Genomic DNA, 530,502 nt, shown 5'->3' on the forward strand with positions numbered 1-530,502 from the left:
TTTCTGGCCTACTCCTCATAATCTGGAACATGGCTTTAACAGCCGTGCTGAGGTTTATTTGGGTTGGTGGGGATTCCTGCCTCTGTGTTTGTGTGTGTGTAAGTGGGAGTGGGAGGCTGGAATTCTCTACAGGCTTACAAGGTTTAGATACAGTCAAGAAGCATATTTTTACAGCATCGATTCTGGATATATATTTTTAAATACCTCATAATTATAGCAATAATGTTCCCCGCCCCACTTTCTTAAGCAGAAGGATTTTACCTTAAAGATGTCTATCTATAGCAATGTTAATGCAATTCTAACTTTTGCAGATGTTCATTTGCGCTGCGTTTTATTGTTTTAATCTGAATATGGTGATTCACCACTAGAAACTTTTAATGAAGAGAGGGAGTGAAACGGTTTTTAGCAGAGCCCCTTCTTTCTCTGCAGAAGGTCCCAAGTTAAATCTCTGGTTAAAGGACCAGGTTGTAAGTGATGTGAAATACCTCTGCCTAGGACCCTGGAGACCGTCTGCTGGTCAGACAGTATGGACCTTGATAGATTGGTTGAACTAAGTAGGATGTAGCATTGTGTGTTCATAGGAATACCAAACCCATCAACCTCTGTACTGTCTACTCTGGCAGCAACTCTCTAGTGTCTTTCGCAACACCTGCAAAGGAGATTCTTTAGCAGGAGATGCCTGGCAGGGACAGATCCTGTGACCTGTATGCAGTGGTGGGATTCAAATGATTTAACAACCGGTTCTGGTGGCGAAATTCAAATCATTTAACAACTGGTTGTTTACAAGCACCATTTTAACAACCGGTTCTGCCGAAGTGGTGCGAACTGGCTGAATCCCACCACTGCCTGTATGCAAAGGATCTGCTCAACCGCTAAGCTGGTGGCGTGGTCAGGGATGTACCTAAGGACATGCATCTGATAAAATAGGTCTGATGCATGGTCTGCATCCCAGAAGGGAGGGGGGGGGGTGCCTCCCGAAATGATTCATATCGGACAAATCCACTCACCACCGAATTATGCAATCAGCTTTGCAGACTGCTGGTATATGGATGGAGCTGGAAAGCTTTTTCCTCAGCAGGAAGCGGTTTTTCATGTCTCACATCTGTGGTAATTTGGTATGCAGGTGTTGACTGAAATGGCCTGTTTTATATTAAAAATGGTTCTGTTTCATTTCTCAAGTGTCGACTTTCAGACTACAAGGTGTTGAAACTCTGTTATGGAAATATCAGACGTTTGTTCATTATGCACCTCATTTCTGCCCAGCTCCCCCACCCTCCCCGTGGGACTCAAAGGAGCTTACAATATTGTCCTCTTCTCCATTTTATCCCCATGACACCACTGTGAGGCGGGTTAGGCCTCTGAGATCAGACAACTGAGCAAGCTCCCGTGGCAGCTTGGAGAGCCAGCCCTGGGTCTCCTAAATCCTAGTCCAGGGGTCTGCAACCTGTGGCTCTCCAGATGTTCATGGACTACAATTCCCATCAGCCCCTGCCAGCACGGCCAATTGACCATACTGGCAGGGGCTGATGGGAATTGTAGTCCATGAACATCTGGAGAGCCACAGGTTGCAGACTCCTGTCCTAGTCTGACACTCTAACCTGCACATTACACAGACTTCAGGTAAGCAGTAATGGATGGTGAGGCATGACCGTTTCTTTCTCTTTTTAACCAATTCTGCCCTAGTCACCGCCAACTGTTATGTACTCATTTATGCAAGAGAAATATTTGATTACATCAGCATTCACTATGAGAGTGATCAAAGCTCCCACAGCTTTTAAATTCAAATCTTAGCCTTTTTTTAAACCCTTGTGTGTCCATTTATCGGCAGATTGAGAATTCACTTCACATATTCAAGTGAAGTTGGCGATAGGCCACAAAAGTTGGCGATACAATAGTCTTGCAGGAGCCACAAGGCTCCTTTCTGTTGCAACAAAGCAGTATGGTTCCCTCTCTGGAATGGCCCTTACATGCAAAAAGTTTCAACCCCTGGCTTTTCTAACTGTAGAGATATAATAGGGTTTCCAACTTCAGGTTGGGAAATACATGGGGATTTTTGGGGGGAGCCTGGAGAGGGTGTGGCTTGGGGTGGGAAGGGACTTCAGCAGGATATGATGCCATGACATCCACCTTCCCAAGCCACCATTTTCTTTAGGTGAAGTAATCTCTGTCACTTGGAGATCAGTTTCAATAGCAGGAGATCTCCAGCCCCCACTTGACGGTCGGCAACCATAGAGATCAAGCAGAAAGGCTCAAATGGGAATCACCAGGAAGCAGTGTCAGGCTGAGAAGGTAATGCTGGACTAGACGGACTGATGGGCCAATTTAAGCTGACATGTTTCTGAACGCACAAGTTGGGCCCAGGGTTCTACCCTGTGAAACAGTCACAAGTGGGTTGAGGACTCCCCTTGATTTCTGCCCAGGCAATGCCTGATTCAGACTCTGACTGTGGAGAAAGGATTTCAGCTAAGGTCGTCAACCTTCAGGTGGTGTCTGGAAATCTCCTGGGATTAGAACTGATTTCACCTGGAGAAAATGGCTGCTTTGGTAGGTGGACGGTATGGCACTATATCCCATTGAAGACTCTTCTCCTCCAACCCGCCTTCCGCAAGCTCCAATCCCCCCCCCCAAATCTCCAAGTATTTCCCAACCCAGACCTGACATCCCCAGTCGCAGGTCTAGCAGGCATACCACCAGAGCCGTATGGAGGAGAAATGGGGCCTGGGACAAAACTTCCTCCAGGTGCCCCCTGTGGGTTGCGGAGCCCTGCCCCGCGAGTTACAGAGTCCTGCCCCCCATGTAGCTCTGGCGATGTCTAAATAGGCTAAAAAAGATGCTGGTGGGCAAGCAAATGAGCGGGGGTCGCCTCACCTTGTGTGGTTTCTGAGTTCCGCAGCTGGTGGCAGCAGCAGTGCAAGTGGAGGGGAGGAAACACACGCACTGACTCGCGGGTCATGTGGGGGTCCTATTTTGTGCCCCCCACTTGACCAGATGGTGTGCACCCAGGGACATTGGGTACCCCATGTCACCAGGCACATATGCCAATCAAAATGGAGCCCCGCCTTCAGCTGGCTGCAACTCCCACGTGTAAATGATGCACACACGTGCCAGCCAATCAGAACGCTCGATTGCCTCTTTGACTCGTGATGTGGAACCCCGCGCTATTTCCTGAATGGAAAATGAGTGGGGAACAAATGTCTCCGTTGTCAAAAGCCACGGAGGCTTTTCTACAAGGGGTCGCTGCGGGGTTGCACTCAGACAAGGTAAGTGGGGAGTGGCCCATGATTGCCACCATGAGGACTGAAGCATTTCTGTTCTCCTTCCAGGGTGTTGTAATGATTAAGAGTAATGGATTCTAATCTGAAGAATTGAGCCCCCCCCCTCCTCATGAATCCTGCTGGTGACCTTGGGCCAATCACAGTTTTCTCTGAACTCTCTCAGCCTCATCTACGTCACAAGGTATTTGTTGTGGGGAGATGAAGGGGAAAGGAATTTGTAAGCCACCTTGAGACTCTTTACAGGAGAGAAAGGTGGGATATAAATCCAAACTCTTCTTCTTCTTCTTCTTCTTCTTCTTCTTCTTCTTCTTCTTCTTCTTCTTCTTCTTCTTCTTCTTCTTCTTCTTCTTCTTCTTCTTCTTCTTCTTCTTCTTCTTCTTCTTCTTCTTCTTCTTCTTCTTCTTCTTCTTCTTCTTCTTCTTCTTCTTCTTCTTCTTCTCCCATTCTTCCAGAAATGGAGAAAAAGAATAAATGTTAATGCTCTCTGTGTCTGCCAGGTACTTGGCTGAGCAATTCTCCTATTTCTCAAAGCCTCTTTTGTTTTGCACTTAACATTTGCCCAAGACCCCTAATAGAGTTCACATTTCCTCATCCGCTTGCCAAGACATGAAGGTTGATGCAGTGCCGGTTCATGTAAATTATGCATTTGAGAGCTGAAGGCCCTCTGATGTTGATTTGTACATCTTCCTCTTTTTTTAATTTAAGCACCAGCACCCGTATTGCTGTCACAGGAAGCGATTCATCCCATCAAGGGCATCAGGGGTTTGATCTCTGTCATTTACCTCAGCTCTCCTGTCATTAAACGCTCGACTACTGACAAACGTTTGATGTATGGTCAGGTGGAAGACACAGCTTGGGGTAGTGGGTATTAATGATTCTAGTATGTAGGTCATTTCCTTGGGAAGAAAGACTGATTTTGGGAGGAAAAAAAGAGTGATAATACACTATATTTGATGTATAAAGACGATAAAGAGAGTTGTAAAAGAAGCAATCTGCATCTGTAAGAGATTAAACACCACAACGTAAAGTTCCCTATTGCTTGTAAATAAGGATTAGGGTACTTGCTCAAGTCCCTACTCTCAGGTTCATTACAGAGACAAGTGTGCTCCAAACAACATCCATCTATTAAAAAGGCGATGCAGGGATGCAAGCAACTGGTTTCAGAACAAGGGAACTCATGCAGTCCATACTTCTACAAATAACAAACAGAACTGAGCAACTTTATCCCATGTGACTAAACCAACACAAACAAAAATATCAGAGGGGAGAGGGGAGCAGACCATTCCATTGTAACATGGACAATAAATATGCCCCACTCGCTTTTCCTTTTTAAGACACCAGCTGGCTGGAATCTAGATTTCAAATGCCGGAAAATCTCGAGCAGTCGGTGGGTCCCCCCTGCTCCCTGCCCCAGTTCTGTTGGTCCCTAAACCCTCTCTCTTTAGAGTACTTGGGAGGGTCAGCATCCTTCCAGGCAGCTGGTGAAGTTGCAGGTGTCCGGAGGTAGGGCGGAAGGCAGCAGGATTATAGTCTTGAAGGGGCCCCTTGAAGACTGACAGCATTTATTTCAATCTGAGCATTTGTGAGTCAGAGCGCACTTCTTCAGATTTGTGGGGAGAAAATTATTTTTGGAATTCCAAAATGGAAAATTACAGAAAGGAGGGAGGAAGAGTTCAGGCTGAGAGTTGAGGTTGTGGGTAAAGGATTGTCTCACCGCACAGAACAGGGGCAGGAGTCATTTTTAGCACAGGTGCTGAAAGATTCAAACACTACCTGTGAAAATGCTGGCAAACAAAATGATTGACGTGGGGTGCGGGGGTGGGGAGAGATGTGGGTTGCCCCAGAGGCATTTCCAGCATCTCAGGGATTTGCCTTATGCAGATCTAGGAGGTGCTAACTTGCAGAAGACTCCCTTGACAATCGTAGCCTCAGCAGTGCCGGCGCCGCCAGTGCCTCAGTTTCTTTGCTGATGATCTGGCCCAGGGTGCTGAGCAAAATAAGTGTGCATCTGTTAGCATGCATGCTGGGAGTTGCCTGTATTTGGTACAGAGGCACACCCTGACGTCTCTTCTTATCATCCAGATAGGTATATTGGCGGTGTACCTCCATAGGGTGTATCCAACAGGTGAAAATAGGATAGCTAGATTCGAGCCTACTAGCACCTTGGAGACCAACAATTTTTTTGGAATATTACCTTTTGAAAGTCAACGCTCCCTTCATCAGATAACCTCTTCATCAGAGAGCACTGACTCTTAAAAGATTATACCCCAAAAAATCTTGCGGGTCTGTAAGGTGAAACTGGACTCGAATCTAGCTATTCTACTGCAGACCACTCTCAATTCTGGCTACCCTTTGAAACTATTCTCAAATGAAGATGGAGAAATTCTTCAAGAATGTCTTATAATTTTCGTTATAAGCATCACTGCCTGAGCACCTGTCCATCATTAATGATCTTGCAGCATCCTATTAATAATGATAATAAATGCCAAGATGTTTGTTGTTCTTTTGGTTTTAAAGATATGCTGGGGAAAAGAGGCTGGCAGACCACTTGTCTTAACCACAACATAACTGTTTAGTCTCAGTTTGCAAGCTGTAAAATGGGAACAATGTTGGTTTAAGGGCCAAACTACATGTTGTTAATATTAATGTGTTGGGTCCAAGGTCCCTGGTTCTCTGAGTCCAGCTTGTGACCCTACGCCACACAGAATCTGTAGGGAAAGGTGTTTTTCTTAAATCTACAGGGAGCCAGTTTGGCTCAGGATTGGAGGGGGGTGCTTCTTCTCCTGGGTTGTTATTCTGAGCCAAATCAGGTTCTTGTGGACTTTAATACATTCCTTCCCACATCCACTGTGTGAATGCAAGAAAGTGAACCCCTCAGGCCCATCTTGCACAAAGACAAAACAAAACCCCTCTCCGGATTGTCAGGACAAAAGCAGATGCTGTTACCAATCTGAGAACAGATTGAATTTATTGAGAAATAAGCAGACACAGGTCTTTTAAAACACACAACATGATTTCCTTTTATTTAATTGTTTACATTCCACAACTGACAGTTAACGTGTCATTTTTCATTAACAAATTGTTTCATTTATCAGACGAGATTGTAAATTGATGGAAATACAACATTTTCTGCCAATTGAAAAAAGAACAAAGAAGTGTAAGAGGTGGCTAATTTAGTTTTCTCTTGGACTGTTTCCAGGAACGTCCTGCAATACTCATTGTTCTTCACAATGGAATTTTACTCCCTCTTTTTAAAAAAATGCCTAGGAAAATCTTGAAAAATCCAGTGCCCTTCATAGTTCCAAAATTAGACAAGAACTTAACCCATTTTCCTTTCCATTCCCACACAGTTTTCAATTGTTTTACAAAGAGGCGCTGGCCATTGTAGGTATGGTAGGGATATAGTTGAGGGATGCTGGTACCCCGAAAAAAGGAGAACACCTTTGTCCCTGTTCTGGTTAGCTACCTTTGCTCACCTTTGTTAGAATCAGTTATGAGAAATGATATCTGTAAAAGGAACACCACATTTATCCACATCATATCCGAACAAGACTCAAAATATAAGAGTTTGTGTTAGATGTTTTAGCACCAAAAGCCACTTTGGCTGTTTGTACCTGGTGGCCCAAAAGCCAAAAACCATATGCTACATGCAACCCTAATTCATCTCTATCCACTGGACTAAAACAGGAAAATAGTTGCTCTGACGGCAATTTTAAATGGGTAATTGAAAGGTAAATAGCTGGAAATGATGAATTGAGTTCAAGTAATGGGGTTGGGTCCAGAAGTGTTCTTCCATTAGCGGAAGCTGTCTTTTCATTAGAAGCAGGTTCTCTCCATGGGTGGAAGGATCCAGCTCAATTACTTCGATCCTATGCAAGATGCCTTAAATCGTTCAGTTGACCAAAGATTTTAAAAGGCTGAGAAATGAAACATATTTTCTTGATATCTGATAGTTCAGAATTTAGTATTTCTAACCCAGCACATACATACACATACACACATACACACACAGCCTCTCAGCAAAGCATATAATGAATATACCTGAAAAAAGTTATTTATTGCAGATTTGCACAATTCATCAGCTCCCAAATCCTGTGCAGCTTCCCAGCTTCTTGGTTTGGCAGCCATCCTGGGCAGGAGGACATGAACCTTTTACAGGCCACCATCAACACCTGATCAATTATACTTGGCTTGGTGGGTTCCAAGATGTTTTGGTCTGCATTATTGGACCTCAGGTTGCAATCTCTAGCACAAATACCTAGAAATAAGCTCTACTTATCTGTAGAAATTTGTCTCAATGAAATGTCTGACTCAGTTCTCCATGTCACATTATCTGAAGTGTTTGGCTGCACGAAGAGCCTATCCAGATATTGTGGCTGACTTGTGGGAATTGCACAGTTGTTAGTGAGCCACCCAGGAGCAGGGTGCCGGAAAGTGAAAGAATCCCAGTATCCATGCTAATACAACACTAGTCATCTGTGACGCTGCCATGTTGTAAGAATGGTACCATTACCAGCAACTAGTATTCTTGATGCTACTGGAGCCATAAGCACTTGTTGGCCAGTATGCATGCCATCAAAGCACAGCTACCTTCCCACACAAGGATAAAGGCTACCAATCTTAAATTTCTTCTGTTTCCTCATTCCTTTTTTCAGCAGATGCTTCATGTTCTCCTGTGCAGCGTTCAAGCCCACATCAACAACGTCATCATTCCCCCTTCTGCGGCAAGGCTGACCCCCCTACCTCTCTTCCACTATGTGCAGATTGTACTGATGCCAGCCTCCAGGCGGCACCTGAAGATCCCCAAAATTACAGTTAATCTCCCGACTATAGAGATCCCCTAGAGCAGTGGTGGCGAACCTTTGGCACTCCAAAATATTATGGACTACAATTCCCATCAGCCCCTGCCAGCATGGCCAATTGACCATGCTGGAAGGGGCTGATGGGAATTGTAGTTCATAACATCTGGAGTGCCAAAGGTTCGCCACCACTGCCCTAGAGAAAATGCAGGCTTTGGAGGGTGGATTCGTTGTACCCCACTGAGCCCTGCCCTCCACAGGCTCCACCCCCAAATCTCCGGGAGTTTCCCACCTTGGATCTGGCAAGCCTCCCCTCCCCCCATCCCCTGCTGGTGGTCAAGGGAGGCCTGGCAACTCTAACAGATCAAGATATTTCTTGATAGGATACACACAGCGAAGTCATCTAACTTTTCTCCTTGACTTGCTAGCTTGATACAGACAGATTTCCCTCCCCACAAAGAATACTCATGTTGCAGCCTCTCACCTGCCACCTACAAAAGTACAGTCCTAGCAGATTTTCTCCTCCTCCTCTGTGTGGAATAGGCCAATGGTTCAAAGTTATCTAACCAACCCTTTGGAGCTACATAGTACTTTTCACTTTCAAACTGAAGTGAAATTTGAGTCTTCGTTGATCAGGATTCTGGAAGAATACTGAGAGGTACTGAACACCTGCAGCCCTCACTAGTCATAGGTGGAATATTTGTACTCAAGTATTCCTGATGGGTCAGCTCAACATGTGACTCAAGTTACTCTGCAAAACTTAACACCTGGTCTGTGTCTCTGGACTTTTCTAGAGATAGATGCCATGGCTTTCTTTTAGCTATTTACTAGTCTCTGTGTAGGAACTGTTGGCCTACTTCACGCAGATGAGGAGGGTAAACTGCTCCAGGACTGTCCTAATTCAGATTTAAAGAAAGGGTGCTGCAGCTTGAATACTCTTCAGTACTGAAAACCCTTGAGGTAAAAGTATATGCGCATATCAAGTTAGTGTGAAAAGTTAGATGCCTTCTCTCTCTGCCACCAATCTTTCTATAAAGATCGATAACGCAGAAAGAAGACATCTTGCCTTTCCCTCTGAAATGCTAGCTCGATACAGGCAGAAACTTTTTCCCCCACAAGGAAAAACAGTCATTTGAACATTCATGAGCAGCATGGAGTGATTCACCCCCCAGTTTTCCCATGCATATTCCTCCGGGCCATTGGTTTTCCTCCAAGAAGAATACGGGCACTGCCAAAAAATTGAATTCTGGGATTCTTCTCAGAAGTACTTGCATGTTTTGTATTTGGCTTGTTTGGAAAAAGAGTAGGGAATGTGGCCGTGGTGAGATTCAAATAATTTAACAACCGGTTCCAGTGGTGGGATTCAAATAATTTAACCACTGGTTTGTTTACAAGCACTATTTTAACAACCGGTTCTGCCGAAGTGGTGAGAACCTGCTGAATCTCACCACTGGAATGTGGGAGAGCTTGCCAGTAGCCTATAGTGACTTCCTAAACAGAGTTAAACATCCTTCTATTTCTGTTGAAGTCAGTAGGTACAGAGGGGTGTAACTCTAAGGATTGCATTACTAAAAAGGAGCCTCAAAGCAGCTTGTAGTTGCCTTCCCCTCCCCACAACAAGCACCTTGTGAGGCATGTGGGGCTGAGAGAGTTCTGAGAGAACTGTGACTAGCCCAAGGCCACCCAGCAGGCTTCACGGGGAAGAGTGGGGAAACAAACCCAGTTCACTAAGTTAGAGTTCTCTGTTCTTGTGGAGGAGTGGGGAATTAAACTTGGTTCTCCAGATGAGCTCCTGCTGCTATTAACCACTACTCCACACTCATAACCGCAGTGATACATGTATTGTGTATTGATGAAAAATACATTATGGGTCAGAATTCACACTTTTACTTCTAGCATGTACAGAAAGACCTCCAGAGTCTACCCAGTGAAAATGAAGTTTCATTTTTTTGCTCTGTCTTCTAGGCAATTTAACATATGGCCTGCCCAAACTTGTGGCTCACCAAGACAAATGCATTCTACCATCCTGTGAACTATTATGCACATGCCAACCTCTTTGTTCCTGTAGTCCAGAGCAGAAATTTTATCGCATCGGTTGGGCTACCATGTACAAAATAGTGGTTATGCTTATCTTAGTGGCTCACAGATTGGCATTCATGCTCAGTCAAGAAAACGACTGTATTTTTGTAAGTATGACATAAACACAGAACTGGATATCACTATGAACATCAGGCCCATAAATAATAGTTTTTGCTCTTCATTTTCAGATGCATTGGCAACCCTTGTGAATTTTTCTTTAGCATGTACATGGAATACTAAACTTTTTTGAAAATTAAAAAAAATGTCCTGTATCAATTACAGATTGGTAATTTATCAATTACTATGGTGTGGGCTTGGTACTCTACATCAGTTCTCACCATCTTGCTGCTCCCAATCCATGTTTAGATGCCTCTGACATATTATAACTAACTTTTGTGAGTCAAAATATTTCAGCACAGCCCCAATTAGGTGCACAGATTCTCAGCTGATGCTTAAAACTCCAGGTTCACACATGATGTTTAGACATCAAAGGCCTGGGAGGTATTGTTTGCTCTGCCAAGTTTGGAATACATTTCACAATATTTAACCGGTCTTAAAAATGTTTGCACCCCTTCTCAATCTGTTGGTTCAGGCACAAAAGGTATGATGGTTCATAATAGGAGCTCTCTAGTATTTAATGGTATTTATGTTTGTTGCAGTTAATAGCTATAAGGGGAAGATGGATTGGATCTAGCAATGCTTGAATGGAAACATGATTAGAAAGCACTGTTTCATTTGGGCAAGCCATCACGTGAGATGCGCTGCAGTTCCTGTTGCTTGATTTCCTGCTTTGTGTCTGCATTTTATTAATACTGTTTGGCAAGCAGAAGTGGCATGTGATTCAGATGGTGCGCACACTATTCCTAAAAATTTCCTTTGATATCATTTATGATAAAGCATCTTTGCACAAGGTATTGCATACACAGAGAAAATTGTAGGATACAATAGCCTTCAATTAGCACTAGTGGACTGCACAAGCAATTGATTCAGGTTTCGCTTGTGCAAACACATTAATACATGCAGAAATCTTCCACTGGATCTAAGAAGAAGAAGAGTTTGGATTTATATCCCCCCTTTCTCTCCTGTAGGAGACTTAAAGGGGTTTACAATCTCCTTTCCCTTCCCCCCTCACAACAAACACCCTGTGAGGTGGGTGGGGCTGAGAGAGCTCCGAAAAGCTGTGACTAGCCCAAGGTCACCCAGCTGGCGTGTGTGGGAGTGCACAGGCTAATCTGAATTCCCCAGATAAATTTCCAAAGCTCAGGCGGCAGAGTGGGGAATCAAACCCGGTTCCTCCAGATTAGAATGCAACTGCTCTTAATCACTACGTCACTGCTTCTCCATTAGCTACTATCACTTTAAGGAAGTAGAAACCTTGTTGAGCTATTCATTTCATTACAAATCCCATGACATTTTGTGTTTTGAATTCTGACATCAAGAAAATCAAATGCTGTGGGAAGACATTTCACAGCTCGTGTTCATAATATATTATGCAAATTGGGATGGTTAGATTAACAGCTGCATTTCACCTTTTGTCATAGCTGACAGCACGTCATAAACACTGGGACTTATTTTGAAAAGTTTAAGAGACAGCCAGTGGAACCCTTGGAGCAGAAAAACTGTTAACGGTCATACCTGGGGAAGACCCTTTTCCAAACAGCAGAAGCTCCCAAATCCGCATATTGCATCTTTGTGGAACGTTTTTGAGTTATGCTGTGAATGTGATTGATTTACGCTAGTCTCTCTGAACCTTGTATTAACTCTGCTTCGTCTGAAACATTTTGCAAGCACGATAACAATCCACACTCCATGGCTCTGGATTTCAGTGAACACAGCAGCTTCATATTGGTGGTGCATGGGGATAAAGACTGTGAGCACAATCTGGAAAATGGATAAACCTCATTACGCATAAGCTTGAGCATAAGATAAAGATCGGGTGGCAGAATGGGCTGCAGTTAGCAGTTGGAGAATCATATTTGGGAAAGCTCTTCTATGCTAAAACCTCCCTGCTTTAAGCCAGCAGTTCCTCAAGCAAAGACAGAACATATTTCTCCCTGCTATGCTAGTTTTTCACCTGCAGGGAGTTTTATTTCTGTAAAGGAACATTTATGTTTGAATCCACACCTTCCAGTTTACAGTTCATTTGATCATCTCAGAGTTGTCCTACCTTGTACCCATCTCATTCTTTGATATAAGTGAATCAGGTTGAAGCAGTGTCTAATTTAGGCCAAGTTATATGTGAAAGCGGTTTTCTTAGTCATAGGTGTCAAACTCGTGGCCCTCCAGATGTTATGGACTACAGTTCCCATCATCCCATTGTCCATAACATCTGGAGGGCCGTGAGTTTGACACCTGTGTCTCAGATGCTTTGGCACAAGGCTGCAGGTGGGGGAAAGTTGAATATCTGAATACTCATCAATGAAGACAAACTTCCTGCAAACAGAAAACGACCCTGCCAGGGAGAACGGTCCAATTTAACCATCTTCCCATGACGTTTTTTTTGTTTTAGAGATTTGTGAAACTGTCTCCCCACAGTGGTGTTCCTGCCTGATATCTTGCTTGACGGTCTTTAGGCACCAAGGGAAGACCTCTTTATTCAGCTGGGTTGGGGTTTTTTAAATTTCAATCAATGGTCTTCGAAGGATCAAACTCTGCTTAGGATGGCCCTAATGCTTACATTAGAACCAGCGAATCCAAATGCGATCCAGCCCAACCACCTCCTTGGTGAAGGATAGCTGTTCATTTTCTCTGCTTGAAGACTGTAAGTGAGCAAGAGCCAGTTCATTTAATGCTTTATTGACACATGAATGATGAAGATTCCTTCTACTGAGTCAGACCTTTGGTCTATTAAGGTAAATATTGTCAACTCTGAGTGGCAGCAGCTCTCCGAGGTCATAGGCAGAGAGTTTTCACATCACCTAAGCCTCTGTGCCCTGTTTGTTGGCTCTCCAGGTAGGATTGCCAACTCTGGGTCTCAAGATTTGGGGGCGATGGGAATTGTAGTCCATGAACATCTGGGCTATGCTGGCAGGGGTTAATGGGAATTGTAGTCCATGAACATCTGGAGAGCCACAGGTTGCAGACCCCTGACCCAACACCTAATTCTTTCCATTTGGGATTCTGGAGATTGAACCTGCCCCCTCTGCATGTCAAGGAGATGTTCTACCACAAAGCCTGCAGCCCTTGGACATAAGCACTGGCTCTAAATGGTTACTAACTGCTGGATCATGTCCTGTGACTCCAGGGAGGAGCAAAGGAGCAAACAAACTAGTTTAATCATAGGAGAGATGGTATTGTTGAAGGCTTTCACGGCTGGAATCACTAGTTTGTTGTGGGTTTTCTGGGTTGCATGGGCGTGTTCCAGTAGTATTTTCTCCTGACGTTTCACCTGTGCCTGTGGCTGGCATCTTCAGAGGATCTGGTAGCAGTAGAGCAAGTGGGGTATATATCCCTGTGAAATACTCAGGGTGGGAGAAAGAACCATTTGCAATTGTTAAAAGTGTTACAGGTGTACTTTGCAAGTGTGATTTGCATGTGTTAAGTGGAATCCCCCCATTTCAGTATTTGTATGTAACACTGAAGTTGCATAATCAGGGCATTTGCATAGCAGTTTTCCTGTGCATTTGAGTATCCATTTACAATCCAATCCAGTACTCATTTACAAAGAAGAAACTATGAAAATGAACAAAATTTGGCTACCAGTTCTTAAAAACACTAGAAATAAAGAGTATGGTTTATGATCACCACCCAGGCTCAGAATGCCTCTCTGCAAGAAGCAATAAAGATGCCAGCCACAGATGCAAGCGAAATGTCAGGAGAAAATAGTACTGGAACACGGCCATACAACTTGAAAAACCCACAACATCCATAAGAGAGACTGTTTCTTAGGCATCCTTGTAAGGTCATCGGCTGGGGAAATAGATGGTGGTTGAGCCCTCTTGGCTACCATACATCTTGGCCAAGGTCAAGACAGTAGAAGAAGGACAAACCACCACCAGCAGATGCTTGGGGCTGTGGCTAGGAACAGGAGAGTAAAACAAGTTGTTGGAAAGAACCACTTCATCTCTCCTCGCTTTCTCCCCAGTAAACTTTTATGACATTGACTTTATTAGGACACAGAGACCTTACAAGCCTTTCAGAGACAGGTTTTTGTTTTGTTTTTTTCCTTTGACAGCAATACATGCAAACAGGTTGCTTAAGACCAGTGACTTCTACAGGAAAAGGAACAACGACGGAGGCTCCAGCCCCCTTGGTCCTCCTCACACCATCTTATGAAGAAGGAGAGCCGGTGAGGCAATTTCAGGGGTTGTCTTGAAAAATTCCTTAGAAAAACGGATGCTGCGGCTTTGAATTCACTTTAATATTGAATCCCTCCCCACCCTCCAGTTCACAATTTAAGTTTGTACATTGTTTTGTTTTTTTACAGGCATCTGGATTGGAAAACAGTCACGCATGGGAAGTGCTGATATGAAAACGGAGCTCATGGAACAGAAGCTCTTATATTTATATAAACCATTTTTGAGAGGCAGAAAGAGAAAGGTGAAGATAAAAGAGTGGGGAAGATGGTGGGGAAGGAGGAAATGGGTGGGTCAGAGTTAGCTGGGAACGGATTCTGAATTTTAGGGTGACCCTGTCCAGGCATAACTTTGAGGTGCTTTGGTGCGTCAAATTGCTACAAGCCCCTCACCACTTCTGTTCTTACACCTGTTTGCATTATATAATGATGGGGAGCCACAAGATAAGTTTAGGTGCTGTACTCCACAAAAAGAAAAGGCAGGAACCCCTCTTCCCATTTTCTGCACGATGTGAGAACATCTCACCAGATATTGCTTGGCTGCATATGAGCATGCGATGGTTGGGTGGGTAGCCCCACACATCAGAATTCAGGACTGCAGGAGGCCCCAAGCATGAGACTCAGCTGTGACATCGGTGGAGGAGCTACAGGGAAAGGGGGGACAGACTGTGAAGAAAACTGCTGAAAGTTTTAGAACCACCTCAAAACCTCACAGGCCTGATCATGTGGCCAGAATGAAATGCAAGAACTTCCAAGCCAGGTCTGTTCCTTTGAACTGAACAACAACATGGCTCCATTTACTGCTGCTCTTCTTCCTCACACTCACCTACCCTACCCTTCTCTCATCCTTTACCTGGTCATCACTCTTAACCTTCATTGTACCATTTCCGTCAGCCCAAGTACACCAACTTTGCCACCCTGACAGGAGTTAGATCTTGAGCTCCATTACAGTCCAGACCAGGGGTAGGGAACCTGCGGCTCTCCAGATGTTCAGGAACTACAATTCCCATCAGCCCCTACCAGCATGGCCAATTGGCCTTGCTGACAGAGGCTGATGGGAATTGTAGTTCCTGAACAACTGGAGAGCCGCAGGTTCCCTACCCCTGGTCCAGACCAACTCCTGACAGTTTCTTCACTAAGGGTTTGACAACCCCTACACCAGTGAAGAGAGGCATTCAAACGGTCTTATGGCGATTTCTTCCATTCCACATTTGGCAGTTCGTTTCTTATTGCTGCTTCTCAGAGTAACTGGTCTTGTTTCAGGGGACTTAAATGACTGAGAGAACTGGGTTTATGGGCTGCATTCACAAGATGGAAATTTCCAGTTTGAATTCCATGCCACTGCAGAGACAGAGGCATGCACACTGACGTTAGAGTTTCCAGATGGGGGCTTTCTATGCACTCTCCTCTGTCAGTTGCCACTGCCACCCATTTTCACCTGCCATGCCAGCAAAGGGCTTTTTGAGGGCTTAAAATAGATCAGTAAGGCCCCTTCCGCACATGCAGGATAATGCACTTTCAATCCACTTTCACAGTTGTTTCCAAGTGGATTTTGCTCTTCCGCATAGTAAAATCCAGCTGCAATTGAAAATGCATTATTTGGCATGTACAGATGGGGCTTAAGTGTTACAGGGCTGAAATGGTTAGAGCAGTTACTGACTTTAAAAAAAAGTCCCCCAGTGGCACAGAGAGGGAAATGGTGACTATGAGAAGCAGATGCAAGGAAAATGAAGGAGAAAAGTGGTTTTTACATTTAACTTTTCTCTACCATAAGTAGTCTCAAAGTGGCTTATGATTGCCTTCCCTTCCCCGCATCCTACAACAGGCACCTTGTGGGGTAGATGAGGGTGAGAGACTTCTGAGAGAACTGTGACTAGCCCAAGGTCACCCAGTCGGCTTCATGTTTAAATCACGGGGCTGTGAGGAAGAGAAGCTATTTGCCTGCTTAATTTTTTGTTTTCCAACATGGTTGTACCTTGTATGAATTTATGGTATCGCTATTTTACAAGTCTGCAGAAGCAATGGTTGAGGGTGTTACCCTGGGACAGGATGGGTGAGTGGGAATCTGCTGCCTTTGTAGCGATGGTTGGATTTGATTTCTTCCATAAATCATTTACCAGACAACCAACATGAATCAATCAATCACATTTAGATGGTGGGTTTTCAACACCAGAGCCATGCCCTTTGAAATGGGCTTTCAGAAGTGGTGGCTTTGCTCAAAACTGTCACAAAGCATATTGCAAGCACTTTCCAAAGAATAAAATCATCATGCTTAGTCCAGAGATGCTGTTGTCTTCATTAAGGATGCTCACACTCGCTCACTCACAGACACAGGCATACAGTCACCTGCTCTAAAGTGCTACTCTATTGATCCAATGAATCCATTAAAAGTTAAGACAGTGGATCTTCTAAGAAATTCCTTCATTGGCTGTCAAGCAGGAACCATTTACATAATGGGAGCTTTTCATGGTGTGAGCACATTGCCTCATTCATAAGTGAGTCTCTCTGGGCAGTCCTGCTGAGCAGCCAGGAAACCTTTGGCAACCCACAATGTTGGCGGTCCAGAAAGTATAGTAAAATTATCCTAGCCATTTTGATGGGCTGTGGGCCTGGGTAGATGCCAAACCATGCTGACCCTTCACATTGGCCCTGAGCCAAGCAGTTTGTGTACAGACTGTGGTAAATGACCAGGGGTTCCTGTACTCACCAACAGTCTGCAATGACCACTCCAGATCAAAATGGATCCCAAATTTTAAATTACCTTGACAAGTAATTCAAGGCCACATCTAATTTTTGGCTTCAGATTTTGGGGGTGGGGGGTGGGAAAGGAGTGGCTGCTGTCAAATTCAAAATTAAACACCAGCAGCAATATAGAATTATATCACATCTAGCCTACTGACTTGGATTGGTTTCAAAATCATTCCTTTCTTAAGGGACCACTGGAAATTGAGGAATACTAGGGATGTCTCAGCACCCTCATAAAACTACAGTTCCCTGGATGTTTTGGGAGAAATTAGGACAGATAAAGTAGTGTGAAAATCTGTAGGGGAGACTCAGATTTAGTATGCAAATCTTCAAATGATTCTGTAGTGTTATTACAGGTATTATACCATGATTATGGTGAAATAGCTCATTTATTCTTCCAATCATCCTGGACTAGACAGGGTGGACCTTTGGATCAAGGCGAAATACTGTCCTATTAGATTCATTTTGAGAGAAAGAGAATCAAAAGTTCATGACAAAACAAATTTTCCAGCTTGCAACATTCTAGCAGGCCTTTGCCAGGCATGCTTACACTATTCTAGGTAATCACAAACCCATTTGCATTCTTCAGAAATCTACATATATACACTTATGCACACCTATATACATATAAACACACAGCTGCAAACTTGATTTGTCGTTGTGGCATCACAGTTGTAATACATACTCATCAGGCCTGTTCTTACCAGCTAGCAATGCTAAGTGTAGGTCTAGAGCAATACTTTTTAAGGGGGCAGCACCCACTTAGCTCCAGCTATTCTTGTGTGCTACCTTGACTTGTGTTTACAGCAGGTAAGGTGGGATAGAGATGTCTTAATTTCAATAAATTAACAAATCGGAGGAATTGAGCTTTCCCGCCAAATTTGCTTTCCCACTAACCCATCCTTGAGCTGTTCACAGGCTTCAGGACTGATGGAAGAACATGAGCTGTCAGGATGAAAAGAAAGGGGTCCTGGCTTCAGTGGGCCAAGAAAATTTGTATGGCATATCTATCTGGATAGCAGCAGGCCACTGGGATTGGAGAGCTAATATTTACTGAAAGAACAGTAACGAGAGGAGTCAGGAAGGAATGTCAGAGGTGCTGCCACCGGGGGCCAACAAGACAGGCATTGCTAGGGTTTGGGATAAGCAAGGAGCTAAAGGTTATAGAAAATCCAGCATCTCAAACAGGAAGTGTTTCAGTGTTGCCCCTTTAGCGCCCAAACGAATAAGACAAGCCCTGTCCGTTGTAACTCGCCACCACCTATCGGTTTTATGAACGTTAAATGCAATTAAATGAATGTTGGGTCATGTATATACCAGGTTCCCGCTCATAAATAATGTCTATCTCACTTACACACACACACGTATAAGATGAGTGTAATCCTTTAGCTTTACTTAGGCAAAACAGTATGTTGCTTTTACCTGATGGAACTCAAGAGTTTTTTTTTCCTGATCTGCAAAATGCCAAGCTCATTTCTAAAAACTTTCAGAAGGGCTGACTTTTATCGTATAACATGAGCTGCCAAATTAAACACTGTATAGCGGTATATACACATGTATTTCAGGTGCCACATTCAGACCTTATAATGATTGAGAGTAATTTAAGTCACTGCAGCAGAAGAAATCCTCAAAAGTCCCTGGGTTTTACTATTTCATATCAGAAGAGAGAGAAGAAAATTTGTGGATGATCAAATAGCAAATCTGCAAAGAAAGGCACTAAAGCACTGGAAATTGCTCTGTAAAAATAGTAATGGATCAAATTAGGTGTCTGAGAATCCTCTAACTTCCAAAGAGCTATAAAATAATTCAGCACATTCAAACTGAAGATGCTCTAAGGCTGTATGATGGTTCTCTATTTGAGGACTCCAACCTTTTCCCTTTACATTCTATTCCTATGAGCAGGGAGACTAATTACTATAAATGGGTCTATGGGTTGGGTTTAAAGTGGCATTTTGGGGAGAGAACAGATTCTGTGTTAAAAAGATGGTACAATTTCTTAATGGTCGCAGAGGTTTTCCCAATGACCACCTATCACTATGAGATGAATCCAGATAGTTCTCAAAAAGAGCCCACCAGAGCCTAAGCGGTGACATTTCCTAGTTAAAGAGAAGAGGACATAGAAAGCTGTGAGTTGGTTGGAGGGCCTTTTAACTTACTGGGAAAGTTCTCAGTGGGCTACTACCCTAATGTTCCCAGTATTGCCTCAGCAAATGTTAGGAGGTTAGGGGGAAGGATGGAGCTTGGGGAAGATAAAGTGTCACTTCTGAGTGACACTCTAGGTTGCCTCCCCTCAACCTTTTTGGTCTTTACCATAAAGATGGGAAGAAATTCCTAGAGTGTCACTAGGAGGAGGCCATTTTTCTTTCTCACAGACAAGAAATATGAGAAATTCCATACCATGGGTATATGAATGGGAGGCCTATGCTGTCCTGGAAGAAGGTGACAAATGCTCCCAGTTGTGCTGGTGGTGCTAGAAGGCCCATCCTGAAGTCACAGAGATGACGACCATGGATATAGGCTAAACTATTGTTGTTGTGGCATGGGTCCAAGTCATGTGTCCTTTGGAATGCTGTCACCATCACAGAAGGGACTTGACTCAGTTTCCTATAGGGCTGTTTTAATGTCATGAATTGGCCATTTATTTTTTCTCTCACCCTCGCTCTGAGCAGTGGCGGGAAATGTCAGCTGGGGACATCTGCAAATAACAAATAAGCACACCTGTGAGAAATTTTCTATCCTAGGCTAGTTTTCCATTTACAGGAAATTGCTAATGTGGGCGAATTCTGGAAAATGTAATTTGCTCATCTTTAGTCTGGTGTTCTACCACATTACCATCCTGGCACTCCACTTCCTCATTCTGTACAGACAAGGCGTTAGAATGGATTCGAGAACACGCACATCATACGTTCAGTGCTCCCCCGCCAATTTTCTTCATGACTGCTTCCACACAGAGATTTTCACTCTTTGCAGCCAGCTGGATGCCGACGCATTTGAACAGATCTTCTATACAAAATAGTGCTTGTTTGGAGCATGACTCATCGGATCCAGCATTTTATTCCTTTGAACCAGAGCTAAAACAAAACCAAAAAACCCTTTGTTCTAGCTCGGGGGGGAGGGGGGACCAGAAAGTGGCTCTGGGTGTAACATCTTTGGAGTGCTTTTTTTTCAGCCAACCTAGGAAGGGGATGGAGCTAAATGTTGCATCCCCACCTTTTATGCCTGTAACAGGGCTTTCCCCTCAGCTGAATCATGGGGTGATTTCTCATGCAACCTACTAAAATGATGTAATGGAGACATTGCTACCCACTATCTTCTCTTATCACAAATTCATCTGGTCTAATTGTTCGGAAAGATTTGAGTTGGCACAAATGGATTAAGTGACAATTTGGGGGAAGAGAGAAGATATTCAATTGCACGGTAGCATTACTTACTGTAAAAAAAAAAAAGGGGGGGGGACTCTAAGTGACAGAGGCAATTTTAGGTGACTCTCCTAAATCAAGATTTCAATGTGGAGGAATCAATGAGGAATTCTTCCACCTCCAGTCTGAGCTTCTGTAGTTCCATAAACTCTGTAGCCTCGATCTACTTGCATATTTAGATAAACGTGGAGGAAGCTGACATCAGGAAAAGGATTTGTTAGTTGGTTCAAAATACTTGAAGGGACGGGGAGGAGGAGTAGATCTGGCTTCTATACCACACGTCTTTGCTATAGAGTTGGAGGAAAGGAAGTTCTCTGGTGGCTGTTTTTCCAATTTAACATGAGGATTGTCAGAACGATGCATATATACCAGTATTTTCCCCTGTTCCTTAAAATCCACTTGTAAATGGAATACTCCGATGGTGCTTTCTGATGCCCATCATTTAGTAATTGCCCCAAGCATACCCAACCCACTGGCATTTCTGTCATTCTCTTAACCAAAGATGCTGTCCCACAAAAGAACTATTCAGCCACAAATTAACCCCCCCCACACACCACCTGACATACTGCTCATATTATGTATCTGATAGTTCAGAAAATTAGCTATCCAAGTAGATCTTTGGTATAAAAAATTAGAATAACCTGGAATAAAGGAGAAAGAGGGGCAACGGAGGGGAAAGAAAAAACCAAAAAGGGGGGGAGGGGAGAAAAAAGGCAGCATGAGAGAGAGAGAGAGAGAGAGAGAGAGAGAGAGAGAGAGAGAGAGAGAGAGAGAGAGAGTCACAACCACATCATACAAGCTTTGAAGTGATGACTAAGAAATGAATTTTCATTTTCTGCCTCCAATTTTGCTCTGAGTGTGTGGTTGGTTTTCTTCTGAACACAAGCAGATATCCAGTGTACCTAGGTACCTTATGATGGCAAAGTGTGAGAGACATCTTATTCTGGCATAAATAACAAAGAGGCACCTCTTAGTATCTTTCATTCGCTAGTTCATTCCAAACTCATCTCTCCTCAGCAAGGGCTTCCGCCATGTTGTCTTTGACTGACATAGTGGCAACAGCAGCAGAAGTTGTCAGAATTCCATCTGTGTAGAACAACTACCCCCAAAGGGCTTTCTCCCTCTTCATCCCCACTACCCAGAATGCCAGCCCGTGGGATTTCCTGTTGTTCTATGGAAGGTGGAAATACACTCAGCACCATCCAACCATTTCCAAACAGATGCCTCCCCTCGCTTGTACATCCACAGTCTTGATGCCTTAGTTTCTGGGTCTCAAACATAGAAAAGACAGTTTCGGTAGATGATCTGCAACAATTGGATTTGTTTTCTCATTTTTTAAAAACATTGGGGAATGGAGAGTTGTGCATATGGGCATCACAGCATTTTAGTGAGGCTTCCTCCTGCGTTTTGGCTAGAAGTTCAGCCTCCTCTTTAAGCCTGGATGTAAGGCAGCTGGAAGGCAAACAGAGCATCACCAGAGTATCCATGGAAGGGTCTTCATTTGTTCGGTCAGATTCTTGATTTTCTTGTCATTTAAAGTTTAGCGAGGAAAAGGAGGGGAAAAAAACTTCTCAAATGATCTATTTTGTTCCCTCTTCTGGACGGGGCAGAGAAAAAAATAACAGGCAAGTTTTCAAAACAAAAAAAAACAAGAACAGAGTGTGCAAGAAGAGGGAGTCTAAAGATGGCCTCGAGGAGATTGTGTTTAGGGAGGTAACTCAAAAGGTTTGATTTTTTTCCCCCTTGCTCATTGCTTGTATTTCCCCAATTTGTAACAGACAAGTTTTTTTAAGCTTCCTGTACAGACTCAGCATCACATACACCAAGACAGCCTTTCCCTCCCTAGCCCATCCCACCCAACTGGCAGTAGACAGATGCAACAATACGTTCACTTCACCTTTGAATCGAGATACTGAAGATTTTTTTAAAGAACTAGATGGAAGAGCGACGTTGCAGAAAAGCTATTCCCACCTTCAGGAGAATGAGCGGGAGCGACATGAAGTCTGAGGAGATACGGGCGCCATAGTGGACTCCACTCTGTCTTGGCACTGGCATCCATTTGAGATCTATATATAATATTTGTTTATGTATATATATATATTTATATATGTATATTTAGAGATTGGTTTGTATCTATTTTAGCACACTGTCCCATTCTCAGGTCTCGATTTGGGGCAGTTGGTCCTGGGGACAGGTTGGACGGAAGGGGCCAAGGTGCAGAAGAAGCCAGAGATCAGAGTGAGACCCAGGCCCCCCCATGCACAAAACATCGACCAGCCATAGCCATGGCTGATGTCATCAGGGAGTCCGTACAGGTATCGGGGGTATCGGGAGAGCTCGAAGTTGATTCCAGCCACACATGTGCACAGTGAAATGATGCAGAAGGTTCCTGGAAGAGAAGAAGAAGAAAGGGGAAGGGGGAAATATAGAAGCGTTAGAACCACAAGTGTCTTTGCTTTCCCACTGTATTAAAAGGAAGAGGTTGCAAATGCCTTAGCAGACCAGGTGCTTGGGAGCAGCAGCAGCTGAAGGCCATTGCTTTCACATCCTGTATGTGAGCTCCCAAAGGCATCTGGTGGGCCACTGCGAGTAGCAGAGAGCTGGACTAGATGGACTCTGGTCTGATCCAGCTGGCTCTTTCTTATGTTCTTAAGAGGTTGGGTAAAATAAACCAGAGTAGGTGAATGCCCCACAGTTTGGCTCATTATTGAGTCACCAACTAATTATCTATTTAAACATTTCCATGCTGCCTTCCCCCCAGATTAGGTGAATAAGATGGTGAGCAACTGTAAACATTAAAACATTATATGTTGAAATGCAAAGTGTAAAAACAATTTAAAACATCAGGTTGTTGTGGGTTTTCCAGGCTGTGTGGTCATGGTCTGGTAGATCTTGTTCCTAACATTGGCCTGCATCTGTGGCTGGCATCTTCAGGCATGTATCACAGAGAGAAGTCTGTTAAGGAACAAGATCTACCAGACCACGGCCACACTGCCTGGAAAACCCACAACAACCAGTTGGACCTGGCCATGAAAGGCTTTGACAATACAATTAAAAACATCAATTAAATAAAACACATACACAGTAAAAACATTGGCACAGGAAGGAGGGTCAAAGAGGAAACACCAAACAAAACAGAAATGTCTTCACCTGCTGGCAGACGACAATGCAGAGGTGGCGGTGGTGGCGGGAGCAGATGGATCTCCCTGGGAGGGAATGCCATAATTTTGGTGCCACGACCAATAATGGCTTGTGTTGGGTTGACACCCATCCAGTCTCAGGTGGAGAGGGCACCCAAAGAAGGGCCCATAAAAATCACTGCAGTGGTCATATAGGTTCATATAGGAGTTGGTGGTTCTCAAAGTGTGTTGGACACAAGCCGTAAAGGGTTTCATAGGTCAATACTCTCACCTTAAATGGGGCTCAGAAACTAATTAGGAGCTAGCGTTGGTGACCAAGACTGGAGTGATGTGTCCCCGACAACTCATTCCAGTCAGCACAGTGGCTACAGCATTCTTTACCAGCTGTATTTGAAGAGGGTTTTGAATGCTATTGCGAGCCCTTCCTCTGCCACAGTTGAAATAATCAGTCAGCTGGAATATCGCTGCGCAAACCCCATATAAATCAATGGGAAATGCAAGACAGCACTCTTTGCCAGGTTCCACTGATCAGTGATAGATGTGACATCCAGTTTTGCAATTTAATCAACACATAATGTCCCTAGAGAGCAGGCAAAGCCCATACCTGTCGCCTCTCTGACACTGCCACCACATACTGGTGTGGTGCCCCAAACACTTGGGAGGTGAATCAGTTCTGCCTCATATTTTGCCCATGTTTGATCCTGCAATGGGTGTTTGGCAAGGGAGAGGGCCTTTACCAGCTTCATCTGACCCTAAGCTGGGAAGGATGATAAGAAGCACAGATAAAGCAATGCTTTCCCAGCCTTCCTGAGCAATGCCTCTTCTTAGGCAGACCTTCCCAGGGGGTTTTATTTCTACATTTTTTAAAAAAATACTATCTCAGCAACTTAACTCTTAGTTGGCAGGGCCTGATCACATAAACCCCACTTAAAGCTGAACAATATAAAATGTCTCCTCCACTCTTCATGGTTACTGGGCTTATCTCCACAAAAACTATACTCCATGCATCCATACAAACTGCTCATGCTTGCCTGGGAGCACCAACTTTTCCTAAGCTTCCACCCCAAAGCAGCCATTTTCTCCAGGGGAGGGAACAAATCTCTGTCATCTGAAGATTTTGGACATCTCCATGCCCCACCTGGAGGTTGGCAACCTAAGCCCCAATTAATGACTGTGAAAGAAAGAGGAGTGTCTCCCAGCCTCTTACTGACCAACTGTTATTCCTCTGCATGTCAAAAATACGATTTTTTCAAACCAACTGTAATTTTCGTGACGATCCACTGTGGGCAATGAAATATTAGTCAACACAAATGTATGATTCATACTTCAGACTTCATTAGGAAAGGAGATGCGATGATCAGTAGTTTAAAGTTTTGGCTCAAGGCTCTAGAGGCTGCCGTTTAAATCTGTTGTAATGATCTGTGCACATTGGCTGAGCTAGGATAAGTTCGTCTGCCTGTGATCCAGTTTCGAGATGAGGAAAATATTCGCCCTTTTCCACTCCAAAGGCATTTCGGCCAGGATTCTTCTCATTGCAAATTTCCCTTTGGATTTCTCAGGTGGCAAATCAGGACAGCACAATTCTACCCTACTGGAATAAAGAGAAGTCTTGATCTATACCCACTGAGCTGAATGACTGCATGAAGCCTGGAAAGGTGGAACTCCTGAGCATGGGGAGAGAGGCCTAAGTGGGTTGGCTAGGCTAATACAAACATGGCCCGTTTAATTCTTTTTCAGTATCCTTGTGAGCTTTTTATTTTTGTCCATCATGGCTACTGCTGCTCCCACTTGGTTTCTGCTACATGGTTGTACGCCATTTCAATGACATTTATATGCAATCAATGTGAATACAGCAGCCAAAACTGCATAAAGTTTAATGGGAAACACACATTGTTCTGCCCCCCAAGTGAATCTGTTTTTGGTGCCCTGTACTTGGCTAGGGCAGAGTGTGGGAGTCACAAGCAAGGTTCAACAGTTCAACAATAAGTTTTAATACTGGAGAGAATCAAGACTCTAACTCCTCCCTTGGTTCTATCTAAATCAGACTACTTGCTTGTCTTGAGCAGCTTTGAAGCTGTAGACTGTGTCTTCTATTGGCTGCTTTCAAGAAAGTCCACTGTATGTTGCTTCCTTTCAGTTCTTTCAGTCTTTGGGGCTTTCCGCACTACAGAAGGGAGCTAAGGTTGACTCGGTTCCCTTCAGTGGGGGGCGATTCCAGGCTGTCCGCACAGCAACTTACTTGGCCCCCTGGAACCGAGCTAAGTGGGCGGGATCATCTTGGTGCCTGTTTCGCTCCTCAATCGTGATTGGAGCTTGTGTTACCATGGGAAACGGGAGCGTATTTTTTTTACAGTTTTTACAGTTTACAGTTTACAGTTACATGCCCACCACGACTCTCCCATTCTGCACATGCCACAAAAGTGGCTCCTGATTGGTTGAACGGATGAGTTGTCGTTTCGATGTGTCCGCACTTCGAAGCTTCGAAGCGGTATCGACCTTGTTCCAGCAGAAAGGTGCAGTTCATAACTGCGACAGGGATGTCGCAGTTCTGAGGGGGGAGGGAACTGAGACAAAACAATGTTGAGCTCAGTTGCAGTGCGGATACACTGAGGTGAACCTAGATAGAAACCAGTACAACTCTGTCAGTGCAGAAAGCCCCTTTGTCTAGTTCTAACTGCTGTTAAACCTAACTTGTGCTCTATGGACCACCATATACTAATATGTACATCACGAATATTCCAGTCTCCATCTGCCCTTAGCACCTCACTCTGACTGACTGGCTAGAACTAAAACAAGGGATTGCTGGGTAAAGAGGGAAACTGCCTATTGGGAAATGTCTTAAAGGAACAGGGGCTAACTAAAATACCCTCCCTTAGAAGACTTAACAATGAACTAAAACCATGCTAACTTGGGGGAAACTGAAGCTTAATGGTGAAATAACAAAAGCCTCTGTGGGGGCATGACACACATTGCTAGGAAACAGAAAGGGGTATGAAATTAACAGCTGTTCACCTGTGCCAGAACTGAAGTGGAAGCAGAGCTCTCAGATAAAAACATGGCTGCATTCCTTCTAAGGGCTCCTTGCAGTAATTCAACTGACCATGCCCCACGCATGCTCACTTACTTTCAGAGACTAAAGCCCTGGAGGATTTGTTGCTTTTAAAAACTTATATAAAATAAACAATATACAACATACTAAATGCAAAACAGAGAGGCTGGGGGAAAAATCAAACATAGAAATATATATCACATCAAATCATCATACTTTAGATTCCATTTTGTTAGAAATCATAAGCATCCTTCTTCCACATTAATTGTGTACAGTTTAGAATTTCCTCTCTAACATTGTCAGATCACTTTTTAATGGTTGCTGTCAACAAAAGTCTCTTGAGCTGCTCTTTCTCCTTCCCATATAGCCTTCTATGCAGTACTTTTCCCACAGTTTTGACAAGCCATATTTTGTACAACCAAACTTCAACCTGAGGTGCATTGTCTTCTTTCGCAATCGTCTCACTGCTGGAACTGCACACTGGAGTACAGGGAGCTGCCCTATACTGCTCAAAACAGTTGCTGTGTAACCCCACTGTCCATGTCTCCATGGCAACTTGATAGAAAAAGCAGTACTCTCTGGCCTCTTCCTCTGCTTAATAATCAGAATGCTGTAGTGTAGGCCATGCAATTCTTCAGCAGCTAACATGGCAGTTGTCAGGTGATGATGGAGCCAATAGGATTCCACCTGGCCTTACAAAACCTCAGACTTAGGGTGCCCTTATCAATCTGAGCCGCCTGTCACACAACTGATCTCAGACTGATCTCTGCTTGGCCGTAAATTTGCTTGGTTGCCCCTCCTCCTGCCTGTCTGCCTAATTTGTCTGCAGCTACCAGCTTTGATTTTAAAATAAATGTAGATCTGTCATGGCTTTCAGGGCATCTGAACTGCATAGGATAATATGGGAGAGGACTCTGCCTTCTCCCCACTCCTGTGCAGCGGAAGGGGTGATAGTAAAGTACTCTTGCACTATCTATCAATTACATATAAATCCTCCCAAGTGCTCAGGGCAGCAAACCGAGTTCTCTTTCCTCCCCATTATCCTCACAACAACGGATGAAGCAGGTTTATACTGAGGGTTTGACTGGCTGAAGGTCACTTAACAAACTTCTGGAATTTGAACCTGGGATTCCTCAGTTCTATGTCAACATCTTGATGATTACACTACTCCGTCAGAATCATGGAGTTCCACTGCAACCAGTTTATAGAATAGTGTTATAAGACAAGTATTGTAAGACAAGATAGATGTGCTGTGTGTAAAATCCAAAAAAGGGAGCCAGAAAACCAGACAGCTCATCACAGGAAATGGCGTGCTGCGGAATGTTTATATCAGTATGTGGCTGGGCATGTGGTTTCCAGTGACTGGAAAAATGCTTGGTGTTGCTAATGGAGTCGGATGTCCTCGCTTCATTGACACCAGCGACAAACCAGAAGCCAGGCCACCGAGCGCCAGCTCTTTACCACCTTGCATCTGAAGCAGTTGGCCAGAAGAGGGAGCCACAGGCACATCAAGCCAGATATCCACTGCTCCTGGGTACCGCCAGAGTAGCTGATGGGAGGGGGAGTGGCAGGCCTAGCCCCCCAGTGAATCAGCAAAGCACCAGATGACCTGGAGAACCACTGACATATCACTGTGACCGGTGCAACCAGCACAGTCTGCAATCAACCCCACTCCTTGGAAAGCACAGGGCCACAGGCCTGGCTATAGGAGATAAGAGCATCATTCAGAGAGCAGAAGGGGAATCAAAGGACTTGCCAACCCGGCCATGGATTATTAACAATAAAAATGTTTTGGAGAAGATTCCATTTCCCTTGCATATTACAGAAATGGCCTAATTTATATGCTTATCTGGCCCAAAGTACTTGTTCCCCTCACTGAGGGATCATGTGCCCAAGCCCCCTTCCGGTATGCTCACAATGTAGAATGTGAGGCAGACACTCCTTGCAAATGTCTGTTATTTGTAGAAATACACAGCTCCCGGTTAGGAAATACCTAGAGATTTGTGTGATGGAGCCAGAGGAAGGCAGAGGTTGGAAAGGGGAGGGGCTTCCATGGGGTATAATGTATCCCTTTTCTCCAGGTGAGCTGACCTCTGCCACCTGGAGATCAGTTGTAATAACAGAAGATCTCCAGTCACCACCTGGAAGTTGGCAATCCTATTCATGTATGTACATAGGACCATGGATCCAGGTATGTACACTGAACAGTAGCTTCAAACATCATGAGTGGAGGAGATGTCATGCATTTGTTCCTTCAGATGAGGAATAGGATCTTCATACAAAGAGAGCGTTGGACTAGGTCCTGGTTACTAGTCCAGTACATGGTTGCATCTGGTTCTGGTTCTTCCCAATCTCTTGCATGAGCTCACACTGCTTTGACAGCCATGGATATTGTTGCACTCAAAAGAATTCTGCACCAATAGGTGCAACTAATCCAGGGCTGGTTCTAGGTTTGGGTGGGTCCTGGGCAGAGGGTTCCCATAATCCCCCTCCCTTCCACCATCAGCCCCTCTGAGCTTGCCTTCATTCCCTTCCCCCTGGTTGTACACCCCTCAGTGGCCATTATGCTCTTCCCCTTCCTACTTGCAAACCCTCCCACCACTTATGCTCACAGATGTCTGACCACCTGCAGCTCTTTCCCCAGTAGTCATGGCAGGGTGTGCAGCTGGGGGCATCAATTGCAAGCAAAAGTGTGGGGGAGAGAGGTGACTTGACAGCAGTGGGCCATGCCAAGAACTCTCTGTCCTGGCAGCTGCCCCACTTCAGGGTATCTTGACGTCAGCACTGATCTGGCCAACTTGACCCCTCCAACACACACACACCCACACCCACACACCCACACACACACCCACACACACCCACCCACACACCCACACCCACACCCACCCACACCCACACCCACCCACCCACCCACACACACACACCAAGTAGGTGTGCTCAGAATCCTACTTGGCTCCATTCGATGGGACTTATTTTCAGGAAAATCTTCTTAGGACTGCACTAAACAGTTACGTGGAACAAATAACCTAAAATAGGGCCCTGGACCGAAAAATACAGCATCCTATTAGCATCTTCAATTATTTCGCAGCCTTATCAAATTAGGGCTGAACAAAACTCCACTCCTTCCCTGTTCCACAGTGACAAGCCCCACTGCCGGAGCAGTTCTGCAGCAAACCCCTTCTGTGCATGGATTAAACGCCTCAGCAGCACGAGGCTCTTGAGAGCACTTCATTGTTCAGTGCACACTTGCATAGAATATAAATTATTGTTTAATTACACACCCTGGCTTCATCACCGGCTAGCAGACGGGTGCGTGACAGATAAGGTTTAGTTTAAATCTGTGCCTGTTTATTTATCGAAATGCCTTGGAAAGAACAAACAATCCCATTGGCTAACTCAGAGCCTGTGCTATGTGGGATCATAAATCCTCTTGTATTGGACTGAAATGTTCTATTAAAATCTAAGAATCCCAACAGATGAGCGCCCAAGACTCCTTCGACGGGATGAACTGGGGCCAGTTCTACCATGACAGAGCAGCTGTGCCTTCTTCCTCAGTGAATCACGTATGCAGGGAAGGCTCCAGGTGAGCCAAGCTGCATGCAGGGACAGCTCTCTCAGGTCTATGTTTGCAGAACACTGAGCAAGAGCCATCACTGTGGTGAAAATGGCTGTTGCCCACCATCTTGATCCCTGGCCAGGACAGCCCAGGGACAGGAAGTGAAGCAGGGTCATCCCTGGTTAGTATTTGGAATGGGAGACCACCAAGGAAGTCCAGGGTTGCCCCACAGAGCCAGGCAAGGCAAACTACCCCTGGATTTGCCCTATGAATTCCATGGTCAAAGAAATCCATGCTTAACAGAGCAATATTAATTTATTTACCTCATACTACAATATTCATTTATGCCCCAAACGATTTTTGCCTTGAAAACACACCAGAGTCACCATAAGTCACCTGCAATTCAACAGCACTGTAGGGGCATGTGCAGGGACACACACACACACAAACACAACATCTTGACAGCTTGGTATGCACTAATTCAGGGTGGTATCTCTCGGGATGGTTCATGAAGCCAAATGCAATCAGTTACTTTGAAATGGTGACGTACAGATAAGCCATCTGATTTTGCTGCCTGCCACAGGCAGCCTTCTGAGGCAATGAACATGCAAAAGTTGCCTTTGTATGGGGACTTGTCAACATCTCAGGTCTTTCTAAGCCTTCCTGCCTGAGATCCTTTAAGGGGACTGAGCCCACTGAGATGTATTCCTTGGTAGGAATCATCTGGTGGTCTCAGAGGGTAGCCATGTTGGTCTGCAGTAGAACAGCTAGATTCAAGTCCAGTAAAACTTTAGAGACCAACATGTATTTCAGGGTATCAGCTTGTGAGAGTCAAAAGGAGCTTCTGGGTCACAGCTATTAAACAAAATTGGATATGAAGCTTCCTTATTGTCTACTCTGATTGGCAGAAAGTCTCCAGAGTTTTGTCAAAGAAAGGTCTGCGCTTTAGAAGTCAAGGTAACTGGGTTTTAAGTAGCCCACAGCCCTAGCGGAGGGAAGGGGAAAGGGAGGGAGGGGGTGGCATGCAAGGGAGGAGAGGGAAGGGGAGGGAAGGGGGCCGTTATCTGGACATGGCCCTCCCACCCTAGTGGAGGGAGGGGAGGGATGGGGTGACATGCAAGGGAGGGGAGGAAAGGGGAGGGAAGAGAATCCTGAGATTCTCTAACTAGAGATGCTAAGCATTGAAACTGGGACTTTTCTGCATATGTTGTATTACTGAGCCAGACCCTTGAAGGTGTACACTGTACACTGCTTCTTGATATTTTTCTAAACATATTAGTAATCAAGGAGTTGGAGTAGGAAATTAGATTGGTTCAAAGGCACTATTTCTGCTTAGTTTTAATACAGGAAAGAAAAAGGAAGAAGACTTGGTGGGGAAAGGTGGAGGAGGTATTTTGAATTCCCCCCTTTTCTAACAGCATAGTTCTTGATAAACTAGAACCACTCACAGCTTTCTACTCATCCTCTTGGGTTGCTTGTAGTATCTTGGGGAATATGACCTTGGGCCACTCACACAGCCTCATAGGGTTGTTGTGAGAATAAAATGGAGATGAAGAGAATGACATGCTGCTTTGGGTCCCTACTCACAGAATCATACAGTTGGAAGAAACCACAAGGGCCATCAAGTCCAACCTCCTGTCATGCCATGCACTCCTGACAGATGACCATCCAACCCATTTAAAAACCTCCAAATTCATTTGACCTATTGCCATCTTCCACCACTGGGTGGATACTTTTCTGTTGTGTTTGGCTTTCCCTTGGGAATCTCTCCTCCTGCCTACTATTTTAATTGTTATCTTTTCATTTTGTGTGTGGTTTAGCTCTTGTTCTAATGATGTGCGGGGCTTTTTTGGAAGGGGATTTAATGGGTTTAAAATATGATTTTATGATGTTTGTTTTCACTTGTTAGTCATTTGTCAGCCTTTGTGAGGGCAGAAAAGTGGGTAGAAAATTTGTTTTAAAAAGATATAAGTGAAGTTTTAAAAACAAGCACTAGAACGGTATTGATCTGTTGACCTGACAAACTAGCAAATGCAACAGTGAGAAGAAGCCAGAATCCAGGTCACGTGTGCCTGTGTGACAAAGAGTGGAAAAGAAAGTGGAAGAGAAGGAGGGTCTGAGTCTGTGCCTTATACTCGGCAAGTGCAAGAATCAAGTGAAAGAAAATGTTTGAGCCTTTCTCATGTGCTAATTTCTGGGCCATTGAATGCATGTGTGTGAGATCTTGATTCACCTTGTTGATAATTCTGTTCTGCTTGTTTTTGCTTTCTGATTGAATTGGGATTCCAGCTGAGCTACGGAAGGCCCCAGAATGTTGAAAATGGCATTGCTGAAAGGCTGGAAAACCAAAGGAATACACCTGAGACAAACAAGACATTTTCTTTAGCTCCACATTTTGACCCGCCCAGTTCTGCCCCATCAGCCTCCCTAGCTGCTGCTGCTGCTGCTGTTTCTTCTTCTTCTTCTGGTCCCCACTGGGAGAAAAGCGAGGTATATGCAGCCAGATAAAAAATGGCAAATGTTGGCTTTACTACATTTTCTGGATGCTGGTATAATGTTTGATAAGCCGTACCATTCCCTTGCATCTCCAAATACAGAGCCCACTGAGGTGTTACCATATTTCAGCCTTCCTTACCTTCCTCACGATTTAATTCAAACTGCCCTTCATTGTTAGAGGGAAGGACTGGGCTACATCTACAGCAATACAGGATCTTCAACACCCTTTGAATGTGACCTCTTGGCAACGCAGTCCCTTTATCTGTTCTCCGGCATGCATACAATAGACCTCATTCTAAACTAAAAACGAGATCAGCATCTGCAGATCCTGACTTTGGCTTTTTAGCTTTACAAGGAAATGTAGAGTTGCTGAAATTTGTCAGTTTGACAACCTTGGAGAACTTTGCTGCTTGCCTACTTCTGTTGGTGGAAGTAAGCAGTTTTAGGTGCTGTTATGGTTGCCAATTGACAGGTAGTGATTAGAAATCTGATTAGTTCAACTGATCTTTAAGCAATAGCTCAGTTCACCTGGAAAAAATGGCTGCTGTGGAAAGCAAACTGTATTGCATTATATTCCATCGAAGTCCTTCCCCTCCTCAAATCCCATCTTTATCAAGTCCCTCCCCCAAATCTACAGGTACTACTTCCCAACCTGCAGCTGACACCCTTCCTGATTTGCTGAACTCTTCCTCCACCCTTCCCCTTCTTTTATCTCTCAAGAGGTCTGAGGAACTTGAAAGCCTGCTCTTTCATTCCCTCCCCATAAATGATGGTCCAGGAAAATGCAGTCAAGAATTTAACCTCTTTAAAGTCTGGTTGAGAACTAGCTTGTAACTATATTTGTGTTTGGGTTCTAGGTTTGAAAAGCGTGAAGGTTCTTTATTAAATTTAAACAGATATATACAGCTGTGCCTTGACCCGGATGGCCTAAGCTGGCCAAATCTCATCAGATTTTGGAAGCTAAATAGGGTTGGATCTGGTTAGTAGTTGGATGGGAGACCACCAAGGAAGCCAGGGTTGCTACACACAGCTGGCAATGTTAAACCCCCTTGAAAACCCTACTGTAAGTTGGCTATGACTTGATTTTATTTATTTATTGTTTGGATTTGTAGACCGCCCCATCCTCGAAGGGCTCTGAAGATTGCACCTTCTACCACCATATAAAGTTCTTTTAGAGAACTGATTCATTCCAAGCTCATTCATATGGGGAAATTCACGTGCCATCTATATTATGATACTGAATTAAAATAACAGCAACAGCAATGATCACCTTATTATGCATACAGTAGTTTTCCCCATTGAAATACATGGCATCATTCTTATGACACCTCCTTGAGAATAAACACAATAGGCAAAAAGCCTTCCAGTCAATATGCACAGGATTGGGCTATGTGGTGACAACTGTGATAAAGAATGGACATCATTGCAAGACTGTGGCTTAATATGTCATTGATCATGCTATTTATGTATTTATTTGATTTTTTTACCCCACTCTTCCTGATCATAGTGGGCTTAGAGCAGCTTCCAACATATAATAAAATTAAAAAATTACAAAATTATAAATACAATAAATTATGAAATACCATAACATTCAAATTTTAAATCCTAAGGCAGTTAATCAACCAAGGGTGGAATAATTTCAAAACAGGTCCCCAGCCCCCTGAATAATATATGTTCCTGGTGACACTAACCAAAAAAAGGAGATCTGCGGAGGGGGGTGGGGGGAGAGGGGGAAGGGAGGTCAGTCATATGGACACAACCCTGTTGCTGTTCTCAACTATCACCCTGGTGAAACAGCCAGAGATGTAATGTGAACTGAACTGAAGATCTCGCTGCTTGAAGCATTAAGTCCTTATTCTATTGCCACTTCCATGAATCATTCAATCAGAGATGAATCTTTTCTGTATTTGCCACAAGGCTTCCTGGAGAACACCCTCCAAAACTAAACAGTCTATTCTGAAATTCAAATGCTCTGAATGGAGTTCTATTGTGGCACCTTCGAAGGTCACCAATGGTGGATGCTGAGCCTGATAAAGATTTCTCCGACTAACCCTCTCTAGCTCTAATAAACTTATTCTTGTATAGCAGCATTATCAAGGAGCAGAAATTTTTCTTGCTTTCCCTGACTTTGTTGGAAGGCCTCCTTTAGAGCTCCCACAAGAGCATTCTTTACTCATTTGGGCCTTCAATTGCCACATGCCAGCATGGGAGTTGTTTATCAGAATCACCTCCCAACAGAAAAGGAATGTTACGCGGGTCTCTCATCCTTAAGCCAACCACATTCAGCAGCAGCAGCAGCAAGCAACATAGAGCAGTATTGATTTTCCTCATTTCCCCAGAGAACTAAGTGAGGTACTTTGGATTGGACTCCCTCAAAGGGTAGATTCATGCAACTGACAGCTAGGCCAGGTTAGCTGGTTGGCTGAAAGCCTGTTTTAGCAGGCTTCACAATTATATAGCTGTCTGATTGCTATTAAGCTTGCCCAGGCCATTTTTCAGCCTGCACTGAAAGTGACTTCTTTCACTGCCCAGCGAAAAATCTATTTAGCCCGGCAAAAAATTCCCCCAGCTGATCACTGCTCCTTCCTTGTGGTCAGCACTGATTGTAACCAGGGATAAGTTTGGGTAATTATTACATTCTATTAAATTCAATTTGTATGCTACTCTTTCCTTCACAGGCTCGGAGCAGTTGCCACCATATCACAACACAAACACATAACTTTCTAAAACCACAAATTCCATTCAATTGTAATCTCTGATGGTGACTCAAATCAACTTAACAGTAACATTCAATATTTGCATAACCCCAACAATATGCCCAGAAGGAGGGGATGGAGAGAGCGGGGCCATATGAGAGGTTAACCGTAGTTGCCTCAGCTATAAGCCTTGCCTAAGCTCTTCTTATAGGCTCTGCAGAATTGCATCAAGTCCTTTCACTGGACAGAGTATGCCATCAGATCAAGGCCAGAGCTTAGAATGTCCTGGCCCTGGTCAAGGCCAGCTGGATATCTTTTAGGCTAGGGATCACCAGTAGATTGTTATTTGCTGACAGTAGCATCCTTTGGGGTACATATGGGGACAGGTGGTCCTGCAGATACAGTGGCCCCAGATCATATAGGGCTTTGAAGGTAATCACCAGAACCTTGAAGGTGATTCAGTACTCCAATGCAGCTGGTGGAGCGCAGGTTGAATGTGTGTCTGCTATGGGGTCCTGGTGAGGGCCACACTGCTGAATTTTTCACCAGTTGGAGTTTCTGGGCAGACCCAAGGGCAAGAGCAAGTTGAAGTAGTCCAGTCTAGAGGTGACCACCATTGCATGGGTCACTGTTGCTAGCTCAGTTGGGGACATGTAGGGAGCCAATAGTTTCACCTGACAAAGATGATAAAACACTGATGAGCGCAAGTAGGATTTGAGCCTCCAGTAATAGAGGCATCAAAGATCACGCCAACTCTCTTGATGACTGGTGGAGGAGTTAACTGCATGCTGACCAGAGTCAGCAATTACTAATATCCACCTGCTCTCCTTAATGCAGCCACAGGACCTTTATCTTAGATGGATTCAACTTCAACATTTTCTCCTGAAGAGTCTCAGTGAAAGTGCATTATAGCTCTGGAAGCAGTCATGGAAGAGGTTCAAATTGGGTATCGTCAAGAGGTCTTAGAGCAGGGTTCCCCAACATGACGCCTGTGGACACCATGGTGCCCACTAGCACCATTCCGGGGGGGGGGGGGTGCATTTTCAATACTTGCTCTGGGTGCCATTTTCTATAGATATGCCACTTCTCTTCCCTATAAGGAAAAGTAGGAGTCAAACAGTGTGACAATCCTGTATGCATAGAGTGAGAAAATTCAATGTAGGTTCATTGTATCTGGCTTTTCTGCATGCTCATGATATGCCCTCAATCCTCTCTAGTCTTTTGTCACTGTGGAAAATTTGCAGTGAATGAGGTTTGGGGGGAAAGGGCTAATAACCACAAAATCAGGATTAGCTGACTTCACCTGTGACTCAGGTGAAGTTCAAATAAGCTCTGGTCAGTAACGTGGTGGTTTCCTCCAGACTGTCAGATCTCTATAGAGGGTGAAGTTACATTTCTTCTACACACCTCCTGATTGTGTATTAGCCCGACTCTATGAGTAGGGTTGCCAACATCTCCTGGAGATTTGGAGGTGGAGCTTGCCATTTTCGCTAAGGGAACTAATTTCTGTAATCTGTAGGTTAGTTGTAATTCCAGAAGACCTCCAAATCCCACCTGGAGATTGGCAGCCATATCTATGGGTAGCCAATTTCTGCTTCTTTTGTGATGCACAAAGAAAGTTCGATAGAAGACATAAGAAAGGGAAAAATCATTCCTAATGGCAGATATTTCCCCCCTTCTGATATCTTCTACCTGATTCAAAACATCTTACCAACCTTGAGGTATTGGCTACCAAAGGATGTCAGTAAAATAATGTTTTTGGGGGAGTTATCCTACCATCTTTAATAGGACTGCTTTGGGTAAGCCAAGGCAATCAGCCTAAAACATGAAGGACACCTTCAGATGGAAAAATCTCTCCCATTTTAATACAGAACAACTGAGAATGGGGAAAACGTTCCAAGGAAAAATGCTTTTACCTCAAGGATATTCTTGAACACTGAGCCATTGACACTATAACTCTCCATGCACCTGGGTTGCGCAGGTATGAATTTCTAAATGGGCCCAAAGATGATGTTCCTCCATCATGGAAAAAAAATCAAGAACTTCTGAATGCTTAACTATGTGCAGGATTGCAGCTTACATCTTTTGGTTGTCATGCAGCATTTTAAAGGGTCCTTTTGGTTGAGTTCTCCATATAATGAGGTCTTGTTTCTCACTGCCATATGGAACATTCAAGGTACGTTAACTTAGAGGCCCAGATGATTCAGCACAAGGTAGTTATTCATGGCTTCCTCTGTACAGATGCTTCATTTGCCACGTAATTGCACGCGCCTTTATCGCAAGCATAGGGATACGCAAATTGTGCAATCTTTGCTTCCTTTGGGATGAATCTCTGTAAGGTACATTGCAGAGAAATGGCAAAGACTTATGGGCTCATTCACACATTATAGATTTTCTGCATGGCAGACATTCCCATGTAGAAACCACAGCAAAGGTGTATGTGAGATGTAAGGTAGGGCAATTCTTAATACCCAGTGTATGCAGGCCCCAATTGGATCAGGATCACCGTGTGTGGAAAGAAGCCTTCCCCCCCATGAATTGTTTTCCTAACCAAAGAACCCTGGGACATGACTGTTTGCCATGTTGGCAGTTTACATGTAGCTGTCAGTACATGTTAAGTTTCTCCAGTAGGGCAAACGGCAACTCCCCGAGGCTGTTTGAGTTCAGAAGAACAGTACCCTGTACCATGGCCTCCATCTGAATTGGGCTGTCATGCCCTTGGGAATGGAGTTCCCAGCCACAAGGACTTTAAAATGTGTACATTGGCACCCTTTCTGAGCAGTGCCCATGCTGATCTTGTACATGTTTGTTCAGACGTAAGTTCAAAGCCGTTCAATTCTGTAGTAAAAACCATAGAGTTTTGCCTGAATCCTAGAAAGTCACATCAACAACGTAACATCAGTTTTGGGTATTCTGTGTCATGCTGGTTTTCCGACACCCCCCCCCCCATCCCACAGTTCCCCAGCGCAAGTGGCAGTAGGCAAGAGGGAGGCCAAGAGGTTTTCTAGAGAAGAAGGGGACTTGGTCTGCCTACCATGCCCCTGATTCACTGAACAACAATCAGAGGGTAGTGACCAACCCATTGCACTTTCTTTTGGCAGAATGGAGACAAAAGTGGCTCCTCAACTTTGTCCTTTTAGGAGCTTGGTGGCAGAGCTAACAGTATAAAGCTAGAGGGCTTCAGTCTGAGCTCAGTTGAGACCAGGCTTGGATCTATCTGTATGCTGCAGACTTTGCTGCTCCCATCTCCATGTGAAGATTGGGCTGACCTCCATGTGCAGATTGTGGCCAGGGCAAACCTGGCTCGCTGGCCTTCAACTACAGAGTTTTTCATCTCCAGTGCTTGCTTTTTTTAAAAAACTGGGTTTAAAAACTGGACAGAGGTCGATTCCCCACAGTCAATTAATCGCGTGATACTCACGTGAAATAACCAGGTTTCAGGAAGAACTCCCCACTGCTTGAGTGAGGAACAGGGATTCATCCCGTTTCTGGCACTCGTTCTCCCCCTTTTCCCGGGTCCTGGCAGAACCTGCTTGCAAGTACAACTTTTCTCCTTAGCACGCTTTCGATCTAGTTTCGTGGGGAGGAATGGGAGTCCAATCCTTGTTTAAAATTCCTGCCATGGAGCATGATGCAAGTCTAGGAACCAATCAGCTCTCGGCGGGCGCTGAGCAATGTGCGTGCAGCCTCTTCTGGGTTTCGGTTAGCATAACAAAAAAACGCTTACATGATTAACCATTCACTCTTCCAAATGAACTAAAACCTGCTTAAACGCCTAAACATGGGGAAGTTGAAACCACGATTAAAAGGTGCAGTTTCTTTACAAACTTGGTTTGATCAACATAGAATTTCCCCATGGGGAATCGACCAAAAATGAAAATCTCTTAAGGCCTTTACACAAGTTGGTGATAAATACTGTTCTAGCCTTTAAAAACACTGCAGAAGAAAGCAGTTTTGGAACATCATGGATTGCTGGCATGCAGTATGAGAGATCCTGGATCCCACAAGGAAATCATATTGTGAAACCACCAGAAAAGGACATGTGAAATATGTCAGAACATTGACCAGTATCCTACCACACTGTTCAGAAGAACTTGAAGCCTTCACCCTGCCTGATTTAATTCAATAAATTAATAAAATAAAATATTTCTCCAACTTGGAGAAGCTGCTGTTTTCTCATTGGCTGTCACATTGGATGATACAAAGCTGGTCCTTGTGTTTCCTGCTTTTTTTCTTTTAAAAAAACTGAGTTTTTAATGGCCTCCAAACATGCAGAAATCAGTTTTCATTTCTTGACATGAGACTAAAGTGATGAGGAAACCCTTATGAAGGCTTCCACATTGGAATCAACTGACTGTTGTGGGTTTACTGGGCTGATAGTTTTTGCTATTTCATCTAGATCTTGTTTTGCAGCATGAAATAAAACATTTCCTCCAGAGTTCCACACTGTTCTAACCCACAATGTTTTATTTGCAGCCTCAAATTGATTCCAACGAATGTCCCTTTAAAACAATTTTTTGGTTGAAACGTTTTGAAATTGTCTTCAGTTGCCTATGCGAACACTTTAAGATGTTTCCCATGCCTCTGTGCCATCCCTGGACTTCCTCCTGGGCGTCATTTTCTGAAATCACTCTGTTCCTCATCTGTTTGTTTGCACCATTTCTGCTTTTTAAAAATTTTTTTGGGGGGGCTAATCTTCAAAACTTCAAGTAAACAAGATGCAGAGAATTTCAACATGAGGCCATGAAGCACTGATTCTACATCTAGCTAACCCCCCCCCCCCCCCCGAAAAAATCACACAATGGCAACCAGGAATCATTTTGAGAAGGTGAGTACATACATATGTCATGGTAAGGGGGTGTTTGAATATGTTTTAGAAGAGTTTTAGATGATTTGCCTGGAAATGGCCAATGGCTGGTATCTTTAGAGGAATGTCACAGTAAAATAAGTTTGTCTATGTGGCATAGCAGGAAGTGATTGTGGGTGGTGTGTATGCTATGTACAAATGCAAATACATCTCCCCCCCCCTCTCCCCCACAGCCCTTGGGATCTCTCATACTGCATGCCAGCAATCTGTAATATTCCAAAACTGTTTTCCCCTGCTGGCTTTTTAAAGGTTAGAATAGTATTGAGAACCATCATTTTTAAAGGCCTTGAGAGAGATTTTTGACCTTCACTCTCAGCTGCACAGCCTCAAAACCCCCCAACAGCCAATTAAACCCTTATTTGCTCAATTGTAGCCCACGCTGGGGTTCTGTTAGAATAACAAGGGAAAGACTAGATTTGAATCCATGAGCTTCTTAAAGACAAACATGATTTCCAGTAAATAATAAATCTTTCAAAAGGGTATGTTTAATTTGGTGAAGAGAAGGTTAAGAGGTAACATGATAGCCATGTTTAGATATTTGAAGGAATGTCATGTTGGTAAGGGAGCAAGCTTGTTTTCTGCTGCTCCAAAGACTAGGACCGGGAGTAATGGGTTCAAGGTGAAAGAAAAGAGATTCCACCTAAACATCAGGAAAAACTTCCTGACAGTAAGGACTGTTTGACAGTGGAATACACTACGTCAGAGAGTGGTGGAGTCTCCTTCTTTGGAGGTTTTTAAAGAGAAGCTGGATGGCCATCTGTCAGGAGTGCTTTGATTATGTGTTCCTGCACTGCAGGGGGTTGGGCTTGATGGCCCTTGGGGTCTCTTCCAACTCAATGATTCCATAAAAAGTCAAAACTCCCCTCATCAGATGGTGTCTCACATATGGAACTTTGACTCTCGAAAGCCTATACCTGGAAATAGTGGTGGAATTCAAATAATTTAACAACAGGTCCCAGTGGTGGGATTCAAATAATTTAACAACTGGTTGCATACAAGCACCATTTTAACAACCGGTTCTGCCAAAGTGGTGCGAACCTGCTGAATTGCACCACTGCAGTCTTCTTGGCCTTGAAGGTGCTCAGGGACTCAAACATTGCTTTTCTACTGCAGATCAATACAGCTACCCACCCTGAACCTGCCTATTTTTAATGACACCAGTTCTCTGTCCTAATCCAAGCGGTGGGCAGGTGCCACAAGGGACCAGACAGCAAAACTGTCACCCTGGAAAGGGGTAGGATATAAGGGGCAGAATGGACAGAGATGTGGACAAGCTTATAACTTGGCCCTGTTGACAGCACTGCATGGATTTGCTGAGCTTTCTATCATAACAAAAAGCATTTTCATCCCCCCCCTTATTTATTTTTGCCTGACACTGCAGCTTTAGCAGTGGGGATGAACCCCATCAGTTAATAACCCATTTTTATCCCTCTTGAGTCCCCATTAAGCGAGCTGTTGACAGGATTCTCCTTCACTACCACCAAACCTGTGTAAAAAACAAAGCTTGGAGAGCATCTCCCCCCCACCCTTTTGTTTTAGCATAGTCAGGAATGAGAAATCATTCTAGAGGATTATGTATTTATCCTCCTGAGTCCTGGAATGTCATGAAGCAGGTGTGAGGAGAATGTCAGATGTTGCGCTGTTGGGTTAGTTATTTCCTCTATAAGAAAAATCTCTATTTTATGAATTCCTCTCTCTTTTTTCATACCTCCCCTGAAGTCAATTTTTTTATATTTATTTCCTGCCCTTCTGCCATCACAGAACTCAAGACAGAGTTGCAGTATTTCCCAGAGATCTCCCATCCAGACCCTGGCCATACACTGGAACCTGCTATGTTTGCGAGGTGGCAGCATCATTAACTCAGAGACGATGCTCTGAGTAACAGAGCTTTTCATCATTCATATAAAATGTCAAACTCACAAAGAAGCAGCAACTACATGGAATGAACCGGAGTCTGCTATTCACTGCTGTGCCCTTCATGCACATAACTGTTTCACGTATTACCCAGGGCAAACCTGCCCTTGGTTCTAGTTCCGTGGTGGAGAACCTTTGGCACTCCAGATGTTATGGGCTACAATTCCCATCAGCCCCTGCCAGCATGGCCAATTGGCAGGGGTTGATGGGAACTGTAGTCCATAACATCTAGAGTGCCAAAGGTTCGCCACCACTGAGTTGATCAGATGAATAGCTTCAAGAGCATTCTCTGGTTCTTTACTGGCAGAACATGCACACAAAGAGCATTTCTCTCTTTGGCACTAATTAACCAGAGCCTCTTACTTATTTGTTTCAAATATTTATGTTACTAGGATATTTACATTACTATTAATAATAATGAAAAAAATGTAACTTTAAAAAACCCACAATAACCAGGCAACACAAGAGCCAGTAACAAAACCATTAAAAGTCTTCACAAGATCCATCATAAAAAATAAGAAGAAACAGAGAAGGAGGAGGAAGAAAACCCCAAATAATCAAAATCAGTGCAAAGCCTGGGGAAAGCCTGGCACAAAATGAATTGCTGTGGGGAGGACGTTCCTCAGTCAACGGGCCACAGCAGAAAAGATCCTGTCCTTCTCTCTGAAAAAAAGGGGGCACACAGAGTGAGAGATCGCAGTTGACCTCAGAAGATGGGCAAGCTCTCATGGGAGTAGGAGGTATTTTAAGTACCTTGATCATTCATTCATTTTCATTCATTCATTCATTCATTCATTCATTCATTCATTCATTCATTCATTAAAGCATGTATTAGCCCATCTTTCCTTTGGGTTCGAAGTGGCTCACAATAACTAATTAAAACATTTCCAACTAAAACCAAAGATAAAATAGCAAGTTCCAAATTCCTTCCTTCTTGTTAGCAGTTTCTTCTACACCTTTCCTAAAATAGTAGATTGTATTAAGGCAAAAAAGATTTACTCAAGTAGCCGATGTATAACAGATACAGCTCATTTCACACAGTGCAAATGATACCAGCTAGAAATGGTCTTATGTATTTATGTCCAAAAGGGATATAGGGTTGCCAACTCTAGGTTGGGGAGCTCCTAGATATTTTGGGGTAGAGCCTGGAGAGGGTAGGGTTTGGGGGGAGGAGGGATATGATCTCCACTCTCCAAAGCAGCCATTTTCTCTGTAGTCCAGGGAACAATTATAATTCTGACAGCTTTTCAGGCTTCACCTGGAGGTTGACAACTTTAACCTTGCAAGTTAAGGTCAGGGTCCAACAGGGCCCCCAAGTTCCAAATGATGACAGGCAGCCCAAATCTGGCAGAGATATGCCACGATTTATCCCACTCTGGAACTGGTACACCCCTTTCTGCCAGTGCAAGAGGCAAATGCCTGGAAGCTGGCTCCGTTGCTTAGGTCTGCAAAGCCTTCTGTTGACATGGCCGGGGCATTCCAGGGCTGGACCAGGCTGGGCTGGGGGGTGGGGGCTGACCTTAGTTGGCCTCCAGAGCCTGGTTAACCTTTGCACTGGTTGAGCCACTGGCGGAGATATGCCACGATTCTCGTGGTGTATCTCTATTTCCTGTTATTAGGAATTTTCACCCTTCTTTTTAAAAAAAACCTTTTAGGGCTCTCTGCACCATGGGAAAGCCATCTGGAGGGGGTGGGGCGGTGCTGGAGCAGCACTGTTTTCATTGGACACCAAGATATCTACAGACTGTACAGTATCCTGAGAACAAAGAATAAATGAATGTAACCACTGAGCAAATCACAAATGCTTCCTAATGAGACCACCTACAGATGTATTTACCTACTTGGGTGACTCTTCAGTTGTGCAGAAAAATATGGCTTATTTAAATTAAACGAAAATGAACAAAAAATCCGAAGGAGGTGGTGAGAAATGCCAGGATCTTGAGCGCTCAGAGATTCCTGGAAGGAGAAATGTTGAGGGTGAGATAGGCAGGTGAACATACAATTTTAATGGGGTTTAGTATTTTAATGTGAATAGAGCCTATATTATTTATGGTTGTTTGATCTGTTTAAACTGTGCTCTATCTGTTATTTTTGTTGTGCACTGCGCTGAGCCCTCCGGGGGTGGTATATAATAAATAATAATAATAATAATAATAATAATAATAATAATTATTATTATTATTATTATTATTATTATTATTATTATTATTATTATTATTATTATTATTTCAAAATACCCCCTTCACCCCTGTGCAAGAACATAGCTACTTAAAATGGCACCTGGGGTGAGCCTCATTCACTGTGTCCCCTCCAGCTGTACCCCAACTCATTCGGGACAGGGACGCAGTTGGGGAGATGGCTCTAAAATGCGCCCCCTGGAAGTGGTACCCAGGGCGCCAGCCCCCCATGCCCTCTAGCTACACCACTTCCCCCATGACCCTTTGTGACTACAATAGTATCCCAAAATAAGGAACGTTTCCCAGAAATGAGGAACAGATGACAGGCCTGCTTAGACTGGGGTGTGGGGAGGAAGGGTTAAAGAGGCATCACAGGTTATACTAACTAGGTTAAAATGTAGAGAGAAAACAGGTACTCTTGAAGATCACAAAGCTGCTCAACACAATTGTTCTACAGGCCCAATAAGTTTATCAGCCTCATAGGAGCTTCACATTCATGAGACGAGTTTGCAGACGAGGCTTGCTGTGCCACAGGTCTGAAGAAAAAAAGGAAATCTTGTGATAGCAAGCCAGACTCTTAACCAAGCTGGGATCCATGGAGACTGAAATATTCCTGATTGTTGGGATGAAGAATGGACGTTACGAGAGATTTGCTAACAAGTGCAGGCTTTACCAGGCAAGTGAGAACTGAGCTTATCCAACGTTGACATAGGAATGTGCCCCACTGGAAAGGGAATGAGGTCTAACTTGCTGATAGGAACCAGAACAAAATTTTCTCTTGGCTGCCATCAGTGTCACTAGAAAGAGAGCATGTAGTAGCTAAAGAATCAGCAACAGCCAAACACAATGGATTTCTGCCTCCCCAGATAAGGGTTTGGGACGGGATGCAAGAAAGATTATCCGAGCCAACGTCATAACTGGTTCAGTCATCACCTGCGACACTGTTGTATCGATATTATGAGAAGGAAGGAAACATCAGTGCCATGCCAGGACGAGACACAATTTGTAAAAGCAATTCTGCTGTTTAATGTTGAGTGAGGCCCTTGGAGACTGCCCAGTACCACAGCTTAAACTTTTCACGTAGATATGATGGTCAGTCTCTTTTTCACATTTCGCCAGACATTCACCGCAAGAAGTAAACCGAAGCTTGTTTCAGCTCTATCAGCGCATGTAAAGAGCCATCAAGTGACAGCCCACTTCTGGTGACCTCAGCAAGCGGCTTTCAAGGCATGTGAGAAGCCGAGGTGGTTTGCCATTGCCTTCCTTTGCATTGCCTTCCTTGGTGGTCTCCCTGCCAAGTGCTGACCCTGCTTACCTTCAAGATCTGAGCCCAGGCTAAGCCATGCTGCCTTCCCTGTTGTCCGGTCTGTATATTTTGCACTTATTTTAAAAGACGCAAGGGACATGATGGGTCCTAAAGAGGGATGCTGAGCAGAACTTCATGATGAATATGTTAGGCAGGTGAACATACCATTTTGTCCACTATCATTCATGTGCAAAGCCTTCGATTGCTTCATCTTAAAGCCATGTGACTTGAAAAGTGTGCTAAACAGCTGTATGGCTTCATGGTAACTGTTGTGATGGTAAAGTTTTATTTCCTTCAGCCCTGTGGCTAATTTTTTATCTGCACAGTCGGTATTTATAGGCTGATTAATTGTTTTATATATGGCTTTTATAAATTGCTTTAAATATGTGTGTATGCCACCCTGAATCTGACTTAGGTCAGGAAGGGCGGGATATAAATTTAATAAACAAACAAGCAGTAGTTGCAATTGATTTTACTCCCAGTTGATGGATGGTTAGGTCTGATAATTAACTGATTTCACGGTGTGCGTTTGTTTCTGTTTGTCTAAAACATGAAGCACTGAAGATTCAGACAGATCAGCAGCCGTTAACGTTGGTCAAACTGACACAGAAGAACCCTGAGACATTCGGTTTTTTTAAAAGTACTTTTGTGTGTGGTGGGTCTTGTTTGCCTTTAACTTAAAAAAACAACCCACTTGGTGTGGGTGCAAGGTAATGTGATAGTGGTGTTAATGAGTGTTGTGTGGGGTCATAGAACTTGACCTGGCAAACAGTCTTGAGCTGCTGGCAACACAAAAACTTTTGGCAGGCAAGCCCATGGCAAGATGGGGGGGGGGCAGTTTCTGAACTATGCCCTACCAGTCACCTCTGCTAGCGTTATAGACAGTTCAGACTAAGATGGATGCCAAATCTTAATTCTGGACTTTGATAACAAGAGCAGGGCTTCACCTGAACATGCTTTCCTGCTCCCAATCAATATGCATAGCAGCTAGCAAAGCTTCTCCTGCAGCTTCAACCGTTGCCATCTGGATAACAAAAGCCCATCCCTGGAAAAGACACATCTGTTCTCTAGCCACAAAGCATTTGCAAATTCTACTCAGCCTTAACACAACCAGCTTTCCTGAGTCCTTTCTTCCCTAGTTGATCTTATCGTGCCCTTCCTGTCCAACTACCAGAGGACCATCAGACCTTACTCTGAATTGGAATACCCTGAGTTGTAAATTAATCAACTGTACCTAAAATCTAATCAAAATCTGGACTATCCCCAGCTCTGAGCCATCATCCACTGTATTGTTCTCTTCTGAGAACAGGAACTCCTCTTTGTCTAGGAAGATTGCCTCTCTTAGCATTGCCAGAGGGTCACATTTTCCTATGTCTAGCCTGCCCAAACAAAAGCTTGCCCAGTGTTCTCTGAACTGCCTTTGGTTTCATAATACTGTGCCTGCCGCCGCCGCCTCTTTCTCTGCATCCAACGTGGGCATCAGATTTTGCCTCTCTGGATCTTCCTCTCTTCTGGATCAGGTAAATATCACCCTCCCCGCAATGACCTCTGCTATTCCAAACTTATCTTTAACCTCTATCTAAATCCTAGGCTTCTTGAAAATCTGTGTGTGTGTGTTTATTTTTTGCCAAAACTGCTTGTGTCCCTTTTATTATATTCTCATTCTTCAATAAAACTGTTAAAATTTCTCCAAAGTCTGGTTTCCTGCAGCTTTCTAAAGGGGGAACCCCCTGTTTAAATTGGTGGGAAAGATCTTGTAGCCCATCCTCTTCCATTGCAAGGTCTGTCCCTGCTAATTCCCCAACCCGAAACAGGACAGACCCCTCTAATGTGGGTGACAAAGCTGTCTTCTGAACAACATGCAAGCAGGGTGCAAGCTGAAATGGTGGATACTTGAGCATCCCTTGTTATAAATCTAAACCAATAACACAAAATGGTATGGGATGAGATGGAAGAGGACTGTATTTTATTTATTTATTCGATTTGTATCCCGCCCTACTCCAACAATGTTGGACTCAGGAGAGAAACAGTGGGAGTACAGTCAGTCATCCCTGGATACATCCACACTGCAGCTTTCAAACAATGCCACAGGCATTCCTTCTTCCCAGCAAACCCCAGAAATGGTAGTTTCTGTTAGGGCATTAGAGAGTTTTAACTGGGGCTCAGTCCAGCTGTTCCAACTGTTAATGAGTCAGGTCTGGGTCACACAGGAGCTGTGAGGAACGGACTTTTAAAGAGTTGCAAGGGCCTGATTCTATTTGGAATAATGCACATACAACTCCAGAATGGGAAAAATAATGCCCCTGAGGAGAATTTTCAACTGAGGAAAATGGGGAAACAGAAGTTCTACTCCATTTCAGCTGGAAATGTGTAGGTATACATATAAAGAAATACTTAATTAGCAGAGATACGGACATAGCATCCAGTAAAAAAAGAGAGCTAGGTAGTTTCCGCACAAACCAAATAAAACATTTTGAGGCAGGAAATAAATAATTTCCTCTGTGGACTTCTGCATGTTTTTTAGCCTAAAATGTTGTATTTCCTGCCTCAAAATGTTTATTTGTATGATGTTCCCAAGTAATCTTTTTCTGAAAATGGTTTTTGGGAAGCATTCCTTTTGTGGAACCATTTTCACTTGCTATGCAGATCTCTTTGAAACATTTTCCAAACTGCTCTGCAGAACCTGGGCTTCCTTGTCAGTGTCATTTTATGAGCTTATGCCAGCCATAATTCTGTATGTCCTTTTTTAAAAAAAATGGGGGAGGGGGGTTCATGTCTATGTAGCTATGTAGACACAACCCCTAGAGAATCACAGCACTAGGCTTTGAAGTTTAGTAGCATTGAACCTACAGATCTGTCAAAAAAATACACACGCACCCCAGAATGACCACAAAATGGTGGCCAGGAAGCATTTTCAAGGGAGTGAGTGTGAACAAACGGGATGTTTTAAAGAAACATTTTGTAAATGTTTGCAAAAAGTTTCAGGCGCTTGTGCAGAAAGGGACTCAGAGATACTTTTGGTTGCTTTATATAAAAATTTACTAACTAAAAAGACTAGGGTAACATAGAATAAAAGCAAATAAATGCTGTACTGCTCTGTTATATATTTACAGTACTAACTATACACTTAAGAGGATATCTTCATCTTGACTGCACATCCTCCTCTCTGTCCATGTGCTCTAGTCTATTCTGTTCTATTCTGCTGGAACGAAGAAAACAAATTAACCTAATAACTTCGGATGTACGTGCTCACTAATATGTAAGCACTGGCTATCTGACTGACCAACAGCTAATCAATAGTTCAACTCATTACAATAAACCTCAGCATCCTGTTTCCATACAAACAGATGTTAACTCTTTCATAACTGGTTGTGACAGACACATGCAAATACCAACAAAATGCTGGAGACTGAGCCAGGGATGTTCTGCATGCAAAGCAGATACTCTACCACTGAGTCGGGCCCCTTCCCCACATGAATGTATCCACAAATATAGTATTTACATGGCTATTAATGCCTACACTCAAACAAATTGTATGTAGCTTGAGGGCAGAGGTTGCTACCATGGTGTTGCATTCTCCCCATGGATGTAACTTTTAACCATTTTCAAACATCTGAAGATGGCTTAGAACAGGGGTCTGCAACCTGCGGCTCTCCAAATGTTCATGGACTACAATTCCCAACAGCCCCTGCCAGCATGGCCAATTGGCCAATTGGCCATGCTGGCATGGACTGATGGGATTTGTAGTCCATGAACATCTGGAGAGCCGAAGGTTGCAGACCCCTGGCTTAGAATATGGGGGCTAGTCCTCACTGCTGGGACGGAGTGAGGGGGGGGAAGCGCCCAGTGCACTGGTGCGTCCTCTGCCCCTGCCACACCCCATCTGTCCCCGCCCCGGAACGCCCACACTCCGCCCCTGGAATGCCCTCGCCAAGCCCCCTAAGGGGCGCGTGCCTGGTGCATCGCACTCCCCCGTCCCCTTGGAGCAACCCCTCTGCTGCTGCATCTGCTACCCAAGCTGCATTGGAGTTAAAGACAGTTGCATGGGAGCACCAATCCTACTCATTTCCATAGGTTTGCTAAGAAGATGCTGAGGGTTGTCAGTCTCCATGTGGGGCCTGGAGATCTCCTTCAATTACAATACATCTCCAGGCTACAGAGATCAGTTCTCCTGAGGGAATGGCTGCTTTGGGGGATGGATTCTATGTATCGCATCTCTGCTGAGCTCTGACCTTCTAGAGATTCCATCTCCAAACCTATCAAAATTTCCCAACCCATAGCTGGCAACCCTATCACTGGTGCATTGTGGGAGCCCGTGGTAAACACAGGATGCTTGAACTAAGAACAAAACAAAGAATGTACAGAATCAGTGGAAAAGGTCTGAGAGACTGGTCTAATCGTTGCCCAGTGCTGTAATATACATTATGGAGGAAAGTGAATTGGATTTAATTATTTTAATGCTCAATACAAGTACATGTTTGAGTAATGGTATATAATACATGTTTCTTCATTGTGGGATTTTAGATGGAAGCATATGAGATAATAGCTCACCAGTGACTCATCTTGACAAATCCTTGGTATAAACAGATGAAACACTTGATTCAAAGCCTTGTTATGTTCAGTAATAGAAGTTGGCAGGCAAATAAAAAGGAGAGAAATAAGAAAGTTTGGATTTATAACCCCCTCCCTTTCTCTCCTATAAGGAGACTCAAAGGGGCTTACAAGCTCCTTTCCCTTCCTCTTTCCACAACGGGCACCTTGTAAGATAGGTAGGGCTCAGAGAGTTCCAAAGAACTGTGACTAGCCCAAGGTCACCCAAAAGGAATGTGTAGAAGTGGGGAAACAAATCTGGTTTGCCAGATAAGCCTCCACCACTTGTGTGGAGGAGTGGGGAATCAAAAAGCCTCAACAGAGATATAAAATTGCATTTCATGAAAGTTGAAGTAGACTTTTCTACTTTACAGTCTTGAAAGGAGGGTTGCCAGCTGACCAGAAAAGAAGGGATCTGTTTACCTTTGGCCTTGAACAGAAGTTTTTGATTGATTGATTTAGCTACCTGTACCCTGCTTTTCTCCCCAATGGTACCCAAATTGGCTTAAAACAATGTTCTTTCCTCCTCACAACAACCCTGTCAGGTAGGTTAGGCTGAGCGAGTGTGACTAGCCCAAAGTCACCCAGCAGTCTTCCATGGCAGAGTAGATATCAAACCTGGTCTCCCAGATCCTCGTCTGGCTCCTTAACCACTGCACCATGCTGTCTCTTTTAGATGGGAGTGAAATTCTTCCTACTTCCTTGCGCTTTTGGACACAGGAAACAGGCTTCCCCTATTATTGATTATTATAGTTCCAGATTTGTTATATTTGTTTGGAAGTTCTTGTTTTACTATCTTAAATTGTCACTTTTGATGGTAACAGAGCATCATATTATGGGCAGACTAACAACTGGGTGGTGTTTCCACCAGATTTATGGAAGTTGCCCCCTAAGACACAAGTAGGGATCCCCTATTCCTAGATTAAAAGAGGTCCAGTCTCCCTCCTTTCCAGCAACAGACCAATCCCCCCCCCCCCCCCCCCCCACTGAAAGGGCTGTACCAGTTCAGAGCCTTCAGGAAATCCATTTTTATCCACTGTTGTGTGGTAAGAGGTCTATATCAGTTCAAAAACTTCATTTTATTGATAGATTGGTTGATGTATTCTGCTTTTCTCCCCATTACTCCACACAGTAATTAGGAGGTGAAGCTTTCCACAAAAAGGAGATTAACATGATTTTCTACTAATGTCTGTACTCCACACTGTTGTTAAAAGGACACCTATAGGCTGGTTGAAACACTGCCAACCTACTGACCTACCAGTGTTAAGCTTGGTCTACTAAGCTATGCATTATAATTTTGCAATTTGGTTTCCATATGTTGGTTCGGCCTAGTTTTCTCTGAAATGGCTTTAAAAGATTTATTTCTTCACCAAATCAGCTACCAAAGTCAGGTGCGCTTAAAAAAAATGTGCTTACTAGATCAAGGCACAGTGAGACCAAAACAATTTCTGGAGAGTAAAATAGCGTCCCAAAAACTGAGCAGGGTTTTTTTTTAAAAAATGTATGGGGCTATCAGGATAACGAATCTGAACACAGACAAGCAAGACTGAAGGAAAGAGGACATGGCCTAATTCTTCATTGTAATGGGATTTCCAGAATCCCATCAAGGGCAAGCTAGTGTAGTCAGCAGTCTGGCATGATATTAAGGAATGTATCAGCGGGTAAGGCTGGAATGTATCACAAATCTATAATGTATCATAAATCTATAAGCTCAACAAAATGGGTCATGTCAAAGAATAAGAATCTGACAACCAAGAACTAACAAAAGCACAGATGGAATCAGAGGTCTTTAAATGGGTCAGGATGAGGTACATCAGTGGCGTAGCGCCCAGGGGGCCAGGTAGGGTGTGACGCCCCAGGCACGTGCCTTGTACGGTGTGGCTGTGACATGATGGGGCATGGCAGGGCCATTCTGGGGATGCATGACGAACACATGCCCCGGGCACAGTTCCCCCTTGCTCCGCCTCTGAGGTACATTATGACAAGGGAGAATTGACCCCTTCATGGGACTAATGGACAATTGCCAGCCCAACAAGGGAGTCAGAACAAGCCTCTGTCAGTTCCATGCACTATTCAATCCACTACCAGGATCTTAAATAACTATAAAAACAATGGGTATCCATTTTGCTTACTGAAGAAAAAAACAGGGCATTAAGCTACCCTTCCATTGCAATTACACGATGCTTAATAAGCTTCTCATTTCCCACAGTCAACAAAATGGCTGTCTAGAGTTTCCATAGCGATGGAAGAAGCAACAGGGGTGAAGTGAAATACTGCTGCCAAATAACAGAGTTCATTCCACTGGAGAAAATGGAAGTTTGGGAGGGTGGACTGGACTCTATGACATTATACCCCACTGAAGTGTGACCCCTTTCCAAACCTTACTCTTCCCAGGCTCCATTCCAGAACTCCAGAAATGTCCTAACCTGAAGCTGACAATTCTAAATCCAGTACTCTTAGCAGTTAGGGTCCAACAATTACACTGTACTGGTTCTCTGTATATCATGTTCCACGTATGTGGCATACAAATATAGACTTTAATCATTTGGTCTATTACAAGGAAAGAAGGAACAAGTAAACTGAAAGATTAGGGTAGACATGTATGCCTTTAGGCCTCCGTTTACATTCAGGGTTATAGACATAGTAAAGGAAAGCAGATGATCCTTTCTGCCACTTGGGACCCAATTTGTCAGGTACTCTGGTTTGTTTCATCAAATAAAGGTGTTGGAACACAGAGTAAGTTTGAAATCATGTTGTTTCTGGTTCAAATAAGATATGCTGATTTCTCAGAGGGGCCATTAATCCACCCCCTCCAGTTGCCAATCTCCAGATTGTGGCTAGAGATCTTCCACTATTGCATCTGATCCCCCACGCAACACAGATAATGAAGAAAATGGCCACTTTGGAAAGTGGACTCTACCCCATTGAAGTCCTTCCCCTTTCCTAACACTGTCCAGCGGAGATTCCACCCCCAAAATCTCCAGATATTTCCCAATCCAGAATTGGCAAACCTACCCCCCAAAAATTATTAGACCAGTCTTTGAGCAATACATTTTAATGCTGAAGTGGCATAGCACCAACGGGATGGGGGAGCAATGCCCCGGGCGGGGGCGAGGCTGGTGTGGGGAGGGAGCATGGTGTTCCGGGGTGGGTGGGGGTGTGGCAGGGGTGCAGTGTGTGCAAAAGCACACATAGTGGGAATAGGTACAATTTGGTAGCGGACTGGAATAACCCTTCGTCTGCCAGGTGATGGGAATGCCCATTTAGACCCAATCAGCACAGGTTTAGTTGCTCTGTGGGAAAGCAGGCCTGACCTGTACTACAGCAAAATCACAACTAGGCAGTCTGGCAGAATCTCAGATTCTTGCTGGATGGGATAATATTGGGTTCTGGAAAGGTATCACAAGGGGACATGTAACATAACATATTTTCACCACGTGAGCAGTGTAGAACAGTCTACTTGCATTGCCCACTAATCACTAATCTGTGAATAGAAGATGAGTGCCCTTTCTGCCCACTATGAGTGTAGAGATCATGTTCCCCCCAACCTCAAATGAGACTATGAACATTAATTTTTAGGAGCATGTCATTTTAAAGTCGTATATAGTGTGTTGAATACAGCATTGCCACCTTGGTTTCCCCACCTTCTTCTGCCCACAGCTATGGCACAAAGAGGAGGAGAGCAGGTGGTCACTCAAGTGCAGGAGGAAGAGGAGGATGGAGAGCCAGAAGGTGACTTAAGTGTTGGTAAGTCTCAGCACAGCACTACAGAGCTCTGAATGGCATCAGTTAACAGATCTCTGAAAGGCTGAAATATGAAGCTGCCTTTCAAAGGAACTTCACTGCCTTTACTGAGAAGTCCTTCAGCATCCATGATAACTTTGCATGTTTCCAGCTACTCCCAACATCATCAAGCACATGAGAATTACACAGCATGAGATTCAGAGAAGGGTCAAGCCATCTCTTGCTTTGATGCCTGCCCAGAATTGCCCCACTGTAAAGGAGGCCCCCTCTGAGTTACACTGACATGAAATCTGAAGAAACTAAGGGATATATTGATGTGCTGTGTACACAGTGAGTGGAATAAGCTAGCCTGCAGACTGATTGTAATCTTGTGAACATTGAGCCCTCATTGTTACCTCCAAAGACTTCTTCCCCCCAGATCTTATGGAGGGAGAACAGGACATGGCCACAGCCAGGAAGATGAGCCTCAACCAGGTTAGACAGCTTATTTCCCCACACAATTTGCAGAGATTCTCAGCTATGTATGGGCAAGGACATTTTCTGGGCCACTAATGAACAGGCATGTGGTGTTGGGCCTTCTCATCTGTTCCTCCCCCACACCCACGTGTTCACCCACAAAATTCCTCAGAGCATGGTCTGTTTGTCCCTCCTAGATTTCTGAAAGAATGTGGTGTGTGTGTGTTTCTCTGAACCAGTGGTGGGATCCAAAAATTTTAGTAACAGGTTCCCATGGTGGTGGGATTCAAACTGTAGTGCCAATGGGGCTGGGCGGGGCACGATGGGGGCATGGCTGGGCATTCTAGGGGTGGGGCATTCCTCGGTTGGGCTGTGGCAAGGACGCAGCCACTGTGCTGGTCCTTGGGCGGGAAAAAAATGCACGCAGGCGCAGGCTGCCACGCGTGCCGGTGCACCTCCTGCTAGACTGCTTCAAGTTCTGCACACTACTGCTGAGAGGAGGGGCGTAACTAAGGCAAAAATCACGTGGCAAAACCACCAATTAGTAACCCCCTCTCGGCACACACAAATAATTAATAACCTACTCTCGGGAACCTGTGAGAACCTGCTGGATCCCACCTCTGCGCTGAACATTACCTTTTTGTTGCAATCTTTCAGGACCCTCAACTGGGTCACCTCATCAAGGCCACAGGAGGAGGGAGAACAGTTGGGGAGCTCCTATTCCAGCTCTGAACAGCCTCTGAGCACTCTCAGCTTTCAGAGGAAATCCCTCTAGCTCAACATGAACACAATCCACAAGCAGCATGTGTACCTGCTGGGAATATTGCTTTTCTAATGTCTAATCGCAATTTTTCTGTTTTACAGTTAAGAACCTTCACAGGCGCGTCAGATGGCTGGAGAGGCACCAAAGGGAGCAGAGGATACTCCAGGGAGCTCTGATTGCAATGGAGCAGAGGTTGTATGCCATGAAGCAGTGGATGGAAAGGATGGGAAATTTATAGCGTTTTGTTGTTTCAATAGTAGTTTGTAAATAGTTATTATAAGTATTTTCTCTGCTCTCTGTTAATAGTTGTAATGTTCTTTTATTTTGTAACTTTTCAGTTAAATTAGTTCACAGTTAAATTAGTTAACAGTGTAACACTATTTTTTTAAAATTCAAAGCATTGTGCCCTTTGGTTCCTGGGTCAACAATTTTAACCTGCACACCACAGCAAGGCAGAAACATCCACAAACACACCCATTATTTCAAACCATAAACAAACATTAGAGTAGTAAGTGGAAACAGCAACTTCAACATCTCAACAAAACAGCTTAAGGATGCTGTAAATAGTCTAATGGGTTTGGGTGGGGGAGTTGGATCCTGACTTCTCAAAGGTCCATTTGCTTCCTCTCTTTTCTGACTTGTTTCCCCCTGTCTGTAGTTGGGGCGAGGTTCACAGAGTGAGGTTTTCATTTTTCTCAGACAAGTTAACACCTTGTGGTTTCCTGGTTGCCATATCTGGGATGTTCCAAGGGACACTGGAGATGGAGGGTTCAAAAGGGGCATGGATAAGAGAGGACTGTGAAGGTAGAACATGTGTGGGGTGTTGTTGCCCTGTGGAATTGGGGAAATGTTCTGAGGCACATCTGGGCAAGGGGCTTCAGATAGGACATTGGCACGAAATGTCTGTTGTGGGGGCCCTGCCTGCGTCTTCTTTAGCTGGTGGGATTGGGGGGGGGCACGTAGTGAGGGAGATAGGAGGTTGGTTGTCCAGAAGACACCTTGAGTGAAAATAAGGCATCCTGAGGACATCTTGGGGAAAAAGCTGTGCGGAGCGCCTTCCTAAGACTTTTTTTTTTTTTTTGCATCCTCAGGATGTCTTATTCGGACTGTGCGGAATAGACCAGTGATACTCTAGTACACTGGCAGCCATATTTACAATCAAAGATCTTAACTATGTTACAACTTGCAGTCAAGAGATCAACAGAGCCGAAGAAAGTCAATTTTCATAGCTAAAAATATACAACGTAACATTGGTGATAATAGATGTATTGATCAATAATCCAAAAAGTTTCTGAAGCCCAAACACAGGTCATTGTGAGATCTTTACTGGGAAGTGGCAATAAACATGTACTTTAGCACCATGTATGATAGTTTTAGTGCACTGGCTTAAATCAAGGCATGGTTTGCCTTTGGATTACTGCAACTGTTCACCTCTCTCATTGTCCTCTCTGAAAGTATCTTTAAAACACAATTTAGCCTCATATGAATCTTTGGCATTCCCTTCACATAGTTGATCATTTTAGTATCCCAACTACCCCTCCAAAATACATTTCGTTTTATTTTTTAAAGTTCTATTTGATTCTGTACTGAGCTAAATATGACTTTATAGCTGTAAATTGAAGAGTTTTGTTGTAGTATAAAAGTAGTACAATGGATATTGTGAATACTTTACTGGGCACATTTTTTGACTCAACCAGTATTATGAAGTTACAGGCATTTAAAAATGTGACTGAAGACTCTCCCTCCCTTTCTCCCTGCCAGGGTAGGTGGACCACAACCAGATTATGGGGTCCCTTCCCCTCTCCCCCTTCCTCCCCCCCCCAGGTGGGTGGGTCATGACCAGATGATGATGCACCTTCCTCTCTCCCCCTCCTGCCCCTTTCCCCCAGGGTGGGTAGGTCATGACCAGATGACGAGGCACCTTCCTCTCTCCCCCTCCTGCCCCTTCCCCCCAGGGTGAGTGGGTCATGACCAGATGACAGGGCCCCTTCCCCTCTCCCTCTCCTGCCCCTTCCCTCCAGGGTGGGTGGCCCACCCCCAGATAGAATAGTCTGGACCACATTTCAAAAAGCACCATTCAATCATGTAAGACAATCACATCGTCTAGTTCAACTCATCATAAAAATAAAAACGATCTGCCTCTTTCTAACCAATGAGTAAAAAAGTGTTTTTTAAAAAATAATGTATAATAATAATAAACTGTGATCTTTATTAAAGTTTATTTTTTTTAAAAAAAACCTACAATCCTATGCTTTTATTGAGATACTGGAATATGTAATCAGTTAATTAAGCAGTTAAAGAGTGGGACAGTGAATCGATTAGAAGATGTTTATCTGTCTGACAGCTGTAGTTTAAAGCTAGGGTTGAATTATGGAGGTATGGTAATGTTGGCCTTGGTCTTATCAAACGTCACAGATCTGCTGATTAAAGACCACTATCCATTTTAGTTCATAAAATACCTCCGTCTCACATAAACTTTCTGTGGGAGTCATTTTTAAAAATTATTTTAGAAATGTATGTTCCACCTTTCCTTCCAAATAAGGTCCCCATGTTTATGTTACTACATCACAAAATGGCAACAAGTCAAAAGACAACAAAGGAAATGTAACTGCTGGAAATGTAAAGCAGTGGATGGCTTTTTGATCATATGTGCTGGTTATGTAGAAAAGTTAACAAATTCAGAAAGAACGATAAAAATCTTAAAAGTTAAATTTACTGTGGACGTTAAGACATCGCTGCTAAGCATAATACCAAAGAGACTCTCAAGAACCTTGAAAGAATTCTTTGGATACTTGACAACATGGCCATAGGGGTCTGCAACCTGCAGCTCTGCAGATGTTCATGTTGGAATAAGCGACTTCTGCATGCCTGGACACTGGGGGGTGCTGTATATCTCACTCTGTGATGTTGCCTCTCTTGTTTGCCCTCCTTGTCTGGGCCAGGAGACCGCCCACTAACTTCCTTTCTTCCCCATGCTAGCTTCACTTCTGCTCTAGCCTTTGACCCGAGCGCATGGTCAATGGCAGCCTGCTCAGTGGGGCCTTTGCCACTGCAGCATCCTCTCACATCCACACACGTGATGGCGCGTTAGTTGTGCCCACTTGTTGTAGGGAAAGTAATCTCTTTAGATAGGGTTCTTTCTATCTACCTTTTCTTGGAACAAAGTTGTGAACTGAAGATGCTTGAATAAATGTAAGTTTTACCTTTTACATTTATGTCTCTGGAGAACTTTCTATAAACTGCAGTCACACACACTACTGGGCATATCCATGACTCTAAACGAAATCTAACAGTTCATGGACTACAAATCCCATCAGCTCCTGCCAGCATGGCCAATCTGACAAAGGGAGCTTTAAGTCTCAAAAACTTATACACCAAAAATCTTGTTGGTTTCTAATGTGGTAATGAACTTGAATCTAGCTGTTCCATAGCAAACCAACATAGCAGCCCACTGAAACTATCTTCTATAATATTGTTTTTTGTAGCACCAGACTTCAAACAAGCTGCTGCTGATTTACCTTAATGAAATGGTAGAATTATATTAGATTGCCTGGTACTTTGAAACCAGCAGGACAAAAAGAAGACACAGAGAAAGAAAATGACATTCATTTACAAACTTCCCTCCCCCCCTTACCTCCCATGAGGAAGAGAAGTCCTGCCACATACTGCATAAGGCCTCGATCCCAGCAGCACCCCAGCACCCCAATAATCCATCCAAAGAGGATGATGGCTACAGCCATGCCCATGAAACCAGCTGTCATTCTGCGCAAGTCTGTAAAGAGAGAGAGAGACAGAAGAGGATGCATGTTCAGTGTCAGCGTATACATTCCCATTTGCATGGCATATCAGCAACCTGCAGCACGGAAAATTCGTGTATGTGATATTTCGCTATTCACACACTGATTTATGGCTATTGATTCTAAAGATTAAGAACTACACAATCTGACTAGGTGTTCTCTCAAGTTTCCAGTTACAAGGAGATCTTCATCAGAAGGGGAAAATTAAAAGGGCAGCTGTTTCTCAACAACAACAACAACAAAAAGGCCAATTTGATTGATTCTATAAATAGTAACTATTTTACTGAAGTTAAGCTCCATCTCCAAACTTTTTAACATGGCAACACGCCCTTCACAGTGCTGGGCAGGGAGCTGCAGACATGACCCAAAGTCCAAGACTAAGCATATTTTCTTCTTTATTTAGTAATATTGTGAATTTTAATCCATATGGATACTTCACTTGTTGGAAAGTAAGGTGGCATGGTATAGCCCAATTTCATCAGATCTTGTACGCTCAAAGCCTCATCCAAGGTGGGGGTGGGGGGCTGAATCTGACTTTCGGAGCTGTGTGCTGCCATGCCAGTGTATTTACCCTTCCCAGGGCACTTACCTCAGCGGATGGGGTGATCTTGCTGGCATGCAGCTGCCGCTCCCCAGCACTGAAACACCACGCTGAATGCCATGCCACTGTCCTGGGGCCTCTGCTGCCTCCACCAGCATAGTGGGAGCAGGCCGGGGTCATGGGCAGGGGAAGAGCTAACTTCAGTCGTCTCTCTCCCAGCCTTTGCTGGCATTTCACTGGTGCTACGCCAGTTTGGACTTAAGCCAGCCCTTTGCGGCTCTTGGAGGTTTCTTGGCTGTAAGGAGTCTTTTGTGCTTTTCAAGCCTCCCCATGCCACCAGGAAGCCTCTTTGGGAGTGACAGGGCAATGCCACATCGATGTCACAGCCTGCTGTCTCCAGTGTGGATGGGGTTGTAAGTAGGGTCTGTACTTGGATAGGGGACTGCCAAGGAAGACTCGGAAGAGGAAGGCAATGGCAAACCACCCTTGCCTTGAAAGCCTCCTCCTGGGTCTGCCATAAGTCAGTTGTGATTTGACAACAAATACGTATGTACCTCTTTTTTCAAAAAGGGAGAACAAAAGGAAAGAGGAACTTCTGAATGCCAAGAACAAAGGGTGCAGTGTGCCAGAAATTTGTTTAAAAAATAGTAGAAATATTAAAAAATACCAAAAATTGTATGCGTATAATTCAAAAACTTGTGAAATATAATGGAAAATATTATTATTATAATTTCAAAAGGACAAGATTGTACCATAATATGTCCACAAATTAAAAATGGCAATAAATAGGAACACTATCAAAAGGTTTTCAAGCTAAAAATAGAAAATAATTTCAATGCAGATATAAGTTTACAAACTGGAGAAGAACATGCAACAAGGGAATGGGCCGGCAAATTAAATCTAATAAAATCAGTCAGTCAATAAACAAAAGACAGGATGCCTGCTATGTTCCTGTTTCAATATATGAGTCTTCATCAGTCACGAACAACATTGCACTGGTTTATTTAGAAGCCAGAAAATCAAAACCAAATTCACAGTTTGTGTTGTGGTATAACTTCAAAAGACAAACATTATGGTTTCTACCCCAAAATCAATCTGTGTGAGTTTTGTAGATGCATGAATTAGAATGCAGCTGTGGAGACCTTCCTGCTACTCTACGCCTTTTTATCACTGTATGGCAGATTTTCACACCGTTTGCCTTTTGGGGTGCTCAGGACCGAATAGCCTTTCTGGTAGTGTGTAATGATGTCAGGCTTAAAAATGGCACTGGAGAACTGAGACAGGTTCAAATAAATTACAAGGAAAATTTATTGAACAAACGATGTTGGAATTATGAAGAAATCAGCAGATGGAAATCAGGCGGAAATAGGCTATGCATATTCTGAGATTTCTATCACATGCATGGGATTTTATCAAGTTTTCTAGGTTTCTTAGATGTCATATTTCATATGAAGGTGCAGTTTTATCTTGAGTTACTTTTAGTAACTGACTTATGGATTCAAAAAGACCCTGGGTTCTAATAGGCTGGTACCCTTTCTCTCACTGTTAGACATCCACTCTACAGAAATTTCCCTTGTGAGTAACTTAAGCAAATCATTAATACACCTGACAGGGAATCTACCGATGAGTAAAATGCCCTTTCTAACTGGCATAGGAATTCTTCTTCTATCTCTCAGAAGATATATTCCTCTCACACTTAATTTATGGTCACTGTGGAATGTCTCTCTCACTTTTCCACCTCTGCGTTGACCAATAAATAAACTTCCAGTTTGTCTGTCTGTGTATATCTGCTCGTGGCATGTGCTGACACACACCATATTTCAGATCAGAAACTCTTCTCTGACTGAAATCCTCTCAGGGTAGATTTTCACACCCAGCTAAGGGACTTGATTTTCACATGCAGGAATCCAGATTCAAAAGGTTTCCAATCTTTTCCCTCTCGGAAATATACCGTCTCCCTCTGTTAGTCAGTTGGTTGCTCCACCAATCAGAGCACAGCTTGGCTTATCCAATCAGAGTGCAGTTCAGTTCCTATGAGGATTTTCCCCTTGCACTCCATTGACTGCCCTTTGTTTTTGGCTGCCCTTCTAAACCTTATTAATCTGTGCAGTTCTGTCACAGCAGCATTTTAAATCCCATAATAAGATCAGTTGAAACCACTAAAACATTTGTAAAAACAGGAATTAAAACAAGGGACAGGGAGGAAAGATCATTAAGGGAACGACAAGTGAACCAAAAATTCTTTCCTGCTGGCAGATGAGCATGATACAAGAGGACAGATTAATAACCTGGGGGGAAGCAGTTCCACAATTTTTGGTGCCTCAAAATCGAGTCTCCTTTATCGCACACAATATTAGAAATAAACATGGTCTCAGCAAAGAGAAGGTCAGCCACTTTTGAGAGACAGAATGGCTGCACGCTTGCAAAAATCCAGTGGATAGCCGTCTCAGTCTATAATAAATCCCCGCCCTCCCAAATATCTTTTTAAAAAGCCAATCAAAATAACACAACATATTGCACAGGTTTTCAAATTCTCCAGAACTCTTCATCAAGCTGGATATTAGAAGCAGAAGAATGAAGGTAGAGAAAAAAACCTGCTTTTCCCACGGTCATGGGATTAAAGTCTGTTTGTTTGCAGCCTGTAGGATGACTGCAGGATACTTATTGGTCTTCTGTAACAGTAAACACAGGTATGGTTGATTGGAGCACTTGGCAAGTTGAGAATAAGAAGACTCAAAAATGAAACAATCCACTTGAGTAGGTAATAAAATGGGCAAACCACCTTTGCTTCTCACTTGTCTTGAAAACCCCTTGCTGGGTTTGCAATAAATTGGTTGTGACTTGATGGCACCTACATATTCACTAAGTCAAGAGTCAATAGAAGCTAAATTACCTCACAAGATTCCCCAGACTCTTTCAGTGTTTATCTTTTTGGGAGTCTACATTCTACATTCTACTTGGGGCAAGGTGCACTGCTGAGATCCTGTGTTCCCACTCCAATATTTTCAGTACTTAAAAACACCTTTTATGTTTTTTCTCTATCAGCATGTTGGTGCAGTTTCAGCTGAGACCATATACTGTGAGTCAAAATGGAGTAGGGGGCAGGGCAGCAGTATGGAGGTCAATGCAGAGGATCTGTATGACCTTCAACCCTATGCAGAAAGGGGTTTGAAGCTATTTACAATATGAAATCTGTATTATCAGGAAGACATTCATTTGGCTGCTGGAAACAGAAAAAATAGCTAGAGGCTAATGATTTGCTGGCATCTTTCAGGGAAAAAACCAGAGGAGGCAAACTGACCAATATCACCAACAAAGCCAAGTTCAGATGATAAACACTGCGACATGTTGGGGGCGGAGCAGGATTGCAGGTCCAGCCACCACATGTTCAGCCAGTGCTCTATGCAGAGCCCAAAAACGTACATGTAGCCAAACAAACTGACATCAGGATCAGAGTAATTAATAATAAACATGCATAATTTGGGTGTTTGTTAAACTTCAGGTCTGCTGATGTGATTCTGCTCCTCTCTGTCTTTAAATTCACTATACCCTGCTCTGCAACTGAAGAGGGCTTAGATTATACCCAGACAGAGGCATAGCACACAGGCAGCCTGAGGGGGCAGAGGGCAGAAGCCAGCACGATTTTACTGTTCAGACAACCCTGCCAGAAACCTTTGAAGAACAGTCATAAGAAGGATTGGGCAAAAAGAACCAGTGCCATCAATAATCACACACAAGAGTCATTGCATTTTAGGATGTAGCAGTGATGGTAACTACATTATTGGCACCCCCGGTGGTTTGTCCCAAATCAGTAGTGGGGCCAAATTACAGTGGCTTGCAGGGAAAGTATGACTGTGCACCAGGCAGGATAAGTTCTGTGGAAATGGAAACTGGGCAGAACATAGTCTTGGGGCTCTTGTCCTACACACCCCACAGAGGCATAGCAAGGGGGAAACGCGCCTGGTGCACTGGTGCATCCTCTGCCCCATCCCGCCCTGGAACGCCTCTGCCCTGGAATGCCCCACCACGCCCCAACAGGGGCGCGTGCCCGGTGCATCATGCCCCCTGGATCTATGCCTCTGCCAGAAGCCGCCATTTTTAAAGACTTCCCACAGATGTCTTTTTTGTGCTGTGAGGAATGGACCATAGATTTTACTGATTTTTTTTTAAAAAACTTCAAATAAACAAACCCATAATTTGAGAATGATTCTCATACCATGTTGTTTGTGTTTCCAAAAATAGCTCATTAATTTTAAAAAACCAGGAAAACTGAAGTTTGCTGAAATTGGCAGGAACAGCTGAGTTGATTCATGTAGTTTATTTACTGAAAAGATGCCCTGGCACAATGCACACAGAGGAAACGTCATAGGGCAAGTTCAGGAAATGGCCGGTGCAACAGAAAATTCAAGCGTCCAAAAATGGTAGGCGCCAGTGAAAATGAATGTGAGAGCCTTACTGGGCAGAAGAAATAATTCGCCTCCTGAGCTCTACACAGCAAAAAATCTCTTGAGGATGTTTTGGGGGGAAAGCTGTGCAGTGTTCCCCACAAAAACACTTATTTTCATATCTTGGAGACATTATGTTTGTATTGTGCAGAAAGGGCCATTGTTGTGACAGCTTCTTTTCTCCACTTCTCCACTTTGCCCCTTGAACAAGCTGCCCTCAGATATACAAAATCTATTACAGAGAGATACAAGCAACATTCAGATTGTCAGTCGTGTAAACTGATACCTTTCTATCCAAAGTTCCATGTTTGTAAAGAAGAAACCAAAACTTATAGTGCAATCCACAATGGGTGGGTGGGGGGTGCGGAAGGGCTGTGGAGCCAGAATGTCTCTGTTGCTGGCATCATGGTCAGTCCATGCAGTGTAGGTGGCACTTGTGTTGCCATGGGGGCAACTGACGCTAGTGGCATGAAGCCACACAGTTCTGTGTCACCTGGGTACCTCCACTCCTCCACTACAGGAGCCGACACCGAGGGGAGTGTTTTCAGAGGTGGAGCCAACTTTAGTCAGTTTCCTGAGGTCTTTTAGCCCAGGAACACTCCCTTTTTTATTATTATTATTATTTCGATTTGATAAACCGCCGAAGGGCTCAGGGCGTTGTACAACAAAACAAAGCAAAAAGCCAGGCATTGCCCATTGGATTACAATGGTGACTTTCCAGCCTTTGCTGAGTTCTTTGTTTTTCCCTTCTTTACCACACCTTTGGAGGCAGCACAGCTACACCTTCCCCAGTTGCCCTTGCCTGCATGGACTACCTATGTTCAATTTAAGGCCATCATCTATCTTCCTTCTACTGAGGATACAATTTACCAAGGGCAGTACTGTGAAAGAGGAATCATACACTAGACGTTTAAACATTTGTCTGATGCTATCTGCCAGGCATTTTCCCCATTACAACCTGCACAGAAATGGCAGTGCTAAGTCTATGCAGAGTGATTCTTCCAATTGGGAAATTATTATGTGCGCCGCAGCACATTGCTGAATCAGCATCCTACAGCTATTTAAGAAGAAGGAGGTCAGATAAAAGAAGCCTGCCTCTGCTAACATTGCCTTGGAGCTGGAAGAACTCCTGCGGGTGATCTAGCCCAACAAGTCTCAGTCCCCATACAGCTTGATCAGCGCTTCTCATTTTCAATTGAAGACAGCCATTTGGGGGGGCAACCAAAGCAAGGAAAACAGGGCACTGCCCCCAAAGGAATGCAGGTGTAGAGCAAGTCTGTGGAATAGTCCTGCCATTCACATGGCGGTTTTCGTATGAGAAGAGAAAGTGAATGGCTCTTTCAGTTCATCTTACTTTTGCACAGGGTATGTCAAACTCCCAAATTATGGACAACAAAAAGCAGTGACAGAGCCTATAATTTAGAAACACGTCACCTGTGGTCACTAGAGAAGCAAAATGGCTGCCTAGAGTTTCCATGGTAATAGAAACAGCAAAAGAGAAAAGCAAAAATGTAGACTCAAAGGAGGCCTGGAGAGAACAAGGAGGGGATGAGCCAAAGAGATGATATGAAGGCTTACACAGCTGTCCAACAGGGTGGAAACTACAAAGGCATACCCAGCAAATGTGGAAGGTTTAATAAAGGTAGCTGAAATGTCAGGTATGGATAAAGTGTAAGTGTTTAGGTGCAGTTTGAACCACACAAACTTCATTGTCCTTCAACAGACACACACAAAAAAAGCTTCTGCCCCAAGAAATTTGTGGAGAAAAGACACAGAAAGGCAAAAACATAGTACTGAGAAATGAACATGAGTACACAAGAACTCCATTACATGGCAATTATTTCTTTGTTTAACTTCTCCCCCAATGGTTAACAAAATGATATAACATCATTTTCAATCAGAATTCAGATCTGGCCATGGCATGGAAACTGTCTTGGTCATCTTGATAGATGATCTATACAAGTGGAACAACAGGATGAGTGCTGTGCTCTTGTTGGTCCTCTCCACAGACTGCTTGCCATTAAAGAAACATGGCCCACTTTAGTGCATTTTTGGAAAGGAGACATACATACATCCCTTACTTTCAGCGTGTTTGCACCTATCAATCGGACGCAATTGAAACAGTCAACCATGGGTTATACTATTGTCCTTTCTATAGGGAGGTTCAGTCTCTACACATACTTGTGATCATAAAATATTTTCCAGGCAGACCTGGTGACTTTTATGTTTTCCTCCTCCTTTCTGATTGTTCTAATAAAAGCACTTTTAATGCTTTCTTACAGCACGGAAAAACTGTCCACAGAGGGCAGGTCTACCCTATGTTTCTCAATGGTCTTCTGAATGACTAAGATTCTCGTATTTGTGTCTATGTAGCTATGGAGATAGCTCATTGATTTTTTTTTAAAAAAATAGGAAAACTGTATATTGGTAGAATTGGCAGTACAAGCTGAGTACAGCGAAGTACTTTTGGGGCTGAAAAGGGACCCAGAAAAGGGACCCTATCTGCACCTTCAGCAGATAGCAGCAGGGAGAATCCCTTCAGCTGCACACAAAATGTGTGGCACAAGCTGAGGGTGAAACTGACCAGAGAGCAAAATGATTAGACTGGGAAAAGCCTTTTCCCCTCTGATGCCTTTGCTGTCCGGAACACACACCAGAAGCTGCCTCTCTTTAAGACGTCCCCCAGACATCTTGTCTTGGGCGTGTGGAGTGAAAGGAAGCGGTCACCTCTTTTTAGGTCATCCCACAGACATTTTTTGTGCTGTGCAGCATGGACCTTTGTCCTATTGAAATCTGCCTGCTATGTGACTCTGAAATTTTATTATTGGTCCAAAAGAGCTTGCAATTAAAAAGCTGATGTGTTTGGGATATAGCCAATGAAGGGGGAAGGTGCAGAAGAAAATAAACAGGCAAATATTCAAAAGTGATGTTCTTGATGTGTCCTTCTTTTCCGGGTGTGTCCTCCCACCAGAATATTATGCTGGACCGACCTGAAAATAATCTTATGAAGCATTCAGAACAGTAATTTTGATGAATGGGCTGCAAAGGAAGAAGCTGAAGATGGAAATGTGACCTCTCCCTGTTATTACCAGGTTTGGCTCAAACCACCCGCAGACTTTAAGCATTTTCAATGTTATGTTTTCTCTTTTTGTGTGTGTGTGTGAAAGACTGTATTTTAATAAGGCAGATAGCCCACAGGAGGGGAAATGAGGGGGAAAAACATAGAAAGATATTTACAGCAGGAAGAAAGTGATCTTTTTTAAATGTTGAAGTTTACTCTTCTATTAACATTTAAATTGAAAGGCTTGGCTTCCAAGCTCCATGTGAGAAATCTGCATTTAAATCGATGCCATTGAAAAGTGAGAGGAAATGTATAGCAACATCCAAGCCATCTACATTTGCTTTGAAAAGGATGTGTCCTATAAATGATTGAAGTTTTTGTTCATAAAAGTGAGATGAAATGAGAAGTATATTAAAATTTTTGTGATCTCGCTGTGGTAATGAAGTAAATTTCTGTACTCATGTGAGTTGTGGAATATAACTATTCCTTATTGCGCCTCCATTCAGACCAACGACTGAAAGCAAGAATAAAGAACAGTTCAGAGGGTGGAGTTTTCCTCATAATCAGGTGCCAGTTAACTCTTTATTGTCAATTTTACTGCTAAAAACAGTGTAGAATAATGTTTAAGAAAGGGAGAGACAGAAGATCAATTCATTGCCAAGGTCTCAAGTGTTGATATTTGAAGATGAGATTATCCCGGGAATGCCCTTTAAGGAAGTAACACTGGGCGATTCCGCACACTAGTAAAATAGGTTTGACACAGTTCCCTGAGAAGGGTACTAACCTAGGTCGAAGCCATTGTTGTTCTCCACTGCAACCAGCTTGATCCCAGCTCGGAGGGCGGAATCATCCTGTGCCTCTTTGCCGCTCTGTTCCGATTGGCTACTGTTCTACGGCCATGTTCTGTCTATCCCCACACACGTTATAAAAAAAACTGCCACAGGAATGGAGGGACGAAGGTGGCGTTTTTTGATTGGCCAGCTGTACACATGCCCGAAACACTCAGCTGTGATTGGCTGAATGGGGGACTCCTGGCACCAGAGATTCCGCACTTTACTGGAATTGAGCTGAATTCGAGCGTGGTTCCCTGAAAAAGTAGTAGTTCCCAACTGGAGTCGGAAATTTGACTGTTACACGGGGCGAAGCTGGTACAAAACCATGTCGATCCCAGTGGTTGTGCGGAGCACTTAGGTCGAACGCAGCTCGAACTTAGGTCGATAACCCAAGTGTGGAATCGACCACTGTGTGTTAAACTATACTCTGTTCCAGATAAAGATGATAGTAGATTATATATTCCTCCGCCACAGAACAAGGCATGCTGGACTTTCTTTGCTGTAGAATGCTTGCTCTGGGTCCTAGTGCCAACCTAGCCCTTCTCCCCCATCTGTTGAAAGTTTAAAAACACAACAGTTTGGCATAAATACTCTTGTATCAAAGTACCATGTTCAGTAATAAACAAAATAATGGTTTTGACAAAGGCAGTGCATAAAAATGAATGATAATTCTCATATTTGTTCAGGATTATATTCTAATGCAGAAGCATACAATTTTCTGCACCTCAATTGACCAAACTATCTTTATCTGGAAAAGAGTATAAAACTGAATTTAAGAGTGCTGTCATACTCATGGCAATATTATACATCAAGAACATCAGCAAAGCACTTCTAGATCAGGTCAACAGTAGATCAGAATGGCTAACCAAGATATCCTGGAATGTACACACGCACCAGCAAAGGGGCCAATCTCTAATGCTGTACTGCCCCCTCCCTCAAGTAACTAACATTCAGAAGTACACGGCCTTTGAAAATGAACATTGTGTTTTAGCTAGGCCTTAGGGATGCCAGGTACCCCTAGCATCCGGTGGGGGTTTTAACTGGCGCAAAATTAGGCCTAGGTCTTGACACTATCAGGGTATTGATGTAACTTCTGGAAGTGACTTCATCACATTGGCAACAATACAGCATTTGGGTTAAAAAAAAGAACAGTTTTTACCATAGAGTTCTGCCCAAATAATAGAGCATCTCCCATGTGATGTGATGTTGTTGCTTCCGGAAGTAACATCAGTGCCTCAATGGCGTCAAGACCTAGGCCTCATGTTCCAATTGTTTCTTCACAATAACCCCCCCCCCCCCCACCTTGGCTACCCAAAACTGAGAGGTTGAAACACAAAGCTGTCTTTTGAGAATGAAGAAGCACTTGAGTTAACAGTATGTGTCTCCTAACGTTTGCCTGCTTCCGGTCTCAGGCAACTTTCTGCCTGGCTGTACACACGCCCCATCTGCCATTTCCTCACTAGCATGACAGGCTTCAATTGTTTACATTTTCTCCTATTCTATGGCAATGGCTGAGTGCCTCTCTATCCTCCTATTCCAGTGGTGGTGAACCTATGGCACTCCAGATGTTCATGGACTACAATTCCCATCAGCCCCTGCCATCATGGCCAATTGGCCATGCTGGCAGGGGATTATGGGAATTGTAGTCCATGAACATCTGGAGTGCCAAAGGTTCGCCACCACGGTATTCTATGGCAATGGGAGAGTGCGTGCTTCCCATGACACACCTGTATTTTCTCAGCACTCTGCCTTGGAATATCCTTAGACATTTTTCATTCTGAACAGTGAAACTGTCTCCTATGAAAACCATACAGGGTTAACAAAAGGCCACCTGTGTGTGGCATTTGTTCTAATTCCACCACACAATGGGATTCATCTGCGCTGGAAAATCCCCCCCGGGGACTCCACATATTAATAGTCATTTCCTTTCCCCTGGCCCTGCTGTCTGATTTTTCAGTGTAATTGTTATGAGGAAAAAAATGAAGGATACATACACTTTGTCACCAAGCACTGAATTACCCTCAACCCAGAGGGCTGTGGATGCCATTTCAGGAAATAGATCCAGGGGAATGGGATGCCCCAAGGGAGCTAGTAATGGACTCTGGTGTCTTCTACCTCTAGGTCAGGGATTAGAATGTAGGCCAGATTGAATGCTGAGAGCTGAGGGCAATGCATGCTCCACAAGCTTTACCTCTGGGATTACTGCAGAGCTCTTAATTTAAAGAGCCTAAACCAGATTTAGGCAGACTCTGAAGGGAGGTATTGCACAGAGAATAGAACGAGATGGTACAAGAGAGACAAAACAAATAAAATGGAGGACAGGAATGGAGGAGAGGAGAATGTGTGAGTTGCTTTGGGTTCCAACTGGAAAGAAACGTGGGGTGTAAATAGGATTGCTAGCCTCCAGATGAGGTCTGGCGATCTCATGGAGTTAGAGCTGATCTCTAAGCAATAGAGATAATAGAATAATAAAGTTGGAAGAGACCCAAAGGGCCATCAAGTCCAACCCGTTGCAATGCAGGAACACATGTTCAAAGCACTCCTGTCAGATGGCCATCCAGCCTCTCTTTAAAAATCACCAAAGGAGACTCTGCCAAACTCCGAGGTAGTGCATTCCATTGTCGATCAATTACCCTGGAGCAGTGATGCATTTAGAGTGGGGCAAGCCAGGGTGGAAGCCCTGGGCACTACTTGCCTTGGTGTCCAGGCTGCCCTTTTGTAAAGCAGAATACTGCTGCCACTCAGAGGGCTGTTCTACCCAAGGTAGACCTGGCCACTGCAGAGGCCAGGTCTGCCAGTTCTTCTCAATGGCTGGTAGAACAACCCTCCTGAGAACTGGCTTTGAAAAGGATGGGTAGCCTTGGCCTCCAAGGAGGCCAGATCTATCATTCTTAACAGTGAGTAGGCCAATTCTCCAGAGAGCTAGTCTGAAGTCAGGATTACCTATTTTTGTTAATGGCAAATAGACCAGCTCTCCAGAGAGCTGGTTAACCACAGTTGAAAGGGATAGGTAGACATGGCTGTTGGAGAGTTGGTCTTCCAAGATGGAGAAGATCTGTCGGAATGTGGGGGTAGCAATTTCAGTGCTAAGTGGGTGCCATTTACTGTAGATACACCCCCGCTCTAGAGAAAATGGCTGCTTTGGAGGGTGTACTCTATGGCATTATACTCTATTGAGGTCCCCAGGCTCCATCCCAGTATTTCCCAATCCAGAGCTGGCAACTCTGATTAACATTCTTTTGTCGTAGGCTTTGTTCCAGCATGTGTCACCTAGGCCACACACATACTTATAGACCCATTCACACTATTAGACAGAAACTCCACATCATGTACCACAGGCACATCAAAACAAGAATTGAAAAGCAAAGTTACTAACAGACTCTTGCTACTAGAACACGGCCATACAGCCCGGAAACCACCCAATAGCCCTGTGATTCCAGCCATGAAAGCCTTTGACAATATATCCAGGGGTGTCAAACTTGCAGCCCTCCAGATGTTCATGAACTACAGTTCCCATCAGTCCCTCCCAACATGAGCATTGGCTATACTGGCTATACTGGCAAGGGCTGATAAGAATTGTAGTTCATGAACATCTGGAAGGCCGCAAGTTTGACACCTGGAGTTTGACTCTTGAAAGCTTATGCTGGAATGAATGACTCCCGAAAGCTGGAATGAGTATTGCTAGTCTGTCAGGTGCCACACAAATCCTCTTTTACGAGTGAATGCAGCCAATCATTGGCAGCAACCTTTGCAGGAATATCAGACATGAGGCACTAAACTTGGATGTCATACGTATGCAAAGCAAACATCCCAAATGTTTTGATTGTTCAGGACCACCTGTCGGCTGTCACCAAGTTTTTGGATATGCACAACAGGAATGTAACCCAGTGGGAAGCACTTTGTAAAAGAACCACCCAGAATCCTCATCTATGAGAAACAGAGTGCTTTGGGTTTTTTTTAAGTAGCCACTCTACAGCCAGAGAGTGAAACGCATCCTGGTTTGTGTATGTTTCCAATGTAAAATGTCTCAATTTGTACACAGATAGACACTTCCAATCTGACCAAAGTAAACTGTTAGCATATACAATATTAGAGGATGTGCCAGAAAATGCAATGAGCTAATAACAGTATAAAGAGTTAGAGGCAATCAGATGCAGACACATCCATCACTTGGAAGGCACTGGGGATTTATGGGCTGAACACACTTGCTTAGAGCAACTTAATGTTTCAAAAAATTGCCACCTTGTAGCATGCGAAAAGTTTCTTCTCGTTACCCCGAGATGCCAATATTCCTGACTACTTGGGCACATATTCCCTGCTCTGGAAGCCCCACCACTAAACCCAAGACCATACTGGCTGCTGGAATGGCCAAGTTATAAGGACGCCACATGACATGGTGCTAGGGTTGCCAACTTCCAGGTAATGGCTGAAGATCTCCCGCTATTACAGCCCAAGGTCACCCCAGCAGACTTAATGTGTAGGAGTGAGGAAACAAATCTGGTTCACCAGATAAGACTCTGCCACTCATGTGGAGGAATGGGGAATCAAACCCAGTCCTCCAGATTAGAATCTACCTGCTCTTAACCGCTTCACCACGCTGGCTCTCAGGGTGCTGGTCCATGGTTCTTCCATTCTCTATATTATTCGTACAACTCATCTGTGAGGTAGGCTGAAATCACAATATTTTTCATGAATGTGTCCTTGGGGCCAATCAACAGATATGGTCTGGGTGTGTCCTTTGCTGGATTTCCAGCTGTGGCTCAGTGTAGTGTACCTGCTTGGCATGAAGAAAATCCCAGGTCCCATTAAAAGGGACCAGATAGTAGGGGATGTGAAAGGCCTCCATCTGAGATCCTGGACCGCTGCTGCCTGTCACCATAGAGAATATTGAACTTGATGGACCAATGGTCTTATTCAGCATATGGCAGCTTCCATATGGTCTTATTCAGCATATGACAGCTTATTCAGCACATGGCAGCTTCATGTGTGTTCGTGTGTGTACAGGGGTCCAGTTTGCATCAGTGCTACAGAACACAGGGAGAAGGTTGTAATTCTTTCCCATACACCATTTCCTGACCTGAAAAGGCACCAGCAAACTGGTTTTCCCCCACACACCTGGAAATCAAGTTTCAAGGAAGGAACTCCCAGACCACACCCACCAATTAGGTCTAAGGATATACCTGGGAAAGAGTATCATGTGTTTTTCCCCCTACATAAAGATCACCCAGTGACTTCACAGCAGAGGAGGGATTTGAACCTTGGCCAGCACTACACCACACCATTCCCATGCTGCTAACCTTTGCTTACCTGCTGCTGGAGAATTATTATCCCTTCTTCCTCCTCTTCATAGCTCTGTAGCAGAAACGCTCCCCAGCGCTACATCTGACTTGTCATTTTTTTTAGATCTTTAGTTCTTTCACCAGTGGTTTCTTAATTGCCCAAAGCCACAAAACTGAGTTGTTATGTTATGAACTCTGTGCACCAAGAACTGTAGCATCTGCCACCCTCTCTCCTTTCCCCTTAATGCGGGTGAACACCATTTCCCTGTATCCTGATTAAGATGGAAATTTACCAATTTGATCCCATTTTTCCTTTTTGCACCTCAGTTCCTCTTGCTGAAGTACCCGCTCATCTCCCTTTCTGCATGCATGAATGCTGGATTAGAGGTGGAAATGGCACTCATCTCCGCTATACGATCTTTCATTCCAGGCTGGCTTATTGCTATGCAAACAGCAGGCTTCTCTGAACGTATAGGTGTCAAGGAAAAAAAATGCACAGGGGGAAACAGGTGCCAGGGAAATGGATTTCCCTTTGCTCTCTACCACTCCCTATCTCCAACACCCAATCATTTCCCTGTTAATAAGCCCTCTGAGTTCCGTGAGGCACTAACCTTTTGCAATCAATGCCAATGCCGTTTTGATCGTTCCAAATATGGGGCTGCAGAAAATCAAAAGGAACATAAAACTGTAACTTGGTAAACACTACTAGGGTGACAGCGAAAGCAGTGACAAGAGAAAAGAATCAGGAAGGAGAGGCAACCATCTAAACCAACAGTCAGGGAGCGGGGGAATCCCAGCACGGATGTTGCAGACAGTGAAAATGAAAAGGATGTCTCCTCCTACACAGCCAGATGAACCTCAGCAAATGCCCTAGGCTGCCAACTAGTCTAGCCTGAGATGCCCTTCCCATGCGTCTGGTTGTATGGGGCTCGCAAATCTTTATGGGAAAAATAAGGAGGAACTGGTATCTGAAAGATTGTGACTTGAGAATGGGATTCCAAAGATTGCAGCATCTGTACCAAGGTTGGTGAAATAGATTGTCAAATTCGTCGAATGTCTTTGAGTTAGATATGGGTGGAAATTAGGATATTTTAATGCTCTGGCACCTTAAAGATGAACAACATTGTAGTTTCTGTGACTTCAAGTCCATTTTGTCAGATCCACATGATGGGTCCTTGCTATGGAAGAAGAAGAAGAAGAGGAAGAAGAAGAAGAAGAAGAGTTTAGATTTATATCCCCCCTTTCTCTCCTGCAGGAGACTCAAAGGGGCTTACAATCTCCTTGCCCTTCCCCCCTCACAACAAACACCCTGTGAGGTGGGTGGGGCTGAGAGAGCTCCGAGAAGCTGTGACTAGCCCAAGGTCACCCAGCTGGCGTGTGTGGGAGTGTACAGACTAATCTGAATTCCCCAGATAAGCCTCCACAGCTCAGGCGGCAGAGCTGGGAATCAAACCCGGTTCCTCCAGATTAGATACACGAGCTCTTAACCTCCTACGCCACTGCTGCTCCTGGAGACACAGACACAGACACAGACACAGACACAGACACACAGACACAGACACAGACACAGACACACACACACACACACACACACACACACACACACACAGATTCTGAAATTTCAAATCATTGTGCTGCTCCATGGCTCTTTGACGGCTCTTTCTCACTTTGTTTTTGGGGGAGGGGCTATGGTTCAGTGGTAGAGCATCTGTGTCACATGCAGAAAGTCCTGAGTTCAATCCCTGGCATTTCCAATTTAGAGTATCAGGTAGTTGGTGATGTGAAAGATCTACTCTGGAGACCTTGGAGAGTTGCTGCTAGTCGGAAAAGTGAGTCTGAAGGCCGCTTCCTGTGTGGATGGGTGTGTTTTTGACGTTGCATACATCTGCACACATAAATACATTCTACAATAAAAATTTTTTGCTACATTTGTTGGTACAAAAAATTGTGGCTGAAGTCCCACATGACTTCCTGTGCATGTTTGCTGCACCATTCTCCCCTTTTATGCACCATTCTTAACCTCCTACGCCACGTGTGTCAAAAATATTGCAAAAAATATTGCAAAAAATATTGCAAAAAATATTGCAAAAAATATTGCAGCAAGTTTTACTCCACTGTCCTCTCACTCATGATGCTCATGTCCAATTCATTACCCCATTGCTTAATAACAACCAAGGTCATTCGGCTCAGACATATGGAAGATTGTTACTTGAGAACAGGATTCCAAAGACTGCAGCATCTGTAGCAAGGTTTTGTACTATAGCTGGTAAAATTCGCCAAATGGCTTTGAGTTAGATATGTGGAAATTAGGATATTTTAATACCTTTAAATAAATTTAATAGATTATATAAATTTACTGTTAATTCAATTAAAATTGGATGGTGGGTGAGTTGCGATTTGTGAGGCCTGATTATGAAATTTGCTGTATCGCTGGTCTAAGACTGTAGATATAAATTGATTGATTGGGAACTGGAGGTGGCATGTACATAATACAGGCTGCTGTTACCTTCTGCTTTGGATTCACTTATTGAGCATCAAAATGGCAATGCCGTACCTATTACTGACAAGGGATAAAAGGACTGACAGATTCACATCTGCATGGCCAAGCATTCCCATTAGGAGGACACCTCTCCGAAACCTTACACTAAATGCCTTTATGTACAATTCTCCAAATCAGAGTTGCCAACTATGGTGTGAAAATGTATTGTCGAAGGCTTTCACGGCCGGACTCAACTGGTTCTGATGGGTTTTCCGGGCTGTGTGGCCGTGGTCTGGTGGATCTTGTTCCTAACGTTTCGCCTGCATCTGTGGCTGGCATCTTCAGAGGTGTATCACAGAGGGAAGTCTGGACACTGTGTGTTACAAACAGAGTATAACAGACTTCCCTCTGTGATACACCTCTGAAGATGCCAGCCAAATCTGAAACAATAAGATCCCTTCTGACAAACTCCCACCAGAAACTTCCGTGAAAAGTTCCTAGAGATTTAGGGGAGTGCTTGGAGAGGGTGAAGTTTGGAATGTTGAAGGAGTCTATACTTCAAAATTGCCACTTCGCCCAGGGAAGGAGAACTGGTATCTTGAGATCTCCAGCAGTATTCTCCAGGATCCATCTGGAGGGTGGCAACCCCAAACTGAGGCTAATTCTCAAGAAGTTAGGGAACAGGAAAGGGACTTTTTATCCCCAGGGTTTTTCCTAGCATTTCAAAAGCATTTATCTGAGACAAAATTCTTACTATGTAAGCACAGCATTTCCCTAGTACTACCTGCTGGCAATGCAACTTCAGGATCACAGGTAAGGCAGCTTTGAGGTCTTTGTGCTGTGATCTAGGGGTATACTACCTTTTAAAAAGTTCAGAACAGACATCCAAAGTAAACTAGAACCTGACAGCCAAGTATCCCACCGGTTATTTAAACCCAGTATCTGAATTCTAGCCTTCCTCATCTTTGTAGTTCTTGAAGGGCCTCTTTACATGTTCCACATTTTTCATGTTTGTTGAGCGATGACAAGGGGCTTTGAAGCCGAGATTCAATGGGATTTTTTTTGCCTCCCAGACTCCCATATGAGCCTTTTCTCCTTGCAAAGGGGTTCGCAGGCAGAATCAATGGCTGCCTTCCCCTCTGCACTTTTTCTCTCTCTCCCGTATAGAATCGTGTGAAGCAGCTACTGGCTCTACTTGCAAACTCATGTTGCTTACGTGGCTGGATGTAAGTTTTGCAACAAAGCTTACAAGGTGCTTTATGGAGGAGGAGGAGGAGGCAGTGCGGAGGGGGAGGCAGCTACCACTTCTGCCTGTGTACCCCGGTCATAAGGATGAAAGGGTATACGTGAATACCAGGGTTGCCAGCTCCAGGTTCGGGAATAACTGGAGATTTGGAGGTAGAGCCTGGGAGAGTGGGATTTAGGGAGGAAGGGGAGGTCAGTATGGTAACATAATGCCATGCAGTCCACTTTCCAAAGCAGCCCTTTTCCCCAGGAGAAGTGGAAAAAATACTGTAATTAGGAGCAGCAGTGGCGTAGGAGGTTAAGAGCTCGTGTATCTAATCTGGAGGAACCGGGTTTGATTCCCAGCTCTGCCGCCTGAGCTGTGGAGGCTTATCTGGGGAATTCAGATTAGTCTGTACACTCCCACACACGCCAGCTGGGTGACCTTGGGCTAGTCACAGCTTCTCGGAGCTCTCTCAGCCCCACCCACCTCACAGGGTGTTTGTTGTGAGGGGGGAAGGGCAAGGAGATTGTAAGCCCCTTTGAGTCTCCTGCAGGAGAGAAAGGGGGGATATAAATCCAAACTCTTCTTCCTCTCTTCTAATTAAATGAATGGATGCACAAAATCACAGGTTCGACCCCTGGCGTCACTTTTGAAAGGATCAAGTTGGAGGTGATGGGGAAGACCCATACCTGAGATCCCGGAGAGCTGCTGCCAGTCAGAATATATAATACTGACCTCAGCAGACCAGTTGTTTGACCCTGTGTAAGGCGGTGTCATGTGTTCAAGATCAGGTTGCCAGCTCCAGGTTTAGAAATAGCTGGAGATTTTGGGGGGTGGAGCCTAGGAAGGGTGGGATTTGAGGAGGGGAAAATAGGGTATAATGCCATGGAGTCCACCTTCCAAAGCAGCACATTTTCTCCAGGCAAACTGATCTCTGTCCCCGGAGATCAGTTATAATAGTGAGAAATCTCCAGTCACCACCTGGAGGTTGGCAATCCTAGTTCCACATCATTGCAAAACAAATCACCACGGCCACAAAGCACATAGGATCACCATACAACCAGAGGTGGGATCCAACCAGTTCTCACCACTTCTCTAGAAGTGGTTACTAATTTTTTCTGAGGGCCAAGAAGGGGTCCTCCTCCTCCTCCTCCTCCTCCTCCTCCTCCTCCTCTTCTTCTTCTTCTTCTTCTTCTTCTTCTTCTTCTTCTTCTTCTTAGCAGACCAGGTGCTCAGGAGCAGCAGCAGCAGAAGGCCATTGCTCTCACATCCTGCACGTGAGCTCCCAAAGGCACCTGGTGGGCCACTGCGAGTAGCAGAGTGCTGGACTAGATGGACTCTGGTCTGATCCAGCTGGCTTGTTCTTATGTTCTTAACATCAAAATGGTAGTGTGAATCAGCCATTTATTTAAATTGGTGAGCAAATCCTAACAACTCTTTGAGTAGTTCTCACCCAAACCAGGCCGAATGTTTTCATTACTCAGTAAACAATTTTGCAAATGTCTCCACTGGAGCAAATCTATCTTACAACTATGTTTTAGTTGTGTTTGCATCTCTCTGGCTTGTGCTGATGCGTTAAGACATTTGCTTCCTTCCCAAAGCAAAATGACGGGATCTAACTTGGCATGTTGTTTTAAAACTGATCTTGTAAGCCAAGCAAGGTGGCACTGAGCAGGTAGAGTCCCCATGTAGAATCTGGACCTCATTTCTTAGGACATGCCAGGCTGCCTCCCAGGCGTAGCTTTATAAGTGACAGAAAAATGATGAAACACAAAGATGCCTCCCATGTTACTTTTAAAAGACAAGGATACACTTTTTGGACACTGAACTCATGTCCTGAGATGCACTGGATGTAAAGCTGACAGGTTCGTATATATCTAGTGGCATAAATTCTCAGTTCTGCTTCCGGAAAGACTCAACCTGAAGTATGCACAGGGGACAACCCATTCTCCTTTCATCTGCTGGTATCTTTAAGCCCTGCTGTGATATACCTCCCCCCTCCCCCCCACAGGCCAGGTGAGGCAGGGCTAGGGGTTGGAACAGAACACACACCAGGCACACTTTCCACTCCCATCACCCCCACCTGAGGTCATAGCAACGACAGGGGGAGAGAGGATTAAAATTGAAATCTCATCCTGAGTTTCTTTGGCCCATTCTGCATGGGTTAAGGAACATGGGTGTAGGACACTATATAGCCCAGTTTTATTTTCCCCAACCCAGGTTTTTTGAAAATTGCTAAACAAGCGATCCTTTTGAAAAATCCCGGGTTGGATCCACTTCCAGCAAATGACCAGGCAGGAGGTGCTTTATTTCCCTCTCTTCCACCCTGTCCTCCATGGTCAGGGAGCATTGCCTGGCCACTGCAAGGAGGCCCCTTTTCTTTTTAAAAAATTTTGTGGCTTGCAGCTGCATAGCTACATAGGTGCAGCAGATCATATTGTGGGACATCAGTATGGCTGTGGGGTTCATTTCAACATGCCTGTGTTGTGTTGCAGGACAATAAAAAAAAGAGAAGTGTCTCTGTGCAAATATTCAACAGCAATTCAGATGGTTTCTGTGGCCTCCAATTGCTGCCTGCAGGTAAACGGGGAAACAGGAAAACACGTTCCTTTATAACAAAGGCAGCCCGTTGTACATTTGTTGGTCCTTCCTTCCTTCCTTCCTTCCTTCCTTCCTTCCTTCCTTCCTTCCTTCCTTCCTTCCTTCCTTCCTTCCTTCCTTCCTTCCTTCCTTCCTTCCTTCCTTCCTTCCTTCCTCCCTCCCTCCCTCCCCCCCCACCAATCACTTAGCTGGCCTGAAGATAGAGACTCTACAAAACTATCCCATTTAGCAGGGATTTTGATAAAGGATGAGACTTCTGTTTGATGGGATTTGGTAGGGAAGAGTTGTAAACAGGGTGTCAGGCTAGTGATGTTTTTAATTTTACAGTGTTCAAAATGTTTTGTGCATTGCTGATTTTAAGATACTTTAAGCAACCACAGACAGTGAGAAAAAACAGGATCTAAAATGTAAAAAAAGCAAAAAACCAACAGGGAGCCATTATGACCAGATAAAGGGTCCATCTAATCTACATTATTTTCCACAGTGTCCCCCAAGGGCTCCTGAAAGATCCACAAACAGGGCACAAAAGCTATGGCTTCCCGACAGTGAGCCCCTTTTAAAATATATGTTGCATTTAGCCATGATGGTTAATAGCCATTGTTGGGCCTGTCCTCCATGAATTTGTGCAGCTCAGCAATTGGTCAGCACTAGTGCCCTTGAAGTAGGTCCCCCAGTTTTACCTCATGCGATTAAATTTGAGAACTGGGGCTGCCAGCTCTGGGTTGGGAAATACCTGGAGCCTTTGGAGGTGGAGCCTGAGGAGGATAGAGTTTTGAGAGGGCAAAACTGATACCAACCCCATCCAAACAGATTGGCAGCCAGTCATGTCCTTTATGCTGTTATGGACTATGTAGACCAGGGGTCGGCAACCTTTACCACCCAAAGAGCCATTTGGACCTGTTTTCCACAGCCCCGAAGATCTACCAAGCTGGAGAGGTGGCTCCGCATGGAGCAGCCTCTGGTTCGGCCCCTCCACTCACCTCTCCTTCCAGCGCTGCTCTGGAGGGCCGGAAGGACACACCTACACTACCCTCTGACCTCCAGGCCATGTGGAGCCGCAGTATAAGGCTGAAAGAGTCACATGTGGCTCCAGAGCCACAGGTTGCAGATCCCTGCTGCAGACAAACTCCAAATAATAGATTTTTTGAGCGGGGTTAAAGCAGTGTTTTTATATTGCTAAATGACAGGGTTTTTTGACTGTCTTGTTTAAACAACTGCCTGCTGGGTGGAGCCTTGGGGAAAACAAGAGTGAGAGGGAAAGTTGAACCCCATTGGTCCGTGTGAGAATGTACACATGTGAAACACCAGCTGCGCTGTATTATACTGAGATGGTTGAAGTAACCTGATGAATAGCCACAAATGAGCTGACACAGAGACAAACAGTCTGCCCATAAATCATCTCCTTTTTGTGACTGGAGAACAGGATAGCAGCCCAACTGTGTGGGTGTTTGAGCATCCCTGGCGGCTACGAGGCAGCTCTGCAGGAGCTTTTAGCTCAGTGAGTGGGTTTCCGGGGCCCACCTGAAGGTTTAAGACAGGGCTTCCAGACAGTGGTGGGATCCAAAAATTTTAATAACAGGTTCCGATGGTGATGGGATTCAAACAGTGGGCCACACACACTACCAAGACACACGCATCTCCAGTCCCTACTGGGCAGGGAGGTTAGTCGTTTAGTAACCCCTTCTCAGCACCCAGATAAAATTAGTAGAGAAGTGGTGAGAACTGGTTGGATCCCACCTCTGCTTCCAGATCTCTGTCTTTGGCGGGAGACCACCTGCTGCCATTCGCTGGACTGGTTGGGGGAAATGGAGCAGTTTGGGTCACAGAAACACCATGATGTCACTTCCGGCTTGTACAAGAAGTGACAATGTGGCATTGGAGTGATACTGAAAATGTAAGGGCCCCCCTGTACAAGTTCTTGCTGACTGCTAGACTACTTCGCAGACTGCTGCCGAACTGACAATAGTCTGTATCTGCTGAGTCACGGTACTGCAAAGCTGCCATAAAGCAACTGCTGAAACTACAGCGAAGCACAGTACACATCATACAGGTGAGGGCATCAGGGAGCCCGGATTGGCTACTGTCTTCCATTGAGCATGCCATTGTGGAACATCTGGGGAGAAATAGCATCAGCCCTACTTGCTGTAGTTCCTAATTTATTGCATGGGGCAAAAGAGTTGTGTAAGGCTGGCGGTCCGACCCCACATGCACTGAGTACTCTGATGCATGTGGATGAGGATGAAGTAAAACTCTTACAGGCCTAGCTTGCAAAAGCACCCTACTGATGGAGGCCCATATGTCCCTTACAGTCTGCACGACAGGGATAAATCGGAGGATGTAAAATGAGCCAGGGCCCAGTTTAGTGACGGAAAGACGCAGAGTGTTAATTAAGGGACTTGTGATTTGCCAATGAAAGCACAGCAGGGCATCTCTGGGCCTGATCAAAGGCTCAACTTTCTGATGGGATCTTAAGTGCATGAGCCATGAAATTGCTTCTCAACAAAACAGAACTGCGCAAGGAGAGGGAGAGGGAAGCGTGTCTGGGAAGGGCCTCCTTGGAATACAACTGCAGCAGAGTAGAAGCCTCACAAAAATGCTGGAGCATGAGCACAGCTGAGATGGAAATCATCAACATCTCACCTCATGAATATGTAGCATCCTTACAACTGTCCTTGAGAATAACAGGAAAGAGGAAGGGACCAACTGTGCCGCCTTACGCAGAATTGCACCATTCTAAACTGACTGATCCCAACGCATTTGAAGAGTGAGATTCTCATTCAGAGGAGACCGAACAGACACTGCATGCAGAAATAAGACTTGGTTTTACTCGGCTGAGGAGCATGTTGCTGGATTATCAGTCTGGACCGCTTGTATTAGGCGGCCTTGAAATGTCCTGGTTTTTCTCAGAATCCTCTATGTGCTGCACTCCCTGAATTCAAAAAACTGGGTCGGTACGGTGGTCAAGATCGTCGATCGAATTATCGGTCGATCGATCGATCTATCCTATCTATCTATCTATCTATCTATCTATCTATCTATCTATCTATCTATCTATCTATCTATCTATCTATCTATCTATCTATCTATCTATCTATCTATCTATCTATCTATCTATCGTCTGTCTGTCTGTCTGTCTGTCTGTCTGTCTGTCTGTCTGTCTGTCTGTCTGTCTGTCTGTCTGTCATCTCCCCCTCCAGTTGTTTATTCTGACATCTGTCTCTCTAACTGGATGCAGCTGATCTGGCCATACCAGTTGACATAACAGTAATAGCACAGTTTACCAATTGTGAGCTCATAACCTGTATGGGAAATTTCAGCAGGTTCAAAATACAGCCTCCGGTTTGACACTGAGAATCGGCCACTGTGTTTGAGGGAGCTATCTTAAACAGATGCAAGTTCAATGGGGCTTACTCCAAGGAAAATGTTCTTGGATCACAACCTGTATTACTAGGATGTGCAAATATTTTCATTGGCTGATTCCATGTCTGTGGGTTCAGTTCAAGGTGTGGGTGCTAAACTTTAACGCCCATCACAGTCTGGGAACCTTTTATATGCCACCCAGAATCTGTTATGTCAAGATAACAGAAACTCTCTTTCAGATTCTACATGTATAATTACTATGGAGCTCATGACCATAGGATGTATCGATGGCCACTAGTGTAGATAGTTTTAAAAGGTGACTAGACACAGTTATGGAGGATAAGTGCTTCAATGACTTTTTAGTTTTGAAGGAAGGGCATTTCTCTGAATAAAAAATTGGAGAAACAGTTATGGGGGGAGGTTTTGGCTCCCATGAGTTGCATGTGCAGTTCTGGGGATCATCTGATAGACTACTGTAGGAAACATGATGGTAGGCTAGATGGTCTTATCCAATATGTCTCATTCTGTGCCACTGTACTCAGCAGACGTCAATGGCCTTAGAAGGATATAACTGTGCTTAGGATGGCACTGTTATATCCCTGTGTTCTGTTCTCTCTTTTAACCTAGTCATTGGCATAGATGTACATATGTATATCAGGAAGCAACCCCAGCAAGTGGTTTCAAGGCAAGTGAGAAGCAGAAGTGGTTTGGCATTGCCTTCCTCTTCAGAGCCTTCCTTGGTCTCCCATCCAAGGGCAAACCCTTTTTAGCTTCCAAGATCAGATTAGGCTATACCATGCCACTTTCCCTTCCACACGGATCTAGCTGCTTAATCCTTCCCCCATTCATCCCATCTATATCTCCTTTGCCCTCTTCGTCCTTGGCCTCCCTTGCTTCCTACCACATCAAAGAAAGTTCAAAGCTGCTTGCTTGCATTTATACCATTCTACATTTAATACATGGTCTAAATTCAGCTCCATCCCCCCCCCCCCATGTAATGGTCTTCTTCCAGTAGCTTAGCAACAATGTGTACCAAGCAAGTCAGATTCCATTTTTATTGACATCATCCATCCTGGAAGCTGGTGCGTGAAATAGAAAATAAACAAACACACAAGCATTTGAATTCCAAGCTCCATTTACAGAAAGCAGTGCACCAAATGAGGAAAAGGGGCCCCCAAAACTGTACAGAAATTGATATGGCTTTCAAGCATATCTAACGGCGTGCAGCACGTAAAGCCTTCGAGACTTTCAAAAGTCACAGTGCGAAACAAAACACGCAAATCTGGTTCAAGCCAGCTGCAGAATGGCATCGCATATTTGTTGCTTTGTATTAATGCAACTATTCCTTAAGAAAAAAATCTGCACAGAAATAGGGACTGGTCGAGTCAATGGAGAACAGCTTCCATTCTGGGCTTTGTGTAGCATGCAAGTCCCACCCACCCACCCCCACTTTCACAAACTAGGTTGCAAAGATGTTCACACATGTTTTTTTTTGGGGGGGGGAGTGGTGGAGGGTGTTCATTTACAATTCTATTAAAAGTGTATATCTAAAACCGCCAAGTGTTTGAAAAAGTGTACCAAATCCACCTGAGAGCCAAGATTTATATTGGTTTTGTGTGGGTAAAAGGAAAGGGAGTTGGGCCCATTTGTTCTGCCCTGCGTGCAGAGAGAAACATATGCAGGGGTCTGCATGCACATAACTGAAAATGCTGTGAATTTTGCAGTGAACATGTCCAACAGTTGAACTTACAATGATAGTGACACTAAGAGGTAGATGGGGTTAAGAGAGTCCTGAGAGAATTGTGACTGGCCCAAGGTCACCCAGCAGGCTTCGTGTGTAGGAGGGGTAAAACAAACCCAGTTCTCCAGATCAGAGTCGACCACTCTTAGCCAATGTACCATGCTGGCTCTCTCAAGAGGACTATGTGAGAATGTACATGTGAAAGAAACTGATTGCACTGCCCTCTCTGAAAAGAATACAACAAAGTAACCTGCTGAACAGCCCCAGAAAAGTCAATGGATGGATGAAAAATCCATCTAAGAACCGGCTCCTTGTTTGTGAGTGATGAACAATACGTGACATGTTTGAATATTCCCAACATGCATTTGCTTTTCCATGCGATTGGAACCTGTTTACATCTTCTTCTTTTCCTTATTGTACATATGATGCCTCATGCATATACATGTAGGGCTGCTTGCAAATGTTTGTCTGTATACAATGCCAATAACCTTTCCATTTGTAGAGTTGCAGGGATTTTGTGCAACTGTATGGAATTATATTTAGGAAGGTTCTGGCACGGTAGCTGCTTCTTTCCTGGTCTCATTCCTACTCCCACCAAACATTATTCGTCTTGTTTGAGATGCTTGATATTTCTTGGAAGACCCACAGGCAGGTTTTTTTTTAAACTCACAATCTGGCTCCACAAAAGAGCTACTTGATTCATAATTTGCCTCCCACTTTCTAATTCTGCTCTCCGTTTATACAATGGGGCGAGCTCTTAAACAAAGATCAGGCAGTTGCATCCATGCCGAGCTGCCAGATGAAAATTTCAAAAAATAAAAGCCGACTGCAGATGTTTCATCTCCAGTCGCACAGCTGCAGCGAAGTAAAAGGTATCGATTATGAGCTGTGATATCCTGCAAGAGGGGAAGGATGCAGGAAGAAGCCTGGGTATGGTTATCAAACTGGGAATGCAAAGATAACTTAATATGCCCGCTAGGTAAGAGAATTAATAAAATGTTGCTTTGTGTTCCTTTGGCCTAAAATTAGACTGTATCAGCTGTCTCTCACTTTTGTTTAATCATTTTGTTTGTTCTTCTCAGAGATGGTCAAAGTAAGTGTGGCTGTGGCTCAGTGGTAGAGCATCTGTTTTGCATGTAGAAGGTCCAAGGTTCAAGCCCTGGCATCTCCAGCTAAAGTAAGCACGTAGGAGGTGAAGTAAAAGACCTCAGCCTGAGATCTGGAACAGCTGCTGCAGATCAGAGGAAACAACACTGACCTTGCTAGACTGATAGTCTAAGTCAGTATGAGGCAACCTGTTCATTGCCCATTCTGCACAGCACAAATAAAATGTTTTCAGAAAGGAAGAAAACTGCTTTGAGGTGGGTTCGCACAGTTTTCCCCCAAAACGTTTTATTTGTGCACAAAACAGACTTTTCCGAAAATGTTACTAACAGTTTTTTCCCCTGAAGTCATTTTGAAAACATTTGCTGCTTGCTGTGCAGAGAGCATGAAACATTTTATTTTTCCCACCTAAATGTAAAGCTCTCACTTTTGGTTTCTCAATCTCAGCTGCTAGCACCCGCCATTTTCCGCCACTTCAGTTTGCTTCTCTGTGCCACCTGCCATGTTCTGATTTTTTCCCACAGACATTTCCTCTGCTGGCATCGTGACTGGGTGCCATTTCAGTGATTGAAGTACACATACGAACTCAGTTGTGCCTGGCGATTATGGCAACATGTCGTTTCCCTCTTTTGATTTTCAGCAAGGTATCTTTGAAGCTATGGAGCTTCGAAGACTCAATATGAGAATCGGCATGGATTCTCATATTGAGTCTTTGTAGCTTTGAAGATACCTCACCGAATATTTTTTTTAAGTGGAAAACAACATGTTGCTGTAATTGGCTGGCACAACTGAGTTTGTTCATGTACTTCAATCACTGATATGGTGCTCAGCCACGATCCCAGCAGAGGAAATGTCTGTGGAAAAGAATCAGAAAATGGCAGGCGGCACAAAGATTCAAACTGAAATGGCAGAAAATAGTGGACAAAAGAACAATTTCCCCCTAAAACACTTAATTTTTCCACACTACGTGGACAAAAAGAAGCTGAAACGGTTCTTTTAAAAATGTTTCCCAAACATTTTAAATAGTCTGTGTGGAAGGGGCCCATGTGTTCTACATTATAATTTTACTTGATTTAAATAAGGAGAACACACACATATATATTCTTCAGCTAATGTCTGCAGATCTTCAGCAATGTCTACCAGGATGTAGGTTTTTTTTAAAAAAATTAAGATGGGGGAGCAGTAAATACTGAAAGTGGACTCCAGAATAGAATCTGGTTTCATTCATAACTGCTTTAAAAAACCACCCCTGAGTTGTAAGAATAGCAGTGTGTAGGGTCAGCCAGATTTGTCTGTGGATTGCCATTCATAAAAAACAACTTTCTGGTTTTGCTTACATAGCACAACGGTTAATTTAGGCCCACCATTTCACTTTACCTTGAGGCTAAGTAGGCAATGGTACACTTTGCCTGAGGGCTCCACTATAAAATCCTCTTTCAGAAAAGCTCTGTCTACCACACAAGAAGGCTCTTAAGGCAAATGTAACCTAGGGCACATTATCAGTTTCGAGCCATGACATTTAAAATGCAACCAAAGTATCCTGTGACTGTACAGCAGCTCTTCAGAGCATTAACTTGGATGTGTCAAAAGACTTAAACCAAGTCTGGGGCTATTTCCTGAATTGCCTCAGGCAGCCTCCATGTGCATGCCTGTAGGGGACAGGCATCAGTCAGCAAGCAGCGTGTTATATTAATTAAGGCTGAAATAATAGATGTGATTTATTGATGACTTGAACACAGACTAGTGAATGGAGCACCACAGTGGGTGACTGGCATCCATTTTGTGACTCCAGCTGCCTCCATAGAAACTTTGCAATCTCCTCCAGTATCTATTTTCCGCCATCTCACTGTGGGCTGTACCACTGTGATATATAGAGTTGCCAACAGGCCTGGAGGAATAATGTCCTCTTGTCCCTTTAACAGAAGCTTACTAGGGCGTTATTTACCTGGTGATATTGCTTTTCCCATGCCATGAAAAGTTTTAATTGACCATTTTCATCTGTAGAGGGACAGGACATTTTTCCCCAGGGCTGTTGTGATTCAGAGATGTAATGTGCTTTGAAGCCCATCGAGGAGTTCCTGGGACCCTGACAGCCATTTTTTTTCCCACAGAAAAGAGCCATAAAATTCACAAAGAAGTGACAGTGCAGAGATGAATTTCTGCAGAGAGGTAATCATTTGCCTACCTCCCTAGGAGGGCAAGATGGATAGTCGTTGTGAAACATGATCTGGATAGTGAGATGTGTAGGATGTGAGTCCCAGAATAATTGGGTGATTAGGGTGCACCTTCCCACATGGGAGTAAACTCCCTGAATCTGTATTGGGAGAGGTTTTCTACCACCCAACACAGAAGGGATTTAAATGGTATAATCCAAATGCTGGAAGCTGGATTCCTTTGCAAGGAGCGGGCAGGGGTCTGGATGAGTATTTGCTTCACAGACATTCAGGTGGGGATATCAGAGGTAACTGTTCTGTAAATTGTCAAGTTTATTTGATTTATTTTTATTTATTTGTTGGATTTATATCCTACCCCATCCTTGAAGGGGATGTTCTGTTTTCTGTTCTTTTCATTATATCTATAACCAGTAGGTGAGATAGCTCTTTTCTCTGTGCTCTGAGCTTAATTCGTGGTCTTTTTCTGTTTAAGAAAGCAGATTGTAATTCACCTCCTCCTCACTTGACCATAAATCATTCACTCATACTCATAAGAGTGGGGTTGAAGTAATGAGGAAAGAGCAGCAGTGGCGTAGTGGCTAAGAGCAGTGGCTAAGAGCAGGCGCACTCTGATCTGGAGGAACCGGGTTTGATTCCCAGCTCTGCCGCCTGAGCTGTGGAGGCTTATCTGGGGAATTCAGATTAGCCTGTGCACTCCCACACACGCCAGCTGGGTGACCTTGGGCTAGTCACAGCTTCTCGGAGCTCTCCCAGCCCCACCCACCTCACAGGGTGTTTGTTGTGAGGGGGGAAGGGCAAGGAGATTGTAAGCCCCTTTGAGTCTCCTGCAGGAGAGAAAGGGGGGATATAAATCCAAACTCTTCTTCTTCTCTCTGTACTTGCTCAGAGGCAGCCTTTACTGGGGTTCTGCAAGTCACTGGTAGCATGGGAGTCAGGGTTCTTAGATCTAGCTTGGGAATTACCAGGAGAGTTTGGGGGTGGTACTTAAGGAGGGTGGGGTTTGGGGAGGGGAGGGGAGGGGAGGGACTTGGGTGGGGTATAATGCAGTGGTGGGATCCAAACTTTTTAACAACAGGTTCTGATGGTGGTGGGATTCAAATAATGACTGTTAAAAAGTATTTTAAAAAATTTAATATCACTTTTTTTTATTTCAAAGCTTCCAAAGCACTTCCAAAGCAACCATTTTCTCCAGGTGAATTGATCTCTGTCACCTGTACATCAGTTGTAATGGTGGGAGATCTCCAGTCACCACCTGGAGGTTGGCAACCTTAGTTCTTAAGTTTGGATGATGGCACAACAAAGAGGACCATGCTTTACATAATAATGATAAGATTTTTTTAAAAATCCAAAGATATGTCTTTTGCTAACTTCTTGCATGCCACCCCTCAAGAGCTGTAACTCTCTGTGTTGTGATTCTGTGTGCCTCTGTTTAGATATTGGTCTGTGTATCATATTTCCTGCTGGTCCGTGCATGCTTGGAAGTATAATCACAGAATACAGACTGGACAGTTTGCCTTTGGGCTTCAGAGCCTGCCTTTGCTAATAATTGTTCCTGATATTTCACCTGTCACACTGTGAGATTTTTTGAGGCAGGGGGCAGGGAACGAAATGGTTGGAGGTCTGAAAGTGAAGTTGGCACACTGTGTTCCCTGTTGACATGAGATTACATATGTCAGGACTCTGGAGGAAAAGACAACAATGAGAGAAGGGGAAGGAAAAAAGTGGCGAGCCTTAGACCTCTGAAGATGGATGAATCAGATGATTGGTAATCCAGAAAAATAGAGAGGCAGTGTTGGATAATGATGATTGAAGTATTAGAGCCAAGCTGTTATTACCAGCGAAAAATGACGATGTAGTTTAGCGATGATTCATGCTCCTTGAGATCAGGGAATAAGTTACCCCAAGACCTACGTGGATAAATTTCAGACTCACCTCCTTGGAATAAACTACAATGAAGACCTATTCAGAGAGATTTTTCATGCACACCTTCAATTTTATTGTGGGCCTTTGGCAGGGAATTTTGAGAATGGGTACCGGATGCCACAGGGCCAATCACAAAATTGCTGCCTTGGAGCTTGAGCTAAAGTGAAAAACGTTGGGAAATTGTCAAAGGTTTACACATCCAGAATCAGCTCTTGTGGGTTTTCCAGGTTGTGTGAGTGAGTTTTGGTGGTTTTAGCTCCCAACGTTTCACCCGTATCTGTGCAGTGGTGTAGCATCAATGGGAAGGAGGGGTGTGACACCTCGGGCAAAGCTGCGGTGGGAGCATGGCCGGGGTGTGGTGGGGGCATTCCGGAGGCAAACAGCGCCATGGCAAGGACACAGGGCATGCATGTGCCCCGGGCTCAATTTCCCCTTGCTCCTCCCCTGCATCTGTGGCTTGCATCTTTAGAGGCGTGTCACGGTAGGATGGGCTTTTCTCTGTGACATGCTTCTGAAGATGCCAGCCACAAAGGAGGGCAAAATGTTAGCAGAAAAAAACCACCAAGCCATGGCCACACAACCTGTAAAACCCACAACAGCCTTTTGGAAAATTCCACAAAACGTTGGAAAGTTCCAAGCTAAACATTCTTGCACAATGGAGGCAGCAGCTTCCAAATGAGGACATCCTGCAGAATTGAAGGGGCATCTTCTTGTGCTCTTTTAAAGCACGCAAGGCTCCAAGGAGTTGGAAGGACACTGGGATCTGCTCTATGCTTTAGAAAATAAAAAATTCTGTTTAGTTTCCGTTTGTGAAGAAAGGGGGCAGGAGCTACTCCCTTCTTGGCCACCGGGAGAGGTTTCCAAGCTCCCAAGAAAGTCTGTGTATATTGCCAACTTGGGGAAGTCCTCCTATGGATTAAAAACTGGTTGAGAAACAGGAAACAAAGAGTGGGTGTAAATGGGAAGTTCTCACAATGGAGAGATGTCGGGAGTGGTGTCCCCCAAGGATCCGTTTTGGGACCAGTGCTCTTTAACCTATTCATAAATGACCTGGAAGTAGGGGTGGGTAGCGTGGTGGCCAAGTTTGCAGATGATACCAAATTATGTAGGGTGGTGAGAACCACAAAGGATTGCGAAGAGCTCCAAGTGGACCTTGATGAATTAGGTGAGTGGGCTCAGAAATGGCAAATGCAGTTCAATGTAGCAAAATGTAAAGTGATGCACATAGGGGCAAAAAATCCAAACTTCACATACCTGCAGCTACAGGGGTCAGTGCTATTAAATTCTGAACCAGGAAAAGAGATTTAAGAAACGTCTTAGTTGATAGTTCCATGGGAATGTCAACTCAATGCATGGCAGCTGTGAAAAAGGCAAACTCTATGCTGGGGATCATTAGAAAAGGAATTGATAATAAAACTGCAAGGATTGTCTTGCCCTTATATAAAGCAGTGGTGCGACCTCACTTGGAGTACTGTGTCCAGTTCTGGTCGCCACATCTCAAAAAGGATATTGAGGAGATAGAAAAAGTGCAGAGAAGGGCAACAAGGATGATTGAGGGACTGGAGCACCTTCCCTATGAGGAGAGGCTGCAGCGTTTGGGACTCTTTAGTTTGGAGAGGAGGCGGCTGAGGGGGGATATGATTGAAGTCTACAAAATTATGCATGGGGTAGAAAATGTTGACAGTGAGAAATTTTTCTCTCTTTCTCACAATACTAGAACCAGGGGGCATTCATTGAAAATGCTGGGGGGAAGAATTAGGACTAATAAAAGGAAACACTTCTTCACGCAACGTGTGATTGGTGTTTGGAATATGCTGCCACAGGAGGTGGTGATGGCCACTAACCTGGATAGTTTTAAAAGGGGCTTGGACAGATTTATGGAGGAGAAGTCGATTTATGGCTACCAATCTTGATCCTCTTTGATCTGAGATTGCAAATGCCTTAACAGACCAGGTGATCGGGAGCAACAGCCGCAGAAGGCCATTGCGTTCACATCCTACATGTGAGCTCCCAAAGGCATCTGGTGGGCCACTGCGAGTAGCAGAGAGCTGGACTAGATGGACTTTGGTCTGATCCAGCTGGCTTGTTCTTATGTTCTTATGTTCTTAAGAAACCACTAGGAGAGGTCATCATGAGGTATGGGCTGTGATGTCACCTGTAGGCAGATGATACCCAGTTCTATCCTGTTGATTGTTTTATGGAGTTGGGAAACTGTTTCAAGAAAAGGGGCGTGCCACATATTAAATCAATTGATCAGTCACCTAATACCATATTGGGGCTCATGAAAGAAAAGATCTTCAAATACTTATGGCAGGGAGAATAAATCAGGAAGACCACTACTACTAACAGCAGCATCTTAGGTGCAAACTAGACATTCTGGCATCCTCAAGTCAGCCATGCTGGTGGTGCTAAGAGCACCTCAGTCTGCATTACTGCATATTTTTAAATCACTTTTAAATGGCAGCAGCGTCTCTGTGACAGACACAATGACACCCTCACTCAAGTTCATTCAAGCACTGCCTCAGAAGTTTGGCCCCTAGCTGTGTTTTTGTTTGCTCTTCCTGTTTTGGGTATATTTGTTGGGTGTGGCCATGAGGTATGAACATTTGAACAAAAGCCAAAGGACTGTGAGCCCTTGGATCTTAACTTGTTGCTTCTGCACAGCGGCCTTAGACAACTAGACCACTGGATTCCAGACCAGTTCCACAATACGATTTCTTTTGTTCTCTTTTTATTTATTTAGTACATTTAAGATGTTCATTTAACATGCTTATTTAGTACACTTAACCCCAGCTAGCCCCATCTCATCACATCTAGGAAACTGAACAAGGTCAACCCTGGTTAGTACTTGGATAGAAGACCACCAAGGAAATCTAGGGTTGCTAAGTAGAGGAAGGCAATGGCAGCACTACCTCTATTTGTCTTGTGGCTATGGGATTGTCATAGATCGGTAATACTTATATGGCATTTCTTTTATTGTACTTGATTGCATTTTTATTTGTTATAAGCTGCTTTATGTCTCAGTAGGGCAAAAGTGGCCAATAAATATACTGCTGCTGCTGCTGCTAACAATAACAATAACAACAACAGTAACAACAACAATAATAATAAACAAATAAATAAATAATAGCTAATGTCATGTCGATATGCTAACCCAGGGCTAACCCTACAGGATTCCCCGGCCCTGGTTGTCTTTCCATTCCATCTACCCTTAAAATCACCGAGCAGGGAATCCAGATGTACATGTTTTGCATTCTTTGAGTCATCAGTGAATTTCAAAGGGAGTTTTGTATCTACAACTGTTACTGAATTTCACTTACAGCCCAGGTTAATACTTGGATGGGAGCAGAGGTGTAGCAAGGGGGAAAAGCGGCCAGTGCACCAGTGCGTCCTCCACCTCCGACCCACCCTGGAACGCCCCCGCCCCGCCCCCTGGAACTTCCCTGCCACGCTCCCGGAACGCCCTCACCACACACCCCATGGGGTGTGCACCCAGTGCATTCCCCACCTTGGACCTACACCTCTGGATGGGAGACCACCTAGGCAGTCCAGGGTTGCTACACAGAGGCAGGCAATGGCAAGACCACCTCTGAACATCTCTTTCCTTGCAAAACCTATGGGGTTACCGTAAGACAGATGGTGGCACTTTCCAAGACCAAGGTGTACGAATCCTAATTTTGGGGGTGAACCTTGCTCAAAGAAAATAATCATACAGCCCCTCCCCCCCAAGTCTTTCCTGAATTTGTTCCTCCTGTTGGGGCAGGAGATATATGGAGAAAGGTAGAACAACTGTGCTGGAATAGCAGAAGAGGCTCTCTTATTTCTACCCATAATGCCCTTCTTTAATGTGCTGCTATTTTCAACCATTGTAAAATTGGGTAGCCAGAGTCATTAGATTTCCATCATCCTGTTTGGTCAGTGGAGAAGTATCAGAGCAGGAATCTCAGTGCTGTGCGTGCAAATGCAAGCTTCCTCTTTCACCATGTTAAATGCTCTCGTTCAGCAAATTTCATGCCCTCTTTTCACCAAACCATTTCAAGCAAATTATCTTTTCACTTCCTGCTAAACAGTATAATTTGCTTCCTGCGCTCGTGGCAGATGGCAGAAGGGTGAAAGCACAGCTCCTGAACAAGAGAGCATTCCGGCTCTCCACACAAGAGAAGCAAATGAAAGGAGGGAAATATACGTTCAAATGAGGCTCCTCTGTGGCAGATACAAATTACAGATAGTTTGGGGGTTTACAGAGCAGTATCTTCTGACTCTGATCTCAGCACACTTCTGGGCTTCAGTAAAGTGGGATGCAGTGCAGTTTCCTTACAAGCTAAGGAACGGGCTTGGCCACAGTTGCTCTGTGAATCACAGATGCTGCAGACTTCGCCACAACTGAGTTTAATAGACATACTATGATTGAAGGGATCAGTCACTTATAAGCCAATTGTCTAGTCGTTCAGTTCTGACCAATTAGTCCAAAATGCCTTCCAAACAGGTCTGCATTGGGTTTTTTGTAAAACTGTGCAGGCACAAAAACACTGCTGATTCGAACCATTAGCATTACATGGATGCCAAGGAACATAATAACACAGAAAAGCTCTGACAGATCAAACCAGTGGTCCATCTAGTCCAGAATCCTGTTTCACGCATTAGCTGTCTTGGATGTAGAGCTGCGAACCCCCAGATGATGCCAGGATATCTCCTAAGACAGGGGTCTGCAACCTGCGGCTCTCCAGATGTTCATGGACTACAATTCCCATCAGGAATTGTGGTCCATGAACATCTGGAGAGCCGCAGGTTGCAGACCCCTGTCCTAGGATAACATCTCCAGACTACAGATATCAGTTCTTCTGGAGAAAATGGAGGGTGGGTTTTATGGCATTGTATGCTGCTGAGGTCCCTCCCTCCCTCCTCCAACCCCACTATCTTCAGACTCCACCCCCAAATCTCCGGGAATTTTCCAACCCAGAGTTGGCAATCCTACCTGGAGGGCCAACAAACAGGGCACAGACAGAGGCTAAGGCCTTCCCTTTTAGCACCCTCATTACCTCCACTGGCAGTGACTTCCACAATATAGTTACTCACTACGTAAACGTTTCCTGTTTCCTTTTGTCTATCCCATACATATTAAAAGAAGAAGAAAAGAGTAAGGTTTTTATACCCACTTTTCTCTCTCTTAAGGAGTCTCAAACTCCTTCCCTTCCTGTCCCCACAAGAGACACCTTGTGAGGTAGTTGGGACTGAGAGAGTTGTAAGAGAGAGCTGTAACTAGCTCAATGTCACCCAGCAGGCTGGTATCCTGGATACTGCTAGTTTCAGTAAATCAGCGGCTAACATCCAAACACTTCCCCAATCAGTAAATGAGTATTTGACTGCAGATGTGCTGCAATGCCATGTGACGCCGCTCTATTGCTTTATCAGGTACTTTAGGACACCTGGAGCATGAAAAGTGCTCAACTGTATTCCCATCACAGCGCTGCCATCCTTCATTGCTCCAGTTAGCTCTAATGGCCTGGGTCATCTCTCTTGGATTCTGGGACAACCAATAAAGACTACCCCAGTGGCCTGCTGTAGGTTGGTCACAAGACTCTGGGGATCTGTTTAGAGCTGTGTACATAGTGTGCAGCGAAGATAAGATCAGTAAACTAAATCTTCAGTGCCTTGAAAGCAATCAGTGAGCTTGGCTCCAATATTAAATGCTAGAGACCTAGTTTTATCAAGCTGTAAAAAAAAAACATTGGCTGGGAGAATGAAATATGACTTTTTGTTGCCTTGTAGGGTTGCAGAGTACAAGAAAGTAGGTCCTGCCCAAAGTAGGGGCTATCTAAACCTGGAGATATTGCATAATGGCCCACGGTGGCAGCAAAAGAGTCATTCACACTAAGGTTATAAATTTAAGCTTCCTTGAAAAAGATAGAATGTGCTGCAATACTATTTTTATTGCTTTATTGGAGATGAGAATTACAGATCTCCAAAAGTGTCAAGTGGCCTCATGGTAGTTCATCTAAATACGGAAAACATACTCCTTGGGCATATGCAGCATTCTTTCTAGCCTGAATCCCTGTCGTGTATCCTGATTGTGCCGAAAGTCCCAAAGCTATATAAAAAAACATTATTAGTTAACTTCATCTGACTATTCAAGAGGTCTGAATGTCTTCTTATAATCCTCCTATGCAAGGGGCCCCCAGTTTTATCCGTGATAGAGTAACCAAAGAGTGACATGGGTAATACATGAAAGATCCATAAAGCATACATGGAAGATCCATAAAGCACATTTTAAGTACTATGTTTAAAATATTTTAATGGATTTATTACTAAGAAAGGCTATCACAATTTGCACACATTTACAGGGGTGAAATTAGATAATGTCTACAAATAGCAAAAAAACCATTCAAAAGCAATAGAATAAAAGCTTCATACCTTAAATGGTACTTGATATTAAAGCCCTTATTTTGCTCAAGCTACTTCAAAATAGCTGAATGTTTGGACTAATAAGGAAGTGATGGCTGAACTAGAACGTGTTCTCAAAACTGCAAAGAGCTTAGAGTAAAGCTCTCAGAGAAGACAGAAAAGTACAATCAGCAGTAGTTGAGAAAGATGGTCCCTTTCTTGGTAAGATAAAGCGTTAAAGGGCTATCAATCACAACAATAGTTCAAAAACAGGCTTTGAAGCCTGATTGAAATGAAGATAATTTTGAAACAAGCACCAAAGATATTGGGATGATTATGTGGACTAATGAAAGAAATAGGTTACTTCACAACAATGGAATGAACTGGCAGGGAAGAAGGGTGTTTCTGCACTTGTACAATTGGCATGCCATTTAAGCAAGGAAAACAAGGGAAGGGCTTGAGTCCTCAGCTGCAAAGGGATGGAGAAAGGAAGTCTCAAAGGCTGAGCCAGTACTGAAAAAGGTAGAGGCTTTCATCTGCAAAGCCAAATGGCCTTTGGTCAAGTTAGCTGATCACGTTTTCCAAAACTCAGCACCTAAAGACTTCATCACACCAATTCAGCTTGGTGACCTTTCCCATGTTTTTGTCAGCTTGGACCTGTGTAGCTGAAATGTTGAATCCAACAAAAATAGGGAAATTGCCAATAACGACGAAGGAGAGGAAAAGGATAATAAGGAGGAGAAAGAGGAAGAAAAGTTACCAGAATCTGAAGCTGGAACTAGTAACTCAGACCTCCTGGGTGAAAAGACTCAATCGTCTTCCAACCACCCAAAGCCATTAACTTCTCCTGGGATCTCCTTTGGCTACAGAGGGCACAATTTGAGTCCTTCTAGTGAGTCCAAGCAGGAGACCTTCCCCTTGAATCGCTGCACTTTTAACTGAGCCCTATTCATAAATTACAGTGAATGCATGTGCAATCTGTGTTTAGTTTACACTTGATTTCTCTTGTTACATACAACACTTGGAGAACACTACATTTACCCAGGTACTGGTCCCTGGTTTCAATTGCAAGGTGAAAGCATGTTGGCCCTTTCTTCCAAACAGATATGTTCAGGGATCAGGCTTAGGGGCCCCTCGAGTAAAGGTCATACTTGGATCTCTAAGTATTCTGTGGTCTTGTGAGTAGTGGTCTTCATTGGATCCACTCCTGCAGTTCCTAGGAGTTCTCTAAGGTCTTGCAGTACCTGATTCTGACCAGCGGCCTGCAAATCGCTCCCAGCTATTGAAGATCTGCAGCCAATCCTTACTCAGCATCCTGCCACCAGTTCCTCTGTTCCAGGTCAGGTCTTCCCAGATTTTGCGCAGCACCCTGCAGAGACTCAACCTGGCTAGAAGGGGCTGAACCGTGGACAACGAGCTATTCTGAAAGCAGCTGTGGAAGGGAGAGTGTCGAGAAAGGAAGCGAGTTGTTTAAGCATTCTGCAGGATTCAGCTTCTTACAACGGCAGGAAAATGCCAAATAAAACAAAACAGAGAAAGTGAGCCCAAAGCCATTTTGTTCAATAATGTGCCACGGCTTATTAGGAAGGGGTTACAAGCTGCTTTCTAGGGTGCTCGTTCTGGAAGAGATAAGCCGACTAGTGGGAAATCAATCACTATGAATTTTGATAGCGGTGCCTGCTGAAGTAATTACTTCAAACATCAATAATTCTGCTCACCTGCTAGAGGAATTTTCGGTCCTACTGAAGGTTAAATGAATGCCACAGGGCTCTTGTGTGCGAAAGGAAGCGTTTATTACATATGTATGCATGTATATAATTTTGCTGCCTTTTGTTTTCTCTTTTCCCCTTCTGCCTTTTAAACTTTTCTTCCTTAAAATGCTGATGGAATTCAACTGTCACAATGTCTTCTTCCCTTCCAGTGGCGTTCCTGCCTAGGGACAGGGGGTACCCTTTGTCCCCGGGCGCCCCCCATTTGGTCCACGTGAGGCATGGCATTACCATAATGGATTTAGTATGTGTGTTTAATTTTTAAAGAATTCTTTTCACGCTCCGGCCTGCAGGGGGCGCATTTTTAAGGCTAGCAGCACCAAAATTTCAGGAGTACCATCCAGAGACTGTCCTGGTAATTACCACCCCAAATTTGGTGATCATTTGGTTCAGGGGAAGCAAAGTTATAGACCCCCAAATGGAATGCCCCCCCATCCCCATTGTTTTCAATGGGAGCTAACCTGAGATAGAGGGCTACCCATTTTGAGGGACCATAGCTTTGGTCCCCCTGAATTATCCTCACCAAACTTGGGTGGCATCACTCAGAATCAGATTAACAGATGATACCTAGAAAAATTTGAGTGTCTACTAGCTTTAAAGATACACCCCTTCCAGGCACCCCAAGAAATTTGCCCAAGATTCTTTGTTTTGCAGTGAGCCTGCTCAGCTAGCAGCTGTGGGGAATTTCTGAAGTGTGTAGGCAGGCTGCACATTTTTGAAGATAGAGACACCAGACTTTCAGGGGTGGCTCCAGGGGAGGGCCTCACTGGTAATAGCATCCAGGTTTGGAGGCCTTTTGGTTCCTGGGGGTTCAGTTTTATGGGCCATTTAAAGGGTTATTTTGTTTCCCATCCTGCACATGAAAGCCTGTAGGCTGAGTTCTCTCAGAACTCTCTCAACTCCCCCCCCCCACTCCAGAAGCAGAAGCTCACCATGGCTTGGATGCTAATGCTCAAAGCTCTTGGAATACACCTTGAATGTCTAAGCCTCTATCTTCAAAAATGTGCAGCCTGCCTCAGAAATTCCTCATTAGCTTCAGTGGAGCAAAGTCACTTAGGAAACGAAGAATCTTGAGCTGAGAATTTCTTGAGGGTGCCTGGAAGGGGATAAGTAATTTTTTAAAAGCTAGTTTTACCAAAATTTCAGGATATCATCTTTTAACTATTCTTATGAGGCCACCCAAGTTTGGGCAAGTTATGTTCAGGGGGACCAAAGTTATGAATTCCTCAAACAGGTAACCCCCATCTCAGGTTGGCTCCCATTGAAAACAATAGGGATGGGGGGCATTCCATTTAGGCATCCATAGCACCTTGCTGGACCTGAACCAAACATCGCCAAACTAAGACATCATCAGGGGGCGGAATCTCTGGATGATGCCCTGAAATCATGGATGCTGCCTAACTTTAAAAATGCACTCCCTGCCAGGCCGAAAAAACACCAAAAATACCCCCCCAAAAAGTACAAAATACCTTGCATTCTCATTTGTTTCATATTTAGGCCGGGACACTTAATGAGGATAGTTGCATCCGAGATGTGCTTAAAATTTACTAGATTCAACCCGGGAATCTACTCTTTGTTTCATCTGGATCTCCAACCCTCAAAAGTGATGCTGTTTCAGGGTGGGGGAGAATCCACCCCCCAAACAGCATCTTTCCCGACCTATTTGAACCAGGGACCCCAGATTCTCCCTTTAAGGTGGATTTAAAGAAAGAATCTGAGCTCCCTAGTCTAAAAGCACCAGTGAAAGTGATGTTGTTTGGGAGGTGGATTCCACTGGGAGGTGTTTTGTGAGAGAGGATGCTGACATTTTGTTTTGGCTGTGTTTTGCTGGGGGTGATTGTGAGAGATTTACATGCTTAATACCCACTTGCACTGGTTTGGAGTTGGCTGCTCTGGCTAACAAACCTACCTCCTTAGGGTTGTTGTGATTAGGAAATTAGGAAAAGAGTTGGTGGGGAGAGAGCCATGTATGTTTTGATGGGAGTGGGAGGTGTTTTGTGAGCTGGTACAAAAAAATCATTGTTTGGTCTTAGTGGGGGATGGTGGCCACCCATACGCCGAGTGAAGTGGTGAGGCCGCCAAGCTCCGGGAGTTTTGTCCCCGGGCATGGCCTGCCTATAGAATTACCTTGTTCCCTTCCCTTTCTCAGACTGTCAGGTAGGCTTTGCACAGATTAGAGGGAAAGTCTCCACCAAAAAGGAGATTACCTTGCACACAGAATTATTTCGATTATTCTTCCTGTCAGACATGCCAAGTACCAAAGAACCCCCCAACAACCAGAACAGGACTCCTGGGGAGAGAGGAGGCCCTGTCAGAGAGATGGAGAAGGGGCCACCATAGGTTTTGCAAGGAAAGAGATGAAAGAAGTTGGGGACCAAGGGGCAGAACATTTCTCTCGACTCCAGCATCTTGTTGCTAATTCTTTTTCAAGCCTTGTTTTAAACTGGGAGTGGAAGAAAGAGCAGCACCTCTGCCAGGGATGGATCTGACCACCCAAAACTGGTCTCAGTGGATCCCCCCCCCAAAACAAATTAACCCCGACACAATAGCAAGCAGAACCTCCAAAGCCCATGAAAGGTAGACCACCCTTTCTCCGCCATGTCCATTATGTACAAACACAGCCTCAGGAGTGCCACAGAGGCAGCTGTGAATTTTAAGGACCATAATCCCATGAAACCCACTGAGAATGTGAGCACTTCCTCTGGTTATGAAAAACGCAGGATAAAATTATAACCCTGTTTTCCCTTAAAAGTCGTTTTTTTAAAAAAAAATTTCACGCAGTGCCTGCTCTGAATCCTGAATTTGTGTCCTTCCCTCCTTTTGCTTCGCTTCCCAGTCTCCTGGGCCATCCCCCTGCTGCCAGCTTCTAAGAGCCGCTCGGTTTTCCTGCAGCTCTTTCCTTCTTCATCCCCCATCATTCTTCTGATCTCCCACTGCTGCCTCCTCCTACTGCCAGACTGTTTACAGGCCTAGAAGCTTGGCTTTCACTGCTGGAGCAGCAATGTATTTATTACTGGATTATTATTATTATTGTGCTTCAGCTCTCCGCTACGGCAAATTCCACTCTGCTGAAGCCCCTGCCACCCCCTGCCATTAAGAAAACTTGAAATTCCAGCAGTCCTCGATCAAAAAAACCCCCTGATTGATATGTTTATTAGCTTGAGCCTAAACAAGACTGATGTAAGCTCAGTTAGCTTGCTAGATCTGACTGCAGAAAACAAAACTGAGATACTCTAGGGGGATGTTTACTTTCACTTCATCCCTCTCACCCCACCCCCATGTTTAGCTTTGGTGGTTTTCACATTGCGTGACTGGCTTCTCAGCAGCTTTCCCAGGGTTCTGTGGTAAAAGGAAAGGTGACGTTCACCTTCACTGCCTTTCTTTGGAATGTGCAATTGTAGCAGGATTGAGGACATGTCTGGGTCTGATTTATTTGTGCAGTCAACAGTTAAAGCTTCCAGGCCCACCTGATTTTCCACCCAGACTACCTTGTAGAACAGAAGTGGGCAAATTTATGGCAGTGGGACACTGTGTCTCAGCAAATGCCAAGAAATGTTGAGGGACTTAGGAATTTCCCCTGATCTCTACGGCAAAGACTGTAGAGCCATGGGAAATTCCTAGAGAATCATTACGAAGACCATTTTTTGGCCCTTTTTTCTCCCACTCCGCAATTTCTTGAGAGCAGAGGTTTATCTGTTGAGGGTAAGCAAATGGCAAGCCTACCAGGAGTGGTGTCTTCTAGCCCTGATGCTACTTTAAAAATTGCTGGGAGCACCATCCGACCACACTGCAGAAGTGGTTAGCAGGCAAACATCCCTGAAAAAGTGTCAATTACCTTGAAAGACAAATGCCACTGAGAAACGTAAAGAGCAACAAGAGTGAGAAGAAAACTTTGGATTTATATCCCACTATTCTCAACCACAATGAGAGGCTTACAAACTCCTTTTCCTTCCTCTCCCCACAACAAACACCTTGTGAGGTGGGTGGGGCTGAGAGAGTTCCGAGACAACTGTGGCTAGCCCAAGGTACCCCAGCAGGCTTCATGTGGAGAAACAAACCTGGCTCACCAGGATGGAGTCCACGACTCATGTGGAGGAGTGGGAAATCAAACCTGATTCTCCAGATTAGAGTCCACTGTTCTTAACCACTACACCATGCTGGTTCTCAGAGCATTGGCCACACCTTGGTCTCCATCTATTTTTGAACTTGGCTCTTCCTATTTCCTTTGCCTGCCCTGCAGAAAGAGCATGCATCTAACCTCAAGCCCTCAAAGCTGGGCAGAGTCTAAGGCCTCTTCCGCACGTGCAGAATACTGCATTTTCAATCCATTTTCACAATTGTTTGAAAATGGTTTTTGCTATTCCGTACAGTAAAATCCAGCTGCAAAGTGCATTGAAAGTGGATCGAAAGTGCCTTATTCTGCATGTGCGGAAGGGGCCTAAGAGGTGGACCTCAGGTCAAAATCTGTGCCCCATGGAATGAAGTTAAAAATAACCCGTGATGCCTAGGGGGCCTTCGGCAGACTAATGACTGTGGACTTCATGACAACTGTTAGTTTAGAAAACTCTTGCTCTTTATTTGGTAAGCCAGAACCCAGATCTACATCTTATCCTGATTTGCAAACATTTCCATTTATTTTCTTAACAAAAAGAATACCAAAAAAGAGGGAAGAGCACGAAAGAAAGAGGAAATGGAATTCAAAAAGGAGAGCAGGTGGGGGGACAAGTCCTGTGTTGCAGGTTGGTGCTGAAGGGATAACAAGACTGAACAAGGTCAACCAGAGCCCCCTCCCCCCTGTTTACAATTTGTCTTTCCATTTGAACCTATATAACGGATTATACCTCCTTTCCTACATATTGGCGATCATCCAGACAATCTTGTACACAAGTGGGCAGCCTGCATCCCACTACCTGTTAGGATTTCCTGTGCTGAGCAGATGGTTCATGCTGTGAGATCTGTTGTGGAGGAGGGAGGAAAGCAGGTACTTAAAATCTGTCTTCTCCTGTGTCCTGCATGTCTGGGCAGGCCAAGACAAGAGAGGCTGGATTTGCTCTGGGGAGAGGGCAGTGGTGGGATTCAAATAATTTAACAAGCGATTCTGGTGGTGGGATTCAAATAATTTAACAACTGGTTGTTTACAAGCACCATTTTAACAACCGGTTCTGTTGAAGTGGTGCGAACCTGCTGAATCCCACCACTGGGAGAGGGTAAGGGAAAACTCATAACTTGGACCCCCTAACTAGGCAGGAAAGGTGTTTCACCCCAAATGGAGAGAGTTTCTGAGCTTCAAGTCGCATATGAATGAAACTATCTGCTGAAATAGAGAGAGAGGGATTCTGGGACCTTCTTGCTTCTCCAACCTTCTTCCTGAAGTTTGTATTATTTTCTCACCTGTGCAAGGTTAAGTGTCAAATTCAGTATTGCTGGGATTTTTTTTCCTGTACTGGTTTTGGTGACAGGCTGATGACACTGAACAGTAAAGGCTATCAGTGCAATCCTAAACAGAGCAACACCTTTCTAAATACATTAGCTTCAGAAGGGCATAACTCTGCTCATGATGGTACTGAAAATTGTATAATTGGAGATGTAAAGCTAAACCCACATTAGGGATGGATGGGAGGCCCTTTGAACAAGTGATTGGATCTGGGGTCACTAAAAGCACTGCCCACCTCTACAGTCATTCACATGCAGTGCAGGAGTTCTGACGCCCCCCTCCCACCATCAAACCACACCCCTCTGCTGGATGTAGATGGACATGTTTTTGCCTGAACAATATGTCTTCCAGGATGGCAATCCACACGAAATCTTTCCATTTGCTGGCCTGAATGGACAATGCACACAATTTGCTTCGATGTACTGAAATTACACTGAACGTTCAATCGAATCTTACTGTTTGTTGAGCTATGCTAAGATTACACTGAATATTCACTCTTACCTTCCTGTTCAGCTGGCACAGGAAGTGCTTGAGATCTGAATCTCACACCTGGGGTAGTGTGCATTGCATTTTGAAATCTTGAAATGCTTGATCCTTCCTACCTCTGTTGGAAAGCACAGAGTGCATCTGATGATGACATTATCAGAGACTTAAATTTGGCCCATTATCTTAATTGTCCATTGATGGATGGTGGTTTCTGGCATACTGAGAGCGATGCCTGTTGGTTTTTTAATGGAGAAGCAAGAGCAGTTGGCTGACATAATACTATGTTCCTTTCCATATTACTGAACCTCCACTGACTTCAAGGCAGAATATTTCTCTCTATGGGAGACCATTTGGAATAATGCCTATTGGTAAATATGTACCTGTTAGACATGGGGCATGTTATATGAAAGCACAAAAAGTGCATATTATTCAATTAGAAGTTAGCTTTACTTAAAGAAGGATGAACCCAATTAAATGGGAGAGTTCTCCCAATGATTGAACCATTGCCTAACAGGGATTCCAGCCTCCAGGTGGGAACTGGAAACCCCTGGAATTACAGCTCATCTCCAGACTACAGAGATCAGTTCTCCTGGAGAAAATGAATGCTTTGGAGGATGGACTCCACAGAACTGTACTGCCCTGAGGTCTCTGTCTTCCCCAGGATCCATCTACAAATCTGCAGGAGTTTTCCAACCTGGATCTGGCAACTGTACCCCCCTCCCTATCCTCAGTCAGCAAGCAGACTATTGCCCTATTGCCCAAGTAGTTGTTTGACATCAGTTCATAAGATTATCTGGAAGCTTGCATCTAAATCTATATATCTGGCATCTAAATCTGGATAGGTAGGTAGGTAGGGAGAGAGGCAGAGAGAGAGAGAGAGAGAGAGAGCAGCTCTGTCCTGAACACATGTGGTCTGTTCCCTGACTTCACTGGGCTCCATCCCTTCACCTTTGTGTTCCTGGATGGGTGGGATCTGGGTTGAACACTTCTTGACTTAAGCCAATGTGAAGGTCAGACTGTTAACTGACATTTGAATAGGTGTATTGTTTGACTAGCATGGCCTCTTTTCCCCAGCCTCCACCTTACAGACTGAATCCCAGTGACTTCTAGATGCAGCTGTTTTGGGTGAGATATTAAGGTTGTTCAGAAAAGAGGCTTGAAACTGTGTACAGGTATAACACACAGCATTTGCTAAGCTCATACAGTTATAACATTTAGTGTCAATTCCTGGGTGCAAACGACCAAGCTGTTATTCCAGAGGTGAATCTTTGGCCCTTCTTCAACTGTAGGAATCTCACAGTATAAGTATTTCCTTCTGGAAATTCCAGATCTTTAGCTAGCTTTCTGCAGAATCTAGACTATGAGGCAGCACCCTCTACTGTCTCTAAAGTATTCCCTGAAATTAGTTCAGTTACTTCCCAAAGCCAGGCACTGAGACCTATAAAGTCTCCTGAGACTAGAACCTCCAATATGCCCTAGGGCAGGGGTGGGCAATTATTTTTTCCATGGGGCTGCATAAGAAACAGAAAATATTGTGGAGGGCCGGGCCAAAAGGCAGGGGGGGAGAGGCGCTTTTGAAAGCCCCGCAGAAGCCGGCAGCCAAGGCAACCGGCTTCTGTGGGGCTTTCAAAGACGCCTCGCTCCCCAGCACGGCAGAGGGCCAGTCAGGGTCATCTGGCGGGCCGGATGTGGCCCACGGGCCATATAATGCCCAGGTCTGCCCTAGGGGTTCAAACCCTTTTTCAAACTATTTACTGTTTTAGCCTGGTTATATTTAAAGCCGGGCTCTACGTTAGCTTCATTTCCTGACAGTGAAGATCCAAAATGACCAGCGCGGACAGTGCAGCAGATGTTTTCCGATCCTTCCCATCTGGCTCACTCAGCCTTCCATAGCTCTAAAGATCTTTGCTTAGTACTGAGACATGATGACAAAAAAAAAAGCCCAACCTTTCTTAACTCCATCTGAATTCCTGGCAATGTGTAAATAATAACCCGATGCACATGGCACTAAGTACAGAGCATAGCAGCTTCAGTGAGAGGCAAAAAAAATTGGCTTACTCTACCAAAGCCAAAGTTGATTTTCACCCTGAAATATCCCAGGAACAGAAATGTAGATGCTTGTTCACATTGTAACATTAATGTGCACATTTTGCTTCAGTCGACGTACTGTCTGTTAAATGAGCTATTTGTCTTAATGGTCTGCTTTCTTCTGGGAAGGAAAGTTAATTCTTAATGTGAAATTCTTCTTCCATTGACCTCTTTCCCCCTCTTAAATAGTTGGCACTTTGAAAGGTCATAGCGCAGTGGTAGGATGCTAGGGTGAAACCAGTGTAAGTCTGTGTTTCCCCCATTCACAGGGCTGATTAACTTCCCATTGCTCATCACATCTTATCCGTGGTCCTTTCTGCACAACACAAATAAAACATCTCGAGGACATTAAAAGAAGTGTTTTGGGGAGGAAGTCTGCACATCTTTCCTTCCCAAACGTCCTCAGGTTGTTTTATTTCAGCTCAAAACAGCATTTTTTGAAAACACTATACTAGCGATCTTTTCCCCAAAATTGACTTAAAGTCATTTCCTGCTTGCTGTGCGAAGCTCAGGAAATGACTTATTTCTCCCACCTAATCTGCAAGCCCTTAGTTTTGCTTTCTCCCGCAAGCCATTTCATGAGGCTTGGGTTGCCCGTGTAGCCCGCCATTTGCTGAAGTTGCCCTGGGATTTTCACTCTGCAGGCAATGCAGCTGGGCTTCTTTTCAGTAAATCGACTTAGCATTTCCTGCCAATTTCAGCAATGTGTAGTTTTCCAGTTTTTTAAAAAAATCTCGAGGAGGTGTCTTTGAAGCCACGAACACATGATATGAGAATCACAGCTGATTCTTATAGCGAATGTTCATGGCTTCAAAGACATCTCAATTTTTTTAAAAATGGAAAACCTATATATTACCAAATTTGGCAGGAAACGCTAAGTCAATTCATGTACTGAATTGACTGAAAAGAAGCCCAGCTGTGATGCCTGCAGAGCAGTTTCCAACAAATGAAACAATAATCAAAACAATAAAAACCTTTCTCCTGTATTGTATGGTATGTCTCACTTCTTTGAGTGATCTGGTGGCAATGCACCCTGCAGCTGTGTATGGCTTTATTTGTGGCAAGGGAGTAGAACTGATCAGTGGAAGACGCTGCCTTGCATTCCTCCCTCACTATGGCCCCTTCCACACATGCAGAATAATGCACTTTCAATCCACTTTCACAATTGTTTGCAAGTGGATTTTGCTGTTCCGTGTAGTAAAACCCAGCTGCAAAGTGCATTGAAAGTGGATTAGAAGTGCATTATTCTGCATGTGCGGAAAGGGCCATATATGTCCTGTTTTGCCATCTTTTCTTGAGTCCCAAGTCTAGTTTCTTGCAGAAGGTTTAGCCTAGCTTCATACTTTGAGGTAGATAAAATAGTCTATTCTGTTTCTGATGGTGCCCCATATATTACTTATATAATATCCCTGTATACATTGGATGTTAAGAAATTCTGCAGGAAATTTAATCCCAATAGTTAATGTGCAATTTATATAATCTTGTGGTCCCAGAAATATTAGCATTGCTTTCTGTTTTATTGGGCATTTATTGTTGTTTTATTTATCACTGCCCAGGGACTGGTTTTTGTTATATTGTAATGGTGGTTAGCCCATACAGTAAACTTTGACCTTACCAAAGTTGCTGTTACCATTCATAAAGAGATCTCAGCATTGTTGAAAAGTGTATTAATTACCCCACTGCATTAGTTCAAGAGAATAGTGAATCTAGAGGATTTTCTGCATGTGGAAGTCCTCACATAAATGACGAGAATTAAACACTTAAAATGACTTATGAACATCCCGTCAGCAGAATTAGTGAAGGCTGGTTTACATCTAGAGAAAGTTATTTATGGAAACAACAATATTTTCCTATAAAAGACTCTTCTGGATCCCTTTCTCTTCCTTCTCCCAGTAAATCTAACAGAAGACTCAGCAAGGTCGATGAAGAAAAGAGGAAGAGAAACTGTTTTGTTGACACTTTTCAAGAGACAGTGGCAAAATGGATGCGTGTGCCTGGGCAACCCAGAGTTTGTTTGTTTGTTTTCACCCAACTTTTGCTCACAAGATGAATTTGGCTACTGCTGTATTTTCTTGCTGCCTCAAGGGGGGGGGGCAGGCAGGGGGGGAGAGGAAGAAGGCAACTGATGCTCATCTAGTAGTCATGGCAACAGTTACCAGGACTGCTAGCAACCCCAAAGGAACACGAGTTCAACCAGGTCTCATCATTTTCCCTGTTACGAATGCTAGTCTCTCACATTTTCATAGTTTACCTCAGCCTAACCAAGAGGTTTACTCTGTGAGATAAATAAGGTATCTGGGTAATAGGGAAATGTTTTAGCTGTGATTTTCTTTCTTTATTCTCTTTATGGATATGTGCAATAAAGAGACGTCCTTTTTATAAATAAGCTTAATAACACGAGTGTTTTCCTCTGGCTTTTCTCCTGCCTAGGAGTTTCTTGATATTTAGTGCCTTTATTTTGAGTTTGTTGAAGAGAATGAAGGTGGGGAGAATCCCCTGGTTAGCAACCACACTTCAAACGAAGTAAAACCAAGTATGGATAAATGGGTGGCTGCAGGGAGTTGAGAAGAGGTGGGAAAGGAGATGAAGGAAGGAAGCTGGAAGGGGAAATACAGGTTGAGATGCTGTTAGGGTCACCAGGCTACAACCTAGAACCCCTTGAAGTATTTGAAGGATGGGGAAAGGTATGTCGGCATCACACCAGAATGTGATGTCACGTTGACTGGATCCTCAAAACATCTATGTTTAAACCATAGAAATTAGCAAATCCTGGAGCATCCCCCATGCAATGATATAACTTCCAGTTCTTGCCAGAAGTGATATCACACTGCTGGAAAACAACAGAGATTGCTGGGAAGTCTCTTGCCCCAGTGGGAGACCTGGCAAGCTTAGCATGCAGCAAAGACCCAGCCTGATGGCCAAACTCTGATAGTACCAAGAGGGGCGAAGCAACAGTGGAGCATATTAGATTTATATAAGAAAAAATTTATTGACAGCAGCACTCGTGGAATCTGCAATGCTTATGGAAATTGTACCAAATGTTAGAGCTTGGAATTCCTCAAACAACAAGGCGACTACTTAAGATACTGAGATCTTGCCGAGAGGGTCAGCTCAGCTGTAAATCTCTGACAATGAGAACAGTATCAGTGGTCTCCAATTCTGCTGAGCCTGAGGGCACTTTTGTAATTCTGTCAATATACGAAGTGAGCAATACCACAAAATGGCTACCTTGAGGGTCAATCATAAAATGGGTTGCTGGGGCCAGTTACAAAATGTTGAGATGTTGTAAGCCAAGCATCCTCCAGCAATGGGGGCTACTGTTTCCAAATGGGTACTTTTTGAAAACACAAAAGGGATGCTTCCTGGGTTCCTCTACTCCAGTGAGCTGGAAGAAAGCCAGAATCAGCTTTTTTCATTTGGGTAAGAAGTCCTTTGTAGAAGAAGCTTGCATAATGTGATATTATTTTGGTTTGTCTTAATGAAAGATATTACATGGCTTTTGCTTTTGGATTAATGCAAATTGTTGGTCAAGGTTTTTGTCCAGGATGTTTCCAGCAGTGAATATCCTGCTGGGTGTCTGAAAAAGACTAGTGAAGAAACCTTCTGCACTGTCAGTAAAAGTTGATAAAACTGGAAACAAGACTTTCAACTACATTTCTCCCAGTGGCGGGGCTACCAGGGAACGGGGGGTGCACCACGCACCGGGCGCACGGCTTTGGGTCATGTGGGGGACAGAAAATTCCCCCTCCCCCTCATCAGTCAGCTGCTCAGCTCACCCCCGCCCCCCCATGACGCCCCCCACACTTACTTTAACAAATGGAGGAGGCTAGGCAGGAGGCCTGCCTGTGTTCCCTTCTAGGCTGCAAACGGCCTGGTGGGAACTACATTTCCACGAGACCCTGGGAAATGTAGTTCCCACCAGGTTGTTTGCAGCCTGGAAGGGAAGAGGCAGGCTTCTTTTCCAGCCTGCTCGGTTTGCTAAAGTAAGTGTGTGGGGCATCATGGGGGGGGGGGGGCGGTGAGCTGAGCAGCCGACTGATGAGAGGTGATTTTGAAACCTGGGCTGTTTCAAGGGATGCAATAGAAGTCTTGATGAAGCTAGCACAATTTCCTGGGGGTGCACATACTAGAGTTACCAGGTCCCCCTTTGGCCACTGGTGGAGCTGGAGTTGTCAGATCCAGGTTGAGAAACTCCTGAAGATTTCAGGTTGGAGCCTGGGAAGGTCAGGGGCCTCTATGGGGTACAGTGCCACACAGTCCACCCTCCAAAGCATCTATTTTTTCCAGCACAGCTGATCTCTGTAGTCTAGGGATGAGCTATAATTCTAGCGGATCCTCAGGTCCCACCTGGAGGCTGGCATCTCTGGCATGTCCCTCTCTGATTGAGGCCCTACTCAAAAGCAATTGTTATATGTTCACAGGTGCATGAGCTTATAGAAAGCAGTGCTTTGGATTCACCCTGTATTGCCAGCTTTCTCACTTTCCACTGCAGCCCCCACCCTTATCATTCTTCTGGGTCTCCCCTCCCCCAGGAGCCGTATTTCATGGAAATCACTTAGATACAGTGGTCAGTTTGCTTTGTGATCTGGACATTTAATAACTAAGAAAAAATATCTGGAATTTTTTGTCCGGTAAATGCTCCTGTCTGAAAATGTTTGACAGCACATAGAAGGGACTGCATTTGACTGTCTGGCCTTTCCAGGGCTGTGAGGCCCCCTTGAGGAGAGCCCCTCTGACCTCACACTTTTACACCTTAGATTGGCACAGTTTCCTCTTTTCTTTCCTCACTCGGCTCAGGGAATGAAACTCAGGCTATTAATCAACATCAGCTCCCCCAAGGATCTCCTGTAGTAGAATGCCACTGATGATGAGCAGATGGGGATTTTGGCAAGATGAGGTCTAAAATGAAAATGAATGCAGGCAGAGAGTGCTAAGCGGGGTGCGGGTGGGGGAAGAGGAGGATGAGGATGAGCCGAAAATGTGAAGTTCTGAATGCGATGCAAGAGAAATAATCTGTTCTCTCCTTCAGCCCAGCTGGGAGATCAGCCTAAATTATCCAGGCAAATAATTGTAATAGCTCCATTTTCAGACATATATAAAAATATTGAGCTAAATGACACCCACGCACCTTACTCTGAGAGAGGAGGGGGTAGAGCTTTGGAACACTTAACTCCACTGGAGACCCAGTTCTCCTGAATGGAGCTGCTTCATCCGGACTTGCATTTGAACTAACAGCCAGTTCCTTTTTCAAGGGAACCCTGGGGTTTTTTGTAACAAGGTACAAGGGTCTAAACACAGTTCTCTTACGTTGATCTAATACTGGTGTAGGAAATAAATCCTTGTGTTCCGGTCCTGACTTGGGCCTTCCAGACACTTTGCATGTTCTCAGTGAAATGAGTGTGAAACAGAAGAAGGAACGCCAACGCTAACATTAATACGAAGCAGCTCATCCTAAAATATTTTCTTAATCAATGAAAATACAAACACTTAAATGGCAACCAATTAAAGAGGAGAACTGCCCTACTTGAATAACTTCCCAAAGCAGTATAAGAACATTCTCAGATAATGTACTGTCAAAGGCTTTCACGGCCAGATTATACTGGTTCTGGTGGGTTTTCCGGGCTGTGTGGCTGTGGTCTGGTGATCCACCAGACCACAGCCACACAACCTGGAAAACCCACCAGAACCATTCTCGGATAAGATGGTGTCTTGAGTCTTACCATGGTGGTCATTAGCATTGCCAACCTCCAGGTGGGGCCTGGAGATCTCCCAGTATTGAAACTGATCTGCAAACAACAGAGATCAGCACCCCTGGAGAAAATGGCTGCTAAGTTTGGAGAACTCATGCATTATATCCCACTGAAGTCCTCCCCTTCCCCAAATGCTGCCCTCCACAGGCTCTGCCCCCAAAAGTTCCAGGCATTTTCCAACCTGGAAACCCTAACTCCACCTCCTATAAATAGTATCTGGGCCTTGCTCACATTACACTTTAGTTTTTCATCCTCATCCAGCTCCAAGCTCTGGGTTAGCCTGTCTGCAGCTTCCCTACATTCTGCTGAAAAGGAGACAGAGCTGGGTTTCATCTGCATGTAGCTGACCTGACACCAAAGCCTCCAGAGAGCCTCTTCTAGAAGGTGAAATATCACCAGATGCACTTCACATAGCAGTAAATGAGCACCTGCTCAAGGATCATTAGTGACTACAGTGGGAAACACTTCACTGGTCCCCCATGTTTGCTCTTCAAATGACTGAAGATCCCCATTTGCTGAATATGCAGTCTTGAATGCCTGGTTTGTGTTGTTTTGCTTTGCTTTCTGCATTTCCTTCCCTCTGCCTCTCCCAAGAGACTCTGGCGAACAATTCTAAATCGGCTTCATAATCTTAAGGAGCAAAGTTTTCAAACATGAAAAAGCACAGAAACCTGAAGTTGCCTTTGTGGTAAACAGAAGTTTTCAACTTCAAGGAGTTGGCACAAATGGGAGGTATACAGCTATTGAGAGGGTTTTCATTAATTGTTGCTTAGGAATGCTTCTTATGGGAGCAACTTCCATATTTTAATGGGAAATGAGGCTCAAAATGAATGTTGAGGCATTACTCATATTTCCAGCAATTTTTCAACCTCTTTAGAAAGATATTCATTTGTTCATAAACACTGTTCTCACTTGCCCTAGCTTTTAATCGCCCTCACTTTCCCTCAATTAGGTTAGCACAGATATAACCTGAGGGTTTTTCAATGAGTATTTGGCCCCTCAAGCCTCAGTATTTGGCTGTGGTCACTTACAAATGTTCATCTGTTTAAAATGCAAAGAAGGTAAAATGGCAAATTAAGCTGATTGATGAGTATATGCAAGCTTTTGAACTATATAGAACTTGCAGTCAGGCGGAAGGAAGCAAACTCATCTCAGGCATCTGTTGAGCAGGCAACATCAGAAAGAAATGTGCAAATGTGCATTCCCCTTAGCGAGCTATCTTCTGAATCAGAAAAAAAAATACACCCTTGAGAATGGAAGAGTTGCAAAGTAGAGGGTGCATGCAATGTAACAGCCAATATTCTCTGGCAGGCAACTGGAGACTTTTGTGATGAGTTAGAAATCTGACATCTTGATTTTGATTGTGTTCAAAAAGAGAGATGATTTTCAATCAACAAGTGCCCGTTTGGAAAGTACTTAGATTTGGTTTTAAAAATAAGGCGAGGAAGATCAGAAATGTGGATATCCTGCAAGGGAAAGTGCAGGCTTGTCCCAACATCAATGTTTTATCATCAAGAAAACTGGAGTGGTGCTGTGAGGAATCCGTCAGGCCTAGTATCCCTGAATTGCTGCATTCTGTCATAATGCAGCTGGCCAGATACTCTCCCAAGCATCCCAAGCAGGGCATGGTAGAGATAGCTATCTTTTGTTGTTTATTTAGCACCAGCAGTGTAGTGTAGGAGAGCCAGCACGGTGCAGTTGTTAACAGCAGTGGACTCTAACCTGGAGAACCAGCTTTGTTTCCCCACTCCTAACTTCTTGTTAGAGCAGGAAGTCTGACATCCCTACATCTTTGTTTCTGAAGAGTTCTGTAGAAACTGAATGCTTTCCATACACCCAACCAATTAGTAAAAATTAACCCTCCATCCATGTAATATTGACATTAATGCCAGTGGGCATAACCGTATTTCTTGCTCTGTCTCTGAAGCATTTTGATCTGAGGTAAATGACAGTAAAGGCCTGGGGAAGGCCCTTACCAGAGACCGCATAGAAACACTGTAAGTCAGAGCAGATAGTACTTGGCTAGAGGAACTAATGTCTGTTTAGTATCAGGGATAGCTATTGCTATGATAAACAAATTACTAAATATAAGGGAATACCTCAGTAAAGGAGACTGTGAATGTGTCACAGTCATACACAGCCCTTGCATATAATTGAATTCAGTGCTTCTCTCAGGGAAAAAAGCCAGAAGAAAGGCACAAAAGCAGATTATAAACAATCATTCAGGAGCCAGGCCATATATTGTCAAATGTGATTATTAACAGAGGCCTTCAAACTGAAAACAAACCAAGAGATTCCTGAGAATGCTTCCTATATACTTGAAAGAAGCCTAGCCTAGTGAAACACCGAATCTGTGAGGTGCATATAAGCTTTGCTGGAAGATGAAGAGTTAATAGAACAGGCAGTTTAAACAAGGGAGACCATGGCACTGTTAAATAAAAACTTTTTTTAAAAAAAGCACCTCCAACCCAACAACTCTGGGGCAAAAGGTAATCAAGGCAAAGAGTAAACATGGATTTGAAATGCAAATTGCCCTGAGACTAATTAGATAGAAGGAATTTCTGAAGGGTTATTTTGGATGTGAAGAGAAAGAAACTGGGAGGGGGGTGTTCAAGGAGAAAATAGAAAACACAGAAGTCCAGTTCTTACGAGCAGTGTAGGCTAAGCAGAGTTTCTCAAAACTTTGGAACCTAGGGGGTTCCATCCTGCTTTCTGAAGACACCCCCTCCACTTTGGAACACATAGACACAAAACTCATGCCAACAATTCTGCTTGGTGGGTAAACATATTGAGGGCAGGTTGGCATTTGTCGATTGGGGGCAAATGATCATTGTATGTACACACACACACACCTTATACAGAATCAGACGATTGGTTTATCAAGATTAGTTTTTACTCAGTTTTACCAAAATGGCTCCCCAGGGGTCTCAGATCTATTAAAAACTATTTTAGCAGGAATCAAATATTATAACAGATTATCATCCGATTGAGCAGATTAGCTCCCTTTCACACACACCTCCATCTTCCCTCTCTGTACTTGGCAACATAGCTCTCTGGATTTCTGATAGCAATGGACTTGAAGGATAGGAATGAACAGTGCTTTCTGCCCCATGCTACAAGTTTATATGCAGACTCTCACTAAGAGAGACAGGATCCAAAACTACAGGTCTCTTCCAATCCAGATATTCCCAACCCTTCTCTGCAGGTATTTTATAAACCTCCAAAAGTCCCACCTCATCACTGAGAGCCTATGACAGAAAAATTACCATAGACTAAGATAACATGCAAAATGATGTACTGGAAAGGAGAAGGGAAAATATCTTGTAAGCAAAACTGGAGCATTTTCACAAGTATCCTTTAGTGTGAAGTACATTACTTGAGAACCATGTTAGTGCAGGCTCAAAAGTAGAAGAGAGCCATTTTTAATCAGATTTCTAGTCTAGCCACTGTAGGTTGTGTAACTGAACTTCAACTGCAGACACAGGAATTAGAAATGCAAACACTGACTTAAGTGTCACTTGTGGGAAATGGCCTCCGGGCTGCACTGTTATCACTATCGTCTGACTGCACACCAAGACCATTCAACACTGCCTGAAGACACTGGGGATAGAAGCTAATTTCTGTGCTCCAAAAATCACTGGAATGCCAATGGCAGTATTGAAGGAGCTGCTGAATGGCCTATGAAAAAGAATGGCTTGGATACCATACTGTTGTCAGCACTATTACAAACAGTGTGTGTTACTTAGTGGTGTAGCTACAGAAAATGAAGCCTGGGGCAAGAAATGATTTTGCCCCACCACCACCCCAGTCCCCCCTTCCCACAAGCATCCACAGAGGCAACAGTGATTCTGGAAGGGCAACAGAATGAGGGGAATGGAGATGAGGGTGAGGGAAGTAGCAGGGAGCCAATGGGCAGCTGGCTGACATGGACGTGGGATGCAGGGAGGGGAAAGCAATGGAAAGGAGGCAGGTGTGTGGTGCACATGCAAGATGTGTGGTGGCAGAAGAGGCTGGCAGCTGGCAAATGAGCGGGTGGCCAGTGGAGGAGCTGCTGCTTCCTCCTGCAGGAGAGGGCAGGGGGGAACGGCTCAGTGCTCTCCCTATATAACCTAGGCACATGGCACTCAGGTTGCAAGTTCCCTCCTGCCCCCCCCCCCATATATGCACCTGGTATTACTATCCCCATTTCTTTTGGTCTACCAATGTTTCTCTGCCACTGGTCAGAAGTCCTTTCTAGAAAGTTCCAGACCTCTCTAGCATTGTGCTTACAAAGTTGATCTCTTGCATATCTCCTGAGTATACACAGTCCACACATGCAAGAAGATTGCTTAGTAGGTTTCTCAGACCCCCAGCAGGGGCAGAGGATCCCCTGCGATGGGGCCTCTTGCCCCATGCCACTCAGCCAGCTCATGGAGGGGCTTGCCAGCATCAAACTGAGAACCAGGTCTCTGTTGCTAGCAGCCCATTGATGCCATCACATTGCAGGCACGTGTGTAGACACACTGGTATTTGGGCAAAACTCTATGCTGTGGTCAGATCACTTGGTTTGGAAGACTTGGGTGGATATTAATGCCCTCTCCCCATCTCCGAAAGGCACCTGGTGGGCCACTGCGAGTAGCAGAGAGCTGGACTAGATGGACTTTGGTCTGATCCAGCTGGCTTGTTCTTATGTTCTTATGTTCTTATGTTCTTATCTAGGCAACAAGCGTATTTATGCCCACCCACAGGGACTTATGGATCCAATTGGTTTCCCAAATGCCCTGCAGGATCCAAAGTCTACCAACAGTCCCCTTGATGCGCTGGTAGAGGACTGGAATATCCAGCTCTCTGAAGCTCTGCTGTGGCACCAGTCAGACTCCTTGGTACATGAGGAGCTTAGGCTGATGAAAAAAGAGCTGAAACAGCTAGAATAGGGTTGGCAGTGAAATCATGACTAAGCTACAAGAACCTCTTATAGGATGCTTATGAAAGCCTATGTGATGGCAGTAAAGGTGGCAAAGAAGAGATTCTTTGCATCCTCAGTTGTATCTACAAGCTCCTGCCCAGCACAATTATTTAATGTGATTTGATCCTTGATATCTTTGCCAACGGGATCTAAAATGAATGAAATGGCACTTGGCTGTGAGGCTTTTGTGAGCTTTTTTGTGTCACTCTGCAACAACCTCCCACTGAAGATTGAAACAGTAAGGGAACTGGAGGACCTTTGGCTGTCTTCTGGTCCTATACTGGACCATTTTGATTTGCTCTCTCCATCTGATGCAGACAAAGTGCTTGCAGCTGTAAGATATACCACTTGCTCTCTGGACTCATGTTCCTCATAACTGGAAGGGTGAAGGCCAGCCACACGGTGCTACAGGGCTCTCTGTTGGAAACTGTCAACTTCTCCCTATTGCAAAGAGTCTTCCCAGGAAGGTTAAAAAAAGCAGTGGTAACCTGTTCTTGAAGAAGCTATGGATCTAGCCAACTACTGCCCAAGTCTTGAACTCTTACTTCCTGAAGAGATAATGTACAATAGATAAAGGAACAATGGATCACATGAGGATCATATAAACTGAAGTAATGTAAAGACTTGTGAAATTTTATATTTCATATTTTTTCAATCAAATCTGGGCATGTAAGAGTGGTTAGCCAAATAATGTAACATTGTTTAGTAGGTCCAAATGAGAAGCTGAACAATGTAATATAGACAAGCTAATTATTGAAGCTATGTATTGCAACCTGCAAATCTGTTATTGTAGTTTGAAATAGTTCTTGTAAACTATGTAAATGTTCTTTTTTTAAATAAGTGAACTAATAAACTCATTTATTAAAAAAAGGCTTGAACTTATCATTTCAGGAAAAGGTAGTTGAGAAAACAGTTGCAGAACAGATGTAAGTATTTCTGGATGACACATCAGTTTTGGATCCCCTCCAGTTTGGCTTCTGTTCTGGCCATGGGTTGGAGACGGTGCTGGTCACCATTACAGACAAGCTCCAGATGAAGCTAGATGGAGATAGGTCAGTGCTGCTGGTGTTGTTAGAACTCATCGCAGCATTTGTCATGGTTGATTATGAACTTTTGGCCTGCTGCATCACTGATGCTGAGATTCAGGATACAGCCTCAAAATGAATGGCCTCATTTCTCCAGGACCAAGGACAGCAGTCCTTATTTCGCAGAGTGTGGGTGGCTTACTGTGTCATGTTAACTTGTTTTCCATGGTGAGCGTATTGTTATTCGAAATGAGAGAAGGCTGTGCATATTATGCCAACTTCACACTGGACATCAAGGCATTACCAAATGTAGAAAGCATGTAGTACTTTTCATGTGGTGGCCACAAATTAGCCAAGATCTTTTATACAGAAAGAAAGGATGTGACACCTGGCTTGACAGCAGTACATGTGAAAGGGATCTGGGAGCCTCAGTAGACCACAAACTAAACTGAATATGCATCAGCAGTGTGATGCGGCAGCCAAGAAAGCCAATGCAATTCTGGGCTGCATCAATAGGAGTATAGTGTCCAGATTGAGGGACGTAATAGTACCTCTCTATTCTGCATTGGTCAGACCTCTCCTGGAATACTGTATTCAGTTCTGGGAATGGCAATTCAAGAAGGATATTGACAAGCTGGAGCATGACCAAGGGAGTGCGACCAAAATGGTAAAAGGTCTGGAATCCATGCCCTATGAGAGACTTAGGGAGCTGGGTATGTTTAGTCTGGAGAAGAAAAGGTTAAGGGATGACATGATAGCCTTGTTTAAATATCTGAAGGGATGTCATGCTGAAGAGGGAGCAAGCTTGTTTTCTGCTGCTCCAGAGACAAGGACAAGGGTTAATGGATTCAAGGTACAGAAAAAGAGATTCCACCGTAACATTAGAAAGAACTCCCTAGCAGTAAGAGTGTTTGACAGTGGAAAACACTGCATCGGAGTATGGTGGAGACTCCTTTGGAGGTTTTTAAATAGAGTCTGGATTTTTTTATTGTGTCTTCCTGCATGGCAGGAGGTGGACTTGATGGTCCCTGTAGTCTCTTCTATGATTCTATACCCACAGGAATTTTGTCAGAAAAACAAACTGTTGATTTTGTCCAAAAAACAAACCTTCCCAAAGGAAAGAACCGTTGTTGCCTATTCCTTTACCTTCCAGACTCTGAGAAAAGGTTGGTCAGATGTTTGTACACCACAAGGTCAACATTCTTTGATTGCCATGAATTATTTTTTCAAAATTTATAGAAAGTGCTTCCATGACAGATATGTCAACTTACACAACCATTACTTGTCAGAAAAATATATTTTCCAGATGGGGTTGTCCAGATGTACTGATGTACAACAATGCACCCCAGTTCGCAGGAAGAGAGTTTGTGGAGTTTGTAGAAACATATCAGTCTGAACATGTCACAGCCAGTCTACACATTCCACAGTCAAACAGTGAAGCAGAGAGTGCTGTACAAACTGCAAAACAAATCTTAAAGCAAGAAGATCCATTCCTAGCATTGTCAGCCTATGTTGTTACTCCTATAACCACTACAGATCCAGTAACCATTAATAGTTCTTGTTGTTAACTTTAATAAAGACTTGTTAAAACTGTGATGGTTGTCCTGACATTCATCAAGACGCACAGTGCCAGTGACGTGATGATGGCACTTCTAGTGCACTCCTGCTAGACATTTTTAAATTTTATTTTTCTCCTACTGCTGCTCTGAGCTGGGATGGGAAACAAGAGGCAGCGAATCCCTTACCCCCAAGATAGATTGACATCCCTTGTGGCAGGGATGAGAACAGCCATCCTTTCCCTTTTCAACAAAAAGATGATACCAGATTTGTGAATTCATTTCCTGGACTGTCTTTGTTCTAAAAAGCTCTGCTTGGGTTCTAATGCCTTGAGGACAGAACTAGGAACCAAGACCCAAACAGAGCATTCTAGAACATTGACAGTCCAGGGAATGGCAGATGAATTCTCAAATCTGGTGTCATCTTCATCATGGAAAAGGGTATAGTATCCAGTGACACATTCTTTAAACCATCCTGAAATGTAAAGGGGTTGAATTTCCAAGATAATAATAAAAAAACCCTGCAGGGGTCAGACACTCCTACAGGTGGGAAGCAGTGGGAGTCAAAGCAAGTGCATCAGGCCTGACAGAAACATCACACTGGCTGCCCCAGGATTTTGCACTTGTGTGATCTCTCCTTTAAACTGGGCTGTTCCCTTTGCAGAGCAGCCGTGCACCACAAAAAGTACCAGCCCAGTGTAAAGGAGACATTGTTTTGAATAGGATGATGTTTTTGCCTCAGCTAGCCTCACACTTTAATCAGTCCTCAGCCTGACCTTTTGAGAAGAATGGAGACCTTGGAGCCACCAGGAAGCAGAACAAAGCTTGAGCCAAGAAAAGAACAGCGGGGGGAGGTGAAAGGCGAGATAAGGGAGGGCCAGGCAGTGAGGAAGGACAAAAACATCTGTTTCCTTCAGAGAGATCCAGCATCCTTCACTGTTACAAAGTTTCTCACATTAACATCCCTCTGTCAAGCTACTTCATTCTTTGGTACTAGAGACAGGGGAAACCGAGGGTGGGCATGGCCATTTTCGCTCTCTTCAACATGGCAGATTGGACAGAGAATGTAAAGAATATGTCTCATTTAGAAAGAGATGTCAGTGTTCAACATGCTTAACATGCATTATCTCATACTGCTGACATCAGCCCCCTGAAGACCTGTTTTTAAGTCTTATATACTAGGCAGAGGGCTGAAGTTAGGAAAGAGCAGCTTGTCTAAGCTCATCCTGTATTGTGTAGTGACTAGGAGTAGCAGACTCTAATCTGAAGTGCTGGGTTTGATTCCCCACTCCTCCACATGACTCATATTTGGTGAACTGGAGTCTGGACTCCTATCTGGTGGACTGGATTTGTTTTCCCGATGCTACATACGAAGCCTGCTGGCTGGTGACCTTGGGCGAATCACACTTCTTTCAGAACTCTCTCAGCCCCACCTACCTTACAAGTGTCTGTTGTGGGGAGAGGAAGGGAAGGAGTTTGTAATCCACTTTGAGATTTCTTACAGGAGAGAAAGCCAGGATATAATTCCAAACTTGCCTTCCTCCTCTACAAAAATTTACAACAGATTTTAAACAAGGACCTCGCAAATTGCAGCTTTTTCTTTTACACTATACCAACCCTAAACACACTGAAAATTAATCACAGCGCTATGTGGAGTTATAACCTTATCTTTCTCTGCCCTGATCAACCCCTTTCCCCTAAGACAACAAGCGAAGCCTATCTTGTCCTGGCTAGTAGCCCCATCCAAGACTTCAGGCAGTTGGCTGCGGTGTCATGGCCGTGCCACCCCACTGCTTCCAAAGGGGCTTTCTGATTGCATGGGGAGGCTTCACAAGCTGAAAACCTCCCAGCCACTGAGAAGCCCCCATTGGGTTTAACAGACTGAACACAACCTAAAAGGGGTTGCCTAAATCTGAATGTCCAGATGTTGACTTAATGCACCAAATGGTTGGGAGGGAGCTGGTGGCGGCAGCAGGGGCACTGGGATACCACAGCAGGTGCACACTGATGACATTGCCCTTCCACCAGGATAAGTGTCCCAGGGAGGGAAAATCCATCAGTGCGTTGCCCCCACAGGCAGATTCACCCTCCTCCCTTTGGATGGGGCGCTAAGTTATCAAATGAGTACTGTACTGGAGTATTACACGGCTCAGTTTCAGTGAAATTCACAGAAATGTCCATCATCCCTTTGAGAAATAAATAAAAGGAAGACACAGAATGATGAACCATTTAGCTTAATTAGAGATGAAGTTCGAGGGTTGCCTGGCAACTAGATGGGGCAGGGATAGGGAGGCAGAGATATCAGAGGCACCGGCGTTGCATGCAACATAACAACACTCTTTGGAAAAAGCAGAAGTGACATCATGTCAGTCTAGGAATGGCCAAAAACTATAGGATGTCGTGCCACATCTGGATCTTTCTCAAAAGTGATGCCACACATTATGCTGGACTCACCGCCATATATATATCCTACCCCCTTCCTCCACTGCCTTGGCCTTGGGAGACTTGTCTCCAAAAACAAAGTCTTTCATACCTTGTTTTCTCACATTCTCTGGGAAACTGGGAGAGGAAGTTCGGAGGAGACAAGAAGGAATAAATATGACTGTAAAAGCCAGGATCGCCAGAACTGGCTTTCTGAAGCCTGAGTCCTCGATGCCAATTCAATAAAGACTACTGATCCTGTTTCTAGAGTTTGCTTGTTGATTATTGGTCCAAGATCTGACAGGTACAGTGCCGCAGAAGCCAACCTACATTTTCTCCAGTGGAACTGATCTTGTAGTCTGGGGAAGAGCTGAAATTCCAGGGGATCCCCAAATCCCACCTGGAGGTCAGCATCCCTATCTGGGCCATATTATAAAATGGCCTGTCAGGTTTCTGGTACCTCCAGAAATTGCTGGTAGTTTTATTGACCATCAAATAACCAGAAGCCAGAGTTAAAAAATAGAATGTGACCTCTAAGCAGGTATGAATCACAACCCCCCTCCATTTTTTTTTACAAAAAGTAAGCCAAAGATGTTATTCTTACTTAACATTTGTATGCATCTGAAGGAGTCAGTGTGCGCACCTGTGCCTTTTCTTTTTTAAGTCACCGCACCGTCAGCCCTTATCAACCAGAGCCTTTTTAACATTCATCACTGTACTCAAACATACAGAGCTGCTTGAAATCTGGCAGTGGAGCACTTCACCTCAGTTCACCTTAACTATTAAACAGCTGCCGACTGTTCGGTAATAATTGGAGCCTTGCTGAATTTTGACCCAATCCTTCCAGGCCTTCCTTGGCAGGGTCATTATAGTCAACTACCAGGCATTCTTTCCAGTTTAGAAAGAATTTAGCCCAACTTCCTTTTAATACATTTCTCAGTGCCGTTGATGACAGAATTAAAGACATTACTGATGAATACACTTCTGCGTGAACCAAAAACAGATTTCTCTGTAGTGTCTCAGATAGCAAAGCAGATCCTAATAGAGTGATCCTAGCAGGGGCACCATTTAGGAAGAGTTCTAGGTATGGGCCAACCAACCACACGCTTCAAACCTCAGAAAGACAAGTATTTCTGGAGCTACGCTATTGGTTTAAATGATTCAGTGCAACAATGCAATAATAATACACACTGTTATTGTTGCAATGAGGTCATTTAAAAAGGATGCTCTTAAAATCTACTGTGTTTTAGCATTAGGCAGTAAACTGTTGTTAAGAACAACAAAACTACTTGAATGCCTTCTTTTGTTCTGCCCTTTTAACAGAGTCTAAATTAGATGAAATGAACCACGTGACATGATTTAGCACCCTCCCCCCATGCCATGAAAATCTTCAGCTGCCCATTCCCACATTTGAACCTCCATGAAACGGTGAATACCTCTTTCTCGGGCCTGTTGGTAACCTTACTTGTCATTAATACCCACCTGGTATGTCTCATTCAGAAAGAATGGGTGAAAAGGCACGAACGCTTGGATCAGTTCTTCTGTTTGATAGATACTGTATTGAAAAGTGCCAGCTAACAGACATTTCAAAATCCTATTCTCTCATTTCATAGAATCATCTATGCTTCCTGGTCCAAGACATGCCATTGATTGCAAATTAATCATCCTGCTTCTTGCAGTCCTCTGTTATTGACTTTACATTTCATTGTCTTGGGTGCTTGGAAGGGAAGGGAAGGAAATCCACAATCTGAAAGGGGCATTAAAGGAACCTAGAGTCCTGGAACCCTGAACTGGATGGCATAGACGGAGCTACCACAGGGCAGGGGTGGGGGTGGGATGGGACACATGCCCCGGAAGCAGGGGCATGGGGTGGAGAATTGCTCTCCCCCCTCAGGCCACCTCTGCAGCCCACAGCAGCCTCCACAACCTGTAGCAGCCCCCACGAACTGGAGCAGGCTGCTTTTTTAGCTTCAAAAAGGTAAGTGAGGAATGTTTTGAAGTGTTTTTGGAAGGAGGGGGTGTGGGGGGCGCTATTTTGCCCCAGGCACCATTTTTCCTTCCTACAGCACTGCTGGATGGCCCAGGCTAACCTAATCGTTTCAGAAGCTGGCCCTGATTAGTACTTGGATGGGAGACCACCAAGGAAGTCCATGGTTGCCACACAGGGGCAGACAGTGGCAAATTACCTCTGGTGCTTTCACTGAAAACCCTATGGTGTATGTATGTCTTTAACTCAGTGCATGTCTTTAACACTTTAAATCATCTGCAACTCAATGGCAGTTTACACCATTAGAAATCTGGTATGGGGAGGGGCAGTGGCTCAGCGGTAGACCACCTACTTGCCCTATCCAAGGTTCAATCCCTCATGACTCCAGTTAAAAGGCGATGTGTAAGACCTGAGACCTTAAGTAGGCAATCATGACCTTAATGGACCAATAGTCTGACTCCATAAAAGGCAGTTTCTTTTTTCCATGTTTTTTTTTCCACCCACTTTGCTTTGTAAATAAGTGTGTTATTCAGCTGTTAATGCGTTCTGCAAAAATTATTAGACCGTACTCCAAAACTGAGAAAACAAAGTACGTAAGTGATGAAGGGTCATTGGGCCTTCTTCATGCATTGTTATGGCATTGATTCATAGTTGGAATGTTCAAACACCTTCTCACTGACTTCAGAGCAGCCACAGTAGTATGGCAAATAGCATGCTGGACTTGGACCAGACCGACCTGGCTTAAAAATCCCAGTACACCCTTGCAACTCACTGAATGATCTTAAGACAATTACTGTCTCCCAGCCTAAACCAGGTCATAGGGTTGTTGTGAAAATAAAATGGGGGGTCAGACTGAGAATCAGGGAGGGAGGGTGAACTTAAAATGGAACTTTAATTTCTGCAGATTCTTCTGCCTCTCACAAAGGTGACGCGGATGGGTCACTTATCTATAAAAGTAGATATGCATTTTCCACAGGACTGGGTTTTTCCAGATCATTAGTTTGGACGCCAGTATTAATGTTCCCCATCTGACTTTGGCCATTGCGTATGGATATGGCCTTGACAGGGCTCCTTTTCCCCTCAATCGCATAACCATTTGCAGATGCTTTTGTGCCTGCATGAGTGCAAGTCTGCAATAACAACTCAGAAACCTTTACTTGGGACTGCAAAGTTTTGTTGCAAAAATTAAAAATTGCAAAAAAATGAAAAAATTTACTACATCCATCCTAGTAAGCTCTGTTTAGTATCATCCTCCTAGGATGCTCTTATCTTCTTGCACTTTGGATACTGGTCGACATAACCCAACATAATCACTGTCACTGTGGGAGGAAACTTGCCACTGCATGTTCAGGCTACCTGGCACAACCACCAACTTCCACTTTTGGACTCACAACGTATTATAGCATCGCAATTAATTTTTATTTAGAGAGTCATAACCTGCTTCTCTCCCCAACGGAGGCCTGAAGTTGCTTACAAAATGGTTCTTCCCTCCTTCCCTTTTATCCTCCCAATGAGAACTTTAGGAGGTAGGTTAGGCTGATAGAACATGCCCAAATCCAGGTAGCCTAGTGAGTTTCCAAGGAAGGCTGGAGATTCAAACACTGGTCTCTGAGGTCTAGGTTTGCCAGGCGCTTCCTGGTTAGCAAAAGGAGGATGGGGGTAGGTTTGCCAAATCAAGAGCCCTTTCCGCATGGACCAAAATCAACGCTGTCGGGCTGGTAAAACACCGTTTTGGCAGGGACCCTTCACACAGGTGCCACTGCCAAATCGCTGCAGCGGTGCTCTGTTTCCGCCAAAACTTGCTTGGGAAGCGAGGTTTTTCACAAATGCCGGCTTCCATTCAGTGCCACGTGAATGGCACCGGGTGGAAGCCGGCGTTTCTCCGCCGGCCCTCCCAAACACTGCTTATCTCCCGTCTCCTCCCGTCATGTCATGGAGGCCAGAAGACATGCCTCCTGGCCTCCGACTCCAGGATCGTCGCTCTGGCTGGGGGGGGGGGGCGTGTCCCCTGGCCTCCACAACGCAACAGAAGGAGATGGTAGGTAAGCAGCGTTTAGGAGCCACAGGAGGTGCGCCCAGTGGGACCGTCCATGCGAACGGTCCCACAGGGGTGCAGTGGCATAAACTAAGCTGCTGCACCCTCACAAGCTGGCTGTGTGGGAAGGGCCTAGGTTGAGAAACTCCTCAAGATTTGGGGATGGAAAACAAGGACCTCAGTGGGGTTCAATGTCATAGAGTTCTTCCTTCAAAGCCTTCATTTTCTGCAGGGAAACTGGTCTCTGTAGTCTGGACTGGAGGCTGCCATCCCTGGATCCAACTCTCCTACAGGTTTAGCATGCAATACCGACATAAAACTGGAGTAGGTGCATGGATGAAATCAGATTAGCTTTAAAGACTGTGATACCATTTGGAATTGATTACACCCCTTTGCAGAATTATATCTTTCCAAGCTCATTTACTTCTGTAGATGTGGAAGACAATAACTTTTTTTTAGAATTGCACTGTAGAAGTCCTCTATAAATTGAGGTACAAAGGTATCTTACATTTACCTTGATATTTTATCTGAAGTATCTCTTCTTTTTCTTTCAGTGCTTAGGAGGATTTTATACTTGGAATAGTCTAGCATTATCTGAGCATCATGCTCCCCCCTCTCAGAAAAAAAAATCATACAAAAAATTGTTCATAAGTGCCATTTCCCCCTTTTCAATGAAAGTACTTTCCATTCTTCAAGATGGAGCTGAAAGGAATTTTTCCCCTTTCAGAGAAATTGCATCTAGCAAATAAATTATTTTGCATGGCAAGGAATAATCACCAAACTACAACACGAAGCAATTTTCCATTCAACATACCTTATTTACTTGACAAGTTAAATGTTTCAGTGCAAGTTTTAGAAGTGCTTTTTATGAAAAGGCAGGAGTGAGGAATTTTCAAAAGGCTACACATTTTCTCCACAAGAGAGGTGACCTGGCTGCAGCATATAAAAGCCCAAATCAGAAGACTAAAGCTAAGCTGCTCTTTATTTGGTCAGTGACTGGATAGAAGATCTCCAGGGTGGAGTTCATTTCCATGAAGGAAGAACAGAGGGATATAAATAAATCAAATATCACATTGAATAAGTGTTGTTACACCTAAAATATTTTATGGGTACACCCTAACACATACACATGACAAGTACATGTTTGTAATTGTTTTGCAAGGGAGCTGGTGTTGATTCTGGCTCTGTGACATATGCACATAAGGAAGAAAACATAAAACACACATCTGGTCCTGGTGGGTTTTCCGGGCTGTGTGGCCGTGGTTTGGTGGATCTTGTCTTCCCTCTGTGATGCACCTCTGAAGATGCCAACCACAGATGCAGGCAAAACGTTAGGAACAAGATCCACCAAACCAGGGCCACACAGCCTGGAAAACCCACCAGAACCAGTTGAATCCGGCCATGAAAGCCTTTGACAATACATATAACATACAATCTCTGCTGTGTAATGCATGACTCAATCTGACACACTGCTCTTTGGCCTGTTTACACAGGTAAGTTCTGGTCCCACCTTGGAGACTTCCATGCAGAGCTAGTTCACATTGCACATGTTCAGGAAATGTGCATGCTCTGATGAAATCATCATGCCATTTCTGGTGCTGAGGGGAGCTATCCTCCACTTGGGGTTCTGAAATCTATCCGTTGGGGAAATCTCTTGATAGTAAGTTTCCACAGCAGGTTCCACTATTCCTAATCAAAACCGAGACACATTTCCCCTCCAGTATTAACCAGCTGGGGATATGCTGGGGTCTGATTACATGTGTACCTTGTAGTTAGGACATGCAGGGAAAGACTGGGGGATTCAGTTCCTGGGAGTAGGCCAAGTGGGATGGATCCTGTAATGCTACAAGCTAGTTCTGCATGGATCATCCTACTCAAACCCATCCTATAGTACAGAAACATAAACTCAGTGTAATCCTCCCCTCCCCTCCCCGCCCCCCGCCCCTCCTACAGCAGTGCAAAATATCCCCCCCAAATCCTGGTGTAGTGGGTAAGCGCAGGTGGAGTCTAATCTGGAGAACTGGGCATGATTCCCCACTCCTCCCTATGAGCATCAGACACTAATCTGGTGAACCAAGTCTGTTTTCCCCACTCCTCCACATGAAGCCTGCTGGGTGACCTTTGGCTAGTCATAGTTCCCTCAGAATTCTCTCAGACCTCACAAAGGGAAGGAAGGAATTTGGAAGCTGCTTTAAGACTCCTTACTCCTTCATGGAGAAATGGGGGTATAAATCCAAACTCTTCTTCTAATTCCTGGAGGAAAAGGAGGGCGCTGGTAGGATAATCACATTCCTTGGGCGGAAGTCCTTGCTCTGCTGAAACATTAGGATTGGAGTTGCCAACCTCCAAATGGGGCTTGGAGATCTCCTGGAATTACCAATGATCTCCAAACTACAGAATATGTATAAAATTGATGACTGAAGAGTAGCATTTTACCCTGCTGTGAGTCGGCGAGGTTCAAACAACTTTCAAGTGCAACCAGTGGTTGCTTTTTATGCAAAGGACACGGTAGGAGTTGGACCCAACAGATGAGCAAGACTAAGACAAATATCTTGTTGCTGATACTACTAGTCCCAGTTTGCCTTGGATCTTCCAGATAACTAAGACTGTCAGCTGCTTCCACAACAAAGCCAGAACTATGGACACAGAAACTTTTTAAGTCTTAAAATAATCAGTTGTCACCCCAGGGGACTGGATGTACGAAGTCATTAACCATGGTCCACAGCCTCTAAATGCTTCAAAGCAGCATAGAAAAATACAAGCATTGCACAGTTTTCTGCTTCACTCTGTGATTCAAGAGGTACCTGACATCTCTTTGCCTCCCGTGTTCTGTGCCTGACCTTATTTTGAACATGGAGGTGAAAGAAGCAAACATGGAATTTATCTCTTTGGAGAAAGAGTTACTGCCTGTTCCTCACTGTCAATTCAATCACTGGCAGCACAGGTACTGCTCCTGGGATATCCCCCAAGGGTGTTCATCTCATGGTGGCAAACAAGAAACACCACACTCAGCATTGCTGATATGTCCTGTTGCATAACGCACACTCATCCGCACAGAGGAAACTATAGTAAGAGGTGGGTCAAGGATTCAGAGGCTGTCTCCACGAACCTTTTGTTAGACATGACAAAGACATCCAAAGTTGCTTTGAAAGGTTGCTTCCTGAATAAACAATCATGTTTACATGAGCAGCATATCTCAAACTGTTTTGGCACACTAGTCTGTCATTTATTGCAGGTCACCAGGCACTTATTCTTGAACCTGCATTCCTCAGAAACGAGACAACAGCTCAAAAAACAAAAAAGTTTTTTTCTCTTGACTTCTGCTGTTGATTACGTGCAGGTTATGCTTTGCAGGTGGGGTTCAACCCCAGAAAACGTGGGTTGGAAGAATAGGTTCTAGATCCATGGTGGCGAACCTTTGGCACTCCAGATGTTATGGACTACAATTCCCATCAGCCCCTGCCAGCATGGCCAATTGACCATGCTGGCAGGGGCTGATGAGAATTGTAGTCCATAACATCTGGGGTGCCAAAGGTTCGCCACCACTGCTCTCGATCCTTTCCCAGAGTGGTGTAGTGGTTAAGAGCAGTGGACTCTAATCTGGGGAACCGGGTTGATTCCCCACTCCTCCACATGAGCGGCGGAGTCTTATCTGGTGAACCAGGTTTGTTTTCTCACCCCTATACATGAAGGCTGCTGGGTGACCTTGGGCTAGTCGCAGTTCTGTCACAATTCTTTCAGTTCCACCTACCTCACAAGGTTCCTGTTGGAGGGAGGAGAAGGGAAGGAGTTTGTAAGCTGCTTTGAGCCTCCTTACAGTTGAGAAAAGCACTGTATAAATCCAAACCCTTCTTCTTCTTACCTTTGGCACCTTTGGCAGCTGGCTGCAGAAAGAAACTATTGGGTTTTTGATCCAACCAGATGTTGCATATGGAAGTGGAGAAATTGATTTATTGAATGAAAAAAATCAGATGATCTACTGGCACCAAAAGCACCTCACTGCTCCCTGTAAATATCATGGATCTGCTATGTGAGGATTTGATAGGACGGCTGGACAAAGTTCCAGAACCTCTTACGATACCACCCCCTTTTTCCAAACATCTCTTTTGTTTTCCAGCCATTGCTATAGCTTTTCCTTTGATTCCTGTTTGCTACAAGCTCTGATCTATCTTGCCTTGTCTCTCACTCTATGCCCTATTGTTGGACCCCCAGAGGAACTGATTGGCAACCGTATGAAGCAGGATGATTAGATGAACGACTAGCCTGATCCAGCAGGCCTCTTCTTATGTCCACTTCAAATTAAGAGAGTCATTTCTTGGAATAATTAATGGTAAACAATATGCCTACCTCTGTCCCCTCCCCATATGAAAAGTATACTGATTTAATTTCATCTACTGAAATATTTGCCAGTCTTCAAGCTTCCCAAAACACAAGGGTGGCAACAGACTAAACCTAACTGCCAATGGAACTGGAGACACCCCCCTGTGAAAAATTACCAATAAAAGAAAACACTTCTGGCTTATGCCTCTATAAGCACCTCAGTGGAAGATGGTCTTGCTTTACCACCTTGCTGTAAAAAAAATGCCTTGCCCTCTGATCTTCGTATGCCAAGATGTTGTTAAAGGCACACAAACAGGCTAGAGTGGACTCCCTCCCAGTTGGCAACCCTGCAAGCTGACCTCTAAATACACAGAGTTATTCATAGGTTAATGAAAAGAGTGATTGCACCGAGCGGCAGAAGTCCCTTCCCAGTTAGAGGTGCATCTGGAGGCACTGAGGAGTAATTTAATAGATCATCAAAAGCCCGTGATTGAATTATCACATCCATCATCAATCTCTCCCTCTCTGTCTCTCTCTCTTCAGCCATTGTTTGTTTTATCGCAGATGAAGAAACAGTTATCAAAAGACCCTCCTTGAAACCACTAAAAAAAAGACTTTGACTTCAGAGAAACGGATGAGCCAAGATGTGGAAATTACAGCTGTGATTCATAGAAGAAGAAAACTATTTATTTCATTGGAGAGGCTTATTGATCAACCTTGGCACAAAGGGATGGCAGGAGAGGAGCAGGCACAAGGGTTAATTGCTCGTTTGATTTTTACTGGCATGTAAATGTTTTGCCTTTTTTTTTAAGATCCAGCAGGGCCTTTTGGAAAAGTTTCAAAGAGGTTTATATTTCCAGGCAAATCTACTTTCTGCTTCTTTTTTATTGTGCTGTTTGTACAACAAAATAACCCTCTTCTGTTTATTAGTGCACTTCTCTGACATTCTCCAGTGTAGCCTGATCTTGTCATGTCCTGAATACTGTGGGCGACCACAGATGTTAATGTGCTGATGGCCTCTGTGAGAACGGTGCTCAGCCCTTTGCTGAATGAGGCTCGCCCTTTTGTTTGTGACCTTGCTGCTGGTTGCTGTGGAGATGTCATGGAGGATCATGGCTGCGGGTAACCATGACTAAGACACGGCTGAAAGGTGTGCATGAGGGAAAAGATTACTTTTTTCATGTATATATGCAAATGACAATTTTTACAAAAAGACAAGGGGGGAATCTCCCATGCACCCCCTTCTTAAATTATAACAGTTCATCATCAGGAAGGATTCTCAGATGTTCTAGCCATCAAAAATCTTGTGAGGGAACTTTGGCTGTGATTCAGGCCTCATTTAAACCTTTGATTTTGATGAACTGCTGAAAATCAATACTGAACGCTTGATCTCCACACAAATAACCTGAGAGCCTGTGGGGGACAGTGGTTAAAGCGTCAGACTGTGAAGACCTGGATTCCAAATGTATCCCTCCTTGGGCGAGTCATTCTTGTTCTGCCTAACCTACCTTACAGAGTTTTGGTGGATAAAATGGACAACCCTGAATCTTGCTTTGAGCTCCTTTGAGAAAGGTTCTCCTTCCAATGTAAAAGACAGATAGCTGCAATGTTAAGATTTTACAAGTGCCTGCTTCATTCAGTCAAGCAAGAGTTAACTGTTGAAGTCGCATGACTAGAAACTCATGAGCTTCTGGAAAGATCTCTCTCCTTTTTTCTTCCAGAAAAAGAGGAGAAGAAGAAGAAGAAGAAGAGTTTGGATTTATATCCCCCCTTTCTCTCCGGTAAGGAGACTCAAAGGGGCTTACAATCTCCTTGCCCTTCCCCCCTCACAACAAACACCCTGTGAGGTGGGTGGGGCTGAGAGAGCTCCGAGAAGCTGTGACTAGCCCAAGGTCACCCAGCTGGCGTGTGTAGGAGTGCACAGGCTAATCTGAATTCCCCAGATAAGCCTCCACAGCTCAGGCGGCAGAGTGGGGAATCAAACCCGGTTCCTCCAGATCAGAGTGCACCTGCTCTTAGCCACTACGCCACTGCTGCTCACAGATACACAGGCATACACAGACTGCACGCTGACTGAGCACTTGCATAGATAGGGTTTGCTGTTCCTATATTTAGTGTAACATCATTTGTTATCTAGCAAAGTTCTACAAAACAAATCGCACACATCTCTGCCCTACTATTTACTCTGCGAATTCATTGCAATACAGCATGCAAGAACATATGAACCCTAGCCTCTTTTAATTATCTTATTTAACCTTGTCAGATGCAGTTCTGGAGACATTACCTCTCAAGCAATCCAGAGGACACCCATAGAAAGATTACAACATTCTCACAGTTTCATGACGATTCAAGCTTAGATAAACAGGGTTTTTGTGAGGAGGTAGTCATCCAAGAGACTGAAATTTTGAGTCAACCCACATTTTTAGCCTTCTGTGGTTGTCTCTGGCTCCAGTATGAAAACAGCAACCATCTCAAAAGTTCATACTAGGATGCTGAAGGCTAATGCTCAGATAGGTTTGGGTTTGGAAGTCAAAGTTGGAGAAATCGGAGAAAAGAGGTACAATATTAAGAATCACTCTCAGCAAGATCAGGAAAGGAAAAAAACAGGAAGCAGAATGAGAAGCAATGGATTAAATCATCAGTGCCAGATCTATGTGGTCCCATTCAAATTAGAAGACATTTGGTGGTGGAAAGTGCCATTAAGTTGCAGCTGACTTATGGGGACTTTGTAGGGTTTTCAAGGTAAGACATAAACAGAAGTGATTTGCTATTGCTGCCTCTGTGTTGTGATCCTTGACTGTCATGGTGGTCTCCCATCCAAACATTAACTAGGGCTAACCCTGTATTGTCGAAGGCTTTCACGGCCGGAATCACTTGGGTGCTGTGTGGTTTCCGGGCTGTATGGCCGTGTTCTAGCAGCATTCTCTCCTGACGTTTCGCCTGCATCTGTGGCTGGCATCTTCAGAGGATCATCTGAAGATGCCAGCCACAGATGCAGGCGAAACGTCAGGAGAGAATGCTGCTAGAACACGGCCATACAGCCCGGAAACCACACAGCACCCTAGGGCTAACCCTGTTTAGCTTCCAAGAGCCACCATAGTGTAGGGGTTAAGCAGGTGGACTCTAATCTGGAAGACCGGTTTTATTCCCCATGTGGAATAGAGTGGCAGACTCTAATTTGATGATCCAGATTTGTTTCCCCACTCCAACCCAAGAGCCCTACTGGTGACTTCAGGCTACTTGCAGTTCTCTCAGAACTCTCTCAGCCCCACCTACCTCACAAACTGCTTTGAGACTCTTTATGGTTGAGAAAAGCAGAGTATAAGTCCAAACTCTTCTTCTTCATCATCTGATGAGATTAGCATGGCCTGGGTTATCCAGACAAGGGCAGAAGATATCTAGGCAGTCCAAGCTGGCATTTTTGTGTTGGCTTCTGGAAACTGACCCATATGTTGGCAGGTTTCAAGCAGACAATAAGTGAATGGTGATTTTTAGTGGCAGATTTTGCCAAGAGAACTTCCTTTCTCTTTCCTTGCACTACATTTGTAGACAACAGCCAAATACACAAAGTGTAAAATGTGCTCCAGGGCTATTTTTTCCATGCACCAGTTGTTGCTTTTTTCTCGAAATGAAGATAGCATTTTTCTTGGCTAACCATGCTGAGGCATGTCTATCTGGCTGGTGGCTTTTTCTTTGCACAATAAGGTGCAGAGAATTTCTTCAAATTCTGAAACCTTTTTGACTACTACTTCAGCTGCATTCTAAATTCATCACTGGTGCACTAACATAGCACAAGAGTGGAAATACAGTAGTATATAACTCTGCTGAGGAAACCTAGCCATGCCTGCCTTATTCCTAGTTCCACCATTTCCTTTTCACTTCTCCTTTTTTCTTCTGCATCAATAAGTATTTCCCTCAATTGCCAGGTAGCAAGTTAAATAAAAGGCACATTTCATGCTTAAACGGGTGGCAGCGTCTTTATGTTCAGTTTCATTTTGTGAAGATGGAACAACAGAGATCACTTCTGCATGGGGGATTCCACCTGATTCCTCTCTTAATCATTCCTGGGAGCAGCAGAGACTCTGTCCTTCTGAAGCCCAACCTTTATACAGGCTTGGTGGCTTATGGCAATCCTGCAGGGTTTTCAAGGCAAGAGGTGAGATAGTTTGCCTGTGCATAGCCTGGGAGCAGCAGTGGCGTGGGAGGTTCAGGTGCATTCTGATCTGGAGGAAACGGTTTGGTTCCTCACTCTGCCACTGAGCTGTGGAGGCTTATCTGGGGAATTCAGATTAGCCTGTGCACTCCCACACATGCCAGCTGGGTGACCTTGGGCTAGTCACAGTTCTTCTGAGCTCTCTCAGTCTCACCTACTTCACAGGGTGTTTGTTGTGAGGGAAGAAGGGCAAGGAGATTGTCAGCCCCTTTGAGTCTCCTACAGGAGAAAAAGGGGGAATATAAATCCAAACTCCTCCTCCTCTTCCTCCTCCTTTGCATTTCGTTGACAGACCCCATCCGAATACTGACTGAGCTGACCCCGCTTAGTTTCCCAGGTCTGATAAGCTAGCCTGGGCATCCAAAACGGGGCTTACCGACTGTTAAATTGCTCCTTGTAGCTGCTTGACTGGAAATCTTAAGTGATAATGTTGATTTCCGTGCTATGGAACATGGCAGCTAATGATTTCTATTCAGCAGTGGTTAAAGCTATAGTTGCAGACAAGGTCAGATTTTTTTTTGCTCCATTGCCAATACTAGCATTATAAGAGCATAAATTTGAGCAAGGGGGATCAGATGTTTTTCACGGGTGTATTTGGAAGAGGTGAGTGATGCACGAGTCTGCTTGGATCGTACTAGAACCAAAACACAGCTCACAGCAGCAACAATTTAGCTCTCTGCAGAAAGAACTGAGCTTAGAAGGTTGAAAGCCCTAATTGTGAATTCCTCCTAAGATGTGGCTGCATATTAATGAGATAATTACTAACCAGTGTATTTGGGATGCATCTAATCACAACCCACCACACTGATTCAGTTTTCCCCTCCCACCCGCAACCTGGAATTCAAGACTTAAAGACCATTGGGGAACAACAGCCTTTATAAATTGAGCTGAATTAACACACTGAAAATGTTTTTTTAAAGGAGGGGTGGGGAACAATGATTTATTTTAATTTTATTTGGGGACCAGGTGTTAGTGACTCATATTGCTCTCTTTTATTGGCTCGGTTTCTCCGCCCTGAAGAGCAGCCTTGCGGAAAGGTAGAGGGGAAAGCATTTCTTGGAATAAAGAACTAAGTGGTTAAAAACATGCAATTGTTTAATTTTAAGCTATAGTGAAAGGTACAGGAATGTGGAGAGAGAAAGAGACGCAAACCATTTGTCAGTTGCAACCTCCAGTCTGAGAAGTGAAAGCCCCTTTTTCCTTGGGCTATATCCACACAAGGTTGGCTACTGCGCTATCTTCACCCCTGTGGTAATCATTCACCTCCTAGTCGGCTTGTCTAAACAGAAAAATCCATCTATGGTAATTTTTGAATGAGATATGCTACTCCATTTTACAGATGGGGGCATTGAGGCTGGAAAATTGTAGTTTTTTAGGATTAGGGATTTGCATCAGGATCACAGCATGTGGGAATAGGATTGCCAGACGGCCTGGAGAAAAAGGATTTGACCTTTAATAGAGGCATAATGCAATATTATTTATCACCATGCCAGGAAAAGTACCTAATCCTGCACATCATTTGTCCAGGCCAGTCAGAGAAGTTGGAGCACAAGTCTTTCTTCTCATGATGTATTCCTGACCTAAACCAATGCCATGGATCTTCTATGTGCCCTCTTGGGGGATTTATACATAGCCCATCAGCAAATAACAGATCCTCTGGATCATTTCAGGTTGAGAAAAATACCAGACAGGGGGAAACACAAGCCACTTCTACCCAACTATCACAGACCCATTCTGAGTCAGGCCTGTGTTCTCTGTGGGGGCTCCAGGTACATCCCTGTTTGAAATTCCTTGTAGTCATCACAAAGACTCTATAACACATGAACCAGACCAAAATCAGACAAGACGAAGCCAGTCAGAGATGAACATCTGAGGAAACCTCACAGTGCTTAAACCCAGGTGGGTCTGTCTGCTGTTGGTGTGGAGAAAATGAGGAGTGTTTGGAATGCTAACCAATAGTGAGGGTGTTTAAGGAATTTTTATTCATTTATTCAATTTATGTGTACCCTGTTTTCTCCCTGATGTGGACCCAAAGTGGCTTACAACATTCTCCTCTTCTGCATTTTATTTTCACAGGAACCTTATGAAGGTAAGTTAGGTTAACACCTGGGATGTATTCCAGCCAGTCAATTACTGTGTGTGTGTGTGTGTGTGTGTGTGTGTGTGTGTGTGTGTGTGTGTGTGTGTGTGTGTGTGTGTGTGTGTGTGTGTGTGTGTGTGTGTGTGTGTGGTGCATGTAGTTCCTTAAGGTACCTAATTGGTGTCAATTAACTGTCAGGATTTGGGGACCTGAAACAAGGCACACCTATAGTCTGCCTCAGAAAAAGATGTCAGTAGGGTTATATATTCCTCCATCACAGAACTCAACTTGCTGGACCTTCTTTGTTGTGAAATGTTCCGCCTGAGTCATAGAGCCTACCTAGCCCTGTTTCCACCATCCATCTGAAAGTTAAAAAGGCAAGTATTGGTGACAGTCATTCACTGAACTATAAATGCTCTTGTATCAAAGTACCATGTTCAGTAATGCACAGTATAATGGTTTTGACAAAGGCAGTGTGTAAAAATGAATGATAATGCTCATATTCATTCGGGACTAACATCATTTTCTGAAACAGAGTATAGACTGAAATAACTCTAGTTCGTAGATAACTCTACAAAATAGATTGTAAAGGGGTAGCCACGTTAGTTTAAGACAGAATAAAACAAATGTGGCACCTTAAAGGCTATTTTATTTCCATAGGAGCTTTCATGAGTCACAACTCACTGCTTCAGATATGTATGGAAATTCAACAAAGAATTCTTCATATGTGACACATCACTGGGGAGAGCGGGAATTAAGGCAGAGGGTTGACTTGAACTCCTGAGAAGAAGAACAGAAAGGGATGAGCCCTTGTGGCCCTTGCTTACATGCCCAGGGTGATGTTCGCCACTGTAGGATCAGGAAGAATTTTTCTTTCAGACCAAAAAGGTTTCCCGGAGGTCACTGGGGGAGGGGAGGAGGCAGCTATGAATTTCTTGCATTGTGCAATGGGTTGGACTAGATGACCTTTTGGGTACCCTCCCAGATCTATGTTTCAATTTTACTACACATTTATTTGCTCTCTCACTTTAAATGTATATAAACCATGCTCTGAACCCTCCAGGTGGGATGGGACATATTTAAATAAATAAAGTCCAGCTGAGGTTTCTTTCTGGAGCTTGGAAGCTAGCCCTGAGGAACAGATGAAAACTTCTTATAAATGCCCTTTAAAAGATACCCCAATGGATTTTTAAAATGAATGAGATTGCATCCTTCTGAAACTATAATTTTTAATAGAAAAGATAAACATCAAGAATGTCTCAGAAAACTGTAAAAAAAATCAAGACTGAGTCTGGAAACAGGGAGGGATGAGAAGAGAAGAAAAGAAGACTGGTGGATGTAATATTTGAGTCAGCTTGAAATCAGTAGTATTCCCCCTCGCCCCCCAAAAAGCCAGTAAGTGCCAAATTCCATTTCCTATTGCATTCTCTGCCCTCAATCCTCTTCCTTTGAGGGCTACAAGGGAGAGTTCAAATTAAAAATGATTAGACTTCCACTCGGCCCCCAGAGGGAAGAGAGTTTGGAGAATAAGGAGAGAAAATTATGATGCAGTCTTCTTTTTTAAAAAACCAAATGTGGAATAAACAGCGATAGGCTTGTTGGAAGGTAGGTGGAGTGTACGAAAACACCAAGGGGAGTGGGGTGGAGAAATAGCTCGAGGAAAGTAAGCTTTGCTGCTATTCTGTTTCTAACAAATAAATTGTATATCTCATGCCTGAAATATATACTGGAAAATGAAAGGGGGCGGGGAGGAGAGAAGAAGCACTGATTTCTATTCTCAAGTTATCCTCTCCTTCCATCTTTTGCTTCCCTCTGTCTCTCCTCCGGTTTCCATAGCAACAGCAGCTTGCAAGCAGCCTGCCTCTCTTTCTCCCCATTTCTCTCTCATTTTGGTTTGGAGAGGTGATTCAACCATTGGTCAAAGTGACCGCTGGAGTCTGGGGAGGGGCAGGTTGCAAGGAAAAAAAAGAACATTTCTTTCTCTTCCATTGTCCTCCCTTGTTTCACTACATATTGGGGGTGTACATCTGGGTGAGCAGTGCCCCTGACTCTGTATTTTCTCCTTGCGACTGGCAAGCATTTCCTCCATTGCCTTAGAGCATATCTGTAATGGCCATATTGTTGCCCCAAATCATGGTGCTTAAAAGCAGAACGGTAAGAAAAATGGCTAGAGAATTTTGCCTGCAAAGCCCAAGCATAGTGGGGGAGGGGTGAAACAGGTATACTTGTTGTGTGTCACTTGACAGTGTCCATCCACAAAAGTCTGTCACGTGCTCTCTAAGCCCATTAGAGACTATGTATGTTATTTCAGCAATAAAAACTGTTTTTTTTCCTGAACTTGTAAAATGGTATTATAGGATGGGATTATGTGTAATAAATAAACTATCACTTTTTTAATCATATCCTCCAAGGAAATGGGCTTGCCCCTTCTCCATTTATTCTCACTGAACCCTATGAAGTAGATTATGTATAGCAAGGGAATGGGAGGAGCAAATAAGTGATCCATAGTTACCCAGTTAGCTTTATGACGGAGGGCTTTTCCACATTTGGGGTGAGTGGTCTGTTTTTTGGGGGGGAACACATCTCCCTCAGTGGTTTTCTAGAAGCCAGTTTTGAGTCAGCGTTCTCCTAGTGCATCATGTTTCTGTTAGTTGTCATTGTCCTATCCACCTCCAGCTCAGTCTCCAAAGGTGGGACTGTCATAGTTGTTAAACCGCTTCCTCTCCCCACCTCAAATGGAGGATTTTTTAAAAAATGCCCCCAAAATAGTGATATCATTCTATAGTGTTGCAATGTTAATCTAAGCAGGTTCTCTGAATTCCCAGATTTCTTTATTATTATTATTATTATTATTATTATTATTATTATTATTATTATTATTATTATTATTATTATTATTATTATTATTATTATTAAAGTACGGTAGGTGTCTAGTTTTTCCCTTCATGAAGATATGCCTTTTTCCATATATTTTGTGGGGGAAGGTACGAGAGACTTACTTTAAAAAAATGAAATGGAAATTCAGAGAACCTGCTTAAACTACCATTTCAACACTATAGAGCTATAGCACTATTTCAGGGGTGCTTTTAAAAAAGTTGAGGGTTCTCTGATTCCATTGATAATGACACTGATGATGACAACACCCTCCCTTGAAAGTCCTCATTGTTTAACCTGTGAACAGAAGAAAATAATAAACCATCTCCACAATTGTAAAAATGCACAGGCAGGCAGACATGCAGAAGCAACCTGCCCAAAGTGATTCCAATTCTTGTGGATCAACTCCCCGCAAAATCAGGAGTTGTTCCAATGTGCAGAAAAGGACTGAGTGGGGATTTTAACCTGTGTCTTCCTAACTCCAGCCTCACACTAATATTTAGACCACAGTGCCTGTCAACATTGGTCTGTGTTACAAGTTTGCATTGAGCTTCAAGGAATGAAGCTTAGGTGCTTGTTTGTAGGTATAGCTTATTTAGAAAATGTATTTTAAAATTTATATGGTTACTCTCCAGAGACAAGCTTGCTCATCTGAACTTAAGATGTTTTTCTTGTGGGCTTCTTATAGGGTTGTGATCTTCATTTTGAGAAATTTCTAGAGATTTGGGGGCATTGCTTGGAAAGGATAGAAACTGGGGAGGGGATGGAGTTGGTGAGAATGTGATTCCACTGAGTCTGTCCTGTGAACATGCCATTTCTTCCCATTTGGTCTCTGTTGTCTGGAGATCAGTTGTAATTCCAGGAGAACCTCCAGACTCCACCTGGAAATTGATAACCCTACCCATATTAGGACTTTTTGGAAAACTGGGGGGTGGGAAAGGGAAATGGAGCATCTGTGGACTTTACACATTTTTGCTTCTAAAGTAAAAAGCTGAAATGATGCCTTGCTAGTCTCAATTCAAACTCATTTAAAACACGAAGTAGCAAGAAAAAAAGAGAGATAGGAATACAGCATCCCTTCTGGAATCTGTTGCCTGAAGCAGCTAGGTTCTTTTTCCATGTGGACCCTGATGAGTTCCTCTCAGAGTATGATTGCTCAATATTCTTCACTTTAAAGAATGTTCAGTTCTGCAAAAGATTGCTTTTCCAATTCTGAGCGCAGCAACTGAGAACATAAAGAGAGCCCTCCTGGATCAGAGCTGTGGGCCAACTATTCCAGCATCCTGATTCCCCACAGGAACAAACCAGTTGCTTTGGAGGGTCAGTAAATAAAGTACAAAGTCCAAGGCCTGCCCTGATGTTGCCTCTTTACTAGATTTACCTGTAGTAGTAGTGTTCAGGTTGCCAGCCTTCAACCTACTTCACAAGTTGTCTGTTTTGGGGAGAGGAAGTAATGGAATTTGTAAGCCATTTTGAAACTCCTTACAGTTAAGAAAAGCAAGGTATCAATCCAAACTCCTCTTCTTCTATTTCTGAACATGGAGTTGCAAACCTAAGAGTTGTTAATATGAGGGGTGCTATGTTTTCCCTTTGCTCGCAGCCTCTTAAGGGGCTGTAGTGTTCTGCCTGGTATCAGAGAGACACATGATCAATTATCAGCAGCTATAGTTCCAGTTGGATGACTTCCCATTTTTGTTTCTGAGTCCCAGCATGCCATGGGTGCAGCACTGGCAGCATAGTTTGCACCAGGGAACAAGCCAGGGTGTCAACATTTGTATGTCACATAAAAGACATATGTTTAAGAAACCAGCTCTAGACCAGGGGTAGGGAACCTGCGGCTCTCCAGATGTTCAGGAACTACAATTCCCATCAGCCTCTGTCAGCATGGCCAATTGGCCATGCTGGTGAAACTGATAAGAATATGAACCCTAATTTATCTAATTTCGGATCCTACTCTGACTCATTGTTTCAGGTCCTGGTTTGACATAGATTGCAAAGTGATCCACGCTAAACATGGTTAGTTGAATTATGACTACACTTACCATAGCTAGTTGAATTAAATCATGGTTTTTGCTTGGTACTTGGACCAACCTTACAAACAGTACTTGTGTGAGAATGCTGAAGATTCTGTAGTAGCCATTTCTAATCCTTTTACTAAAATACTGTTCCCAAGGGGGCTACACCACATCTGTGACCACCCATAGTCCTGCAACATGCAGTTGCCAGAACTGTGTGATATTTAATGACATTGTCATTTCCTATTGAGAGCCTGGGAGTTCTATATTTAAATCCTACTTTGCATAAAGAGATGCTTTGCCCTCATACGGTTTATTGTTGCCCTTTGTCTCTTCTCTCCTCTGGAGAGGATTCTCCCACTGGCAGTACCATCAGAGGATGTTAGTCCCAACGGAAGGTCAATAGGTTAATGGTTCACCTTTTGAAGCAATTCTGCAAGGATATACAGGTCAAAGCATTAGAGCAGAATGGGTTATGCAAGTAATTTCAAGCAAGAAAGGACGGCTTCAAAAGTAAAGTATCCTAGATTCTTCTTGGTTCCTGTTTATGGGCCAGCTGTGGAAGGTGGTGGGGAAAGGATACACATTTCTTATTCATAGTTCCCAGATGCCTGCTAATGGTGGGCAATCTCCCAGCAGTTCCTGTGTCTGCCCTCTTACACTCAGTTGTTCGGTGGGTGGAAGCAGGCCGGCCGAAAGGGGGGAGCGATTGCCACAATGACGTCCCTTCCAGCATGATTGCCAGCATTGTGTCAGGGGACTTCCCCCCTGCAAAAAACTGTATGACTTTCCCGCAAAAAAACTCTAGGGAAACTATAGAGTTGGGGGAGGGTGTGCTAGGGTGTCCCCCTGGTTCAATTCCAATGCTTCTGCTTCTATTATAAAAGGATGCTGATCGCCACCCCCTATACCTGCCTCCCAACATCTCGTACTGGATGCCAGGAGAGACCTGGCAACCCTATTCTTACTTCTATTGAATGAAATGGCTCCTTAGGATAGCACTTGAGTCATAGCAATCAGTTGGAACCTTGTGCATTACATATCATTAACCAGAACAGTCTTCTGGGTCCAGCCAGAATCCTGAGCACTTCTGATATAATATGATTCCTTCATATTTGGCCTGACCTTGGACAGTGGCAGAGAGAACCCTGGTGTGTCCCTAGAATAATGTGTAAAGCTAAACAAGTACTATCAATAGGGGGACCTTGTTGCATCCCATTACAGCTGGTATAAGTCTAGCATTAAATATACTAGGTTATGGCAGTAGTCCTAAGAACACTTTCCTGGGAGTGAGCTTGACTGAATAAAACTCATGTGTACAGCAATTTAGGATTGTGCCATATAGCACTGAAACTTCTGCAAAAAAATTCTGCTAGGGTGCAGAACATTCCTAGAGATTTGTGGGTAGGGCCTGGGGGGCAGGGTTTGGGGAGTGGCAGAACCTCAGCAGGTTATAATGCCATAGAGTCCATCCTCCAAATAAGTCATTTTCTTCAGGGGATCTAACCTCTGTCCATCTGGAAATCAGTTGTAATTCTGGGGCCTCTCCAGACCCCACCTGGGAGTTGGCAACCCTCGACTTAACACAGCTCTACTTATAATGGCTGTTAAAGTGATTAGTGTTATACTGATGCATATGTCAAGTAAGCAAGAATAGCATAAGCTGGGCAACGCCAATGTTGTAAAAGCAGCTGAAAATGTTGGATAAAAGTATTTATAACCACTATCCCATTTTCCCGTCCCTAAATGACTTAGAACTAATGAAATATACTCTATATCCGTGGTGGCGAACCTTTGGCCATGCTGGCAGGGGCTGATGGGAATTGTAGTCCATCACATCTGGAGTGCCAAAGGTTCACCACCACTGCTCTATATGATATTTAATTCGTTAAAATAATAGAGCACACAGAACAAGTTATACCAGGCCAGGCCAGCTACACCTTCATCTGAATACAAGAAGACTGTTCTCACCAGTTTCTGGAATGAATGGACAGATGCAACCATAGGAGCTTCCCTGAAGAATGAGTTCTAGAGGTACAGTGCTATTTCAAAGAAGACCCTGTAGCTGGCTATCACTTACAATTCTCAGCCAATGGCAACACACTTAATATTCCCCCCACCCCCAAAGATCTTAAATCAGGGAGAGAGAATGGATAAATAGGAAAAAAGTTTCCTTCAGATGCAACCGTGGTGATGCGAGTTGATTAGAATGAAGAACATTTGGGTCATTCTTTTGTGTTTTCGCTCTGATTTCCAAAGCAGAAAAACAAAAGTAGGTGATAGCAGCCCCAAAAAAAGAAAGCAGAGTATATAATTGCCTAATTTATAGGATTTTCTCCGCTGATTATAAGCACTTTTAAATTAAATAGACTTTGGTCGCATTGTAATGGGGAGGGGGAGGGGAATAAATGCTGGCTTCCCATTTGCTGAGCTAGAATAGTGCCTGCAGAGCCCTCTGCGAGGTTAGAGCTTGCGTGATTGATCTCTCATTAGTGACCCAGGGATAAATATATAGCTGGCCTGTGCAGGAACAGCTCCAGTGAAATCAACAGATTAATTTGTCCCCTGGACTCAGCTGTTGTAAGTCTAGGAGGCGGTGTTTGTGTGACAGGAAGGGCAAATATACATTTAATTTTTGATCTTGCCATTGCCACAGCTAGGTTAGCATTTGTATAGCGTTCAGGAACATTCATTCCGTCAGGCTTATCTTCTGTTGCTGCTTGAAGTGTTCCAGCAATTCCTGAGGGGAAATAAATATTCTCCTATAACAGCAACCTGATTACCTGTGAGAGTGTCTGTAGCTAGTCAATATATACCAGGAAATATTCAGCTGATAAGTAGGGAATGCCTAGAGCAAATGCTTGAACTACCTGTTATCTGTTGAAATGTCCCTGTTTGATGTGTTATCATGGCAGGATATAAAGGCAAATACATGGGAAAGAAGGCTGTTTCCCCCTCCTGGAGAAAGTAAAAAGAGAGTGTGTTACTGTAACCCCCATGCCCTGAATGGATTGGCCCAGAATGGGTTGACCCAGTAAAGGTGGGGCTGGACTCGGCTAGAGAGGCTGAAAAGAGCTCTTTGCAGAAGAACAAGGCTACCAGACTCGGACCTTGATTTCTATAAATATAACACCTTGTTAAGGTAATTACATGTGTTGGGAACTACTGGGAAGGTAGTTGTTGTTTTTGCTATGTTGTAAATGTTGGAGTTTATTGTTTCAGGGTTTTCTTTTGTGGTTGTAATGGGTGAGAGTTCTCCTGGGACCTTCATCATGTTGCAACCTGTTCATCAAGCCCTTGGAGTCTTCAGAGGCCAATAACTTGCAAAGATTTGGACTTGGCAATATCAGTAGACTGTAAATAGAAGGACTTGAAATGCAACCTGAACAGGACCTTGAATTGTAACGTTAAATGCGGATGTTTTAAAAGTGTTATTTGTAAAGAGAAGTAAACTCTTTTGTTTAAATTTGGCTCTTTGCAAACTCATTCCAAGTACTGCCCCACAGAACCCACAAGCTGAGGTTACATTACCATTCTGGCTCCCCTACTTCATAGCACATGTATCCTAGCTAAGTTTTGGAGGAGGAGGGAGGTGCTTTGGAAACAAACTAAGGCTAAAACACCTAGCTACCTATTTCCTTCTAGGTTCAATGCAAAGTGCTAGTTATTACCCATAAATGGACTAGGAATATGGGTTCTTGAAGAATCCCTCAGAGCTTGTGTAACCCCCATGCCCAGAATGGGTTGGCCAAGAATGGGTTGACCCAGAAAGGGGTGGAGACTCAGAGCAGCAAGAGGCTGCAGGAGAGAGCTCTTTGGAGAAGACAAGGCTACCAGACTCGGACCTTGGTTCTATAAGCCCTTAACACCTTGTTAAGGGTTTTTTTTTGTGGTTGTAATGGGTGAGAGTTCTCCTGGAAACCTTCATCATGTTGCATCCTGTTCATCAAGCCCTTGGAGTCTTCAGGAGCCAACCCACTTGCAAAGAAGAACTGGACTTGGCAGTATCAGTAGACTGTAACTAGAAGGACTTGAAATGCAACCTGAACAGGACCTTGAATTGTAATGTTAAATGTTGATGTTTAATGTTATTTGTAAAGAGAAGTAAACTGTTTTGTTTAAATTTGGTTCTTTGCAACTCCTTCCAAGTACTGCCCCACAGAACCCACAAGCTGAGGTTACACTTGGATTGCCTGACCCCCAGGTTGTGGCTGGAAACCTTGTGCTTTTGCATCTGATCTCCAGGAAATAGAGATCAGTTCACTTGAAGAAAATGGCTGCTTTGGTATCACACCCCACTGATGTCTCTCCACTCCCCAAACCCCGCCCACCTCAGGCTCCAACCCCCAAATTCCCAATCTGGAGCTGGCAACCCTATTTAGAAGTCAGCCATCAGGAAAGTTCTGCTGCTGAAGATTTCCTCTTTGTGCCCTCACCTTCACAGGAAAAAGGTTGAGTGGCAGATGCAGGGCCTTTTTGGTTGTGGCACTTTGCTATGGAATGCCTCCTGCCAGAATGGGTTGCCTAATGCCACATCTGTTATGTTATGTTCTAGGTGCAAGGCAAAAAAAAATCCATTCTCCCCTCCCCCATATTTTATTTGCTGCAGTGACTTGAAAACTTTACTACAAAGTTTGTTTTGCTCAGTTTTAATATTTGAAATAAATGGTTGGTGTTAATGTTGATTGTTAGATTTGTACTATGTTGCGCATTTATAGATAGCATTACAAGGAGTAGACTTTCCTTTTCTGAAATTCCCATTTTGAGATATAGCCATTGATTCCCCTTATTCTCTTTTTTCCTCTTTCAAAAGAGGAATTTCTCTTCGTAGTTTTGTTTTATACCTCTATACATTCTTTTGTAACTTTAGCCCTGACAATTTTTTTATTATGTCGCACATCATCAACTGGTAATCCAGGATGAGGACAGGAAGGTTTTGGAAGACACAGCACACCTGAGCATCTAGTCTAGAAGATGACATTCTGAAATTTTGCAGAACCTCTCTTTCTGTACCTCTTTTTGTTGAATTTAAGAAACAGAGTGTTGGATTTCAGGGAGAAATTGGGTAAAGGGGGGTTAAGAGTATTTCTCTTAATATTGCTGTTTATATTTGAGTATTGACATCTGCCTTGAAAGCAATATAAAATACAGGAACATAGGAAGATGCCTTATCCTGAGGTGGCATAGAGTTTCCAGGTTCAGTCCTGGGCATCTCCAGTTAAACAGAGCAGGTACTAGGTGATATAAAAGACCCAGAGCCGCGGCCAGTTATGCTGATCTTGATAAATCACTAGTCTGAATCAATATAAGCTATCTACATCTGTTCATTAGGGAATTCAGTGGGGCTTGTTGCAGAACTAAAATGTGAATAGCTTAGGATGCCAAGTCTTGGATTGGGAGTGTCTACCACCAAAAAGCATCAACAGAATGAGGATGTATGAGTGATAGTTTTTCAGGGTCTACTGGTAAAACCACAAACCCCTCCACAACATGTTTGAACACAGACTGTAAACCGGGGGGTGGGGGGTGGGGGGTGGGGAAGAGAACTAGTCTGCTGGTGATAGCTGTCGCCTTTTGAAATCTATTCAGCAATATATGCCCTGAATCTCTTCGTATGGTAACAAGAGAAGTAAAGGGTGCTCTTATCCAGTCAAAGAGAGGCAGTGGGCACTTTAAAATTAAATATTGGAGGGTAAGAGAGGATGTTTCATCACTAAGACAAGAAATGACCATATGCTGCAAAATGAAGAGCTGTCTTTAAATAGCAAAGCAATGGCTCCCTGCAGAGAACATAATACTACACTTTGCACCATGCTTGATCTTTCTGCCTCTGTGGATAGGGTCTCAGTAAAACTGTTAACAACTCCAGCAAAAAAATAAGAGAGAGAGAGAGAGAGAGAGAGTATTGCTTTAAGTGAATAGAACCAAACATTTCTACAGTAGAAGGACTGATAAATATCTTACATGTTTCCAGAGGTGACCAATAGGAATCAAGCAAATCTGCGAAACTCATGTACATGAGCACACAAATAATTCTCTTCCATGATATGGACTCATCTTATGTTCATGTCTACCTCAAAGGCCAGCAGTTCAGATAGCTCCAGATTTGAGATCTACCCTCTATAAAAGCTAGCGTGGTATAGTAGTTAAGAGTCGCAGATTCTAATCTGGAGGACTGTTTTTGATTCCCTACACAGAAAGCCCACTCAGTGACCTTGGACTAGTCAGTTCTGTCAGAACTCTCTTAACCCTATCTTCCTCACTAAGTACTTGTTGGGGGGGAGGGGCAGGGGAAAGCAGTTGTAAGCCATTTTGAAACCAAGTCATCATCTTCTTTCTACTCCAACAACAAGCTTTTAGCTCCCTTCAAAGAGAAGGAGATGCTTCTAGAGGCCACCTGATTTCTGGAGCATAGGCTTTTAGTCACAACTCCATCTTCTTAGCTACCTTGCAAAGCAGAACTTGGGCAGTCCACAGGTCTCTTTTGAATCTCGAAGGTCATAGCTGTGGTCCTTGATAAGGAATATGTGTACTGAAGTACTCTCTTAGGTACTGAATCCAATTTCCTGATTCCAGATGTATCTCATTTCTTGCCTAGTTCTTGCTTCCTAAACCCAGTCATTTACCCTTTATCCCATTGAAAATGTGGGCTGGCCTTAGTCAAACTAGCATGGACTACTTTGCATCTGTATCACATCTGTATCACTACACACATACACCTTCCTCCAAAGAATTCAGGGAGAAACATCTGGGGCTTTGGCATTCAATCAAATGCAGCATATGCAAGTCATATGCATAGCATGCCAATGTAAATCTGCCTATCCATCTCATCTGCTAAGCATTCCCTCGCTCCCTTCCCCTGAGATTAAGAAATACGGGAATGTCATTGAACTTCCCACCCCAATCTTGCAGAACTCTGCCGAGGCGCCTGGTTTTCTGTTAACGCCAGCTGTCTTTTTCAGCATCGCTCGCTTATCTGCATTTGTGACAAACGTGTCCATTTTGTCTTCACTGCCAGTTTGGCCGGCTATGGCTCAGCAGCGTTGCTATTATTGCCAGTCACAACAACAGCCAAAGAGCAAATGCTGAGCAAACTTTTCTGCAATGCCCACAATCGATTTGACAGCTACATGAGCAATCGGGATGTATGCTTGGTTGTATGAGAGCTCAGCTTTTGCCCAATTCTGTGCTCAATTACAAATGAGGCTGGCGACTGGAAAATTATGGGTACTCCATAATACCCTTCCTCCAATATATCCTGTCTACCGTTAAAATATATGTATTTCTCTCGAGTTTAAACTAGATTCTGAGCATGACTGAGTCTTTGCCTCTAACAGCAGCCCGGCACTAATCCACAAATCATGGCATGGTGTAGTGGTTAACAGTGGTGGACTCTAATCTGGAGAACTGGCCTTGTTTCCCAACTCCTCCACATGAAGCTTTCTGGGTGACCTTGGGCTAGACACAGTTCTCTGAGAACTCTCTCAGCTCCACCTACCTCACAAGGTGTCTGTTGCAGGGGGGAGCAATTGTAAGCCACTTTGAGATTCCTTTCAGTAGAGAAAAGCAGGATATAAAACCCAACACTTCTTTCCAGTTCTGCCTTCCCAAAATATATATTATACATAATTTAATATCACATTCTCACAGATAAAGAGCTGACATATTTAATTGTCTGGCTTTAGTGTTCTCTGAAGACAGAACGTATGGCTGAGACTGCACAGAACGCAGTTTTCTAAAGGGGGAATACTACATCTCTGCTAGAATCTCCCAAAGCAAGTCAAAGGAAGAATGTTTTTCATCTGTAGCATGAGTTCATATTTCATCACAAAACTGTTATCAAAACAGGAACTCTTTACCTGCTTTCCTAGCATGAACAGCAAGGCAAACTAGGATTTCCCAATTTCTTCTTTTTTTTAGTCAGAGAGATAATCAGGTGCCACTAAACCTGAGGAGACCAGCTTTACTTTATGATCCTTATTTCCAGGATTGCATGTCTTAAAAGTGCTCCGCACTAGAAATATTACATTTTTTTGGACCCAGGCAATCCAAGTTCCGCAGCAAGATAAAACAAGTCCTGTGACCATTATAAATTGTGGGAAATGAACACGTGCTTAATTTCACATTTTGCATAATTTAGTGTGTCGTTTTTACTATTATTCATGAATTATTTAAGTTGCTAGTCAGAGGGAGTGAAAAGAAGGCGTAGAGGACACAATCACTCTATCCCTGATCATGGGAAAGCTTATCCAGCAACAGCTCTGGCTATGGCTCAGTGGTAGAACATCTACTAGGCATGTAGAAGGCCCCAGGTTCAATTCCGGGCATCTCCAGTTAAAAGATCAGATAGGTGATTGTAAAACCTCAGACCCTAGAGAACAGCTGCCAGTCTGAGTAGGCATACTGCCCTTGATGGACCAATGGCCTGACTCAGTACAAGGCAGCTTCCTGTGTTCACACATTCACCTCTGGCTTCATTAACTGGGATTGCTCATACATCTCAGTCATAGGGATTAGCAACTTGTTTCTCTCTGTGATGCCCAGACAGCTGGATCTGACATTGAGAACCAGATCCCACACTTCCCTGCCAGTGTTCCCACAGAACTGCAGAATACACAGAGTCCGGCATTAACTCATTCATCCCCTACCGTTCCTTTTGGTAAAGAGGCAGTCAGTGAGTTGGAGCCAACCAGCTTTTGCACTGGTGAAAAAGGGAGGAGGGGGTCCCCTTTGACCACCAAAAAGGCTACGCTGGGGACTGTGGGAGTGCATGGGCAAAAGCAAGGTGAGATGGAGGCTGTAGTAATGAGAGGAAATAAATGGAGAGAAAAAGCTGGTTCAATCAACCGAGGGATTCCAGCCTCCAGGTGAGACCTGGGGATCCCCCAGAATTACAGCTCATCCCCAGACTACAGAGATCAGCTTCCCTGGAGAACATGGATGCCTTGGAGGGTGGACTCTGTTGCATCATGCCCCACTGTGGTCTCTGTCCTTCCCAGGCTCCATCCCTAAATCTCCAAATCTCCAAATCTGAATCTGGCAACCATACCCCCCCCCCATCCCCCACTGGTCACTAGGGGGGACCTGTCAACCCTAGTCCAACCTGTTAACTTGTGGGAGGCTGCCTGATGGATTTGAATACACACCTGTCACACTGAAGCACAACACTCCATGAATGGAACAACACAGCCACTTTCAGACCAAGGACCCTTCCGCACTTTCAACCCACTTTCACAATTGCTTGCGTGGGTTTTGCTATTCCACACAGCTGCAAAGTGGATTGAAAGTGCATTATTCTGCATGTGCGGAAGGGGTCTCAGACTATTAATCAGAAGTGGATAATATTTCCATTGCAGTTGGTATCGGTGCGTGAAATACAGCCAGGAGGCACGGCTGGGTATGAGATAGTGAAATGATGACATCATGTAATTTACAATGAAAACTGGTTCTCTGGGACTGCATACATTGATATGGGCACGCAGAGGAAGACTTGCAGGTGAATGAATCTGCCTTTGAGCGTCCATTATAAACAATTGTTTTAGAAGAGCATTAAAAGTAACTGTGTAGAGCGGGAGGTCTAAGAACCTCCTCAGTGCTCTGAGCAGCAATGTGTCAGCTAGATTTTCAGAAATGCCCAGCTCTCTGCAAAAAGAAAAAGAGTTTGGATTTATACCCCCCCCCCTCCTTTTTCTCCTGTAAGGAGACTCAAAGAGGCTTACAAACTCCTTTGCCTTCCTCTCACCACAACAGACACCTTGCGAAGTAGGTGGGACTGAAATAATTCTGAAGAACTGTGACTACCCATGATATTGCCCTTACCCTGACCAGAAGATCCACCAAAGTAACTCTTTAGTCACTATGATAAGCATAGGGGTATGTTTACCAGTAACCATATGACTGGTTCAAGGATTTTTGGGGTCCCTGGGCTGCACCGTTGCCTCCCACGTTGTGTGGAAGATGCTGCCATCCTTCCCATCCCCCCATTGCCACTCAGGTTCATACCACTCTTGTTAGGGATCACCCTGTGGCTTTCTGCAGTGCCACACCTCCCAACAGAGTGAACTGGAATGCAAAAATAGCCCTGGAAAGGGGCTCCACCCCTGACCCCACCCCCAATGGAGGGGAAGGGAAGGAGAACCCACCCTCTGTGCTTTATTCACCATGAATGTATGGAATGGAACAGTCTGCTCCTCCCTTAGTATATGTGTGCTTCAGTTTGGCCCCATTGGGTGGGGATCTTGGTTTCAGTTCCCAGTTCTTGTAAGTTAGCTAAAGCTGATGGTTGTAAGAGTTGACCCTCTGGCTAACAAAAAAGCTGTTGTTTGGGACCAGCTTGTCTCTGCTGAATGGACCTGAGCACCAGGGCCTGAGTGACTACTGTAGCTCAGGGACACGCTAGATAAGGGAGTGACACCACACCCTCAAATAGAGGGAGAGAGGGAAGGAGCAATTTCCTGGCAAGCCTGAGGTTGCCACTTCTTACATAAATGTAGGAAGGGCCTGGTTTTTGTGCCCCTCCACCTGTGGCACCCCAGAAGATTGCCTCGGTGTGCCCAATAGATGGGCCAGCCCAGATAATTACAGGTTTCCTTTCATTTCTTAGAAGTCTCACCTGGCAATGTGGCCACCCCTGCCCCCTCAGGAGACTAGTTATGGCCCAGCCTAAACTGACCATTGATTACATCCTGGGGATAGTGCTGCTACAGGAGGACACTGTGAATGGCCTTAATGTCTTCTCCTCTTTTCTCTTGTGGAGGTCTAAGAACGTGGCATTCCTTGCAGTTCTGTATGCCTGGGCCCACACACACACACCTCCCCTTCGTTCTCAGTGGCTACCTCCCACTGACCCCAAGAATAGCTTGCCAGAGTCTCTTGCTTTGTCTGGCTGCTGGCTGTAAACCAACTCGACTTCCATTTCCATGGCAACTGGTGCTTTGTCATCTTTTTCTCAAAGCTTCCTAATTAGACATCCTGCAATTTGTAGTTTTTGCTCTACAAAATATGAGGGGTGAAAAAAGACTAAAATTTCTTAAGGAGCCTAGTGAATCAGCAGTCTTTAAATAACATCTTCTTGCCCAAATAAGAGCACAAATCAGGACGACAAAGCATAATATATATGTGTGTGTGGGTATGTATCCATCTATCTCTAATGCATTTTGATATGGAGCTGGTCCTTTTCTTTCAACTTCAAAATAAAAAAAAAAGATTATCTCACCTGAGTAGAGATCAATATGGTTTCAGATTTTCATACTATTTCCCAGGGAGGTGATTTGGCTATTCGGTGGTCTTCAATGTTTACAGTAGTAGAATAAAACCCACCTCAAACTATTTATCTCACCCTGCCTCTGAAGAACTCAGGGATGGATATACAGTTCTCCACTCCTGTATTTCATCCCCACATTAACACTGACAGTTAGGTTTAGCTAAGAAGAAGAAGAAGAAGCGAAGATGAGTTTGGATTTATATCCCCTCTTTCTCTCCTGTAGGAGTCTCAAAGGGGCTTACAATCTCCTTGCCCTTCCCCCCTCACAACAAACACCCTGTGAGGTGGGGCTGAGAGAGCTCCGAAGAACTGTGACTAGCCCAAGGTCACCCAGCTGGCGTGTGTGGGAGTGCACAGGCTAATCTAAATTCCCCAGATAAGCCTCCACAGCTCAGGCAGCAGAGTGGGGAATCAAACCCGGTTCCTCCAGATTAGAATGCACCTGCTCATAACCACAAGCCCAATGTCACCCAGTAGGTTTCTTAAACATGTGGGAATCTCAGTTGTAATGTGATACTCTTAATCACTGTATAACATTAGCTCTCATTGTCTTAAAACAGTAAGTTTTGAGTCCAGTAGCACATTAAAGTCCAGGATAAGCTTTTGAGAATCAAAACTCAGTGAAGGAGCTACCACAGACCAACCTGGCTGTCCACCTGAATTGGTCCTAGAAGTTATTCTACAACATCCTTTTCAGAAATGGTAACACCTGATTAATATAAAGCTACAGACATAAGGAACCATGTCATATGAACATTGCCCACCACATGACTTGAACAAATGACCTGATTTCAGCTCTGGCCAACGGAGAGAATTGCATGGAGACTACCCATATCAGCCAAGCAAACGTCTTTATTCTAATGGGTTGATATAGATCAGGTGGTACTCCACAAGGCCTATATTATGACAGTGTTGGGCTCTGGGTAAAGGACAACCAAATGATTTTCTGTGATTACAGTTGCTGAAACAGAAGCAACTGGGAACATGGCCCATGATGGGGGAAAAAATCTTCCCCGTCCATGAGAAACAGATTCATTCATTGTGGTGGCAAATTTGTTAGAATTATGACGCCAAACAAGATAGCAATAAAACTTCCTTGCTCAAAGACTGCATGCCAGATGCGTAGCTACTGTGTATTTTATTTTATTTATTAAATTTATTGCCTGCTCCCCCCTAACTAGAGTTAAGCTCAGAGTGGCTTACAACATGTAAAATCAGACAAATAAGTATTAAAAACAGGTAACAACAGGCAAGAGTATCTGATGAGAGCATCCAGCTAGGCAGGGACAATGGCGGCCCAAGGTCACCAAATGAGCTTCCAGGATAGAATGGAGATTGGAAACTCAGTTTCCCAGATCCTAGAGCAGCACTCTAACCACTACACTAGGATGCTGGACAGGGGATGATCCCTCCCAGGGGTTGCCATCATTGCCTATATATGATATAAAAGAGGGACAGGTATTTGTGCTTTGCAGACAGTCCACTAACCTTTGAGAAGCAAAGTGGGTGGGCCATGTCCAGATGCTGGGCCCACTCCCCTTCCCTCCCCTCCCTTGAACGACACCCCTCACTCCCTCCCCTTCCCTTGCATGACACTCCTCACGCCTTCCCCTTTCCCTCCCTCTGCTAGGGTGGGTGGGCCATGTCCAGATGCCGGGCCCCCTCCCCTTCCCTCCCCTCCCTTGCATGACACCCCTCCCTCCCTCCCTCCCCTTCCCTTGCATGACACTCCTCACATCTCATAAGGAATACACAACCAAGTAAGCTATATCCCAAATCCAAGATTTTAGCTGCTGGATCTCACAGACTGCCTTTCTAGCACTAAGCATTCCAGCCTCCCAACTATATCTGTTTGAACTACAATGCAGCTTTCCTTCCCAACATTAACTGTGAAAATAATTCTTGGTTGGAAAGGAAATATACAATGGCAATTCATTTTATAATCCTTTCCTAGTGACATCATCATAATTTCCACGGCTATTAATTGTGTGTGTTCACAAAGGCTTAGGATTTCAAATGGAAAAAAGCAGGCAGTGACAAACATTGACTCTGTTTTTAATGGAAATTTCCCTTGGAGAAACAATGTGCGGTATGAAAATTGCTGAAAATGTAGTGCAGAATCTAATTAGCCATCGTTTTGTTATGAGACATTACAGGGTCATTAACTCCTTCAGTCCCCACAGCCTTCAGTCTGTAACCTTGTGCTTTGTTTCAAATAAAATCCCACACACCTGACCCAGAATTTAAATGAGATGATGACCAGACACCCCGAGACCCAGAAGAACAAAAGAACCATAACAGCTCGCAGAAGCAGACTTTTTATAGCTGTCTTTAGTACCTTCCCAAGGAACAAGTACCTTACCTGAAATTAACATCCCCTTTAGATCGAAAACACCGGCAATTAGTTTTTCCAGCTCAAATTGACTACAGCAACAATTGCTGCAATTAGAGTCGCTTAGACCTGAAAGTGTTGCATTGAGGAAAAGATTTCACCAGGTGGTGGGATGACACAGGAGATTCGATACCGGGTGAAATTTTCCTCTTGAGAGCCCGAGGCCTGGATCTGGCCACTGGTTTTACCAAATGCAGGACAGATGGTCTTAATAACAAATTACAGTCTCCCTCGAAAATGGAATTCATCTGAATCCACAGGCCAAAAGGTACTTTGTGCCACTGAGAGGTTTGTTTGTCCAGTGCATACTAAAGGTTCATGGGGATCCAACTGGTCTCACCAGCTTGATGAATTCAGCTGCCAGGAAGATCTGTTCCCTCAGACCCTGCATGTTCTCTTTTGCTGCTCCTTATATGCTGGAACCCCCTCTCTCTGATTAAAAGATCATAATCCTCTTCCGATGAGATCACATTCAACCCCACAATTAACTGTACAATCTCTTCCCCGTCCCGGCCTTCATCTTTCAAACTGTAGCTCAAAACACTCCTCTTCCACAAAGCTTTGGGCAGAAGACTTGCCACACAATCCAAAGGGGTGGGGGCTGAAAGGACTGTGGAGGCTCTCCTTGCGCTGGCATAATGGGCATTTATGATGGTACTGGGGCACCTATGCCAGGGGAGCAATGTGGAAGCACCATGTGGAGTGCTGGCACAGTCATTGAAGTGGGGTACCTCTGGGGCAGAGGCTTTCACCAGCACCAAAAGGTACATTCCGGGGGCGGGGCTGATGTTAGTTGGCTCCCTGAGCCCTTTCAGGCCAAGAATGTCTACTTTTTTAGGTGCAAAGTTATGCCAACAAAAAAGGCCTCCCATCAGTGCTGCCCCAACTCCTCAGCCATAGTCATCTCTGGATGCTAACCAAACATCTGGCCACTGGGGCAGCAACAGAGGTCAGCATCCCCCAGAGAAGTGGCCAATAGTGTCCCTCCTTCATAAACACCTTTCCAGACATATACATCTCCTGGCAGGTAGGGCATTCAGCCTAGGATGCTCGTCCCACAGCTACCAGACAAGCAGTCTTGGTAAGAACATAGGTCCACAAACTGGCTTTTTGCTCTGCCATCCCAGCACCGGCTGCAGCGCAGCAAACAACTTTAGAGGCTGCTTAGTTGTACCATTACTGTGCCATCCCCAGCCACAGCGCAGCTCCAGACACACCCACACCCACACACAGATTGCACTGCCCATTATCTATGTGAAATGAAGTCCAAGCATGTACAACTGCCTAATTTAGAATTTAATCTCCTTTCAGGTGGGGATAGTCATTTTTGCTTATGTTACTCTGTAAATCATCTTGTGCATTAATAGGAGGATAAATCTAGATCCAAAAATGGTCTTCCATTTATGAACAAATCTTCTGCTTATAGGATAGATTCTTTCCATGAGTTAAGGGGGAAAAACACCTTTCAATTCAGTATAATATCATCATGGCATCACTGTTGATGGTATTTTAAAATTTAAAATTGTGTTGGGTTTAATCTCATATAAAGGAAATAATATCTTACATTATTAAGCTGTTAAGAGGCTAAGTAAGTTGCTTTCTAGCAAAACAAAAAGAAAAAATATACTGCAATGATTGTTATTACCTCTATCAATGCACATATTGTCTTTATAGCCAACCTATTAATAATTGTCAAAAAAACCCAGTATATTGGTAAATATGTCTAATGCGTATTGATTCTCCATATGAATCTCTCTACTAGGCAATTTCTCCTTTGACCTCAACTGTTACCATTCATTACTCTTAACTTGACAGTAAAGAAGGCTATCCAATACAAGCATGAGAATCAATCTGATGTAATGACTGATTTGCTGGACTTAGCCTGTGAAGACCTGGATTCAGAGTGCTGTTCAAAGCTCAGTGGATGATCTGGGACCAGGTCTCCTCTACCTCAGCCTAACTTCTCTGGAAGGATGTTGTGAGGATTATCCACATAACTCACTGTGTCTTCCTTGGAAGGCATAATTTTGATACATAAAAATGGGATACAGGCCTTTGGTTGAGACAGTCATGAGTCTATTCCATCTTGCTGCACCCCCCTGACCTTTACCTTCACTTCCTTCCCCTACCAAACAGCAATTTGGTCTCTAATGGGACAGGGATGGATAACCTTTAGGTTGTGTTGGTTGGGCTCTATCGTGGATACCAGAATTGTCACCACTGGACAATTTATATTTGGATAATTTATATTCGTATTTTAACGTTTTAACTGTTTATTTATGTTATACAGTGAAATCGCAGGCAGATGAGCTGCGAGCAGAGGAAACCTCCATTGCAAACCTTTCGCAAATGGTGGATGGAGAATCACAAGCAGGAGAAAATGCAAGTGTGAGCTAGTGTGGAGAGGGAGAGGGGGGAAAGCCGCTTTATTTATTTTATTTATTTTTTGAGCTTATATACCGCCCCATCCCCAAAGGGCTCTGGGCGGTGCACAACATAAAAGGAGACAATATAAGCAGTTAAAACATTTAAAAGCAGCAAGCCATAAAAATATTTCTAATGATATAATAAATTACAGTAGGATAGATGGCGTTCAGCAATCTGCTATTATAATTCCATCCCCTCCCCTAAAGGGGGGAGAAACAGCATCCCATGTTCCGATCTAAAAATTCCCTCCCCCTTCCAAAAGGGAGGAGTGGCGAGTCTAGATGGCAGCTGACCCCGATATCAAGGCCGGGGAAAGGGGCACCATCAACGGCTGGTTCCTCCAAAGGCCCGGCGGAACAGCTCCGTCTTACAGGCCCTGCAGAACTCACCAAGGTCCCTCAGGGCCCGGACAGCTTTCCCTCGCAACAATTTTTTTTGTCTGTGCAGTGTGGACAAAAAAAAAGCCAAAATAGTTTTTAAACATCTACAAGATGTTTTATTTGTGCTGTGCAGAAAAAGCCAATTTTATGATGAATTGTTGTATTTAAATTATATACGTAAGCTGCCCTGAACTCGGCTTTGTCTGGGAAAGGGGTGGTGGCGGTAATATAATGAAAAATAAAAATAAACTGTGAGGATGTTGGCTCTAAGGACGGGCATTGTATACAAGGGCATTCTATAACTGCACACATTTTGTATGAGGAATTCAGTTTGACTTTCATGCCTCAGAATGACTTGTTAGAGGAGACAGAGAGTTTCTGTCCTTCCTTTCTCCATCTTGCCATGGCCAAAGATAATTAATGTCCAAGAATGTAATTACTACTAATCACCACATTTGGAGGTAGGGAGGAGTTCTCACCCGAATCCAGGGTGACTGATACTTTGGAGTGGTGACAATCAAGTGTGTGGTTTTCTGATTGTTCTGGTAATATGGTCCATTCTCAATAGTTTACAAGGACCTGATTTGCTGGATTTAATTTTTAACTTAAGAGACCCTGAGACATGGTGTTTTCTCCTCACTCCTCTACGTATGGCTTATTACTGGAAGAATCATTTGGGAAGATTAGATACCGTTCTGCACAAGCCCCTGAAAATATTTTGCAAATGTATGCACTCACACCCTCAAAAACACTTTCTGGCCACCATTTTGTGGTCATTACAATTTTTTAAAACTTCCTAGATTTGTAGCTATGAAGGTTCAAAGACTTGTGCTGTGATTCTCTAGGGGTCATGTCTACATAACTACATAGGCACCACCCCACCCCCACCACCCCAAAAAATTGAAAAACTTGATGAGGAGGCAGCAGGAGACAGTCAGCACAAGGTCAGAAAATGGCACTGATGAGGAAATCCAGGGACTGCAGAGAGGTGTGGGAAACAGCAAGTGAAAACATTTTCGAGACATTTTCACACAAAGAATTACTAGGGAACAGCATGCAAATAAACTGTTTCCAGGCTAGATATAAAACATTTTGGGTTAAAAACCATGCGGAACTCAATGGGGGAAATGTTTTATTTTCTGCCTGAAAGCATTTTATTTATGTTGTGTGGAAGGGGCCATTGTGAACTATGGTACCGTGGAAAGGAATGGATTCATTTGATGCCTATGACAGTATGGCTACTTTGCACCTCCTAAATGTAAGCAGTAACTAGTATCTCTATCATCTGGGACATTTCTTGGTGAATTCATGTCTGATTTGCTTTCCACTGTGTCTCAAATCACAGGTTTTTTTCCTTTGCTCTCAATGAAGTCCTGAAATCTTCATTACCCCCCTGAACTTATATTTTCATATCTTTTTTACTCTGTTCACTGCCTGTGCCTCAGCCATTTTCCTTCTTAAATATTCTTCATGTTGGCCATGTAATCCAAGCCAATCAAGAATCACACAAAATAATATCACTGAGACATGTAGCAAAAAGGTTTGGCTGTGTGACAATAACACTGAAGGCAAATGAAGCTATCAGGGTGCCCTCACTTTTATCTGGAAAGAAGATAGGAAATGTGGTGGTCTACTGCAGAGCCAACTGGACAGATGCTCCCTGATTCTCCATACTACACTGAGGTAGTCCCGTACTGTCTTTCTTTACCTTCTAGTGAAGCCAAGACAGATTCACTGCCCAACAGGAGACAACAGGACAGGGAGACAGAGAGTGACAATATGAGTGCCTCAGCAGTACGAGTGCCTCCCGGTCTCCCAGTCCTGATGAATACTTTTGCACCCCTTTGTATATCGCCTCCCACAAACTACTCTTGGGGCATCAACGTTTTGTTTTTTACCTCAGCATGACTGACAACTTGTCTTTAACTCTCCATAGCCCTGCTCTCTGTCCTGTTTTGTTCTTTTTGCCATGCTAAAAATATTATTTGATTGATACCTATGCCATTTTCAAACTGGTTTAGACATCATTCCTATTACAAGAGAATCCTGGGAGTTGTGGTTCTATGATAAGGGCTAGGAACTTCTGACAGACAATTCCCAACACTCACCAGTCTATAAATCTCAAGATTTTGAGAGGGAATCAAAGGTGGGATCCAACCAGTTCTCACCACTTCTCTAGAAGTGGTTACTAATTTTTTCTGAGTGCCGAGAAGGGGTTACTAAAGCAACCTCTCTGCCCGATAGGGACTAGAGGTTCGTGTGTGCGGTGGCGCCACTGTTTGAATCCCACCACCATTGGAACCTGTTATTAAATTTTTTGGATCCCACCACTGGAGGGAATCCATAGTATTTGATTTGATATGACATTGATATATTGATAATATTCTCAAAGAGAAGCCAACGACATTGTTCCAAATAGATATGTATTGCTTTGCACAAGATAAGTATCCAGTTCCTATTTCACCAGACAAGAACAGAAGAGGGTTGTGGTAGTTTTTTATTTTTGATGTTTTTGCTTATTCCCAGTATGACTGTGTACACAACTCTGTCTGCGCTAGGAATCATTCCAGCACAATTTTTAAGTCAGCCATGGCCATGCCTCTAGCTACTGCTGAAAAAAGCACCAGGTAGGAACCAAATAGCACCCCCTTTTTAAGAGTTTGGCCTCAATCTTCAGTTAATGCTTCCCCATTAATAGAACCAGCCCAAGGGCAGGGTGATGAGAAGGAGAGGGTATGAATATTTATGAAGCAAGTTTGGCAGAGCTATCCCCTGTTTAACCACCTTCATTATCTCCTTTCCCCATCCTCCTGATGAAGCAATTGTATTGGAAAGTAGGCATCTTGTTAGTGTCCTCAGCTGCCACTCACACACAATCAAGCTCACAAGCATAATTTAAGCACACATCCACAAATGGAAGCAGGAAGGAAAACACACACACACATGGTTTTCTTTTGAAAATGATTTGGCAAGGCAGCAAATGGAGAGAATTCGCAGCTCTGACCCTAATACAGGACATCTAAACTCCTTGGCAGTTTTGTACTCCACAACTTGTGGGCAAAAGTTTCTAGTTCGTCTGGTGGATCAATGTCATTAATATAAATATAAATGTGAACTTCAACAATTTTTGCGGTAGAGCCAGGTATCAGAGCTGGAGTTATAACCCCCCCATTTCTCTCCTGTAAGGAGACTCAAATGGGTTTGCAATCTCCTTTCCCTTCCCCCGCCCCAACAAACACCCTGTGAGGTAGGTGGGGCTGAGAGACTCACCCAAGGGAACCCAGCTGGCATGTGTCAGAGTGCTCAGGCTAATCTAGTTCCCCAGATAAGCCTCAAGTGGTACAGCAGGGAATCAAACCTGGTTCTCCAGATTAGAGTGCACCTGCTCTTAACCACTATGCTACTGCTGCTCCTGGTAAGGCACTGTTTTCATTGTCTTGATTTTTTGGGAAGTGTTGATACCGGTTTGTGATATTTTTCTGGGTATTTTTGGGGAGTCACAAAAGCTTGGGACCATTATTTTTTTACATTCTCCACCTCACTTTGCCCCATCCCACTGCAACAGGAACAGGGAAGGAAGGAGGGAGGGAAAAGAGGGAATCCGCCCTTGACTTGTCTCAGCATTGGCACTGCTGGAGACTCTCCCTGTCACCACCCTCTGTAGCAGAAGACCTCGCCCCTCAGCCAGAAAAGGGCAGGCCAGCAAGCAGACCCCTGGACTCCTGTGAGGCCTGGCTGTTGCACCTACCATTTCCTCCCCAGCCATGGGGGCTTTTATAAAATTAGCAATTGAACAGCATTACCTCGATATACGGCTGTAGCAATATGTGCACCAGGTTCTCTGAATTCCCAGCGTTCATTTTTTTTTAAAAGAAGAAGATAAATCTATAGCTCTTTCCATTTTGGAGATAAAAGAAAAAAGTTGGATCAAGGTGCTGTAGCAGCACCTTGAAGACCAACAAGATTTTCAGATTATAAATTTTTAACAATCAAAGCTCCCTTTTCTAGACACCTGCAAAGGTATGTCTCTCTGCAATGGAGGGAACTAAAGACTTACTTAAACTGCTCTTTCCTGGGCCAGCTGCCTCTGTTTCACTCCCCACTTGTGTTCCTCCCCAAACCCCTGAACACTCCTGAAGTTCTGGGTTACAAATTTTTTGATTAATTCCAGAATTTCAAAAGTGCTTGGCATTATTTCCCTGAGCCAACCCCAAACTGCTAATTTTGGGTACTGCGAATTTTGGGTACATCAGATCTATCTGAAAGCATACCCTGAATGGACTAGAATTGTGGCACATTTTCTGTCAAGCCCTATTGCCATCAGACCCAGTCAACCTGAACCTATGAAGTTACCTGATCCCTTGGGCCCCTTCCACACATCCAGAATAATGCACTTTCAGTCCACTTTCAATGCACTTTGCGGCTGGATTTTACTGTGCAGAATAGCAAAATCCACTTTCAAACAATTGTGACAGTGGATTGAAAGTGGATCATTCTGCATGTGTGGAAGGGGCCTTAGTCTGACTATTGGTCAATCCATTTTGGTATTTTCTATCAAGAGCTCTGTGTCTGAGGACATGCACAAATATAAGCATTTTCACTCCCATCAAATGCATGCACATTAATACTACATGAGAACTGAACATGCATCTCAGCAGATCCAGATCCTTGCTGCAACCATTATATATGTAATTCTGAACTCCCCCCCCCCAATCGTACAGATTAAAACATCCACCCAACCTAAAATGGTCAGAAGATCTTACAGTATAATCTTGTGTGGTCTCAGCAACCAACCTAGCATGCATAGAGCACAATGGGGAAGAGGAAACTATGGACTGCAAAAAGCCAAGAAAGGAAAATGGGGGTCACTGGGAAGACCAAGAAGAAAGTGGATGCTCAAGAGACAGGAAGGAAGAAGACCCAGAGGGGAAAGGTGAGACCAGCAAGAAGGAGGGGAGCCGGAGCAAATGGAGGAAAACAGGAACAAAGGAAGAACATAGGGTAAGGTACAAAAGGCAGATTTCCCCTTTCCCACAAGACCTCATGGTCCCTGGCTTTTATTAAGGTGGCCCTAGGCATGCCCTCACATCTCCAACTGTGCCCACCCCCACCGTAACATTGAAGAAGGCTTTCTTCACCCAAATGTCAAAATGATGGACGTATGGCTTATAAGACATGGTGCTTGGTGTGAAAGCACTAGGTAAGTGATGAATGGAAGGTATCATTTTTACTCTTCGGTGATTGTCAAAAGAAAGAGCTTTCGGTCCCACTGGGCATTCTTCCGCTGCTCTGCACTTCAGCCGTATCTGTGCCGAAACTGTGGTGGGAATTGGATGGTACTGCTGGCTCATTTATATTCATCTCCCCAGCAATTTCCATCTAGGAGTCACTGTTAGTGTTGCAGATGGGTTTTAAGAAGAATTGCTATAGGGAAGCAGCCCGATTTGCAATGGTTTAGCTGCACAGAGCGTCCAGCTAGAATTTGCACAGCTGGAGACGGTGATGGGGATCTGGTTCCCTTGTGCTCGTCTTCGTTTGCAACCACTTGGGTGATTAAATGCCACACTGAATTTTAAGAGAAAAATGCCAGAGCTGAATCTTGCTTCTTCGCCCAGCCCCGTTTAGCCAAATGTGGCCTTAATGTGGTGAGTCACCGCTGTCAGGGAAGAATGTTCTCTCAGTATATCAGAGGTTGGGGGGGGGGGGAGAGGAGACAATCTAGGAAGTCCATCGTTCAGCTCTTACTTCAAGCTGAGCTGCAAATTTTGTGTATAGTTTTTAGCAAGCCACAGTCAGCCTGACAAGACTAAATAGGGGGGTTAATAACATTAATAATCCTTACAGGACGGTTGTAAGGATTATTGAGGTAAGTATGAAAATTATATCATTTTTGATTGTAACATGAATTTGTTTGCTCCAGACTAAATGCATTTCATACGACGGGGGCATTGCAGGATTTTGCCAAAGCGGAAGTGGGCATGATTGGCACATTGCTCTTTAAAATTGGTACCCAGGTCTTTTACACAAAGTCATGTCCTCTTAAAGAGGACTTTGTGTAAAAGACCTGGGTACCAATTTTAAACAATTCTGTAACAGTCTCAGTCATAAAAATGTTACAATTGTGCTTTGTACTAAACAGTGATTATTGTACTATTTTTGACCACTGAGGAAGGCCAGTTGGCCAAAATGCATGTTTTTCAGGCTCAAAAAAATGCAGCTTAGGACCCTTCTGTGTACTGTAATTGTGATATTATGTGCATAAGGCTATTATAGGCCTTTAATAAATGTAAATGATTTTAATTTGTAATAAATACATGTGTGCTTCTGATACATAGCAGTTTTAAATTTAACGGCTCCTTTAGCCATTTCTTCTCCAGATTACAGTCCACCTGCTCTTCACCACACTGGCTCTCAGGATTAGGAAGAATTTAATCTTGTGGAGCTGCTGCATCATTCCTTCTCATTTGGGAAACCTTCCAATTCCAGTGATGGAATTCATCATCAGAGTAAAGTCGCTGTTTCAGCCAGCTGTTGTCATTTAATGCAAACCATAAGTTATCTCCTAATGTTTTCTTTGCCTTCTCTCAGTGCTACTTCTAGTCTCTGCCTTGTGCACACACAGAGCAGTTCAGCAGTGCAATTGGCTGCCCAGGGTGGTGGTGAGCTCCCCCCACCCACTGGCAGTCTTCAAGCAGCAGTAGGACAAACACTTGTCAGGGATGCTCTAGGATGATCCAGCATTGAACAGGGGGTTGATGGCATGTGTGGTTTCTTTCAATTCTATACTTCTACCTGTCATTTATTGGTGGTTTCATTGGAACCAGAACAAAGTCTGGTATGATGACGAAGAAGAAGAGGAGGAGGAGGAGGAAGAGTTTAGATTTATACCCACCTTTCTCTCCTGTAAGGAGAATCAAGGTGGTTTACAAATTCCTTTCCCTGCCTCTCCCCACAACAGACCCCTTGTGAGGTAGGTGGGGCTGAGAGAGTTCCAAAGAACTGTGACTAGCCCAAGGTCACCCAGCAGGAATGTAGTAGAAACACATCTGGTTCACCAGATAAGCATCTACCACTCAGGTGAATGAGGGGGAATCTCCAGATTAGAATCCACCTGCTCCTAAATACAGCACCATACTGGTGGTCCCACTAGCACATTCTAGATTATTCCCACAACAAGGCAAAATTGTGGGTGTCTGCAGTAGACCACAGTGGGGAAATTGCTTAATTTTGACCTTGTATTTTCCGTGGGAGTAGCAAGAAGCAAAAAGTTGTGCCACATGGGGACTGAAAATTACATAGCGACTTGAACTAACCAGCAAGTGATTTGTCTGCAAACTTCTAATCCTTAAATTCAGCAAGCAGGCATTGGGTTTCCGACAAGGGTTGTTAGAAAGCTATGAACTATTATTGTGTCATGATCTAATTACATCATTTCTTATTTTAAAAAAAATCATGACTCATGAAGTTGCATATAGGGGACATGTCCCTCTGGCGTGTGTTATAAGTCCATATTGGGCCCAGGAAATACTGCGTAAGTCTGCCTAGGTTGAATGAATCGTCGCCTTATCCCATTGAACACAAAGTTAGATATTTAAACAAAACTTTCAGTATGGGAAAACTTTCTGTAAACATAAGACCAATAGGGATGTTCCAAGGAAATTACAAAACCCCAAGGAAGCGACTGGAGAAAAATACAACACCAGAAACACTAAAAAAGCAAATTAGTAATCAGGCTGTAGTAACTGCGATGTCTGCATTAGGGAGGACTTGAAAGTGAAATTGACTGGAAAATGACTCTGGAAGTGACATGGTCTTTTCCCCCCTACCTTCCTGGGCTGAACCTGGAGACATACAAAGCAGTCAACTGCATAAACAGCCAAGAGTAAACTACAAGTAGATTGTTTAAAATATTCATTTACAAGCATCAGGGGCGTCCTTATTAGTAACAGTCATCTTGAAACCTTCTTGCACTATTTTAAGGATGATTTCCTTTCTGCCACCAATCTGGGAACACTGTGTTGTCAGGAAATATAAACGTCCGTGTCTCTCATGGAGGGATCCTTCCTGTCTGCATTCCTACATCCCCCAGCCTCTCCTTCAGATGAAATTGTCTGGACTCCTGCTCCTGCGGGCTCAGTAAGAGAAGCAGATCTCTCCCCCCTTATTCCTATTATCTCACAGGCACCACTTCCGATTGAGTTTTGAGAGTACTGGGGAATGTGGCCTGGTACTCCAGTACACGTTTTCTTCCACTTCTGCTTTTTGAAAGTGATGAAAAAGATGGTGATCTGTGGGTGCAGAGGGGGTGGGCTTAAAAGGACATCTGTGAGCCGTCATCAAGAAAACAATTGTCAAAAGCATTAATTCCACTGTTTCTTGGCCTTGTGACAGGATCAAGCACTTTCCAAAGAAACTCTGGAATGTGATAAAACACCAACGTATTGGGACATCTCATGGATCACATCTGGCATTAAACTGCTCTTTTGTCTCTATGATATTTTCTGGTTGATCTGTATTGTAACGTAGCAAAGCCTTTAGTGATGGGGGCCAGCTACAGTGGAGCTTCTGGCCTCAGGGCAGCAGAGACTGTGGATGCTTTTTGATGTGCTTGGCCCTGAGGAAGGGCCAGGGCCTAGACAGAGGAAGGGAAAATGTAGGAGTAGAAAAAGTTGGGTCAAGGGAAACTGAGGGTTCTGGGAGGTGGAGTGGTGCAAAGGGATGGAGGGAAAAGGGTAAAGAGAAGAGTACAAAAGATGAGGAAGAAGTGGGAGAATGGAAAAAGAGAAGAGCTTGCATGACCAAGTTCAAAAGGCTGAGAGTTGCCTGGCAACCTTGCAACCAGCACGAGGGTTGGGAACAGAGATGGGGGGCGGGGGTTGTGGTATCACTGACATCACTGATGCTGCTATGTCACTTCTGAGTGAAGCCCAGAAATAGAAAAGGGTAGGTCTAGGAGTCACCAGAAACTCTTTGGTCAAATGATAGAGTTGCTGACAATTCCCAAAACTATGACATGTCACTCCCAAGTTTTACCCACAAGGGGCATACTCAGAGGTGGGATCCAACCAGTTCTCACCACTTCTCTAGAAGTGGTTACTAATTTTTTCTGAGTGCCGAGAAGGGGTTACTAAAGCAACCTCCCTGCCCAATAGGGACTGGAGGTGCATATGTGCAGCTGTGCCACTGTTTGAATCCCACCACCATTGGAACCTGTTATTAAAATTTTTGGATCCCACCACTGTGCATTCTGATGTCTGTGACAAGGTTATAAAAAAAATTGTGTCCCCCTCCCCACTGCCACTTGGAACAGAAGTGGGCAATGGAGTTTGGCACTTGGAGCAAGCCCCACATATTCACTAGAAATGGTCATACATCTAGCATAGTATGATGTGGAACACACAAACATTTTTAACAGAAATGTATGTGGATCAGTGTTGTTATGCTCATGCCCAGAAATGTTCCCTTAGGTCACAACTACATATTCTGCATCAACCTCAGGTCTGCTAGTGGTTTTCCTATCCAGATCAGGACCAGAAAGAAGGGTGTCTAACTTCCTCTACTCACTGTTTCTCCTGACAATTATCCCACACTGAGTGCTTGGTCATTGTCCCCTTCAAATGTGGATCTTCTGAAACCTCAATTTTACATAGCAGCTGTTAGGGAGAAATTATGAGAGAAAACTGGCAAGCAGAGGAAGACCTGTGCCCTCTTCCTGTTTCAGATTTCTGTGAACTTTACTCTGTCCCAATTTTGCTAACAAGAAGCATTGAGTAGCAAGTGACAGAACCATTTATTTCTTTACTTCATTTATACCCCACCTTTCTGTCCAGTGGGGATCCAAAGTAGTTTGCATTGTTCTCCTCCCATCTCTGAAGCAGCTCAAACCAGGCTGAGAGGCAGCACGGTAGAGTTGTTAAACTGTTGATCTAAGGTTGGGAAAAGTCAGGTCCAAATCTCCACGTGGAGGCTCACTGGGTGTTCTTGTCTGAGTACCCCTCTCTCAGCCTAGCGTACTTACATGGAGTTGTTGCAATGCCAATGAGCACTACCCTGATTGGCTTTCAGTAAGAGTGGGTTAACAGTGTCCTATATAAATAAATAGAGCATGCAGTCCTACCCTTAAAGTGTGATATGATCAGTTGTCATTTTTGGCACAAAATGCTCTACAAAATTGTGGGTGTCGTGTTTCTAATAAAATGAATGTATTCACATATGACGCACGAAATACAAAAGACAGTTGCAAATGTGACCTGTTATGAAAGCAGCCAATGCCTGTCATAATGAGGCTCAGCTCTGGTGAATGAGACAGAAAGTTGAACTAGTGGGTGTTTATCCCCAGGCCCGATAGTTACTGCAGCTGTACAGAATAAGCCTTCTTGTGGCCATTTGGGCCTTGGGAGACGCCCAATATGGTCAATGATTGACCTTGCAAATTTTCTTCCCTTACACCATCGAAGCAATGAAGTAAGTGATTCACTACCTCACTTCTCTCATTGTTGGTGACACAGGCAAACAAGTAAAACAGGGGATCTATCAAACACTTGGTGAGTTGCCAGTGGGGTTGCCAGGTCGCCCTTGGACACTAGTGGTGGATGGGATAAGGTGGTCAGATCCAGGTTAAGAAACTCCTGGAGATATGGGGATGGAGCCTGGAGAAGACAGGGACCCAGTGGGCTACAATGCCACAGAGTCCACCCTCTTAAAGCATCAATTTTCTCCAGGGGAACTGATCTCTGCAGTCTGGAAATGAGCTGTAATTCCATGGGATTCCCTTGTCACACCTTGAGGCTGGCCTCCCTAGCTGCCTCACATTTTTGGTAGCATCTATTCTGCTTGGTTGTTGACAGGTTGTATGGGTATGCCTCGCCTCTAGGCTGTACTACTAGAAATTGCTGCAACACAAGGACACACCTGATGGGCAGGTTCCAGTCTGTACCTCATATCTGCTACTAGGCATGCACAATTTCTAGCACAATAAGAGAAGCTGACAGAAGAAATTCCATAAGTGGGGCCACGTTCATGGGGCAGGAGGACTCAATGAAACACTGAACGGTGCGGTGTGTGTGATCTTTTTGCATCAATTATGATTTGGAAATGTGATAAAATAATATACCCCAGGCTCTGGAACAATGGCAGAACTGTTTAAAGAATATAAGGAAAATGTATGTGGGAAATCTAGTAATGCCTCTTCTGAAATTTATTACAGATTTTCCATTTTATTCATTCATTTTAATGAATTTTATAATGACTTAGGTATGATTCTGTTTTATGCTTTTTAGGCCAATTGTCACTATTATTTGTTATTATTGGTCATTGACTGTAAATAAAGTACCATTATCTATCTATCAGACATGCATGATTTCCAGCCCATGAGAAGAGACTGGCAGAAGAAATTCTATAATTGGTGCCACGTTCACTAGGTGGGAGGACTCAGTGATACGCTGAACGCTGTGGTACGTGTGGTCTTTTTGCATCAGTTATTTCTTGGCCCACTCTGTCAAGCACAACTCCGCTCTAATAAAAGAGAGAAAATCCTGCTTACTACCAAAATTGTATTCATTCACAGAAAGTGAAAGTATGATTTCTTGCGTGTGTGATTATTACTGAAAACCCCAACAGGAGTCAAATTTCTTATCCTGTATAGAAAAGGCAGCTGGCAACCGTGTTCAGCAGGCTGTCTCAGGCTGTTGTTTAAAGCTTAATGCACTTGGGAATGTTCTTGTAAATTGCCACCTGAGGGTACCAACATGGCCCCATGATTGTCATAAGCAGCATATTGATTTTGGCATAAAATGGGCTAATTAACTACTCGTCTTCTGTAAATTCATCATCAGATCTATCCACAGGCTCAGTGCTTTTGAATGCTGAATATATATACACAAGCAAGTCTCCTTGTTCTATTGACTGAATCTTCTCTCAAAAACAAAGACAACGGCTACAGGATTATAGGCAGAAGGGAATGGACGGGGAACAGAAATATGGAAATGAAAAGACAGACGGTTCTAAGCACATCCCTCTACTTCATACAAGATGCAACGTTTCTGCGGAATCAGAGTTTAGCTTATTACGGTTTGCTTCCTGAGTACAAAGAGCTGTTCAAATGTTTGAGTCCCTGGCGGCATGTTTATGGCTGATAAGAATAACTGCATGCAGAGGATTTGGGTTTTCTCCTTTTTTTTTCTTTTTTCTATCGCATCAAGCAAGAGAGAATACTTTTGCCAAAAAGTCATAAAACACTCAAACAGGATTTGAACTCGCACCATCTAAAAACAGATGAAAGCAGATACTTGAGCCTTATGAGCCACCCAATCTGGCTAGGAGAGAATCTACTACTTGAAAGAATTAAGATTATGAACCGGTGTGACTCTCTTTGCCCTTCCCGATACTTCTAGAGATGTCAAAATATACCAAATGGCAGGCTTTGACTATTCTACAGTAATGATTGTGTTCTGATTGCTATTATTGTAATGCAGTTGCTTAGCGTGAAATGTTGATCAAGGGGCTATATTTGAAGAGAGTTTTAGAGCAAATGAACTGAATCACGGTAGCAAATAACTCAATCTACTTTGTTAGTGTTGGTATGGCTTAGCCTTGATGTCACCAGCTTTTGGAAAAATTTATTCTCACTCTAGCTCTCTAGGCTATAAAGTGCTAGCACCCTTTCCTTAAAATTATATTATATGAACACATGTTTTGTCTGACCAAGACTAGTCGAGGCTCAGATGTAATTTCACTATAAGATTACCAGCATGTTTATAACAAAAGATAATTTCTGAGTGTTTCTTGGTATATTTGTATTAATTCTCTTGTGCTATTTGCAGGTTCCTGCATTTCCCTGGGTCTCTCTCTCTCTTTCTCTCTCTTGCTCGCTCACTCGCCCTCATCCTGGTTTTCTAACAGTATAATCCTATGCGGCATTATTCTACTTTGCCCACTGATTTTAAAAGATCTAGACTGGAGTGACTGCATAAGATTACACTTCAAATCTATTTATTGTGGCCAACAATACGTGTAAGTTAAAAAGCCGACAAACATATTATAAACTAACCAGCAATACACCCTAAACCAACATGAAACTCCCCACAGAGATAGCCACAATTAATAAGTGTATCTCAGTACAAACATACCAGATTTTTAAAAGTCAAAAGGCCTCTCGGAAGGGCACAGTTTGTGACAGGTTCATTGAAATGATAAAAGGGAGGTGGCATGCGTACCTTTTTCCTGGAAGCCGTTTCATAGTTTAAGGGCCACCCCAGTGAAGGAACAAGTCCTCATGGAAGCTACTGATATTTGGTGGGTAATATTTGTCTACTGGATAGGTGTCAAACTCGTGGCCCTCCAGATGTTTTGCTGGCAGGGGATGATGGGAACTGTAGTCCATAACATCTGGAGGGCCTCGAGTTTGACACCTGTGGTCTACTGGGTAGACTTGTTTTCTGAGCTAACTGCAGTCCTAAGCAGATTGCCGTCTTCTACATCCTTCTGAGCAAATACTTGTCTACTGAACTAATAGTGCAATCCTAAGCAGAGTTATACCCTTCTAAACTCAATGATTTCAGTAGGCTTAGAAGGGTGTAGCTCTGCTTAGAATGGCACTCTAAGTTGTTAAATGGGAGTCTGGTTGACAGATCGCTTAATTTTTCTGCTCTTGATGAGTATGAAAAAGGGTGTATGAAATAGCTCCACTGGTAAACTTTGTGCTCAGAAAACTCTAACTGTAGGGTCAAAGCTATGATCTCTTGGTCACACATGTAGCCATCAAGTGATAAGCCCACAAGAACCATCCCTGAGTAGATCAGTTACACTCAAAGAGTCCAACAGCTCTGTTTTAGTCCACGATTACTGTAAATGTGAAGCGAAGCCAAGGTGTCTTTCAATGTCATGGGTGAATAATTCTTTCAACCTTTGTTCACATTTCCCCCTGAAAATGATGGAACTATGATAGGTGTTGCTCTTCAAGGTAGCTAATCACAATTTGCAACTGTTGATTGTGTACAATTTGTTTTTTAAAAAGCTTCTCACATTCTACTCATCCAGTTGTAAAACATTCTGAGAAAGCCACTGAGTCTGTTGGGGTAACCCAATGGATTTATTCCCCCACTCCACACCAGACTGAGCAAAACCATTGGCCTTTCAATAAAACATAAACATGCATCCAATCTAAACTTCATTATATTCTGAGTCTCCCTCATCACCAGCAGCCAACCACCTGGAGCAAAGGACTGCTCAATATCATAATGTCTCAGAATACCAAGGATGTTCTAATGGGCATTAGAATGGGGAGAAAGGAGCTGAACTCAATGGCTACAGTTTTAAGTAGTATCTCTGTATTTTGTTGGCCCATTGGTGCTTGTAATGCTGATATGCTGCCCTCTTCTACACAGCTGAGAGCACTCTGCATTTGGTTTCCAGTCCAACTCCAGTCCAGACAGTACTCAGGACCATTTAGAGCCAGAGCTGCCTCCTGAGGGAAAGAGAAAGGCCAAAGAGAATACCAGTGATAAGCATGCCCTTTGGAGCACCAAGGACAGTTCAGATGGGAGCCATTTTCCCCTGTGGGTGCTGTCCAGGAAAGGCTATGCAGAGATATTCATATTTCATTTCCTTGGTCTTTAAAATAGAGCTCAACAGAAAGACACAGGCTATGTCAATGGCAAACTTCAAATGTGATAAGGATTAAGGGAAATGCTTGCTAGGAGAAGGGAAGGTTAAGAGCCACATTTCATCTGTCAGGAGAACTAATTCTGGCTGCTGGGGAAAAATGTAGGTTAGCTGTTTGACTAACCTTCCACAGTTAATTTTTTCCCCCTCTATTCTTTCCTTCTGTCCTGCAGAAAGCCTTGAGGGAAAATTATTGCCACTCCTGTCACAGCTTCCTGTGATGGGTTCTCAGTGCTAACCTTCATTTGTAGTGTACAAAAACAGCTCATGACTTCCTATTAACTCTTCCCCTTTAAAAAAGGTTCTCAACTCTGCTTCGAGCAATCCAGTATCCACCAGCTCCCTACTAAAATGGAATCCTGTCATCTTGGCCACTATCCAGCTCTTGGTAATGGACGCTGCACCATTTTCCATCTGAGGTCAGCTGATTTATAAAAGGTGGCCAGAATTTCAGCTATACTCAATCATCCCTTAAAAAATCAGAGCAGGGTAGAAGAAGCTGAGGAGAGCCATTGTCAATCTTTTCATTCCCACCAAGCCTACAGACAGAGATAGAAATATAGCCGTTTTGCACTTACTGCAGTTCAAAGGTATTTTCCATCCCATCATTTACCATGAAGTTTGTCTGCACTCCCCTCCTCCAAACATTGTTTCCCCAGCTGTTTTTAAAAAAACTTTTTCATGCATGCACTGCAGCGATGATTCACAGCATCGCTAATTTGTTGATCAACAGAACAGAGAAAGAAAATGCCACTTGTCTTAAAATTTAAGAGGAGAGGGGTGAAGTGCCAAGGTGAAGGATTAAAAAAACGGTGATGCAGGCGCAAAAGAGGTTTGGCAACTGCACGGGCAGCTCGGGAAGCAGCACACTGCCTTAGCAGGAAAGAACAATAGTTTGAAGTATGACCAGACTGTGAGGGAAGTCGACTCAAAAAGGTTTCAGTGAAAAAAATGCTGTAAAAGTGTTTTCAGAACCAACTGAGAAAAATTTGCCAGGAATCATTTTCAGACCCAAGCTGAGGGGGAAAGGTGTGGATCTCCACAGAGGAAATGTTTCGTTAGTGAGCTAGAAATGATATAAACAGCGGGTGCGAAAAAGGCTGTATTTTTATGTTCTGGACTACAGGCATCAGTAAACAGGTAGACTGTGGTTTTTTAGAACCCTTCCCTTCCAATGATTCTAGGTCATGCAGCTAAGAGCTCGCAAATGTCCTCCATTTTGTAGTCTTGGAGAGCTCTCTGGCAAGGCCAACTCATTCAGTAAGAAAAAGGGACAGTTGTCAGAGCTTCGCTGCAGCCCTGCACTTTGTGCCTATATATCAATATTATTTGGGCTTTTGACCATTATGCCCACCCGCCTCACCCCTCCGCAAGAATCCTAGGATTGATAGTTCATTATGGGTGCTAAGCATTTTCTCAGAACCAAAGTTCCTAGTGAACGAGCCTTGGTCCTTGGCGTGATTGGGCTCTCTGATTAGCGTTTCCTCTCCCTTCATATCAAATCAGTTATCAACTCCTGCTGCTTCTCCATCAAAAGAATCTGGTCCTCAATCCATCTGTCTTCTGCCTGTTTCTCCTACAGGCTAGCAACTGTGTTTGTACAGCTCTTGTCATGAGAAATAACACAAATGAAATAAAAAGCATTTCCTGCCCCTCACTGTTCGGGCTTCTTCCCATGGTTCTAGTTTAGCTTTGAAGTGCTTGCACAAGTACATAGGAAACTCCTATGAAAACACACCTTGAGCCTTGCGGACTTAATTTTTCAAATCCACTTCAAAGTTCCACCTTCCCTTATCTCTTGCCTTCCTTGAGCTGTCAGCAAAGAACTGAGATGTCCTCTTTCAGTGATGGATGCTGAAAATGTGTGGGGGGAAAATACACAGGCTCAGCTGGAAAGCTCTTGCTTTTTTATCTTTAGTAAAGTTGTGGCTCTTTTGCTTGAGAGCCAAAGTTGGTTTCTACCTGTTGTTCTCACAAACAAAGCACAAGGAAAAGGAGACGGATCAAATCCAAATCTCTATTTTGATCATTTTATACCCTGCCTAAGGGTAGGTCAGAAATCCTTCTCCTTCCTCTGATCCTTCTTGTTTTACTGCATTTTTAAAATGTGCAAAAAATAGCTTTATACAACCCTATAGCCTAAAATCAACTTTACCAACAATAAAATGTATCAATAACTTTTCCACAGCACTATCAAATGAATACATGCAATACCAAAAATGTCTAGTGAAACCCAGGGTGTAGGTTTTTGCCAATATTTAAATAATATATAGCCCAGACTAGCCCGAGCTCATCAGGGCTTGGAAGTCAAGTAGGGTCAGCCATGGTTAGTACTTGGACAAGAGGCTACTATGGAAGACCAGGGAAAAGCAATGGCAAACCACCTCTGTCCATCTCTTGCCTTGAAAATTCCAGGGGGGGGTCAACATATGTATTTTGTGACATGATGACATACTTAATTAAAACCAGTAAAACTGTGTATTGTCAAGTTCCAGTACTGAGAGTTGAAACTTTCAATAACAATTGCAATTCTCTTGACGGAACTGAAGCACCAGCTAATAAAGTTTAATCACCTCCTGCAGCTCATTCTTATGAGATTTTCCCTGAAATGACAAAAATATTCTATATCGCACTAATGGGTTTACAGCCCACCCTGGGCCTACCTCACAACCCAGGGACTGGGTTAAATGTACTTATTTCCCCTTCGGTTATTGGACCCTGCAGGGAGGACGTATTTCTGGCTGAGGTTGCATTAGGTCATCTAGTATGAGAAGCAGGACAACTATGTTCTGCCATAGCCGAGTGTGTGTATTAGTGTGAGAGGGGAGCTTCATAAGCATTACCAGGTGCTGATAGGTCAGACACATGCACTCTCCCAACAGTTCCAGTACTCCCCATACTCTCGATTTGGTCCTGTTGTAGAATCAAAAGTACCACATTGCTGAGGCATGTAAAAACATTTTGTGTGCATAAGCAGGGAGAGAGAGAGACACTTAGAAACTTTCTGCATATGTATTAGATCAAAGAGAGTCAGCATGAGGTAAATTAAGAGCGGTAGACTCTAATCTGGAAAACTGGATTTGATTCCCCGCCTCCTCCATGTGAAGTCCTTTGGGTGACCTTGGGCTTGTCAGAGTTGTTTCAAAACTTTCTCAGCCCACACAAAAGGCAGCAATGGTAAACCACCTCCAGGGCGGTGTAGTGGTTAAGCGGTGTAGCGGACTCTAATCTGGAGAACTGGGTTTGATTCCCCACTCCTCTGCAGGGGTAGCAGAGTCTGATCTGGTGAACCAGGTTGGTTTCCCCATTCCTATATTCCTGCTGGGTGACCCTGGGCTAGTCACCATTCTTTGGAACTCTCTCAGCCACACCTACCTCAAAAGGTGCCTGCTGTGGGGAGAGGAAGAGAAAGAAGTTTGTAAGCCACCTTGAGAGAAAGGTGGAGTATAAACCCAAACTCCTCCCCTTCTTCAAACATCTCTTGACCTGAAAATCAGTACAGTCACCCTAAGTCAGCTGTGACTTGATGGAACTTTCCACCACCACCACCATTTGATCAAAAGTAGTGGCCTTTGGAATGTTCTCCTTCTTGAGGCTCACCTGGCACCTACCTTACTGTCTTTGAGGCACCTTGCAAAACATTTTTTTAGCCCATGCTTACAATTAGGGGTTATAATTTTCTGGGTAACTTAGGATCTGCTTCTGGTCTGTTTCATGGATAAGTTTTTTTTAATGCTCCTGGGTTTGTTTTAAGAGATTATTTTTATATTAATACTTTATTAATTTAATTGTAAGATTCCTCTATCAGGACTATGGAGATGTGCCATAAAAATACCCTGAATAAATAAATACAAACAATGTTGGCAAGAAACTTTCAGAAAATGGTAGGACCCACTTTCTAAGCCAAATGTGGTGCTTCCATAGTAATTTATTTATTTGAAACATTTAATAGCCATTTTTCTCCCATTTTTCTCCCATTTAATAGCCATTTTCTCCCATGAAGAATTCAAGGCCATTTTCTCCCATGAAGAATTCAAGGCAGCTTATCATACAAATAAAACTTTATGAAAAGACAAGAAAAATGACAGTTATACAACTCATAGAAGTCAAGCGTTTAAAAACTCCAAAGAGGACTGCCAGTAATAGAAGTTAAATCTGTCAAAATGCAGTTCTAAACCAAACTGTCTTTGACCTGCCTTCTAAAGAGTAACAGTGGCACATCTCCCTGGGGAGGTTGTTCCATAATTGTGGGGTGCCAGTGTGCTGTAAGTTGTGTTGTGGACTTGCTTGTCATTGCCCTCTTCCCTCAGCACAGTTGCTGCAGTGATACGGAAATTGAAGAAGACCAAGGCAAAAATGACAAGTTGTTTGAAAGCTCTAAATGTCAATTATATCTAACATGACTCACCTGCAGGAGAGAGAGAGAGAGAAGAGAAGCGAAATGGGAATGTTCTGTGTAATGTATATTAAGGTAAACATGAATATTTAATACACTAACCATTGCAAGCTCAGCAACAGAATCCTGCATGCGGGAAAGCTTATAAAGCTCTGGTTATTTGTCTGATTAAATCCAGGTCTAACAGGGAGAAAGGAATTGGATTTTATTGCATTTCTGCAGGTGAACATGCCTTGCTGAAACAGACCGAAGATCTGTCTAGTCTAAGACCCTATATTTGATAACAAAGGAGAGAAGCAACTTCTTCACTTTAGCAGGAGCAAAACTGGAGGGAGGGGGGTCAGAAATGCTACACAACATTGTGATGTCGCTTCCAGTTATACCCAGAAGTGACATCATGACATTCTGAAAATTCTCTATGGTAAGAACCATAGAGATTTGGGGGAATTCCTATAGCAACATGGTGTTACTTCTCCATTCAACTTCCACCTTACCAGTGTGAAGAGCAACTATAGAGGCCAGAGGCCAGGGCCAGAAGATTGCCCTCTATGGCAGGTATTCTGCTAAGCCAGGATGTGGCTCAAAATGTTCACAGCCACACCATGATGGGTCTGGGTGCCTTTGCCCAGAACCTCCCTGAATGCTCACAAGATTCTCTCTTGCAAGAATTCATTTACCAACCAGAAAGACCAAACTCTCACAACATTCAGGAATTGGCGTGTGTGGCTTGACACATCACTTTTTAAAAAGCATGGGGGATTCAAGGAATAATGGGAATGATCTCTTCCAGCTTTGGGCAAGGGTGGCAATCAGGCAGGTGACAGCTGAGACAGCTGGCTGACTGGCAGCAACACTTCCCCTAACACACCCAAATTGGCATGCAGAATGATACTGCCTCTGAACATGGCAGTTCTAATTAACCATCATGGCTAGTAGTTATTGATGGCTCTACCCTCTGAGAATTTATGTAACCTCCTTTTAAAACCCTCTGAGAATTTATGTAACCCCCTTTTAAAACTACCGGTAGCTTAGTTGTCATCAACATATCAGGTGGCAGTGACTTCCTCAAGTTAATTAGGGTTTCGATATATTACCCATCAATTTCATTGTGTACCCCTGAATTCTAGGATCTAAGGGGAAGGAGAAAAAAAATGTTCTATCTACTTGCCAACCTCTATCATAACCATCTGTAGCCATCTTTTTTTCTAAAGCCAAAAACCCAAATTTCTTTAGCTCTTCTTGTTAGGGAAGATAGTCTAACCCCTTGATCATTTGGGCTGCTCTTTTCTGTACCCTTCCATGGTCCATGGTGGTGAACAGCCTGTTCCAAGAGGGGTCTCTCTGCTTAATAAAGATACTACGGTGGCATAGTAGGGGATACTAGCAACATAAATGGAACCTGTCTCCAGAAAGATGCATATCATAGTCAAACAGAAACAGGGAAGAATTCTGACAGAAAATATAAATAACAGATCTGAGCGTGTGCGAAAAATTCCACTGAGAAGCCAAGGAGGACCCTGTCTCTGTCAGGTCAAGAAATGATGTCTGTGAGAGAACAAACTGTGAAAGAGCTGAAAACGACCATGTGAAAGATATGCTATCAACACTTTCAAACGCTGCCCAGCGGGAGCAGAGCCTAAATGTGCGAGGAGATTGAGGGGCTGGTACATCGGCTGGTTTTCCGTCAGTGTGTCCTTATAATGCCATTCCCACCAGAACATCTGGTTTGGCAGCAGAGTCTGGGGCGTAGGCTTAATTCTTGCCACTGAGCAAAAAAAAATGCTACATTTATCAGCCAGGTGACCACAGTTTGTGTCAATGGCTGACTTTTCTTTCACCGATGCCAAAAAATCTTCAGTGTGGGAACCATATAGACCCTCCCGCCCACACACTTTTTTCATTTGCATACCCCTTGGCAACCCATTTCCCTAAAATTGTACCCCCATTTTAGCAAACCCATTACGTAATTTTGGTACCCCCAAATGCTATGGAGTGTACCCTTGGGGTACGAGTACCCCAGATTGGGAACCACTGGTCCACATGACTGGTTCACACAAGACCTTCCAGCCCTGATTTCCTCAGCTCCCACAGCCTCTGCATTGCTAGTCGCAGTTATTTCTGTGGCACAATATATTCCCCAGAAGCATCCTGCAAAGTCTGCGGGTGGTAAGTGACCTTGCCTCATATATTTACCAAAGCACAGTATACAGTCGACAAGGCCTACATAAATGAATAAATTAAATAAGCCACTAATGCACCTTGATTATGTTTTCTTAAAACATGAAGGTCACCTTGGAAACTGCAGCAGTGGAAAGCAAGGAATGGCTCCCAGGGTTTCAGCTGTGCCTGCTGCAGAGCTCACGGTGGGAGGCACTGGTGTGTTTAGCTGAGGGAATGGGGTTTTCAAAAGGACTGGACAAAAGAAGAAGTACGGATGAGGATACCACTGGGAGTCCTGACTAATCATCCCCATGAGCTTTCTAGGGATGAATTCAAAAGCACAGTCATTAACACCATTTAAAAATGAAGAGGGACTGTGCAGCATATGCTAACCATGCAAGCCTCCCGCTTATATGGTCTCAAAAATTAGATTCATTCATAGCTATTAGCCAGGATCGCTAAACAGATTGTCCGTAGGAGATGCTGAAGATGCCCATCACCGTCTATATCCTGCTTGTGAAGCTTCCAATTGGCTGATGTTGACTGTGAAGTACTAGACTAGGTAGGCTTTGGTCTGATGAAGCTGCCGTGTGTGTGTCTCTGTGTGTGTCTCTGTGTGTGTGTGTGTGTGAGTGTGAGTGTGTGTGTGAAGTGCTGTTAAGTAGCAGCCATCTTTTAGTGACCCCTGGTATTGCCACACTAACCTATAGTGGACTAAGGAAGCCCTGTTGGGAAGACAGTGGTGTCTCTACTTGGGGCGCTCAGCAATGTAGGCCAAAATGGGGAACCCATTCTTTACATTGGCTCAGTGTACCCACATGGAGAAGGAACTATGTCTGTACTTGTCTCCCTCTAAATCAGCTCTGCATAATGTCTTTCTCATACTCTTCCTGACAGGATTACATGAACACAAAGATCATGCCCTGGTAAGTGTTCCTATCTCCAGCCCTGGACCATACATCCCTGTGAAGACAATAGGATGTCTTAATGTGCTTGCCTGCTCAGTGTTATACTAACCCAATGCTTCTTCCTCTAATCAATACCTTTAACAACTGCCTCATTTGCATTGTCATTCTTTTACGGCTGTAATTTCATCAGCTAACTTCCCCTTTGGAGGCACTCCTGAGTTTGGAGCATCAAGCTGATGCCTGAACAACTGAACCATTAAGGTTGATGTCTGTCTCTTGTTTTGGCCTGGAAAGGAAGGACTCTTCTTTCTCCAGGGAGATTAAAGATCACTCTGCATAACTCTGAGGGTCCATTTTTCCCTGCAAGAAGCCCCCTCGTTCAGTGGCCAGTGTTCAATATCTCTGGACACCTCTCTGTCTGTGATAGTGCTCCACAACGTATTCATTGTTCTTCCAGAGCTAAGCATGGGTCACTCAGTTCTGTTAATTCAACCATTCTGCTCCAGGATCAGGTGACTATAACCCTTACTCCCTGATTCCCTCATCTATGCCAAATCTATCCCCTCACAACTGCTTATACCTTAGGACTGTGTGTGTGTTCTGCTGCATTGATTTTATTGTGTACTTATGTACCCCCCCCCTTATTCCTCAATAGAAATAGTTAAACTTTATTCACTCTCCTGTGAGCTTCTTGCAAAAGCTGACTTCCATAAAAATAGGTCATCGAGATCTCAGACTTGCCCGACGTTTTGCTAAGCCAACAGCCTGCTCTCGCTAATTCCTCCTCTAAAAGGGAGAGACTTCCACAACTTCAGGTAACACTGGTGAGGGGCTTCAACAAGTGATTCAGCTGAAATGATTTGCCTTCCTCCGCAGGGTCTTTTTGGATGTCTCCCTTCCAAGTACTGACTCAGTTTAACTTTCAAGATCTGATGAGATCGGACTATTTTATACCATGCCACTACTATATCAGCAGAAGATGGAACATTTTTCAAGCCCATTGAAGACTATGATGTGAGTTCCTCGCCTTTCTCTGGATGGCTGGTAGTGACTTGTACCAACTTTTCTGGTTTTCTGCCCCAACTGAAGATTACTTACATGAGCACAGATTGCCTTAAAAGCACAATGTGTTTCGATCTCCTTCATGCATTGTGTCCTATGAATGTGTGTGTGCTCATTGCACATCTTTTACAAGGAAATACGTTCATTATCTTTATTTGAGAGCATTTTTATCTTGCCCTCCTACCAAAGAACTGTGAAGGGGTATCTTTCTCTCCTCCTCTGTATTATTCTTACCACAAAACTGTGGGGTAGATTGGACTGAGAGTAAATGAATGGCCCAATGAACTTTTGTGGCACTCCACAGTTTTAATCTGGGTCTCCCCCAATGCAGCACCCTGACCTGTATGGGCCAGGCTAGCCGGATGTCATCAGATCTCAGAAGCTAAGCAAGATCAGCCTATTTAGTACTTGGATGGGAAGCCACCAAGGAACTCTAGGATTGCTCCACAGAGGCGGGAAATGGCAAACCACCACTGAATATCTCTTGCCAGCATGGTGTAGTGCATAGGTGTCAAACTTGCAGCCCTCCAGATGTTATGGACTACAGTTCCCAGCATCCCCTGCCAGCATCATGCCCCTACCTGGTGGAACAGGCTTCCAAGGGAGATCAGGGCCCTGAGGACCTGTTCCACCAGGCATTTGGCCAGCCTGGTTAAATATATCGCTGCCATTTCATCTGGCCTCCCGTGGGCATAATGGTAGGGAGGGGGGGAGGGTGGAACGCTATCTGACGTTGTACAGTTGCAGGTTTTATTGCTGCTAATCAGTTTTACGTTACATTTTAAGCTGTTTTTATCATTGTTGTTCACCGTCCTGAGCCCCTAGGGGGAGGACGGTTTAGAAAGCAAATAAATAAATAAATAACATCTGGAGGGCCGCGAGTAGCGGATAATTTTTATTTTTTTATTGATTGTTAGATTTGTATCCCTCCCTTTCCTGACTACATTCCAGCTCAGGGAGTCTAACAACCATGAATATAGTAGAAGTAGAATAATATATTGTATATGAATTATACTTAAAAACCTTGTTCACTTTAGCATTCCAGTTTCAGGAATAATCGATTTGAATAGCCAGAAAAGGGTGGGGAAGGAAGGGAAGAGATAGGAACAGTAAACATACAAAGAGAAACAACTACAGGGATTGGGGCAGGAGTAGGGAGGCCAGCTAAGATGGAAACTGTTGCTGTTCTCTACAGCAGAGTCTAATCTGGAGAAGCAGCTTTGTTTTCCCACTTCTTTACATGGGCAACAGAGTCTAATCTGGTGAACTGGGGTTGTTTCCTTCTCCTCCGCATGAAGCCTGCTGGGTAACCTTGGGCTAGTCACAGTTCTCTCAGAACTCTCTCAGACCCACCTGCCTCAGAAGGTGTAGGGAGGGGAAGGAAAAGTGATCGTAAGCCACTTTAAGACTACTTATGGCAGAGAATAGGAGGTATAAAAGCCAACTCTTCTTACGACAGGGTTACGAATTGGTCTGCAGTTGGAGACAAGGAAGGGGATGTAGAAAGGACTCTTTGTTGGGGAGTGTCATTTGGTCTAGAACAGATGTAACAGCAAAAATGTATGTTTCTCAATTTTATAGCATTTTTTTCTTGGTCAGGGTATAAAATGAACTCTTCTTCTTCTTGCCCTGAAAAGCCTGCATGGTTCCCATAAGTCAGCTGTGACTTGACGATACTTTTCACAATCACCTTCCCAGTGCAAGTGATACTCTAGCTACTACACCACACTGGTCCTTTATACTGGTCCTACACCATACTGGCCCTCAAAGTGTTTGCCACTCGACCTGACATTGTCCTCAGTAGACATTTTTTGATCACAGCTACCTAATTTGTATTTCACTTTCAGGCTGGAGAGGCACAATTGTAACACATTAGTTTTCCATATTTTTTCCTGCTCAGAAAGGCACAATAAACAACCCATTCCCTTTGCTATTTAAATTGAGTTTGTATATATGTGCATTCACTAACTTTGTTAGGGTTGCTATCATGAATTTTGCTGCTGACATTTTGCTTGCAGGGCAGAAATTCCCTCCAAAAAAAAAAGGTCTATCATGAACAAGACAGCTTCCTACCAGCCTGAAATGAATCCTAACCTCGGTTTAAATATTGATGGTTATAATAATTAGTATTATGTTTCTGCTTCTTACACTGTGACTGCTGTTCTTTAGCTGCAAAACCTTCCTCTTTATTTTTTTTTCTCATTTGCATGGTGAGAAAATCTTGTATGTATTCTATTATTACTACAAAGGAAAATCTATTCACAAATAATTTAGGGGACAAGAACCAAAGTAACCATTGAAAGGGAATTCTCTAGTATAAACTAACTTCTTTTGTAGAGGTAGTAACAAAATCCCACCAGATGAAACTGAGGCAGAGGCAAGCATTTTACTAAGCAACAAGAGAAATCCTGTTCCAAAATAACATATAGACTCAGTCTAGAATGAGGAGTTCCAGGTTTGGATTGGGAGCATTCTTGGAGATTTGCAGGTAGAGTCTGGCGAGACTGGGGTTTGGGGATGCACGGGACTTCAGTGGGAAGAAGAACAGCACTACATATTGTCACTCTAGGACAGTGGTGGCGAACCTATGGCTCGCGTGCCAGAGGTGGCACTCAGAGCCCTCTTTGTGGGCATGCACGCCGTTGCCGCAGTTTGGCCACTTGGCAGTGGCATCCCAAAAGGATGAGGGGCACGCGATGCACTAGGCACGCTGTAACGAACTTGCCCCACCCTGAAGGGCTGGTGTACAGCAGGCCAAAGGGAGAAGGCCTTAGCAACAGCCAGAAAAAGAAAAAAAGGCTCCACAAGGAGAGAACCGACCTGATTGGCTGAAAAAGGTCCAGTAACGTTTGGCAAGAGCTAGGGGGAGCCAGTGGGCTTACAGCACTGAGAGGAGAGTTGAGTTCTGATAGGAGTCGGTCAGAGAGAGCAGAGCAGAGTCTGGCAGAGAGGAGTCTGTCAGCTCTGGAAGAAGAGGATTCTGTCTCAGCAGAGTTGGCTGACAGAAGTCCAGTCCCTGTCTAAGCGGTGTATGCTTGACAGAGAGAGGAGGCCCTGACTGGGTGCAGATTGACGTGCCCTTCAGGAGCTTGGCGGTTTTAAAAACTGCCCAGACCTATCTAGTCTGCCTTGCCCCTGGGTGTATCACCAGAATCACCAGTCTGGGAGAAGCCAGTCCAGAGGCAGTGAAGCCATATTAGGACTAGTGGGAGAGAGGGAGGCCAAGTGTGCCAGAATCTCCTGGGCTTGGACTGTGTGTTTGGGTGTGATCAGTGGGTATTGGAGCAGTGAGGAATAGTGTCTGTGTGCGTAAGGGAATTTAATTGTTCAAAGCTAAATCTTCCCTTAAGAGACACCTGCGTGTGTCGGTGTGCATATGAATCTGAAGTAACATCTTAAGACAAACTTATTCTGAAACCAACAAGCGTAAAACCTCTCCAGTTTACCTGAGAAGCCTCTTTGTGAAAGCCAGCAAATAAACGTTTCAGTTTTGTTCATCTTTTAAAACCTTTCCAGTCTTTATTATTTGTCTGTCAGTGTCTGTGTGTTCCCCAGTCAGGGTGGTGGCCGTGTGGAAAATCAGGATTGAGTGGGCTATATAGAGGAAAAATATTATTGGTGGCAGCGCAGAAAGTAGAACTTATATATAAGTGGCTTTCGTTACATTGGCGGCAAGCGGCGGGATCCGAGTAATATCTAGATCCAGTAACAACACGCTGAGGAAAGCCCATTTCATTTTGTTTTATTTTATTTTACTGATTTCTGTGAGGAAAAGCAGTCACTTTCACCTCACACAATGGCACCACCTAAGACACAGGAAGAAGCTGGTGAGGGGAAAGTCACAGCAGATGATATTGAAGCATTTGAAGGAATTGGTCAGGAATTAGAGATTTTGAAACCTAAACTGGCCAGTATAGATGCTGGGATTGAGAAAGCTAAGATGGCTTCTGGAGATGAAAAAGCAAAATTAAAGAATATAGTGATGGCCGAAATGAAATACTTAAAGGTAGAAGTTGAAATAGTTAAATTCACGGGCTGAAAGGGCCAGAAAAGAAAGAGAGTTTAAAAGGGCGGGAAATCGTGAGGCAAACATGAGCCATGAGAAGGACATGTTTGATTTGAGAGTGAGGGAAATGAAGCTCAGAGCAGAGCTGCCCATCCCCCACACTGTTGTGGAATTTCCCTCAGCAGATGAGAAAATGGAAACAGTTTCCAGGGTTGCCAGTGTACCAGATAAACTGGAGGGAAATCTTTTCCCAAATGCTGATGGGAAACCCTCAGAATGGCACCCAGAAGATGCAGTTGGAAGTGACAACGCCAACCCTGCAAGGTGTGCCTTGCCAACGTTAAGAAGTCCAGGAGGCGCAGAAAACTCCTTAACGCCTGACTTTGTGAACCAGGCTGAGTCTGCAGCAGTTCCAGAGTTGCAGATGGATGGTGTTCATGCTGACTGGTGCCAAGAAGACCAGAGGCAGGATGAGTTCCTGAAAGAACGGAAGGAGACAGCTGAGCTTGCTGACCCCAAAGCTATCAAGGTGGTTCCAGTTCAGTGCCAGGCAGTTCCAGAGGTGGAGGCGAAGTCAGTTGCCAACGCCCTCCCGACGTGCCCAGCAGTGCAGCTGAACGACGTTCCTGCGGAGCAGTACCCAGGAGATCGCGAGACGGTTCCTGTGAGGGAAAAGGAGGCGGTTGCCAACGCCCTCCCAACGTGCCCAGCGGTGCAGCTGAACGACGTTCCTGCGGAGCAGTACCCAGGAGATCGCGAGACGGTTCCTGTGAGGGAAAAGGAGGCGGTTGCCAACGCCCTCCCAACGTGCCCAGCGATGCAGCTGAACAACGTTCCTGCGGAGCGGTACCGGGAAGTTCGCAAGACGATTCCTGTGAGGGAAAAGGAGGCGAAGACGACTGCCAATGTCTGCCTAACCAACTTTGCGAGGCAGGAGGTTCCAGTTCCTGAGACGGATCCAGAATCCAGCAAGAGCCGGGACAGTGTTGTGCAGGACTTGTGCGGGACAGTGCAGGTCTGGCAGAGACATCAAAATGAACTGAAAGCAGCAGCAGCCGCAGCCCTCAACAGAGCGCTTCAGCAGCCAACGGAGAGGACTGTTGTGAAAGCCCAACATTACAGCTGCCCAGCAGAAGACCGAGTTGAAGTTTTGAATACCAGACTCAAGAGGAAACTTGAGGGGACCGGGGGAGGTCAATCTGGTATAAAAATGAAAGGGTCTGATATGCATTATTTGATAAGTGTGTGTTCTGGTGGAGGGCACTGTAAGAATGTGCTTTATGATAAAATGACAAAGCCTTACCACAAAAGAGGCAAAGTGGTAAAGAAAGCCAGAGGTATAAAACCTCAAGCTTTTGATTTGGCAGAAAGGGGTAAGTTTAGAAGGAAATTTACCTTTGCCTAATGTGGTGGACAATTCATCCAAAGTCACCACCGCACTCAAAGGGCAACTTAACCCTTGCCATGAGTGAGCATGAATGTCCAGCTAGAGAAGTTTGGATAACCACCAAGAGGGAAGCCTTACTGGAGGGATAAAGGGAAAATTTACCCTGTGCTTAGAGCACCCACCAGTAAAGACATCTGAAGGAAAAGGTAACTTTAACATCTGAAGGAAAAGGTAACTAAGGTATCCTTATGTAAATAAAGTGCTGAGTTTAAAATATGCTTGTTGAAATGTAATGTGGGTTACTGAAATGTTATTGATACTTATTAGGAATTCTATGAGTAAAGTTTAACATAGGTAAGAATGTTTATGATAGTGAACTTTAAGTGTAAAACTGAATGCATTTGAAAATGTAGAGAATTTTATGCAAAACTGTTTAGTTTTGGTTAACGTGTGTAAGCTTTATTTACAATAACATTGCTGCAACGAGGCTTTGTAGCCCTCGTAGGGTCCATGAATGTTTTAGGGAAAGGGAGGACATATGTAGCGAACTCTTGCCCCCACCCTGAAGGGCTGGTGTACAGCAGGCCAAAGGGAGAAGGCCTTAGCTTGACAGCCAGAAAAGAAGAAAAAAAGGCTCCACAAGGAGAGAACCGGCCTGGATTGGCTTCTCGAAAAAAAGGTCCAGTAGCGGCTCTTGGCAAGAGCTAGGGGGAGCCAGTGGGCTTACAGCACTGAGAGGAGAGTTGAGTTCTGATAGGAGTCGGTCAGAGAGCAGAGAGAGCAGAGCAGGAAGTCTGGGCAGAGAGGAGTCTCTGTCAGCTCTGGAAGAAAGAGGGTTCTGTCTCCAGCAGAGTTGGCTGACAGAAGTCCAGTCCCCTGTCTAAGCGGTGTATGCTTGACAGAGAGAGGGAGGCCCTGACTGGGTGCAGATTGACGTGTCTCCTTCCAGGGAGCTTGGGCAGGTTTTAAAAACTGCCCAGAACCTATCTAGTCTGCCTTGCCCCTGGGTGTATCACCAGAATCACCAGTTCTGGGAGAAGCCAGTCCAGAGGCAGTGAAGCCATGTGGCTAGGACTGAGTGGGAGAGAGGGAGGCCAAGTGTGCCAGCATCTCCTGGGCTTGGACTGTGTGCTGGGGAGTGATCAGTGGGTATTGGAGCAGTGAGGAATAGTGTCTGCGCATGCGTAAGGGAATTTAATTGTTCAAAGCTAAATCTTCCCTTAAGAGACACCTGCGTGTGTCGGTGTGCATATGAATCTGAAGTAACATCTTAAGACAAACTTATTCTGAAACCAACAAGCGTAAAACCTCTCCAGTTTACCTGAGAAGCCTCTTTGTGAAAGCCAGCAAATAAACGTTTCAGTTTTGTTCATCTTTTAAAACCTTTCCAGTCATTAGTATTTTTGTCTGTGTGTCGGTGTTCCCCAGTCAGGGTGGTGGCCGTGTGGAAAATCAGGATTGAGTGGGCTATATAGAGGAAAAATATTATTGGTGGCAGCGCAGAAAGCAGAACTTATATATAAGTGGCTTTCGTTACACACGCACCCTTGTGGGGCATGGCAAGAGCATTCCAGGGACATTCCAGGGCAGGGCAGTGCGGGGTCAGACAGGGGTGTGGCAGGGGTGCAGGATGCACGCATGCCCCAGGCAGAGTTTCCCCTTGCTCTGCCCCTGGCACTTGGTCTCTAGAAGGTTTGCCATCACTGCCCTAGGACAAGGATCCCCAACCTTTTTGAGCCTGTGGTGACTCTTGGAATTTTGAAAAGAGGTTGGTGAGCACCATTTCAAAATGGCTGCTTCATAAAGTAGAGCAAATGTCACACTTTGCTCCTATGTTATTCCTGAGGAACAAATTTTGTGGGGTCTCAGAAGAGGAGAAACAGCAAACTGTGAAACCCATGGATACAAGTACATTGGTACAAGTCAGAATGTTCCAGGTTTAACATTTAAAGTTTTTAGAATCTAAATTTAGATTTAAATGGGCCATGGAGCAATGTCCTTTTGGTTCCTTGGCTGAATTCCCACTGGAAATTTAATCTAGATACAACCAAGTTTCAAAAGAATCGGCACCTTTTCATCCAGGTTTCAACATCCTCACTGCAGCGTGTTTCTAGTGAAGACACCTTGGACTGCCCCTTGGGGGAGGGGGGGGTGCCTGCTGTCAGGGGTGCAATTGTTAAGCTAGAAGCACCAAAATTTCAGAGTATCTTTAGGAGACCCTTCTGATACCACCCAGGTTTGGTGAAGTTTGGTTCATGGGGGCCAAAGTTATGGACCCTCAAATGTGTAGCCCCCATCTCCTACTAGCTCCCATTGAAAATAATGGGGAATGGGGCAACCCCTTTGGGAGTCCATAGCTTTGGATCCCCTGGACCAAACTTCACAAAACCTGGGTGGTATCAGTAGGAGACTCTCCTGATGATGCCATCCAGGTTTGGTGAAGTTTGGTTCATGGGGGACAAAGTTATGGAGCCTCAAATGTGTTGCCCCATCTCCTATTAGATCCCATTGGAGTGTTTTTTTTCCAAAAAGGTATGTATACAAGCAGGTCCAGGAAAATCCCGTGATAAGGGCAGGGAGAGTGCCAGAAATGGGACTGATCTGTGTTCCATGGTTTGGCAGTGGGGAGATTGCGAGGAAACCTGGATATTTTGGGTGACTATCCCAGGATTAATCGTCAGTGGGAAATCGCCCCTTGGGAAAGTCAAAGGACCATTATCTTCCTTTTCCTTTCCACCACCCTGCCTGCAAGATCAAGTGCCCAAGAAAATCAGATTAGACAATATAAGATATGATCCAGCCCAGCATGACTGGTCTGGAACACAACAGAACCCAAAGCAGTTTATAACCCTGTTCACCCTCTCCTCTATTTTATCCCCATAAGAACAACCTTGTGAGATTAGGTTAAGAGAGAGTAACTGGCCAAAGATTACCCAGTAAGTATCCATGGAAGAATGGGAACTTGGATCAGTGTTTCCCATCTCTAGCCTTCTGTCTCCTACACCATGCCAGTGGTGATCCACCGGGCTTCTTCAACTATTCCTTCCACACACACAAAACTTGCTTCCTCTAAACTGTAGGTTATTTCTCACTTTCCTGTGACACCCCCCCCTTACTTGATTACTGCAAAGGATTACTTCCATGTGTGAAAGGCACATTGCAGTAGGGTCAGCAGATTCCCCTTGGCTTCTGGGGATGTGAGGGGGTACCATAAGGTGACCAGATTTTCACCTTTTTAAACCGGGACCTGGGGGTGCATGCACGCACATGGCCGCAGGAGCGCACTGCCTTTTGGGGCACTCCCTGGTTTCTCACCCTGTGACAGGGCAGGAAACCAGGGAGCACCCCAAAGGCAGTGTACTCCTGCGGCCGCGTGCGCAGGAGGCTGCCGCACTGCTTTCTGGGGCGCTCCCGTTTCCCGCCCTGTGACAGGGCGGGAACCGGGAGTGTCCCAGAAGGCAGTGTGGCAGCCTTCCAAAAATCGGGACAGTTAAAAAACCCCGCAGGACAAATTGGTTTAAGGCGGGACTGTCCCGCCAAAAGCGGGATGTCTGGTCACCTTGGGGTACGGTTGCCACGGGAAACTCCTCAGGATTTCAGGATGGAGCCTGGGGAGGACAGGGACCCCAGTGGGGCACAATGCCATAGAAGCCATCCTCCAAAGCATCCATTTTCTCCAGGGAAGCTGATCTCTGTAGTATTGTGGTGAGTTGTAAATACAGGGGACCCCCAGGTCTCACACAGAAGCAGGCATTGCTGCATCACAGATGTAATGTCGCACACAGTGCTCTCCTATCACCTCAAACAAAAATGCTTTACAAGAGTTCAACTGACAACTGTCAATCAACAAGCAGTATGGAAATAAAGTATTTTTTTCTGCACCTCTCCTACTAGGTTCTCCAACTTCAGGCTGGGAAATTCAGTTGTAATTCCAGGAGCTATCCAGGTCTCTCAGGGGTGGTGGGGAAATGGCAGCTGCGGCCTGTCCGGTGATGCCGCCTCTTGCGCTGCGGGAGGCAGTGGCGCCAGGCAGGGAAACTCCCTCTGCCTGATGGAGCAGGCGGTCTGTGGGGCAGAGGGGGGATGGCAGCCTCCAAATTTTCTGCCCCCCCCATGGATCCCCGTGCTGCACCATCATACCTGGAAGGTAAAGTAAGTGGTAGCGCGGGGGGGGGGGGCGCGGAAGACTCGCATGCCGCCCCGGGCGCAGCTTTGCCCAACTACGCCTCTGAGGTCTCTCACTCAGAGGCTGGCTGCCCTGTAAGTCTTTGTCAGTAAGTAAACCCCCACATTAAAAAATTTGGGCTCAGCTTCTTAGCAGTCCAGTTCAAAAGAATGATCTCCAGACGGAACTGTGCTTTTGAACCCTTTTGTTTTAGAATGTAAGCGGGAAGGTTTTGTTTGACATTTCATTTTGTACAGGGGATGCAGGACAACCCAGAAACAGGTTTGACGAGGGCCCTGTTCGGAGCCATAAGCATACAGCTTAAGAAATAATAGGACTCCGTGGATCTTCCAGCAACTCCTTTGCCAGTGGCTATTGATTTAGCAATATTTTAAAGATTTATTTCCTTTTATTTTCACTGGGGGAAATTACGCTGCCAAGATCTATTAGCCCGACCAAAGTCATTATCCTACTCATCATTACCACCTCCCAGAGCCGGCTTGCGGGGCCTCCTGAGTGTTGGGTCTAATGCAGCTGAGGAATTGATCCCACTCTGATTATGTTTGTTGTGCTCAGTGAAGACCAGAAAATAAAATGGGGTGGGGGGTATAAACAGCTTTTCTCCAAACTCTTCTTCTTCTTCTTCACAACCTTTTTGACAAATGTTACCGAAAAAAAGAAAAGAAGTATTATCAGTGCTCAGAGAACCTGCTGAGGGCCCCAAGTTTTATGAATGCCGCTCAGACCTCATGGAGCAGCAGTGGCATAGTAGTTAAGAGCAGGTGCATTCTAATCTGGAGGAACTGGGTTTGATTCCCCGCTCTGCCGCTTGAGCTGTGGAGGCTTATCTGGGGAATTCAGATTAGCCTGTGCACTCCCACAGATGCCAGCTGGGTGACCTTGGGCTAGTCACAGCTCTTCGGAGCTCTCTCAGCCCCACCTACCTCACAGGGTGTTTGTTGTGAGGGGGGAAGGGCAAGGAGATTGTAAGCCCCATTGAGTCTCCTTTCAGGAGAGAAAGGGGGGATATAAACCCAAACTCTTCTTCTTCTTCCTCAGCCACCTTTAAGAAGAACAACCCTGCATTCAGGTGAATGTACCACTTCAGGGGGAGACTGAAAAATTTAGGGCAGATTGAAATTACAAGACAGAGCTACATTGGCCCAGCTCACTTGATCCCAGACAGTCAATTAATGAGCTAGCTGCAATCTTGACAGCGCTCAGGTATATGTACTTAAAACTGCTTGCAGGAAAGGCTGTTTCCCCCTGGAGGTCAGCCAAACGCTGCTCCTCCTGAGCCAAGACGATTTCCATACAGAATTGGATTGTTCAAATTCCCGCTGCTTCAGCAAAAGCCATCCTTGCTAAATAAGGGTTGTGAAACAGATAAAATTATGAGGGCCATTTTGTGGAATGAACAGAAATAGACTCACAGTCCTTGAGCGTTTGCAAGGCAGAGTGTATCTTGGTGGCTGCTTGCACAAACCCAAGAGGACTCTGTTCCCGTTTTAAACAGTGGCTGTTTCTCTCAAGCCATTTTCTGTGTCACTGGGGCTGGTCTGAAGCCATATTATGACAGTAACCAAAGATCCTCTCACACTTGTGAGCCAGGGCATACTATTATGAAAATTGAAGCTAATCTGTGTTCCTGTAGGGCGAAAAGAGCAAGAGAGCCCTGTGGCCAGCCTGGGGTGTCTGTGTCTTGTCATGTTGTTTTATCTGCTTTTAATTATTAAATGGGAAATGGGGAGGGGGAGAGAACCAGGCCACTCATATGGAAATGTGTTACTGTTGTCTGTTGGGGCTATTGTCTGTTGTTTCTATGTTTGCATTGCTTTTTTAATGGAGTTTCCTAAGCAAAATAAGACAGAAACACCCTGAATCTAGGGTGTTTAAAATCCAATGTCAACAGAGATCCATGGTAGTGCCTCTGTTTTGCATACAGAAGATCCTAGTGGGGGATTTTTAGGGCCGGGGACTGGCAGAGAATGTCTAGGGCCTCTCCATCAATCATCATTCCCCTACCTGTATATATATTCTTTCCTGCTTGGTTGTGAACTTACCCACTGTTTTAATCCACCACCACTCATACTGTCCACATTCCCTTTCCTAAAGTGGCTGGAACATCTGCCTGTCTACACTGGCATGCCTTTCCCTGGCAGTGCTGGACTGCACATGCAAACTAGGACATGGGTGATGGAGCCCTGGCAAGTAGGCAGGGGAGGAAAGCCGTGCTTATGAGCAAGAGGGGTGGTGAGGACCCTCATCATCCCTGCTGCTCACAGTCCTCCCCCACTCCTGATTATTGAATAATGGATTTATAGGCCATTTGTCCCCTTGGTGGGCTCAGGGCAGCTTACCACAGTTACTGCAGATACATAGCTGAAAATGGATCCATTCTTGGTGTGCCATCCCAATGGTACTAATGCCAATCTAATGGAGCAGAATGCAAAAGATGTAGGGAAGGAAGGAAGGAAGGAAGGAAGGAACGAACAACTGAACAACCGAACAACTGAACAATCGAACGACCGAATGACCGAACTACTGAATGAACGACCGAACGACTGAACGAACAAACGAACGAACGGGAAAGACTTGTAAGAATTCCATCCCATGATCCTGTGGGTACCGCTGGGCCCTGGCGGATGCCCCACCTAAGGATATGCTGTGGATCCATCCTGATATCTCCAGTTACAAGGATCAAAAGATGTTAAAATCCTCTGCCTGAGATACTGGAAAGCTGTTGCCAATGTGTTGCCAATCTGCATGGGCAATAATGACCAAATGGGCCAGTTATCTGACTTGGGATAAGGTAGCTTCATTGGCCTTCTGACGCTGACAAGAATCTTCCTCACATGGGTCCAGTAAATAAGATTCTCATCAGCATCAGAAGGTCTATGGTCGCTATATGCTGTCTATCCAAATGACATGTGGCATATTATTTACTGATTTCATTTCATTTCTACTCTGCCTTTTTCCCCAATGGGGACCCAAGGCTACTTAGTACATAATTCTCCTCTCCCATATTTTATCCTCAAAACAACCTGTGAGGTCGGTTAGGCTGAGGGAGTGTGCCTGGCCCAAGGTTACCCAGTGAGCTTCCATGTCATGAGTGGGGATTCAAACCTGGGTCTCCCAGATACTAGTCCGACACTCTTTAATCACTGCACCCCAGTGGCGCTATCCACACTAGACTGCCATTGTGGTGTAGTAGTTCTCAGTCATGAACCCTGGGTGCCTGCAGGCTTGTTGCTTTCTCTCAGCCTAACTTACCTCACAGGGCGGTTGTATCATCCAGCTGAGGAGAGGAGAACCAGGCAGGCTGCCCTGAGCTCTTTGGGAGAACGATGAGATGAGAGACAGCAGCATTTGTCAAACAATTTGTTCACAGGAGAAATAGTTTGCCTTTCTTGGGACCATCTTTTCCACACATGCATTGTGTTGTTATTTTTTAAAGTAAAGAATCCTCTTGTGTCTTGGGATAGGACACAATTCTTTGGACAGTGATGGAGCAGTCCAGCATCTTCTGTAGTACCTCTGCCTCAAAGTTGGGGCTGGAGTCTTTTAACAGTCCATTAGCACCCTAATGAACACAGACCTATACTGCAACCTTTCAGCTCTGATGGTATGGCAGGGCAATTCGCTGCTTTGCCAGAAGCCAAACTTCCCAGTTCTGTTCCACAGAATATAAAATGTAGAGTGTACAGCTCCTTGGGAAGGGAAAGCAGGGATGGAGGGGGCTCTGGCGTCTCTCGCAGTAATGTAAGAGGCGCTTTTAAAACCCTGGTATTAACTAAATTAGTAATATTATGCAGAGATTATGGAAATGGGCAGACTGGAAAGATCAAGTAGAGAGAGTGAGAGATTAGATAAAAGAGGACGCTAAATCAAAATTATAGCAATGGCAGAAAAATGGGTTAGAAAGATTAGATTGAAGGATTAGCTATCTTTTGATCCAACAGAGAGATTAGCTTGTAAGGATTTGGGGAAAATAGGTAGATTTGCCACCCGGTAAAATGAGAATGGGGGGGGGGGGAGGAAGAAGCTTCACCCTGCTCAGGAAATAGCCATTTGCTATGGAAATAACTATGGGAAATAAGTAAAGGCAGAACATCAATAGGATTCCATGATAGGATTTTTCCATGAAAAGCAGCTGGAAAGAGGGAAGCAGAGGCAGGTTACGATGAGAGCTGTTCCTTTTCCTCCCCTGCACTGATTCTCCAGAAGAAATCCCCCTCCCCAAACTGCTATTATATGCAAGCAAACTGGCAGATACAGTAAAGGTGCCTATCTCCTTACAGAGGCTAATAGCAGCTGGCTGGGGAGGGGGGGGGAATCAATTTTTGTCAAAACAAGTCACAGCCTGAATGGGTTAAGCCTTCCTTGCCTCAGTTTCACTGGCCAAATTGCAATGGCAACCTCCATTCTTGTGCTTTCCAAAATCAAATTATGTGCTTGGAGATCTGGTCACAGATTCCCGTTTGGATCAAAGTTCATATAAGCATGCAAAGCTGCCTTTGTCTCTCTAACCCAGTTGTGTAAACTCTGCCTAGCATTTTCCCTGGGTTTCCAGCCTTTTCCTCCTGAGAACTTTTCACAGGTGGTGGCAGAGGCTGAACTTGGGACCTTCTGCATGCAAGGTGTGCGTTTTACCACTTTGCCAAGCCCCCTCTGGCTAGCTCAGCCGCGATCTACAGTGTCAGTCTGAGACTAGTGTCAATCTGAGCCACTCTAGGTAATCCACTGGCACACCCTCAATCAAGCAACAGCTTTAGAGCCAGTGTGGTACGGTGGTTAGAGTATCAGACTTCAGCTGGGGTCAGCAGGCATGGCTTCCCAGCTGTGCTCAGCCATAACACCTTGAGAGTCACTATCCCGTACCCTACCCTGTGTCTAGACACAATGTGAAACAGACTTTTCTCTGTGATACACCTCTGAAGATGCCAGCCACTGATGCAGGTGAAACGTTAGGAACAAGATCCACCAGACCACAGCCCCACAGACCAGAAAACCCACCACAACCAGTTGAATCCAGCCGTGAAAGTCTTCGACAATGCTGGTTTGTTCCTGAGGTTCTACCATACAGTCTGATGCCAACCAGCAAACTGATGTTCAGCACAATTTGAGCTTCTTGAGATCAGTGGCAAGGGATGGGGGAGCAGAGCAGTTCCAATCCAAGACACCCAGCTTGGCTGGTTTGTCATTTTGTTGCATATAACACAGGTGAGAGGCATCACTGACATATATATTTTCATGCTGAGTTTAGGCTGTGCTGGCAAAAGATGCCCACCTAAGGTGTGCAGGGGTCCATCACGCATTCCACATAGACACAAAAAAGAGAAGCTACACAGCTTGGCTAACAGCAAGATTCCCCCTTTTTTCCATCCTGCCTTCCTTATTGGATTTGTTTCTGAGATCTCTGCGTGGTATATTTACCCCAAAGCTACAAAGCAACATCTGCAGTTATTACTGTTCTTGTCTACAGATTACATCAGGCATTGTTTACGCTACAAGCTTTCACAAAATCCCTGTCTCCTGCCACTTACTCATTAAGGTATACCCGTGGCTTTCGAACATTATGATACTGACCTCTTGAAGCTGAAAGAGGGAGGGGGTCGAAATGTTCCAGGCTGCCCCCTCCCTAATTGTAATATATAAGAGTAATTTTTTGCTATCAATTCTAGAAGGATATTGACAAGCTGGAATGGGTCCAGAGGAGGGCAACCAAATAGTAAAAGGTCTGGAGTCTGTGCCCTATGAGGAGAGGCTTAGGGATCTAGGTATGTTTAGTCTGAAGAAGAGAAGGTCAAAGGGTGACATTATAGCCATGTTTCAATATTTGAAGGGATGTCATGTTGAAGATGGGGCAAGCTTGTTTTCTGCTGCTCCAGCAGGACAAGGAATAATGGATTCAAAGTGCAGGAAAAGAAATTCCACCTAAACATGAAGAAGAATTTCCTGATTGTAAGGGGCATTCGACTGTGGAATGCACTACTTTGGAGTGGGATGGCGTCTCCTTCTTTGGAGGTTTTTAAACAGAGGCTGGAAGACCATCTGTCAAGAGAGCTTTGTGCGTGTCTGCATGGCAGGGGGTTGGACTTGACGGCTTTTTTGGTTCTTCCATCTCTATGATTCTTTGATTTGATAAGATGCAGCCAACTTATGCCAGCCCTGAAGATTTTCAAGGTGAGAAAGGAACGGAGGTGATTTGCCATTGCCTGAGCTTCGCATAACAACCTTGGACTTCCTTGGCAATCTTCAATCTAAATACTGACTAGGTCAGGTATGGTTGATTTGAGAAACCAGTGCTGTTCAAAAATTCTTACAGGCACCGCTGGGGCAGCTGGGGGGATATCTGTGATGGAGTAGTTAATTTCTTCTAGTAACTGCATTGCCATCAAAAAATCCTATCTGAGCCAAAGGCAGCAGAGGACGCACAGAAAAAAAGCTCTGGAAATGTTTACACCTGAATTTCCTTAGTTACTTTTTCTTTCTGGGCATCCCTGATTGCCTCTTTCAGATGCATGTGAAAAGCTGTAATCTTTATTGAAGTTACAGGGAGAAACCACTCGCCAAGCACAAACTATCAAGCCAAGATCTCTGAAGTGCTCTGTGAGTCGTAAGCAACTGATGTTCATGGTACAGTGGAGCTGGGATTGAAAATTTCCCCCGTCAGAGAATCTGAGGCTTGGAGAGATGTGTTAATTGTTTAGATATTTAAAACTATTTTAAGCCCTGATTTACATTTTTTTAAAAAAATGTTCAAAGAAGAGAGAGAAAAAAACATCCCAATCAAGTTTATATATGAAGAAAGCCTGTTGCAAATATTTCCTATTTCTTGTCCACTTCTGATGTTGGTAACAGCTAGGACTCTGGGAAAACAACCCAGAATCCCCCTGGTCTAGAGAATCATATGATAACCAGAGACCAATCCTATGTCACAGTCTGGAATGAAGATCTCAAATTTGCTGGACTCCTTCAGTTTGGGGAAGTGGGCTGAGGGACACCACCTGATCCACTGTAAACACCTCTAGAATCTGGTGATGAAAGATGGTTGATCAGTAGGGTTGTCAGGTCCCTCTTGGTAACTGGCAGGAAATCTGGGGGAGGGGCAACATAGGGGGTGGTGAGCAATGTGGAAACACTTTGTCATGTATCAGGGGAACCTCTGGCATTCTCCTCCCAAACTCTATAGTTTTGGGGAAGAGTGATAGAGAATCCCCCTGGTACTTCCACATTGTGGCAAAAGTGGTGTCATCATGTGCACTGATCACTCCCCCCTTTTGGTCAGCCTGCTTCTGCTCACCAATCAGGTGAATATTGATGGGCGGCAGAAGGAATCGGGGGGAGGGGTGATTGCCAGCCTTTGGCAGGCACCTGGGAACCCCACTGATCTTTCTTTGGGACGTGTAATATCTCTTTCTCAGCTGTGCCCAGCTCTGAAGTCAAACCAGGGTGGGAAATGCTGCATATTAAATCTCACCAGTCATACTCTCTCTTACAAATGCTACAGAGGCAGAACCTCACCCCTTTGCCAGTTTGATTTATAACTTAAATTTATTCATGGGCAGTTAATAATCCACTTGTTTCTATATGCATGTTCCCCTTTAACCTGACTGTCTCCTTCTCTACCTGATTAACCCCTCTGATTTATTCGCAAAGCTTTACATTTTGCTGGGCCTGGCAGGTCCAGCTGTTTTTCATGTGAATTCTTCCTACCTTTGATCATATTTTGCATGTTCACCCTGCTTAAATTCCTCCTTGAGCCATGTGAATTGATAAATTTATCCTTTAGCAATGTGACCTGATAAGAAGTTTAGCAATGTTGATGAAAACACACACCATTTTTTTGGGCTAGCAAAGACCGTGACAAACCTGGACATGAATCAAAATGGCTTACAAAATATCCATGATTACCCAGCTAGAATTGTCAAGTCCCCCTGGGCACCAGTTGGAGTGGGAGGATAGGGTTGATATATCCAGATTTGGAAATATGTAAAGATTTGAGGTGGAACCTGGGGATAAGAATAAGTTTGCACCCTGCTTTTCTCAACCTTTAAGGAGTCTCAAAGCAGCTTATAATCGCTTTCCCTTCCCCTCCCCACAACAGACACCTTGTGAGGTAGGTGGGGCTGAAAGAGTTGTGAGAGAACTGTGACCCAAGGTCACCCAGCAGGTTTCATGTGGAAGAGCATGGAAACAAACCCGGTTCACCAGATTGGAGTCTGCTGCTCATGTGGAGGGGTGGGGATCAAAGCTGGTTATCCAGATTAGATCCTGCCGCTGTTAGCCACTATGGCCGTGGTGGCGAACTTTTGGCACTCCAGATGTTATGGACTACAATTCCCATCAGCCCCTGCCAGCATGGCCAATTGGCCATGCTGGCAGGGGCTAATGGGTATTGTAGTTCATGACATCTGGAGTGCCAAAGGATCGCCACCACTGCACTATGGCATACTGGTTGGGGAGGACAAGGACCTCAGTGGGGTACAATACCATTGAGTCCTTCCTCCAATGCATCCATTTCTCCAGTGGAACTGATCTCTGTAGTCTGGGGATGAGCTGTAATTCCAGAGGATTCCCAAGTCGCCCCAGGAGGCTGGCATCCCTACAGCAGGCTTCATAGTTCTCCCCCAAGTCACAACCATGCCTTTTCCAAGGGGCGTGGATGATTCAGCAACTGCCGGAGATGTTTCTTTAAATAGAAAATAGGCTCTGACTGGCCTCTCCTTCCTAAACTTTCATGGCATGACTTTCTGCCAGGGTTGGTGGAAACTGTAGTTTACCTAGGCTTCTAATTCAGTTCTCAAAGCCTCTGCAAATATTTTTAAAGCAGGTTCAATCAATGTGCAAAGAGGGCGTGTTACAGATCTAGTGCACAGAGATGTCTTGCTTACATACTTTATTTATAGGGATTATGAAGGTAGGATTTGTATCCCACAAAAAAACTATGGATTCTGAATGTGTACCATTTCTACATGCAGAAGATCTGTGCGCTTATTTGAGCAACATGCAGGAGTCTGGGTAGAATAGTAGGCATGAGACAAATTCACCCTCCATCTATTGTTTTTGCCTACATTAAAGCAGTTTGAATAAAGCTAATGTGAAATATGTTTTCAAAGGACCTAAGCATATTGTTTATTTTCAAGACTACAAAACCCATACTGCAGTGCCACTCTAAGTGAAATATGAAGTGTGGCATAATGGCTAAAGTGTCTGACTAGGATATAGGAGACTTAAGAGTTATATCCCCACTCTACCATGGAAGCTTGTGGGTGACCTTGGGCCAATCATACACTCTCAGCCTAACTTACATCACAGAGTTGTTGTGAGACATAAAAAAGAGAAAAGAATGTTGTAAGCCACTTTGGGTTTCCATTGGGGGGAAAAGCAGAATACAGATGATGATGATGATGATGATGATGATGATGATGATGATGATGATGATGATGATGATGATGATGATGATGATGATGATGATGATGATAATGATGGCACAAATCTATTTAGAGGGTGTGAAGTGCAAATACCTACAGCAAAACTATTAGCCAGAGCAACAGAGGCCCTGTGAAATTTATAAGACCTAACACATTTCCTACAGAAATCCATTGTTCTGAGTTAGGTAAATGGCTACCGTGGCAGGATTCCTCCTCTGAGTGTTGTGTATTCCTGGTGTAAACAGACAGACAACTATTTACACACACGTACGTATACTGTGTCTTTTTCTCTTAAACACACACAAGGCACACACAGAGAGCATTCTCTTTGTGCTGACAGTTTTTATGATCTTTCAAATTGCTTTAGCAAATGCAATTGTTCATCTTCTGTCAAAACACTAGGAAATAAGTTCTTCCTTTGGTGGCAGGTTCTTAATAGGAAAGAGGGATTAGCAGCAGCTTAATATGAACCCAGAGTCCGCTTTATCATCTCAGTCAATGCCATCTGGGAACCTGGGATCCAGACAGTCTCCTGTCCTCCCATTCATTGATCTTCTTCTAACATCCTAATGAGAAGTCATAGTTACAGGAGGGTAAAGGATAGTCCAGGTGAGAATAATGTCACACACAAACTCTTTCAGGGTGATTAGCAAACTGTTTTAGCAAAAGAAAAAAACCACCTTAGCCTCCACGAGCTCAGTCCCACTGATATGAAAGCGAAGCAGCCTTTCGTTTGTCCATCACCCCCTTTTGCTCAAAGGAAGTCTATCTCTCTTGTCACAATAATACTGAAACATGAATATAAAATAACATGCCAATCTCTCCCACTGGTCTCAGTAATAACTTGCTATTTATAGACCCCCACATTTGCGCTGCAAAGTGATCCAAAATGAATGGAGTTTTCAAATCTTTGGCACCGAAGACGTTTTTATTTAAAGATCTTGAAGACTGATATTCCCACCCCTTAGGGGATGTTGGGAATTGGAAATAACATTGATTACTAGAACTAATAATTCACACTGTGCATATTATTTGCCCGAGTTGCAGCCACAAAGCATAATTAATTAGAGGTCCATAATGTCACTGGAAAATTACAGTGTCCCAAACCAACTCGTCCTTAAAGCCAGAGCCAAGCCATACTCTTCTTCAAAAAGGTCTCGAACATAATTTTCTCTGAAGGCCATTTAACAATAAGCAACAAGGAGAAGGTCACCATGAAGGGTACTCAATCAACAGCAATATCTCCTGCATATCTTCTCTTTATATAGTGCTCTTTGGTCAGAGGGTGATAACTTTCCTTCTTTAAATGTTTTATCACTAGAAGAAGCCCTGATTCAACTACGAAGAAGATCTCCTATAGGATGGAGAGGTTGTAAAGATGCTGGCAGGAACAAACTATCAAGGAACAGTTCATAAGCCAGGAGCTGACATTGACTCAAGAGGAACAAAATGTAAATAATGAATTGCCTATTTTTAACACAGCCCAAAATTTCCATTGACAGGAATTGATTCAGCTAAGCCACAGAGATCTGAATATATTTGTCTATGAATGCCTTTCATTGTCTTTATCAAACTGTCCTCTAGCTCCTCAGACCCTGGGATAAGCAGGAGCTTTGGGTTAGCTGTTATTGGCTTGAATCCAGATTAAATTGGCAATTTCCACTGGTTCTCCCTGCCCTCAGTAGCCCCTCCCTCTTGGGCCATTTCTCAGTAGGGTTGCCAAGCCCCAGTTTTGCCAGAGTTTTGGCCAATTCCTAGAGAGATGTGATATCACTTACAGATTTTTCCCAAAATGACATCAGGGCATTGGTTGACAGTTATTCAGGGGGCTGGGAACCTTATTTCTCAGTCTCCTATTTTGCAGGAACAGAATTGGCCATGCTGGCAGCTGCTGATGGGAATCGTAGTCCATGAACATCTGGGGCGCCAGAGTTGGACACCCCTGCTTTAAGGTCATGCAGTTAATTGCAGCTGCAGAAGAGTTCAGCCCAGCAGTGGAGGATTTATGCTTCAGGAAGAAGGGGGAGGGTGTGTGAAAGAATGGAGCATGCATTTCGCATGGCCCACACCCGATTGCTTAACCATGGTTCCAAGGTCAGGAAGCATTTCTCAAAGCCAACCATGAGTGCTCTTCCTAGCAATTAAAATAGGAAATTGACAAGAAGGAGGTGGAAAGCGAAATGGGGAATAATGACAGCATATATTGCAAGGCAAGACCCTTGATCAGCAACTTCTCAGACCGACCACAGCAAAATCGCCTGGCTCATGAAACATTTGTAAGCTGTGCATAGTCAGTGACAAGGCTGAGGTTTCTTCTCCCCCCCACCCCACCGCCTTCTCATAAAAATTGCTAAGCTAGTGCTACAGGAATATCGATGTCGGTTCCCAGCATTTATTGGTTTAACTAGAATGCTACACATCACAAATTAAATAATCACACGATCTGTTCCATCCTATATAACAGAACAGTCCTGGGTCAGCTGCTGACACAGAAAACAGAGTAATGATATACTGGTGAAAGACTGCATGAAGCACAGCCCAGTCGCCCACTTCCTACTGGAGTTAAAATGTCCTCCAGATATAGCCTTTGTCACATGGAAGGTGACCTGTATCTATGTCCCACTGTAAGGTCCTGATGTCTCTTTGTAAGCTTACGGTTTCTTAGCTGGAAAGCATTAGCTGATGCATCTCTGTAGGCTGCACACGTGCACACGCAAAGCTGCTTTGTACTGATTCAGATGCTTGGTCAGTCCAAGACAACATTGTCAACTCAGAGGGGCAGAATCTCTCCAGGGTCTCAGGCAGAGATCTTCCACATTCCTGCTACCTGGTCTTTCAAACTGGACATGCCTGGGATTTACACTGGAGATGCTGGAGGTTGGGCACGCTGATGTTCTACCACTGGGCCACAGGCTCTTCCCCACTGGTTAGTGAGGTGGTTGGGCGAAAGCATCTCACCTAGGCAGATGGCATCAAGCCAATGTCAGTTCCCAAAAGACACTTAAGAAGGCCAAGGTAGGTGTGTAGAACAGGGAGAAGGTACCAAAATTGGTTAGGCTGAAACACTAGGAAAGAGATTGTTGGGTGAGGGAACAAAGCAGGAAGCGGAACAGCAAGGGGTGGTTGGTTGTACATCTGAGACATGCAAAGTATGCAAACAAGAAGGATACGTTCTTATACAGGTCAGAAAAGACAATGATGGGTCAAAACCAACACTCCCTCTAAGCATTCCCCCGAGCTGCACAGCAGTCTGAAAATGCTGGGCAGAATTGAGCCACCGAAGACAGCTCCCCCTGCCAGGCTACCTCTTATTGCACAGCACCAACATGGTGGCCACGTGGCTGCATGCATGCAGTTTACAGGGAGTGTTGGTCAGAGTTCTGCCACTTCATCAAGTACTCACTAGAAAGCTTCTTGCAAAAAAAAGGCAGAAAGTACACTTTGAAGGTCACTAAACAAAGAAAGCAAGGCTCCAAGCTAGGGTGACACCCTTTTCATTTCCTGTTAACTCTCAAGAATCAAGGGGTAACAATGGAACATCCAGCAAATCAGGTGGCCAGAAAGCAGGCCACTAGGTTGAATAATAGAGATATATGGATTCAGAGGAGCCAGGTCAAAGGCAAAAGTTACATAAGGCCAGATGGGACCCTCACCCTACCACCTCTTCAAACCACCTGGTCACACTGGGCTGGAAGTTGCAATTGCATTATCTGATCACCTGTAATGGTGGTGCAACAGAGCAGTGGAGATAAGGACAGTGATTGCCTTTGCTTGCAATGACTATTCATGATTCAGTTGCCAGTGGTTATTTGCCAAGATAACTTTAAGAACCTCTTCATTTGAGACCTCTCAAGATGAATACCAGTGCTGGGAGGCAACAGGAGGGAAAGACCTTAGATTACATACCCTGTTTAATGGCAGCTGATTGGCTGCTGTGAGATGCTGGACTAGATAGATCAATGGTCTGATCTAGGATCCCACCTCTTTTGTTCTTAAGATAAAGGGAGCAAGGTTGCTAGGTGCCCAAGTCCCCCCATTCAAAATGTCAGTCCCTGACATTCAGTTGAGGCTAAACCACATCAGAACAACATGTATATTGCCCAGGTGCTCTACCAAGCCCTACATAATTTGCCTTCTTTTCATGTTGTAGCACCCTAGGAGCTGATATGGCTCACCCAGGATCTATGGACCAACACTGTCCACACCCAACCAAGGATCAAGGTCTTTGGAAACCTTACCCACATTCTGCAAGTTCTCAGCCCCAGTCACACAGAAAGGCCAGAGCATGGCATAGTTTGCAACAAAGCTACAAGGATGTCTTATAGGAACGTTCATGAAAGTCTATGAGATGGCAGTAAAGGCCATGAAGAAGAAATTCTATGCGGCCTCCATTGCATCCACTAGCTCTCATCTAACACAGTTATTTAAGGGAATTTTGTCCGTTACGTCCCTTCCTATGCGATCTAAAAGTGTTAATAATTCGGCCATTAGCTGTGAGGCTTTTGCAAGCTTTTTTTACTGTGACTTCCTGGTGACACTTGATACAGTAAAGCAACTGGAGGCCCCTTGGCAATCTACAGTCTGCTCTCACAGGCTGATGTCAACAAGTTACTGGCAGCTGTGAAACCTACCACTGGCCCTCTGGATCCATGTCCATCATGGTTGGTGAAAGCCAGTAGTGATAAGATATGAGGCCCCCTGCAGGAAAGTATCAACCTGTCCCTTCAACTGGGGGTTTCCCCGGGGAGGTTAAAGGAGGCGATGGTATGACTATCCTTGAAGAAACCATCTTTGGATCCTTCAGATCCATCTAACTGCCGCCCGGTCTCGAATCTATCGTTTCTGGGTGAGGTAGTTGAGAGAGTGGTCTTGGAACAGCTGCAGGTGGTCTTGGATGACACATTGGTCTTGGATCCATTCCAATCCAGCTTTCGTCCTCGTCACAGGATGGAGACTGCGCTGGTTGCCAGCACAAACAAGCCCCGTCAACAGTTGGATTGAGGTGGGTCAGCGCTACTGGTACTTTTAGGTCTCACCACAGCATTTGGCACAGTTGATTACGACCTTTTGACCCACCACCTTGCCATTGGGGCGGGAAACAGCCTTAAACTGGCTGGCCTAATTTCTCTGGAAATGGGTACAGCAGATAACACGCAGGGAAGGAGTATTTCAGTGGCACCCCCTTAATTATGGGGTTCTGCAGGGGGCAATCCTGTCCCCAATATTATTTAACATCTATATGCAAACCCTGGCTTCGCTTGTCCAGACCTTTGGGCTGGGTTGTCACCAGAATGTTGATGATATCCAGCTTTTTCTGTTGATGGATAGCCAGCTGGCCACTGCCATGAAGATTTTGTGTGGAATGGTGTGGTGGGATGGTCATGTCAGAGCAGGCTGAAATTAAATCCATTGAAGATGGAGGTCCTGTGGCTGGGTTGACTGGGGCCAGAGCAAGGTTTCCAACTGCTGAATTTTGTCACCAAAGCTTCAAATCCTGCCTCTACCATGAAGAGCCTAGGTGTGATCCTGGAGTCATCCCTATTTATAGATGCCCAGGTCACTCATACAGTTAGGAAGGCCTTTTTCCATCTATGTCAGGCCAGGCAGTTGGCTCCCTATCTGTCCCATACAGGCCTGGCCACAGTGATCCATGTGGTGGCCAGCTCCAGGCTAGATTACTGTAACTCACACTAAGCTGGCCTACCCTTGAGACTGCTCTGGAAACTGCAGCTGGTCCAGAATGTTGCTGCCAGAGTGCTCACTGGGACACCAGTGAGACAGCACATTAGACCTGTGCTCTACTACCTGCACTGGTTACCAGTTGAATTCTGGATTGTTTTCAAGGTATTGTTATTAACTTTTAAGGACTTGAGCTGTCTGGGACCATCATATCTTCGGGACAGCATCTCACCCTATTGCCTTTGAAGGACCCTTAGGTCCTCCAAGAGAAATTTGCTGGTGGTCCCTGGCCCCAGAACATCTGGTTATTGACCACCAGAGTCAGGCCTCTGGACTCAAATCTAGCTGTTCTACCACAGACCAACATGGGTACCCTCTGAAACTAAGTTCATTTTAGGGCAGTTAAAGGCTTCCAAAAATCTTACATAACTTAACTTAATCAATGCATATGCGCTGCTCTTATCAGCCACAAAGAAATGCATTCAATCATAGCATGGCAGCCCTGAAGGTGACTTGCAAAGGGTAATTGAATTGAGCTTGTGCCCTTTCTGTCTTTCTTTCGTGTTTCTTTGTCATATAAATAGTGTCTCTGCGGAATCTCAGAAAAAGGGGGCCGTCAGAGTTATTTTCCCTCATCCCTCCCCAGACCTGTTATAAACTGGACCAGACTACTTCAAGAGTCTGGCTGAATTCACAATAAGTTCAATTCACCAGCAGCTCTGCCTGCCCCTTTTCACTTTTCCATTCAGAAATGTTTAGCTGGAAATAATAGTGAAGGCAGCTCTCAGCCGGGCCTGTCTAGGCTTGCCAGCCTCCAGGTGGGGAGTTTGAGTTGGCTCCGAATTAAAACAGAACTCCAAATGACAGAGATCAATTCTCCTGGAGAAAATGGCAACTTTGGAGGGTTGACTTGCTGAGTTTATTCCCTTCCCCCAGACTCAGCCCTCCTCAGGCTCCACCCCCAAATCTCCAGGAATTTCCCAACTGAAGTTGGCAACCCCATGCCTTGTCACTGCTGGAATGACAGCTTCCTTCCTTCCTTCCTTCCTTCCTTCCTTCCTTCCTTCCTTCCTTCCTTCCTTCCTTCCTTCCTTCCTTCCTTCCTTCCTTCCTTCCTTCCTTCCTTCCTTCCTTCCTTTATTTCATCCAGTTTATGAGATACCCTTCCCCATATGGCCTCGGGGCATCATTTAACATCAATTTGATAAAAACCAATAAAAATTTGTACATTCTCAACAACATAGGCATCATAAAATCCAATTTAGGAAAAGGCAATTAAAATAGACTATCCCCAAACTAAGGGGAAGGAAAAGACAAGGGAATGGGATGAAAAGAGCAGAAGGGAGGAGGGCGGGAGGCCAAGAGATGGAATAGTCTCAACCATAAACTGGCAGAACAGCCCCGTCTTGCAGGCTCTGTGTGACTGTACTAAATCCCGCAGTGCCAAAAGTCAAGGCATCAGGAGCCACAGGAACTACATTTCACTAAATCCAGCATGGTGTAGCAATTAGAGTCTTGGACTAGTATCTCCACTCTGCCATAGATGATCTCGGAGGGAATTATTAATTTGATGGTAATAGTTTTAGGGTGCTTTAAAAGTCAGGTTTTTCATGCTCAGAACACACCATTCATATTCCAGGGGTTAAAGAACAGAGAGAAGACTGAGGAGTTTGAAGCAGAACACAGGAACTAACGGACCTTGGTAAAATTAAATGTAACCCTGATAGAAGGCTGCCAGTGAAACAGACCCTTTGCAATTTGTGGGTACTGTGGATCCCCCTACACCAGCAACAACATTCCCCAATTCAGAAGAGACCATAAAACTCATCATGCCAGCTAGGCTTTAAACAAGCAGGTTTGCTGGGCTTATAACAGCAGCAAAGGTCTGGAATGTTAATGGCAGTCTGGGTGAAAGGCCAGCAAGAGCTCCTCTGAGGCAATCGTTAACCTTAGGAAAATGGTGTCGCTACCCAATGCCTGAAAAGTTCTCTTTAAGGGCAGAGATATGACTGGATTCCCTAATGCTACATAGCAACATAAAAATGCTTGGTGTGTGTTACAAGATGGCAGGGCGGGGTGGGGGGGGGAGGAGATTTTCCCCATCAGCATCTTCTCACTCCTGTGATAATGATGAGGGGTGAGGGATGGGAGAGAAAATTGGTCTTTCCCTGGGAGAAGGACATGAAATTCCACAACCACACCTCCTAAGTTGTTTGGCATGCTGTTTTTACCAGATGGTGGCAAAGTTAGAAAATCTGAAGTTTGGCTCACAAGGGATTGCTGTTGTTGAAAATGGGTAGGCTTGCCTTCTGAACGTGTTCACCATGAAGTTCTCAGCATCTGCAAGGCTAAGTGGATCTAGGTCTAGTTAGTGGCTGGAGACCTGCCAGGAATCTTTTGTATGCCACCTTGAGTTTCATTATGCAAGAAAAGCAGGCTAAAATAAATGAAACTTTGTCGAAGGCTTTCACGGCCAGAATCACTGAGGTATTGTGTAGTTTCCAGTCTGTGTGGCCGTGTTCTAGTAGCATTTTCTCCTGACGTTTTGCCTGCATCTGTGGCTGGCATCTTCACTTCCATCAGATCCTCTGAAGATGCCAGCCACAGATGCAGGTAAAACATCAGGAGAAAATGCTACTAGAACACAGCCATACAGCTTGGAAACCACACAACACCTCAAATGACACTTTCCTGCCGTTGCTATATGCCAAATAATCACCTGAACTGGCTACTGTAGATGTGAACCATACTGTCAGGAAGTTCTTCCTAACGTTTTCTGCTAAACATTCAAAGAATCTCCTGACGGAGTGGTTCTTCCCTGGAACAGACTTCCTCAGGAAGTGGTGGCCTCTCCTTTGGAGGTTTGTAAACAAAGGTTAGATGGCCATCTGACAGCAATGCTGATTCTATAACTGTCTGAATCTAGGCAGATCGTGAGAGGGAGGGCAGGAAGGGATGAGTCAATGTTCAGTTTTTGTGACCTTTTCTTACCTGCTCAGGATAATGTGGATCACCATGTTGGGATCCAGAAGGAATTTTCCACCAAGCCAGATTGGCTCAGGATACTGGAAGATTTTTGCCTTCCTCTGGGAATAGACCAGGGGCCACTGGGGGGAGTGAGGGAGGTAGGTAGGTAGGTGTCCTGCATTGTTCAGAGTTTGGGACTAGATGACCCTTGGGGTCTTTTCAAATGTTATGTTTCTATGAATGAATATCAATGGGTAAAAGGAATTTTTATGTTCAGGGGTGGTGTTCCTCTGACTTCCATTTCAGGAGGCACTTTGGCTTCTGTGACTCTTCTTTTGGATTTTCTGGGGCATCTGATTGGCCAACAGGCTAGATTAGAGGCCTATTGAAAAAAAATCCTGCAGGGCTAAAGCTCTTACATTCATACTGTAGAAAATCCCATGTTCCTTTTAGTCCCGCAAAAAAATAAGAACAAATCCACAGTCACGACTTTTCAACAATTCGTCTCACAGCTGTGAAGGGTCATGGTACGTACCACCTTTCTTGCTCCTTTTAAAAGCAAGGAGGATGCTGAAAAGGAAAGGCTGTCCTGTTAGACACAATGCTCGTGTCATGCCTGAGAAGATCGATGTGTGAGTGGCAGTTTAATGCAAGCAAAAGAGAGAGAAAAAGATCTCACCCCACCTGTTTTACTGCTGCCCAAAATTGCTTGAAACCTCCCTGAAACAGACTGAAGCCTCAGTGTTGGCAGGGAAGATGGGAATTGTTCAGGCAACTCCCAACCAAATGTCAAATGTGGCCTCTTAATATTTATAACACAGAAGACATCAACCAAATGGCAAGAGGACAGCAGGGCTGGAACAATGGACTAAGTTCTCTAGCTAAAAGCCAGTCTGTGTATGATAAAGAACTAGTTTATCAAAATGCTATGCTAAGCGCCCAGGGAGACCTTAAATCCTTTCATTCTTTTTTTTTAAGCTCCAACATCCTGAAGTGAGAGAACAAAGAGAGACAAAAATAACTTTCCACTCTTGGCTCCTTCAGTGCTGGGATTCGGAAGCTCCATCCCAGGCAAACAGACTCTACTGAAAGCTGAGGTGTAGTAGCATCAGTTACTGCAGAACAGAGAAGAAAGAGAAGGGAAGATGTCTTGTTGTCTGGTCAGAGGTTGGCCCAAAAAACAGCAAAGCGTTGGGAAAAATTTTTTCTGGTAGAAGCCCTATGTTCTGCCGGCTTGCCAATAGAGGGCTTTGAAGACTCTCACTGTAGGGGAAGTTTTGCAGTTCTGTTCTCAGTGGATTCCTATCTTTCGTTCCCCTTTTTGCCTGCTCTCTCTGCAAGAAACTCATGCCCAGGTGGTGTGCGTATGTCACCCCTTCCCACACGTTTATTTCCACAAGAGTACTGTGAATAGGCAGAGAATGCTGGGCAGTCCAAGATTACCCAGTGATTTTCATGGCAGAGTGGAAATTTCAATCTGAGTCTTCACAGTCCCACTATTTCTGTTACTTCCTCACTGTTCTAGTGTGAGTTTGAATTCAGCACACGTAGCTCCTGGGGAAATGGTCTTGGGGTCTTGGGGACAAGCTGCCCATCAGTAATCATTATGTTTGGCCTTCACTGAATGTTGTGGGCTTCCAGAATCCAATGGTCGGTAGTTTATTAAATTAACCAGGGATTTTTATTTGGAACGTTTTATGACTTTGTAGCATAGTATTTTATTTCTTTTGATCATCCATTGATTGTTCCAAGTTTGGTCCCATTGGGGGCCATCTCTACTGCTTTTCACTTTTTTGGTTTGGAGTACATACAAGAGTGTCTCAGTTTTTATTTCTGCTTGGTGACCAAAAAGAATGGCAGAACACACGCACAAAGGCTCCAGGGTCGAGTTCTGGTGTCTCTAGACAGAAGAAGACATCCACTTCATGATCCTCTGGTCTGATTTGCCCATGTCTACATACTATTTGGCCATGATGTTGGCTCTTCTGCTATGGAGACTGTCTCAAGGCAGTTACAGACATGTGAAATGTCTTCCCTCATGTCTTTAAGGGAAGCTTCATAGGAGATCTGAGATGAAGGAGGAGGAGGAGGAGGAGGAAGAGGAGGTGCTGTCAAGTTGCAACTGACTCATGGTGGCTCCATCTATGGGGAAGTCCAGGCAAGAGCTGAACAGAAATGATTTGCCATTGCTTTGCTCTACATAGCAACTCTGGTCTTCCTTGATGGTCTCCCTTCCAAGTGGTGACCACAGCCGACCCTGCTTGGCCCCAAGCTCTGATGAGTCCAGGCTAAATTGCGTTATTTGGGCTGCTTGTTTGAGTTCTCTGATATTAAAAGAATACCACAAAGCTCTGAACACCCAAAACTATGGCTCCCTGATCCTGTTTTCAAGCCTTATTCCTTTGCACTTTTCAGGGTGCAGGTGGTATCTGGAAGATGAAATAGATGGGCTGCAGCATAAACAGAAAATATGCACCTCATCAAGAATCCAACATTCAATTCTCTGGTCATTGGATGGCCATTAATCATACCCACATATGCCAGGAAAGATGTGCCTGCATTTGATACAGATCAAGGATGTGCCATCTTGCAAATGCACAGGCACTTAGAGGAGCGACTATTAATCACACCACAAGCAGGGGCTCCATTATTCCACCACCCCCAATCTCCACAATGTCCTAGAGATATAGCAGAGATGCTTCATGCATCTCCTGATGCCCTCAGAATGGATTTCTCACAAACTGTAAATGCTGCTGTTCCCAGGAGAAGGCAATGCAAGGATTCATTTTGCCTTCAAAAGAGGTTTGTCATGATGTACTGTTTGCAGTGGAATAAGAAATGGCCCCATCTACTGGTAAATGCTAGCAATTGTGTGCTCAAGTAAGGAGGGGCAGATTTTTGAGCATTGCTAAATAGTAGAATGTTCCCTTCACTCATTTGAAAGAGTAGGGCTAAAGTAAATGCCATAATAGGAAGAGTTTACATCATTGGGCAAAATCTGGCTCTACGGTTTCACCCATGGGGCAGGTTTGAAGACACATGGGTGTTCTGTGCCCTGCAGTTCTGAAGCCTGTGATCATACGTGACATCAGTTCCTGCTGGTTCCCTACTGGCTCATAAAACCACAAGGATTTGCTGTGGTGGATCAGACCACAGATTTCTAATCTGACACTGGTTTTAAAACACACAAAACTGGCTTATACAGAATCCGACCATCAGTCTATCAGGGTCAGTATTGTCTACTCTGACTGGCAGCTGCTCTCCAGGATCTCAAGCAGAGCTCTTTCACGTCATCGACCGGCTGGTCCTTTTTAACCGGAGAGATCAGAGATTGAACCTGGGATCGTTTGTGTGCCAAGTAGATGTTCTACCATGAGCCAGAGTCCTCTTACAGCACTATTTCTAATTGAAGGCCCAGCCAGGTGCCCTTGGGATTCCAACGAGTGGAATCCAAGGAGGGCAGAGATCTCCTGTTCTTTCTGCCCTAGTATCTGACAGTCAAATATATAATATGTTGTTGTTATTTTGTATTTTGTTCATTCCAACATACAAAAATATAATGTAATCTGACATTAAAACCAATAATCTACAGCTATCCTAAAAGACTAGATGATTATTAAAACTCTGAGTACAACAAATAGGACACATTCCTATTATCATAGGTGAGAGAATAAAGGAAAGGAGTGGTGAAAAAAGAGAGAGGCCATTAGATGGAAAAGTGTTGCTGCCTCAACCATAGACCTGGTGGCTCCATCTTCCATCTTCAAGTCCCACAGGGCCGAGGTCTCATCCAATAGATGGGCCTGAAAATGCTCAGGCCCCAGTTGAGGTCAGCCAGATCTCTTTTGGGCCAGGGATCACCACAAGATTGTAATTCTGGAACATAGCTCTCTTCAGGGGATGACCTTGGAGAGGTGGTCCCATAAATACGATGGCTTCAGGGCTTTGAAGGTGAATACCAAATTCTGAAACTGATTTGGTACTCCACCCAGAGCCAATGCAGCTGGTGGAGCTCTGGTTGAATGTGCATCCACTACAAGATCCTAGTAAGGACCCACGGTGCTGCATTTTGCGCCAGTTGCAGTTTCCAGAGCAGCCCCAAGGGGAACCCTACATAAAGCGTGTTGCAGTAATCTAGCCTAGGGATGACAGTTGCATGGATGACTAGGTTCAGGTTGGGTTGGGACAGGTAGTGTGCCAGTAGCCTTGCCTGGTGAAGATTATAGATATGGAAGCTCTGTTATTAGCCTCTGTGGGTAATTCCCATGATTTTGTTTAATTCTTTTTTTTAAAGCCAGTTATAACCATCTATAATAGCACAACTGCAATTCATTTAGTCCATGGAGCAGAACTTGCCTTTTAAACCTGCATTCACAAAAAAGACCTAGTTATTATTTAGCAAAAAGAAGGTAACATCTGCATAGACCCTAAAGGATGCCCAGTTCCACTGGAAAATCTCTGAGGTTAAGCTATTTTGAAATGTGCTACAATCTGGACATTAATAACTGTGGTTTGTAATTTGCTCGTCGCTGGTGGTTGCAGAAGAAATATATTTGCAAACCTTATACCAGTAGATATTTTTTTCTTTTTAGGACCATGATTGGCCCTCATGGTGTGTGTGTGTGTGTGTGTGTGTGTGTGTGTGTGTGTTTGTGTGTGTGTGTGTGTGTGTGAGAGAGAGAGAGAGAGAGAGAGGAGTTCAAAGTTTAGGAGACTATCTTCTACCTAGCCATAAATTCAGAAGGAACAAGGACTACAAAAATCAGAATTAAACCATTCTACCTTATTTCTAACTATCTTATTTGCCCCCTGTGTCAGTATCCTGTGAAGGTAGAAATTTATGGACTGGAAAATGCCTCAAGTAAATACACCCCTCGTGTTTAATAGGTGCAGTGGAAGACGCAGATGACAGGCTGAACTTCAAGGAGAAAAGGAAATGAATTTATTGTCTGTGTCTGGCTAGCGGACTGCAGGCAGAAAGCTCAGCTGAAGTCTCAGTCATCACCTCCAAACTGGTCTGAAAGAAGGCAAGGATACCAATTTATTGAGGTAAGAGATTAAAGGACGCCTGTCAAAAATGGCACACAAAATGTGTACTGTGCCTTTTTGGTCCAGGACGGCCATCAAGTTGTCTAACAGTTAAAACTAGCACCGCACTATATGCATACATGGAAAAAACATAAAAACCCAAATGAAAAATACATATTTAAAAGCCAAGACAAACACAGGGAAGACTGAAGGATCATTGATGGACTGCCAGGGGAAACAATATATCTTTGCCTGCTGGTGGAAGACAGTGACAGAAGGGACAGACAACATCCCAGGGGAGAGTTCCAGGATTTTGGGGCCATGACCAAGAAGGCCCTCTCTTGGATTGCCACCCAGCTAATCTCAGAAGTTGAGGGCCTCTAAAGCAGGGTCTTCTTGGAAGATTGCTGTAGTGGTCAGGTAGGTTTGTAAGGGTGTGGGTTGTCCTTCAGGTAAAGAATAATGGATCATAAGTACATTAAAGGACATCTAATCATCCACTCCAATATTTCCCATCCTCTTCTGAGCAGATCTGTCCTTGCTGGGTGACATTTTCTGCACTTTTGGTCTCCAGTCTCTGCACTGTTGTCACATCTTTTGCAGACCAACTTTTCTGGAAGCCATTGGCTGCTCTTTGGTGATGTCACATAAGGATCGGTCAGGCAAAGGAATCACACTCCTTTGGCTGTTGTGATGTCACAGAGAGTCTTGATAGTCATGGAATGGTCAAGGTTCTAAAACAATTTATAGTATACATCAACACTGCAAGTCACTAACATGTAAATCTATTGAACTCTGCAGATTTACATTGGGGTATTTCTACATAGGATTGTACGGTGAGCCACTTCACTACTGTCCAAACATCTCAGAGTTTCAAATGGCACCACAAAGTGTTTTTCAATGGAAAAAGGCAGCTGAGTATTATTTCCTATCTGTGCATAGCTACACAACAGGTTAGATTAAAACTACTAGAAACAAATATTGAACTATAGAGTTTATAAAATAGCCTAACGGTATCATTTATTGATGTGTGTGAGCTTCCTTGTTGCCCAAGTGGTACCTATGCTAGGCCCTTCTCCTGACTGGCTTCACGTAACTTGAGCCACAATCACTGTGAGGATACTGTGCAAAGCTAGGATGAAAGGGGGGGGAGTTTTCAGACTCAATAGCACACCACCCTTTGTAGAGAATGCTCACTTCTGGTGCTATTTCGCTGCCCAGAACTTCACATAGTTCAGAAAAGGAGCATATGAAACAGTTACTAACATCACATCAGAGCTTCTGAGTTTAAGTAATCTGCAAAAATGTGTATGTTATTTTGACACTGTCTACCAGTTGCAGCAGCAGAAGACAAAGATGACAACAGCAACCAATAGTTCTTCCCAAGAGGTTTGTATGTCTTAATATCTCTTATTATTATTTGGTTAGTTAGTTTAGCTGGAGTGACAGAATGACTAACCCAAGATCATCCAGTGAGCATCCATGACAGAGCGGGAAGTCAACCCTACTTCTCTCAGATCCTAGTGTGACGCCCTGCTGGTTCTCATGATTCCTGGCTCCTTCAGGCTGCTTGCTAAAAGATGAACTGCAGGTTGATCAAGTTTTTGACACTCCGGAGTCTTCCTGGCCAAGAGACCTTGTGCTACAGAACTGCCGCTCTCCTTCAGTCTTGCTAACTAACTACTGATTAAGACTACCAGGTTTACCCTCTGCACCACCAGACTTCCGGTCTCACAAAAGACATCTGCCTGCTTGTACAATGACTTTCACCTCCCCCTTCCTTAACACATTCAGCCTCCCTGGGGAATCTGTCAGCTAAGAACTAAATTTCTCCTATTAAATCTAAATGGATACAGGGGGAAGTACCGGTAGTTGTTTGCTGATGTAGCAACTAATAGCACAATTTTAAAAAACCCTCATATAAATCATAAAAGCAGATAATTGGGTCGGTGAGTCAGAGACTTTCCTTTCGTCCATGATGGCTCAAGGCACCCACAGGAAGCTTTTCCAGATACAATAAACAATGTGCATTTCCTCCATTCAGAGAATCCAGCGCTTCTCTGCTTCACAGACTTTTGGAGCCTGCCTGGATCCTGGAAACCCCATAATTTTGTTTGTGTTTCTGCTTCAGTGGGCCTACTTATAAAATCTAAATAATTGAAATAGCTCCTATAACTTTAAGAGCGGCAGAATAGCCATAATCTACAAGAAGACCTTTCCCCTATTGCTCCAGCAGAGGGATAGCAGAAGTCCTATCAAATTTTGCCTGTCTTCAAGCCAGACTCTCAAACTGTCACTGTATCTAGAGTTGATACTCAAGGTAAAGGATGGTTGTCCCAGAATTACAACAGACCTCCTGACTATATAGATATTAGATCTCCTGAAGGAAATGACATCTGTAGAGGGTGGAGTCTATGGCATCACATCCCTACTAAACTCCCTCCCCAAACTCTGTTTTCCTGAGGCACGGCCTCCAAATCTCTAGGAATTTCCCAGGCGTGAGTTGGTAACTCTAAGTGTATCAGGTCCACATCGACATTAATCCTGCTCAGCTCTGAAACAACTCCCAAAGGCCACTCCATTTCATGTGTCTACAGGTAGGTGTGATTCTTACACTCAAAACTTGAAAATGCCAACTGATCATTTGCATATTGCCCTCCCCCCAAATATAATCAAGCTTCATTTGCTGCAATGACTGTCCAAATCTTTACACCCTTTATTTGTTTATTTCATCAAATTTATATACCACGTTCCCCCAAAGGGCTCAGGGCGGTGTCCAACATTAGCCATAAAAACAATTATGTTTGCTCTTTGCACTCTTTTAATACTTCCTTCCCTAATTCTAAAAGTTATCAAAACCTGACACTTGCAAGCAGAATAAACGAGAGACACCACTGACAGAAACGTTTCACTGAACATACAGTGGACTGGATTCCAGCGGTGCCTGAATGGAAATGTGAATGTATTTCGTGCATTTCTGCTTGGGTACGCAATAGTGCAAGAGGTACTGCAATATCCCTCAATCCTGACAATGACTTCCACAATTGGGATAGTTTGCTTTGTGTGCAAAAGGTTGTAGGTTCAAGCCTTGGCATCTCCAGTTAAAAAGATCAGGTTGTAGATGATATGGAAGACCTCTGGTTGAGATCCTGGAGAACGGCTGCCCGTCTGAGTAGACAATACCAACCTCAATAAACCACTGGTTTGATATAGAATAAAGCAGCTTTACATGGAACACTCCTTACTTTTTGGCAGAGATTGTGTAGCTCAGTGGTAAAGTGTGTGTTTTTGTTTGTTTACTTCAGCTATGCCTCACTTTTCTCCTGGAGAGCCCAAAAAAGTATATATGGTTTTTCCATTTTATCCACACAACAGCTCTGTGAAGGGAAGGCCTGAGGTGACATAGCAAACTTGCAGGGTGGAGTGGCAATTTGAACCCGGGTCTCCCAAATCCTGTCTGGTGATCTCTAACCCCTACACCACTCAGTCTTGCTAGTACACTTCCACTTGTACGAGGGATGTATCACAAACCGAAATCGTCTGCCGGAATTCTGCTTACAGAATGTGGCTTTTCTCGATCGTGGTTGCAATATGCCGGAGGGGGGAAGCCAGTAAAACATTTCAGAGTGAGATGCTATTAAAAGGCAGTCTTCAGTCATCCTACCTTGAAATGGAAATTGGTAGTTTCCAAATTAGTCATGGCGTTATTAATATGCACCCCACTCACCACATGAGTGATACGTGCTGCCCATGTGAAAAGCCCACAGCCTCACTCTGCTTGTGTCTCTCACAGTCATATCCACTTCCTTTATTGACATGGAGTTTTGCTCAAGGTTTTAACAAGCAAAATGTAGCTACTGAGGAGCCAGATGAATTGTGTTTGGCCTCATTCATCACCAATGAAATTGTCAGCAAAGCTATAATTGGAGGCTCTTTCTTCTCGGAGATGATGTATGAAGCAGGGAGAACTCAAATTTGCATTTGAAGAGTTGGCAATTTAGGGGGAAATTTGCTTTTTTCGATTAAGAACATTCAGTGTGGAAACTAGGGAAGGAGAATATAGAATATTCCATACAGGATTTCTACAGTCATTTTCATTGCACCAAGCTTCACTGAGTCTTTTCTCCTACTCCTCATCAGTATTTTGCCCCCGCTGAGTGTTTGTGTGCATGTATCACAATCAAGTAAATCAAAATCACAGGAAAGGTAAAGTTGTGATGTGGGTGGGAAGAAGAAGAGTTTGTTTTTATGCCCTGCTATTCTTTATTTTTAAGGAGTCTCAAACCAGCTTACAATCACCATCCCTTCCCCCTCCCTACAACAGACACCTTTTGAGGTAGGTGTGACTGAGGAGGTCCTGAGTGAACTGTGACAAGCCCAAGGTCACCCAGCAGGCTTCATGTGAAGGAGTGGGGAGTCAAACCCAGATCCCCAGATTAGAGTCTTCCTGTCTTAACCACTGCACCACACTGGCTGTCTTAGTTCAGGAGAAGGCCACAGTAGGGGAAGAGAAGAGGATCTAGTGAAGGAAGGTTGAATATGCTTATTTAATTAGGAAAAGACAAAACAACTTAATATGTACGTTACTATTGTATATTTCTTGAAATTAATTACAAAAATACATCTCACTATTTTTTGGTTCTGCTTAGAGATGGTCAAAGTAAGTGGAGCAATGGCTTGGTGGCAGAGCATCGGCATTGCAGGCAAAAGGTACCAGATTCAGTTTCTGGCATCTCTGGTGAAATGAACCAGGTAGTAGCCCTTGACTTGAGACCCTGGAGTGTCACTGCTAGTTGGAGTAGATAACACTGATCATGAAAGACCAACGGATTGGCTCAGTATCAGGCAGCTCCTTATGTATGTGTGTGATTTTCTTAACTATTTGGCCCATGTTGCACAATACAAATAAAACAATTTCAGGACTTTAAAAAAAGTATTCCGGGGTGAAATTTCACAGTTCCTCCCCCCCCCCCCCAAAAAAGTTTGGAAGACGTTTTATTTTTGCTCAAAATGGACTTTTCAGAAAAAGGTAAACTAGTGACTTTTCCCCTGAAGTCATTTTGAAAATGTTTCCTGTTTGCTGTGTGGACAGCAGAAAATGTTTTATTTTTCCCACCCAACTTGTGGCAACTCTCACTTTCGGTTTGTGCAGCTCATGCCCCCCATTTTCTGCTGTTTCAAGCTTCCACCCAAAAAATTGCAGAAGGTTCCCATGGAATTTACACTGCTTGCAGCTCATCCACCTGCCGTTTTCATTTGTAAAGTACGTGAATAAAATTAGTTTTCACTGCCTACTCTGCGCATGTGTCATTTTTCCATTTTTGTTGTTGTTTTCAATGAGGTGTCTTTGAAGCTACAAAGACTTGATATGAGAATCGCCATCAGTTATCAATGCATCTAATTTTCAATGTGACCTTATCTGTGGACACTGAAATCCAGAGATTGGGGCCCTGAACAGAAGATCTATCTTTCAACAAATCTCCTACAATGATAGCAGCATCTACAACAGCACCTGTAGCTTTAAGAAATGAATTCTCTTGGTGGCCATTGCTAGAAGACCACAACAGGATTGCAAGCCTTCAGCACTTGGTTTCTGTCTGTGAAAGGCATGGGGGAGGTGGCAAGGCCCTTTCTAAAACTATTTTGGCCTGCAAAGAAAGATATTCCAGGGCCAGGGCTAGCAACAAACCTGGACAACTTGCTACCAGATGACTTTCATGCCTTACTCAGGCCTGGATGCTTCCTATTGTGGAGAAGGGATAGACCAATGTTGGGGGAAAGAAGGTATACAGCCACAATGTGATTAATGTGAAAGTGGTCCTATAGCTATCCTCATGTAAAACAAATTGTGATATCCCACTTAAGAACCCTAATCAGACACTGGGCATTTATTTGGATTTTATAATGGTTGTGCATAGCCACTAATTCTGTCAGATTATGCCAGCTGATAAAAATGAGGGCTATATGGAATCCATAATCCTTTGGAAAACACTCAAGCTCCCTCCCATCAAACAAAGCAATTGCTTTATTTATCCGCAACTGATTAGCTGGGACACCAAAGACATTCCCCTTGGCACTGTGTGCAAGCCGTCTCAGTACCGAAAGCAAAAAATTGCAGAGAATCTCCCTAACTGCAACTGAATTCTCTCTGGGAGCTCCAGTGGCCAAGAGGTAAAACTTGTCACATAAATTCCGTATACCAAAAGAGAAGGAACATCTCCCACCATCGAGATAAGCAGAAAACTCCAATAATTAAATTAACGCTAATAGGAAGCTCCCTGGCGCACAGTCTGGTAAATTTCAAACCTGTTTCTCTTCCAGGATAAAATACTATCTAGAGAACGCTCTCTGCAGGGCTATCAATTCATAGTCTCAAATATGTACACAGAATGGCCAATCACGTGCTGCCCGACACCACAGGGTTTGATGCAAAAAAAAAGGAAAATGGAATAAAAATTCAAATGGTGAACCTGTCTGCAATATGCAAACCAGGTGCGCGCAATTTACAACTCCCCCCAACGGAATGCAAAATGCCGGAGCTGCGATTGTGCTTCCCAGACCTTGACCGAGTGATATTTTCTCAGTGATTCAGAAGCCACAGGGGGCTCTTTGCCACCTGTGGCTCTCCTGAGCATCATTCCCAATTGCGCCCATCCCACGCTTCAGGAAAGTGAGCCAATGTCTTAGTAACTGGGATAATTTCATCATTACTATGGGCCCAAGATGGAATTAAGTTTTATTTTTAAACACAATGTTGTGCCCCTGGTGTGCTTATGGTGATTATATCAAAGTTATATCAAAGTTGTGGAAATATAGGGGTTCAGTGTATGAATGACTCAGGGCAGTGAGACATGCCACCATAAAGCAAAACTCATTGCAAGAAGAAAACTTAGCACTGAGGGAGATCATAACCACCCCTTCTCCTGCAGAACTAGAGTAAAAATTGAAGAGAATTTTCCACAGTTTTTTTTTTTACAACCAGTCTAATAGAGCTCTGGAGAATTCAAAAGCTTGCACAGTTTATTTATCATGATTTTGAATTCAAAGCCCTTCCCCGCACACCAGACATGCAAAAGCTGGCTAAAGTTCAACTGTAGTGGGGATAGGCAGCCCAATATGATCATTGGTAGTTAGGTGGCAACTGAAAGAGTTGTATTATAGTGATTTATTATTGTTGGGGTGTGTTGGGGTGCACAGGGCCTATAGTAGTCTTGCAGCTTCCTTCATGGGAATTGTGAACGTGGTTTGCTGTGATCAGTGGAGCGATTGCCACCAGAGGCGTTCCTCCCATTGGGCAAAGTGGGCAGTTGCCCTGGGCGCAGCTCTGTGGGGGGCGCAGGTTTGTTTGGGGGATTTTTTTAATTTTAAGTGTTTTCCAATTTTTGGCCTGCAGAGGGCGCAGTTTTTAGGCTAGCAGCACCAAAATTTCAGGGATGTTTTGGGAGACTCTCCTGATGCTATCACCCAGGTTTGGTGAGGTTTGGTTCAGGGAGTCCAAAGTTATGGACTCCCAAAGGGGGTGCCCCATCCCCCATTGTTTCCAATGGGAGCTAATAGGAGATGAGGCTACACCTTTGAGGGTCGATAACTTTGCACCCCCTGAATCAAACTTCACCCCCCCTGGGAGGTATCATCAGAAGAATCTTTTACTGATACCACCCAGGTTTTGTGAAGTTTAGTCCAGGGGGCTTTCAAAGCTATGGACTCCCAAAAGGGGAGTGCCCCATCATCCATTGTTTCCAATGGAGTGCTAATAACAGAAGATGGGGGGCTACACCTTTGAGGGTCCATAACTTGGGCCCCCCTGAACCAAACTCTTCACCAAACCTGGGTGGTATCATTAGGGAGTCTCCTAAAAGATACCCTGAAAGTTTGGTGCGCTGCTAGCTTTCATCAATTGCACCCCTGCCAGCAGGCACCTACCTCAAATTTCCCCAGATTTTTCCTTTTAAATCCCCCCGCCTTTGACATGGAGAATCAACCCCAAAAATAGCATCACCTTCCAATGTTAAGTTTTAAACTGGGAACCCCAGATTCTTCCTTTAAGTTGTAGATTTAAAGGAGACCTGGAAGAGCTCCCTAGTTTAAACACCATTGAAAAAATGAGATGCTGTTTGGGGGTGGATTCCAGCATCACTTGTTTAAACTAGGGGAGCCCAGATTCTCTCCCTTTGAAACATTGAAAGTGATGCTGTTTCCCCCAATTGGGGGTACTGAATACAACACCATAAAATGTTTTCATAGCAGTAATAAAACATTTTGAAAGCATTTTGAAAATGTTTTCAAAAATTATTTCTGCTGTGTGGTATGGCTTATTGCTGTGCTCAGATTTGTGAGTTGGGGCATGTTCTATAATGTGATGGTGACTTTGAAACAACCTGGTGTAAAAAATCATTGCTTGGTCACAGTGGGGGAGGGTGGCTGCCCATGGGGGGTGCCAAACTCCAGTTTGCCTAGATACGCCACTGGGCGTAGCTACAAGGGGGGTGCGCGTTGCATTGGGCACACGCCTGGGGGGGCATCAAACTCAGGTTTTGCCCAGGGCTCCAGTTTGCCTAGTTACGCCACTGATTGCCACCGCCTTGAACTCTGAATTTGCAGTCTCAGATCTACAAGTAGAATCGTTATTGCTTCAAGTCAGTATCACAGCTGCTTCATCGAAGGAAGATAAAAAAAATTGTTGCAGCTGTGAGAAGAAATTGCGAGGAAGGGGCGTGGATAAGCTTGCCAGCATTGTCCCAACGTACAGCATCATTTTTGGTGCAAAACTGGAAGTGATGTCATCGTGTCATGGCAATGCTCTACAATTTGGCCAGCATGCCTCTCAAAGATCACTGCAATCAGTGAGTGAAAACCTGCTGCTGGTCCCCAGCCTGAAGAATGCCCAGCTTGTCTCAACCAGGGTCAGGGCCTTTTTGGTCCTGGCCCCAACCTGGTGGAATGCTCTGTCAAATGAGACCTGGGACCTGATGCAATTCCACAGTGCCTGTAAGACAGAGTTGTTCCACCAGGCTTATGGCTGAGGCAGCTTCAGTGGTTTGCAACTTGGCCTCCCTCTCTGCCACCTTTTGTCACCCTTTTCCCCCTCCAGGGAGACAGAAAAGTTTTGAATGAACTTCACCATTTAGTTGAATAGATTTTCGTATGGGGCAGATCCTTATTTAAATATTATTTATATATTGTTTTTAGTGTTTTGTAAATATTGATTGCCACCCTGAGCTCATAAGAGGAAGGGTGGCATATTTAATTAATTAATATTGAACCAGATTATTCAACCAAAGGATTCTGGGCAAATCCTAGAGATAATCACCATTATTCAATGACATTTTCAGTTCTTCAATGAAAGTGACACCTTGCATTGGTCCAATGCCAGAGAGCCCCAATCCCCACCACCACAAGAATGTGAATCAGTGGCAAGGCACTTGGCCAATGCCAGGAGATCCCCTAGTCCTGCAGGAGAACTTCCCCCAGCGGTGCATCCAACCTGATGAGATACAGACAAGTTATAACATGCCAGCTGGGACATCAGCTTAAAGACCACCAATAGCTTCAAAAAATGCTAGCATTTGTTTCTTGACTGAGTCATCTGGAGAGCCAAAGTAAACAGCAGGTTGCCAGCATGGCATCATACTTAAGAGCAGTGGACTCTTATCTGGTGAACTGGATTTGCTTCCTTGCGCCTGCAGATGAAACCTGCTGGGTGACCTTGGGCTAGTCACAGTTCTCTCTGAACTCTCTTGGCGCCATCTACCTCATGAGGTGTCTGTTGTGGGGAAGGGAAGGGGAAGGGTTTGTAAGCCACTTTGAGGCTGCTTACGATTAAGGAAAGTGGGGTATAAATTCAAACCCTTCTTGACAGAATGGATCACAAGCTGTCCAGAATTGAGGGCCAGCGGGGTGTAGTCGTTAAGAGCAGGTGGATTCTAATCCGGAGAACTGGGTTTGATTCCCCACTCCTCTATCTGAGTGGCAGAGGCTTATCTGGTGAACCTGATGTGTTTCCGCACTCCTACATTCCTGCTGAGTGACCTTGGGCTAGTCACAGTTCTTTAGAACTCTCTCAGCCCCACCTACCTCAAAAGTTGTCTGTTGTGGAGAGAGGAAGGGAAAGGAGCTTAAAGGCACCTTGAGTCTCCTTACAGGAGAGAAAAATGGGGTATAACTCCAAACTCTTCTTCTTCTTAACGCTAGCCTCCATGATAGCTTCATCATCTACTATCACAAAACATTCCTTGCCATCTTTCCACTGCAAGCAGGATGAGTCTTCACAAAACTAGAAATGGCTGGATGAGGTAATGAACAGAAGGCCTCTGCGTCCTGTGACCACCTGTGTTGAATGGAGCCCACAAGCCTTTCGTACCTGATGGTGTGAAAGGAGCATGACAATAATCTGTCCTTATTTTGGTCTTCCTAGGCTGACTATAAAAACTGGCTTCATGAGCCCCTGATGGCACTCAATGTGTGGCTGGTGGGATTTGATGGGCCTGGTGGGTCTGAAAGCCATGCAGGTCTGAAAGCCAAAGTACCCCCTCTTTTGTTTGTTCTCCTTTCCTCTCTGAAGAAATCTCAGCAACATTTGATATTAGTAAGCGAGACTGAAAGTTCTTTAAAACCAAGGAAAAGTACAAATTGTTCTCTTCACTGGCAGGAGATAGTCCGTTTAGATGGTAGAGAGGGGGAAACTAATTACCATGGAAATTAAATCAGCCATGGAAGCTTCTCGCCCTGTGTACTCTTCAGCCAAGATACAATCTGGCTCACAAAGATTCTCCAGAAAGGAGGCGGGAGGCTGGCTTTCTTCACAGTCCAATCCGTGTTGCAAAGGACCCTGCCAGGTGCTCCATGTGATATTTCCTCATGCATTGCAGCCAGCATCAAATCAGTATCCCTGTCAATAGCCCAGCAAAAAGATTTTTTTGGTTAAGATGCACACTGCCTTTGTGTTTCACTTGGATAAATAAAGTTGTTACTGTAATAACTAAAAAGCTGTGGGCAGCAATTTTGGCTGGTTATTCTAAATTTGTGAAATTGAGTCCCATCCAGAAGCGTAGCTCCAAGGGGGCAGGAGGTGTGCGATTCACCCGGTATGGTGAGGGCATTCCAGGGGTGGGGTGTTCTGGGGGTGGGGTGGGGCAGGGCAGGGGCAGAGGATGCACCAGTTCACAGGGTGTTTTTCCCCCTTGCTACACCTCTGGTTCCATAACACCTCTGCCTTTTCCCCTTGCCTAGTTCCTTAACTCTGTGTTTTATAATCTCTCTCTTTGATAGGTCATGCTTAGGATGGGGCCAGTGGGTACACTGCCTTACCTGGATCAATAAACAATAGGATAAAAAAATCTGGATTAAAAAATGTTGATGTGACAATTTCCCTTCAAAGATTGAAAGCCTACTTTTTGAGAAGAAAAACATGTTGGTTACAAAATCAATGATAGCTTGGTCATCCCCTCCATCCTGAAAAGTGGTATTGTTCAAAAATCAACATACCTGGACTAGCTAACTGCCAACTTGGGATAGCCTCTTAGCTCACATCTAAGAGATCCCAGGAGAAATTATCTCAGTTGTTTCCATAGCATTGAGCCCTGCAAGGTGTGCATAAATGTAAATTTAGAGTAGTGAGCCATGGGTTGGAAGTACCTGGACAATTGGGGTGGGGGTGGAGCCTGAGGAGGCTGGGATTTGGGGAGGGGAAGGACTTCATTGGAATATAATGCCATAGAGCAGTGGTGGCAAACCTTTGGCACTCCAGATGTTATGGACTACAATTCCCATCAGCCCCTGCCAGCATAGCCAATTGGCAGTGCTGGCAGGGGCTGATGGGAATTGTAGTCTATTACATCTGGAGTGCCAAAGGTTCGCCACCACAGCCATAGAGTCCACTTTCCAGTATGCCCATCCTCTCCAGATGAATTGATCTCTGTTGCCTGGAGGACAGTTGTAATTCCAGGAGATCTCCAGCTACCACCTAGAAGTTGGCAACCCCAGGCAAGGGGAAGGATAAGGACGCCAATATTTAAGGGAGATTCCAAAAACTTCTGAATCTTCTCTTTCAACATATTTCTGCTTGTAGCAATTTCCAAATGCCGAGACTGTCAGTCATGTTTTGAAGGGCACTGATTCATACGGTCACCAAAACATATTTAGATACTTGAGTTTAGAAACAGGAGCATGAAAACTGCTCCCCAGTGTAGAGTAGTCACGCTACCTTCCCCGAGGGCAGGATATTTGTGTGGCAGCCCCCCTTAGAGGGTCATACCTGTCAGCAAGCATAGCCAAGGATCTGCCAGAGGCAACAGTGCCACTGGACAAACCCTCAACTGGAATAACAACATCCTCTCCAGCACCACTGAACCGTTCTATTTCATTAACGCCTATCCTATCATGAGGTCTAAATTTACATTCAGGTTTCAGTTTTCAGGTTAAAAACAGCAATATCAGTGGGGCAGAAATGCTTCTTAAAAAATCCCTAGTTGATACAAATATCTCTTTTGTCTTTTTGGGTCCCGCCGTTTCACTTATTTGTCTTTACCATGTTACTGCTTCCTTCTACTTCTTGGACTAATCACATGGGAAATCCTAGCCAATGAGAGTTACACTGTCAGAAGAGTGACATCACGCTGTGAAGTCAGAGTTCACTGCATCATCTGTCACATTTTTATCCTGCTCTTTCTCCAAAGAAGCTAGGATGGCACATATCAGGGTTCGCAAACCTCTTTGAGCCTGCGGGCATCTTTGGAATTCTGACACAAGGTAGGAAAGCTGTGCTTTCTCAAAATGTCTCTCCTGACGAATATGCCGCCATCTCAACATTGTTCTTGTGCTCTGTTCGTGTTCCACAAACAGCACGCAAACAGTTCCCCTTCGAAGCCTTTCCCTGCAATTGTTCAAATGTCAGAGTGGCTTCATTTAGTGTTCTGCCTCTGCAGAGAAGCCTTTACCCTCCAGAGATGTCAGCACTTTATTTTCATTCATCTCGCAGTCCAGAAATTGTTTTACAATTGGCCCTACCTAGACGCAACACAATAAGCCATTGGGGGAACGAGTGCCATTGAATTTTTTAAAGGGCACTAATAAAAACTGAAATTGTATGTGGGTGGGTGGGGGGATTACATTTATAAACTCCCATCAGGCTGGTTTGGCCAGAACAGACTGTAAACACTGCTTGCTTTCGCTAATAACTACTTAATTGTCTTTTTGAACTGCCCTATCTGGGATGGTTACAATTCTAGAAAGATTCTAGCAGCCCAGAGCTCTTTGCCTGTTTGATTACATGTGCAAGTTGCCACCAAATGTTCTCCAGGGCAAGTCTGAAGCTGCCTGGGCAAAGCATCTGAGAAACCGAGAGGGAGAAAAGACTGCTGATAAAACTCATGGCGTTTCTCAGAGGGCTTCTGCCCATTTCTATTAAATACATCTAGAGAATCAGATGATAAAGCTAGAGGTTTGTAGGAGAATCGTTAGGAAAATAATAACATGGGAAGGAAGATTTGTGATAACTGGTTAGGGTAGAACAGGGGTGTCCAACTCTGGTGCTTCAGATGTTCATGGACTACAATTTCCATCAGCCCCTGCTGGCATGGCCAATTGGCTGATAGGAATTGTAGTCCATGAACATCTGAAGCACCAGAGTTGGACACCTGTGGGGTAGAAGGACTAGCCATGGCAGACAAATTAATAGGGTTGCCAGTCGCCAGGTGGCATCTAGAGATCTCCCATTATCACAGTTGATCTTCAGGTGATTAAGACCAGTTCATCTGAAGAAAATGACGGCTTTGGAGGGTGGCCTCTAAGGCATTATAGCCTACTGACCTCCCTCCTCTTTGGGGGCATCTGTCGAGGGTGGATTATTCTACCTTGGACTATTTCCTTCTATAATGGACCACTGTGTGCTCATCACTACTCATGATTGAAGACTGCCTGAAACAGGCTGGCAGCCTCCCATTGTGCATCTCAGGGAACTGGGTTGAGGATCAAAATACAACAGATCACCCAGTGATTTTTCACAGAGAAATATGGATGATCATTGTTCAGAGTATGTGTTCTAGAGACTGTGTCACCTCAACTACCGACTATTCATTACATAACATTTGCACTGTAGCAAATATTTTAAGCAACTATCCTGCTTTTCAGAGGGAAGGGAGGGGCTGAGAGTCTAATTTGGGTATATCTTTTCTCCTTTCTGGCTTAACTCATCCAAATGCAAGATATAGAAACACGTGTAGCATCCCTATGCTAATCTGTTAAACCAAAATCTGGACAGCCTGTGACCTCCAGAAAACTGAATTGGGCACATTCATTTGCATCTCAGCCACACACTCTCCTGCATGCATCAAGACAGAAGCAAACAAGGCCATAAGAATATAAAAAGAGCCCTGGCGGATCAGATCAGTGGTCCATCCAGCCCAGCATCCTCTCTCACAAAACAACCAAACAGCAGCCCTGGAGGGTCAACGAACAGGACATAAAACCATAGAGTTGGAAGTGCCCACAAGGGCCTTCAAGTCCAGCCCCCTGCAATGCAGAAACACACAATCAAAGCACTCCCGACCTATGTTCATCTAGCTTCTGTTTAAGAACCTCCAAAGAAGGAGACTCCACCACTCTCTGAGGCAGTGAATTCCATTGTTGAGCAGCCCTGCTGGTCAGGAAGTTCTTCCTAATGTTTAAGTGGGATCTCTTGTCCTGCACCTTGAATCCACTGCTCCATGTCCTAGTCTCTGAGGCAGCAGAAAACAAACCCTCTTCGACATGGCATCCCTTCAAAGATTTAAACATAGCTATCATGTTTCCCCTTAACCTATGCTTATCCAGACTAAACATCCCCAGCTCCCTAAGCCTCTCTTCGGGAGAGTGCCACTTCCTGATAGGACCTGGAGATCCCCAGAATCACTGCTGGTCTCCAGATTTCTGGTCGTTTCCCCACTTACCATCGACCATCCTTTGCTGCGCGCTACTCTCAGCGTGCATCATTTCTGGCGCGCTCCCGGGCTTCCCCACGACCCCACACTCTGCGTGGGGTCATCCAAAGGCGCCGTTTTGAGGCGCGCCAGGAATGATGCGCTGAGGGGGCGTGAAAGCAGCAGCATCGGGGCGGCTGCGTTGTCGCCGCCCCTGTAGTGGGGAGTGCCGCGGGACCCCGTGCTACTTGGCGAGAGTAGCGCGCAGCAGATGGGAAGTGGGGAAATTACCATAGTTAGATTTGAGTCTAGACACACCCCAGAGACCAACAAGGTGGTGGGGGGGGGGAGATAAGATTTTGGGAGTCAAAGGTTCCTTTGACAAAACTAAACTCCCCAAATCTTGTTTATCTGTAGAGGAGTTACTGGATTCTACTGCAGACCAGCATGGTTACCCTCTGAAACTACCTCCAGACTACAGAGATCAGTCCCTGTGGAGAAAATGGCTGCTCTGGAGATGGGTTCTAAGGTTTGCACTGTAGCAATACTGAGCTTGTTGTGCAGTAATTAAGAATGCCAATGTGGTGTGGCTGTTAAGAATGACTGACAGTAATCTGGAGAACTTGGTTTGATTTCCCACTCCTCCATGTGAGTGGCGGAGTCTAACCTGATGAATGGGGTTTGTTTCCCCGGCACTTCTCTGAGTCATAGCCTTTTCAGTCAGTTTGGGTCTGTGCAGAATAAGTAGATAGACTCCTATTCAAAATAGGGATTGCTATCTGGGTATGCATGAATGGACCATACCCAGTCACTGCTAAGACTGTAAGAAAGCAGTTGGGGGAACCATTTCCTGAGAATATTCATTGGAACATGTCTTACATGAAACTAGCAAGAGTTGGTGTCATCATAGATGTATTTTATTAAGGATCTCACACATGCCAACATGGGTGTTTCCTGGTAGCTAAGCAGAGCACTTTTCCCCCTGCCCAGGAATTCTATATTTACCCCTGTTTCAGTGTACTGTGGCATATATACACTTCCAATTAATTAGCAAGAGTATTGTCGAAGGCTTTCATGGCTGGAAACACTGGGGTGCTGTGTGGTTTCCTCTGAAGATGCCAGCCACAGATGCAGGTAAAACATCAGGAGAGAATGCTGCTAGAACTCGGCCATACAGCCCGGAAACCACACAGCACCCCAATTAGCAAAAGGTTTACAGTGATCTTTGAATGATCTTGCCCAACCCAAAACAACACCCTTTGAATTCAACCCATCTTTTAAAGGGTTGAATCCTCCAGCTGTGCTGTGTTTTCAGCATCTGCTTGGAGATGAGGAAGGAGCTTGAAGATCAATCATCATGTTTCCAATGTCAACCTTGGCTGGATGTTTCACTACTTAACAGCTGAGTTGTAAAAAAAATTAGAAATCATTAAATAAGTAATTTGGTTAAAACAATTTTGATTTAGGGGTCTGAATCAATGGCCTGCGTCAATGGAAAACATTTTGTAGTAGCTTTTGAGGGACAGTAAACAACATACCTTCCAACTTGTCCACTTTTCTCTTTGACTCTTCTGATCTAGCAAAACTATTTTGTCCTGCTATAGACCAAGGGGTGTGAATTGCCTAGGAGGCTTTTTTCCCAGCATCCCTTTTAAGGCCATCAAGCTCCAGGTGGAGCCTGGTACTCTCCTGGAATAACGACTGATCTCCTCTAGATCAACATCCCTGAAGGGAACAGCAGCATCAGAAGATGCACTATAAGGAATCACATCCAAGATGAGCTCTTTCTCCTCCTCCCTTTTCAAACACCACCTTCTTGTCTCCAGAAATATATCAAGATAAAGTGGGCAACCCATTCCAAAAGGCAAAATCTTACAGAGTCTCCTGCTTAAGGAATTCGCATGTCCCTTTATTTACTTTCAGTAGACCTGGCCTGGCCTAATGGCTAGGTGCTCAGAGCTAGCTTTCTGGTAGGATTTTGTCTTACTGGTGTGGCCTCTTGGATCAATTTTTCTCTCTTTGTCATTCCTTCAGTTATTAATTTGTTTGATTTTTTGAACTTCTATCTATCCAAAAGACTGTTGTAATCCGAGGTGGAAATGTATCATTCTGTCTTAGGCATGTCAGGGTCTTTACAGTGACAGCTGCTGTCAGCTGGAGGGAGCCACATGCTGATGACTTGCCCAGGGACACACTGTCAAGTGGAAGCCATCTTAGCTAGAGAACAGAGCCTAATATAGAGACCTTGCTTCTCTGTTATGTCAAAATCCTGATTCTCGCAAGGTCATACATGTGGTAATGGTTGTAATAAAGAACCTTTTCTGTGGTAATTTTAGTCTCTGGAGTCTCACAGTCTGGACTGGCTATTGGAGGGTTCACAGAACAACTGGACGAGGGTCCAAATATCTATTCTTATTTATCGTATACATTTTATCCCACCTTTCATCTGAAGAGCACCAGTGGTATACATTACATGGTCCTCCTTTCCTTCATTTCAGCTTCACAACAATGCTATTAGGAAGTTTAGTTAGAGACTTTTTGTGAAGTACCAATCCTGGAAAGGATCCTGAGGTATATGGAGGCTTCCTTCCTTTCAGATGAGGTCTATCATTACAGCTACTATTACTTCTTTCAAGGAAATGATGAAACCACCCACGTGCCATTCTTTCATGGATAATTTTGACATTTACTCTCAGCTGATGGACTGGATAATCGGTTTTACAGACAGCGCCTCAACGAATTCAATTAGAGTTCACTTCTCTGGGTTCCACTTCTACATCTATTGTATAAACTTCACTGTATAAAGATTTTATCTCTGAAGGAATCAATCCTATGTCTGATTGGGCCTGGCCAAAACTGAATGAGGGGCCACCTGGAAATACAATACACACAGCCCAGTAGAGGAAAGGTAGAATCTATTGTTGAGACAAATTGTCAGATGCTTTGGCTACACTCTTTTGCCTGACCAGAATCTGGGTACTCAATGAGAGACTTTCATGACCTTGCCAACAAGTGACAATTGATGCACAATTCATCTGCAAGGTGTTCAAAGTAAAAAAAAACACATACCTCTGAGCATGAATCAGGCATAGGTAGAGCAGACTGAAAGTCACAAGAGAAGGTTCCATGTTGCCCAGTGTCCAGTTCCAATTGTGGTAAACCAAATGCCATTGGAGAACCCGCAACTGGACGAAAAGGTCCAATGGACGAAAATGGTTGAAAAGCACAAATGGACGAAAAGCTCAATGTCTCATTCTCTGGATGTAATACAAATCTTCAGCACAGACCTTCCCGACCGTGATCCCATCCCACCTGTACCTACTACTGTCTTAAATATGGTGTGTGTTGGAACAGTCTATGGATTTCAACTGGAATTAGAATGCTCAGAACTGCATTTTAGATTGCTGCTTGCAACACTGCGTTTTGAAAATGAAGGTAGGAAGGGCAGCAAAAACAAAAGAATCATATGCATGAAATATCTTTACAATGTTGGAAGAAGAGCCTCAGACCTGAGAATTGTAGTGAAGAACATCAGAACTTTGCAAAGCAGGGATCTTCTGCACTGGATCTTTCTGACCTTATTTTAAAAAGCAACTCATTAGTTGTTCTTTCTGGCTCTTCCCCAGAAGTTTTTTTCAAGAAGGCAAGCGGAATGATGAAAATATCGTCCTCAAAAAGACAGCTCCATTCTCTTGGTGTGAAAATTTCTGCCTGCCTCAGTGCTGGCTCTTTGTTTCCATTGGGGCTGTTTTGCACATAACATTTTTCACAGTATGGATCTGCTATTTAAATGAAGCAAAGTCGACACAAGTGTGATTATTTTCACATATGACCCTATACACAGAACTGCCTTTTTCAAAGAAAAATAAAAAAGCCTTTAAATTTGTAAACAAAATTACAAATGTACTTTTCAGGTCTAAATGAAGGTTACTCTTTGAGCAGCCTTTCAGGACGTGTCACAAGTCAGATCAGAATGGAATAGAAACATCTTGGGTTTGCTATAGTACACATGCTATAGCTTGAAGCAGGTTTGACTTCTAATACATGACCTCATCAGATCTCAGAAGCTAAGACAGGGTCAGCCCTGGTTAGTGTTTGGATGGGAGACCACCAAGGAGGTCCAGGGTCACTACGCACAGGCAGGCAATGAACATCTTATGAATACTGCTTGTCTTTAAAACCTTCTGTGGTCACCATAAGTCTCTTGCAAGTTCATGGCACTTTCCACCATTACCACAGCAGAAGGATGCCTTGAGCAGCCAGCCTCAAGGAAGAAGGTGGGGCACATTCCTAAGAGGAAAAATTAAAAAGTCTGGGGATTTTTACTTTGAACAACAGGTGTGTAATGGAGACGATGCTATCATTATAATTAATATTTTGCCTAAAAGAGTTGCAACTGACTTAGGGTTTTTAAGGCAAGAGACATTCAGAGGTGGTTTACATTGCCTGCCTCCACTTAGCAACCCTAGCATTTCTTGGTGGTCTCCCATTCAAATACTGACCATGGTCACTCAGTTTAGCTTCCAAGAGCTAATAAGAACAGGCTAGTCTGTGCTATTCAGGTCAGGGGAGATAGGACATGATAGAGGTTTATAAAATTAAGCATGGCATGGAGCAGGAGCGTACCACCCAGGGGAACATATGGGGTCAAATGTCCCTGGGCTGGGGCCATTTGGTCACATGGGGTGGAAATTCCCCCCACCCTCCCACCACCACACACACACCTCCTCCTTCCCCCCAGGTCCATACACTGACTTCAAGACCTGGTGCAAAAAAACCTGTTGTTTGGTTGTGGGGGTGGGGCAGCCACCCATGGGGGGGGGGACTATTTCTCTGGCATGGAGAAAGCAGAAAGAGGGAGAGAGAGAATCTTTCCTCTATCACACTAAATACTAGATTCCACAGTTACCCAGTGAAGTTGATAGGAACTAGATTCAGAACAGTTTCCTGTCTGCTTATCAGGTTACAGGATAGATGATGTCGCAGTTGCTGCCGGCACAGGAGATTAATACAGTTTCATGGAGATGTCCATCGATAACTTTGCATGCAGACAGTCCAAAGGTCTGTGCCTGGAATCTAGGCAGCAACGCCAGGAAAGATTCCTACCTAAGGTTTTGGAGGGTCACTGCTTGTCAGGGTAGACAATTCTAGCTTGACAAACCAAAAATCTAGCTCAGTACGTGGCAGCTTGGTGATCATAAAAACCTAGCCAATTTTGACCTAACACGCTTTTAATAGTCAGGCACAATACCAGCCTGTTGACATCCCTGCTTAGGAGGAAAGAAGCCTCCAAGCTATTTTTAAAGGTGATGTTTCCCAAGAAAGCCTTTTCTGTTGACTTCCCAGAAGGCTTCCAAGGCAGTGCCAGATGTGCTTCTGTTGAGGAGGCCTCAGCAACGAGGGAGTCTTGCCTTCAGACTCACTTTGGGGGCTGGATCCTTTCCAGCTCTGACTTTCTATGAAAAACGATGTCACTCCAAACAAGATGGAAGCCAAGGCTCAGAATAGCATCACGGTGGATCAAGGAATCTGCGCAGAGCCGCAGCAGGGTGCCAGTGAAGCTGTGCAGCCCCTTTCCTAGGATTTGCCTGTGTGATTTATCAGCTTTCTGCCAGCACGTTAGTGTTACGATGCTGAATTGACATTAACATTAACATTAAATGAGGCTGTGATGTGTTTGGAATATTAATCGCCTATCTACCGAGTTCACTTTTTGCACAAACACCAACCCTGCCATGACAACGTGAACAATTTGTTGTCAAAATAAATCATTTTCCATGCACCTGGAAGGTCTTTGGGCAAGGAGTGGCAAAGGAGGCCCCCCTTGAACACGACAGGTACTTTCCCAGGGATCCTGGCACTGGAGGAGATGGGTAGAATGAAACACTTCGGCCTGGGTGCCAATTTGGAAGGAGAATGGAATAGCGGTAGATGTGCTTTATTATTTTTAAAATGTGGAAGAGAACAGTGATCACAAAATTACTATGGCGCATGATTCCCCAGCAGTGATTTTGTTTTTAAAAAATGTTGCCAGATGACGGCTGAAGCATTTGAAGATAATTTTCAAGTACAGATTTGGAAACCTAAAAATAAGATCTCAGACTACCAACAGTAATAATAATAATAATAATAATTGCCCCTTGAAGCTGGCAGTGTTACGCACATTTGACATCACAAACGTCTAGCGCCGTTTCCCTCTTCAAGTTTTTTCCCCTCACTGCAGCTGTCTAAAGAATGCCCAAGGTCATTTGCCTGGGAGGGAAGCCATTTAGAGCCTGCATTGGCTGAACCCTAAGTAGAACAAGCTACCCAAGAGCCAATGAGAGTCTGAGGGCCTTTTCCCACTTACCTTAAGCCCCGCGCTACTCGAGGAGAGTAGCGCGGGGTCCCTCGGCACTCCCCACTGAGAGGGGCGGCGACAGCGCAGCCGCCCCGAAGCTGCTGCTGTCGCGCCCCTCAGCACGCAGCATCCCAGGCGCTCTTCTTAACGGCGCCTTTTGATGGCCCCGCGCAGAGCGCGGGGTCGTGGGGATGGCCGGGCGTGCGCCTGGGATGTAGTGTGCTGAGAGCAGTGCGCGGCATGGAGGGAAACGACGAGAGTGGGGAAAGGCCCTGTGTTTAAGGCTCATTCCGCACATGCAGAATAATGCACTTTCAAACTGCTTTCAGTGCTCTTTAAAGCTGTGCGGAATGGCAAAATCCACTTGCAAACAGTTGTGAAAGTGGTTTGAAAATGCATTATTTTGCGTGTGCGGAAGGGGCCTAAGTTTCAGTTGTGTGGTCCAAAAGGTAATGAGATGTTGTGAATGCTAGTGGCACAGCGGCACAGTCGTCCTCTCTGTGGTTTGCAATGGTTCTTCAAGCCTTTGGAACTGCTGCCTGATTCAATCCATGTCCCTGCAGCCTACTCCACAGGGATGTTGCAAGGATGACATATGATGAAATGTTTGGTGTACTCCGCAGTATTGTGCTTTACATATATTATGTTGGTTTCCAAAGTGGCTCTAACAAGTTAAAACATTGAGACAGATAAAAGATACTACAGGTGTTCCTGGAAGCCATTTGAGCATGATGGAGGGATTTTGTCCCCTTATCCTCCAGCCACAAGAATGGAAGCAGAAGTAACAACCAGAGCAGGATCCAAACATGATGGAGGTTGCCTGGCAGCTTCCTTTTCAGGTTGTCAACTGCTGCTTGGGAAATTCATGGAGATTCATGAAGAGAAGAAGAAGAAGAGTTTGGATTTATATCCCCCCTTTCTCTCCTCTAGGAGACTCAATCTCCTTGCCCTTCCCACCTCATAACAAACACCCTGTGAGGTGGATGGGGCTGAGGGAGCTCCGAAAAGCTGTGACTAGCCCAAGGGCACCCAGCTAGAGTGTGTGGGAGTGCACAGGCTAATCTGAATTCCCCAGATAAGCCTCCACAGCTCAAGTGGCAGAGCGGGGAATCAAACCCGGTACCTCCAAATTAGAATGCACCTGTTCTTAACCACTACACCACTGCTGCGCTTCTGTGAGGTGATGCTTAAGGAGTACAAAGTTTGGGGGAGGGAGCTCAGCATGGATATGATTTCAGGTGAGTGCTAAGGGAGCAACGAGTTTGGAGAGAGAGCTGAGCAGGGATGTGATGTTATTCTAGGAATTCTGCTTCTCTTAGACTTTATGGTGTACCACAGACTCGACCATCCAAAGATTCTATTTCATCCAGGGGTACTAATCTCTGTAGACCGGAGGTCATTCGTAATTCCATGGGTCCTCTAGGTCCCACCATGAGTCTTGCAAAACTGGCTGCTGCTGATAGTGTGTTTACATTTTTGTGTTCCTTACCATAACAACCACCACAATAATAATAGTATCTCTATGCTAGGAACAACAGGGTAATACCTCTTTTGTTTCTAGTGAACGAGGTTCTCAGACTTTATTAATGACAGGAAGGCTGTTAGCGCTTCGGCTGCCAATGAGGTAACTAAAACAGCCAAGAAGGAGCCAGAAAGCTCTCACAGAGAAGTCTGGCCAATAGTCTTAACAGAGAAGACCAAGATTGAATTGTGCAAAACTTTCCGAAATTGTGCTTTTGACTGTTTTGCAAACCATCTTCCAGGAGAATTCCAGGCCCTGCAAAGACCTTCATTTCCCAGAAAAAAGACATGGGCAAAACATGTGTACTCTGTCCTGCCTCTGTGGCTGCAACGTTCCCCCACAGTTCAGTGAATGTATGAAGGGGCAGCAGTTCAAAGCTGCTCTCACTGAAGTCTAGATGGAGGAGTCCTTCCCCCTAGGAGCAGCAGTGGTGCAGTGGTTAAGAGCAGGTGCATTCTAACCAGGTTTGATTCCCCGCTCTGCCGTTTAAGTTGTGGAGGCTTATCTGGGGAATTCAGATTAGCCTGTGCACTCCCACACATGCCAGTTGGGTGACCTTGGGCTAGTCACAGCTCTTCGGAGCTCTCTCAGCCCCACCCACCTCACAGGGTGTTTGTTGTGAGGGGAGAAGGGCAAGGAGATTGTAAACCCATTTGAGTCTCCTACAGGAGAAAAGGGGGGGATATAAATCCAAACTCTTCTTCTTCTTCCTTTAGATTTTATCCCTGCCAAAACTAAGAATTGTGTGATGCTTACTACTACTACTACTACTACTACTACTACTACTACTACTAATAATAATAATAATAATAATAATAATAATAATAATAATAATAATAATAATAATACTTAGCCCTGATAGCTCACATACTGCTTCTCCCCCGTTAAAGCCTCCAGTAGTTAGGGAGGAATGAAAGAAACGGGAGAGATTAATAAGTCGCTTTGGTGCAAGCATGTGGCACCGACTCCCTCTTGAGTGCCGAGTAGCCACTGGTGCTTCCACTTTCTGAAGCTGCCCGCTGGCTGGAAGCACCAAATTTACTTTTAACTGCTGTTATTGTTTTATCTTTCAAACAAAATGAAGAGATTGATTTCTATTGATCTGGGGTGGGGGAGCTGGGTTTGTTTTGCTCAACCTTCCCTGCCACTTATCTTCCCTGAGCCACAACACTGACACATGTAGGTTGAAAAGCAAATTAAAGATGTGCTCCTAGCAATCTCTGAGATCTGGACCCAGAGCTGCAAAGGAACATGTATGCTGCAAGTGCAAGCTTTTGTTGGACTCCGCCTTCACTGCAAAGTGGCTTTTGTCTGGCTACTGGATGGTTCTCTCGGTTTAGAGCCACAAATCCACCCACAGTAACCACGATGCCCCACAATGCATTTCCAGGCATACACATCCTTCTTCCCCAAAGCAAAGAATTGATCCCGACTTCGCTCCACGTCATTGGAGCAGGAGGAGTTTCAAAACAGGTGGATTCACCTTTGTGTTTGCCTGGAACGTCTATTTGGAAAAAGCTGCCTCCATCAGAATAGGATGCTTGGCTTAGAGTGCTGCAACATGTTGTGATTGGCTTCAGGCTGAAGAGCAGCCATTTTGTGTTTGGCCGCAGCACCTCTGTGGAAGCCATTTTGTGCCTATTCCTTATTCTCAAAATTTCAAAAATGCCAACATGCTCAGCATGGTTGATAATCTCTGGTTGAGTATCTGGCAAAAGATGCATAGCATTTTTTCAGAGCTTTGATGCACTAGTACAGAGCTCTCCTTATATTCTTATATGGCGAAAATTTGTGGTGGTGTAATTAGCATAAATACATTTAAAATGGGGCTATATTCATGGCTATGATATAGAATCTTCAGATTCAGTGTAATAATAGTCACAGGGTACAAGAACCAAACATAGGGGTGAATCTTCTGTTTGCAGGCTACCATAGGCACCTGGGTTGGCCATGGTAGAGATCTAGATGAACCTCTGAACTGACACTGCATAACTTTCCTGGTGTTCTCAAATATGGTGAAAAGCTCCAGCCACTTAGAGATATATATTTCAGGAGGAGCAAGACTGCCTGGAAAGGCCCCCTAAAGAAATAATCAGTTCAGAGGATAATGCTGGACAAAGGTTCATTGAGAAACCCAGTCAAAGAAAGAGGATAAATACACATGTGATATAACTGGGGCTTGTTTAGGAATAGGCAGGGGGAGGCATAGGGCTGCCAGCTTCCAGGGGTGATCTGGGGATCCCCTGGAATTACAGCTCATCTCCAGGCTACAGGGATCAGTTCGCCTGGAGAAAATCTATGCTTTGGAGGATGGACTTTATGGTACTATGTCCTATAGAGATCCTATCCAGGCTCCTTCCCCAAATTTTCAGAAGCTTCCTAACCTGGATCTGGCAATCCCAGGGAGCCACACTATGATTTCTTCATCTTCTGGGTTCCTGGTTGGCAGTTCAATCCATATAATCAATTTGCAATCTGCATCTTGGAATCTCAGAAATTCTTCACTTTTGCTCAGAACTTTCAAATTAAGCTGCGGGGTGTGTGTGTGTGTGTGTGTGAAAACTCAAGAGGTGTAAGAATGTCTCCTTTTCAGCTTTGTTATCTCCACACCATCTGCTCTTGAAAAAAAAGAAGAAGAAACACAGCCTTTTCCACTCCATTCCACTTCAATGCCAGTCCACTGTCAGAGGAGGGAAGCAGCCAACAATCTACTGAAGATGACAGGTAGCTTGTTTTACTAAATTCCATTGCTGTGGAAGCAGAGGCTTCTGGGGGATAGGAATTTTATACACATGCACATGCACATGTGCCCACACACACTGGTAATTTTTGCCCAGCCTTTCTGCACAAGAAAGCAACTTGGAGTAAAAGAATGAACCAAAAAAAAAGCTGAAATCATCAAAAGTTCAAAATTAGAGATATTAAAAGCAGCAGATACAAAATGAAAAAGAAGAAAAACTTAAATGCATCAGGCTAAAATTCTCCATTAACATTCTCTACAGTTGTGTGGTGTAAAATAAAGCATGAAAGGTGGACATACTGATGCAGAGTCTGAGCAGAGAAAAATGATGGCACAATGAGAAAAAAAAATTCCACACAGAGATCCCCATGCATTTCTCACAGTGCTTTGTCATGGTATCCTATTATGTAAAAGGCTAGCTGAGGTGGTGACAACTCACTTCCAGCCAACCCCACACACGCCTTGGGGGTGGAGCTTACATAAGCAACACAAACAAAACAGCAGAATGTGGCAATTTCTCTCTCGCATCCTCGCCCTTCGCTTCCACTGCTTAATAATTGTCATCTGAAGCTGCCTGAGGAGAAGCAGGCACAGGTGTCGACCACTCTCCATGGCAGCTGCAACTGTGCCATTAACTGTTGTGTGATCATACAGGCATCCTGGAAGAGAAGCAGGTGTCCAGGAACCAGAGGAGGAGGAGGAGGGATCTGGTGACATTGGACCAAGGGGGAGCGGAAGGAAAGGCAGAAAGGATCGCCCCTCTCAGTGGGTGCCATTAACCCTTGCGTGACAATACAGTCATCTGGGAAGAGGAGTAGGATGAGGAGAGAGCTGGTGAGGCAAGCCAACGGTGAAGGGAAGGCAGGAGGGATTGGGCCTTCAGTGGGTGCCATTAACCCACCAACAGTTTTCTAGAGCCTGCTGTAATTGTTCATACAATGGGCTTTACTGCTACTCTGAAATAATGCTCCAAACCTACAGCACTTCCATTTTGTCTGGAAACTGACATAACCAGATACGAAGCAAAAACTCCCTTTCATGCCACTCATGATTAAGGCAACAGCTGCAATAAGACAAAGAGAAAGCGTTCTCTTTGCAAACCGTCTGCCATCGTCTTTCACTCACGCTCTTCTCTGAGCTTCGCCAGCCAAATTAGAAACTGCTTCTGTGCTCTAAGCAAAGGTCAACTGTCATACATTTGCAAAGAATCTTCTTGTGCCTCAAAGAGAGGCTCTATTACTTGCACAAGAAGGAATCTGGGCAACCCTGCCTGGCAATCACCAAGCGGAAATATAATCAATCCAGTTTCTTCATCATATACAGTGCACTGGGGCCTGCTGAAGTTAAATCCCTAAGATGATTGGTTGGAGATACTTGGGCAAAGCTGATCTGCAAGGAATCAGTAAGGAAGTAGAGGAGGGACGGAGCTGTCTCATGTTATAGTCTGTGGGGTTATGATGCTCTGAGACAAAAGTCAGCACCTTTACCAGAAGAGGAATGAAGGGAAGTAATGCCCAAATGGTGTGCAACAGTGTACAAGGAGCTACAATGACAAAACTGCTAGTAAGCAATTTACTTCAATTTTCCTGCGAGCCAAAGTGCTCCCCCAGCAGAGGAGGCCTCCTGCTGCAACTCTGCATGAATCAATGTCCAGGCCTTGCCTCCTTCCTAATCAACCCCTTCTGGAGGCAAGAAAATCTGCCACATCTTTGCATCGGATGTGAGGGAGTCATTTGAGCAGAGATCCGTTAACTGAGCTATTCTCTGATAGGGCACATCCAGATCAACAGCTAATATGGAAACACAAGAGGATGGGCTTCTCCAAAGGATAGGAAGGGTATTCATCCAGAATAAGGATTTCATAGACATCTGCAACTTCAAGCAAAACTCAATAACCAGGTACTAGGCAGACACAGCTGTAGCCAAAAACTTGAGTGCTTTAAATAGCAGACCTTTCAGAAAACCCTTGGCTTTTAATATTTCTCAGAGGAAACTACCTATAATATATGGACTGTGGACTTGTAATCTTTCATGTGCAATTGACTGCTACTTCAGAATATCTCCAACAAACCTGCTCACCTTGACACGATAGCTAAATGATGGGTTTTTCCAAAGACATATGCTGTAAATTCTGGACCGTTAAAAAAGACAGTATTGTCTTGCTGTTGAGACAATGGCTGCCCAGAGATTTGCAATTCCACTCATGTTTCTGCTAGTATTTTTTAGAGCCACATAAAAATTTTGCAATGAAAACATGTACTCTTGTGCCTGTATATTTCATGTTTCGGGGTGGAAATGGATCTCACAATTTGGTACATACTTGCATATGTGTCCTCTTGTGATTTGACAGGAATGTGTTCTTCTACTCACTAAACCGTGTATGCACTTCATATTTTTATCTCACATGTGAGTATTGTGGTGACTAAGGCAAGGTTGTGGGTTTTATTTATTGAATTAGGATTTTTAACTCCTCTCTTCCTCCAAGGAGCTCAGGACAATATACACGGCTCTTTCCTGTTCCCCATTTTATCTTCACAACAATCCTCTGAGGTAGGTTAGACTGTGTGACTGGCCCCAAGTTACTCAGTGACTTTCACAGCTAAGTGAACATGGGTCTCTAGAACCCAATCCAACACACTAACCACTGCACCACATTGCGTGCTCTATTTTCAAGATGCTAAGCTTTGCAATCCAGTGAAAATACTAGACAATCACATAACTGCAAAACCACAGTCCAATAAGTTTCACACCCATGCCTTTAAACAAAATTATTTATTGCATTTCCACTTTATCTAAAATATTTCTATTTGTCCTTACCTATAAATGGATCCAAAGCACATAATAAAAAATCATTACAACAATAAAGCAAACTCTCAAATGGACTAACAAGAATTTTATGCTGTCTAAAGTGCAGGTCAAAAACCAATTAAAAGCCTTTAGAAGTAAGAAAAATCTCACCTGATTCCCCAATTGCCATCAAGGAAAAATCTGGGCATATTCTTTATCAAGGATATTCTGCAGCTGAAATACTACCACCAAAACCTCCTGAATTATCAACAAAATTGACCCTGGAAGATGCTTAAATGTATCAAACATTATGTAGGCCCTCTGGTTCTTTAGTTGGAGCATTCATTTTTAGTATAAGGATCAAGGTGTTATTATAAGGCTCTTTTTAGCTCCTCAAGGTATCAGTCTGCTTGCTCACCCAACTGGAGTGTGTTTAGCTCATCTGTCCTTTGCTACCTGACCAGTGGTGAACAGACCTGCTGGATGTGGCTGTAGATGTACCTCAAGACCACCAGTACAATCTTGATCAAACTAGGATGTGACCAGTGGATGTACTATTTCATTTAGGGTACTTCTTCATTTGAGGTTGCCAACCTTTAGATGATGCCTGGCAGCAGTGTACCACCCATGGGGACATGGGGTATCCCATGTCCCCAGACACACAGCATTTCGTCATGTGGGGGGTGCCGGCCGGGTCCCCACGCCCAGCCTCTTCCATGCCAGGACGTCGCTCGCTGGCCAATGTGTTCACTGCAGCCGCAGGCCAGCTCCCGCCTTCTCCCCAGGGAAGCCAGTGAGGGGGGGTGCGGGGAGCCGTTCATGCCCCTGGGCTCAGTACGCCACTGATGGCTAGTCATCTCCCAGAATTATAACTGGTCTCTAGATAGCAGTGTTTGTTTCTCCTGGAGAAAATGAGTTGGTCTCTATGGCATTACATCCTGCTTAAGTCCCTCCCCTCCTCAAATCTTACTCTCCCTAGGCTCCACCATCAAAATCTCCAGAGTTAGTAGGGAAATACCTGAAGATTTTGGATATGGAGCCTGCAGAGGGCAGTGTTTGGAGAATGGAGGGAATTTGGTGGGGTATAATGCCATAGTCCTCAAAGTGGCCATTTGCTCCAGGTGAACTGATCTCTGTTGTCTGGACATCATTTGTAATCCCATGAGATCTCCACCATCACCTGCAGATTGGCAACCCTAACGTAAGTATAGTTCCAGGCAGAGGCTTTTCAATTAGCAGCACTTTCATTTAACAAATCAGGACTTCTTTTTAGAATGCAAGGTCCTCAAATATGGCAGTACTGCAAACTCCGCCAAGCAAGCCCAGTACGTTCCTCCTACCTAAGATTCCCTGTGGAGAATTTTCAAGATCACTGTGACCTCTACACTTGAAGAGATCTTGGAAGTTCTCCCCTTTAATTACTATGATTGTTGAAACGATATGATGCTTCAAGGGAGAAGGAGCAACTTAAGGGTTATTATTTATTTAAGTCAAGTGTTCTCTAGAAGGTAAAATATTCTTGATTTAAAACTGACAGTTCATATTATATGTTTCCAATGACAACAAATCAGAGACACTCAGGTACACAGAGAGAGCAATTGCAAATGAGTCTATTTAGAAGGGAGTCCCGTTTTATTCAATCGGGCCTGCTCCCAAGATAGCCATAGACACTTGGACTGTGTAAGCATTCCAGAAATTTCTATTGATTAGGAGGAAATCACAGATTTGTCAGTATTTGTTTTCATTTTGAAGTTCTTACCTGGAAGCATGGTAGAAATAGGGAGGAAAAAGTTCCCAAATGAGAAAAAACAAAAATGGCAGCTCTTCTAGAGAAGGGGCCTGGCTAGTTCCTTGAATTCCTATTAGATCACTGATTTCCAAACTTCCTGTTTTTAAGAAACCACATTGGTTTTTTTTTTCTATTAAGCTGTACATACATGTTTGAGTTTAATGGATTCTTGGACATTAAGGCACACTCTGGAGAATTTCAGGTAGGACATTCAGTGCCCATGATGGGGTTAACTGTTGCCAGTTTGAACACACCCAACACTTTCATGCAGATGCAAGAGAATATCAGTAGAGATGGGTTAACTGTGCTTCAGAATGAAAGAAGATAAGAGTTTGATTTATACTCCTCCTTTTACTCTTGTAAGGAGTCTCAGAGTGGCTTATAAACTCCTTCCCTTTCTCTTTCCACAACAGACACCTTGTGAGATAGGTGGGGCTGATAGAGTTCTGAACAAACTGTAACCAGCCCAAGGTCACCTAGCAAGCTTCATGTGGAAGAGTAAGGAAACAAACCTAGTTCACCAGGTTAGAGTCTGCAACTCATGTAGAGAAGTGAGGAATCAAATCTGGTTCTCCGGATTAGAATCCACCGTTCTTAGCCACTGTACAAATATTGGCGAACAGGTCATCAGTCTTTCCTGATCTTTTATTTGATGAATTCCCAACATTCCCTTCAATGAAGTTTGAAAACCAATGCCCTGATGCATATCAACCCAACCTACTGTAGAACTTCAGGCCTGGTTATAAAAAACTGGAGACTGAGAAACATACCAATACCAAAACATGATTTCCAGGCACTGCCCATTCTTTGAAAAGGGCAGCTATTGTACAGTGCAGTTGGGAATTGCACAGAGATTTGCACCTGCTTACATTTATGCTGTGAGCTTGTTTTAAAAAATTTTAAAGATGGCATGGGCATAGCTAGGAGGAGTTGTGGTACTCATCTGTAGTAATGTAACAGGTCCTGGTCAGTGGGTGCCTGTGGTACTTAGCAAGCACATTCCACACAACAATCAAGATTACAGTATCCTTGGGGGTGGAGTAAGGAGGGGGAGGGGCCATCATCTGGTGGCAGCCCACCCACCCTGGAGGAAGGAGGGAAAGGAGGGAAGTGGCCTGTCATCTGGTTGTGGCCCACCCACCCTGGGAGGAAGGGGAGAGGGCCCATCATCTGGTCATGGCCTACCCACCCTCAGTGGAGGGGGGAAGGTGTAGGGAAGGGAAGGACTTGGAGGGAGGGGGATGGCTGTCTGGAGATAGAGAAAAACTATTTTCCTCAGTGACAGAGTACTGTGACTTGAGAGAGGAGGAGCCACACAACTAAGTAACTGCTTGCATGGTGATCATGGGAGATACATTGCAGGGGAAAGCCATTCAAATGCTGTTGCCAGTTTCCATTATTTTACCTTTGTTCAAAATGTGCAGCCCTTGATTTGAATCCTTGGATTCTCTCAGCTCATAATTCATTTCCCAGCTACATGCAAATGAAAGTGTCCCTATTACTTTTAGTTGATATTTTCCCTTAAGCATGACAAATGGTTTTGAAGGAAGGATAACAAATACTTCCATCCAATCAAAACAGATTTTAAAGTGGGTACATCTAGGGGTCACGACACTTTGAACCAGCAAGCTAGCAAATGGGAGCTGGAAAAGCTTGGGCCACTGTTCCAAATTTTGGTGTGTTCTGGGGTGCCAGTTCAGGTCTTCGAAAACAATAGGAGGAACTTTGAGAACACAAAGGCAAGGCTTCAAGCAACAGCAATTACAATGGCCGAATGTTTCACTCATATTGTTGGCATGAAAGCCCATGGCAAGACTGGGGGCCAGTTTCTGAGAAGTGCCCAACCAGTCACTTCTCTGTCGGTGTCATAGGCTGTTCAGACTAAAATGGATGCCAAATCTTGATTCTGGACTTTGATACTAATTGGGGAAAGGTCTGCATGCCACATTTTTCTCCACCCCACTCCCTAGTCAAGTATGCATAGCAGCAAACAATGCCTTTCCTGAAACCTCTTCCATCTCAATCTGAATAACAAAAGCCACAATCCTGGAAAAGTTACATCGTCATCTAGCTTGCAAGTGCTACTCTGCCTCAACACAATTAGCTTTCCTGATTCCTTTCTTCTCTAACTGATCTAATAATAATTTTTGCTGTCCTACAACCAGAGAACCATCAAACCTTACTCTGAATTAGAGTGCCCTGAGTTTTAAATTCCTCAACTCTGCTTAAAATTAATCAAGAACTAGGCTATCCCTGGCTCTGAAACATTCCAGCCATTTTTCACAGCATTGTTCTCTCCTGAGAACATAACTTTGCTTTGTCCAGGAAGATTGTCTCTCTTTAGCATCACCAGAAAGCTAAAATTTCCTATATTTAGTCCTCCCAAATGAGTACCCTCTGCTCTTTGGACCCTGAGCAGCCTTTGGTTCAGTTTCACTGTGCCCGACATTGTCCCCCTCTCTATATCCAATGTGGGTATTGGACTGTCTCCTCAAACCTTTTTCTCCTCAAAGTGGTAAATACCACACACACACCCTGCAATGACCTCTACTATTAGAAACCTATCTTTTCACCTTTGTCTAAATCCTAGGCTCTTTTAAACTCTGTGTGTATAAGTTTTGTCAAACTTTCTTGTGTACCTTTTGTTCTTTAATAAAATTCTCAAACTTCACTTAAATTCTGGTTTCCTGCAGATTTCTAAAAGGAAAAACCCCTGTATAAACTAGTGGAGATCCCAAAGCTGACCCCTTGCATTCTTAGGACTGTTCCTGCTAATTCCCCTACCAAAAGGGAACAGATCCCCCTAATTCAGGTAACAATATCATCTATGAGATAATGTGAAAGTCTGTTGGAGGGAGTATCAGTAAAAGCTAAAAAGGATACGATAGAAGAAAATATGGTGGATGAGATGGAATTTTGAAACATGGCTATTTGGGTTCTCTATTTAGATCTTGCTTCTTTCTTATGAGAAATAAGCCTTGAGGATGTACTTTCTCACCGGTTTCCGATTCTCATGTCAGGTTTTTTTACCTCTTAATATTATTCCTTTTTTAATGTTCCTTTCATGCCAACCACGCATCAATGGCATAAATATACTGTAAAATGATGTACAAGACACAAAAGAATGACTGTTTTTAAAAAGCCCTGAGGAAGAGAGCATTGACTTTTGAAAGCATATACTTGCAAAATTTAGTTGGTCTTTAAGGTTCTACTAGACTTGAATCTAGCACTTCTGTTTTTTAAAAAAAAGGTAAATGTAAACCCATAACAATCAAAAGATTAAGTAAAATGGGAGAGGATTGGGGGGCATGCCCTCCCTTTAGTAGGATCTATGCTGAGCTTCTGTTTCCCCTTTGAATACAGATGTTATAATCTTGGTGTGGCCACAGGCTTTTGGGGTTTGTTGAATGCCAGGAGCCAAAGGTTTCTTTGACCTTGGACAGTGCCCAGGCTACGGCCCCAAGGGGATCAGTGGATTCAGAAACAGCCGATTATGTGATGCATTGCTCTCTTTTTTCTGTTTGTTTAAATTACATATTTAGAAGTCACTTTGGGTTCCCAGTGGGGTAAAGGAAAAGTAGGGGGAAACTATTGAAACAGGAAACAAAATTGGCCTTATTGCCTCATCCTGAAAAGGCATATATTTCCACCTAGAAATAGAGAGCCAAATGGATCCTTGAACCCCACTGAGCCCTCCTCTGCAATTTTAATAAGCCCAACCTTGAGAAAGGGAACAAGAGACTGAGACCCTTCTGAATAATTCACAGCCTTTGTTGTGTACAGCAGAGGAGTCCCTCTCATGTCAGTAAGTGATAGGCTTCCATTGATTTCTCCTCCTTACAGTCCCTCGATGAGAATTAAGTTTAAATTTCCAATAGTAAACAGAGACAACTAAAGGCAATTCAAGCAAAGGCAGCAGCAATCACGAAGAGATGATACGGATTTTCTATACGTATATGCACTTTCACGCATGCTTGCACGCACAGAGATGGGATTAATTAGCTGTCCTGCACAAGTGCCGAAGCGAAGATCCCATTGAGTTGGCAGGGCAGCAATCATGTATATGTTCATCCTCCGTTAAGGATAACCATTAAAATTAAACATCCATCCATGCTTACCAAATGGGCCCTGCTCTGAAATCCAACAACTTTCTCTTTAGAGCCAGCATTAAGAATGGAAGGGCACTGGTAGGGAACTTTAGGACCGAGGTGTGCAAGGTAGGGTGGTGTAAAGAAAAAAAATCTTGCATCAAGTTGTGATGCAGGGAACAGTTGCGAGAGTTCTGCCAGGCGATTAAGGAACAGAGCAAATGGTCTTCCGGAATTTTGATTCAAAAGGGTACTTGAGGTTAGCCTCAAATGAGAAAATGTAAATAGGGGGTCAGTGCCCACAGTGGGAACAAAATGAATGCAAAAGCAAAAACAAACGCAAGTAATTATAGTTATAATTATGAAGCTATTGCAGTGCATTCAAGGAGATTATTATATTCTACCACAATAGTTAAAACCACAGTATTTACCAAAGTGTTTTCTGATGCCCATTTGGTTCTTCCCCAAAATGTCTGTTTTTCAAAGCACAATTCTACTGCCTCATTGGAGCAAGGAGGTAGCTCAGAAGACCCATCTTTGCGCCTGCAGGGAGTGCCTATTTGAAAATAATTTCCCCCATCATAGGAGGATGCTTGGCTTGAAGCCTCCTAATATTCCATGTAAGGCTGCCAACCTCCAAGTGATGGCTGGAGATCTCCTGGGATTACAACAGATCTTTAGACTACAGAGATCAGTTCCCTTGGAGAAAATGGCCACTATGAAGGACGGACTCTATGACTCTATAGCCTCTTGAAGTCCTTCTCTTCTCCGCATTCCATCCTGCTTGGGATCCACCCCCAAAACCTCCAGATATTTCCCAACCCAGATTTGGCAATCCTAATTCCATGGCAGCCATTTTGTGAGTAGTCCTCCCTCCCAAGGCAGCTGTGGTGGAATAGGCCTGCATTAGTTGTAACGTAGATGTGTCCATATACTTTCCCAGAGTGTACCATCCACCGACAATTAGGTAATACCATTATTCCTATTAAGTATGGACCATTTTCCTAACAACATCCTCTGAAGTCTTTTTCTAGCCTAAAAGACTATGCAAAAGAAAAGAAATATGTGTGCAAAGGCCCTAGATTTGTAGGTTTCTGTAGGGGACTGAAAATCACCCTGAAATATTTCCCTGGCCAGATTTCACACTATGAAGTAGGCTGGGTTGTGGCGATAAGCCAGTGCATAAATGGGCTGAGAAATAACTCATAATGAACCAGTCATTAAACGGATATATAAATCAAAAACTGTGGGAGCTCGAGATTGAAAAGACACATTTATATCATACTTTTAAAAAAAAACACTCACATATTTCAACACACTCACACAACGAATGTGCTATCATTCTTGATTAGTCAAGATACACAGAGGTACGCCCATCTTTCTCTCTGTGTTTTTCCCCAGAGAATGAACAAGAGAGACAGACACTGTCCCTTATGCATATTAATAAAGCTATATTTTGACTAGATGAGTGATCTGAAGTGATTAGTGATGTACGTTTTACCTGTCAACACCGCCACATGGAAAAATCTGTTATTTCTCTATGGAGTATCAGAGATGAGGAAGAATCGGGGAGTTGTTTTTAAATCCTCACCCCTTCGAATCCCCCAACAACCTGGGTCTTCTTTTATAAAAGTGCAGCAACACTGAGTGCGGTATGATGACTAGAGGACTGGATGAGGATGCCAAAACCCATGCTCAGTCCTCCTCCCTCCCCTGCCCCATAAATCTGCCATTGAAGCTTGCTGGGCAACCTTGGCCCCACTGTCTCAGTCTAACCTGCCTCACAGAGTTGCAGTGAGAATAAAATGCAGGAAGGGAGAACCAAGTACACTGCCCCAAACTGTTTGGAGGAAAGGTGGGATAAATGTGCTCTATTTAGGTAGATAAATGAGGGTGAAAACAACTTTTGCCCCTGTCAAGTAGACAGGAAGAAGAAAAATTATTCTAGGGAACTAGACATTTCAACAGATCAAAATGTTCTCTAATAGTTCCCAGAATGAAGTATATTCTGCAACACTGGGCATATCTTAATGGCAAACTGTGATCTGTTATGGACCTTGTTAACTGTCATGGTGTCCTCCAAAGAACACTATGAATTTTTGCTGGTGAAAACTCTCTAACAAGATCCCTAGATATTCCTTTTCAGTTCCTGGGATTGACAAGGGAAGAGCAAATGACCACAAAACCATTTTAATGGTTGTTCTCTACGTGCTCTAGTTCAAGACGATACAGGAGTTTATATGGATCATGCTTCTTTGACCTGGATGGCCCAGGCTATCTTGAGATCATCAGATCTCAGAATCTGAATAGGTGTGCCCTGGTTTATTGAAGAAGAGTTTGGATTTATACCCCACTTTTCTCAACTGTAAGGAGTCTCATAGTTGGATGGGAGACTACCAGGGGTTTCCAAAGTTGCAAAGAAGAGACAGGCAGTGGCAAACCACCTTATTAGTCTCTTGCCTTGAAAACTCTACTGGGTTGCCATAAACTGACTGCAACTTGATGGCACTTTGCACATACAAAGGATCATGCCACTGTAGGGACCAAACCTATAAAGACTTGGTGATGTTCTTTGCCCATAAACCCTGCTCATGGCTGAAAAGGTAACTCTGGACGAGAACATTATGTCCTTAGAGCTTTTCGTCTACAGCCCTAGTTTTGGTCATCTGCAGAAGGCTATTCTTCTGTCAGTTCTTCGGCAAATGGAGAGAATGGAGGACAGATTTACTTTTTCAAAATAAACCTTAGGTGGGGCAAATCCATGTTCTGAAATGCTACCCTTCCCCCTTTTCTTGAACCTATTATTTATCTTTGCAGTCAAGAAGACACACAGGATTAGAGCCTCGAAAGACTTCATCTTAGTTGGCGCTTTCCAATGCTTTGAAAATGGGAGGAAATGGTGATCTGGATGAATCCGAAATGCACCTAATAAACCCCCTCCTGACAATGGTTTTATAGACTCTTCATGCATTGAAGCTGACGCTAATGTACTAGCATATCGGGTTTGGGGATCCCGCAAAACAATGAAAAAATAGGCCAAGTCTAATTCTGAACTGGAAGCCAAAACAAGCAACACAAAGAAGCCGAATCATTCAGGCAGGACTGAACTGGTGCTAGCTGGAAATGATGATATTTCAACAGCAGCTGCACTGCCAACTTTGGAAGGAACAACTCTGTTCTGACTAGACTGTGTAAAGAGTCTTGGAGTGTATTGTCAAAGGCTTTCACAGCTGGAATCACTGGGGTGCTGTGTGGTTGCTGGGCTTCAGATCCTCTGAAGATGCCAGCCACAGATGCAGGTGAAATATCAGGAGAGAATGCTGCTAGAACACAGCCATACAGCCCGGAAACCACACAGCACCCCAGTCTTGGAGTGCTTTCGGACCCAGTTCTGTAAATGGACAGGCAGGTTGGGGCTGTGGTTAAAAGTGCCTCCTTTTGATTATATCTTCCCTCTCCTAGGCTGGTCTCAACACATGGGGCCACGCTACTGAAACCTCAGGGCTGAGTTACTGCAAAGTCTTCTATATGGGACTGCCCTTAAAATACCTCAGAAAGCACAGCTCACAAACACACCCACCTTGCCTGTAAGGGAGGCCATGTGATCTGTGTAACATGAATCTTCCTTATCAGTCTTGCCTGTCTAACACAGATGCTGCTGTGGTTCCATTTGTTGACATGGCACTCTGTAAGTTATTGTAAGCAGAAGACAAGTCCCTGATCTAAGAAGCTGTCCATTTCAGAGAGGAAAAGTTGGGAGAGGAAAGGGTTACCTTGGCTGATGCAAACGGGTGTAATTGTGGTTGTTTGGGATGAAAATCTTCTTTGTTATGAGGCTAGTGCAAAGGAAGAGGGAGGCTAAATACTGCTAGGGTAGTGGTGGTTATAGCCCTTTTCAGTTATTGTTCAGTGATCTTCCACATGTGCCATGAGACCACGCTACACAAGATGGTCTCAACACATATAGTCATTTTATGTGAATGGAGCAACATGAGAATATTCCAGCTTCAGGGCATGCGAATGCATCCCCTGAAAGATCAGGAATTCTGAATGCATATATAGAAGCCAGAGTATATTTGTGTTGGCCTACTAGGATGTTGTCAAACACATTGAACAATGCACTACCAATCCACTTTCAATACACTTTACAACTGGGTTTTTACTGTGTGAGGCAGCAAAATCCACTTGCAAGCGGTCACTAAAGTGCATTGGACGTGGATTGAAAGTGCATTATTCAGCACCTGCATGAAGCCCCTATCCAACAAAAGGGTGTCCACACATCTTGAGATTGTTGGCATACAGTGTACTCTCCCAGCATGCACAGAAGGTGCACTGGAAATCTACTGCCACTGATTGTTGACATAACAAGAGTTTTCCTTTTGAAATTCAGTTGCTGAGGATTATATAGGTTTGCAAAGTGCATAAGGCTCATTCCGCACATGCAGAATAATGCACTTTCAAACTGCTTTCAGTGCTCTTTGAAGCTGTGCGGAATAGCAAAATCCACTTGCAAACAGTTGTGAAAGTGGTTTGAAAACGCATTATTTTGTGTGTGAGGAAAGTGCCTTAGATGTTTGGAGGGTGGGAGCTAAAGTAAATAAAATTATCTCACTAAAATGTTGGCCAACTCCTGCCTCACAGCTGAACCACACTCTAGAACTGTTCCCTCACTTCTCATGCCCAGGTCTCCTTTTCTTTTGCAGATGATAGTGGTTGTGTGCAGAATGTTTTAGCAATGCCAAGAGAGGAGAATCCCATACAAAATGAAAGCAGCCAGCATTCCAAGAAACATACACAACAGATCAGCTCCTTTGGCTCCAACAATAGAACTGGCCACAACTAAACTTGCTGTGCAAATGCTGCTAGCAGGTCATCAATAACAGCTATCATGGAGTGAGAAGGAGAATGTAAACATGGGATGACTCAGCACCAGAAATGTTTCCAAATAAACTGGAAAATGTACATATTCTCAGTGGTTTCCAGGACGCATCACCTTCTGGATTACAAACGTGTGCTTTCCAAGGCAGCCCAATGACGCAATTTCTACCCAAGCTGTGAGCAGAAAAGGACGCTCAGTTTCCATAGCAATCTCACAGTTGTTCCATGGCCAGATGTAACATGTGCCTTGAATTATGGGACATAAAACACAGCTGCTCATCTGTCACTCTTGATAGGAAAGGCTGAGATTGCAGTGGCGAAAAACCTAGAGGAGAACGGCTCATTTTCAACCCTTTGCCATGTTTAGGCTCTGAAACAAAGCAAAAACGAAATGCAAGGGTTTTATCAGCTAGCAAAAAAGGTAGAGCTGATGGCTGTGGAAAGAAGGGCAAGCCCTCCTCTGGACCTGACAGCGGGCATCATCTTTTATGGATCTGCCTTATACCTGAAGCACTTATGTAAAAAAAACAACCAAACCCATTAAAATGTTTTTAAATGTTGGACACCAGCCAAGGGCCATTACAGAAAAAGAGCGGGGGGGGGGGGGGATCAGAAATGGTTAAAATTCTGAGCAAAGTTTGCAACCAGACCCATGAATGAAACTCAGTGAAATCAAGGAGTAGGAGCCTGTTGAAAAGGTCCATGTATAAAAAGGGAGGATGATTTTTGCCAAGACCCTCACCCACCCCTTGTTACTTAACCCCCAGGAGCAACATATTAAGGTGCCATTTCAGGGTGCATTAGGAGGGGCACAGAAGTCATAATTCTGTGTGTAGAAATATCAGATGGAATTCAGTCCTAGGTGAGTTCCATACCTTTCTTCGAACTAGAGACTCTTCAAACCAGAGAATCTACTTTCATTCAAACCACAGAATCTATTTTCCTTCAAACCAGCGAATCTTCAAACAAGGGAATCCTCTTTTCTTCAAACCAGCTTGAGAGGACTTGCGGGCTTCCAGGTTCCTCTTTTTGTGAGGTGACAGTGTGTGTGTGGGGTGGGGGAGGGTCCCTTTGGCGAAATCTAAGGAAGAACTTATTCCTCTCTGTTTCCATTGTGGAGGTCTAAGCATGATAGAACAGGAGCCCCTGAAGCAAAACACTGCAGTGCTTGGAATAACAAACAGCCAGGGCTTCGCGTACAGCTTGCCTGTAGATCTTTGCATCACTGGGGATTTGGTCTTGGTTTCATGAAGAAATGAAAATTTTATTAGCCAGGAACATCTGGTAGGAATGTGCTTGTTTCAAGGATCTTTTTTAGTCTTCATCTAATATCTTTCTTTTTCCTGCAGAAAAGTCAGCCCTCTCCAGAGCCTAATCTCATCTCTACCTCAGGCAATTGGATACACTGGCTTGCAAAGGAAACTTCCCCGAGGACTTAAATCCTGGCTTGTGTTCAACAGCAAGAAAAGGGTAGACAGGCCCATATTGATCTGAGGTTCAGCTCTTCTGCTGCCTGAGGGCTGGGTTTTTTAAAGCCATTTACATGTTTAGCTAACCTTTTCATATGGCCAATAGCAATACCGCCTGATCTTCAAATCAAGCCCCCCATTTTCATCCTGACCACAACATATGGATGCAATGAAAGGACACCAGCCAAGGGCCATACATTGCTCATTAAGGTTAGGCTGAGGATTAGAGACTGTAGAAAAATGTGACTTTAAAAGATCTTCAGAAATGAAAACCACTAGAGAGGTGACTAAATACCCATCTCTAAGGAAAAATTATCTACTTAGGAGATGCACATTTTGCCCTTTCTCCAAGCTGTTTGGGGTTGCATTCAGGAGAGGAGCTATAGAGCCAGGAAGTGCAGTGGTTAGAGTATCAGACTAGGATCCTGGAAATACAGGTTCAAATACCCACTAAGCCATGGAAGCTCTCTGGGTCAATTGCTCTCTGTCACCTAAACTAACTCACAGGAAAATGTAGAGTCTCACGCTGTAGTAGTTAGAGTGCCAGACTAAAAGCTGGAAGAAACAGGTTTGGATCCCCACTGTGCCATGGAAGCCTACTGGGTGACCTTGGGCCAGTCACTGTCTCTCATCCTAAACTACCTCACAGGGTTGTTGTGATATAAAGGAGGAGAGGAGAATGAAGTTGTAAGCAATTGGCCATGCTGGCAGGGGCTGATGGGAATTGTAGTTCATGAACATCTGGAGAGCCACAGGTTGCAGACCCCTAATTTAGGGGAACCCTGAGCTAGATGATCTAACAAATATAAGGCACCTTCATATGTTCTTATGAGGGTACTTATTTTTAGGCTGACTGAGGAGCGCTGTTGTGGATCCACAGATATTCTTGAGTGTGTGTAAATGGCCATCAAGTCACAGCCAACTTATGGCAACCCTATAAGGCAGTGGTGGTGAACCTTTGGCACTCCAGACGTTATGGACTACAATTCCCATCAGCCCCTGCCAGCATGGCCAATTGGCAGGGCCTGATGGGAATTGTAGTCCATAACATCTGGAGTGCCAAAGGTTCGCCACCACGGCTATAAGGTTTTCAAGGCAAGTGAAAGAGTTGCTTTGCCATTACCTTCTTTTGCTAAGCCTTCCGTGGTGGTCTCCCATCCAAGTACTGACCCTGCTTAACTTCTGAGATCTGATTAGTTCAAGCTATACTATTCCATTCCACATCCTCCAGATATTCTTATCTAAGTGTATGGAAAATGTTGTTATGTCACAGCCAACGTATGGTGAACCCAACAATGGGCTTTCGTGGCAAGTGAGAAGCAGAGGTGGTTTGCCATTGCCTTTCACTGTAGAGACTTCCTTGGTGGTCTCCCTTCTAAGTACCAACCCTGAGCTTCTAACATTTGTTGATATCAGGCTATACCAGGGGTAGGGAACCTGCGGCTCGAGAGCCGCATGCGGCTCTTCTGCCCTTGCACTGTGGCTCCACGAGCCAAGCCGCCGGCCCCATCCTTGCGCTTCTCAGAATGAGCGGAGTAAAAGCAAAGAGCCATATATATAGTGTTATCTTTATTTTAAATGTCAAAAATTATTTGCGGCTCCAAGTGTTTTCTTTTCCCGTGGAAAACGGGTCCAAATGGCTCTTTGAGTGTTAAAGGTTCCCTACCCCCTGGCCTATACTATACTGTTCTGCATCCCAGAGAGCTAGAATTTCCGCAGTTGTCTGTGAAGATGAAATGACTCCTAAACCTGTTTGTGTTTATAACCTAAATGCTGCCTAACTTAGCCAGGTGATTGGGTGAGTAGCTTGATGAGCAAGAGGATATCTTTCCTGAACATTCCTTTCAGTGAATGGATGCTTTATTAGCTTCCTAGTAAAGTATTGTTGAAGGCTTTCACGGCCGGAATCACTGGGGTGCTGTGTGGTTTCCGGGCTGTATGGCCGTGTTCTAGTAGCATTCTTCCCTGATGTTTCGCCTGCATCTGTGGCTGGCATCTTCAGAGGATCTGAAGTAACAGCTTCCTAGTAACAGCTTACATTGACCTGACCTAAATGGCCCAGGCTAGCCTGAATTCATGAGATCTCAGAAGCTACTCAGGGTTGTACCTGAGCAGGTCTTGGTTGGAAGACCATCAATGAAGTCAAGGGTCGCTATGCAGAGATAGACAATAACAAACCACCTCTAGATGTCTCTTGTCTTGGAAACCCTCTGGGGTCACCATAAGCTGACTGCACCTTCACAGCACTTTCCAGCACCACCACCAAAGGCTTACATTAATATAGCCAGGCTTAGAATCAGGCTTCTGATTTAACTGATGGGGAAATAGGAAAATCTAGGTCACAAATATACACATGCACACTTTGCCATTCTCCAACAAATATTTTCAGACATTTCCAACAGTCTTTGAGGTGCCTGACCAAAACATGTCTTTTTACCTAGGTTTTTAGCTAGAGGCTTTTATCTTTTCAGAACTCACCCCGATATTTCTATTACTGCAATTTATCTCTGTCCATGCTGAGAAGCCCAGCTGCAGGCTAGTAGCTGACAAAGAGGAGAGAGTCGAAGGAAGAAACAATCCAGCTCCCAGAACACAACAGTCAACCTCTTGGCTATGCTAGTGAATCTGGCCAACGCAGGCTTCCTACATCACAACCCCCTTTTTTCAACAGGGTCTGTAAGACATTGCTATTCAGTGATGTTGGTTGTATTTATTTCCTAAAAGAGTTAATGTTCTTTTTGTAGCTACTTAGTTATTGTGATATTTTAATTTTCCATAGTGGTTCATAGAAAGAGAACATATGTGAGACCTATAGGATGGGATATATGAGAAGTCTAGGAATTTTACTGAACCTGCAAAAAGTATGATACCCTAGAATTAATACAGAGAGTAAAATCACTCCTACTTACTTCAAAACAGAATATATCTGCTCATGCTAAAATACATCTTGACCAGCTGTTCCATTTCTAACACTCAAAGTGAAGAGGTCATGCAACACAATTTAAGCACTCAGAAGTAAGTTTCATTTGACTCAATAGTTCTCATTTCCCAAAGGTATATTACCTAAGTCTGCACTCCTACTTGGGAGTAAGTCCCTGTAGGCTCAGCAGAACTTACTAATTAGTAAACATGGAAAATAATTATGCTGCAATGCTGCAATCCCATAGACATATTCTTGGGAATAAACTACACTGGACTTGAATATAATTCTATACAAGCATGCAAGGGATCAAACTGTATACAGGGAGCAGGGGGGTCAAGCTCCAGGCACTCCTTGGGGGGCACAGGCAGAGCCCCCCACCCTTACTGGCCTATGATTGGCTGCTGTCATTGTCCTGGTCATGCTGGGTGAGTTGATTCCTTGCTTTTTGGAACAAAGGAGGGGGTGCTGCCTCTAGAGGCCATAGATTACAACCTGTACTGGGTGCTGGAGGTGGAGCTGGGGTTGGAGCCAACAATATAAGGCTACAGGGATGAGATTAGCCAGCTTCAGTCTCAGCCCAACTGAGGCCAGGCTTAGATCTAAATCTAAGGTACAGACTGCAGCTTACAGCTGGATCCAAGCCTGGCCTCAGTTAGCCTCAAGTGGGTCCTTGCTGATCCAATATCCCAGGTGGAGATCAAGCAGAGCTGGCCCCACACCCAAACTCCATGTGGAGATGATGGGTTGGGGTGAGGCCAGCTCACTGGCCTTCACTGGTCTGCTCTCAGTCCCAAACTCCATGGGAAGTTCTGAACCAGTGCACTGTTGGGGCAGCAAATGTACCCCCAAAGAAGTGACACCTAGGGTTTGAGATCCCCCTGCTTCCTAGATACAGCAGTGTTGGCAACCCTAATTAGGAGCAGGGGAAGTTAACTGGCTGGAAGCATTGCTGTTTTCTTCATGTTCCCCCCATTTGCTTCCATTAACCAGTCCTGCTCTGTAATTTCCTCCCTCCACAAGAGTTGGTGCCCCAGGAGAAGCAGGGGACTCTAGAAGAGGATGCAGCTTTGCATCTGGCCAGCTGAGGTGATGCTGTGTTCCATCTATTGCCTTGGCCTCTCAGGGGCACAGTGGATGGGGGTGGGTTGTTGCCATCTTTTATTACTGTTTTAATCTGTTGCTGAGTTACTCAATTGTTTATTCGATGTTATGATTTTAGTTGTATGTTGGTTGTAAGCCACCCTGAGTCCTTCGGGGGAGGGCGAGCTATAAATGTGAAACAAACAAACAAACTGGGCTGTTAACTTTGGGAGCTAATGTAAAATATCTCCCTCACCCCACCCAGCCCCTTAGCAGTATTTGCCCGAGTGGTAATTCGTATTTTTGACATCTTTTCCTTCCTTTACTCCTTTTTTAATGGATGTATGACAACCTTTTCTGACTGTTGTTATCTATTTTTTCCATACTTTGTGCTCTGGTGTTTAGGAGTCTTATGCCATCTGATCTCATTGTTCTTGCTTCTACCCATGCATTAGAATGCTGTTTGTCTTGTCTCATTGGTTCCATGAACACAAGAAGCTGCCTTCTACTGAATCAGACTATTAGTTCATCAAGGGAAATACTGTCTACTCTGACTGGAAGTGGCTCTCCAGAGTTTCAGGAAGATTTTTCACAGCACCAACTACTTGCTGAGGATTCAACCTGGGACCTTCTGTCTGATTCTCAAAACCTTCTGTTCTATTCTCAAATACCACAAAAATCTCATTGGTATATAAAGTGCTACTGGATTCAAATCCACCTGTGCTTATCCTTACCTTATTTACCTGAAAGGAAGAGTAAGAATGTAAGATGACCCCCTTAAAAAGTCATACACAAAAGGTTTTCTTTTAATTGCTGTCCATGCTTGTACCTTGCATCTGAATGCAAGACTGTTTTTCTTGACGGCATGCCTGAGAATTGCCAGACAAGTTTTCCTTTTAAGCAAATACTACGCCTTAAAGTTTTGCATAAAACTGTCACTACCTCCTCTTCATCGTTTTCCCCCACACTTTTTTTCCTTCTTATGTGTATACATTCAACAGATTTAAGTTTCCTATCATGCTCCAGCCCCCCAAACTTATGCTTCAGTAAATCTGCCACTGTTGGTAAATGGCCAAGGCTCAGTGGTAGAGCATCTGATTGGCAGGCAAAGGGTCCCAGTTCAATCTGTGGCATCTCCAGATAAGAAGGACCAGCCAGTAGATGATGCCAAAGATTTCTACTGGAGAGGCACTGCCAGTCTGAGTAGACAGTACAGACCTTGATAGACCAAGGACCCTGATTCAGTATAAGACAGCTTTGTGTGTGTGTGTTTTCAGTGCTGCAATGCTCTTTTTGTACAATGCTCTCTTTGAGCACTCTTAAACTAGTACAATCCTAAAAACACTTTCTTGGAGTGAGCAACATAGAGTAGACTAGAGTAGAATTCTGAAGAGACCTGCTTAGAGCTGTTCTATTAAAACTGTTCTCTGGGAGAAAATGCAGGGATATTGTTCCTCCTGGTGTGTGATCCTGACATCCTGTATCTATTTATGGTACAGTTATCTAAAAGATGGGTTTCAGTTGTTGGGGAGGGGGGCACAATTTCAGTGCTTGTCCCGGGTGCCATTTTCGGTGCATACGTCCCTAATTGTATGTCAGCCCATCACCTTGATATTATCACAAACATAATAAAAAGGCAACATGATAAAAGGCCATCCAGACCAATGACAACAAACATTTATCCCCCCAATCTAGTTACTTTTGTTAGGATAAACCAAGAAAATCATAAAGCAGTGTTCAAATGTTTGGGTTCTCCAAAATTCTTAATCAGTCTAGAATGTAAAAGAGTTCTGGAGAACTCAAAAGCTTGCACATGATTTTTATAAAATTTTGTTTCAATAAAACATGTTACATTTTTAAATTATTTTTGGATTTTCCTTTGGACCAACATAATCTCTGACAAATAAATGGATGCCCTCAATGATGGCCATTTTTTTGGCAACGATTTTCCTTGAGGTGAAACAGGCGAAAGCAGTGAAGAGCTGACTTTTGTATGTATAAAGTTATTAGATGCATTTTTAATTTTGTTCCTATTCATTGGGAATCTCAAAGTTGGCTGTAACTGACAGAACAGGGGACAAATGAAGGCAAACAGGAAACCAACGGTGTGCATCAAAACTGCTTGTGAATTCCTTTGGGAAGAGGAACACATTTGCATTGCAAAGCTTGAATTAAAATTGCACTCACAAGTTTATGAGCAACCGAAGTCTCCTGGAATATTCTATTTGCTTTACAGATTTTATGTACTTTGCGGATTTATTATTTGCTTCAGACTTATCAGTTGGGGGCAGCTCTCTATCAAACAGCACACAAATGTTCCACCAAACTGATGCATGCGCTTGTCCCTTTTTATTGGTGACTGCAGGAACGGATTATTTTTCTCCCCCTGCACACTCACCTCCCCCTGCACACCCACACTCCTTTTTGTTTTGTTTTTTTTCATTCAGATGGTAGAAACTCTCCCAGGTGGAGCATAAAATACATAGTTTATTATCCTTGGCAAACTATCCCGTAAGAATGCTTAGCTCTGTACAATTAAAAAAAACCCACTACAATTAATGTACAGGTTAAATCTGACCTTAAAAAACTTCCCTAAAATTCGAGAATCAACACCATTCGTGGAACTGAGGATGATCTTGCAACTCAATGTCACCACCATGTTTCCATATTAGAGGTCATTTTGGAGTGCCTGGCCATTTCTGCATGGTCAAAATATCCTCAGTTGAGCAAGAAAAATATCCCTGTGCAGCTGAGAATTCCACACGGTTCCCGGTGATAAGTGGGCCTGCCTCAATGTTGCCCCATGATATTTCCCTTACCCCGGGATTTTCAAAAATCGCCAGTTCCGTTGTGACCCTGTTTGTGCTTGCTATCAGGCAAAAATCAATCGGGAGTAGGATTGATGTATTTTTCCCACCGAGCCACCAGATCCCCCCACCACCTGACATTCATTCAAGCTGCCACTCAAAAACAACAGCCAATCAGAATGCAGGACACTGGGCATTCTCAGTTATGCTTCTGAAGTAAATACAGAAATTCCCAGGCTTATGCAAAAACAAGCTGCAGTAGTTTTCAATGGATTCCTTCAAAAAGCGAGCAGCCATGCGAACGGACACCCTGGGATAAAATAGACCCAAGTTTTAAAAAATCAGTGGTGCACAGGTATAATTTGCCGTGTGGAAACATCCCCTAATTCAGTGGTGGTGAACCTCTGGCATGGGTGCCAGAGGTGGCACTCAGAGCCCTCTCTGTGGGCACGTGCAGAGTCCCCCCCCCATCTAGGCTGGCCTCAGCTGCTGGGCTCGATTATTAGCATTAAACCTAAGACCCAGTTTTGGGGACGCAGAGTAGGTAACCCTGTCAAGAGCTGTTAAACTCCACTGATTTTCCTGTGAAGAACTAAAATGCGATCCTTTACCTAGGAGTAAGCTCAGTTGCTGGCAATGGGGCTTGCTTCTGAGTAAACCCTCCTAGGGTCATGACTCACCCATTGGAAAAGTTGCACAGTTGCTTCAAAGCAAAGCCACGACTACCACCAAGCTTACTCCTGAGTAACGTGTGCCTTGGAGCCAACCGTTTTTTCTAAACTAAAACCTCAGTATTCAGGTTATATTGCCGTGCTGGCACTTTGCAGTAAATAAGTGGGTTTGGGGTTGCAATCTAGGCACTCGTTCTCGAAAAGGTTCGCCATCCCTGCCCTAATTGATTGAGGCATCCAAACCTGCTGTAAAAATAAAAACCGCTGATACTACCAGGCCTGAAAGATGTGTGACCAGAGACCATGAAGGTCCCCTTCCTCCCACTTCAGTCCACCCAGTTCCTAAGACATGAATAAGAGATTAATCTCTGTGATGAAAATCATCAGGCCCCCCCGAGATACAGTTTTGTGTGGTAACTCTTCAAGCCGGCTGTTCCCACAGGCTTTAATGGCTCTGAGTGGGATTCTGATGGTGCTTTTGATATTGATCTCTTTCCATTTGAATCATTTCCTATTATTTTATTCTTCAGGATGGATTTTGGTTTGTTTGTGACACATTCGTAAATCGGAAACTACGGGTTGCAAAGCAAGGGATGTGCATATCTTCAAAGAATGGTTGAAAATGGGGGAAGGAAGGCCATAGGCATTTTAAGCTAGTAGTCTTCCTTAAGGGCAGAATCAAGTGTGAAGAAATAAATGCTTTCAGTCCAGATTCTATTTACACCTGTATAACAAAAAATGCAGATACATTTTATTTTGTGCTTGAGGAAAAGGAGGAATTATAGCCCACCTTTCTCTCCTGTAGGGAGACTCAAGGTGGCTTACAAGCTCCTTTACCTTCCTCTCCCCACCTTGTGAGGTAGGTGGGGCTGAGAGAGTTCCGAAGAACTGTAACTAGTCCAAGGTCACCCAGCAGAAATGTAGGAGTGTGGAAACACAACTGGTTCACCAGACAGGTGGAGGAGTAGGGAATCAAACCTGGTTCTCCAGATTAGAATCCACCTGCTTTTAAGCAACTATTCCATGCCTGTTCTTAACCACTACACTGAGGAAGCTAAAATGGGGGAAACCATGTTCATGGACATCTTCTAACGGTTTCTGAAACTGGAATAGAAGAGCGAGGTTTGAATCCAGTAGCACTTTAAAGACCAACAAGATTTCCTCACTAAGAGTCAATGTTCCCTTTGTTTTGACTTTTAGTGGCTTATTCCCCAGAAATCTTGTTGGCCTTTAAGAGACTACTGGACTCAGATCTTGCTCTTCTAGTGCAGACCAACATGGCTGCCTGCCAGAAAATATTTTCTCGAGACAGAACGTTTCAACTGTCTTTTCATCATGCTCCTGAGAAGAAGTACCAGTTTAAAAACCAAAGAATGCCCACAGTACAATCTATGAGGAATTACTTCAGCCTAAGCCCAATGAAATCAAACGAGACTACATGGCTAATTTAACAGTTTGTGCTGCTTGAATATTGTGTCAGTGCTCTTCTCCCCTCCCCTTTGTGTTTACTCAAAGCTCATAGAAAATGCTTTTTTCACAGAATGATTTCAAGATTAGTTTTTGAATGGATTCTGCCATCATCCATCTACCTAGAAATTCTGTTTGGAATATACATAGTCCAGAACCTTCTACTGCTGTGCTTGCATACAATCATAAGACAATAGTCTTTTTCCCTCCAGACACAAAAAAACCCTTCTCTCATTTCCCCCAGTGTCAAAGGAGGAAAAGGAATGATTAATGTCAGCCACATATCCCAAAGGGACTCTTCTGTTCTGATGATCTATTGTTTCAGATGCTGTTACAACGTGATGCCCATTGGCAGTAATGACAAGCAGCTAGTTTTCTGGTGGCCTTCTGCCTATTGCCTTAGGCAAAGATTTGGGGAAGAGTTGACTTGAGTATGGCTCATGATGCAAGAAGAAAGGGCTCTATTAAAATAAGCATTGGTTGGAGAGATTTGGGTGGTACAATAATCCAAGGGGGGATTAATGAGCCAGCATAAAAATGACCCGCTATGCCCAAACCACAGTGCTAAATGGGAGCAAAGCCCTTTTCAGCACATCTCTGAAAGTCAAGGGAGGGGAAACCAGCATCATATATCTGATCACACCGTTCTTCTGACCATACATCTGCTGACCATTCATACATCACCAGAAGGGACGTAGGTAAGAGGGGGCGGTTCTCAGGTTCAAACCCCTCCCATTACATGTCCGGCTGGCTTGAAACAATGCATAGAATGGAACAGCCAGAAAGCCCTCAGTCACCGAACCCACCCCGTAAAAAATCTATACCTACATCACTGATTCCCCAGGATTCATGCTGACAAATCTGAAAGACCATCTCAGCGGGCCAGGAAGCACTGAGAAAATAAATCAATGTATGTCAACCTCATCAAGTTAAAAATGTCTCGTGAATCATCTACAAGGTTTCATTTGGCTTCCTCTGCTCCAAGATCAGCAGAGAATTCTGCACTGGCATCAACGTCACAAACAAAACTATTAGCATGCCGAAGTTGTGACTGAATTAGCAATCATGGTGTCAGTTCCCTTTGTCATTCCCAGATTTAATTCAGCAGCCGCTACTGCATATCTGCACTTTGTCACCAACATGCACCAATGCAGCGTTTCCAACATGGGCAAGACATTGGCAGAGAAATGCAAAACTGACAGAATATATGGTTTCAGAGTCTTTCATCCCTTTGCAGAACCAAAAAGAATGCTAGTTGGTTGCCCATAACGAAGAAGGATTGAAAGAAAGAGCAGGAGAGACTTACGCAGGGCATGCCACTCATCCTGGCGGATGGTCTTGGTAATATTGTAGGTGAGGTTCTTGGGAATGGTTGCTGAGGAGTAGTGGTACTTGATGTAAGAACACTGGTCAATTGCTCCTAGGAAAGGCAAGAAGACATTGCAAAGTTAGGCACACTAGAACAGATTTCAATAGAATCAGCATTTTATAAACCAGGGAAGGCTCTTTGCCAGTGGCACGCAAAACCAGCTATTTTTGTACATGCGGTCACAGAATGATGTGATAAACAACCATTTTTCTTTCTCTCCCTAGTATGGATATTTCATAGAGTTAATGTCTTATTGGTACCAACAGTATAAAGAGTCAACATTCACGATTATACGCATGGAACAAAGAAGGAACTTGCCGTTGTAATTTTTACAGGGGAGATTTTGGAGAGAGCCTGAAGGTGTTTGTAGGCTCCCCTTCAATTGGGATAGGGTTGGGAATAAGAGTTAAGCCAAAAGGCTATTTGTATCTTTGATTGCTGGACTTTTGGTTGAACAAGACAACAGACCACTTACCATCTGCATCCAGGCTAATGGCCTGATGCGATTCAGTATCCTCCAGGTTTTGATCTCTGCTACCACTTTGGCTTTCACAAAACAAGCTTTGAGCTACGTTAGGTCAGGAAATTACCTCTGGCATGAACTGCAGAGATATGCTGGAAAATCCGAAGGTGAGTAAAGCATTATGCAACCAAATTGCTACTTATGACATAGGTAGGTTAGCATCTTCCAACATTACCGGAGGTGTTCATTGTTTGCTTTCCACAGGGGCTCCTGGACATTCTGCCTCTAACAGCAATTAGATTAGACATAGCCAAATATTATACGGGGGAAAGCAAAATATTTACATAAGTACCCGTCTGCCCTGACAGCGTGATGGGCTCCGACGTGTGCCTCTGCCATCTGGGCACCAAATGCACACCCGGAATGAAAGTTTCCAACAAAGGACTGCACTTAAGAGAAAAACTACAATGATCGTTTAAAAAAAAAACTGCCCCAATTTCCATTCTCTGGGCAATGAACGATTTAACACCTATTATATTTGTATGGGTAACAAAATTCATAGTTTATATTTAAACCCTATTATTTCCTCTGTTGCATTTATGCTGCTGAAGCCTCGGGCTGGAATGGATCTAGATGAAAAAAAAAGTTTTCAACTGTGCCATGGTCATAGGGTGGCTGCTGAAGCTGGTGGGGATTCTGAAATCTTTCTCCTGAATCAAGGCTAAAAAAATTGAAAGTTTAATTTTTTTAGGAAGAAGTGATGGTATCTTTGCCTGCAGACTTAGCTACCTTCAATGAGAGATGGGATTGAAGTTCTGGGTAAGGTTTTGTATGTAGAATCAGGGAGTGAGCACTATGATAGACATACTACTAGACTAATATCTGCCCCTTGGTTTCCATATGGATTTGGGTAATACATCAGTCTCTGACTGACCAGCCTGCTGGGTGGAATCAGTCCTGCTCTGAGCACCAATAAAACCCCCAAAGGTGATACCAAAAGAAATAGTGGGGGCCAACTGGTAGTGCATGCTACAACCTTTGCAGGACCATGCACAACTGACAATACACAAGGTGTAGTGGTTAAGAATGGCAGATCTGAACCAGGGCCTCCTTGATTCTAGTCCAGCATTTGAACTGCTATGCCACACTGGCTACCTACTGAGTCCAGCTATTTTTCTGCCACCTTTGTGTTGCCTGCTTTGACCAGCAGAAGTTCACCAAGTTTTTTTTCTTCCAGCATCTCTCACCTTAGATATTTTAACTTGAGGTGCCAGGGATTGAACCTGTGGTCTTCTGCATGCAGATCTTGTGCTCTGCCAGTAAGCGGTGGCTCTCCAGAGTCTTGGGCAATTAAAAGTCTTTAATTGGTAATGTCAAGAATTGAGGCTTTCTGCATGCAAAGCATGGGCTCTACCACCAAGGCATAGTAAAGTGCTTATGTAACTGGAATTAATTTTCATGTTACCAGATCCCTTGGCAGTGGGAAGCTCTGTTCTGGAATGGCAGGGCATAACACAGAGCTGCAGTTGCAGGGGGTGAGGCTGGGGGGAGCATGGCAATTATCTTGTTCATTTTTACAGAAAAGCATCAGCAGCATCACGTAGCCTTTTAACCCTGACAAAATAGCCATCCTACACCCTCCCCACTAAAATCAATGGGGGTTTTGTAATGGTCAGCCCCATGGGATACACTACAGGACACCACCGAGGTATTACTCAAGGAACACTGAGCCTGAGATTTCCACGATCTTTGCACTGGATCTATATCCCAGTAGACAAGGCATTAATGTGTGCAATGGCCAGATACTGCAATATCATATCTGTACAACTGTGGCCAATGCAAAACAATGGCAGAATTGATTTGGGCCAATACACACTCAGATGGCATATATGGAATGACTTGAGTACCTTCATTCAAGCTTCACATTTCTGCCATTGTCATCACCTAACATATCTCCTTTCCATCAAGCTGTTCATGGCAGATGAGTAATTCAAATGTTATCCTTTGTTCTGGCTTTGATATTTAGAAACATATTATTTCAACTCATTTGATTATGATTGAAATATGAACCAAAATGTCAAGCTTCAGCTTCTTTAGAACTTTTGCCATAACATCTTCTGATTTCTCCTGGGAGAAGTTTGGCTGGTTGTGGCCGCGCATAATTTGGTTTCAGTCCTTTCAGTAGCCCATTTTAACTGGAATGCACAGTCAGTGGGATTCCCATAAAGCAGTGGTGGCAAACCTTTGGCACTCCAGATGTTATGGACTACAATTCCCATCAGCCCCTGCCAGCATGGCCAATTGGCAGGGGCTGATGGGAATTGTAGTCCATAACATCTGGAGTGCCAAAGGTTCACCACCACGGCCATAAAGTATGGTAAGGTCAACATACTCCTTGAAACAATATAAGGTGAATGCCCATTCATTAGAATGGAAAGTATACACTGAATGGTATCCTACCTTAGGTTCAAGGAAGTTTCTAGTAACTTAAATGGTTAGTCCACCCCGTATGAGCTATTTTGTTCTGTCTTTTCTAACCTCTTTTCTAACCATGGCAACATGACAGACCCATTGTCCTCTCCCCCATTCTAACCCTTCCTTCCCCCACCCTAAGCCTCTGTCAGGGAAATGTTATCTAGGTGACTGAGATGCATTCCTAAAACCATTTAACTGCTTAAAGTAACAAACCAATGCTGCTAGAAAGACCAGCCTGGTATATGTATCCACTGCCATCTGTACATTCTTTCTTTCATCTTTATTCTATAGCTTCTCATGCTTTGCAGACAACTAGGCTTCCCCTGGTACCTCTGTCCCATGAGAACTGTATTACATCCGCTATCTCGTAGGTGAGGAAGCCAGGTGGCTCTCCCTTGCTATCTGCCACCAACTTTGGGGTGCCTTAGCTCCAAAAACTGTTTTTCACAACCTCTTGGGAAAATGGGAGGAGAGCTTTCAGCAGGGGATAAAGAGGGCTGTGAATGCCAACTTCATCAGAACTGGCTTTGCCAAGTATAGTCCTTTGAGACCTCTTCAATAAACACTACTGATCAGTACTTCAGAGTTCATTTATTGGCTTAAGGTTCCAAGACCTAACACTTTCCCCCAAGGATGGGTGGGCCATGACCACATGATGGGCCCCTCCCCTCCCAGGGTGGGGGGCCATGATTAGATGCTGGAACCTCTTCCCCCTCCTCCTCATAGAAAGTGTGCTGAAGGTGACAGTTCACCAAGAATATCTCCTACATTTGTCTTGTCTCCTACATGGAGGACTCCATACACATGTACACATTCATCAGTCCATCTTTGTCTTTAATGATCTTTGCCTGTTGATGCAATATAACCACAAGAACCTCTCTACTGGGGTTCACAGCATGTGAATTCTGCTGTTGTTAGGACAGGCAAGTCTTCTGAATGACAAATTTCCACCAAATTCTACATTATGGTTGTCACAGTCTTCTTACGTTTAGAATTTTGATCTGACTTGGAAACTTCAGTTCAACTGAGTACTACTACACAACTCAGGAAGTTGACCACACTTGACCAAAGACTTGTGAAATACTCGATTACATATTTTATTTATTGTCATTCCATTCTGACTACTCTCTCATGAAAGTTTGGGATTCAGATCTCCAGTGAGATTAGGTACCTCATTCGGAAAGTTATGATTTCCTAACTTTCCTAACTATTAGGACATCTCCCACAGAAAATATAAACAAATGGTTAGGAAAGTCTGAAAACATAACTTGGGTAGATCTGTCTCGGGAAACAGAGAATGTGAAATGTTCTTTACATGTTTACTTCTAGATATTAGATTGGATCCAACACAAAGATCATATGAGATCCTTTCCCCTTCCCTTCAGCCATGTCCAGCCAAGGAAAGTTTATTTCTGGGGTCATGAGGCTGGAGAGGGGATGGGAAAGGAATTATTCTCTTTCACCTTGCCTTCTTAACTCTAATACAAGGCCCCCACCAGATCCTGATACACTTCTGGAAGCAACCATCTCATGACACCACCTCACATCACTTTCAACCAAGAGTAAAAGTTTGAACATGAGGAATGTGAATGAGGTTGCACCAGATCAACACAGCTGGCGAAATGCAGCAGCTGGTGTGAAGGATAAAAAACGCATATTCCGGCTATGAAGTCATCCAAGCGGCAGTTTCTCTTTCACAGCCATACAAAGAGGCTCTCCAAAGAGGCACAGAGGAGAGATATGAAATACAATTTGAGCCTAACTGTTGACAGTCTCTAGGGCAGGATACAGTAGAGTGTGGGGGGAGGGGGCAGTGATAGGAGTCGGCTGTTGTTTCCTCGTACGTCTGTTTTCATGGACAATGAGGTTTAAAAAGCTGGAATGTGCTTGTTCCCTGTTTGTTTGGCGACAGAAGTTAAATGATCAATAAAGAATTACTGAGACATCAATTACTGATAAAGACACACCAGTGCTTTGGCAGCTTGCTGGAACTAGTCTGCATTTTAGGGCATCTGGCCACATAAAAGAAGCATGAGCTGTTTGTTCCGTGGCACAAAAACGCTAGAACGAAGGTGTGGAAGTAGGGATTGATACAACCATAAAATTGTAACTAGGCTATAGTGTATCAAACAGGATCATGATAGATTCAAAAGCCTCCAATAATTTTATTGCATTATATATCAACTTACCGTATATACTCGTTTATAAGCTGACTTTTTCAGCACATTTTTAATGCTGAAAAAGCCCCCCTCGGCTCATACTCGGATCGGCTTATACTCGAGTATATATGGGTCAGCTTATACTCGAGTATATATTGGCAAAGTCTTCTCAAGTTACTTTGGCCGTTATTCCAGGTGGGCTTCCAGAGCTAGCTTACTGTTTTTCTTTGAAATAAATATTCAAAAACATTTAACCTACTGATGCCTCAATTAATGTAATTTTATTGGTATCTATTTTTATTTTTGAAATTTACCAGCAGCTGCTGCATTTCCCACCCTAGGCTTATACTCAAGTCAATAAGTTTTCCCAGTTTTTTGAGGTAAAATTAGGTGCCTCGGCTTATATTCGGGTTGGCTTATACTCGAGTATATACGGTATATACTAGCAAAACTCTATAATGTATTGATACCTAATCAATGTTTCGGGGATGCCAGTAAATGGGATGCCCAAATCTGTAAAGGATATTCAAGTTAAATGTGACAAGCACTACGATATAAAGGATTTGTTAGTCACTGATTGTTATGTGACAGGGATTGATACTAAACACAAACCGACACCCTCCCAGATCTTAGTCCAGCACTGTAACCACTACAGCACACTAGGCCTAAGATCCTAATATATTTATTAATTTGTTATATCTAAATCCTGTTTCTCAGAAAAAATCTCTCCCAAAGAAGTTTTAGATCAATATAGAGATCAATGTCCCATTCCCCCAGTTGACAAACTAAATAGATACACAAGGAAAAAGGAAATGGATGAACAAGACAGAGAAGAAAAATGATCTAACCAAGTCAGGTCCCAGTTTTCTTTTGTTGCTGCTATTCTTCCTAGAAAAGAGGGGGGGAAGCCTCTCGTTGATCCTGAGTCCTCCAGCTAGTGAAAAGAAACCAAAGTGTCTTTCCCTTTCTTTCTACAGACTCAATAGGTTTTTTTAAAAAAAAGAATGGCCATAATGATGTAATCTTTAGGGAAACTCTGGAAATGATGCCAGGCTTCTCTGGGAATCTCTAGATCCCTAGGGAGGTGTGATATCACTTCCATATTTTTCTGAAACTGGCATCATGCCAACTTCAACAGCTGCCCCCTCTGGCCCTGCCCCTCCCAGTCCCCTATTGGTTGCCAGACCTTGCGTGGTAACTCTACAAGAGAGAGATACAGGTTTGGGTAAAGGAGGGACCTCAGCAGCAGGGATGCCAGCCTCCAGGTGGAGCCTGGGGATCCCCTGGAATGACAGCTCATCTCCAGACTACAAAGATCAGTTCCCCTGGAGAAAAATAATGCTTTGGAGGGTGAACTCCTTGGCATTGTATTCCACTCAGGTCCCTGCCCTCCTTAGGCTCCATCCTCAAATCTTCAAGAGTTTTCCAATCTGGATCTGCTAACTCTTCTCCCTTACCCCCTGGTGGTGCACAGGGGCCATCAGGCCACCCTACTCAGCAGGATATGATGACATGCAGTCCAGCCTCCAAAGTATCCATTTTCTCCAGGGGAAATGGTCTCTGTAGTCTGAAGATCAGCTGTAGTTCCAGGCCATCTCCAGTCCTCATCTGGAAGTTATTCCTGTTTCAGACAGGGTAGGGCAGGGGTCTGCAACCTGCGGCCATGCTGGCAGGGGCTGATGGGAATTGTAGCCCATGAACATCTGGAGAGCTACAGGTTGCAGACCCCTGGGGTAGGGTGAAGCAAGCAGCTCTGGCTGGGAGATAAGGTCAGTCTTCATTGTTTCCCCATCTCCATGGGGTCATCCTGGGCAAACAGGAGGCCACTTGTCAGTGGTCTTTAACCCTCTGAGCTGTGATACAGGTTTGAGTGTCCTCTAATGCATGTCTGCAATCTTGCAGCAATTATCTAAGAGGCCATTGTAAATAAACCTAATCAGAAGAGAAACGGCGAATTTTTTTAAAAAAAATCACCACCGCCACTTCAACCACAATCACCTTTCAATCATTCCATCTGTTAATTGGAAGGTCAACTTTTAATCTGCGATTAAAGATTGAGTTGCTTAATCTACGTATTAAACCAATTAAAATTTGCAGCCTTTGTTTACTTAAATGGATTTAGAGTCTGCCACTAAGGCCGGAAATCTTTTCTAATCCAGCAGGCCTGTGCCAAGAAGTTGCTAGGAGCTGGGGGTGTGGGGGATGGGTTTATCCTGGAAAGCAATCCTTTTTACCTCACAGATGGCAAAAGCAGCGACTTCTGTCACTTACAATGAGTTTCATCCATCCCTTTTCATCTCCCGCTGTGTCAAAATGTATCAGAGGACTGTGAAGAGAAAACTTCCTCCCACTCACTTGACATAAGGATTTCTCTTCTAACCAGACTAATAATGATAAAATTTATTATTTATAAAATCCCTCAGACACGAGGTGCAAGACTATTGTTAAAGTTTAAAAGAACCAATCCTGCCTGCAGGCTTACAGCCTGGCCAAGCAACACTTGTTCTGTGAGCTCAGGATTCAGTCACTGAAGGAAAATTCTCACCAGCCACATTCAGACATCATGACAGACTTTTGTTTGTCTATGACAAGCGCAGATATGGCTTGTTTGCTATGCTCATACACTCCCCACCCCCTTTCTTCCTCTCTCTCTTTCCTCAAGTGAGGAGTGTGAATGAGTCCTTCCCTGTTTAGGAAACTTCGGCCCCTTCCGCACACACAAAATAATGCATTTTCAAACCACTTTCACAACTGTTTGCAAGTGGATTTTGCTATTCCGCACAGCTTCAAAGAGCACTGAAAGCAGTTTGAAAGTGCATTATTCTGCATGTGCGGAATGAGCCTTCGACTCAAACGCCAGTTTGTTGTGATAACTGGATGTAAATGAGATTAAATAGGACTCTAAACCAAAAGGACGACATGTAGAGATAATCTAGGCCTTTGGCCTGCCCATAGAAGTCTCTAATGAAAACATAATGAGCAACCCTTGGAAGAGGGTTGCTTTCACATCCTGCATATGAGCTCCTAAAGGCACCTGGTGGGCCACTGCAAGTAGCAGAGAGCTGGACTAGATGGACTCTGGTCTGATCCAGCTGGCTTGTTCTTATGTTCTTATGAGGCCTCCTATATGTAGATGATCACATGAGAAAGTGTTAGAAACCACTAGGACCGTTTCACACATTACCCAACTATATCACTGTCCTATTCACACTCATCGAGGCAGATCAAGTCAATCATTGGTTCCTGAAAAAATACCTGACAGAAATATACTTTTGTCACCTTTTATTTTATTTAACTGTATGCGTAAGATGTTTTAGGTGAGCAGGCTAAAGTGGGGAGTGGATCCGAGGTCAGTGGGGGTTCCAGCTTTGATTTGTCATAAATGAGCCGTCATTGGAGACTTTTGGTGGGACTGTGCTTAGGACTGGTGCATTTATTGGAATAACACAGAACTTGAAAAGCATCCAAGTTTTAAAAAATTCACCATGCATCGCAACATTGCTCCCAGTTCCCTGTGGCTTGGCCATGGATAGCTTGATGGAAACAGCTGTGACAGAAACCATAGTGGAAAGAGCTGATATATTTCTGGTGCTACTGCTGAAAATCTCAGATAGCAAAATTCAGGGAGAAAGTTCTAACATTCTGTCCTCACCCTGCCTCAACCCCTGGTATTTTTTTTTATTTTTCACAGGTTAACCCAGGGGTGGGCAGCCACTGTTGCTACATGTTTGTAATCTGCTGGATTACCTATCTCCCCAGGGTCAACCTGCTCCCTTAAGAGACAGAGAAGCGCCCACTGGTATTGAGTAGGGGATCAAGTCAGAGTGCTATGTGTGAAACTTAACCTGGGAATTTCCTTGTTTGCAGCACAAAAGGTTGGCCTCCATGCTAAACAAGTTCTGGTGATGATTCAATATTTGCAAATGCAAAATCAAACCTGTCTTGCTTGCGGCATCCTTTATTCTTTGATTCAGACACCCTGTGTCATCACACTGGAATGCTTTGCTTACAATCTAACAGGAGCATTTCAAGGATTTTTGCCTCTGCGCAGTTGGTATTGTGGCACTTAGCATGACAGCTGAGTTGGGTAGCAGTTGTCAGCACATGTGCACTGTGCACGGGCTTGCCTGGACTATGTATACCCAGGGTCAACATGAGCAAATCATGCATAATTTAAAATCAGCTCTCTTTTGAATGCATGTGCCCCTTTTACACCTGCACAATTGGCAACATTTATCATGTGTCAGCATTCGTAATGTTGGTGCATGTTCCATACTTATGGAATTGAATTACACTTCTCTAGTGGTGACGCAATGATGCCCAGTATATTTGTGATCAAATTTAGAATATAAAAACAACATGCTCAGCCTTGGGAGTCATGCAAGTGTAAGATGTTTCTTGAAATATTTTATTGGAGTGAATTCACCCTCTCTTGGGGTAAATTCCAAGAGTTCTATGCCCCTTGTTTTTCATGCTTTTAAAGAAAGGTTGTTTGTTTGAGCACAGTTCATATCGTGAATGGGGCATCCATAAAACTGTGATGACTAACTTGATCCTTCTAGGGCTGAAGAGGTTACGCAGGCAAAATGATTAAGGTTAGAATAGTAGAAAGACAAGCCACGCAACTTTGCCCCTGTGTTTGTGTGCATACAAGTCACAGATAACTTATGGTATGGTTTTCAAGGCAAGAGATGCTCAAAAGTGGTTTACCATTGCCTGCCTTCATGTGGGCTAAGAGAGTTCTGAGAGAACTTTGACTGGCCCAATATCACTTAACAGGCTTCATGTCAAGGAGTGGGGAATTGAACCCAGTTTTCCAGATCAGAATCCTCTGCTCTTAACCACTGCACTAAACTGGCTCTCAGCTTCACCCTACTCCACCCCCATATGCTCCAAATAACCAATGAAGCCACATGTTTTGTTAGTTAACCCTTTTTTTGCATTGTGATTTAGGCAGATGCTGAATGGGGAGGGAAGAAGAGAAAAAGAGTTTGGATTTATATCCCCCCTTTCTCTCCTGTAGGAGACTCAAAGGGGCTTACAATCTCCCTGCCCTTCCCCCCTCACAACAAACACCCTGTGAGGTAGGTGGGGCTGAGAGAGCTCCGAAAAGCTGTGACTAGCCCAAGGTCACCCAGCTGGCATCGGTGGGAGTGCCCAGGCTAATCTGAATTCCCCAGATAAGCCTCTACAGCTCAGGTGGCAGAGCCGGGAATCAAACCCGGTTCCTCCAGATTAGAATGCACCTGCTCTTAACTACTATGCCACTGCTGCTCCTTTGAGGGAGAAGAATAGCTGCAGAAGAGGATTCTTTGAACAGAGCAGTTCATTGTGGACCAGCTCTCCAATTTAGTAGAAATAAAATTCATACGCAGCAGTAATAATTAGTTAGGAAAACATTCATTCCAAGGTTGTTGAAATACTCAAGTGTACTTCCAACATGATGTCTGAATAAACATTTGAAATCCCTTAACAAATTTTGCCAGCATCTGCTTCCTCTGCCTATAGTTTGCAAATTCAGCCATTTTCATAATCTTATGTATAATGCAGAGGGGGCTGAAGTCACGGGCTCACTCTCAAAAATACCGCCCAACACGACTTATATGGTTAATGTATGTTTGTCAGTAAAAGAACTCAAGAAAGCATATATATATATATCTATATATGTTAGCAGCAAATCTGACTTTTCATATTTTATATATGGGCATAGTCTGTCAAGATCTGACTCTTTCAGCACAATCTTTCTTAATATGAACAGAAGTTGTGTAAGAAATAATTGGTCCAGAAGGAGCATGCAGAGAGTTTAAGCCTGTGGGTCAGCTCTTCATAATTTATTAAATTAAAAAAGAAGACGCCTCAGCAATATGAAATCCCAAATAGTTTATAATGGTTGCTCCGGTATGAATGAGAGAGCAAAAGGTAAGGGTCAGGACAGAGGATATTTAATAACCAGCTAAAGAAAAATCCAGAGTCCTTGACATTTTTCTTAAGAACACTTTGTTTTCTCCAAAGGAAAGATAAAAAGAGCTAATCTGGGATGGGATCCACTCACAGAGAGTTCTTTAAAAACCAGTTTATGCAGTCAGAAAATCCAAGCTGCAAAGGTTTCCTACAGTGTACCACTTCAAGTCCAAGGTTAGGTGCTTATGTGTTTGAATGCTTTGCCGCAAAAACAAAAAATCATGGCACATAAAAAGCTAGCCCTTCAACTCAGTCATCCCCCTGAACTTCTATCTTTCTATATGCAAGTAAGTAAGGTTTTGGCATGGAAGCATTCAAATGTCCAGTTCTGCCACCTGAAGAGGTGCAGTTCAGAAAGAGTGTTGCCATTTCATTCCACTGAAAGTAAAACATCACTAAGAGACCAGTCATATAACTTGCCCAAAGAACTAGACCTATTTTTTCTGAAAATGTATAATAAACAAAAACGATACGGCACTGATTCAAAGATGCAACTCAGCATCAAAGAATGGCAGCATTACAAGGATTTCAGGTCTAGCTCTCACTAAGGTGACAAACGTGGTCTGTACCACTTCTAACTATAGTAGAGTCCAGTGCTCAGTGGCAGAGCACATGCTTTGCATAAAGAAATGCCATAGTTCAATCCCTTGCATATCCAAATGAAGACTACCATGTTGGGAAAGACATATTTTCTGCCCAAGATCATGGAGATTTGCTACCCAGAGGTCAATAGGATTATCCAGTGATCTGACGAACTGTAAGGTAGCTTCATATGTGCAGAATTAAATGTTCCTCCATGCAACCCCCTCTCCTTTCTAAATTATAAAAATCTAGCAAGAAGAGTTGTGCCCTGGCCTTCTCCCTGATGGATTAGCTTTCTACCTGGCGAGGGTGTTCTTTTCACGTAGTGTTATGCATTCTGTTATGCCCTCTGCAGATTGAAGGGGCCAGCCAGCCCCACGCTCACAAACTCAACAAGAACCAGTCTTTGGAAAATCTTGCAAGTTGTTCATAATGAGTTACCCTTCAGTCCCATTGAAAGAGTCTCTGGAGTTGGAGGCACTGCACTTTGGATGAGGGATGAACAGCTTATATTCTGTTCATGTTATTCTCAAAGTGCCGTCACTGACCTGTTATCAGTCGATTACATTCTGCCCCACATTGTCCACAACAGTGGTACAGAAAAACTATTTCATCATGGAACAGTCTTTGACACATCTTGGGAAGACCACCAAAGTTCTAGAAGTTGAAGTGAAAGAAGGCCTTTAACCACACACAACCACACCTTTTGTAGTGTTTCCTTGACCAGCACTATTGCTTCTAGCAGCCATTAAGACATGAGTGGTTATCTTCAAATTCTATACAGTACTTTGAGGTTTTCTAAGACATGTTGCTATTTAAGTGCTGTGCACTTTCTGAAATATTCATGCCTAATTGATTATTTCCTTTGCCTTGGTTTTCCCAAGGACTTTAGTTATTTTTATATACTCCTCTGAATATGCTACTTTTAAAATGTCTGTTCACTTTTTGGAACATCACTGTCGGCTTTTCTTATGAACTATCAGAAATTCCAATGCCATTGCTATAGGGATGAAGAGTGATTTACTTATGATGTCCGAAATGCTGGGGATTGGTGTTTGAATTACTTCAGCACTGGACAGCTCTTCAAACTCATCCACTCAACAACAAAAAATGTTCCGATGCACAGACGCCCGATACATTCAAATTGGGACAATGCGCTGCTGAATCACACATCTCTGATACCATAGAATAGATTAGGATTACTCCCAAGTAAATAGTCAGAATGTTTATTCAAGCCTTAGTGATTGAAAACACATGGCCATGGCTACTCCCTGTTGCAAAATACATCCTCCAACACAGAGCCCTGAGAATATCTTCTTTGAAAAGTCAGGTTTTAAATGGAATAGAGTTTTCATGAAAGGGAGTGATTTCCATAATCAATAGACTCAGTGGCTTTTAATATCTGCACTAGTGGGACCAGGGATAAAATAATGAAGTCATATCTCTCCCAGGACACCATACTCATCCTTGGGTAGCAAAGGACAAGGAAAAGGTGACAAACCAATGCTAAGGATAGTTCTGGAGTGGCAAGGGGATAAGGAAGATAAGGCATCAATAATGCAAGACTACCTGATTCTTAGTTGATTCCAAATAGCAAATATAGTGCCTAGCCTGCTGAGCTATTGTGTTTAGGAATCATTCCCTCTGCTATTCCTCTGCTATGTCTACCATCTTTCAATAACAAGGACCCATTCCTCCCACCTACAGTGGATAGGGTGGGAGAATTAGGAAGTACAGAGAGGTATAATTTATCTTGGACTAGGCCAACCATCTCAATAATCCCAGAATTGGTGTTATGGCTATCAAAAGAACATTAGCAGTAAAATAAATCCACAACATCTCCTTTAAAACAAGAATGAACCAAGGGAATGTAAACCCAAGAGGGAACGTAAATTATTGTGAAAATGAACTTCCTTTCAAGCTCAACCAAAGCTGATGAACTGATATTCTTAGCAGAAAACAGAGAGGATTATTTTATGAGCAAGCCACATGAATCAACTTGAACACTCACGCAGCTTGTTTTGCTTTCAATGCAGAGGGTCTTATTTTTAAGATGGCAGAGAGAAGCAGCAACACACCGGCCTCTCCTGTTCTTTCTCCTCCCTCCCTGTCCTCCTCCTGTTTCATTTTCTATCTGCTGTAACAACAAGTACCCTTCCCAAGCAGAACAGCTCCTGTTTCCCAGCCAGTCTGTGTCATACCCTCCAAGAAAAATATACTCTGGTCTCTATGAAAATGTAAAAACTAGCCAAATCAGCTCTGAGATGGCAGAAATATTGCACTGATGCTCAGCAAACCATGACTAAGCAGTTTTTGGAGAGGGAGAAACAACTTATCCACCTTGCATCCCCGACGGTGTTTTGGTACCAAACCAGACCGACCTGGCCACAGTGATCCATGCAACGGTCATCTCCAGATTAGACTATTGTAACTCGCTCTACGCTGGCCTTCCCTTGCGTTTGATTCGGAGGTTAAAACTGGTCCAAAATGCAGCTGCGCGTTTGCTCGCAGGTACTGCCATCTGGGATCACATCCAGCCTGTGCTACGCCAGCTGCATTGGCTTCCAGTAGAGTTCCGAATCATCTTCAAGGTGTTGGTACTGACCTTTAAGGCCTTACACGGCCTGGGACCTTCGTATCTTCGGGACCGCATCACCCCACACGTCCCAACACGGCCTCTACGCTCAGCAGAGGCCAATCTACTGGTGGTCCCTGGCCCTTGATGATCACGGCTGGCCTCCGCAGCGGGCCAAGCATGGCCCCAGCCTGGTGGAGCAGCTCTTCCACCAGCTGTCCGGGCCCTCACCCGGGACCTTATGGAATTACGACAGGAGACCTGTAAGACTTGGGAGGTACTGCGTTGGGCTTTTGGCCATACGTCTGGGCCTTATCATCTTGGGATTGCTGTCCTTCCCTCCGACAAGAGGGCTTGAAATTGAGACTGCGGACGCCATTCTATGAGTTAGTTTCTTATTTTACTGCTGCTTTTAAAGGTTTTAGTTGTTTTTAGCTGTACACGGTGGTTACTGTGTTGTACACCGCCCAGAGCCCCTAGGGGATGGGGCGGTCTAAAAATCCGAAAAATAAAATAAATAAAAATAAATAAAAGCGTATTTTAAAAGTGCCCGAGTGACTTCTGCCTCACATACACTTGCATGCTGCACTTCAGGGTCATGGGTGCTTAAAATCCTTTCCCACCCATCTCTCTTTTGGGTTTTTTCCTCTCCTGTGCACTAGCTAGTTGTTTAATCTTTCTTTTTTCTCAAGAACTATTTAAAGATTCTGGTCCACAGGAGCCAAAACACAGCTGGAGGCAGTGAGGCAGTCAGCTGGCAGGGACAGCAGTGAATAAGCAATGGGGGAATGTCATTTTTTAGCAATAAAACTCACACGCGCAAAGTCTGTCTCTCCAAAATCCTTTTGAAGGGCCAGTTCACATCATGGCTCTGGGGACTGCTCAGACTCCTATGGCTAGAACTGGGCTTGATTCACCTGTCATATGGAGAAGTTTTATCCTGAGCTAGACCACTGGTTCATCTAGCAGTTCTCCAAGATGTCAGGCAAGGGTCTTGCCCTGCTCTGGGGTTTGAAATCCTTTCACCTGCAGCTGCTAAGATTGACACTGGCACAAGCTGGCTCAATCTCATCAGATCTTGGAAGCTAAGCAGGGTGGATCTTGGTTAGTACTTAGATGGGAGGTCCCCGAGGAAGTCCAGGGTTGTTATGCAGAGGCAGGCTGTACCAAGCCTCATCTATTCACCTCTTGTCTTGAAAACTCTACAGGGTCACCATAAGCCAGCTGAGACTGGACAACATTTTCTGCCACCACTGAGCTGGATGTGTGCAAAGAATGGGCTCTACCATCACAGACTGTGCCTGCCTCCTGTTATCTGGAGTAGGGGCGACACCTCCAGTTCTCCAGTTTCCATGCAGTTTCCATGTGGAATTCCTTGGGCAGCTCACGGCATGCCAGTAAGTGTTGTGGGTCCACACCAGTGTATTTACCCAACATTTTTTATCTGCACAGGAACAATAATGACAAAGAAGCCAACCCAAGTAAATTGTCAGAATCAACCCTCCCGGGCCAAGATGAAGGCTTCTTTAAAGCTGACTGCACACTGAAGCAGAGGGCCAGGCAGGGGGTCTAAAGGTCAGAAAGGGTCCAGCTTGTAGGTCATTGATCAGGGAAGGAAGGGGCAGCCAATGAGTAAGCGGGCAATCAGGGGCTATAATTAGGGATTTAGCTGCCCCAGGCAGGCACACCGAAGCTCCTCATTCTATGCCCCTTAATTTATACTGCTCTGAAATTCAGTCTTAGGCTGGTTCTGCATGGGCCAAAAAACAGCGGTGTGAAAATGGTGTGAAAACAGTATAAACCCTTTTACACTGTTTTAAACCCTTTTACACCATTTTCACACCATTTTCACACTGCTGTTTTTGGCCCATGCAGAACCAGTCTTAGTTAAAACCATTTGCCCCCTTTGCTAGCAAAGCAGTCTTCTTTCCCTCCTTTAGCACTGCAAAGAAGAGAAGGAAAATAACCACTTTCCCTTGTCTAGTGTTAAACCTTCAAAAGGTTTAAAAAATCCTGCTCTGCCCCCAACAGATGGATGGACCCTGCGACAGCGGGAAGGAAAGCGGGAGCCACACAGTACTGGAAACAGGTCCACTGGATTAAACATCTGCCATGAATTAACTTCCCACTGAAAATAAGTCCTGAACCATGACATTTGTCCTAGTGCTTCCTGGGGGAATCACATGCACAGCTGCCACCATAGCCAGCATTGCAGGAAAGGGGGAAAGGACCGCACTTGTTCGCCCCAGCATTTGCAAATCCCTGCTTGGAAAGGCATATGGAACTGATTTCATTAAGCTGGACCAGGGCTAATGAAGAAGGAGATTTGTACCAAAGGAAGAGGGATGTGCTTCCCTCCAAAGCAAGGAGAAAGCTAAAAACCCCTTTCCCCAATAATGAAAGGAGATTACAATTCATTAAAGGTTCGAACGGTTGCTCCGGGTTTGTATAGCAGAATCAATTTAGCGCAGCCATATTTGTCCCAATGAATTTGTTATCCCGTTTGATGTCGAGAGCCAGACAAATAACATGATGCCGTGAGAAGGGCAAAAGGGAGCTCCAGCCGAGAGGGAAATTGAGACCTTCTTGATTAGAGCGACGGAAAATTAGCCAGGATGAAAGCGAGAAAACAACAAGAGAGGAAAGGGAGTCAGAAGGGAAAGGCTCACAGATCCAGATTTATGTGCTTGTTGGTCTGACTTGGCAGTGCAACGAAACTCTCACAAAATGGATAATTGGTGCTTATTTGGGGAATGGGATGCAGCCAAGCAGAGGACCCCTGTTCAAAAGAAAAGAATATGAGAGACTTGGTGGGGTGACCTGGAGGTCCATTGAAACCCCCCCTCCCCCGTTTCCCATAATAGCCAGCCAGATGCCTCCAAGGTGGCCATAGGCAAGGTGGCCATAGGCAATGAATGCAATGTCCCTCTCCTGTGCCCTGCCCACCAGCAACTGGTTTTCCAAGGCAAGACACTTGCATTTAGCTATCAAAGCTAATAACTACTGATGGACCAATTGCCTGTGAGCTTGTCTAATCCTTTTTTAAAGCCACCTAAAGCCACACGACACACATCATACGACAGCTAATTCCATAAGTCAGTTATGCCCCATATGATAAAATGCTCTCTTCTGTCTGTCCTACTACTAACCATCCTGACCATAAGTGCCTGGTTTGCAGGGCGGGGAGAGAAATTGCTTCACTTTTCTAACACCATGCTGCTAGATGCAGGGGGAGGCATTAGATATGCAGATCCTGCACCTAGGCTAGCCGGCTGATGAAAGAGATTTCAGGACAAGTATAGAAAGAAAAGCCCCAACCTGGATGAGCCATGCTAGCCTGATCTTGTCCAATCTCAGAAGCCTAAGTAGGGTCAGCTCTGATGGGATGGGAGACCACCAAGGAATACCAGGAGGCAATTGGCAAATCACCTCTGAATACTTCTTGCCTTGAAAACCCCACTAGGGGTCATCATAAGCCATCTGTGACTTGATGACACTTTACATACACACACATAGCACGTGCGCACGCACCCACATAGAAAGCAAAGCCTGGAAAAATTGTTTTCAGACGGTTCTAGGAAACTCTTGTTGATTCTGAACTGTGTTCAGTTCTGGTCGCCACATCTCAAAAAGGATATCAAAGAGATAGAAAAAGTGCAGAGAAGGGCAACGAGGATGATTGAGGGACTGGAGCACCTTCCTTATGAGGAGAGGCTGCAGCGTTTGGGACTCTTTAGTTTGGAGAGGAGGCGGCTGAGGGGGGATATGATTGAAGTCTACAAAATTATGCATGGGGTAGAAAATGTTGACAGAGAGACATTTTTCTCTCTTTCTCACAATACTAGAACCAGGGGGCATTCATTGAAAATGCTGGGGGGAAGAATTAGGACTAATAAAAGGAAACAATTCTTCACACAACGTGTGATTGGTGTTTGGAATATGCTGCCACAGGAGGTGGTGATGGCCACTAACCTGGATAGCTTTAAAAGGGGCTTGGACAGATTTATGGAGGAGAAGTCGATCTATGGCTACCAATCTTGACCCTCCTTGATGTGAGATTGCAAATGCCTTAGCAGACCAGGTGCTCAGGAGCAGCAGCAGCAGAAGGCCATTGCTTTCGCATCCTGCACGTGAGCTCCCAAAGGCACCTGGTGGGCCACTGCGAGTAGCAGAGTGCTGGACTAGATGGACTCTGGTCTGATCCAGCAGGCTAGTTCTTATGTTCTTATGTTCTTATGTTCTTATTCCGCCCAGCATATTTGCAACGAGTTGCAATCATAAATGAATTCGTTTTCCATTAATAAAAAGGGAAAACACATTCATTGATAATGACTGCAACTCATTTCAAATATGCTAGGCAGAATGAGCCTCTGGAGTTCCTTTGAAACTTGTCATCATCGTGGATTCCTGCATAGGAACATTAAAAAGGCAGATTGCCCAGGAATGCACAGCTGCAAGGAAGTGTTGGGTATTTTCCAAGGGAGAGGCCTTCAGTCCATCAGTTGAGATCCTCAGGTGGATCCCAATAGAGCAGCTTTTGTTCTGCTGCCTTTCAGAAGGACCTGTTGCTATTGAACAGGCTTACAGAAGCAGCTGGACAGTGAAGCAAAGTCATTTCATGGCTCTCCGTGGCTCTGAACCTCGGTTTGTTCTCGGTCACCACGTTCTGCAATTAGGTTTGTTTTTCCTGGCCCCCAGCTATCTCGATCTATTGCACAAAATTCTAAATTACCCCAACCAGGTTTCCAAATTGGAACTTATGCCTATTTCTCCCTTTTTAAAAAAATTCCAAATCTTGAATTTAGAATGCACAGTTGACTTTGCCAATGTATACGTGTGAGCTGATAAAACACTGCCCAAAAAAATCATCTTGCATGAAGATTTGTTTTGTGCTGTGTTTTAACCATTGTTCAGGAATTTATGCACAGCGTTGGTCAACCACTGTATAAAAAGAATCTTGATACAGTAATACATGCAGTTGCATTGAAATTGTTTTAGCGGTATGAATGAGTGCATCAGTATAGAGCTTGGGAGGGGAAGGAGTACAAATAAACTAAAGAAGCTCATAGTTTAAGCAAACTGTCCAAACTCCATTCCAAGACTTCAATTTGAGAATGAAGGAAGAACACAAATGCAGTGCAGAAGAAAATTCTGGAGCAACAAAGAGGCGGGAAAATAAGTTCACTCTTGATGCTCTAACTTTGCCTTCTGGACTTGAACTTCTTACTCAGCAAACAAGAGACACTGTCAAGGTAACCAGCCCTCCATTTTTCTTTCATTCCCTTTGCTAAACAGGAGAATTCATGCATTGAGGGGGAAAGATGTGCGACATCAGAGCCTGTGGCCTACTAGCCCATTACTACAAGATGGTTTAGAAACAGAATAGACTTTCTCCCCCTCCCAAATCACTCATGAGATTGTATGTATGTGGCAGAATTAAGAAAGGGGGGCATGTTACAAGTTTACACCAAGCACAGAAAAATGGTTTCTAGATCCTGCAGCTGCGACAAGGTGGGAGGGGGTTTATTTAGGGGTGCCAACAGAGATCAGTTCCTCTGGAGAAAATGGCTGCTTTGGAGGGTGGATGCTACAGCATTATTCCCTGCTGAGGTTCCTCCCTTCGACCTCCCAGACGCCACTCCTCCCCTCAGAAATCTCCAGGAAGTTCTCAATATGAAATTGGCTGCCCTACTTTCACTCCATGGTGAAAACATCACAACAGGGAAAGGGAAAGGGAAAGGAAAGAAACTGGCATCTTCCTTGCCTGTAGGTCAGGTACTGGTCTGCTTAGGTTGATGAAACTTTTCCTAGCATGAAAAGTGATGTAGACGATTTCAGTAACTCAACATCAGCCTGACAGACAGCTGTCAAAGGCACAGGGTCTGCAAAACAAGGGCCGGCTTCACCCAAAAGGCTCACACCAGGCCCACCAAAGGACCAAGCGGTTTGCTAGCACCCTTATATTAACTAAAGTTGGAAGCTTTTCTGTCTGCTCTCTGCTAAGGAAGAAGCCATTTCTCTGCCAGGTCAGCCATATGTTTCCCAAATGTTGCTGTTAGAATATAGAGGCAAGTCCATTAATTGCACCGACGGATGCTGCCTGTGTGTAATTTCCATATGTTGTTTTTGAAAGCCTGCCCACTAGTTAGAGGAATGTATCTTTTCCACATATGCATCTGAAGCTCCCAGCTGCTGGGCAAGGGGGTTTCCTACATTTCTGATAGCTTGCCCCACCCCCTTCATCCTAGCAAACCTTGTTCTCTATCGCCCCTCTCTGCCACGTGGCCTGCACTGCTTCGCTCAGAACACCTCCCATGCTGCTGCCATTCAGGAAATGATACAAAACAGATTTGTTCAGGAAGGCATCTCTATAGACGTGATAGGGACAGAATGGCCCTGGAATATGCTTTAGTAAGGGAAAGAGATAACATGTGGACCATAGCACTGCATATAAAATTCATTATCCATTTGCTGCACCTATTACCTTGTTGCATTGTTTTCTACTGATATAATGCCCTGTTTCTGCATTGTAGTACTGTACAGCATTGTACTGATATAATACCCTGTTTCTGCATGATACCCGCACACTGTATCATATCTAACATGCTATGCTTATTTAGATTTCTGAAATCCTAGGTCTAGTACATTGCTTATTAGATGTTTTGTCTTACTGATTGCATTGATTTACACTGCATAATCCACCTTGCTTCTCAGTGAGAAAGGTGGATTGTACATATATACATACATACACCAGCGGTGAGTCACCAAATGATGAACCTAGAAGAGCCTGTCCCTCTCCCTTGTACAACAGCATAGACCTCACGAACCAGCATGTTGTAGTGAACAGAAACTGGAAAGCTTGGGATCATATTCTTATTTCATCATGAAGTTTACTGGATTATCTCGGGCAGTCACTCATTCTCAAACTAATGTACTGTATAGAATTACTGCAATGATAAAATAGGGATGAAAAAATCAGTCAAGTTTGGTTAAAAAGGTATAGATAAGCAGCGGGTCATTGTCACATCACCATGTTTACTAGGCAGATTTTGTTCATGGGCTGGTTTGCCTTGCCTTTCCCAGTCATCCACACTTTACCTCAGCAAGCTGAGTATTCATTTTACCAAACTCAAAAGGATGGAGGGCTGAGTCAACCTTGAGCTGGCTACCTGAAACTGACTTCTGTCAGGATCGAACTCAGTTCATGCACGAAGCTTTGACTGCAGTACTGAAGGTTACCGCTCTGCACCATGGGGCTCCTACCAGTTATGTTTGAACAACCACCAGTTCAGCTTATGAGTTACTTTCCTGTGGCAAGCAGAAAGCTGATCATTTGTCAAGATATTTGGATGTGTCTGAATTAATTTGTACCATTGGATGTTAATCTTGTACCATTGGACGTTATCAAAATAACTCCACTATCTGCCACCAATCTGCTACTGATGTTGCCACCTCCGATTTTTAAAAGGGTACATAAGAAAATGAAACGAAAAATTCTTCAAGATTTTGAAGTGAGACTTACTATGTAGCGTTTCTGTGTACCTGTAATGTATGTCCACAAACCAAACTAATGTTGCAACCAGCTCTTGTTATTCTTTCTCATATGGAAGTGCACTTAGTGACTGCACAGGAATGAAAAGCAAGCAGTTCAGTATAGTCCCATTTGCTCATTCAAAAGATATAGTGAATTGTGATGGACACAGTTGTGCTGTAAGCAACTTCATGCTGTGCTGTAAGCAATTTCATGCTTTACACAAGTCTATCAATCTAATGATCTGAACCATGATCCATGGGGATACTCCAGTAAGTGAGATTATTTGATCCTTGAACTGGGCAAAAGCAAAGTCCAGTTCAAGTACCAAGTACCAAGCAGCTAGCAAACTAGCACAAAGCTGCTCAAGCTGGGACTGTCCTCACTTGCAAAGCTGCTCAAGCTGGGACTGTCCTCACCAGGGAACATCAAGCCAATCCAACCAGGAGGTCATCCCATGGGTATACCAGGGAATTCAAACAAGGTGTTTTCACCCTGGGGAACATGTTGGCAGAGAAATTTTCAGCACTCCTACGGAGGAGAATCATGTCAGCTGCCCCTGAGTTCCACTGAGGAAGGATGGGAACAAAATATCCCAGACCAAGTGGAGATTAAAATTAGATTCAGAGGAACTAAATGAACAGGCTAACAGGTTATTAATATGCTAGTAGTCAAGGCTACAAGTAATTGTTTATTTGATACACACCAGTGGGTGTTAATTAAATAATTAAATAGCAGAATGTTAGATGAAATAAGTAAGATGGAAGGTTCTCTCTCAAATTTTATCATGTCTATGTTTTATTGAACAAAGAGATCCACTTTATTGTTATTTTGTTTGTCATATGATTTGTTTTTTCTGTGATTTTGTATTTTGGTGCATGCTTATGGATAGATAAAATTAATTTAAAATATTATAAAATATATATTTATACCACCAGACAAGAACACTCTACCTCTTTTCCCAGGGTGAGTCTCCAGCTTTCGAAAGAAAGAGGAGTGGGCATAGATCCTTGGCTGCCAAACTGAATTAAAACAGAAACATGGCTGTGAAATGATCCAAACTTTTATTGAACAGTGTCAGGAAGGGAGCTCTGAGTGCAAGTGAGACGAACGGGACTGGTTGCGCTCTGAGCCCAGCAAGGCTCCCATGCCTTTGCAAGCAGCACTGGCCCAAAGCAGAAGCACAGACAGACCTATCCCAGCCACCGTACTTCCATGATTAGTACAGCTGTGCTGGTCAGTCATAACAACTGCCTGCTGTTTCCTTGCACCGTGGCAGGAGCCAAGCTGGAAGAAAGGAGCTGACCACCACACAGAAAAGCAGATCGTCACTGGTCAGTACAAGTTGTTGATCTTGTTGCGGGATCAGCAGACGAATGGCACTGCACAGTGAATGTGGCCCATCCTGGCCCTCTGTCCATGTTGGAGGGATCCCTGCAAAGAGCCACAAGAAAACAAAGGCAGTGAGGATCCACGGCAGCCACAGGCAGCATGTAGACTCAAGCACACGGCACAGGGTGTGAGGTATTGCTTTAAGGGAATGGCACCTCCTACAAGCTCTTCCAGCTTCTGTACTCCCCTCCCTTCCCTTGGGGACAACCACACTGTGGAATTCACCTTTCAGGGGAGATAATGCAGTCACTGAACACATTTCTGTTCAAGCTTCTTCGAAGGCACTCTGACCCCACAAGACAAAAGTATTAGGAGTTTTTGGCAAGTGAGGACTGAAATGGGATAGTCAGTAGGTCATGAACCCATGAAGCTGCCTCATGCCCCATCAGCCGTTTGATCCATTAAGATATGTATTGTTTATTGAGATTGGCAGTGGCTCTCTAGGGTTTCAGATGGAGTTCTTCCACAATACTACAGCCTGATCCTTAACTGGACATGCCAGGGATTGAACCTGGTATCTTCTGCATGCCAAGCAGATACTCTACCCCTGAGCCACATCCCTCTCCAATTCCTAGTCACCCAGAAATGAGGCTTCACTCACTGTTTGGCCCCCTTGCCCGAGGGGTTACATTGCATGACATCCCAGTGACACTGTGGTGTTGCTTTGTCACTGTATCTCCAAGGGTGTACCCTTTGCCACTGTGTGCTTAAACTGATGCCAAAAAGGAAAAAAAAACTTTTGGCATCTACAGAGGGAGGAAAAGTTTTAAATGATTTTATAGATTTGGGGGTGGGGAGAGACAGTGCAGAAATCAAAATTTGAGGCATGCATTTCCAACCTTGCTTTGCTTACCTGCACGGACCGTGCATCTTCAAGTGGAGAAGGAAAGGTTACAGTTCAGGGTTTGTGTCCTGCGATGGAGTATCTGCAAAAGTTCTGAGCAAAGCAGGGTTAGTGATAGATTGCAACGATGTCTGAAAAGTGCCTTTTTTCTAGTGTTCCTATCACCAAAGCCCTCTCTCCTTTCTCATTATTTATGGCAAGAAGCCAGACAGATGCACCCACGTGTTCGATGGTTTTAGCTAAGGGTGTCCTGGCTCAGCTTTATAGAGCACTTAGAAGAGCGGTGATAGGCTGCAGACATCATGGTGCTTTCACACACACTGAATAATGCACTTTCCATCCACTTGCAGTGCATTTTAGCAATCATTTGCAAGTGGATTTTCCCGGTGGGCTTTTCCACATTCTCATTTTCCTGGCTTGCACGTTCATGTTTCTTCAGTGGAAGTGATCCTGCTTACCCGTAACAGTTGATTCGATATCGCTCAGATTTGTGTCCAGCCTAAAAACCTGTCATTTAAATCTGCAGGTAGAGTTCCGGACGTAAACCTGTGTTTATGTTCAGAACTGACCACTAGAGGGAGCACAATACAAACTGAACCCCCAAAGAAACAGGAATTTCCAAGGGAGGTTAATGAGAATGTGGAAACGCCCACACTGTTGCAAAGGGCACTGAAAGTGGGTACAAAGTGCAATAGTGCATGTGAAAGCTATAGATTTTTTCGTAAGCTGTGCAATGATGAGTATTTAAACATGGTGGGAGGGCTTTGTTTTCAATGCATAAAAGAAGAATTTGGATTTATTCTCCACCTTTCTCTCTTGTAAGGAGACACAAAGCGGCTTAGAAACTTATTTCCCTTCCTCTCACACAACAGACACCTCGTGAGGCAGGTGGGGCTGAGAGAGTTTGGAATAGAACTGTGACTAGCCCGAGGTCACCCAGCAGAAATATAGGAATGGGGGAACCAATCTCCACCACTCATGTGGAAGAGTGGAGAATCAAATCCAGTTCTCCAGATCAGAGTCCACCATTCTTAACCACGACACCATGTTGGTTACATACTGAACTCAAAATACTTCAATGAGCATCTTTGTGGCTGCAGTATTAGGCCAAGAGTAATACAGAGGTTGAGGGACATCAGGTGCCAAATAAGCCCCCTTCCTCCCTAGCATACCTCCCAGCACCTTCCACTTCCTATCCCAATGCCAGAATATCCATACCGGGTTTTGTCTGGCCTGCATCATACTTGGCCTGGCAGTTCGCATGTGCACAGCCCTCTGCAGCTGGCCCATGCATTTCCATCACCCAAGGCCATGGGGCCTCTTTCTTATTGTTAGCAAGTGACTAGCAATAGTGCCTGCTAGGGCACTATTGGTTCCCCTTATCTGTCTTTCCTGAGGGAGTAACTTGCCTGTCCCAAAAACAATGTCTTTCTCACTGTCGTTTCAAATGCTAATATTATGAGAATGCAAGGGTGGGGGGAAATCTGGGATGAGTCAAACTGGATGAGTCAAACTGTACCTTTGAGCATATACTGGGGGCCTGGGGGCCAGAGAGCCAAAAGCCAGTTTCGGCTATCTGGCCGATGGGCTGACAGTTCTGAGTAAAGCTCTTGAACCTACCTCGAGTCTTATTACTGACTGGAGTACCAGACCCTTACAGGTTTTCAGTAGAGCTGCAGAAGGGTGTTTCGCTGGTCATATCTCCAAATTATGCTGGTGCCTCTTTGAGGAAACAATACTAAGCAGGTCTACTCTGAAGTAAATTGCCTGTTAGCCAATGGGACTTACTCCCAGGCAGCTGTCATAATGTTTGCGGTCAGAGCGCTACTGATGTAAGGACAATTGCGGGCCCAAGCGGAGTGCTGGCTGGCTTTAGGATGCTGCTGCTGCTGCTGCAAATGACTCAAGGATGCAAAAATGACGTTTGTCTTATTTGGACCGCCAAGCAGAACCTCCCACACCAGAGAACAGGTTGAATAATTCAGAGTACAACCTATTCAACATATTTTGCCCTTCTTCCCTGTTCCTTTATTGCCTTCTAACAGATTGCAAGAAGTTTCAAAATATATTCAGTATTTTCAACGACTCATAATTTCTTTTGCGGTGAATAACTTTGGGCCTGGGGGAAAAAAACATCTCAAACTGTGCATATAATAAAGAAACGTGGAATCTGCCAATCATAGAATAACTTAAAGGTTTTCTAAGAGTTAGGCCATGTTTTTAAGTGTGCCTTAAAGAAAATGTTCATTTTTGAAGAAAATGTGCATTTCATTGGGATATCTGTATGTGTTAAAAATCCACGCAATGGAGTAAAGGCACTGCCCTATCCCACAGTTGCTGCATGGACTTCATAGGTGCAGTGGTGTGATTGCTGGAGGGAGGGAAGGCAGCATAGTACAATGGAACTTCGTTTTTTGTTGGTAATCCGTCCGAAAAGAATCAATGAAAACCGAAACCGCTGAAAACCGAGGCAAACTTTTCCATAGGAATCAATGTACATCCAATTAATCCATTCTTGGCACTCCAAAAAACATACCAAAAACACATTTTTTGGTGAATAAACATAGTGTTTAATGCTGAAAACTGTAACAAAAAATAACACTAGGACCAGCTTCAGAGCCAGTGGACCAATGTCGCACCAGAAAGCTGTCCAAAGAGGTCTGTTTCTGATGCCTCTTTAACATTTGTCTGAAATGGGGCAAGACATTGTCATTAAACAAATTGCAGACACAGCCTGCAACAGCTTTGTCCGGGTGATTTTTCTCCACAAACCCCTGCCCCTTACTGCAAATCGATGAAAACCGAGACAAGTTTTTCACTTTAAAAATCAATGACAACCAAAACCGATGAAAACCGAAGGCAATGAAAACCGAGGTTCCACTGTATAACCTGATCTCATCAGATTTCAGAAGTGAAGTAGCTGCTAAGAAACTTGAGAGGGAGACCACCGAGGAAGACTCTGCCAAGAAAGGCAATGGCAAACCACCTGATCCAGCACAAACCGGTCTTCCTGCCATTATGTCAGGTTATGGTGGACCAAAGCAGAACAAATGGACCGATCTCCCAGCCCTTTGGGTTTATGGAGGAAAGGAGCATCCATTCTGGATTAACACCATTAGGAGTAGAAAACTGGAGAGAGGCAGCTGCTCTGCACTGTGAACTTATAGAAGCACCCTATAGTACGCTGGGTACATGAGGCCCGTGAGAAAAGTCTCTACATCTGGCTGGTCCCAAGGTGGTCATATGCTTCTTGCTTAGATTTGGAAAAGCTGGAAGCAGCTGTCCAATGTATGCGAAAAGCTCCATTTGTGGCATGGCAGTGGATATACATAGCTGTGGACCCCTATCAGCAGGACTTCCAAAGGCTTTCGTAGTGGCCAACGTTACTTGAATCAAATAATCACATGAACTGCCCCTCTGCTGAGACATCGTATGTCTCCAAAACTGGGTTAAAAGAGCATTAAGAGTGTCTATACGCACTGAACAAAAGCAAGCTTTCAGAAAATGCCAAGCACGTCCTCATCTCACCCTAGCGAAAGAAGAACATGGCGGCATGAGTCATAGAATGCTGACAATCCCTGTCACAGAACACACTGCTGTGCATGCCTGTTCAGTTCTACAAAGCATGCACAGAGCATATTGTGGGACAATTTAACGTGGCTCAGATCCCATGCAGCACATATGACCCCTGGGAAGAAGGATGTATCCTATAGGGCAGTGATGGCGAACCTATGGCACGGGTGCCAGAGGTGGCACTCAGAGCCCTCTCTGTGGGCACGCACACACAGAGTTCGTCATGCGGGGGGCAGAAAATCACACACACCCCACACACACATCTAGGCTGGCCTGGGCCACTGAGCACAATGTGCACGCACTGCAGTGAGTAGGGAGGACTCGGCTGGCGGGCCTGGTGCCAGTGCTCTGCGTGGCTGCTGCCGGGGGGGGGTGTGTGTGCAGAGGAGGCAGAGATGCTAGAGAGGCACAGAGCGGTGCGTGCGGGACTTGCTGGAGGGTACAGTAGGCTCGCCGCTTCTTGAGCAGGTGGGGTGGAGGAAGAGGGAGCCAACCAGTTTTTTCTAAACCTCAGCATTCAGGTTAAATAGCTGGGTTGGCACTTTGCGATAAATAAGTGGGGTTTGGGTTGCAATTTGGGCACTCGGTCTCAAAAAGGCTCGCCATCACTGCTATAGGGTACATCCAGATTAATTCAGTACATTTTGAATTAGAAGATTATGCAGCTTGATAGAAAAGAACTTTCTGGTGTCCAGTGAGCTGACCAGAGCATCAGTGATGCAAAGAGCACCAGGTGTTTGAAGAACAACAGAACTGTCCCCTGGTGTGTGTATGTGTTATGTGGCATTAAGTCACTACCAGCTTACAGCGACCCTAAAAATTAATGACCTCGGAAACATCCCAACGTTAACAACCTTGCTCTGGTCTTGCATATTGATGGCCATCACTCTCTCAGTTGAGTTAATCCATCCCACCCGCTGATATAGAGGACATACATGCACTCAAAGAGATACAACATCTGGGAAACAACAACCAGATATTGAAATCAAAGGAGATTCAGTTCCTGAATACATGATAAAGTCTGGAACGCAACTGACCCAGCAGTGGCGTAGGAGGTTAAGAGCTCGTGTATCTAATCAGGAGGAACTGGGTTTGATTCCCTGCTCTGCCGCGTGAGCTGTGGAGGCTTATCTGGGGAATTCAGATTAGCCTGTACACTCCCACACATGCCAGCTGGGTGACCTTGGGCTAGTCACAGCTTCTTGGAGCTCTCTCGGCCCCACCCACCTCACAAGGTGTTTGTTGTGAGGGGGGAAGGGCAAGGAGATTGTAAGCCCCTTTGAGTCTCCTACAGGAGAGAAAGGGGGGATATAAATCCAAACTCCTCTTCTTCTTCTTCAATTTGAAGGAGGATTACAGAATATGGAGGTAGAGGTATCAAAACAAAATGGCCTCTTGGTGACTTTCCCAGATCCTAACAGTCCAGTGAATTGGCCCTTGGAAGAGATCTCATGCAAGCAGCGCCCACAGATGACTTACGAATGGTTTAACTACTGGGGGTCATAGCTCAGATTAGTGAACAAAGGAGGGAGTTAAGATTGCTACTGTAGGGTTTGAACACCTGATCATCTTAGTTTATATTTATTTATAAGATCTATACTCCACCTCTCTAGTGACCTGCTCAAGACAAAACACTGAACATCTTAAAATGATATTTATAAAACAGTCTTCAGGGCAGGCTAGAGGAAGATCACAGAGTAGCTAAAAATACAAGATGTTTTGATAAAATGGAATGCTTCAGCCCTGCCACCTAAAAAGAGAGCTAGGTGACCCTGTATGGGAAGGGCACTCCACAGGTGAAGTCCCACCACCAGTGAAAGAAAAGTCTCTGATTCTGACCCACCTCGCCTCTGCAGACAAAAGTGCAAAATGTAGGGGCTGAGAAGAAGATCTTAGCTGGTAGGCAGGTCAGTACAAGAAGAGGTGATCCTTCTTCCCTCCCCAAGATTTTACATACCGGTAGTATCCTTGATGAACTCAGGTTCAAAAGAAGGGAAGTAGAAATGGCCATCAGTACATGCATGGAAGGACAAAAGAGAAGAACTCACATCATTTTTGCGTCTTCTTCTCATTGGCATGATCAAGCCTCAGGTTTGGTCTAAACTTGAAGCAAATGAGGTGATGGAACAAGGCATAACATCTCAGAATGAGGCAGGTGGGAGAGTCATATGAGGCTCTCCTGTGCAACAATTCCGGGTCAAAACAAACAGAGCTGCTTCTAGTTGCACCCTTCACAGGCTGTACTAGTGTGTGTGCATGAAGAGGGAACAGGCCACCCACTGCTCACATGTTATTGCCTGCTTGTGAATATGGGGGTCTATGGAGGTTGCCAGCTTTGGGTTGGGAAATACCTGGAGATGGAGCATGGGGAAAGGAGGGATTTGGGGAGAAGCAAGACCTCAGTGGGGTATAATGTCGTAGAAGTTTCCATATTCTCAAGGGGAACTGACCTTTGTGGCCTGGAGATCAGCTCTCATTCCAGGAGAGCTCTAGGTCTCACCTGGAGCTTGGCAACCCAAGTAGGAAGTGTATTGTGTCAGCACCCTACAAGGACTGGGAACATTCTTTTTTTGAACATTTTTGATCATGGGAAGGAATCCTAATGCATACCTATACTTGCTGACTCCAAGCTCCTAAGCCAACAGTCTCACACAGGTGCGGAGCAGAGCCAGTGCAAAGATGACTGCTCTCCCTATAGGCACATTGATTTCCATGTGTGTAACATTGTGTGCAATCCAGCTTACCCGTTCAACACTCTGCCACCTCATTTCCACCTCTGTCTGCTCTACCTATAGACCAGGCCTCAGACTCTTGCTCAAGTTGGTGCTCAGGAAAATCAAGCTGGCTCCTACGTTTTGCAAAAATGCAACGATGATGTGACTGGCCTCCACTCAGGCCAGGGCCTTTACGGCTCTGCCCCAGCCTGGTGGAACACTCTACCTCCAGCTGTCTGGGCCCTGCGGGATCTCGGAGATTTCCGCAGGGCCTGTAAGACTGAGTTGTTCCACCAGGCCTTTGGAGAGACAAGTCGCTGAATTATGCCCCCTCTGTTCTCCTGTGAGGGTCCCTTTACATCTTTGGGACCCACCGTGCCCCCCCCCCCCTTCCCTCTTTCCTCTTCCCTCGTTAGGAGGATTTTTAAGTAAGGGTTTTGCGGGACACCAATTTCATGTAGCAATCGCTGTTTTAAATTAAATTAATATTTTAGAGTTTATGGGGCTGAGTTCTTAATGTTAGGTATTTATTGGTTGTTATTTACTCGCCCCTCTTGTTATTGTATTTTATGTTGATGTTGTACACCGCCCAGAGCCCTCCGGGGATGGGGTGGTATACCAAATTAAATAAATAAATAAATAAGTAAATAAGTAAGTAAATAAATGATGATGATGATGATAACTCAATGCCCTGTACCTTTTATACCATACTTAAAGCATTCCAAGAAATGCTAACCCACAGGTTCCTGGAAGTTCTCCAGAGAAAGAGATTTCACATCCCCCCAAGCCAATATTTCCAGTACTGAATGACTGAGAGCTTTTGCTCGCCTAAAATCATCCTTGCAAACTGAGACTATTATTTCTCGCCATCAGCGGATATTAAAAAAATAGGTTTGCCAGCAAATTCTTCCCAAGAAGGAATTCTGAAACAAATCGTACAATTGTGCACAGCTGAAACAACCAGGATAGTTCCTGGAGAACCGGGTTCAGCCACAGGGTATACCTGGAGCAACCGCCAGCACTGAGAGTTCTTGCTGTTATGGTCACTGCAGGGTTACCAACCTCTAGGTGGGACCCTGGAGATCCCCAGGAATTACAAACTGATCTCCAGATCAGTTCTCCTGGAGAAAATGGCTGCTTTGAAGAGGGGCTGTATGGCACCCTGCTAAGGTCCCTCCCTCTCCTAAACCTGCCCTCACTGGGCTTCCCTGGATCTGCCCTCAAATCTCCAGGAATTTCCCTGTCCGGAGCTGGCAACCCTAGGGTGGAAGAACCCCAGTTTCTCAAGCCATGAGATGTTCTTTTAAAGATGAAGTTAAATCCCGGCAGAGAGCCAGCGTGATGTCATGGTTAAGAGCAGGTGCAATCTAATCTGGAGAACCGGGTTTAATTCCCTGCTCTGCCACTTGAGCTGTGGAGGCTTGTCTGGTAAACCAGATAAGCTTGTGCACTCCAACACAAGCCAGGTGGGTGACCTTGGCCTAGTCACAGTTCTTTGGAGCTCTCTCAGCCCCACCCACCTCACAGGGTGTTTGTTGTGGGGAGGGGGGAGGGAAAGGAGATTGTAAGCCCCTTTGAGTCTCCTTACAGGAGAGAAAGGGGGGATATAAATCCAAACTCTTCTTGAACCCAGGCCTCCCCAGTCTTAGTCCAACATTCTAACTTCTTTGTCCTTTCAGCTGCTTCCACGCAGTGAGGATGGTCCAGGTTGCTTCCATCACCTCTGTGAACACAGAGACCTGCTCATAGGTAATGACACTTCCACATGTGAGAGTTTCCACACACTTTCCTCTGCCTTTTTTTTCTGACCCACCCCTGGTCCACCTGGCTCCTTGGGGGTGTGGTTACTCAATGATCTTTTGGCTGTTGCTGCTGTTCTTTTCTTCATGGGCAAACACTCCTCTGTTTGGACTGCAGCATAGCTGCAAATTGCAAGCAGCCCCCTCAAACATACACAAATATTTCTGCATTTTTTTCACAGTGCTGCCTGGGAACTACAGTTTGAGCCAGTACATTTTGAGCATTTTTCAATCTGATGCATGCCACCGACTGCCCAGGCACAAAAGAAACACATAACTTTGAAATACAGCAGGTTTTCAGTGATACACAACCCTACCCCCTGTGATTCCGTGAGGTGCAGAAGCCCGGCCATCTGATCAATTGTGGACATGCACCAACATCAGCTTCCAGCCAGCTGCCAACTGAATGGATGCAAAGTAGCTCTAAATGCTGCTCATTTTAAAGGGAGAACAAATCATTGGGCGCCTGAAGCCAGAGGGAACGGGAAGAGGGCATCCAGAGCAAGGTGAGTTAGATTTTTGAACATCGCATTTGTGAAAAATTGAATTATCACTCATTAGAGTCAGAAAGGTTTCCCCTGAAAAGGACCATCAGCACAGTGATGAAGGCAGGGTCTCGGGAGCAAGAGGCAGGCGCTTTGCACTGCAAGCAGGTATGCTGGTAAATGCAAGCACCTTTTTGTGCACAGCTGGTCAGCTTGTAACTGCCACAGGCAAGATCGATCGATGGCAGATTGTTCAGCGTGCTAATGGGTGAAAGAATATTCATGGGAGGCGGGGAGGTCCGTATCTTAGCCAAAAGAACAAAGGCATCTTTACTTCTGAATCAGTGCAGGACACACCATAAATGAACTTGACATATAGCATCTCGACATGTCATACCCCTAGAATACTGGGCCAAATGTAAAATCCTTTCATATACAGAAGCAGTCTACATATCGGAGTCACTGAATATCCCCTTTACAAAACTTCCAGAGGATGCTCAGATTTTACTGATATTACGCTTTTTGAATTGCCATAGGGCACATTTTTATTTATTTAAATAATTATTCAAAATATTTATAACCATTTTTCTTTCTATCATTGGCATGCAAGCTGCTATTTTTTTATAATTTTACTTGTTATAATGTTTTTATTGTACTGTTTTCTAAAAAAAATGTTATTCTGGTCTTATTACAGTATTTATTATAGGGCATCTACTGTTCCTAGAGCATTGAGAAATGTTGCAATCCACCTTCAGTTGAAGGAAGGAAGGAAGGAAGGAAGGAAGGAAGGAAGGAAGGAAGGAAGGAAGGAAGGAAGGAAGGAAGGAAGGAAGGAAGGAAGGAAGGAAGGAAGGAAGGAAGGAAATTATTTTAGTCTTGGTTAGCAATTTCCCAAAGCAAAATATGTGTACATAATATCTTTAAAGAATGTAATATCCATGGATACCAGCAAAATACATGCAAGCAGTGGTCTAGTAAGAACACTGCTGTTCATTTGCTTATAGAAGCAGGAGACCCACAAGGACTTGCAGAGGTATCTCATTTCCCCTTCCAATGCTCCCATGCCATGTCCACTTTTGCATTCCTTGAAATTTCCTACACCTTCTCCCTTTTCTGGCTTCCTTCTGTCCTTTCCAGCCACCGACCAACTTGCCTTTATCTTGCCTTTCTGTCTTCATATTCTCCTTCTTCCCTCCCCAGCTGCTTCTACCTGGGAAAATGATGTCTCAGTTGCGCAGTCACTGTTAATCCAGGTCCAGTTGTGCTGTGGGGAACTCTCATGGATTTTCAGGGAGCACCTCACTTTCTCCTGTGTCCCCCTCCAAACTACATAATTGTCTATTATGCTCTAACTTTGTGCCCACTTATCCCAGACCCCACTCAGTTCATATCTTTGTTAGTTAATTTATGAGACAAAACTCCCCAGAGTTTCCAGCATCATTTCCTTCTCAGGGAACTGATTCTGAAACTTTCCACTTGCCCATGAAATGCTAGAACAAATGTGCCAGCTACGTCTCCATTTAGGGTTTATTAACTGTGGTTATGGGATTAGAGAGCTCCTAATGACCTGAACATTTCAACTTGTAAAACAATATGAGTACAGGAGGGGAACCCCCAGACTTGTACAGTTAAATCCTTTTCCTGAGTATAGTGTGTGTGTCAGGAATCAGCACTGTTGGGCATCTGCTGAAGGCCAAAGCGAGAAAGGGTGCCCACAGCCAATCTCTGGTGACCTCTGACCCTGCTGCAACAACTCTGGAGTTAGGATTGGCAACCTCCAGATGGGACATGGAGATGCCCTGGAATTCCAACTGGTTTCCAGACTACGGAGATCGGGTCTCCTGGAGAAAATGACTGCTTTGGAGGGTGAACTCTATGGCACCATAGACTACTGAACTCTCTCCCCTTCTCAGACTCTGCCCTCCCTAGATTGTAAGCAATAAGTCCCCTCCTCTTGTTAAGAAGTACCATGGAGGCACAGGGACCAAAGATGACATAAAAGCAAGACACTTCTCTCCATAAAATGGGGTCCTTCTTGTGGGCCAAGGCTGGGCAGGAAGAAGGCTGGCAGCTGAACGTAAGATGTGCCTGGCTGGATAATGGGCTAGCGAATCCCTCTCGTGTCACCCGAAGGTGATTTAATCAGCACTCCCAGCAGGCCATTACTTACCCTATCTGCATCCAACCCAGCAATCAATCAGTATTCAACAGAATAATCCAGGCAGTCTCTTGGGTCCTGATGACTCATCAAGCCTCTCCTATCTTTTTGTTGGATCTTTGGGAAGTTCTGCATTGCTGGCTTTCCTACCAGCTTACCTCATACCACCCCAGGGCCCATTTTGGAGTACAAATATTGGTCCTTTGGCAATTTACTCGTGTGTGTGTGTGTGTGTGTGTCCCTTTCTTCCTTTCTTTCTGGAAATGCTGATCATTTTCCTCCTTAGCACAACTTTCCTGGAAGTCACTTCAAGACAGGTAAGTATCACCCCTCCCCGAAACTCTGTTCAACCTGCTCCCTTTTTCTCTTAGCCAGCTCTTATAGGCCTTGCATGTGTATGCTCACCACTTGAAATATACTTCTAAGTTTTTTAACTGTTATTATTTAATAAAACCTATTTCCATTGTAACTTCCACCTGCTCGTTTGAGAGATTGTCTCACCTGAGACCATCCTGGTATATATCAATTACAGATTGCAGTTATTTCCCCCCCCCCCCCTCTCTGGATCCAGCAAATTCCCCTAAAATAAGGGAGATTTCCGACCTAGGGTAACAGCACCCCTGTCATCTCTAGAAGTCTCTGAACCTCGAGTTGGCAGCCCTATTTGGGCTGCAATGACCTGCTTGGTGTATTGTTGAAGGTGTTCATGGCTGGAATCAATTGGCTGTTGTGGGTTTTCCAGGGTTGTGTCATCTGGTAGTTTTTGCTCCTAACATTTTGCTCGCATCTATAGTCACACAGCCCAAAAACCCCAATACAGCCTGTTTTGTCTTTTCTGCAGGGACCGTCTTAAATGTTTTGTGGGTCCAGGCAAAACTCATGGATCGTTGATTGCCTCCCCACTCCCACACACCTGAGTCACAGTGCAGAAATTCAGCAGCAATTCCTTGAAAGCAGGGGGTACAGGGCAGGGGCTGGGACATTTGGTTGCAAAATGGTGGGCGCTCCCCCATTCCGCCCTCCATGGGGATTGTGCAGCACCTGCCCTGGATGTTACATGGTTAAAACTCCCTGTGCTTTTTCTGAAATAACAAGCACAAGAAGTTGTTTGTGCCAGTCTCCTTACCATCTCCCTTGGGGCAAGCATGGATTGTGCCTAGAAAGAGTGGGGCAAATGAATGGGTAGAACTCAGACACTGAACCCCCTTAAAGGTGAGGGAGCAAGCTTGCTTTCTGCTGCTCCAGAGACTAGGACCAGGAGTAATGGGTTCAAGGTGAAGGAAAAGAGATTCTAACTAAACATCAGGAAAAACTTCCTGACAGTAAGGGCTGTTTGACAGTGGAATGCACTACCTCGGAGTGTGGTGGAGTCTCCTTCTTTGGAGGTTTTTAAAGAGAGGCTGGATGGCCATCTGTCAGGAGCGCTTTGCTTATGTGTTCCTACATTGCAAGGGGTTGGACTTGATGGCCCTTGGGGCCTCTTCCAACTCTATGATTCTAAAGAGGGGGGTCTCACGGAGGAATCTTGATTCCCCCAAAACTTGAAACCCACACTGGTTGATGAAACTGGTTCTGCATATGCAAAAACACTGTTTAAAGAGCTGAAATTCCCTAAAACGATTCTCACGTTCTTTGGAGACTTGATGCTGAATATTCTCCAGCGTTGTTTGCATGTCTGAATATTTGCCAACTACTCCCTGACAATATCTTGTCTGCATCTGACATCCTATGACTTCAGTATTTGATAACTGGCGTATTAGTGATTAAAAGCTGTCATGCAGGGTATTTGACCCTGACAAGATCATGCAGAGTATTAAAAGCTATCATCGCAATGGTATTTAACCACATTTAATAATGCAAGGCAGGACAGATGGAATTTGACAGTACAAAGTAGATGAAATCCAATTGTGTTTGATAACTGAAAACTTAGGAGAATTGATATACGAGGACAACAGTTGCGATCCATAGAAACCAACATCAACAGGACTGGAACTTCAGAGCAAAACTTCAGATTTCTAAATGCGGATTCAAAGTGAAAGTGGCAACATTGTAAAATATGGCATATTTCTAAGAGTTGGGAATACTTTCAAATTATGTCCGATCGTAAACGGCTGACTCTCTGTCTTCTCTAGTCATGCTCTCAGAACCACTTCTCTTTGATTTACTTGAACCACTGTGGTTATTTATTTTATATATTTAAATATTTATACCCACCTTTCCCTTGTGGCTCTAGGTGGCTTACAATTTATAAAATACAAAGTATAATCAAATAAACCCTCTCCCAAAGAGGCCTGCTGCCTCCTCTTTTTTAAAAGCCTTCGCAAAGTAACTGGCAATTCCTAACAACAGCCTACCCTAACCTCTGCAGGAAACTTGTTCCATATCATGGGTTATGATGGGCGAAAAAACAGGCTCTGTTTGATGCTGAGTGGGCTGACTTCAGAGGCCAAACAGACCACAGATGGCAAGGAGATGCCAACTTAGAACTTACCCTATGAATCCTATAACACCAATAATCCATCTAGCTAAGCACCCCATTTCCAACAACTGCCGGCCTGATGCCCCTGAGAAACTCTCAAGTGTCCAGATAGAGGGAAGTAAGAGTACCACTATTTTGCATTGGTCAGACATCACCTTGAATACTGTGTCCAGTTCTGGGAACCACAGTTCAGGAAGGATATTGACAAGCTGGAAATGGTCCACAGGAGGGCGACCAAAATGGTAAAAGGTCTGGAATCCATGCCCTATAAGGAGCAGCTTAGGGAGCTAGATATGTTTAGTCTGGAGAAGAGAAGGTTAAGGGGTGACATGATGACTATGTTTAAATATCTGAAGGGATGTCTTGTTGAAGAGGGAGATAGCTTGTTTTTCACCCAACCATTTCTATATCAAGATGCTCTCTTGCTCTCTTTCCTTTGATGGCTTCCATGACATTGTTATTTAGCCATGCTAGCACCTGCTTGAATTGTTTTCAGTCAAATTGCAGCTGACTCATGGTAACCTCATAGGGTTTTCAAGACAACAGATGTTCATTCAGAGGCATAGCAAGGGGGGAAAGCACCTGGTGCACTGGTGCATCCTCCGCCCTGTCCCGCCCTGGAACACCCCCATCCTGTCCCGCCCTGGAACGCCCTTGCCACTGGGCCATGCGCCCAGTGCATCATATACCCCCCGTTCCCTTGGAGCTACGCCTCTGTGTTCATTGCCTGCCTCCACTTCACAACCTTGGTATTCCTTCATGTTCTCCCATCCAAATACTGACCAGGGACAATCCTGCTTAGCTTCCAAGATCTGATGAGAACAGAACTAGTCTTGGGCTATCCAGGACAAAGCTAAAAAAAAATTCCTTACCCTTGTCTATCTGTAGCTAAATTTGCTACATAAAAGCAGAAGGGCTTCCTTTGGATTTTTCCCTACTGCAGCAGTAGCTTCTCCACACTTAGTTTGCCATGCGGATCAGGCGAGTTTACTCCCTGCCTCGCCAACATCTGTCCTGGAGGCTTCGTCACTGGTTGCTTTTTCTCCCCACCAAATTTGCATGGAGCATGGCTGCACACAAACCATCTGCCGCACAGGAGCCACCACCAGGGGAACAATTTTGACTTGTCCTGTCCTCCATGCTGAGGCCATTTTCTGTGCACCAGCCTTTGCAGTTCAAATGCTCCAGCTGTTTCCAAGTTCCTTCGCTCTCCTGAGAGTTCATTACCGTTCTAAGCAGTCAGCAGTTTGCCAGATTCACTTGGCAGTTGAGTAACTGGTCTGCAAATTTGCTTTACCCAAATGCAACCCTGGGATCAACTTCTGATATGATAATCCCACACGCTTTGACTTCTTTCAGACTTCCGGGTACCATGAAACTAGAAAAGGAATTATCCTTACAATAAGCCTATATGCAATGATAGGCCGTCTGAGACTGGATCTTCCAATTTGCAATTTTACCTTAGAAATTAGCTGACTGGGGAGAGATTTGGATCCAGAGATGCAAATGGGCCAGGGAGTGTAAAAACTGTCCCCTGTGCTGCTTTCCCGGGAGAAATCCCTCTCCCTTGAACTTCTTTTAAGTTCCGTTGGGTGACTGGGAGATTAGCATCTGGACAGTTCTATCTTCCCTCACCACAAATTTGGTCCGATAGCAGCTCTTAAGGGTACGATCAGTGGGGCACTAAGAAAAAACATTCCTGCAACATGGTCCTAAAGTAAATCTCTCCTCCCATAGGTACTTGTTTATTTTGTGTTATAACACTTAATGACAGAGGCCCTTTGCAGACATTGCAGGCATTTGCAGAGGCCCTCTGTCTCTATTCCCAGCCTCCATCTGAAAGTCTGAATAGGTCGTGGTGGAAGTATAGGTGGTTCCTTCTGTGTGGATGAGGCCCCTGGGAAAGGCCAAGGTCCAGATCATACAAGCTGTTGTATCCATAAGAACAGCGGTTCTCAACCTGTGGGCCGCGACCCCTTTGGGGGTCGGACAACCCTTTCACAGGGGCCACCTAAGACTCTCTGCATCAGTGTTCTCCGTCTGTAAAATGGATAAATGTTAGGGTCGGGGGTCACCACAACATGAGGAACTGTATTAAAGGGTCGCTGCATTAGGAAGGTTGAGAACCACTGCATAAGAACATGGGTAGAGCTCTGCTGCATCAGACCAGTGGTCCATCTTGTCCAGCATCCTGTTCCATACAAATGACCAAGCAGTTGCCCTTGAAGGCCAACAAACAGGGCCCAGAGACTGAAGCCTTCCTCTCTTCTTGTCCCCCATGTATATATCTCTTCAAGCCTGACTGCCATCGCCTGAACTCCTGGAAAGGCCTTTGCTTGAATAAAGGCTATTTTTAACATTTTAACTTTATTTATATCCGGCTTTTGTCCCCAGTGGGGATCCCTTTGTCCCCCAATTTGGTTTATTATTTACGGAGGGTGGGAGAAAATGAATTAAGCTAATTTGGAACCAAAAATGGCCCCCAAGGCTATAAATTGTTGCTGCCATCGTTAGAAACGATAAGGGTAGGATATTGATTTTATTGTTTCAAATTGCTTGCTATGCTTTATGGGATTTGTATTATGTTTATTATGCGTGTGAGTTGCCCTGACCCCAGCCGTGGCTGGGAAAGGGAGGGATAGCAAGCCCAATAAATAAATACATAAATAAAATATTCTATCATTCTCAATTTTATTCTCACAACAACCCTGTGCAGTTGGTTACACTGAGAGAGAGCAACTGACCAAGGTTACCCAGCAAGCTTCCATAGCAGAGTGGGAATTTAAGCCTGGATTTTCCATATCCCTGTCTGTCACTTTAACCGCTACACTATGCTGGTTCTGTACCATTAAATAATATGGGAGGTTGACCCTTCATTCTATTAGTCTGTGCATCATATTTTCATCCTCCTTTTCCTTCAAGCAGCTCAGGGCCATATGCACAATTAACTCCTTCCACTTTATCCTCACTACAACCCTGTGAGGTGGACTGGGTCACCCAGACAACTTCATTGCATGGGTGGAGACTTTAAACCCAGGTCTCCCTGGTCCTAGTCCAACACTCGAACCGTTACATAAGATTCGCTTACTGCTCAAAGCTTTCTTCTCAAAACGTTGGACAAAAACCTCTCCTGAGATTTCTCAGGGAAATGAGTTATAAGCCTAGAATGTCAAGCACCGAATAAATATAATGGAACCTGAAAACTGGGAGTCAAGTGGCGCGGGGGGGGGGGGAGGGGGATCAAAGACAAAAACCAATTGTGGACTTATGCAAGAGAGCGGAAGTGTGTTGGCATGGATTTGTATGGATTGACTTTGCTTTGGTAGGTCTGAAGACAGAACCCCTCCTGTCCTTTGAATGCGGATTTTCTACTAGCTCCCCAACAGAATATCTGATAGGATACCATCAATTACAGGGCTGTGAATACCTCCAGAGTTTTGCAACAGCCAGAGCCGAGCTGATATGCCAAATGATTCCTCCGAAAGATTAATTCTCAGCATTGCTTCTTCCTTTTAAACAAAATCTGATCTCTGTTCATATCTGGTTAAAATAAAAAAAAGACATTGCTTGTTTTTTTTTTTCTGGGCCATTCTATTCACTTCATCCTGGAAGGCTGAAGGCAGACAATTGTTTCTAAGAGCATTAATACGGACAGAGAGATCCATCGCTTCTCGGGATTCAGACACACATTTCCCCCTCCCATCTACCCATCCATCCCTGTTGCTTCTGCTCGTTCAATACACAACCCTGCAAAATCTTATTTACCAGGGACAAAAATAGGATGTGTGTATATACCATGAGCAGCAATCTCTCTGTCTAACCACTGTCAGCTCTTTGAAAAAAACCATAGTCTGCTTTCAGATTCATTGTGGGATGATGACGTTTGTCATCCATACAATGGCTCCCTTCATGTCCCCTGTGGCAGGAGACCTGCTTTAGAAAGCCTTTTTTTACCTCATGAAATCCAAAAATTACAAGCTTTACAGAGCTATATTGACAAATACGGGGCTGGCAAGCTCAGCCATAATCCTGACAAAGTAACCGTAGGATACTTCCAAGGGTAACATGGAACAAAGAAAGATCAGTAGAAGCACCCTTACACTGACCATTAATCTGTTTAGCCAGGGAAGGATCTATGTTTTGGAAGATTTCCCAACCAGGACACTGTGCAGATTTCTTCCGCTCCTCTGCATTGTTTGCAAATGCACACAGCTTCCCGTGGGAGACACCAGACCATAATTCTTTTGTACTCCTTCAACCCCCATTGGGCATCAAGGAACACCAACAGATGGTTGCCAACTGCCAGATACAGTCTGGAGTTTTCCTGCTTTTACAATAGATCTTCAGACTACAGAGACAAGTTCCCCGGGAGAATATGGCTGCCTTGGATAGCAAACTCTATGGCACTATGCCATGCCAAGGCCCTTCCCCAGGCTCCAAGTCCAAAATCTCCAAGTATTTCCAACCCAAAGCTGGCAACCCTACCAACGATCATATACTCTGGTCCCACCTCCTGGCTCCACTCCTACCAACAAATGGGAGATAACCTCAAAGGCCTTCTCAACTGAAGTCTTCGGATGTTTGGGCTCAGACACTCTCCCTTCTCTGATTTGATTCTCATAACAGTTCTGTGAGGTAGGTTAGCTTAGTGAGAGCCTGCATGGTGTAGTGTTTAAGAGCAGCAGACTCTAATCTGGAGAACCAGGTTCAATCTTCCACTCCTCCACATGAAGCTTGTAGGTGACCTTGGTCGAGTCCCCCCTCACCATTAGATGCGCGCTCCTCCCGGCAAATATTCCTGGGTCCTGCAGCACTCCCCACTACACCAGCAGTGACAACACAGTCACTCCAATTCTGCCACTCCTCACACCCCTCAGCGTGCATCATTTTGGATTCTGGTCAGAAGTGTACCTTTTTGGAAACCACACACCGAGTGCGGAGCAGTGGGGAAGTCTGGTGGGTGACTCCGGGTTTGGGTTTCCCACCACTGATAGTGACGTGATCCTTCCATCCAAACAGGCCACGATGGGGTGTGTGCGATGCGCACATAGCCTTTTTTCCCATTTTCGCACAAAAACAGACGTCTACACGTCTGAGGCAATCGGGAGGGGGGTGGGGGAGTGTGTGTCTACCTTGCATTCACTTAAAAACGTTCCCATGCATGCTCGCAGAGACGTGGATCCGTCAGTTTGTAAGTAAAAAAAATTCCCGCCCCAGCACAACGCAGCAGCCAATCAGGACAGCCCCTAAGTGGATCGCGCACATTTGATCCACCACCAGTGGGAGTCCTGCGTGGCTGCTGCATTTATGGGACCAAGGGGGCAGCAGCTGCAGTGGGGATCATGAAACCATGCTCAAAATGTCCCGAAGCAAACCAAACCGGTGCGTATCAACCTCCATTTTGGAAGTGGGGAATCAACCCTTGGGCCAGTCACAGTTCTCTCAGGACTCTCTCAGCCTACAAAGAAGCAGGCAATGGCAAACCATCTCTGAATGTCTTGTGTCTTGAAAGCCCTATGACATTGCTGTTCATCAGCTGAGACTTGACAGCACGGACACACACAAGTTAGGCCCCTTCCGCACATGCAGAAGAATGCACTTTCAATCCACTTTCAATGCGCTTTGCAGCTGTGCAGAACAGCAAAACATACTTGCAAACAATTGTGAAAGTGGACTGAAAGTGCATTCTTCTGCATGTGCGGAAAGGGCTTCAGAGTGGGAGAGGGCAATTGGCCACAGACAGCCACTGAGCTTCACGTTGGAGTGTAAACTTGAATCTGGGTGTTTCAGGTCCTTGCCTGACCTTCTGGCTACTACATCACATGGCTGGAAGCCAAATTAGTTTAACTTTGGCAGGCAGTTTCAAAAAGTTATGTCCTGAAGCCTAATGCAGCACCTTTCTTAATATGTGCCATCGGCATAATGCATCCCCCACCCTGAATTTAGAAACCTAGCTTCTAGAGCAGGGGTCTGCAACCTGTGGCTCTCCAGATGTTCATGGACTACAAATCCCATCAGCCCCTGCCAGCATGGCCAATTGGCCGTGCTGGCAGGGGCTGATGGGAATTATAGTCCATGAACATCTGGAGAGCCGCAGGTTGCAGACCCCTGTTCTAGAGGTACCAGAGAGGGCGATGAATGCTGAAGAAAATCAACTCTCGTCACTCGCAGTAGCCAAATTTTAATGAAGCGCAAATGCAGAGAGTGATTCTTCAGGGATCAGAAAATATGGCCTGTCTCTGTTGAACAGGAGCAGCTGGAAGGCATGCACTTCTAGTTAAAATAAAGTCAGCAGGGAAGGAGGGAAGGTCTCTTCATGATCAGTACAGAGTCAGTACTGGGTTCGAAGGGTGAATGAATTGACTGAATAGAAGGCAGTTTAGTATGCTAAAGGGTTTCGGGCAACCCTGAGCAGTATAAACATCAATAGGGAAGGGTGATCCATAGGGACCAAGAACAAAGAGTTGAAAGAAAAAAGGAGGAAGAAACAGCAGAATAGGAAATCTAAGGGGAGATTGAAGAGAATGTGGTCAAAGGAGATGAAGAAAAAGGAAAGAAGAGAGCTAAAAAAGATTCTATGCTTGCCAACAATTATGAACCAAATTAGCGTTTAATTTCATTTTGAAGAAGGCAAGCCAGTGCAGAAAAGCAAATAGGGTGGGGGAGAGATATGGAAAAAAAGAACAAAAATCTGAAACATGCATGGTTGAGCAGCAGCCACCTCTGTAAGTGGCGGATTGCTCCCAGAAGCATTTTGCTAATGTTTCCCATTCTGTCCAGCTTTCACATCTCTATCGTTTTCACCAAAATTAAATTTTCTAGCCTTGACGCTCAATAATAATCGGAACCAAAACACGGAAACATCAACAAGTCTGTAGCATGATCCAAAGGCTGAGTCATTCTTTAATCAGTTTTCCTCCGCATGAAGGAACCAGCAAACGGCTGGCGATAAAATGATCAGCTTCGGGCATTCAATTTGGCTTAGCTCTAACCATCCCAAAGGAGCCCATCTTCAACAATGTTAAAACAAGTACTCTTGTGACACCTTGGAAACCAGTGAATTGATCGTGGCATGAGCTTTTGTGAGACAACACAAATCTGCACAACACAAATTCTGCACAACACAAATAAAACATCCTGAGGATGGAGAGGGGAAGTGTTTTGGGGAGGAACTCCGCATAGCTTTTTCCTCAAAATGCCCTAAGGATGTTTGATTTCCCAGGTTTTTGAAAAATGGCTAGACTAGCCATTCTTTTTTGCCAAGACGGGGTCAAGTCGTTTCCTGCTTGCTGTGAAGAGAAAAGCAGAACAAGAAACATATTATTTTCTCCACCCAGTAATTTTAAACCTCTTAATTTCATTTTGGCTGCTTGTACCTGCCTTCTTTGAGCTGCTTCACAGATTCTCTGTCCCTGCGTCCATTTCCTGAAGGTTTCTCAAAGAGGGTGCTTGCAGCTAATCTATGTGCGATTTCACTGTAAAAAGTATATGAATAAAGTTTGTTTTGCCTGGCAATCCTGCTCATGTGCCGTTTTATTTTTGTTTTGCGGGAGGTGTCTCTTTAGTGATGAAGTCATGATATGAGAATTGTGGCTGCTCAGAGGGCTGGTCTACCTCTCATTAATAAGCAATGAGTAGATTGTTTTCTGTGAAGGCCAGGTCCGCCCATTACTTGCAGTTGTAAGCAACCTCCTCTCTGGAGGGCTGGTCTACCTGCAATTGAAAGTAATGAATAGACCTGACCTCCATGGAAGACAGTTCTGTCCATTGATTCTTAATGTATGGGAGACCAGCCCTCCAAGTGGCTATGATTCTTATACGGGTATCATCGTAGTTATGGAAACACCTCCCTCAAAACAAAAGAAAAAAGAAAAACAACATATTGATTGATTGATTGATTGATTGATTGATTGATTGATTGATTGATTGATTGATTGATTGATTGATTGATTGATTGATTGATTGATTGATTGATTGATTGATTGATTGATTGATTGATTGATTGATTGATATGTGCAGGACTGCCAGGCAAAACAAATTTGGTTCATATACTTCTTACAGTGAAAGTGTACGCAGATGAGCTGGTGAGAGGAAACCTTCGTGGGAACCCTTTGGCACATGACAGTCAGAATAGAGACTCTCCGCGGCACAAAATGATGGGCACGAGTCGACAAAGGGAAACTGAAAAGCTCCAGTCAGCTACCGTAGCAGGGGAGGCAAGAAAAAGAACCACTTTCCATGGCAATGCTTTTTTGTCTGTGCTAAGCGGACAAAAAAAGCCAAAACCGTTTTTTGCAAAATGTCTACAAGACGTTTTATTTGTGCTGTGCAGAAAGGGCCAGAGTTCACTCGGACAGAGGCAGGACTTTGTCTCAAGGCAAAGCTTATGCCACAATCAAAGGCCCATTGTGCGTGGAGTGCTTCCCACATCACGCTTCACCCCACAGCGCTTTCACAGTGAGGTCCCCTCGCGTTTCCTTGTTTTCTAAGGAAACCAGAATGGAAGTATAAGGAATGTTCAACTGAGCTAAGATTTAAAAGGGACATGTACAAGCAATAGAAAAAGCAGGAAATCACCAAAGAGAAATTCAAACAAATAGCCCAGACATGTAGGGAGCAAGTCAGAAAAGCTAAAGTACAGAACAAGCTCAGGCTTGCCAGAGAGGTTAAAAATAATAAAATGAGCTTTGAGGGTTGTTTGTTTTTTTGGTTTGCAACAAAAGGAAGGATATGGTAGGGTCACTATGTGGAGGAGATGGCAAAATGCAACCAGGGAAGGAGAAAAGGCAGAAGTGCTCAACCCCTTCTTTGTTTTGGTCTTCTTCCAAAAGGAAAACAGTGCTCAACCAGGGGAAAATGGAACAGAAGTTGCAGTAGGAGAAATTCAGCCCAGAATAAATAAAGAGGTTGTACAGAAATACCTGGCTACTTTAAATGAATTCAAATTTCCAGGGCCTGATGAACTACATCCCAGGGTATTAAAAGAACTAGTAGAAGCAATCTCAGAACCACAGATACAGGCGAAACATCAGAAGAAAATACCATTGGAACACGGCCATACAACCCAGAAGGATCCATTGGATACTCACCGTGAAGGGTCTTTCTACTGTAGGTAAGTGGGGCATCTTGTGTGGGTGTGATCTCGACCAATTGCAGAGAGGCAGGAAATGATGAAATTCTTCCATGTACTTCCTGTGAGGTCTTGGGGTCACCTTCTTCAGTACCCCCACCTGGCATAGTAGTATAGCACTTAAGTAACAGGAACATATAACCAAAAACACGGAAGGAAAAACAACGGCTCGGCAATAACTAGGATCACTAGAACAGTGACAACAACAACGACAACCCTAAACGTTGAACAGTCTGAAAACATGAATTTAGTTGATAACTGAGAGAGTAACATCGGGAAACAAATGGAACTAGGGAGGGCCAAGATGCCCCACTTCACACCCACAGTAGAAAAGACCTCTTCACGGTGAGTATCCAATGGATCCCTTCTACTGTAGGAGTGGGGCATCTTGTCAATGAGACCTCCCCGAGCAGTGTCCCGAATTCGAATTGGGTTTCTGGATTAGTCCCCGATGATGTTACTTTCCAGTACCCTTTGCCAAAGGCTGATTCTGCCGAGGCCAGGGACCGAATTTTATAATGACGTATGAAGGTGGAAATATAGAGACCAGGTGGCAGCTTTGCAGATGTCTTCCACCCGATGCATGATTTCCTCGAAGGCTGCGTTGGTTGCGCGAGCATTGCGAACTGAACAGTGAAGCTATGACTCCCCTTGAGGGACCCGGTGTAGAGTCAAAGCTTTGTATGCTTCGCATATACAGGCTTTCAGGGGTACTACTGGATTGCTGCCTTGGACATTTGCGCTCCCAAGTTGGGCGGGCTAATGTTGATGAACATACTCTCGGATTTGTGTAACTCCTCCGTTCTTACATTATGTATGCTTTTAAGGCCCGCCGCTAGCCAGTCCAATGTGTGCCGGTATTTGATTTCTCCTTTGGGATGAGAGGGGTCTAGGCATGAAGTTAGGGAACGACTAATGATCTCACTGGCGCACGCGTGGAAAGGGGAGTTAACCTTTGGAATGAAAGTTGGATCTGTCACGAAGCAGACATACTCTATCCTTATGGAACACGCAGAATTTTGAGTTTATTGAAAGGGCGTGAAGTTCAGCCACTCTTCTGGCCGATGTTATTGCAATTAAGAATAACGTTTTCATTCTTACCCATTTGATGTACAGTTTGAATGGGTTCGAACGGGGACTTAGTGAGTGCCGACAGGACAGCGTTCAGGCGCCGAAGAGGGAGAACCTGTGGACTACCGCGAGGTTGGGACAATTTTACCCTCTTAGGAAGTTCAGGTGAACGTATTCCGGGATGTCTGGTGATGGGGGTGTCGCCCACACAAAGGGATGACGGTAGCAAGAGCTGCCAATTGTTCCGCGTAAGGTGGAACACTTGAGTCCCATTGAGTAGCCCTGTTGCAGGAACTCCAAGATAACGGTGATGGATGATGGATCCGTGGGGTCGAAGTCGATTTCGGCGATGGCAATTCTGCCACCCTGGCCGTGAAGCCTTCCCATGAACAGTTGTAGATATTGACCGTCGACCTGCATCTGGCTGTTAAGATTGTAGATGTGACTTCTTCCGAGAGTACCCCTTTATCCTGAGGTTTGCCCGTTCAAAGAGCCATCGCGGTCAGCTTGAACCAAGCCGGGATCGGGATGTATGATGGGACCCCTCGTACCAGGAAATTAGGAAGTGATTGGCAGAGTCAGTGGTTCTCGCGATGGCCAGTTCCAGGATGGTGGTGAACCAGGGTCTCCTGGGCCATCTGGGGGGCTACTAAGGATCACCAAAGGCTAGCCGGATATATGATCCTCAAGCGCAGGAGCCGCAGGGATCAGGGGAAAAGGAGGAATGCATAGAGAAGATTTGGGAGGCCATATCGCGTTCAGGCCCAAGCGTCCGTTGCTACCTGCCTGTGGATGGTAGTGTCGGGTCATGAACTTTGGAAGTTGATGGTTCTTCTGAGAGGCGAACAGGTCTACCTCCGGAGTGCTGAAGGTGTTGCATATCTTGAAGAAGACCCGTGGATCGAAGTCGCCATTAGGTTTTAGCAGACCAGATTCTGTCTGCTGGAGCCAATCCGCCCTCTAGATTCTGGACTCCTCTGATGTGTAGGGCTTCTAGAATGATACCAAGTTCTCCTCGACCCATCGGAGGATTTTTTTGTTGCTTCCGAGTGGGAGCCTTGCTGATCTGGAGCCGCCCTGGTTGTTGAAGTGTACATCTTCCCGGCGGCAACATTGTCTGTTCTTATGATGACATGTTGGTGATGAATTTGTGGCCGGAAATGTTGAAGGGCAAGGAAGATCGCCTTTCGAGTTTCCAACATTGATGTGGAGCCGAGATTCTTCCGGAGACCAAGTTCCCTGGACATACATTTGACTGAGTGTGGCCCCCAGCCCACAGAAAGGCTGGCGCCTGTGGAAGACTCTCTGGAGCTTCCGATGAGCATGTAGATAACGTTTTCCCCGTCTGAGGTTGCCATTGGAAGCGGTTCTCGATCCACCAGAGAAGGCTGAGACGGGACTCTTGGGGGGTATGGTCAATTTTCTGTCTTTCTTGGCAGTAATGCGTCCAGCAGCTGGTATGCACGGAGGAATGCAAGTTGGAGGCCGGTCTCCAAAGCGATGAAAACGTGGCTCCACTCGGGTCAGGGTCGATTACTGAGATGAAGGTTCCCAGCAGACGCCTGCCAGTTTTAGCAAGGACACCTTCTGTTGGACATGACTGGTAATGTCAGTTCTGCCTGATTCTTTCTACACTTCTACCTTCTGGTATGTAAAAGGAGTCTTGTAATGCCGTGTCAGCACGCACCGCTCTCTATAGGGTAAGTTCTCCTAGCCGTGGTGGGAGGGAATGAAAGAGCTTTTTTCTTTGTTTTTCTTTACGATAAAGCCATGCTGTGCTAGGGTTTCTTGAACTACCTCGATGCTTCGGCGATGGCCTTAGTGGATGGAGCGTGGAAACGAATCGTAGCAGATCGCCGAGGTAGGGGGTGAAGACGTGTATCCCCTGTTCCCTCAACATGATGACTGGAGCCACATGGTACCTTGGAGAAGGTTCTTGGGGCCGTGGGCTAGTCCGAATGGCAACGTCCCTTGAATTGATAATGTGTTGATCCTGTATGGCGAATCTCAGTGTACTTTCTGTGGAGAGTTGTGAATAGGGATGTGCAAATAGGCTTCGGTCAGATCCTAACGAAGTCAGCAGATCTTGATGGCGAAGAGTTGCCGTCGGATAGACCGACATGGGTTTCCATCCTGGAAATTTGGGGACCCTGGAATGAATTTGTTGATGCACTTCAGGTTGAGGATTGCTCTCCAGTCCCCATTTCTTTTGGGGACTGTAAAGAAATGTGAATATGTCCCTGAGAAACGTTCCGCTGTCGGTACAGGTTCGATGGCTTGGATCTTGGTTAGGTGGGAAACCGCCTCCAGAGTTCTGCTGGCTTTGGCCGGGATCCTTTGAGAGCCGGGCGAAATGAACAGGTGGTGATGTGGAATAACGTTGAATTCTATCACATAACCTGTGGAGATGAAGCTTCCCTTTGTCCACCTCGTCCACGTGGTTTCCCTGCCAACGGTAAAGCTGAAAGTGTTGGAGACGGCCTCCCACCGGGATGCTTTGATCAAGTCATTGCTTGTTCCTTATTGGAGTTGGAAGCCGACTTGCCCGGCTTGTTGCATACTTGTTTGAAGGACTGTTTGTAGTTCTGAAAGGAATGTTGATTCTGCCAGTTAATGGTCTCTTTTTTGCCCGTCCTCGTTGCGTCTGCGGGGTAAGGGATTTCTGGCCAATGGGACCTGGAAGGTAAACTTGCTGTTGTTGGTAGAGGACCTTGTCGGGTGCCCGGACCAAAAGATTTTTGGGCATCGTCTTTTTTTGTTGTCCTTGGTTTGGATAAGGGACTTACCGGCCCAATTCTTCTTTTGCCACAAATTAGGGCCCCCCTCCATAGTATTAGAATAACCAGCCACTACGTTGTTTAGATTGTATGTCCGCTTGCCACATGGAAGGCGACAATCCAGGCGTTAAGGCGTCTTTGCTATCATGTTATTAGAGGCTAAGGATCTCGCTACCAGTGACATGGCGTACCGAAGGTGGCATCTGCTATGAAGGAATTGGCAGAAAGGGACCCTTTCTGACAAGCCTTCTCTGATGCCTTTTGCTTTGAGCTGGAATCATCTCCAGGAGACGCTTTGGAGCCACACCTCATGGAGGGGCTCTGGCCGCACTGGGTGGAGGAGGGCGTAAGAGTTTTGATGGCTGCCGCCAACCACTCATGGGATCTTACCGGGCGCTGCTTCAGACTTCCTATCAAGCAGGTCCTTGATATTGTCCCTCCCCCTCTTTGGCTACCAGTGCCGGAATGTAGGATGGACACAGGGAGGGCATCAACTGGAGAGATTCTGGAGGGAGGACATTAGAAACTGCTGAGGCATCAGGATATTTTTTCTTAAAATTAGGGGGCAAGCCCTTTGTGGGCAGCAGTGGGATTGAGCCATTCCCTATGAATCCTTTTTTTTAACAAAGCATTCAGGAACAGGGAAATACTTGTCGCCCTCCCTATCAGCGGGGAAGCAGGATGATGTGCCTTTTGGACAGCCCTTCCCGACGGGTTTGTTGGAAGCGCTAATGGAAGGCTGGGGAATTTGTTCTTCCGCTGCCCCTCGTGGTCGCGTGAATCCAGGAGCGGAGATAGTTTTAGAAATTAAGGATTGGATTTCTTCCAGCTTAAAGAACTGTATGGATTGTTCTACAGCTGGCTCAGGGGTTTCCTCTGTGTCAGAGAATTTTTCTCCCCCATCATGAGCCGCCTAAACTGGATAATTCTTCTTCCTCCTCACAGGTAGGGCCAAGGGGTCCCTTCTGTAGGAGCCGGAGTCCTCCTCTCGCGGGGACTGCAGGATCTATGGGACCTGGTGCAGGAGCAGGCATTAGCTGTTCTTTGATCTCTTTGCATCACAGAGCTTTGTCGGTCTCCCTTCTACAACCTAGCGAAGGAATTGCATGCTAAGCGTTCATCCAGGAGGAGGCCGGAGTTAACTGCCCAGTGTTAGAATCTCCTCGCTCAGGATCCTGTGGGTCTTGCCTGTTAGGGCAACAGGGAAGAACCAGTTGATCGGGGGGGCCCGCTTGAGGTGTAGCTCGACTGCTCCGGCGTCTTGGGAAGGCCGGGAGGAGTCGGGCTATGGAGTCTCCGCCATGACGCACTCCCGGGGAAGGCGCTAGACTCCCGGCCGCTTTTAGTCTTTTTCTTTTTCTTGGCGGGTTGGGATGACTGCGCATGCCCGGAGGCGCCAGATTTTCTCGCGCCATGCGTTGCGGCGTCCGCTTGAGTGGAGCTTCTCCCCCCTTCTTTATGGTCGTTGATCTTCGCGGAGCGTGTGCAGCCCGGCCAAGGAGCCAACAAAGGTTTCCCTGCTCAGGTGAAAAGGGCAAAGGACTCGCTATTCATGATTAACTGTCTATTTGCCAACGTTCTATTTGCCAAGGGGTGGGGGAGGGGTGGGTGGGAAGGAAAGCGGTTGCTTTCAGCGGCGGCTAGACTACTCTTCCCCAAGCCGGATCGCGCTTACTCACCCCTCTAAGGACTTCAGACAAACACAGACTGACACAAACAGACTACGAATAGGGTTTTTTGCCAGAGCCAAAAAACGCGTCTGCTCTCTGCAGAGGCAGGAAAATACTGAAGAAGGTGACCCCAAGGCCTCACAGGAAGTACATGGAAGAATTTCATCATTTCCTGCCTCTCTGCAATTGGTCGAGATCACACCCACACAAGATGCCCCACTCCTACAGTAGAAAACCCACAACATCCTAGTGATTCTGGCTGTGAAAGCCTTTGACAATACAAATCTCAAAACCACTTGCAATAATCTTTGAGAATTCCTGGAGAACAGGAGAAGGCTCATGTTGTCCCTATCTTCAAAAGAGGGGGCAGTGGTGGAATTCAGCAGGTTCACACCACTTCGGCAGAACCGGTTATTAAAATGGTGCTTGTAAACAACCAGTTGTTAAATTATTTGAATCCCGCCACCAGAACCAGTTGTTAAATTATTTGAATCCCACAAGAAAATCCAAACAATTACCACCCTGTCCACCTGACATCAATACCAGGAAAGATTCTAGAGCAGATAATCAAAAAGACAGTCTGTAAGCACTTAGAAAAGAATACAGTAATCACTAAAAATCAACATGGCTTACTTAAAAACAAGTCATGCCAGACTAATCTTATCTTTGTTTTAATAGAGTGGCAAGTTTGATAGACAAAGGGAATACTATGGATGTAGGCTACCTTGATTTCAGTAAGATCTTGACAAGGTCTCCCATGATATTCTTGCAAGCAAGCTAGTAAAATGTGGGCTAGACAATTCTACTGATAGATGGATTTCTAATTGGTTCACTGACTGAACCCTAAGGGTGCTCACCAATGACTCATTTTCATACTGGAGAGAAATGACTAGTGAAGTGCCACAGGGTTCTGTTCCGGGCCCAGTGTTATTCAATATTTTTATCAATGACTTGAATGATGGAATAGAGGGCATGCTAATCAGATTTGCAGATGACACAAAATTAGGAGGAGTAGCTACCAGTAATTCTCCAGAGGATAGGGTCAGAATTCAAAATGACCTGGACAGATTAGAGCCAAAACTACAAAATGAATTTCAACAGAGATAAATGTACGATACTACACCTAGGCAGAAAAAAATGAAATGCACAGATATAGGATGGGTGACACCTGGCTTGACAACAGTACATGTGAAAGGAATCTAAGAGTCTTACTAGACCACAAACAGCAGTGTGATGCAGGCTGCATTAATGGGAGTATAGTGTCTAGATCAAGGGAAGTAATAGTACCACTCTTCTGCACTGGTCAGACTTCATCTTGAATACTACATCCAGTTCTGGGCTCTGCAATTCAAGAAGGATATTGACAAGCTGGAAAGGATCCAGAGGAGGGTGACCAAACGGCAAAAGGTCTACAATCCATGTCCTATGAAGAGAAATTTAGGGAGCTGGGTATGTTTAGCCTGGAGAAGAGAATGTTAAGGGGTGACATGATAGCATAGCCATGTTTAAATATCTGATGCCATGTTGAAGAGAGAGCAAGCTTGTTTTCTGCTGCAGAAAACTGAGACTAAGACAAGGAGTAATGGATTCAAGGTACAGGAAAAGAGATTTCATCTAAACATCTGGAAAAACCTCCTGACAGTAAGGGCTGTTTGACAGTGTAATACACTGCCTTGGAGGGTGGTGGAGTCTCCTTCTTTGGAGGTTTTTAAGCAGAGGCTGGATGTCCATCTGTCAGGAGTGCTTTGATTGTGTCTTCCTGCATAGCAAGGAACTGAACTGGATGGCCCTTGTGGCCTCTTCCAACTCTATGATTCTAGGTGCCCTACTGCCCACTGCACAGCCTACATAGTTTGCCTCCTCCACTTCCGGGTCACTCCCCATCTAAATCAATAATGAAGATTGGCAGGGGTTTGGGGGGGGGGATTACCCCTTTAAATGTAACATCAATATGCCTTTTATTGATACCGTGTAGGCTGCTACCATTTTTGCTGTTGTTTTAGAGAAATGCTAGCCATGGATCCCTGCAAGTAGTGAGGGGGACCATTTTCCTCTCCATGCCTCGCAGGGATCAACGGCTGGCATTTCCCTGAAAAAAACAAAAAGAATGGGAGCAGCCTGAAAAATTTCAGTATAAGGAATAATGGAATTACATTTCAAGGTGCTAACTCCCCCCCCCCACACACACACACACACAAAACCTGGCAATCTTCATTCTTGGTTTGGACTGGGGAGCAACCTGGAAGGAGTGAAATCCCGAAGTGAGAGGAGAGGAGACACCAGGGTTTCTCTACTCTCACTAACCGTGGGGCTTCAGACATCAGCGGCACCATAAACGTAGGCATGTCTGCACAGAAATCTCTGCCATGAAGGAAATATTTCCTGTTTGCATGCAGAGAAGCATGGTAAAATTGGCCAATGTATTCATCATGAAAATTCTACAAAAGTCCTTACTATTATATCTGCAGTAAATTATGGCAAATTGCAGCAATACTCAGAGTGTTGTTTCAATGCAAAAGGAATACTGGTTATTTTTAAAACAACAAAAAGTTAAGGTAGTCCTCTGAGCAAGAACAGGGTCATTACTGGCCCATGGGGTGAGGTCATATCATAGCATTTACTAGGCAGACTTGGTCTCCAGGGTGGTTTGCCATTACCTTCCTCAGTCATATACATTTACCCCTAGCAAGCTGGTTATTCCTTTTACTGGCTTGAGAAGGATGGAAGGCTAAGCCAACCTTGAGCTAGTTACCTGAAACCGACTTCTGTCGAGATCGCATTCAGGTTGTGGACGGAGCATTGACTGTAGTACTGCAGCTGACCATGTTGTGCCACATGGCTCTACACTATTTTAAATCACCGATACATAAATCTTAAAAACATGGGGGGATGGGGGTAGTTACAAAGATTAAACAGAAAGAATTCCGAACATATGAAATTACTGTACTTTGATTTGCAACCATTCTGCAATCAGCATTTTGTCCTTAAAGCCCTCATTGGTGCATGCAGGTCCTCAGGTGAGTCTGCAACCTGATTGAGATTATACAGAAGCATCAGGTATGTGAATTGAGATCTTCCCAGGTGAGATGGCCATTCAATGGTGGTGACCCTTTTTCGAGCTGCCATCACGCAGTGAGTGGTGGTGGCCATATACACATAAGTGAAGGAAACACGGCACCTTCGTACAATCTTGTTCAATCTGTGAGCCTAGTAGTGGTTCTGCACATCAGCACCAAGTATGGTCCTGCATTTTGAGAAAGAAATTTTCTTGAGGTGACCTTGAAAAGCAAGCCTGGCCTACATACCAAGAAAATATTGAATGCATAAAGAATGCTTACAGATTAGAAGAACCAACAGTGCAGGAAATATTTTCATGTTGTATTTTTAGTGTACCAATACTAATCATGTCAACACAGTGCGATAGAGTAAGAAGAACCACTTTAAGTAGAATAAGAAGAGGACGATGCTTGCTAAAGTGTTCTGCTGTGTGACACACCCACACCCACACACAACACAATGGTTCTTTTCCCACTCTCTTAACTGCAGTCCTGTGAGAGTCAACTTTCCAACCCAGTAATATGATATTAATGCATTTGCTGTCATCTGACCCAATTGGGTGTGTATGTCACTATCAGAATAGCCACATTTTCTTCCTCAAAAAAAAGACCCTAAAATGGGGAGTAACTAATGTCTCACGAAAGCTCATGTCTTGCTAGAAATTTTGTTAGTCTTCAAGGCGCTAGTGGAGTCTTGCTCTTTTCTACTATAAATAGAAAATATGTGCGATTCTGAGTATTGCTTAAAAATATTGTTGTGAATGGTTTGCTTGGCCCGAGGAACCCTGATTTTTTTTTTAAAACATAAAACGCACACCATTTGCTTCCCAGAATAAAGAAGAATATTCTTCTGTTTGCAAAAGTTGAAACAATAAAAGCAAATGAGACGGAGGTCTGTCAAATAATCCTTTGTCATTCTCATTGCTGAGGCTATAATCTCCTTGGTTGTGATTATGCTGGAGAATATTATATTGATCTTGCAAAATATCTCTGATTGGATCAACATTATTTTCTCCTGCACCAACAAAGTCTTACTTGGGTACGGCTGTAATTCCACTAGTAACACAGTCTTACCAAAATCCCCTAGTAAGGTCTTAGGTTTATTGTTAGTAATACCTTCCTGAGACTAACTGAACGAGATATTAATATGAAGTGCTTCTCGCATTGCTCCGGTTCCTTTCTTACATTATGAAGGAGAAAGGAAAGGATATTTCAGGATACAGACAGACACACACACAGCACAGGGAACGGGAATATTTTTACTTCCAAAATCCTCAGAGCTCTGCTTCACTTCAGTAGGGTTCGATCTAAACTTAGGCCCCTTCCGCACACGCAAAATAATGCGTTTTCAAACCACTTTCACAACTGTTTGCAAGTGGATTTTGCCATTCAGCACAGCTTCAAAGAGCACTGAAAGCAGTTTGAAAGTGCATTATTCTGCATGTGCAGAATGAGCCTTAGTTTCACGGCGCAACTCTCCCTCACAGATTTTTTATAGAACTGACAGGATGTCACCACAACCATAATAAGATAATTGTTTTAACAAATAAAGTTATCCATTTCATGAGGTGGGGTTGCTTTATGTCATGGAATTCAGGAGCCTGGTAGATGGTCAAGGCAGGGTCTAACTAGAAAGGTACTGGAGAAATCTTGCACAGGCATAATAAACCCCTTTGTTCTTTCATTTCTTTGCCTGTCAGAACTGACAACTGTGCTGCTAAAAGTTTGGGAAAGTGGAGGAAACAGGCAAAGAAGGGTGCCTGTCATTTTTTTCCAGACAACAGAAAGGGAAGGTCAGGTGCAACTGACAAAACCATGTAAGGAAGGGAGGATTAAACCCTTTCTTCCCCGATGCCCTGACTGCAGTCCAAATCAGAGAGATCTGGTGGCTGCGATTTGCCTTTCAAAAACACTAAGAAGGTCGGATCACAGATCTCCCAGGATCTCATCTGCTTTGGCTTTTTCTGACCCATTCAGTCAATAGTGGGTCTCACCAGGGCAAGTCAACGAAGCTTCTAGAGCAGGGCTGTCCAACTCTGGCGCTTCAGATGTTTGTGGACTACAATTCCCGTCAGCCTCTGCTGGCATGGCCAATTGGCTGATGGGAATTGTAGTTCATTAATATCTGAAGCACCAGAGTTGGACACCTCTGCTCTAGAGCCTGGACAGTGCCAATGACATCATTAATATGCTCTTGAAGCTACAGGCCTCTAGAGCTTCCAGTCTACATATTGAGCATCATTCCTTCTTCACCACTCAGTCAGGCCAGGCATTTCAAAATTGCAGCATGCTATTTGCAGCAGGCTTTGGGATCTGAATCCTTCTACAGATATAAGGTACATGAGAAACTGTGAAGCATTGTGGGAATTGACGTCTCCCTTGATTTTGTTGCAGATGCCATCCAACCAGATATCCAAAGTCCCCCCTGCATTTTGGGTTTCACCACAGTCTCCCATAATGGAAGCGTGGCTGCCTCAACAAATTTCAGCAAGACTTAATTCTAGGAAGATGTACCACATCTACCTTGATTCATTCACTAATTGGTGTTATCTTGAGATGCAGACTTCACACCTATGCATCTTTGCACCAACAATGAGATCTATGGACTCATCTTTGAGCTGCACCGTGATTTTTAGATCACTGTATCATAGGGAATTATGGGAAACAGGACCTGCATTAAAGGCGAGCTAGAAACCAATTGTTTTCTCCAGCCATATTTTTATATGTGAGTGCCAAATGCTTTTTTTCTAAAGCCTAAAAGAGGGCAAAAACATCAGTGGCAGTGGCCACTTGACTTCCATCTGTGGCTTCCCATCTCTGTCCCCAACAAAATTGCCAAATGGAGCATTCAAAGAAATCGCCCCCTTAAAGATAGTTAACTGCTGTGAAATGGCAGTCTTGGATGAAAGAGATTGGTACGTACAGCGACATACACATCAGCAAATGGAAAGGTCACTCCGAATGAATACCGGCAATCAAGAACATCAAGCAGATGCTTGCCAGAGGGGATCATCTGAAACTGGGCTGGCAAAAATGTGACAGGTGCATGCTGGGTCCTGCACGTCTCCTCTGAAAACCACAGGAAAACGTATCCATGTTCCTCACACGGTTACCTTCAAATGTCAGCCGAGTCACCTCACAGAGTGAAGGCTGTGAGAAATGAGAGAGTGGCGTTTGACACCAGACCTTGGAAGTTAACACTTCTCCAGCGGAACTACTGTCCCTCTGTCTGTTAATGACTACTCAGGGCAATTGGAAAGGACGTAGTTTTAGCATCTAGCTCACAGGTTCCTGCCACAGTTTAAGGCAGCTGATTATTCTGCTAAGGCTGTGTTATCCTAGAATGAGATACATAATAAACTCATGCGGTGTTTCCCAAACTGTGTGCCAGTAACATTGATATACTGAAAAGAGGAAACAAGGGATGGCTTGGGAAACTAACAGGGCAATCCTAAGCGGGCTTACCTGGCAGTATTCGGTTCAATAGAGTCAAATTCTGAATAGCCTGCTCAGGATTGCTCAGAAAGACACTGTGGTGGATGCTGCCCTCTGTGTGACTGGCACTGCATTCTACCAACACTTAGGCGGTGGCATCATTCCATAGAAGTCAGGATGCCCCATGGATTCCCTAACACAGCCTGTAGTGCAGTTGATCGGTATGGGGAAATAACGGCCAAATTAACTCAGTCCCATCCATGATCTCTGAATGGCTAAAATGTGGGGTGGAGGGGAACCAGAGGCGTAGCAAGGGGGGAAAGCGCCCGATGCACCGGTGCTTTCTCCATACCTGTCCTGCCCTGGAACCCCCTCCCCATCCCACTCTGGAATGCCCCCCCACCACGCCCTCGGCGCATCCCCACAGAGGTGAGCACCCGGTGCATCGCGCGCGCCCCACCCCCTTGGAGCTACGCCTCTGGGGGGGACAACAGGATACCAAGCCACTTGCCCATTGTTCTGGGAGCTGATAAACACATGTTTTTTTCATTTTGAGTACAGAAGAACGGTAGGAAGGAAGGCAGCATGGTATAGCCTGGTCTCATCAGATGTTGGGAGCTAAGCAGGGTCATTATTTGGAAAGGCAACCAATAAAGAAGGCTCCGCGGAGGAAAAAAATGGTAAACCATCTCTGCTTCTCATCTGCCTCAAAAGTCCCTTGCTGGGGTCACCATAAGTCAGTTGGAACTTGAGGGCACTTAATACTGACATAGGAGAAAAGGACCTCTAAGTTTAATCCCCCTTATAAATGTGTCCAATATACCAAAAGTGTGTCCAATATACCAAATGTGTCCAATATACCAAAAGCCTAGAAACAGTGACCCGGTGCAAACTCTCCCAACCATTTATCCAAGGATTTCAATATATCATCAAATGTGCCTGTGCCAAAAAGAAATGACATTTTGAGTCACAGAATCTGGAATAAATGCACCCCTAACCCCACACATTCTGCAGTCAGTTATGAGAATGGTTCATTGCATTGAGATCTGCTTATATTTGTACAAACTTATTTTGTATGGAGTGGAAAGATCACTTACAATGCAGTCCTAAGGAAAGTTACTACATTCTAAGGCAGGGGTGGCCAACCTATGGTGCTCCAGATGTTCATGGACTACAATTCCCATCAGCACCTGTCAGCATGTCCAATTGGAGCTGATGGGAATTGTAGTCCATGCACATCTGGATCACTAAAGGTTGACCATTCCTAATCTAAGGTCATACATTTCAACAGGGTTGTGCTGTTAGAAACATAATTCTCTCTCTCTCTCTCTCTCTCTCTCTCTCTCTGCTTACCTTACCATGAAGGACTGTTGTAAATATAAAAGGGAGAAAGGGAGAACTGCTGAATTCTTTAGAAGAAGGGTGGGAAAAATCTAGTAAGGGAAGGTCAGAAGGGGTTCGTGGTAACATAAAAAAATTATTTGGGCCACAAACAAAGAACACAGAAGCACTGCCTTTTGAACAATGGAACTATTGCAATATCTGTCTATTTTCAAGCAAACCAACTCAAGTCTGGGACCAAGAAACTTCAGGGTTTCAAAAAACAAAAGTCATTATTCTCAGGAATCCCATCACATTTTTACCTTACCCTTCTCCTAGGGCTGTGGTGGCGAACCTTTGGCACTCCAGATGTTATGGACTACAATTCCCATCAGCCCCTGCCAGCATGGCCAAATGGGAATTGTAGTCCATAACATCTGGAGTGCCAAAGGTTCGCCACCATTGTCCTAGGGAGTTCATAGGATGCTTATAGGAATAGAAATAGAGTGGGAGGGAACCTCCAAGATCATCTGGTCCAGCCCCCCTACATGATGCAGGAACTACTATCACTCCTATCTCCCCCCACTTTCCCAGGGGGGGGTGGCATGTAAGAAAGGGCCACAAGAGCCAAGTGGTGACTCATCCCTTCTTGCCCTCCCTTTCATGAGCAGCCTAAAACCGCAGTGTCAGCATTACTGTCGGATGGCTATCTAGCCTCTGTTTAAAGACCTCCAATGAAGACTCTTTGACTCTTCTTCTGTGTGACTCTTCTTTCCTCCCTCTTATCTTCTCACCAGTCAAGGGGTACAGATTAGGCAGAGAGAAACTGACACAAGATCGCATCCAAGTGAGCTTCAGGTCTGCAGGGATGGAACCTGGATCTCCTTGGCCTCCTAATCCATTGCCCTAATCACTCCACCACATGGGGTCTGTGGAAAGCAACATTTAAATTCTGTGCAGGTCTGCAGAAGATAAACAGCCCTAAGCATGCTAAACATCGATGCTATGAGGCACGCACACACATCTGAGGAATAGCAGGAACTCTGCCAGTGTCAAGCAATAACATGCTTAAACTGGGTTATAGCAGATCTGAGAGATTTATGGCAGATAGCCTCTTTGGGACCAGCGGATTCTTACAACCAGGATAACTCTACTGTCCCAGTTCAAACTGCCTGCCCTTCCCTCTTCTGCCCAGCACCCTGAGTGGTAAAGAAAATAAGGAATCAGTAGCTATTCTGCAGAGTTCCAAGCTCAATGGAGTTTTAGACTCTCGAGAACCAGGTTTGATTCCCCACTTCTTCTTCAAATCCAATTGTGTTTAACAGGATATTGTGTAGAAGAAGAAGAAGAGAAGAGTTTGGATTTATATCCCCCCTTTCCTGTAGGAGACTCAAAGGGGCTTACAATCTCCTTGCCCTTCCCCCCTCACAACAAACACCCTGTGAGGTGAGTGGGGCTGAGAGAGCTCCAAAAAGCTGTGACTACCCCAAGGACACCCAGCTGGCGTGTGTGGGAATGCACAGGCTAATCTGAATTCCCCAGATAAGCCTCCACAGCTCAAGCGGCAGAGTGGGGAATCGAACCCGGTTCCTCCAGATTAGAATGCACCTGCTCTTAACCACTCTGTCACTGCTGCTCCCCAGATAAGCCTTCTCAGCTCAGGTGGCAGAGTGGGGAATCAGACCCGGTGTACACTGAGGAATGGTGGAGAATTTGAGAGGAATTGTAACAGCCAGATTAAACTCGGGAATCCAGTGGAACTCATTTGTCTGATAGGAACCAGTCCTCAACGGAAGCCACAATCTCCCTACAGACAGGTTGCGAAAATCTAGCTTGTCATAGGGGCAGGCGCGATCATTCACTTTGGGGTGGATTCTTAGAACGCTGGGCCCAATGCAAAATTCGGAAGGTCTACATTCATGGAGGTCAGCTAAAGGGTAGTGTCTAGTCAGAAATCCAGCAGAAGGCTTGGCCATACCTTGAGCAATGCACAGCTGGGAACTGAGAGTCTTCAAGAACCACCATTTCACAAATATTAATGTCAACCCCTCCTGCAGCAATCTAGTTCCACGCGAATCCCATCGCTTGCCAACACCGACATTCAGTACGCTCTTCCTGACATTAACGTATCAGCCCTGTCAAGCATCTTTTCCCCCCTTTCTATAACCGTCAACCTTTGCAACTGCCACCTCAGCATTAAGATGTCACAGAACATTTTCCATGCTAGGGGGAAGGTCGATAAGAGTGCAGCGACTTTGTTGGAATTGGGGTTGAGATTTACAAAAAATGACATTCAGTGTGAGGGATAGAAGAAGAAGAGTTGGATTTATATCCCCCCTTTCTCTCCTATGGGAGACTCAAGGGGGCTTACAAACTCCTTACCCTTCCCCTCTCACAACAAACACACTGTGAGATACGTGGGGCTGAGAGAGTTCAGGAGAACTGTGACTAGCCCAAGGTCACCCAGCTGGCATGTGTTAGAATGTACAGGCTAATCTGAATTCCCAGATAAGCCTCCACAGCTCAGGTGGCAGAGTGGGGAATCAAACCCAGTTCCTCCAGATTAAAGTACACCTGCTCTTAACCACTATGCCACTGCTGCTCCTAGATAGAGAAGAAAGGCTTGATGTGGAGTACTTTTTTTTGGGGGGGGGGGTCTTCTTTTAGGCAACATGTTTCCAGAAGGTTTGGGCCAATTCATGATCTGATTGGTTTGCTGATGGTCATCTAATGTACTTTGGGCATAAATTAGTTACTCAGTATGACCAATTATTCCTTCCTTGTCTTTTCTTAGTCTTTGTTGATGCTCCTATAATTTTGCTTAATGAACTTTGCACATGTACTGAGGATGTCTGCAGTAACTTTTTCAGTATTTTTTCTAGAAAGTTATATTATTTCTGGTTTTATTGTACTTGAAATGCATCTTATGATTTTGTGTTCGCTGAATGGCAGAGGTGTAGCTAGGCCAGAGTACGCCCGGTGCTCACTCTGACTTTTTCGCACCCCCGCACCCTCCCAGGCCCCCTTGAGGCACCCCCGCTTCACCGTGGCACCCCCTTCCCATGGCACCCCCCCCCCACAGCACCCCACCCCACTTACTTTTAGGAAAGGAGCAGGCCGAAGAAGCCTGGCCCTGGTGGGAACCCCTGGGAAATGTAGTTCCCACCAGGCCCAGGTGACGCAGGCAGGCTTCTTCTCTGGGATGTTCCATTCCTAAAAGTAAGTGAGGGGGTGCGTCGTGGGGGGGGCGCCGTGGAGGGTGGGGGGCACCGCAAAAGGGGGGCAGGGGGCACTGCAGGGGGCGGGGGCGGGGGGATTTTTCCACCCCCCACATGACCAGAATCGGTGCGCCCGGTGCATTGCACACACCCCGTCCCCTGGTGACTTCACCGCTGCTGTACACCTTTTAATCTTCTTTTAAATAAAAATATTTTAAAAATTCTTTTGAGTTTTGAGTATTGGTTTACGGTCCAGGACTCGACCTTACTATCACCCAAAGACTGGGTCAGGCCTTTGACACCCAATTCTTCAGATCAGAGTTTACTGCTTTTAGTCACTACTCCATGCTGGTGAGCATAAACCACACATTTATATGCCACTCAGCTCACAATGAAGAGACTTGTAGTGTGGAAAACTGAGCTATTTCACACAAATGGGACAACTCATTGTCTTTAAGTAGGAGCCATTGTGGTCCTCATTTCAGCACCAAGTGCTACTGTATCTACCAACAGCTTGTCAAAGGACAAGCCAGGAGTCAGATCATGTCCTAGCAGGGTAGAAAAGAAAACAAACATACATGGAACAGGCAAACAGAGTGGGCAGAACTGGTGGACAAGCAATGAAATCAGAGAGCAAACACAAGACACAGCAATGGAGCTGGGAACTGTTGATCAGCCCAGCCTGACTGAAGTGTCCTCCTTGAACAGAAGCTATTGGGAGACTGTAGCAAAAGTTGCCTTGCCAATGCTTGCTGTCCACCCTTCCAGCTTCTGGGTTCATTCTCTATCTCTAAATGTGGAAACGTATGCAAGAAAACTACTTCCAGGTCAAATGTCTCTGTATGCATGGCTATTCTTGATGAGCAGAGGGAAGGCCGGATGGTATCGTTCCATCTCACCAGCTCTCGGAAGCTAAGCAGAGTCAGCACTTGGAAGGGAGACCATCAAGGGACATTCTGCAGAAGGGGGCAATGGCAAACCACCTTGGCTTCTCACTTGCCGTGAAAGCCCTTGCTGGGACCGTGACTTGGCAGCACTTTAAACACACACTGATGTTTGTGTGAGTGCAACAAGCATTTTATTGATCCTTGACTCAGAACTCACATCTGCAAGGGACTAAGTGGTCCATAATGGAAAGTGCTACTATGAAGAAGATGCCTGATTAGCCAGGGGAAATGGTCCCAAAGGTTGCACTTCTCCAACCACATTAACAGTGAAAACAAGTCCCGCTGAAATTTACTTCTGCGAAAGCACGGTTAGAGATTGGTTGAAAGACCAACCCTTAATATGCCAAGATCATACTGGAAAGAGGTATTAAATAGAATGTACCAGGCATGGATCCAAGAGTGCTCATCATGACATTTTTTTTAACAGGCTCAGAGACTAGGCAGAAGATGAGTTGGTTATTTATACCCTGCTTTTCTCTACCTGAGCAGCCCAATCTGAGGGGGATCCCGCTCTGGAGTCAGCATGGGTTTACCCTGGTAGATTTGCCCTTACCCTGGCAGAGGAGCAACTCCCCTGGCACTCAGCTGCTACAGGGCCATGGGATGCCTGGCCGCGGTTCCCAGCTCTGCATTAGTGCTCCTGAGCTGGATTGGTATGGTGGGAACATGGCAACAGGCACTCCTGGGGTGGATTCCACAGTTGGATTCCATAGTTGGATTCCATAGCCCCCCAGCACTGGTAGAGCCGGCCTCAGAGATATGCCACATTTTCCATGGCATATCTCTTCCTATGGGGAACTCTGGTGGGCTTTTTTTGTTTTTTGTTTTGTGTTGTTTTTTGTTTTACTTTTTGGGCTTCCTGCACCATAGGAAAGTCCTTTGGAGGAGATGGGGCCAGTGGCGTGGTGCCAACGGGGGGCGCGACGCCCTGGGTGCGCACTGCAGCAGGGGCATGGCTGGGGTGTTCCGGGGCGGGGCAGGTGGTGCTGTGGCAGGGGCGCAGGGTGTGTGCTTGTCCCAGGTGCAGTTTCCCCTCGCTCCACTCCTGGGTGGGGCAGTACTGGAGAGGCCCTATCCCTGCCCGCCAGCCCCATCTGGCTTGCGCTGTTAGAGACTCTTACCTGGTGAAGAAGAAGAAGAAGAAGAAGAAGAAGAAGAAGAAGAAGAAGAAGAAGAAGAAGAAGAAGAAGAAGAGAAAGAAGAGAAAGAAGAAGAAGAAGAAGAAGAAGAAGAGAAAGAAGAGAAAGAAGAAGAAGAAGAGGAAGAAGAAGAAGAAGAAGAAGAAGAAGAGAAAGAAGAGAAAGAAGAAGAAGAAGAAGAAGAAGAAGAAGAAGAGAAAGAAGAGAGGAGGAGGAGGGGGGGAGGAGGAGGGAGGAGGAGGAGGAGGAGGAGTTGGATTTATATCCCCCCTTTCTCTCCTGCAGGAGACTCAAAGGGGCTGACAATCTCCTTGCCCTTTCCCCCTCACAACAAATACCCTGTGAGGTAGGTGGGGCTGAGAGAGCTCCGAGAAGCTGTGACTAGCCCAAGGTCACCCAGCTGGCATGTGTGGGAGTGTGCAGGCTAATCTGAATTCCCCAGATAAGCCTCTACAGCTCAGGTGGCAGAGCTGGGAATCAAACCCCGTTCCTCCAGATTAGACACACGAGCTCTTAACCTCCTACGCCACTGCTGCTCCCTGGATTTGTTTATCCACTCCTACACATAAAGCCTACTTCATGACCTTCATGGGTCATCTTCAGCTAGTCACAGTTCTCAGAACTCTCTCAGCCCCACTCACCTCACAAGGTGTCTGTTGTGGGGAGAGGAAGGGAAGGAGTTTGTAAGTTGCTTTGGGACTTCTTGTTGGAATTTCAGCCTTCTTTACATGCAGCAGCAGCAGCAGCAACAGCAGCAGGGAATTCTAGGAAGCTGCACAAACATTCTTAAGATGACAGTTAAAGTCCGTTGGTAGCGTTCTGTTATTCCCTGACTGACTGACTAAGTGAAAAGATGTTCTCTGTGCTCTGTAAACCAAATGCTATGTAAAACTGCTCTGACTAAAAGATACTGTTTAAGGCTTACTAACACAACCAAAACTGAAATAAATGATGAGCTGCGAATGTAACCATATATATGTGATACTTTGTTGATGTGTATATACTGTATATGTTTTCTCTCTCAGTTAAGTAAAGTTCTCCTTAATGTTTCTCAACTTCTGAGGTAAAACGGCTGGTCTTTTGATCTAATTTGGTCTAATTTGGTCTAATTTAATGTGCCGTACAATCCACATTTCTGCTCATTACTTTGCTTGACAGGATTATATATTCTAAATATATTTCTGGCCTTTCAGTCCTTACAGTTGAGAAAAGTGGGATAAAAACCTAAAAATCTAAACTCTTCATCTACTCTTCTTCAGTTAATCTTTAGGCAAGAAGTATTGACCAGACAAGAGTGAGGTTCTGCCTGCTTACCGTTGACTAGGGCCAGTGAGTCCTGAGCAAATCTCTCTCGGCTGTGCTTAATTTTATGCCATCTGAACAAGAAGGAGAAGTAATTCCTCATAAATAACTATTAGGCTTGGGGTCCCAAGACTCCTATTAGGCCACCATCTTATATATTTTGGATTTTTTGGGAATAATTTATGTTTTACTAGCGGGGCCCGGCCATGTGTTGCTGTGGCTTATTGTGGTGAAATGGGAAAGGAACAGTAGCAGCAAATCAATTGCAGAGACCAGCAGTATTTGCTCATGGAAACGCACAGGCTGATACTGTGCGATGTCATTGATGTGTGTGATCGCATCCTCCCTCACTTCTCTTCCCTTGCATGGCATGGCACCCCTCTCCCTACCTCCCCTTTCCCTTTGCTAGAGTGGGTGGGTCATATCCAGATGCTGTGCCCCCTCCCCCTCCCTTGCATGCCACCCATCACTCTTTCCCCTCCCTAACTTCTGTTCCCTTGCATTCCTCCCCCTCCGTCCCTTCCCTCTCCCACCCTCTGTTCCCTTGAATGCCACCCCTCTCCCTCCCTCCCTTCCGTCTCCCTCTGCTAGGGTGGGTAGGTCATATCCAGATGCTGGGCCCACTCCCTCCCCTCCCTTGCACGCCACCCCTCACTCTCAGTCCGCTCCCTCACTTCTCTTCTCTTGCATGCCTCCCTCTCTGTCCCTTCCCTCTCCCTCCGCTGAATGTGTATGAGAGTAGGTATGTTGTGTGGTAGCAGTGGGTGTGGCACAGAGAGTGAAAGGTACCTGCGTGTGAGGGGGTAACCCCACCTGATGTCTCACACAGCAACATGTGTATATGTTATAGTTTCTATAACCTCAAATGGCTAAAGAAGAAGTTCCTTGCTATGACAACATGACTTTCCCCCTATTCAAACAGTCTTCAACAGTCCCCTCTCCCTCCAGATTTTCTTTAGTTGATCTGGTTTTGAGACTGAGCTAAACTGCTGTTACATTTTTTCCTACAGTGTCTGTGGCTAAATATATCCACAAAAGAAACTGTAATCTGTAGGCAATGGATCTGCTGGAAGAAAAATAGCTGCAGATTTATTCATTCTTCTTTTCAAGAAATATAATCAGGCTCTAGCAGAAGCCAACAGTGATCAGATTAAAACATTTCCAGTGGCAGTCTTCCAAACGTGAAGGAAAAGGTCTTCTTAGGATGTTCCCCGCAAGCAAAGGTCTTAAATTATCGCATGCCTACTTCATTTGGTTTATTGCATCTTCATTATCCCATTATTTCATGTTGCTTTCCTTGGGCAGCAGTTTCATTCCTACACATACATATGGCCACTGAAACACATTTGATTTTTTTCTGGATTATAGAGTTTGGCGAAGGAGCAAAGGTGCCTTTCAGAGAGTTTATAATCCAGTAGAGCAGTTGGGACAAATTCAAGAAACAATTTCTACTAAAAGAGTCAAAGCCTGTGCAGGGGTTGCATTATAAGTGCACTCATAACCTATTCACAGTGCAATCCTATAAAGAGTTACTCCAGTGTATTGTCAAAGGCTTTCACAGCCAGAATCACTGGGGTGCTGTGTGGTTTCCGGGCTGTATGGCCGTGTTCTAGCAGCATTCTCTCCTGATGTTTTGCTTGCAACTGTGACTGGCATCTTCAGAGGAATTCTTCTGAATCCTCTGAAAATGCCAGCCACAGATGCAGGTGAAACGTCAGGAGATAATGCTGCTGGAACATGGCCATATAGCCCGGAAACCACACAGCACCCCAGTTACTCCAGTCTTTGCCACTTGATTTCAGTGAGCATAAACTGGAGTAACTCTTCACAGGATTACATTGTCAACTTCTTGAAGTCAAGAGCATAACTCTTCTTGGGACGGCACTGTATGCCACCAGCATTCTCATAAAACCTGTGGGGTTCTGATGCTGAAATACTAGTGAGATCAACTACACAGGTTCTGGAGCAGTTATATTATACATACACATAAGCAAGAACCCATAAGAACATAAGAACTAGCCTGCTGGAATCCATCTAGTCCATCTAGTCCAGCACTCTGCTACTCGCAGTGGCCCACCAGGTGCCTTTGGGAGCTCACATGCAGGATGTGAAAACAATGGCCTTCTGCTGCTGCTGCTCCTGAGCACCTGGTCTGCTAAGGCATTTGCAATCTCAGATCAAGGAGGATCAAGATTGGTAGCCATAGATCGACTTCTCCTCCATAAATCTGTCCAAGCCCTTTTTAAAGCTATCCAAGTTAATGGCCATCACCATCTCCTGTGGCAGCATATTCCAAACACCAATCACACGTTGCGTGAAGAAGCGTTTCCTTTTATTAGTCCTAATTCTTCCCCCCAGCATTTTCAATGAATGCCCCCTGGTTCTAGTATTATGAGAAAGAAGGAAAAATTTATCTCTGTCAACATTTTCTACCCCATGCATAATTTTATAGACTTCAATCATATCCCCCCTCAGATGTCTCCTCTCCAAACTAGAGTCCCAAATGCTGCAGCCTCTCCTCATAAGGAAGATGCTCCAATCCTTCAATCATCCTCATTGCCCTTCTCTGCACTTTTTCTATCTACTCGATATCCTTTTTGAGATGTGTCGACCGGAACTGAATACAGTACTCCAAGTGCTGTAGCACCACAGCTTTATATAAGGGGATGACAATCCTTGCAGTTTTATTATCAACTCCTTTCTTAATTATCCCCAGCATAGAGTTTGCCTTTTTCACAGCTGCCATGTATTGCGTTGACATTCCCATGGAACTATCAACTACGATACCCAAATCCCTTTCCTGGTCTGTGACTGATAGCACTGACCCCTGTAGCATGTATTTGAAGTTTGGATTTTTTGCCCCTATGTGCATCACTTTGCATTTTGCTACATTGAACTGCATTTGCCATTTCTTAGCCCACTCACCTAATTTATCAAGGTCTGCTTGGAGCTCTTCGCAATCCTTTGTGGTTCTCACCACCCTACATAATTTGGTATCATCTGCAAACTTGGCCACCATGCTACCCACCCCTACTTCCAGGTCATTTATGAATAGGTTAAAGAGCACTGGTCCCAAAACAGATCCTTGAGGGACACCACTCCCTACATCTCTCCATTGTGAGAACTTCCCATTTATACCCATCTTTTGTTTCCTGTTCCTCAACCAGTTTTTAATCCATAGGAGGACGTCCCCTCTTATTCCTTCATTGCTGAGTTTTCTCAATAGTCTCTGGTGAGGAACTTTGTCAAAAACCTCTTGGAAATCCAAGTAGACAATGTCCACTGGTTCCCCCTTATCCACATGCCTGTTTACACCCTCAAAGAACTCTAGTAAGTTTGTAAGACAGGACTTGCCTCTGCAAAAGCCATGCTGACTCTTTCTCAGCAGGTCTTGCTTTTCTACATGTTTTATAATTTTATCTTTAATGATAGATTCGACTAATTTACCAGGAACAGATGTCAAACTGACTGGCCTATAATTTCCCGGGTCCCCCCTAGACCCTTTTTTAAAGATTGGTGTGACATTGGCCATCTTCCAGTCTTCAGGGATAGAGCCTGATTTCAGGGATAAGTTGCATATTAATGTGAGAACATCAGCAATTTCATGCTTGAGCTCTTTAAGAACTCTTGGATGGACACAATCTGGGTAGGGGATTTGGTAGCATTTAGTTTATCAATGGCTGCCAGAATTTCTTCCTTGTCTACCACTATCTTCGCTAGTTCCTCGGATTCACCTCCTAAGAAGCTTGGTTCAGGTGCAGAAATTTTCCTTACCTTCTCTTGGGTGAAGACAGATGCAAAGAATTCATTCAGCTTCTACAATCTCCCTGTCATCTTTTAGCACACCTTTTGTTCCTTCATCATCTAATGGGGCTACCGCTTCCCTAGCTGGCTTCCTGCTTTTGATGTACTTGAAGAACTGTTTGTAGCTGGTCTTGCTGTTCTCAGCCATGCGTTCCTCATAATCCTTTTTTGCCTCCCTTACAGCTAACTTGCTTCTCTTTTGCCACCATTTGTGTTCTCTCTGGCCGTTTCCGCACGGCCCATTAACGACGGCCTGGGGGTGCTAAAAACGCCGCCCCCAGGCCGCTTTTACGTTCTACAAGCGCCCGCTGCTGCCAGCGCAGCAGTGGCGACCTGAATCTACTTCCCTCCCCCCAGGGTGACCTCAGGCCGCCCTAAACAAGCTCTTCAACCCTTTAAAGGGTTGTTGTTGAGGAAGCGTCTTCCAGGCGGCCCGGTCACCCGAACAGCGCCGCCGGGAAGACGCTGTCTCCCGTCCGCCCACTCCACTCGCGGTGTCCTCGTGCGTCGCCTGCTGGAAATTAAGCAGCCCCGCCCACACTGTCCTCCGACCTCCAGGGGCCGGAGGGCAGCGTGGGCAGGCGAATAGAACACCCAGCACAAGCGGCAACTGGCCACTATGAGTGGGGCGGGGGAAGGGCTGAAGAGCGCGACTCACGTCTTGAGCATACCTTCTGCCGGCCTCCGCTTCGCCCGTTCATGCGAACGGGCTTGCGCCCCCATGCCGCCAGAACTCTTGGCAGCGTGGGGGCGCATCCTGGCCGTGCGGAAACGGCCTCTGGTATTCTTCATCAGTTAAGTTGGACTTCCTTTTTCTAAAAGGCATCTTTTTTTTCCTAATAATTTCCTCAACCTACCTTGTTAACCATGGTGGCTTTCCTTTGGACTGGGCACTGCCTTTCCTAACCTGCGGAACACATTCCAGCTGAGCTTTTATAACTGTGGTTTTAAATAACCTCCAAGCATCTTGGACAGTTTTGACTCTCTTGATTTTCCCTTTCAGCTTCCTGCGCACTATCCCCCTCATCTTTGAGAAATTTCCCTTTCTGAAGGCAAATGTAACTACATTAGTAGTTGTCACTTGTTCGCATACAGATACCCAAAAGGATCTTCCTTCCCTCTCCCCGCTCCCTCCTCTGTCACCCATGGCCCCTCTCTCTTTTTCTCCCCTTACCCTTCTCTATCACTATTCCCACTCTCCCTTTCACAATGCCTACTGTCACTGTCACCCCCCCCCAAAAAAACCCCATTTACCCTGTATTCATCCTTGCTCAGACTGTGCATTTACTGGATTCTTCTCAAAGCTGTACACCAACTACAGTAAACACAATGTTATGCTGTTTCTCTGAAGCGCTTATAAAACATGCCCAACCTTCACAGAACTGGTAAGAAAGCTGACATGTTGAGAACCAAGATGGATGTCAGGACATGAACAGGACTAGGACAGAAGTCTACTTTAAAAGGGGGGGCAGTTAGGAAAGGGAGGGGGGAAAGTTGGGACTTTGTTACAAGTGCACTGTGGGTGGAAAGCCCACATAGACACACATACACTCAGAAGGAACAGAATGTGGAAGAAGGGAATACAATTGCCATGAATGGAGAGGGGGAGAAGGTAGCAGTAGAAGAAGGGACGAGGACAGCTGCAAGCAGCAGTTAAATCTAAACTGCTCCCAACCTCCATTTTAAGAGGAGTTAACAAACACACACTTGTCTCTGCATGCAAAGCTGACCAAGGAAGCAGAGAACGGAGGAGGGTCTAAAAAGCCAGGCTCACCCATCAGCATGTGAGCTGAACTGCCTACCCCCCACAAGGTTCTCTCTCTGCCTGCTTACCATCTATGAATTGACTAGTGGGGTGGGAGGATCACATCAACTTGTCGGGTGGATCCCCACTGCTCCCTACTCCCTTCACCCGTCAAGTGTCTTGTAGCAGGTTATTGAACAGCCTCCTCTCCCGCCCGCCCGCCCTCCCTCCCTCCCTGCCTGCCCACCCATCCTCCACCCTGGGGGAGTGGCAGAGGCTCCTAGCTCAACCACCTGCAGTGGGAGAGTCAGCAGCAGTTTGCATTCTTTTGCACCCACCCGCAATACCACCTTCTCATTATGGATGAGTGTGATTCCTGCTCCTCCTCCTTGTCCACCCTTGAGGTAGCTCCAAAGGATAGGCAAGCGTGAACTGCAGCAGGGCTGAGTGTGGAAAGTTGTGTATGCCTCAACAACAGCAGCAGTTTCCCTGGTCACCCAACAGCTTTGCCACTCAACAGCAGTGGTGGCAGCAACTCCCCTACCAGAACTTACCACTGTCAACTTTGTGACCTCAGCAGCAATCTTGGTTCTTCTTGGCCACCATAGATGTAGGTAAGTACATTCTCAGCACTAGCACAGAGAACAATCTTTTATTGGGGGGATTTAATTCCCCCCCATGTATTTTTTTTTATAATTTTCAGATTTTTCTGCATGTCTTGTAGAGGAAATCCTGTTTAGTGTTGGTGTGGCCCTCATCTGTGGATTTAGGTATCTACAGATGGGGCCCATTCTTCAGTATTATACACATACAACCAGGAACCCACAAAAATTGTGGGAACGGGATTCCATCCTTCCCATCCCACTTTTCCTAGCTGGGTGATCCATCAGTCTGCAGCACCACCGCTTCTACAGGCCTGGCTCAAACCCAAGGGGTGAAGGATTGAGAGAGAAAGTCTCACTCACTCGCCCTTTTTTCATGCTTGGGCTGCCTTTCATCTCCCAGCCTAAGCTACCACACAGGAGTGATGGAAAGCTAAAATGCAGAAGGGAGGGCCCTGAGGTCTCTGATGGACAGGCAGAAGAAAAATACACCCAATTAATAGTTGTGGTAGAACACTCATAAGTCTTCCAGTCATTAAAAAAAATTGGGACCTCTGCAAAGAGAGCATCAGTGAGGTTAATGGATCATTCTCTCTCTCTTTCTCCCCTCTCTTTCTTTCTCCCTCACTCATCAAGTAAGCATGAAGACAACGTAGGCAAAGAAACACCCAGGAGCCATGAGAGCCATCATGGAGAAAAGATGGCATTTGGAAAAAAAAATGCCCAAATGATGCAAATTGAAGCCTCCCCACCCCACCCCCAACTTCCTTTGGCAGAGATCTGACACCCTGTCCCCATAAACCTCTTCACTTTGGGAGTGCCTGGGAAGCTGCAGTGGGGGGCAGAATCTCATCACCCACTTCTCCTTTGCAGCAAGTGCTGGGTGGGCTGTGAGCACAAGACAGCCAATCAGCTTCCCTGCCTTCTTGCCAGTTGAGGGTGCTACTGGATGGGAATGGAGCCCTTTACCTGGCATACCAAGAACTTTGCCTTGCTACTGCCCTGATCAGAGCTAACTGGCTGAGCCCCTGCTTGGCCACAGCAAGTAAGACCCCCTCTCCATGCACCCTCCACTCCAGCCAAACCATCTTATTAAACTACCCCCAAGTGGTGGAAGATGGCCACAGGGAAATGGGTGGCACTTCTGTGGCTGAAGCATCAGCCTGGCAGAGTGTCAACAATATGGAGAGGCAGGGGAAGAATGGGAGCTGCTATGCAATGAAATGTCTGGCAAGTATTCCCCTCCTACCCAGACAGTCCCAGGGGAGGCCAACTGAAGGTGACTTTAATTTCATGTAACAATTAAATTTTACCCTGATTTAAAAAACAGAACATGAAATGTAATTAACGTAGGAACTGTATAAACTGCCTTTCCAGACAATATGTCCAAGACAATGGGCAGTGCAATCCATGCCTAACAAAATAATAAAATGATAACTGCATCATAATGCAATTGAATGGTGTTCATTAGAAAAGTACAAACACATACTAGCTCACATGCAAAAAAAAAAAAAAACCTGCCCAAAGAGGACAGTTTTAAAGGCAGGCAGAGAATGACTCATGAAGAAGCCAGATGCAGAATTATTTAAAACGGTCGTAGCAGATTCTACTTGCTGTAAACACATAAATATACTAGCAAGTTGAATACTTGATCAGTCTTCAGTCTTCTGTTTCTCATTTCATGGATCCAGAAAAAAACCTGTCTTTTGTTTTTGGATTGGGATATTTTAAAATTTTTTAAAGCCGATACAAATAGTTTCAAAATTTCTCATGGATTGCTTGGGCTATACAAGATTCTGTGTTGGTACTTCACAGGAACTTGCCAGTGGGTCCTCACTACACCTAGTTTTCTCCTGTGAAAACATGAAAAATCCCCAAACCCATTTTTCCTACCACAGCCCCCTCCCCTCAAAACTAACAAATTTAATTTTTTCTTTTATCTCTCTCCTCCACTTTTGATCTTAGACGGGAAACTCCTCGTATTTTAATGGGTGATTTGTATAATAATGTACATTAAATGTGCCTTTGTAAACATTCCATCATTCTTTTCACAAATTAATTCATTTTGAATTAGCACAATCAAACTACCTCCTTGTATTGTCAAAGGCTTTCACAGCCAGATTCAACTGGTTCTGGTGGGTTTCCCGAGCTGCGTGGCCATGGTCTGGTGGATCTTGTTCCTAACGTTTTGCCTGCATCTGTGGCTGGCACCTTCAGAGGTGTATCACAGAGGTGTAACAGACTTTCCTCTATGATATACTTCTGAAGATGCCAGCCACAGATCCACCAGACCATGGCCACGCAGCCTGGAAAACCCACCAGAACCAAACTACCTCCTTGATTCTTAAAATGTCACATTTTGAGACATCACCTCTCAGCAAAGCCTCCATTTGAAATGGGCACTAGAGGATAGCCTTTACAAACTCCAAGTTTATAGGTTGGGAGTTAATAATTGATGAATTAAAATCGACCACCCCTTCCCCCTGACTGCTGTGAACTATAATAGCAACACTTTTACTTGGAAAGGTCCCATCACTTTGAACAGAAGGCATTTCCATATAAATCTATTTAGGAATAAAGAATAATCTAGCCAGCTGCCCAATCTGCAAACCAAACTACATAGATTTAGGCCAAAAGACACTCAAATCTTATAGATGTGTGTCTAGAGAATGGTCCAAGAGATCCTTGATGCAATTCCAGCTATGAAGCTAAACAGGTCTGCAAATAAAATGCATAGCTTCCATGATACAAGTAGCCACCTGAGAACCTCAGCTAAGCTGCTCCTTTGACAAAGTAGAATATAAAGTGAATATAAACTGAACGAATAAATAAGTAAGGCTTCCTCTCTCCTGGTTTTCCACAAACGATAAAAAACTGAATTATTGAAGAGGGGCTTTTGCACAGAATATAGAGCTGTACTTTTAACAATGTAGTTCAGGAAGAAGCTTGGGGGGAAAGGGTTAGAGACTGTAGATTTAATTCATTCTGTTGTTTAATTCATACTATCTGTGCCCTGACCTGGATAGCCCTAGACTAGCCTGATCTCATCAGAAACTGAGCAGGCTCAGCCCTGTTTAGTATTTGGATGGGCAACCTCCAGAGACTACCAGGGTCATAACATGGACGCAGGCAATGGCAAACCACCACTGAACGTCTCTTGCCTTGAAAACCCTATGACGTCACCATAAATCAGCTGTGACTCGGTGGCAACACACACATTTGTTGCTGTAAGTAGACTTCCACTCCACAAACTGTGCATTGATGAAATGTTAATACTCCCGCTTTTTGCACCTCTGACTGCATCCAGATTTCTAGAAGTCAACTCCTATATATTGTACTCTATTGGATGTTCCACCCTGTTGACTGTACTGATTTATTCTGCATAATCCACCTTGGTCCCAAGTGAGAAAGATGGATTATAAATAATGTAAATAAAATAATAAAGTAAACAAACTACAGTACAATCCTAGGTAGAGTTATAAACATCAGAGGACTTTGAAAAGTATAAATCTTAATCAAGCAATCAAATGTGTGAACTGGTAACATAGCTGATGCATTCCATAGCTGTTAATGATATCCAATGCTAAACAGTAAGGCAAGCAAGTCCTGCCACTTGGACAATCTATTGACATTTCATTATATTAATAAGGAATCACAGCCCATGTGCTATTGTGGGGAGCATGAGGAGGTGAGCGAGGAGGCCTGCTCTAAGCCTCCACACATAAGTGACTTCAGGGCACTCACTACTCCTCAGGGTAACCTACTCACTGGATTGCTATGATGTTCAGATGGGATCATTCACATCTATACTGCCTTGAGTTCCTTGAAAAAAAGTTGGGAAACACACCCATGGGTAAATAGATCCGAAATAGAATCATAGAATCACGGAGTTGGAAGGGGCCATGCAGGCCATTTAGTCCAACCCCCTGTTCAATGCAGGATCAGCCTAGAGCATCCCAGACAAATGTTTGTCCAGTCACTGTTTAAAGACTGCCAGTGTCTCCAAGACTAGTTAGTCATAATTGCTCAGAATGAGTCCCATTCAGATAAATGGGTCTTGGTAGTGGTGGAAAGCACCATCAAGTTACAGGAAACTGATGGTGACCCTGTAAGGTTTTCAAGGGAAGAAATGGATAGGTGAACAATGCAATCCTATGCAGAGTTACCCCAGTCTAATCCCATTCATTTCAATGGGGTTTAAACTGGAGTAATTTTGCACAGGATTACATTGTTAACCAATATGTTGCATAGCCATTAATGTTATGCTAGTAGTCTGCAACCTGTGGCTCTCCAGATGTTCATGGACTACAATTCCCATTAGCCCCTGCCAACATGGCCAATTGACCATGCTGGCAGGGGCTGATGGGATTTGTAGTCCATGAACATCTGGAGAGCTGCAGGTTGCAGACCCCAGCCTGCCCTCATCATGCTGCATGTTGCTCACAACATTAAACTTCCAAGTCCTGCAGAAAAGGCAGAGGGTGGCTCCAAGAAGTATCTGGGTCCTTCCAAGCAGGACAACAGGAACAGCTGGTTGATGAAAAGCAGCAACTCCTGCAAAGTCAGTAGCACCCAGGGAAAAATTCTTAGTATTCCTATTATTTAGATTGTTGCCTGCCTTATCCCTTAGGTTTAGAATGAATTATGATTTTTTAATCTATACAAAACAAGCTTAAAATATCCCAATGCTGACTTTTAGGAGCAATCAACATCTAAATCACTAAGGACAATATAGACAATCTAATTCCATTTTCGCTCCAAACCATTAAATGCCATTCCCTGTGTGATTGTTTTAAAAATAGTCACTATGGAGGAACAGTGACCTTGTTACGAAAAGATGGCCAGGGTTGACCTTTGTCAGTTCCTTGAATGGGATGCGTAATATAGGTGCCCACCCCAACTGTTTGTATCTACTTGCTCTCACCTCAGTTGCACACATAGAATCAAAACTGTTCAAGTGCTCCCACCACCTACAAAAGTTGAGGTTGAGCATATATTTCCAAAATTAAGGCTCCTTCTGCACATGTAGAACAATGCACTTTCAAACTGCTTTCAGTGCTCTTTGAAGCTGTGCGGAACAGCAAAATCCACTTGCAAACAGTTGTGAAAGTGGTTTGAAAACGCATTATTCTGCGTGTGCGGAAGGGGCCCAAGATTGCTACAGAAGTTTCAAAAATGAATATTGTCATGTTTTCTTTAAGTCTAAAACATGGAAACCTGTCTCCGGCTAGAACTTTAACAGAAAGCAAACCAAGGTGCAGGTTAGACAGAGCGTAGGGCTGTAGAAATTCCAGATATGCTCAGCATAGACTGACATGGTAGGATATTGGTGCAAGTTGACCTTTTGCTGTTGCTGCTATGAGTTGATGTATCTTTTTTCCTATAGCTTCATGAATTTTCAGCCCAAGAAAGTCATCAAGTGGCAGTGGCATAGTGGTTAAGAGCAGGTGCATTCTAATCTGGAGGAACCAGGTTTGATTCCCCGCTCTGCCGCCTGAGCTGTGGAGGCTTATCTGGGGAATTCAGATTAGCCTGTGCACTCCAACAAATGCCAACTGGGTGACCTTGGGCTAGTCACAGCTTTTCGGAGCTCTCTCAGCCCCACCCACCTCACAGGGTGTTTGTTGTGAGGGGGGAAGGGCAAGGAGATTGTAAGCCCCTTTGAGTCTCCTACAGGAGAGAAAGGGGGATATAAATCCAAACTCTCTCTTCTTCTGTAGCTCATAGTTGGAAACAAATACAAAATATGTGGCATTTTCCTTACTAAATTGTGCATATCTATGAAAATATCTATGAAATATTCAAACACCTATTTAGTCAGTCACTGTCTTCATCCATGTTTCATTTTCTTTTTTGGTCATCAAGTCACAGCTGACTTATGGTGATCTTGTAGAGTTCTCAAGGCAAGAAGTATTCAATGGCTTGCAGTTGCCTGCCTCTGCATAGCAATCCTGGACTTCCTTGGTGGTCTCCCATCTAAATACTAACCAAGATCAACCCAGTTTAGCTTCCAAGACTGGACTAGCCAAATCAGGGTATATTACAAGTACTTCTGTAAAAAGACATATGTGCATATTGTGGCAACCCTAACCTGAGGGACACTCTAGATCAGGGGTCTGCAACCTGCGGCTCTCCAGATGTTCATGGACTACAATTCCCATCAGCCTCTGCCAGCATGGCCAATTGAACATCTGGAGAGCCGCAGGTTGCAGACCCCTGCTCTAGATCCTGTGGAAACCAACAAATATACATCCTTAGCACTATCCCATAGCCCTTCATTCAGGAAATATTTCCTTTCTTCCTGCCCTTGGATATAATTTCTGAAAGTCAGAATTGCAGGAGATGGTGGTGAACATAGTCCTGAACATATAACCCTTGAATCAGACCACTGGTCCATCTACCTTAGCATTATCTGTTCTGGCTGGCAGTGGCTCTCCAGGGTCTGAGGCAAAGAAAGGTCTTTCCCAACACGGGCTAACTGAAATATTTTAACTAGAAATGCTGGGGAATAAACTTGGGGATCTCCTGAATGTAAAATATGCACTCCACCAGTGAATCATGAATAGTACCTGCTGGCCTGCTTTCTTCAAGCAACTGAGGCCTAGAGATCCCCTCCTTTAATAAAAAAGCCCTGCAGAATAGTTTTTACAGCTGTTTAGTCTTCAGCAAGCTTCGCAAGCCCTTTTCAAAAGTCAGCTTTTACAGCTATGGCAGCTACAAACTCGATAGCCAAGAAAAGGAAGCACTGTTTATCATGGCAGCTTGAAGCTATTGCTGCTGATTTACATAGCATTTGCAAGCTCCTGACTCTCCTCTATGGCAGCTTGTGGGAAATCAGACACACTGGCATAATACAATGATGGCTGCGTAACAAATGAATGGCTCAGGTCTTGCAAAGTGAGGGCCATGGCTTCCTTTATGCAGCCAGTCCATCTCATGTTGGGTCTTCCTCTTTTCCTGCTGCCTTCAACTTTTCCTAGAATTATTGTCTTTTCTAATGAGTCTCATCTTCTCATAATGTTGCCAAGGGAAAATAGCCTCAGTTTAGTCGGACTTGATTAGATATAGAATCCACATTTGGCTTTTTGGTGGTCCACAATATTTATAAAACTTTCCTCTAACATCACTTTAAAAACCTACTTTCTTCCCACCCAGGCCTCCCAAAAGCATTACAATCCCAGCAGCAGTGTCATAAAAACATAAGAAAGAGCCTTGCTGTATCAGAGTCCATCTAGTCCAGCACTCGTCTACTCACAGTGGCCCACCAGATGCCTTTGGGAGCTCACATGCAGGATGTGAAAGCAAGGGCCTTCTGCTGCTGCTGCTGCTCCTGAGCACCTGGTCTGCTAAGGCATTTGCAATCTCAAATCAAGGAGGATCAAGATTGGTAGCCATAGATTGACTTCTCCATAAATCTATCCAAGCCCCTTTTAAAGATATCCAGGTTACTGGCCATCACCATCTCCTGTGGCAGCATATTCCAAACACCAATCATGTGTTGCGTGAAGAAATGTTTCCTTTTATTAGTACTAATTCTTCTCCCCAGTATTTTCAATGTGTGCCCCCTGGTTTTAGTATTGTGAGAATTGTGCATATTGTCCTCATATCATTCCGTCTTTCTGTTCTTATTCTTTACTTTGAAACATGCTAATGTGATCCTCACATTTAAAGACACCAAGCAAAAATGTTACTCCATGAGGCTCCAGCATTTATATATGGTTATATCATCATGAAAGGCCATGAAAGTGGCCCGTTCGTTGGGATAGATTCAACCATCCTCCTTGTAGCCTTCCTCCAGTCTAAAGAGTTTTCTTCCAGATTAAATAAAGAGCTGCTTAAGGTGAAACAGTCTCCTAAAAATGGATGGAGCAGTCACAGTTGAGCCTAAAGGAGAGATGGGGCATAAATACTTTAATTAATTAATAAACTTTGCTCAGTGGAGTGGTAGGATACAAGTAAGAAACACTCACTGGCAGGAGTGACCTACAGGGTAGGTCTGGTGTACCTAGTCATTTTTAACGGTGGAACCAATCTATCTCATTGCTTTATCATAGAGTCTCATTTAGCCTTTACGTCTCTTAGGTTAACAGTATTTATCCCTTTGCTTATGTTAAGAAGATAGAAATGTTTAGAAAATTACATTCAGGGTTTGTTTATATTTTAATCAAAATAAAGCTATTAAATTACATCATTGTTTTGGACTCTACACATACTTCTAGTTCTTTTGCACTCACAGCTCATTGTACTACTGTGGAGTACACATTGTACTACTGTGAAAACTGGGGTATCATAACATTTGTGGGTGCTTACCTTGTTCTTAAATGAGAATTCTTCTCCAACCCATAGACAGTCACAATCAGGCCTGTGCCATTGGCATGTCCAAATATTCTAAAATATACACTATAATTTTAATTTGGTTATTTAGGACTCATATTTACTGTCCACAGCTGATAGAGGACATTTTAAAATACCTGGACATCCCAAAGACACAGACCTGCTTGTAGTTGCATGTAGTTAGGATGGAATGGTAAATTCTTTTTTCCCAGGCACTAGAACTGAGATGGGACAAGGATTCCAACTGCATTTCTTGTCAGCATTTGTTTCAGTTGTACTTTGTTTTTTCCTTTGAAGAGTTTGGAGAAGCATTTGGTGTTCTTACTGTATAGTAGGCTGCACAGAGAGAAAGTGACTAGCCCCAGATTGACAGACGAACACATGGAACTCTCTTAGAAGGAATCAGTTTGGGTCATTTATCTCAGTATTGCCTTCTCCAGTGGCAGCTCTCCAAAATCTCAGGCAAAGCAAAGCCTTTTCCAACATCTTCTGCCTGGGATTCCTTTTAGGTAAGAGGCCAGGGGGTGAATCAGGGGCCTTTAGCATATAAGGTTCATGCCCCACTCTGAGCCATGGTCTAATCTTATGGAGGCCCATAGCCAAACGGATTGGAACCTGGGTTTGCCCTGTCAATCCCATCAAAGTATTGACTGCATCACAGCAAATTCCTTGTGTTAAAACTGAATTATACAGCTTCTAACTCTTAGCTAGGGCAAGCTCTTTAAAAAGCAATGCACTCGGCCAATCAAAAAATATATATAAATGATAAACAGGCATTACAAGGGTAGAACCAGATTGCAGAAGTAGAGTTGTGGCATGTAAAAGAAGACCAATCCATTACTTTTCCTTTTCTGTTCGTCAGTTTGGAATTCCCCACCCCCTCTTCCCCCAGTTCTTCCTGTCCATGTTTCCACCATCTCACTACCATAACAACAGTGTCAGGTAAGTCACTTTGGTCACTGTTTTACAAATGCATATCTAAGGATGAGGTATAATGACTTCCCTAAAGGTACATGAGGTATAATGGCTTCCTTAAAGGTACATGATAAGTCCATGCCTAAGCTATTTCCCCATTCACACTCTCGTTGCATGTAAAGGGCATTTGTCTTTCATGGAGCACAAAATGATATAAATAGCATTCTCAAGCAGTCACCTGACCAGGCACTGACAAGACCCAGACTGACTTGGCTCCATCACATACTTCCAGACTATTCCCTGATATATTAGAGCACAAGGTCTTTGTGTGTAATTAAATCAGGACTGAAATGTAGAGGATTTTGTAGGTATTGGCAGCAGAGACCCAAGTTATTTACCTATCCAAAGCAGAGGTCTGCCCAAACCTTGTTCCCCTTCATCCTTTTCAGAGCTATAAGCCTGACCTGAAAGCATCCTTGGCTTCCCTGCTGAGCTTGCCAACAAGGGTGCCAACTGCGATGACAGTTTTCGATTATGGACAGTTGCCCATTACAAAATGGACCGGAGCCAACAGTGCATTTCATGAAGTCACCAAACAGCTGCTCGCCCCAGAATGCCTTCTGGCCATTAAACTCAAGGTGGCCTCTGAAGTTGTAACAAAGAGCCGCTAAGCTTCCAATCAGATTTCTTGTTGGTTAAGGATGGTTGATGTCACAGAGTCAACCTTGGGAAGCCTGGTGCGAAGGAAATGGAAGCAAACTTATTTGTGTACACAAATGCCCTTGGAACCCAAGTGGAAGATAAGCCAAAGGATTTAAATAAAGGCTATGGAGATGAAGCAAGCATTGCAACTATTTAAGATTTCTGAAGCAAAAAGCCCTGTAAAAGAGAAGAAAAGCCAGCCTACTCATTGTGCGCAAGGTGATCTTTTCAATGCATCCTAACAACCATTGAAGGCGATTCTACTGCTTTTTTGTAGCATTTGAATATAATATTGTGGGCAGGGATGGTGCAGATTTCTCTGCTGATACACCCACACATCTTACACGTTCATATATATTTCCCCAACTAAAAATTTTGACAAAAGTTTCTACATTAAATACCTTTTGTGTACTATGATAGAATGCAAACATATTGATCATCATTGATAGGCATATTCCTCATAAGGGTGGTGGAGTAGAGGAAGAGGATGCTGTCAGTCAACAGATTAGCTTGAGGGGGCAGGGGGGCAACAAAATAGTTCATGTTAAGAGCTTCCTTATGGCATCATCATTGACTCCCAAAATGATTCAAGGATCTGTTTTGAAATAACCTGTAAGCAGTAAGGTCTTCTTTTCTCTCTGTGTGCGTGTTAGGCATTTCTCTTTGTTTGCTCTCCAGTCAGTGTTAAAGGAAGCCTATTATTCATTCAATTCAGAAATGATCTAGGCTTCTGGTGCAATGTTACTGACAAGCAAAAACAAATTAGCTGGATTCAGTGAAGCATGATCAGATTCAAAATCTTTGTCTCGGCAGGTACTCCATACTGTTTATGCATTGAGGAACAATCCTAAATGCCACAGTGATGAATGGCCTTTTAAAAATGACAACACATACATTAGGGGATAGATTCCATGACCTTCCAAACCTCTTCCTGTAAGGCCTAGAAATCTGAAATGTCCTCCCCATCTCTTAATGTTCTAATCAAGCTATTCACAGCACCTGCCCCCAACCACCCTCCTCATCTCTGAACTCTCTAAGAAAGAACTATCTCAGACATGATTGGGAAACCAAGGAAGCAGTTAGTAGAGAAGGCTATGAGATGAAGGTGGAAAGCTCTCCTTTGAGTAGAGGTTTACATATGGTTTAAACGTACCATTTCCGTTAAGGTTGACCCTACCTTTAGCAATGAGTTCTTCCAGGTCCTGGTCAAATCCCAGACGGTGGCATTTCCTCCAAAGCCCCATGTTTGTGGAGTTGTACTGTCTGTTGCACTCATCAACGGCACTCATAGCAAAGAGCTGCCTTCTGTTTCTTGCCAAGAGAAGTTTCCCTTCCCAGCGGTCCAGTCTAGACCTGCTGGCCCTGAGGGGCAGGTTATTGTTAGAATTATAAATGAAACCAGGGTCATTCCTCCGGGTGGTGAAACTTTTGCACCGCTCCCTGTGCTTCCTGGCATCAGTTTCATACCAATGGTCAGAGCAGATGGCCACAGCCAGCATGCCTAAAGCACACAATGCTAAGGAGAGACCAGCATAGAGCAATAACCTTCCGGCAGCCATACCCTTAGCTTCACAGAAACACCATGGGCATTTTCAAGTGAGAGGCAAAGCCCTTTAGCCTGGTACCCAATGAGCCCAGCTCCTGGGCAACTAGCACCGGATAGGGACTTCCTTCAGTGATCACATACAAGCAGAGGGAGATTCATTGAACTCCAGGTGGGAAAACTTCTTCCCCAGAAGGAAAGGATCCTCAGCACTCATTCACTTCTCCTATGGACCAGCGGGAGGCAAAATGGCCAGCAATTCTGAAGCTTCCACTTAAATCAATATGGTGCCAAGCCAAGCAAGAGCTGTCTGTCATTGGCCACAAAGAGTAGTCAGTGGTAAATAAGCATCCCTTCCTTGTGTCTGGCCATCTGGATCGGTCCACTGAGCTCTTCCAGCCTTGCCCACTCAGGAATGCGAGAGGAGTGGCTTTTTTATGTCGGCATCAGCCCTTTAAGGAACCACATCCAAGGAGTAAATATGCCTGGAAACCAAAGTCCCCCCCACACCGAAAGCACCTGGCAATCTTCCGCTTCCCAGCAGCCAGTTACCTTGATTCCGGGGGTGCCTTTAGGATTATTTTTGCAAGAATCTTGGGCCGAGGTGAGGCTGCTTTTCAAAAGAAAGGAAAGGAGCGGAGGGAAGCTGCAAACCGAATCCCTCCCTCCCTAACGCCGGACTCCATTCGAGCTTCTCCCGAGCCCCTGGACTCCCGTGGCTCTGCAGCAATGTCCGGACATGGTGGCCGGGGAGTCCGCCTCCTCGCTTCTCGCCAACGAACCTCGGCGGCGCTGGGTTGGGTCGGGTTCTGTTGTCGGCTCCCGCGATCCAGGCAACGCACGGGAAGAACGTCTGAAGCTCGAGAACGCCCGGGGGCGAACAGGAGAGCGGCTGGGCTGCAATGGTCTCCTCGAGAGTCGGCCGTGGGGGGTCTCTTCCCCCTTCCCCGGGAGCGGTGTGTGGCAGACGGCTGGCGAGAGGCGCCCGCGAAGCGTGGGGGCTGGAGGAGCGGCGCGGTTCAGCACCACGGACAGCGCCAGCTTCCTCTCGCTAGACCCAGCCCCCGGACTCCTTTGTTGTGCCTCCTCCTCCTCCTCCTGCGCTCGCACCGCCGCCTGCCCTTCTCTTCCTCACACCACCAGGCTTCCCGTTTTCTGATGAGCAAGATTTTTCACCCCCCTACTCAGTGTTCATATATTTACATACAGGAGCGTTTCCTCCCCGGCAAAACGGAGGCTGCGCTTATGCCTGGTGTTTTTTTGTTAAATAGATATGCCGATGCTAAGCCGGGAAGTGTGGGAGCGAAATAAATAAATAACGCCGATCCAAGGAAGGAAAGGAGAGGGAGGGGAAACGGCCTCTTGTCAATAGCTGGCGGGATGCACCATTTTCCAGCCACACGGGCAGGTGCCGACGGCTTGCCGGCCCTCAAAAGGTGCCTCCCAGGCACCGGCCCGCCCTCCACAGCTGTGGGGTATATTCAGGCATTTTGCTGGCCCGGCCTTCCCCTTTGGCTCTCTAATGGGAATAACTCACCCATCTCGTCGAGAGAGCGGAAGCCAAACAAGGCGATCTGGAAGGTCCAAGAGCTTGAGAAATATCATTGCCCTCTTGGGAGGATGGTGTTTTTTATAACCCCCCCCCCTTTAGCAACCCAAATAAGAGCAGCTTCGATGCTTCTGCCCACCTGGGAATCTTGCCTTCTTCAAACACGCCACCCCGCAGCCTTGGCTGAAGTCTACAGCCAGAGAATACGGAGCACCGAGCCAGAAGCTAGTGATGTCACCCGTGCAACGTGAGCCTCATTTCTTATTTCTTTAGCCTCCTTAAAGATAAACTGCACTCCTTCGCCCAGAGAGAAAGAGAGGGAGATGCCTTGATTCGTTCTTTCTTAAAAAGGGGGCAGAACGAAAAGATGGTTCTCAGTGGGGCTTCTTGGTCTGGAGCTGCCTTGCTGGCAAAATCTGTATTTTTTTAAAAAAGGAAAGTCTGGCTAGATGAACCACTAAAATTATCTGCACACAAAGATAAAGAGAAAAGTGACGAAGTAGATTGCTCTGAAGTTTGCAAATACACAACACCGGATCAGATTTTGCCCACCTGCAAAATGCCAAATGACCAAATCTATAATGGTTCTCTTTACATCGGCCTATTTGCAAAGAGAAGAGCCAGCCTGGTTTAGTGACTAGGGTGTTGGACCGGGATTTATGGAGGAGAAGTCGATCTATGGCTACCAATCTTGATCCTCTTTGATCTGAGATTGCAAATGCCTTAGCAGACCAGGTGCTCGGGAGCAGCAGCAGCAGCAGCAGCAGGCCATTGCTTTCACATCCTGCATGTGAGCTCCCAAAAGCACCTGGTGGGCCACTGCAAGTAGCAGAGTGCTGGACTAGATGGACTCTGGTCTGATCCAGCAGGTTCTTATGTTCTTGTGTTCTTGTGATCTGGGAAACTGGGGTTTGAATCCGCACTCTGACATGGAAACTTGCCGAGTGACCTTGAACCAATCACACACTCTCCACCTTAACTCTAGCAAATATTTGGATGGGAGTCTTCCAAGGAATGCCTGGGGCATGACATGGAGACTGGATATAAGGTTACATAAGTCAGCTGTGACTAGATGGCAAAAAAAAAAAATGTAGAGCCCAAACCATACCTGAGTTGGTATGTTCCCATTTTTCCTGTTCAGATTCCCAGCTAAAAATTAATCACCTACCCCTCACAGCGCTCATATGAAAATTAATGAGATACGCATTGTAAAGCATTGTATACAGTAAAAGTGCTGTATACATTATTGATGCCACTACTACCTAAACAGTTTCCAATCACATACGTGAACAAATAAGGTTGCCAAATGTCCTTTGTTTTGAAGGAAGTTCCTTATCTTCAAATGATGATCTTTATTGAGACATGAGCTGATCTGGATGGCCCACCCTAACCCAATCACATCACATCTCAAAGCTAGGCGGGGTCACCCCTGGTTAGTACTTGGGTGGGAAACCATCATGAAAAGGTAGGGTCACTATGCACAGCACAATTACAACATCTTGTTGTATAAAAAGCTTTTTGAGGAGGATGTTATAAAAAGCTTTTTGAGGAGGATGTTCGCACAGCTTTCTCCCGCAAAACATTTTCATGTCATTTTATTTTTCTCAACCTGGGTTTTTAAAAAATGACTAAACAAGCAATCTTCTTCTTTTCTGCAAGCTGGGTTGAAGACGTTTCCTGCTTGCCTTGTGCAAACAAAGCAGGCAGGAAACATCTTATTTCTCCCGAGCGATTTCTCCCACCCAAACTGGAAGCTTCCCTCCCACCTTCCATTCTGCTACTTACGTCTTTACTGCCCCCTGCCATTTTAGGCAGATTCTCCGCCCACTCACCATTTCGTGAAGTTCCCCAAGCATCTTTTCTTCCCTGGCAGCAATGCTGTCTGTCATTTCAGCGAAGAACAGTGACACGATCATCATAGCATGCCTGTTTAACGAAAGTGCCCTTTCCCACCCTCTTCAATGTCTGTTGAAAATGCAAAGCTACAAAGTTGCACATGAGGGTAGCCACAATGGGGCATTTGTGAGGGGATGGAGTAGATTCTAGCATTTATTAACATCATATTTCTATTTATTATATTGTTAATTTTAATAAGGATCGGTGCTGGGGAATTCTTTCCATTGTTAAAGTGGAGAAAAAAGATGGGGAGGTATTGGTTGGGCCATTCAGGTCTGCTGTGGAAAGTCACCACCAGTCAGAAGTCTTCTCCCATTCGAGAGTGGGAATCAATAGAGGCAAAGGAGACAGGGAGCAACAGAGTCCAGGCAACAAGTAGCCAATAAAATCACTGAAAATTGACATGGCTGCCAGGATTCCTGCTTTTGTGGCTTTGAAGCTACGCATGCACGGTTTAAAAAAAACCTCTGAAGATGCTGGCCACAGATGCAGGCAAAACATCAGGAGAAATACTACTGGAACTCGGCCATACAACCTGGAAAACCCGCAACATCCTAAAAGTAAAACCATTTTCTGTGCAAACTAGCCCAACCAACCTGAATTATTTTCCGGAGCTTAACACAGTTTCAGGACATTATGAAAGGCCCCTCTGAGAACAAAATCTGAAAACTATTTTTAAATAATGTTTGCAAGGCATTATAATAGTGCTGTGCAGAAAAAAACAATGGCAAACCGCCTCTGTTACTCTCTTGCCTTTAAACTTCTATGAGGCCACCATCAATCGACTGAGACTTGACAGCATTTCCCACCACATTCAGGGATATTTATTATAGAAAGGAATTGGATAATATACCCCAAGAAGCTGGCTTGTTTTGCACGGAGTGGGGGTTCTTATGAAAATGTAATTATTGTGGTACTTCAGATATTTGAAGAAGTATGTGCATGCATGTGAAAGCTTACACCAAGAATACAATTTTGTTGCTCTTAAAGGTGCAACTGGACCCAAACTTTGATTGGAAAAATCCATCCAATGTTTTAGGTACAGGCATTAATTTCTGTTACATAAACACCAGCCCTGAGCTCCCCTGAAAGCCAATGTGATCAAGTGGTAAGAATGTCAGACTTGGATTTGGGAAACCCACATTCCAATCCCCCCTCCGCCACAGAAGCTTGCAGGGTGACCTTGGACCTGTCATACATTCACAGTCTAACCTACCTCACAGGGTTTTTGTGAAGATACAATGGAGAAGGAGATAATGTTGTGAGCTGATGTTGTGAGCTGCTGGGGGAGAAAAGGGGGGTGTAAGTGGAGAGAATAAATACATGAGTACCACAAAACCTGAATCTAGTAATTCAGATTTTACCCTCAATTTATTGCCAAGGGCAGCCAGTTCATTGGGACTGCAGGGTTGCTTTCATGAGAAGCACCAGAAATTCATGTGGCAAATCAAATCATAGTCTAGCATTTGAAACTCTGCTAGTCCACATGGTCTAGTCCACGTGGGTCCCTTGATTTCAGAACAAAGCTTTCTCAAGGTCAAAAAGAAAACAATAGCTTAAGTGCCTCTTCTCAGATCAAAGATTCTTCTAGTTGAGCACCCTGTTTCACAAAGTGGCCAAGCAGGTGCCCTGAAAGACCAAACAAACACTATAGCATAGCGTTATAGAGAGCCAGCATAGTGTAGTGGTTAAGAGCAGGTGGATTCTAATCTGGAGGACCGGATTTGATTCCTCACTCCTTCAACTGAGTGGCAGAGGCTTATCTGGTTAACAATATGTGTTTCTGCACTCCTACATTCCTGCTGGGTGACCTTGGGCTAGTCACAGTTCTTTGGAGCTCTCTCAGCCCCAGCTACCTCACAAAGTGTCTGTTGTGGATAGGGGAAGGAAAAGGAGCTTGTAAGCCACCTTGAGTCTCCTTACAGGAGAGTAAGGTGGGTATAAATCCAAACCTCCTCCTCCTCCTCTTCTTCTTTTGTTAGGACTGGGCTTGAGGCTCACTACCTGGTATAGGGAACAGTTAGATTAAAATCAAATGACACTTTCAAGACCAAAGTGATTTTTGGGGTATGAGCTTTTGAGAGTCCCTTTCATCATACAGATGCTAATTTTCTGTCCCTCAGCATTTCTCTCCCATCTAATCAAACTGATTATGTTTTCCACTGGACCTCTGCATCCTGACTCCCTTCCTTGCAACACTCCCTCACATGCTGACTGAGTAATAAAGACTTCCTGCTTGTATCGGACAAAAGAACCTGTGATTCTCCAAAGCTCATACCTCAAAAATCTTCTCAGTCTTTAAGGTACTACTGAACTCAAATCTAACTGCTCTGCTACAGACCAGTACAGAGCCAGAGCGGTATAGTGGTTCGGGGTGGTGTACTCTAATCTGGAGAACTGGGTTTGATTCCCCACTCCTCCATCCGAGTGGCAGATTCTAATTGGATGAAGCAGATTTGTTTCTCCTCCACATGAAACCTGCTGGGTGACCTTGGGCTAGTCACAGTTCTCTCAGAACTCTCTCAGCCCCACCTACTTCACAAGGTATCTGTTGTAGGGAGAGGAAGGGATGGAGTTTGTAAGCTGCTTTGAGACTCCTGAAGGTTGAGGAAAAGCAGAGTATAAATCCAAACTCTTCTACCCTTTGGATATGTACTCAGAGGTTCTTTTACTCATCATGGCTACTGAGGGACTTCTCCTTGAACCTTCCTTCCAAAATCAATGATTTTAAAAGAACTGAGTGGGGAGGGGCATGCAGGAAATATCTGTGATCACTGGATCCGAGCCCATCGCCTGTTAAACTACTTTAAGTCTCTAATGTAGTAGATACGGTTATAGTTAGTAGGCAATTAAGTGTTTTTCAGATAACCAAGATAGGGATAATAGGAAACATACCAATTTGGATGCAGCGCTGTATATCTGGCCACCCTCTGCTCAGCTCTAGCCAGAGCACCACTTACATTGGGGGAGGGCTCCTTACACTTGAGGAACTTTACTGAACAGAGTGGAAGGATCCAGGCCACGTTTGCCAACTTTTCAACTGCCATCTGGAGCCGTCTCTTCCATCGCTGTTTGCTTTGAAGCAGCAGGCGTCTTGCTTGTTGACCTATTGACTTTATCGCCTGAGGACAACAGATTGCCTTCAAAAGGCACAGCAGCGGAGATGGCTCCAAGAAGTTGGCAATGCTCACTGAATATGGATTGTCTTTGTGTTCAGTTTCCTCTGCACAGTATGAATGCGAAATGTTGATAATATCCTCTTGATATGCAGTAAATGATGGCTCTGACTCGGCAGTATCCTTTGTCTGCATAAGTCTGAGGACATTAAAATTAATCATATCCTCAGGAGTTCAGGAAAATGAAAATGCTGTTCATGGAAGGATCCACCAGTCAGCTGTCAATGGGAGCACACCTGAGGCCCAGCTACAAGTACATGTGAATAGGGTTAAGTGCTGTAGCACATGCATTGTAAAACACCCAGAAGGTATGAAAATATTATTGCAAACTAGAAGAAGAGTTTGGATTTAAACCCCACTTTTCTCAACCTTCAGGAGTCTCAAAGAAACTTACAAACTCCTTCCCTTTCTCTCTCTGTAACAGGCACCTTGTGAGGTAGGTGGAGCTGAGAGAGTTATGAGAGAACTGTGACTAGCTCAAGGTCACCCCAGCAGGCTTCATGTGTAGGAGCGGGGAACAAATAAAGTTCACCAGATAAGAGTCCACTGCTCATGTGGAGGAGCGGGAATCAAACCCAGTTCTCCAGATTAGAGTACATTACTCTTAACCACTATATCACGCTGGCTCCTTCCCTGTATAGCCCTCCACTGATTTAGAAACCCAATGCAAACACCATCTGAAGAAGGAAAATTTGACTGTTCAAAGCTTATACCCCCCAAAAGACTGGTTGGTTTTTATGGGGTTACTGGACTTAATATCTAGCTGTTCTGCTGCAGACCAATATGGATACTTTCTGATTTTTTTCTGTTTTTCACACCAACGCTGAGAGAAAGAATTTTAAGGTGTGAATTCAGGCAAAAAAAATCCCGACCATGCGATCCTAAGAATAGTTACTCCATTATAAGGTCTCTATAGTCTATGGTCTTAGAAAAGTATCACTCTGTTTAGAACTACACTAGTAGTATCCTAGTACACCCAGGATCCAAACTGATTAATTCATTTTTGAAAGCCAAAACTCCACAGGAAAAAAATTTTCCATCCTGCAAGAGGGAGGGACCCAATTGAACCCTCTCCAAGCTATTCCAAGGATCATGGAACCTACATGGACAAAAAGCCAAGCTGGGTGGGGGCAGGAATGAGGAGAGAAATTGAGGTCTAGAGCATCCTCCTCCCTCACCCACCAGCAGAAAAGTTTGGCAGAATCCAACCTCATGTTGACCAGTCTCACTGACAAAATAAGTGGGACTTCCACAAAAACTGAACGAAACTCCGGGATACAGCTCTGAGTTTGCAAGTGCAAAACAAATGTGCCATTTCATAGTTTTCTTGCTTGAGAAAACAGTGGGAGTTGAGTCCCAATTCTGTGGTGGAATACAGGTTGTTTTGCTCAGTTTTGCATGGAAAGACTCATGATGACAGAATGAAGGACGGGTGCAGCCCAAGATAATTCTCTCAGGGACCAACTGAATGCTCGGCCAACAGAGAAATATGACACATTTTAAGTTTCCTGGACTGTTCACGTCAGCACCAGATTCCAGCATGGGTACCCATCTGCTTCTCTTTGTTTCTTTTCCCCCTTAATTTTCTGCCCCCGTTTTTTTCTCTTTAGGTCTTTATGGATGTGTATGCACTCTGAAAGCAGTTTTTTTCTGAGTAAGTTTTTATTACAATTAGACCTTCGGGAAAGTATTTTTGTTTGTATAACTTTAAAAAAACACCTTACTATGTGTTTGAGGGGATAGACTGTGGGGAGGAGCGGGGGCGGGGCGTGCACAATATGATGGCCGCAGGGAGTTGGAGCTGGGCTTGCCAAATCAGTACAGTGGCTGAGAGCTGCGCTTCCAGACTCAGCATCCTCACACATCCCAAGAATAGGAGGGGGAAGGAGGATGAGGAGGAGTTTGGATTTATATCCCCCCCTTTCTCTCCTGTAGGAGACTTGAAGGGGCTTACAATCTCCTTGCCCTTCCCCCTTCACAACAAACACCCTATGAGGTATGTGGGGCTGAGAGAGCTCCGAGAAGCTGTGACTAGCCCAAGGTCACCCAGCTGGCGTGTGTTGGAATGTACAGGCTAATCTGAATTCCCACATAACCCTCCACACCTCAGGTGGCAAAGCGGGGAATCAAAACCGGAACATCTTCCATTGTGATTGCTAGGCCGTCAAATGCACTTTGCAGCCCCCCTCAAGGCCTGCGGATGCTCAGCAAAGGCAACCCCACTTTCCCCCTTCCCCAAAGGCTGGCTGAGAGATAGATAAGCCACTGCTGTCAGGACTGGAGATGGGCCAGGGCAGTGGCATAGAAAGGTTGAGATGGCAAGGGTGCTCCAGGCTCAGATTGCCAGCCTACGAGCTTGCACGCACAATATTAAGCCTGACCATTACTGATCACGTTTTGATCCTATGGGTCCTCCAAGCAGCTGCAAGTTTGCTTTGCTCTCTGACGACAGGCATGTGCATTTTAATAAGCACCATTTCAGAAGAGTCACTCTCTTGTAAAGGAGAGAAGTGGGAATGACTCTTCTAAGATCACTTGTGTGCCACCACACAGCAAAGATGTGCTGTTTAAGGTTTTTTTAATCTGCTGCCCAACTAATAAGGATGGTGGGGTGTCCAATAGTTTGACAGAGAAGATTAGGCTCAGAGAAACTAACTAGAAACTCCTGTCTCTTTTCCAACTCAACGACTTGCTGTTTCTTCATATACCTGCTTCCATTTCTGAGGGTTACCTGAGTTGAGGTTATCTTTCTGATAAACAGTACTCATTAAAGAAACATCCACGGAGAGAGAGGGAGAGGGAGGGGGAGAGGGAGATCTTGTTCATCTTTCTAGGAATCTGATCAGATCTTCTGGCCTAAATGCGTGCCTCTTGGACTCCACTTGGGCAATATGTATAGATGTGTGTGTAAAAATAAAGCCACTATTACAAAAATGTAAGCCACCAGTGTTCTCTCTCCTCAAAAAGGCACCAATGAGGACTCAATGCTGCTTACAGCTCTGTTCTCCCTTCTTCAGTTTTAGCCTCACAATAACCCTGTAAGGTAGGTTAGGCTAAGGGTGACTCGTCTTTCTGCGCATGTCCGACAAGGATTAGACGCTTTTCGACACCCTCCCGGCAATTAACAAGGATTAAATGGCATAAAAGAGAAGATAAAGACTGATAAGCAACTTAAAACAGAGAACTCAAAAGAGAGATCACCGGACAGCTTTGAAGAGACGAAAAACAAACTGGTGAGTCCAATTAAAATACTAAAACGAAAAAGGGCGAAGCAAAAACATGGCGCCCAAGGAAAATTTAGTAACCAAAACAGATTTGTTAGAGCTAACAAATCAGATAAAGGCTTCCTTTGATGACTTTACTAAGACAACACAGAATAACCTGATTGCAATTAATAAAGACATACAAGACATGTCAAAGAAACTTTCCGATACTGCGGAGAGGGTGATTAAAAACGAGAAACAAATGAAGAAAAACACTGATGATATTGCCTTCCTCTGCATAGTAACCCTAGTATTCCTTGGTGGTCTCCCATCCAATTACTAACAAGGGCCAACACTGCCGAATTTAGGTTAGCCTGGACCGTCCAGTTAAGGGAAGACACTCATACACTAGGCAATGTTATATACTTTGGCTTCCATTGACTTTTACCTCACTATGGTACCCACCAATGTTCTTACTGATACTCAAAGCAAAAGCCACCCTGATGTTCCTCCACTTCATTGGAGCAAGAGGTGTTTCAGAAGATCCCAAGAGGACTGAAGGAAGCCCCTATTCAGAAACAGCTGTCTCCATCACAAGGGCCCTAACTGGGATGGGCCAGGGTAACCAGATCTTGCCAACTCTTGAAAGCTAAGCAGGGTTGGGCCTTGTTAGTATTTCGATGGGAGACCATCACGGAAGTCCAGGGTTGCTATCCTGAGGTAGGCAATGGCAAACCACCTCTGAATGTCTCTTGCCTTGAAAGCTCCATAGGGTCACCCTAAGTCAGCTGTGACTCGATGGCACTTTCCACTACCACCATCAGAAGATGATGCTCGGCTTGCAACCTTGCTGTTCTCCTCACGTCTGCCATTTTGTAACTGATCCCACCTTCCATGGCACCCATTGTCTTTTCTGAAAATCTGAAAAGTTCCCACAAGCTCAACAAGCTTGCATACCCGCCCCTGTCTCTTTTGGATGGCATAAGTCCAAGGGTCTGGATGCCACCCCTGGGAATGCCCCAGCTTGCCCCTCCCCCAGGGCTGGCATACGATTGGACACCATTGTTGCTTAGCAGCAGCCCCAACCTCCGGGTTTCACCACTGCGAAGCTGACCGTGTGTTTACTTCCTTTGCTGGAGGAGCTGCTCCTTATGCAGCAGAGGGGGCAAATATGCCTGTGCGAAGTCATACCACTCCCCCAAGCTCTTTCGCCACCCCCCTCTGGATGGAACCATTAGAGTCATATGTGGATTTGAGAGATGCCTGTTTAACTTCTGGGTTTTACATCCGTTTGTCCCTGCAGGCATTCAAATATCCTTGGCCCTTTCCCCACTTTCCTTAAGCCCCGCGCTACTCTCCTAAAGTAGCGCGGGGTTCAGCTGCCCTCCCCCTTCAGGGGCAGCGAGAACGCAGCCGCCCCGATGCTGCTTCTCTGGCGCCCCCTCGACGCGCGGAATTTCTGGCGCCTTTTCAAATGGCGCCTTTCGACGACCCTGCGCAGAGTGGGGAAGCCGGGGCGTGCACCAGGAATTGCGCGCGCCGGGAATTGCCCGCAGCAACCCTCGGGCAAAGGTGAGTGGGGAAAGGGCCTATAGTCTGCAAGACCCAGTGCACGTGTAACTTCAAATTTATGCAACTTAAACACATCTTCTTATTGCCAGATAATATGCAGTACTCCATCTTGGCTGCTGCTGATATCCACGATGCTAAGGGCTGTTTCCATTTACCAGACAGCCAATATCACTTGTCAAAATAAGTCTAGCGCCCAGATCCACGTTTTTGTTTTGCTGCACTGAAGACTTCTTTCCCCCCCTCCCCAAGGGAAAGAGGTTAGACGTCTTTATTTTGACGATGCGAAGCTAAAGCCTGTCGTCGACTGCCCTGGCCTGCAGGTAGACCCAGATGTTACCTGCACAGGTACAATTTATTGTCCACAGCCCAAGGCCGTGACAATCAAATGGTCACAGGGACTGACCATAAAATCAAATATAACTTCAAACCTGATAAAACCAGATACCCAAAATAGATTTGACACTCAGAGACAGGTATTGCCAAGATTAAATACAGCTTTGGCAAGAATTTTCTGACATTTATTTTGATGATGCAGAGCTGAGGACCGCAGCCAGCAGCCCAGACCTCCGAGTAGACCCAGGTTCACGCACGCTGCTTTTCCTCGCCTTCTCCTTCCCCCTGAGTGGCGTCTGTGCTCGCTTGCCTGCTGCGAGTAAGCGCCATGGCGCTCAATAGAAGTGAGCTGAGCGCGCACTGTTTCTGCAGGGCTGCTTCTGCAATGCCCCGTGGAAGTCATCCGCCTTACTCCCGAGTAAGCGCCTCCCCCGCCGGCTTCCGTTGCAACGCGCCCTCCCCGGCTGATTGGAGGGCGGCGCGGCTCCGCACAAACAAATAATTATTAAATTCCCTTCCGCCCCCTCCGCCTCCTCCGCCCGCCGCGCTTCCCGAACCGGCGCTGCGACGGAGGAAGGAAGCGCAGCAGGGCGACCTGGCGGATGTGATCTGGAGGAGCCTCGTTTGTACGTGGGGGTGCAGGTCGGACCTTCTGGGCGGGTGGGGGGGAGGAGAAGCGCCGAAGATGAGAAGGCAGAGAACGGAACAGCGCCAGGGACTTAGGCTCAGAAGCAGATAGGGATGCCAACCTCCAGGTAGGACCTGGGGATCCCCCGGAATTAGAAGAACAGTCTGGATTTATACCCCTTTTCTCAACCGTAAGGAGTCTCAAAATGGGTTGCAAACTCTTTCCCTTCCTCTCTCAGTGGCAGATCCTTTTGAGGTAGGTGGAGCTGAGAGAGTTCTGATAGAACTGTGACTAAATTGGATTTATATCCCTCCTTTCTCTCCTGTCAGGAGACTCAAAGGGGCTTACAATCTCCTTTACCTTCCCACCTGCCCCCGCAACAAACACCCTGTGGGGATGAGATCGCTCCGAAGAACTGTGACTAGCCCAAGATCACCCAGCTGGCATGTGCTGGACTGCACAAGCTAATCTGGTTCCCCAGATAAACCTCCACGGCTCAAGTGGTAGAGCGGGGAATCAAACCCGGTTCTTCAGATTAGAGTGCATCTGCTCTTAACCACTACACTACGCTGGCTCTCCAGCCCAAGGTCCCCCCCCACAGGCTTCATGTGGAGGAGTGAGGAAACAAACCTAGTGCACCAGATTAATTTGACGCTCGTGTGGAGAAGGGAGGAATCAAACGTTTTTCTCTAGGTTAGAGTCCACAGCTCTTAACCATTATCTGCAGACTGCAGAGATGCTTTGGACAGTGGACTCTACGGTATTGTTTCTTACTGAGCATCCCTATCTGCTATTGAGTCAGGGTTGCACCCTAGACCCTTAGTGGGGTTCCATCCTTCCCAAATCACCAGGAATTCCCCAGCATGAAGCTGGCAGCCCTAGTAATGGAACATCAGACTGAAGGTCTCCATTAGCTCTTCAGCTAAAACAACCAGGTAGTAATGTTGCCATCTTCCCGAAGGGACCTAGAGTACTGGAATTGCAACTGACCTCCAGACTACAGAGATCAGTTTCCCTGGGGGGAATGGTCGCTTTGGAGGTCAGCCTTTCTGGACACACACCAAGTCCCCAGCTGAGTTCCTTCTTCTCCCCAGCTCCACTCTCCCCAAGTTCCTCCCTCAAATCTCCAGGACTTTCCAACTTGGAGTTAGCAACTCTAGTAAGTGATGGGGATGACCACCTGAGCACGTGGGTGCTTGAGGGCCTTTGCATATAGGTTCAGTCCTTGCCAGGTTCAAAGGTTAGGTAACCATAATGTGAAAGTCCTCTTCAGGACCCTGGAGAGCAGCTGGCAGTCAAGAGAAGGCAACATTCACCTTGATACACCAAAAGGTTCTAAGGCCGTGGTGGCGAATCTTTGGCACTCCAGATGTTATGGACAACAATTCCCATCAGCCCCTTCCAGCATGGCCAATTGGTCATGCTGGCAAGGGCTGATGGGAATTGTAGTCCATAACATCTGGAGTTCCAAAGGTTCACCACCACTGCTCTAAGGTGACTTTATGTGGATGAAGGAGCCACAGCTGAAGTGTTTTGATTATGTGTTCCTGCATTGCAGGGGGTTGGACTTGACGGCCCTCGGGGTCTCTTCCAACTCTATGATTCTATTAAATCCCCCTTTCCTTTGTGTTCTGATCCACAAATTGGCCAACCACAAAGACCACTGTTACACTGAGCAACCGAGCAACCTGTTTGAGTGTAGCTAGGATCATACCTAGAGGAGGTTTACCTAGATTGAAAATGGGAGCAGGGAATCTAGCATTTATTTATTTAGATATTTATATCCCGCATTACTCCTGAATGGCAAATCAAAATGGTTTGCGGCAACTTTCATCTTCATATTATCCTTACAACATCAACTCTGCGAGGTCAGGCAAAGTGAGACTGATCCACAGTCATCCAATGAGGTCCCGTAGCAGAGTGAACAGTTGGACCCAAGTCTGACTGTAACAAATGGGCCACACTTCTTGAGGGGTAATGCCAGTTCAGAGGGAGTGGCAGCTTTTGCCCTGGACATAAAGCAGGGTACCATTTGGGGGGGGGGGGATAGCATATGCTAAATGTGCTGAGACAAGCTAGATAGCAGTTGTCCATCGGAAGAAGGCATCGAGGGTGGAGGTCCATAACTAACTCTGCTATCTTAAGTACAGTGGACAGTGTTCTAAATACATTGAGGTCAGTGGGCCTAGAAGGGTGTAACTCTGCTTAGGATAGCACAGTAAAGGAAGCCATCTGTAAGTGCGATGCATGACTAACAGAATAAATAGTTACTGCCCAGGAACTATGCAGGATAACATTCATATTATTTCTCCAATGATGACAATCGCCTGGGAAAATGATCTTTGAAAATTACAATGAACTCCCCAAAAGGTAAGATGGAAGGTGGGTGGAGCTGAGAGAAAGGAATTTGCATCCTAACCAGATCTCTTTTCTCTAGAGAAGGATCTTTTAACATTTTATTTCTTTTTAGCCATCAAGTTGCAGGCAACTTGATATAGTTTTCAAGGCAAGAGTGTCTGCCATTGGCTCCCTCTGCATAGCAATCCTAAACTTCCTTGCTGGTTTCCCACCAAAGTACTCACCAGGGCTGAATCTGCATAGTTTCTGAGGTCTGATAAGGTTGGGCTAGCATGGGCTATCCAGGTAAGGGCAAAGGTGGATCGACCACAGCCAAATCCATTATGCTCTGTAAACATCCCACATAGCCAGAAACTGGTTCTGTAACTAATTGTGGTGGGAACTAGCCCATCAAAGTTTGTGGACTTGGGCCATGAAAAATACATGTCCGAAGCATCAAGAATACATCCCTGCACTCATGTAGTGAAACCCGCAGGACTTTTGTGAGTAGAAATGCATAGAACTGTGCTGCATTTTTGCATCAATTGTGCATGGAGCAACTGTGGATAGTGTGGGCATCTGAAAGAAATGCAACATGGAAGTTAGACCCATTGAATTCGGTGAGACTTACAGTGCAGTCCTGTGCAGAGTTGGTCCAGCCCACTAGAATCAGTGATCTTAAACCACAGCTGCTCTGCCTGAGCAATGCCCTCTTTGTCCACAATGAGTCTGCTTATGATCAGCCCGCCGGTGACTTCGGGATTGCAGCCGTTAACCTGAAATTAAGCTCTGCTGAAATTAGTGTGTCAGTCTTCTAAGGAACTGTAGTTGCAATCATGGTATTTGTTACATGAGGTTATTCACTTAGCTCATCTTCATTTGTTTTATACCAAAATTACCATTAATGTGTATATTTTTTTTCATTCTTTTCCCTCCTCCATTTTTTCTTATAAAGAAAAAGAGTTCAGTGCCATCTAGTGGGGGAGGGGTTGGAAGACCTCAAAGCAGGGTTTTTTTTCCCCAGAGCTCAGAAGTACAGAAATGTGGCACAGCAATCCCTTTTTGCAGTTTCTGGAAGCACGAGGCTTTCAAAGGGTAATGCTCTGGGAACATACCTGCAAGAGGAAATCCAATATGCTACTTCAGTGCATCTGATCCCCGCAAGTCATAGGGCAATCTTGTGAAGGGGAGGAGAGGAGAGTTTGGATTTATACCCTGCTTTTCTCAACTGTAAGGAGTCTCAAAGCAGCTCACAAACTCCTTCTTTTCCTCTCCCTGCAACAGACACCCTGTAAGGTAGGTGGGACTGAGAGAGTTCTCAGAGAACTGTGACTAGCCCAAGGTCACCCAGCAGGCTTCGGGGGAAGAGCGGGAAAAGAAATCCAGTTCTCCAGATCAGAGACCGTTGCTCATGAGGAGGACCTGGGAATCAAACCCAGTTCTCCAGATTAAAGTCCACAACCATGTGCTGTGATCCCTGATAGTTTGTGTGAGGAACTGTGGGCCAGCACAAGTAGCAACTGTCCGCACAAGGAGAAAATGCACACACACAAATCAATAGACCATCATCCATTCTGTTTCCTACATCACCAAAACACTAAACAAGGATTCTCTGAAGCTGCAAAGCAGATGTGTGCTAGAACAGAGATGACCAACTGCTGTGCTCTCAATGGGGTAATTGCTTGCTAGAGCAAATAGGAGTCATGTAAACAGTGTGGTCCTATGCAGAGTTATTCTGTTATAAATTCGCAGTTTTCAGTGGGCTTAGACAGGAGTTGCTCTGCACAGGACTGCACTGAAACTGATCCTCTCTGGTAGTACCAGTTAACAGGAAGACAGTTGAGAAGCGTGTGCTCAGGCAATGTACGTTTACATAAAGATACTTAGCACTTGTATAGCATATGCTAAGTGCAATCTTGAATAGAGTTATTCCCTTGACTTCACTAGTCTTAGAAAGGTATAACTCTGTTTAGGATGGCATTGTCTGTGTTCAAAGCACTTTATGTCCCACCAATCCTCTCTAAGAGGTAGGCCAGTACTGTTATTCGCTTCCCCACATTGCAGATTGGGGGGGGGGGGGGGGCGGGGGCTGAGAAAGTATCTTTCCTAAGGGCAGCTGGTGAATTTGTGGCTGAGATGATGTCATTTGATTCACCAGCCTGTCATTTGACTCACCAACCTTGCCAATCAACTTCTAAGACACTATGATAATCAGCTCCTGACATTTTGTTGGTAGTACTAACATTTATTATTAATATCTACCATGCCACAGGTGTCAAACTCATGGCCCTCCAGATGTTATGGACTACAGTTCCCATCATCCCCTGCCAGCATCATGATGGCAGGGGATGATGGGAACTGTAGTCCATAACATCTGGAGGGCCATGAGTTTGACACCTATGTTACTATGCCAACAATGCACAGGGTACTTTACATGGGCAAAATTAGGCAAAGCCTTCACAGTTGTTTATTTTATTTAGTTCGTTATATACCGCCTTTCTCACCACTGGGAATGAATCCAGTTTACAGCATTCCCCTCTCATCCATTTTATCCCCACAACAACCTCAGATTAGGGGTAGAGTGTACGACTGGCCCAAGGTCACATAGCAAGCTTTTGTGGCAGAATGGGGATTCAAACCTAATTTGGGAGGATAAAACGGAGGAGAGGACAATAATGTAAGCTAGTTTAAGTCCACTGTGGAGAGATAGGGAGTATATTTATGGTCCCTGGCCCAAGGGAAGCCCACTGTATTCCACAGGGCCCTGGTCTCACTGGACAGAGCTACAGTTACCATCATGGCCTTTCCCCCTTTCTTTCTTCCTTTTTCTTCTTTCTTCCTTCTTCCCCCACTTTTCCCAGATTTTTGGTGAGTTCTGTTAGAACTCAGATGTTTTATCATCCTCTGGGAGCTGTAGAAATTACACATGGTTTTTGACTGTGGATTTTATTATATTTATTGTACAGAATTATATTATGTTTATGACTTGGTGGAAACCGGCCCGAGCCCAAAAGGGGAGGGGCGGTATAGAAATTGAAACAAATAATGTGGAGCAAAAACGAAACAGTGGGACAGTGCTTCTGAACAAACAGAAAAGACTGGATTGTTCACAATGACGTAGGGAGTTTTCATATGCGCGCCCATAGTTGTGGGCACCTGCGCCTCAATTGCCCACTATAAAACCAACTTCAGGCTACCATCCAATGCCTGCTTACTTGAGAATGAGCCTCATAGACCTCTTTGAGACTTGTTTCTGAGATGCATAGGATTGTATTATAAATCAGAGATTACAAAAGCACACATGAGGGTTGCAGAAATATTGGAGGAAGACAGTGGAGCAAAAAGGGAGATCCAGCTGACGTGGGGTAGTTAGTTGGTCCAGAATGGGATCCCCTTAAAGGTCTGGCCAGCTGAGAGTTGTGTAGTACATTAAAGACCCATCGGAAACTCCCTCTGAATAATTTATTCCCAGGTTATTCATACTGCATGAATATTTGGTGCTTAGGAGCAATACTAAGTGCATGGATGGCTGTTTGTAAGGGAGAGTGGGTGGGTTAGCATGTGCTTTTCCACAGTGGCAAGCTTCTTACTGTGGTATGAAGGACCCTTGTCCCTTTTCTAAAAGGCAGAGGCATGTGGGGGGGAACGGCTCCTGGGACAACACCTGCTCCGGAGGCTCTGCTGGCTGAAGGAGCAGATTGGCAAGGCGGGCCCAGGGGAGGGGTGTGGGGGGCGATTCTCACCCCTCCCACATGACCAACTGGCATGCGCCTGGTGACAAGTGACCCCCCCCCCCCCACATGTCCCTGTGAGCACTCCACCTCTGCTAAAAGGCCACAGGGTGACTCTAAACTGGAAGGAGTCAATGGAGTTCCACCCTTCGGGTGTGTTCCATCAGCATAAACATCAATGGGAGTTTGCCACTGACTGATGAGAATTGGACCTTGAGTTTGCAGAATGAATGCATCAGATCTGCAGTGAGCCTTCTGTGCCAGGCCCAGCTGGCAATTCACTTTGCTGCTAACTGTTGGCATCCAATGAAAAAGAAACCCAGGATTATTTTTAGATGGCATGTTATGAAATTGCTATGGGCAGTCTAGAACTGACAGAAAGGGAGGGGAGGACCCTAGACCTAAGGACCTGTTTCTCCCAAATTCTTGATATTTGCAGAGAAATGGAGAAGAAATCTTCATTCTCGCATATCTTTGTGTAATACCTTTTTATAATCAGGACCAACTGAAATAGCAGAAAATATTGCATTGGGAAAATTTCCCACCCCTGCATGTAGCATTTAGTGCTGATTAAGAGTTCTGGACAACTCAAGTCTAGTACTTGCCATGTTGTGATATTTCACTTGATCCAAGGTATTGTGTGCGAAGGGGGGTGGGTTCCTTCCGCCCAATGAAATAACAAGGCTACTGGCAATTTTGGTCTATTTTGTATCTTAGTTGGCAGATTGTCCCAGCTGAGCAGCTTCATTCAGTAGCACAAATATATCTAAAGGAGCAGCAGCCTATGGTGAGGATTTTTTTTTTAAAAAAAACCTATTTCGAGGCAAGTCTGTTGCAATCTCCCACAAGTTTTGCATTTTTTCTCCACTTGTTCTTTATTTGCATGTAAATGCAGTTTCTGGGTTTTCAGAGTTCACCTGGTGCCTGCAGCTTAGTTTCCCACCTGAAATCCTAATACTGTTTGTGTATAGTATAATGGGTTGCTGTAGAAATGATTAGATCACAAAGAGAGGATTATAAATGGAGGTGGTGGGGAGCATGAAGAAAAGCCGAGAGGAATTCTCAAGAGAAGGAGACCTGTTTTTTTCTCTGATTCTATTTAGCTATTAAAAAAAATCAGGAAGGGTATGAGAAGGACACGTTTAATCTTTTTGGCAAAGCTGTCCCTCCCACAATACCCCATGCTAGAATTCCCAAACAGTGGCCAGGTCCTTACCAGTGAGCTTTGGGTTCCTAGGTGGAGTCAATCAATTGCCAATGTTTAGTCTGTCTGCCACTGGTGCTGTCATCAGAGACCATGGAGACCTTTGGGGTACTTTCGCACACGCAGAATAATGCACTTTCAATCCACTTTCACAATTGTTTGCAAGTGGATTTTGCTATTTCACACAGTAAAATCCAGCTGCAAAGTGCATCGAAAGTGGATTGAAAGTGTTACCGCGCCGCCTGGTAACTTTTAATAGCTCCAGACCAATCAGCTCTCGGCAGCGCAAGGGAACAGAAACAGGACCCAACACAGCGAGTATAGTGAAATAATAAAAGGTTTTATTGAGATGCCCATTGACCACCAGTGTTCAGCACCTCCGCATAACTTTACAGCAACTTCAAGCTGCCTAGCAGCTTTACAACAGCTTATATGCACTTTCTCTTGCCCGGGAGTCCAGGGGAATACAGGACAGCCTGCAACCATTCATTCACAAAATACATAGTAACCAATCATACATCTGCAATACATGGGAACCAATTAGAGTCCAGTGGGCAGCCCCTTCTTGAATTTTGTGGCAGAGGCAGGGCGAGGCAATGGCATAGGCACTGGCAGGAAAAACGCAAAAGAGTCCTTTGGATGCTTGGGCCAGGAAACGAAACTTAAGGACGATGGCACCCTTATCTGCCTGCTGGTGGGATTAGGAAGATTGAGGCGCTTCTTCCGGGGTCCCTTTTGTCAACATCCATTCAGGGTTTTTACAAATGAAAGGGACATGCCCAGGTCGAGCAGGGGTGGATTCTTGCCTTGAGCCAAGGAGGTTCCATGCAGACGCAAATACAAAATATAGCTATAATTCCTACTTTCTATCTAATACAGTTTGTTCCTGCCTAACTTATACAGAAATAAAACACAGTTCCATCTTTATTTAAAAACAAGATCAGAAATGGAATAAAATCACTTCTGACTCCGCTATCAAAGGTGCGTTGTTCTGCATGTGCGAAAGTGCCATTGGAGTCTAATTTTCTCAACCACCATGACCTGCCCACAAAGATGCCTTCAAAAGACCTCTGCTACAGATCCCAGAATTGCATCACAATGTTAAATGAATGAAAACATGAAGCAGGGGCTCTTTTGCTGTGGCCTCTTTTGCTGTCCTCTGTAAAGCTATTTGTTCATCAATGGCACTAATTTTAAAAGGGGTCCATCAGCAATCATGCGTCGATGGACCCCTTTCCCAAAGGAACGGAAATCAATAGACTGTAGAGGACATTTATGTATTTAGTGCCATTAACACACAGTGCTTTACATTTTTTTAAAAAAAGGTAGGCTCTTGCCATGCGTTTGGCCAGCCGGGATGATGTCAACTCCGCCATAAGAACATCTGGCCTCCCGTGGGTATATAAAGGGGGGAGGGAGGGGTTGAAGCCATCTATAGTCTTGGTTTTATGTATTATTTTAGGTAATCTATATATTGATGTTTTTTAATTGTTTTATTATTGATGGACACCGCCCTGAGCGGTATATAAATATAATAAATAAATAAATAAATAATGAATAAAAAGCTTACAATCTAAAAAGTGCTGTAAAAACTAAGAACAAAGGGAGATGGAGATAAAAGGTGAAACAATATGTACAGATTCCAGTTGCGTATGCTTAGGTTATGAAATGGTCCACACATGTTGGAGGATGGAAGTTTAGAAAGGACGTCCAGCTGTACATTTATATTTTTTTTTCTTTCCTCTAATGAACATAGGATGGTGTACATAGTTCTCCATTCCTCTGTTTTATCATCACAAAACTGTCTGGCAAGGTCAGTTAAGCAGAGAGGGAGTCACTGGTCCAGGGTCATTCCGACAATGAGGCGTTTCTCACATTCTAGCTCACCTTCCCAGAGGTGGGTTGAAAAGGGGGCAGGGAATGAAGGAAATAATTCGTGTGGGAGGCCAGGAAACAAAGGTTAAGGCCTTTTGCTCGTATTAACCCTAGAGCTGCCAACTCCAGGTTGGGATATTGCTGGAGATTTGGGGTTACAAACCTGGGAAGGACAGGGTTTGGGGGAGACATCAGTGAGGTGTAATGCCATAGAGTCCACCCTCCAGAGCAGCCTTTTTCTCCAGGGGAACTGGTTGCTGTAGCCCACAGATCAATTGAAATGCTGGGAGATCTCCAGGCCCAAACTGGACTTAGCCCAAATTAACCCCCATACACTAAAATCAGAATAGCACATAAACCCACTAAATGCCTGTTGGATCAGAAACACCAAACACTGGTTGTAGACTCCCATCAGGGTGGGACTACGGTAAATCTTTAACATTTGGTGGTTCCTGAGTGTAGAAGAGGTCCTGCAATAGGTTCTTATCCATCACTCTACAAATTGTGTAGAGTGAGGAGGATACAAAGTAAAAGCAGGAGCAGCCCTACTAGCTCAGCTTAGCCTGATCTTATCAATGCCTGGAACTCAGTGGGTCACCTATGGACAGTATTTGGACAGGAGGCCACCAAGAAACACGAGGGCTGGTAGGCAGAGGAAGGCAATGGCACACACCTCTGCTCATTTCCTGCATTGAAAACACTACAGTTCTGGGGTCACCATGAGACAGTTGTGATTGACAGCACATAATTATGATTAGTTTATTAAGGCTGAAAGAATGCCAGACCCTACAGGCAAACTGTTAGGGCTACTGTATCATCCGGCATCAGTGCCAAGACCAGTTAGCATCATTTCCTTCTCTTCTGCCCAATCGGAATTGGTTTGGCATTGAATGGAATTGGAACTGAGCAATAGAGTGGGGTAGCTATTTCTTTGGTTTAATATTTACATTGACTTGGATCCACTGGAATATTTCCATGAAGCATGACTTTCTCGCCTCCTCTCTCCCAAATGACCCCCCTCCCCAGAAAAAAATGTTATTTCTCCCTGGCCCATTGGAACAGCATTTTGGAGGACATTTTGGGCTACAGTGGGAATGGGGAGCAAGAAAGTCAAGTTCCACTGATCTAAGCCAGTATTTATAAGCCATTTTAACACTTCGTGTTAAGCCATTTTAAGCCTTCCAAGGCTTAAGCAATTTTAAGCCTTCGACAACACATTTTATCACAGTTTCAGAACAACGCATACATGACCACTCGTTCATGGAGTTCCATATTGTTTACTCTGACTAGAAACAGTTCTACAGAGTGTTAAGACAGACAGTATGGTAGAGTGGGTAGAGTGTCAAACTAGCATCTGAGAGGAGAAGAAGAGTTTGGATTTATACCCCACCTTTCTCTCCCATAAGGAGACTCAATGTGGCTTACAAACTCCTTTCCCTTCCAACACCTTGTGAGGTAGGTGGGGCTGAGAGAGTTCTAAAGAACTGTGACTAGCCCAAGGTCACCCAGCAGGAATGTAGGAGTGCAGAAACACATCTGGCTCACCAGATAAGCCTCTGCCACTCAGGTGGAGGAGTGGGGAATCAAACTTGATTAGAATCCACCTACTTTTAACCATTACACCACTACATCAGGTTCATATCCTTAAGCTTTCTCATGATGTTCTTATGATTATCTGGCTCCACTGTTGAAGGTTTTTGAAGAGGGCGGAGGCATTACATACTCAATATAAGGGCTTGGTTTGAAAGTTTCCAAGCTAAATTACTGATGTAAACTGTAGTTCTAACCAACCTCCATTAAGAGGAGAGGGGCGGTGATTTACTGGTATAGCACTTGCTTTGCACACAGAATGTCCTGGGTTCAACCCTCACCATCTCCAGTTAAAAGGATCAGGTTCCTGGAGACCCATTGTCAGTCAGAGTAGACAGTACTGACTTTGATAGGCCAAGGGTTTGTTTCACGATATAGGCTGCTTCATGTGTGAAGTCCTTGAAGAGTTTCCAACCAGCTGTGGAATTTACAGAGCAGGACTTACCTGTTTCGCCTAACTTTTGCAGCCTGCTGACCAGCACAGGGAGCAAAGAGGGATGTATGCAGTTGGAGGAGGGATCAGTGAGAATCAACAACCCCTCTTCTGAAGATGAAAATGCTATCCAGAACAGCTATCTGGTTGGACTTGGTCACGTCCTTGCTTGGTTTTGAATAGGCAAAGCTGAGGAGAAACTGGAATTTATCTTCATTTTGGCAAGGGTCAGAGACAGACAGTGTTGATTGTTTCATTATAATTCCATCCAGAATTCAGGATGTCTGGCTTACTGGGAAATTGAAAATGGGCCCTTACGTTTGGCATAAAATCAGTTTTGAAAGCAACTATAGGCTGCTTTGATGTGTAATGAGAATACCTGTGACCCAGTCAATGGCTTTGATGGCTGTTTTCGGGCACGGAAAATCTTTGCATAAGACCAGGAAGTATTCAATAGATCATAACCAATACATTTTCCCCCACAAACCTACATAACACATGATAGTGTTTTTTTTAATAATATAAAGAAATAATTTTGCATGAACATAAGGCCTCTCTGTTTAAATACATTTCATGTATTTTCACCCTTTACATATATTCAGAATGGGTGTTGGCTGAGGTACCAAAGCCCCACTCCCAGCACCATTCTGATCAATACCTGGGCATTCTGGAAGCACAGCACACCTGCAAGGAGCAAGCCTGAGTAGGACTACTTTGAAGAAAATCCCATTTTATTCGGTGGGATTTGGGCCCATTCCGCACATACAGAATAATGCATTTTAAATCCACTTTCAATGTACTTTGCAGCTGTGCGGAATAGCAAAATCCACTTGCAAACAATTGTGAAAGTGGATTGAAAGTGCATTATTCTGCATGTGCGGAAAATGCGTTACTGTCAGGAAAATGTTCTTCAGCCTGCAACCACAGTTGTGCCCTTGTAAACCTGAAATATCCAACTAACAAAGAGAGGAAAATTGCAGATCTCCCCACAAACGATAAGCCCAATACAACTTCCCACTGAACACTCATACTAATGACTCAGAGGCTGCTAATAATTTTGAGATACTGTTACTTTGCAAGGGTGTTAGCTATGGATTAAATAAAAAGTGGTCCAACACAGATACAGACGGCCGCATTTCTGTAATCTGGAAAGCCTTGATGAAGAGCTGCATTTCCAAAGAAGCTTCGCAAAGGGTAGGTGAGGCGAAAGCTTTTATCTGCACTGTGCCAGATGATTCTGGTGCCTCTCTTTTTTCAACCCCCCCTGTCATTTTTCTCCTGCTTAGCCTTAGTACAGTACACAGTGGCCAAGGCTTCTGATTTTCTCCATGTTCTTTTTTAAAAAGTTATTAAAGGAGGGAAAGAATACGTTTTAGATTTACAACCCCAAAACAAATGGGTGCCTTGCTGCACTCTTAACGGTGCAGTTCCAGGCAGAGTTACGCCCTTCCAAACCCATTGAAATCAATGGTTTTCAAAGGGTATAACTCTGCTTAGGATGACAACTGCAGGTTCCCTGCAAATATCATCTCTGCCTTAGAGCATCTCTGGATATGTTTCACATTGTAAGCATTTTAAGCTTCCATTTTATGGGCACTTTAGCCTTGACATTAAATAAAGGGTATGTCCACAAATGAATGTCTATACAAGAATGTCCGCTATCAGAAGACAAAGTGCCGAGTGTGTTATGTCCATGTCAAATACCAGAGGTCTTGGCCATGTAAAGTTTTAAAAGGATGCCAAGAATTAATGCTTGCAGTTATTTATTTACTCCATTTGCCTTGCCCTCCAATAGGAACCCACAGTGACTTACATCGTTCTCCTTTTCTCCATTTCATCCTACTGTGAAGTAGGTTAGGAGGACAGAATGTGACCGGCCCAAGTTCACTCAGCAAACTCCCTTGGCGGAGTAGAGATTTCAACCTGCGTCTCCCAAATCCTAGTCCAGTGATGGCGAACCTATGGCACGGGTGCCAGTGGTGGCACTCAGAGCCCTCTCTGTGGCCACGCATGCACAGAGTTCATCATGTTGGGGGGGGGGGGAATCGCCCCACACACACACATCTAGGCTGGCCTGGGCTGCTGGGCACGACATGTAGGTAACCCTGTTCTGTTAAACCCCACTGATTTTCATGGGAAGAACTTAAGCACAATCCTTTACCTGGGAGTAAGCTTGGTTGCTGACAATGAAGCTTGCTTCTAAACCCTCCTAGGGTCATGATTCACCCATTCGAAGCGTTGCACGATTGCTTCAAAGCAAAGCCGCCAACTACCACCAAGCTTACTCCCAAGTAATGCGCACCTTGGAGCCAACCATTTTTTCTAAACTAAAACCTCAGTATTCAGGTTAAATTGCCGTGTTGGCACTTTGCGATAAATAAGTGGGTTTGGGGTCGCAGTCTGGGCACTCGGTCTCGAAAAGGTTTGCCATCACTGTCCTAGTCCAACACTCTAACTGCAACACTGTAAACATAGCTGTTTTGAATGGTCACTGTGTCTGAGTGTTTCTGAGGTGGATTCCGCATGGGCCAAAAACAGCGGTGTGAAAACGGTGTAAAATGGTATAAAAGGGTTTACGCAGTTTTCACACCGTTTCCACTCTGCTGTTGTTGGCCCATGCGGAATCTGCCTGAGTTTTGCATAGAAATGTCACAAACTGTATACCCAATTTATTTATTAAATTTATACCCTGCCTACATCCAAGAAGGCATTTCATGGCCTTCTAATTCACGCTTTATAGTTTTGTTTCCTTTTGTTATGTCTTAATTGCTGCTGAGTGAGGCTTCTTGTAAAGATCTGATGAAGTTTACTTCAGCCCGCGCAATGTTTCATTTAATCTGCTACCTCTTTAAGGTGCCATAATGCTCCTTTTAGGTTTTGCTATAGTGTACTAACACAGCTACCCTGCTTGAATTTGACACACTACAAATCACAATACTGGCAGCCACTACTAGTTTGGTAATTTATAAGCCACAGGCTACACTCGGGTAATACAAACAAACACAGGTGATACAAAATTTTGCTTGTGAGGAGAACAAGTCCAAAAAATAGATTCCCCTCCCCCCTCCCTTAAAGCCATAAAGCCGAGAGTGGAGACTATTATGATATGTAACAAATTAGAGTTTCTTGTGATGTTTAAATTGGTTTTTGCTCTCAAATTGGGATTCTAAAACAAGGATTAAACTGTGGTTTAGAGTGCATCTAGGATCGTTCTGTTTAGGATTTTACTAAAAGAATCCTGGTTTATATAGGAAATCAACCGCAGCTGGCTAAATCTTCTAGTTCAGCCATCATAATAAACTGTCTTTCCTTTCAGTCAAGGAAATGTTTAACATTTGTTCTACACATGAAGGGATATGGGATGGAGAACTGTGTGTATGTAGATTGAGAAAGAGAGGGAGACAGACACGAGTTCTTCTTGTGGCAATTCTACCACAGGGAAGAATCACAGGCATTTCATATCAAATGCTGGCAGTCTGATTGTAAGGACTACCAGGAGAATGATAGCACTGCCAGTCAGTCCTCCAAGGGGATCCAGTGGTATAATTCATGGATACACCATCATAACTCAAGATCCCCTGGTGTATTCCTTCATTACCTCCCTGATTACTTTCAGAACCTGGCCTCCGGATTGTGCTGAATTGGACCACATGGGAGAAGGAGATAAGGAGCTCTGCGCAATAGTTCTGGGAAGCCGCCTGTTTTCATTTTCTTGATGGAAGCAAGGGAACCCAAAGCAAGAGTAAATGGGCCCCAACTCCTTTATGGCTTTATCAATAATACAAGACATCCTCCATCCCTCCATGAAATAATCAAGAACCTTGCACGAATAACACAAGCTTGTTGTTTACTGGTGTGACTTTATTGGCTTCGCTGCGCCTCCACAGCGCCTGGCTGGCTGCCGCCTCTCTGAGCATGACCTAGTATACAAAAAAAAAACACACTGAATAATGTGATCCACACATAAAGTGTTCAGATGAGACAGAGCATTCACTTTTCTACTGGCATAGGTCCAGACGTGAGGAGAACAGCAAGGTTGCAAGCCGAGCATCATCTTCTGATGGTGGTAGTGGAAAGTGCCATCATGTCCTTTTTTGTGTCCAAGGGCAGCCCAATCCAGATGGGGACAGGGAGAAGCAGGTCTTGGAACTGGTGTGGGGCACTGCCAGTGCATTTGTCCACCTCATATGAGCAGCAGTGGCGTAGTAGTTAAGAGCAGGTGCATTCTAATCTGGAGGAACCGGGTTTGATTCCCAGCTCTGCCGCCTGAGCTGTGGAGGCTTATCTGGGGAATTCAGATTAGCCTGTGCACTCCCACACATGCCAGCTGGGTGACCATGGGCTAGTCACAGCTTTTCGGAGCTCTCTCAGCCCCACCCACCTCACAGGGAAAGGAAATTGTAAGCCCCTTTGAGTCTCCTACAGGAGAGAAAGGGGGAATATAAATCCAAACTATTCTTCTTCTTCTTCTTCTTCTTCTTCTTCTTTTTCTTCATCATCATCATCATCAGCAGCAGCAGCAGCAGCAGCAGCATAAGTAGCACTTAGGTTGGTGTGGAGGGAAAACAGGGAAGAGGCCAGGTGCTATGGAGCTCTGTGTGCCTGACCCAGAAGCAGCATCTGGCCCCAGAACTGCACCAGCCTAAATGTGGACATTGGCTCAGCTGGGGGCAAGCTAGGGGTATTTCAGGCCTTAATTGACTTCCACCGGGCTCTTGGCCCAGGAATGCCCCTGGCGCAAGAGTCCAAATTATGCCACCCAAAAAGGGTGGCATAAGTCAGTTTTGACCTATGGGGTCTTCTCCAGCAGTCAGAGTTTGTTGGTTTTTTACTGCCTTCCCACAGGTTCCCCTCTGGAGGCAGTGCACCAGTGGCACCATTCCCAGCCACTTCAGCGCTCTGGATGAGCCTTTTGGAAAATCAACAGAGGGATTCTGTTTGTTCAGTGTGGTTTCGTTTTGGGAGGTGGGCTGCCCTAGTGTTGGTGGCCCCCTTATCTTTAAAAAAAGCTGGCCCTGGTGACATTCATCTCCCCTGAGGTCGGAAATCTTTCCTGGGAGAAACCCTAGGCTAACATGCAGCCCACAGGCCAAACATGGCTCTCTTGTCCCAAGGTGCAATCTGCCTATGATTTTAAGCAATTTTTTTTTTTGAGCTGTTCAAGTTAATTGCATTACAATCAAATCTTGGACCTGGGTCATTATAAAGAATGAAGGACAAAAGGAAAATGGGTATAAGTAAAATCTCTGATGCCCTTAACTCACGGTTGAGTCATGTGAAATACTTGTACACCGCGCGTAAAACTGGATTCTGACATTCGATGATGTCGCCATGTCGGAGTTACTGAGTGGCCAAGATTGGGGATGGATACAAAGCATACACTCTTGTAGATCATGTGGTCCACAACTGGAAAAAAAAACTTGGATGCCCCTGCCCTAAGTTCCCAGTGGAGGGTCCCCTCCACCAAATGAGCTATGCGAGTGACTAGCGGAGATGGAAGAAAGAACTGTTTCTGGTTCCTTTTTAGTTGCCTGTGTTTACTGGAGAATACTGGAGGCTGTGTTTACTGGAGAATATCCAGACCCTCCTCTGCTGTGTTCCATGGAGAGCAGTAGTTGCAGGATTCCTGCTGGGCACATCACAGTCCTCCTTCCAGCAAGGGTGGTGTTTCTCTAGCATGGTACCAGTGATTAGTGTGTCAGGCTAGGAACTATGAGATCAGGGTTCAAATGTTCACTGTGCAATTAAATTCACTTGAACTAGCCACTCTTTTTCAGCCTAACCTACCATACAAGGTTATTGTTGGGGGGACTAAATGGAGGAGGAGAATCAGTGTCATAAGCCACTGGGGTCCCCATTGGTGAGAAAATATATACTGATACAGACTGAAATATTGTATTTGTATTTAAACACGCAATTCATAAGGATACAGGAAGGAGCTTCTTTTGTTCCTTCCCTTGTTGTGTTCTGTAGGGGAGAAGAACTTATGGCTAAATCTACCACTGTGAGAGGCATGGGGCCGTGTCGGTGGATTTGCCCTCCCCTACAGTGAATCTGCTTAGGTGTGGCCACTGCAGCCCTCCCCAACAGTGGGACGCAGTACCGAACACTGTGCCAACATCCTTGCAGCCCTGCCACCAGCTTAGTCGGGGAGTCTGGGGGTGTAGCCAGGGGAGACACTGTCACTAGTTGGCTTCCTCCCGGCCATTGCAGCGGCCAGAGCTTCGGACTTACACCGTTTCAGTGGCATAAGTCCATTAAGCCCAATGGGGGTTTTCTGGCAGCAGGTAGATTTTTTGTGTGCTTTTAGCCTCCCCATGCTGTCAGCAGTGGCGTAGGAGGTTAAGAGCTCGTGTATCTAATCTGGAGGAACCGGGTTTGATTCCCAGCTCTGCCGCCTGAGCTGTGGAGGCTTATCTGGGGAATTCAGGTTAGCCTGTGCACTCCCACACATGCCAGCTGGGTGACCTTGGCCTAGTCACAGCTTTTCGGAGCTCTCTCAGCCCCACCCACCTCACAGGGTGTTTGTTGTGAGGGAGGAAGGGCAAGGAGATTGTCAGCCCCTTTGAGTCTCCTGCAGGAGAGAAAGGGGGGATATAAATCCAAACTCCTCCTCCTCCTCCTCCTCCTCCTCCTCCTCCTCCTCTTCTTCTTCTTCTTCTTCTTCTTCTTCTACTTCTTCTTCTTCAGAAAGCTCCCTTGCATCAGGGTGCTCCACCATTTGGATGGCACTGGCTGCCCATGACAATAGGGAAGCATGTCAGCATCACCCTGCTGGTGGGCTGCTTACATATATGTTAACTTGGGGGCAGGGATGGCAGTGGGTCTATGACTGGTGAGCCTTCACAATGGACTCCAGCACAGTTGCTATGCCCGCAGCTCTGTGGAATTATCTCTTTTTTTGCACATGTCTTTTCTTTGCTATGGTAGCCTAGGATACTAGATAGTTACTAGTCTTCAACTTAGGACTGAGCTGCCAGTGACTTACAGTTCAAATCCACAGCGATGTATAATTCAGTTTCAGGTCTTTGAAGCAGCACGCACAACTCTGAATGATGCAGTCGCAGTTTTGTTTTCGAAGACAGCCCTTTTGTTGCAGAGAGAGCATTCAGCAATGGATAATGTATTAGAAATAGAGAAGGGTGAGGAAAGGACGGTGTCCTGTTACCATTTCACCTCACTCCTGTCCACTCCTGAACCTTCCTGCTAGTTATTCTTCCCCTGAAAATGAGGCTGAGAGCGTGCACCTGGCTCAACGTAACCCAGTGACTTTCAATTGCAGAATGGGGATTCACATTTGGGACTCCCAGATCTTAGTCCGACACTCTAATCGCTACACCATGCTGGCTGAGCTGGCTACTGTCGCTTACTGCTCCTGCTCTTTCCCCTTGCTATGGGAAATTGACTGGCTATTTGCCTTTCCAATAGTAACATGAAAGTGACTTGCATAACCTGTTCTCACTGTGCTCTCTGAGGGTCCTGACCTATCTGACAGGGCTGTTGGAAGACTGATAACACCACAGTGTATGGCCGTTTCCCCACTCACCTTTTGTTGCCCGCTACTCTCGTCAAATAATCTGGGGGCCTGCTGCATTCCCCACTTCCTCAGTGGCGACAACACAGCGGCCCCGATTCTGCCGCTCTCCTTCCTTCTCAGTGTGTGTCTTTTCTGCTGCTGGATGGTCCAGCACCTTTCTGAAAATCCCATGCCGGGCGCGCGGGGGAGTGGGGAAGCCCAGGGGGTGACTCTGGGTTTAAGTTTCCCGCCGTTGCCAATGTAGAGCCATCCGTCCAATTAGGCAATGGCGGGGTGTGGGCACAGCCTGGGTTTTATTTTTTTATTTTTAATGCTAAAAATCCATGTCTCCACGTTGTTTTAAGTACTCTAATAGTGGGTTTGAGTGCTCAAAACGGTGCTCAAAAAGGTGGATTCTTTGGCAAAGCATGGAGACGTGGATTCGTCCTTTAGTACATTGAAAAAATCCCACCCCAGAGCAGCACAGCAGCCAATCATGACAGCCCCTGAGCAGATCGTGGCGAGTCCTGCGTAGAGGCTGCGTGGCTGCAGCCTTCATTTGAACAAGGGAACGGAAGCTGCGGTGGGGACCATGACCCCGCGCTCAAAAGGTCCCGCAGCAAAAGAAACCGCAGCGTTTCGTCCACCATTTTGTAAGTGGGGAAACACCCTATGTTAAGTCTTGTGAACATTGTAAATAAGTATTACTATTGGTTACTAGCTGGATAGGAGATGACCTGGTGAACTCTGGGCACTTTTTAAAAAGCAGGATATACATTTCAAAAATGATAACTAAGCTGCTGCCAAAAATATTGACTCCAATCATATAGTAAAGGCTCAATAGGAGTACCTTTTGGCTTTCCCCACTGTTACCTGATGCACAACAAAACCCAAGCCAATAGAAGTGTGTGTGGATTTTGTATGATTCATGAAGTTGTAGGATCCATCTTTTTGAATGGCAAGTGAGTGCCTGTTTTAAAGTATCAGATACGTACAGCCGAGATTTCCCCTTTGTTCAAGAATGACGTACTTCTGTCTTCACTTATACTTTAGAGTATCTCTGACAAGTGTTCACCTATCCACTTCTCAAAGGCTGTCTGAGAAGAGGAGCTACCTCCCCAGGCAGCTGATGCCACTGCTGAGCTACTCTTACTGTACAAAGGACCACACTACTGAACCACTGTTAATGTGAAGGAGGTGTTTGGCCATGTTTGCCAAGACAGCACTCATAAATACGGGATCGCCATATTAAACAGTTCATGAATCACTTCTGTATGGTAGTAAAAGGTCTTCTTTGTCTAATGGGTGAGAAAAAATTACAGTTAACTTCCTAAAAAAAATTTACCATTAAGCATGTGAGCAACAGTCAGAGAATGCTAACGGATGCTATAAGGCAGTTGGCGTTCAGATTTTTTAAAAGTTTGCTTGTTGGAAACTTGAAATCCATAGTGGAAGATGGAAGTGCAGAAAATGAGGGAGGGGGGTACCAGTTCGGAGTGTAACAAATGAAATATTCAGAATGCTTAAATCCTTCAGTTTTGTGTAATCAGAAGTAGGCTAGTTTTCGCATGTGTTAAACTGAAGAACCATTCAGTGAAGAGAAACTGAGAAAAAAATGGCCATACACAAGTAGATCCAAAGATGACCACCAGATCATGGGAACAAGATCTGTGACCCAAATCCTAATGCTTCCTTCAGAATCCTGATTGTCCTTGAGTCCTTGTGACTTTTGAGGAAAATATTGCAAAATAAATATAGGCTAAGTAAATCCTTTTTATGACTAAGGGACAGCCTTTAATGTGCCTTCGATGTATTAGTGTAGCCATCTGTTCTTATCATTCTATCATTCCACAGTTCCTGCCCTTCCTTCCCCCAAGAAATCCGATAAATGTAGTGAGTTACCATTGTAGCTTTCTGAGTAAAGAATTATGGAATATTAACACTTGTCATACAGTTTTTCCCACTGCTGCATTGACCACTATGTTCCACCCTAAGCATCTCTGTTGTCTAAGTTAGCTGGTTGCCTTTTTGATGCACGAAGGTGTGCCACAAATTGCTCCATCGCATCCAAAAACGAAACTTGCTCCACAGCCTTCGCAGAGCTACCTGATACCTTCATGTTTATAAAGTGCTTCAGTTCAGTTGATTTGAAATCTATTTGGTTCCATCCTGCCACCACTGATTTTGTTCCTGCAGATGCACATTTAATATTTTATATTTGTGAGGCTGGCTCTCGAGAAACCTTCTTAAAGAGGCAAGGACCTTGTGCATTAGTACAACTGCTTAGACCTGTTGAACTATACCTGAGCACTGATGGGGCTCTGCAACAAAAGGCTCTCCAAGGGATGATTGTGTAGGTTTCCCCTCTCCTTGTATACTTCAGGGTCATGGATCTTGGTGGTGGAAAGTGTCATCAAGTTGCAGCTGACTCGAACACCTCATAAGGTGGTTTGCCATTGCCTGCCTCTGTGTTGTGACTCTGGACTCCCTTGGGGGAGCCTCCCATTCAAACACTAGCCAGCGCTGACCTTGCTTAGTTTTCAAGAGTCAATGAGATCAGGCTAGCCTGGGCCACGGATGAGACATGTGCAAAAAAATGAAATCGTAAAGCGAGATGATAGAATTCTGAACTGTGTTGCTTCTCACTGCAGATGGAGAAGACAATCCCTTGAACTAAAGTGCTGTTGCATCTAGATGGGGATGCTAAACTTTTCTTGCTAATGTGCTTGTTTGCTAAATGTAGGGATCTTCTTACCTAGTGGGGCAATTAAAGACACAATGCTACTTCTGTGGCCTACAGAAAAGCTACAGTCTGTCCCACCATCTCAATATGCTTTATGGGCAGAAGATGGAAAATCCTGACATTGGCCTCAACTCCATTGCTTTGTAGCACTCCTGTGCCATTTCCACCCAAAACGTCTTCGTAGATTCTAGTCACAGTAGTTGTGGGCGGTGGGGGGCTTTCAGCACACAAGCAATGCCTCATTCATTGATCTAGTATCTCTCCTTGGTTGGGATTTGGGTTCTGGGTTAACATGTTCTGTCCCTGTGCTGGGGCAGATTTGCTGGTTTTGTTTTTTCTTGAAACTACAGACTGTGTCTGGTCTGAAAGCAACAGTGTTTGTATCATGAGAGGTCTCCTAGGTATGAGATTCCACAAAGACTGAGTAGACTGGTGGAAAGGGAGTAGATTACATTGGATGGTGTGAGGAAGTTAGTTTTGATGAGGCCATGAGAACCCTCTATTTTCAGAGTTAAGCAGTAGGGATGTGTGTTTCTGAAATTCCCCCCTTGAAGTTAGCCATCCAATTAGGTCAGCTCCTCATGTTTGAAATGCTTCCTTGTTAAAGAAGTTTATTTTGGACAAAAATGGGTAGCTCCTGGTATCATTTATATAATGCAATGGTTGGACCCGGATTCAAATCCTTCCTCTGTTTAACAGGTGACGTTCCCAGGCAAGCCTCTCAAACTAACCTACCAAACAAGCTGGTTGGGCAGATAAAGCGGGGAGGGAAAAGTTGGGCAGCCAACCAGAGCTCTTTTGAGGAAGAACAGACTGATCTCTCCCCACGCCCGCTTCCATCCCTGCCGCTATTGATTCTAGTTTCTGACCATGTAAGCTACATTGTTCTTATGGTACCATCATTCCCATTTGAAAACAGGCAGTGGGAAGGAAACCAAGCAGTTGTCCAGTGGAATCATTACCAGCAACAGGTCTTAAATCTGCATTGATGAGATTGTTTCCCATAGCTTGCAACATGGTTTATTAAAAATAAACAAATCAGTGTTTGGCATTCTAAGAACCTTGCTTTCATTGTCACACACATGTGTGTAAACCTACATTTGTATGCAAAAGGGGTCACTTTTGGGGATGAGTTGGGCATGGTGACATGGAATGGGCCCACAGAAGTTCCTAGTTCTTTGCTGAGGATTCCTCCTCTCTAACTCCAGATTCAACACAGACTCGTTAAGTGTCCTTGAGCAAGGCATCGTATCTACCTCCCATTTGTAAAACAGGATTTTATTGTTACTACTAGCACTACAGTTTCATGTATTTTATAGCCTTGGCACAGAGTAAATATATTTCTGTTTACACTAGGTTTAGCTAGAGTAGAGTGCAGGCTTCTGATTAGCCTGCCTCCTCTATTGATTTCCTCAGGTGACATAGTACTGCTGTTGGCTTTTTTTATGTTACTAAAATAATCATATTTATAAAATGTTATTGAAAGAAGAAGAGTTGATTTTTAGAGCCAGCTTTTCTCTTCATTTAAGGTTTCACAGTGGCTTGCAATCACCTTCCCTTCCCCTTCCCGCAACCGACACCTTGTGAGGTAGGCGCTGAGAGAGTTCTGAGAGAACTTTAACTAGCCCAAAGTCACCCTGCAGGCTTTATGTGGAGGAGCAGGGAATCAAACCCGGTTCTCCAGATTAGAGTCTGCTGCTTATAACCACTATACACTGGTATAGTTGTTAGTTTCAGTGGGGTGGGACTGGGGGGGGGGCAGTTGATATTTTGTGATCTTTTGTTAGGCTCATTTGAATTCAAGTTTTCTTTTTTGCCACCAAGTCACAGCTGATTAAGGGCAACTCTTCATGGGGTTTTGAAGGCAAGAGACGTTCAGAGGGGGTTTGCCATCGCCTGCCCAAGGCATAGCAACTCTGGACCTTCTGCTGGTCTCCTGCTGAGTTTGCAACAGCTGATGAGGTTGAGCTAGCCTGGACCATCCAGGAACAGCAGTCCTGGCTTTTAATCCTGGCTTGACTTGAGTATGAATTAACATGGAGACTGCCTTGTGAGTTGGTTTGGCTAATAAAGCAGGGTTTATAATTTCTACAAGTAAATATATCCAAATTCATAGGTGTCAAACTTGCGGCCCTCCAGATGTTATAGACTACAGTTCCCATCATCCCCTGCCATCATGATGCTGGCAGGGGATGATGGGAACTGTAGTCCATAACATCTGGAGGGCCATGAGTTTGACACCTGTTAATTATGGAGCAAATGGGGCTAGGAGCAGAGGTGGGATCCAACCAGTTCTCACCACTTCTCTAGAAGTGGTTACTAATTTTTTCTGAGTGCCGAGAAGGGGTTACTAAAGCAATCTCCCTGCCCAATAGGGATTGGAGGTGTGTGTGTGCAGTGGCGCCACTGTTTGAATCCCACCACCATCGGAACCTGTTATTAAAATTTTTGGATCCCACCACTGGCTAGGAGGTTGCATGTGAAAAAGATCTGGACCTGACAACACTATTAAATGCTGTCACATTTGTATATACCTACCCCCTTCCTTCAATATTCTCCTCCTCAATTTTAACTAAACTTTAATCAAGGTATGGTTAAAAAGTAACGTTGTCCATCTCTTGGGTTTTCTATGATGTACAAACACAGATGCCAGCATGCCTGCCATGACTTTATTGGTAGGTGGGGCTTCTGGCCATGTATTTTGTCCTGTTTTTTTTGCCAAAAAGCTGAAGTTGTCATGCATCATTCTCTCCCCCTGTGAGATAGGTTAGGCTGAGAGAGCATGGCTGGCACAAGATAGTCCACTAAAGAAGGAATTTGATGCTGGGGTTCCCAAATCCTAATCCAGTACTCTGATTGGTACACTACACTTGATCTCTATAAGGTGGGCAGTCTTTGTAGAAGAAGAAGACTTTTGGATTTATACCCCACCTATCTCTCCTGTGAGGAGACTCGAGGCTGCTTACAAACTCCTTTCCCTTCCTCCCCCCACAATAGACATCTTATGAGGTAGGTGGGGCTGAGAGAGTTCCAAAGAACTGTGACTAGCCCAAGGTCCCCCAGCAAGCTTCATGAGGAGAAGTGGGAAAACCAGTCTGGTTCACCAGATCAGAGTCCACTGCTCATGTGGAGGAGTGGGGAATCAAACCTGGTTCTCCAAGTTAGAGTCTACCTGTTCTTAACCACAACACCATGCTGCCTCTCAATGACTTAGCAGCGGCTGAATGCATATAAAAGTCAGCTATCGGTAGTGATACAGACTATCATGAGAAAAGAAGGCAGAGGTTCATGTCCTGGTGAACTTACAATGTTAAATTCAGTAGTGGAGGAGGGTATGCAGGAGAGGTTAATCTATGCAATTGCTGCTACGTATAATTTGAGTTGTTTCAGTTTGGGTGGGGTGATGACTAAGGATCTGAAAGTAACTCATCAGCTTCTTCTTGGGGAGGATCTATGTCTACCAGTCAGGACTGAGTAAGTGTGGTATAATGGCTAGAGTGTCAGACTAGGATCTGGGAGACTTAGATTATCCCTATTCTGCCATGAAAACTTGTTGCCATGAAACCCTAACCATGTCATACATTCTCAGACTAATCTACTTCACAGGGTTTCTGGGAGGAGAATGATGTTAGCAGCCTTGGATCCTCATTGAGGAGAAAGACAGGGTGTAAATGACTTAAATAAGACTGGAGAAAAGGTTTTTTTTAAAACCCATTTTGTACCATTTTGTATTTTTTTTAAAAAATGTCATTTTTGACAGGTCTGAAGAAAGATGTTATTTAAGAATATCGTGTTGTGAGAACTTTTCAGTTTCCCAGTATGCTGTTATTATGAGAGATGCCGTCCTTAAGACACATCAGGATCTCCTTCTTCTGATCATGCAACGAAGACTAACCATAATAAGGGTTAGGAATTTGCAGCAGCCCTTCCTATTGCAACTTGCAGCTTTCAAGCAACTTCTCTCCTTTTCTCTAGCAAGGAAGCACACGTATGCCACTTTAGTCCTCTGAGATGTCCTCCAGCCTTTCCAACTATGCCTTACGGATGGCCCACCTGAGCGCCCGAATATTTGGAGAAGTTGCTCAGCTGACCGATACTAAGTCCATGAAAGTCGTGAAGCTGCTCAGCAAGACACCCCTGGCCAAACGGAAAGAGGTCTACAACTGGTATCCTCCCCATAACATCTACTCTGGCCTTATGAAGAGGCTTCTACGGCCTCTACAGGTAATCCAGGCATTGAGGGTGGGCGAAGAGGCAAAAGAATGGTGGAAGACCACAATGAAGGGGGCTATATACTGGTTAAGGGAAGAATTATTGAAGGGTTGAAACAAGATAAAATGGAATGGACCGCCTACTTGGGTGTCATTCAGTACTGTCATGACCCTCTAGCATTTTAGCATGGGTCCTGCCATATTTCTGTCTACTGAATGCTCACTGCTTAAGCAGGTCTGGGAACGTTTACCCTTTCATCTCTCCCTGTATCAGTCTGCCCTTATCTGAGCCTGCTGCTGCAAAGAAGAAGGGGGGTGATGGGACGGAAGTGTTTTCATTCCTGTTGTCACCATCTGAGGTGTGTATAAGTGTGGGACAGTACCTTCCTATGGCAGGGGATGCGGGTGGGGGTTGAGGGTCTGATGTACCTGTGCTAGGGAATATAATGCTTTGCCTGTTCTAATGCCAGTTCTTTGCCTGTTCTTTGCCAGTTCTGACAATATTAGTCAACACCTTTCCTATGCTTGCCATCAATAAATGAGAATTCTGCTTTCAGAGTACTGATTCTATCATTGATTAAGTCTAGGGTCGTGACAAGTACAGGGGAAAGAATAGTGGTAGATCTCATGCATGTGCAAGAACCTGAATTCAAGCTCCGGTGTCTTCTGTGAAAGAATCTATGCATGTATGGAAAGACAGTGGGGTGTGACTGAGAAGGGCAGCAAGGGGTTGTGGCTGGGGGCAGCAATCTCAGGTATTGCCCCCAGCTGAGTGCTTACTGGTGGCAGCTGCTGCCGACACAACATGATTCTTTGCTCTTCTGATGCACCTCCTGCGATAAGAAGCAGAAGAAAGCTGTGATCTGCTTCTTGCTTTCAGAAAGAGTTGCTGTGGGGTTTCAGTCTGCAAAGAAAGAGGAGGATTTGTTTCTGGCATACAGGGGGAGGTTGCCAAGTCCAGCGGCCTGACTGAGATGTCAGTCTATTGGTAGGGAACAACCCAAAGTGTTTTGATTCTCTTCTCCCAGCTAAAAACAAAGTTTGCCTTACACTAAATTAGACAGCAGGTTGATCAAGGCCAGTATTGTCCACTCCGATTGGCATCAGCTCTCCAGAGTCTCCGGACTTTCAAGTCTGTTAGGATCTCATCCTTGTTTAATTGGAAATTCCCAAGGATGGACCTTCTGAGTGCCCAGCAGGTGCTCTGCCATTGAGTTGCGGCCCAATTTTCCAAGAGGCCTCCGTGTTGGAAACTGTTGCTTTAGACATTAATAGAGCACTTTCACCAGTTCATTCTCTGATGGGATGTAACCACTCTGAATGAATGAGTACAACTCAGGACAACTCATACAAGGCAGGTAAACAGGTTTTTTGGGAAGAGGGAAGGGAAGAGTTCTCCTTTGCTGAGAACATAGCATGTTTCCTTAAATATCTCCCCAGCAGTGAGTGAAGCAAAGAAATCTTGCCCCTCCAATGCAGCATGGACGTCAGAACTCTTTCTTTTAAGAGAAGGCACACGCTTCTATTTTTAATCCTGTATAAGGGCCATGCAGATGTTTTCAGAGCTTCTGGGAATGACAGGGAGGAGCAAAACAGCAAGCCCATTCATTTCACAGAGGAGGCTTCCCTTTGATACGGAAGGATATAAATTATATGTCTGATCCTTGCAGTTCTCTCTCTTCAGCTGCTGCCTTGCTCAGAAAAAGCCTGCAAAGGACCCCAGGGTCACTTTTTCCAGAAATACATTTGGTTACAGACAGTAGATGCTTTGATGGGGGGGGGGGGGATGGAATAATGTTAAGGCTTTTGTGAACATGTAATAATGTCAGTAGCTCCGCCTCCTTAGGTGAGTGGTGTTGTTTTGCTAATGGATGAGTCTAGCTGCTGGACAAGTATATCAGAATGGAAACTTAAATTCAGTACATGCCCTCTTAATCAAATAGAGCAGTGATGGCGAACCTATGGCACGGGTGCCAGAGGTGGCATTCGGAGCCCTCTCTGTGGGCACGCGCACACAGAGTTTGTCATGTGGGGGGCGGAAAATCACCCCCCCACACACACACACACACACGCACACACATCCATCTAGGCCGGCCTGGGCCACTGAGCACGACATGCGCACACCGCAGTGACCAGGGAGGACTCGGCTGGCGGGCCTGGTGCCTGTCCTCTGGTTGACTGCTGCCTGGGGGGGGGGGGGGGGGGCAGGGGAGGCAGAAATGCTAGAGAGGTACAGAGCTGTGTGCGAGGGACTGGCTAGAGGCTAGAGGCTAGAGGCCCCTGCTTGAGTGGGTGGGGCAGAGGAAGAGGGAGCCAACCGTTTTTTTCTAAACCAAAACCATTCAGGCTAAATTGCCAGGTTGGCACTTGGCGATAAATAAGTGGGGTTTGGGTTGCAATTTGGGCACTCGGTCTCAAAAAGGTTCACCATCACTGAAATAGAGCTTTATTGATAGACTGCAAACTTGTTCGTATAAGCAAAATGGTCACTGTGGCCAAATAAGGCCTCTGCATGGTCTTCTTATGCAGGTTGCATTAAAGCCCCTTCTCTCCACCCTTCTGAAGTTTTTACCTGAACTGAGACCCTTTCCGCAGGGGCAGAAAAGAGCACCCCAGGGACATTAAAAACAGCGTCCCTGGGGAGGAGTTCACACGGCTGCGCCGGCCTCACAACCCCCGAGCGGCGCAAAGACACTGCTTCCGAACCTCACTCCCTGAGCAAGGCTGGAAGGCGCCATTTTCCCCGCACCGTCCCTGAACACCTACCTCGTCTCCTGGCTTCCGGCTCGTCGCAGAGGCCAGGGGACACGCCCCCCCTCCCCCGGCCTGCGACTCCAGAACGGTCGCTCCAGCCTGCGGGGGTGTCCCCTGGCCCCTGCGACGCACCGGAAGCCAGGAGTAGGCGTTCAGCGATGGCGCAGCCTGTGCGAAGGCTGCGCCGCCGCCGGCCACCCTCCCGGCATTGTTTATGCCAATGCACCCCCGCACTGGTGCCGTGTGGAAAGGGCCTAAGTCTTATTAGTGTCCTGTAGCTGGAAGGTTACTAGTTGAGTAATGAATGGAGAGAGAACAGAGAGGGTGGGTGGGAAAGAGAAGTCTGGAGTTCAGGGACTGAAGTTGTGACTTTTTTTCTTAACTGCACAGATGTTAGCTATTTCTTTTTTCTTAACTGCACAGAGAGATTGTACTGATTTTAGCTACTGCTTTTCAAAAAAGCTCGGGTTTCTGAAGGCTGCATTGGTTTCCTTTCATGAAACAAAAGCAGGATTAAAGGCCTCACGTTGTAAAAAAGGGGGGTTGGAATATTTACTAGTGGCTTCACCCAGCGCACGCACCTGCGTCCGCACGCGCACGCACACACACACACACACACACACACACAAAACTGCCCGCAACAGAAAGTCTGTCTAACCTAGGAATGTCTTTTGGCTTGGATCCAGACAAAATTGTCAGTTTCTGCTGAATCTGCCTTCCTGCGACACGCCCTGCCTTGTTGCTCCTGGGGTTTTTTATCCCTTAGGTGCTACATTTTGTGGAGGTCAGTGAAGGCTGAGGGGAAAGGAAACAGGAGCGTTTTGTTCTGGCATGATAACATTTTGCCTGGATCCAACCCACTGCCCGGCAGTGCCTGGACAAAGACTCAGAGACCTTCTCTCAGCCTTGCTGTCTATAATCTGCTTCATTGAACAAGGTGGGATTGAACCTGGGATCCTCTGCAACCAAAGTATCCGCTGTGTTGTGCTGTGGCTCCCCATCCCATCCTATCTCATGACTTTCCCTTACATTCTCCTGCCCATATTTCCTCCCAACCTGATGTGCCTTTTGTTACCACTCTGGTGTTACTCACCAAAAACATCACCATTGGTAGATGCTCTGGGCTACTTGTACATGGATGTAACTCCCAGCAGGCACTTACTTTGTGCAAAGTGACTAAGGTTAAATTCAACAAGTTTGTGTGAAGCAAGCATATGTAAATCACTTACCTAAATGCTTTCAATCAAATCCAGCTTTCCTGGGGCTAGTGTTAGGCACTGCAGTGCAGGGTTCTTTGTGAAGATTGCAGCTCTGCTTTGGGTACAATCCAGCACCATCTGTACACATTCAGTTATATTCGGATTTATTTACCTAGGATCGTAGGGTTGGAAGGGGACATACAGGTCATCTAGTCCAACCCCCTGCTCAATGCAGGGTCAGCCTAGAACAGTGGTTCTCAACCTTCCTAATGCCATGACCCTTTAATACAGTTCCTCATGTTGTGGTGACCCCCAACCAAAAAATTATTATCGTGTCTCGGTTCCTAAGACCACTGGAAATATGTGTTTTCTGATGGTCTTAGGCGACCCCTGTGAAAGGGTCGTTCGACCCCCAAAGGGGTCGTGACCCACAGGTTGAGAACTGCTGGCCTAGAACATCCCAGACAAGTGCTAGTCCAGCCCAATCCCCCATCTGTTTTTCAAACTCCTTTAAGTTGGCATGAGAGCTAAAACTAAGGAAGGCAAAACCTGCAAAGAAAAATGTATGCACTCTCCAGAACAATGCAGGATAACATTAGCTGTTGCGTTGCTTTGTGTATCAAGGTGTGGTGGATGGATGATATTGAGATCTGATACCCGATTTCTCATTGGAGCATAGGTTCAACAGTTATTAAGATTGTGGAGTTTCATAAAGAGGGTTATTACTTCCAAGAAGAAAATGGAGCCCTTTGTTTCCTTTGGTCTGAGAAATACAGGTGCAGTCTGTAGCATCATTAATGGGGGTGGTGGTGGTGGTTAATGTACCTCTGAGTACAAGAAAGACTCTGGCTCTGCTGGGGATAGAAAAAGGATGTTCTCCCCTCCCTCCCAAACATCCAGCCTTGTTTGCTATTGTACTATATCTCCAGCATGGAAAGCAGGAATCAATTTAAAGCACCTGCCATACTCACAATCCTAGGAGCTAATCACTTAAAAGATAAAGGCATCTTTTCTATGGAAGAGCATCTCCTGCCACTAATTCTTCTGGCTTAGAATAAGAACATTTCCGGTCAAACTTGGAATCTTGTTATGCGCAGTCTTTAAGGTGCCATGAGATTCCTATTTGCATGTGTCTTAGCTGATTAGCATGGTTTCCCCTCTGATTAGCATGGTTTCCCCTCTGGAACCTGTTCTAAAAAGACGCATTCTTGCTCTGAGTGGAAATGCCTTAAATTAAATAGCCCATTCATCGTTGTTCAGACTAGATCAGTGGTGGCGAACCTTTGGCACTCCAGAAGTTATGGACTACAATTCCCATCAGCCCCTGCCAGCATTCCAATTGGCCATGCTTTCAGGGGCTGGTGGGAATTGTAGTCCATAACATCTGGAGTGCCAAAGGTTCGCCACCACGGGACTAGGTGGTGTGAATCAGTGGCCCAGTAGGGACAGTGTACCAATGTCCCCATCTTCGTTCCTGCACCATCTTATGGACTTCCTGCACAGAAAGCTCTGGGAAGCATGACTCCATCTGCCCATTATGTGTATTCCATCTGAACATCCAGTGGCACACATTTTACATGGGAGAGATGCTACAGAAAGTGATATGCAGCAAGTTCACCAGTCCATTCATGAAAGCTAGGAGCCTGCTGCTCTGATCTACACATTTTAACTGAGTGCCTCTCCCTTATTTCCTCTTTTTAGAGATGAGCATGAAGATTTCAAAGAAGAGATGAAAAGGCTGAAGAAGCTCCGTGGGAAGGGGCCCCCAAAGAAAGGCGAAGGAAAGAGAACACTGAAGAGAAAGTAGCATCATTCCAGTATTTAATAACACACTGTTGGTTCATTGAATGATTTGATTCATTAGTTCGGGGGAGCTCAGGATGGTAAATATCATGGGTTACCTGCATTTTCTCTTCACAACTGGAAGCATGTGCTTCATGGTAACTAGGGATTCCCCTATCTTAGTCTAATCTTAGCTTCACTTTCTTTGAGTGGAGAGCTGACATCCACTTGCCTTTCATCTTAAAGGGGAAATTGAGTCAGAGACAACCTTCATTAAACCCACAGTTTGCCTTGAGAGCCTTTTCCTCGAGGTACAGCTTGATACATGCAGAGGATGCATTTTGATGAACTACAGGGTCATTATAAGTCAACTGTGACTTAACAGAACTTCCCTCTACCAGCAGGTAGTGCAGTGCAATGCAGTGGTTAGAGTGCTGGGCTAAGGTCTGATTGATGCAGATTTAACTCCCCACTTGGCTGTGTAAACTCACTGGAGGACTTGGGCTTGTCATTCAGTCTAACCTGCCAACCTGACAGGGTTGTTGTAAGGACAGATTGGAGGAGGAGAGAACTATTTGGTAAGCAGCTTTGAATGCCTTTTGTGTAGAAAAGTGGAATATATATATTTAAATACAAATGTGGAAGTGTGGCTTGTCTGACAAAATTCCTGGCTTGGCTTGTGATAAAACTAGTTTTCCAGCTCATGCTGTTCTTTTAGTAAAATATTTATCTGTGTGATAACTACTGTCTTACACTCACAAACCGTGATGGGAGATATCAGCTTTTGTTTTTTCTTCTCAGGTAAAACGAGTGACAGTTGTTTTCCATACTGTGGCATACAATATTAAAATGAGGGCCATGTGGTGCCTTGATGAAGACCAACACAGCAACCTATAAACTTTGGTGTCCTCTAACACACTTTATTAGGTAGGATTTTTTTTAAAAAAAAAATAAGATTGTGAGAGGAGAAGCCGGAGGGAGGCTTCAGGCCATAAACTTGTCCTCTTGTCTATATCGTGTAGAACAACAACCAGGTTTGAATAAATAAAAGGGTGCTGGCAAGTTGCCTCTTTTCCTCTTCTGAGAAGAACGGAAGTCTCTAATGAATGGCCTAAAATGATCTAGTTTGTATACGGAATGGCTTAAAAGAACCCACCAGTCATGCACCAAATAACTTACGATGTAATCAGTTAAGAATGCAATTTATTTCACAGGCATTTTTTTTCATTCTCAGTCTGTCTGATTAATTAACTTTTTAAATCTTAAACATAATTAGCTGGATTTGCTGTCTGGATAGCAGAGGGCTTTGGGACTTTACCTCTTACTTTGCAAAAATCGTGTCTGCCATTATCTTAGGCTTGTTCATGTACTGAATTACACACTGAGGTAAAAAAACAAAATCCTAAACTCTGTTCTGTCTTAGGATTGTTTGTCCTTAATTTTGTCTACTTATTTTGGAGAATTAGTAATCAAGAACCACAATAGCACACAATTATTCTAGTAGGTAGGGGAGTTCATTGGTCCACAGAGAAATAATGACATGTGAATGACACTAGATGATCAATCAAGAGTTCATTCCCAAATGACCTGGAATACTTGCGGGGAGAGGTGTTAGATGGCATTATAATAGCAATTGAATGTGAGGGAGAGGACCTTGGCATTAAGAATTGGCACTTGTTCAGAAAGGGGCTTTTCTCGTGATGCTCTTAAGAATAAACATGGTTAAAAGCAATATTAAATCAAGATGGATTTCAACATTTGTAGAAAGGTTTTTTGACATGCAAACTCTGACTAGAAAATACATAATTTAAAATGGTTTTCAATTCGAACTCACAGTGGCAGTATTTATATTATTATACTGGGCACAAAGCCAGCTGAAGATGTTGCCAGATTGAACGCTCCATTATGACCTGTAGCAGCAGCATGCATTTGTCTTATTTAAACTCATCTTACATTCTGCTTACATTTTTGGATTTAAAAAAAATCTGAGGTGTATACTTAAAACTGCCACAAACAGTTCCTTGCGTATTGATCTTGTATATCACATTTAAATCCTTCCTTCTCTACGAGAACATTTAAAAGGTAGGGAAATCTCACGTAATTATAACTGCCATGTGAGGTATGTTAGGCAATTAGCTCATTGCCAGCCAATGAGTAAGGTGAAAATGAATTTAAACCCTGGCAGACTAGGTCCAGAATCAGAGCTCTATTTGCTATATTATCCTAATATATAATTTACTAAAGGATGGAATGCTGTGATGACAAACCTACCACCAATCAGTGTGCAGGACTCACAAAGTTAATCCTGTGCTCCAATTGGTGGGCGACATTCCATCCACTCCCCCACCTGCCTTCCCCCAACTCAGGAGTAAGCCGGATCTGGAAAGCAGCACCCTAGGAGCAGCAGTGGCATAGGAGGTTAATAGCTCGTGTATCTAATCTGGAGGAACCGGGTTTGATTCCCAGCTCTGCCGCCTGAGCTGTGGAGGCTTATCTGGGGAATTCAGATTAGCCTGTGCACTGCCACACATGCCAGCTGGGTGACCTTGGGCTAGTCACAGCTTCTCGGAGCTCTCTCAGCCCCACCTACCTCACAGGGTGTTTGTTGTGAGGGGGGAAGGGCAAGGAGATTGTAAGCCCCTTTGAGTTTCCTGCAGGAGAGAAAAGGGGGATATAAATCCAAACTCTTCTTCTTCTTCTTCTCCCCAATGGCTCCCCTCTTCCTCCACCCTAAACAAAACCTGTCCGGCAGGGCAGTGGCTGGTTATCACCTGCTGCCCTGCCAGCCAGGCCAAGCATCCCCACTCCCCTGGCTACCGGCCTGCCACCTTGGAGGCCGCAATATGTTTCTGCCTACAGATAGTTGACCACCTAGAAGATAGGAAGAGTGCTCGCACTGCAGGCTACAATCAGTTCCTGACATGCACGCCCCTTCCTGTGCCACACCCCACTGTAACAGGGAGCAGGAGTGGTGGGGATACTGGTGAGCCCATGTAGCTAGGGGCAACAAGACCACATCTCTCCCAGCAGGAAAAGACCTGACACCGCCAGGCCAACCTGTGTCTCTACTGTGGGGAGTCACAGCACTATGCCAACACCTGCCCTGAGAAGCAAAAAGTGGCCATCAAATCCCACATCCCAGAGTGCAATGAGCCTCGCTACCTGGGGAAGGCAGCAGATTGACAGTCCTCTCAGCACAGGACCCCAACACGTGTTAATTTGAGTTTGCTTGTTTCCCCCAGGAGGGATATGGATTTTGACCCACGCCCTGGTAGATTCTGGGGCATCCCACTCTTATATGGAATTTCTTTTGCAACACACCATGGCATTCCATTGCAGGGAAAGGCAGTAGCCATTCAAGTAGAGGCTATTGATGAGCAGCTTCTGTGCTCTGGCCTGGTTAAACGGGAAACCCAGCCCCTGACTATGCATATCCAATGACACCAGGAGCAAGTAACCCTGGACTCTGCACACATGCCCTGCTTTCCCCTGGTGTTGGGTATGGACTGGCTTACACAGCACAATCCTATAATTAATTGGATGGACCAAGAGCTGCAGTATCAGGACCCTTGTCTCAACCAAGAAGCCAAGGCCATGCGTGGGGCAGTGGAGCCCACAGACCTCTCTCCCTTCCTGCTACATATGCTGCATACCTGGATGTGTTCGAGGAGAAGGGAGCAGACTGGCTTCCCCTTCACCGCCACTTTGATTGTGGCATTGATTTACAACCCTGTGCTTCCCTCCCAGGGACGAACTAGCAAAGTCCAGGCCAAAGTAACCGTTCTCAGTTCTTTATTGTGCTTGCCGCCATAGTCAGATACAGGCAATGCAAGGTCTGAGAACCTCAGACCTCTGATAGTAGATTTTACACAGTGGCATTTCACGTTCCTGCCAATACAGAATAAACAAAGCAAATACTCAAAGCAATACAAAATAAACAAAGCATAGTTTCAAACAGGCAAGTAGAGATAACCTACAAGCAAAAATCCCCATCCTAGGCAGAAAGCCAGAAGCAGCCGGCGGACACCTCCCAAGGACAGATGACACACTAACCACATCCTGACAGTTGGCTGTACTCCCTGACTGGGCCCAAATGGGAGGTGCTGCAGAATTCCTCAAAAAAATCTTCAATGGGGGTTCATTCGGCCATCTACAGCACCAACCATGGCACCCGTCAAGAGTTGGAAGCCAGAGTGGTTGCAGAAGCACCTCCAGCCGCTGAGGGCCAGCCTAGCAGTCCACCCAGCTCACCTGAGCCTGTAAGGCAGTTGAGGATTCGCACCAGGCAGGAACTCCACTCTAAACGGCACAGTGCACGCTTGTAAACCCTAAGGCAGCGGAGAGAATGTGAATCAGCTCAGGATCAAGACTGAGCCACATCACAGGCTTATAAGGGACTGCTTCAGGAAGTGAAGTTGCAGGAGCAATCTTGCTGAATGCCTGACAGCTTTCTGCTATGCCTGCTTGCAGATTGATTCCTTGAAACTTGGACTGCCCTGACCTGACCATGCCTGGATTCTTGACTGCCTCTTACCAGACCTGCTTGGTCTCTGCTTCTCTAGTCTCAGACTCTAGTCCCCCTCTTGCTTCTGTGGCTGCTATTAGCTGGAACCTGACTCTCTGGGAGCCTGGCAGGCCAGGACAGTGAAGTTGAATGGTCCTCTGGTAGCAGGGCAGGAAGGGCATGATAGGATTAAGCTAGGTAAGAATAGAACTCAGGAGAGCTGATTGAATCAAGGGTGGCTGGTATTAGCATATCCTTTGTGGGGAAGGGGAAGTGAACAAGTGTGCTGTTTCCAGGAATGTAGCCACTTTCCCAGGGCTGTGCTATTCTTGAGGCTACATGAAGACATAGCTTGGTGATGTGGGAACTGGGAACTTGCCCTGGCAGAATCCTTCTATTGGAACCAAAATCCAGACTTAGGATATGTCATCCATCTTAGCCTGTATTGTCTAGAGGGGATGGGTAGGGCACTGTCTGAGAAACAGGCCCTCCAGTCCTTCCACAGGTCTGCCTGGTAACATCCAAGCCATTAATTGTAAGCTGTTATATTTATAAAAAATACATCGCTGAACAATTCATTCTGCACTTAGTAAGGTTAGTGCTCCTTCCTTTGTCTGCCAAGATTGACATTTGTGAGAACGAGTGACCGTCCGTTTGCTTGCTTGACGCACAGTCAAACATTGAGGTATTTTTGGTATTTCTGCTGAGCTATCCTGTTAGATGGAATATCCCCAGAACAAATGCTTGCACATGCGCCCCCGTAACCACCCAGAATTTAGATGCCATTTTGGGTTGCTATAGCAACCATAATGGATGCCAAGGTATCTGACCCAAAATTCAGTGTGGGTCAGAGGTGAAGACATTTCACTCACTCTAAAGCCGAACCAAGGGAACTATTATTTTTTCTGAGGCCCAGCACTCTCAAGGCAGACGGCTCAGTGCCTGTTGTAGTTATTCCCCACTCCTCCACTCCTCAATGCCTGTGGTAGATTCCCCACTCCTCCACATGAGCGACTGACTCTAATCTGGTGAACCAGGTTTGCTTCCTGCTCCTCCACATGAAGCCTGCTAGGTGACCTTGGGCTAGTGACAGTTCTCTCAGAACTCTCTCAGCCCCACCTACTTCACAAGGTGTCTGTTGAGGGGAGAGGAAGGGAAGGAGTTTGTAAGCCACCTTGAATCTCCTTACAGGAGAGAAAAGCAGGGTATAAATCCAAACTACTATTACTACTACTTTTCTCCTCCAAAATCTGTAGCACTAACAAAGTGACAATGTGAGCAGCAAACAAGTATACGTGGGAAGAGCCAGAGCTGGCAGTGAGGAGGGTAATAACTGAGGACTATGGAAGAGGACTATGATGCTTGAGGAAGAAGTCAAGGCGACATACCGACCAAAACTGGTAAAAGGTGCTACAGGAGAAATATAGAAGGTGGCTGGTCTGGTAGTACAAGTGCCGCAGGACTATACACCTTTGGAACATCAACACCAAATCCAGGGGAGCCTTTGAAAGCTCAAATAGGAAATCTGGCAGTAGGGTGGACTGTCCCACAACCCAACATCAGGGTCATAATCTCAAAAGTGAGAAACTAACAAACTACTACGAGAAGGTAGAGTTAGCATGAGAAACCACAAGGTCTTTTTGGCTCGTGCTGCACAAGCTGTCTTCACAACTAATTTTCTGATAGGGCTGTTGTTTCGTTAGCAACTACTTGTAAGACATATATTTCAGTAGATAACGCCTATTCAGTCACTGTATCTTATTGTTGTGACATGTAATTTTATTGTGCATCTGTTGAAGGCAAAGGACCCGGGAAGGTTGTCATGCTGTTATTTTATATTTTACCATTATATGATTAACTGGTTGGGAAACCAAATAAAAACAACAGTAACCAGCTGCAGTAACATTAATATGAGCCCCATGAATTATTTATGGCTGGCTTTAGGAGTAAAGAGATGTATTAAAGTATGTTCAAATGTAAGAAAGAAACAGTTTTAATGGATGTAAACCCTATTTATTAGTCTGCTGAGAAGTTTGTTTTCAAAGCTTTAGTTAGGGTAACCATGGAAACCTACTTTAAGTTTACCTGCTCTCTACTACCCACTCCCAACATATTCCTCTTAGTGCTTTGAACTATAGTGCTATAATGTTTCAAACAACAAGGGTATTTTTCAGGGGACCTTTCTATCGACTATTAGACCAACCTCCATTTTTCTTCAGATTCATCTGAACCCATTACTGGCTTATGTTCATTAATCAGCAGTAGCATTGCTTTTTTAAGAACTGGAAAGGTAAATTTTTAAATTAATACAGCTGTTGTAGGTTTTCTGGGCTGTGTGGCTGTGGTATTTTGCCTGCATCTATGGCAGGCATCTCCTGAGACATGTCATGGTGAGATGTGTTTCTCTCCATAGCGCACGTCTTATGGTGATATGCCTCTGAAGGTGCCAGCTCACAGATGCGGGTGAAACATTAGGAACAAAAACTACCAGACCATGGCCAAGCAGCCTGGAAAACGTACAACAGCAAATTAACTCCTGCTGTGAAAGCTTTTGATAATACATTTAAATTAATTCCTTAACTATGTCCCTTTCCAACAGGGCAAATTCCAGGCCCTCGTTTCATGGTCCTGCTCTAAACTGGGTCCCTGTGGTGCCCAGGAAATTAGATCCCAGCAGCTGCCATTTGACTGAGGGCAATGAGAGTCAAATCAGGAAAATTCAAACCCGACTAGTTAGGAAACTTCACATTTTCGCTTAGCCTTTCAACTGACTTTGAAAGGTATAACTTGGACCGTTTCCGCACGGCCCCCCAGGCACCCCCACGCCGGCAAGAATTCTGCCGGCGTGGGGGCGGAGGCCGTTCGCACGCAAGCGTGCGGGAGGCCTCAGGAGAGGCTGGAGGACGACAGGCGGCTCCGCATGGAGCCGCCTCTGCCCCCCTCACTCACCTTGTCCACTGTTAGGCCTGCTTGGCCTCCGAAGCCCGCCCACGCTGCCCTCCGACCTCCAGGGGTCGGAGGACAGTGAGGGAGGGGCTTCGAGGCCAGCAGGCCGACGACGGGGACAAGGTGAGTGGGAAAGGGAAAACAGCGTGTTCCCGGCGTGCCGTTCGCGACCGCATACCGAACACGCTGTTAGAAAAACAACCCTTTAAAGGGTTGTTTTTTAGGGCGGCCTGACGCCGCCCTGGGGGAGGGGGAGCAAAGCCAGGCCTGTGTGAATGGCTCCCTGGGAACGGCGTTTTTGCCATCCCCAGGGCGCCATAAAAGGACTGTGCGGAAACGGCCTGGGTTTAAGATTGTACAATTGGTCTTCTCAAGAAATTATGACAATACTGATAAATAGCAACTAACATTTGACAATTTTTTTTCCTTATAGATGATATTCTGATATTTGGTAATATTGCGTGCATGAGATAGGATCTTTTACCACATTCTTCATGTTCAGTTATTACCAGCATAAAATGCTTGGGAATAAGATGTTAGTTACAGATAAGAAGGAAGAGTTTGGATTTATATCCCGCCTTTCTCTCCTGTAAGGAGACTCAAGGTGGCTTACAAGCTCCTTTCCCTTCCTCTCCCCACAACAGACACCCTGTGAGGTCAGTGGGGCTGAGAGAGTTCAAAAGAACTGTGACTAGATCACCCAGCAGGAATGTAGGAGTGCGGATGTAGGAGTCAAAAGAAATCGCCTGGTCAAGGAGGCTATCAATGCAATTTTACCATTCTGTTCAGAAGATAAGTACATTATTTGTAACAGCACTTGTGCAAATATTTGAACATATCAAACCATTCTTGAGGGATGTTGATCATACTTTCAATAAGGGACCAAATATACATTTTTTGTTGTTGTTGCTGTCAGGTCACAGCTGTTATTGCCTTCCTTTGCATGGGCTGAGAGAGTTCTAAGAGAAATGTGACTGGCCGAAAGTCACCCAGCAGGCTTCATGTGGAGGAGCAGGGAATCAAATCTGGTTCTCCAGATTAGAATTTGCCACTCCTAACTACGAGACAACACTGGTTCTCTAAACATAGATTACAGATTCTCATATTTTAGTCTGCAATCTTGAGGAAACTTTCCTGGAAGAATATACCACTGAATAAAATGGGAATTGCATCTCAGATCTAGTGAGGATTTCTCCCGTGGTGTTTTGCTGTGGAAGTTCTGTCTTATACAAAGATTCACCAATGGTATATGGAAGAAGTATTTCTCTGAAGTCTCATTCCAACTGTATTTTGAATTCCAAGTTTGTTTGTTTTGAACCATTAGTGCTTCATCACATCCAATTGAAAGGACCCATCTGCCTAGTCTAGGGGTAGGGAATGCGGCTCTTCTGCCCTTGCACTGCGGCTCTACGAGCCAAGCTGCCGGCTTCATCCTTGCCCGCCCTGCAGGCAGCAGGGCGGGCGCACAAATTGCCCGTGGCTGGCTGGGCAGTGCCGTGGGCTTCCCCTCTTGCCCTTTGAGCGGGCCGGGCGCTTTCCCGGCGGCCGGCAAGGCCAAGCCACTGGCCCCATCCTTGCCCGCCCTGCAGGCAGCAGGGTGGGCGCATCCATGCGCTTCTCAGAATGAGTGGAGTAAAAGGTAAAAAACCCCAATATATACAGTGTTATCTTTATTTTAAATGTCAAAAATTATTTGCAGCTCCAAGTGTTTTCTTTTCCCATGGAAAATGGGTCCAAATGGCTCTTTGAGTGTTAAAGGTTCCCTACCCCTGGCCTAGTCTGTCTTCAGAAACAGTTCTTTATGATATTTTGATATCACAATTCCAGTTAATATGATGGAAATGGATAATAAGCTATATTCTTTTTTTTTTCATTTATGCTCCACTGTTCTCCCGAATGGGAACCTGTGACAGAAACCCTGAAATTTTACTGGGGATCCTAGGACACCTGGGATCTTGGAACTTTGGAGCTTTCATTACAATAGCATCTTCATTTGCATTCCACATTGGACCATCATGGCAAGGTTAATCCTTCTTGTACAAAAAACAAACCTGTTTTGGTCAGACCAGGTATCTGTCATGGAAGCTGATGGCCATTTACAGATACTTTCAGGGCGGGGAGCAGGGGGCTATAATTTTAATAACTGTGAGTGGTTACAGTAGCATCAGAGATGGAGATTTCCATGAGATTGGCCAAATAAGCTTGTCACTCTTACAGAGGAGGCTGGCCTAAGTCCATTGCTCACACATATCTGAGGATCTTGGATCTGCTCTTGGTCATCATTTGGAGCAGCATAAAACCTGGTAAATTTAAGGACTCCTCCATCATCTTGGTACTGCTCTGAGGAACTTTCCACAGCCTTCACATATGTGAATGGATACATTAGTGAATAGATGATAGATGACTACATCACATTTTATTTGAAAGTCCGTGTGCTGTCATATTGTGTGCTATTCCCTGTAGCTGTGTTTGTCCCTTTTCCCATCCTTTCTGGACTCTAATCATTCTACTCACTTCTCTCTCTCTCTCTTTTGTAATAAACCTTTTTATATAGTCAATGTACAGCTCCATTTTGTACAGTCTATTTCTCTGGGATATTTCTCAGGATTTCATCCCTATGTGCTAGATCTCATGGATGCTACATTGTTTGTTACAAGATATTTTTCAGGTTTTCCCCACGTACTTAGGGTTACCAAATCTGGGTTGGGAACTTCCTCAAGCTTTTGTGAATGGAGCCTAGGGAGAGCTGGGCTTTTGGTGGAGAAGAACCTTAGTCGGGAATAATTCCATAGAGTCCACTCTTGAAAGCAGCTATTTTCTTCAGAAAAACTTATCTCTGTTGTCTGGAGGCCACTTACAATTCCTTGAGCTCTCCAGGAAACACCTAGAGGTTGTTACTTTGCTATTCTAGTACTGCACTAGAAGGATAACCTCTCAGTGGATCAATCTAGATGTTCTCAGGAGATCCCTGAATGTGTAGCAGCTAAGCAAGAGACTTTCCTGAGAACCCTTGGTCTAAGAGAGTTTCCCAGCAAGGAATGTCACCCTTCCCCTCTTTTTCCCATAACTGGACCAGAAATTACTCATAAAATTATCCCCTCCTCCAGTGGTGGGATCCAAAAATTTTAATAACATTTTCTGATGGTGGTGGGATCCAAACAGTGGCGCCGCCGCACACACGCACCTCCAGTCCCTATTGGGCAGGGAGGTTGCTTTAGTAACCCCTTCTCGGCACTCAGAAAAAAATTAGTAACCACTTCTAGAGAAGTGGTGAGAACTGGTTGGATCCCACCTCTGCCCTTCTCCCCTTTAACCTCACATCAACACTGTGAAATGGTTTAAGCTGAGACTGTGTGAGTGCCCCAGCAAGCTTCCACCATGGCAGAGTCGTGATTTGAATGTGGGTCTCTCAGATGCTAGTCTGACCTTTACAGCATGCGGGCTCTCATGAGATAAGAACAGAGGTTCTCTAGAAGTGGTTACTAATTTTTTTCTGAGTGCCGAGAAGGGGTTATTAAGCAACCTCCCTGCCCAATAGGGACTGGAGGTGCGTGTGTGTGGCGGCGCCACTGTTTGAATCCCACCACCATCGGAACCTGTTATTAAAATTTTTGGATCCCACCGCTGGATAAGAACAATGGCATCATAAAGCTAGTGAAACCACAATCAGCTCTTACTAAAAACAAAACAGAGGTATTCTAAACATGTCGACAGAAGAAAATTTTAGATCATTCTCTTGGCTTGTCCTTTGTCTTCCACAACCAAGTTTCTTGAACACAGGTCAGAAAAGGCACTGCAAGAATATTGCAGCTTGGTATTATTTTTTATAATCTCAACATAGTAATTGGATGTGGCTACAGTGGTGGAATGTGCCGCAGCAGAGGTTAGGTGAATAGGAGGATTTGGAAAATGAGTGTCAAGAAAAGTCAAGAAAAGAATTTCAACATCAGTGAAAATATGTACCAAATGGGGAAAGCCAAAGCTTGACTGACTCCCCTACCCCTCCACTTTTTCTTCCAAAACTGAAATGGGACCGGTCTTGTATGCCTGGTGCATGAACTTGGAGCCCTTTACGGGTGAAATCTGTGAGTTCGACTTCATGCATCTTGCCAGCAGTGGGGAAAATAGGAGTGTGGGGGACAAAGAGTCAGTTCTTAATTAAAATTACCTCCAAGCAATGAGTCCAAAACCATCTTCCTTCATGCCCATGCTGTGGTACACAGCAGGCATTATATGAGTCAGGCTATCTAGACTTAACTGCTGTGATCTGGCAGCAATTTCTACAGTCACAGTGTTGTTGATTCAAACTGATGCTCTCCCGGGACTCGCTGCCCAGGCCATCTGTTCTGTCTTCCACGTGACCGCATCCAGGGGAATGTGGAACGCATGAAGGTAACTGGTTATGCGCAGCATGCGATGAATGTGTGTGAACCACCCATACCGACTTATCCTAGGTCATCTAATAAGCTTCATAACTGTGCTGCAGTTCAAAGCCAAGCACGCTCGTCTATACCCCATATTAGTTCTGTTCTACACTTTCACATTTAGCATCCTACATCATGAAATCAGTTCCAGAAATTGCCTAACATATACCTTGAATGAGTCACATTTCTCAGAGTAAGCTCCTTTATGCTATATGTAAGAAATAAGCAAATAGAAATCAGGCTTCCACAAGCTGACATAGTTGCCAACCGGCTGGACTGTCATTCCTCCCTTTTTGGCTACTTGCAAGATGACATTTTCTTTCTCTAATGGAGGTATAGTAGAGATGCTAGTTTTTCTACTGTTTCCGCAGGGCGTACCTACAGTAAATAGTGCCTGGGGCAAGCACTGAAATTGTACTCTGTGCCATGGTGGCTGTGCCCCACTCCCCGTGGCAAAAAGCAGCAAGTTAGCAGTAGGTCTGTAAAGAGCCCCCTCCCCCTGGCAGCAGGGCACAGCAGCAAGCCAGGCTGCTGTTGCAGACTTCAGCAGCTGGGCTGGAGGCCCACCTCAAAGCTTCTGCTCCCTGCCTATTGCCTCTTCCCCAGCAGGGCGCAGCAGCAAGCTGGGCTTAGCAGCCAGATGGGGGCAGGGTGTGTGCCTCTGAGGTTGAGGAAGAGGTGGGCTGGCAGGTGGCTGGCAGAGGTGGGCAGCCTGGACGGCAAAAGCCCAAGACAACAGGTGGCAGACACTCAGGTTGGTGATGGGAACACAGGAGGAAGAGGCAGCATGGCCTCAGCCTGATAAAGCTGCTTGCTCCTGAGGGAGAGGCCGGGGGGGGGGGGCGGTCAAATGTATCCCCACATAATCTTTGTGCCCCCACATGATACTGGGGTATCAGCCCCCTATGTTCCCCACCCCATGTACGCTACTGTGCTTAAGTATCACTTAAGGCAAGTGACTTTCCTGTGCCTCTAAGATTTTTCCAGCAGCAAATTTTAATTTTTCAGTCCAGGCCATCTCTTCAGCCAGAAGGAGATGGAGGAAGGGAGGAAAGAGACAAATATACGTAACCTCAGCTTGTGGGTTCTGTGGGGCACAACTTGGAATGAGTTTGCAACAACAAATTTTAAAAAACAAAATGGTTTACTTTCTTAACATATAACATCAACATTTAACATCACATTTCAAGGTCCTGTTCAGGTTGCATTTTCAAGTCCTTATATTTACAGTCTACTGATACTGCCAAGTCCAAATCTTCTTTGCAAGTGGGTTGGCTCCTGAAGACTCCAAGGGCTTGATGAACAGGATTCAACATGATGAAGGTTTCCAGGAGAACTCTCACCCATTACAACCACAAAAAGAAACCCTTAACAAGGTGTTAAGGGCTTATACAACCAAGGTCCGAGTCTGGTAGCCTTGTCTCCTCCAACTACATGAGGTCTGCAGCCCACTCCTGCTTTGGGTCTCCACCCCTTTCTGGGTCAACCCATTCTGAGCATGGGGGTTACATATACACACAGGGGTTGCCGTCTGTAGTAAAAGCATCCCATATTAAAACCATCCCCTGATTTTTTGTGTGTGTCATCATGTAGGAAAGAACAGAGTTCTTTTTCAAAAACTGAAATCAAATTTTCTTCTGTCTTCCACTAAAGGTGTTTCCCCAACCTGGTGAACCAGGGAGTTTCTGTGGCCATGTGCATATTAACTTGAAATAGGGATACCAGCCTCCAGGTGAGACCTGGGGAACCCCTGGAATTAGAGCTCATCTCCAGACTACAGAGATCAATTTCCTGGGAGAAAATGGATGTTTTGGAGAGTAGGCACTTTGGCATCGTACCCTACTGATGCCCCTGTCTTCCCCAGGCTCCATTTCCAACTCTCCAGGAATTTCCCAACCTGGATCTGGCAACCCTAACTCAGAAGTAAAACCACTTGGTATAATGGGGCTTTCTTACTCCCATTTGCAATTGCTCATAGGATTGTGGTCTCTAATCTATGAAGCTGATCTCTCTAGTCCAGCACTGTGTACTCTGACTGGTGACTGGCTCTCAGCATGATGGTTCCTACTCTTCCTACCAGATAGCATCTGAACCTAGAGACCTTCTGCCAGAACACAAAAAGCTAAGTTATCCTTTCCCCTTTAATCTGAGAAAAACAGCAAAATTGGATTCTGCTTTGTGAACTCCTGCTACCAGAAATGTGTGCCACAGAACTTCATGTTCTTGGAAAATTAATCAGTCCTTTTCATAAGGACAAGAATTTCAAGCAAGAACTAAAAGACCATCTTACTCAAACAGGTGAATTAATTGTACTTTACACCATCTTATTCAAGCAAGTGAATTCATTGTAGATTACACTGCAGGTGTCCAGCTCTGGCCCTCCAGATATTCATGAAGTACAAGTCCCATCAGCCCCATTGGCCATTCTGGCAGGGGCTGATGGGAATCTTTGGAGGGCCAGAGATGGACACCCTTGGTTTACACATTTGCATATCACATGTATATGCAGTCTATTACTGAGGTATTAAGTGTTGAGCATTAAGGGTTCAGAATAAGTTCTGAAAAACAATGTAGGGTTCCCAGCTCCAGCTTGGGAAATGCCTGGAGATTTGAATGCAGAGCCTGGGGGTTGTGAGGGGAGCATAGAGGGGACAACATAGAGACCACCCTCAAAGCTGCCCTTTCTGCCAAGGGAACTGATCTCTGTAGTCTGTAGATCGGTTATACTTTCTGGATAGTTCCTTCCGGGTCCCACCTGGAGGTTGGCATTTGGCAATCCTAAATATGTACTGTTTGTAAGTATGTGAAATAGCTGCCTACTTGAGATGAACAATGCACTTTCTGTGGGTCACTCAGCTGTGCTCCTGGCTCTTAACTGGCTCCCCCATCCTCTCCCTTGCCAGATCTGTGCCTTCCAAGAGTTGTTAAGTGTAACAGCTGAAGATCACATACCCTTTGGCAAATGTTCCATCCTAAGTTAACCAGGAGGATTTTCCCCTAGCAAATTCCTTCATAAGCACTGGAGTTACCTGATAATTCATACCATAGTGTTCCGTATGACTATGGGTGTGAAACGTGGACAGTGAAGAAAGCTGACAGGAAGAAAGTTGATTTATTTGAACTGTGGTGTTGAAGAAGAGTTTTATGGATACTGTGGACTCCCAAAAAGAAAACTAAGTTGCTTCTGTTTCTAATGAAGTTGGAACTTTCCCAATAAGCTAAAATGGCTAAACTGAGGCTGTCATACTTTGGTCTCATAATGAGGAGTCACTGGAGAAGATAATAACACTAAGAAAGGTTGAAGGCAGCAGGAAAAGAGGAAGATCAAACATGAGGTGGATTGACAAAATCAAGGAAGTCTTGACCCTCCGTTAACAAGACCTGAGCAAGGCTGTTAATGATAGGGCATTTTAGAAGCCATTGATTAATTGGGACCCCATAAGTCGTAAATGACTAACAAAAAATATTCCAGTAATGCCTGAGTCAATGGCTCCCCTCATCAGATGCGTGGAGCATTTATCCTGGACAACTGCATGGTCAAGGCAGCACATGTTCATTATGGATTCATGTTCACCACATCCGATGAAGTGAGCTCTGACTCAACAAAGCTTTTCCAGGAATTAATTTTGTTAGTCTTGAAGGTGCCACTGGACTCGTTTCATTTTGCTGCTGCCACAGACTGAAACCACGACCCATCTCTGGAACTCCACTTGAGCATTAGCATCCTTGGTGCTGTGCTGCAGGAAGCCTTCCTGAGCACGGTGGGGTTTAGGGGTTTGGAGAATCGCTGGAATTTGAGCTGTAGTGTTCTCTGGCTGCTTTCTAATATTCCTTTTGCACTTCGAGCAGCCTTTGGTTGTTTACTTGCCTTTAAAAAACATAAACCTAATAACTGCTAACAAATGTTGCATTTGCTGGCATTTAAATGAAACCTTATTCGATGCGGCTGCAAAAACCGGATAAAAGGAGGTTAAGCGACGCTCTGTTACACAAATAAAGGGGAGACAAAATAAAAAACCCCACTGACAACAAGGCGCATGAGGGCGAGGAGAAACGGGGGCGTGGCGCACCAGCTCCGCGCCCTCCGGGTTGCCTAGGTGACGCGTGAGAGGGGGCCGCGTCATGACGTCAGGGTGTTTCCCGGTGACGTCCGCTCGGGCATGCGCGCTGGCGGCGATCCTGGGTGACGTCACAGCCAGGGTGTGACGTGTGGCCTCTGGGAAGACTCTGGCTGCGGACTCCGCGTCTCTCCTTCCCTTTCCCCCCGTCCCCTCCTTCCGCTACGGGTCGCGGCTGGGGGCGGCCGGGTCGTCCGGGGCGACGCGGCTCCCCCTCCGCTCCTTTCTCCTCCTCGGCCCCCTCCCCCTCCCCAGCGCTTCGGTCCAAGATGGCGGCGCTGAGCAGCGGCGGCAGCGCCGAGGGGGCCTCGCTCTTCAACGGAGACATGGAGCCCGAGCCGCCTCCAACGGGGGCCTGCTACGCGGGAGGAAGCGGCAGCGCCGGAGGAGACCCCGCCATCCCCGAGGAGGTGAGGCCTGGCCGGGAGGGTGGCGGGAGGGCCAGCCTGGCGACGTGAGGCTCCCCCTCCGGTTTGGCTGAGGGGATCCTGCGGGGCAAGGCGGGCAGGCCGGCTTCTCGGGGGGGGGGGGGGGCTCGGCTGAGGAACGGCAGCCGTAGCCCTCGGACGGGGCTGGGTCTTGGGACCCTCGGGAGCTGGGCTGGCGGAGGAGGCCCCCACCGTACCAGCAGAGGGGAGCGGGGGCCCGAAGCCAAGCGAGGCAGAGAAGGGGGCTGGAAGATGTGGGGGGGGGGGGGCGGACAGCCGAAGGTAGGCCGCCTGGAGTCGCTCCATGTGCAGGCGAAGGTCTTCCCTGCAGCGAGACAAACAGGCTCACCTGCTCAGGTCAGCACCTTTCAGGCACCGTCGTGGAAAGTTGGCAGCCGAAGAGGCTAGCAGTGGGGTGAGGAGGCGGCTCAGCGGCGCGATTTGTGATAGCCCCCATCCCCCCACACCCCGTATTTCATTGCTATAAAGGGCCTGGCGCTGCTTTCCATCTCCTGCAGATGCCAAGTAGGCACCCCCACCCCCCATACTTGCTCTTCCTTTCTTGACTTCCCCTGCAGACAACTTGTCCGTCAGGAGTAAATTACCTGGAGCAAACACTTTCCGCCATCCCGCCCCACATGAGTTATCTGGAATTATCTGGGTCCCTGGGAGTTTAAGGGGATTCGGTGAGTGAGGGAGCAAACAAGGCATCTCTTGGGGGTGGGGGCGTTGTTTCTCGGGGATCTACCTGTGGATCTTCTGCAGAGGCAGGGGTTGGTTTGCTTGTCCTTTGGCAGGGCCAATTTGTACAGCTGTCAGAATAGGTGGGTTGGGTTGTTGCCCTTCCAAGGCAGAGGTGTTAAAAGCTCCCTGTGGATTACATTGGAAAACAAACAGGGCCATATGGCCTCTATGAACAGCACTTTGGCAGGGATGGGCCCCTTGGGTTCTGTGAGGCTCGTTGTTTGGTGGAGAAGGTGAGTGGTTCCTTGCGCCCAAATCTGTCTCCTGTGCAGAAAAATTGCATTGGTCTCTAATGCTACTGGTCTTAAGAAAAGGTCTTGGTCCTTGTTCATGTGACTTTGTTTCATAAATAAGCACTTCTAAAATAGCTTAGAGGATGGGGTGGGATGAGTCTTAAAGACAGATGAATAGAAGGTGCATGCAAAGGTGGCTTCCTGCATTATCATTACCTCTGGCTTTTTGTATAACTACATAGTGAGAATTGTCATGTTCACAACTGTATCCATTGCTTTTGCGTGGCAGATTGGAGGCTCTCTGGGAGAGCTCCTGCAACTTTTGCATATATGTGCAAAACCCAGAAATAAGAATGATGTGGCTCATTCTTACTCCATAACTATAAATTTGCTTTGGCATTGAGGTGCTTAAAACTGTGGGGGCAAGATAATATTACCTTAGAGAACATCTAGTACACTTTATTAAGCTTTAGTGTTATTTACATTTTTCACTCTAGTACTCTTTACATAATTATCTGTGTAATGCTGATTGGCTTATGGCAAATCTGTGGCTGGCAACATCTATCTACATTTTAGATAGCGCAGATGGTTAGAATGTAATTTGTAATATCCTTTTCTGTGGTGCATTTCTAAGCAAAATATGAGTAAATCCCTGGTTCAGATCTCATTTCTGCCATGAATTCACTAGGACACATCTCTGTGTGTCTCAGCATCAGCCTGTGTAACATGGAGATCATTCTGTCTGACCTTAGAGGGCTGTTGTTGGGATTGTCAATTTTCATGTAGTGCAAAGGCATACGTATGTACACATACACACTAATGTACACACTATATATTTTTAATTGGGATGTGGAAAGAGATCTGAAGGGCAGACTTGGGATGACTGGCCTGTTTATGAGTAAACACAATCACCTGTGTACATTTTAATGTACACATTCATGCAAAGACTTGGCCATGACAGTTTCATACTGATCGCTGGCTGCTCTTCTGCAGGTTAACAGTCATTCAATGTAAGAATTTAGTCTCATTACTATTGCTGACCATGGATTCCTGACCATTGAAGATGTTCATAAACAAGGCTTAGGGAGAATAGGAAGCCACAGTTGTTTGCCAGGTGTATGGGGCAGAGGTATCATGCTTGTGAATGTGAAACTTCTTTTTTCCTTCGTTGCTATGTGAATTTTTGTTTTTCAAGCCTTGTGAGCTATTTTGCTGCCATATATTGCAGTAAAATATTGTTTAACTTATTTGTGCATTGCATGACTCTAACTTGGGTTGGGTATATGAAATGCTGACAAGTCACAGTCAACATACGGACCAGGGGTGACCTTTCTTAGCTTCCAATGTCAGGCTTGTCTGGGTCATTACTTAATTGTATTGTTTAGTTTGGTCTGTAAGTCTGTTTGGGTCCCTTGGGAGAAAAACAGCATAGGGTACCTAAATGCATGCATAAATAGAATAATTCCTTTTCCTCTGAACATGATATTAATACATTTTATTGGATAACCCCAAGTTCTAGTCTTTTCAGAGAAAGTTTTCCACCCTTTTTCACACTGTAATTTCCCTCTGATTCCTGGCCAGACACACTAATAAGGAGGGAGATGCAGTGAACAGGTTATCTTTTAGGATTGAACACAGATGAGTGAAATATAAGCAACTTGATAGAGAAGGTGGTAGATAATAAGTCTGACAGTGGGTATGCAATAGGGAAATGTTTTCAGGCTGGCTTTAGGGATAGCCCCAGAGGAGCACCTGGTAAAAGTGAGGTACTGCCCAACAGGCATTATGATAATAGGTAGACTTGCATGATGTGGTGTGATTGGGGTGTAGCCTGCCCCAGATTTTTAGGGCATTATTTAACCAGAATTGACTAAGCTTTATATAGCGTACCTTGGTGTTCAAGATCCTTTGTGTACTGGTGAAGAAATGGCAACTCAGTTTGTTACGTTCACTCCAAAATATCTGAAAGGGAATTCTGTGCCACACTGACTGCATTCTTCAGTCTGAACAGTCTGTTCAGCCTGCGGATCTTGCTTCTGCATTTTGAGCTTCTATTATTATTATTTTTGCCCGTATCCTTCATGAGTGAAGATCAACCTTAGTTTTACTATCCTTGCTGCTGTTTGCTGGTCAATAGCGATTTCTAAAGGCATGTAAGGATTTTTAAACTTCTAAATGGAGGATCGTTGATTTGGCATGCTGTGATTTTATCGTGTGTCATGCTTTTCAGGAAAGTCAGCTAAGCTTCTATTTTGAGGCTGTGGATGGATTGCTTAGCCAGTGGATGGGGATACAGTTCCTTGATTTGATAATGTGTTGAGTTCTAGTCAGTTTGCTTCTTTAAATGTTGGAGAGCATGTGGTCTCCATGGCATTTGACTTACATGATCAATAGGATGCCTAGCACTGGATGGTATGTATAATTTGTAATCTTCTGCCTGGGTGGAGAGCTATGAAAATCAAGAAAGCCTGTCCTGCTACAAACCTGCGCAACTAATGAGCCACTTACTTGATAAGCACTAGTGTTTTTGCAGCCCCGAGTTTGCAGCAGTTGTAGCAGCTTTCTCTGGCCTCTGGTAAATCCGCTGCTTGTGGCTAGTGAGTTGCAGTGAGTGTGGCAGTTGGTGTTACAAATTGTGCAGGCTTTGTATGGTCTTGTAGCATCTTGGAGACATCAAAAGCAGCCACAGCTGAAAATGAGATCTCGGGTGTGGAGAAGCAGGTTGCTGAGGGGCTGAACCTTTCATAACTGTCTGTCTGAAAGAATTGTCTGCAGTTGACAAAGCCTGAGGAACAGCTGAGCAGTCTAGCAGTGCTGTCAGTTGAAAACTGCGCAACTTGCCAAATCAACTTGAAAAAAGATAATATTTTTCTGGGGGTAAAAATGCAAGGCCACTAAAATCAGACTGGCAGGCATGTTGTGGGAGGAAACGGTCTGTTCCCCACCCCATTTGCGTTGTCATTTAAATGGGGATGTGTGTATTTCTTGTGCACCCACACTAGGCAAGGCTAATATTGCCATTGAAATAAATGGATAACATTCAATCAAATGTCACCTGATTAACAAAATCTTGGCTGAGTTTTAATAAAGTAATGGGTTTATTAAATCTGCAAAATCTGCATCCGATTGAGATAGTTTTGAAGCAAATAACACAGTTTTATATTTAGCGGATACATGTAACTATTTTAGCAGGCACTATATTAGAAGAAGCATTCCCATTTTGTGAGAGAAGAAATGCCTCTTTCAAGATGGCAGCACCACCTGTTGCTTTTGTGTACGTTAGTATTTAAAGAATATACGTTTGTTTTAAAAAAATGTTGCCTGGTTTAACTGAGGGCATTTTTCAGTCAGTTACAGGGTCTGCAACCTGCGACTCTTCAGATGTTCATGGACTACAATTCCCATCAGCCCCTGCCAGCATGGCCAATTGACCATGCTGGTAGGGGCTGATGGGAATTGTAGTCCATGACTATCTGGAGAGCCGCAGGTTGCAGACCCTGTAACTGATTATCTGATTGAACATTACATCCCAGTTGCTCAATAAATAATTCAACTTTCCTAGTTTACAGTTTCTAAACAATTAGATTTTTGCCTATGGTTGAAATGGGCTTTGTTAACTAAAAATAAACTCACTCTCTGTGTTGAGAACAGATGTATCATTACTGGCTCAGCATCAGCATTCCACCAACGGGGAGTATGTTTTTGTTACCTTGGCAAGTTGGAAGCTGTGGCTGTGAGGCTGCACAGGCTCTTGCTTTTGGTGGCCAGCCCCCACACAACCATTGCCTGCGCCGGCAGAGAAGACGGCAGGTTGATTGCTGGGGAAGTGGGTGTGCAGGTAGAGGTGGGATGGCCTAGGAGCGATGACGAAGGTAAGGGGGGAGGGTTCTCAGGTTCAACCCCCCCATTACATGTCTGAAGCTCCGCCCCCCATTTGTGGGTTTTTGTATTTTAAAGTGTTTTTTATTTTTGGCCTGCAGGGGGTGCAGTTTTTAAGCTAGTAGCACCAAACTTTCAGGATGTCTTTAGAAGACCCTCCTGATGATACCACCCAGGTTTGGTGAAGTTTGATTCAGGGGGTCCAAAGTTATGGACTCACAAAGCCAGTTCCCCACCCCCCATTGTTTCCAATGGAAGCTAATAGGAGATGGGGGCTACACATTTGAGGGTCCATAACTTTGGCCCCCATGAACCAAACTTCTCCAAATCTGGGTGATATCATCAGGAAAGTATCTTGCTGATACCACCCAGGTTTTGTGAAGTTTGGTCTAAGGAGTCCAAAGGTATGCACTCCCAAAAGGGGTGCCCCCATCCCACATTGTTTCCAATGGGAGCTTGTAGGAGATGGGGGCTACACATTTGAGGGTCCATAATTTTGGCTCTCCTGAACCAAACTTCACCAAACCTGGTTGGTATCATCAGGAGGGTCTCCTAAAGATTCCCTAAAAGCTTGGTGCTGCTAGCTTAACAATTGCAACCCTGACAGCAGGGATTTAAACCCTTCGGTATGGATTTAAAGGGAGAATCTGAGGTCCCCAGTTTAAACATTGAAAGTGATGCTGTTTCAGGGTGAGGAAGAATCCACCCCAAAACAGCATCTCTTTCAATGTTGTTTTAACTGGGGACCCCGATTCTCCCTTTAAGGTGGATTTAAAAGGAGAATCTGGGCTCCCTAGTTTAAACACCATTGAAAATTTATTTATTTATTTATAATTGGTTTTATATACCGCCCCTCCCCCGAAGGGCTCTGGGCAGTGAACAACACAATAAAACAATAGTTACAATAAAACCCCCACTAAAACAACAATCAATAATATTATATTGGCATCCAATCATGATGCTGTTTGGGGGTGGATTCCAGCATCACAGGGGCCGCCCATGGGGGGCGGGGGGAGGCATGCGCACAAACCTCAGATTTTGCACTGGGCTCCATTTTCCCTAGCTACGTCTCTGCCTGGAGGAGAGGGCAGAAGGGACTGCTGCCTGGGAGCCCAGCCAGTGGGGGGTAGGGCGGGGGGGCAGGGAAGTCTGTTGTCACTGGCCTCGGAGAGCTGCTCGGCTGGGCCTCCCAGGAGCCTCTTGGCCCGTCTCTGACTGGGCAGCAGGGTGTGGTTGGTAGAGTGTCGTGCTGAGATTCGGGAGCCCCAAGTTCGAATCCCCAGTCTACTGCAGAAGCTAGCTGGATGACCTCAGCCCAGTCACGTGTTCTCAGACTCTCCTACCTTGGAGGACTGTTGTAAGGATGACAGTGGAGAGCTCTGGGAAGAAGAATGGAGTTCCCAAATGTGTTAGTGCGTTCCCTTCTCTCTCTTCTCTGCTAAGCTCCTCCAAATGTTTATATTTCTGTTAATATATGTTTATATCTTCCAAATGTTAACATTTTTGTAATGTTTTAATGTTTACACTTTGTAACATTTTATATTATTGTATTTTTATAAGTATGTAAGCCGCCTTGAGTCCTTTGGGAAATTGGCGGGGTAGAAATGTAAAATATAAATTAAAAAAATAAGTACTAAGGCTGGGGCGGGGCTTGGGGAGGCATGGCCATGCCCCCCAGGGGCGGTGGGGGGCGGCCACGCCCCTGAACCCCTCCTAAAAAATCTATACCTATGTCCCTGCCTAGGAGGGTCCTTCAGGAGCTGAGGGCAGGTGGTTGTCCAACCTGCTGTTTCCCACTGCAAAGAAGCAGGCCACCTGTTGCTGTCCTATGAAGGTAGGAGCAAAACTGGAAGAACCACAGGCTGCTGGTGGAGGAAAAACTACCATAGCACACGTCCATAAAAGCAGACGATGGTGGGAGGGATATTCCCCATCATGCTTCTTTAACTGTATGTGTGATAAGAAATCTCTTCTCCTTTCTTATGCAACCATAAGACTTCAATGTATATTTTCGCCCCCACTCCCATTCTAGAAAATGTAGAGTAGATCCTCCTCCCCAGTCCCTTGTCCTTCTCCCCCTATTTCCATGGTGGTGAACCTATGGCACTCCAGATGTTCATGGACTACAATTCCCATCAGCCCCTGCCAGTATGGCCAATTGGCAGGGGCTGATGGGAATTGTAGTCCATGAACATCTGGAGTGCCATAGGTTCACCACCACTGCTTTATGCAAGCAGGAAGAAGCTCAAGGTTTCATCTTTCCCCACCACCACTTGTATACATCTCCTGAAATTTCCCTCTCATTTTTGTCTCTTCTAATATGTTTTTCTTCTGAATTGTTCCCTTCTTATCCCGTCATCAGCTTCTCTGCCATTTGCATCTTCTTTGCCACCTCCAAGTTTGTCTCTCGCCTTCTCTGTTTTTGAAAATGCCTTTTCTTGCAATTCATAGTAACTCGTCAGAATCCTCTTCTTGTCCCCCCCCCGAAAGCAATTTCTGACATTCATTTCTTTATTGTTTGATATTTTCCTGTCTCTCTCTTTCTCCCTCATTTGTATCTTCTGCTTGCTCTCCCCCCCCCCCCCCGCTTTCATTTGCTTTTCATCACAATGAAGGGTACTACATCTGGATCGTCATTTCCTCTCCTCCCCCTTTGAATGCAATTTTTTATTCTGATTTTGTGCTGCTTTTTCTGTTCTTTCATTCTTCCACCCATCTTCCTGCCTTTTCGTTTGAGAACATCTTATTTACTCTTTGCTTTTGTCCTCCTTTGTGAGGTAGATGGAAAATACCTTCTGCTAATGAAATAAATCTTTTGAGGTCTGTATCTTACCAAACAACCTTTACTGCCTCAGGCCTCCTTATTTGGTTCTCCCCTTCTGCAGTTTATTTTCACAAGAGCCTTGTGAGGTGGGTCAAACTGAAAGACTAGTCCAAGGATCATGAGGAGGGCTTCATGTCTCAGTGAGGGTTTGAATTTCAATCTCTGCAGCCCTCGTCAGATAGTCTTAAATACAGGGGATCAGCACAGGATCTCAACAACACACAGGACCAGATCATTGTAAATTCAAATGCTTTTGGTCACTCACAAGATCTCTTTTAGAGATGCAGGTATGGAAAATATCACCTTGAGATTTCACTACAAGCACACTTCATACATATTCCAGGTTCTGGTTTAGGTGATCCCTTGGAAGTTAATGTTGAAACTGTTCAACCAAGTACTGCTGCAGAATCATTCCTTTTTAACTCTAGTGTTCTCAGTGCGGATGTAAATGAAATCTGTCGTGAGAAACCCGAAAGTAATCTATCAGTTGTGAGAGATCCCAATCAATCAAATTAAGCATGTGGCTGTTTTCCTTGAAGATTGGAAACTGTGATTGGTACCAAAGATGATCATCCCTATCTTGATGGGATCAGATTGGAAGTAAATAATACCAGTGCTTTAGTATTTGACTGGTGCCCAGTTGCCTTTTGTGCATGGATCAGTATTCCAGGTTTGACCCATGAAAATGCACATGTCTCAGGCCCTATGTAGATTGCTTCCTCGTTGCCTTCAATTTGAGAGCAGTTAAGGGACTGACCCCTCTTTAAGAAAGCATTTTTGTGCAGGGTTTCTAGAGCGAGGGTGTGCAGAGTGGCATCTTCAGTGACTGGAAACTTATTAGAGAATCTTCAAGAACCTTTGTAATATTTGTATGTGTGGTTGTGGGTAGGTGGGTTTAAAGGGTAGTGAATTTTTAGATGGTATGTTAACAGTCTTATTGAATTTTGTGCAGCGTTGGTGGATTTTAATGCCATTTTTATTAACAGCCCCAAACCTTTGGATTTGGTATGAGCTATAAATTTAAACAAGTGACATTAAATATGAAATCATTTTGTATTTAGATGCCCCAATTAATGGAGCTTTGGCATCTGGTAGCAGCAGTGGCGTAGGAGGTTAAGAGCTCATCTGTCTAATCTGGAGGAACCAGGTTTGATTCCCAGCTCTGCCGCCTGAGCTGTGGAGTCTTATCTGGGGAATTCAGATTAGCCTGTACACTCCCACACACACCAGCTGGGTGACCTTGGGCTAGTCACAGCTTCTTGGAGCTCTCTCAGCCCCACCTACCTCACAAGGTGTTTGTTGTGAGGGGGGAAGGGCAAGGAGATGGTCAGCCCCTTTGAGTCTCCTGCAGGAGAGAAAGGGGAGATATAAATCCAAACTCTTCTTCTTCTTCTTCTTCTTCTTCTTCTTCTTCTTCTTCTTCTTCTTCTTCTTCTTCTTCTTCTTCTTCTTCTGGTACAGGGTGTAAAGCTGATTTGTTACAGGGCCAATAATGACATAAATGTGACTTGGTTGGGCTAGGCCCTGGACAGGGGGCTACTTTGGCTGACCCCAGAATGTCACGGGGGGTGGGCGCCTGGACTGGTGAGCCTACAGCCCAGCTTACCAAGCCAAATTGGGGGGGCGAGGAAGTTGCATCAGCTGACTTGCAAGCCTGGATGTGGTCCCCGAGCCACATATTCGACACCCCTACTCTTGTACACAATTCTGATCATTGACCCATTTCCTTGCCACATATCACCCAAATAAATTTGTGTCATGTGCTTATTCACATAATGCTCATGCTTCTCATGTTGCAGCAGAGAGGGACTTTTCCACTTGCTTACCCAGTCGACAGTCAAACTGGCATTAAGAAGCAATTTCTGTCCTCCCAAAAATGCATTATGGAGCCTTATATGCAGTGAAGATAGTTGGGCAGATAGGTTTTGTGAGCTTAATTGTAATTAACACATATGAAGGGATGAATAGTATCAACAATAGGAGGGCTCTCACAGTAATTCAGAATAAGTGCTTGACAGGTATTCAGAATACTGTAGACATTGCGTGATTTCTTTCCACGTATTGGATTGAACTGGCAGATTTGATGGCATGACCCTGTGCTGGTGTTGGTGCCAATGGGAAGCTTTTTGGATTCAGTAGTGGGACAAAGAGCAAGTCCTCCTCAGACCAGTTCAGAAGCGGAGCAGATAACCCATCCAGGGCAAAGGTCATGGCGGTTCTTGCCAAACAGACAGCCGATTTGACGTGAACCACCAGTGGAGAGTTTGTTCTTTATCACGTACAAGAATGCCCCCGGTCACTGTTTTTCTTTTGCTAATGTTAATATTGTATCAATTTTTTAAAGGAGTAGCCTTGTTCTGTCACCACAACAAACCTCTTGGCTTTTTAAAGTGCATCTGACTACTCAACTTTACTCTTTTGCTTTTAGTCAGTTGATTGTGAGAATTTATTTCTGGAGTTTAAAAAACTTGCAAATTGGTGATGGCTTTTAAAGCAGGGCTGGAGTGAAAGCCTTGAAATCTTGAGAGGGTTTCAAGGTAAGTCTTATTTACAAGTCATGTAAAGGGAAAAGCATTAATTTGCGCAACACTACAGGATTCCATGGATTCTCTTTGCTTTGCTGATTACTTCGTCTTTGCATTGCTGTAATGTTCAGTTGGCCATTGCCATCAGACCTTGAGCAAGGGGGTGGGCGAGGTTTCCTGAATTTCTTAACACAGAGACAGCTGACTACAGCACTGAACAAGGTTTCTGAAACTCTTTTCCTAATTTCCCCCTCCCCTTTCTATGTACACACACATTGCAGTTTTTCATGCTCTGTTGGAGGCTGCTTCTAAAGGTTTCGAAAATAGATTATTCTTAGGTAGGGTTATCCTTTGAAGCCAATTATTGTGTGAACAAGTTTGTAAGCAAGGTTGTAATCTGAACCCTGTATAAAACCCTTGGGGTAAACCGCTCTGAAATAGCGTATTAAAATTATCGTAAAAGGATCGCTTCTAGTTTTTCTTGAAATGCTTTGCAATGTAAACAGTTTCAAGTGGCTGCAGCAGAGATATCGCAATGTTTACAGAAATATATTTGCAGACCGCATTTGTAGCTGATAACAGAATTAACCACACCAAAGTAAAATAAGCGTCCAACATAATGCTAGGTTTCTATCCAGATCGTACTCTTCTTGTGATTTCTACGAATCTGAAATATTTTTTCCAGCTCTCTCCTTAATTACCAGAGTCATTTTCCACTCGCATCACCTGGAAAGAATGTGGTTCAAAGCCACACGGTTGTCTTACTGTGTATTTGCCTCCTTGGGTCAAGTGATGTTTTTCCCCCTGCAAAGTTCCCTGTGGTGGTGTGCCCTTTTACTTGGTTTGACATCTGTCATGACATATATAATTGCTGTTAACCACCTATTAAGTTAATATGAATTCTTGTATGGGAGTGCAGCTTACTGTGGCATGATCCCTTCACATGAGTCATAGTGGTTACTGGCATGGACATCAGGCATTTGGTGTTTAGGCTCTGTTGGAGAGACTGGAGCCAGGTAGGCCACTCTGTAAAAACTTTGTAGTGTTTGACCTGCAATAAAATAAGAATTCACCTAGCATTTTTTTCCCTAAATGTTGTTTGCTGTATCATTTCTGGAGTATTCTAAAATCTCTAAAAAATTTACTTGTATTAGGAATGCATACACACACACACAACTGAGAACCTTTAAAGACAAGCACGTTTATGTTTTATGAAGTGTATCTCAGAAATTGCCAGCATTTTTCTCAGGAAGTACAGGGTATGCGGCACAGCAATATAGAACTGTGCGAGTTGTTTCGTGGAGAGAATGCAGGCAAGCAAAGGAAATTTCTTAAAAGAGTTTTATCCATTTTTAAAAAAATTATATTTCTTGTTAGAAAAGTGTGATGACAGCCGAGGCATCCTTAATGGTTGAAGATATTTCCTTGTGTTCAGCAATATAAATTCAATGTAGAGGTTTTGCAAAGCAATAACGCTTTTGTCTCAGCTCTGATACATTTTGGGGGTGGGGAGACTCCTTTTTCCCAACAGTCGTGGATTCTTTGGAGAAGCTGACTTGCACAGTTCCTCACACTTTGACAGATGGTTAATTCTTTAAGGTGCTGGCCTGAACATTAAATATACTTTAGATTTCTTGCACAGGGAGACACAGATCCTTTCCCCTGATTAATTTCAGTTGTTTGTCCTGAATGTTTTCTATAAATAGTTTCATGCACAGAGTAACGCTCATATGGCCATTGGTGAGGTGATGAAAGGAGGCACAATGAAACTGTTGAATGTTTGGAGTAATTTTTTACTGGAAATGTCTGACTACAAATCATGTGCTAAGAATCAGTGTTTGGTTTAAAATGTTTTATGGACTGGATTAAGACAGTTTTCTACGTGTGATTGGAACATGCGCATATTATGTGGCACATGTAGTCATAGGTGCGCTCCAATGCATGTTGATGTTTCTGGATTTGCTGGGTGAAGCAGTCAGAGCAATGGAAGATTGTAGGAACTGTATGTGTCCCCTTGCATCCACATACATAGGTTAGTGTGTTGTGTGTCAGTGGACCTTCATCCACATACGGTTAAGTGACTAGTTCTATCAGTGGGTGAACTGGTTGTAATATACATCTGAAGTATATTCTTTATGGGCTTATGGTAATATATGCATATTTATTCTTAGGTGTGGAACATCAAACAGATGATTAAATTAACACAAGAGCACATAGAGGCCCTGCTGGAGAAGTTTGGAGGAGAACATAATCCACCATCTATATATTTGGAGGTAAGTGCTGAGTTGCAGATTTCTGAGAGTATAAAAATAAGGTGCCTGTTGGTTAAGAGGGCTAGAAGCGTTTTTGGTTGTCTTCAGGTTTAGTAATTAAGTTGGATTTAGAAAGTCTTCAAAAGTGAAGAGACAGTATTGTTTTTGACGAGAACAGTGAGAAGGATAGAAGCAGCAGCTAAGCGTTGAGCATTCTAGTAGTGTTGTTATGATTAAAGACAGGTATTGTCTGATTGGAAGCAGGTAGCTCAGCTCTGTAAAGGAGTAGACACACTCGAATGATCTCCTTTAAGCAAGTGCCAGCAACAACTGACAGGAGTGAAACATTTGACAAAAATGTTGAAAAAGTTTGTTTCAAAATGTTTATTCAAGGTAGTTACGTATCTGGAAAGAGTGCAGGGAGAAGGTTCCAGACTGGATTCTGAATTGATACATTATGAGCAACAGGTAATTTCTGTAGGTTTTGAAGCTGTGTGGGGAAATGGACAGTGGGGGGGAGATAGAAATGTGTGAGGAAATGAAATATATGCAGTATTTTCTTTCACTGCTAGCTTTGGTACATGTTCCTTAGTTTTTACATCTCTGTGGTAGAACAAAGAAAAATGGAAAACAAGTCTTATAACAAAGGGTGTTATTTGGACAGAAAAAGTGTTATATCATTGTAGTAGGATTTACCAGCATATTTATATACTGAGTAAAAAAATGTTAGAGCATTGAAAACAATGATCAGTTCCTCATTATCTTATTGTCTACATATTATGGTATATTAATTATGGACAAAATAAGACATGTTTAAGTGAAAACTGTATCTTTCAAAAGATGCTGCCTATGTAGTCTGTGAGGGAATCATACTTTAATGGTGTAGATGGTTTTACACAGGAGTCTGCATAACGTATTTTCTCTCTCTGAGGGGACCTAATCTTGAAGTTTGGGTGTTTCCCACCAGCTGCTCAGGGATGCAGGACTTATTTCATCATTTTCCGTCTCCTACGAGGGAGTTTATTTCCTGCTTCTTATAGGGAGAGCAGCTGAGAAGAAGCTCTTCACAGCAACTTCCCACTTTTAACCTTTTTACTAATTACTTCTGTCAGCTGTCTGTCATTGGGGGGGGGAGACTTTGAAGCTGCATTTTTCTATTGTGTCTATCTCCTTCTCATTCCTGTGTCATCCTTTCTCTCTCCCCCCCACCCCCCACTGTGGTGGAGTTTGAGGCTCAGGAGGAGTCCAGCAAAGATGGCTTTCTATTTGAGGAGGATGCAGGCCAAGCCTAATTTTCCTCTCTAGCTCAAGGAGATGATATAACCAGGAGCAGAGGTGAAAGGGAAAGGAGATCAGGTGCTGTAGACCAAAACAAACGATAAACCACAAGAGGGACTGGACACCCCCTACCAGGAGGGTTCTGACAGTGGCCCACTAAAGCAGCCAGGAAGGCCTCTTATACACACAATAGTCCATCCCCAGGAAATGTTCTACCTCCTTCTTTATCAGATAGTGAAAAATAGTGAAAAGGAGGAAGGAGAATTTTCTTCTGAGGAAGAAGCCATAGCAGAAGAAGAACCAACATTCCTGTTTGATGGAGAGGACTTTAAGTCCTTGTTGGCAAAAGCAGTCATGACTTTAGACCATTCAGAGGATCCTAATTCTGGACAGGAAGCAAAAGTGAAACAATTAAGATCAAACAATTCTTCCCAAAGTTGCCATCCTCTCAGTTAGACTGGCCCTGCTCCCAGAGTACTTCAAAAGACTGGTAAGGGCAGAATGGGCTACACACTTGACCAGCAGGCAATTCTCCAACATCACTAAGAAACTTAGCTTGGGAACTACTCAAATTGAGCTAGCAGACTCACGCAGGAGGCAGGAAGTGATGAAACAAGTCGTGTCTCTCTGAGCAGCTATCTGTTGGTAATCACCATAATTCAAGATGTCCTCCTTACCCTCAGAGCAGAAGGAACCCTCACAATACATATCCATGGCTCTGTTTTGAGTTAGTAAAATCTTGTCTTTAAAAGTGTCCCATCTTCTTAAAAATCAAATATTTTAGAAGGGTTTTCAAGTTCTACCCCGAATTTCCCATTTTTGCAAGGAAAAAACTGTCCCATCCTTTTTTCCTCATTTTTTTAGGGTCTTCACAAGTCTAGTGACAAGCTAAGTAGTAAACTGAGTCAGTGTGGGTTAGAGCTAGTAAAAACGTTTTGATAATGTTTGATAAATCTTGCTCTGCTGGTCATGAAACAGGGTTCCTGTATGTTTCTGAAAAAGAGTAGCAAAAGTTGAGTTCAGTTGTGTCAACTTGCTAAAACATGGTTGGAAACCAGATCCAAACTCTCATGCTTCATCCCTTCATCCCTCAGTTTCCTGAACATGTCAGAATCAGGAGAGTATGGTTAGTGCTTGCCCTTCAAATAATTTAGTGTATCTGCTTGAAGCATTTCTTATTTCTATACTTATCAAGAAATAAGAAGATAAAGGTAGTCCTCTGTACAAGCTCCAGGTCATTACTGACCTATAGGTGATGTAATATCATGACATTTACTATTCCTTTTTCAGGATGAAGATGACACTAAATTTGAGAGTTCATCTGCCATTTCTGGGCCATCTTTGTTCTAGAATGCTCCATTTGGGCCTTGCTGCTTCTGTCCCGAGGCACTAGGACCCAAGCGGAACATTCTAGAACAGGGGTAGGGAACCTGCGGCTCTCCAGATGTTCAGGAACTACAATTCCCATCAGCCTCTGTCAGCATGGCCAATTGGCCATGCTGGTAGGGGCTGATGGGAATTGTAGTTCTTGAACATCTGGAGAGCCGCAGGTTCCCTACCCCTGTTCTAGAACAAAGATGGTCCAGGAAATTGCAAATGAATTCTCAAATCTGACATCACCTTTATCCTGAAAAGGAATAGGCACTGTTTATGAGGTGGTTTACCTTTGCATTCCCCAGTTGTCTACCCTTTACCCTCAGCAAGCTGATGAATCATTTTACCCACCACAGAAGGATGGAAGGCTGAGTCATCCTTGAGCCGGCTACCTGAAACTGACTTCAGGTGGGATCGCACTCAGGTCTTGAGCAGAGCTTTGACTGCACTGTGCACAATTACAGGGATATAAGTTATGTCATAGGTAGTTTGCTGTGGACATGTATAATTTATAGAATTACATACTATAAATTGTATGTGAACCGAACGAACAGTTCTTTGGTTGCAGGGCAAAAGGATCCTTATATTATGGTCGAAGAATGACTTCCAGCTTTTATAAATGCTGTCAAATTCAGCTTGTTTTTAGCAAGTATAATTGGAATCAAAACTGAGTTGTCAATTAGGTTTGGAGGGCAAGAGGTAATTATAGTTTGACCATGTCACAACCGACTATTGTTAATGTTGACCAGGAACAAGGAGGAGCCCCTGGGTGAGGGGGGTGGAGATTAAGTGAGTCTGAAGCTTGTTTCTGATCCTCAACCAGGCATGCGTTTCAGTGGCAACTTGCAGGATTCTCAACCAGGCTGTCCAAGAGAGCTTCGGTTATGTCTTTGAATGTTGCTCTGGTTTAGGCACAGCAAGTTCTCACAACATGTCTGTCTTTTTGTCTGTTAGAAAGCTTGAAAAAATAATTGTAGACTTAGCCATTTTGTTGGAAAATTCTGGCACACCATAGATCTTTTTATGGCATCTAATGTTCCTACTCCCCTGAAAGCTGAATCTTCCTTTATTGAACAAAATGGGAAGCCCTGTGCCTTTCCTGCCTGTGTTCTGGGGAAACCTCTCAGTGATCTTTTTGTTTCTGACTATTCTGGAAAGTGTCACACTTGATAATGGGGAGAAAAGGGCAAACTTGTCAAGACCAGTGATTAAATCTTGCCAGAATTTTGCCAATAGAAATGCAAGCTTTGGATTAAGTTTATGGTGCCCAGGAAGGAGTTTTAACCCTTCCTGTTATCCAAATGACCTCCTGCCCAGTGTCCAGGATGCCGTTATCCTTGGAAGGAAGGGAAATCAATTGACAAGAGAACTGAAAATACTGACTGTGTGTTGACTGGCAAAACTATGCAGGTTGAATTCCTCTCCTCTTCATCTCATCCCTGATCCCAGTTGAGGGCCTGTGTCTGTCGTTTACCTTTGAAAAACTCTAGAAAGTTGCATGAGATCTTCCAGCATCTCATTTGGCTTGGCCTTAAATTATGACTTGCTCCAAACATTGCATAGGCTTTTCCGGGGGGGCGGGAGAGGAGCAAAGTACGTTTGCAAACAAAGAGGCTGTATCCATGTAGTGAAGAAAAGGACCATGGTGGGACCTTCAGAAGGGTACAGCTTCCCCTCCACAAAACTTGCTCTTACGCTTGGACTGTGTTCTTTCTGGAAAGGCCATGACAAACCTGGCTTGGGAGAGAATGTACGGAAAACAAGAAGAGCCTACAGGGTGTACAACAAAAGGACAATATTATGTGGATGTGCTAGTTAAACATTCTTCAGTTTGGAAGTCTAAAGTGGGAAAAAGAAACTTCTGTGGATGTTACCAGGAAATAGTGGGGAAATTGTGACAATGGCTTGCTGCTCCACTTCCGACATCCTTATCTCATTGAGTTATGGTTCGATTCTGTACTTGAGCTTTCTCTCCTAGGTCCCACTTATTTCAGAGGAAATTAAACAGGAATATTTCTGGGTAGAGGGTTACATTCAGCATTTTTATAAGAAAATAGGAAGAACATTTATAAATGGGAAGGAGAGAATCTTGGGTTGAATGCTCGTGAGCAAACTAATTCTTTCATTAATTTGGATTTAGGTAGCTACCAGCTGAGATTTCTACTATCTTGTCTTTATTTTGCTTGATGGAATTAGGTGTCTAATTATAGCTTTCCTCTTACGTTTTTTGTAACTTCCAATTTTTGTATTTGGCACTCACATTCTGGTCTGTGCTAGATTGCACAAAACATCACTGTGTAAGAACAGCAGTTTAGTGGCCTAGGTACATGCACATTAGATGTGCATATCCCAATGTTTACAAAATACTTATGATAAGGAAATAGGGAAATCACTGGGCTATAATTGAGTGGTGGCTTCAATTTCTGGAAGTCATGTCTTATGGAACAGTTTTTATTCGGGGGGGGGGGGGTTGAAATACCTGTCTTGTAGTTTGCATGTACAAATCTCTAGCAACAGATGCTGTAATATCACTAAGAGGAGGAGTTCCCATTACTACAGCAATGGAGTGTTTGCTGGTTAACAATAAAAGAGACGGATTTTCAGGGAAGAATTGGCAGGAGGAGTGATAAACACTCCACTTGCCTGCTGATTCCATCCGTCAACCTCTCCTGTTCCTGTATTTTATTCTTCTTCCCGAGCTTATTCCTAGTCTTTGAGCCACCGGGGGTGGGGGGGTGGGCTTGGAGTAACTTCCAAGGTGAATTCAATTAAATATTAAGTCTTAACTGAGTCACATAATGTTATGTGCTAACATAAACAATAGGGCCGTTGAATTGATCAATAATTCTGGCTCCATCACTTCCTGCTTGTTCATAATTTTTCTTCTTCCATTGGAGGCTGGATCAGCAGCTGTTCTAGTGATTACAGCTCAGGTGTTTAAAAGGCTATAAATATCTCAGCCGTATATGTCCAGATTTTCAGTAATTTAAATAACATTATTCCTTCCACAGGCCTATGAGGAATATACCAGCAAATTAGATGCACTGCAGCAGCGGGAGCAGCAATTACTGGAATCCATGGGGAATGGAACTGATTTCTCTGTCTCCAGTTCGGCTTCAACAGATACCGTTACATCATCATCATCCTCTAGTCTCTCAGTAGCCCCTTCATCCCTCTCAGTTTATCAGAACCCTACAGATTTGTCACGGAGCAACCCTAAATCTCCACAGAAACCTACAGTTAGAGTCTTCCTGCCCAATAAACAGAGAACTGTGGTAAGGCCTTTGCATTTATTGAAAAAGTTGTCATTTTCTTTGTCTTCTTTAAAAGAAACATTTTGGTTAAATAGAGTGGAAATTCAAAGTCTAGCGTAGTTTGCTTTTGTATGCGATCAGAATGTGATTCATTGGTGAGCTCATTGGGCAAAATACTAGTCTCAGGTGCTCTTGTATACTTCGTTGGGGTATATGATCAGTCGATTGCAATGTTCAGATGTTGCTTTAATATTTGATACAATAAAAGATAGAGATAATAAAAATAATATATATAATAGGTACATGGCGAGCATGTCTCTGAAATTAAGAAATTGCTCCCGTTTTGCTGCAAGGTACATTGTCTACACAACCTGCAATCATAATGAGTTTAATCCTGAATTACCATATATACTCGAGTATAAGCTGACCTTTTCAGCACATTTTTATGCTGAAAAAGCCCCCCTTGGCTTATACTCGAGTATATACGGTAACTCCAAGATGGCGGCCAGAGCTGGGGCTGCTGTGGGAATCGGGTAAGCATGTTGCTGATTTTTTTCTAACTCACCAGAGAGCCATAAAAACAAGCTATAAGGACAGCCTGCATAGCATTACAACTAGGGTGTGTGTGTGTGTGTTAAAAGAAACCGAGGCATTTATCTTCTAAGGGTTATTGGTGCGTTGCATTCTAGATTAATACAATTCTTCATACAGTAGTTTACGGCCAAAAACTGATGTTGCTGAAGACATAGACTTTCTTTAGAGCAAAGTTGAGGCTGGCATGACTATGAATCCCATAATTATTCTACTTTTGGAGGAAAACAGTGGTTCATTTGTGTCCTTGAGTGCTGGAAAGCTGCTCATCCCTAATGCAAACCCTGTTAAGCAACTCTATCTCATCTTGCTCCCAAATCTTCTGTTTTTAGCTGCTACTGAGTCAAGTTCGAAGGCTTATACTCGAGTCAATAAGTTTCCCAGTTTTTTTGTTGCAAAATTAGGTGCCTCGGCTTATATTCGGGTCAGCTTATACTCGAGTATATGCGGTACCTCTATTTTGTTTGTAAACTATTGGTTTTAACAGTGTGTATGCCTCTTTTGCTTTCATTAACCAGTCATGAATTTTGGGCCTATTTTTTTGCTTCCAGGTGCAAGCACACACCAATCTGGCTGTGGTAATTATATGTAAAGCTTGTATATTTTTAGGCATCTCAGCTACTCACTTAACAGCAGGATCTTTATCTTATAGAGAATCTCTCTCCAGTATGACTGATATAATTTCCACCTCGTTTCCAGTAATCTGTTGCCTGTTTACATATCCACCACGTGTGGAAGTGCCTTCTCTACCTAACAAAACTAGCACTTAGTTCTCCCAGTTCCCTAGATCTTTGCTAGCCTGAAAGGGGCCACTGATAGATCACTTTCATCAGATTTTCCCTATAAGAGTGGTAAATCTTATAGATGATTACACATGTAAACACATATCTCCACTTATCATCTAAATCACTACCAAATAACTTTTGCCATTTTGTAAGAAAACTATTGTCAGGTTTAAGTAATACACCCAATGAAATGATGTAAAGGTTTGGGGGGGGGGGGGGGGGGGCATGTTCTTTACACATAATTAACATTTTCTGAAAATTTGACATTGTTCTCAACACAACTCATATAGGTAACTTGCTGTTATTTCAAAATGAAAATACTCAAGCAACTTTCACTTGCTGTTATTTGAAAATGAAAATACTCAAGTTACTATGATCTTTAACATTGTCATATATTACTTGGTTGTTATCAAATCTCTATGTGTGCTAGTTGCAGTCAATTTGCACTGTGGGAAGAACTAACCTGTGCTTATCTATTGTGTCTCTAAAAGAGGCTAAAGGAGATTTCAGGTGATAGCTTACTCTTTACTTGGTTGTGTGTGCTGAGTAAGTCATTTATCACCACATTGTCATTATTATGATAACGCCTTTTACTCAGTTTCTTTACCCAAGGCCATATTTCCATGGAACATTAACAAAATTTTGCTCAATAGATGCTGGTGACCTTGCCATTCTTTTGTTTAGCTCAATCTGGCACCTTGATAATACATTTTAAGATTGTGCTAAACTTTTTTGATTTACCTTTTTGATGTTATAGTTTGCTCCATCAGATTTTGGATTTTTGAAAATCCTCTATGAAAGTATTTCACAACTGTTGCCAATCATATAACATTTTATTAGAAACCACTACTGGTAGGTGGCAAAAAGGAAATTTACGTTTTTTATCATGTTCACCTGTCCAAGAAAAGATAAATTTAAGGTTCCCCTGAAGGTCAATTTTGCTTTTGTATCGGCTATTAGTAGATCTTTACTCATTTTATATAGGAATTTCTTGTTTCTGGTTAACCAGGTACCCAAATATTTAATCCGATTCATTTTTTTCATGGCAAAAATCTATGTATATTTTTACATTCACTTAGATTATATTTAAACAAATATATGCCAGTGTGGTGTAGGAATTAAGAGTGGCAAACTCTAATCTGGAGAACTAGGTTTGATTCTCTGCTCCTCCACATGAGCGGCCAACTCTAATCTGGTGAACTGGGTTTGTTTTCCCACTCTTCCACATGAAGCCTTCTGGGTGACCTTGGGCTAGTCACAGTCCTTTTAGAACTCTGCCAGCCCCAACTACCTCACATGGTGTCTGTTGCTGGAACGGGAAGGGAAGGCAATTGTAAGCCACTTAGAGTCTCCTTAAAACATAGGTGTCAAACTTCGTCTGAGAGAGCTCAGTCCGGAGAGAGCTCAGATCGAACTGGGTGACTGTTTCTCCAAGGTCTCCTGGAACCAGCATTCTGAGAAGAGGAGCAGTGGGAGGACTCTGATCTGCCATCTGGAGAACACAATTGTTTTCTAAAAAGGTAGAGAAAACTAGGCTATAAAAACCAGCTTTCTTCTTCCTGCCTGTGACTATTCTGTGTTGCGTGATAACTGATTCCAATTTTCTGTCGTCAGTATTATCAGCACATAAAGTAATTTTATGTTCAGACTAAAGCACATTAATTCCCTATATTTCCCTCTCTTTTCTTACCGTCACTGCCAATAGTTCCAAAGAAATCACAAAGAGAAGAGCTGAGAGGGGGCAGCCTTGATTAACTTCTCTCACAATATCAATTTGTGCAGAATAAACATCCATTCACACTTCATTTAGCAAAGGAACGTGAATGCATCAAATTCTTATCCATCTTACAAAATTAGCTCTGAATCTGAAAGTGATTCTAATAGAAATTTATGTTCCAGTCTACCAAACACTTTCTCGGCATCTAAATACAGAAAAACTGACTTAAACCCTTCTGTATTAATCTGTTGGGTTTTTTTTTGTAAAATGTGGTCCTTTCTGCAAAAATAGAAAATAAAAAATAAATTAGTTCTATTTAATGTTTGTTTAGCACCAGCTGTGTGCCACATGCTGTACAGAGTATGGAAAATACTTGGAATGTGACTCTGCTCTCCCAAGTATGAAAGACAGGAAAATTAGGCTCCTTCCATAGTGGGTGTTTCAAAGCGCACTGAAGCCTTTAGCTCCTGGGTTACGGAGTGTTTGTTTAATTTACTGAAATATTTTCTAACCCACCTCTGCCCTGGTTTTACAGGCCCCATAGATGTGTGGTGTCCCTGCCAAGGGAAGGAATATAAGATTCTTTCAGCCTGTGTTTGAAGCTGCCACTTTAGCGTGGTGGGCAAAAAGTGTGGAAGAGGGAAAGGAGGATGTTGACCCAGTATGCTCCCTTCACCTAACTTCCTCTAAAAACTGTTCTTGAAATGCCTTGCCATCTAGATCAGGGGTCAGCAACCTGCAGCTCTCCAGATGTTCATGGACTACAATTCCCATCAGCCCTGCCACTTGGCCATGCTGGCAGGGGCTGATGGGAATTGTAGTCCATGAACATCTGGAGAGCCGCAGGTTGCAGACCCCTGATCTAGATGGATCGAAGAAAGGAAGAGGTGGAGGAGGCTTGATTAAAGACAAGTAAGGATTGGGTAGTGGAGATCTATGAGAGAAGAGCTGAAGGAAGAGAAGGAGATGACAGCATACAGAATAGCAAATGGGGGCTCTTTTGGCAATATGTAATAGTAAAAACCCCACTGGGGTTGCCATAAGTCAGCTGCAACTTGGTGGTACTTTACACACACCAGTAGTGGGGAAAGGGAAGAGTTGGGCCTTTTGAGGAAATTGAGCAGAGCAAGTGGGAAGGCCATGATGAATGGGTTCTCAATAAGGTGATACCATTGGGGTAAAGAGGGAATGGGCCTCCTGGCCAAAATGAACTGTATTTGACCAACAGTTAGTTCCCAGGTTATTGGCTGGGACCTGCTTGTATGCAGAGAAGGCAAAACATATGCTGCTCACCCCACCCCTACCACAAGCACACATCTAAAGCTTATTGTTGTCAAGGAGACCATAGACAACTACGAAGGCTAGGAACAAAAGGGAAGTGCAAGAGTGTGCTTTCTCAGGGTGTGTAAAGACTACATGAAAGATCTAAATAAGAATACAGAAGCGCGAACTGGAATTACCAGTGGTACAGAAAGTAAAGAAAAAAATAACCCTGGCATTTTAGGGAGGAGGCTGATTAAAAGTTAGGGAGCTAAGCAGAAGGGAGTTGGCAGGTGAAGTTTAGATGGAAAGGCAATTGAGAGTTCAGATTTCAGATATAGGGCAGAATTCAGTCAAATTCAACCCTGTTGACTCTTTGACCCTGTTGATTTTCATGGGGGAGTGAAGTTGGTGCACCTCAGTACTGCTTAACTTTGACTAGCTTGAGTCTGGCTTTAATGCTTAGGTCTTAAATGGCATAGGTAGGATTATTCAAATATTCCCTGTTAACATTATTAGCCACACACTGTCATTTGAAGCAATGTAGTGTAGTCAGGTGTTTCCTCCCTTTCCAGTGTAATTTTTTAAGCAGGTTCGTGTAGCATAGGAGCTTCAGTCTGTGTTAATAGTCAAGCCTGTTTTTAAAAACTGGCTGTCGGAGAAAATGCAAACTACCCTAATGCATTAGTAAGAAGAATGGTGTGAATGTTTAGGATTCAAAAGTAATTTTATGCGCTTAGATCTTGTGCTGCTCTTGCAATATTTTGTGATCAACAGAACAAGTCTGCTGGACATGGAAGTGGTGGCACAGTGAAAGGAACTGAAGCCTTGCTTTGCAGTCACCAGGAACTCTGATCAGACTTTATTCCAGCCCCTGCTTCAACAAGCATTTCCTGTCTATTGACATCTGCATTTTGATACCTTAGTAGCTGGAATCTAAATCTCTGCTTTTCAGGATTCTTCTTCCATTTTTTCCTGTACTTGTGCAAAGGCATTCTTGAAAAACCCAGTGCTTATCACTTATATCTACCTGTCATGCATATGAGTATTTAAACATTAAGGTCCAGGAAGAAAAGGCAGCCTTCTAGTTAATATGAATTTATCTTCTAATTATATGAGAAATTTTCTCGGTACTCTTTGAGGAGTGTCCAGAACTAGTTAACATTCACAAGGAGGGCAAATTGATACGAACTTCAAATATGAATCTTGAGAAACACCAGGAGAAATAACTGACCAGGGTTGGGAAATATTTCAGACAGTGGCATGAAATTCTCAGCACGGCGTCAGATCTTCGTTGGTAGTTCTGAAGTTATAAAGAACAGAATGAAAAGTGCTCATTCACACATTACAGTGTTAACATCTTTAGTACTTTATATGAACATTTACGACTGTGGGTGGTACACAGCAACGATATCCATCTCCTTGTCCTTTCCCTGGCAGATTAGCTAGTACTTTGTGGCAGCTTCAGGGGGTGTGAAATGAGCTGGCAGGATGGAAGAGGTCAGGGCTTTCCAGCCTTTTCTTTCATGAGTGCCACTTCTGAGTACTGGAAAATATCCCAAACGCAACTTTCCACATGCACGCACACACACTTTGTTACCAAGTTTTGTTCTATTCTTGAAGTAAAACATGGACTAAGAAGAATATCAGAAATGAAGCTGTCGGCTTGGCAACACGCAGAAAAATCGTATAAAACCAAAACCCATTTTTAAAAAGCCAGTGCAGATCTTTTTGGGATCTTTTCCTTGGGAATAGGTAGGCTACCTGTGAGCCGATGAATAAATTTGCAAAAGTTAGAGCTTGCAATAATAATAATTTGACCCTTCTTGCTCCCCCAGTAGTTCCCCTTTCTTCCTGAGGCTTAGAAGATTACTCAGTGTAAGTCAATATAATCAGTAGGTTGGGACAGTCAGTGAGCAATGTCATAGGATTATGATTGCAGACATTTGAAAGAAAGCATAAGCATTAACATGATATTACGTAGTAGGATAATAGATATGGAAACCGATAGTGTGTACTATAGCCAGCCGTCTAATCCAGAGTCCCCTCCCCTTTATTGTAATATCTTTCTGAACCATTTTTATAATATAGCCTTCTGACCTGGTTAAAAATGCCCTCCTGAATAATTCAGTTTTGCCTAGTTTGCAAAATGCCAGGAATGTAGGAGCTTTCCTCAACTCATCAGGCAAGCTGTTCCGTCAGGTGGGGGTCACAACAGAGAATGAATGCCCATGTACAGGAAGTTGTTGATTTTGTCCTTTTGCAGGGTGGCACTGAAGAAGGCCCTCTTCAGATAAGCCACGTTTTCATGTTTGAGCATAGGGGGAGAGGCAGCCCCAGTTTCTAAGGTCATGAAGGGCTTTGAATATGAAAGCCGATATTTTGAACTGAACCCAGTCAGCCACTGGAATGACTATAGAATGGGAGTAATGTGCATGTTCTACCTTGCTCCTGATAATAACAGTGGCATTTTGCACCAACTGGAGTCTGAGTGGACTTCAAGAGGAGATTTATGTAGAATGTAGTAGTGTAGTATAGTCTCACTGTTACCATAGTGTGGATCCATGTGGCCAAGCCAAGGTAAGGAGCCATCTTCCAAGCTAAACTCATTTTTGCAGCTGTATCGATTTGCTTCTCTGGCTGTCATGTTGGATCCAGTATGACTCCTAGACTCTTAAGCAAGTCAGCTGAACCCTTATCAAAGATGGGAAGCACAATGTCCTTCAAGTAGCTTTACCTCTGTCTTGTCAGGATTTAACTTCAGTTTCATCACTCTTAGCTGTTTAAGCGCAGCAGACCGACAGTGATTCAGGTTTTCTACACAGGAGAGGTAAGGAGATATAGAGTTGGGCATCATTGGCATAGTCATGGCAGGCAGACTATAAGGAAAGGCTTTCTTGGTGACACTCAAGATGGTTACTGGATGTAACAGTGCAATCAGAGAGTAAGAAGAACTGATTAGTATTATATTTGGACTAGGATTACAAAATCAGAGAACAATACAAACTGCAAACTAAGGCAAGGCACAGAAAGTGTACATTACAGAAAATGGATTACAACATACTAAGGCAATGCATGCTATAAACAATGCAGGAAGTGGATTAGAAATCTAGAAGAAAATGCAGTAGGCCAATACCCACACTAATCATTGTTGTGGATTACTGTTCTGTTCCCTCAACCTCTTTTTAAAAAATACCCTCCTGAGCATTTCTGTTCTGAACATTCCACAAAATGATGGAAGTGTAGGAACCTCCTTGATCTCGGAAAGGTAATTTCATATCTTGTGAGCCACCCCTGAGAATGCATGTGAATAGGCATCTGCCAATCTTCTGCATATGTGGAAGGCACTTTTAGAAGACTGTACCCAGGTGAGCCAAACTGTGACAGCAGTGCATAGTGGGAGAGGTGGCCCTGCGGATATGGGGTTCCAATGAGGCCATGAAGGGTTTTTGTAGATGATAACCGGAACCTTCAGTTGACCTCAGTAACTGATGGGTAACCAGTGGAATGTATGCAGAAAGGGTTTATGAAGTATGTTCCACTTGGTGGTCAACAGTAACTGGGCTGAGTCTTTCAGCACAAACTGCCCTTCCCCCAAAGGTTCAATGCAAAAAATTAATTGAAGGTATATCCTTTGGTACAGGTGGTGATGGTTATTACCTGAGGGACGCACAACGGCACGATGGTTGGGACAGCTTTGCAAATTAATTCAAAAAGTTATAACCTCCGTTTGTGATTCTAAAAACTACTTAAAATGTTTTTAAAGTAAACATAGCTACTTGATGATTTATTTTTATTTATACTTTGATATAATTTCAGATAAGCTCAAAGTAACATGTTGACATGGTTCACCTGTAATAATGAACAACAGGGATAAGTAGGGGGATCCTAGGCTGTCACGTACATACATACGCATACACGTCGATTGTTTGCTTTTAGTTTTAAAGCAAGCTTTGATTTATTTGTTCCATCTGAAGCATGGGTTGTTCTTTCTTCTGTTCCTTTCAAATGAAGCACCCTGGTTTGGAGACAAGATAACAAACCATAGAGACTGTGGTTCAGATAGCTCAGCAAACTTTGGTTTGTCATTAAATAGAACAATTAATTTCCAAGTTTCATTGTGAAAAGAATCCACCCTCTGTCTGTTTTCTTGTATCAACAGTCCATAGTTCATCATCCTATACCAGTGGTGGCGAACCTTTGGCACTCCAGATGTTATGGACTACAATTCCCATTAGCCCCTGCCAGCATGGCCAATTGGCCATGCTGGCAGGGATGGTGTAGTCAGTCCTACTTTATCTGGAATATAGGTGCTCCCTACGATCTAATCTTTGTTGCAGAATATACCATGGCCATAAAACTGCATTGCTGGTTCTCCTACACAGTTTCAGACTTCATCAAAGAAAAATCCGTTTTAGTCCAAATTGGGACTTGTTTACCACAAAAATATGCAGGTCTTCACAAGTCAACAGTAGAGATGTAAAATTTTCAGCAATTTTGAAGTTATGGAAAATATGCATGTTCAGGGATTTTGACAGATGGCACAAATTTTGTGGGAAATTGACATGTGTGCAATACTTACATTTCTACAAAACAAATTTATTTTCTGGTTTAATAATTTAAATGCATTGGGAATGACTTGGTATGCAGAATTGTACTAACTGGCATATTTGTGGAATTTAAATGTATCACCTGAGTGCCAAAGAATGCACACTGGCTGCCTACTTGTTTTCAGGCACAATTCAGAGTGCATTTTTTTTACCTCTAAACCATTGGGGACCAGGGGACCTGAAGGACTGCCTCCTCCCATATCATCCAGCCTACCAGTTAAGATTTGCCTCATCAGCCCTGTTGTATATTCTCCCCACCTCCAGAGATAATATGGGGGGCAACCAGAGACAGGGCTTTTTTCAGTAGTGGTACCTTACTTGTTGAATGCCCTTTCCCTTGAGGTGCCTACAGGCCAAAATGTTTTTGGTGTCTAGGCCTTTAATTAATGGGTTAATTTTAAACACCATTTTAGCCTGGCAACTGTTGTTTTAAGCTGTCTGTTGTCTGCTTTTTTTGCTGGGCTGGGTTTTTTAATGCTGTAATATCTTTCAATGTTCTGTTTTTATTATTTTTATTTTGTAAGCTGCCTCAGGCTCCTGGAGGGGCGGCATAGAAATCTGCTAAATAAATAAATGCCCTGGGTTTTTCATGTAGAATTGCAAGTATTCCCTGTACTTTAAAGAGAGAGAAGCAAATTGCTGTTTCTCTAGGCTACCTTAGCACATATATGTTCATTTTTGCCAACTGAGAGGTAAGGGAAATGTAAAAGTTTAAATTGGAAAACAATTTTTTAGTAAACAAAACAAAGACTTTTATTTGGACAGAAAATATGATAGAGCAGCATTTAGTAGGACTACAGCATATGTAGAGGTCAAGTTAAAGTTTATAACATTGGACACGCAGGACTTGTTTTGTAATTCTCAAACACATTATGACATAGTCTTGTCAACACACAGTTTTTCATGATATAAGTTCTGCATGTGTAAAATCTTGTCTTGAAAAATATTTCACCCATTCCGAAGGAATGTTTCTCTGTGCTCCCCAAATGTCTTGATTTTTCCATATTAAAAAACTGGGGAAAGTCCTCTGAAACAAATGCGAGGGGGGGGGGACTGTTTTTCAGGGACCTTCAAATCTATAATATAAAATTATTTTATTTATGTTATTTATAGTTGCCTTTCCTCCTGGAACTCAAGATCTGATGCTGGAGACTTCACATTAAAAGTTTCATTCAAGACCTTGTCTTAAAAAGTATTTCCTTCATTCCGAAATGAAAAATATTGCACAGGAGTTGTTGTCCTCGCTCCCCCAAATCTGCCAGTTTAATTAATTAATTTATATAATAAAGCTGGAAAGGTCATCTAGTCCAACCCCCGCCAGTGCAGAAGTGCAACTATAATATCCTCAATGAGCAGGTATCCAATCAATACATTAAAACCGCTGACATATAATCCACTGCCTCACAAGCGAGCCTCTTCCAGTATCAAACATAGCTCATAATCAGAAACTTCTTCAAATTTAGATGAAACTTCCTTTGATGTTGTTTTTATCCACTAATCCGAGTCCCGTCATCAAGCACTAGTCAGACTATATCTGCCCCAACCTCTTCATGGCATTTCTGTAGGTATCAGTAGGTGGCAATCATATCACCGCACAATTATCTAGATCTTCTGCAAAGTGAAGATTCCCAGCCCCTTCTCCCTCTCTTCATAGGACATGGTCTGCAAACCCTCACCAGCTTTATCACCCTATGCTGGTTTCCTTGAAGTTTACTGGCATGCTTCCTTGAGTGTTGTCTCCCAAACTGAATACAGTACTCCAGGACAGTGTAGAATAGTGTGGCACCAATACCTCACGTGACCTCAACACTACATTTCTGCCAATGCAGGCTAAAATTGTGTTAGCCTTTTTTTCACAGCCTCACAGTGCTGGTTCATATTAAGCTTATGGTCCATTAGAACCCCCAAATACTCTTTGCACCCTACCAGGTGTCATCAATCTGATATTTGTGTAATTGATTTTTATTACCCAAGTGGAACACTTTACACTTATTCCTGTTGAACTTCCTTTTATTTGCCTGGCCCCAATCTTCCATCCTATCCAAGTCCAGCTGCATCCTATTTCTATCCTCCAGAGTATTAACTACTTCACCCAGTGTATTCGCATTCACAAGCTTGATGAGCACATTCTGAACTCCCTCGTCTTGATTCATAAAGCTGCTAAGCAGCATTGGGCCAACATAACCCTGAGGCACTCTGCGTGTCACCTCCCTCCAGGCTTATGGGGAAACACAATCTGTCAGCATTTTGGCACAGTCCATCTAACAGTAGTCCATATTTAGTTCATATCTCACTAATTTTTCAACAGCAACATCATAGGGTACCATGTCAAAGGTTTTACTGAAATCCAAGGAGATCACATCATTCTCCTGTTCCTCCAAACGAGTAAAAAGGTAAAGGTTGTCTCATGTGCAATAACAGGGCCATTACTAATCCATGGGGCGATGTCACATCACAACATTTAATAGACAGACCATGTTTACGGGGTGGTTTGCCATTTTCTTCCCCAGTCATCCACACTTTACGCCCGGAAAGCTGGGTAGGTGAAACTGACTCTTGTCAGGATCGAACTCAGATTGTGAGCAGAGCTTTGACTGCAATACTGCATGTTACCACTCTGCACCATGGGGCCTTTCAAACTAGTAGCTTTATTGAAAAAAGAGTGGTCAGACATGACTTAGTCATAAGAAAACCACGAATAGATTTATTTATTTAGTTTATTTAACTTATTTAACCATCACACCGTTTCTGTTCACAAACCCATTCATGATCTGTTCTACAATCTTTCCTGGAATCCGTGTCACACTAACTAGCTGATAATTTCCCTCTCTGATTTTCATATTGCTAGTCAACTTCCTCATTATCTTTCTCCTTCCCTTTCTTTAATTTTTTCTTGAGTTTGCTTGAACATAGACCAGAACTTGTTTTTACTGCTAAGTCTTGGCCCAGCAACATCTGAGGTAATTGATGACCTCTGAGCATCAGTAAAACACCCTTCTTTTCTCACATAGTAATCATATGCAGTCTTACATGCCTTCCAAACTCCTTTCAGAAGCAATTTCCAAGCTGTTTTCTCTTAACAGAATGGTTGTTGGTTAATGCTGCAGTTTGTACAACTACAACATTGAGTTACAGTTCACACCTTTCTGTATGACTCTACCTCAGGAAAAGGCAGATGTAAATAGGAGAAAATAAGAATTCCTTCCAAAGACCACATGCATAAAGTGCAGACAATCTGCTGATTGAATTTCTGTCTTAATTTATTGGGTGTTACTTAGGCTCTGAAAGGACATAAATAGCAGCACTCTTTTGCAAACAGTGCTGTCTCAGCTGGGTAGTTTGAGAGTGGAGTCTGTGCTCAGCTGACAGTTCAATGGATTTTTGTAGGACAGAGCAGTTTCTAGTCCCTGTTGACAAATGGATGCTTTGTTAATGACCTGCCTTAGTTATTGCCAGTGGTGGCTTAGAAACTGTTTGTCCCATTGTGAAGAGGGAGGTGAGGTGTTTTTATGCAGTTTCAAACCACTTGCTTGTAGATTAGCATTATACACCAAAGGTGCAACTCGTCTTCATGTGTCCAAAGCAGAAATGGTGCAAAGAACTAGGGAAATGATACTTATGATCAAGTTTTGTCAAATACGTATCTCCATACATTGTGCTTTTAAGGATTTAGAAATACTTCCCCAAATGTGAAGGTGAAATCAAATTGTGATTTTTATCCCTTGTAATTTTTACAGGTTCCAGCAAGATGTGGGGTAACAGTCCGGGATAGTTTAAAGAAAGCTTTGATGATGCGAGGTCTTATCCCAGAATGCTGTGCTGTTTATCGAATACAAGATGGGTACGGTTTGTATACATTGTTGTTTAGGGAGCATGTGGAAAAAAGAACCCTGTAGATATTGGAGAGTATGAGCCATCAATAAAAGTAAATAAGAATTCCTTCATATTCAAATTAATATTGTTTTTCACAGTACATCAGTAGGCAAAGGTTTACCAGATAGCCTCTGGCAATGTCTAACATTTTGGAGATTTTGGGCGTCAACGGAGAATCTGTTCCCTTGCTAGTTAGGATATACTGTATAACCCAGGTCCTCAACCTTGTTGAACCCGTGGGCCAGGGGTCCTCAAGATGGTCTCCACCAACACCTTTCCTTACACCCACCAAATGTTTTTAGAGGATCGGTGCAACCAGTTGGGCCCAGCAGGTCTTGTTCAGCAAGATTTATGATTATGTGCTGGAGATCTGATTGGCTGTTCAGATTCTTAAAAACTTTGCTTTAGCAGCAGCTGCTACTATAGCACAAGGATTTTCACTGTGTGACTGAATGTAAGATGCAGCAGCCATTTTTTAACAGGCTCCACTTCCTGCGGTCACCATTTTGTGACAGCCATTTTGTGGCTGTGCCTGCCATGCTGTTTCAGAATTCAAAATGTTTCCACAGGCTCAAAAAGGTCAGTGACCCCTGCTGTGGGCACTCTGGGAAGTTAGTGTATAGGTAGGGGGTACCACAACAGAATGGCTGTCAGGGAGAGCCCTGAATTGCTGACCAATCACAAAACACTGGGAAGGTTCTACAACATGTTATGGTGCAAACAAAGCCTCCTGTAATGGAGGCAGTTGTATCTGGGAGGTTGCTTCATTCAGACCCAAACATTATGCCATATGGGCTATTCTGTAGTGCCTTTTCCACTGAGGTGGAAGAAAGCCAGAATTGGCTCTTTGCATTGAGGAAGAAGTGTTTTGGGGAAGAAGCAAATAGGCACCAAGAAATAAGTAGGTACCAGATTGGAGACCACCATATAAACTGGTTTTAGTTCTCTATTACTTCTGTATTTGCAGACCATTGTATTTAAAGCAATGTTTGGAAGTTTTCTTCTTTTTTTCAAAAAATAGTTTCCATTCTAAGTAATCTTGGTTGGACGTTAGTACTTATGCATACAAATTGTTTCCATCATTAGTGAAATCTCTGGGTCTAATCTAGTACTGTTAAAAACTTTTAATTATTGTTTTTTCCCAGTGGAAAATTGCCGTTTGTTGTTTTTAGACCTCAGTAGCCTGCTGCTGTTATAGATCTTTTCCAGGGATGAAAGGAAGAGGCTGTAGATCTTTACTTTGCAGCCTGTACAAGAGTGCTGGAATTAATTGAAATAATTTCAAGTTAAATTATTGTTTTTTAAACTCTTTGCTCTCTCAGTGAAAGCCTGAGCAGCAGACTTCCACTCGATATCACTGTCCTTTCAAAAACCAATTTTAGATGTTCAGAATTATGAACTGCCTAGATTTGGAGGTTTGGTTAAACTATAAATAGATTGTTTGCCCCATAGGGAGAAGAAACCAATTGGTTGGGATACAGACATTTCCTGGCTCACTGGAGAGGAATTACACGTGGAGGTCTTGGAGAACGTGCCTCTTACAACACATAACTTTGTACGTATTTTTATACAGTGTCATGGGCTGGTTCAGTTTAATCTACTCTGTTTTAAAAACTAGACAAGCTTCTAAAAATGCTTTTGTTGAAAATAAAATGGTGCTTTTGCCCTGTCCCCTTCCCCACACATTCACCAGGGTCTGCTGATGCCCCATATGCTGCATCTTTGGTTCAGTTTGATGCTCAAACCAGTGCCCCTCCCTTAGATGGTACTTAGATGGGAGCCCACCACAGAAACCTAGGGCTGTTATGCAGAGGTGGGCAAGGGAACGCTGCCTCTTTACATCCTTTGCCTTGACCTGGATTGCCAGGCTAGCCAAATCTTGTCAGATCTTGGAAGCTGAGCAGGGTCAGCCTTGGTTAGTATTAGTATGGGAGACCACCAAGGAAACCCAGGGTTGCTATGCAGGGGCAGGCAACGGCAAACCACCTCTCTGTAGATCATTTGTCCTGACCTGGTTGGCCCAGGCTAGCCTGATCTCATCAGATCTTGGAAGCTAAGCAGGGTTAGCCCAAATTAGTACTCGGATGGGAGACTACCAAAGAAACCCAAGGTTGCTGTGCAGAGGCAAGCAAAGGCAAACTACCTCTGGGTAAGTCTCCGTAAGTTGACTGCAGCATAATGGCTCTTTCCAGAACCTTTTCACCACCCCAAAAGCAGGTTGAATTCTCCCCTCGGAATTCTAGTGCTCTTCCACTGTAGCCGTAGGTATGGAATGGTCGTCTTCTTCCCTGTTGACATGCTCAGAGTTCCTTAAGAGTGTTAGACACAACCTTGCAAACATATGTGCAGTTGTGATCAGCTCACTCACTTAATGCATGACTTCTTAGTTGATTGTTGTATATCAGTAACCTGAATGAAAAAAAAACCAGTTACTACTTTGTGGCATGCATCACATAGATGGGCTTTGCACATGCTCAGTGCTGTGGTTCAAGAACTTCTGGACCTAGCTTTTACAGGCAAATTCCCCCTTCTTCCTGGTTGATGCAGCCCTGTTGATGCAGCCCTGTGTATTTTCCATTATGCAAAGGGTTTGCTTTCTAGTCACCTGGAGCTAGTTTTTGCTCAACTGTGGTGACTAAGGCTGTTACCGTAATATGCTGAATGGATTGCATTGTGTGCACATACTTCTTGAAAGACAGCTGTACCTGTAGTTGAATATTAATAGAATCGTTGCTGTCATCTGGATGTTGGAGGTTACTCAGCAGGCCAGACATGATCAGAAATCCACCTCAAGGCACAAAGCTGAACTTCAGATTACGCCCGCCGCTTATGATGACTTCCAAGTGCTTATTCACCGGTGATGTAATTAGGTTTTGCATCCTTGTAGTCCCTAGGCTGAACCCGTAATTGTGCAAAGAATGATGTAAACTTCCCTTGATTTCGAAACATTTACTTGACATTGAATGAAGTGTGGTTCTTTAGAAATCGCAATATTCTCATATGGGAATTCGACAGACTTTCTCTGCATGTAAGATTTTTAAATATAACATTGCGTGACAGGTCAGCAGTGATTTATTAGTGAAGCATTGGGCTGCGTTGTAAAGGAATGCATAATCAGTGGTGCCTTACTGGCTCACCAAGGTCCCTCGCTTATGATCCCTACTTTCAAAGCGGTGTTGAAACCATCAGTGGTTCTTGATGCAGAAATAGAACCTGATCCAAGAAAGCCCAATACAAGCGGAGGCGGATCTAGCGCTCTGTAGACCAGGTTTATTGTATGAATTTGACTTTTAAAAGAGAAGTTTGTCTTCAGCTGAGCTTCTTAAAATGTGATGCATCCTCTGGAGCTCTAGGCATATAATCTCATCAAAATCTTACATCTCTGGTCAACGTGGCTTCAAAACATTTGGCTATTTGTTTTCCTTTGCTTTCCCCTCAACCTTTGAAAAACATAAACATTTTGTTGTCACATCTTTTCATTTTAAATATTTCAAATATCTGCTACATAAACTTTACACGTATGATGGTTAAAAGAATCTAAATGATTGTCAAGAGGGTATTTTGGATCACCGATTGAGTTATGCCGATCAATAAAAGTAAATCTCATTAATGAGTAGAAAGCATCATCTTTTAAAAACGGGCGACTCGGTACCCAAGCCTTTAAGCAGATATTGGTCCTAATTCTGAAAGCCAAATGTTTCTAGGTATGGCAGGTGCCACTCTGCAAAAGCTTTATATAGCCAGCAGTAGGGTAACTGCACTTCTATAAGTATACAGTTCATGGGCGCACCTTACTAAATCAGGTCATCTTTCTTTTAACTATTCAAATGGAGAGTCAATTTTCTAACAGTCAGATCCTCATTATGTTCACACAAAAAAAGTATGTTCGGTTATAATTTAATTCCAATTAAATGTTCTGGGTTTGCAAGCTACATTTCTGTCATCCCTTCTGCCTTAGGGATTTAATGTGTGGAAATTTACTCACCCCCAACTCTGCTTCAGCTGGGTCATTATAACCCAGTGTGATTGCTGGTTTCCAAACCTGAAGCTGTTTTCTTTTGTGAGGTACAAAATGTTAAAATGTTGCTAAAAACATGAAGCCAATTGGAGTGCCTACAGGCAGGCCCTTAAAGAGAGGAGACCCTGAGGTTAACTTCTTCCTGAAAATTGGGCTGTGACATGTGCAGCATATGATAGACTGTGCTACATGTGATTTATGCTGGTACTGTATAAACACCCAGTGTGCATTGAACAGTCTGCACTTGCATTCACATGAATGAATGAACGAATTGAGTTGAATTGATTGCAATTGTGGACCAGTAGTATATATACCTACATTCACACTATCTGTGAGCTTAAGTCTTACTGCTGACAGCAGCAATAAGATATAATTCAGTGCCTGAAAGTAGTTCAACATTTGAAAAGAGCTGTTAGCAATCACAAGGCCTTTAGAAGAGTGCTTTTTTGTTTGATTGTGACTACAAACATAGCATTGAAAGAATTTGAACAGATCTTTAACAAGGTGCCTAGTTTTAGACATTCTAGACTGGTGCACCTCTTGATGACTACTACTCCTTTGTTTTTGTTGTTGTTGTTGTTGATGCCACAGGTACGAAAGACATTCTTTACTTTAGCGTTCTGCGACTTCTGTCGAAAGCTGCTTTTCCAGGGATTCCGCTGTCAGACTTGTGGATATAAATTTCACCAGCGTTGTAGTACAGAGGTGCCATTGATGTGTGTGAATTACGATCAGCTTGAGTAAGTAATCAAATACGCCCTGTATTTTAACACTTTGATGGCAAAGCAGTAGATTTTTGCAGCTGCAGTAGCACCGGAGGGTCTTCCAGTAACATAGCGACAGTGACATTTCCATCCGTACAAAGGAGGAAGTAATTCTTGCTGTGTTTCCTGTTTGATAAAGATGGGCCCCTCCAAATATATCATGTGCACAGGGTTTCACCAGTACAGCTCATCTCTACTCTATTATGCATGGCTCCTGTGCTGCAGGCTAGCCCAATTTCATCAGGGAAGCTAAGCAGGGTCAGCCCTGGGTGGGAGATCACCAGGGGCATCCAGAGTTGCTACGCAGAGGCAAACAATGGCAAATCACCTCTAAACAATGCTTGCCTTGAAAAGCTCACTGGATAAATGTGCTGTCACTTGAGGGCACTTTCCACCACCACCACCACCACCACTGTGTTACGTATGATTATGCTGGCTTTTGCCACATGCTACGCTATGGTGAACCTAGTTTTGAAAACAGGACGCTTTCTTGTTTGGCTTATGCCTTATGTAACTCACTTGGAGGCCAGTTGCCCTTGGGCATGGAGAATTGAATCAAATTAGCCACATGTTGTAACTCACCTTTTTTTCAAGCAAGTCCCCCCCCCCCCCCCGGCGAAAGTTCTATATGGTTCATTGCCACAGGGCTGGAAAATGAAACGTTGTGGTCGTTTGTGAACCTTATGACAGACTACCTCAATGTACTGAATGCATATATACTCTCAAATATTTTGTCTGTTCATCCTGGTTATTCTTTGCCAGGGCAGTTCCCTTGTTGCGTAGCAGCATTCTGCTTTCTTCGTAGCCATATTCTACTTTAGTCTTTATTTGGCTTTAATAGCCCAGAAAAACATTCAAGAATTCAGAACAACAGGCCAAATCAACCATGCCAGCTTGATAAACACCACTCAGAAGCCACCTTAATTGGTGGGTATCAAAGTGGCTGAATATTTTAACAACATCCTTTAAAAGCCTCCCCGTGTTGCAGCCCATTCATACGTACAGTTTCTAAACAGATTTGCTATTTTTCTTTGTTTCCATAAAGTGACTGCGTTTTTTTAAAAAACCCAAAGCATCATAAAGTTTTCAGCATTTTGGTGCAGAACACAAATGTTATACTTGCTGCATGTCTTCTGCGTAAAATGTCACCTCCGTTTCCAAGACCTGTGCCATCTCATCTCCTACAAAATATTTTGGCAAAGTAATCCTGGCTGTTAAGCAAGGGGCTTAATTCATACGACACGAACAAATCTCACCACGGCCACCCAGCCTGGAAGGCCCACGACAACCAGTTGATTCCGGCCATGAAAACCTTCGACAATGCAAATCTCAGTTTGGTTGTGTTGGGCACAAACTTACCTGCCAGGCCATCTCTTCTTCTTCCTCCCCTTATACAGTCCCAAGATTAAAGGCAGAGGTCTTCCGTATAACTCCAGTTATAATGTCCAGCCATGGACAATTTAATGAACTGGTGTTTGTTTCTGTATCAGTCCTCTGGGATTCTACCCTCTTGGATTGCCACATAATGGCGGAAAAGAAAGGAGCACATGAGCCTGGCAGTGAACCAGGTTTTCCCCCAGCACTCACAAAGAGAGCATTGTTGTGACGTCTGAATTGGGCCCAGATGTTCTACACACTCTCCAGCCAGAAGCTGTGGAAATGGGAGAAATACACATTATAATGATACCATAATTCAGGTATGTGTGCCTGAAGATCATGGGGAGAATTTGCCCACGGTTGATGTTTTTGGCAAGCATTTTTTTGGTAATAATTTTCCTACATAGAAGAGCAGAGTACTGCTCCACCCTTACAGGAATCGAGCCATTTTGACCGATGCACATAGCAGCTCTTTGGCTAAGATATCCAAGTCACTCTCTCTACCAGTTTGCGGTGTGACGCACTTGAGCAGTTGTCTTCTGATGCTTTTTCTCTTGAACACATTCTAGTTGACATAATGTTCTTTTCCTCTTAATGTTGTGAAACTTCAGGGGGGTTGCCCAGCTTTATTTTTGTTCTTGTTCTCGCCTCACAGCTTGCTATTCGTCTCCAAGTTCTTTGAACACCACCCAATACCACAGGAGGAGGCCTCCTTAGGAGACACCACCCCAGCATCTGGTTCATACCCCTCAGTGGCGCCCTCAGATTCTACTGGGTATGACCTTAATCGCTACTGTTGAGTTACAGCATATTTTGTTCATTAGTGTGTTAAAACATGGCTTTGTGGTCCTGCTCTGACAAACTCTTCTTCCTTACTGGAAAAGCCAGTGCATTTTGGCTTAAATCTTTGAGCAGTTCCATAACTGATGCAAAATTGGAACACAGAAAACAGCGGAATAATTCTCACCCTTCTTTTTGATTCTACAAGAACTCATGGAGAATTTAAATTAGGGGTGTCCAACTCTGGCCCACCAGATGTTCATGGACTATGATTTCCATCAGCTGATGGGACTCTTACTCTGTAAGTCCTTACGCTGGAGTTGGACATCCCTGATTTAGATCTTATTCCATGCGGTACATATTTGTTTACTTACGTAGCACTTTGTACATGCCACATACTTTGTTATGATTATTTATCCTCACCACAACACCCAAGAAGTATTTTTCAATGGGACACTGTCTCACCTCATATCATAATTGTTCCCCTCTGAGCTTTTGGGGGGGAGAGGGGAGTTATTTTAACAATAAATAACAGCAGACTATTAACATGAGATCTGTCCAGAGGCAAATCATGGTGTGGCGGTGGGGATTATATCTATGAAGCTTTTGCACCACTTGCTTTCTTCTTATCAGACTTTGGAACTCAGGAGAAAGCAGTTTAGGGGTTTTATACCAGAAGGGACACAATTCAGGGGGAAGTGGCGTGGGAAGCCCTGGCATGGTATTTCTTGTAGCACTTACAGAAATCAGTTCATCATCCCTTCTCTTCCTGTGCTGGACTTGGTCACAGTATTGATACCACTGCTGAGCATTTGTGCTGAATGCTGCTGCCTGAACTCTTTATTCCAGCAAGCTTAGTTGTTGCCCAGGACTTCTTCCTCCCTTTCAAAGAAGTTTAATTGAAAGGAGTGGTTGTGCTTGTGTAGCAGCAGTTCTTGGAACAATGCTTGCCAAGCTGACACTCTATTTCACATTTAGCCACAAAGGAAGTGTCAGTGCTCTTATTTATAATCACACCTCCATTAGTAACTTGGCTAGCCTCAGTGGCAACTGTGAAATCGGCAAAACCAGCCGCCGCCCCCCTGCCCCCCCAGATGAAGCACACGTTCAGAACAGTGTGCCTCCGTAAATTAACCCAAATGGTGTAAATTAACCCAATAGGCCTGGTGAGGATTTAACGTGCTGCACCTTGAGAGCTGCTCATAGTCAAAGGCGGTGGCAGGAAATTGACCCAAGCTGGGGATAACTTGGAGGCGGGAAGAATTTCTGAGTATTGTCTGTTTGGGAAAAGAGCAAAACCCCTCATGCCAGGAGTAGGTGTGAGAGAAAGCTTGTCATTCACAGGCAGAGAAGGGTTAATTTGCTTCTCTCTGGGTAGGATTGGACTAAGCATTTTTTCTGCTCCCCTCTCCCATCTGCAGCTTTTTTTAATGTGGGTTCAGCTGCATAGATCCACGTATGACCCATTTTCTTCTCCCCACGCAGTATCGCTGTCTAGTGGAACTTCCTTCAAACTATTGCCTGAAGAGGTCCAGAGTAGAGTAGTCTTCATGCCAGACTTTTGGCAAGCTGGGACAGTAATCCTTCAAAGAGTGGGGTTCCAACAATTGTTGCCTTTCAGCATCTCTTCTGTATTGTTCCATTAATATAAGAGCAATCAAAACAGTCACCACATTGCAGAAGAAACTGCACTCAAGTTTGAGAGCAGTAACTCCAAATCTACTGGTTGTGGTGGGTTTTCCGGGCTGTATGGCCGTGGTCTGGTAGATCTACAGCCACACAGCCCGGAAAACCCACCACAACCAGTTGAATCCGGCCGTGAAAGCCTTCGACAATACATCCAAATCTACTGTTTATGTCTGTTGGGCTACAAACCATCATTCTCTGGACCTGTTTTTTTTTGGTGAATTTCAGTTCGTGCCATGATTGGGATACGGATCGTTGATGCGATGTGCTATCGCTTGCTTCATTAAATAACCCCTAGAAAGCAGGGAACTCAATTGGATGAAACCATGTTCTGTGGAATAACTGGAGATCACTGCAAACTTTAATCCTCTGGTCTTTTTTGAATGCTTTGGTTTTCTCAGCCCAGCAACCCTCCCCAGCCCTTCTCCTTCAAAATCCATTCCAATACCCCAGCCTTTCCGTCCGGCAGACGAAGACCATCGGAATCAGATTGCTCAACGAGATCGTTCCTCATCTGCCCCCAACGTGCACATCAACACGATAGAACCTGTCAACATTGATGTGAGTTCAGCAGCTGAGCTTGGTCTTCTCTTTCCTCAGTCACTCAAAGCAGGGGTGGGCGGCGACGGGCATCCCGCCTCTCAAATCCAGTCAGCCAACTTGTGCAGTGCAGCTCTACTTAGTTTTCTAGAGTCTGCACCTTTCTAGGGCAGAAGGGTGAGGTGGGAAGGCAGGAGCCACTCTTTCATAGCGCAGCCATGGTCTGAAGTCTCATGACTCATGGCTGATGCTTGAGTAAGTTTGACCCTGTCAGGGTGAAAGGATCATGTATAGCCTTCCTCAAAATATATATGAGCCTTTTTCTTGGAGTAAAGGGACCTACCGGTAGCAGTCTATTATCAGATGCCACTCTACAGTGTTCCCAAAAGCAGAGTTGGCTGTGCCATTTCTATTATGCTTAATAGTCCTGTGTTACTCAAAAGCTTATTTGTCCTTTAATAGAAACTGGTCCATGCACTAATATCTCACCTATATGACACTTCTGTCTGACAGTAGTTTTCCTTGTACCTCCAGTCGTGAATCTTCATTTTTCTTCTTCCTTGCTCTTTAGAATAATGTTTTTGATCATTTTTTGTTAGTGCAGGATGTGATCCTAGCATGATTCACCTTGACCCTATTCGGTAAGGCTGTTAGCTTGTCAAGCCCAAATCTTCGGCCATGTGGGCACTGCGAAGCTACTAGCAAAGTGTTCTGTATTGATAAACTGATGTCCGTATGTAATTCTTAACTAAGCAAATGTCACCTTTGTGTTTATGCTCTGTTGAAGTAGTGACCAGTCATGCATGAATAAGATGCATACAGTTTTGTTTCTGGTTTGTAGGAATTCATTAGAGATCAAGGGTTGCGAGGAGAGGGAGGTAAGTGCCTTTGTTTTCTTTGCATACAGAATTCAGCGCTTCCTGCTTCCCCCCCTCCAAAGTTACAGACACAGAGAGAAATGTAAACAGAGAAGTGAGATTTAGCTGTACTTGATTGTCCGTGACATTTAGCATTTGTCCAGTAACTTTTGGCAGCTCACGGTTTTCATTGCAGGGATTTGGGAGTGGCGGAGGGTGGAGAATAACATGCAAAGTGGTAGCCAGTATTCTTTTTAATAGATAAGATGCCTCCTGGAGGTGATAGACCTTCAGTTTATCCCGCCCCCGCCCCCCTTGATCCTACAGAACCAGAAAAGGTTACCTTACTGCTTTGATGCACAATGTGGCCTCTTTTAAGGGACTGCCAGCCAGTGCACTTTGCGAACTAGCCACCAAAAGCTGCATTTCTCCTTATTCTTAGAATGCTGGGGGCACCCTAAGAAAATCCCCCATGACAAATGGAGGCTTAATGCATGTCACGTTTGAGAAAGAAGAGGGTATTCCAAGCTACTTACGATTCCTTAGTACACCCATAACTTTCTCCATAGAGCATAGGTGTCAAACTCGCAGCCCTCCAGATGTTATGGACTACAGTTCCAATCATCCCCTGCCAGCATACTGCTGGCAGGGGATGATGGGAACTGTAGTCCATAACATCTGGAGGGTCACGAGTTTGACACCTGTGCCATAGAGAATCATTTGCCAGCCCGTCCTTTGTGATGTTTTAGGAGTGGGATATAGGACAATACTGGAGGCTAAGAACAGAAATCAGCTTTGACTTGGTGGCCTGTGAATGTGTTGGGCTCTTAACAGAGATGAACTTGGTAGTGAGGTGGGGGCTGTATGCTTCTTTCTTTCTTTATTTCCACCACATGATGCACCTGCCCATGGCTGTTGCTACCGCTGCAAGAACTGTTCAGCTTAGAACCCCAATGCTAGCTGGCTGCCCGGGGTCATGAAAGCTTTGACTTGGCTCTCCATCATTTGAGACTTGCTTAGGATTTTCCCCACGTGATGCAGGAAAGCACGTGTTAAGCTGCCGCCTTTCTTGCTTTCCATGGCTTCCTCTTTCTTTAAAACCCCATTTGCAATTTGGGACTTGTCCATCATGTACCTTGTTTTGTTTTAGTCATAATTTTAATTTCCCACCCCACCCTGTTACCTCTAACAAGCTGGCTACTACTTTGCAGACTTTCAGATCTACGGTCCTGGTATGTGACTGAAAACCACAAACGCCACCGATTAATACATTGCCCGCTTAAACTATCTTGTGTGTCTGAGAAGCTGTGGTTTTTGAACAGTTTTGCCCATTCTGTCCCAACATTTAAATGTTGTGTACTATGGTGTCAGTTTAAAACTCTGGTCCATAAGCTCTCTGCTGGGCATCTGATAATATTCCCATTCTCTTAAAAGTGTTCTGTCTCTTAAGAAAAGTGGAAATGGAGGGGGGGGGGTCCCCTCCCCTGTACAGTCAGGAACTATCTGTGCCTAGGAGTCAAAGCATCTCTAGTTATGTCCCATGACTTTCATTTCTTCTGTGTGTCTGTCTTCCTGTCTCTGCCTGCCCGTCTCTTTCTCTCTAACAGCCCCTATGAACCAGCTGATGCGCTGCCTTCGGAAATACCAATCCCGGACTCCCAGTCCCCTCCTCCATTCTGTCCCCAGTGAGATAGTGTTTGATTTTGAGCCTGGCCCAGTGTTCAGAGGTAGTTGGGCTCTTCTTTCTTGTTTTCACCCAAATCAAACTAAAATAAAATCACAGATGCTGTTTGTGCTTCACCCTCACAGCGTGTGTATGTAAGTGTGTGAGTTTATCAAGACGACACTGTTGTTATTTTTTTTTCTTTCTCGCTTGGCCTGGCTGGAATGCTTTGAATGTGCTTCTCACTCATTCTCACCTTCACCGGTATTAAACCCACATATCATTCTGTGTTGGGCATCTGTCATAGGCTCCTAGAGCAATATGTTGTGTGCAGCTGAGGTTGCTGTTCTGCCTTTTTTTAAAAACAGTGTGTTGCTTGTTGAAGGGGTCACAATTGCAGTGGAAGTGAGAGTAGGTACAGGTTCTGCAGAGCGTGACGTCTTCCGAGGGGTTTGCCTGCGATTAAGGCTACCATTTTCCCCGGGGGGAGGGGGGGTATGCTCAGGCCGGTCTGCAGAAATCAACAGGCTAAAGATTTTCACAGCACAAAGATAATAATCTTGCCTGCTATGGAGAGCAAATTAGTGTGCCATTAAGACCCCTTCCACACATGCAGAATAATGCACTTTCAGTCCACTTTCACAATTGTTTGCAAGTGGATTTTGCTGTTTCACACAGTAAAATCCAGCTGCAAAGTGCACTGAAAGTGGATTGAAAGTGCATTATTCTGCGTGTGCGGAAGAGGCCTTAGGCATAAGTATAATGCACTTTAAATCCACTTTCAGTGCACTTTGCAGCTGTGCGAAATAGCAAAATCCACTTCCAAACAGTTGTGAAATTGGATTGAAAGTGCATCATTCTGCATGTACGGAAGGGGCCTAAAAGCCACAGGAGCAAAAGTTGGTACAAAAATTATGTAGTGTGTTCTGTTGAGCATGATCTTGGCAGGATTTTCTTGGCTGTCAGTTTTAACTTAATGCTGATATGCTTCCTAATGTTACCCCGTCTGCTAGAGTACTGCTGCAACGTACTAACAGTTCCACTGACGACTTGATTTACGTGGTTGGTATATAATTTGTCTTAGTGACTGAGCTGAAGAGATGAACCATCTGGATACACATGGATCTTGCTGCAGTACTCTGCATACTTGAGTTGAAACCAAGATCCGTTTGTTTACTAACACATAAGATCTTTCCATTTTGGCTTATTAGCACTGGATCTGTGGTTGGTATTGCACAAATTATCTTAATGTAAAAACAAAGCCCCCAAGGTCATGATCCAGCGCAGATAAGTGCAAATCATGTACTTAAGTGGGCTTAACTGTACCTAACTGTTGGATCATGGTCCAAGCATTTTAACTGCAGCTTGAAATCCTGATAGGGCAATACACGTTCTAGTTGAGACATTCTTTCCATTCCAGCTGTTGTTTTGCAAAGGGTCTTTGCCCATCTTGCGAACCAAATCTGAAAGTGGAACACTTTTTCAAAATAAAATAAGCTCTTGAAATGTAACTTCATTTTATGTGACATGCATTTTGAGGCCAAAAGATTTCAATGTTTAGTGACAATGGAGAAAGCATTGCCTCTAATACATTAATGAAAATCTTGGTCTGCGATGTTGTCACTGTGTTATTATTGAGATCATCAGTGAATTGACAGTTCAGCATCATTTTCCTGCTGTATTTCTGAGAAGGGTGCTGCACTGTGAATAAACAGTAGATTATTTGTGTGTTGTGGGTTTTCCAGGTTGTATGGCCGTGTTCCAGTAGCATTTTCTCCTGACGTTTTGCCTGCATCTGTGGCTGGCATCTTCAGAGGATCTTCAGATCCAGCCACAGATGCAGGCAAAATGTCAGGAGAAAATGCTATTGGAACATTGCCATACAACCCGGAAACCCCACAACACACTAGTGATTCCGGCCGTGAAAGCCTTCAACAATACAGTAGATTATTTCCCTATGAAAGAATTAGAATACTAGCTTGAGCTAGTCCTCATCAGATAACTGTTCGGCCACCATTTTGTGTGAGCTGCATTTTTTAGTTGTTTGACCCATCCATCCCCCTTTCCCCCCCCCATAGAACTCTCACTGCAGTATTTGAAATCCTGACAGGATGTCATTTTGAAATGATGGGAAAGGATAAAGTAGTTTCCCACCTTGCCAGAAATGAGGAGGTCAGAGTTAATGAGGGCACCAGGGGAAGGCCCAGGGCATCACTGCAGAAACCAGGAGCTAGGTCTCCCTTCTACTTAGTTGACACTTGTAAGAAGGTGCCATAGATTGCTCTGCAGCTGAAATTGAAGAGTAGGCCCAGGAGAAGTGAGTGAGTTGTGGCAGCTGAAACCAGGGGTGCAAATGAGAGTTCCTCACAAGAAAGCAAAGGCCTTCCCGTCCCCATTAGAGGATGTAGGAAAGATGAAGATCTCCAAGTTATCTAAGTGGGTCTTTTGGGGCAAGTGAATAATAGACTTTTTCTCTCTCTGCGCTGCCCCCCTTAAATTCGAACCTCTGATATTCCAGGGTCTACGATTTACTCTTCTATCCTCCTGTTCTTCAAGGCCCGTTTTCTGGTTTTTGGAGTTTTATCTTGTTACATTAATGATATTGCCCCTCAGCCTTGAGAGCGGCTTGCCAGGCAGCATAGAGAGCTGCTGATGGAGTTTAAACACACACCCTTGGGGTTTGTACAACTCTGCTGATGGCGCTTTAAATCCTAGCTTTTGTTTTTATTTTGTTTTTTTAATCATCTTTCCAGTTAAGTCCAGATTGGTAGCCTGCCCACCTTTAGTTAGATTCCCAAACGGTCAGCGACAGTTAACTTGGAAAGCCAGATTGAATATGCCAAAGTATAACATAGACTTTTCTAAAATAACCAAGCCAGCAGAATACAGTGCATTGTTCTGACTGACGTTTTTAATTGGCATTTTTCCTAATTAACGAGACAGCAGGCACAGAGAAGGCTTAAGTTTGCTCGAGTCACATTGATTTCAGTGGTCTTGAGCCTGCTTGACTTCTTCCTGTGCAGTGTGCCCAGTGCCCTTTAGTAATTCAGTGATTCAGTAATGAATAAGAGGTTGTATAGCATGCAGTGATAGTTGGTGCTGTTTGACTTCCTATATCCTCTCATGAATGAAGTGCACAACCCTAACCTTGCATCAGTCAATAGAGGACTCATGATAGAACTAAGTGAGTTCAGGCTGCACTAGAAGTGTGGTTTTTAAATGCACTTTTTAAAGAATTTGCAATGTTGATGTTGTTGGATGCCTTTATGTGTTCTGAAATACTGCATCTTAAGCTGCAGTTTCTGCATTTAGTATAGTCTCAAGCCCACTTCAGAGAATTTTCAGATGCATTTAAAAACTCATGAGTGTGTTTGGTTTGGTTTTTTTTTTTTTAATCTCAACCAAAGGTTCAACCACTGGTCTGTCTGCTACACCGCCTGCTTCCCTACCTGGGTCCCTCACCAATGTGAAAGCATTACAGAAATCCCCTGGCCCTCAGCGAGAGAGAAAATCCTCTTCATCTTCAGAAGATCGGACTAGAATGGTAAGGTTTATTGTTTATTATTTAATTATATTTAGAGGTATTGATGAAGGCTTTTCAAGCCAGATCCGCTGACTGTTGTGGGTTTTCCAGGCTGCGCTTCCATGGTCTGGTAGTTTTTGCTCCTCATGTTCCACCTGTACCCATGACTGACATCTTCAGAGGCACGTCCAAGGAGGTAAGTACATCTTACCATGACATGCCTCTGAAGATGCCGGCCACAGGTGCAGGTGGAACATTAGGAACAAAAACTGCCAGACTGTGGCCATACAACCTGGAAAACCTATAGCAGGAGTGGCCAACCTGTGGCGCTCCAGATGTGCAGGGACTACAATTCCCATCAGCCTCTGCCAGCGTGGCCAGTTGGACATGCTAATGGGAATTGTAATCCATGAACATCTGGAGCACCATAGCAACCAGGACATTTAGAGGCCTGGTGCAGATGTTAATTCTGCCCAAAGCCACTACCTTTCATTAGAAGACCAGGAGCATCCCCAGTTGATGCAGTCCGCCCCGCTCCCCCAGGGTTGTCAGGTCTTCCCTAGCTACCAGTGGGGGCCAGGGAGGTAGTGTTGCAAGATGGGGAAACTCCTGGAGGTTTGGGGATGGAGCCTGAGGGGGACGGGGACTTCAGTGGGGTATAATGCCATGGAGTCCACTCTCCAAAGCATCCATATTCTCTAGGAGAACCAATATCTGCAATCTGATGACTTGTAATTCTGGAGGATCCCACGTGGAGATTGGCATCCCTATCTTCTTGCATGTATGAAGTCCCACACACATACACACACCCTTTCTTTTGGGAGGTAGTTGTATTTGCAGGCTGCAGCTTGGAGCTAACCATGGTTAACACACGCCAGTACAGATGTAATGGTCACTACGTGAGGAGAAAACACAGAGACTGATTTCAGACGTCACACTAAGTGGGAAATGAACTCAGATTTGCATGAAGCACAGCTTGTTGCTGCGCTCGTTCATTCTCTTCCTTTTACAACCTTCATGTCCAATTTCCTAGCTCTGTCAAACTCTGGTTCACTGTTTTGCATTAATTTGTGGGTGCCTCAGTGAATCAGTGTATTTTCTCCACACAAGCCAGGATTTGGTTTAATCCCAGTTGAGGAGAAAAGAGCAAGGGGTAGATAAGCACAGCAGCCAGTTGCGTTCATTCCTGGTTGGAGTTTAATTGCAGCTTGTTGTGGCATCTGTTCGTGGCTGCAGTCCTTGTTCAGAAAGGTGCATCACAAATCCTGCATTTCTTTGCAGAAAACCCTTGGTCGACGAGACTCGAGTGATGATTGGGAGATACCAGATGGCCAGATCACAGTTGGACAGAGGATAGGTTCTGGGTCTTTTGGAACAGTCTATAAAGGAAAGTGGCATGGTATGTAATTGTGTGCATGACTGTTTTTTCTCTAAAGTATGGAAAACACTATGCTAAGAATCAAGTTTTTCCTTTTTTTTTAAAGCTGTAAGCATGTGATAATTGAAACAGATCTGCCTGATGTTACTCAGTGGCTTAATTCTATGCAAAGTGTGCCAAAAATTGTGTTAAGAGTCTCTTTCAGAGTACAATGCAGGAGTTCCGCAAATTATAATTGGGTTTGGTAGCCAGCCTTATTTTCTGCAAGCCAGTTGCAAAGTCCAGTCCTGTCACAATGTTAAAACAGTCTCTGTTAAGAAGAACTAGAAACTGTTTTGTTAACACTCCCCCACCCCATCAACTACAGGAGTTTGATTATTGTTACATGGAGTTACAGAGATGTACAAAACTGAAAATGTCCAGGAACATCATAAAAGTCACAAGGATTTTTTCCCCCTTTTGGAGACAGTGCAATAAGGCAAAGTTTCACTTGCTTTTAAAGTGTTTTCAAAGTAGTATGAAGAGTTGTAATTAATACAATTTACAGTATTAAATTGTTCTTGTGTGTATTGTGGACATATACAATACACAGATACTTGACGTGTTTCTGCACATTGTACTGTAAGATGCCAGGTGTATGAAAATAGTGGCAGAAATATACCATATATACTCGCGTATAAGTCGAGTTTTTCAGCCCTTTTTTAAGGCTGAAACCTCCACAGGTTCTGAGGCTCGGCTTCAGGGAAGCTGCTGCTCGGGCAGCTTGTCTCTATGACTTTCTTAAAAGGGCAATGCTCCAAAGATTGCTTAAACTGTGCCCCCTGCAGGCCAAAAACTTAAGCAATCTTTGGAACATTGCCCTAACACAAAAGAATCACAAGGCACAAACTGCTCGAGCAGCAGCTGGCGATCAGAAAACTTCTACTTGAGGGGAAAAGGAAAAGGGTAGTGATGAGGGCTGGGATTTCTAAAAGCGAGAGTGAATTCGAGCTGCAGTGGGTTGCAGTGTAGGGCTGATCATGGAGGTGCTGCATTTCCCACCCTCGACTTATACACAAGTCAATAAGTTTCCCCAGGGTTTTTGTGGTAAAATTGGGTGCCTCAACTTATACTTGGGTCGACTTATACAGAAGTATATTCAGGTAAGCAAAATATCTGACATGGCCTAATATCTCGGATATGGAGAACTCTCTTTTATTTTGGACTGGAACAGATCTGCCAGATAAAAGAGAAAGCAACCATCTTGCAGATGCTGGTAGGTGCCAAATGCTGAGCATTGGCCCAGAGTGGGATAGTGTATTGTAGCCAGTCCACTTCCTTATAAGTAGTCACTGATGAGCAGCAACTGACAGAGGAAAGAGCTGCTTTGCCCAGCAGAGGCATTCCCACCTCACATGTATGCAAGTGGATGAATCAGTTCGTGCAAACCAACCATATACTTAACCTCCATGTATTCTTATTTTGTTTGTTTATATCCAGCTGGAGTGTTTTCTACATAAATATTATTGCTGGGTCCTGTCCTGTGATGTGAGAAGTAAGCAAAGCAAAAAAAAGATGCTGTTTGCAACTGGGATGTTCCAGTAAAGAGTTCGTTTTTTTGTTTTTTTAAAAAAGAAAGAAATCCAGCTTCAACTGGGAGTGCTGGTTTTGATCTTACAGCTGTGTGCTTATCTCAGTTCCTTGGAAGCACACAGCTGCATTGGAGTCACAGAGAGAACCCAAACAACTCCTTTTCCCTTGCTTCTTGTTCTGCACATCCAGTAATGCCCGGGTTCGATGTTCTTAAAACTTAAGTTTCCCACCCATGTCATCTGGCAAAATACTTCTGAAACTGAAGGGACACTGAAAAGCCATTGGGTTCAGCATGACAGTGTCATTCAGAGAAACAAACATTCAAACTTGGTAGGCATGTCCAAGCCTTTATGTGCACCCACAGATTTGGACCTTGCTCAGTGTATGTTGTATAATAAGCTTTTATGGAATACTTTCACATTGTAGCACATTCCAGCGACTTCGCTGACTTCCACATTACATGATATGTTTTTCTCTGATTGCTTTTGAAGGTGATGTGGCAGTGAAAATGTTGAATGTTACAGCGCCTACCCCTCAGCAGTTACAAGCCTTTAAAAATGAAGTAGGAGTGCTCAGGTAAGATTGTATGAATTGAGTTATGTTGACATACAACTGTAACTAAATTGCAGAAGCTATTGATTGCAAACATTTTTTCAAAACACTGTCCCTCCCAGTTACTCTGCTGAAAAGTGGATTGTGTTTTTCTGTTACAATCAGGGCTCTACTGCAGTTACTGTCAATATTTGTTTTTCTGTTCAGCGAGGGAACATTGGAGAACACTATGCAGTCACTTTCACCCTTTAAATAAAGAATGCAAAGTCTTTCCAGCACCTTCGCTGCCCCTGATTTTTTTCATAGCCCATCCTCAGTACTGGCACTATCCTACAATTGTCTCTGCCTTCACGGCCTCCGATTCCCTCATAGCCCATCCTCACAACCGGGACAAACCTCACATTGTCTCTGGCTTCACTACCCCAATCCCCTTCTAGTCCAACCTTGTCACTCGTCTCTTAACTTCCTATTCAGCACTGACTTACGTTGTGTCCCTTGTGAGCATTTTCAGACAGGCCCTGTAAGCACTTCTTCACAGCATGTTCTGGTAGTCGAGCTAAATACCCGCACACCAGCAGTAGCAGAATGTTTATCCTTTCAGTTTATTTCAATGATCTGAAGCTTTCCTTTATTTCTACAGGAAAACACGGCATGTGAATATATTACTTTTCATGGGTTATTCGACCAAGCCCCAGTTGGCTATAGTTACACAGTGGTGTGAGGGGTCCAGCCTTTACCACCATCTGCACATCATCGAGACCAAATTTGAGATGATCAAGCTGATCGACATCGCACGGCAGACGGCACAAGGCATGGAGTAAGTGTAGCGCAAGTTGCTGATTGGGGAAAGCTGTAAGATTTTTTCTTGACACTCACCGCTCTGGCCTGCATGGTGTTGATTTGTCAACTTCACTAGGGCCCCTCCCACACATGCAGAATAATGCACTTTCAGTCCACTTTCACAACTGTTTGCAAGTGGATTTTGCTGTTCCGCACAGCTGCAAAGTGCATTGAAAGTGGATTGAAAGTGCACTATTCTGCATGTGCGGAAGGGGCCTAATAGATGTAGCCTTAGCAAGTTTGGGAAGATGTTAGGTCAACTTTGGAGGGAAAAACACACAGCAGGAGATCGTTCTGGTTGCTGAGTCATCCTTTCGACCTGAAGTCTGATTGTAATTACGTAGCCAGAGGCACGCTGCTGAGCTTAGGAAAATCTGTATATAAAGTTTGTTTGTTTAGACAATTAATGTGCTGCCTCTCCTGAGACTGCTGAAGGCAACTCACAGTGAAATAATTCAGTAAGAATCATCAATAAATGATTTTTAAAAATAAGTAGGCTAAAATGTAGTTTGTAAAACAGTCCTCAGACTAGAAACAGACCATCAAAATCGCTGAAAAAACCCAGAACCCTTCAGTTAAAAGCCTAGTTAAAAAGAAGTGTTTTGGCCTGTCCCTGAAGGACACCTAGAGGCCAGGCGAGCCTGAAGGGGGAGGGCATTCCAAAGACAAGGTGCCACCACTGAAAAAGCCCTGTCTCTGTTTGCCACCCACCTCACCTCTGCAGGCGGAGGCACAGAGAGCAGGGCTTGGGAAGAGGATCTTAACTGGCGGGCTGGACAGTACAGGAGGAGGCGGTCCTTCAAGTTTCTTGGCCCCAAAGTGTTTAGGGCCCTAAAGGTAAGTACTTTGAGTTGTGCCCTGGAAATGGATGGGCTGCCAGTGCACAGGGATCTTTCAGCACAGGGATGATGCATCCCTGCATCTGACCCCCCTGCAATAGCTGCTACATTTTGGACTTTGTGAAGTTTTCAGACAGTTTTCAAAGGCAGCCTAATATCGAACACATTACGGTGGTGTGACGTGGATGTTGTGCCCAGATTGTACTTTTAAAGGAATTGTCTTAGCTGGCATATCAGACAAAGTTGATGGCAGAGTCCTGAGCCTCCAACCATAGACTGGGATCAAGCAGCATCCCCAGCCTATGAGCTTGCTGGGGGAGTGCAACCACTTCCAGGGTAGGCTACAAAACCTTGGTCAGTAGCAGCTTGCTTGGATTGAACTTCAGTTGAATGTCATCCATCTGATTGAATGTTCAGGTCCACAGGCACACCTGACTCAGCTGTTAAAGGGAAATAGAATGGTGCATTGTCTGCATACTTGTGGTCCCTCACTCCAAATTGCTGGATAATCTCTCCCAGCGGTTTTGTGTAGATGTTAAACCTCTTGAGGGACAAGATAGACTCACATGGGATTCCACAGCATAAATATCCCAGGGCCACCTTCTGCATCTAGCCAAGTAAGATTGGAATCATGAAGCACAGTGCTCCCTATTCTCACCCCAGCCAGTCTCTCCAGAAGAATATCATGGTCAGTGGTATCCATAGCTGCCAGGAGAATCAAGAAGTGCACCACTCCAGTCTCTTCTCAGGTGAAGATCATCTGTCAGGGCAGTCAAGGCTGCTCCCAAGCCTGAATCCAGATTGACATGATGAGTCTAGATAATCCCTCATCGTCACAATTACCTGAAGCTGCATCTTAAACATCTGGCTGAAAAAAGAAGTGTTGCCACCATATGGAAGATTGTTCGTTTGTGTTTAAGATAGTCAGATCCAAGGGGATGTCTCTTCAGAAGGGACCTCACAATCTTCTCTTTCAAGGCAGTTGGAACCGTGCCCTCCTGCAGAGAGGTGTTTATTTCTTCCCAGACGCACTTGACTCACTTGATCTGGCTCAGTTCTGTCAACTGAAAAAGCCGAGGGTTGAGCCCAGATGTGGTGAATTGTGTGCTTTTCAGACTGCTTTTCCAGGCCTCACCAATGGACGTTTCAGTTCCATTAGGACCAGGCTTCCTTCTCCATTAGCATTCTGAGATTGAACTGAGCCAATTCATGGTGCCATATTCAAGGCAGATGAGAGCCGTTTCATTTGCATAACTTGCACTGTGAAAGTGACGGTAGGCCTGCACGTTTTCCAGGCCTGCATTCTCAGGGGTCAGGAGTAAAAGCCTCCTGACAATCTGGAAAACAACTCTGCCAGGCTGTGCAGAGGGCGCATCACCGCCACAGAGTAGGCCCAAAGATGTACACTCATCTGCGTTCATTTGCATTTTCTTTGAGCATTCCTTCACTTACACTCTGCCTTTCTGCCCATCTATATTATCACTCAAGCTGTTTAATAAACCATGGAGAATTCCAGGCTCTGTGAGATGGGGAAGGCCCACAGGATCAAATGTGTCCACTTCCCGGATTATTTCTGTCTTCTGCAGATTAATCAGTAATATGAAAGGAGCTCCAGCCTTATTGATTTAAAAATCCCCAAGAGATGTCAGGAAGTCTTCTGAATCCACCAGTGTCTAGGGGGACAACCTAGCCCCCTTTGCCCCACTTATGACATTTCTGAGTTCCTCACCAGTTAACGGCTGGTCTGTAACAAAGGCAGAGCGGCAAAGCTGAGTCATCTCTTCATTTTCTCTGTAGAATCAGATGTTGTGTTTGAAGAACATAAACAGTTCATTTTTTTGGCTTCCTTTATTCTTGCCTTAAAACCTACTGCTTCCAAAATTCTGTATTTGAAGTTCACATTTTCAAAATAACAAGATTGGGTATTAAATAATCACCATCGCTTTTTCAAAACAGATTATTTGGTATCATAGAAAATGACAATAAGTCCTGCCTGCTGTACTAGCAAATAACAATGGTTTTTTCCCCCTTCATAGTTTAAAAATGCCTGTATCATTAAGTCAGGTGTGTTCTTTGAAAAACCAAAATGTCATGGTTGCCTGCTGGTGGAAAGTACTGTCAAGTTGTAGCTGACGTTTGGGGACCCCTGCTGGGGATTTCAAGGAAAGAGAGATTTAAGTGGTTTGCCATTGCCTGCCTCTGCCCAGCAAAACTGGTATTCGTTGGGGGTCTCCTATCCAAATTTGTTTAGCTTCTGAGAGATTATGAGATCAGCTAGCCTATGTCACTTTAGTTTGGGCCATGGTTCCCTACCCCCTCATTAGAATATGTTCAATTGCAAGATGGAGTTGGATGTGGAAAAACAAACCAAAATCCTTCTAAATGAAATAATATTGCACCTCATGTTCAGAGGCTAACAATTGTTCTGCTTGACAGAGCACCATTCTTTCGTAGGCTAGGTTAGCACCTGCCACATCATTGCATTTAAAGCTGCTTCTCTCTTTTTTATTTCTGAAAATCGCCGGAGTAAAACGTCACCGCAGCACAATTTGCAGTCAGTTATAGAGAGTGATATTTTATAACTGTCCAGCAATTTGTCACAGCATATCAGCAGTATAAATAACTAATTAGATATATTTGGGCAACAACAGTGAGAAACAAGTTTTAGCTTCCCACCCCCCCCACCCCAGTCAAAATAGCTCAGTTTTGGGAAGGGAGAGTACAGGATATCTGCACTGGCACAAGTCATACCCCCATTGCTCCCCTCCTGCATAGTATGGCCTACATGCTGTACCCTGGGCTGAGTGCTGCTGCTGATTTGTGCAGCATTAACATCAACATGGCTAGTGCAGTCTCTTCAGTCTCTTCAGTATAGGTGGGTTGTCTTGGTTCACAACCAAGGCAAAATGGCTTAAGACAAAATGATGTCACTTGCAGTTATGATTAGTGACCTGACATTAAACAGGTTTACTCAGAAGTGAGTTGCATTGACTATCTTGCAATGCACTTCCCAGCAAGTGCACGTAAGCATGAAGTGTTGATGTTTTGATGTCTTTCACCCTCAATGCTTGGATCCGGGTTGCCTCCTCCTGCCATAATGGCCCTCTAACCTTTATGATTGCTCAGGGTCACCAGGCCTCTTGGTAAGCAAAGTCATCTCATCTACTAATATTTTCTTGTTTTCCAGTTACTTGCACGCCAAGTCAATCATTCACAGAGACCTCAAGAGTAATAGTATCCTTTTTAAGAAGATCACCTTCATCGGTTTTCCTACCGCTTCCTCGATCTATCTGCTGTGAAAACGTAGGAGAAAATGCATAATTGCCTGGAAGCAGTTGGTGTGCTGCATGCACAGTCGTTAAACAATAATTTGCGCCCTGTTACTGTTCTATTCACATGTAAATCAGATTCCCTACCTGTGACAATTTGTTCTAGAACAGTGGTTCTCAACCTTCCCAATGCCGCGACCCTTTAATACAGTTCCTCATGTTGTGGTGACTCCTAACCCTAACATTTATCCATTTTACACATGGAGATCACTGATGCAGAGACTTAGGCGACCCCTGTGAAAGGGTCGTTCGACCCAAAGGGGTCCCGACCCACAGGTGGAGAACCACTGTTCTAGAATGTGGGTAGAGGTGTGTGTTTGTGCACATCCTATTGAAAGTAATAAACAGTGTCTGTATTCCCATGTAGATCTGTGGGTTCTAATCCAGTGAATGGTATGCACAGCGTGGTGTAGTGGTTAAGAGCAAGTGGATTCTAATCTTGAGAACTGGGTTTGAGAACTGTATTCTTGCTAGGTGACCTTGGGCTAGTCTGCATTGCGGCACAGCTGCAGAGAATTTGAGTTTGGGTGTTTGGCCTCCTAAAAATTTCCACTCTTGTTACACACTGTCAAGAGACTGAGCAGACCTGTGGAGTTGAGCTTAAGGCCAGAGCGTAATGCCTTATGTTTAGGAGTTGGAATTGTATCAGGCTAACAACTTGTACCAGAATGATGTGAGTGGCTGAAGAAGACTTTTTAGTTGGAAGTATTGAATTCATCCCGGGTCAATACTACCAACTCCATCGGAGATTGGCCACCAGCCAATTTGTTCACCTCACAACCGTGTGCAATTCATTGAATATGATGTTCTCATGGTAGAGACTTGTTGTGTATACATTGGTCCAGAGAATCTCTCTCCCTTTTTTGTGCATGTTTTGAATCATTGTTGTTGTCCATTGTATGTGTAGTTTATATGTTCATTGATGTAATTTAAAATGTTTATATTAAAATGGAGTTTTTAATTCTGTATTAGAGCCAGACAGGGGATTTGCTGTTTATGATTGACCTTGGGCTAGTCACAGTTCTTCAGAACTCTCTCAGCCCCAGTTACCTCACAAAGTGTCTGTTGTGGGGAGAGGAAGGGAAAGGGGTTTGTAGGCCACCTTGAGTCTCCTTACAGAAGAGAAAGTATAAATCCAAACTCTTCTTTTCCCTCCTTTTCTGGATTGAGGTTAATGTGCTTTCTAGAATGTGACGATATCTAAATGAAGGTGAACCATGATCGGGTTAAAGTACCATGCTCACTAGCTCTCCATCATTAGATGCTGCTCTCCAGATACATATTCAGCTCCCTCTCAAACCCACATCTGAGGCATCTGAAGCATCTGCCAGCTTCCTCATGTGGTAAAAATTCCCAAGTGTGGCTGCTTTGCCTTAGCTTTTTCACTGTGATTCACATCTGCTGGTACGGAAGTTGTTCACATCCCTGCTTTGAATCCATGTGTAGTGATAACGGTGGAATGTAGTCAGATGGCGCAAAGCTTAAAGCTGCTGAATGGCAGGCACACGCGTACAGAGTTATTTTGTGAAGCGATGGCGGTTGCTTTTCTTTTTCCTTTACTTCTCCTCTTCAGATATATTTCTCCACGAGGATCTCACGGTAAAAATAGGTGACTTCGGCCTAGCAACAGTGAAATCACGGTGGAGTGGGTCTCATCAGTTTGAACAGTTGTCTGGATCAATTCTCTGGATGGTAAATGAACGTTGGAAAGGGGATATTGTCTGCCAAAATGCTCTTGCTGCCAGCATTCAGCACAATCTGTTTTGCAGCCAAATGTCTATCGCTTGTCTAGGATTAAAGCTATACCCTGACGTAATTTATCTCAGGCCTCATTTGTAATTGAGTTCTGCACTTGACTGTCTCACCAATACTGTATACAACAGTAGCCTTTGCTTGCTGTGGTTGTTGGTGGCAAGCATCCCTTTCCACCTCCATCCTATCCCCACATGGAATGTCCCATCCACCAGTGGTGGGATTCAGCTGGTTTGCACCACTTTTCAGAACCGGTTGTTGAAATGGTGCTTGTAAAGAACCAGTGGTTAAATTATTTTTGAATCCCACCACTGCATCCACCACTAGTTCCCTTTTACAGTTCGCGCAGCAAAAGGATGGCCAGTGGAAAGAACTTCTTCACTATTGTAAATTAAAGAAAAACTATTTGTAAATTATTAGTTTTGGAAAGTGATTGCATAATAACTTGGAAAGTGATTACATAAGTTGTACTCACTTGAGAGTATAGACTCGATGTATGGCTGTTATAAGATGGGACCATAGAACTGAGAAGGGTTCAGAGCTTGTGTGAAGCTTGCATGCACCCAAGGGTTTGGGGAAAGGGGCCATGGGCATGCCTCAGTCGTGGGAATTTTAAGGTAAGGTCAAGCAGTCTGATTTTGCTAGTGAGTAAAGAGGACAATTTCTCTTCTCTACATCGCAGGCACCAGAGGTCATACGGATGCAGGATAAAAACCCATATAGCTTTCAATCAGATGTATATGCATTCGGTATCGTTCTGTACGAACTGATGACTGGGCAGTTACCATATTCAAACATCAACAACAGGGACCAGGTAAGGCCCTCATGATTCTGGGAAGACTTGGATTTTTCTGATGATGCTGAATTGTTCTCTGGCCTTCTCATCCCCATTTAGTTGTGGCCTTGGACAATGAAGATTGTCTCAGCCGTAACATTCCCCAAAGGACTGGTAGATAAAATGGGATGGTTCCCAAGTGTGCTGCCTTTGAGGAAGCATAGGATACTGGGTGGGTTGGTGGGTGGGTGGATGGGTGCGCGCCTCTCAAACCTAGTCTGACTTTCTAAGCACTATACCACAGTTTGTAAATAAATAATATTGTCAGATAAATAATATTTTGACATGATTTAAACTTGGGAAATGATCCCAGGAAAGAGGAAGAGAGGATATCCATCACTACCCTGACTTGATTTTTTGCGGCTCATTGTCTCGTGTCTGGACGTTGCCATGTTTGCAGTGCTTGTATCTACGGAGCGTGCATAAATCCTTCAACATGCTTACAGGAGATCTTTTTTTCAAAAGTAGAGTACCTCCCTTCCATTCATTTCATTATGCAGGATTCAGATGTTTACCGCTTGAATTGTTTCCTTCCCTCTCTCCCAATAAAGATCATTTTCATGGTGGGGCGAGGATACCTCTCTCCAGACCTCAGCAAAGTGCGCAGCAACTGTCCCAAAGCTATGAAGAGGCTCATGGCAGAGTGCTTGAAAAAGAAGCGGGACGAGCGGCATCTCTTCCCACAGGTAAGGAAGCCTCTCCACTGGATTTGCAAAGCAAGGGGTCGTTAGTACTTGGATTGGACAGGCCAACCATCCTTTTAGGGCAGGAAGAAAATGTTGGCAAACAGCGGCTGAAATGGCTTTGAAATTCAGAGAATAGTATCTCTTTCCTTTCGACTTACTGTAGCTGGGAATTTCGAGCCACGTACACATCTTGCTCGCACATGTCGGTTTCGTAAAGCAACGAAAAAATATCCACCATTTAATGAGTTGGGAACAACAGAATTGCTGGCCACCGGAGCAGCTGCCAGCTGGGAGCCTGCTTGCCTGCCGCTTTCTCTGTTAACTGTCTAAATGGAAGTGTGATCTCTGTTAGGCAGATGACGATGTTGCGCCCCTGTTGAATCCATTTGGGAGAGTAATCTTTGCAGACCTGAGATCCACCGTCAAACCTAACCCGCAACACAAGATCCTACTTTCAATCTTCATGCTCTCTAAGTCCATCCCCCCCCCTTTTCTTTGTACCCCTCCTTCCTGGGTGTCAGAGAACCGTGAAAACAGTGGTCATGATGCAGCCTCCCAGCTGAAGACCTGCGGGCTGGGAAATTTGTTCATGTGCTGATTATGGAGAACACGTCTTTCCTGCAATAAACTCTGTCCAGCATTGATGCACAAAAACCTTTTAAGAAGTTTAGGCTGTAAAAACATAGCCAGCGTTTGAAACTTTGCGAGTACTTGGAATTTAGTTGAAATCATCATCCTGGTGCTTAAGTTTTTTTCTGAAGTGTTTTCTTTCTTTTACTTTAAGCGACAGCCTGATTTTTGAGCCCTCAATTCTGATGGGGGGAGGGGGGCCACGGGAGGCAGGGGAACATGTGCACACAAACACACATGAAGCTGCCAAATATTGAGTCATCTGGTGGGTCCATCAGGGTCATTATTGTCTACTGAGCCTGGCAGCAGCTCTCCAGGGTCTCAGGCAAAGGTCTGTCACATCACCTATAACCTGTTCCTTTCAACTGGAGATGGCAGGAATTGAACCTGAGACCTTCTGCATGCCAAGCAGATGCTCTACCCCTGAGCTATGGCCCCTCTGGAAGGCAGGATGGAAGGAAGGAGGAGTCAAACTTTCTCCTTCACTGTCACAGAGGAGGCCTGATTCCTCAAGCACAATTTCTCCCAGTGTACATTTCCCAAGTTTGTCGAGGAGCATTATAAAGCAGCCTGCTCCTCATACCTGGTATCACTTAAGTCAGAACAGTGCATTGCCTGAGAATAGATTTCTTCCCTGTTTTGTGATGTGTTTTAATACTAGGAGTTTCTTGTTTCCTCTTTGTTTCTAGATCCTTGCCTCCATTGAACTTCTGGCCCGGTCGTTGCCAAAAATTCACCGCAGTGCATCTGAGCCCTCCTTGAACCGGGCTGGATTCCAGACGGAGGATTTCAGTCTGTACGCTTGCGCTTCTCCGAAAACACCCATTCAGGCAGGGGGATATGGTGCGTTCCTTGTACACTGAAAAGAAATTGACAGCCTGTGCCAGTGGGTTGATGTGTTCCTGTGTGTGCACACATGTCTCAACTTCCAACAAGCCTGTCTTTTCTTTTTCTTTCTTTGAAAGGTGCACTGGCTAGATCAGAACTCTTCAAAGTTCCCAGACTGGCATCTGTTGCTGGCAATGGATACCTTGGGAATTTTTAATCACCAAAAAAGGGTTGAGACACTGCTCAGTGAAAGAAGGGAAGGTCATTGGAAACTACACCCTTCTCCCCCAAATTCATTTTTTGGGTCATAGGTCAAATTTCTTTTGTGCCATCTTTGCTATGTTGATTCATTTGGTGTACAGCTGGCTGGTAGCTGGCTGCATTTTAGTCTTGTCTTCTTTCTTTTGTGTGTGCATGTGAGTCATTTTCATGCAGCGGCAGCAGTTCTAGGTCTCCAGTCGGTGGCATTGCTAACAATTTCTTAAAATAAGGCGAAAGAGCTTAGGGCCAAGGACAGCTACCCTTTTCAGATGAGGGAAGGGAAATGGTCATCAAAGAACACACACACACACACATTAGGACAGCAAGCAGCTTTCGTTTGAATGATGCTGCTCATGGGAAATGAGTGTTTACTTGGAGTTAGAGAAGTCTTCTGTTTTTGCTTGCGGATATTTTCACCTGAGGGTTCTTTCCCTGCACTTGGGTAACACCACCTTCCCCTCAGAATACTCGGTGGATGTTGGCTTTTCATCTGCCTACTTCAGGCATGGCAACCAGCGTCGCCTTGACCAAGCAGGCAAGAAAGAGACTTTCAGACCAAAATAATCCCATGCATTGAAATATTGATGCCCATAATGGGGAAAACAGTCTTGTTAAAAGCAAAGTGGTAAACTTTAAAAGTTGTTTAAAGGTGGGAAATAAAAATTTCACCACTCATTCTTTTTAAAAGTCAATGGCTTGCTGCTATTGCTCAACTTTTATGTGGGTTAACATTTCTCTTGAAGTCTCCTTTCTGTGGAGAGAAAAGTTTTATGCGTCTGTATATCGAATTTATCCATGTTTGGTACAGACTTCCACTAAGGCAATCCAGAAGTTGAGAGTCCTGATAGAACTGCTCAACTTGTGTGTTCAGCTCTCCCCCCCTCCCTCCCCCCAGCCTTTCCCCCTCTGTCGGAGTGCTCTGGCTTGCATATTGCCTTCAATGCTGCAGCTTACGTATTGCCTTGAATATGTAAAGCACAGCATTGTCCTTTCCTGCTGCGGGTTACATTGACTTCCAGGAACAGGAACTTAAACCCTGGCTTCAGTCAGCATTGAGCTTTCTTTCCCATGCAACTGTGGCTTGCTTGATCGCATGTTTTGCAATTCCATGTAAACTTTACACTGTTTCCCATGGCTGGTTACTGACAGTTGGCAAGTAGTGGGTGGGAGTGGGGTCTTTCAGCAGCTGAGAGAATCTAGCCTGGCTCATTCAAAGAAGCTGACAGCACTGTCTTTGCTACAGGTATTATTAAACAGGCAAAAGTGGGAGCGCTTTCTTGGAAATGGAGAGAAGCATTTGAGCCGACTTTGAAAGTTACAACTAGTACAGGGGTCTGCAACCTGCGGCTCTCCAGATGTTCATGGACTACAAATCCCATCAGCCCCTGCCAGCACGGCCAATTGCCGGTGGGGGCTGATGGGAATTGTAGTCCATGAACATCTGGAGAGCCACAGGGTGCAGACCCCTGAACTAGTACTTGATCAGCTCCCTCACTAGCAGGGACTCAGGCCTCTCTAAGGGACTCAGGGGCACCTTGCAAAGACAGAAGTTTGTAATCTCCATTCTGATGGTAGCCAAGCTTTTGTCGGAGCTCGATTTGAGGTGGAGGTGAAGAACCAGGTAAGGCTGGGGTGGGGCAGGGGGAGTGGCGTGCCACTTCCTTATCGGGACTGGCTAGCTATAATCAGAGGATGATGGGGATGAAGTTCCTGCCTCTCCAGTGAGAGATCGCGCTTCCTGAAGGAAGCCCCTTCGGTTCTTTTAAGCAGCAGCAGCAGCTCATGAGACAGGCTGCTGAAAGCGTGACGTAGACTGGTGATCAAAGGAGAGAGAGAGAGCTGATGCAGCAGTGGAGGCTCAAAGGCCACAGTCTCCACCTTGAACAAATCTGTGGCTGCTTGAGGGGCTGGCAGCATCCAGTGAGGCCGCTGACTTCAACCGCCCGATTTGTGCTTTGCGTAATTTGGAAGGATGAAGAAGGATGATCGTACTGCTCTGCTTGGCAGCAAGGGCTGAAGGTTAGGCAGAAAACGTTCTTGTCCCGCATCTGCCCATATTCAATTCGGTTTTTCTCCGCACAGTCCTTCCAAAGATCAGCAGAAACAGGCAGTGACGGCAGGAACAGTCCCTTGTTTGAAAAATCAGTTTTGAACCAGGAGTCCGGAGGAGTGGATCAAAGGGTAACAAAATATCATGTTTTAACAGAACTCAGAGTAGCTTTAAAAAAAAAACTAGCTCCAAAGCTCGAGCTTTAGCTTTTTAAATAAATGTATAATATAATTTTAATATTATACACATTTAGTGAATTGCAAAGCTGTTGGTTTACCTGAGGATCGTCTAAAATAAGCGAGTGAGAAGGTATATATAATGAGTTAGGGAAATATAAAATGTTCTGACTCTTAGCTGAAGATGCCAGCCACAGATGCAGGCGGAACGTCAGGAGAAAATGCAACTGGAATACAGCCATCCAACCTGGGAAACCCACAACACCCTAGTGATTTTGGCCTTGAAAGCCTTCGACAGTACATAGTTCTGTCTCTATTTTGTGTGTAGTTGATAGAGAATTAACACAGTAAACAGAGCCTCTGCCCTGATCACTGTGGTTAACAGGACTTGGATCACCCACTTTTCCGGGGCGCAAGTCACTTGTGAGCGTGCGGAAAGCCTCGCAAATGCAGCCTCTTCAGATGAGCCCTAATAACTTCATAATACGGCAGTAAGTTGCAGCTCCCTCTGTGCTCAGCTCTTCAGTCCCCAATTGCACTTTTGAGAAACTGGCAAGCAAACAGCCTCTCTCTTTTTATAAATCTCTCACGCTGAGCCCTTCAGGCAGCAGTTGCTGGTGTATTAGATCTTGCTTCTTCTTGGAAAGATTAAAAAAAAGAGCTGGAATCTTAAATTTGGTTTTGATGTAACATTTTATTCATTTCGAAAAGCTCTTCTTATTGCATACTTCTGCGACCCTGCTCGGAGGGGGGGGGGGTGGAGGAGCAGATCTTTCTTTTTGGAACCCTCATTTCACTAAGGGATTCTGTGAGTAACTTTGTGTTCTGTCTCTGCAGATAAGGCCCTTCTTATACATTGACTTATTAACCATATTGCTTCCCTCCCTCCTAACAACCGCTGCATCCAACGTATTGCATCAAATTTCATAACCGGATAACGTTTCTGTCTGGCTGATGGATAAAACCCCACTTCTTAAACACGGCTCTTGTCCTCCCTCTACAGGCGAATTTGCGGCGTTCAAGTAGCCACAGCAACACTGGCAGCAAAATCCACTCTGTTACTTAAAAAACAAAGAAAAAAAAAGCCTTGTGTTCTTACACTTTCTTTCTGTAACATCCAGACTCCGTTCTGCCCCTCCAAGCAAAGCAATTTAGAGCAAAAACAAGATTCGCACACTCAAAGCAGGGCAGAATGGAGCTACTAGAATGGAGCTACGTGTTCAGTGCAGTCAGGGTGTGGGGAGAATCCTCTTTTTAAGTACCAGAATTTGCTGCCTGTGTGTTCACCTCCAACCCAAACACCACGTGCATTTGGAGATGCACTCCCTCCCCACCCACCCCCCGCCCTGGCCGTGGCTGCCTGTACCGTTGGCATCATTCCCAGGAGAGAGGAGAGGGCCCGCGCTTTGACTTTTCGGTGCTCTGGCATGATGGGATTGGAACACTCCTGCTGCAACCTAGGCTTGGGATGATCTGCTGGTCGGCTTTCTCCCTCTAACAACGAATCATCAGAGGCTGTGAACGTCTGATGAGACTGAGCTAATCAAAAACAATCCAACTGTCCTCCTGGTCTGATTTGATTTATAGTTTGTGCTTCTTTTTTTTTCCTGGTGTGGTTTTGCTGATCCATGGGACGAGTGCAGTCTCCCCTTTTCAAACGAACGCCGGCTCTTTCGCATCTGCGTAATAATTTGGAAAATGTCACCAATCTGAAAGAGGTTCGAATGAGGGGGGTTTGGAAAATGGGTCGTCAGGAGGAAAAGGGGATGCTGCATGCCTCTCTTTCCAGAATTGCTTTGATTTCTTGTTCAGAACCATCTTTTCCGTCGCTTTCCTTTTTGTACGTTTTCTGGAACGGGGTTGGGAGGTGCTTGTTGTCGGGCCAGCAACGAAATTTTGCAGAATTGTAGCCAACTTATACATGTGTGGTTCCCTTTCATTTTGTGTTATCCTTTGATTCTCTCTCTCTCTCTCTCTCTCTCTCTCTCTCTCTCTCTCTGTTTTTCTCTAGAGCTTCTCATGCAGACTATAAACCAATGTACCTATTTTAAAAGGTGCAAGATAATGTCAGGTACTTCTTGTTTCATAAACAGAAATTCTCAGGTTGAATTGAGTCTGTTTAAAACAACAACCCTGCATCCCCACAAGAATTAGACATTTCCAAAATTGTGTGCTTTGGTACTTCCTTTTTTTAAAAATGACTTTGAATTGTGTTAATTCAGCTAACTCCTTAAGTGTGGGTATATAAATATGCAGTAACTTGTCTGAAATGACAACATGCTGACTTTTTTAAAAAAAGAAAAAGGTACTCGGATCAAAACTTCTCTCGCCAGTTTCCAACCCTCAGTCTTTCCCCTGCAGTTTCTTCTTTCCTTGCCGTATCTTCATTGTAAAGACCGTGGTGATTACATTTCCTTTATCTTTTTGCTGTCTGTCCTAATTTGCAGCATGATACATAGTTTTGAGTTTCACCATTGGTAAAAGAAAACCAGGAAAAAAAATAGAAAGATCTGCATGTAGTTTACTTTGGGAAGGGGGATCACAAAGTGAGCTGTTTGCAAAATCCTCTGCTATGCTATGTAATATTTCTTTGTAGAGCGCTAAGTCAGATGCTAGCAGGAAGGAGTCCAGATGTTCACAGAGTCCATGGCCAATTGGCCATACTGACAGGGGCTGATGGGAATTGTAGTTCATGAACATCTGGAGAGCCGCAGGTTGCAGACCCCTGCACTAGATCATGGTGGGAGATGACTGGGCCTTCACTAACATTGTGAGTGGCTAAAATCAGACTGCCTGGCAGATGGGGAAAGCAAAGCAGCAGTATCAAGGATCCATACGTCGGTATATACAGCAGCTCTGCCCTTGGGAGGGTTGTGTGGGAAGCAGGTAGGGACAAGTCTGACCTCGTAGCTAAGAGACTTTGAAGAAAGTCTCATTGGTCACGGCCCTCTCTTTCACTGGCCTTTCGTGTTATCCTGTTCGTTACGTTCAGTCAAATATTCACTAGAAATTCCAATTACTATACCAATTGAAGCAAGAGGCAAATGTACGTCCATCTGTACATTGTTTTTATTTTTTTAATTAAAATTAAATTCCCGCCCTCCCCGACCGAAGTTGGGCTCAGGGTGGCGTGCAGACATTTTAGAACCATTTTACAAATACATGAAATTCACTATACCTGACATTGAAACTCACTAAAAACGCAAGATGGCAGACAGACAAATTTGAGCTATGGAAATCATCCAACCCAGCCCAGGTATGAAACGCATCTTAAAAACTACCTGGGCATGGGCCAAGTCAAGTGAGGGCAGTGCTAAGTAACCACGCGTTGATTGTTATAGGAGGCTGGCTGATGCTATCGGGACGCACGAGTGGCCTTAACCTAAGACCTGGGAGAACATCTCTGTTTTACAGGCCCTGTGGAACTGTTTAAAGATCCTGTAGGGCCCGGTGTCAGCTGACAGAGAGTTCCACCAGGCTGGAACCAACACAGAAAAAGCCATCCCTGGGGCTAGGGACAACCAGAAGGTTCTTATTGGAGAACCAGACTATCCTCTGCTGGCAATGCGGGGTGATGAATTCCACCGATAGCAAGGTAGTGGTTAATCATGTGAAGTTGTTGGGCACAGTGCGTGTGTGTGTCTCCTTGGCACGTGTGCCACTGAACTGAGTGGTTGTGTAAAAGTACTGACGTGTTCGTGTTTGTTTCAATGACAGGTAGCACTTGAGAATTGCGCAGTGGATTTTGCAAGCTCTAAGCAGAAGGCAGCAGCATGTGCGAGCATAGGCATAGCGTACCGAGCAAGATACATTATAATTTGCGACCAGAAGAAGCAGTTTCCCCCATCTTTGCTCTCCCCATGTGCATATGTGGAGAGAACAGTGTTTCTGAACTTGGGCCCTCCTTTTACCTTCCTCCCTTTTAGTCCCTGCCACATGAGCATCAATGATTAGGGAATGGATAGAAAAGGATATCACTGACTCCTTCCAACACTGCGCACCAGGATATATTGTGAAAGCCAGGTGGGTGGCAACTTTTAGCTTCATAGTTTCTGAATCACATTGGGATGATAGGGGAGAGGGGCCACAAATCCAGCTGGGATCTGTGAGGTTCATCTGTGCAGGTCTGAGGGGGAGGGGGATTAATACCTTCCACCATCCTGTTCTTTCTAGCAACTCTACTTCCGGTGCCTGCTTCCTAACCCACTTGTAGCCAAATCCACAGGGTTAGAGAGTAGATTGACTAGGAATAAAAACAACTTACTGCTAAAAGAAGCAAGATGTATCTGCAGCAATCCAAGATCTTTATAGAATAGTCTTCTTCAGAGAGCAGTATTGTCCCTGTTGATAGGCAGCTTGGGAAGAAAAGATCTCATGACTTGGTTGACCAAATACCATCTCTGAGGTATGAGGATAAGGTTGTCACACACGATTACCCGTGAAGTTGCCTCAGGCCAGTGGTCTGTCAGGCTCAATATTGTCTGATTGGAAATGGCTCTTCAGGGGCTCAAAGTAGAGGTCTTTCATATGACCAGTTACGAGATGCTCTTAACTGCAGATGCTGAGTATTAAACCAGGGACCTTCAATGTTCCACGCAAATGATTTACTGCTGAGGCTCAGCCCCAGCCCTCCCCCCATACCTTTTTACATGCTTCCTTTGACGCATTATCCGTAGAGTTTATATCAATATATTTTCAAGCGTTAACAATTGGAAGGTGACTATAATTGGCATGCTTCAGCCGTGTGCAGATGATCATTTATGCATGGAGGGATGGTCATGCTTATTCCAGTGGGTTACATTTCCTCCCAACACGCAGCCCCCATGCATTGGATAGGTTACCCATGTGTCGTCTAATGTATTCCAGCTTCAGCTGCTGGATCTGTACCCTGGTAAATTGCCCTGTGTCCGTTGGGTCCTTTTCTTCTCACTGTGGCTCTTCCAGGACTTCTTGTGTCTGGTCCTCACTTCCTCCTTCATAGTGGTTGCTTTTGAACAACAAAAGCCAGGGCATCATCACCCAAGTGATGTGGAGAAGCCCCTTTGCACCTCCCCTCCTAGCAGTCACAGGCCTCCATCCACAAACTCCCAGTAGAGGTTGTATAAGTGCACAGGGACTGCCCTGTGTTTTTGCAGCGTTTTCTATGATTGCAAATTCCACAATCTCTGTTGTACCTAAGTGGATGTTTAGTTCATTCGAATACTAGTTGAAAAATCCATGTTTTCTTTAGATGAATATTTCTATTTATAAGAACCTGAAATTTGTTTGTATCTTGGCTTGATTGCATTAAGTTAATTATTCTTTAATCTGCAATAAGCTTTTTAAAAAAATTAATCTCTGAGGAAAGCATTTTATTCACAAAGAGCACTTTATAAGAAGAAGAAAGAAGAAGAGTTGGATTTATATCCCCCCTCTCTCTCCTGTAGGAGACTCAAAGGGGCTTACAAACTCCTTTCCCTTCCCCCCTCACAACAAACCCCCTGTGAGGTAGGTGGGGCTGAGAGGGCTCAGAAGCACTGTGACTAGCCCAAGGTCACCCAGCTGGCATGTGTTGGAATGTACAGGCTAATCTGAATTCCCCAGATAAGAAACAACACATCTTCTTTTTTATATATATTCTCATCTGAGTATAGTGCATGCTATTTGGCTGCTGTTCAATAGCACATTCGTGTTAATCTTAATACTTTTTAGTTTATTCTCCCTCCTGCTGCCATCTCCAGAGCCTTCAGTCTCTTTCCTGAAACTAACACAAAATGGGAGAAAAGGTGAAAGTCTACTCTAAAATCTTACCGAGTTGTGCACTCCCAGAAGAGTTTGCAAATTAGATCTACTTTGAGAAATCTGTTCGTGGCTTGAAAGATTTATTCAATCAAAAAAGTTCGGATTTCTTAACAGAATGTGAAAATGGGATTCTCCCCCTCCCCAGTGAACAATTACAGGTCCCTTGGAGATGATATCCACAAAGGTAGATTTTCCCCATGTTCAATCCTGTCAGTTTTCCTTCAAAACTCAACATAGTGAGTCTTCATTCATAAAACATTTGGCATATTGGTTGAAAGCTGCTTAAAAGTCTGTCTTTAAGGGTAGGAATTCAAAAGAAAGAATTCTCCCTTGAACCCTACTGTGTAAGAATAAGTAGGATATAAATATGGAAAATAAATGAGGTACTGTATGAAAAGAAGGGGGGGACATCTGGTCTCGTTGAGCCTTTTGTGATTTCAAGCAGAAGTGTGACCTTCATAGGAATGTTCATGTGCAAATATTCCTACAGTTAAAAAAACACCTTGATGGTGGCCTGTCTGGAGGAATTCTTACTTAGCTGCGGTCGCCTCTTACTGCCAGAAAACCCCTCAGTCAAGATGATGCATTGGCAGCATTGGTACCATCCCTGAATGGAGTGGGACATAGACCAGGATGGCACCGATGTTGCATGTGTCATTTTGCTTGAAGGACTTTTCCGTGATGGGAGAGCAGCACATTTGGCCGTTCATCAGGTGTGGGGTGTACACAGCCTATGCCACTCGTCTGTCCACGTCCTGATACTGTAAGTCCTTCGTGAAATATCAGTATGTGTTAGATTTCTTGTCGCAGAGGGATAACAGAGGATTTAGCGAAGAGCTGAGGGATCGAGTGTATTGTAAGGGCATAATTATGTAGCACAAACAGTTCATCGTACTGTAGACAAATTATAGCTTTGAAAAAAAAAGTCAGCTGACAGGAGTTGACACAAGTGAGCCTTCTGGGAGCGCGCTCCAGATTCACTCTGAATCCAGGTAAGCTACGTTAGCTTGCAGATGTGAAAGGGTTTTATGTGACTTCGGTTCTTATGTCTTCAGTATCCGTTATCACTTGGGTTGAATCAAAATGTTTTCTACTAATGCACCTCACACATTGGCTCCTTGGCAGTTCAGCTACCTTGAGCCTTTGTAACTGTAGCCCTTCCTGCAGCCTTCTGGGATGTCCCCCCGCCCCGATCCCAGTCCAAAACCTGATTCACCTTGTAAGACACAGTAATAACACAGCTGGGCTGTAGCAGAAAAACATCAAGTGTCTTGCACTACTTCCAAGAGCAGATGATGTTATTATATCTATATTATCTTTAGGGTTGATTAAGCTTTGTGAACGAGCGAAGTGTATTTGTCACACGCTTGTCCTGTGCAATGCGTTTCTTCATCTCTCCCTTTGGCCTTATCTGTCTACCCGGTCCAGAGTGTGGGCAGCAACTGTAACGTTCTGTTTGCCTTTGGAAACTGTTCCTGTGGCACTGTGATGCATGCTAGTCTGCGTGTTTGCGCTGAATGGGAAAGAGTGGGCAAGCACGCACTTGTTAGGGAAAACGGGGGGATGTAACGAACCCCACACACTTAAAATGTGGAAATGTGCACTCCCTGAAAAGTTTCCTTTGCAATTTGCCAAATGATCTTTGGTGCCTTTTTAACTGAAACAAAAAGAAAAATCCTAGACTGCATGCTTCGTTGCTGGGGAAAATAGCTTTTCTCTGACTACCTTTTCAACATTACGTGGAAACAGGCTGCCTCTGCCAGGCAAGTCTGATCGAAAGGGCAGCGTGCCTCCTGTATCGCTGCCGCTTATTTTAGTGTGGCTTTTCCTAGCAGTGTTCCAAGTAGACATCACACCCACAGGCTTTCTCCCTCAAACCAGCAGTCGTGTGACAGAAGTACTCTTTGTGGTTTGTATCCATGCCCCCCAGGTGATCTGTACTTGAACTGGGAAAAGGCAACATTTAAGCTGCTCAGACAAAAATAGAAAAAGTTGTGGATTGTGAAGCCTATATAAATAATGAGACATCCCTTACAGCTGGGGGGGACATTATGGCTATTGTATGATCGTTGAGATTTAGAATAGAGATGGGCTGTGTTTGTATCCACCAACAGGTTTACAGCTCACACGTTAATGTATTGAGTGTACACTGATAACATGATGAGAGATTTGCCTGATGATTCCCCAGCCTTCCTTTCTAACCTTCCTAAAGTGACGAATCAAGTTAAAAATGTAAGGATATGGAAGCAGAAGTAGATGGGCCATATGCTGGACTTGTGTCTTGCCACTTCATTGTCTGCCAAAGGAAAGGTTTTCCCTTCCTACTTTTCTTGGTGTGTCTTTCTGGGACTCCATTCAAAATGCTGTATTTAAATGGCATTCCGTACCACATTCCAAGCTACGGAGCGTCTGATTGGTAGCCTCTTTTTAAGTTTGTTAATTAGAATGCAATAATACACAAATGTCTAGTACTGAAGGGATTGTTGGGAGCCTGAGACTGATAAGGCATAATTATCAAAGCAAAAGTCTCTGTCGGATCCATTCAGTCATTCACTTATACTGTTTTTGGAATCACATTTTTTTTACTATGCTTGAACTGTAATAATCTAGAATTACTATAGTTCTCCCTCCTGACATGGAAAGTGGTAGCTAAGTACCATTCTTGGATTTGCAGAGTTTGGGTAGCTTTGGCACATTCTTGATTGCATTAGCTTGTGCTCAGCCTAGATATATGTCCTCTTCCCCTCCCCCCCCCCCGCCCCGTTTTTGGTAGTGTTTTGGTATTACACTAGTGTTTTAGGACCTGGGGGAGGGGCGGAGTGTGAAATGCTGATGCAGGGGGAAAAATGGATGGGGTGGATGGGAGGAAATATGGGAAATCTCTTGGGGTTGGTCTTGACAGTCTGGGGCCTAGTTTCATTAACTTAAAAAGGAAAATAACTAAGTGCAATAAATGTGCTATGAAATTCAAAACTGTGAATGGTTAAGAAAAATACACCTCATTCCCTCCAGATCTTTGTTCTTTCCCCCTCCTTCCTGTAACTGAAATTTGGCAGTCACCAGCTGTTGTGTGTGAGTATGTGTGTGTGTGTCTAATTTATATTTAGCAACTCCTTTAGGGTGAGATTGCACGTTCCAATTTTATGATAAAATGTGTTGTAAACATATCATGCCCCAGGCTTACCTCCTTTTTGTAATACAGATCCTGAACTTGGTAAGGGAACCATCTACACTGACTGACCCATGTCAACCGCGTTATGTGTTTCATGCTCTCAGAACAGCAAATAGTGAACTCCACTTACCCTGTGATGCACAGTAGCCATTCCCTACCACCACCACCACCCCACATTTGGCTAGATTCTCATTGATTTCTGCTGTTCAGGAGGGGAGGGGGAACTCAGTGAAGCTGATTCTGTGCCCAGTTGTTGATGCCCCCTGCATCTGCACAGGACGGACCCAAGACTCTGTTGTGATGCAATAGGAGGATGGCGTGCCAATGGGAAACAGAGCCCAATCGCTGGACTGCAATAGCCCTTCTTGCCAGGCTAGGAAGTTTGCTTCTATAACCAGCACCTCTTCTGGCTTCTAGGGACCAGTGACAGGCAAAAGGGTTGTTGTTAAAAGCAGCTGGAAACAGTAGCCAGCTTCCTGCTTCCATTTTCTCTGATGCCTGAAACACGTTCAAAGGCTTACCTTTTTCTTCCCATAACTCCAATTTCCTTCAGCAGGCTGTATAACCTCTTCCCAGAGGGCTGACCCTTTCTACTCTCAAGCACTCTGCTCCTCTCCAGTTACCAGGGTGGAATGCATCGGTTGGCCATTCTTTAATTCATGCATTGGAGAAATAGCATCCCAATGCTTTGTTTTAACTTAGCTTTGGATGAGTGTCTAAATCCTCATTTCTATCCTATGTGCTTTAAGGGTTTGGCAGAAGTAAGCATCTCTTCTTTTTATTGTAGCATGCGGGGTGCTAGTTTTGCACAGGAAACACACCTAGGCGAGGAAGGTACTGCAACAGCAATAGGCCCCTAATGCAGATGCTCAGTGTACCATGCCCTCCCCAGTCTCTTGAAGTTTGACAGTCTTTTTGTCTGGACAGAGCATTCTGTAGTTGGCCCCCAGAGCACTCACTGCAGAAAACAGATCCTACCGATAGCTACATTCGGGGAACAGGTTATGCCAGGAAGGAGTCAAAAATGTAATTTGTGCAGTGAAATGTATATCCCCACACAACATTCCTTCAAGACGTACTGATGGGCGAGATGGTTGAGAGTCTCCCCACGTTTGCGATATTAATGGTTTGTTCTCTTCACAAGTCTTTTGGTATTCATACTGCCTTTTTAAAAAAAAGACACCACAGTAATACTGAAAGGCCTGTACTTCTGATTCACAGGGAAATGTTGTTTTAGCTTTGTTCCACAGATCACTGCAGCTCTTTCTCCCTGCCTCCAGCCCTTCCCCGCCCCCTCCGTAATTGTTCACAGTAAATACACCAGATTTAAGTTCAGTTGTTTACTTCTCCTCTGTTGTTTAACCCCCACCCCACCCCGCCTTTAGCCTAAACTCCGTTCATTTGTATTTTGGAGCTTTTCTTTTTCTCATGTAAATTTGTACAGTGGGAAATATTGTTCAGTTTGGTTTAGAGAGCATGGAGACATTTAAAAAAAATTAAAGTTTGATAGCTGAAAATTCAGATTGAAGAACTATTTGTGTAAAGTTATTTAAAGAACTCTGTATTATATAAAAGGTTAAAAGTTCTATGTATTTGATGTGAATACTGCTATAATAAAGATTGACTGCATGAAGAATTGTATTGGTTTAAGCATTAATAACAGATAACGTGAGGGTGGTGGCTGACTTCTCAGGACATTTTGGCCTAGCATAAATTTAAGGCATTGATTTTAGTGGAGTGGCAGATTCCAGTTACTTCTTATAGAGGCAAATCCAGCCTATCTCTACATAAGGCATTGGACCTTCACTAGGAAGACCACAGTAAGGTCCTTTGTTAACCTTGTGAAATCACTTTCAGTCTATTTTCTGAGCTGCATATAGGAATAATCATAGGGGTGGTAGGATCAAAAGATGATGTGCTTTGAAAGATCTTCCCAGATCTTGCATTCCAAGTACAGCTACTGTCATGTCAGGTTGAGAAAAACTCAGTCATAGCAACTTTGACAAAAGGATGAAGAAATGTAATGTCCATATATAACCCCTGAACTTCTCATTATTTTATTTATATTCCACCCTATCCCTGAAGGATAATCTACAACTGACACCAGTTTTATGCATCCCAGATGTAAGATTGCCACATGCACACATCAGGAAAAGGGGGAATTTTGCTGTCAGGGGAAAACAGTTGTCTTATCCTGCTATCTAAACTATACAGCTCAACTCTTAAGAAATTTGATAGGAAATTTCAACTCTCCAGAATATTCTTTTCATATGTCCCCACCCCCACTGTATTATGTTCCATATCTTTAATATGACAGAGAAACTATAGTTGCCTGTCACTATAGTTGTCTGGGAAGGTAATACTAAAGTCCCTCATCCAGGGAACTTGACTCCATTAGTACCCAAGAGGAGGTGATATTCCAGATGGACTGAGTGTTTGAAATCCTGAAGAGCATGAAGGTAAGTGAATATTACCTTTATATAACACAGCATTTAACACCTCCAAGCAATCATTATATATTTTCTTCATTTTATTTACAATTTGAATTAAAATTTTACATGAAGTGAAGCATCCATTTCCACAGATCTCAGAAACCTGCAGATAAATCAAATATATTAGTTTGCTTGATTTTCTAAGTGATTTGAATATGATCTGCCAAAGGGAGAGAGGAGAAATATCCCACTTATGTAAATGCTACAGTAAAAAAATACAGAAAAAGGAGTGTAGTGGAGCACACTAAACAGGCCAACTACACTGAGGTTACCAGCTGTAAAAACGGCAACCAAGAAGGAAATGTCCAGTGCTCAATTTAATGTGATGAATACATAACGTTCCACAGTGCAGCCATAAAGCAAATACATAAAAGAATAAACGCAACAAGAACACAATGTAAACGCACACACACAAGTGTGCACTGGCCAGCCAGCCCGCTCTAGGGAATGGATGCTATTAGTCCTGGTACAAAAAGTGTCACAGCAGGTCAAAAGGAACATTTATATATGCTGGACCTGGACAGTTAAGTGGGGTGGTCACAGCAAACACTGGATAGGAACTTGCCTGGGAGGGGAAATCTCATGTTCCTTTGCTAGTCCCTATTTCTTCCTCCTCAACTTCCTATTGCTATGATAACCACCAGCTATCCACCCCCCATACCTTCCCCTTTAGAGCTTCTTCCAAGCCTCATCACTGCACTTACTGCTAGCCTAAAATTGCTACTGGAGTTTTCAAGTGTATTCCAAAGTGCTGCAATACAGTTCCATCAGTGTGTCTGTTCCTTTAGTTTCACAGGAAAACACATGCCCTCTGTCCCAAGCCAGTCTGCAACTTAGAACAACTGCAGGGGACCACAGAGGTATGGAAAGAATGTGGCAAAATTTTATTTAAAACATGGTTACCACTGAGAGTAATGATTAAAAGGTGACAATTTCAGGAAGGGCTGAACTTCGATCAAACAGTAGCTGGATTCTTAGCTTTAGAAATCTGATACAAAAAAAAAACTATTACATTAATATTTAAAACCTACTCTGAACAAATTATTCAAGTTGACTACTCATCATCAGAGGGGATTCCCAGTTCTTCATCTGTCCACTTCGAAGCATCTGGATAAGGGAAGTGGCCCTGTAGGAGGAGGGAAAATGAACAATGTTATTAGCCAGAGAACCAACTGAAAATGCGTTTTAATATTTCACCAGCAATTAATTCAACTTCGGCAAGATAAAAAAAATGCGGTCCACAACTGTAAAACGCTAGTGATTGGCCATCAGGACCACTGAGACTTGTCCCAGTGTGCTGATGACCCCCCCCCCCCCCACACACACACACACCTGGCTCAGCCAGGGTCCTGGGGGAAGCTTGGAAAGAGGTGGCTGCTCAGCAGGCAGACGGCCTCTCCTGTCTGGGAGGTGGGACCAGGGAAGCTCGAAACAGTGCCTTTTTCAGGGCTGTTTTCCCATCACAGTCTGCCCCAGCAATGACCCAGAACAACTTTAAGCTGATCTAAGAGCTTGCATGTCCCCAACATTTCCATTTTCCTACTAGAGCCCCGTGGCACAGAGGTGTAAACTGCAGAACTGCAGTCAAAAACTCTGTCCACGACCTAGGTTCAATAGAAATCAGTTTCAGGTAAGGTGGCTCAAAATTGACCCAGCATTCCATCCAGCCAAGTTTAGTAAAAAGAGTATCCGCCTTGCTGAGGGTCAAGTGTAACAACTGGGAATGGCAAACAATGCTGTAAAACGCTTAGTAAATGATGTGATGCACCACCAGTAATGGTGTGGTGCTTGCACAGGAAACTACCTTTACCTTTTGAACAATGCTTTCACCCACAGCCCAAGCCCTATTCTGTCAAAAGCTGTTTGTCCTCAAAATGAATGGAAATGCTGTTTGAAAATCATCTAAAATACCACCCCACCCTTGAGCATTCAAAACATAGTTTGTGGGATTCATACCTTTAGAAGGAGCTGGGGTGGTGGAAAGTGCCACCAACTCACTACCAATGTATGGCAACCTTGTAGAGTTCTCATCTTTTCAATGTAAGAAGAGCTGCCTCAAATACTTGGGTCAGAGTGAGATATACCATTCTAAATTCCCAAGCCATGTCTAGAAGCTGCCTAGATCTGGTTTTACACAGCTAGGTTAAAAACCAAAGATGTTGATGAATTAGTTTTCTCACAGCATAACAAAGAGAAAGTTATTTGTTCTCATCACCTTGGTCACACTTTTTAGGATACATTTGTGCTCCTCATGTTAAAATACACAGAGTCTTGCCAGAGTCAAGACATCTTGCCTCCAAGGATGTGAGTGGCATTCATAAATGCCATGTTACAGTGTGTCAGGGTGGATAAACTTTACAGGATTATTAACAGACTTAAATCTGGGGGTCCAGTACTTATTCCCAACTCAGCCATGAAGTTTCCTCTGAACGATCATGAAGCACTCCGTCACTTCCAGCAAAGTGCACTTCACAGAGTTGTTGGGGAATAAAATGGAGGAAGGGAGACCACCTTGTGATTCTTGGAAGAGAAGGGTGGGATAAAAATGTGACAACAGGCCCAGAACACTGAAGCCATTATGAAAATGAGCATTTCCTATGAACTCCCCGGCCTGCTTATTAGACATGATTGTTAAGGCCTGACACCTGACACTCAGCATTTTTCCTCATCCTCTAATACTGTTGCTTTATTATCTTCCCCAGACCACTGAACTCACCAGCACAATATCAGGGTCATGCCAAAAGTTCCACAGGATCCAGAACCACATGAAACCACTGATCAGTTCAGCCTTTATTATCTGGGACCGTGAAATCACTGGGAATTGACGGTAAAGAAATGGGGCATGCGCCTCTGTGCTTGCACTACAAGACAAAAATTACAATGGAGAAGTCACTCAACAAACCACAAGGGCAATATACACACTTCAAACTTATGTGGGAGTACTTTCATTTTTTAAAAGAGCCATTTTGTATCCTTTGTCAGGTAAAAAAGGCTTGAATAAATCTCTTTCCCTTCTACCTGCAGCTACACAGAAAATCCTCCAGAAGGTCACAGGATGTCTGGGAAGACAGTAGGTTTCTGTGGGCAGGACTGTCTCATTCAAGGGAAGCAAGAGCTCAAGCAAGGGGCAGGGGAGAACAATTTCCACCCCTTTGTCCTGTGCCACATTCAACTCTGTTCCTAAGATCTCTGGGAACACTGTCCAGAGGGGGTGGGCAGGGGGAAGGGGAAAGAGATCCACTTATGGTCCTTGTATTCAACCCAGGGCCTCCAACTATCAAACTTGAGATCTTAGTGCTCCTTACCTCTTTTACAAGTACAAAAATAAGATTGGATTTAGGGAGGAGCTGTGGCTCAGTACAAGAGTCTTCATCCACTCTGCATGAAGACGGTCCCAGGTTAAATTCCCACTATGCCCATAAAAGGACCAGTCAGTAGGTAAGGTTAAAGAACTGGAAGGTTGCTGCCTGTCTGAGCAGATAACTGATGGGCCAGTGGCGTCATTCAATACCAGTCAGTTTCGTGTGTGCCAAGAGCATGCCAGAAACTCATTTCCTCAACATTTATAACATCTGCATGTTGAAGAAATCAGGTCCCCCCATCCACACAATTTCGCCATAGAACTGAAGCACCTTGCTACATTCTTCAAGAGACCGTGTGTGTGTGAGAGAGAGAGAGAGAGGGGGGGGGGGACCCCACATTTTGAGTCTGACTATCTAACCCTCACACCGCACTGCCTCGCGGGGGAGAGAAACCCACTCCAAGCCTCCCCGTTTCAGCCACCCTCAGGATCCAGGATCTCTTCTCCCTGCCTCACCTCCGGGCCCCCGAAGCCACTCCTGTCGCACCTCGAGGGCGAAAGAGGTGCGCTACCAACCGCAGCCGGCACAAAGGCCCGACCATGGCAGCAGTAGCAGCTCCCAGAGCCGTCCTTCACCCTCTAGAGTCACTTCCGCCCTCCTACGTCAATTTATGGCACCGCCCAATAACCGGTTCTCTTATTGGCTGTTACAAACTCCGGCGCCTACCAATACTAGTCACGGGGAGAACCAAGAGGGGCCAAATGTAATTTTCTCGCTGGAGGAGATTCGTCACTTCGTTTGCATTGTGAGAATAAAAGAAAGAACACCAGCCTTCCCTCCATTATACCCCTTCGGCTGTCCAAATGTATCTATTCCCCGACATTTAGGAGTAAAATAGAACCGCCCTGGGACATACTAAAAAAAAATCTGAGGGGGAGACGCGCGAATCCCTGGATATTGTTTGAGTTTTTCTTCTACATAGTACTGAGATTGGTTCTACCTAGCAGTCTAAATGCAATAATCAGAGGGAGGTTTCTTGTTTCTTAGGAATTCGTGAAAAAAAACAGGCGGTCTTTCTCGTAGCCTCCCCCCCGACAGGTGTTGAAGATGGTTCTGTCCTCGTTGCCTGGTTGCTAGGCGACGTTCCAAGCCTGCAGTAACTCATCCCAAAAAGGGAGGGGGATCAGGTGAGTTGGAGGAGGACAAGACGGGGAAGGCGGGGGCAGGTTGCCAACTGATCATTAGAAAAGGGATGCAACCTGTAAGCCTTTAATGTTCAATCCATATGCAGGAATATGCCATTGAAGGGTTTCAGGAGGGCAATATTGAGACACATAGTATCTCATTTTTGGCAGGGGCAGCTCAGAAGTTGGCCACCTGGGTGAATAAGCAATGCAGGAACCCGCACTTGGTAATGGTTGCTGATACGCAATATGCAACTGTGTAAAGCTCTTTTCAGCCCTGCAAATGTGAAAAGCAGTGCAGTGGTTTTAAATATACTTTCTTGGGGTTTCCCATTGATGTTCATGGAGGAGAGTTGCCGGCCTTCCTGTGCTTTATGAGGAACCTATGATTTTGGTTGCACGGTGTGAATTGCAGGGTGAGTGTCGCAGATGCCTCTGAACCTGACTTTCGTTTCCAAGAACGCACAATCTTGTTCCCTGTTTCTTCCTTCACTTGGCTGTTGAAAGGGTCTGGAGCCCTAGGTTTGTCTGCTGCTTGATATTTCTTTCCTTGTTTATGTGCACGTGCCATATATTATTTCCATAGCACTTCTAAGCTTACAACATTATTTACTGCTTTTAAAAATAGTAAAATTAGAAGTACTGTATTAACTTCATTGAGAAAGTGCAAGAAATGGGGAAATCTATGATAACATGAGTTGGGGGTGGGCCGGGGATGAAAAATCTGAAAATATTATTGGGGTGGGGGGACTCTAATGAGCCAAAGTGGAAACCTTGCCTAAATATGCATTGGTGGTCAATTTTTCCCCTTTTTACTTCAATACAGAAATGGCCAGGCTTTCCCCTCAAAGTACAACTTTCCCCTTAACGGCTAATATCCATGAACAGAAGGTTATTTTTGTGATCTGTGCCTCGGAAAGAATGCCCTCCAAAACTACTATCCTAAAAGAACTTCTCATAAAAACTCTCTTCTCGCTGATCAGCAGGCCAAGAGATTGCATGTTCAGCATCATCTGCTGTGCCACTGCCAACAAGGTAACATAAAACTTAAATGTGCTGTGTAGCATTTAGGGTGCAGGATGAAGGTCTTGGAGCTCCAGGCTCAAATCTTCACTCAGCAGTGGAATTTACAGGATTAACACAGGCCAGCCGCACACTTTCAACCTAACCACCTACCTTACAAAGTTCTTGTGAGGATAAAATAAGGAAGGAAGAATGATATATGCCAATCTGAACTCCTTGAACTCAAGGCAAGATAAAAATATACTAGACAGATTGCAATATAATATTATAAAAGAACTCTTTTTTTCTCCCAGGGTATTTCCACACAATCAATCTGGCCAGTGACACAGTCTCTGAATGAAAGCAATAATCATCTGCAAGCCAGATTATTGGGGTACTCTCCAAAATGTGTAATTGTGATTAGAGTTTATAGGACATAATCCTTAAACTGGCTATTGTGGGTTTGCTGGGCTATATTGGCTGTAGTCTGGTAATTTTTGCTCCTAATGTTTTGCCTGCATCTATGACTGTCCATAGATGTGGGTGACATGTTAGATGCAAAAGCTACCAGACCACGGCTGTGCAGCTTGGAAAACCCACAACAGCCAGGTGATGGTGGCTATGGAAGCCTTTGACAATGTGATCCTTAAACTTCCTCCGCAGGTTCTAAAATGGCAAAACACTTTGGGGAAATGTTCCCTTGCTAGTGTTGCTGAAGCAGCTGCCTGGATTCGAGCCCTGGAGTGTGTGAGCGGGGCCAGTGTTGTGAGTGGTGTGGAAGCAGCTTTGGAAGACCCCAGTTGTCAGGCTGTGTATCTCTTCACCGGTGGGCTGCCCGAGTGTACTGCAGAGGAAATCTGTCTCCTCCTGAAAAAGACAGGGCGAGTCCGCCCCCTGCACACAGTATACTTGCTAGGAAATGGAGGGGAAAATAAAAACCGCTTTCAAGAAATATTGGAGAAAATAGCCAAGGAGTCTGGAGGTTCTTTTCAAAGGATCAGCTTCAGCCCTGAAGAATGTGAAGATCAGGTAACTGAAAAATAAATATTGTAGAACTGAATTTGGTTCACACTTGCAAGCACATCACTTAGTTTACCCCTCAGGCAAATTTGTGAAAAATGTTGTGTCTGGAGGAGCTTTCAGTGACATGTTGATTCTATCTATGGCAGTAGACTTACAAAGATTTGTTCATATCTGCAGACCATTGCACGATATGTTATCCCTCAAGCATGCTGTTAGTGTCAGTGTGGTATAAGGGTTAGAGAGCCTGACTAGGATCTAGGACACCCAAGTTCTAATCCCTACTCTGCCATGGAAGCGTGATGGGTGACCTTGGGTCAGTTTTGCTCTCTTTCTCTCTCTGCTTCATCCTCACAACACCCCTGTGCAGTTGGTTAGATTGAGAGAGAGATGCCAAACTGAACTCCTTAGAGCAAGGGCAGAATAGAAACGCAATAGATGGAAAGATGGATTTGCATGCGTGAACCTGCCTTAGTCCAGATGTTGGGAAAGTCTGAAAGGTCATGAGGTCCCAGATTAGATTCTGTAGTCTTCTTTCTAGATTAATCCTGGAGGCATGACGAGCATTCACCATCCTGATTGCATTGGCTGGTCCTCTCTGCCGGCAAGTCATCACACAGCCAAGTGGTAAGTTTAAAGCTGTGGATCTTTTAGACATATCAATCATCTTGCTAATCATGGAGTGGGAACTATGAAAAACCTCTGGGAAAGGGCAGGATAAAAATATAATAAATAAATAAACCTGTCGCTTTTGTGTTTCTTCTCTGTCTTTGATTCATGTTAATCTGGAGTTGTCTGGAGCAACTAGTCTTGTTTCCCTAGGATGTGTTACTACTTTGTGTCTGCAGTTCTCCTTTGGGTATATGGAGCCTGGATTCCCCCCACACCCCGCTTTTCAACTCTACAAAGGAGGACTTCATAGCCTGTCACCCAATGATTGACAGCTTGCAAAGAGGGGTTCGAGTGCTAGCCAGAAAAAAGACAGATGGGTATTTCTATCTAGGTCACATTGCCCAACATGTGAAGGTAGGTTTATTTGAGGAAAGGGGTGAGAACATCTTAGTATTTTTGACATTTTTTTTGGTATATGTCTCTGAGGGTTCTACACATTCATTGTATCTCCAGTGAGAATCCCTTGGGGAGCTCTAAATGAATGTCACATCGTCCACCTCCTGGGTGCCCTCCTTAAGAACACAAGAAGAGCCCCGCTGGATTAGTGATCCAATTAATTCAGCACCCTATTTCCCCCAGCAGCCTGTCAGATACTGCAAGGAAGCCCACAAGCAAGGCACAGAGGCCAAAGACTTTAATGATTGGGACAAACAGCATTACTTTGCTATGGAAGGTGAACATTTTTGTACAGGTTGTGGTATCTTGGCTGATGAAGATCTGGCCCTTGGCAAATAATGGTGGAGGCAGGAGAACTTTTGTTACAGGTTCAGAGACTGTTTTGGATGACCTATTTCCATAGCCCTCTCTTGACTACTTTTGAACAATTGTGTGAGGAGGGAAACTGATCTGTTTTCCCTGATCTGGTGGTAGGTGCCACCAAGCAACTCCTTTTGTTACATTCAAGCAGATAAGGTTTCTCAAATATCCACATAACTGGAAAGAAAGCTGATATAGCTGGTTTACTTCAGGAGACTTCCCAGATTACTACTGAGTTCACCAGTCTGTTGTGCCAGCCATAATGTAGTTTCAAGCACTGTCAAAACATTTGGGTAGCCACTGCATTAAACAATGCAGAGCAACTAACAAAAATGTGAAATGGTACATTTTGCATGTATTTTAGAAAACAGAACACTAATTCAGGTGTAAAACATTTTGGCCTGGTCCAGTGGGAGTCTTTCTGTGAACACGAAGGTTACTGGTAGATGTCAGGGGATTGAGATGCATTCCTACCTCATTGTGACCACTGAACACTACAAATGAATGCTGCTGAAAGATATATGTTACCACTGCCATCTGGGACATTCTGTCTTTGATATTTACTTTATGGTTTAGCTCGCTTTGTAGATAACTAGGCTTACCCCTAACTCCCTGGTTCCATGAGCATATCATAGCTCTACTTTGAATTGGCTTGTCAACTTAACTTAAGGTGAGATGAGATATTCAAGTTCACCCCAATATTCATAACACAGTAATTAATAGCTTATAGTTGTCTCTGTCTGACAAGTTCACATGTAGATGGCAATTACACTGTTGATTCATCACAGGCCTGATCTGATCTGCACACAACAGCATTAAGGTGTTGGGTGAACAGCACAGTCCCATCACAGTGATACCCTCAAAGCCCATTCAGTTCAACTGACTTTGATGGGTGTGACTCTGCTTAGGATCACCCGGCAACACTTGTTCCATCTGAGTGTTTTGTTGTATCAATTTTAAGGCAAACAACATTTTTATTGGCAAGGTCTGTGACTTCATCCCACAGGGCTCCAAAGGACATGTTCTAATCATGTTCAAGAGAGCCAGGAAATCTCCTAAAGGTAAGGCTGAGTTTCGCATGCAAGAAACGCCACTTTACGATGTCATCCATCACGAGGACGGCAGGTGGCAGCCAGTGGCTCCAGGAGACAGAGTCCTGGCTCCGTGGGAGAAGAAAGGCAACCGATACGGCCCAGGCACTGTCCTTCAGATCACAGAGACTGGATTGGCTCATTCAGGTATGCTGCTGCTGTTACTTTACAGCTATGCCCCCATCCACTGTCTAAAGGCATAAGGATACAAAACTTGCCTTTTCCATGCACCTTGGGGTACAACTGATCTAGATCTGCCCCACTTGCAACTGAAGTGCTCCATTGACTGGTGAAAGATATGCACAAGGTAACACGCTCAGAGAGGAACCTTCTTAGTTCAGACTGTCCTTAAGGTTCCATGGAACATCAGGGGCTCCTGTCATTCTAGATAAGGGGTCAGAGCAAGAGGAAGTGAATCATGCCTACGTCTAAAGGTGATTTCCCCCCCCCCCCGCCCCCGCAATTTCTCTTTGCAGCTTTTAAAAACAGTGAAGTGCTGGTCAGTTTCTGGAATGGTAAGACTAAGAAAGTGCCTATGGATATCGTTGTAAGGATCCCTCTTCCTGTGAGCGAACGCATCATCCTTGAACTCCAGATGCCGTTAGCAGCCAGGCAGATGCTGGTGGAGCAGAACCCACATTATCCGTACACTGTGCCACCTGGTTATCGAGCGTCAGGACCTTGCAGGCAGAGCCGTTTGGATTGCATTTGTTGGAGGGACGTTTCAAAGGGCCCACATGTCAGCACTACCTGCTGTTCTGCCCAGGTGCCCCCTTGGTGTTTCTGCTCCCCAGCGTGGGAACATGTTTGGCCCACAGTCACTTCGATGCAGCCAGAAGATACCTTGATTCCAGGAACAAATATGACCAAAGAAGAACTGAATAGGAAGATAGAAGAGCAGCTGTCAAGGGGGAAACTGCCAGTGTGGAAAACTAGTGAGAAGAGCGGGAAGCTGAAAGAAAAAAAGAATGTGGTGGACGTAACAGCCCATAAAGAGTCGGAGAGCGAAGTTACAACACAGGTACAATACTATGCAGACTAGACATATTTTCAGACTTCTTACAACTGCCACAGGGTATCAGGGCCTCTGGTCAATATGTTTACAGAGGTTATACTTCCATAAACGTACCAAAACCTTGTATATACTCATCTGGGCCATACAAGATCTTTCCCACACAACTCAACAGCGCAGGACCAATTACAGTGTACCCATCCCTGTTCCATCTCCATGTTCTCTTGGGGCTCTTTTCTGATTTTTGCAGACCCGGCAGAAGGAGAGTGCTTCAGAAGATCTGCCAGAGGAAGATCTGAGAGAAGGCACCAGTACCACTGTTGACATAGCTGTCAACACAGACAAGTGCGTTCCTTGGCAGGAACAGAAAGGTAGGCAGAAGTTGTGAAGAATATTTTCAGGGCTCCTGGTGACTTTCAGACAGGTATTGTTTGAAATTACATACCAGCAGCTGATAAGCAAAAACACAGGCCTGGAAATACCAGAGTAATCACAGAATTGTGAGCCATTGAGGGTCCCGTCCTCTGTGTTTGCATATTCCATCTTCGGAGCTCACACTTATTGTGTATCCGCCCTGATGAGCTGTGATGTTGAATCTGAAACGTTTTTAGAGGTAATGTTGGAGTGTCTGTTGGAACGGTTTTTAACTGAAATTTAACTGTGTTTTTATTGACCTGTACACCACCCAGAGCCTTAGGGGATGGGGCAGTAAATCAAAACAAACAAACAAACAAATAAGAATGCACAGATAGTCTAGACTTCTGTGTTCTTGTCCATGAGAGGCCAGATCCACTTCGTCAATCTGTATGGTCCATTTCTTCCCCATCCTTCCTCCAAGAAACTCAGAGCAGCGTATGTGGTTTTCTCTTCCTCGTTCTGTCGTCACAATAATCCTGACTGGCCCAAGGAGACAGCTTCATAGCAAATGAAGGGTTTGAACTTGGGCTCTCTCAGATCCTACTCCGATACTCTCGCGGCTACACCACTCTGGCACCATAGTGGTGTCACTGAGGACCATGCCATGCATCATGCCATGATACCAAATGCTCCCTTTTCTGAAACGTGATTGGACTGTATGTGAAATATTTCTTCCTCTAGGGAAAAGGGTCCTGAGTTATTTCTTATTATGCCCATACCGTAGTAATTGATAAAAATCCCACCAGAAGGAGGATAAACACAGCAATGTATGGAAAACGCTCCTTTCTTCGTGTTTAACAGAGTGCAAGGCAGTTCTAGAAAGGTCTCTTTAGAGATATTCATGGTTCCTGGGGACTGAAGCCTCTTTTTAAAGGTGCACAACCTTATCAGTGCGACAGGTAGCAAGGGGAAAGTTGCTTTGGCCTCTGCTATCAGTCAGAGGATCAAGGGCCACTGCCTGATTTCACTGAGCCCCTGCAGGAACACCATCGAGGAAGAATCAGCCTGACTCCCACTGAGTAAAAACACCTTGCAGCTTCTGTGCTGTGAAGATTCTGGTGTTGCTGTCAGGTTCTGTCCAGCTGCTATCACCTAATCCCTCTGATGAGCCTGTTGCTGCCCTGTTGGGAGTTTGGGACCTGAGGGCATGGTGGCAGTAATACACTTCCCAGGTGCTTGGCTGCTATCAGGCTCACTTTGTTCCCAGTTTCTATTCTCAGCCTCTCTACCTCCCCCACACACCCCTGCATTCCAGGACTGGGAGTTCTCAGCAGTCAGTAATAATGAAGCTCTTCAGTGTAAATCTACTAACTAACATAAACATCCAGAGATGTACGGCCTATAGGGACATGGGGTCACCCATGTCCTCGGGTGCAAGCCTTTTGGTCACAAAACAAAATGGCATGCACCTCAGCCGCATGCCAACAAGCCCTGCCCTCTGCCAGCCATCTCCTGCCGTCCCCAGGGCCTGGGCACAACAGGAGCCTGTCTGCAGGGAGTGGGGCTCGGTGGCGGGCAGTCACCTGGGCCACCCGCTGCCCCAAAGCCTGCCCCCCCCAACCTTCATGGCTGGCTCTTGCTCTTCCCAGGGCTTAGGTATGGCAGGAGCTGGCCTGCGGAGGTGGGGGTGGGTGGGCGCCCAGAGAAGGTGTTGTCCCCGGGCGCCATTTGCCCCCAGTACGCCTCTGTAAACATCCTAACATTTCTCTTTCCCAGGGGGAAGGTTGTACTGGCTATACCTCATCCTAGCTTTCCCAAGTTCCTCAGATCTGGCTATGGAGCACTATGGCTATTTGCCTTGCATAGCACTTCAACAAAGACTGCTGTTGTCTCGTTAATGTCTGGAGTATTGTTAATGTCTGTTGACAAGCAGCCTTGCAATCGTGTTGATTGCCGCTTCAAATGCAGAGTCAAGTCCATGCACGGGAGTTTTCTGCACGTTTTCTTCTGTCTCTTTTCCAACTTTTCCACAAATGCTCTGCAGTGGCTCTGCTCTAACTGTTCTGGTAAACTGTGGGTAGTTAAGTGGCCGTAGATCAATTGGCCATGCCAGCAGGGGCTAATGGGAATTGTAGTCCATGAACATCTAAAGCGCCAGAGTTGGACACCCCTGCCATAGCTCATTATCTCGCTATAACAGTTACTAGTTTAAAAAAACACTTATCAAGAAGCCTTCTGGTGCCACAGCAGAAAGAAAATGCAAGGAAAATGGTGCCTGCAGGGGCTGACAGTGGAAAATGGCATTGATGTGGGTGGGACGAATGTGACCGTTCCTTCCAGAAGGTGTGTGCTCTTCCAAAACTGCTCAGAGTAAAACAGTTTTGGGAAAGTATATTGAGAACAGGAGAAAACTGGAAAGTGGGCAATTGCAGCTCATGGAAACTCTGATCACCACCACCACCCCGAAACAGAAAGTTTGGAAGCCAAGGGGGCAAAAAACTTTTAGGAGGAAGAAACACTTGTTAGCAACTCCTCTCTTTGCCAAACAGAGCTCCTTCCTCCACCTTTAGTGGCTACTCCCCTTCCTTGTGTTGCTGTTCTTTTTTTTTTCTTTTATTCCTGAGTCTTATTTTTATTTACATGTATCCCCTGCTATCATCACCATATGCTGCATTTCAATAGATAGGAGTCACTTTGTGGGACAATTTTATCTCACTTTTGGGGGGGGAAATACCAAAGAATAAAGAAAATTTGCCATTTGGTTTTGCTTTTTACATAACGTATCATCCTGATAGTTTATTTATTTTGTATAACAGTATATCCTCAACCCAACGTGACTGAAACGTCAGCCCAGCCTTTCTACCAGAGCCCTCGTGTTGCACCCCTTCCCCAAGTCCACGCTATAATTGGTTGGGCTGACCAGTCACTAAAGGAAGACAGTTCAGCTATTGAATCAGTTTTGCCCATGAGGAGGAGCCACAGTGCACCAGCCGTACAGGTAAGGACATCTTGCCTGTAATAATTTGGCTGTGGTTATCCATGCTGTGATCACATCTGGGTTAGATTGCTGCTATGCACTCTGCATGGGCTGTCCTTGAGGACTCTTCAGAAACTTCCGATGGCATAAAATGCAGCAGCAAGGTTGCTAACTGGTGCAAATTTATGAGAACTGGAATTGAAGTCTATAAAATTATGCATGAGGTAGAAAATGTTGACAGAGAGAAATTTTTCTCTCTTTCTCACAATACTAGAACCAGGGAGCATTCATTGAAAATGCTGGGGGGAAGAATTAAGACTAATAAAAGGAAACACTTCTTCACGCAATGTGTGATTGGTGTTTGGAATATGCTGCCACAGGAGGTGGTGATGGCCACTAACCTGGATAGCTTTAAAAAGGGCTTGGACAGATTTATGGAGGAGAAGTCGATCTATGGCTACCAATCTGGATCCTCCTTGATCTCAGATTGCAAATGCCTTAGCAAACCAGGTGCTCAGGAGCAGCAGCAGGCCATTGCTTTCACATCCTGCACGTGAGCTCCCAAAGGCACCTGGTGGGCTACTGCGAGTAGCAGAGTGCTGGACTAGATGGACTCTGGTCTGATCCAGCAGGCTAGTTCTTATGTTCTTATGAACATCTCTTGCTAGTATTATAAAAGCTATATGGGTTGCTAGTTCACTTCTGGGCACAATTTCAGACACTGTTTTTCTTTTAAACCCCTAAAAAGTCTGGGACTGAGTATTTGAAGGACTGCCTCCTTCCCCGGAGCCCCCGCTTTGTTTGTCCCTGCCCTCTGAAGCAGTGTGGGTAGCCACCAAAGACGGGACTTTTGGGTTTTCGTACCTTGACTATGAAATGTCTTTGCCAAAAGTTTTCTCTTTGTGCATGTCTACAAGGTTACAGTGCCAAGTATTTTTTTTAACCAGGCCTTTTATCGCTTGCCATTTATGTCTTTTAATTGTCCTGTGTCTGATGGTCTAAAGTGAATGGTGGAATCTGCTTTGGAAAACAAATGAACAGAGAATCCCCACCTCCCAATGCTTGACTAGTCTCCTTATTGAAAACGAGGGCCAATTTTTTTGGTGAACACAGTATTCCTTTGATGTAAAAGCCAGTAGGTGGTGAATGATCTTTGCAGAAAGCAGTCCCTTTGCCCCCTCAGAGATTAACAGTGAAAACAGCATCTCCAGATAGTGCAAGAGAAGCAGTGAGGATAGAGTTCAGACGTCAGAAGCGGGAGCAGAGACAGCTCAAGGAGGAGCAGGAGCGGCAGGAGGAACGCATCCGAAAAGATCTGCTGCGTGATAAGAAAAGGTAATGGAGCCCGTGGTGCTAGTCAAGGACCCATGAGCTCTAGGTTCAAATTCCGACTCAGACATGATTTTGGGTCATGCATGCTCATCTCCACCTATCTCACAGGGCTGTTCCCAGCTGTCTTAATCTGTGGGCTGGTCCATGTGGACAAAGACACTCTGGTGAGGTTGCCAGGTCCCCTCTGGCAAGGGATGTGGGGCAGGTAGGGTTGCTAGATCCAAGTCCTGGAGATTTGGGAGCAAAGCTTGGAAAGAACAGGGACCTCAGTGGGGTATAACACCAACAGAGGCCACCCTCCATTTTCTTCAGGGGAAGTGATCTGGAGATAAGCTGTAATTCAGGTGATCCCCGGGTCTCACCTGGATGCTGGCATCCCTACACTTTGGCCACTCAGGGTTTTAAGGGCCTAGCACTTTGAACTGGGTCTAGAAGCAAACTGGAAGCCAGTGCAGTCAATATAAAATTAAAATACAAAAGCTTTTCCTACATGCTTACAATCTAATCATCCCAGATTGCTGTTTATAACTTCTACCCACAAATTCCAACAAAATTGCTCCATTAACTGCTTTCTTGGATCGTGTATGGCCAGATCCATGGAGAGTTTGGTGTACCTAAGAGTTAGAATTGCAGATTTCCAACATCACAGAAGCAAATCTTTATATTCCATTTCCAGGTTCCACACTGCAATCCACCCAAGGTTAAAGGCAGACAGAAGGCAGTGTGTTACTATTTTGTTCAGCTCACTGAAAATGCCCAGAGTAGTTCTTGACTGTTTTCCATTGTCTATAACAGACTGAATGTGTCTAAAGGGCTTTTCTTTGTACTGCATTTCCTCTGGTGCTTTTTGGAAACAGGCACAGATCACTCCAGCAAAGCTTGCAAGGCTCACAAAAGCAGCAGGAGAACAGCGAAAGAGCCTGGCAGCACTTCAGGCAGCTGCAGGTCGCCACAGCAGAGAGAAGGAGGCAAGAGTCCTGCTTGCGGGAGGAGGAGGAGAACAAAGAGAGTCAAAGGCTGGAGTTCCTAAAGGCGCAGCGCAAGCACAGAGACCAGCAACTGGCAGAACACAATCAAAGAGTTGCTGACCAGGAGAGCAAAAGGCTGGTGAGGCCTATTCTCATTGACTTTCCCTCTTCCAGTTTCTCAGAAAGGTCTTTTCATATGAAAAACATGCTCAAAGCATAAGTGGGACAGTTTTTCCAGCCTAGCAAGAAAATCCACGTTCAAACTTGCTTTTTTGGCACAGTATGTTCTGAGTTTTTTGGCACAGTATGTTCTGAGTTTGTCTGTGGAGGGAGAAGTGGTTTCCAGAGTTTAAGGTTAAGAACTACAGTGCATTTGAGCTCTTCGATACCAAAAAGGCTTGTAGGTGAAATTTCAAAACGTGTAATCTGTAGAGCAGAACTTTTGAACAAAATTCTTCATCGATTGCCCAGATCCCTCAGGTATAAGTATTAAATTCGGCATCCTGTAAATATTATGTAAACTTTGCATAATTTACCTAATTTGCATAGTTTTTTTGTGCTGCTGCTGGTTGTGGGGATACCCAGCAAAGTATGCCAAGAATGTAGAATCTGACCTGTTAACCACTGGAATTTCCACTGGTGAGCTTCTTTCCCCAGCCACTGTGCATACACAATTCAAACTTTATGGACTAGCAACTTCCTTTTAAAAAAAAAACCACCCTGCAGTTATTGGGTAATGCTCAAAACTCCCAATATTGATTTGTGCTAATGCTGGCTTTATATTTTAGAAGAAGAAGAAGAGTTTGGATTTATATCCCCCCCCCTTCTCTTCTGCAGGAGACTCAAAGAGGCTTACAATCTCCTTGCCCTTCCCCCCTCACAACAAACACCCTGTGAGGTAGGTGGGGCTGAGAGAGCTCTGAGAAGCTGTGACTAGCCCAAGGTCACCCAGCTGGCGTGTGTGGGAGTGCACAGGCTAATCTGAATTCCCCAGATAAGCCTCCACAGCTCAGGCGGCAGAGCTGGGAATCAAACCCAGTTCCTCCAGATTAGATACACGAGCTCTTAACCTCCTACGCCACTGCAAACATTGTGAAGGATCACAAAATATTCATCCAGTCGCCCTTGCAATTAAAGACCGTTTGGTGTTTCAGATCCCCATTTACTGCATTTCTGCTGTGTATCATCAGAACCAAGAGCTACACACATGCAATATTTTAAATGTCTTTAGCATCCTTTTTCATAGGAGCTGCTCAAGAACAGAATGCAATCCGTGAAAAAGAATTTGGAAGCCGCAGGGCAGGAAGAGGGCGCCAAGGAGAAGGAGACGGTGACTGCCAAATTGCGAGACCTCCAAAAGCGAGAGTTGATGTCCCAGCGGGTAGAAAAGAAGAGACAGGAAACTCAGGATCTCCAACGGTATGTCAGGGAGCAGAGCCTCCTGATGCTGCGGGCCTCTCTGCTATCATAAAGTCTTCCATTTCAGCAAATGAACCTTTGGAAGATGGATCTGGAAATATTCATATGTAACATTCAGCCTCCTGCTGGGGATGGGGAAACAGTCCACTGAGGCTGTGGGTGATCATAGAATCATAAAGTTGGAAGAGACCTCAAGAGCCATCGAGTCCAACCCCCTGCAAAGCAGGAACACACAATCAAAGCACTCCTGACAGATGGTCATCAAGGACAAAATCTGGTAACCTGGTAGGAGGGGGGCAGGAGCACAAAATATTTTCCATGACACTGAAGTAGCTCTCATTAAAGAAAAAGATTGTTGACCCCTGCTCTAACCCAATAGTTCCTCCTGCAACTTACACCATCTCTCCAAGGTTTCTGGCAGACATGGTGCTCCCCAACAGCCTTTCCCTGGAACTTCAGTACATGACCAGAGGAAGCTGCCTCGTACTGACTATTGGTCCACCAGGTTTGGTATTGTCTCCTTAGACTGGCAGCACATCTCTGGGATCTCAGATGGTGGTGTTGCACATCACCTCCTACCTACTCCTTCAATCTGGAGTTTCTGATGCTCGAACCTAGGACTTCTGGATGCAAAGCAGGTGCTTTTCCATTGAGCTGTGCCCCCCACAGGCTTACCATGAGCCAGCTCACTGATCCATCCAGCCCCATTGTCTACTCTGACTAGCAATGCTTCTCAGGGCAAAGATTTCCCCATTCTGCTACAGAGAGCCTTTCAACGAGATTCCAGGGATTGATCCTGTGCCTTCCCTGAGCAAAGCATGTGCTCTTCTGTTCATATACCTTCATTTTGCAGTGAACATAGCGTAAGAAGAGCCCTAATGGATCAGACTAGTGGTTCATCTAGTTCGGCATCCTGTCTTACACAATGGCCAGCTAGTTCTTCTGGCGATCTAACAAGAAGAGGAGGAGTTTGGATTTATACCCCGCTTTCTCTCCTGAAAGGAGTGGCTTACAAGCTCCTTTCCCTTCCTCTCCCCACAACAGACCCCTTGTGAGGTAGGTGGGGCTGAGAGAGTTCTGAAGAACTGTGACTAGCCCAAAGTCACCCAGCAGGAATGTAGTTGTGCAGAAGCATATCTGGTTCACCAGATAAGCCTCCGCTACTTAGGTGGAGGAGTGGGGAATCCACCTGCTCTTGACCACTACACCACGCAGGCTCTCAACAGGGTATAAAAGCTGCAGCCTTCCCCTGATTCCATCTCCTGGTGCCAGTAATCAGAGATTTACTGCCTCTGATTGTGGAGATTCCCTTTAGCCATCAGGGCTAGTAGCCACAGATAAGATGTGTCCTCTAACCTCAACTAGGCATCTGGTCAGTTCCGCCTCTGTTAAGTCTATGTAGCCAAAGGGGTAGGTGGATGCTCTCAGGGCAATAATGCGTACCCTGCAGTAAGTAGACTCCTGCTGAATTAGGACTAGACTCATGATAGCAAGAAAAAGAAGTTACTCCCATTATTCTAGACAACTCTCCATTGGTCGATGTCTGTTCCTTTCTGAGCTTTGTTGCAACAACAAATAAAAGCTTAGAATGCATTTGATTCACTGCTGTGTTCTGTTGTTACAATGTCACAATTCTTTGTGTTATGTCAGCCTTGCAAGGATGATAATTTGGTAGTGCAAGCCAGTCTACCTCTGCAAGGGTTCAGGATGCAGATGCTACACTTAGGAAGGAAACCCTAAGCAGGTTTACTCATGAGTACATCCCATCAAGCCTATAATAGACGGCTGCAGTTAGAAGTACACCCATCAACAGCTTATCATAAAAAACAACAACACATACTTCTGTTCTTTGCCCTATTGTTGGGTAGAAGCAGGTGCTTGATAGTTGAGGCCAAAAAATGGACACGCTGTTTGGTTGACTTTTTTATAATGCACTTTGCCAGTTGATCCAAGGATTACATCCAAACAAGAAATATCTTTTTGACAATGGGAAGCCTTATGGACAAAGGGTATAAAATGTACAGCCAGTACAAAAACTGGTACAAGGTGGTACCACTGGGTACATCATTCCAAATGATATCAAGAAGGTGGATAAGAACTACAAAGGGAATTGTTGGAAACGTGAAGAACGGGATGGTTCTTTTTACCATATGTGGTGAATGTGCAAAACAGTTAAAAAAAATTGGAAAGAAATTCACGTAGAAATTCAGAAAATTTAAAAAATTCAAATTTGTTATGGAGCCACAATTACATTACTAGGCGTATGGCCAAAAATATTCCAAATGTCTCCAAAGAACTGTTTTGATATTTGATAATGGCAGCAGAATAGTGTTTGCAACCAAATGGAAAGCAGAAGAATGCCCGTTCCAAGAGAACTGAGAAAATAAACTAGTGGAATGTGCATCAATGACAAAATGAACAAACTTTGGAAATATGTAATGAATCAAAAAATTCAAGAGAAAGGCAGTGTGTATTATTTATATTATTCAAAAAAAATGCTGAATTATGGATGTCATTGAAATGATGTACATAAATTATCAATAACCTGTGTGACATATACATCATATTGAGAGGGGATTTAAAGGCAGGTAGACAGATAATTAATCACACTATAAAAATGCCAATTTTTTATTTTGTGAAAAAAATCTAGACATTTATCATCGTAACCATTCATCAATGTTTATTATATATTTTAAATTAGTAATTGTTTATAGATGTTTGTATAATATGTATCATTTTGCTTTCTCTCTTAGTCTTTAGAAGCAACTGTAACTATTGATTCGATTCTGGGTTTTTTTCGTTCTGCTAATTCATTTCTATAAAAATAAAAAAAAATCTATAAAAATTTAAAAAAGGATTACATTCGGGCATTTAGATCCGGTGGGAAGGTTTTAGCACCAGAACTCTGCCTATCTGGATATGAATAAGCTGAGTAATGGGGCTCAGCAAAGCCGTCCATCTTTAGACCATTTCCAGCTTCTGTACCAACCATATATGAAGTTCGTCACTAAAAAGCCCAAGAGGTCAGCTTGGTCGCTACTGCAGGAGGGAACTCGGAGATTCCACAAGAAGAGGTTTTGCAGCTTTCAGGATATCCAGGTCAGGGTCCAGGGAGCGGCCAAGGCCTTCCAGCACCATAATGGCAAAGATGACAGAGGCAAAGTTACTCTCCAGCTTCACCTGGAAGCACAAAGACAAGTGAAGTAAGGAGGCTTGCTATTGGTTTGGCAATGGGCACATTGTCAACATTCCTACATTTGGGCAGGACAAGGTGCGCACCATATGAAATGTTTCAGGGTTGCAAACATTAGATGAGAAGGCTAAAACTGATTCAGGTAGAACATGTCTCAAGACTACAGCCTGTGGACAGTTGGCCACACCGGTCTGAGTCTAGCCATAAGGCAGCTTCATGGGTTGTTCTTTGTTTTTACTGACGCTGCTGTTGCATCTGGTCAGAACCTGGATCCAGACTCTGAGCCCATAATTTGGTGTGTGGCCAATAACAAGGCCAGTATCATTCTGACTAGCACCAACTTTCCTGGGTCTCAGGATGCTTTATCATCACCAGCTACCTGGTCCTTTTAACCGGAAATGCCAGGGACTGACCCAGGGGCCTGCATGCTAACTAGAAAACTTGCCACTGAGCCACAGCACCTGCCCAAAACATCCCTTCAGTTTCCCTTCTCCTAGCTACCTGCTGTCATGTTTGAGCCTGTAGGGACAAAAGAAGAAGAAGAATTGGACTTGTATCCCCCCTTTCTCTCCTGTAAGGAGACTCAAAGGGGCTTACAAACTCCTTTCCCTTCCCCCCTCACAACAAACACCCTGTGAGGTAGGTGGGGCTAAGAGAGCTCTGAAGAACTGTGACTAGCCCAAGGTCACCCAGCTGGCGTGTGTTGGAGTGCACAGGCTAATCTGAATTCCCCAGATGCCTCCACAGCTCAAGCAGCAGAGCAGGAAATCAAACCCGGTTCCTCCAGATTAGAGTACACCTGCTCTTAACCACTATGCCACTGCTGCTCCAAGTATCCTTGTAATTAGAGTAGTCTTCAGAATGCTCTTCCTACTCAAACCCAGTAGACTCCTTCCTTGATATCTTTCCATCATCAATTAACGATTTAGGTCAAGGGTGTCCAACTCTGGCCCTCCAGACGTTCATGAACTACAATTCCCATCAGCCCCTTCCAACATGGCCACAAACATCTGGAAAGCCAGATTTCGGTTTTGTACATGTATTGTATTGTATTGGGTTTTATTGTTACTGGATTATTATAATATATTGGATTTTATTGAAAATGGACTATAGAAAGGTGGATTATAAATTTCATCAATATTCTCTCACCTTGTGGGTCATTAATAACTTGAAGACGCTCGACAGCAGGCTTGCTACTTGGAACTGGAATGTACAGGGTTAAAAGTTTCATTAGTCAGGAGACCTCGACTGCAACAAACTAAGAAGAGTTAAAGAAAGTTCTAGCCATGGAGGAGTGGGTGGGGAACATATTAAGAACAAAAAGCATGTCTTGAGTATTTTGATCAACAGCCAAGAACATCGATTGAGTTATTGTTATCTCCCAGTTGGGCATCTCCGCCCAATCCCTCTTTTTCCTCCAAAGGCCACAGATATAGCCCTCATTATTTTCATTATGTGTATTTTTAAAAACTACCTCGATTGTAACATTTTTATCCCACCCTTCCTCCAAGGAGCTCCGGGCAGCATACTTCATTCTACCCTCCTCACTGTTTTCTCCTCACAACCGCCCTATGAGGTAGAGCAGCTTAAGAGAATATGACTGGCCCACGGTTACCCGGTGACTTCACTGGAGATTTCAGCTCTAATCATGACACCATATTTTCACTTGAAAATCCTTTTTTTATGCAAAATAGGGAGAGATAAAAGTCACACCAGATAAAAACTGGTGAAAAGACATGCATGGTGGGGGCAGGGAACGCTATTTGCAGCAAACTAAGGCATTGCCTTGCTGGTGTCTATATTCTGGGGTCTAGTCCATGCATTCAAGGTAAAGGAGACACCCTCCACAATTTAGCTAAGACAACTGACCTTTCCGAGGGCTATAGTGTTGTGCCTGGCGTTCATCACCAGCGCTGCCATTTCAGCTTTGAATCTCTCCACATCCTTGCACTGGTTAGCTCGGGCATGATGAAGGATTAACTCTGCCACTCTCTCCCCCTGTAGATCGTACCAAAAAGAAGATGTGGCAGGTTTGGGCACTATCTCTTTCTGTGCAAAACTCTGACAGGGTTTTCCCCTGCAAAGGATTCAGTTTTCCTGTCCCTCTATATACCAGATCAGCCACTCAGATCCATCCTCCACTACATAACCAACAGGCCACAAGATGGAATGAGGCTGAATACAAAAGCAAAGTGTAGACCAGGGGTGTCCAACTCTGGCACTTCACATGTTCATGGACTACAATTCCCATCAGCCCCTGCTGGCATGGTAAATTGGGGCTGATGGGAATTGTAGTCCATGAACATCTAAAGCGCCAGAGTTGGACACCTCTGGTGTAGACATTACTCCTGATCTCTTTACCATAGATCACAGATTGGAAGCCAGGTTCAAGCTGTCCTCCACATCTCTCTCCAGCATGAACCTTCCGTTTCTTTGCCTTTACAATGATTTAATATTATGCTTACCCAGTATTAACTATGGTTAATGCTAACCATAATTCTCTCGTAACCAAGGTCTGCAAACATGCTTCAAACTCTATGTTAGAATAAAAACATTGCTTAGCATTAACCATGGTCAGTGCTGGACGACAGTAATGCTCAGCTGTTTAAGGCAACCAACCAAAAGGGATCAGGGGAATTCCTGCTGGACTAAGAAAGAAGGAAAGCTGATATTGCAAGCCCATGATTAAGAAATTGGGAGCTTTACTTTTGCACTGGCCCACACCAGCTTCTCACGTCATTATAGACACCAAGGATGCGGTACTGACATATTCTCATCACTTTACCACTTTGATTACAGATCTGCTCCTGGGCGTTCTTTCTCAGAGTTCCTAAAGCAGTGATGGTGAACCTTTTCGAGACCAAGTGCCCAAATTGCAACCCAAAACCCACTTCTTTATCACAAAGTGCCAACCCGGCAATTGAACCTGAATACTGAGGTTTTAGTTTAGAAAAAATGGTTGGCTCTGAGGCGTGCGTTACTCGGGAGTAAGCTTGGTGGTAGTCATTGGCTTTGCTTTGAAGCAACCATACAACTCTTCGAATGGGTGAATCATGACCGTAGGAGGGTTTACTCAGAAGCAAGCCCCATTGCCAGCAACTGAACTTACTCCCAGGTAAAGGATCGCACTTTATTTCTTTGCATGAAAATCAGTGGGGTTTAACAGGGTTAACTACACTGCCTCCCCAAAACTAGGTCTTAGATTTAATGCTAATAATTGAGCCCAGCGGCCCAGGCCAGCCTAGATGTGTGTGTGTGGGGGGGCAGTTTCCCCCCCACATGACAAACTTTGTTTGCGCGTGCCCACAGAGAGGGCTCTGAGTGCCACCTCTGGCACCCGTGCCATAGGTTCGCCATCACTGTCCTAAAGGAACAGAAACCTAGTTCTGAATTTGAAAATGGCAACTTTATATCAGAGCCTGGAAAGGAGGAACGGAAAATGGTGGCAGGGTACAGAAGATGTTCCAGTGGGTAATGGAACACCAATGGGAAGATCTGAAGGAAGTGAGGTAAAGGGTGGTCCCAAAGAGTCCAAGAGAAGTCAACGATCAAAGGCAAGAGTCCTGAACCCATGGCACTTCAGGGGATGAGCCGGTGGACCCACCATCCAGGATACATGTGACTATAGTACCGTGCCTTTCTCTCTAAGGTGCCAAAATGTAGAAGGCCTCACCTGTCCTAGTACCACAGCTGTAAACACCGCCCGGAGGTTCTGAAGGTCACCACTTTGCAACTCTGCTATGATTCCTGCATCCAGAAGTACCAATCGGAGGGGGGAACGTGAAGGCTGAACTTCCAAAATTAGTGTGTCAAATAGGTCCACCGTGTTAGTCGAGACTTTAAGGTTATCACTGAAGGACTCTGCTCCCTGGACTAGAATATTCCCAGGGTGCAGGTCAGCATGGACAAAGTTATCAACAAACACCTGAAGGACAGAGAATCACAGCATGACAAACGCAGTCGCACAGCTTCTGAAGTCAAGCGCTCGTGTGTTAAGTGGAGTGGCCAACACTGAGGAGAACCTCTTTTGTATGAGAGGCCAGACAAAGCATATGAAACTGACTCACAGCATATTTAGTTCAGAGGTCTAAATGCACATTATTTGAAAAAAAGGACATTAAGAGATATTCACTTATTTCCAATTAATGCATACTGTCCAGAGACCAGAGGAAATCTGGACCAATCATCTCAGTGGCTCAGGGCCTGGAATTCTTGTATCCTGCTGGACCCCATCCAAAGATCCTTTGTGTAAAAACCCAATAACTTGACCCTTCCATACAATATGTCTTCTATTAACACACTAAAGTTGGCAACGACTTCAAGATCAGCAATGCCAAAATTCTACAATCAAAATACAATACGTAAGTCAAACATACTGCATCATTCATTCCAGGCATATAACCAGGCTTTCTGGTTGAAGAAAGTGGAATTACATAATGCAGATTTCCAGCCTTCCAGATGATAAGCTAATTGAGCTGACTGCAGAAACAGGTCAAGACTCTTACCATCTTTAGCAGCATGTCTATGCCCATCTTGGCTAATGTCTTTCGCAGGGCCATTTTGACCTCGGGGCGCAGAAACTGAGATACTGGTTCAGCTGCCTTTAAAAGAGACCAAATGGAATCAGGAAGGGCCAGTGGCAATCCTTTCTGATACTTCAGGAACATAGAAAAAGCAACGGGTATGCTGTAATCAGCATACCTGTGAAGGGCATCACATGGTCTGCACCGGTTTCAGAAAGAGACATTTCCACTTCTCCATTACTGCCTTTCCTCTGTTGAGAAATCTCTCACATCAAAAGCTCACACGTGTTTTTTCAGAAGTAATTCACACTGGATTCCAAGAGGTTTACTAATAAGTAAGTAGGCCTAGCAACATCCATTACCTTCCGCACAGCTGGACAAAACATTGTCACTGACATTAACGAAGTTGTGGTTTTACATTCAGGAATTGTAAAAAATGCCCAGCCAGACCATAATACCTTGGATATAAGCTTGTGGATTTGAAATGAAATAATTGAGAGTGGTCACCCTAGCTCCCCGGCCTAAATGGGAACCCACAAAATCCAATTTAATATAAGTAACTTTATTTACAATGGATTATTTGTTTAGGTTTCTGCTGTTAGCAAATTGACTTTTGATAGGGCCCCTGGTATGTGCCCTTATTCCACACATTACAATTTCTGGTTATGGGCTTGACATAAAGTTTCCTGAAAACCAGCCTGGCTTACCCATCCGGCACAGAATTACTTTGCAGCTAAAAAGAGCAATCTGGTGTGTAACCCGTTTCCCCAAGACAGCAAAGGAAAGACATACTGGTTGCTGCCTTTGCTAGATGTCCAAAGGCTGTGTAGGCAACCACCACCATCAAAGTAAGAACACAAAGACCTTCCTGCCCCCAACTGGATGTTAACATTTGATTCTTTTCAACAAGGCCAAACTGATCTCCATTATCTCCCTCTATGCAACTTCCCTTGTAGGGTGTGTCTGTTTAGTCAGTATACCTGAAGATAAAGGCTTGTGTTTCCTGGTTGATATAAGTCGCTTTGAGACAGTGTTTGAAAGGTGGACTATAAATGTAACCCTAAACTGTTCCCTGACTTGAATGGTTCAGGCTAGCCCATGGATCTGCAACCTGCGGCTCTCCAGGTGTTCATGAACTACAATTCCCATCAGCTCCTGTCAGCATGGCCAACCCTAACCCCTGGGCTAGCCTGATCTTGTCAAATAGATCTCAGAAGGTAAGAAGGATCAGCCCTGGTTAGTGCTTGGATGAGGAACCACCAAGAAATTCCAGGGCTGCTACCCAGATGCAATGGCAAATCACCTCTGTTCATGTCTTGCCTTGAAAGCCCTATGGGGCCATTGTAAGTTGGTTGTGACTGGGTGGCCCTTTCCACCACCAAACTGTTCCCTTTTCCTTGGTAGCACCAATTGTATGAGGAAGCTTGACTTCTCATAGGTCCAGCATAATATCAGAACCCACAGGAAAAAAGGCTACCTTGCAAAAGTTAAGCAGGGCTGGATATGGACAGTGTCTGGATTCTGGGAAGCTATCTGGAAATATTTTTGTTCGCCTGCCTTGGGTTCAGTAATAAACTTAAGGGAGAAGAAAGGCAGAATCTAAATAGATACGAAATGGTTGGTGTATCCAGCAAGAACCACTCCTTTCACTTTGATCACTGCCTGGAGCAGGAATCCCCAATGTGGGGCCCATGCGTGCTGTGGGGCCCACTGACACCGTTCCTGGTACCCACCAAGTGATTTTAGAAAGTAGGTGGGAAGCAGGTGGGGCTTTTGTCAGCAAGGTTTCTGACGGGCTGCTGGAGATTCAATCAACTACACAGATTTTTTAAAAAGGCTGCTTTGGCAGCAACTACCACCACAGCACAAGGAGCTTCACTGTGTGACTGAAGGTAAGCTGCACCAGTTTTGTGGCTGGCCCTGCTTCCTGCAGCACTCATTTCGTGGCTGTGTCAACCACACCATGTCAGAATTACAAATGTGCCCGCAGGCTCAAAAAAAGTTTGGAGACTCCTGGCCTGGAGCATAAAAGGCTTCCAGAGAATGCAGAAGTTGGTCTGCTCTACAGCAACATTCTCACCTCAAAGGTCTCCACTAGGATGCTTCTAGTGACAAAAGGGTGAAGCGGAATGGGGAATTTCACAGAATCCTCATCTCGGAAATTACGGCGAAAACGCTCAAGGTTCCTCGCTTCGTGGCGCAGATCAATCTGAACAGGAAGAAAAGTAGAAATATAGGCTGAGCGATACACCCGACCAAACTATTTCACTATTACCTTTTATGACAATTATCCCCAGACAGCCTTTGAAATGTCAGTGGGTGTGCAGGTCTATGTTCCCATGCAGTTTATTCCTGTTCCCTTCAAAAACGTGCTCACATACTGGCTGAACAAAGGATGAGCTTACACGGCATCCACCCACGGTTGGAATATTGCACGATGGTAGTGCTACCGTGCTCATTCAGAATTGGATCTCCTGTGTAGGCAATCAAAAAAAGAAGGTACAGGGTGACCTAATTCACAGCAGAGGGCTCAGCACAGCTAGCCTGTCTTTGTGGTGCAGCACACACTGCACGCATAAAACGCTTCAACAGTCTACTTCCACAAATTCAATTAAAGGGGCAAGGCAGTTTTCTCCAGGTTCCTGGCAACATCATCACCGTTGTTACCATTATTTTATGAAATCACAGCCACCAGATCTTCAGCCATTGTTGTAATTTATTGAATTTATTGCAGAAGGGAAGGGGAGCGCCTTGGCTTCTCCCCTCCCACAACGGATGCTACCAGAAACCATTCCATTTGCTAGCATCGGAGATAAAGGTGAGGGAGCAAGGCCATCTCTACTGGGCATCATTTGACATAGGGTTGCCAGCAGGACTGGAGAAAAATGTCCTGTCCAGCATGGTGTAGTGGTTAAGAGCAGGTGGCTCCTAATCTGGAAAACTGGGTTTGATTCTCCACTCCTCCATCTGAGTGGCGAAGGTTTATCTGGTGGACCAAATGTGTTTCCGCACTCCTACATTCCTGCTGCTTGACCTTGGCCTAGTCACAGTTCCTTGGAACTCTCTCAGCCCCACCTACCTGACAAGGTGTCCATTGTGGGGAGAGGGAGGGAAAGGAGCTTGTATAAAGGTGGCTTGAGGATAGTGATTTTCAGTCATTCTCCGAATGAAAAACAAGGTGGAGTGAATGGGACTTGCACAAAATGATCTGCTGCTTCAAACTGTAATACTCACAGCCACCCTCTATTTAAAAAATAAAACCTTTAAGAAAATAATCATAGACCTACATATCACATGCAACTCTGCCCTTGAATACACTGGCTGAAAGACCGTTCATCGACGCAGTGATCAAATGAAACAATCCCGGCGATTCGATAAGCAGAGTGTGGGTATATTGTTGTCTGTCAATAATACTGTTGTCTGTTAATAATACTGTTTTGTCTGTTGAAAAAAAAACTGGGAAAGTCGAAACTGGGACCCTAAATTTAAGGGATGAAGAATGGCAGGAGGGTTTGAACTTTCTGCTGCTGTCTTGGAGGGCTCTTTGCAGGTTCCAAACATTTTTATTTGCTTGTCTATCATTGTTTCAGAGGGCAGCCATGTCGGTCTGCAGTAGAACAGGTAGATTGGGATCCAGCAGTAGCTTAGAGACCAACAAGATTTTGGAGGGTACGAGCTTTTGAGAGTGAAGGTTCCCTTTGTCAGATATCAGGTAGCTGAAGAGTTGAGCTTCGACACGCAGAAATCTTATACCCTGGAAATTATGCTGGTCTCTAAGGCTGACTTAACTCAACTCCAGCTTCTCTATCTTTATTTCAGAAGGAAGATGGGAGAACAGACTAAGATAACACTCCTCAATCCCTTCTTAATACTTCTACCTGCACGCTATCATTTTAAATTTATTTTGGCCTTTTCTTTTAGCCTTCAAACCCATTAGCGTGTACACTCATTGGAGATAAAAATATGCATCTCAGGAAAAAGAAACTCTACTGTAACCTCCCATAAACACAAAGGACAGAGCGTCGTACAATGTACAAAGGACAGAGTGTTGTACAATCTCGGCTGCCATAAACACAGATAAATTGAAACTTTTTTTTACTCTTTCCTGTAAACTGCACACGTGCACAGCTGCATGGTCACCATATTGTGGTGCCACGCAGATAAGGGGCTGCCCAGCAGGGGGAGCTCTCCCAGGAGGCTCAGTTCCATGCGTTTTCACTGGACTGCTGCACAGCTCCAGGGGACACTAAGAGGGAGCGTTGCCCAGGCCTCTTCCATTTAACCCCCTTCCCCTTTGACTGCTCCATCAGTTTGTTTAGATCAGGGGTCTGCAACCTGCAGTTCTCCAGATGTTCATGGACTACAATTCCCAATTGGCAATGCTGACAGGGGCTGATGGGATTTGTAGTCCATGAACATCTGGAGAGCCGCAGGTTGCAGACCCCTGGCTTAGATCCAGGATTCAGCCATTTAATCTGTGTTGTGTTTTGTGAGCTGTATTTCAGCTCTGCTTTTTATTACTACACAGTTGACTGGAAATGTGTTTAAAGCTCACTGTGGTTCAACACTTTTTAACTTCTGCTACACCCTTTTCCACCAAAAGATCTAAGTGCAGTCAGTCGTGCTGCAGTGGAAGTGATAGTAGTCTTGAATGTCTATGAGAGTTAAAGAATTGATTTTACGCGAAGCCTTCGTCAAAACCACCATTCTGTGCACTATTAAACACGGTAGCTTGATTAAAGAGTATTTGTACTGCATCAACGACTATCAGCAAAACTTGCAGACAATCAAAAGAAAAATAATCCACAGCTCCATACAAAACATCTTCCTACCTGCTGAGTCATGAGTTTCTCAAATTCTTCCACAATCTCGGTTGGACTGAGCCATTTGAGGCCAGGAAAAAGCTCAATGAATCGGCTAGTGACCTTCATCAGAAACAAATCCATTTCAACCTGATGAACCAATCCAGGATGTAGCACCTAAGCAAGGAACACATGAAGACAGATCAAGTTTTTGGGCACAGAATATATACTGATATAGCATCCACAAGCCAGTCATTACATGCAATGTTCCTACATACAGTCAATTGACCATGTATATCTTGCTATTGCTGTGAATGCAGAAAAAAATGCAGGAACAAAAGAGAATCCACACAAGTTTTGCTCGCACTTTCCTTAGCTCAGTCCCCATGGCTACCATTTTCACCTCTTCCAGAGGGCTTTTTTACTGATTTTTTTAAAAAGTTAATGACTAATAGCTAGTTAGATATAGCATTATAATTATCTATTGCAACAATACACTAGCTCCCAGGTTTCATTTTGTTTTCATTTAGCCCTTTTTGTTGTGGAGTTATATAGAGAGATGTACAGTCAGTATCTTCCCCTTTGTAACTGCAAAGAAAAAGGCCAGAGACTTACTTTTAAAAAGAAAGCTGGAAACTAGCTGTAACAGATTGTTATAACATTGTAGTACTATAGCTATTGCCTCCCTCAAAAAAAAATCTGGGGTTTTTTTGGGGGGGCGAGGAGGGGGGAAGACAGATTTTGCAGAGATTGAGTTAAGGAATAGCCCTTCCTCTCTTTCAGGCACTCTACTATTACTGACAGTCACATTGAAGAAGCAATTCAAAAATGTCTTCAGTTTCCATTTCTATCAATAACTACTCCACAAAATGGAAGCAAAAAGCACACACACTACTGGAGCAAGTGCCATTATCTGAAGGAACAAAAGCATGCCCCCCCCCCCCCCCCCAAAAAAAAAAGACCTCCACATTTTTCGGCCAAATTAGAGCTGTAGAAACACAATTACTTTGGCAGTCTCTTGTCAATTTCCTTCTGCAAAGGTAATCTCCCTGGTCAATTTCACTTGGCCCTAACTGTGGACACATGGGTAGTTTAGTATATATTGACAAAGCTTAGCCAATGGACCCTGCTTCTTATCTCTGCCTCAATGGCAAAGAGAGATAAAATAAATCCTTTTAAAATGGAATATGAGGAGGAGGAGAAAATGGCTGAAGGAGAGGTTGGATGATTACACAGGGACATGGATAAGGGCCAGGTGTTTGATGGGGCAGGGAATTAAAGACCATTTCAACATGATCACATTCTCAAAGGAAACTGGCTTGGATATGGATTTTAAAAATTGCCATGGAAGTTCTTAAGGAACTAATGGAGAAAAAAACATGTGGAAATCAAAGACAAAAATGTAGTAGTGGCAAACTTTTTAAAAACTTGTGCGGAAGAGGCTGTATTCTTACAGTTCATATTCATAATAAGGCCGCTTTGAAGTCCTATTACTAATATACAAGACGTAGGAACATATCTCCTAAACAAAAAATGGGTAGGATAATATTTGTATGAGCATCCAACAGCATTTAAGATCATCTGGGAGAATTCTGCAATTTTTTATGGGGGATGAGGTATTATTTTATTGTAATTTATGGATAATTAAAACTAATTTTAAGTTTTGGGTTTTTTTAGTTGTATATATTTCAGTGTTTGCTTACTTGACCCTCTTTTTGGCCATTCGATTTGTTTTCAGCATTGAATTTTTTTGCCATTGGTGTATTAACTCTGGCAGGGAAGAAGAAGAAGAGTTGGATTTATATCCCCCCTTTCTCTTCTGTAAGGAGACTCAAAGGGGCTTACAAGCTCCTTTCCCAAACACCCTGTGAGGTAGGTGGGGCTGAGAAAGCTCAGAAGAACTGTGATTAACCTAAGGTCACCCAGCTGGCATGGGTTGGAGTGCACAAGCTAATTTACTTCATTTGTCCCGTTTTTTCCTCCAATGGGAACTCAAAGCGGCTTACAACATTCACCCCTCCTCCATTTTATCCTCACAACAATCCTGTGAGGTAGGTTGGTCTGAGTGTATGTGACTGGCCCATGGTTACCCAAAAAGTTGCTATGGCAGAGTAGGGATTCAGACTTGGGCCTTCCATATCCTAGGCCAGCGGTTCTCAACCTTCCTAATGTCGCTACCCTTTAATACAGTTCCTCATGTTGTGGTGACCCCCAGCCCTAACATTTATCCATTTTACAGATGGAGAACACTGATGCAGAGAGTCTTAGGCGACCCCTGTGAAAGGGTCGTTCAAACCCCAAAGGGGTCCCGTCCCCCAGGTTGAGAACCACTGTCCTAGACCAACGTTCTAATCACTATACTACACTGCTTCTTCTAAAAGCATATAAGCATGCCCTGGATTGGAGCCATTACTTACTTTAATGGCTACTGGAACAAGCTGATTCCTTTTGGAAGAGGGCGACAACATGCTGGGATATCTGGACATTTGCTCCTGAGAATGTTTGCTCCCATTATCATTTCCATGCTGACCATTATCTTGCAGTAAATAATGGGCACCATCTGCTGTTGAAGCTTCCTCATGCTTTTCCTTCCAGAGCCACCTAAAGAGTCCCCTGAGCCCAGACACCTGCCAGGCTTTCAAAGCAGAGTCCCCTGCCAAATCCTTTGAGAGATCTTTACGCAGCGGCTCTCCAAGGGCAGAGATGTCCACGTAGGCTTTATATACCTGGGCAACACAGCCAGAGCCAATGGGTTCCTGGCTTTCAAAATGGAAAATTTGATCCCAGTCTTTCCCAAAGGCGCTGCACAAAGAATGGTGGGTGTAAGCCCAGGGATGAGGGGTCACCTTGATGTGGAGTTTGGAAAATTTGGTGCAGAACTCCTCCGAGAAGAGGTCTCTCCTCGTGCTTGCCCACTGGCCCAGCTTGATGTATGTGGGGCCAGAGGATTCTGTGGCCTTTAGCAGAAGATGGAACCAGAAGGATGCAAAACCGGAAGACAGGTAGGTGAGTGGGTACAGCCAAAGCAAAGGGCCAAACTTCAGCAACAGAAGACAGACACGGATGGTTAATGAAACGGCTGCGGCAATATGCCGGAGGAAAGTACTTAAAGGTCCACCATTATTAATGTGTATGCCTACTTCTACGCAGGCTCCTTTATAGGGTCCACCTTCGCATCGCACACCCCCAAACAGCCCTTCAGTTCCCCAGGACACTAAAGTGATCTTTGCCAAGGCTTTGGATCGGACCCAGCCCTGAGGCAGGAACCTGGCAGGTTCCAGGTTGCCCCCTTTCCTTCCAAAGTACGGCAGCTTTCTCCAGCGGAGAATTCTGACGTTAGAAAGGAAAATCCGGGCAGTCATCTGTATGGGAGACATCAAGAGGGGAAGGAAGGGCCGCTGACTTAAATCTCAGTTCTGTTGGCGAATGAGCTCTCCGGAGCTTAAGAGCCGGCAGTTGATATGGAGTAAAGAAGGCTGCAACGCTGCAATTAAAGGCAATTCCCACCCACGCTCTGAACATGTCACGACTTTACATAACACAAATCAAAACACGACCTCCTAGGTTGCAACGCACGCTTCTTCTTCCACCAGGTCGCCCTGGATCTGGCAGGCCTGCTCATCAGTCGTCTCCAAACCAACAGAAGTTGCCCGGACCCTTCGCCTGCCTCCTTGCTAACTGGGACCCCCGTTGCCCTGGCCTCGCCTGACTCCCGCGCATCCCAAGACTGCGTGCTTTTTTGCCTTGATCTCCGTCCGGGTCGCTTTTCGGAAACCGATTCATTCATTCATCTGCGTCGTACTCGTGGCACGAAGCGCGATTTGGCTCAACCTGACAAAGAGGAATTTCTACTCCGGAGCTGCCCGTCAAGAACTCCACGTGGTCTTGGATGGTTGCTGTCATCATTCGGCCATAGAACGCGGCGGGAGAACCAAAACAATTGCGTGCGTTCCAATGCCCGCCACTTCCGCCAACAACGCAGGAGGCGCAGGCGCAGACGCCTCCTCTTAAAGAGACAGAGAAGACAGTTGTTGCGTGTTGGTTGGGCTCGCCGCTTGAGTTTTGCAGTGGTCCACTGCCAGTGGATGTAGGCAGGTGGGCGGGGTGGCATAGGCCTAGGGTTTTGAGGGGCTCAACTCCCCCAGGTAGAGGCAAAGGGGGCGCTTTGGTAAAGAAGACTGATATTGTAAAGAGAGTCAAGGGGGATCCCTTGTATATACCCACTCACTTGTATATATCCATACATAAATCAGAGGTATTTAGCACTCATTACAAAAATACTTAATGAACAGTTTGAAATGGGACCTACATTTTCCATCTGGCCTAAGCCCATTACACGAGCCTGGATGTAGGATATGTGTCACAGTCGAGCCAGTCGAGCAGCAGTGGCATAGGAGGTAAAGAGCTCGTGTATCTAATCTGGAGGAACCGGGTTTGATTCCCCACTCAGCCGCCTGAGCTGTGGAGGCTCATCTGGGGAATTCAGATTGGCCTGTGCACTCCCACACACGCCAGCTGGGTGACCTTGGGCTAGTCACAGCTTCTCGGAGCTCTCTCAGCCCCACCCACCTCACAGGGTGTTTGTTGTGAGGGGGGAAGGGCAAAGAGATTGTCAGCCCCTTTGAGTCTCCTACAGGAGAGAAAGGGGGGGGGATATAAATCCAAACTCTTCTTCTTCTTCAATCCAAAGGTTAGTCAGTTTCAGTGGAGCTGAAACAATGAATAATTTTTTGGCACCTTGAAGATGTTAAAGACACCTTAAAGACATTTACAGACATGATTTACATTACACATTTACAGTGACGTGAGCCTAGTACATCATCACAGAAGCTGTATGATGAAAGAGCGATGAAATTCTGAAGTGAGGGCTACTGCTGTATTTAAATGAGCTCTAGCCTGACCATGGTCGTTTTTGCTCTGAGGGAGGGTCTGCCGGTTTCTGTGGGTCTTGTTCCCAAGTCACTGCATATGAAAATGCAGTCAAAATTATTTATTTACTTCATTCATACATCACCTGTCTTCCAAACGGGGAGCCAAAGCATTTTACATCATTCGAGCTCCTTCCATTTTATCCTCACAGCCCTGTGAGTAGGGCTGCCAACTTCCAGGCGGTAGCTGCAGATGTCCTCCTGGGATCAGCGATCAGGAGAAAATTTGGAAGATGGACTCTATGGCAGTGGTGGCGAACCTTTGGCACTCCAGATGTTATGGACTACAATTCCCATCAGCCCCTTGCCAGCATGGCCAATTGGCCATGCTGGCAAGGGGCTGATGGGAATTGTAGTCCATAACATCTGGAGTGCCAAAGGTTCGCCACCACGGCTCTATGGCATCATGCTCCACCAAAGCTCCTCCCCAAAGCCTGCCCTCGTCAGGCTTCATCCCCAAAATCTCCAGGTATTTCCCATTCCGGAGCCAGCAATCCTATCTCTGAGGCAGGGGAGGTTGAACCCACGGCTACCACGGGGCCAAGGAAATCCAGTGGCCTTCTGTGGCAGAGTCGGGATTCAAACATGAGCCTCCCAGATCCTAGTCCAACACTCTAAGCACTCTTAGCCTTTCATCACTAGGAAGTCACAACAATCCCAACCATCTCCCTCTCTGCCCCACACTGGGAAGCATGTAGTAATTAATTATTGCCATTTCAACAACAGCACAATATCCAGTGGTGTGTAGATGCAGCTCCTGCCTCATGTGCATATTGACCACATCGCAAGCCCTTAAACCTCCCTCCAATGAAATGGTGCAGCATTTGTGTGATGAAGAATCAGTTCCTACCGTGTTTCCCCGAATATAAGACAGTGTCTTATATTAATTTTTGCTCCCAAAGATGCGCTATGTCTTATTTTCAGGGGATGTCTTATTTTTCTGTGTTCTGTTTGTCAGGCATGCTTCCAAACAAAAACTTTGCTATGTCTTACTTTCGGGGGATGCCTTATATTTCGCACTTCAGCAAAACCTCTACTGTGTCTTATTTTTCGGGGATGTCTTATATTAGGGGAAACAGGGTATGACCAGCTACATGTTAACAGGGAAATTAAAGCAATTTCTCTGCCTGGCTCACTATCCAGTGTTGTTTTTTTTTCAAACGTATGCAAAGCAAGATTGGTAATTTTTATGACAAATGAGTAGATTCCTAACTTTTTAACTAGTGGTTGTATGTGCTGCTAACATCAGCTTAATGTGAACTGAAGTAAAAGAAAAGGTGACTTACACAGTTGGGGCCAAATGTGGCAATAAGAAGGCCAATCAACGATTTTGGGTTGTATCAATGGGAATTATAGGCCTAGGATTTAGAGGCTCAGATAAAGTCAGGGATACTTCATCAAGCTCTACCAGCTGGCCAATTGGCCATGCTGGCCGGGGCTGATGGGAATTGTAGTTCCTGAACATCTGGAGAGCCGCAGGTTCCCTACCCCTGGTCTAGATCAAGGGATGTAATCATACCTCTCTATTCTGCATTGGTTAGACCTCACCTGGGAATATTATTGTTATTTTTTTTTTAGTTCTAGGTTACCTCAATTCCAAAGAAGGCTGAAATTGACAAGCTGGAACAGGTTCACAGAAGAGTGTAGCAAAATGGTAAAGGTCCTGGAGTCAATGCCCTGAGGGAGAGACTTAGGGAGCTGGGTATGTTCAGTTTGGTGAAGAGAAGGTTAAGAGGTGACATGATAGCCATGTTTAGATATTTGAAGGGATGTCATGTTGGTGAAGGAACAAGCTTGTTTTCTGCTGCTCCACAGACTAGAACTAGGAGTAATAGGTCACCTAAACATGAGGAAGAACTTCCTGACCATCAGGGCTGTTCAACAGTGGAATGCACTACCTCAGAGTGTGGTGGAGTCTCCTTCTTTGGAGGTTTTAAACAGAGGCTGGATGGCCATCTGTCAGGAGTGCTTTGTGTGTTTCTGCATTGCAGGGGGTTGAACTTGATGGCTCTTGGGGTGTCTTCCAACTCTATGATTCTATAAACTTGGACTTTTCCTGTCAACGTAGGATTCATGGGGATTGCATTCAGGTTGTTACTGAAAAGCCTGAATGCAGTGAATGATCTAGTGCTGTTTACTCAAGGCAACTTGTCACAGCACTGTAGAAGAAGGAAAATTCAAGAAGCTTGACGGACACTTTGCTGTTGCATTCCTTGGATCAACAGCTGCTGGACTCTGAGCCAAATCTGGCTACGTCAAGAAATAACGCTTTGATGTTGGTATCCTTCAGGAACAAAAATGTTGTGCTCTCATAAAAATAAACAGAAAGACAAAGATTGCTGGCATTTACATCCCCCCACCCCCACTCCAATCTAGAACCAAAAGTCATTAAATATCTTGTATTAGAACCAACTAAAGTTACACAAAGAAATTTGAAAGCTTTTTGAGTTCTTCGGTATTCTGGATCAGATTGGAAGTGTCTCCTCCTCCACCCCCACCCCTTCTTTTTGGTATCCAGACTTATGAAAAGTTCTCAAGAACTCAAAAGTTAGCCTCATGGTTTGAGCCGAAGACAGACTTTGGCCTTGGGGTTTTAAATGCAGTAGCACAGATTCACCACTGGGTGGCTGTCTTACCCCTGCTGTTTTTTCTTTCTCAAATTTGGATCATTGTTTTTGCCAAGTATTCAATATTTGGACTGTTCAGATCTTGAGCGTGACTTGGACTCTGTCCCCTGAGACCCAAGGGGGCATTCTTTCTACTCATTTACGTCCAATATCCTGATTCTAGTGGTGGCCTCCAATGCCCCAGGCTAATTGGGAAGGAACAGTGAACTTACGTTTGAAAACTGAAAGGACCCTTTCGGACTTCTCTGAATCATAACTGAGATGCTAGAATAAAATAGTCCAATGTTATTTTTTCATAATTAGTTATTCCCCGAGCATCCATTTATCAAATGTTTTGAGGTTCGGCCTTCGTAAAACTACGTATAGAATCATGCTTTTATAAATCAGACGATTTTGGAATAGTTCCACAACATATGCACACCAGACTGGAAACGAGGTTGAATTATGGGCTTCCTTGCCTTGATGTCCCAAGTTTCTTGTTACTTTATAGATGGAGCTATTTTTTGGTCCTTGCTAAATCAGTAGGGACATGGTCCAGCCCTTCCTAATTTACATTAGGACTGAGTTCACAATATTAGTTTCATCGAAGTGGAACTGCTGTCTGCAATGCTTTATGTGATGTATACATTCATACATCATCAACCGCTGTTATCCTGAAGCTTTAGAGACAAAGTTAAGTGGTAATTAACAGAGAAGCAGGAGAAGAGGGGGAGGGCTTGGTTCCTCCATGGCTGGCTTTTTCCTTATTCCAGATCCTTTGCTTCTCTCTCTCTGCTTCTCCTCAATTGTATGTTTACATGTTACACACCTAAAGCACTTCAGCACCTAGACTGAGGCAGGCAATGATCTAGGGTCACACCTGAAAGGCATCGGGAACACACTAATTACTTTTGCACCGCAAATGTAAAAGCGCTTCTGATCATAAGATTTTTGAAAAGTTTAAAATGTATATTTATGAAAAGTAAAAATGCCTCAAAGAAAAAATGCCTCTGAGCAGGGAGACATTCCCTTGGCTAGCCTTTCCCCAGGCTGGTTGGCGAGAGCACTGAACTCAGGACAGATGTTCTCCAGCTCTTTTCATACACTACCCACATTTCATCCCCCCCCCCCCCCCACCTTCCTCCAAGAAGCTGAAGGCAGCTTACAGAGTGCGTGGCTCTCCCCTCATCAATTTTATCCTCTCAACAGCTTTATGTGGCAGGTTAGGCTAAGAGAATTATTGGCCCAAGGTCACCCAGTGAGTTCGTGGCTCAGTGGAGACTTGATCCCAGATCTCCCAAATAGGGTTGCTAACTCTGGGCTGAATTTCCTGGAGCTTTGGAGGTGCAGCCTGGAGATAATGGGGTTTGGGGAGAGGAGTGACCTCAACCTACAGTCCACATGCCAAAGAGACTGTATGTCTGTCATCCGGAGATCAGTTGTAATTCCAGGGGATCACCAGGCCCCTTCCAGAGGTCGGCAACCATATTCCCAAAGCCTAGTCCAACACCTTAACCACAACACTATGAGTGATTCCGCACAGCATATTTATAACAAGTTGCTATTGTTATAAATGAACTTGTTTCCCCTTTTTATAAATAGAAAACGAATTCATTTATAATGATTGCACCCTGTTGTAAATATGCTGTGCCGAATCCACATATATTGTGTTAAGGAGTCATACCTCCAATTTCCTTCCCAGTAGCTGCTCAGAGTGCGGAGGAGCTGCCTTCATTCTGTGGGTGAGGGAAAGATGCCTAAGTAAGAATCTTGAGCATCCTCTCCATTTATGCATCATAAATGTATGCATGTGCAATATAAAATATGTGCAATATAATCGTATGCAATATATAATGTGCAATATAATCGTATGAATGTGCAATATAAAACAAAAGGAGGGGGAACACTGTACCTTGCATTGATTAATGCTAAAGCGTGTCACCTAGAATCTGTTCGAAATAAACAATGTGATTATCTTCCCTGCCAAGTTTGCAAGACTGTGCTTTCCCAAAGAGTTTGTTTCTGTGCTGCATTAAAGGCTAGCTTTCTTTTTGTAGGCCAAGATCCTTGGGGTGAATGCTATATTCGCTAGCACAGCGGGGTCTTTGTCTGTGACATTCAGGTCTCTTGGACACTGCTCTATAAAATGAGTCTCAAATATTTCAATACGGAGTTTGAATGTCATAGACATGGCAAAATGCCAATGGGGTCCAACAATTATTTTTTTTTTAACCAGACATGTCTCCTGGACAAGAATGAGACTTGGTTCGTAGTTGTTTCTTTTTTAAAAACAACAACGACAACTTCATTTAGAAAAAAAATATCTTACAAAAGGAATAGCTGGAACTGGCAAGCTTAACTTAATTTGATTAATAATTGAAGTCCGTAAGCAATCAAAAGAAAAAGAACACTTCTCTCTGTGTTGTCTGAACTGAAGTCGAAAGGTGTGTTTTTGAGGGCTCTAGCTCATGTAGGATTTGTGGGCAATTACATAGCTGATGAGATAGCTAAGAAAGCAGCTGCTCATTAATATATAGATGTGGACATCTTTGGGATTTTAGGACATAAAAGATATTGTTACAAGTGTTGGAAGATCCACACCTGGTGCGTGTGTATCCCTTGAAAAGTAGCAGAGTGGCACAGAGGCTAAGCTTACAGGAGAAAGCTTACCTGGAGTACAAATGCGTGGTTGAGCTTGCTGAGACTTCAGACACAAAAAAGAAAATCAAGGTGCATTGTAGTTTCTTATCTAATAAAAAGAGTATTTATTAGTGAACTCCATTCTGGATAGAAAGGTGGAGAGGAATGGGTTCACTATCTAGTCTAATCCTAGCTGGATGGAGAGGCCCAGGATCAAATGGGAAATTTATCCCTCTCCCTAGGCATGAGTGAAAGTAGAGTATGGAGAGGTCCGAGAAGAAGTGAGGAAGCAAGGGGAGGAAGTCCCTAGGTATCCAGTCTACATCAAAGGGATAGACACAGCATGATAGAGTAAAGGTGACAAATTCTAAGTCCCTATCAGCACTATTTCGCTAGTAAAAACCCTCTGTGGGATGAGGCGGAAACGGCATTACAGTCCCTTTCTTTAAACACCCCCCTCTCGATGTTTCTTGACTCAGGTGGTCAGGCTTATCTTGCTTCTTAGCTTCTCAAAGCTGGTTTAGGTGGGAATTGAGTGAGAGATCTGCAGAAGCATCTACGCTGGTGTGAGGAAGTAGATCAGTTGAATGGCATGCATCCTTTTTGCAGATGTCTCACTATATCGGTACTTTGGATCAATGTGCTTGGTTGGTTTCTTCACATCTTCTTGTTTGGATAGTTTGATGCAGCTTTGGTGGTCTTCATGCACAATTCCTTTATGGGAAGTGATGGTTTCCTTACCTAAGTCTTTTAATGGATTGACATATCCATTTGTAGTTCATTGACAAGCGTGGTAGCTGATACATATTCTGCTTCTGTGGTAGATGCTGTTTGGTGCCGGTAACTAATAGGGTTATTTCAAAGAAAATGATCTGACCATTGGTAGGCGTTCTGTCAGTTAAGTCTCCAGCCAGTCTGCATCAACATAAGCTATTAGTGTAGCATCTTTGGTGGCTGGTAGTTTCAGTTTCAGTTCTGTACTTCCTTTCAAATATCTAGTCACTCTTTGTAGTGCATTCCAGACTTTACTGTTGGTGGAAGCAATCTTTCGCGTGTCCGACTGCTGTACTTATATCTGGTCGGGTTTTGGTACTGATGCTCAGAAGTTTGTTTACAACTTCTTTGTATGGTGTTGTCAGAGTTGTTTTGGTGAAATTATCTTCCTTTATAACTGGTTTGCATAGGAATGGGAGCTGAGTGGCTACTTGTAGATTCAGTAAGTTGATTAGGTCTGTGATCTTTTGATTTGTTGATTCAGAAGCTCCGATCTTTCTCTCTTTCAATTTGGATTCCCTAGGTAGTTAACCCAACTTTTCTAGTTGTATGATTTCAAGGGGTTGGTTCAGATATTGTATTAATCCTTTGTGGTGATCTGGGTGAGCATAGGCTAAAAGTAGTTCTTGGTTAAAAGCAAAATATAAGTCCATTTTCCATTTCTGTTCTTGACATAAAAGGCATGAATCAGCCTTACTGTTGAAGTCTGCTTAGTATGTTGTTCAAAAATGTGGATTTGATCTTTATCTGTTGAATTTTCATCTGCTTGCTAGCTGCAATGCTGAGTAAAGTTCTTATGGTGGTAAAGTTGACAGTTGAATAAAAAGTTTCATCAGGGTCTTTCCATTGGTTTGGTTCATCTACAGTCAATCTTGCAAGGTAGGACTGCTTCAATGGAAGCATTTCCTTGTTGAATGTTCTGGTGGAGTCTCACCTCAATTCTTGGGATTGCATCCCCCCCTCTGTTTATACACTTGTCAGCATTGGGTCAACATCCTGGTCAGGTATTTCATCTGGATCATCTAAGCTGTCATCTTTCTGGCAAATCATCACAGGGCAGGGTCTGGTCATGGTGTACTTACTCTCTGAAGGCATGGAGCTGGTAATCACTTGCATAATCAAATTCAGTCTCTGATTCAAATCATCTTCTGAATTCTCAAATTACAGTCCTCATTTTCAAAATCCCATTCATCATCATCCACACATCTCTCTGGATTCAAAATCATCACTGTCACAGTCCACTGAATTCATCAACGTGTAAAGTCCATTTTGTTCATTCATGTCCACCCAGTTTCTCTGGTATTATAATCCTTCAAACACAGTCCATCATTCTTGTTATCAAAGCATTTGTTTCTTAAAATCCTTATTCCAAAACTTTTTCAGCTGCATGGCTTTGCTGAATAAATGATCTCTCTCTGTTGTCTGGTTTTACCTTGGCTGTAAAATTCACCTCATGGACTTTAAAATCAAGATTCATAATAAAATCATTGTTCTCAGATTCATCAAAACAGTCATTGTTTCCTGTACAGTGTTGCACAGCATACCTCCTTCAATAATATAAGCAGTCATGCATAATTTGTGATCTCTGGTGGCGTGGCATCTTCCTTTTTTTGAAATGTGATAATAGCCTTTCCTCTCTAGATCAGAAATTGCTATCAGAGATGTATCCATATTTGGTACATATAGCACATTCTCTAGAGTAAATTTTCTGATTGAATTATCAGGTAGCTTGCACTCCAATAAGCACATTGCCTTTTTTGTCACAGCTATGAGACTTGAACCATTAAGCCATAAGAAATACGTTGTTTTAGGAATCACACTTGAAGTTTTGTGAAATAGTTTAAATCATTATTAAAAATACTTTGGGTAGCTCCACTATCAATATGGTCTGTGTAAATCCTGTGTCTCTTGCCGGACTTCAAGGACTGATCTCTGGTTACAGACATGTGACCGATCCTTCTGGCTTCCAGTTACCCCTGGCAACCTCATGGAAATGCGACTGCCTCCTCCCGGTGGCTGTTAGTACCCTTTGTTTGGGGCCTGGTCAAAGCAAGAGTTTCCCTTGCTGGCTGACTTTCTTGAAGTTCAATGTGGAGCTTAAGCTGATCTCAGAGGGATAATCTAGATGCAGCTTGATCCAAATGTCATGAGATCTTATCAGTTCCAACTCAGATATAATCGATTTAAATGAAGATGGCATTGTTAGAAATAAGGCAGACGTTTAGCACTCTCAGTTAGAGGTTCGCTGCGTTTGCTAACTTAGTAAAAAAAGTCTTCAACTTTGTCCAAATGGGTGAGAAATCCTCCCCTTCTCTGCCATTAGACTATACAGTCCGGCTTGTAATGTGTGAACAGAAGCCCAAGGGCTGTCGCCAAATAGGTCTTGTATTTTTTTCAGCATGGCCTTGGCGTTTAAATGGCAGATATCTTGATAGCGGTATTACTCACAGACAAAGGAGATCAGGTGTCTAGCCCGCTAGCGTCAATGCGGATCATTTCACCAACACAATGGCGACTTTCATTGAATTCCCTTCTGGTAGGATCCTGCTTAGAGACACTCCAAACCGTCCTCTGCGTCAGCCAATGTAGCTGATCCCTCCATTTCCAAATAATTGTCCGTGTCAAAATCAAAAGTGAATACTGCGTTGTAATTTACGTCATCATTGATCAAAGAGTGATGCAAAACAGTGATACAAAAAACCCTCCGGCAAACCCTCCTCAGAGCTCGGGAAAAAACAAGTAAAAGTTAACTCCTGAGTGTCAAGTTCCTCTCTCATTCAAAAGCTCCAAAACTCCAAAACGTGCTTTCTCAAAGGTGCTCCTGTTTGCATGTCGTGCACTCCAAAACTTAAAGCAAAACGGTTGAATTGCCCAAAAGGAAACAACTGGGGCAAAAAAATTAACCTATTTAAATGCTGGGCCCATACCCTGTTGGAGATCCACACCTGAATGTGTGTATCCCACGCTTGAAAAGTAGCAGAGTGGCACAGAGGCTAAACAGGGGAAACACCTGGGTACGAAACAAGTGGTTGAGCTTGCTAGAGAACTTCGAACCTGAAAATCAGAGTCATTTGTAGTTTCTTATCTAATAAAAGGTATTTATTAGTGAACTCCATTCTGGATAGAAAGGTGGAGAGATAGGTTCACTATCTAGTCTAATAATCTAGCTGGTGGAAGCCGGATCGTGGGAAGTACATCCTCTCCTAGGCATGCGTAGTAGGTAATGGGAGGTCGAGAGAAGCGAGGAAGCAAGGGAGGAAGTCCCTAAGAGTATCCAGTCTACATCAAAGGGATAGACCTGGCATGATAGAGTAAAGGTGACAAATTCCTAAGTCCCTATCTAGCCACTAGCTCGCTAGTAAAAAACCCCTCTGTAGGATGAGGCAGGAAACAGCGTACAGTCCCTTTCTTCCAACAACAAGGAGGATCAACTAGAGGTGCCAGGTGTACTAGAGAGAATGGGATAACTGCATGGATACTTTATTCCAGATTGCAAATTCTCTGACCTGTAGTAGGTTCAGACAAGTAATTGAAGTCCAGGCTATGCCAGGTTTTGGTGGGCCCTGGGCAGAGGGTGCCCACTTGTACCCCAAACCTATTTGGATATCTCCAAAATCTCTGCCGTGGCAACCCCGCAGGGGGGACTTATGTGGGTGGCACATCAGGCAGAGATCAGTGGTGTCATCTGCCACTGCACAAACAAACAAGTGAAGAGAAGGCAGCCAGCAGTCGTGGTACCAATGAGGAAATGTGGGCCTTGACTGCTCCCCTTCTCTCTGATCCCAGGCAACTTCATCATCACAGTCAAGCACTCTGAGCATAGAGCCACACACTTGCTCAGTTTTTTGCCCCTGAGCTTGGAAACTTCTCTGTGGGGTCCCACAGGGAGAAAACGTTCCCCTTTCTTTGAAAACTGCAATCCAAACTGAGGCTGCAATCCAAAGGAGGGGGCTGAAGCCACCGTGGAAGTGGCCAGAAGGTTGCGCTGGTGCCACCAGTGCCATGCAGAGTGGCATAGGCACTTCCCCCAGTGCCAGGGCACCACGCAGTTCTTCGGCACAGTAACCAAGAGGTTTTCCTCCACATTCTTGCTCCTGCGCTGAAGGAGGCTGCACCAACATGGAGGGGGTCATTCTGGGGATGTTCCCTCCCAAAGGACTTTCAGCCCAGGAACGCTCCCCCCTTCAGCAGCACAGATTTATGCCACTAAAAAGCATGGCATAAATCTTGTGTGCCTATGAGCTTTCTCAGGGGAGAAGGGAGTTTCTCTTTCAAGGCAGTGCAACAGAAGGCTCCAGCTGCCGCTCTACCACCTCCTCCCCTCTAGATTGGGCTGCCTATCTCTTTCTCCAAAGCTGAGAGCCAGACGTCTACGTCTACTTTCCTACGCTTCCTTGCATCCTTTCTGTGCATCACGGTTCCAGGGAATACCCTCCTGGAAACGGCTGCCTTGGTCATGGGAGCACTCTTGGATAATCCTCCCAACCTATAGCTGGCAGCCATTTTGTGGGGGGCAGCGACCACGGCATTTAATCAAAATCTAAAAGAATCCACAGGCTCAGCAAGGATGCAGAGTAGACCCCTTCCCTGTGGTATATTATAAGGAGCAATGCAGCAAATGCATGATGAGTCTTGCTCGCTTTTTGAGGACTGTTGGGCTGAGTGGGAATATTTTATTTATTGTAGAAAATGTATATTTAACCCTTTTTAGTACTGAAATGACCTCCAAGGCAGCACAGTTGTTCCCCTCTTCTGCTTTCTTCTCAAGCTCCAGCTCTTCTTCCATAATTAATCTGCTCAGGACCTCTCTAGTCTGAATTCAGACTGGGTTGTGGAAAAGAGGCCGGCCCTGGTAGCTTTAGCTGATAACCTCTGTCTGAATGGAGGCAAAGGCCATGCCTCTTTGATGCTCGTTCTGGATTTATTTGCAGCCTTTAATACAGTGGGTCGTGCCATCTTGTTGAAGTGTTTGGGAACGGAAATAAGTGTCAGGAAACGTGCTGGTTCAAATCATTCCTCAAGGACCAGACTCAAAGGATTGCCTATGACTAGTTGTCATCAGTGTGGGACCTACTCTGTGGGATTCCACAGGACGCAAATCTTATCCCCCATCCTATTCAATTCCAATGTAAAGCCCTCGGGACAAATTATTTGCAGTTCTGGGAATGGTTGTCATTAATATGCTGAGAATACCGATATCTCCTTATCCAAATCTCCTGGTGATGAAGTAGAGGTCTCTTGAATTGCGGTCTGTCTGCTGTGTTTAAAGGGCTAAGACTGAACAAATTGAAAGTAAATCCTAACAAGACAGAGCTAAGGCTGGTCAAGAGATCTCAAAGGGCATTGTGGTTCGCACCTTTGATGGGGTTCAGCTGACCCTTTGCTGACTTAGTTAAGAGCTCAGAGATCATATTGGATCCAACATTTGGAGGCGCAAGTTAATGCACCTCAAAAAAAAGTTTTCTTCCAACTCAGCTTAGCTTAGAAAATGGTCTCCTACCCTGACTTGGCTGATCTGGCCACCTGGATCCATACTATAGTGACATAAGACTAGACTACTGTAATGCACCCTGCTTAGGTCTCTCCTCAGAGACTCCAGTTGGTACAGAATGCCAAAGCTTGCCTATTATCAGGAACCAAGTGCAGCATGCTTATTACTCCTATTCTACAGCCACTCCATTGGCTGCCCATCAGTTACTGGGTTCAGTTCAAGGTACTGACTGTCACATACAAAGTTCTTCATGGTATTGGACCCTCATATCTATGAGACCATCTCTCCCATTAAGCTCCTCCACAACAGTTTTGCTCATCTGAGCAGGGCCTTCTGAAGTTGCAACTCTGCAAATGGGCAAGATCAAGAACTAACCTGTATGTGTACACTCTCTGTTGTGGCTTCCACCTTATAGAATAGCCTGACTGCTGTGATTAGGTACGCTCCCACTCTTCTGGCTTTCTACAAACTAAGCAAAGTTGAATTACTTCTGATGACATTCTTTAAAAAGTAATAGAATGGTTCAGAAAGTTGCTGTAAATATGTTGTATAGTATGTAGGTATATAGTACTTACTATCTTTTGCTCTGCCTATCATCCCACTATGTAATTTCTCATAATTTAACATGCCATGTTAATGCTTATGTGTTGTTTCAGCTTTGTTTCAGATTTCAGCAATCCAATTTACATTCCAATTCTAAAAAAAGGAGATGTCAGTGACTACAGCAACTATTTGGCCATTAATTTCTCATGCGAATAAAGGAATTCTCAAAATCTTACAATAGAGACTATTACCACATATGAAACCAGAAATGTCTGATGTTTCAAGTTGGATTCAGAAAAGGAAGAGTACTAGAGATCATATTGCAATTGGCTCCATCCGCAACTAAAAGAGAGGCTGCAACCAATAAATCAGAAGGAGATTGAGACTGGGAAAGGCAGCCATGAAAGAGCTAGAAAAGATTATGAAGTGTAAGGATGTGTCACTGGCAACCAAGATCAAGTTAATTCATGCCATAGTATTCCTCGTTAATATGTATGGGTGTGAAAGCTGGACGATGAAGAAAGCAGACAGGAAGAAAGCAGATTTCTTTGAAATGTGGTGTTGTAGACGAGTTTTACAGATACTGTGGACCACCACTAAGGCAAGTCAGTGGGTTCTAGATCCAATCAAGCTTGAATTGTCCCTAGAAGTGAAAATGACTAAACTTAGGTAATCATACTTTGGTCACATAATAAGAAGAGTATAATGGTAGGAAAAGCTGAAGCCAGCAGAAGAAGAGCAAGACCCAACACGAAATGGATTGTTTCTATGAAGGAAGTCTTGGCCCTCATTTTGCAACACCTGAGCAAGTCTGCTAACGATAGGATGTTTGGAGGACACTGATTCATAAGGTGGCCATGAGTCAGAGGCAACTTGATTTCACTTAACACACACACACACACACGCACGCACACTCCTATTATACTACTTATTAGGTGTTTCATCCTGTTAATTGTATTGACTTACCCTGTGTAATCTTCCTTCAGTTTCAGTGGACTATAAATAATGTGAATAAAACTAAAAAGTATAAGATATTGCTAGTTCTTGTCTAATAGATAGCAGTTATAGAACCTATTCAGACTCCACAGAAGAGCAACAATAATGGAGATGCTTCAGGGGCAGTCTCTCTTCTCTCCCCTCTCAGTTTAGCAGGATCAATTTAGGATACAATGGTGTGTGTGTGTGTGTCTGTCTGTCTGTCTGTCTGTCTGTCTGTCTGTCTGTCTGTCTGTTGAGTAGAACAGAAGAGACAGATTCTCAGTTGCTCTTTATATATGAGTTTACTAACTGTAAAGGGAGGGTTACATGGAGATAAAATCCTTTCGTGTTACACATCTACATAACTGTACATTTGGTTACATCTTGGTCCCTATCTGCTGTCTCATGCTCATGGTGGTGGTGGTGGTGGTGTGTCTGCTCTAACAAAGGAACAGAGTTAACGTTATAACTTCAGATATACATGCTCACAACATGTAAGCAGTGGCTATCTGGCTGACCAATAGCTAATCAATAGACCAGGTCATAAACAGTGACTTCAGCAACTTGTTTACATCCAAACAGTTAACCCTTTTATGACTGAGTTGTGACAGACACTTGCGAAATCCCAACATACAAGCATCTATCCCCCTAAACAATTAGGATTATGCCAGAAGTCTACATTTAGAGAAATTAATAATAAAATGGACATCATTGTAGGGTGCTCATGCATTGGGCATGATTTTTAGATCCATCAGAGTTCTTTTTCAGTTTTTTAGAAGTGGGAGTGTGTAAATGGGAATTGATTAGGGCAAAATGAATGTGGTAGGGAATGAATTACTCCCAAATTAG

The 530,502-nt window shown here is 44.4% G+C and overlaps 6 protein-coding genes across 9 annotated transcripts; 3 read left to right on the forward strand and 3 right to left on the reverse strand.

Moving 5' to 3' along the window:
• Positions 1-19,840: 19,840 nt before the first annotated feature.
• TMEM178B (transmembrane protein 178B) lies at positions 19,841-350,080 on the reverse strand. The gene is made up of 4 exons (XM_048500198.1): positions 347,986-350,080; positions 264,390-264,503; positions 59,000-59,137; positions 19,841-23,000 (listed from the first exon to the last, which is right to left on the reverse strand). Exons 1-4 carry the CDS (start codon positions 348,365-348,367, stop codon positions 22,750-22,752), a joined length of 885 nt encoding a protein of 294 aa, XP_048356155.1. The 5' UTR covers positions 348,368-350,080; the 3' UTR covers positions 19,841-22,749.
• A 30,370-nt stretch (positions 350,081-380,450) lies between these two features.
• On the forward strand, positions 380,451-392,149 carry MRPS33 (mitochondrial ribosomal protein S33). Its single transcript, XM_048500199.1, is given in 4 exon segments — positions 380,451-380,699; positions 386,113-386,342; positions 386,344-386,361; positions 392,003-392,149. Coding segments are annotated over 3 exon segments (318 nt in total). The 5' UTR covers positions 380,451-380,699; positions 386,113-386,148; the 3' UTR covers positions 392,109-392,149.
• Positions 392,150-408,150: 16,001 nt separating this feature from the next.
• Positions 408,151-476,132, forward strand: BRAF (B-Raf proto-oncogene, serine/threonine kinase). 2 transcript variants are annotated; one of them, XM_048499551.1, is made up of 20 exons: positions 408,151-408,485; positions 420,880-420,981; positions 426,624-426,887; positions 439,567-439,670; positions 441,155-441,257; positions 444,312-444,460; positions 446,517-446,636; positions 448,729-448,888; positions 449,709-449,745; positions 451,332-451,451; positions 454,795-454,931; positions 456,192-456,309; positions 458,352-458,436; positions 459,053-459,229; positions 463,279-463,325; positions 464,994-465,112; positions 465,855-465,986; positions 466,559-466,693; positions 468,013-468,166; positions 471,642-476,132. In XM_048499551.1, the coding sequence occupies exons 1-20, from the start codon at positions 408,345-408,347 to the stop codon at positions 471,662-471,664; spliced, it is 2,427 nt and encodes an 808-aa protein (XP_048355508.1). In that variant the 5' UTR covers positions 408,151-408,344; the 3' UTR covers positions 471,665-476,132. The 2 variants fall into 2 exon arrangements, with proteins under 2 accessions (XP_048355508.1, XP_048355506.1); XM_048499549.1 differs by lacking the exon at positions 451,332-451,451 and having other exon boundaries at positions 408,179-408,485.
• Positions 476,133-482,106: 5,974 nt separating this feature from the next.
• On the reverse strand, positions 482,107-486,058 carry NDUFB2 (NADH:ubiquinone oxidoreductase subunit B2). Its single transcript, XM_048502271.1, has 4 exons — positions 485,901-486,058; positions 484,800-484,944; positions 483,115-483,209; positions 482,107-482,186 (listed from the first exon to the last, which is right to left on the reverse strand). The coding sequence occupies exons 1-3, from the start codon at positions 485,984-485,986 to the stop codon at positions 483,138-483,140; spliced, it is 303 nt and encodes a 100-aa protein (XP_048358228.1). The 5' UTR covers positions 485,987-486,058; the 3' UTR covers positions 482,107-482,186; positions 483,115-483,137.
• A 300-nt stretch (positions 486,059-486,358) lies between these two features.
• On the forward strand, positions 486,359-500,219 carry LOC125434273. 2 transcript variants are annotated; one of them, XM_048499427.1, is made up of 12 exons: positions 486,359-486,572; positions 487,396-487,604; positions 488,235-488,600; positions 489,133-489,218; positions 489,440-489,617; positions 491,026-491,257; positions 491,587-492,131; positions 492,373-492,493; positions 495,296-495,477; positions 496,640-496,791; positions 497,646-497,895; positions 499,003-500,219. In XM_048499427.1, the coding sequence occupies exons 2-12, from the start codon at positions 487,398-487,400 to the stop codon at positions 499,225-499,227; spliced, it is 2,544 nt and encodes an 847-aa protein (XP_048355384.1). In that variant the 5' UTR covers positions 486,359-486,572; positions 487,396-487,397; the 3' UTR covers positions 499,228-500,219. The 2 variants fall into 2 exon arrangements, with proteins under 2 accessions (XP_048355384.1, XP_048355383.1); XM_048499426.1 differs by lacking the exon at positions 486,359-486,572 and adding an exon at positions 486,878-486,985.
• A 1,570-nt stretch (positions 500,220-501,789) lies between these two features.
• On the reverse strand, positions 501,790-515,664 carry ADCK2 (aarF domain containing kinase 2). Of its 2 annotated transcripts, XM_048501910.1 has the most exons (8): positions 514,111-515,664; positions 511,724-511,870; positions 508,972-509,100; positions 506,874-506,969; positions 506,042-506,293; positions 504,238-504,366; positions 503,518-503,571; positions 501,790-502,355 (listed from the first exon to the last, which is right to left on the reverse strand). In XM_048501910.1, exons 1-8 carry the CDS (start codon positions 515,068-515,070, stop codon positions 502,212-502,214), a joined length of 1,911 nt encoding a protein of 636 aa, XP_048357867.1. In that variant the 5' UTR covers positions 515,071-515,664; the 3' UTR covers positions 501,790-502,211. The 2 variants fall into 2 exon arrangements, with proteins under 2 accessions (XP_048357867.1, XP_048357868.1); XM_048501911.1 differs by lacking the exon at positions 506,874-506,969.
• Positions 515,665-530,502: the final 14,838 nt, after the last annotated feature.

The sequence above is a fragment of the Sphaerodactylus townsendi genome, linkage group LG06 (assembly GCF_021028975.2).
Source record: "Sphaerodactylus townsendi isolate TG3544 linkage group LG06, MPM_Stown_v2.3, whole genome shotgun sequence".
Lineage (NCBI taxonomy): Eukaryota > Metazoa > Chordata > Lepidosauria > Squamata > Sphaerodactylidae > Sphaerodactylus > Sphaerodactylus townsendi.

Coding starts and splice junctions, on each gene's coding strand:
- TMEM178B (XM_048500198.1), bottom strand. CDS start 348,367: ATGGCTGCCGGAAGGTTATTGCTCTATGCTGGTCTCTCCTTAGCATTG. Junction 264,504..347,985: donor GGAAGAACTCATTGCTAAAG/GTAGGGTCAACC, acceptor TGCCTTTCCTAG/GAGCAATTGACCAGTGTTCT. Junction 23,001..58,999: donor ACTTCTCTTCCTCATGGGAG/GTAAGGGGGGGA, acceptor CTTCTCTTCCAG/GAACCTTCTGCATCATTTCA.
- NDUFB2 (XM_048502271.1), bottom strand. CDS start 485,986: ATGGTCGGGCCTTTGTGCCGGCTGCGGTTGGTAGCGCACCTCTTTCGC. Junction 484,945..485,900: donor GTGGCTTCGGGGGCCCGGAG/GTGAGGCAGGGA, acceptor TTTGTCTTGTAG/TGCAAGCACAGAGGCGCATG. Junction 483,210..484,799: donor ATGACCCTGATATTGTGCTG/GTGAGTTCAGTG, acceptor CTCCTCCTACAG/GGCCACTTCCCTTATCCAGA.
- ADCK2 (XM_048501910.1), bottom strand. CDS start 515,070: ATGTCTCCCATACAGATGACTGCCCGGATTTTCCTTTCTAACGTCAGA. Junction 509,101..511,723: donor AGAAACTCATGACTCAGCAG/GTAGGAAGATGT, acceptor CTTCCTGTTCAG/ATTGATCTGCGCCACGAAGC. Junction 506,970..508,971: donor TCCTAGTGGAGACCTTTGAG/GTGAGAATGTTG, acceptor TCTCTTTTAAAG/GCAGCTGAACCAGTATCTCA.
- LOC125434273 (XM_048499426.1), top strand. CDS start 486,955: ATGATTTTGGTTGCACGGTGTGAATTGCAGG. Junction 489,618..491,025: donor ACATTGCCCAACATGTGAAG/GTAGGTTTATTT, acceptor TTCATCCCACAG/GGCTCCAAAGGACATGTTCT. Junction 492,132..492,372: donor AGAGCGAAGTTACAACACAG/GTACAATACTAT, acceptor TGATTTTTGCAG/ACCCGGCAGAAGGAGAGTGC.
- BRAF (XM_048499551.1), top strand. CDS start 408,345: ATGGCGGCGCTGAGCAGCGGCGGCAGCGCCGAGGGGGCCTCGCTCTTC. Junction 426,888..439,566: donor CCAATAAACAGAGAACTGTG/GTAAGGCCTTTG, acceptor TAATTTTTACAG/GTTCCAGCAAGATGTGGGGT. Junction 456,310..458,351: donor CTATAAAGGAAAGTGGCATG/GTATGTAATTGT, acceptor TTGCTTTTGAAG/GTGATGTGGCAGTGAAAATG.